The following is a 576,716-nucleotide window of genomic DNA, read 5'->3' as shown; positions in this document are numbered from 1 at the left end:
ACCGATTGTAAATTAACAGTTTTAGTGACTTGCGCAGTGGCTCAGAAAGTTACAGTGCTAAAGGAAACTTTCAGGATATGTGATAATGCTGTGAAATGCTGGAAATTCCTGAGACAGAGTGATGAGAATGGAAATAACTAAAGGTATGCACATAATTAATAGAGTATAACTGTAAAAAATGACATTATAGGGGGTGAAATATCCAGAATTAAACATGAGCATTAGGTTAGAATGTATGAGGAGAAGATGAATAGCACTAACTGCTTTTTAGATATGGTAAATGCATTAGGCAGAACTCAGTGATTAATTCTACAAACAATGGTGTACATAGGTAGTAGCAGAAGAAATAAAAAATACAGTGATATAGGTTCTTAATTAGGTGAAATAGGCCTCCAGAGGGATACCACTACATAAAAAAACGCGCCTGGAACTCTACCTCATGAGTGGCGTGGAAAAGTGTTAAATGGAAATATAATAAAACAACTCTAACCTACAAACTATTGTACCTGTGTTCTTAATTATAGTTTTAAGCCCTTCGACAATTCATACATTAGATGTACTGTAATGTTAAAATAATCTCTATATGTTTGATAACATTTTTGTTTCATTATTTTAATTAAACTTGAATTTTGTAGTATGTCAAAGCCAAACTGAGCTAAAACTCAGAGTTGATGGCCAATTTAGATGACGTATGTAAAAAATAACTTTAAATAGACTTTTTTTTTGCTGAATTGTTAAATGTTGAATTAGTTAATCACATTATAAATTATGTGTTAATCAATAATAAATCTGTAATGATTAACTATATATATGCACAATTAAATATTATCACTCTTATTATGTTATTCTGACACTCTTGGTAAGTTAAAGTGCAGATAATTATACGCACTTCATATTATTGCTGAAATCTAGTTGTAACCCTATGAACAACTTTAATTTTTTACATATAAACAAATATTAAAATATAAGAGAAATAAATAATTAAAATTAAGTAATGTAACTTTACAAAATTGAATTATAATGTTAGATCCCGTTAAAGTTAAAGACTATTTCCTAGACGTCCAATAAGTTAATAGGGCCTGTTGTCCTTTAGAATGGCTTGCTTGATCATTTTGTGTTTCTCGCAGTCTCCCCACCATGAAGTCCTGACGCATTTTCTTTTCGGCTTCAGTACGAAGCATTTGGTTTGAACTACATTAAAAAATAACTTGCCTACTAAGTTTGCATCACTGGTTCCGACTACCTTTAAACATGCTCGGAATCTGAAAAAGAAAATGTATCTATTAAATTGTATGTACTGTAGTAAGAATCTTAAATTATCAAAAGGTTTACATATTCTACTTAAATCAGTTTTATTAATAATTTATTTTAAGTGTATGTTATAACAAAAGTGTAACAAAACGGGGACTCAAATTTAGACACAGTTGAAGTTGGATATGGATTAGACTGGGAAAAATAATTTCGCATATCTCTTGCAATACTTATTCAATGAAGTCAGAGTATAGCGCATTTTAAATGTAACAGTCCATAGGATATTGTAGATAAGAAGAGTAGATGAAGATTTGATCATTTTCCTTGCGGAAGTTTCGATGTTAAGGATAAACCTCGCCTTAGGGAAAATTTAAACCAAAAAGAAGTTAAATTTTTGGGTTTCACATGAATTAATAGTGATTCATTGCAATCTAGGATCCTTTTGTGAATCACTCTTGAAAGGAAACGAAACCAAACTATTTTTTTATAGATCACTAGCTGACCCTGAACGTTGTTTTGTCATGTAAATAATTTCTAGAGAATTTCTAGTGTAGAAAAAAAGCTAACTTATTGGAAGTGTGTAAGGATATGGTATATGAGCGAAAAAGGTACGGGGTGCTGGGTACGATGAGGGAATATAAAAATAACAAAAACACCAAACATTTTTTTTTAAATTTATTATAATTTATTTTAAGTAATACACAATTATTTATATCATTAATTCATTACATAATATTAATCTCTTAATATTACAGCGTGAACAAAATTTTTGGTTAGCCCGTCTTTAGCTAATACAAACAAAACTTGATGGTTTACACACTCGAAAGCATCCAACGTACAAATTGTCCGTGTGAAAAACATGGTGTGCTCAAATCTAACCACAAACAGACATTGTTTGGCTTTGGGATTTATTAATAGTCATTGCAAATTTACAAAATAACTTACCAAGTGATAATAATTGATGTCATCGAGCGGGATAAAAAATGATAAAATTATTTAAATGACTATTAAAAAGCAGGGGTTGGTGATAGAAAAGTGAAAGTTTAGGGTTAATGTATTTTTTTTATATATTTTAAAGTCTCCATTTACCAACTATGGGTTTATCTGGACTGGTCCTAAAGTTTAACGTGGGCTCCGAACCACGGTCCTCAGCATTAAGCCTACCGACTGGCGAGTGACCAAATTTAGAAATTATTCCAGAAGACATCCAGTCTTACCCAGCCTGGGTACTGGCGTGAATGGGATCATTTTCCTTGTCGGATTTTACACTCTTGCCTGGAATATTCAACAATTTTAAACAATCAGAAACATAAATTTACGAGCATGCCGGGATTCGAATCCGCGGCTATCGCAACAGTAGGAGGACCGTCTCATCGCTTTTACCACTGCGCCACCAAGCCGGCTGTATGTATCTTTTTAATGTCACAAAATAAAAAAAATTATCCAAAAAATTTAAAAAATATCCAAAAAAAATTGGGGTGGACACCGCTCATCACTTAGGGGTTTGAAAAATAGATAGTAGCCGATTCTCAGACATACTGAATGTGCACAAAAAATTTCATAAGAATCGGTCAAGCCGCTTCGGAGGAGTATGGGAACGAACATTGTGACATGAGAATTTTATATGTAAGATAATAAACCTTTTATACATAAGCACGTATGGTAATAATATGGGAAAAAGCTCGTGACTGAAGTCTGGAGAAGCTTCGCAAATAGTTAAAAAGCCCGCTCTGATTCTAAAAATGATAATGCTCAATGCTTGGTGGATTGGAAATGATTATGAACACTTCCTTTTCATTTTGCTCTATAATGTCAACAACTAATGGGATTCAAGAAGGCAATTAAGATAATGACTAAAATTTATCATTAGAAATATCTTCCAGTACTTCAAACCACACTATCTCTAGTGATTCTATAAAAATTGAGAAAGGTTGGTTGCGAGGCATTCTCATGCTTCCACAATATATACCTCTACCATTTGTTCCAGCCTGCAAAACTCTCTTAATGGTATAAATATTCCGGATATATGGACTATGTAATATTTTCAAGGTGATTTGGTCACTGTATTTAGTATTTCGTCTAGATATCTCAGAAATTTTTATAGAAACGGTCTTTTTGTAATTTTGTAAATAACGGGGCCTCAGATAGATAATCTCTCAAAAGTAGAGTTTATAATGGCGATTGATTATGTAATATTATGTCCTGATTTCAATATGAAGAAAAATGGTTTTAAAGCACCAAAGTCAATTTGTAGTTGCCATGGGCAACCTCGAATGTTTGAAGATGAGGAATTGGAACTGCTAGTGGATGAAACCTCAAATTTGAAACAATGCTTGTAACTGAACTAGGACTTATATATACCAAAAGTTTACAGCAAATGCTAAAGATTCTGAAATGTGACGTAGATGTCTGTGTCCTCTTTAAGCTTTCATATCTCTTTCACGATAATAATTGTATGTCACCTGGGAGATGAGCTAAAGTCATCGAAAACAATTAAATCAATTTTTCAAGGTTAATTTTCGAAAAACAGAATCCTTTTCGAAATTCGAAAACGAAGTTCTTGTAGGCTAATTTGAGGTTAACAAGGTTGGAAGTGTAAAACCGTCCTTGGGAAACCGAACTGCTTCTTTGATGAATGAGTTAACTTAAAATGTAATTTAAAAATTTCTCAAATTTTCAGCATACCATATATATAGAAATGAGTTGAAAACAAATGGTTTTTATTTTCTTGTTTTGGAAAAATATTCAAAACAACTAACTTAGCAATTGGTCATAAATATTACATAGTTTAGAAAGCTCATGTTGGATATTCATACTTTAGATTGAAAATGAAATTATATCATTAATGAAATAATACTGTGCTATACTGGATAGCAATATTAAATGAAAAAATATACTTTATGTGTAAAATATGTATACGTTAAAATATATATATAATAATGAATATGTGCCCATAATTTTATATTTATTAGATGTTAGATTCGCACCAACATTAACAAGAAAACAATAAATTTTTAAAGTTGGTTTGATCTTCAAATATGTCACAGTCGTAAACAGGCTACTTGATTTTAACCATCTTAAATTCCCTATTACCCATTAAAAACTGAAAATTTTGCTGTTCTGGGCGATATTTGCCAGGAAATATCGCCCGCGGCCTTCTCGAGACTGCAATAAAATCCCGATCCAATGTCTGCTTGAAGTAGGTCTGCCTTGGCGATAAGTTTGGTTACGATGTGTTTATTGTTATAAAATACGGCCCTTGTAAGTTCTCGTGTTTTTGATTGGCGATTGCCATAAAAGGAATGGATGAGCGACAATATGTGTTCTGCTCAAAATGAAATAAATATAGAAAATTTTCAAAGTAACTCTTTCTTTTTATAATTTAAAATTATTTTTTATAAAAATGTTGTATATCTTTTTAAATATACTCTAATCTATTTAAATACATAATATTACTAATATTTTGTTTTATTTTTGACACTGGAAACTCAAAGAATGTTATGTTAATGTTAATCATGTTAAAGAACAATCATTTCGGGCTCTACTCATTGGACCTTGCCGACCCGCTGCCAGTTCCAACTCTAGTACGGTAATTGATTATAGTATATATTAAAAAGCATCGTGGTCCGGAGATTCGGCTATTTTCGGAACTATTCGTATATTCGCCGGCGCAATTTACTCACCGCAAGCCGAAATGTTATAAGCCGAGGTTGCCAAATTTACAGATAAGCTATTTGCTTTATGTATGTATTATTTTAGAAAAATATCACATTCAACAAGACTTTCTGATATTAACTTTTATATTTTGTTTTAAAAAAAATAGAGTAGTATTTTTAGTATTTAATACAATATATAGTCTTGCCCTTGCTTTGGCTACACTGCATGGTATTGCAAGCCAAGCGTTTCTCAAAAGAAATGGCGATGTACCGTATTGCTTTGATTAAACGTTGGGTATTTATTTGTTTAACTATTAAAGCGTTTGATATGGCATTTTTAAAGTCATATTGTGATGTTCCTTTTTACTTGAAAAGAAGTCTTTTTAGTTTAACACCTCAGCGTTTTAACAGGATTACAAATATGGAGGGTCAAAGATAGGTTTAGTTTCAGTTGTTAGAAATAGGATAAATTAATTAAGTGACTAAAATTTTGCAGTGAAAATAAATTAATATGTCAAGTTTGTAATATGACATACTTGGTAGCAAGGGAAAGAAAGATTTCACCATGAGCTTACTGGACAACTAAAGCCGATAACAAGAAGGAATTCGATTGAATTTCGGCAGCATCTTTGTCGGATCCATAATATAGATGTTAAACAGTCTAATCTATATTTTAAGAATTTGCAAGGCTTTGCAGTAAAAAAAAGTATTCCTTAAAGAATTTAGAAAACAAGAAGTCAAGAAGGAGTTGGTATTTTCCATAAAACTATCGATATGGTGATTATCTTACGTTTGGGTACGGGTAGGGTTTAGGTAGGGTACGATAAGTCAAGAAGGGTTACAGGCAAAAAAATAATTAGAGTTTGTCTATAAAAGTTTTTTTTTGTTACGAATGTTATAAGACTCAATATTGAGGCAAATAGAAGTAGCCAATATGAATTCCAGAATAAGATTCGACAGTTGAATTTTGACAAGGTAATAGGGAATTATATATTTAAGTAATTTCAATTAATTGTCCAGTTGATAGGCTTTGAGGAAGTGCAGGAAAATATTGCGTACCATTAATGCTGAAAAGGTAGCTATTTAGAAAAGGATTGTACTTGCTACAGCTGTATGATTTGTTGATAAAGAAAAGTAATCTTCCTAAATATCTTTGATAAAGAAGTGAACAACAGACCTAAGCAGAAATAAAAGAAAATAGTTGAAAGGTATATATATATATATATATATATATATATATATATATATATATATATATATATATATATATATACCTTGCCTTTATATGGAAATTTTCTATTGCAACTTTTATTGTATTGCAATTAATTTGTTATTACTGTGAGAGGTATAAAGGACTGTATATACAAGAAAGTTTTTATAAAATTTTATTTATATATAATACATTTGTAGTATTGTATATTCAACTATGTGGTAATTTGATAAATAGTTTATTTCATAGTAAAGGTTCATTAATATTAAATAATAAATATAAAATTAATATTAAATTTTCAGATATATAAATGAATATAATATAAAAATTTCGTATTATGCTGTATTTTTCTTTTTACCTCCTGTAAATGATTCGTAAATTAATGTTCTTACTGTTTTTTTTAAGTCATTTTAACTATATATACATATGTATGGTATATATTGCTTAATATAAAACTTATGAATATTATGCTTTATTTTAATAACTAATACAGAGTATATTTTACGCCTCGAAGACTAACAATATGCCGATAATAGAAGTTTGGTCATAGATAAGACACAGTCCTACTCATGACGTCCCAAGCAATACTGAGAATATTCAAATATTTCTAACACTGGAGGCGTGCGCGCCAGCGCAGTGTAGTCAATCTACTGGGCCACGATGATTTTTAATGTATCCTATTAATTATTCGCCGTTTCTGTTGTGCGGAAAATCGACTACGCACCTGTAATTTTAGATTGTGATGCAAATTTGACAGGGCTGTACCGCACAATGCCGGCAGGGTAATTTTAAATCAAAGTCCTTATGTTTTGAGTTTGAAACCATATTAACACAGAAAGTGAGTTACCTAAGATATTATTAAATCATTTTATCTAATTTTAAGCAGTGTTTAATATTTTGTATTACATGTGGTTATTCCCATATTGTTCGAACAATTATAGAGTTATGGTATTTATGATTTAACTACTAAGAAAAGCATGATCATATAAAGTTACATTTTTCATAATTTGAAGGGATCGAAAATGAATGTGTCCATTTTGTTGGGAGCTATATTCAGCCGCGAAAGAAAAACACAATATATGCGAAAATTTTAACCTATTATAGATTTTAAAAAATTCCAGAATAACGAGAAGCGTATGTGATCTGTTTACAAGGTATTTAGATTTTTGCAAGAAGCCTTTTCAGATTAATAATATTAATATTTTTAATTAAATAGGTAAGAAAAATTGTTCTTGCTTAAGAAAAGGATACATTGCTACAACATCTCCGGATTTGACGCATGCGCATATTCTCTCCATTTAATTCTGAAACAGAGAATAATCAGAGTTTGGCGCATGCGTATATACAGCTTTATTTACTTATTTTTTATCGTGATTATTAGATTCTTTTTAGAAACAAGAGAGATATAGTTTTGAGATTGTTGTCAATAGTTTATTTAATGATTATAAATACATTAGTTAGCAAAACTTCTATATATTAAAAAATAAAGTTCCTAATTGTTTTCATGATTATTTTTATGTTTATGGTTATAACATAAATGTATTATAAGGTTCAGTGATGTAGGAATTTAAACTTATTAACATTTTGTTGATTATTATAACTGAATGGAAATTAGTTTTAATTAAATGCCATTTAAAATAGGATAGTGAGTGTTTGATTTGAACATGAATTGAAGTGAAAATGTTGCTAAAACAAGGTTTAGTAATATTGACATATCATTTCAAGTAATTCTTTTTAGTCTTAATTATGAGAAAAATATTATTAGCTTTACAAATTGTGGCCGAGTTTTGACCACAGCCTAATCACTAGTGAAAAAATAATATAAACTTGACAGAATTGATCAATATATACTAAATATTTATTACTTGCAATTAATTTTTTGCTTTGTTAATTTATTATGTTAACTTCAAAGTAGGACTCTTCAAAAATAATTCAGATATTTATACTAACGAATTATGTAATTCTCGAAATAATTTCGAACGTACTTTTTGGATTCGACTTCAGTTCTCGCTCATTCAGACTCATTCGCAGAGATAGTTTGGTGAGATGCTTTACTGTGGTATAAAATTGTTAATTATAAATATTAAATAACGCACTATAAATATATAAAATAACAGTTTTTAAATAAATATATATTTGGTTATTCAACGTGTATATGCTCTAATCATTAAAAGCTCCAAATAAACAAATAGAATCTACACCCAAATTGCCGGTTATGCTTTCAGATGTTTAAAAGGTAAAGTTGATATTATTGACAAAGGACAACCTGGAGGGCTAAAAGAGTTCTTAGAGAACGAATGGCAATACTTATTGGACAAAAAGCAAGCTCAAATTCTCAAACAAATTTTACACACTGGAAAAGATTGAGTTGTGTTAATTTTGCGGTTATTAATTGATATACTGAGATTAGTTTTATTTAATACACCTATCTAAATAACTGAAGACTCAATATAAACGAAGTAATGAATTGATCTTTATACAACAACAAACAACAACCACGGGGTTTCTTTCCTGAACCAATGATCCTTAGATGTTTGGTCGCGGCTTCTTTCCATTCCATAATACGTAAGAACTACGAACGAATACCATCTACAGATGATTTTCCCGTTCTGTATATATACCGTGGTGTTAACTAACTCAGCTCCTAATCCTGCTGGATAGGCCACTTCTGGATTTGAAATTTCAAGGTACTGGCTATTTCGACTACAGTTCTATTGTCTCGCTCACAAACTTCATTCTGCCCAGGAGTGTAAGGTGCCGTGTGTAATTCATAACTTTTTAACCTTTGTGTAATTCCTTTTTGCGTAAGATAGATCTAACCTCTCCATTGTCAAACTCCTTGCCATTATCACTCAGCATCTCTTTTACTGAATGTCCCAATGTCTTTGTGTGCCTTAGAAAGCCCTTCAGCGCTCCAATTACCTCTGACTTTTGTGCTATAAAATAACAATACCTAAATTTTGTATAATTATCTTTAAACAAAACAAAGTCCACACATATCTGTTAATATTGTAGTTTTTGACATCTCGCTTGTACCAAATAGTGAAAGATCTGCCTTTCCATATGTACTTGGTTCACAGATTTCTGCTTCATCTATCTTAAAATTTATACAAAAATCCTTCTTGAGCTTCGCTATCACATGATGTTTATCTTGGTGACCCCATCTCTCATGATAGAATTCTAGCAGATCATATTTACCCACGACAACAGAACATACATCAACTTGATGTTCAGGTAATAATGGTTTAATGGCTGCTCTATACAGAGTACCATTTACTACATGAAAACCACATAACTTCAACTGACTATGATTCTTTATAGAACAGGATATTGGCGTTGGCCAAAACTTGTTATCTTTATTTCGGCCATGAGCAGCTAGAACAGTAAACATATTTTTGAAAATATTCAGTACATACCATCCTTCAACGTTATTAATTCACATCCAACTTGATTTGAAACTTTCAAAGTTTGCTGGTAAAATATGCAGAACTTTGCATACTAACATTACATCAGGTAATTCATTTTCGTTTTCGGCTTTAGGTCCATTATTTAATTTATTCCACATACCTGTCAATTTTACAATGTGTGTTGCGATATTTTCTTCTTGAATTCAACGAAACGCAGAAAAGTTGGTACATATCTTAAATAACTGATCCTTGGACGATACTTCGAAATTTTGCTTTAATGCCTCCCACACTTCATAAGCCGTATGTTTGTCCAAAATTTTTTGATATACATTCTTTGTTACTGCACTTGTAACCATATGCCAAGTCTATGGTGTACCATAGACATAACGCAACATACTGTTAGCTTTTCTATACAAATTCGATTGCACTTTATGATTCTTCACCATTGATCAGCGTCTGCCGCCAACACACTCGGTTTCGCCAATTTGCCGTCGATTGCATCTAAAGCTCCCTCGCGGTAATCCAGCATATCTCGAATTTTACGCTTCCACATCGACTATTCCGTTTCACTGTTTAGCGCTTTAATGTGTTTAATTAAATCCATTTCTATTTATTTTCTAACTATTTAATCTCAAAACTAATAACCTGAAAAGAAGAATATCTATTTTCTTTTCGAACATGAAACTTGGCACATAACATTGAATTGATCTATATACAACAAACAACCACGTGGTTTCTTATATATATCTGACAACTACATAACTCGAAAGTCCCTGGAAACTATTCATTATTGTACTTAACCCAGATTTCTTCTTTTAACTAAAGAAGAAATATTTACTTTAACAAAAGAAACAAACTCTTCGAAAGGGAATTTCTACATGAATTAATTTTAGGTAATTAGATACCCCGACAATAAACCAGAATATGTATGGCCATAGAGTTTTGTTATGCTAAGTTGGGTCAGCAAGATATAGTGTATTACGAGTTACTAAAACCGAATAAAGCTGTTACTGCATATGTCTACCTACGCCAACTGAGCGAATTGATTGACATCCCAGCACAGTCACCAGATATAGCGCTTTCTGCTTAATGCATATTCAGATCGTTGGAACAGAGCTTGGCTAGCCCCAGGTTTCTAAATTTTGGAATATATCACTCTTACGACACGTTATCGTAGAAAATGTAGTAGTAGAAAATAATGGAATATCATAATATATTGCATAAAACATTAAATATAATTAGTATATTGGACCAACTATTCCTAATAAATTCCTTTTCAAAGCCAAAAAATAAAAGCACTTATATTTCAGTTAGAAAATAAAATGAAAATGTCAATTTACATCATTCTTTAACACTCATGCTATGGTCACATATTTATCTAAACTTTGATGATAATTGCTATAATAGCAAATTATCATCAATACAATTATTCAGTATTAGTATTTTGTTTTTTATGTAATATTAGACCAAAAACAAGGATATTTTAAAACTGATTTGTATGCAATGTGAAATGCAAATGCCGCAATTAAAATATGAAATTGATGTTTTTGTCAGCAGCTATTATTGGATTGAGAAAGCGCTGGAGTGAAATGTGGTTCGATCTTCGGCCTTACCATGAAAACAGGTTGATGTATACAGGTTACTTTAATTATAACTGGTATTAATAGCACTTAAATTAAGTCATTATATAACAATAAACTATATAAAAATATTAACTATAACAGTATATATATATATATATATATATATATATATATATATATATATATATATATATATATATATTATATAGATTTCTATCTACATCTTTTGTTAGACATGCTTAGTACAATCTTAATTTGTAAAATTAGTTTATTACTATTGATCTATTGTGCATGATCAATATACTAGCAGCCCTATTATAGAATAAATAAATGAGTATGTATATTCCAAATTAATATTGAATTAGACTACCTAAGCTAAAGTTAATAATATATTCATCAATTTGGTTTAAATTGGTTGGTTTGCCTCAATGTTATGATTTCCTGCCTGTAGTTATATTGCTTCTATGTTTCTGTAATATAGCAAACTTGCTTCTTCCCTTAAGACCAAATCTTGGAAAGCTTCGTAAATTCATTCGATTTCGACGTTATCACGTAGTTCTTCTTTGGTTACATAGCGTTAAACATCGGTAATTAATCGAAGAACTTTTTTTAATGAAGACTAATAAGTAATGTAAGAACTAATAAGAAGTTCTATTCTTTTTTTCGTTCTACTAGAACAGTATAACTTTTGTTTTGAAACCTATTTAATTATTCAATATAATCTTTAATAATAATAATCTTTATAATTTTTTACGTGACACATTTTTGGTGATATTGAGTGATTTTATTCCATTGTCGGAACGTATGGCATCCACGCCACATCTTGTCGAGACTCAAAATCAAAGTATCGGTATAAAACTATTATTCTGCTGTACAATATATAATGTCAGTATATAAGCAAGGCGATTATGAGATAAATACATCAGTATGTATTTTCAAAAAAATGTACTGAAATGAACGAAATGATCATGACTACTTAGCATAACATAGGTGTTACTTTGCCACAGAATAAATATAAAATAATATTACGAATTAATTGCAACTACTGATCGACTGCAATCGTATTTCGAGAATTAGATTTATTACGTGAATAACATTTACTTTGTAAAACAGTACCAATAACCGCATATAACAGGTGAATTGAAATGTCCCCGGTATGACACACAGATGGCGCTACTAGAATTAAATCCATATGTTTTTTAGTTAGCCCTAGCCTTCAGAAGATGCGGGTATAAACTTGACAGCTGTCGGATCATTAGTTTGTGAATTATAGCATTTTGAATAAAGCAACTTTTGTTATTGTAAAGAAAATTGATAAAAAGGAATTTCGCGTGTTGATAAAATCATATTTTTTGAAGGGTTTTTATATACAGTTGAAGCAAACACTTGGCTTGATGCCGAGTTTCCGGACACTGTCCCAGGAAAATCAACCATCAAGGATTGGTATGCTAAGTTTAGACGTGGTAAAATGAGCACCGAAGACGATGAACGCAGTTAAGAGATTGTTACCGATGAAAATATTTTAAAAAATGCACAAAATGATTTTGAATGATCGTAAATTGAAATTGAATGAAAATGCAAACACTCTAAAGATATCAACTGAACGTGTAAATCATATCATTCACGAATATTTGGATATGAGAAAGGTCTGTGTAAAGTGGGTACCGCGCGAGCTCAGTTTTGACCAAAAACAATGACGAGTTGTTGATCGGTGCAGTGTTTGAAGATGATCGTGCGTAATAAACCCGAGTTTTTGCATCAATATGTCACAATAGATGACATGGCTCCATCATTTCCATCACTCCGAAGTCCAATCGCCAGTCATCCGAATAGACTGCACACGATGAACCCGCTCCAAAGCGTGGGAAAACGCAACAGCAGTCGGCTGGCGTTATGGCGTCTGTACGATCGCAAAAATCCATTAATTGGGCTTCGAGTTGCTTCCTCATCCACCGTATTCTTCAGATCTGGTCCCCAGAGACTATTTCCTATTCTCAGATCTCACTCAGGTGATCGCCGAAACTGAGGCCTATTTTGAAGCAAAGAACAAATCATACTACAAAAATGGTAACGAAAAATTGTAGTGTCGCTATAATCAGTATATCAACCTTGAAGGGAATTATGTTGAATAAAAAAAAAACTAATTTTGCCAAAAAAATGTGTTTTACTATGGTAGGTCGGGGACTTTACAATTGACCTGTTACTTTTTATGATTTGATCTATTGTATCTGCTGCGAAGATAGATATACTATTATAGATACCCTATATATACCCTCTTACCCTCCGTTGATTAGTCGTCATCATTAACTTGTGTTGTTTGTTTTGGTTTCTTTTAATGTTAAATGTTTCTTCAAGTGTTAAAAAGTTGAAAAACACAATCAACAGTTCTTATATGCATTTTTGCATAATTCTTTGTCCGTTTTATATTTTACATTGTCGGATATTATTGAATAATTATATATTGGATGTATTTAGTAAACGCAAGTTTGGTTCGTGCTTTGTACAGTTACTTACGAAAGTTGAGATGAAACAATTTAACATTAATTCTGAATATTTACAGAAATTTTCTTTTCCTTTTTTAAATCACTTTCTCAGCAAGAACACTTTATTATGCTGTTCTATGCCCACTGGATATCATATTCATCAAATTTATTAAATTTGGTATAGAATTCCCTAAAATTTTCTTAAAAATTCTAGCGATTTTCAGTCTACGTTTGTTAATCTGTAAATCAATTAAATTTCGTTAATTAATCGAAAAATAAAGTAAAACTATAATGTCATCATGAAACATGACTTTTTCGTGATACATATTACAATATATTTCATCTGAAACAATTCTGGAAGAATTTTACTACTATAACTTTTGTTTAGACTATCGCAAACCTAGTTTCTCCATGAAATATTATAATTCTATTAGCTAACGAGAACGTCTCTTTCTATTGCTGTGTTCCTATTGTCCTATTGTTGTATATAGGCGAGAGTAGAAATGCTTACAAAGTATGCTTGAAGCAGTAGGTCCAGTCTAGATAACGGTAGTTCGTAAAAAGAAAACTAAAGAATGAAAAAAAAGCTGCTGAAGATTTCTGTAACTGCTTCTATACTTGTATTTTGGTTCTTCTAAATATAAAATGCAAACAGAAATATTTTTACAAATACAGAAATGATTGACTCCAAATCTCAACAACGGAACTCAACTCAACAACAGGTCGAAAATAATACTCTAATTATTGTTTCAGAATAATCAGAAGAAAATTTAGTTGCAACTTAACGAGAACATCAATAAATCTATTCGATACTGTTGATGCTTGAATCACTTGCGTTTATATAGACAGTTTATTAAACTTCAAGGACATAGGCGTAGTTAATTTTTATTTTAATTTGAAAGTCGAATTTTATGGATTTGCTATTAATACAATTTGTTCTGTTGCTTAATTCTTTTAAATTACCTACTATTTTTTTATATAAATTAACAGTTTCTAAAAATATTAACTAACATAACCTTTAAGTTTAATTTATATGTGAATTGATTGATTAAAAATATGCAATTATAACCCAACAAAACATTAAAATGGTAATTTAATTAAAATAGTATTTATATACAGTAAACAATCTATTTAAACAATTTATTGTGTGAGTAATAATTTAAGTGTAAGAATACTTAAAATATAAGAATACAAAAAATAGTTAAAGTACTACTTCAACATCGCTACTGTAGCGACCTTGAGGCATGTCGAATTTTACATCGTGGAATAACGATCTACAAAATACCCAGAAATATAATCCCAGATGTTGAGCATGGGCGGGGTGCCAGTAGTGCCAACTAGAGCCCGATAACGAATAGCTGGCAACCCCGAGACGTTTATCTGGGATGTTATTGAAGGGTATTTCCATTCATTCAATGCTCAACCATCGTTTGGTTTAGACGTGCCGCCATCGATTGCACAAGCCCCGTCTCCGTTTAATCTAATTGTATTTTTCACATTTTTTTATATAATAATTTTTTTATATATAATATTTTATATAAATAACGGTCACATAATGTAAACACCACTGTCTCCTTTCGTTTTACCACCATTCACCGAGCCACATCATTTACCCTAAACTACTAAATATAGTTACTCTAGATTTAAATTATGTATACAAAGTGAAAATATACATATGGGATGCAAACTGGGAGGTTGGTAATTACACGAACAAGATCACGGTGTGGGTGAATATGGGCAAAAGGTGCAGTCAGCTCTGGCTGAACACTGAATGACCTTCAAGCAGAGACCTTGGCCACCTGAAAAATTTATTTTAAGGAAGATAACATCGAGAAATAATCAATGGGGTTTTGAGATTCACCAATACAAAAAAAATCTCCATAAATAAAAATGCTGCGAAACTATTAACCATGAGAATAACAGAGTTCATGTCGATTTATTACTTAGCGTAACTTTAAATGAGAGTCTCCGTCTGAAGATGCAATCTGTAACGATGGTGAAACGTTGCCTAGTTTTAGTCAATAAATGGGCTCTAATACATGACATATACAGATAATTTCAAACGTCACACCATCGTCCATTAAAAGATTACCCATCCTGAATTCTTTAATTCATCATGTCCTAAGCTTAACTCCTTAGACTTTCCTTAAAATTGATGCAGCTTGAGAGACAAATAAAAGGATCCTTAAAATGGACAGTAAGACTTAGTGTTCACCTACTGTTAAAAGCGATACAGAAGGAGATAAGACCCAAAAAGTTTTTCAAGTACTTCTCATGTTTCTTCAAGAGACATTATATCGTATTGGCAGGGTACCAAAGAAACACAACATCATAATTATATTCGTATCACATAAGATGTCTCCGACACTCCCTAATCCCATAACTAAAAGCGATCGACTGTGAATCGAGTTCAAGGAACAACAATAAGTTATGTTTCGCAATGTTTCACAAATAGTATATTCAGTATCAACCGTATCACAAAAAATTCAATGTCATTTTAATATTTATAATGAAATAATTTAAGGACATAATTGAAATTTTATGGTAAAATCTAATTCTAAATGACCTCTTGAGATTAGTATTACCTACATTTATGTTACAAATGTTCTCCGACAATAATAATAGCCACTTGTGTAATCACCAGGTGTATTGTCGGGTTTTGTGACAATATTATAGCTGTATGATGGCATGGGATCCAATGCTATTTTGAATATTTGGATTAAATCGCATTTCTGATGAAGAAACGTACTTGAACAATAGTTCGCTTCATTTCACGCTTCACAATTGTGAACATAACGCCTATCAATATCTGAATCCGTACTGTCCATAATATAAATTTGTAAGAATCCATATGGTAGTGGCAACAGTGCTTCTAGTACGTAATCAATTTGTCTTTGAATCTTCAATTATTTGATTTTGTTGAGCTTTTTCTGATACAATTTTGAATGTTTCTAAAAAACTTTTCCGACACAATGCCTTCAAAGTGGGCATAAAATTGTTCTGTACAATCAATATGCGTTGTACTAAACAACGATCATTACGAAACAACTTTTATATTTGGGAATTCAGGCCAAAGGCTGGTTAGAATCATTTTTCATACAAGAAACTAATTAATGAACGTAATGTATTTGGTGATGGGACAAACTGTGACAATTTTACTTTTCCACCGGCATAAAATAACCAACTAGATTCACCAATATATTTTTATAACTTATATTATTGACAAATGATTGTCATTTGTCCAAATGTAACTGATTTGTTGTCATCATAATCTATTTCCGGATCGTAGATTTTTTTATTACCCCTAGTAGTTCCACAATCTGCCCAGAGGGCAATAATTATTTGTTCTGCTTATATTATATATACATAGGATGCAGAAAATCATTTCAATATGTGATCTCCTGTATAAAATACAATTTTAGTTAATTAGTCTTATTCCAAAGCTTATTCAAAATTTTCTATATGTCCAATAATCAGATCGGATGGCGTTAGACGTTTTAATCTACCCACTTTACTGTCTCTTCACATATTTAGCTGATTAGCGGGTACATTGGGATGTACCGATACTCTTTCGAAGTACTTCACACAAACACGTTGATTTACACTTATCGGTTTTAGAGGAATATCGCGTTGTATATCCTTCATTTGAAACATCGTACGAAGCATCGACAATGGCACGCAAGACTTTATTTTGGAACCGTTGCCTGATGGATATGTTAGACTTGCTAGCGGTTCACCATAGTTGGATTCTATATGACCAAATAGGCTTGAGTATAGATTTATGGAATAATATCTTGCTATCTAATGATAACTTGGATTTGCGACCGATAAGCCAGTACATTTGGTAGAGTTTAAGTCCAAGTTATTTCGGTTTGGCGAGTATGTGTTTCTTCCAAGTTAGGCGTCGATCTATGTGCATCCCTAAATATTTAGCATCCTCTGCTTGCGGGAGTTGACGATTGTCAATCATCAATATAATATGTCAAATATCAATAATTTGACATAGACTGGTGTACATGGTTTTCTACCGAGCGTAAAGTTATGCAATAGGCTTTTGTTTCGTTGGCTTTTATACGCCACCTTTTTAAGGCAGATTTGTACTTAATTTAGGTGTGTTTGTAAATTCATTGATCCTGTGGCTGGATCTGCATGAGATGCTAAGATTGCTGTGTCATCTGCGTATGTTACCACAGTGGTCAATATTGTTGTAAGTAGATCGCCTACATTTTTGTCGAATGAATAGGTGATCGCTGAAACTGAGGCGTATTTTGAAGCAAAGGACAAACCGTACTACAAAAATGGTATCGAAAAGTTGGAGGGTCGCTATAATCAATGTATAACCCTTGAAGGGAATTATGTTGAATAAAAAAACTAATTTTGTCAAAAAAATTTGTTTTATTATGGTAGGCCGGGGACTTTTCAATTAACCTGTTAAATATCGATCCTTTGTGACAGTGAAACTATTGATGATAGTGACAGCGACGCTTGGTATGGGAAAACAAAATTGTTTTTTTTAACTATCGTCTTGGCAATTATTCCTTATTTTCTCACCATGTAACCTTCCTAGGTCTTCCTTCTGCCGTTTTAGCGAAACTAACAGTAATTCATTTTTATATATAAATTGTAGAGATACTTTAATCATCTAGCTATCGTAGATATGTATTTTGCTAGCCTTTTCCTTTGTTTTCCTTGCTTGTTTTCGACCATCATACATTTTATAGTATATTATTTCCCTAAATATATTATAGCTACGCCGTTGATACACTCAAGGATAATCGAATTGGTATATTCTCGTAAATCATATTTCGGGCAGTGTTTTGATCAATTCATTAAATTTCACGTGATTTTTTTGCCGATCATTGGGCATCATATAAAAATAATTGATGGCGGGTTCTCGTTAGCGGTTTAAATTTGATTTCTGGGAGGTCCATTAATAATGTGAATGCTCTCGAATATAATATGAGTATGGACATTGTTGCTTTTGCCAATATATAAAGCGGAGTACTAAACGAAGATTGAAATTGTCATTATCTGTTCTTGAAATCGAATGGTTAAAATTTGATAATTTCGATATAATTTATTATTAACAATTGTTAATTGTAAAAAATAACTTTACGGTAATTTGTGAGCGATAATTTATTGCAAAAAAATGAGAACAATGAATGTTGGACAACTTGATATAATTGCAAATTCGATCATTTTAACAATTTTCTACATAAAATAACATCTATTTCATTTAATTATTAGGTCTATAAATTAGTTTTAAAGCATGTTTTTGATTTGAAACTTAGTTGTGACATATTGGTGCAACATTTTTGTACAATTTCATTGAGAGTTACTTTTTCCCATATTTCAGGAAATTTACGGATTCCATCTTGAGGTTATCGACGAATCGAGCTATGTTTTGGTATCTTTATAAGAAGTGATGAAAACCAGTAAAAATCAGAAGGAGTAAATCTTGGAGAATATGGCAAGTGGAGTAGCACTATTTTAATGTTTCCAAGTATGTTTTCATCGATTTGCAACAAATTGTCGAGCGTTGTTATGTTGAAGAAAAACATTGTTCTGTCTTTTCTCGTATTCCGGTCGTTTTCGCACAGCGCTCGGCTTAAAAGCATCATCTGTATTCGATAGCGATCCTCGTTAATAGGTTCGTTAGGTTTTAGCAGCTTATTGTATACCACACCAAGCTAATCCCACCAAATACAGAGGAATAGTTTGGAGCTATGGATATTCGGTTTTACTGTTGATATTGATACATGACTAGGTAGTTCTCATGCTTTTTTTTTTCGTTTGCATTTCACACTAACGCCTTTCAATGTCTCTTAGCTTCAGTTTATACGCATAAAATATTCAAACTTCTGGATAATTTCCATGTTCTTCAAACGACCGGAATTGGTTTCTTCTGTTACTATTAACAATTCTGCACATTTTTTTTTGTAATTTACATGGATTATCATTACAGTAATGCCTTGAGTAATGAAATAATTGCCATAAACTTTACACGGCGTTCATTGACCTTCGGTCGCCCCTTTCTTCAAATTGAATCAAAATAGTGCAACTTTCCGCAAATGTGATTTACTCGGTACAAATTAAGACATTTCCAACGCACTGAAAAAATATTTTTATTCACACTTCGACGAAATGATGCGTCTGATGATCTGAAAAGTGAAGCTTGTTAGTGAGGCTTCAAGATGAACAAATGTTATAAATGTACTCGATGCGATTTAACCCCCAGTAACACCATCTGCTATAAATGCCTAAATTTAATTTATAGGCCTGGTTATTATTCAATGTATATAGAGGCTAATCATGGAGCGCTTAAAATTGCATTTTCGGAAATCATTTTTTGTTGTTTGGAAGAATACTGCTGTAATAAGTTTAATCTATAAAATATACCTCCACCTTAATGGCATTTCTTCAGATAGAGATAACCTATAATTAACATATTAATTTGTATAGTTGTTGTTCATATACAACACCAAATAAATTTAAAGTTAGATCATATCTAAAAAACTATCAAATATTTGTCTTTAGGATAAGAAATTGTTTCTTTTTCTCTACGCGGTATCATGCTTGTTGTTGGTTAACTACTGTGGTTAAACAGCACTTATATTAGGCTCAAAAGAATAAGGTAGTTGGATGACAATTAGAGCTATTTCTGGAAACCAAAGTCTTTATTTATTATATAAAGAAATATTAAAACTTGTGTAATGAATAAAAGAATGGTGAACGATAATCAAAGAACACTATCAATATGATACAAATTAGAATAAGCTCAAATGATAGAATAAACTCATTTGGTGTGATTAGTGTCAACGCTCCATAATGTATTAGAATCGAGGACGTTCATAAAGTGTACTTACGGTTAGCGAAAATATATGAAGGGAGAGAATATATAAGAACGCCAAAATATCACAATTTACTAGATAGACAGACACAACAGTAGACTTACTGGGAGTTAATCCAGTTCAGTTAATGTAATTAGGACAATACACGTGAAAACAGAACTGAAAGTCTTAAACACATAAAGAATGTACCAGAGCGAGTACATCCCCACCAATACAAGTTTCAACACAATAGAAAAGAAGTTCAAGCTTGAGTTTGAAACCTTAACTTTTAGGGCCTTAAAGAAATATTAGTTGCCAGTAGATAGATGTATATAAAAAACAAATAATTGGCAAAGAAAAATTAGATTTGATCTTCCACGAGTGCTCCGGGTTTATCCCTATAACGGGACCCGACACAAGACCATATATATATATTTTTTTCGAACATTTTTTCATTTCTAAATTATCTTTAATCCTATATCCAATCTAGGTCATCCCATAATAAACAATATATTATTGTTTGAAAGGTTCCGATATAATTGTAACAATGAACAAACACCCAATTAATTCATTCGATTGCCAAAAAAGGTTTGGTAAGTAAACAAACGTAGTTCGCTAAACAATCTTAAACATAGTAGGGAGGGTGCGCCACAAACAAGTCAGTGGTCCGCGAAGCGGCATCTAGGCGAGACTGACGACGCTGGACGCCCAGCTCCACCTACAAAACACCGCGAAATTACGCGAAATGTACACCAGGAGAACATAAACGACGAGGCGATGGGCCAAGAGCTGCCTTCCTCGATCGAGAACGCTAGCGAGAAAGCGTAAAAGGGTATTGCCGGATTGTATAAAAAGTATCAGTCAACAGAGATTCTATAATGATTCAAGTTTTTCTTTTACGTTAAATTCAAATGTTTTATTGAAATTATAAATTTAAATGTATTTAGAATTATATCTTGTTGCTACTATTAATAGGAATTTATGCTGATTTAATTTTTTTAAATACTTGGAAAAACAAGGAAATATTTTAATACATGAATTTAATTTTATATACATTTGAAAAGATATTTTTATTCAAGTTCAAATAAATAATATGTAAACCTAAAACATTATTTTTACTATCGATTTTTTTCATTTTGTTTTCTATTTTTATAAAAAAAAAAAGAAAGTAAAAAATATTCTCATGAAACTTCACATACAAACATTTTAGACCTAATAACATGTTATAATACTGATTGTTAATTTCTTTTAATTATTTAAGATTTATAAGGTATTTTAATTAATATCCAATTTTTTTCCTATATTAAGAATTTGTTAAGAATATCTCAATGTGATTTTTAATTGTTCTATAAATTTCAAATTAAAATGTAATTTTTTACATACTTAATTAGATAACTGTAAATTGTTAATTAAATAGTGAATGAACGTTATGTCTTCCAAGTGCCCATTTTATGTGTTCACACCGATGATTTTACGGGGCCCAGGAATCTTTCTGCAGCAGTTCTGAAACATTATTTTATAATTTATGGGCGTGTAGTTATTAAATTTAACTTATAGTCTTCGATCGGTAATTATCATAAAATACTATATTATGGTATTAGTGGTGACGTAATAGTGGTTTTTCTCCAATCACTGTATTGTTTTAATAATTTTTTACAAGACATTTTTAAATTCAGAAGACATTTTTAATATTTTATGATGACCAGTACTGATATAGAAAAATCGCTGGTACGTTAACTGATTTACACATATGGTAGTGTCTATTACATAATATATTGACAGCGTTAAATGACACTGTCAATATAGTGACTGTTCTAATAATAATATTAAAAATTAATGGCAAGTTTTTGAATATAGTATTTTTATACTATTTATGCACATAAGCTCGTTTAATTACATCATACATTAGCTAACTATCATTCAGAGCGCGAACCTAAGTACCAGACCTACTGGACTTTTACATTTCGAAAGGCATCTTATCAAATCAAATACAAATCGAGAGTTTCGTCATCTGATCACGCTCCAGTATTGTTAACACTAGACGCGATAATTCTGAAAAAAAAACAAAGAAACCTAATCTTACTAACAAATGTACTAACTGGAGCACGTTTAGACTTATAAAGTAGGAACAAATCAGTTTAAACGTAAGACTCGAAACTATAGGCGATTTTGAGATGCAAATCCGAAATATAATTGAACAAATTTGGTCTGCTGCAATTGAAGCTACCCCGACATCAAGAGAGAAATCAGAATATGAAGTAAATTACCCCCTTGAAGCAGATAAAGGTTACTCGCTATGGAAGCAACTTGGAGATTCAAAAGACCAATTATTAGACTACCGCCTATTAAAAATAATCAAAATGAGTGGGTTCGCCGCAACAAACAAAAAGCTGAATTATTCGCAAAACATTTAGCTAATGTATTCCAACCGAATGATATAGAATTACAATAGATATTCTCTAAAATGGCGGTTCGTTTCAATATTCTGATATTCTGTGTGTTGTCCAGTAGCTGTGTTGCTTCCACGTTGCTAAGATTTACCAATTTTCTTTCCTGTTCTAAGGAGAAATCTTGGATCACTTCGTATATCCATATGATTTCGAGGTTACCGTGTGGCTCCTTGTTCTTGTGTCCATGGCGTACCCTGTTTGAAATGGTTTCTCAATTTTTCCCTTTGATGACCGTACAACCTGAACTGCAAACTTATTTCCAAATTCCAGTAGACTATGTGGGGTCACATTAATTTCAGACCGCCTTTAGTGGTCTGACTAAACGCGACGTTTTTGCCGGGAATCCACAGATATTCAAAGAAATTAACAATCTTTGTTCTCCTTCAATCCATTTTTGTGGACTTACAGCTTCATAACTTTGGCCGAATTCTACTTAGCTAACTGATTAACGCAATAACAGTAACTGCGGAAAGATTTAACGCCAATTTAACGTCAATCTGTTTTATATTCCTGATTGAACTTGATTCCGATTAAGTTAACGAATTGAATGCTAAAGAGATGTGCAGTCTGATATGTGAAGTGCTTAAAATAACAGAGATTTTTATTTTACCTTCAAACTATTTTATTTAATGAAAATAAGAGGCTAAATCCTATTCTAATATAAACCAAACTCCTATGTGACACCTTATTCATCACATGCAGTCTTATATAAACACACGGTATTGTTTTGAGATATATAACATATACAACCGCTACCATTTTGATTGCCTACCGCTTTGCTCAAAGAAAAGATAAGTAATTTTGATTTTCATAAAAAGTTTATTTGGTCTTTATATTTTTTTTCGTTGTGATTGAAAAAATATATCGACTAAATGGTGACCGCGATTCTCTATGCAACTTTGGGCTCTTTTTAAAGCATTTTTCATGACATCCTGCAACATCTGAGGCTTCAACTCCGTGATGTCTTGATTGTCCATCTTGCTGAAACCACATGTCCTCGAGCACTTGCTCTTCCATTTCAGACACAAGAAAATCCAAATCATGTCTTTGTAGTAAAATATTGGACATGACATGACATCAAAAATGGTAGCGGTATTTTTGCCCCACTTGTTATTAATTATATGCATCATACGCTTAGCTTCAGTAATTTGTTTGCTAATATACCTCCAAGCTACAACTAAATTGAAAATCTAAAGAAAGAATTATTGTAATTACTATCATTAGGAAGGACATGATCCATGATCCATGATAAATTCAAAATCGCCAGAAAATGTATCGATTAGCTCTAGTGATATTTTATATTTTCTATATTACACATTATCAGTTTCTGGGGAATTCTTTTCGTTATTACTGCACTTGTTCAAAATTCAAAATAATCTAGCTCTTATTGTTAGTAACGGCGAATTCCATGCCTTAGAAATATATAAATTCAATCAATAATTTTTGTTACGTTGTTATTACGCTTTTCCCACTGAAATACAATTTAACCACTTGTGAATACTGTAATACTGTGTTATATAGCTTTATTATAAAAAAATCGGTTTTCCACATCTTATAGACAATTTACAGATTACAACTCGATGGAGCGATGTATCTTTTGAGCTTTTCAACGAATCGACCCATTTATTGGGATCTTCATAAGAAATGAAGCTCTGCTCGGACAGGTAGAAGTCAGATGGCGCAAGTTCTGAAGAATACGGTGGGTGGGGTAGCACTTAGTATTTTTTATCCGGTTTTGCAATATATGCTCGAACGTTGTCATTCTGAAGAATAACATTGTTGTATCTTTCTTCGTATTTAGGCTGTTTCTCGCGAGTTGTCATGCTCCAACGCACCAATTGTAGTTGATAGCGATTCCCATCATTAGGTTTCATTAGGTTTTAGCAGTTTATAGTATACCACACTAAACGATTCCCACCATACACAGCTTGAAGCTATAGATATTCTATAGATTCTATATAATATCTATAGATTTTGGCGATGATGTTGATGCTGGACTAGAAATCTCAATGAAAATCAATGATATTTTGGATCATTTTAATTGATCAATTTTTCATTACCAGTAACAATACGGTTCGAAGAATCTTTCCAATTTTACCGTTGAAGCAGCATGTCACACATTACCAAGTCTCTTGGCTTCAGGCATACAACACAACATATCTAGGCTTTTGAGTAATTCTCGTGCTCTTCAAGTGATTGAAAATTGATTCTTGTTTTACGCCTATTTCTAAGCATTTTTCTTGCGTTTTACATGAATTATCATCGAGTAATGCTTCCAAATCCTCGTCTTCAATTTTTTTTTGGCTGTTCGGAACGTTCTTTACCTTCGGTGTCAAAATCATCACTTTAGAAATATCATAATCAGTATTCACATATTATAATCGATGGAACATGGGTGCTATAACCTTCACACAGCATGACCTTCAGCAGCCCTTTTCTTCAAATTGAAGTGACATTTTCAACACACTGAAAATATATCGTTTAAAATTAAATTTTAGACCTCACAAGGATGGATAAAATATAAAATCGGTCAAAGGCATTTGACGGCATGACGAGAACCTATAAATTATATAGATGACAGAAAAATTGGTACAGTAAAAAAGTTTTGATCCATCCACACTAGATTTAAACACTTGGTTAACGTTTTTTCGCAACGATTTAGAATGTAAATATCATTAAATAAATAATAACCACATTTTAAATGTTGTTAGTATACGTCATATTAATCCATGTCCCTTTGGCATGCGGAATCGTTATTAATTTCTAATTACTCACAAGTAATATTGAAATTATCTGTTGTTCTTATCATTAGTCTAAAACAATGATCATTATATGATTTCGCACGTCCATCTGTAAAATCACTATGTTTGGCTAATGGTAGATGATTACTTTATAACAGTTACATTTTGTAGCTCTAACCGTTAAGTTTCTTAAACCATGAAATATTTTTAAAAAATGATACATGATGTTATATATATAATACTATAATTACCACGGTAAATGACATTTTGGTTATATTATCGATCTGAATGAACAAAATTATGTATTTTAGTGTAGTATATTTAAATATTTATGAGGTGTAATATATATTTTAAGGACATACGTTTTTTTGCCTTTTCCACTTTTATTTATGGCAACATGGCAAATTTATAAATTAACGATCAGTAAATTGTCTGGGCATTAGCATTTGTCGTTTTTTACCATCAACCAGTTCAATTTAGCAGAAGGTCTGGCCTGACACGACTTTTGCCTTTTTTTTAAACACATATAGCTGATATTATATAGCTTTACATCAGGTTCCCATTTGAGCAACTGTTTTAAATTTATTTGTAACTACCTGAGAAAAAAATGTTCCGTAATGAATATTTGGTTCATTGCTATATTTAGCGCTACATTAATTATATTGCCAATACCAGGTTGCTCAATAAGTAATCCATCAAAAAAAATTAAATTGAAAAATAAAAAAATCGTTTTGATGTATTAGGTGCTTGCATGTACTTTGACCAGCTATATTTATTTATTGGTGAAAATACGAAATATCACTATCAAGCTTCCCTTCGCCATTCATTACTTTTGTTATTTTATTTGATGAAATTTGCTGCTGAAACCTGTAAGACACTTTTAAAATCGTATGCTGATGTTGCTAGGTCATATCCCAATTGACAGTTTTGGTTTAAATAATTTAAAAGTGGTTATTATGATATTAACAACGAATAGCCTGAAAGGCCAACATTCCAAGTGAATTAATCGCAAGATTTATTGGACGAAAACCAATATCAATAAATAAATTGTTTCCCGCTGTTTACATATGACAGGAATCATTAATATGCTGGAACTACCATAGGAACTGAATTGATTTACCATTTCTAACTTTTTGAACATCGCAGTTTCATTACACTCCAAAAAAAAAAGTGGATCTACTACGGTAACTCAAAGCGCAAGAAGTCATAAGTTAGTCCATTGACATCGAACGGACTAACTTATGACAGGAGAACCGTTCACATCGACTCAGAAGTGAAATATTCAGGCCTATGAAGTTTTGCAGTGCATGACTCTTTTGATACTGTATCGTCATCTTGACAGGAAACATTATGGTGAACATATTTTCTATTATATACACAGTTTTATATCAATTTTTCTCTCTAGATACCTTTTTCAAGTGAAAAAATGGTCAGAATACATCCAAGCACGTAATTGTTAAAATACGAGGGTGGTTCAAATATGAGCGAGACAAATACTCTGACACGTTTATTTACTATTGAAAAAATGTACGGTTTTTCTAGGTATTTCCTCTCACTAGTTCCGCATTTTGTTGAGCTCAGTCGAAATGTTTCGAACATTCATCCTACGGTCCTCTAAAATGAGTTGTCTTATGCGGCGAATGTTGTCTGGTATCACACCAGACTGGTTCGCGGTCGACGATCATGCGGTTCATTCTCGATGGTTTCGCGGCCATCCTTGAATGCTTTGGCCGATTTAAACACGGTAATCCTACTCAGGCACTCACTTCCGAACTGATTTCGCAAACGAATGACAATACGTTGCGCTACGGCGGTCGGCACTTGACGTTGACTCATGGTCGTAACAGGCGCCTTAAACATGCGCTCCCGACGAAAACTATGCCACACGGTTCATAAGGGATCCAGCTATCACATACTCAAGTCACGACCTTCAAAACATACATATGCGCCATCTACAGCGTTTGTCTCCATCATATTTAAACCACCCTCGTAATTTCAGTAAAGTTGTCACTGATTCCAGTAATGGGTTCTGAAAACCCATGAAGTGAGAATCCGGAAGCCTGCGAAATCTGAAAAAGGCTATTGTCTCATTGTCGTTTGATGCAAGTAAACGTAACTGTTATTTTAAACATGATAATAGCAGGAATTTAAAGGGAACTAAATCTGACGAATACAGTAGTTGTTAGCCCTTTGCGGCCTAGTGCACTCTTGGTGAATCCACTCGAAAATAAATTTATTTCAAGGTGTCTGATTTTTTCGCCGTGAGGACACCTATGGTCATGTGATGGGCATACAGCCGCCCCACCGCTACCTTCCGGCCGCAAATTTTTTAATAATATTTACACATTTCATTTACGGATTTTCCTAATTAGATATCAAGCTGTAATGACTTGATAAAAATGCATTTTCATTCTGTAAACCAATTTAAGTTTATTACTTTGTATAGTTGAATCTATTGAAAGTTGTTTTATTTGGATATTGGTTTTCTTTTACATTTTTATTTATTTTGAAATGTTTTATCGTTTTTGTTCTCTATGTCCCCATTCGCATATTCTCAGTTCTTTAGTTATGTATATATTCTCATAAACCTCATTAATAGAATGAATATGGCAGTGTTTGTATTTATTTTTACGTTTATTATACATTGTTAGTAGTTATTGCCAATTAACCTATATTTTGTTTTTACTATAAGTTAAAACTAAATATTTTTCTCATAAGCGATATTATTAAACTTAGCCTCTGTAGTAATAATTCAATACCGATATCTTCCGGTCTTGCCCAGCTTTGTTATTGGTGCGACTGGTATAATTTTACATCTTCTCTTATGGACAAACACTATTAAAATCAATCACAAACATAAATCGACAACCATACCTTGACGGGATTCATCACTGCGCTACTAAGCTGATGACTAAGAAACGTCTTTGGTTGAATTAGAAAGGTACTACACCGTTTAAGTTGATGAAGTCTAGTTTAATAATCTAGAACTATTTTTGGCGAATGAATTAACGATATTATAAAGTGCCAGAATACATGTTACTGTTAATTTTAAGCATATGAATGTCAAAGTGTCCTACCCACCGCATTCACCAAAAAATCAATATAATATTTTTGGATTCATTCAGTTAGTTTTCTCTAGAGAACTAAAACTGATAATTTCACTCCACTTCACAAATTTGCTACTACCACAGGTTATAGCTTCAACTGCCGCTTCAAATGGACCATATTTTTATTTGTGATAAAGAGTTTTCGTTTGTTATAATGATTTGTTAAGTATATTAAATGTTTGTGGATTTAATATGCAATCAGTTAGAAATACGCATCAGCAGAAAAGGTTTGATTGCGTTAAATCGAAGCAGCATATGAACCTAACAAAGTGTCAATATGGCTGTTGAATGTAATATGTAAAAAAATCAAATTGGCCTAAGCCTATCCGTTTAGATTTAATTGAAGAAAAATATAATTATTTTAAATCAACACGTACGAATTTAAAAAAAAACTAAATATAACCGAACATATATTTTCGTTTAAGGTGATTTAAAACATTAGGAATAGGTTGTATCGAATATTTCACTAAAAGAAGACAGATATTTAGGAAAAAAATCTTACAACAAGTAGTACAATATTTCTAGAGGCAATGAAATATAGCAGCAGTTGGATACTTCTTTTCAAAAAAAAATTGTCCTCGTACAGTTAAAAACTTGCCCAAAAATTGGAAATAGGAGGATGATATATTCACTGATAAAATATATCAGCGATATGATAGATATGCAGATTCGATACAGTTAATATTGGAACACTAAATAGATACTGGCTACAACATTAATTTATTTAAAAAAAATATGGTGAGGGTTTTGAGCTGCATAAACGTCAAAACAATCTCAATTAAAACAAAGAAGTCCATCTGTGTGCCAAATGATCATCTCAGTGTTATAATTTTTTAACAGATCGTGAAAAAACCAAGCTAGCCAAGTAAGGGTAGCTCGAAAATTATTTACAATTTATACCTTTTGAAACAACAATTAAAACGGTAAAACTGGTATTAATGAGCCACTGTTTGTAAAATAGTGGAGGTCGAGCGCTTGTGAAGTGACCGGGCTCCTATCTCCATTATAATAAAGTATCGATACCCCAATATACCTGGCTACCTATGAATGATTATTAAATCACCCATGATGAAAAGTTCTTTAAAGAGGTTTTGAAAGAAAACAAAAAAAGCCGAACCACAATCTAATATGGAAAAGATAGCAAAAGACACCTCAATGGATCAATCAACTCCAAACATCATTTTTACGGGAACAGTTACTAAAGTCACAGATCACCCTCTTCAAAATGGAAAATTCAACGACAAGAACAACCAATGAAGCAGTACAACTCAAAATCAAACAACTCAGTGATGATGTTATGAGGAAGGACGGAAGGATAAAAGCCCTTCAACACATGAACAGGAAATGTTGCCCCGGAGCTACACACACTGATAGAGCAAATACGGAGCCGCAACGAAGAGCTCACACGAGAAAACGAATTATTAAAAGAGAAAATCAAGAAAATCCAACACAGGACAAGATGGAATTAGAAAGACAAAAACTCTATTGTATTCTCATGTAATGTAGAGAACTTGGAAAATAACAAACTGCCGAAACTACTAACACACCAACCCAAAATAACAAAAGATTGAAAGAAAAATCCCGCCGATTGTACTCCGGGACAAAACCAAATATATGAAAATCATCCGTATATTTAAAAATAATACAATCGAATTTGGCAACACGAGGACAAGATCCGACGACTGCAGACTGGCAACCAAGATCCTGGAGGAGAGGAAGTATCATTTTCATTCTTTCGCATCCTTACAAGAGAGGCAATTCAAGGACGTCATCAGAGGACTACTGGAATCAATAACAGACGACCAAGTTAGAGAAGCTCTCCAGGGAAATGAATTCCATCCATTCGGCTTAAAGAGATGCCGGACGAATGCCGAAGTCGCCATTCTACTCACCCTGGTCATAATGCCCAGGGACAAGCACCACATATTCAGAATTGTATACTTGCTTGACCAGAGAGTTGCGGTTGAATTCCAAAGAAGCACCAAGCAACCGTCAGAACGCTTCAAATGCCTGCTGTACAAACACTCCTCCAGGAACTGCTGAGCCCCATCAAAGCGCATGAAACCGCGTTGGCAACCATGAGTCCAGATCCTGTAAAAATGACAGAAAAACGCCAGCCAGTGATCCAACTGGAAAGGGAGCACCCTGTCAATTATATAGGGTACGAAAAACGACCACCGTCAAGGTGTTAAGGACTTAAACCTCAACAAATCCCTGCACCAGCTTCCCAGATATCCACCTGGGCAAATCAAGGAGAAAAAAACTAGCCAGCCAGCTAGTCCTACCAGCAACGACAAGACACGATGCGATCGAGAACATCCGGAGATATTTTGCTGCTCTCGCCAACAAATTATCCTGCCTCATCGCCTAGTTTAATCCCGACCAAAACAATAATTAAAAAATCCACAACTAATTTCGCTTACTTCAAAATGCGGTCTCCAATGTAACAATTTCCAACGGGCCGATTGCTAAGGCGGTGGGGCTTTACCCTAGGTAGACTGTCCAATCGGAAACCCCTCAGATATACTATGACTACATTATAGTAACTTTTCTTTGTGCGCAGAAAATGATTATGGCCTGCTTCAGATCAATTTTTATCGTCACCTTCCAATTAGAGGCAATTTTCGATTAAAACCTCACGCCACAGTCCGTTTCATTGTCCGCGACAATTAGCATTCTTCCAAAAATGCGAATTTTCTACTCCTGGGTATACGGCAGCAAATAGCCGCATAGGGCTTTCGCGTCCCAAAATTGTTTGTTGGTTTTCGTATATAAATTTTGGTTGGTTCGTTGGTTCAAATCATACTACCATTTTGGTAGTATGATTTGTCCTCTACTTCAAAATAGGTCCCAGTTTCATTGACCACCTATTCATTCGACGAAAATTTCTTCCCAGCGAGCATGCTTTTGAGATCTGAGAACAAGAAATAGCCACTGAGAGCCAGATCTGGAGAATACAGTTGATGAGAAAGCAATTCGAAGCCCAATTCATGGATTTTTGTCACGGGGCATTGTCTTGGTGAAACAGCACTTTCTTTTTCTTCGATGTGGCCGTTTTTCGGCGATTTCGTCCTTCAATCGGTCCTATGACACTATGTAATAGTCGCTGTTGATGGTCCTTCCTTTGTCAAGGTGGTCAATGAACATTATTCCATGCGCATCTCAAAATACAGATGCCATAACCTTGCCAGCTGACTGTTGCGTTTTCCCACGCTTTGGAGCGGGTTCATCGTGTGCAGTCCACTCGGATGACTGTCGATTGGACTTTGGAGTGAAATGATGAAGTCATGTTTTATCCATTGTCACATATCGACGCAAGAACTCGGGTTTATTACGCTTGATTATCTTCAAACACTGCTCATACTCAAATATTCGTGAATGATGTGATGTACACGTTCAGTTGATATCTTTAGAGTATCTGCATTTTCATTTAGTTTCAATTTACGGTCATTCAAAATCATTTAGTGGAATTTTTAAATGTTTTCGTCGGTAACAACCTCTTTTGGGCGTCCACTGCGTTCACCGTCTTCGGTCTCATTTCACCACGTCTTAACTTAGCATACCAATCCTTGATGGCTAATTTTCCTGGGGCAGTGTTCGGAAACTCGGCATTAAGCCAAGTTTTTGCTTCAACTTTATTTTTTCCCTTCAAAAAGCAATATTTTATCAGCGCGTTAAATACCTTTTTCTCCATTTTTTTCACAATAACAAAAGTTGCTTCACTCGAAATGCTATAATTCACAAACTAATGATCCGAAAGCTGTAAAATTTATAGACACATCTTTTGAGGGTTAGGGCTAACTAAAAAACATATGGATTTAATTCTACTAGTGCCATCTATGTGTCAGGCCGGGGACTTTTCAATTGACCTGTTAAGTGCATTCTTAACTTTAGCTTAAGTACTTTAGTTTTATTTTAATTTGTGAAATTCATACTGATGTACTAATCCCGTAACCGCCTTGCTTGGGTTTTAATGCAATTTGAACAGTACAGTAGTTAAAAATTAATTTCTATATTGAGATTGTACTAAGAATATCTAATGAAAGATGTAATTAATAACAAACAAAAGTGATTGTAAAATGGTTATTTGTTTTTTGTTAATAGAGACCAATGCGTAAGTTATTTTATTACCTCTTTTCTTATTTATATTATATATATATCGAACTTGTAGGTGTTAATTAAAGAACAAATTAGAAAGAAAACTGGTTTGTTCTCAAAGTTCTCCACTAAACGCATGCGAGGGGAAAAAACTCACTTGTCAAGCATACAGTATACAATTAAGTTGCGGCTTCCGACTCAAAGTAAATTGGTGTGTTTGGCTCGGAGACGTCGAACGTGAAAAGGCGCTCGTTAAAATCTCGAAGCAGGAAAAAAAACGAAACGGCAGGAGAACAGACGTAAGGCCGGAACCTTTTCTGGTCAACTGAACACGATTTGGTGTCAATTATCCACCGATTTCATTTCGTACAATTGCCCGACATATCGACATTTTTTTTACGTTGGTCGTCTACTTGATGCGGATTAGCTTAATCCCAGTTAGTGTCGGGATTTTTCGCACTAATGGTCGTTGGAGTCCTTCAAAAGTCCGATTTAAGGATTTTAATTGTTCGTGTTATTTGTTTTGTGAGATGTTTGAAGAAAAGAAAGAAAAAGGAAGTTTAAGCTTTTAATAATACACAATTAATCAAGAAAACAGGAGTTATCTTTTCATATATTTTTATATTTATTATTTAAGACATCATACACATATCGTAAGTCTAGTTTGAATAATATTAGGTTGAGAAAGAATTAAAAATTATAATTAAAATTTAAAATAGCCGATACCATTAGAACTTATATAAAGCCAGAGGTAATACACATCTAATTGGAAAATTACTCGAGAGCACAATTGTTCAGCAAACAGGAGTCAACTTCTTATTTCTATTAGTATTTATTATTAATTAATAGCTAACTATTAAATAATAGAATAACGTATTAGATGTAAAAAGCGTGCCATTGGCGATTTAATTGATTTTCGTTAAAAACACTGGACCTCACACTTAGACAGCTGTGGAAGCTGAACATATTTAACTAAGAATTATTAAACTTCTTTCGTCTATTCATTTGACGATTAACTGCAAAAGAGTATAAAATGATTAAGATGGTGCATATAGAAGTGAGAATATATTACAATAAAGACTGAAATCCACCTTTTTGGAATGATTATCTTTTAAATTCTTCTCTAGGGCTTAATCAAAACCATTCGACAATTAGTATATTATTAAGGAACAATTCTAGAGACGCAGATTACAATGGTTTGAGCATCCCTATCAAATGAAAGATAAAGTAAATCATCAAATACTTATGTGGCGAAATTAGTATTTTGGGTTATGGAGATCTGAAAAATTGTTCAAGATCTGAAAAATTGTCAGAGACCAACGTTGTCCAAGGCTAGAGTAGCTACGGCCGATCTCTAACTGTGGCGAGATTTAGTGAAGAATATTCCTGTCTTGCAGCACTAATAGCAGCGTATTGACTGAGAAGTAGACATTCTTTCCAAGAGGCGGCTATGGATTGATGTCTATGAAAGTATCGAGGTTAGTCTAGCTTGAATAATATTTTATGGTTCGAAAACGCGATTAATTCGACTCTATGCCTATAAATAGATTGAATCAGGCGATAATAACGGCTTGAATTAAGAACTATTGCTGCTTTCGTCCCCAAAAAAAAGTTTCAGATAGCTCCTGAATTAATTTAGAAAAGTAGCAAAATGTCATCAAACAAGCTTATATATCATTGACGTGTTAGAAATTACATGATTAAATATTATTTAATGAACATAAAATGAGAATCCTTAATTAGAAAAATAACATCATTCTTTAGACCAGTATCCAAACTCAATTTCATCGTCCAAAATAGCTCTAACCTACTTTAGATAACGTAGATAGCTTAATATTAAACTTGACCAAAATTTTGGAAAAAAGAAAAGGCTTGCTTAATTTGTTATTCTTATGTTTGTATATCTTCTTTTGCTCTAACGTTTGATTGATTATATTACATCAATATATTTCTACGGGTTTACGATTGTAACCGATTTTCCGTCAGTTTGACTCGTTATTCAGCTCTTATTTACATAGGTCGCCTTTAGATTGGTTAAAAATTAAACAATGAAGTGATTGGCGAAAAGAACCCCTATTTCAATATGATTTTTAGATGCATTTTATAATTTTATTTGTTTGATGTTGCTAAAAGCACCTGTGGAACAATTACGATATCAGGCTGTCCAATTAAGCTTCTACTAATTCATAAAATAATTCCTAGCGTTTTATAAAATATGACAATATAACTTAACTTGTTGGATTTAACAGTCGATTTGCCAGAATTCCAAGTTAGAGCTTGAGAGTTTTACGTGGAGTTCTAGTTCAGTGTAAAAACATTAAATATATTAGGTGTTTGCATGTGTTTTGATCAGCAATATTTATTAGCGAAAATGCGAAGTATCGATGTAAATAACTGTAAACCATTGCCGCTTTTGAGTGCAACGATTTAAAAGTAGTGAACGATAAAGAACGGAGTGAAGAATCAACAAGCTCGAAGCCAATTAATAGCAAGACTGAATGAATACTGAAAATTTAATTGAATTAAAAATCAGGTCAAATCTTCTAAGAACTTTGAGACAGTCTAGCAGTTGAATCAACTCAGATATCAAAATTCAACAAGTGTGCAAAATTATTGTATTTTAGTGGCAGTTTTCTCAACTTGTAAAAAATAAAATGCAACTAAAAAGTAGTTACCTTAGTTTGCAAAACAAGAAATGATTCGGAAAACCGAGAAAGTTCCAAAAATTTTAATAATAAATTAAACGCTTAGCGTTGATTTATTGACAGTAAGCAGAGGCCTAGATGCCTATCAAAAAGGACATGAAGAGGCCTTCTTTCATATGTTACTAGCCGGTTTAATGAATAAGATCGAACTTACTAGTGAAGACAAAAGTAATTAATTAAGCGCCACGAGTAATTATTGTGAATTGCTAAAATCAAATAAAACCTGAACCGCCAAAATCGTGCTTTGAAACAAAAACAACATCAATGTAGAAAACCCGTCCAAAGAATATTTACTTTCAAATAAGATTCCCCGCTCCATTCGCGATATTCACCGTGTCTTCGTTCCACTTGTACTTATTCCTATCAATAGGATGTAGATTATGGCGATAGGATTCCATGAACGTCAAAAATTAGTCGATTAACATAATAATATAATTATAATTAAAATTAAAACTAAAACTAAAACTAAACCTAACTAAAACTTAAACTATTAATACAAAAATTTATTTTATTATGATACAGCAAATCGTATCTCTCTATAACCAAACTGTATAAAGTTTTGTAAATGTGTGCTATACAGCTATAGCAAAATTAAATGTCAGAGAAGAATACTACATCGTACTATTTGGAACGAGACCAAAAATAGATAAAAATTAGAAATAACTGAATTTATTTGAACTTAGTAAAATCCAAGTAAGAATATACAGCTAGTTACTAATAAAAATCACGTGAATTAGAATCATTCCGATGTTTTTAATGCATTTATATAATCATCATCATTACCATAAACCAATTATATAAAAGTTGGAGAAAATTTGGAGTTAATTTCAAATCATACGCCAATGATTCTGATGATGAGTGAAAATATAAGAAGAAAAGAAAGAAACCGAACGTTAACAAACAAGATAACAGACTGGGAAGGATTTGCTGAAGAATTTAACAAACGAATTCAACTAAATGTACCGCTCAAGACAACTGAACAATTATACATCTACAATGCTTTATCTACTCTACACTTGTGATATACCACAAATAGAGAATATTACGATGGTTACATTTGGTGATGATACTGCGATTATAGCTGTCGGAGACAATAGTGAAGAACATCTATAAACCTATAAATGCTTGTAGTTCACCTATAAACAGACCGTACAAGCACCAGTAACATTAAATAATACTATCATTCCATATAGCAACAACGCTAATATTACGGAATGGATCTTGATACAATACTTCGCCGGAAGGAACATATGAAGAAGAAAAAAAAAGAATTGGAATTGAAATATAGGAAAATGTACTGGCTAATTGGAAGAAAATCACAATTATCAGTACATAATAAATTCCTATTATACAAGCAACTGAAACCTATATGGACATACCGAGTTCAATTATGGGGATGTTCTGCATAGAGTAATATAAATAAAATACAAATTTTTCAGAACAAAGTCCTGAGAGGTACTGTGGGCGCACCTAAATACTATAGGACTGATTACCTACATCGAGACCTTCAGATACCCACAGTCAGTCAAGAAATCAAGAAAATTGCAAAGGGACATGAATAAAGAATCCTTTCTCATGAGAATATTGAAATATTGCAGCTTTTGGATACCACCAGAACAGGACACAGACTCAAAAGAATAAAACCATCTGATCTTGTGTTGTGTTGTGCAGTGAGGTGCATATAATAAAAAATTCAGCAGTGACATGTATAAACATTATTTCACCAGAGACTGAGATAGGGCCGATGGGTCCTCCTGGTTATATACCTAGATTTAAGTTATCATAAAGCCAAATTGTAGGTTAGACGCAAACGACTAGTAACAATGTAATAATTAAATAATAATTTTAAAAAATCATTACCATAATGATCGATCTATAATTGGCGCTCGAGGAGACAGTAGGGATGCCTAAAATATATCGATATATATTTTTTCAAATAATATAGATATGTTTGGCCGATATTTTTTAAACCGATATATCGATATATTAATATTTTTCGATATTTAAAAAAAATTAAATATATCTTTTAAATATTACAAAAAATGATTTAATTTTTTTTAATAAACAGTTTAATTTTGATATATATTTTGCTACTTTATTTTAAAGACTTAGTATGTTTTGACCCTTATAGTATGTAACCCTTATAGATTGTTAAAAATATAAAAATATATATTGCAAAAAATTATTGATATTTTTTTCTCCAATATATCGATATATTGATATTTTTTTAAATATCGATATATCGAAATATCTATTTTCATCCAATTTTCGCTGCCTTGAATTCAGCTTCCATTCTATCAGCCGTGATAATTTATTTGTTCCACTTCAGTATATTTTAATGAAATCTTTGGAATGTCAATTATAGGCTGAGTTGCTAATGCTACTAATAAAAATAATTATGAATTAAGTAAGAAATAAAAAAAATACATATAATTTATGCACAAAAAAACTGAAATATTATTACAAGAAGTCAAATACAAAAGTTATATACCAGAAAATATTAACGATATGTAACTCGATCTTCATAATTTTCTCACTATTTAATAATGTTCCTAAAAAATTGTCTACTACGCCGTTATAGCTTTCCTTTTTTCCTAAATTATCTTGTTTTATGTCGATCCATTTAGCTTTCTGGTCTGATGGTCATTCCAAATAAAAAATTACTGTGTAAACGAACATGAATAGACTAAATAATACCCTGAAGTTGAATCCGATTATTATTGCCTATCGGTCGGAAAGAAATGTCACAGAACGAAACAATAAAAGGTTGATTTTTTCACTTGACTGTTTCTTATTTCTGAAATGGAGAATAATTACCAGAAAAACGTATATAATATATTTTATATCAAATAAAAAGTGCTCTTTTGATATTATATTACTCTGAAAAATATCGATATATTAATGTCATTTATCTAATTAATTATTCAGTTTTTAGAAATTTTATAAAACATTTTATAGAAAGTATTTAGGAGACAGAGTTTTGTTCAGAGAGTTCAAGTCTTTTTACATATAGTAATATAAAATCTAATATTTTTTACATCTAGTAATATTTTATTAAATTAATATACATTTTAGTTAGAGATTTCAGTATGAAAAATATAAATTTATATAATACATTATAAGAGTTTTTCTCAAAAGGTTCAATGATTTAAAGAATGGTTCCATCATTTACTAATAGCAGTTATATTCAAGAACTCCTGATGATTTAAATTTTATCTTTTTCCTTACGTATCTTCTACAATATATCCTCAGGCTTCTAGACATATAACGGAACTTTTAAATATTTAAATATTGGAATAGTTAAAATAAGTAAATACTTAGTTGCTAACTCTTTGGTTCATAATAACCAAACCAACTTAACATTAGCACCAATGCATTTTTCCTAGTACAATCAATCTGCTTCTCAGTATGGATTTAATTACTGGCTTGGAAACTTCTTAGATTCTCAATTCAGCGGTGAACAGTTGTACTTATTGATTAAAATAATAAATGAGACAGAAATCTTTTGTGCGAAAATAATTTTATATTACTGAATTTTGCTTCCAACATTTTGATCATATTACCTTACTTCTTCAAAAATAGAGAATGGAGAGCATTAAGTATTAAATTAATTACAGGGACATGGTAACAATTCTAGTCTCAATAAGACATGGTTCGAATTCTAGCTGCTAAATGACAGATGACTTAGAATTGAGCCAGTAAGATATTGCAATGCGTTACCCCTGTCATAAAATAATTGCTATTTGATGCATTAAAATTAAACAAATTAGCCACCACGTAGCTAGAATTCGACATTACTTTTGTCTAGATTATCTTAATGATTTATATTAGTATTAAATCCGTATGTTTTTTAGTCAGCCCTAATCCTCTAAAGATGCATGTATAAATTTAACGGCTGTCGGATCATGAGTCTGTGAATTATAACATTTTGAGTGAAGCAACTTTTGTTATTGTGAAAAAAATGGATAAAAAGGAATTTCGCGGGTTGATAAAATATTGTTTTTGAAGCGAAAAAATACAGTTGAAGCAAAAACTTGGCTCGATGTCGAGTTTCCGGATACTGACCCAGGAAAATCAACCATCCAGTATTCATATGCTAAGTTTAAACGTGGTGAAATGAGCACCGGAGACGGTGAACGCAGTGGACGCCTAAAAGAGGTTGTTAACAACGAAAATATTTAAAAAATCCACAAAATCATTTTGAATGACAGTAAATTGAAATTGAATGAAATAGTAGGTACTCTAAAGATATCAACTGAACGTGTACATCAAATCATTCACGAATATTTGGGTGTAGTTTGGGTGTAAAACAACGACGATTTGATAATTCGGAGAACTATTTGAAGATGATCAAGCGTAATAAACCCAAGTTTTTGCGTCGATATGTGATAATAGATGAAACATGGCTCCATAATTTCACTCCGAAGTCCAATCGATATTCGAGTGGACTGCACACGACGAACCCGCTCCAAAGCGTGGGAAAATGCTACTGAAACAGTCGGCTGGCAAGGTTATGGCATTTGTATTTTGGGATGCGCATGGAATAATGTTTATTGACTACCATGAAAGAGGAAGGATTATTAACATCGGGTATTACATAGCGTTATTGGACCGTTTGAAGGACGAAATCGCCGGAAAGCATTTGAAGAAAAAGAAAGTACTGCTTCGCCAAGACAATGCACAATGTCACAAGTCAGTGAAAACGATGGCAAACATCCATGAATTGGGCTTCGAATTGCTTCCTCATCTACCGTAGTCTCCAGATCTGGCCTCCAGCGACCATTTTCTGCTCTTAGATGTTCTTTGGGATATAGTATAAAAAAGTATTAATGGAGAAAAATTGGTACTATTAATTGGTTATATACATTATAAACATCATAGCCATGAATATTCCGCTTTATTGTCGATGTGAATGGTTTGCCCTTAGTTAAGATATTTTTGTAGATATATCGTATAAAAGAGTTTAAATACAGTTTCATCAACTGCTAAGTTGTATTTTGCAATTCATTATATCCGAAATTTCGTTATTTCTTTCTTTGTTACTGACATAAAAATTATCACTTTTAAATCGTTGAAAGCATAACTAATAATTGCGATATGCCGAAGCAGTATCACCATAAAAAATATTTGAGGAAGCCCATCGACAGCAAGTTTGTTCAAATTAAATATCAAAAGAAAATAATGTCGAAAATGCAATCCTGAGCGTTCCATGATTAATCTCTGTATTCACTTAATAACTCAATGATACGAAATGGAGAATTGTTATAATAAGATTATTTATAGAGAAATTATTTAATTTAATGTGGTTAGGCTGTTTAACGGTATAACGCTGATCAAAATACATGCAATTACCTAATGTAGTTGTCATGTACGAGTGTACTCTGATCTTCTAAATAGCTAAATCGATCTTGATGAAATTTCTTTTTGGTGTATGAATGGTTCTTGGGATGGTTCAGATTCAAGAAATTAAATCGGTGACGCGGCGATAGGATTTCAGAAATTTAAAAAAATGTCAGGAATCAAATAATCAAATATTTAGGAAACATAGATGAATATTTGATTTGAAATTAATGAGTATAGAAATTGAAAGTATTGTTAAAAAAACTGTAAATCACAAAAAATTGATCAATGATTCCCCAGATTATTATATTAATTGTCTTCCTTCTCATACTTTGTAATTATAATATGTAACCATTGATTAAACATTTATCTTTATATATATGTGATTTTATAATTGTATAATGTTTTTACGTATGTAATTTTGAGGATCGTATTGTATTCATTTTATTGTCCAGATAAACTCTTATATCTAAATAAAAAGCTCGAATATTAGAGCAGGACAACGAAATTCGGTTTCCCTAGATTATGAGAAGATTTTAAAAAATTTGTATTCTATGGTAGTTTTCCTATCACATGTTTTTTTGATCATTTAAGTAGCATTAGGAACTATCGGCTGAGAGCTGCTGAAGCAGTGAATTGCAAAATAGTCGAACTTGTTTATAGTCAAATTTCTTTTATATAACATCTTTAATAGATACGCATAGTACAATCTTAATTATTATTATTACAATTAATTTATTACTACTTTTCCTATGTGCTTGGATTAATTAACAAGCAAGACGAGTACGAGAAAATACATCAGTATGTATTCCTCAATGTTTATAGTCAAATGAAAACAATTATTATTATTTCACTCACGGTATAAGACTTTTGAGAGAGAAAAGGACAGACATAATTGTTTGGATCTCTGTGTGATCAGTTCGTTTTTGAATAAAATTTAATTGGCAAGGGTAGTGTAAAATTAAATTCATATATTAGCGTTACTTTGAATTTACAAAAAATGAAATATAATGGTGATCCCAAATCTGTTTCATATTCTTTTAATATTTAGAAAGTAGCAATGACATAATAGAAGAAATGTGATTGACTGATTAAAATGATGTTATTATTAAACTCATTCAAATGATACTTACGAGTGTTTTAACTTTTTTTAATCGTGCCATAAGTAAAATCTTGGGAATGAAAAAGAAATAAATAATTGCTGGATTCTATTATATTGTAAAGAACAGTTTAATTTTGAATACTGTAAAATTATTTTTACATGTTAAAGTTTTTTGAATTTGCAAAGAAGAATGGAATATTGACCCCCAAATATTTATAACGTGTTATAACAATATTTCAATTACTATTTTTCAATAATATTAATTAATTTTGAATAATAAATCTTTATTAATTATTTAACTACTGCGCCCTTTCTGGAGAAAATAATAATTTCATTTATTGTTAATGGAAAGACGTTTTAACGTTCAAAAGGCTTGAAAAACATTCAGAGACTTAGAACAACGGGAAAGTCGATCAAAAAATGCATTACATAATAGTTGCAGTGGTAACATAAACATTTTAAAAGTATTTTATTATTCATGTATTTATAAAAATGTATTCTTTTACGCTATTATATTAATAAATAATATTGAAAAATAGAGTTCCTATATTTCGCTGTATTAATATACCTTATTCTTTACAATCATTGTTGCACAAAAAACAACATAGTCGAATGAAACAGTCGATAGTAAAAAGTAGTTAATCGATAGCTGAATTGATTCCATAGTTCCCAACGCTAATTTTAAGTTTAAATTTCTGAATGTAAGTAAATTGTATTGAATGCAAAGTTTTCTTTAATTAAATTTCTGAAAAGAAGAAAAAGCTTATAAAAAGTCTGATGCAATGCAAATATAAAAAAAAATATTCATAAAATTCAGTCAAATAATTTTAAAGGAAATTACAATACATAATGGTTAAATAAATACTACATTTAATTAATTCCTGTTTATTTCAAAGTACAATACAAAAATGGTTATCATACAAAGCCAGTAAAGAACAAGCGTTAAGAGTGATATTAAAAGATTGAACATATTAACTCAGTAATTTAATCTCTTGTGTGGATTTATGATATACTTCATATGTAAAATGCAGGATCCTTTTTATCGTTTTCTGCGAACACACCCACCTATTTTCTCGTTATAAAGACTCATAACTTCTCGTATAGAAATTGACTTGAATCTTTTAACACTCTCTACTAAAACTTGATTTTTATAACGAGTGCAACTTTAATATGGCCCATCTTCATTTATTTGCATATCTAGAACATCGCCGCTTGTGTATTTTTTCTTTCTTTTGACGGCGAAGATTGTAACCCATGAGATTTATCTCTACGCGCGTTATCTGTACAATAAATTTCGTTTTATTCAGTACAAGCTCATTATTTTAAGTTGTGGGCCTTGTTTAGTCTTTTGATAGCTTTTAAATCTGTTAAAGATCTTTATTCCGCAGATCTCTGTTAAAAAACGAAAGTTATAGATACGTGAACTTAAGCGCCTGAAATAGAGCCTGTTTCATTTTCAGAGATAAAATCGATATATGCAAAATATAAACCCTTTATCTTTCTACTACCCTGTTACCAAAATAAATGCACTTGTCCTGGTTAATTGTTTAAAAATGTTGATGGACTGGAGACTCAATTTAATTAAGAACAAACAATGCAAATAAATTAAATATGTATAACATAAAATAAATATGAACAAATTTAAATTTGTTTCTTATTATTACATGAAAAATATATGTTTTATAAAGTCTGTATTTTATAATCATTTATTTTTTAAATAGTGCTAAAATGATTTGGATCCATTTTCACTCGTTTTGTTGGGCTCTTGACATACTTGACAGTACGTTTAGCTGTAAAAAATATAGACTGGAACATTAAAGTTGTTAAAAAATTTTAAATTTCTACATCAGGGAAACATAACAATATGCAGATCACATTAAAGCCATTTTATGAACACGATTTGAAAAAATGTCGTTTCTAGTATATTGAAACACTATTATTAGCTAAAAGTAAACAATTTAAAATGGACAATTTATTTTTTAACAGCAGTATATATTAATAAAATAAGGAAACAGCACATTTCTGTTACAATATTGATGTAATAAATTATTAATTATTTTTAATTTTGAAGATATTGATGCGAACGATGAACATTGGATTTAATGTAAGTATAGGAAAAAGTTATTTTCAACAGTTAAATTCGACACTAATTTTAAAACATTGGGTCTAAATCTTCCTTTAGCGCGCTATGATTCCTTTATCATAAAACAAGACTAAATAAAATTACTTCGAATTACACTATGTTGCTTAATAAGTTCGGAGAAATTAAAACTTTCTAAGAAAACTTTATTTTTCAGTTTAATTTTCCTTATTTCACCCTCCATTTATTACAAGAAAAGGTTTTACGAAAATACTGCAAAATGCGCCTCTACGCCAACTTTACATCTTGCTATGATAATAATCACGAACAATTCTTGTGAGGAATGTAGAGCCAGAAGATAAGAATCTGCCCAATAAGATAAGTATTAAAATAATTCGTAGTTTAACTTAGTGCTTTTAATGACATTTATTATAAATTGGGTCTCTTTTCATCAATATTTGCAACATATTAATACAAATAGATGCACTAAAGTTTTGATTTTATTTTATTATTTTATCAATTTACAGACAATCAACGAATAAAATTTTTCCTCGGATCAGGATCATGACAATAAACTCAAGTCTTATACCAAAGTGAGCACAGAATCCTTTAAAATCTTTTAAAAGTGTTAATATGTTTTTAGTAAAGTATTAGAAATGTAGTATTAACCATGTACATACTTTACTGCATCAATAAAACTTTCTTTGTTGTGTTCTTATGCAAAATGAAATGTAATTGCATTTTAGTTATACTGACTGGTGCTTTACGAGCTTAACATTGAAAACTAGTAAAAATGTAGTGGTAAAAGATAAATGTAACGAACAATTTACCATAATTATTAAATTCGATGGTTTTGATGTCTACATTAAGTAACAGTTTTCCAGCTTAAACAGTTTTCGACATTCACTACATCATTGCGTTATATTTGTTGTTTGATATGAAGAAATCCAACTAACTAATCTGCTGAAGCCCATTAGTCATCTTTAGAAAATTAACATGTCAATGTTGTTGTATTTTGTCTCAATTGTGAGTTTTGTGGGACACTTAACAGCCTGGGGGACTAAAAAGGTTGGACGCCAATGAATTTCAAAATTTATTGGATGAAAAACGAACCAACTGTTTTTCATTTAGCGAAGAAAACAGCCAAATTGGTTAAATTAGGCGGCGAACTACTACCCCATCCACCGTATTCTCCAAATTTGGTTACGTGCAACTTCTTCTTGTTTCCGAACTGGAAAAAGTCACTTGCCGGTCAGAAATTTGAGTCGAATTAGTGAGATCATCGGTGGCACAAAGGCCCACTTTGCAGTCCTCGAGAAAACGTATTTTTCAAACGGGTTAAAGAATTCAAAGCATCTCTGGGTCAAGTGTATTGAGCTAAAAGCAGACTATGTAGAGAAATAAAACGTCTTATTTTCAAAACTTTTGTTTGTTTTTGTCTTTTGTGGGCTATGTACTTATCGACTATCGTCGTATATATAGTGAGACCAACAAGCTGTAATGTATTACGAGCTGCTAAAACCGAATTATACTATTGCTGTATATGTATAGTGACAAAAATTGAATAAATTGAATGAAGTATGATTGCAAAAAAGACCTACAAATTTCTCAGACGAAAAATCATCTAGCATGACAATGCTGGGTCACATCGGTAGATCGGTCGGCGAAAGGTGTGAAGCATATTCTGTTGCAGTTCAAGTAGGAAGTTCTGTCGCACCAGCATACAGCATACACATCAGTGCCTTCTCATTAGCAATTGTTCAGATCGAGGCAGCATGGCTTGGATGGCATACTGTAAATACTGAAGAGGTACGAAAATGGATCGATGTTTTAATATTGCTGCCAAACCTATACTGTACCTTTAATGAGCACTTAATACCATAGTTTATAAGAGTAGTAAACTCAAATAAATGCCAGTTCAATTAATTAACCAGCTTCAAAATGTATTTATATATTTATCAGCTTATCTAATTTGTAACACTAACTCCCTTGGCACTCTACAAGATGTTTCATAGGTCACGTAAGTGGTTACAGTGAGTATATATTACAGCATTGGTTTTAGTTTTTTACATTCATCTGGCAAACCCATTATACGAGAGTCACTATTTATATTTCGGGAATAAAAAAAACACATAGTTAATCTGCGAATATATTTTTATTGTATTTCAAAACACTCGCCATGATGATCGATATAACTTTGCATATGCTTAAACCAATTTTCAAAGCATTTATTCCATTCCGAATGAGGTATCTTCAAAACATGATTTTTGAAAGCTTCAAAGGCTTCTTCGATCACGGATGGGAATAAAAATAATTTATTGGATGCCAAATCAAGGCTGTATGGCGGATGACCCATCAATTCGATGTTTTGAGTGCTCAAATAGTGTCTTGTTTGAGCCGATGTGTGAGAGCTCGTATTGTCATGATGAAGAACAATCCGGCGTCTCTTGTTTGTTTTCCTTATTTCACCGAAGACTTCTGGCAAACAAATGATTGTGTACCAATCAAAATTTACTGTTCTACGATCCTCTAGAGGCACTGTTGCAATATGACCAGTTTTGCCGACGAAACAGGCCACCATTTTCTTTGAAGTGCTTCGTGCGCGAACAAGTTTTGTTGGATTTGGTTCATCTTGGAACACCCATACAGTCGACTGCTGCTTACGTTCGGGCTCATACGAATATATCCATAATTCGTCACCTGTCACGATTTTATAAACATCTTTCGAGGCACCGCGATTGAATGTCTTAAGCATTTCTTTGAACCAATCGACACTAGCCTTTTTTTGAGCGATTGTTAAATTGTGTGGGATCCAACGCGAACATAAGTTTCGCACAGCTAAGTGTTTATGTAAACTCGCATATATGCTGGTGGAATTAATGCTTAGGGATACTTCCATCTCACAATAGGTGACATGATGATCTTGCTTAATTATTTCGCACACAGCATCGATGTTTTCTGGCACAACAGCCGATTTTGGATGACCTTCACGAAACTCGTCGGACAGCGAACTACGACCACGATTGAATTCAGTAAACAAGCGATACGGGGTGGTTTTTGATGGAGCTTCATCACCAAGTCATATTAAGTTGATTGATGCACTCTTGTTGTGATAACCCACGTCGAAAATCGTAAAAAATCATCGCATGAAAATGTTCACGATTCAGTTCCATTTTTTTCCGAGACGAAACTTTCAACTTAAACAAATAGCGTCCGTGCGACAAAATGTTCTGAGTACGTATATCGTCAAAAATATTAAACTTTACGATGAAACCGTCAGATGGACTCACATGACAACAGTGTTGCCAATTCCCGAAATATAAATAGTGACCCTCGTAGGGATGTCGAAAAAAATTTTGTTGGTCGATTTTTTTTCAAAATATCGCCATTTTTAAAATATTTAAACATATATTGCATCATCGATATTTCAATAGTTTTGTTTTCTGATATTAAAAATATCGATATACTTCCTAGCTATAGCAGAAACAATATTAATATATTTTAAAGAACTTGAATATTTTTAAAATATAGATATTCTTCTCTGCGACCGACATCCCTAATCGACGGTATTCAAGTAGTGCGGCCACCTTAGGGATTTTGTGGATTCTTAGTCTTTCTTAGTTGTATTCTTCTTCTTCAGAGGAAGCTGTAATAATATATGTTTTATTTATGTGCGAATAAATTATTAATTTTCGAACAGGTAAACACAAATATACAAGCTTTCAGATACGTTTCCTAAAAGACACTGAGTTAAAACGCTTCCGGAACATGAATATATTTCTTTATTTAGGAGAGAGTGTGAGGTGCAAAATTAAACATCTTTATTAGCAGTTAAATTATATCCTTGAATGACTAATATAATAAGTATTTAAACATTACCGATAATGAATAATGATAATACAATTTTTATTGAAGAATCTATAATAGAACCTTTTTTCTTCCTACTACGGCTAGGTCTAGTTCAGATAAACTTTATTTGGTGAATAGAAAACTAAAATCTAAAATTTTAGATGTTAGGTACATTTAAAGGGTAATAAATTATTTATTTAAATTAATAACAATTTAACTTTACTGTGGACAACTAAAAAATTTACCTTAAAACATTGAAAGAAAACAACAGAACTTAGCTGCATAATTCCTTAATAAACCATCAAAAATTTCATCTTATTTATATCATATTATATTCTCTGCTTATTACTTGCTATGATCCCCTAGTATTAAGTCTGTGAAAACTTATTGCTTAACATTTTCATCATAAATCAAAGTTCCTTATATCGGTTCTACCAAAACCATGGCGAAACATTATCGATTATAATGGTATATGGTTTAAATAAATTAATTTTAACACGGTAAGAAAAGCATAATAATAAAATTTGTTTGACATAAAATTGAACCAACTTCAAAAAATAAATAAGGAACTTACTAAAAACTAAAAATCAAACTTAAATTTTTAACACAAAATGTTTTTTAAAACCAAAATATGTACGTAGTAATAATTAAATTAAAATAAACAAAAACCTTATTTAATCTACCGACTACACGTATTTTATATCCACTATATACACACAATTTAGCTTAATACCTACCTAAACCTATTTATCTAATTACAATATTATTTTAACTACTACAAATTGATCATTTTGAAGTCGGTGCCGAACCCAGTTATATTAATTTAGATTTGTTTTTTGGTAAATTTTAATTTTATATTAATTTTTTTATGCCACAAATCTATGTTATTATTTTCGTATTTGTATTAAATGTGCAGCCCGTATGAGGAAAAATACAAATAAAGAAACAATGATTCAATATAGGGAAAGATTCAGGCCCCGGGGTCCGCTACCTAGCCTAGGTGCTTTGACAGATGCTCCAACAACCTAGAATAACAAAAAGTGGTTGCCCCCGCCTGAAATTGAACCCTCGACCTCCGCATATGAGCACTTTAATCACTACACCATAGAAGCAGTTTCCTGCAACACTTTTAAGACTTGCCATATGATATGGATAGTGCTAAAAAAGCAAACGAATCGGCTTAGCTCAGCAATAACATTATACCCAAATATATGATTATTTTAAATAAAGAAAATATGTGAAAATTTTGCACGTGCCTTTAATATTTGAATTTGTCCCTCGACTTCCCCGGACTCCGTCATCAGATCCCAATTGGGTCCAATGGGACCATCTCGGAAGGGCACTTTTTTGAATAAAAAAATAATTTTGAGAGTCGGTCCATAATTGACGGAGAAATCTGCGAACATACATTATATATACACAGTCGAATAGAGAACCTCCTCCGTTATGTCAAGCAAAATATGAACATGGAATCAACATATGAAACGTATGTGGAAAGTAACAAGTTCCGTTCGAATAATCTTTAAATCTGTGCGAGCTCGTACTAATTCACTTTGCAACATTATCGTAAACTCGTCGCCTGCTTTCCTTTTACGCTTTAAATAAAGATGTCGATGGAGGCCAGGGGCAATTTTTACACGGCCATGTAAACAATAAAGCCTCAAATACTCCCACACACACATACACCACAGCCTCACCCCATAAAAGCTCAGTTATTAATGGCGATACGGAGGACAGATATGCAAGATCGTAAACAAGTGTGTGTATGTGTGAGTGAGTATAAGCGTGGTAGAGAGAGCCGATGCTTTGGACCGGAAATACCGATAAAACCACAATGCGAATATTCGATTAGTTTTTTTTTCTCTTGGCTTGGGTGATAAGTTGGTCCCCCTGTCTCTATGCCAAGATTTCGCCTCTATTATGACATGCCCTACGTGCCAGAGGGGTTCGTTTGGCGAAAAAAATTATGGTAAATCTGCGGAAACAATCGTTCTATGATTCGAAAATCATAAAGATCTTGTAACTGGTGTTATAAATAAAAATGCAGTTTTGGAATAATATTATCATTAATATCATTGCAATTGAATATGCTTTAAATATGCAACAATTTTAATTCACATTAATTAACACTGAATTAATTTAACACTGATATATTTAGGTAAGCACCCAATTACAAAGATAAATGTTATATAGAGTAAGATATTACGTAACAGAGTTGCTTTTTTATGATGCCCAAATTAGTTTTGAGGAATTTACAATAAATAGTGTAAAGAATATGCTGTTATTGTTGTTTTAAGTGAATTCCTACGAAGAACGGAAACAGTTGTAATTCAATTTGTTTGTCAATAAAAAGTTATATATGATTGCAGTCGAAAAGCATTAATCATTTTAACATATATATTCAATGCCTGCTTGAGACTGAAGCATGGTCTGGAATGTCGTAAGTTTGCTCGAATAATTATGCTTAAAAAACCCGACAAACCGGCAGAAAAAGTTAGATTTTACGGACCTAATTCGCTGTTGCCTGCCATTTTAAAATAATTTGCAAAACAACTGTTAAAAAGTATTAATCCATTTATAGAAATGCCAAATTCCCAGTTTGTTCCAGTTCAGAATAATTGCCCTGCAATATTCCTGGACGTCTCACAAGATTTGACCAGGTATGACATTTGGGATTAATCTAAAAAATGAGTAAATTGTTACCACAAAATTATTGTCGACTACTAGAATCATATCTTTTCGAAAGAAAATTTAGCGTCTCGCATGAAGGGGCACATCTAAATCTATTCCGGCTGGAGTTCCATAGGGGGGAATGTTCGACGAGCTCTTGGGAACACTGCTGTATCTGTTAGGTACTGCTGATATCCCAACAACAAAAGATACTGTACTTGGAACATTTGCCGACGACACTGTTATCATGGCAAAAATGTATCTCTGTCTAAGGCTGTAGAAAAAGTACAAGTACAGGTCAACAAGATTTATAAATAAACTAGAGAGAGGCTGGAAAATACTTCTTAGTAGCTACAAATCTGCTCTGAAATTATATCACTTGACGGATGCATCGGGTCCTCAAGCAGAATCAGGTAAATACCTCGGAATACATCTCGTTGATAGGTTAAATTGTAAACATTATGTTAGACAAAAAGTAGAGCAGATTAGACTCAAAGTCAAGAAATTGTATTGGTCAGTTGAAAGATGCTCTTAACTTGATAATCTTAGGTCAAGAGTTGGTTAATTAGTCAATAATAAGCCAATTTGAACCTATGGGGTACAAATATCGGGTTCCACTAAAACATCAAACCAACTACCAATCCAACGCACCCAAAACCAATTACCAATGTTTATCGCTAGGTAACCAACAAAGAGCTACGCGATGACCTCGAAATCAAATGGATAAACGAAGCGATCCAAGATATCGCCTTAAAACATGAAATAAGTTTGGTAAATCACAGCAACGTTGAAGCAATATAGGGCATTGGAAAACATTGGAAAACACGCAGGAAATCAGAAGATTGAAGCTAACTTAATTGAACTTACGTAAGAAGTATATTATTCACTTTAGCTCAAGTGGTTTAGTTTTATTTCAGTATGGGAAATACCTACTGATATATTAAGTCCGTACTCGCCTTGCTTGTGTTTTAATACAAGTGAACAAAACAGTTGTTACAAATTAATTTGTAAATTTAGATTGTAACTTAAATCTTCTAACAAACCGATTGATATCGTTTAATGTGCAAACCGTAGGGCATATCGTCAATAAAAAATATATGAATACTGCTTTCAAAATGTTAAGTGGGGATTTTGACATCAGTGACAATGAGGACAAGGGGTAGGCAGTAATTTTTTTAAACCATCGATTAAAGGTGTCATTGGAACAAGATGCATACCAAACTCAAACAGAATCCCTCTATAATCTCAGGAGTATATCAACAAATTAATTCATCATGCCAAGGCTATGGATCAGTTGCAAATACTAGAAAATTTGGTTCCGTATGGATTAAAGCTTATGGCCGCCAGACGTTTCTATTTCGTGAGTGGAATACTGGTCCAAAAGTAAATTCAGAAAGATTTTTTTGCATTGAATCATGATGGAGGTTAACGAACGAATTTTATGCTCATGTTGATGAGGTCAGCTCGGGTTAACTAACTAACTAGTTTCACAAAATTATTGCTGGACAATGTTGTAAAAATAATTGGAGCAATTGACCTGAGTGTTTAATATTGCCAATATATTTGAGAAATACAAGAATAAGATGGCCATGTGAATAAAAAAAACAAGAAGAACTTTCAAGAACCACACCACTTTGTGCTGAATCAATAAGTTATCTTTCGTCTATCATTGTTCAGATCGATGACGGAGAGGTTGATCCAGCAGTGGTGTGTTTCTTACGAAGAATCCAAAATTTGGATTTTTGAGTCACCTCATCAAAATGTTTCTACGAGGAATGCGAATGCTGCCTTAAAAATAGTGAACAAAAGTAGTTAACGATATATTAATAACATTTATTAATTTTTCTAAATAAAATCTATTTTTTATTTAAGCCAACTGGCCGGTGCAATGATCCAGGTGACAGGATGATCCTCCTGCTGTTGCGATAATCGTCGGTTCGAATCCTGCTGTGGTATCAATGTACTTTATGTTTGTGATTGTAATTGCAAATGTTTTTATAGGCAACAGTGGAAAATGAGACAAAGAATAACCATCCCAATCACGCCAGAAACCAGGCAGGGTGAGACCAGATTGTACTATGCTTAATGCCGAGAACCATGGTTTGCTGTGTGATTGGAACAATGTCATTGAGAATGTCCAATAATCCATTCTTTTAGCACCATTCTCAAACTTTGATAACTTTTTGTATCAGTTTATAATAATTTTTGTTCGGTGTAGACTTTTAAATATTATCGCATAATTTTACATCTATCCTGTCGAGCCTTTATTATACACCACTAAAATCATTTAAATAGTTACCGCCTATAACTTTACCAGATCACTCTAATATTCGACACTTAGTTTATCATTAGAAAAATATTGACTGCACAACATAACTGTAATAAGAGGGCTAATATTATGGGATCCCTTCTGTGGAATCCAGCTCAATGAACGTGCTAACCAGCTTGTGAATATTCAGAACGGTTCAGCATGCAAACTATTATGAAAACAAGATTACCAGCTATTTTATTATAAAGAAATAGACTAATTAGAATCCAAAGAACTCAAGAAATCGACGGTTTCATAAAAATTAAACTGCTAGTTTAGTCCAAATTATAGCTTATGTTCTTCCTAGATGTTCGAAAGAAGACTCATTTCAAATTTAATAGTTGAATTATTGCTCAAGTATATGATATTGAAGAATATTAGATATATGTTAGCTGATAGTTAAACCGGGACGTAATAGTGGCCAGTTAAATGACACCATTTCGACTTCCTATAGTTAATGGGACTATGAAATTTTATTTTGGCAACATGTGCAAGAATGTACATTAGCATATATCTGTTATACGCAATAAAGCGGGTAGGTGATAGGGCATATAATACAATATATGCTTTAATAATACAATCTATGTAACATTCTACATTCCTACATTTATACTAGTTTCTATGACAATTTATTTACATTATTACAAACTATTTACTTACTACAATCTAACAACTTTATAAATTTAGCTGGAAATTATCAAGTAAGCCACAGATATTCTCTTACAATTTGACAATCTCCAAAGCATCACTAGATTTTAAACAATGTCTTATTTATTTAAAATATTCGTGAATGATATAATAATATACACGTTCGGTTGATAACTTTACGAGTGTCTGCTGTTTCACTCAATTTCAATTTACCATCATTCAAAATCATTTTGTGGATTTTTTAAATGTTTTCGTCGGTAACAACTTATTTTCGGCGTCCACTGCATGCACCGTCTTCGATACTCATTTCACCACGCCTAAACTTAGCATACCAATCCTTGATGATTGATTTTCCTGGGGCAGTGTCCGAAAACTCGACATCAATTCAAGTTTTTACATCAACTGTACTTTTTCCCTTCAAAAAGCAATATTTTATCAACATGCTAAATTCCTTTTTATCCATTTATTCACAATAACAAGGGTTTCACTCAAAATGCTATAATTCACAAACTAATGATCCGACAGCTGTCAAATTTATACACTCATCTTATGAGGTTTAAGGCTAACTAAAAATATATGGGTTTCATTCTACTAGCGCCATCTATTTGCTAGGCCGGGGACTTTTCAATTGACCTGTTGGGAAGGATCAAGAAATGCGAGATATTAAATTTCACATGGTGTTGAAATGTTATGTTTTATATTAACTAATTCGTTTGAAAGCTTTTTGTACTCTCATTATTTCATTGGACTTGACATTGACATGGTCTGGTATTGTCTGTCGGACGAATAAACCAGTATTTTTGACGAATAAAGGCCTATTATTTAAACAAATTAGGCCTTTATTTATAATTCCTAATATATATATATATATATATATATATATATATATATATATATATATATATATGTATATATATATATATGTATATATATATATATATATATATATATATATATATATATATATACATATATATATATATATATATATATATATATATATATATATATATATATATATATATACCACCCTGTTAAAAATATGCACGATGGGATTGTTTTCTTCGCCGCATGTGGTCAAATTCCGGACGTTTTAGTGATGTGCCGAAATGTTTCAGCTGAAACTATATATAGTGACACCCTTTTGAATTCTTATTATTCCTATTCTTTGTGGTTTAACAAAGAACGAGTGTGTCAGTTAAAATCAACAGAGGAACAGGTAGCCTGGGTATAACGTTAAAAGAAAATGGTCTGAACATTATTCTTTAAAAATTGAATTGATGAGTTGAATTGTGATAATTGTTTGGATGACTGATTGGAGTATCAACAACTATTATTTTAGATCTGTAAATATAGTAAATAAATGATAAATTGTAAATTGAAAATAAAAATTAAGATCATTATATAATGTTTCCTGTGTTACATATGCGTGTAAGGCTAACTTAATTTGAGATAATAGATGTGATTTAAAATTCTCAAAATGCGTATCATAAAGTAATTGCATATAATTCGATCACCGACATCTATTGATAAAATGCGAGGTAACAAAAAAAGAACTGTTAACCTATCCTAACTGTTAAATTCGATGATTTTCTTTCGGTGTTCAAATACATAAAATAACAGTTTTCAATTTAACAATATTGTTGAATTACTTGGTATAATTCATTAAATAATAATCCGAACGCTGGTTCAATTGGGCTAAATAATATGTTGTCCTGAAGGATATCAGTGATTCACGAAACTGATATGACTTTGTTCCTGGGCATTCACTATTTGACATGAAATAAAAGTAACTGTATCTTAGGCACATATATTACAATAATTATTTTTACAGTTACACTTTAATATATAGAATGAACTATGTTACTTTTTCTTTTTTATTATTTAATTAATATATTGTTACTAGTCTTTTCCGTCTAACCTACAATTTGTCTTTATGATAACTTAAATCTAGGTATATAACTAGGAGGACCTATCGGCCCTAACCAGTCTCTGGTGAAATAATGTTTATACATGTCACTGCTGAATTTTTTAATATACGTACCTCACTACACAACACGACACAATATCAGATGGTTTGATTCTTTTGAGTCTGTGTCCTGTTCTGGTGGTATCCAATAGTTGCTTTCCTTATGTCTCCTTGCAATTCTCTTCGTTTCTTGTTTGACTGTATATATGTTCTTGTTGTCCTATAATATTTGGGTGCACCCACAATACCTCTCAGGACTTTGTTCTGAACAATTTGTATTTGATTTTTGTTACTCTTTGCAGAACATCCCCATAATTGAACTCCGTATGTCCATAAAGGTTTTAGTATTTGCTTATATAATAGCAATTTATTATGTATTGTTAATTGTGATTTCCTTCTAATTAGCCAGTACATTTTCCTATATTTCAATTCCAGTTCTTTTCTTTTCTTCTTTATATGTTCCTTCCAGCGAAGTTTTACATCGAGATTCATTCCAAGATATTTAGCGTTGTTGCTATATGGAATGATAGTGTTATTTAATGTTATTGGTGCTTGTATGGTCTGTTTATAGATGAACTGCACATATACAGATTTACTTTCATTAATTCTTATTTTGCCTGTTGTAATTTTCGTGAGGCTTCTTCACTAATGTCTCCGACAGCTACAATGGCTGTATCATCAGCAAATGTAGTCATCGTAATATTTTCCATTTGTGGTATATCACAAGTGTGGCGTAGATAAAGCATGGGTCCCAGTACACTTTCTGGTGGTACACCTGCTTTAGCTTCTTTTATTTTAGAGTAAGCTTCTTCTTGTTTGACTCTAAACATTCTGGTCGTAATGTATGATTTTAATAGTTCGGTGTGTTGTTTTGGTAACATTTTCTGTAGTTTATGAACAAGGCCTTCGTGCCAAACCTTATCGAAGGCTTGTGCTACATCTAAAAATATAGCTGAGCATACTTTTTTACTTTCGTAGGCTTTTTCGATAACATCTGTTCTTCTGTGGACCTGGTTAATTGTTGAATGCTTGTTAATAAACCCAAACAGGTGTGTTGGTATTAGGTATTTTCTCTCTATGATCGGTTTTATTCTCTTCAACAGGAGTTTTTCAAAAACCTTAGATATAACTGGCAGCAGTGATATAGGCCTATAGGCTATTATTTCGTTTGATGACTTCCCAGGTTTTGGAATCATTATAATGTCCGCCATCTTCCAAATGTCTGGGACATGTTATAATCTAAATGTTCCATTGATCAAATTGGTGAGTTTTATAATTCCCTTTCTTGGTAGTTTTTGCAGTAATTCTCCTGTTATTAAATCGTAGCCTGTATTATGTATCATATCTATATTATGAAATGTAATTTTTCTTTGATCATACGGATCTATATTACTTGAATCATAATTTAAATATAGACTTGGTATAAATTCTAAACGTGAGTAATAACTTGGTGTTAATGCCTTAGTACCTATCGGTTCATATTATTTTAAGGGACGTGTATGCTACGACCACTCTGAAAACATACTATATCTGCCAGTTACCTTCCCCTTTTAGCAATAGACAATTATAAGGGTCTATCTTCTAAATAAGCTACTACTAGGTACTAGGCGCAGCAACAAAATATGATCAAATAATGACCGACAATCTGCTAGAGATACCGAAAATGTGGTCATAAAGCTATGAAAATTAAGATTAATTATTATTATATAAACGGTATGTTGCTAAATAAAGATTAAAACTTTATAAACATAGTATCTTTCTAATATCCTGAATTAAGTTACTTAGTGTGCAAAAATGCTAATCAATCATTGCTAAAACTGAACGAAACTGTTATACAGCTTATTTCTACTGACGGTGCTTAAATATACTGATCAATTCATTGTTGAAAAATACCAGACATTATTTTACACAATAATTCTCATTGCAAAAGTTGTGATACATTTTTGCAATTCAGATGAGAAATTCTGCCGCACCTAGCGTACTCACTTGACGTAGCACCATCTAATTACCATTTATTCAGATTGATGCAGTATGGTTTGGTTGGCTCACGCTTTCGAATTGCTGAAGAACCTCGAAAATGGGACAATTCCATCGATTCCATCGCTAATAAATCAAAAAGAAACTGTAGATTTTTTTTCATTATTATTATTTAGTTATTACATTGTTACTAGTCGTTTTCGACTAACCTAAAATTTGTCCTTATGATAACTTAAATCTAAGTATATAACTAGGAGGACCCATCGGCCCTAACTCAGTCTCTGGTGAAATAATGTTTATACATGCCACTGCTATATTCTTTATTGTATGCACATCACTACAAAATACGACACAAGATCAGATAGCTTGATACTTTTGAGTCTGTGTCCTGCTGGGGTGGTATCCAAAAGTTGCAATATTTCAATATTAGTATGAGAATGGAGTCTTTCCTCATGCCCCCTTGCAATTCTCTTGATTTCTTGACTGACTGTGGGTATCTGAAGGTCTCGATGTAGGTAATCAGTCCTATAGTATTTGGGTGCACCCACAATACCTTTCAGGACTTTGTTCTGAAAAATTTGTATTTGATCTATGTTATTCTTTGCAGAACATCCCCATAATTGAACTCCTTATGTCCATATAGGTTTCAGTATTTGCTTATATAACAGCAATTTATTATGTACACTTCTTTGTGATACACCTGCTTTAGCATCTTTTATTGTAGAGTAAACTTCTTCTTGTTTAACTCTAAACGTTCTGGCTGTAATGTACGATTTTAGTACCATTTTTTGTAGTTTATGAACAAGGCCTTCATGCCTAATCTTATCGAAGGCTTGTGTTACATCTAAGAATATGGCTAAGTATACTTTTTTACTTTCGTAGGCATATAGAAAATGATGGAAAATATTTTTATTATCATATTTTGTCCTATTATATCAATTGTCCTCAATGCATGTTTAACATGAGAAAATGATCAGAAAATATGCAAGCACGTTAAATATAACTAAAAAAAATATTTAATTTGATTGAATATTTAATATCAATTAATAAATTTCCGTATATAAATTTGCAAAATAATACATCATATTAATTTTATTTCCTTTATGATGCAATGCAACGCTTTCTCGGTTGCTCGAGTTCCACTTCTTGTGCTATCGCCACTCTATATTTACCTCTAATTAGTACTAGCGCCATTAAAGAAACCTGTTTGACACTTATGGTTATCCGATACCATTTTTCCTCATTTTTTCTACTAAATTTTTCCGGTCGATAGAAAAGCGCAAGGTGGCTTTCTCATTTGAATATAGAAGCAATTAACGGAACGGTAATGGAGATCGTAGAGATTTTATGCGGATACTATAATAGATGTTAGTAATTAATTGAAACTGCTTCCAGATATTCGCGGCCATAGGAATTGCAGCAAATTAACACTAGAACATTCGATAATTACCTTATTTGAAGAATATATTTATCATGCATGCCAATCCAATCTGCAAGTTATCATAAGCTGTTAAATTTCTTTTGATTCTGTATTGTGGTTAAGCACTGAGGTTTTCTGATATTCTAAGTCCATATTAATAAGTGTCAATGTTCTTAAGTCAATATAACCTAAGACTCCTGGACCATTGCTGAAATCCAGGCGGATATATGTGGCATAACCAAGCAGGACTAACACAATTCGGAAGTTTAAGCCCAACCATGTTTATAACATTAACGGATGACATAATAAAGACATCTTAAATAGAACTGGTATAAAATAAAGAAAAAATAGAAATGTGGGTAGGAGCTCTTTTATATCATGCCCTTATAAACACTAATAGACCAGACCACCTACGAAAAATCTTAAGCAATATAACACTAACAGAATATGGAATGATAATGAATAAAAGCAAAACAAAATTTGTGATAACGGAAAACCCCAAATAACTAAATATCCCAAATGAAGACAAAACAAATTCGTTTGGAATTATCAAATCAGATAATCTTATTTGCCAATGGCATATAAAGAAATCACGAATATAATCCTTTTTCAACTTGTATCAACCTCTGTTAACATGACCGACACCACAGTACTAGACTTCGAATACTAAGATATAGTGTCAAAATCAATGTTTCAATGATTGCAAAGAAATGAATGTATATTCTGCGGCTGCTACAAAACATAATAAAATGAATTAGAAGATTTTAGACTTTAAAGGCAAATAAAGTCTATAGCGTCTATAGATGCGCATCATCAAAGGGTTATTTTCTATGTAAAGGTTTTTTTTTCAGATACTGGGTACAAAATAACTGAAATAAGTGTCGTATAGTTTTTAAAAGTTTAGAGCTAGATTTTATAATAAATAATTTTGATGCAATTCTCTCAAGTATTATATTATTTTTGCAAATGTTTAAGAGAATTAAATATCGCTATTTTTTAAAATGAATGCTGTGTTTTACTAACTGAATAACACGCTAAACAGTTTTATTCTGTGTAAGTTTGTCGAATGTCTAGAAACAGTTGTCAGATTAGCAACGAAAAAAGTCAGGAAACAATTTAAAAATTTCTACTTAAAAAACTGAAGCTACTAATAGAAGCTAGAGATGCCTAAAAATATAGATATTTTTTAAAGAAAAATATTGGCCCATATTATTTTGACTGATATATCGATATATCGATATTTTTCAGCCGATATTTTTCGATATTTTTCAAAAAAATTAATTATATTTCTTAAACATTACAAAAAACCATTTGATTATTTCCAATAAATGACTTAATTAATTTAATTAAATTGATACTTAATTTTAAAGGTTTGAAATGAGGACGTCCAGAACAAAGCATCCAGTCAAAATATTTGTCCAGAGTCAGAACAACATTTATATTTAACGCAATACTACGAATGAATTATTTTCCTAGAATTTGGAAAGTATCAAAAATTAAAATCATTTTTAAACCAGGAAAAACATCAAAACATGTCACCTCCTATCAGTCTATAAGTTTATTATCGATAAGTGTTTCTGAAAAATTATACATAAAAAGGGTTAATGATGTAATAGAAAAGAAAAATATTATTCCAGAGCATCAACAGTTGCGTTATAAGTGCGGCGCATAAACTTTTAAACAAAGTAAATATTGGCTTAAATGTCAAAACATATTTGTTGGCTGCATTATCGAACATACCTCAGGCTTATGCTAAAGAGGGGCACATAGGGTTGCAGGTTAAATTAAGAAAACTCCTTCCTCATACACAATTTCATCTACTAAAATCTTACCTCACAGATTTCACCACTGGGCTCATTCAGCACACTGAATTATATCCAATATATTCTTCGATAGGAGTTTCGCAACGCCGCATATTGGATCCGATACTATATATTCTATATACAGTCAATCTAAAGACCACAAAAATCACTACTGAGGCAAGATATGCAGACGACAAAGCTATCTTAGCATCTTACAAAAGTCAATAACAGCGTGAAAGAACCTCCAAATGCATTTTAATAATATAATTAACTGTTGCTAAAGACATGGTATATTTAAAAAAATTAAACAAAATCTACCAATGAAACAATAACTCTGGGTAGAGGAACATGTCCACCAGTTATTGTTATTCACTAATAACTATCAAGTTCCCCAATAAGTATCTTGTTATGCAACTAGACCGACGTCTCACCTGGAGAAGCACTTACTGTACTAAATGAAAACAACTTGGACTTAAACTATATCAAATATATTGGCTTATAAGAGCAAATCCAAGTTGTTATTAGATAACAATGTACTGTTATACGAATCAATACTTAAGCCAATTTGATCATATGCAATCAAGATATAGGGTACTGCTAGAAAGTCTAATATAGCCTCTGTATAGAGTGTTGCGTGCTATTGTGCTCGTATATAGCACTATGTCTCTGTGTCACTAATGACGTGATACAAGGTGATATTGCCCTAAAATCTAAAACGAGTATAATTAAAAATGTTTATATTAAGTACTTTAAGACTGTTAGTGCACGCTCAATGTGCTCGCTAATCAGCTAAATGTGCGACATGATAGTGAAGTGCGCAAACTAAAGCGTTTTGTGTTGTCAGTTAAGAAAATGTTTTATTATTTTTCCACAGGAGATCACTTAATGAAGTGAGTCTCTACATGTTTCGTAACGTATATAATATATAATCAGAAGAAATGCTTATTGCACACTCCACAGATTGTTGAACCCCAAAGAGTAATAATAATAATAAATAAAACATTTTAAATATATTAAACCGATTTCAAAAAGTAAATAAGGAATTAACCAAGAAGCAAAAAATAATTTAGATTCTTAACACGAAAAGAACGTTTTAAAATAAAATATGTACATAATAACCGTTGTAATAACTAAATAAAAATAAACAAAAAACTTATTTAATCTATCTACTACACATATTTTATTTTCTACTATATACATACTGTTTAGCTTAATACCTAAATAATTCTATTTGTCTATTTACAATATTATTTTTACTACTACCAACTGATCACTTTGAAGTCAGTACCGAGCAACAAATCAAATTTGTTTTTTTTATAATTTAATTTTGGTTATGTCACAAAATTATATTATTATTTTTGTTTTGTGTTAGATATTTACTCAATTAATTACGCAATTATTTTATTAAGTATTACAATGGATAAGCCCAAGTAAATGTACAGTCCGTATGAGGAAAGGAACGTTTCAGGCCCTTGGGTCCGATAGCTAGTCTAGGTGAGTTGTGACAAATGTTCCAATCAAACTAGAAGAAAGAATGTTGCTGCCCTTCTGGGAATCGATTCAACGACCTCCGCGTGTGAGCTCAACATTCTAACTAATACACCACAGAAAGAGTTATATGCAATGTTTCTACGAGGTCTCATAATCTCATATAATATGTTAGTGCTTATATATATATATATATAGCCGAACAAAGAACCTCTTTCTTTTTTGAAGTCTGTTAAAAAGGCCAGAATAGGCTTCTTTATCCAGCTTCTCGACAACGCAGATCTGACAAGGTCACTCAAGAGGACAATCTTTTGATCTGGTGTAGATCTGGTGTAGTTGTTAAGAAACAGTACTATACACGTTAAGTCTTGTGGAAACACAACGTTTGTTAGAAATCTTTAGATTATTTAATTTGTAGTGATTTAGAAGTAACCAATATTACCAATTGATTGATTAAATTACCAATTAAAAAAAAATGGAACCAAATAAGCAGTACTTGACCGTTGAATAAAATGGCGTACAATAAACCACGCGTTTTATAATAGAATAATGTTTCACCACTACCTTTGCAAAACACATTACTATGTCAGTAACAATCTTTCAACAGTACACATTACGATGGAGATGTTTATATTGAATACGCATGCACCTGTAAATAACCTATAAAATAAACAAGACATCTTTGATTAATTTCCAGACCGCAAATCAGGTTTTAATACGTTTTTAACCTGCTTAGTTGTAAATATTTTATTCAAGCGATTGCATATGGCTTCAAAGTTAAAGATACATGTAAGTCGTATGTAATGTATCCGATTTCGTACTCAAGAGAAGAATCAAATACCGAAATTTATTCATTGATATAAGTTAATAATTTTCCATATGCCTATATATTGGGCCTATAAATTAATTATAAAGGATTTACAACAGATGGTGTTTCTGTTTAATGAATCGCAAAGTACATTTACAAACAAATTCATGTTGAAGCCTCACTGAGACACTTCACTTTTCAGTATGCGTCATTTCGTCGAAGTGTGAACAAAAATTGTTCAGTGCGTTAAAAATATCTGAATTTGCACCGAGTAAATCGCACCTATGGGATGTTTTACTTTCTTACTCCAATTTAAAGAAATTTGCGACTGAAGGTCATCAAGGAATGCTGTGTGAAGTGTATGACAATCATGCTCCATCGATTATAACGTGTAACATTTTAACATGAATACTGGTTTCGATGTTTTAAATGTGGTGATTTTGACTCCGAAGACAAAGAGAGTTCTGTCTACCAGATGGTTAGAGTGCACCCCAAAACTATTGAACCACGCGCCGTGGCTGGTCATCTACCAGTAAATGAAAATATTTTTTAATACAATAAATTTCATGACGCATCCATAAGTGTTGTTTAATTTGGTCCAAAATCGGACAATTTTGTGTTATCGCATACCTAAATATAACATATATTTTCTATATATATGTAGATAATATATATGTTCAGTAATATACTTCTCAAAAATATATCGAATAAAGTACAAATTGGAAATAAATTTTGACCTAGAATTTTTAGGTGTAAATCAGACATTATTGTAGAAATGAAAAAAATTTACTTTATAGATGAGTGAAAGCTAGCTTATTTACATAACGTTATATTTAATGTCATAAAAAATAGAAAATTCAGCATATTCCTATTTATAATGATATTAGTGTGGCAATTAAATCTCGCATATTTTTTGAATATAAAAAAATTAAATTAGATAGTATTTTAAATGTTTTAGTTTTATTTCATTCAAACGTTATTGGTTATATTTTATAATATTTTAGATTCCCTTTTTGACCAACTACGGTTGATTTGGACTGAAACACGGTCCTCGGTACTAACTCTACCGAGTGGCGAGTAACCAACATTGATATTTTCCCAGAAGACCCAGTTTACCCAGTTCATTTACTTCAAGATTGGGATTTTTAGAATATATATGAAGAAATATATTTTTATAAATATACATATTTTGAAAAAATTCCTAAGATAATTAATTTATTTAAAGCAATATATTTTAATATATTTTATATATTGTTAAATTAAAGTAGACATTTACAGTAGTAGTTTCTTTCGATTCTAGCACCTTGTAATACACTATATTAGACCGATCCCATCATGTACACTGCAAGATTTTATTTCCTTGGCTTCCTTTAATTGGAATTGTCGTAGAACTTTTCATCGCCAATTGCAACACGCTATACAACACAATTATTGTTGCCTGGCTTGCAATCTTCAATGAGTTCTATAGTAGATCTTTTCCCTTATTTTGGATCTTAGCCATTGCATCTAAATGTTTAGAAACAGCTGATTAATCAACTGCTAAGCGCTAAATCTTCCTTGGGGGTTTGTTTTCGAACTTTGTTGCTTCTTCGGGCAGTTTTTTGTCATTAATAACGAAATTACTATTTTTAAGCCCTTTAAATCAAAGCGGAGACTTGTGATATGACAGAGCCGCACATCATAATTCAATAAAAGTATTTGATGAACTTTGGCAGCAGATTTCTTCAACAAATACACATGCAGACAAATGCAATTAATAACATAATAATACTAAATGTAAAACTGTTACTTCATATAAAGAAATGTTAACCCATATTCACTAATATGTATAGCTGGTCAATATACATGCAATTACCTACTATTTTTTGGCATCAACACGTTTGGTATTGACCGATATGCCATTCTTATTTTGAATAAAAAAACGGAAGTAATATTCATTTGTATAAATCAAAAAAACAAAATACATACAGATAATTTCAATAGAATTATCAAAAAGAAACTAACACATGATTATTCTGCCAACCATGTAACCTGCCATCTAATTATTCCACCTGATGCGCGTTCATTAAATTAATTAAAATGCCTCTTACTTAAACCAAACCATTAGAATCATAAAACTGCATCTATAAGTCCCGACCTCATCAACGTTGTCCCAATTCTTTAAATTAAGAAGAGCCCCACGGAACATCTACCGTCGGTAATCCTCGCCGAAGTCGTATTTTGATTGTGTTATACAAAATAAAGAACCGGTCGATCGGTTTCGTGTCATTACAATGTTATTAATTTACCAAATTAAAGATGTCAGACGTGAAACGGCGTAAAGCAGATAAAGTATGGAGGATGAATCATTAGTATCGCCGAGAGCCCGTCGCGAAGACGTTGGATACCTTAACGGCATTGTTATACTGTTGAATTCCGAGTTTCGTTGCTTTTAACTAACCCAATTTTACGAATTATAAGTCTGGATAAATAGTGTTATTTATATTATGTATTCTTTATATTTTGTAAAAGGTTTTTTAAACGGCGAATATTTATCATAATAGTGAGTACAATTACGAATAAAGTGAAGGTTTTGCTTAAATACCATACATTTTACAATGACGTGACAAAATAAAATATTTGTGAATCACTTTTAGATGGAATGTGTACAATGTTCTTTTCCTGAAAATCCAGGTTTATCTAAAATAATATGTACCGTCTGAGCTTTTTTTTAAGAATATCAAATTGTTGTATGGCCAGTAACATAATAAAATTATCATAACGAAGAACATACCAATAAGATTCAAATCCAACTTGTTAGAAGGTTATAATAGAAGATAGGAATCTCTCATAAACTCTTACGTTTATATAACTTTAGAATTCTGTTAAGAGATTCTGAAGACATTTCAATTATTTATAATTCTGTAATGACTACAAAATAGTTTATTCAGCACCAAGGGAAAAAGCTGTATGTATATATGTGGACATTTCACTACGAGGTAGCCATAATAAAACCATAAATTAAAAATATTATGTGGTGGCACAAGATTTATAAATGGAGTCATCAAGCAATTCGTCTTCGAAAGATAGAGAAAAGAATTATATAGGCGGGTACGAATTTACATTTACGGCATGGTGTATGATTATATTCTAGTAATTTCATTATTGTTTCTTGAATGTGAAATGTTTGTTAACCGTGTTGAAATTATTTTTGACAGAAAGGCTAAGTAACATGAGCAAATAAGAGCAAGACACAGTCCTTATAAGAAGTTATTATGTACATTAATTACATTGGGACATACGTTGAAATAAATTAAGGACAACAACATCTTGATAGTGCAATGATCACTAGTGCTGTTTAAGGAATATCATAGGTAACAAAGTGACACTTTTCTAAAATTAGAGTATTTAATGGGTTTTACTCTATATTTTAGGTAGGAAATATACTAGTCTTTAACTAAATACCTTTATAACTGAAGAGGATGAGAAAGAAGCTAAAAACTCAATTGTTGAGTATGGCGTTTAACTCATTGGTGTTTATTTCTACATGTTGATGTGTTTGATACATTTTAAAATGTTTGAAGCGTTCTATGATTTAAATAAATTTACTAGTAATGTGACATTATTATATTATTTCAGCCTTTTTTGATTGCTATTTGTAGCATTTGCAAAACTCTCAGAAATTTTTCGAACAATAATATATAGAAAAATGTTAGCAACAAATAAGATTTGTTGTGTTTGTAATTTCAAGAACCCAACCGAACTCAAACAATTATATTAATTTAGATTTGTATCGTTGGTAATTTAATTTTTTGTATATGTCCCAAAATTATATTATTAGTTTTGTATTGTTTGGACTGGCACCGACTTGAAAGTGATCAGTTGGTGGTAGTTAAAATAATACTGTAAATAGATAGATTTAGGTAGGTATTAAGCTAAATTGTGTGTATATAGTACAATATAAAATACGTGAACTACATAGGTTAAATAAGATGTTTATTTGTTTAACTTGTTATTAATGTTATAAATGTTTATTTTGTGTCAAAAATCTAAGTTTTGGTTATTTTTTAATTTTTAGAGAGTTCCTTATTTATTTTTTGAAGTCGGTTAAATTTTTTTGTTAATAATATTTTATTTTTCTCTTTTTAATGTTAGATATTTACTCAACAAATTACGCAAATATTTTACTTAATATTACAATGGTTAGGCCAATTAAAGGTGTAGCCCGTATGAGGAAAAATAGGGATAAAGAAACAATCTTTGAAAATAAGGAGCGCTTCAGGCCCATGGTCCGCTACCTAGCCTAGGTGATTTGACAAATGTTCTAACTAAACTGCAACAACAAAAAATTATTTTTCGGAATCGAACCAGAGCCCCCCATTGGGAACTAAACGCGTTAACAATTACACCATAGACACAATTGTCTGCAACTTCTATACGAGGTCTTATATGCCACAATTAGTGCTTAAAAAGCAAACTGAATGGCTTTTGTACTGAACACCTTCCGATTTTCCATCACATCAGTTCAGCTATAACATTCATAAATATCTGATTATTTTAGATAAAAAAATATGTGAAAACTTTGTACGTGCTTTTGAAATTTTAATGTATCCGTCGATTCACATCTTCAACCTACCCCCCCCCCATAATTGACTTGATTCTAATGGGACCACTTTGGAAGTGCACTTTTTTAAATAAAAAAAGAATGTTTAAAATCGGTCTTTAGTAGAAGAAGAAATCGGCGAACATACATTAAAAGAAATGTATACGGCCGAACATAGAGTGCTTCAACCTATTTGCTTATAACGAATTAAATTATGGGGTACTGCAAGCAGGATTAATATAACCGCTAATCAACGATTCCAAAAAAAGTACCATTGTCAATGTTGCGTAATATATCTTTAATGAAGTCATACAGTGCGATATCCCTTTTAAACCCATAAGGAGTGTATTTTAAGGGATTTGTGTTAAGCATTTTGAAAGATATGTTAATATCAATGTACCCCAATGTACTTGCTAATATACGTCATGATAGTTAGTCCATAACTAAACATTTAATATCATCCGATCTGATTAATACATATATATAGACTTTAGAGTAAGATTTAGAATAAGATATTTTACACAAGAAATAACTGAATGAAGTTAAATAGCAATTTGAGATGGGATGAGATCACCTGTTAGAGTGAAAAAAGTACTACATTTCTGTTATATTAAAAATCACTCTCATCATCTATAATATCTAGTGATATATGTAAATACATCTTCTTCTTAATATAAATGGCATATAAACAGTTGAATAAAGTAAATGTTGAGCTGTGTTAGAAGGTCATTTTATTTTGTATAAACTTAATAAAAATTATTTTTTCAACCAGAAACCAGAATCTAAATTAAGAAAAATTAAAAAATAGAATTGCATTTACATATATTTTCATATAAATAAAGCTTGTTCACAAATTCAAGGAAAATGATTAAATTCATTCTATGTTAAACTTATTGAATTCATCAACTTATTATACGAGGCATCAACTTTAAATTCTGTACCATGATCTAGTAAAGTCTTAATTTAAACGGACATATCTAATGCGTCATTATACGCATCTTAAGTAACGGAGAACCGTTTTTATCTAATTAAATTAACTAAATATTCAGGACGATTGAGGAGATAAGGACAAAAGGTACAAAAACATCTTTGGAATAGAGCGTTAGATGCCGACCAGCAGGTAAAAAAGGACTTCTAAGATTGGGTGTTGAGATTGTGGATCTTGAAATATGTGTCGGTATGGTCATGGTTGTTTTTGTGGCGACAAGTAAACCTTTTTTAGATATATTACCGATTTTTGACTCCGTTCTTTTGTTTCTAAGACAACCTGATATTGTCTGTTGTAACAAAAGTAACAGGTATTTCCATAAAATATTATGTACGAAATGTAACAATCATATGAACTAATGTATGTTATCTCGTCAAGTTAATGTCATATTAATATACTGTATTAATATGATATAATATACAGTTTTACTCGTAATAAACATATCTTTTTCTACGGCATTGATAAAATGATCAGAGTTCTAAATATAAAAATTATTATAATAAAATCCGTTCCAAAGCTTTAAAAGGCCATGTTTTCAGTTGGCATTAAACGATACTCCAATGAATATTTAACGAGTTTTTAGTTAGTAAACGAGTTTTGTTTACCCTGCGTAGAAGAACATGTGCACCAGTGAATATCAATCATCGTCAACGCCCCCAAGCAGAGCATATTAAATATCTTGGTATGTTACTCCTAACCTGGAAGAAGCACATACTCTTTAAACGGAAACAACTGGGACTTAAATTATATCAAATGTTTTGGCTCATCGGGCGCAAATCCAAATTATCATTAGATAACAAGGTATTGCTGTATGAGTCTATACTCAAGCCCATTTGGGCATATGGAATCCAACAACTATCCAACAACTACCAATACCAAAATAAGGTGTTGCGTGCCATTGTTGATGCTCCATACTATATTTAAAATAAAGTGATACAACGCGACATTCCTCTAGAACCTATAACAAGTGTAATTCAACGTGTTTGTTGAAGTACTTCGAAAGAGTGTCAGTGCATCCCAATGTACTCGCTAATCAGCTAAATATGCGAGGTGATAGTGAAGTGCGTAGACTAAAACCTTTAACACCACCTGATCTGATTACTACACATATGTAGACCTTAGAATAAGCTTTAGAATAAGACTAATTAATTAAGACAATATTTTATACAGAAGATTGCTTAATGAAGTGATTTTCTACATGCCATGTATATATAATATAGACATAAGAAATACCTATTGCCAATGGGGCAGATAGTGGACTCACGAAGAGTAATAAAAAAAATAAACGGGTTTTCAAAAACTATTAATATCAGGGTGCAGTGTTATAAGAGAAAATAATTGATGAAAATACAATTCTTTGTGGAGTGAATTTAATTAGTAAAATAAGCCAACTTTATTTTTTCAATAAGACCGTGATCATAAATATTCCTTCGTAGAGCAAACATGAAACAAAATAATCTTGCAATAAATGAAGTGGCAGACCTCTCTCCTTTCGAGTTAGTATGGGATGAACTTGATAGAAAGGCGAATAATCGACATCTATTAAACTTATCAATACTCTTCCTACATACATATTTCCTCGTCCCTTACATGTTGACCGCACTCCTGCCCATCGTCAAATTTGCCTGAGATTAACGTGAAGCCAACGTCAACCCACAGGCTTGATCATTTCTGCCGTCGTTTGTTTGGCTCTACCAGTCTTACTTTATGCATCACCATCAGAAATTAATTTCATTGAATGTCTTGCAGAGCTGCATGCCACCCATCTCATCTAGAGGCTCAATCACTGTGTTTACGGTTCCACTCACTTTTTGAATGTTTCGTTAGTAAATTTCCTCAACTTAAATATAACAATATCATGAAAAATTATTGGAAAAATTGCAATGGACGTGTTCGTTCTAAGTAAAATCAATTATTGTATAATTTTATATAAAGCTTTAGTTTAAAAGGCGGGTCAATGATAGCAATGGAACCAAACAATTTTGAACTTTGAATTTGAATGATGACATCTGGCATAGATTATTAGCATTATTACCATGGACTTGCTACTTTAGAAAGGCCCACAAGAAAAAGTTTAATAACTAAATTATAATTATATGAAACCTGTATTATATACTAATGTATTTAACTTTTACATTTTACTAACATTTGAACTAGTAAGAGGCACTACTACTTATTACATAAATATTCTACAGATGATTTAAATAATTAACGCCAGAAGGAAAGATAATTTATATCAAAATTCTCAATTATGCTGAACAATTATTATCCACGTAATTATCTAACTCCTTATTGTATTGTAAATCAAAATATCAACAGTAATCAGAGCAGTAACACAAAAGAAGCATTTCCGTTTACTTAATAATCACTAAGAGTCAAATATGCTGAATATTATTAAATATATGGTTTGCATTTGTTTTTATATGTTCACTATAAATTCTTAGAAAATTGGACAAACATAATAGCTTCAATACAGTTATACAGAATATATTAATAGAGCACTATTTCAGCAAACCTCAAGAACTCCTTTGCTTAAGCTTATATTATTCCAGAAATATTACAGAACTCAACCCAGTATTTCTCCAGTGATATTTAACAAACAAATTATCTTTGTTTTTGTCGTTAATTATTAAAATCACCTATGAATATGTATGTAATTGAAGTAGTGTCTCTTTATTACTAGTACAAATGTGAGTAAAATGTAGAAGTTAAATACACTAACATTAAATACAAGTTTCTTAAATTTTATTTCTTATTTATTAACATTGTTATAATTATAAATTTGCTAATAAATAGCAATGTAAAATTAAGTAATATTTCTATCATCATGCTTTTAAATTAACGGTAACTTCAAAATTATTAGAAAGAGATCTAGGTTTTTCAATTTTAACAAGTGTTATATTGTTTTTGACGTATAGTTTGGTGCGGATACGAAATAAGTCCAAATATTTTCGAAGCATTCAAACATTTTTGACAGCTTAACTAAGTTAACTAATTAAGAGACTGTCATTGCAGATACAATGCATTATTTTCGAATCAACATTACATCTTGTTATATATATATATATATATATATATATATATATATATATATATATATATATATATATATATATATATACGTAAAAATATATAAATGTATTATACAACGTCGGGCAGAAGCCCCCGCTACCATATTATTGCCGTTAACTTTGTCCTTTGTTCTGTTTAATAAATTACTTGGTCTTTACATTTTTTTCGTTATGATTGAAAAATTAAATCTGCTAAATGGTGACCGCGATTCGCTACGCAACTTTCGGCTTTTCTTAAAGCATTTTTCATGACTTTCTGCAACATCTGTGGCTGAATTTCTTCAATTTCGTGGCGAATATTGTCTTTAAGATGTTGAATCGTTTGGGGCTTATTCACATAAACTTTTGAGTTTAAAAATCCCCATAAGAAAAACGCTGGTGTTGTTAAATCCGGAGATCTGGCTGGCTATGCTAAATAGCCACTTCGCGAAATTAGTGTTCGTGAAAAAACGTCAATCAATAAGTGAATTATTGAAAAAAGTGTGTGAAGTCTGGCCGCATCTTGCTGAAACCACACGTCTTCTAGTCCTTGCTCTTCCATTTCCAGCACAAGATAATTTCGAATCATGTTTTGGTAACGTTAGGCAGTAACAGTAACCGCAACACCTTGGTCATTTTCAAAAAATAGAGACCAATGATGTCTCCAGCATGAATACCACACCATACAGTTGTTTATAGTGGATGCAATGATGTTTCATGAATTAATTGAGGATTCTGTGTTCCCAAAACCGACTGTTTTGTCCAGTCGTCAGTAGTGTCAGCATACAACAACTTCGTGCCCACTTCCAGTATATTATACCATACACACTTTCTTGCAATATTCAAATTTGTCTCAGAAATAATTTAACAAAATCTTAAATAATTTCCAATACAGGAACAAATTTAGTTAAATGGTTTAAAATAGCTTTGGATCGGATGCCTGACAGCCAGAACATCGTTATCAAACCTGACAAAACATCTACCGGTGAGCACAGGAGGTTTAATTCTCCAATAATTGACTAAACACGAATAAACAACTGATTGTAATTCCTATGATTTTGGACCGAACCTGTGTGGGGTTTGCTTTGAATTATTCTGATTTTTTAAATACTTAATCATTCTACGTTCTAAAATGTTTGATACCTAGGCTGACCGAAAGGCACTTTCTTTCTTACGATGGTAACAAATTGGATACTTGGAATAAAATACATTCAACAAATTAATTTGTATAATCAGTTTTACAAAAGAACACTTAAAACTTATGTATACACCCTATGTAATAAGGTTAAAGTAAATAAATATTTAATTTAATCTATAATGGTTTAAATAAAAGTGGCAGAAATGATAAAATTTTATTCAAAAATTTAATTTTATTGTCATACACTTTCGTATATTTTCTAGGTACCTATGTTTGTAGCCTATTTTCACAAAAATTTTATATGAATATTAATTAATGGCATCTCCCATGTATTGTAGAGAGCACTTGATTAGGAAATACTATTGACATACGACGAAAAAGATATATTGAGAAAACATTTAACCTTTACACTGAAACACTACCCAGTTAATTAAAATAACCGCTAGAAAGTCCCAATCTCTATTCAGTTCGAGTATCATCGCGTGTTACTGAAGCTTTTCACAATCGAACTAGCTGATGTACTATATGGAAAAGATCTTTAGCCACATTATTATTAGGCATTTATAATTGTTAGGACGTGTATTCTTAATTTCTTTAAGCAGTTAATCATATACATTAATAAGATTTGGTATTTGTGTAATGGATGTCTTTACGTTAATTTTAGTAAAAGTTCCCTAGTAGGTGTAAAAGTATAAATACTCCGTCGTATAACAATGTGATTGTACAAATATCAGGTTATTTACGTTTCACTTAGACAGTTTCGAACTTTCCGGTTTTATCTGAATTAGAAGATCTTGTCGCCGAACAGTCGAGCATTTCTATGTTCCAGATACAGTTCAGTTACTATTTGACTTTAGAATTTAATGATGTGCTAATTGCGTCAAAATTATTCCGTAGGAAAGTACGTATTAGAGTGGAGCAAATTTTCGTCTCTTTTAGACCTGCTTCAAAAAACAAAATTTAACATTATATTGGTCTATATTGATTATAACAAAATTGTATTTACAGTAGGACGTTTGTGTATACTAACATATTTAATAAGTTTGTAAAAGCAATATGCAATTTCCGGAAACAGATGTGAAAAATAATTTTATAATAGTCCAAAATATCTTACATTTTCTATGTAATTCCCATAACATAATTTCCATAACAGCAATACTTTTCCAACGATCTATCGATATTATTTCTATAAAATATATAGTGGTTTTCCGATAAAACTGTAAAATATCCCCATTCCTTTGATGGTTTCTATCCAGGAAAGATTTTGGTGAGATTTGAGAAGGGCCAAAAGCTAGGGATAGCTTCCTCTTCATGAGTTTTACTATTACTCAAGATCAGTATTGCAATTGGTCCCATTCAATTATATTAACAGCTATAAATCCTTTTTTTTTATAAAAAAAAATCACAAATTTATTGATTAATGTAGTATGTTATATTATAAATGTGAACATTTTTAATATAATTAACGTTCACTAAATTAAACTTAAGGATTAATTTTGAAATATTTTACTACATTTAATAATATAGTTTTTCTTTAGTTTTTTTTTGAATTTTCAATTTATTCAAACCTACAGGGGTTGTCGTGTGTGAGCTATGAATATTCAGTTCGAATTGGAATAAATAATAAAAACAAACACTTTTGTTACCCGTTTATACCTCCAACAGCGCCGTTCGCCCATTAAAATAAATAAATATACACTTGCCTCAGGTTACTTTTAGCAATTTAGAGCTACCAACGTATTTTACTCCATGTCAATTGAAACCTGCCAACGTATTTTGCAACAACCACATGGTAGTTCTAACAAGTTTGTTACCCATTCATTGTACTGACTGAACTAATGTATTGGTAGTATTTTGAAAACCCAAATCTACTAGCTTTTCTAGATAATAGATTAGTTGCTAGTGGGATACTACTAGCAAATCTAACATAAATATCCTCCAGAGGTTCCAAATTAAAGTGTTGAGAGTCTTGTCGATGCACCATATTACATCTTCAACAAACTAATTCAGCACGATATCTCCTTAGAATCTATAACGAGTGTGATTCGAAGTGTTAGTGCAAAGCATCTCAATACGCTCGCCAAATATGTGCGCGATGACAGCGAAGTGCGTAGGCTCAAACGTAAACTTCCATACGAACTAATTAACAGACACATAGAGTGAGATATAATATCTAGAATAAGTATAAGTAAGGATAGTATCTAGGATAATATTTAGATTATAAGTTTGTACAGCAGATCACTTACTGAAGCGATCTACTACATATCAGTAAGGTTATATTGTATAATGGAAATCATATTATAATACTTATGCGCCCACGGGCAGATTGTTGAAGTTCTAAGAGATTAATAGAAAAAAAGTTATCATGTGAATTACAGCATACATCGTATAATTTTTACGGTATTTTACATATATCAGCATCTGCTGCAACGACGGAGAAAGCGAGGTTTTTGCATCATGTAGTTATTGGGGACGAAAAGTTGAATCACTCTGAATAATATGAAAATATATTTATATATATATATATATATATATATATATATATATATATTTATATATATATATATATGCCAAAATTTGGGAAATCATTCTTCCATGAAAGCTTGAGTAAAAACAGTATTATTCGGAAGACCATCAAAATCAGACTGCCGGACCAAGGTACAGGCAAAAAGTAATTTTGCTGTAATAGTAAGTTGTGCAAACGGGGCAATGACCACGTCCATCCTGTTGGTCGTTTCTTCACGAGTGAGGTGTTATATAAGGCGATTGGATATTTTAAGAAATCGCTCTTATGCCTGGTGGTACATATTCCAATTTTCAATTTTTCCAATAAGTCTTTTCGTAAAAATAAAATAATTTTTTTTGAAATTTCTAATTTCTTAAAATTATTTCCTTAAATCCTACATTTCTCATAACATGTTAATGATACCAAATTAGATTAAAACCTGTCATTGTGTGTTGACATCTTCTAATATATTCTATTTTTGGGTATTTTACAGTACTTAGTAAATGCTGGTGATTTACCTTTACTGTGTCTTTTTAATTCCTTTCAAAATCTCTTACGCACCATCTGGTGTCTGTCATCTCCTTTTTTAATTATATACTTTAGTTTCTATTAAGTTTGTTAGATTGATTAACATCAATTGAAATAGTGGCACTTCTGTCTATTTCATTGTAATAGAATTGCATCATATTAGTTTTGGTACGGAACAGTTAATTATAACTGCACATTAGTTTTTCATGAATTAAACATTATTTTCTGTTACGACAGTATATTAGGTAATGCCCAAATAAACCAATCAGAAACCGATCATGAAGTATAAGGAAAGACAATTTAATATTTTGAATTATGTTTTGATAGTCTTACGGTTTTAAATCAATGCAGCATGTAATATTTGTCAGCTATAAATATCAGCTTATTGTAATTTAGTACGTGTTATTGTACATTCATCAAATTTATGACAATATATTTTTAAGGCATGATTACTCTTAGAAACTTACACCATATGTTTCGTATTATGTATTTAAACTGTTACTAAATTTATAATATGCGTTAAAAATTATTGGAACGATTGAAGTAGTGCTGCAGTATGCAATGTTGTGCGTAGGAATAATGATTTTTTTAACAACGCACGTAAATATCTTTTCTTGCTTTCTGCAGTTGGCACCTTAAAATTGGCATTAAGTTGCCCTAGGTTGTTACCAAAACAAATATTTTAGCTATCTCTTTTTTTAAAATATTTTTCAGTAAAATCTCTGTGCTCTACTAAGATTTTAGTTATTATAAAGTAATACTCTAAACATATAAATGCACCCTCGGATGAGAGAACTAAAGTCGAGGATTATATTAATTTGAATATAAAAAGTAAAAGAACATGTCCTTCAGTAAAATAGAATAATCATGAACATCCGCAATCCGCAATTCCGCTTCAAATGTACTGGCTAAAAGTGCGTAAATCTAAATTCTCGTTAGATAACAAGGTTTCGCTGTATAGGTCAATACTTAGGCCCATTTGGACCTATGGTATTAAACAGTGGGGCACTACTAGCAAATCTAACATAGATATTCTCCAGAGGTTCTAAAATTGTTGCGAGTCATCGTCGATGCCCCATATTACGTGTCCAACAAACTGATTCAGTGTAATATCCTCATAAAACCTATAACGAGTGTGATTCAGAGTGTTAGTGATAAGTACTCTGAAAGACTATTAGTGCATCCCAATGCACTCCCCAAACAGTTAAATGTGCGCGATGACAGTGAAGTGCGTAGGCTCAAAATCAAACTACCATACGAACTGAAAGAGACACATAGAGCGGACAGACTTTAAAATAACTTAAAATAGTACTATAAGATAATAAGATATAGAGAGAAGATAATAAGATATAGGTAATACGATATAGATTATAAATTGTACCGTAGATCACTTACTGAAGTGATCTTCTATATGTCACGATAGGGGGCCCCTTCCTCGAGAGCCAGCTACTAAATCATGATGAGGTTGATGATGAATTGAAGATCCCTTTCCATTGATTCTAATTAAATATAGTTTAATAGTTTCAACAACCAATGGTCCGCAAAATATATCAAAATAATCCAGAATTACCCTATTTTATTTCTTGTAATTCAATCAACCACTCTGGGGATATCTAGTAAATTTATATATAACCAATACATAAAAAGATCTAGATTATTTTTAACTTTATGTTTTGTCGTTTATATTTTTTAACAACAAAATTAAAACACTATACCTCTTAGCCGAAAGATAAAGCACAGTCGCTAAATGTCGTCCCCTACCGTATACCGAAACAAAAGTTAGTTACGCCAGTCGGCCATCGCAAAAATGTTACGTCGATCCCACAATTTATTTTAAAAAATAAGAAAACCGTTCAAGGCTTAATTAATCAAGGGATCAGATGGATATCAGAATATAAAATGTGTTTTTTTTATTGAAATTATTGACGTAATTAGAATTCCTAATAACGTCCCCATATGTAGACTTATTATCATCCCAGAACGATATATGGTTCCTTCACCTTACTTTTACAAGTTTCGCTTTCCCTAACTATTCTCAATGCCCATTTATTATTTGCCTTGGTTGGTGCAGTGGCTAAGACGACAGAACGGTCTTCCTACTGTTGCGGTAGCCGCGGATTGGAATACTGCTAACCAGGCTGGGTAAAACCGGATATCTTCTGGGATGGTCTCTAAATTAGTCACTGACCAGTCGATAGGTTTAGTGCCGTGGACCGCGTTTCGGAGCCAACGTTAAACTGTAGGTCCAGTCCAGATAAACCCTCGTTGATAAAAAAGAGACTTTAAAATATAATTATTAATTAAAATTAATTTTAATTTATTAAAATGTAATGTTAAATTAATTTTTAATATACTTTTCTATATTTTTTCTCTATCCTTAAAATGCCAAAAAGAAACTTGTGGCAGAAAAGCTATTGATGTATGAACAGGAGAAATGGTTTATAATAAAGTTGTAAATTTCGTTGTGGTTCGGAGCCCACGTTAAAGTGTAGGTCCAGTCCAGATAACCCGTCGTTGGTATAAAAGAGACTTTAAATGAATATATATATATATATATATATATATATATATATATATATATATATATATATATATATATATATATATATATATATATAGAAAAGTATATTAAAAATTAATTTAACATTACATTTTAATAAATTAAAAATAATTTTAATTAATAATTATATTTTAAAGTCTCTTTTATATATATATATATATATATATATATATATATATATATATATATATATATATATCTTTTTCTTTGTGGCGCTGCATGACAATATGAGAGCACATTCCGCAATGAGGAAACAGCAATGTGAAACTCAAATAAATAAATAAAAAATAACACATTTTTTTTGTTCGTGTAAGTTAAAACTAATGAGTGGTACATGTCTAATAAAATAAATTATAATACATTTGGTACATATATCCTTAAATAATTCTGCAACTCTTTTTATGAATATTCATTATGCTTTAATTTTTATTATGTGCCACTTTCTTGAAATTTTAGAGGTAAGGTAAGGTTATTTTATAGTGTGAACCGTTGAATTTGTCAATGGTACCCTGCTCGTCGTATTTACTATACTTTCCTTTAAATCATCGCCTTTTCTCATCAATTCTATATGGTTTGCCTTGACAATAAGTCTACGTATATAAAATCTTGAGCAGATTCTTGTATGGTCCTTAAATTTTTTCATTGTGGACATCAAATATTCCCAAAAAAACTAAAAAACCTTAAAATAGCGATGGACAATAGTGCGAAAAATAAAAATTTATTGATTCTTAATATAATAATATGATAATGATAATGTTGGATAAGGATAATGTTGTAAAATCATTAAATACATCATCAACCGGAAAATCAATCAAATATAATTAACATTAACATTAACATGCCAAACATTTTTGGTACTGAAATGTATCTTTCTTTATTCTTGAGCCGATATAGTCAATTATACAATATGTAAAATTTTGTTTGATCTATCGTATCACATGTGTGCGTACCTTTAGGGTAAGCATTGATTAGCCCGTTTGTCTAAATGCATTTACTTATCTGTGTTTACTAGCGTCTTAAATATTTATCTAATTCCTGAATAGTGGGATTTTAATCTTAATGAAGCGGTTCATCCGCATTTAGTGCTATTTATAGCTCATAAACAAGTTAAACTGTTATTTAACTCTAATTTTGTTGTACTCATGAATTTCATACTTTGGCAAAATATATAGTAGACTTCTAGCACAATCAGATTATGATTACTTGAATGAATTTTGATGATGAAAAATTATTTATAGGAAAACATTTAGTTGAAACAGTAGAAAATGTTTAATATCTACTATCAATACATACATATGTATTTTACTCTAGTAAAATCGTATAACCATTTTATTTTTCCCTTTTCCCTTTCCCTTTCCATGTCCTTCTACAATTTGTACTGCTTACTGTAAAACTGCCTTAATGATGTCTGGCTGGCTTCAAAAGAAGCTTATAAAAATCACTAAGCTTGTTCGGGATTATTTGACAAAAAACTATTTGTCCCTGACAATTTTTTGTGAATAAAAATTTATTTAAAAACATATTTGAATAACTATGACGTGGATGATATCTATAAATCAGAGGATTATTGGAATAAGTGGGTTGAATGAAGAATTCTATTGAAAAATAAAGTCATTTTTATAAACAAAAATCTATTTTTTTTTTAATTCATTATTATTAATTAAATTTAACAAATTAATTTTCGGAGTAATTTAAACGTGGTGGGTGGTGAGATTTTATAGTGGAATATCAAAATGTTACAAAGTGTATGAAAAACTTAATAACATTTTATTCATTTTACTTCATAATGGGTTAAATGAATAGCTATCAGATTTCTTCATGTTTTTTCAGGGAATTTATTATATTAATTTCGAACAGTAATAAGTTAAATGTGTGTTATTTGTGATTATAAGAGATTCAAACAAATGGTAGTATGGCGATGTAAAATGCGCTGAATGCATCTAATGAAGTTTCCAACCAATCTTTTTCCCTCAACCATTTTTCTTCAATCGCGTACTTACTCCATGTTTCACATTTTTTGATGACAATGCAGGCTTTGCAAACGTTTGTTAAAATTTTCTAGGCATCTAACAGCATATAGTTTAATACCTCTTTGCCGTTAATATTTTTATTGCGATATTTAATTTCTGCTGTAAAAACTTCAGGCGAAATTCGAGGCGATTTGATGCAATTTCTTAACTTTTTGATTGACAATCGAAATACTTCAAGAAAATCGAGAGAGCTAAACCGAAACGAAAAAGTTAATCAAGAGAAATATTGCCTATTATTGCCATAAAAACAGTTAAAAGTATTTTACTATTTATCATTCACAATTTTAATCTTTTTGTCTTATTATATTAACAATTTTGACAAATTGCGTTCCAAAATGCTGCTATATTAATATACAATTATTATACATTGGTATTTGCTAGCAAACTACCAAAAAAATCATAAAACTATATATATTATATATAAATCTATGTAAGCCTAAACTCGGTACATTTTTGTCAATGTCGTGGCTAGGACAATGGAGCTAAAATGTTAAAAATTAGTCGAATGAAACTAGTAGAACCAAAAATAGTAACTAAAAGTACACGACTGAAATAGTCGATAGTAAATAGTAAAAAAATCAGTCGGACCGAAAATAGCAACTGAAAGTAGTAGACTGAAACAGTCACTAGTAAAAAGTAGTAAAACCAGTCCAACCAAAAATTAGCGACAGAAACAATTGATAGTAAAATGTAGTCAATTACTAAACAGTCGATAATGAATTTCAGTCGAAAGTTTTCAACACTATTCAAAACTGTTTTACGGTTGACGTCTAATTCTGTAGGGGTAAAATAGTTACGAAAATAACTTTCTGAAATCTCCGTTTTTAAAGCTAAATAGCTTTTGAATAGATAGAAGAATGACGCTACCTTTGTTTCTAAAATGTTCTATAAACTCTACTTTTCAAAGGCACTATTTAACTAAATGAATGCTTCATTGAACACGTATTACTAGAAATATGTGATTTTAGAGGAAATACCAATAGTGGTTATTAGTATTGGCTAAAATAATGAATAACAGAGATAAAAAAAACTTACCTCTCATCACAGTTACAGTGCATCAGTGTGTTCAACCTCCAATTGAACAAGCCATATTTAGTTTCAAATCCCCCTATCCAAAACGGACAAGATAGATCATGTTTTCTGCAACACCTGTCAATAAAGAAAATAAGTTCTAAATCATGGTACAATTATCGATCTACTTATACCTATCCGTCCTGGAGAAACCTCCTAAGCGAGTGTATTTATCTGCTGAATAGCCCTTTCCACACCATTTTGTCCCAGGTACCCTAAATATATCCGTAACTTCTCGTTTGGATCTGAAAAAATATGTATATAGGTTTGATAATGCTATTAACTAGACATGTAAATATATTTAAAAAACTTTGACCAAATCAACTTCACTTAAATAACTTCAACATCTAGTTTAGATAATAACAAATAGCTTATTTTCTGTCACTAATTGTTTAAGTAATATTTTTTTGTTGTTTAAATTGTTTGAATCTCTGGAGTAAAGTCCAAAACAATTTATGCAGTTTTTTAGCTTTCTTTTTTTTTCTTTTGTTATGGACGTTTCTCTTTTTTTGGTTTTTATTGGTTCTAGTGTGGTACAGTATTGTAAGACCGCTTCTCCAATCTGATTTGAGTTGATGTATTTATTCATTTAATCGGCATTTATTTATATCATTTATAGCAAAGTGTCAATGGAGAAAGTATTTTTGTTCGTGTCTGTAGTTGTTTTAAAAGAAAAAATTATAAATGAAATATTTAACAGTCTATTAACTACAGACCTTTATATTAACATTATTATTAACAAGCTTTATATTAACGGGGAATCAGTAGTATCCGATTATCATCAGTTCTTGTAGTATTTTTTTCTTTCATTTAATTAAACTCACGACCAATTAATATCCAATCCATGTTTTCTAGTCAATATTTTTTCTTATATCTTATAATATAATCAATTAATTTAATAAATTAGGTTTAATTAGGGGGTAATCTTTATTAGATAGTTGATGTACTAAAAACAATTGTGTATTAATTTAAATTTAATTTAAATTAGGCGCCAGAATATTAATCACACTGATAATGTGTGATAACTAGTTATCGGAAATATAGTTAAATTAATCACTTAATTTAATTATGCATTTAATTACTAGCACTGTTTGTGTACTCTATCAATAAATACTACCACCTATTTAAAAAAGAACCTTATCTGAAACGACAAAATATCATGACGAAGCAGATTTCTGTAATAAGTATATTCATGTATGTTCCTTTTGTAACATAATATTGTGTGTTGGTACGTCTGTTTAGTTTAGTTTCCTACGATGGAAAACTAGTCGAAGGTAAAACAAATAACTGCTACATTCCGAGTGAAATTATTTGTATAAATAAGCTAATTCTTTTTAGATCCTGCAGTAAAATTCATGTCTTAACATAAAATTTCCCGCTTTGTAAATAAATACGTGCATAATGCAGAGCAAACGCTGACGTTTTATGTTCTGTTAACAATTTGGATTTATTTTAAAATGCGTACTATTCTTAAAGAGGCCTTCATTTAATTAGAGCATCGTCTATTAGTCAAAAGTAACTGACTAAAAATTCGACGCCATATTAATATTCCATCCTTTAAAACACCATAAAAAATACAAAAAACAGATTTAAAGCACAGCAGGTCAAAAAATTGAACAAAAATAAGTTCGAGTATGACCTTAAAAATATTTTTAACAAAAAAATTGAACCGGAACTCACTAAAAATTAAAAAATTATCAAACTTTGATTTTTAACATAAAAAAAACATTTTAAAATAAAGTATATATGTTCATGGTAATCGTAATAACTAAATAATAATAAACTAAAAAGAAATTAAAATATAATAATTTTTGTCTTGTTTGGGAGCTAAACACTTTAACCATTACACCATAGAAGCAGTTTTATCTACGAGGTCTTATATGCCATAATTGGTGCTTAAAAAGCAAAATGAAAGGCTTTTGCGCTTAACGACTTTCGATTTTCATCAGCTCAGTAATAACGTTATACAGAAATATCTGATTATTTTAGATAAAAAAAATGTGAAAATTATGTACATGCCTATGAAATTTGAACGTTTCTCTCGATTCCCTCCCCTCCTTGCCACCAACAGGTCCTGATTTGCAATGGTACCAACTAGGAAGTGCATTCCTTCAAATAAAAAAATTTTGAAAATCGGTCCACAATAGACGGAAAAATCGGCGAACATACACTAAAAAACATACAGCCGAAAATTGAACCTCTTGCTTTTTCGAAGTCTGTTAAAAATGATAAAAATGATATTGTTGGTTGTTATCAGTATGAATGAGGATTTGATTTAACACCTTGATTCTGAACCAAAACAAGAATCTAACCTAACTATTCGTCTCTAAAGCAAATTCGCGTTACTTTTGGAATGCAAAAAGAATTCGGTCTATATATTATATCTAGTAATACAACAGGTTATATTATAGATGATCATCATCAATAGATAGTCCACATGTGGCGGTCGACCGCAACTGTTCTGGCCTAGTACAGTCTTAGCGTCCAGGACATCTAGTCGTCTAGGACTGGCTGATAATGCACATTCGTCAGTATGAACTGACAGATTTGGCAGACAAAAAGTGTGAAAGCTTGGTTGTGGTCGTAAAGCGTCTATAAGCCAAAAAACCATTTTTCTTTGATATTATGATATTTTTAATTGTAATAGGACATAATATTAGAGTATTATATGTATATTTATATATTTGTCATAGTTGAAAAAGTAAAAAAATTGCTGGGGGTTTTATAAATACAATCATGGAAGAAAAACTTCAAATAAATAAAGAGAATATATATTTAACCATATTACTAAATAAGGATCGCAGAAATACTGGGTGTCCTGTTACATTTTTTTAAATCGAATCCAGGAAGTATTTTAGGTATTTTTTAAAATTTGAAATATTTATTTTGAATGCTTTAGGTACCAAACATAAATATTACCTTTTCTCGATAAAGGTTAAAAGGGTATAAAAATGTACAAAAAAAAGGTATAAAAAGTAAAAAAAGCGTCCAAAAGAACTTGATGTTTAAAATTTAAATTGAAATTGAAATTGAAAATTTATGACCAATCATAAAAGCCAAAGCCAAAAATATTTTAGCGTCTGAACGAAAGTTGTAGAGACCATAAGTAGTGTTATAAGTTTCAAGAAACTAGTAAAACTGAATATTCAAATTATCTACACAAGTATGTACGTTTGACTACTGTAATAGCAGTAAATATGTTATATGGTTATATTCATTCTGCAGGTAATAATTTCAGAATAAAATAGATATGAACAAAATGCAGATATTAACACAAACACGGTTAAAGAATCATCAGGCTGGAGTGATAATTGACAAGCTATCAGATACATTAAATGATTTGCTGACTTAGACACAAAGTTCAAAGCCAGTCATTACTACAATCAATGTATGAATAGAGTATGAATTATTTTAACATATAGGTTATTCGCGAAATATAACTACCTATGATTACTTAGTATTCTCACATTTTTTTTTATTTCAGAGGAATTAGCAATGACAAATATTAAAATTATGGACCTTTTAATAAGTATATTCATATTATATTTGGCCATAATGCCATAACTAAATTATCGCTTGTATTATATACGATTGTGTACTTCATTCAACAAACAAAAACTTTCTGGTTTTAGTAATGTTTCCAGCTTAAATCTATTTATTAAATACTTGCTTGTCTTTTGATTTTTTGATAAGTGGAAACGATCGTTAAATTTGATAACCTGTTAAATTATTTAATTTTTTTCATTTAGTATTGTTGAGTTCAGTGTATACAGACGCTAATCATGTAGCGGTCAAAGTTGTATATCGCCTCTCTTTATTTCTTTTGTTGAATTTTAAGAGTTGCTGCCGAAGCCCCTCAAATATATTTAGAAACTTATGGTATTATATTCCAATTCTCGGTTCTAGTGATGGTTTAGATGTCAACGGCAAAGGACTAATCTAGATTACCCAAAAAGTTTGAAAACCATGAATGGTTCAAACCTTTAAAAAAACTTACACATAACTTATCAGTTGATATTTCCAGTTGTTTACATACGATGAACGTAGTCGGTAAGTTTAATGCCGATGACCGTGCTTCAGAGTATACGTTAAACAGTAGATCCAGTCCAGATAAACATACATGAAAAATATCAAACTAAAATACAAACTCACTGAAAAAACCATTTCGAATAATTTGAACTTAATATTTGTGGTTGTCATATGAAAGAGTGTAAAATCTGACAAGAAAAATGATCCCAGTCACGCCAGTAACCAGGCTCGGTAAGACCCGATGTTTTCTGGGATGATTTCTAAGTTGGTCACTCGTCAGTCGGTAGGCTTAATGCCGAAGATCAGTCTATATAAATACTCGTTGGTAAAAAGGACACTTTAAAGTAAAAAAAATTAAAATATAAAAAAAATAAATTTCAATATTTATTTCCCTCTTCATATACAGTTTCAAAATTAAATCAATTATTTATCAAGTTTGTGTATATTTATTTGCAAGAAATAATTTATATATAAAAGAGGGGTAAGTAAATGAAGCTGTATATACGCATGCGGCAAACTTTAATTCTTGTGTCTCAAAAATAATGGAGCCCAATAAGCGCCAAATACGGAGATATTTGCTGAGTAATTTATCCTCATGTCCACATCATTTAACTTGACCAAAATTACATTCGTTATCATGGTTCTATATTAATCGCCGTTAAGGATGATGATGTCATCAATGTTGTCGAAAAAGTACGAACTAATGAACCCGCAACCAAAAAATCCGCAACAACTGAGGATGTTTATTCGTTGAAGATCCAAAATTTAGATATTTGGTAGGTTGTCGGTAGTTTGAAATGGAGTGTACAAAAATTGTTAACTTAAGAAAATTTTACTTTATGTTTTTTCAATCATCACACTGTCTACTGCAAAATGGATGTAATGTTCGCAATGCCTACGTTAAGGGGTAGTCATTTTAATAATAAAAATTTATTATTTGGACGTGCTGCTGAATCAGGTAATTAGCCGTGACAATTTAGCGTCAGTTACTGATCTATTGGAGGTTTAAATACAATTCACCAAAACTACAAAGCTGTCACATGTTATTAACTTTGACCCATGCCAATTAAATGTCAAGTTATTGATTTTATATCCAGTTGGTTTATTTAATGTTATTTTAACGCGTTTGTTTCTCTTATTCGTACATTCTCGTCATTATGATTGTATTTTTATAATTCGTTTTACTTTAAGTTACTACAAATTAAAATTGTAGGTTAGTGGCCAACGACGAATAAATACGTATCAATTTTAAGCTATTTCTTTCCGCTTTCTTAAACATTTCTTTCTCTCTTACAATCCAATTTATTATATAGTGGTTCAGAGATTCAGATTATCAAGAGAATATTAAGATAATTTAATTAGTGATCAGTTTCTTAATTATATTAGCAGTTAAAGTTTTAAAATATTAGTCAGTACCAATATTTAAAATGTCCATAATAATAAATTATATTTTAGGTATAAAATATATAATGTGTTGTGGAAATATTGTTTTTCTGTTTTTTAATATAAATTTCAACCATTAAGCAATTGTCTATATGCCCTTTTAATACAAATATAGTTTTGTAGAGACTGTAGAAACTACGGTACGACCATGACCTACTTCACTTATTACTCGTATCAAAAATAGTTCCAGTACTTTTCGTTTCAACAGTAATTAACAAATAGCTGAATTCGTATTTTTAATTCATGTAGAACCTAACAATCTTCTTTTGGTTTCCAATCCTACGAATATAATTAAAAACTCTTTAATACACCATGTTCAATTTAATGGACGAAAAAAACACAGCAATTTTAACACTGGCGTACACTTAAGCACTCATCAACATAAACACCAAATAATAAATTCAATTTTTCGATGGTAAGAAAACAAAAAATTAAGAAAACAACTTTCTGGAATCTCCATTTTTAAAGCGCAATACCTACACTACCACTAATGGTAATACCACAAGTACATCCGTAATATTCTATGAAATGTTACATTTCCAACAAGCTATAGTATGGTGCCACTGAACAAGTAATATTAGAAGTATGATACTTTAAAGACATCTATTGAGAAAATAATAAATTACTTTCTCCCTACCTTATATATCTGATTTATTATTATATTTATTTTTATTATTATTTATTTATATATGAGAATGACATGCATTTATTTACCTTTGAGTTGTAGTTACAGATTCTCTTTCATTTTTTCCTAATACTTTCTTGATCTGCATATGTTTCTTGTGACACTCCTTTCGCAGTAGTGTATAGTTCATCCATCGAAAATCCTTCGGCAGAATTTTGTTATCCAATGATTCGAGGCTAACGTTATTGGAGGTTATTATATTCCTTAAGTCGGATTTAAACGACTCTAGAAATGATTTAACTTGATCTTTACGGTGGCCGAACTCGCAATCTTTTAATCGATTGTTATCGGAGTAGATTAATTGAATAAAATGTTTGCCATCGCTGAGTTGCCTCAAGTACAGACTGCTGTTGATCCTGAAACAAAATATATATCGTTTAAAAATCAAGTGTAGTCTCCAATATATTGTTTATATTACGTAAAGCATATATAATGTTATTGTTTAGTTTATATATTAACAATTTTATTGAGATTACAAATAGGTCATTCAATAATAATGCGTTCATTTGCTCGTCATTTAGTTTTTCAAAACCCGTAAAAACAAACGTTACAAACTATTAAATTACAAATATTATAAAAATTACGAATTTACTTATATAACTTAATAAGAAAATATTTTTCGTATTTGCTATATCAAAAGCTGTATTCGATTGATGGCGAAATATATATATATATATATATATATATATATATATATATATATATATATATATATATATATATATATATATATATATATATATATATATAGCCTCCCAAAACCTAAGATGGCAATAATATTCAAACAGCATATGTCAAAATTTCATAACAATCTTTTTATTAGTTTAAAATATGTGTGTAAAATTATTTAACAATGGTTTTAGTGGAACAAACTTCTATCTATCTGTTGTAGCGATATGTGGCAATAGATGAAATATGGATTTATTATTACAAGTTTCAATCAAACATATCATCAGCCGAGTCGATAGCAGCAGCAGGTAAATGTACCAAGGAGACCAAAAATTGCCAGCTGGCAAGGTTATGGCTTCCATATCTTTGATGCGACTCAAATAAAGACATGTTTGTAAAAGTTCAAGCCTATTTTGAGATGAAAATATAAATTGTTCTGCGGAAAAGTGTAAAAGTATTACAGAAAAAGATTAATATTAAAAAAAACCAATTGGATTAATAAAGTTTGTAAATAAAGTAAAGTGACTTTTGCTTCGAAGTTGTTTGAAGCTTTATTGAGATCTTTAACAACTAAATACATAGAAATTTTTGTAAATAAGAGCGGCCATAATAAATTAAATTCTTATATATAGAACTAGTTATTGTGAGAAAGTATGCAGCTTGTTCTATTGACAATAGCAACAAGATGAGTTTATTGTACAGATGAAGAAGACAAAGATCGTATTTAATTCTAGAGTAAAAGAAAAGTTTTGCTACAAAACGCTTTGTGTAATCAATTAATTAAATTTTATAAAAGAAATTTAAGGATAGAAAGAAACTTGATCAATTAGATAAAGAAAGACTCTGTAATAGTAGACATTAGTGTTGATCTTGTTTTAAAGATAGTTGTAAAACGGAAGAACATATAGCATATTGAAGAAAACTTATAGAAAATTTGTTGAACTGGGTGGTGTTTATGTCGATGAAAAGTCGATGTTTATGTGAAGATGTGAAGGCAGATATCAGAAGTGGTTTATATGGTTTCGTTCTGAAAATTTCGGTGTTAAATATAAACGTAGCTCTGGCTATCCAATCGTTGAAAATATCGATGATATTAAAAAAATCGAGATAAATTAATCCTTTATCCTGAGAAATCGCTACGGAACTACAATAAAATAGTTTTGAACTGTTTACATAAGACTCGATACCAAAAGAAGTTCCATATTTAGGTTGCATACAATTAAGAATGAAAAATTAAATGAAGTGAATCAAACGCAGTGTGACAGTGTCATCTTTACATACCATATGATAATAATGTTAGAAAAAGATCATGGTCGAAGTTCGTTTAAGATTCTCAAATGGTATTAAATCCGACATTGGCGCCTCATCCTCAGTCATGTGTGTTGAGGATCAATCATGTGTTGCTATCAACAATGACAATGCTGGACCACACACATCGTTGGTATACAAACATATATACATGATACAAACGCAATTGCCTTTGCCAATAGCATGTTGTATTTGGGCTGACAATTGGAACCTGCGTCCCGATGTGTGGTACCTTCTGGGGCCAGGGAGTATGAACTTTTTCGATTAGGAGGCGATATGCAGAGAATTCCTGGTTGCGCTGCAGTCGCCAGAATTTCTAATGAAATCGGGTTTAGATGCGGTGTTAAAGAACGATGTGTCGTCTACACAAAATGCTGTGTTTGATAATATGAGGAGTAGGAAATCTGCCATGTACAGGTTGAACAGGGCCGGGACTAATAGATATTCATATAAAACTCCTGTGGAGATTGGCTTCTGAATAGAGAGTTGGTCAACGATCTTTACTTGAAAAGACCTATCTTCCAAGTATGAGTCCATTAGGGATATCAAGTCATTCGGTACACCTAGTTTTTTGACTCTGAAGGTTAGGCCATTGCGCCAAACTTGATCTAAAGCTTAGGATACATCTAACAAGATGGTTAGGACCCCTACGGAGATCCTGATGAATGGTGGCTGCGAGTGGTACGGTTTTACAGATGGTTAGTTGTTATACCATCTGGGCCTGGAGCTTTTTTTGAAGAAAGACGTTTAATTTAGAGCTGGAGGTCTCTAGGAGAGACAATGCCACTTAGAAGATGATCTGATGGAAAGCTTTTCCTTTTCAAAGAAGGGATTGTGTCAGTGATGACGATTAACATATGTTGTGGAGGGCCAAGTGAATGGATATATTTCATTTGTTTTTCGAACGTTTCAGCGAGGAGTTCGGCTTTTTCCGGATTTGTTAAGGCAACAATATCCATGAAAGGTTCGGCCTTTAGAGAGGCGGTTGGATTCAATTTTTTTTCCATAACGTCTTTGGCGGTGCGCCAGAAGAAGAAGAAATGATTCCTGAAATGTCCCTGACTTCTCTGATTGCGCACTGCGCCTCGCGTTTATCCTCTGGATCCAGTATGGCATGAGCTCTTCTTGCTAAACGGTTTTTGTACCTGATTAGTACTTTAATTTCTCATGGAAGGTTAAGTTGAATTTGGACGAGTTTCCTTGGAAAAGTGTTTTGAATTATTCGTTCTATGAAAATTACTTGGTTCAAGCTTTTTCCTAGAAATCTCAGAAGCTGTACCGCAACGTAACTACCGTTTTACCATAGAAGAGTGATAGAAACAAATATTAAAACGCTTCCAAAATCACGGAAAGACCTGAAAGATATTTTTCCACATCCCATATACAATTCAAAAGAGAGCTGAAAAGAAAATTAATAGTAAAATTATTATTCAAGATAGATGTAAGGGACAACAACAGGTGTCCATTGGTTTGGTTTGGTTTGATTTGGTTGCTAACTATGGAACAAAAATATATTATAAGTTATAAGTACAATTTTGCAAGATTGGGATTTTTTTACCTCTGCATCATGATGAATAAGACGTGAAACTAACTCCGAGAATGAGTCGGTTTCCTAGGATATCAAAGGAATTTAGTTTATGAAATATACTAAATTGGTAAAATAGCAAACTCAGTTTTTACAATGCCTTGAAGTAATTGGGTGTAAGGAACATATAAAACATGGCGTGATTTACAGTAGTCTAATACTCTATAAAAATAGATAGTGTAGATATTTTTGTTAGCCGGTATTTTTTAAAAATAATTAAATATATTTCTTAACATTATAAAAAACCGTTTTATTATTTATAACAATCCTTCCAAATTGCTACTTAATTTTAAAGTTTTATTAAAAATATCACGACTTATTTAGAGATCAATATTTAGTGAATATTAAATTTTTGCGCCCATATCGATAATTTTGTTGCAGTCATTGTTGCAAAATAATATCGATACATAATATTACACATCTAGTCTACGGTCCTATTCTCCAGATTTTCTAATACCTCAAAATTATATTTTTCAAATGTCGAAAAACTATCCAACCAAAGCTACATAATAAGAATAAATATATCAAACTTAAGGAAAATATATATTTACAAAAATGTTTTAATTATTTCTGTTTCCGGAATATTGGTATCATTTTCCGGTTCATTTCCACAAACTCATTTAAGATCCTAGCGTATAACAAGTGTCACCTGGTACCTTATATCTCACATCCTATAAAGAAAAAAATTCAAGAAATTCGGAGAAGTCACACCCAGCAATTTGATATCCACCATTAAACGTTTATTAAAATTAAAAAGTATGCCAAGCTACTTGTCTTTATGGAAAATTTATTTCTATTTGTTCTTGGGTATAAACTTACAGTAGAGGCGTACATGTGTCACTAATGGCCGTTGAAATTCACATTAACGACTTTTACATTGCCATATAATTTCTGGTCATAGACATTCTGACATGTATTCTCGTCGGGTTATTATGATTTTAACAACGTGCATCGGTTCGGTATTTTATAATGACAGGCCTGAAATGTCGATAGATGAATAAGGATGATTCGGTCGCTTAAGTAAGACCTGACGCAGTTTACAACGATCATAATGACAGCATCACACTGACCTTTTGAAGTGGCATATCATCGAGGCTATAATCATAAATTGTGATTAAAATTGAAACCAATCTCTCATAATACTATATATTGAATATATATACACATTGGTTATACATTGGTTATATTCAGGATATAATATATAGGATATCGGCTTAGGAGGTGCCAATAAAAATTAAGATACTTATCTTTAAAAATAATTGCGTTTTTTAATCTATGTTAATTATTCTTTTTTTGTTTCAAACAGTTATATTTTAAAATAATAATAAATTTGTTATTAAATATTATATTATATTGGACCTATAAATTAGTCTTAGAGGATTTTTTTATTTGAAGCTTTATTGTGAAAAATCAGTATATTATATTCAAAGCTTTTTCCCACAATACGGGCAGTCTACGGATTCTATCGGAAGAATTATGTATCTTTTGAGACTATACACGAATCGACCAATTTTCTGATATCTTCATAAGAAGTAAAGCGGTGCTAAGACAGTTCACGGTTCATATCTCGGAATAAGTAGAAATCAGAGGGAGCAAGATCTGTGGAATACGACGGTTGGGGTAGCATTTCTCATTTTAATGTTTCCAAGTAGATTTTCACCGGTTTGAAACGTAGAGAATTGTTGCTCGTCAAAATCACCACTTTTCAAACGTCAAAACCAATATTCAGATGCTAAAATCGATGCAGCATGTTGCCATAAGATTCATCCAGCATTCTACGATCTTCAGCCGCCTTTTTCTTCAAATTGAAGTAATAAAGTGTTTCCTACAAATGCCACTTACTCGGTACAAATTCGAACATTTTCAAGGCACTGAAAAATTTGTTTGTTCACCCTTCGATCAAATGACACATACTGAAAAATGTACCCGATGCGATTTAATACACAGAAAATATGTGATAAATGCTTTATAAACACGTACCGAAATAATAACTATTATAATAAAATATATAAAAATAACTAAGTGTAGTTTGTTATAAAATTAAAACAACTAAATAAATCAAAGAAACTAGTCTTTTGACCAATTTTTTTTTAGTTTCTTTAGGCTCTTTTTTTAATTATCTTGTTGATTAACTGATGTGTTCATTGCTGATATAGAACTGGAGTTACAATTTTGGGCGCCCGTGAGGACTTTTGTTTTAGGAGATATGAGGACCTTAGACGGCCTATTTACCGCCTCTGGCAAGGATTTAATGCAGGAATTTAGGCATTGTACCGCGACTACGAATGAATGTTTTGTAAAGGTATCTGAAATATTGCCGATCCGTTGGAGTGCCAGTTTCACGATGTATTTAGGTATTTCTGAGAAACCATGGGACGTTCAAGGCTTGTCTTAGAACTTTGTTTTACACTACTGTTTATCCATCCGTTCCAGGCTGATGTAACTGAGCCAGGTGTTTGATCCCTATAAATATATGGTAAAGTAAAAGATGGACTACGTAGTCTTGTACGTGATTGTAATATTCATTTGCCACCACGAGATTGTAAATTTTTCCTTTAGCTGTTCAGCGCGAATGTCTTCCTCTGTAGAATATAATGGCCAGGGCCTTTTGAAAACTGATTTTCAACCTTCATAATCTATAAGCCTTGTTCAAGAAGATCGTGTCGTCCGCGTATGAATGTTAAATATGCATACATTAAAAAGGGCTGGGTCTAGTGAATACCAAACCCAACATTGTGATTGTTGCTCATTGTACTAATGATTTGATGTCTAATATATCTGATTGGTACGGAACCTGTGTTGTTCATGTGGGATGGATTCAGATGGACCTGTAGTCTAAAAGCAGGCAAACAATTTGTTTCTTTTTTGGAATCATGATTATATATGTGCCATATCTCTGGAAAATATTGCAGGCGCATAGTAGCATTTATTGTTTTTGTAAGTTTAGTAAGTTGCTTATGTTACCCTTTTTGGCGGAAGAATGGCGATTATCTTTCTTAGTATTTGCGGAGAAACCGAATTTTTCTTCTATTCGTCATAGCGCCGTTGTCTTTAGGAAAAGCAAGCATTCCATGTCTCTGTCAGGAGCTCGGCTTTTTCGCGGTTGGATATTGGTCATACCAAATCCAATACTCTGTAGAGGCAAGGGTGTGTATAGCATTTATTTCCACTACTCTGCAGAAAAAGCAAACTTCCAATCTAACAAAGAGCAAACCTGCATAATATACAGATTCGACCAGTCTGCCTCTATGGAGCGCAGGTGTGGTACAATCACATCTCTGAGGAAACAACTTGCACTATTTCAACGGCACAATTACAATCCGAAAAAGTCCGCGCGTTACTCCATATCCCATGATTTATGAGGAATGTGAACACCCATCTCGAGTCAGACTACCATTCACCCTTACGAATATGCTTAGTGTGGGTTCTACGTTGGCACCATACAACGTGCAAATACATTGATCAAAACCATACCCCCTCACCATTCGCGGTAGGTAACTGAAATACGGAAATCCCAATCGAACCCAAAGGTCTCTTAGTGCAACATCAGCAAAAAAACCATTTGGTACTTGCTGGTCAACTTCATTCACACAAAAAAAGTCAATTTTCTTTTTGTTTTTGGAAAATAAATATTTCAGAAGACAATTCTCTTAATATGTTGCTATTTTACTTTCTATTATGGAAAACTGCAACGCAAGCTCAAAAAGTGATATTGTATTTATAGTCAATAGGGCTTAAATGCCTGTAGTAGAATCAATTTACTTGTTTTTATTCCATAAATTTTTAGGAAAAGCATAGACAAAGAAACCATGATAAAAAAACAAAAATACTTTTTTAAATTACTTAAGAAAATTAAAATTTTTAAACACCATGATTAGTTTTCAGCACTTATTATTATTCTAAATAAATGTAAAATTGTGAATTTTATATTTAAAAAACTTTCAATTCTATTCTAATAGGTTGTCTAATATTATGTGTGTAATATTAGTTTTATTTTAATGAGTTGTCTAAATCAATCAAATAATCAAAAAATCACTTCATATTTGGAAGAAGAAATCTAGAGTTTAATTATGTTTCTAAAGACAAATATTTTAATAATCCTGGAATGTTTGATATTAAAATATTGTCTAACAATTATTATTTTTAATAATGATTACTGTGTTGTAATAAAATTTGTTACAGCTTTATACGAATGACATTTGGATTTGGATTACTTCCTCAAACGGTCAATGATGGACACTAAACAATAATCTTATGTAAGGGATATAATTCAAAACAAAATAACAGCATAATAAATTTCTAGCAACTTTTTCCCTATACTAATTGATTTATTTGATCGACAACTATAATTTATATTAAGTAAATTAATTGCGACCTAATGCTTAGTGCAGTCTGTCTATGCACATTCGTAACTGTTAATTACATAATATCGCGTGGGCTGAAAATATAGCGCGTTACAAAGTGGCTCATGTTAATTCCAATGGAGATTTCCGCGAAATATATTGAAATCAATTCAATAGTAGATCATGTGTTATATATCGTTGGGCACTAATAAATATTTCAGTACTGTTACTGTCAATATAAATTTATTATCTTTGAATAGTTTAGTATTCATAAAAATATATAGTATCAGATAGCCGTTCTCAGATATCAAGTTATTACTGTTTTAAAAAATAAGAACTAATTTTCCATCAACATAACGCAGTAGCTCATATAACTCCATAAAACCATTGCTAAATATTATTTTTTAAACTTCAGCTTATTCAGCAGATATAGCTCGCTCTAACTTGTGATTATTATTAAATTCCAAAAAAAATTGTTTACCGGAAAACAAAGGGTTAATATTTTCCGTAGAGAGATATTTTGCATGAAACCCGCTACAGCAATGAGATCCATAAGTTGGGGAAAACATTGTTGGAATAAATGCCTGAAAATTAAAGTTATTTCAATTAACTTCAAAACTTCAAATTTTGAGGGATGTTCTTATAAAATCGAAATCTTTTATGCTATTCAAAGGTTTTTTATATTATAGAGTGGAACAACTTTAGTCAGATTTCTATATTTAGACAGATCAAGAAACACTTATCGGAATTTATCAGGGCTCAGATTAAAGAATGGAAAAATCCTTCAACGAAAGACTAAAAAGGTCTTGCTTTAAAATTGAAATGAAATAAATAAACGGTCAAAATCTTCTATTTCAAACAAAAATCTAGTGGTTCCATTTCCATCATACAATAATGGGCATGAAATTATTAAATATGAATGTGCAGCACTTAATCGCTTTCGAATCGGCCCTGGGGGACATGATGTAAAATGGAAATGGCGCAGCGGGTGACTATGAAAATGACAAATAAACCATAAATCATAATATAACCGAATGCCAAAAAAGTTAATTTAATTAGAAAAAAAAAGAAATTCATACAGTCACACCTGAGCCAATTCATCAGAATCTTCATTGATAATTTAACGGTGCTTTTGTGACAAGCGGCTTTATATATTGTTATAAATATTTACTTTTTTTGTATTTCTGTTCGTTTTTCTTCATTAATAGAAACATTTGCTTCGTTTAATTTAATTGTTGCTATTGTTTCTGTTATATAATAAATAAATATAATAAATATGATCTATGATCCATTATCGGCAACGATATTAATATTACACAAAAAGTTCGACATCGAAACTAACGGCATTTCGGCATTACTATCTCATAATACATCATTCCTTGCTGATCCCGCTATATATATATACACATGTTGTGGTCATGAATCAGTATTGATGTGAATGATTCGCCTGGACTAACCCATGCACTCTTGCGCTTCGAATTGTTGTAGTAGGTCCCGCTAATCACAAGTCTCTACAGAAACCCCCGATGTGGATAGGCTTTGAAAGGGCATTTTCAGTCAATTCGTAGTACTGCCTACGCTCCTTTGAGCCTATTTTCTAGCCATCGCATATAAATATCTGAAAACAATCTATTTATATTTCATTCCATAAGTTTTGTCAAACGATCTGGAGCGTTTAAATCCATGTTTTAAATTATTGAACTAAACCAACAAATGAAATATCTCGTAGCAGAATTACCATACATTTATAAAAGCGTTGTAGGGCCTTTGTCTGCAGATATATTCGAATTAACAACAAAAGTAATGAATGTCGAAAATGAAATCTTGAGCGTTCCATGATGTAAACTCGAATAACATCGAACTTTACACTTATATTAGGTTAATCGACTGTAATGATTTTTCGTATTTTTGCCAATAGATATCCTAATATTCATCTAATACATAATATAAAATATATATGCATATTAATGATAACAAGTCAATTGAAAAGTCTCCTGCCTAAAATAGTAAAACATTTTTTTTGGAAAAATTAGTTTTTTTATTCAACATAATTCCCTTCAAAGGTGAAACACTGATTGTAGCGACCTTCCAACTTTTCGTTACCATATCTGTAGTACGATTTGTCCTTTGCTTAAAATAAGCCTCAGTTTCGGCGATCACCTCTTCATTCGACGAATATTTCTTCCCAGCAAGCATTCTTTTGAAATCTGAGAACAGGAAATAGTCGCTGAGGGCCAGATCTGAAGAATACGGTGTATGAGGAAGCAATTAGAAGCCCAATTCATGGATTTCTTGCCATGGTTTTCGCTGACTTGTAACACGGTGCGTTGTCGTTGTGAAGCAGCACTTCCTTTTCCTTCAAATGGGGCGGTTTTTCGGCGATTTCGTCCTTCAAACTGTCCAATAATGCTATGTAATAGTCGCTGTTAATGGTCCTTCCTTTTTCAAAAATCAATGAAAATTATTCCATGTGCATCCCAAAATATAGACGCCATAACCTTGCCAGCCGACTATTGCCACGCTTTGGAACGGGTTCATCATGTGCTGTCTACTCATATGACTATCGATTGTACTTCGGAGTGAATTTATGGAGCCATGTTTCATCCATTGTCACATATCCACGCAAAAACTCGTGTTTAATACGCTTTATCATTTTCAAACACTGCTCCGAATAATCAACTCGTCGTTGTTTATGGTCAAAAGTGAGCTCGCGTAGCACCCACTTTGCAGAGAGCTTTCTCATATATTCGTAGTACCCAAATATTCGTGAATGATTCGGGTTGTGGTAACAACCTCTTTTGGGCATCCACTGGGTTCACCGTCTTCAGTGCTCATTTCACCACGTCTAAATTTAGCATACCAATCCTTGATGGTTGATTTTCCTGGGGCGTCCGGAAAGTCGGCATCAAGCCAAGTTTTTGCTTCAACTGTTTTTCTCCTTTCAAAAAGCAATATTTTGTCAACATGCGAAATTCCTTTTTATCCATTTTTTATAATATATATATATATATATATATATATATATATATATATATATATATATATATATATATACGTTCCTTTGGACCTATTTTCTAGCCATCGCATATAAATATCTGAAAACAATCTATTTATATTTCATTCCATAAGTTTTGTCAAACGATCTCGATCGTTAAATCCATGTTTTAAATTATTGAACTAAACCAACAAATGAAATATCTCGTAGCAGAATTACCATATATTTATAAAAGCGTTGTAGGGCCTTTGTCTGCAGATATATTCGAATTAAACAACAAAAGTAATGAATGTCGAAAATGAAATCTTGAGCGTTCCATGATGTAAACTCGAATAACATCGAACTTTACACTTATATTAGGTTAATCGACTGTAATGATTTTTCGTATTTTTGCCAATAGATATCCTAATATTCATCTAATACGTAATATAAAATATATATGCATATTAATGATAACAGGTCAATTGAAAAGTCTCCTACCTAAAATAGTAAAACATTTTTTTTGGCAAAATTAGTTTTTTTATTCAACATAATTCCCTTCAAAGGTGAAACACTGATTGTAGCGACCTTCCAACTTTTCGTTACCATATCTGTAGTACGATTTGTCCTTTGCTTAAAATAGGCCTCAGTTTCGGCAATCACCTCTTCATTCGAATAATATTTCTTCCCAGCAAGCAGTCTTTTGAGATCTGAGAACACGAAATAGTCACTGAGGGCCAGATCTGAAGAATACGGTGTATGAGGAAGCAATTAGAAGCCCAATTCATGGATTTCTTGCCTTGGTTTTCACTGACTTGTGACACGGTGCATTGTCTTTGTGAAGCAGCACTTTATTTTTCTTCAAATGGGACCGTTTTTCGGCGATTTCGTCCTTCAAACGGTCCAATAACGCTATGTAATAGTCGCTGTTAATAGTCCTTCCTTTTTCAAAGTTATCAATGAAAATTATTCCAATGCGCATCCCAAAATATAGACGCCATAACATTGCCAGCCGACTATTGCCACGCTTTGGAGTGGGTTCATCATGTGCAGTCCACTCATATGACTATCGATTGTACTTCGGAGTGAATTGATGGAGCCATATTTCATCCATTGTCACATATCGATGCAAAAACTCGTGTTTATTACGCTTGATCATCTTCAAACACTGCTCCGAATAATCAACTCGTCGTTGTTTATGGTCAAAAGTGACCTCGCGTGGCACCCACTTTGCAGAGAGCTCTCTCATATATTCGTAGCACCCAAATATTTGTGAATGATTCTGGTTGTGGTAGCAACGTCTTTTGGGCGTCCACTGCCTTCACCGTCTTCGGTGCTCTTTTCACCATGTCTAATCTTAGCATATCAATCCTTGATGGTTGATTTCCCTGGGGCAGTATCCGGAAAGTCGGCATCAAGCCAAGTTTTTGCTTCAACTGTTTTTCTCCTTTCAAAAAGCAATATTTTGTCAACATGCGAAATTCCTTTTTATCCATTTTTTAACTAAAAAACATATGGATTTAATTCTAGTAGCGTCATCTATATGTCAAACCGGGAACTTTTCAAATGACCTATTATATATTATTATAGCTGACTAGAGAAAAGTGTGTAAAGTATGATACTAATAGTCATGTAAGCTAAAATAGCTCTAATGACTTCTGTCTGTTAGTTATTATAGGGAGTCTAACGGTGGTCAACATCCATATTTCAAAACTCATCCTAACCCAGATCTTGTCACAAAATAATAACGTACAAAATAATAATTACTATATGTACATGTATACATGAGTTCTGGTCAGTATTATTAAATCTCAGTAACTTAACCAAAATTCAATAACAATAAATTTGTCCGTAAAGGAAACGCGCAGTTAACAAACTAGAATCACTTCAGACTTTCACCAGCTCCCTTTATTCCTTCCCCTCCCTGAAAACCGGTATACAAAAGGAAGTGCATTTAAAATTATGTGTGGCAGGGGCCCGGGGTGCACTTGTATTAAGCGGATGTAAAAGTCATTTGATACCCTTGTACTATATATGGAGATACAAACCTAAAGGGGTGAAATAATACTATAATTAATCCTTTTAATCGTTATTATTTAGTAATTTCAGTTTAATTTCATCCAGGGGAACATTGTCTTAAAATGATTTCCCAATTTAGTTTTTTTATCTTCTCATAAAATTTCTACTTCTTTTCTTTGTTATCATTGCTATTTGATAATTAGAAAAACGTTTTCATTTTGATTGTTACATTAAAAAAATTTAAAATATGTGCAATAATATTACTATACAATCATTTAAATGAACCTGTAAGTAAATAAATAATTAGTTTAAAAATCAACTAATATTGTACATATTTATCCCATTTTAATCAAACAACCCAAACTTGATAAACATTGTGACCTGATCTGATCTGATATATAAGGATCATTAATATGCAGAAGTTTTTTTTGTTCTTATAAATAATACTATTGTTGATAGCTGTTCATTTGGAATCAACTATGATATCACAACTCTCAATTTACGAGATACCTGTTACTCTCAATTATCAAATATTTTTTGTTGAAAATAATTTTATAGCAAGCAATTTTAGTAAGATATCCAAAAAATATAAATATTACGGCTAAAATAAGGTCTGTATTATGTATAAAACAAATATTGATTTATATTGTGTGTTATTTCACTATTAATATTGATATATGAAACTGTATTACTATAAATATTTTATTAAAAAAGAATAATAAAAAATCATCCACATATTTCAATATCATCTTCATATCGCTTCATATCAATATCGCTGACTTACTTTTTGTTTGCATAAATACAGTAAATATATTTATTATGTTATTTTAAACTCTAATATGATATTTCACGCAATTAGTACTACATTTATTAAGGCTTGTATAGGCTATATGATAAGTGAGATAGAACATTTTAACCGTTATTTTCAAAATATATACTTTTGATTGATCGTACGTGAGTGATATTACATTAAAAGCTTTCATGAATTTTGATTATTTTTCACATTAAAAAGGCATTTACTGAGAAAATATTTCCCATTACCTTCTACAACTTCACCAGAAAGCAGAAGCATTTGCTGAATATATAGAAAACACTTCCAAACCAAATTAAACTAATATTGAACATAATTTGCTGGACATATAAGCTGAAAATTCGATGATTGAATTAGTGAACCCCAGGAAATCACCAGGTTATGACTTAATAACCAGAGAATTACTACAAAAGCAACTAAGAAAGGGAATTATAAAACTCACCAACTTGATCAATACGGCATCTACATTAAAACAAGTCCTAGTCATTTGGAAGATGGCGGAAATGATCCCAAACCTGGGAAGTCACCAACCGAAATAAAAGCCTATACACCTATATTACAGCTGCCAGTAATATCTAAGGTTTTTGAATAACTCGTGTTGAAAGGAATAAAACTGATCATAAACAGAACAAACCTAATACCTACACGCCAGTTTGGGTTCATTAACAAACACTCAATAATTGACTAGGCCCACAGAATAACAGATGGTATTGAAAAAGCCTACGAAAATAAAAAAGTATGCTCAGATATATTCTTAGATGTGGCACAAGCCTTCGATAAGGTTTGGCATGAAGGCCTTGTTCATAAACTACAAAAAATATTATCAAATAACACACCGAACTGTTAAAATCATGCATTACAACCAGAATGTTTAGAGTCAAACTAGAAGAAGCTTACTCTACAGTAAAAGAAGCTAAAGCAGGTGTACCACAAGGAAGTGTACTGGGACCAATGCTTTATCTACTCTACACTTGTTATATACCGCAAATGGAAAATATTATGATGGCTACATATGCTGATGATATTGCGATTATAGCTGTCGGAGACAATAGTGAAGAAGCCTCACGGAAATTACAACAGGCAAGTGACAATATAAATAATTGGACACAAGCTTGGAAAATAAGAATTAATGAAAGTAAATCTGTACATGTGCAATTCACCTATAAACAGACCGTACAAGCGCCAATAACATTAAATAATACTAACATTCCATATAGCAACAACGCTAAATATCTCGGAATGAATCTCGATGTAAAACGTCGCTGGAGGGAACATATAAAGAAGAAAAGAAAAGAACTGGAATTGAAATATAGGAAAATGTACTGGCTAATTGGAAGAAAATCACAATTATCAGTACATAATAAATTGCTATTATATAAGCAAATACTGAAACCTATATGGACATACGGAGTTCAATTATGGGGATGTTCTGCACATAGTAACATAAACAAAATACAAATTTTTCAGAACAAAGTCGTGAGAGGTATTGTGGGTGCATTCAAATACTATACTGATTACCTACATCGAGACCTTCAGATACCCACAATCAGTCAAGAAATCAAGATAATTGCAAGGGGGCATGAGGAAAGTCCATTCTCATGAGAATATTGAAATAGTGCAGCTTTTGCAGCAGAAATAATATCACCAGAACAGGACACAGACTCAAAAGAATCAAACCATCTAATCTTGTGTAGTGAGGTGCATATATTAAAAATACAGCAGTGACATGTATAAACATTATTTCACTAGAGACTGAGATAGGGCCGATGGGTCCTCCTAGTCATATACCTAGATTTAAGTTATCATAAAGACAAATTGTAGGTTAGACGGAAACGACTAGTAACAATGTATTAATTAAATAATAATAAAAAAACCTTCTAAAACTATTTCCTATATTTCTAACAATACAGCGATACCAAATATAATATCCAAGGAACGACAATTTCTTCCGTATTTTGAAACAATGCGTCAAGTGAGGCTGCAGCGAATTAAACAACTGCTAACAAGAATGTGCTATGTCTGGTTAATACACTAGGGGTAGCAGAACTTCCTAATCAAACTACATCAGGGTATCCTTAACATCTTTTACAATATATGGATGAGATTGTCATGTAAGAGGTTTACTACATTTGTTACTAGATGTATTTGTGTGTTTAACAATTAACTAATATTGATACTTAACCTAATAGAAGAAAATCAATGAATCAAATCTAATCCTTAAATTTAGTATCATTCCAATAGCCTTCAAATGCCTATAAATAATTAAGTGAAGAATATTTACTGATTTGGTAAATTTTCACGATACTGTAGCTGATTGCTGCAGTTCTATTCAAATAATTAAATAATAATATAAAAATCGCCGTCAATATACCTTTTCTATAGCAAAATTTTACATTTTTAATGCAACAAAATGTATATTATTGTGAAAGAAAAAGAGGGCTTTTAACTAATACATCTAATCAATATATATATATATCCTAAGAAATAAACAAAACCATATGCCACTTTTAACAATTTATTGCAAGTAGAACATCACATATTTTATTAAATATGAGTCTTCTGTAATATATTTACTTTAATATTTTTAAGCCACAAAACTACACGTAAAATGTTTAAATGTTTATTATTTGTATTGAACATTCACACTAGCACTATATCTTTTAAAACCGCAATATTTAAAATCCCCAGGAAACAATAGACAATCTAAACAAACAAAGGAGCAAGCTCCAGAGTTGTGAACATTTCGCAAATAAGTTGTAGTTAATTGACAAGATCTCATATAATGTCGCCCACTTCACTCTGTAATCATTGTCTACCGAAATGGTAAGCTTTTGATGTTTGTCGTTACACCGTTTACAATGGCTCTTAAACCACACCTTTTCACTTAAAGAAACACGTAACTGCTAGCTGGAAACTTAATATGTTTGCTGACTTGTTATGATTTTCCTTTGTTTGACTTCTATTTACATATATCATTATTTCATCAATATGGAGTATTTGTTAGGTTATTAGAACTAGGCTTCATTTGCCTTTACTTTGAACTTTTACGCAGGGGTCAACTTATATATAATTCAAGAAAATTAAAAACTATTATTATTATTATTATCATTACATTTTTATAAAACATCTTGTTATAAATTTGATGTCAAGCTGAAATCGTTGATGATGCTGAACGTATACGTATACGTTTTAGTGTAGCTATCTATTGTTTGTATATTGCAGCATGTATGTAAGTTATGAAACATGTAGGGTTTAAGGCCAAAAAAACTTTTTAACGAAAAGAACTAGGAATTTACTGAATCAACTGGACCTGTATACGATAAAACAACACTATCGATTCAGTCTTAACCTAGTATAAACACCTCGCTCCCAGAAAACACCAAAGGCAGCCAAATATCGCCTGAACCTTCAACCGCCTCTTACCTTTGATGATCTTTTGTATTGTATTAGTTTAACTAAAATTTCCGTGGTATGAAAAAGTTTCTCACATCTTGGTGTCTCCAAATTGCTAGGGTATACGGCTGAGAAAATGGCATTATACAATACACCTTGGTAGGTATAAACCCTAAACTATAAGCTTCTATCCAAATTCCAGTAGATTAGGTTAATTCACGGTAACTTCACTCCGCCTAACACCCTGAACAGGGATGCTTGTACCAGACATCCACAGCAAGGAGTGCTTTTCAAAGCATGAGTATTCCCTTATTCTAATAGGTTATGCTTTAGGAGACTAGTTCTCTCATATCCGAATTTAAACAGATATTTTATTTATGGGCACCTAACTTATTATATCTCACACTCTGACATAAAAACATTGTTTTTTTTTTCGCATAACCAGGGCCATATCAGTGGTGTCATGTATGTATATATATTTTTGGATTTTGGTCAACGTCAACTTCTTGGATTTATTAGTTACGAGAGGGAATCAAAAATAAACTGAAATTTTGTAAAGTAAATTTATTGATCAATAGTATACAGAAACTAAACATTTAATATTTTTTAATGTAGTCACCTCTGTGCTCTACACACTTTTGCCACCGATTTGGAAGCTTACTGCTTAACGTGGGCTTCAGTTTTACGCATTAGCTTATAGCACAGTTTACACAATGACTATATGAATTTACACTATGTGAAATTCGAATACGAGAATATCCCAATAGTGCCAGGAACGTCCTGTCGCTTGAATCACAGTAACCACTAAGGAGTATACATAAAAATAGTGAATGCGGTGGTGATGAGGTGAAATGGAATATTTTTACAGAAACGTTCTAGTTTAGTCCGTTTAAATATTTTGGGATTAGAAGAATTAATAAAAATAACAAAGCTTATTTAATCTCTTAACAATTTGTAAACTGTAACGATAATTACTAGTGATGGGAACTATCGACTGAAATCGACTATCGACTGTTTAGTAATTGACTACTTGTTACTATCGACTGTTTCAGTCGTTATTTTTTGTTGGATTGTTTTTACTAGTGACTGTTTTCAGTCGACTGTTTTCATTCGCTATTTTCCGTCTGACTGATTTTGTTACTATTTACTATCGACTGTTTCAGTCGTGTACTTTTAGTTTCTATTTTCGGTTCTACTAGTTTATTGGACTGTTTAATTTTTAAAAATCTGGCTGTGTCGTTCTAGCCGCGGCCTTGAAAGTAATGCGCCGACATACATAGATTTATATGCAATATAAATGGTTTTATGTTTTTTAATATTGGAACATTATTTTTCGAGGGCAAAAAAATAAATTTGAAAATGATAAATATTAAGATACTGGATGACTGGCATAATAGGTAATATTTTGGGCTGATATAATAGGTAATACTTTTTTGATAAACTATCACGATTTTTGTTCAAGCCTCTGGTTTGTCAAAATGTTTTCCTAAGATCTTGTAAACTAAAATTAGGTTCCAAAGGTTTCAAAAATTGCATTGATTCCAAAAGATTTGAAGAAGTTTTGCACTAAAGAGGTGAATAAAGTATATTAAATATGTGTAATAAATACATTTTCTGATATTCTCTATGATTTCTATGATTTGCAGGATTTTAACAAGTGAATGGGGAAAAAATTTACATAATTGTCTATTAGATGTTATCAATAAAGGACCGTCAATTTTAGAAATAAACACGATATGCGGGAAATACACATTTTTAGATCCTAGGTTTAAAAAACATAATAATAAGCAATACCAAATCATATATTGCAAATAATGCTGAGGCGATACAAAATGTTATCACAAAAGAGGTATCTTCCATTCTAACTTCAAAAAATACAAATACAGTTACAGAACTCAAAATTCAAGATACAACTACTGACCAAGAATATATTGACATCTGGAGATATTTTGATAAAAAAAATCGCATGAAAGTAAAAATAGAATGAAAGAAGTAATTACTCTAAGTACTGCAGCAACTTTACAGATTATGCAGTATTTGAAAATGATATTTATTGGGCGTTTGAAAACCCATATGATTTTTGGCAAGCCCATAAAATGACACTACCTGAGTTATATCAGTTACACGTAAAATATTCCTCTATACCATCAACATCTGTCCCCTCGGAACGAGTTTTTTCAAAATCTGGCCAAATAATTAACGATCGAAGAAATCGCCTCACAGGAGAAAAGTTGAACATGATAATATTCCTGAACAGAAATTTTAAAATATTTCCGTTCAAAAATAAATAAAACTTTTATTAAAAAGGGTCTGGTAGTTATTGTACGGTCATTTTTAGGTTCGTCAGGGATTAGATTTTTCAATGACTAGGTATACGGTTACATTTTATTTAGTATTTATGGTTATTGAACATATTTAGTTCTTAGGTTTTATTTAAGTTATATTGTACTATTTATATTTATTATACTATGTTATTTAAAAATAGCAATTAATATATTAAAACATGATAAAACATTTGTGGTGTTATTATTCCATTCCTTTTTACAAATCAACAGAACATTCAGTATAAAAGTAATCCTACTTCCTTTAAAATTATATTATTTATTACATGTTAATAGAAATTATTAAAATATTTTTGTCCTTTTCTTTTTAAAGTTATCACGTGAATGAATATATATACATCTCTGTCTCGCTTATACGTCTGACATCACGAAAGATAAAAAACAATCGAACCATGCATTTGACTGAAAATAGTAATCACTATTTTCAGTCGCTATTTTTTGACTATCGACTGTTTCGACTGTTCTGCAACTATCGACTGTTTGGACTGTTTTCAGTCAGTAATTCCTAACCTTACATCTTTAAAATATAAGTGTAATTTTTAAAATTAAGTTTAATGTTGCATATCTTAGTACTATTCATTTTAGTAACAATGTAAATTACTGTTATGAATTATTAAACACAAATTAAAATAGTACCTAAGATACATTTTTTAATTTTGATTTTCAAATCATTCATATTATTTATTATAATTAAATTGACTAATTTTATGACCGATTACATTTCTTTCCATGAATTATGGATCATAAGGAAATAATAATAAAGATAAAGATAGAGTCCTAGAGGATTTCATTTTACTTGAGTATTAGACATCATATATAACAGATAACTTTGCTTTTCGCACATAGTACTGCTTATTTGTAAATTTTTACTAAAAAAAAATCAGCTTTCATTAAAATTATTCAGTAACTTTCTATTACATTTTAGAGTCTCTTTTTACCAACTATGGTAACTATTTTATCTCAAGTGTTTCTTAACGTTTATCTTTACTTCTTAACGTAGGCTCTCAGCTACGATCATGGGTATCAAATCTACCGACTGGTGATCAAGTTAGAGACAAAATCATACCAAAGGACATCCATCTATTCAGTCTACTGAAGTTGCTAGTTTAGCTTAAAAAACTGATGATTGTCGCGTTTTACGTATTTGTTGAGGGACTGTCTAATTACCGCAATCATAAATACCAATTGCATGCATGTCCTGGCGGGACTCGAACGCGGGACTGTCCCAAGAGTTTTCTGTTTTGACCACTGCTACTACCAAGTGAGCAAATTGTATATAAAATAAAATACTTCGTCATTCTAAAAAGGAATTAACACTTTTTAGAATGTTATTAATATTAAAAAATAAACATGTATATACATTAAAAAGGTTACATTCAAAAAAGAAAAGAAAATAACTGGAATTAAAATATAAATATGTATTGTTTAATTGGAAGAAATTTGCAATTATCCGTTTGTAATAAGTTGCTGTTCTATAAACAAAATCGATATTGACTTGATATGAAATCCAGTTATGGAAATGAATGAATGAATACTCAGATACTATAGGAATGATTACTTACACCGAGACCTTCATCTACAGACTGTTACTCAGGGCATCAAGAGAATCACTAAGAAGCATGAAGAGACAAAAACAGAAAAATCAAAGTCTTTGTATGTCGAGCAGGACACAGACTCAAAAGTATTAAACCTAGCATTGGGAACTATCGACTGAAAATAATCGAAACAGTCGATAGTCGCAAAACAGTCGAAACAGTCGATAGTAAAAAAACTAGCGACTGAAAATAGTAATTACTATTTTCTAACTATTCAGTCAAATCCAGGGTTGGACCGGTTTTTTCAATTCGTGATGTTAGACGAAGATGTACAAATCCTTTCCTGTAAAAATTGTGAGAGAGAAATGGACGGAGATAATCGCTTGAAGCGCAATTTTATATGCGGTTATATTTTCCAACGGTAGTGTGAGAGAGACGGAGATGTATAAATTCCTTCACGATCTAGCTTTAACAAAGAAAATGAAAAAAATAATTACTGAATACTATTATAATAAAACATAACATGCAATTTATAATTTTATTTTAAAAGAAGTAGAATTACTTTTATATTTGAATGTTATGTGGATCTGTAAAAAGGAATGGATTTTCTCTATAGAATGGAATAATTCCCCACAAATGTTTTATTGTATTTTAATGTGTTAATTGCTATTTTTAGATAATATACTATAATAAATATAGACAATACAACAAACCCTAAAAACTAAAGATGTACAATAATCATAAATACTATATAAAAATTAACGATATACTTAATCACAGAAAAAAAACTAATCCGTGACATAATTAAAAATTATCTGAATGAAATGATATAAATACTTAATTTATTATTGAATGGACATATTCTTTAATAAAAATCAAGAGACTAATCGAAATATTACCTATTATTGCCATAAAAACAGTCAAAATATTTTACTATTTATCATTCACAATTTTAATCTTTCTACCCAATTACATTAACAATCTTGAAAAATATCATACCAAAATGCTATAATATTAATATATAATATATTGAAAATCATAAAACTATATATATATATATATATATATATATATATATATATATATATATATATATATATATATATATATATATATATATATATATATATATATATATATATATATATATATATATATATATAAATCTATGTAATCATAAATTAGGTATATTTTAGTCGAGGTTGCGGCTAGGACGACAGAACCAGAACGTTAAAAATCAGTCGAATGAAACTAGTAGAACCAAAAATAGTAACTAAAAGTACGACTGATACAGTCGATAGTAAATAGTACGAACTAGCCTTAGTGACTTAATTGACGTAGATAACAAAATCAAAAAGATGTAACAATATTAACGTGCTGCTATTAGAATCATTAGTCACGATAATTCTAACTCTTGAAATAAATCTGAGCTCACAAAGTTGAGACACGGTGTCATTGATTATAATGTTCATATTTTTGGATATGCAAATATTGCTATGATATATTAGTGTGGTTAAAGTCCATCATTTTTATATATTAGTTAAAAAAGTAAAGCCGCAAATGCATTTTTGGTATAGCGTTGTTTTAATTAACTTTAAGGTATCATCATGTTTTAGATATTTTTATTGCAGTGGAATATTTAACATATAAATATTAATTAATTGTAACTTGTGTTTTAATATGTTTTCAATTACATTTATAATTCGATTAACATGATTTACAACTGTATTACTTTCTCAGAAGCGAACAGAGCTTAACTCGTATAACGTGTAACGTATAACTTTATACAATACAAGTTTTGATTAAATATCACATCTAATATAATATGAGTAAACTACTATAATTACTAAAACTAAACATATCTAATTGTCGTTATGAGCAGAACTTACTATTTTAACATATTAAAACAATCTTCAAGATTTCATGTTCAAGCAATTGTATGTTTTGTTCAATATATTTTTTATACAGACATCTTCGTTACTATGTCGCCTAAAAATATTTATACGAATAGAAATCCCATTAAAAATTTCATCAGGATATATATGACGACCATAAATATGTACTCAGTTATAAAGATTTATTAATAGTTCTAATATTGATTTTTGAAACACTTTTTTATTTGATTTATTTTAATTAAGAATTGTAAGATGTATTGTTGATGAACAAGGCTGTAATATGCACTTTCAAATGAACATTCCAGAATAATATTACCAATAAATATAATGCATCTATCTTTAATTATTATAGTATCATTTGATCATTTGCCAATATTTGCTGACCAATTTCAATCCCACAATACTTAGACTTATCAGTACATCATAAATTGCTATTATATAAGCAAATACTGAAACCTATATGGACATAAGGAGTTCAATTATGAGGATGTAGTGCAAAGAGTAACATAAACAAAATAAAACATTTTCAGAACAAAGTCTTGAGAGGTATTGTGGGCGCACCCAAATACTATAGGACTGATTACCTACATCGAGACCTTCCGATAACCACAGTCAGTCAAGAAATCAAGAGAATTGCAAGGGGGCATGAGGAAAGATTCCATTGTCATGAGAATAATGAAATATTGCAGCTTTTGTATAATACCAGCGCAGCACACATACTCAAAAGAATCAAAATATCTGACCTTGTGTAGTGTTGTGTAGTGAGGTGCATATAATAAAAAATACAGCAGTGACATGTATAAACATTATTTCACCAGAGACTGAGATAGCGCCGATAAGTTATATACTTAGATTTAAGTTATCATAAAAACAAATTGTTGGTCGGAAACGACTAGTAACAATGTAATACTTAAATAAAAATAAATGCGATCTCCATATTTGTTTTCTATGGAAATGTAACATATATAGCATTTAATAAACTTAAACCTTTTACATCTTTACAGATAAAATATTATTTCGCATAAATTTTTTGTACTTTAGATCCTAACGCTTTTTGTCTTTCTCTCCTATAAGTAGAAATCAAAACTTGCTTCAATAATATAGCATATATATCACTGAATAAGTGAAATAATACAAAATTCAACAAAGCTTTAAAATAGCTTATCTATTTTGTACCATTACCAATATAGTCGTTCAGTTGTAAAGTTATATGAATGAAAAATTAGAAAATTTAAGATAAGTAACTAAGTAATTATAGATACTTTCCTTTAAAACTGTAACAAATACTACTATTGATCCAAGGCTAAAGCGATTACTTTATTAGTCAATTTTCAAGCGTATTTATACTTATGGGATGCAAATATGGGGTTGCACTAAAACATCAAACCGACTAATAAATCAACACTGTCCAAACAAAGTTCTTAGAATAATTACCAATGCTTGTCGCTACGTAACCAAAGAAGATGACCTCAAAATCAAATGAATTTACGAAGATATCCAACGTAAAATTGGACAACACGAAGGAAATAAAAAAGTGTTATACTTAACTATAGCTTAAATAGTATAATTCAATTTAAATTTGAGAAATACAAAGTGATGTATTTATAGAACACTCGTGTTTTTTATGTTTGATGGCAGCACATTATAACAATAGTAAAAGATTAATTTGTAAATTAAGATTGTACTAAGATAAGTTATAATAAAAAAATGTAATATGGAAATAATTACAAGATGTTTCTATTAAGTAAGAAAACGCTCTGTAAAGTAGTCAAAACCCTTTCACTGCAAATTTGTTATAAAACAACTTTAGACTTCTTACAATGGTTCCCTTAACTAAGTAGGCGCCATATTCGCTGATACAGATATCGAGACTTCTAGCATTCTTCAGGAAAATTAACAGGTTAATTTTCCCCGGCCTGACACATAGATGGAGCTACTAGAATTAAATCCATATGTTTTTTAGTTAGCCCTAACTCTCAAAAGATGCGTGTATAAATTTGACGGCTGTCGGATCATTAGTTTGTGAATTATAGCATTTTGAGTGAAACAAGTTTGGTTATTGTGAAAAAAATGGATAAAAACGAATTTCGCATGTTGATAAAATATTGCTTTTTGAAGGGAAAAAAATACAGTTGAAGCAAAAACTTGGATTGATGCCGAGTTTCCATACACTGTCCCAGGAAAATCAAACATCAAAGATTGGTATGCTTAGTTTAGACGTGGCGAAATAAGCACCGAATACGGTGAACGCAGTGGACGCCCAAAAGAGGTTGTTATCGACGAAAACATTAAAAAAATCCACAAAATGATTTTGAATGACCGTAAATTGAAATTGAAAAAATAGAAGATGGAATAGAAGACACTCTAAACATATCAACTGAACGTGTACATCACATCATTCGCGAATATTTCGGTATGAAAAAGTTATGTGCAAAGTGGGTGCCGCGCGAGCTTACTTTTGACCAAAAACAAGGACGAGTTGATGATTCGGAGCAGTGTTTGAAGATGATTAAGCGCAATAAACCCTGAATTTTTGCGTCGATATGTGACAGTGGATGAAACATGACTCCATCATTTCATCCGAGTGGACTGCATACGATGAACCCGCTCCAAAGCGTAGAAAAACAGTCGGCTGGCAAGGTAATGGTGTCTGTATTTTGGGATGCGCGTGGAATAATTTTCATTAACTACCTTGAAAATGGAAGGACCTTCAACAGCGACTATTACATAGCGTTACTGGACCGTGTGAAGGACGAAATCATCTAAAAACGGCCGCATTTGAAGAAAAAGAAAGTGGTGCTTCACCAAGACAATGCACCGTGTCACAAGTGAATACAATGGCAAAAATCGATGAATTAGGCTTCGAATTGCTTCCTCATCCACCATATTCTCCAGATCTAGCCCCCAGCGTCTATTTCCTGTTCTCAAAAAAATGCTCACTGGGAAAAAAATTGCGTCGAATGAAGAGGTGATCGCAGAAACTAGGGCCTATTTTAAAGCAAAAGACAAATCGTACTACAAAGGGTCGCTATAATCAGTGTATCACCTTTGAATGGAATTATGATTTAAATAAAAAAACTAATATTAGATATTTAAAAACTATTGGCTTAATGCCAATATTCTTCCATTTTGAATATCACATGGATTATTCATTCAGGTAAAAAGTATAATAACCAAATGACACATCTATACTTTATATTAATCTTACAGAAATATATCAACCGTTAACAATTTATCCATTTAAAAACTAAATGCTTAACAAAATTGATTGAGAAAATATCTCATCTCTCTGATAATCACAGTGGTGGGTATACTTTCAGATAAATGGGAGTTTATTTGATCCGTTACATGACACCCCGACAACTTAATCTTCGATCATGATGCTATCTTGTGTGCTTAATATGATTGCTGTGACATCCTTTTGGAGGACACAGTATGTTTTCTTCGTTTACTTGTAAATCTCGATCTTTGTCCCAGCGACAGACGTTACTTACTTTAAATCTTATGATCACGATTCATGAATGGAGATTTATTGTAGAAATTTAAAATATTCTCTTCTTATATGAATCACGAACATCTATAATATAAAAGAAATTTAATAATAAAACAGCAAATCCCTAATATACATCTAAAAAACGCGTTATGTAATTTTAATTAAATTTACAGGAGAAATTTATTTTGCAGCATCTAAATCTACGAACTCATCGTTATAGGTAATTTCCCTAAAATCGGCCAAAATAAATCAAAATCGGTTATATTTTGTGTCGATAAAATCAACCAACTGTAGCCAACATGGAACTCGTATTTCATGGTCATTCGCATCAATACAAATCAACATTTTTAGTGGGTGTTATTATGAGTATTATATTGTCGGTTGTATTTTTATCGGTTTTTTGTTATTTTGTCCAAAGCGTACCAAAATCACCAAACAAAGAAGGTTATATTAATGATGTCCAAATTGGCCAAGAAAGTAAGTAGGTTCAATTATTTTAATCACCAAATTTATGATATATCTGATAAATGTTGCTGGTATACTATAGCGTTTTGCTCAATCAAAGAGTTTTAAAAACTATTGATATTTAAATATTAGTTTAATCACCATTTTGAATAGCGTGTTGTATATCTGATTCTTCTCTTAACTGGGAATCCTTCGAGAGACTACAGGCTTAGTCACGAATATTGACACCCAGTGGGCATGTGCGATATCAGATAAATGTTCCTTTATTTTTAATATCGTATAGTACGAATTCACATGTAGATAAGAACGTTGCGTTTGGCGCAAACTTTGACCTCTTCCCTTAAAAATGAACGCATTTTTTTATTGGATATACAAAATATGCAGTTACATCTGCAAATTGTTGAGATATTTCGGCTTCAAAAGAAAACCACCGCCAGTGATATTGCGACCTACGAAAACACCTAAAAGTAAGTATGCACACAAATCTCACGAAATATGTTGAAACTTTAAACAAGATATTTTTTGTCGAAACCGACAAATCAATAATATATTAAATATAATCAAAAAATATCTCTAGTTTAGTTAAATTTATATTATTTTAATATTAATCAATGTATTCATTATTCACTTCATTGTATACTTCATTAAAAATATGGTTTTAATATGATTTTAATTTAATGAGTTAGTTAAAAATCCCCTATTTCGGAATATTTTATCATTTATTTAATTAGATTGTAATATATAAATTCGATAACGTTAAGATAAAAATTAAATAATAATTAGCAGATATTAATGTATTTCCTGTTTTACTAAGCATGTAAGACTGATTAGCTTTAGCTGTATGTTGTTTGTTTATGACACCTTAAAGATGATGTAAATTTAAGAAAAATTAAAAGTCTAAATTGTTTTTATATACATATATGTTATTCTTTTAAACCAGTTTTAGAAAGCGACTTTAGGAAACCTCCATCAATGCCATGTACAGTGTTGAATATTTTATGAATATTTAAATAAAATTGAAGATTTTTTTGCCTTACCTTATATTAAACTTTTAATAAAATAACATAATAAATAAATCTAATTGCCAAAAATATTTTTCATAAGAACATGAATAGATTCTAATTATTTATTTGGATTTATAAATATTACAATAAAATGTTACTTTACAGAGGTAATAGCTGCGTATTTCTCATCAGATACCCCACGCAGTTCACAAAACTTGGTGGAAATGAACCCAAAACTCATCACCCACTTATATTATGCTTTCGTGGAGGTGCATCCTGATGGAAGCATTGCTCTCCAAGATCCACATAAAGCAGCTATGGGAAGTAAGAATATTTTATTGACATTACATACATGTTTTAGAACTATTATTATTGTTGACATCCAAAATGACAAACTTACAAAGAAGATATGTTAAATTATGCAACGATTTATTTATATCTTATCATATAATATATATCATATAACATATGTCATATCTTACATTAGATATGCTTAATACAATCTTAATTTACTATTAATTTATTACTACTCTTCTGTTTTACTAGTTTTAATTACAAGCAAAACGAGTACTGGATCAAAACATGTATGTATTTTCGAAATTAAAATAAAACTGATCTACTTAAGCTAAAGTTAAAAATACACCTATATAATAAACCAGTTCGTGTGGTTTAATTCGCTTCAATCTACTGATTTCCTGCGTGTTGTCCAGCAGCTGTATTGCTTCCACGTTGCTATGATTTGGCAACCCGATTTTATGTTTTAAAGCGAAATATTGGATCACTTCGTGTATCCATTTGATTTCGAGGTCATCGTGTAACTCTTCGTTGACTACGTAACTATAAGCATTGGTAATTAATCGTAGAAATTACTAGTTGGTTTCATGTCTAAGTGTAACCTCATAGTCCCAAATTCGCTTTATGATTGACTGATAAACCAGTCTCTTTAATTTTAGGTCAGGTTGAGAGTATCTTCCGACTAACCAGTACAGTTGCTTGACTTTGAGTCTAATCTGCTCTGATTTTTTGTAACATGCTGTTTCCAGTTTAAACTACCATCGAGATATATTCTCGAGGTATTTGGCTGATTCTTGAGGATTCGCGCATCAGTTAAGTGATATAATTAGGATTTTGTTATTTCGCCGCAACTCAAAATGTACTTCTTCTAAAGCCTTGGACAGAGATACATCTTTTGACATGATAAAAGCAACGATTTATGAGATAGTTATAAGGAGATATTTTAGTCTGAAGGCATGAATTTGGCGTTTTTCAAGTGAAATTAAAAATACAATTTGATATGTTAACTACAATTTGATTAATGTTTGAATAAAGAAAATATAATTAAAATTTCAAAAAGATATAGGCAAAAAAATAAATTTTAATTGCCTAAATATCATATGTTATATATTATACATTATATACAATTCTAACTTGTAGTAGTTTCGTTAGTAGTTTTTAGCTGAAGTAATAATGGTTTAAATACATTGCCAATATACCCAGTTACAGGATACAACATAATGTTTTGGGGAAAAAGGTTTTAAACAAGTTAAGAAAAAACTGTTTTTTTTCTTCTTTTCAAGACAAGTGTTTTCATATACATATCTAGCAATGATATATATGCCTTTTGATCAACAATGTTTACAAACATCTGAGGTTTCCGCACAAAAAATTAACAAAGTGAGTTTCACAAGCCCCTTGTGAAGCTAGTTTGACAGCATTAAGTTTTGAAGAGATCCGAGTAACTGATAGACGGACGGATAGCACATACATCAAAAGTTCCCAGCAAATATCTCCAATTTCTTTTCGAATTACTAAAGATGTATGTAGCAACACCTTTCGCCTTTCGCATTGGCCAATTCTGATCGTTTCTCCATTCTAATTCCACCAAACTTAACTATCTTAACTTAACCTCTACATTTTTTGGGCACTATTATTGTACGTAATCCAATTTGTATCACTCCTAATAATTCGTTTCAAAAGTGACAAGATATAAATATGACAAGTGGAAGAGGTCATCAACAAAAAAATCAAAGTTAATTCATGTAGAACTCAGATATTGAGTTTGTTTTGGTAAATTTATGTAGATGTAAATTATCGCATGTATTTTATACTGTTCGGTAAGTTTTGAATTTCATTATATAATGTTTAAAGTAATTTTATAATTTAAATATCTCATGTATAAAAATCCGTTACATCTTTACGCTCAACAAAAATAACCAGAATTAATCAAGAACAAAATTCGGAGGGCTGGTGCAAACATTCGTATTTTAATTAATGAATTTTCGATAATTGTTTGGGTTCTGTGATATAGTGAGTTTTTCTATTGAAAACCATGATAACTTTTTATATCTAGCTGGCCCAAATTTATTATTTTCCTATTCCCAAGGTAACACAATAACAAAATTCGTTCTATATATCGAAAACTTAATGATGGCACCTTGTCACCACTTCATACCACTCCTTGATCTTTCTTCCCTTCATAATCAGGCTGACAGTACTACCAATCCAAGTAATGAAAGAATGCACAAAATAATTTTTATCATTTCTAAGACTTATTCATTGATAGCGAATGTGGTATCTATGTACTCTTAAACACACACAACGATCCTCCGATGCTGTCAAACCAATTATGCAAGTACTATTAGACTAGAGGGACGCCTAACTCTTTCAACGTAATCTTCACGATATTCAATTTAATTGTAAATAATACTGTTTAGACATTGTAAAAAATATGAATAATAATATTAATCTACATCAAACTTTTCACATGTTCGTCTTGCACAAGTACTAGTTTTGCAAAAATAAAACGGGTAAAATTTATTAAGTAACCTAGCATTCTTCTGCCAGATATTGCACAATAGTACATAAAATATAATATTTATGTAATCATTATAAATAAAAACTTATATTTATCTATCGGTAAAAAGGTGAGATATCAATGTAAACAAATATTAAACAACCTAATCTTACTATTAAATTCGATTGTTTAGACTTATCTACATAAAACATTAGCTTTCGTTTAATGTTAGGGTGTTACTTAACTTAGATGCTAATCATGGAACGCTCAAAATGCTGTTGCCGAAGCACATTAAACATTTTATGGCGATGGCTGCTCCGTTAGTTTTAGTTTCAACGCTTTAAAAATGCTGATATCAATCACAAACAATGATTTAGATGACTAAAAAAATTCGAAGACTATGAGGTGCTACCATATGCTAGTGTTTTATATACGATGTGCAATATATAAAAGGAAGGGAAAATAGCTACCATACGAATTAACTAAAAATGCCTTTTCGAACTATCTCAATATCGCAATTTAACATCTCGCCCGAGAAAAAGAAGACTGTGCTCTTGTGGAGTAGGAAGAGTTGATAGAAAACCAAGATCGTTCTTTCGACACGGTATTGGCATATTACCAAAAATATGGCAAAATAGTATATATATATATATATATATATATATATATATATATATATATATATATATTTAATAAAATGTTTCCAAAAAATATCATAAGTGTTATCTAATATATTTATAATATTAATAAAATGACTATTTTATTGGCAATTACAAATTTGTTATATTTAAGTCCAGATAAGGTTGTTAATAATGAATATATTGTAGATTATCCCGAAAAATTCATTGCTATTAAGCGTCTGAATCCCAATCTAAAATTAATATTCAGTTGCATTCCAAAAGGGAATAGCTTCACCGTGGTTGCAGAAAATAAAGAATTGAGGAAGGCCTTCGTAAACAATACGATTGAATTGCTTCAGATATGGAACTTTGATGGTTTAGATCTGGATTGGGAATATCCAAAACTACATGATAAGGTAAATGTGTCTCAGCAATAAAATATACTGATATAATTTCGGAGGTAAAAATATTATAATATTTTAGATGGACAATAATAGTATAACAATATATTTTGCATTAAAATTATATTTTTCATATATATGAAAACTGTCATTTGATTTTAAATTTGTATTAATTAATTCCAATTAATTTAAAAACCTTATATATACAAAATCTGTACGTCTAAAAAGTGTAGAATTTAACATCAACAAGCAAAAACTATAGAAATGTCAATAGTCTGAGACCGAAAGACTTGTGATAATTTCATAAATATATTTATTTGATACTTTATATTTTTTATCACTTTAATAACAGGAAAGCTATATTCTACTATTAATGGAACTGAAGCAGAGATTTAACGATTACGGATACTTATTGACAGCGGCTGTACGTGCCATTCCTGTTTACCGTGAGTCTGGATACGATGTACCAAAAATGTCCAAGTAGGTATAATACTATATAATATATAATACAAAACAGACCTACTTCTAATATTAGATGTAAAAATAGTATATATATATATATATATATATATATATATATATATATATATATATATATATATATATATATATATATCAGATGTACAATACGTACATCTGATACATCCATTATCTTATTTCTTCTTCGAAGTAAGTAATTAGAGACGCAATCTTTTTCTGACTCAGACTATTTAATGGCTTCGTATATGGTACTTTCAATCAGAGTAATAATAAGCAGTGATTTGAGATGTATTAAAACAAGCACGAAAACGTTTGCTGGTTTATCCTATAGTTATAATCAATAATTTTTGAAGAAATGCATATAGGTTTGACAAGCAGTCGAATTTTATACACTGATTCGGTTACATATTCATATATCAGTATTGTATCTCTTTTTAATTGGAATGAAATGAGAAGGAAAATATTTCGTGGCATTAATTTTAAAACTAAAAAATCAATCTAATGTCTTGCTTAATCACATGATATTTTAAGTTCACAATCCTGGATATTATTTTCAACAAAACCATTGTTTACTTTCTTTAATGGCCAGTTTTAAGAAAGTATTGTTCTATCGTTTCTTATGCTTCAGTAATTCAGAATATTCAATATGATATGAGAAGACAATTTAGATTTGGCTCACGAATATTTGCTTCCTTTTTGATAATATTATTAATTGCTAAACTTGTAAATATTTTTATTGCTTATAAAAACACATTTACTATCTATATTTCAAGTATCTTACGATGATTACATTAGCTCCATACAAGTGCCAATATAGTGGTAGATTCAATTATACGCTTATACTGATGCTTAGGTTTCTAGCAATGCTCATGATATAACAGAGTCTTATTGAATATAGACTATAGAATAAATGAAGAAAATAGCAAAGTATTGACAACTGAAAAATTTTCTGCTGTTATAAATATTAACGGCACACAGGTAGAGAGCGAACGATTCGCCTCTCTCGAACGCTTATCTTACCAATCCTTCCGTATGGCTCGAGATTAGGATTCTATTGCAGTCTTACAATAAGCTTCGGGTCTACCAAAGGAACAGACAATTTTTTAAGAGAAATTCTACATCTTCACCTCTCAAGTAATACCAGAAATGGAGTCATTCGTTTAAGATGTAACAATCAGTGCACAGTTAAGGAATACATTCAGAGACGTGGAGTACAATAGTTTGAAAGGGTCTGTCAAATGAAATCTTAAGGAATTACTCAGAGAGACTTTTGTGGCGAAATCAATATTTTGAATGGAAAATACAGGAAATAACTCCGAAAAAGATATAAATTAAAATCCTAGAAAGCTATGTGGAAAATAACAGGGCAATTGAAAACTCCCCTGACTGATACATAGATGGCGCCATTATAATAAAATTAAGTCATTCGTTTAAGATGTGACAATCAGTGCACAGTTAAGGAATACATTCAGAGACGTGGAGTACAATAGTTTGAAAGGGTCTGTCGAATGAAAACTTAAGGAATTACTCAGAGAGACTTTTGTGGCGAAATCAATATTTTTAATGGAAAATGCAGGAAATAACTCCGAAAAAGATATAAATCAAAATCCTAGAAAGTTATGTGGAAAATAACAGGGCAATTGAAAACTCCCCTGCCTGATACATAGATGGCACCATTATAATTAAATGCATATATTTTTTAGTTAGCCCTAACCCTCAAAAGATGTCTGTGTAAATTTGACAACTGTCAGATTATTAGTGCGTGAATTATAGCATTTTGAGAGAAGCAACTTTTGTTATTGTGAAAAAAATGGATAAAAAGGAATTTCGCGTGTTGATAAAATATTGCTTTTTGAAGGGTTGTATTTTTACAGTTGAAGCAAAAATTTGGCTTGGTACCGAGTTCGCCGGATACTGCTCCAGGAAAATCAACCATCAAGGATTTGAAGTTTAGACGTGGTGAAATGAGCACCGAAGACTGTGGACGCAGTGGACGCCCTATAGAGGTTGTTACAGCAACAGCAAATACTCTAAAGATATCAACTGAACGTGTACATCATATCATTTATGAATATACTACTCTAATAGCTCACTTTCGACCAAAAACAACGACGAGTTGATAATTCGTAGCAGTATTTGAAGATGATCATTCGTAATAGACCCGAGTTTATGCTTCGATATGTGACAATGGATGAAACATAGCTCCATCACTCCACTCCGAAATCCAATCGACGGTCATCCGAGTGGACTGCACACGATAAACCCGCTTCAAAGCGTGTGAAAACGCAACAGTCGGATGGAAAGGTTATGGCGTCTGTGTTTTAGGATGCGCATGGAATAATTTTCATTCACTAGCTTGAAAAAGAAAGGACCATCAACAGCGACTGTTACATAGCGTTATTTGACCGTGTGAAGGACGAAATCCCCTAAAGACGGCCGCACTTGAAGAAAAAGAAAGTACTGTTTCACCAAGACAATCCACCGTGTCACAAGTCAGTGAAAACGATAGCAAAAATTCATTAATTGGGCTTTGAATTTCCTGTTCTCAGATCTGAAAAGAATGCTCGCTGGGAAGGAATTTTCGTCGAATGAATAGGTGATCGCCGAAACTGATGCCTATTTTGAAGCAAAGGACAAATCGTACTACAAGAATGCTATCGAAAAGTTGAAGAATCGCTATAATCAGTGTATCACTCTTGAAGGGAATAATGTTAAATAAAAAATAATAATTTTGCCAAAAAAATGTGTTTTACTATGATAGGCCAGGAACTTTTCTATTGACCTGTTTATTTATATATTGATTTGATAAACTAATAGTCCCTCCTCTAATATAGAATACAAATATAGTTTCTGCAACGTAAAATCATAACCTTAATTGCATCGATATAATATATATCCCGTAAATAAACCAATATATTTATATATTTTTTAGATACTTGGATTACATAAATATTATGACATACGACTATTACGGCTCCTGGAGTACCCATACAGGTTTCAACTCTCCATTATATCCAAGTTCTCTGGATACACAATACGAAAGACAATATTTGAATGTAGAGGCTTCAGTAAGAAACTGGATTGGAGCTGGAGCTCCTCCAGAGAAAATCTGCATAGGTATACCCTTCTACGGCAGGACCTTTACATTGAAGGACGAATTGGAGAACGGTGTACATGCACCTATAGTTGGTGCTGGCAAACCACCAGCAGTCACATATTACAAGGTAATTGAATAACTTTATTATATTATTTTAGCTCATTTATAGAATTTAGTTCGTAAGTATTTAAAGATTGTAATTACAAATATTTTATTTAGAATTAAATAAAAGAAAAAATATTATTAAAAATGATGATCAAGGATAGCTTTTCCCAAAAGACAATTCCCAGTTCGGAACTTTAGATTCAATGGATTAAATGAGTAATTTTTTCAGTTTTCTTAGGAAAATAACTGATGATCGGACATCAACCACATGATTTTATCGTGCCTATCGTGTCAAAGAAATATCATGTTTCTTTCAACAAAACATCCATCACTTGTAATTCGTAGCAAACCTCATTTATAATCTATTAACAATTCATAGCAATTCCCTTCTAAATTTTCATCAATACTGATTACTGCACAATATAATATGAATATGAATTCTAAAAGCACACACTGGGTTTAAAACTAATGCTGATGCTTCTCAAGGCTTCCTCACATGACTCTCTATACTTGCGACTTTAGTAAAACAGTCTTTTAAATTATTATCTTTGAGACGTTAACTTGGTTTAGTTAGTTGTATCTTCACAGAGGTACTGAAGCTTTCCAAATCATATAAGCCCATTGAATCAAGTGTGTGTTAAATTGATTAAATGATAAGGACGTTCATTCATGATGCGTTGGTATGGTATGGTGGTAGGATTGGACCTTCTTGTTTTAAAATTGTGTTGGTGTGATGTTTTCTCTCAAAATAGCCATGTGGAGTAGCTAAAACCCCGTCTTTATTGAACTAGATATAGTGAACATATAGTGTTCAGCCAAAGTTCACTGTTTCACCAAATTTCACACCATCATCACAATATCTTTTATGTACATTACTCACACTTACAGGAGACCTTGAACCCACTTGTTTGGAGTTTCCTTGGGGGTACCTGAGACATCCTTCTGTGCGCTATGAATATAACTTTTCTGTTGTGTAATTTCACATCTTTCAAATGATTGCGATTACGATTGTCAACTAGTTTTATTTAATAAACTTGGTTCCTATCCGAATGCCAATGATTCAAACATGAGGAACCCCGTAAGTTTTGGGTATAAAAATGCACATTTTTTTTATTTCATTGTTTTACTTTAACTGAGTAAAATACCCAATACAGAATATATGCTTAAAAACCGCTATTTTGTGAATCATAGATTGTTGAAAGAAACAATAAAATGTTATATGACCTACGTTAACGTTTTTGAAACTAACTGTTTTTTAAACATCAAATATTAACAAACAAAACATATTTGCAGAAAAAATTACTACACCACCTTACTCAAAACGAACCTCAATTGAAGGACACAGAATATTGATATTATGACCTACGAAGTTTATTATATATGAGAAAATGACATACATTATTAATACAACTCACTGTAATCACCAGATATTGTAAATTGCCTATCGACTAAACGTTTTCGGGTCAGTGCTATGTGGCTTGGACGAGTATCACCTCAAATAATTTATTTTTTAAGATTTATTACTTTGTTACTAGTCCTTGCCGACTGACCTACAATTTGTCTTTACAATAGCTTAAATCTAGGTGTATATCTAGTTTAAAAATGTTTATGTGTTAACACTGACATTGTCTGGCTATTAAATGCACCTGGTTTGGTTCTTTCTAATCTCTGAGTGACAGTCTGTATCTGAAGGTCTCAGTGCAAGTAACTATCAATCCTGTAGTATCTCGTTGCACGTACAATACTTCTCAGAATTTTGTTCTGGAAAACTTGTATTATATTTACATTGCTTTTTGCGGAATATTCCATAATAGTATCACGGAAAAGTCTATATAGTATTAACACTTACGACTATATAGTATGAAAAGTAGAGCTTTAGTCTTTCTTATTGTAGAATAGGTTTTCTATTGCTTGACTCTAAATATTCTAGCTATGATTCTAGTTAGTGAGTTATATTTTAATAGTTCAGTGTGATGCTTGAGTAATATTTTCTATGGCTTAAGAATCAAACCATCGTGCCAGACTTTTAGAAGGCTTGTGCTATCGCTAAGAATATTGCTGCATATACTATTTTATCTTCATAGATTTTTCAAGGACATCTATTATTATATGTACATATGCCTCTCATAGATGGACTGTGTAGATACGATCGTCTTAGATTTTTGGTAGCTTTCTAGAGCGAATAATCTGTTAGATTTGGCAAATAGTTATTTTTGGATATCCTGTATTTCTTTTTTCAGCCTTTGTGTTATATTTTTAAAATATTTTTATTTGTATTGTATTTTGTACTCTTAATTACTGGTGTAGTATTTCAAGCATTTTGCTAGAGATTGAAACCTAGAGCGATGTTTTCTTCTTCAAAATTTAATTGTTCGGCTGCCTTGAGGGTTTACATTTACTTAAATTCGAGAGTGCAATTCTTCAGCAAATTATTTTCAGTCTACTTGCTCGTTTGTTAACCTTGAATTTTGTTTTATTCTTTTTATATTTTCACTCAATACCAGAATCACTGGCGTGTGACCTAAACTTAATAAAAAGTCTTCAATTTAAGGGATTCGTTCAAAGGTATAAAATGCATGAGATTGCCATAGAAGGAAATTTCCATAGACGAGAACTGGCAAAAAACAATATATTTGGTGATATTTGGTGAACTCTAGCGAAGTCGAAAACAGCGAAAACCCTTCGTTACTTACAAGAAAGACCCATATTATGTATATACGTAGTCACAAATTAAATTAACACCTGTTGGTATCGTAATATCGTATAAATAAAAATGACTTTGAAGCTTAGATATGTCATGGAGTGTGTTCAATTATTACTAAACACTTTACTCACAGGAATATTCATTTTGAGATCTTAGGCGTGTCATAGTATATAACACATTAACTTTTATTAATAAAAATTACTTATCATGATAATTATAAATACATATTAATTATCCTAAATTAATTAATTTCAAGGTCATTACCCAATATACTAATTGGACCACTGTTTGGGATGATGAACAAAAAGGTATTTATAAATATAATGCCAATCAATGGATCGGATATGACGATCATAAAACAATAAAAGCAAAAGTAAGTTCCATTAAACTATTTAATTATTATCTTACATCTATAAATATTGCTGAATATTCTAAAATGAATATCAATTTGTAGGTAAAATTTGCTTTGGATAAAGATATTGCTGGAGTTTTTGTTTGGCATCTCGGTGGAGACGATATGACTGGGGAAACATCGGGTTTGAAACAGTTCCTTCTTTGTCATATATACACACAAATGACTAGCGATAGGAAGACTCGGGAGGCTAAAGAACCGTCCGGAATCGAACCAATTCAACCCACTGAGCCATCTATCGTTATTGATACAGATCCATCTTATTATGAAGACCCAGAATTGATGCGCACTAAAGACAAAACGAGAGAACCGTCAAAAACATCATTGGAAATCGCAATAACGCCTGATAAGGAAGCTACTGTTTCGGTAAGCAAGCCTGACTCCCATACGATGGTAAATGTGCCCAATGAATCAGATATAATGCCAGGTTCAAATGTGGAAGATGCACCATCACCGAGAAGCAATGAGGAAACAGAAAAAGTATTAAATGTATAATATATATATAAACATATATAGGGATATGTTAGAGAACTATATTTAGTTTATTTGGTAAAATGGTTTTATTTTATTAAAGAAAACGAAATACATTTTAAGTTTATTGTATTCAGCATGTTTATTTTATTTTAATATTATTCAATTATACGTTCCTACTTTGTTTCTAAATAATGAAAATTCAAGCAAAAAGATATGGTTAATAGATTAATGCGTTAACAAGAAAACAAAAATCTATATATCTTTAATTTTTATATTAAGATTAATTATTTATATTTTCACTTCGCTGACTATGTATAAATCAAAATCATTAAAATCTTTAATGCATTTAGTAATCAATAAAATTAAAATTACATTGAACACTTGTCAACGACTTAACCGATTTCCAATACAATTGATCATTAGTAATACCAGTGTCGTTTATGGTCAAAGGACTAACTTATTGTCAATAATCATAATCAATCATACATTGAAAATATCAGGTAATAATCCAAGCAGAATCGAAACCTCCAAATGAAAGACCTACCTGTTATACTTACCTTTTGAATCAAAAACAAATATATAATCGTCCAATAAGGTAAGCATTTGATTTGAATGTGTAATATTTTTGAAGTGAACGACATATATGTATAATTAAGTATTTATAATTCGAAAAGATGACATTAAAATATGATTTTGATGCTTAAGCAAAATTGTCTAATATAATGTACTTAAATTGATATAAGCGCTGATCGTTATAATTTGGGCTTTTGGAGATTCCAAATCATCCCATAGCCTGTGTTGCGTTAGAACTTGATTTACAATTAAGTTAGATCTTGAAAATAAAATGTTAATAACATTTTTTTTCAGTCATGGAAGACTAAAAGTCACTTTATATAACTTTGTTATAATACAAATCTGAATAAAAAATAATAACGTAATCCATTAAATTCGTAAGTTATAATTACATTTTTTATAGGCAAGTAACTCTTATGATAAAATATCAGATTCATTAGAACCTGGATACTGGAATTAAGAGCCTTAAAATTGAACTAATAAATTCTAAAATTAAACTCATAGTAATAGAAGGTACCTAAAAGCAAAATATATTTAAAAAATACCAGTTTTGACATTCTTGAAATCTAAAAAGAAGACGTAATTAAAGTAATCTAAAAACTTTCTGAAACCGACTGGTAACGACTACTGTGTTACTTAATTAGGAAAGAAGATTAAATGTAGTTGGAGATTATATTGGTTGTTTATATACTCTTGACAAGAGCTTTCTTTCATATGAAATCGATACTTCAGTTACAAAGCAACTTAAGCTACAATAAATTCTTGATATCCAAAACGCATGGGTTTTGTATTACTTTGAAAATATTATATAAACCATGGATGTGATAAAATATTTGTATTAGAATAATATAACGTCCTTTCGTCCAGCTCAATTGTGCAAAAGGTAAATAGCAATTTCCATAAAGTATTTCCGAAGCAATACGTTGCTCTCTTAAAGACCTAGATCACACGTAGAATATTTAGATTTAAAGAGGAATCAACTTACTCAATAATGAAAGAAACAATAGCAGGTGTAGAGCAAGCAGTATTTTGGAATATGTTATTCATCCTAAAAAATAATACTATAGCTACATTTGCATGATAGTGATGACACCTATGGATAGAAAACTACAACAAACTGATAATAACATAAATCGTTAAGTGTGGGATAAATCTTTATGCAAAACTCGCAGGAAAGAGTATATTAAAAATAAAAGACAAGAACTTGAACCAAAATACAAAAAAATGTATTGGTTATTTGAAATAAAATCTATATCGTCCGTGCATAATAAGCAGCTATGCAGTACCTACTAGAACCTATATGGATCTACGGAATACAGTAATGGGGATATTCGGCGCGAAGTAATATCAACTTAATACAAGTATTACAGAATGAAGTTCTGAGAAATATTGTGGATGCTATCAGATACTACACGAGCAATTACTTAGACTGAGACAAATCCGTGTGCAGTTGTGTAGTGAACCGCACTAAATACTAAAATATTGAAAAATGCTACTAACATTTATTTGGTTAAAGACCAAGCTTCTTAGAAAAGTACCTAGTTTAAATCACTATAGAGGCAAATTATAAGTTAGTCGGCAACGACTTTTAAGAATGTATTAATAATTATTTTTAATGTTACATATTGTCGATTATAACTGCTTAGGGACATATTTATGGTTATCAATAAGTAAATTAATTGTGATTGTATCACTGTAATATATATGGCATATCCCCATAAAAATAATTAATTGAATCCAAATAGCACCTGTATAGTAGCCAAAACATGTCGCAAAAACGTGCAATAAAACGAATAGCGAACTTAATACAATTTTTTTTCTTTATTTTAAGGCCTCTTTTTTGCAAACTAGGATTTATCTGGACATCCTCGGCATTAAGCCTAACGGCTCGTGAGAGATCATCCCAGAAGATATCTAGACTTGCCCAATCTTGTTACTGGCTTGACTGGAATTATTTTCCTTGTTATATAGTTTTGCCTTATGGACGATCATGATTCTTAAACCTGGGAAAAAATCAGAAGAAGCCTCCTCCTATCGTCCTATAAGCCTGTTACCTGTGATCTCTAAATTTTGAAAAGCTATACATTAAAAGATTTAAAAATAATCGCAGAAGAGAGAAATATTATTCCACTGCTGAATTCATACCTCATAGACAGACATTTTGTTGTCAAACAGGGTGACGAATACACTGGCCTACACCCAATATATTCGGGTATTAGGTAGGGCAGTGTTCTTGGATCATTGTTGATACTCATATGACATTCACCCATTGTAGGAGTGCATGTCCCTTAGTAACTTCCGCAATCAGACAACGTTAAAAATCTCGGGAGGCATTTTGATCGACGTTTGACATGGAAAAAACATATAGTGACAAAACGCGAACATCTTGAAACCAAATATACTGACTGGGCGTAAAACTAAATTATCATTAGATAACAAGGTCTTGCTGTATAAGTCAATACTTAGGCCCATTTGAACCTATGGTGTTAAACTGTGGGGTACAACTAGCAAATCTAACATAACAATCCTCCAGAGATTCCAGAATAAAGTGTTGCCAGTCATAGTCGATGCCCTATGTCTTCAACAAAGTAATTCAGCGCGATATCCCATAACGAGTGTGATGCGAAGTGTTATCACAAACAGTTAAATGTGCGAGATGTAGTGTAGTGCATAGGCTCAAATGCAAACTACAATACGAACTGATTAATAGACACATAGAGTGAGATTTAATTATCTCTAGCATAACCTCTAAAGTTAGAATAATATCTAGAATAAGATTTAGATTATAAGCTGTACCGCAGATCACTTACTGAAGCAATCTTTTACATGTCAGGTTAGTTATATATTATACTAGCTGACCCGACAGACTTCGTCCTGTCAAAAAGATTTGTAATGTGGCAGTTTTTGTGCCTACGTATTTTAAAAAATTCTCCTGAACAGAACCATCACCCTGGTGATAGGGCGTTGTGAATAAAAAATAATTAAATAAAACATATATAAGGATTGAAAAGTAAGTAATCGCTTTATTGTTAATCATGTGAATCATAATTATTATTATTATTATCATTATATTGCTTTGTGGTATAAGATGTTTTTTGTTTGATTACCTGGCGCATAGATAAACAAATCTGATGGTTTTCCAACACGGGAACAGGCAACATACAATTGACCATGTGAGAAACATGGGTTTTCTAGATTAATACCACAAACACTTAATGATTGCCCCTGGGACTTGATTATAGTCATAGCAAAAGCAAGCCGTCAACATGTCTATAGGAAATTTGCCATTACCAATGTCAATGAGTTGTTTAGAGAATATGTTTCCAGATTGGTTATTTTGCAACTCGACACGCATATTCTTGCTTAAATGAAGTACTTTAACATGTTTCCACAAATTGGAGGACTTTAGACATGCATTGAGTTCATCAGCTGGCGTTGATCGTGGAATCACTGGCAATGTTTGACGAAAATCTCCTGCTAATAAAATCATTGCACCACCAAATCGGTTATTATTGCTACGTAGATCTTTTAAGGTTCTGTCTAAAGCCTCCAAAGATTTTTTATGTGCCATCGTGCATTCATCCCAAACAATCAATTTACATTGCTGCAAAACCTTTGCCATTGCAGAGTTCTTCGAAACGTTGCAGGTTGGAGTTTCATTGCTTTGCATATTTAATGGCAATTTTAGTGCTGAATGGGCTGTTCGACCACCTTCAAGCAAAGTTGCTGCGATTCCCGACGAAGCGAGTGCAAGTGCAATTTTATTTTGTGAGCGAATTGTTGCTAATATTAATGAAATAAAAAAAGTTTTTCCTGTACCACCAGGTGCATCTAAGAAATAAATCCCTCCAGTTTCATCATTTGTTACTTTCATAAGAGTTTCAAATACATACTTCTGTTGTTCATTTAACAGTGGAAGATTTGTTTGAATTTATTCTTTCAAAGCGTTGAGATCATACAGTCTTTCTCGATGCAACTCTTGGATAAAAGCGTCATGCATTGGACGATTGGGCGCGGTCAGGCCTAATTGAATTAATAGTTTGTTTGACATTATCAAGCACATGTCCTCAATTGAAATCAATGCTTCATTGTAAATTTCTTCACTGATTTGTATATTTGGATTTCCCATTCTATTCCGTATTTGATACAAAATATCATCACACATATAATCTTTGTACTTCATCCACAAATCAATTGGGTTTGATGGGAAGCATGTAGATATGATTATAGAAAACAATGTTCGTATTTGATGAGTGTGTGATGATATTACAGCATCATTGAGAGTTTGATCCCAATGAGCGTCATTTTCAAGCAATTGCAAACGTTGACAGGCTTCTCTGTAGGATCCACACAATTCACCATCAACAGTTCGTAACTGTTGGAATGATGTTGGGCCACGTACATTGACTAATAGCAGTCGTAAATAAAAACATTCATCATTGCTTGGATGTACTGAATAAATCCGGCCAATCGCATCGGTGGAATATACATCTGTATATCCTGGAACTGGTTTTCCTTGTTTCCGTCGTATAAATCTCCTTGAGGATTGATTCCAGGTATAATATTTTGGCATTTCAGAATATAGCAATGTTTGTGCGAAATCATCGTTTTGGCATGTCTCAAAAAAACTGGTTAATGTAGTAGATGGTGGCTGAGCAGCTCTTTGTACTGCGTTCTGTGCTGTAAAATACACTCTTTGTCCATTTTCTAAATGCACAGCTAAGTGAACAACAGAAGGGTGTCTCTCGGGTGAATAGGAAAAGAAAATATTCGCCAAACTGCTTCATTACTACTGACATAGCGGCCCATTTGGTATTGGGTAACTTCATCATTAGAATTCCCTGCACCAATTCCAATCACAGCCATATCACTCCCTTTGGTTACATATTTGCAAATGTATTTAATCGATTTCACTGAATGGCAAGATTCAACGTTGATGTGTGCTTTGAATGTCTTTGATAAAATGGGTGAATATGGAACAATCCAACGATTATCTATTTCAATATCTTGTTGATTTAATTTGACAATTGTTGATTTTCCATTGTCTGCTGTCGATCTGCGACGATACAATGGATAACCGTCATTACCAGTAATTGTTTCCGATATTAATGTCCGTGGATATCGTTTTGAACATTTACCATCCATCATACACGGTGAATTTTGATTAAGAGTTCCACAGGGACCATGTATCATGTTTTTGATAACTACCTCATGCAATCCAGGATCTACTTGTACATTAGGGATTTCAGCTGATATCACTGCATCAACTTCATTTGGCCTTATCTTTTCAACCAACCAAATCAAAATGTGTGCATGTGGCAATCCTCGTTTCTGCCACTCCACAGAATACATCCAGCAGCGTGTCTCACCAAACACATTATGTTTTACGATGAAATTCATTAAAGATTTCAACTTTTGTCTAAAGACTCTGGCTGTAATATCATGACGATCAATGGATGATTTCCCAGGTAATAACTCCTGCTTAATTTCTATCCATTGCGGATTGCATGTAAATGTGATGAACAAATCTTAACTGTACCATAATGACGAACATACGACATGGCATCTTGAGCATATTCGTGCATATGCCGAGGGCTTCCGATGTATGTTGCTGGAAGAATAGTCATCCGACCGACATTCTGTGCATTTCCATCAGTATTAATCGCATCTCGAAGGTGAATATACTCTTCAGATCGGAGTTTGGTTTGATTCAACCTGATGAATGTTAATCTCTCCGTTTCAATTTTAACATACATGTCATCAACATATTTGTGATATAATCGCCGACATTTCAATATGTGATTATCTGCATTTTCCCGAATCATTAGGCGGTATGAATAATAGTTCATTGAACTGACTTTTTTGTTGGTTTCAGAACCTGTAAATAGATTTTGTTTTAATAACATTCAAATATAAAATTAAAATACATAATATAGTGACTGAGATATTATCGCCATAGCTAAACTAATATTTTAGTTACCTGTAATGGGATTTATCATTTTTATTGATAAATCGTAGCCATCTTCACCTTGCCAAAATATAATGGGATATTGCAGTGCATCATATGAGCGGTGTGTTTCCTTTATAGGTTGTAATTGAAAATTCCGACGATGTAAAACAATATCACGGGATTCCAAGTTTTCTCCAACTACAACGATAGCAACTTCATCAATAGTTGGTGCATTAAAACGTCTTGTATGTTGACCTGCAGGTGTTTTATCAGCTCTGATTACAATTTTGTGATTATCGGATGGCATCAGATCCAGGGCAGTTTTAAACAATATAATCAATTGATTGTGTTGATGAAATAAAGTTTGTAATTGTTCTACAATAGACCTTTTTACTAAATTGTTATGTGCACAACGCAGATCAATTTCTTGTGGTGAATTGCCCATAAAATAAATTTGCAGGAATTTGTTGTCGCTATCTGACACTGGTAACAGTGAACCTGCTCTGTGATATATTTGCCCTTGTATCTGTAAATAAAAAAAATATTATGGTGTGGTATAAATTAATGGATTGTCAATGATCAAACTTAAATAATATTTGATCTTAAAAAGTATATATTTAGTTTTAACTAATATCTATCAAATATAAAATATAATAAAAGTGTCACTGAAACTGAATCACCATATAATATGATGACTAAGTGATATATTTCGTAATTATTAAGAAATTGAAGATTAGTAACACATCTTAACTTTGGTGACAGAAAATTTTGTTCGCTAAAATAATTATGAGTAACTGCTATAATACATACCTTGAAAGTTGGCATAAAATTTTCCCGAACTGCATTTGTTGCCCCAAATGAAGTCATTTGAAAGCAATTGTTATATTGTTGAATATGTGTCAAAAAGTGTATAGAATCTGTTCCTATTCCTGAAACCAATGAGTACAATGGTTCTGGTGGTGGATCCAATTGTATCAATTTCACTTTACCATTTGCGCAACACAATCCATTGGCTTCGTTTTTGTATTTTAATGCCTTACAGTGTGAGCAAACCAAGTTCATAGAACCAATAACAACACATTGGTAGTTACTGTAGTCAATTGACACATCGTAACTGAAAGCAGCTGGATTCAAACTTGCGCGATTATTAGTTGAATGTCGCGCTCGCGCTTCACGCGTTTGTGATATCCGAATTCTTTCACGTTCATTTCCGTCGTCACGTTCTTGTGCAGTACGATTAGATCGGTAATTAGCTTGGTTTATAGCATTTCTGGTTCTTCTACCTAAATTGCTTCGTCTTATAGGAGGCATATCAAATATAAATTATTTTTTCACTAATCACGAACTAAACAAACACTAACTAACTAAACACTCTGCACAAAACACGATATACGAATTTGTTTCGTGTATCACTTGACAATTCATCTGTCATCTGTCAAAAGTCATCTGTAACAGACAACTTTTTTTTTTAAATTTGATATGACTTGAACTCAAATCCTTTTAAGCCGTACAAATTGTTTTATTTATTTAAAATTTGAATTAAATTTTAAACAAATAAAAAATTTTAAATAAATAAAACAATTCGTACGGCTTAAAAGGATTTGAGTTCAAGTCATATCAAATTTAAAAAAAAAGTTGTCTGTTACAGATGACTTTTGACAGATGACAGATGAATTATCAACTGATACACGAAACAAATTCAAACAAAAAGGGCTATTTTTAGGGTTTTTCCAGCAATAATTCTAATTTTTCTCGCCGTAAAAACCATCCCTGAACTTCAACGAACATTTTAAAAAAAGATTTGGCCAAATTGGTCCAGGCGTTGTTGAGTTATGCGCTTAGGAACATATTTTGCGATTCATTTTTATATATAAGATAACGGAAATCATATAATAAAACTTATTGCGCACGGGCAGATTGTTGAAGTTCTAGCAGATTATTAAAAAAGAGATTGGACGATCGCAATTATAAACTATCACAAACATAAATTTACAATCATGTCTCAGCAGTGTTCGAACCCGCCACTATCGGAAGAGCAGAAGAATCGTTCTGTTGCCTTGAGCACTACACCACCCAAACCAGTCAAACTCCTATCAATTCGCGAAATATTTTTGGTAACCAAAGAATACTATGTTCATTTTGAATAATAATGTCAGTTTTCTAAACCCACATGAATCATTTTTTAAGAATACGGGCTCTAATACAATAATATACCTTCTCTATAACCACGTGACAGCTTGTGAAACCACAAGTTTGAGTTTTGTTCGATTATGTTGCGTTCGAGGAAAAAAACACATTTTAAAAAGATCATTTTGAGACCAAATTCAGGACACATATCCCGATAACATTTTTACAATATGTTTTGACCTTCTTCAAAGTTAACGCACGTCTTACAAAAGTGGTTTGACAGACACGATGGTATTGCTACTCTCGTAATAGCACGCATTTTACAAATAAACAGATGACTAATACTATAGTATTGAAAGAGTCTTAAATGAAAAATAAACAATAATAAATCAATTCACTATAGAATGAATCAAAAACGAATATGGAAATTTAACATATGTCAATCGACTCCTGATTGAAAGTTATCTTTTTAATATTATCTTTTATTCCCAGAATGAGCTGTTAAAGCGTCAATAACACCCACTGTTAAACTCCATCCTAAATAAACACACCCCTTATAATGAAAATTAAAATATTCCGCGATGGAATATGAATTGTATGGATCAATATTGGTTCGATTTCAAACAAACATAATGAACATATCTTCTCATGATATTAATTTATTTTAGATTTTAGTTTTAAGAATATTTATGAATTAATATATTTTAGTTAACACAGAATAACTACTATAATTCAATTCAATCTAGTATAAATGTTATGGAAATAATTGGAATATAACATATTAGAAAATAGCGTTCAATATACTCTGCATACTTTATTACGGATTTTATTGATAAAGGACAATAAAGACAATATATTAACACTTTTCTTGATATATTAAGAAATTTATTTTACTTTTATTACAATATAATTACTATAGCTCAAAAAGCACATAAAGAGAGGTGTTTTTATAACCGAAAACAGTTAGTTTTCGTATTTCGATTATAATGGAGATGGGAACGCTGTAGATGATCCGTCAGTCATTTATTGCTTTGATTTCAAGCTGTTTCTATCTAATAATTTACTAGCAATAACATAAATTTAGACATAATAATTCGAATTTTTATTATTACATTTCTTTTTAAATTTTAACGAAACTGTAATAAAACTAGGACAGTCAAATTTTATTTCCTCTCAAATAGACGTTTAAATTTTCATTCTCTAATATATATTCGTTTAGTTTTACGGATACATATAGAGTGTAGTATGCATATTGTAATACATATTTATATTTATTATGTTATTTTTACCTCATAATGTTTAAGTCTTAAGTTATCAATTTACAACACAAGTCTATTTTATTATTGATCTTGTATTATAATAAATAAATATATTTATAAGAATGTTATAATCAATACATATTCAAATATCATTTTTGTTTATTATTACACAAGATAGTTTGCTATATCAAATACATAATTAAAGTTTGATTTCAATTCTAACAATATAAACTTGAGATCTATATTACCTACAGCTAGAGGGAACTAAATAAGACGAGTATTTCAAGAAATGTGGCTACTGATACCAATAAAATTGCTTTACTACATTTTTAAAACAAGAAACTTTATAGAAATAGAAGATAACTTTGACCTAAATTTCGATCAATTATTGTGTTAACATTCTTTTGAATAATGTTTAATAAAAAAGTACAGTTAAAGTCACCCTTACTAACAATTCTACTGATTGGGATTTAATCTTTCAGATTGAATAGAACTACTATGTACAACTAAGAATAGTAGCAGGAATAAGAATAACAAAAAAATACAGAAACTACAAGAACTTTTAGGAGACAAATACGCCAAAGTGATTAAATACATAACTAAGGGTATAAAGTAAAAAAGGTATAGACGTAGCACAAATTTAACACGAACACTTTAAATTTAAACAAGAATAAATCACAAACAGGAGAGTGTTAAGATAACGTCTTTGGACATAATCTGTATCTTCTCTGTAATTGCCAGTACCTGAACTAGCAATAAAATAATAGACTGAACCAAACAACTTTCTTTCTTCTCTTTTCTGTGCCATGGCAATCCGTTCAAAGCAATAAGCCACTGTGTTATTTATCTACCAGACTGTTTATTATTGTATTTTTAATAAAAAAGCATAAATCTGTGGGAGCAGCTTTCATCCCTCTACAGTTGTCTTCCTAGTCCACTCAGTGTCACTACCAGCTCATTTGAAAGTTGTGCAAGCCTTCTCTGATACTTTTTGCTACAATGCATTATTTCTGGCTTTACTGTTCGCATATCGAGATCCAGATACATATACTTGCTACTCATGCTTTGAGGAATATTGAGGACCTTTTCAATATTTCTGTGTTGCTATTGCTTGCTGTACCCCTTAATTGAGTGCCGTATATTCAGATTGACTTGATGATGGATTGATACACCATTACTTTTCTCTCGTCGCTTAAATGGGAGTAACCAATACAGACTACATAGCCTGCTGTCAAATTGTTTCCGGTTAGTCCAAATGTGCTTTTGTCAAGTTTATCTATGATCCACGTAAAGGCCCAAGAATTTGCATGTTCCTCCTGCGAGATATTTTCATTGTATAATTTTACCAACGGACAGGTATTTATTTTCAGAGTGTAGTAAGTGACACGAGTGGACTAGGTTTAGTTTGCATTAATTTTTCATTGATTAAGCCATTTCTCCATATTATTCAGATAATATTGGAGTGAGAACGAAGGAACCCAGCAATGATAAATTAAATTAAATGAATCGTAGCAATTTTGCTAACAAAATGCATGCATGCTCCATCTATAAGTATTACAAGGACATGTAAACTTTTTTTTAACTTCCAAGATAAAGAACGTTCTGGTAGACCGAAAAGGCTGGAAGATGAACTGTAGGGATTATTGGGTTAAGACCCAACAAAAATTAAATAACTATTGCAAAAAAGTTGACTTTAAGCCGAATCTCCGTTTTTACATAATATGCAACGGGAAAGACCCAAAAGATGAGAACAAGAGTGCCACATGAAATGAAAAATATACTGTTTCAAAATTGTAAAACGACATTTTTTCTGCATCGAATAGTAATGGGTAATGAAAAATTGATTTATCTCTTGTGACCTGGCAAAAGCCCATCGAGTGCAAGGCCAAATTGCTTTGATCACATGACCATGATTTGGTGGGACCAGGGTGGTTTCGTACATTATGAACCATTAAAACATGGAAAAATAGCTGATGCTGATCACTATAGACAACAAATAATCAATTTAAACTGCGCATTGATCGAAAAACGCTCACATTACACTCTAAGGCATGATAAGGGGACTTTGCAACATGACGACTAGTCGTCCCATACAGCAAAACCAGTCAAAAAAGTGGGGAAATCGCTTAAAAGGGAAGTTTTAACGCATCCGCTATACTCTACAGACCTGGTTGCATCCAACTACCACCTTTTCGCATCAATAGGGTACAGCATTTCGTCGATTTCGAAGTTAAAATGTTAAAAAAATAGCTCGATTAATGGTTTAGATCAAAGGAAACACTGTTCTTTTGAAATTGCATATATAAATTTCCTAAGAGATGAGCAAAATATATAGAATAAAATGGCCACTACTTAAAATAAATTATTTTTGGCCGGCTTCTTCGGCACAATGGCCAAGGCGATAGGACCTACCTCCTACTGTTGCGATTGTCGTGGATTCGAATTCTGGTAGGGCATGGATGTACTTTATGTGTGTAATTGTAAATGAAAATGTCTTTTAGGCAACAGTGGAAAATCTGACAAAGTACCATCCCAGTCACGCTAGAAACCAGGCAGTGCAAGACCCGCTGTCTTCTGGAATGGTCTCTAAGTTGGTCACTAGCCAATAGCTATGCTTAATGCCGAGAACCGTGTTTCGAAGCCCATGCTAAAATGTAGGTCCATTCCAGATAAACCCTCGTTAGTAAAAAGGAGACTATAAATATATTTTTAAAAAAATAATGTTTAAATATCCATTTTTTATTATCCAGTTTTATTTAGCGAATAAAACCGGACGGCAATCACCGATGCAGTTGGTATATCCATTGATTCAACCCTGCTTACTATGCTTTAATTAGCTTAGTATTTCCTTTTAATCAAATAATAGTAACATATATAACATACTATGACACAAAAATAATTAATATTATTACAATAGCTCAAAGTTTAATGAATTTTTACAACAACCACATAGTTAAAATTTCTAATCTATAATTAATGAAATTCCTAACAATCGTGTAATATGACAATAATAATATATAAAATTATTATTGATGATTATAATGACACTGATTAATGGCTTCTTCCGATATCAAAAGTACCGACGAAAGTAGATGTTTCTCGACAATAACAATTATCTTAATTATATTACACGTATGATCAATATTATAAACTATTTATATCAGTCACAAAAACGTAATCATAGAATTTTACAATAGAAAATCAATACATTTATTCTCAGAATTATACGAATATATACGTAAAGACGTTTTTCATTTAAATTTTATTATCTTTTGATAATAAAATAAGTTTGTTTTGATATTCTACCATTAATTACTAGTTGGCCTATATATTCGATACTTTTGAATAGTTCAATTAAACTTAAGCCACAAGAAATGTTGCGTAACATCCAGGAAAGCAATATAGTTTAATGTGTAAGCAAACTCTCAAAAACGTACCGCATCGCCAATAAATCTGTCACAGCCATTCGATGGAATCTAGGGTGACAGGAACGAATTCTCAATAGGCCAAATTAAAGCAAAATGACTCACTTAAGCCTCAGTTTTTGATCCGCCATCCCTAACACCCCACTAGCCCGTTTCAACCCCAACTCTCGTCCCTTTGTATAAATTCTTAATCTATGTGCAATGCAATGTAACTAATTCGGTTAGTGGTGTAAACAACATCACTATTGTTAAATGATAAATGTATTTTCACTCGAATATATTCAATTAAACATTTATACGTTACACACACACATAATATATTTACAACAGACAATATACATTTTTATTATTAATTTTTAACCGACTTCAAAAACTGAGGAGGTTTTATGCTCGACTGTATATATTTTTTAATGTATGTTGCCGATTACTATGTCAATTATGGACCGATTTTCAAAATTATATTCTTATTGAAAAAAGAGTACTTCCGAGGTGGATCCATTGGAACCACATCAGGTTCTGATGGGATGAAGGGAGGTAATTCGAGGGAAAACCTCAAATTTCAAAAGCACAGACTATGTTTCCATATAGTTTCTACCTAAAATAATCAGATATTAGTGTATAATGTTATTGCTGAAGTAGTTTAGTATGAAAGTCAGTCAGTTTGCTTTTTAAGCAATAACCATATAATATGAGACGTCGTGTAAACATTGTAGGCAACTGTTTCCATGATGTAATGTTTAGAACATTGAGCTCTCACGCTCATCAATGATTCAATTCTCAACAGGTCAGCAGCTTTTCTTTTATTCTAGTTTGATTGGAATATTTGTTAAATCACCTAGACTAGGTAGCGGATTCCGGTCCTCCGTTCCTAATTTTCAATAATTGTTTCTTTATTCCTATTTTTCGGCAACTGAGCACAACATCTTCAGCCCGCCTTTGATGACCTTACACATTGAATTGCAATGTTTGTACCAGAAATCCACGGGCTAGTTATGTTTCGTTGACTATGGATATCTCCTTTGGTGACCTTACAGTCTGAACTGTTATACTTTTGCCCGACTTCACTAAACTACGTCAAGGAACGCTAAAGCAGTAACATAACAGTGAGATGATTGCCAATCTAACATCAACCTTACTTATTTTCCTGTTAAGTTGCTTCTTGAAATAAAAACATCATAATATATTGTTGTTGCCTTCAATTAATGATTTTAATAATAAATTTAAATGAGCATTGAAAGGAAAATATCATTATACTTAGGGTTTCCGAAGAAAATTTCTATTTAGTTGATTGTTAAATTTTTAAAACTAGAAATTATTTCTATCATGTTCATTTAATATTATTAACTTGAAAAAAAAAGCCTCGCCATATATATAAACCTAACTAATTTATTACCAACAACCCTATGCCATCTTACAGCTCTGCACAGTTACTTTGAAAATGTATACAAATGCAAACGAATAAGTAAACAGATTAAAGGTTCAAAGTGGTTCAAAGTGCATTGGTTTTTGTAGTCTAGAGGCGGTCTTTCTTAGGTAGGGTCGCTACTAGGAAGAGGTGTTAGCATTCAAAGATAAACGTATTTATTTATGATTTTATTACTACCACATGTGGATAAGCTTAAATTGTCGTTTTTATTTACAACTCTTTTCTATGTTTTGCTACTAGTCTATATTAAAACTATTATAAAATAACATATTTGTATATATTTATAACATTTTAGAATAATGTCTTTTAATAACAATTTTTTACTTAATGGTTATTATTATTTAGTACAAAATATATCTATTACATATAAATATATCTATAGTATGTAATTTTTCTTTAAAGTTTAATAAAAATTTAGTAACATTGGGAATATTCCACTGAAAACCGTCGAAACAGTCAATAGTCATAAAACAGTTGAACTAGTCAATAGTTAAAGAAGAAGTCGACTGAAAATAATAATTATTATTTCAGTAATATCTTCGACTGTTCTTTCCAATTGTAATTACAAACGGAGATGCAGAAATTCCTTCTTTGAAAGAGAAAAGGACGGAGATAATTACTTGTATATCTGTATCGTAAATATCAGTTCAACATATTCCATTGTATTTTAATATTTGTAAAGTTAAGTGACACATTATAATTGATTTTTTTCTATTTAGTTTGAATGTGTACTTATACATATACTTTTTTTAACCTTGCCATAAGTGAGACGGAGATGTACGTATTCTTTCTCGAAATTTCTTTGGGAAAGGAAATTTTTTTTTTTTTTTTTTTATAATTATATACATTGTTACTAGTCGTTGCCGACTAACCTACAATTTGTCCTTATAATAGCTTAAATCTAGGTATATATCTAATAGGACTCATCAGTCCTACATAGTCTCTAACATAATAATAATTGTTTTAACACTTTGAGTTTTTTCTAATGCACCTCACTGCACTACACTACAACACACTACACAAGTTCAAATGGTTTGGTCCTTTTGAGTCTGCGTCCGGTTTTGGTGTTGTCCAAGAGTTGTAATACTTCGAAATTAACATGAGAGTGAAGTCTCTCCTCATGTCTCTTTGCAATTCTTTTAATTTCTTGATTGACAGTCGGTATCTGAAGATCTCGATGTAAATAAATGGTCCGGTAATATCTGGGTGCACCTACGATGCTTCTTAGGACTTTGTTCTGGAAAACTTGTATTAGATTTATGTTGCTTTTTGCGGAACATCCCCATAATTGTATTCCGTATGTCCATATAGGTTTTAATATTTGTTTATATAGAAGTAATTTATTATGTATAGTTAATTGAGATTTTCTTCCAATTAGCCAATACATTTTTCTATATTTTAACTCAAGTTCTTTTCTTTTCTTTTTGACATGTTCCTTCCACCGTAGTTTTGCATCAAGTGTCATTCCGAGATACTTAGCATTATTGCTGTATGGTATGACAGTGTGGTTTATGGTCAATGGTGTAAGCGCGGCCTGTTTATAGGTGAATTGAACATGCACAGATTTGTTTTGGTTAATTTGTATTTTCCAGATTTGGGTCCATTTATTTATAGCGTCAGTAGCCTGTTGTAGGTTTCGGGTTGCTTCTTCGCTATTGTTTCCGACAGCAAGAATAGCAGTATCATCAGCAAATGTAGCCATTGTAATGTTTTCGATTTGTGGTATATCACATGTATAAAGTAGGTACAGGATTGGCCCCAGTACACTTCCTTGTGGTACACCTGCTTTAGCTTCTTTTATTGTAGAGTAAGCTTCCTCTTGTTTCACTCTAAACATTCTGGCTGTGATGTAAGATTTTAATAGTTCGGTGTGTTGCTTCGGTAATATTTTCTGTAGCTTATGGACGAGGCCTTTGTGCCATACCTTGTCGAAAGCTTGTGCTACATCTAAGAATACAGCTGAGCATACTTTATTATCTTCATAGGCTTTTTCAATAACATCTGTTATTCTATGCACTTGATCAATCGTTGAATGTTTGGTAATAAACCCAAACTGGTGTGTTGGTATTAGGTTTTTTCTCTCTATAATTGGTTTTAATCTTTTCAAGAGGAGCTTTTCAAATACCTTAGCTATCATCGGTAACAGTGAGATAGGTCGATAAGCTTTTATATCATTTGGTGATTTTCCAGGTTTTGGAACCATTATTATTTCAGCCATTTTCCAAACGTCTGGGACATATTTCAGTCGAAATGCTGCATTGATTAAGTTAGTGAGCTTTATAATACCCTTTCTTGGCAGATTGTGCAGCAATTGCCCTGTTATTAAATCATAGCCTGGTGATTTATTTGGCTTGATGTTAGTTTTAATAACGTTGGTGACTTCTTTCGGAGTTGTTAATTGAATTGTCGAATTTTCGCCGTCTATGTCCGGTAAAGTATGTTCAATTTCACTTTCGTTTGGTTTGAAAGTTTTCTCTAAATGGTCAGCGAATGCTTCTGCTTTCTCCAGGTTGCTGCGTGCCCAACTTCCATGCATGTTTCTTATCGGAGGACTATGTAGACAGGATCGTTTTAGGTATTTAGTGGCTTTCCAGAGCGAATAGTCTGTGTTCTTGTCGTCTGTTAAATTTCGTAGATAGTTATTTATGGAATTGTTTTTAATTTCCAAAATTTCCCTCTTCAACCTTTGTGTTATGTTGTTTAAGATATTCTTATTTTCAGGTGTTCTATTTTGCTGCCATTTTTTCCGTAGTTTTCGTTTTTCAGCTACCATTTCCTTGATTTCTTTCGGGTAATTTATTCCTTTGGTTGAAGTTTTAATTTCTGGAGTGTTATTCCAAGCAGCCTGTTGGATGTCTGCAACGAATTTTTCGGTTTCATAATTTAATTGGTCTTCTGTCTTAAGGGGAACATTTAGTTGAATTCGATTGTTTATTTCTTCAACAAATCCTTCCCAGTCTGTCCTCTTGTTGGTTAATGTTGGATTTTGTTGTTTTCTTATAATGTTTTCACTCAGCGTCAAAATCACAGGTGTGTGATCTGAACTTAAGTCAAAATTTTCTTCAACTTCCATGTAGTTAGTGGTTATGTTTCTAGCTATAAAGAAGTCTAACAGGTCTGGAGTTTTCTCTGGATCGGTAGGCCAATAAGTTGGTTTTCCTGTCGACATGTAACTGCACCCTAGCTCAGCAGCTGCTTTATGTAATTCATTACCTTTAGTTGTCGTCATTCTAGATCCCCATCTTGTATTTTTAGCATTGAAATCACCACCGATTATAAATTTTTCTCCTAGGTTGTTTAGAACATTCAAGTAATTTTCTTTTTTTTGGTTGTATCTTGGAGGGCTATATATGGAAGCTAATGTAACCCTGTATTTGCTAGATATAACAGTTACTGCCGTTACCTGATTTTCTGCTAAACTGAGTCCGGGTTCTTGATGATGGCATATATTATTTTTTATTATTATTGCACTTCCTCCTCTTGCTGTGTTAGCTGGATGAATGGTGTGGTAAAAGTAATATCCTCTAAATTTAATAAAGGATTCCTTTGTCAAATGGGTTTCAGATATTAAGCAAATATCTATTTTTTGCAATTCTAGGAATACTTGTAGGTCAGCGTGATGTTTCTGAATCCCATTAGCATTCCAAATTGCGATGCGGATGTCTTTACTTGCCATTTTTAGTTCTTGAGGCCACCGCCCTATTGTTTTCGAGTTTAAGTAATCTTTCAGAAAACGATTCAATAATCTTTTCCTGGTTGTCCAGCTTTGCTATAAGTTTCAATAGCAGTTCGTTGGTTGTAACGTCTTCTTTTTTTGTTTCTTTTTGAGCGGTTTGGTTTATGCTTTGAGCATAGGTCATTTCATCGTTGACTTCGTTGTACATTTTTGGTTGTTTATTTTGAGTCACTGTTTTTTGCTCTTTAGCCTGACTGATTTTATTTCTTCTCTCTTGGAATGTTTTCGCAACTACGCATCCTCTGTAGCTTGCTGGATGCGCTTCATTGCAATTCGCACATTTCGCTTTTGTTCCTTTGGGTTTTTTGCATTCTCCCGTGATGTGTTTTCCTGAGCATTTTACACACCTTGGTTCCCTTTTACAGAATTTTTGTGTGTGTCCATGTAATTGGCATCTCTTGCACTGTGGCACAAGATTTGCCTTTCTAAGAGGTTCTATTTTTACTTCGACTCCTAGAATTTGTTTAATTTCATAAATTGCTTTTATGTCCGTGTTATGTTGGAATGATAACATAAACAGTGGTAAAGGCTTCTTCTGGACAACTATTTCTCCATTGTTATTTTTATTTCGTTCTTTTTTCAGGATATTTGTGACGTCAGTACATTTAAGTCCATTTTTTATTAACTCTTCCACTATTTTAGTAGTTTTAGCTGTCGGTGGAAGCCCTCTTGCCATTACTTTAATGTCTCTGGTTTGCTTATCTTCATACGAGTGCCATTGTAATTTTAGGAATTCCAAGCACTCAGCAATTTTCGTAAAAGTTTTACGACATTCGGCGTTTAATTTGATTTGTCCATTGTTTAATGTTGTTGCTCTAAATAGTATATTATTTGTTTTCATTGTTTCATATAGCAAGTCAAAGTCTGTGACATTACTTACTATAATTGGAGGTGGTCTCGGCACTTTTATTTCTTTATTCAATTCTTGTGCTTTAATGGTTTTTGGTTGTTGTGGTGAAGCTTCAGGTGTATAGTTTGCTTTTCGTTTCTTATTTCTTTTAACTGTTATCCAGCCTACTTCTTTTTGCAATTCTTCCTCGTCTGTTTCATAGTTTACAGGCAATTTGTTTTCAGTGCACTGGTTCACTACGGGAATGCTAGTTGGATTGTATGTGTTTTGGTTTTTTATTAGGAGTTGTAGTGCATCTAATTGTTTTTGCATATTTGTTAGTGCAATTTCCAGATTCCGTCGGGCTGTTTTTTCGTTAATATACGCATTATAGAGAGCTTGCTCATTTTGCGTTCTCTTATGGTTTTCTTGACAAAAGATTTGATTCTGTTGTGCCAGATAAGCTTCACCTGACGTTGAGGATTGTGTTTCCATCTCATTTAGTCTCTGGTTCTCTCTATTAATCATTTTTATTTAATGAATAGTTTAATTCACGTTTTTACAAAAATTTCAGTACCGGTATTTGTTTCAGAACCGTTATAACGCCGCATTTGTGGTACAGATGATGCACCTCCGACCCTTAACAGCCCCCAAAATTTTACCTTTGTTACTTTATTGCAGTGACCATCGTTTTAAACACATTTTCACTAAACATTTAACGCGCAGTTTTAACACTGTTATTGTCGTCACGGTTTTTACTTATTTTTTAAAATCGCATTTGTGGCACAGGTAGTACACTTTCAAATTTATTACACTGACCGTCGCTCCAAACACGTCTTTACTCTACGAAGGTCGAACGACAACTCGGGAAAGGAAAGGAATGAGATAATTACTGGATTCAATAAACAATGACAAAAAATCTGGCCCAGGTGAGGACAATAAAACTCATCAGGGTAAATCAATGCGTATTGTATTTTTGAACTATATAACATAGGTATCCCAATATTCATGAACAGAGCTATGCTAGGATGAATGCGGATCTCTATTGGAACCAAAATAAACAGAAAAGAAAAAGACAGATATAAAAAACGTACTAGGTATTCTTGGGATGAATTCTAATGTTGAAATTAAAAATATATAGAATAACCCAAAAAAATAATATAATTTTCTATTGTGTCAACAAAATGTATTAAAAAAAATTACACGATATATTTCAAAATGTACATATCGTAATTGTACCCATATACAGCAGGAGAACGTTCAAGAAAGGACAGAATTCAAACCATGTGACATTGTGTGAATGAACAAAGTATATTTAACAGAAAATCATACACAGTAAAATGTGAAACAAAGTAAGGACCAATGGGTTTTCCTAGATAAATATCTACTTTTAAGATATTGTAAAGGTATAATGTTATTCGACAACGACTGTGGCTGTGAAACCATATCATAATAAATATAAGTAAGTTAGTTAATCAAACTATACGTAGAGGGGATGCAGAAAATGATATGAACATCATATATAAACACATATACAATATTTATTTATTAATAAGGTGTTGAATCCCCATTTCCTTTTCAAACAACTGCAATTACTGAACATGTTCTAGCGGAATTTTGACCCATTCTTGTACCAAAACATCCACCAATTGCTTTATTGATGACTTCAATCTACTTCTCACTCTAAAACTGGCTTTAACGGTTCAATTATATTAAGAGCAAGTGGTTACGCTGGCCAGGAAAGATGTTTGATGATATTTTGAACCTCCTTAAATCGACACTGAACCTTCATTTATAATGATGAGGAATATGACAGTGTTTGGTATCATTGAAGAATTAGAAACCAGCTGGTGATGAGACTGAGAGCACCAGTTGAATACCCTGATATTTCCGCAGAAATAATATCGGAACCCTGTTTGACCGCAGGCTTCCTTGGGCTTCTCCGTACACAAACACAGCCATTTGTAGGAAAAAATATAATCTATGATTCATCGGGCCATACCACATTCTTTCATTCAAACCCCCGTCACATTCAGCGTACTGTTTTTGTTGAAACAGTGTTATTTAAGTGAGTTCTGCTGTCACTTTTGCTGCTGTAGTTTTATATTATTTGACCACCATCCTTATCCTTTTTAATGTTTGCCGGTCTGTACCAGCTACCTTTGGGTTTTACCATGTTTTGTGGATGCTCTCAATGCCAGCGATACTGTCGCTCATGAAACGTTAAACAATTTAGCTATTTTCGTCACAGGAGCTCCCACTAACCAAGTATCAATTACTTGCCCATCCGGGACCATTTTCAACATTTAAGAAACCACAAATTTCACCCATCGCTTGTTTAATCGCCCCGGAACAAATACACTGAAATATAATCTACAAGACTTAATAATACATACGCATTCGAATAATTTACACGGAAGCAGTGTTGCCAACATGAAACAAAATGTACTATATTGTATAATAAAACCAAAATATTAAAGACCTGTTTGTTTTCTACATGTGAGTACTTTTATGCCTGAATTTGTCAGTTCTTCCTCAAAATACCATCAAGTATCGTAACAATAAACGTATTTTTACGCAACTGTAAATGATATCGATTGTTTCCTCAACCCGATACCTACGATTCTGACTTTTATAGGCCAGTGGTGGCGCCCCCCAACCAGACATTGTTTAGAGAAGCGAGTTTATTCAAGTATGCAATAAACCGACGAAAAAAGCGCACGATACAAAAATTTGACAGTTGTTTATTTACCAGCACCCGTTTATTGGTAGGTAAATGCGAGCACCATGGTGTTTTAAGGCCGTTTAGGCAGGCATTGATCTATCTTCGTATGAATGAAACAGTCTTAAACAGCTGACATTTTATGACTGACGTAATGGGATACATATTTCCTATTTCAGGTTGAACAGACATGTTTTTTAATTCTCATGTCGCCTTGTTTAGTATTTATTTAAAGAGTATTAGACAGGTCTACTTACTTAATTTACTGTAGTCAATAAATCCCTGTATTTTATATACAATTAATTCAAATATTATTTATTTATACTGAACATATATTTTGTTCTATTTTAATCTCATTTTTAGCAACTAGGACCAAAGTTTATCTAGTTTTATGAGGTCTTTATGAAGTTTTATTGTTTTTTTCTTGTATCCTGAATAGCTGCTTAACGTGAGTTCAGAACGAAGGTCCTCGGTAAGCTTATCGACTGATGCGTGACCAACTTGGAGATCATCTCAGAAGACATCCGGTCTTACACAGTCTCGATTCTGGCGTGACTGAGAACATTTTCCTTGTCAGATTAAACACTTTTGCCTTTTGGCTAATAATAATTATAAAAAATCACACACTTACATTTACGAACATAACCCAGCATGATTCGAACCTGCGACTACCGTAATAATATAAGGGCCGTCCAGTCGCCTTGACCACTGCGTCAGCCAAGCCGACTATTTTTTATTTGTCCCTAGTTCATGAAGGAACATGAACAGCGACTGTTATATAGCGTTATTGGACTGTTTGAAGGACGAAATCGCCGAAAAACGGCCGCATTTGAAGAAAAAGAAATTTCACCAAGACAATGCAATTTGTCAAAAATCCATGAATTGGGCTTCCTCATCCACCGTTTTGTCCAGATCTGGCCCCCGGCGGCTATTTCCTGTTCTCAGATCTCAAAAGAATCCTCGCTGGAAGAAATTTTCGTCGAATGAAGAGGTGATCGACGAAACTGAAGCCTATTTTGAAGCAAACAACAAATCGTACTACAAAAATGGCATTGAAAAGTTGGAAGGTTGCTATAGTCAGTTTATCACCCTTGATGGGAATTATGTTGAATAAAAAAAACTAATTTTGCCAAAAAAATGTGTTTTGCTATAGTAGGCCGGGGACTTTTCAATTGACCTGTTAATAGAAAGAGGAATGTATAATTTAATGATTGTACAATGCAAGCAATGTAACATAAACGTATAATATACTTTTCAATATATATTCAAAATATGATAATTAATTCATAAGAGTGCTTTCAAGGTTGAACATAAGTTAAATTCTGTTTATCCTAATAAATCGTTTTAAAATCGCATATCTCTAATAAAACTTATTTATTGAAGTCATGTTAATCTGGCGTTCAATTTCCGATTCAATGTTCTATATATAAAGGTTGCCTCATTCACTCAATGAAGAGTAATTACAGAAAATGGATTCTACATGATCATTTTGGTAATATATTGATTTTTTTCAACAATAACAGGCTCATCGAAATTGTATGGTATTTATTAGAGTTGGGAACTATCGAGTAAAATACTTGAAACAGTCGATAGTCGCAAAACAGTCGAACTAGTTGATAATAAAAAAAAGCGACTGAATCTAGTAATTACATTTTCAGTCAAATGCTTCGACTGTTTTTCTATTTGTGATAATAGACAGATATACAAATTCTTTCCCATATTAATTTTGAAAGGACGGAGATAATTTTTTGATTCTCGGGGCTGTATAGATCAGTCCATTTTATATAATTTTAAATTGGCAAGTAGCAATATCAAAAAAGGAATGTATTAATGATCCCAAATATGTTTCATCGTATTTTAATATTTGGAGTAACAACGACATAATATAATGAAACTAATTGGTATATTTCTATTTCATTCCAACGTGTACTTACGAATGTTTTCTTCATTAATTCGTTCTTTGGAAAACAAAAAAGAGATAATTGCTAGATTTTATTATGCTCAAAAGAACACATTCATTTTGAATGATGTAAAATTATTTTTATATTTTTTATATTCATAAAATACAGGATACTACTAATTATTATGGGTATATATTTTTAGTAGCGACCACTAAATATTTGTATTGTATTTTCTGAATCAATGCTTATTAACTATTTAACAACTGCACCCTTAATTCAATAATAATTTTAATTATCATGGAACTTCAATGAAAGGAATTTTAACGTTCAATAGGCTTGAACACAAATCGGGAAACTTAAAAAATCGAAAAAGTAAATAAACTAAAGACCAAGATAACATAAATGCAGTCAAAATTATTTTATTATTTATCAATTATTTTATTTTCAAGGTCGCGGTTGGGACGGAAAATCAGAACGTTAAAAACCAGTCGAATGAAACTAGTCGGACCGAAAATAGCGACTGAAAGCAGTCGAATGAATAGTCGTTTTCAATCGATAGTTCCCAACGCTAGTAGTTATGGTGGTGAGTGCTGAAGTGAATGCCGTTGTCAGAATTGGTTTGCTTGTTTGTTTGGAAAATTTCGATTTTCATCGTTGGAAAACTCGAAGAAATTCTTCAAAATATTTAGTAGACCGTCATGTTTCATCTCGCGACATCGCGACTAGAAATCCGCCACAAAACAACTTTAAATCTCTTACATAAAACTGGGTATTAAAAGAAGTTTGATACATGGTTTCCACATTTATTAACAGTGAAAATGCTGGTGGACCAAGTTTCCATTTGTGAATAGCGATTGTAATAAAACTGATGTGATCAAGGACCTCACAGATGGTAGGTAATTAAATTGGAAATTAAAGCTAAATTGAGGCTCTAAGAACTGGCGGCATAACATAAAAATGATTCGTCATAATAATAATTTTCCCCCACCCCTATATTTAATAAAATATTTCTTAGTAAAACACTGTTTTTGATGATCTTTAGAAGAAATGCCCGAAGTAAAATGTAATATTTTTTGAACCTAAATTTTTTTTGGGTTCTATAAATAAAACCCTCGATTTTGTAACAGTTCTCCAATTTTTCTCATTTTAGTGAACATGATAAAAATAGAAAATATATAATCTTCACTTTATTATTATTAGTAGGTATTAATTATAATTTCTATAAATAAGTATTAAATTTATTTTGTAACTAACTCGACGGACAGGGTAAAGCTTTTGCAGTCGCTTTCAAAGACTTTCCGAAAGTTATAATATATTAGAATCACTTCATCGCATTTATACTTCTATAATGACAGGTCGTATTCAGTTCTTGACTCAAAAATATCTCCCGTGTTAGGTCGACTGGAAACTTTAATCCAGGTTATTTTACACTTTCTTTATTTCGCAATTTTTGATTTCAGCGCAAAATTCTCCATCATTAACTTTTTGAAACAAGTCTAACAATATCTAAGTTTCAATTTTGAATCGGCTATTCCAATTCGCATTAGTTCTTGATAGTAGATAATGAAATTAATACAAAAATTTATTCTCAATCCGACCAAACACTTATTAAACCGCGACTAGAATATATAACGTATTAAACACTGAACCCAATTTATCGGCTCTGATCGTTTAATATTTTATCAGGATTTATATTTCATACAAATGTAGAAACTTTTTGATACTTATTTTGATTCGGTAACTTAAAAATCAAGCGAAAAATAGCAACTGATTTGGTCCAGGCTAATTTTGGCTCAGGGGTGTTTCAGATGGTAAGAAAATATGGAAAAACAATTTCATTTTCCAATACAAAGTGTCACTATAACTATCATAAATAGTTTTACAGTCTTAAACGATCGACATTTTTTATGGTTGTCAAATTATTTATGGATATGTTCGAAAATTTGTTTTGTGACTAAAAATGTTAAATATTGTTTAAAATTTACCAAGAATAAAGTATGGATCAAGAATATAGTTATATTGGTATGTCACATTTGCGCTCGAAAATTATTCAAAATATTAGTTATGATTACTACAGGTTATAAACCGGAAAACATTATTTTAGCCCTTTATTTTGATAAATCATATCATATTATATTGTTTGAATATTTGTTTGAATATTCCGAAAACAATAAATATTCAGGGTCACAAATTGATTGCGGCTTTAATAGGTTATTTCAAATACGAACCAGATAATGGAGGCCCCCTTTTGTCGGTAAATTCCGTTAGAGAGGTAACTATTGATGATATTATAATTAGTATGCTTACTGTGAATAACATCGCTTACAAAATGAAGAATAATACGTTAATTTCAACCAAGAAAACCCATCGACATACAAAGTGGGTGACGAATCTTGATCATCTTGATATTGGCTCTATTCGAGAGCAAATATACGAAATGTGTAAGAACAACAAGTACGCAAACTATTTTATCGATATAAACATAATTTAATAAAATTATTTTAGTTTCTGAGACAGGAAATGTTTATAATTACTTTTTGGTCAACATTCAAATATATAATAGTTGTTTCCAAAGGATGCCATTTGAAGGTATTATAACGTAACATTTTTTGTTAACATTCAAATTTGAATCAGAAATAATTTAACTCATTAATCATCAATTTTCATAAAATTATTTTATGCACAATCAGGACGTAGAAATCAATAAGCGTGATAATTAATGAGTACAATAAGGGTGTCGAGCGCCGATAAAAATATCGATATTTCGATATATCGATATTTTTTAAAGGAAAAAAATGACGGATTCTTTTTCCAACAACTAGGAAAAATACCGATATTTTACAAAAAATATATCGATATTTTTTCAGCATACCTAGCTCACAATCATTTTGCGATCTATTGTTTAAGTACTACAAACTGTTCTTCATCATGACAATAATATAGTCAACATGTTTAAAATAGCCTTAGATCGGATGTCATCTGATATCCAAAATATCGTCATGAGATCAGGTCGTCAGATTTAATTCTCTGACAATCGACAAAATGACTATTGTTATTGTTGGTTAAAATTGGTAAAAAAGATGAAGGTGTAAAGTTCACTAAGTGATCTGTATACTAAAAAAATTTAATAGATATATTATTGCATTAATGGGATTATTTTCAAATATGACACTCTTGCTTATCAACAACGATACACTTTCCACGAAATATATTAGTAAAAAGGCAACGGCACCAAATACGCTTTTACAAACCATGCAAGCAGTCCAAAGTAATTTTTAGGATTTCAAAACCATTTGTAATAATAAACGAAAATTTAATCAGGATATATATTTTCTAGAAAATTTTTAATTTTAATTTTTCTGGACGCAGTTCAGAATCGAGAGTAAGGTATTAATTATGTGCGACTAAAAATTAATCAATTAGTTTTATTACCTTCAAACATAGTTCGGACATATTTCAGGCGACTCTCCGATCCCCAGGCTATCAGATTATCTTCATCAGGTGTTTTTTTAACCCATTTCCCGAAATAAACAGAAGATCATTATTCACTTTGTTATTTAATACCCACAAAGCAGTAGAATGTAGATTACCTATTCGACAAAAATCTCGCTTTTTTGTGTTCCAACGACAATCGATTTAAGATTAGAAGACTTCCTTGTTACCAATAAAAATTCCACTTGAAATACAATAAATTCATTAGTATCACGAACTGGGTTCGGAATTCAAATAGATAAAAAATCTCTTAATTAGTAGATTATGTGGTTTTTCACAGAAACACAATTTATTTGAAACAATTTGAAACATAACAATAATAGAGAGACAAGAACAGGAAATTAACATTAAATTAATTTACCATCAATACAAATTGCGGAAATATAACCTATTATAGTTATTATGATCTGACATATTATAAGTATTTTGATAGGTGATATCTGTTCTTGTTAAACAACTAAACCTATAGCTTAAATTAAATCGTCTTGACCATTTTTCTATACGAAAAGGCTTTTCCATTTAGGATTATTGAGTTATTTAGTGTATACAGTCCCTAATCATGGATCGCTTATCATTGCAATTTCCACAATTATTACATTTGTTGTTTGATTTGGAGAAATCTGCTTCCAAAGCCCATCGGCTACTTTTAAAAACCTATGGTGCTACTGTTTCATCATATTCACGGCGGTTTCGAATTAGGCGATTGAAAAGTAATGTTGTTTTTGCCGAAAATGTACAGTCTGAAAGACCCAAAAAGTTATAAGATAATGAATTTAAGAAATAATAACTTATTGAACGAAAACCCACCTCAAACTTTCAAATAATTTTCGGATAGTTTAACAGTTGATACATCAACGGTTTTTAGATGTTATAAAACTTGATATTTGCCACATTATACCTGTGAAATATTATATACGAGATGGAAAGGGCCCAAAGGGAAGGAATATAACTGCCAGACGAATTAACTGAAAATGTCGTTTTGAACATCTCTGTTTTATTTCTTGCTAGGCAAAGGAAGAAGAAAAGTAATGATTTAACAATGGAATATTCTTAGCTATATAATCTTGCTGCGCATATAATAGGGTTAGCAAAGTATAGCGAGAAAAGTAGAGATGATAAAAACGAATAAAACCATCGTTGTACGTAACGTCTTCATATTATTGCATGACAAAGCTCGGCCAAATATTCCAATAGTTGTGGAGGATGCTCAGTTGCAGCTCTAATGGGATATTATACCACAGCCAAAGTATTCACCAGACATAGCGCCACTTTTTCAGGTCAATACACCATGACTTAGCTGCCATAGGGTTTCGAAATACTGAGCAAGTGCGAAAATGGATTGATAATTGGATCGCTGCCAAACCAGCATTGTTCTTTTGACACGGTATCTCTATGTTATCAGAAAGATAGAAAAATGTGTGTCAAATTATGGAAAATTTTGATTAGCGTACATTGCGACAATTTTTCTCAGCAAAAGTATTTCTAGAGTCAAAAAATATTCAAATAATAGCAAATTATTGTAAAATATTCAAGTTCTTCAAATTACAAAAACCTTTAATGCAGTGAATTTGTTAATAAATCTAATGGAAATTTCGAATATCAGAAAGTTCACATGAGATCTGTACATTAAACAGAACGCATCAGTATATATTAAAACCTACTAAAATAAAATTAACAAGAAAAATAAAAAATAATGAAGTTTATTTAACAGGTCAATTGAAAAGTCCCCGGACTACCACAGTAAAACACATTTTTTGCAAAATTTATTTTTTTTATTAATCATAATTCCCGTCAAATATGATACACTGATTATAGCCACCCTCCAACTTTTCCATACCATTTTTGTAGTACGATTTGTCCTTTGCTTCAAAATAGGCTTCAGTTTCGGCAATCACCTCTTCATTCGACGAAAATTTCTTCCCATAATTTTGAGATCTGAGAACAGGAAATAGTCGCTGGGGGCCAGATCTGGAGAATACGATGGATGAGGAAACAATTAGAAGTCCAATTCGTGGATTTTTGCCATCGTTTTCACTGACTTGTGACACGGTGTATTGTCTTGGTGGAACAGCACTTTCTTTTTCTGCAAATGCGGCCGTTTTTCGGAAATTTCGTCATTCAAATAACACTATGTAAAGGTCGCTGTTGATGGTCCTTCCTTTTTCAAGGTAGTCAATAAAAATTATTCCATGCGCATCCCAAAATACAGACGCCATAACCTTGCTAGCCGACTGTTCCGTTTTCCCACGCGTTGGAGCGAGTTTATCGTGTGCAGTCCACTCGGATGACTGTCGATTGGACTTCGGAGTGAAATGAGGTAGCCATATTTCATCTATTGCAAGATATTGATGCAAAAACTCGGGTTAATTACGCTTGATCTTCTTCAAACACTGCTCGGAATCATCAACTCGTCGTTGTTTTTGGTCAAAAGTGAGCTCGCGCGGCACCCACTTTGCATACAATTTTTCATACCCAAATATTCATGAATTATATTATGTAAACGTTCAGTTGATATTTTTAGAGTGTCTGCTATTTCATTCAATTTCAATTTATGGTTATTCAAAACCATTTTGAGGATTTGTTTTAATATTTTCGTCGGTAACAACCTCATTTGGGCGTCTACTGCGTTTACCGTTCTTGATGGTTGATTTTCCTGGGGAACAGAAACTCGACATCAAGCCAAGTTTTTGCCTCAACTGTATTTTTTCCGACAGCTGTCAAATTTATACACGCATCTTTTGAGGGTTAGGGCTAACTAAAAAACATATTGATTTAATTCTGGTAGCGGCTATGTGTCAGGCGTGAGACTTTTAATTGACCTATACCTATTGACCTGATATACTATGTACTATGTTATGACCTTTTATTATAATATATATATATATATATATATATATATATATATATATATATATATATATATATATTATAATAAAACAATTTTGGTTAATAATTAACTCTTAAATTGATTTAAAAATGTACACAACTAGTTAAAATTATGTGTACACAACACATGACATGAACAAAAATTGTAAAATAGAACAAAAGTTTAAACAGTTGTTACCTTTTTAGTTCCAACCATTCACCTTCTCTTATCCAATCTGTGGTATCTTCGACTTTTATTTAAATTAAGTCATATATTTGTTCGGCCTATAAAAGGCAATTTGGTGAAATCGTTTATGGGATCAGGGCAATACAAGTGTATGTCAGACGTCAATAAATTTACATAAAACCATTACTAAAATTATTTTATTGGTTCGTTAGCTACAAATCAACAGTATCGCTATATGATTCTGTGGAAACGCCTTAATATGTTGATTGGTAACCAATTTTGGTGTTTTTCTTTTGACTGAACATTTTGTAAATGATATTCCTGTTATATTGTAAATAAAATACTATAAGAACCTATAAAAGATCTTCTATGATAAAATTTAGGATTATGCGAAGGTGTGGAAGCAAAGTCAACAATAAAGGAATTTAAATTTATTTTCATTGAGATAAGTGCCTATATATGACCGATATAATTTTAGTATTCCACAAGTCTTTTCTATAGAAAAGGGACGTAATAATGATAATAAGTATACTAATTATATAATGAATCTTTAATTCAATGATACACTGTCAAATTACAACAAAACAAGGATTTTCTAACTGGCATTAATAAAATTTATAAAAAAAAAACTTGAATGTTATCAAAATGCTAAACAGCTGAGTCAAAAGAAAAAAGCGAAAGCAATCAAATCAGAATAATAGTCCACCGGGGAGGTCAATGTATCCTAGAGTGTATAAGCTATATTTGCCATCAAGTCCTTGAAAACTAGATTCAAATTAGATGGAACAAAATTCTCCTTAGATAAATAAATTATTAGCAGAAACATTTAAATGATCCGGTTTAGGTCAAATTTTCGTCATTTTATTTGATAACTTGCTGAAAAGGAAATTCCGTTATGCCCCTCCAATAAAAGGCGTTATCCCTATTGTCAAAAATTGGGAAAGTCGATTTTTACAAGTTTCTATTGAGGCAAATTTTTCACCAGCTGAATAGTTTGCCATGAACAAGTACAGATGGTAATCATTGGGTGCCATGTTTGGGCCCTAAGGTGAATAAAAACATCGAAATCAAGCTTCCAGAACTAATGTGCTACCAAACCACCAAACCTCCGCTGATTTACAATTACAGCATCAGAACTGTAAAGGCTGTTATATAATATTAATTATATAATATTAATTATTAATATAATTAATTAAATATAGCATAGCATAACACGTAAATAGGTCCGTATTTAACATGAATTCAAGCATAACTAACAGGTCAATTGAAAAGGCCCGGCCTAACACATAGATGGAGCTACTAGAATTAAATCCATAGGTTTTTTAGTTAGCCCTAACACTCAAACAATGCGTGTATAAATTTGATAGCTGTCGTATCATTAGTTTATGAATTATAGAATCTTGAGTGACTTTTTTTCTTGCAGAAAGGCAATACTTAGTCAAAGCAGTAACTTCAGTTAGTTGTGCTAGCCTTTTAATATCCCATGAGCAAAAGTTCAAAATCCCTTTACTATACCTCTGTATTAATTGTTTCCTATAATACATTTTTTTATTACCGAAAAAAAAATTTTGGTTATTAATATTTCTAATATCGTACAAGGTATTGATTAATTGAAGTTTTAAATAACAGTAGATTTATGTTAAGAAAAAATTAGGTTTTAGTTGATAATGTATGTCAAATATTATATAACATATTTTGCGATTTTATAGTTTCTAGTTAAATTTCTTATGCAGGACTGATTGACAAACAAATAATATAATTGCAAGACTAGGTTAAAATAAAAATGGTAACAAGTTAATATTTTTGTTTCATCTCAATAAATTGATTAGTTGGAAGAAAATCTTATTTATAAATGTATAATAAGTTGTTATACAATCAAGTTCTAAAACCGATAGGACCTACGGAATTGGAATCTTCCATGAAAACCTATACAAATAAAGCATATTTTTCAGAACAAAGCCCACAAGACGTATTATAGATCTGCCGAGATACTATCGGAACGATCACTTACACCGAGACCGTCAGGTACTTACCGTCGCTGAAGAAAGTTCAAAAAAATATTCTCAGATTACACTCGAACCATGAATCTAACCATTTTATCTTTTACAATACTGTGAAGTATATTTAATAGGAAAAACAGTAGTGTTAATTAATAAAAAACATAGTTATTTTAGAGTTACAATTGCTAATTAATGACTAATGGTTTATTCGAGATATATACCTAAATTAACGTTATTGAAAAAAAGTGTTACCAGATTATATCAGCTTCAACACATTATTTCTACTATTAGTATTAATTATTTATCTTATTCATTTACGAATTGTATTAAAATAAAATTAAAACTATATTCTTCAATGGTATGGCAATAGTATATACCAAGCAATGGTATCTAAACAAAGGCCTTGTCAGCCAGTCTTTATTCAGTTATTTAATCTGTTGTCGCATTTGTTAACCCAACATGAATATTCCATCGTGAAAGAGCTACGGGTAACGTCACCCAGTAAAAGACCACCATCTCTAGCCCCTCTCACACCACCCCGACTAAATCCACTTATATAAATCTTTCGAGTCTCTTTTCACCCTTTTCAACGATTGACATCGTAAACGTGTTTACACCAGGTCGGAGTTTTACTGCTCGGTAAACGATAGCTCTTTTTAGGTAGCTTTTTAGAAAGTAACAGCGTCTGGATAATCACGTATGACAGGATGATATGTTTTTTGATTGTTATTCCTAATTAAATGGTCGTATTTAGAAACGTCACGTGTCCTCTTTTTTACAAAAACATTTTATTATTTCTTAAAAATACTTTTTCTTCATTTTGACAAACCGAAAATTGGTTTCAGAATTGTTTCGAGTAAAAGGATATTTAATTTTTTGCCACAATACATTTTTTTAATAATTTTAAATTTTAAAATGAAATAACTAGATTGGTACCACCAATGTTATCTTAACAAAATTAAAACATTTTATCTACAGAACGTTTTCATTTTCAATAAATATAGTCAACATCTAACTACAGAATTTATAATTCGCCAAAAATATCAAATGTTGTAATTACGTCTACCTTCTGAAGTTTGAAAATGTATCATAATTATAGTACGAGACTATCACAACGTGTCTCTAAATATTAAATAGTACATTAAATATTTTATATCGTTATTTGAAATATATTAACTGTTTTTTTTTCTCTAGATGTACGTTATAATCAACCGAGCTGTTTCACAAATTGCAAAAAATATAATATTTTTACACTAGTTTATACTTGGCTGTCTGACATTAAGGTTGACTAGAATTGGGAACTATCGAATGAACATAATCGAAGTAGTTAAATAACATCAAGCGGAGATGTCCCGGCAGGATTTTAACCCGCGATTATCGCAACAGTGGGAGGACCGTCCTGTCGCCTTTGCGCCAACCAAGTCAATTTTTAAAAATACAATGTAACTCTAAAATATTTTATGAAAATGGAAATTATAATGGAGTAGAACCCAGCAATTATACCTTTCCTTTCCTTTATCAAACTGTCTACGAGAGGGAATACGTAAATCTCCATCTTATGGTAAGGTTAGAAAACACAAAAAATACTCATAACCATACATTCGAAAGAAATAGTAACAACCAATTACATTTATTATACTATGTTACAAAAATACGACTAAACATATTTGAAATTATTATTCTATCGTTTATTCCAAATCCAAAATAACACAAAAATATAAAATTAATTTTATACTACCGCTTGTCAATTTTATTTTATACTTAAAAATGAACAGATCTCTACAATACAGTTCCAAACAATTATACCTATCCTTTTCTTTCTTAAAATTAATACGAGAAGAAATTTCAAAATTTATCATTCAAACTATTGGTTTACAAGTTAAAGATGTTTTGGCGAAATATTAACTATTGTTATTTTAAAAATAATGAATATAAACTGATTTTTAACATTGTCTCTGAAACATAAAATTAGCGTCTAAGCAACACAGTGCTGTGAGAAAGCTGGTATGCTTAATTTAGCAGACGTTGTTACTGTATAAATCGCATCAGGTACATTTGTATCCAACTTCATGTTGAAGCTTCACTGACAGACTTCGTTTTTCAGGATGTTTCGTCAAAGTCTGAACAATATTTTTTTCAATGCATTGAAAATGTTTCAATATGTACTGAGTAAATCGCATTTGCAGGAAATTTTACTTTTTAATTTCAGTTTGAAGAAAAAGACGACTGAAGGTCATAGAATGTTTTGTGCACCTTATAACAATCATGCTCCATCGATTTCTAACATGTGAATACTGGCTTCGACGTTTTAAAAGTGGTGACTTTGGATACCGGAAGCAAAGAGCGTTCTAGACGGCCAAAGAAATTTTAACACAAAGATTTGAAGGCATTATTATATAAAACCATCTATGACCACAATTTGATCATGACAATGCCAGACCACATGTTGCAAAACCGGTGGAACATACCTGAAAACATTAAAATGGAAGTGCTATCCCACACACCATATTCTCCAGACTAGACTCTTGTCTGAGCAGCATTTCACTTATGAAGATACAAAAAAGGGCCGATTCGTGGATACCTTCAAAAATACATCGTTCTTTCGAGATGGAATCTATAATTGCCTGAAAGATGGAAAAAGCTGGGCGCTATCGATGGACAATATTTTCAATAAAAATCATTGTATCTTGTTATTCACAATAAAGCTTCAAAAATCCTTTTAAAATAATATATAAGCCATATATATAATAACAAATAGAAATAAAGTTATAATTTATTTAAATATATATAGAAATACCATTTATGGTCTGTAATATATTATAGAAATTGAGAAATTAATTGAAATACCATTCTATCCTAATTTGATTTTCTTTAAATTCATTAAATTAAATTAATTTCTTCTCTTAAAATAAATTTGAATAATTCTAATATTGAAATGTGTCTAAAAATGTACACAAGTTATACTATAAATTCCTGTTAATTTATTACACTCTAAAATTATACCTATAGTAACGTAAAGGTTGACAAGATTCTTATAACTTCTAAAGAATAGTATAACAGTGGTTAAAGGGATTTTTTTTCAAACTTTAGCTATAATACTTTAAATAGACACGTATCTAAAGATTACAATGGATAACGGAATATTAATAACTTTAATATTTGATATTGAATATAGTAAATTTTATAATTCAAAAATTAATAACTATTATAATAATAATAAGAATGAGCTTAGCGAAAATTTTGCCTCCCATTTTGCTGAAAACAGGGGCACCTGGAGCAATATTAATAATCTCATAATAGATTCATAACTGTTTAAATACATAAATGAAGTAATGAAAATTACCCAGCTGCAAAATTAAAGTAACTACTTAATTTGAATAAATGGGACGTATAGGACAAATAGAAGAAATTATGAATTATTAACAGTAAATTTTCAACAATTTTAAAGCATTGAAAAATATTAAAATTTTTAACGTTTCATTCTTTGAATTGTGTATTAATTATTTTAATTATTTATTTTGTAGGCCAAAGTTTTGAAAAATCAATCAACACTTTAATAATTGCTAATATATTCCTTTCCATTTCTAATTGTATTGGTTATTGTTTTAATATGCAAACATTTATCGCTTCATTTATTACTGCATATTTATATTTATAACATAAAAGTAAAGCAAGGTATGTTACTTGTGAGTGAGTGTTACTTCTTGAGATAGTTATTTTAATATGTTTTAATATATATATATATATATATATATATATATATATATATATATATATATATTGTAATGAAAATACTGTGAAAACAAGTTTTAGTAACATGCTATTATTAAATAATTGTTACTCTGTTATGAGATAAACATGATTAACTTAACAAATTGTGGTCTAATCTCGACTACTAATGATGCGCGTTTACCTTAAAACTAAATTAATGAAAAGCGTAACACAACATAATATTGATAAACGATGGAATAAATATATACAAAATCTCAACGAATCCTCGCCAGATAAAAAACATTAGATCAAAGAAATTTACCATAATTTCACCACTATCTGATCGAACCGACTAAACAAGGCGCTTTTCTCACAATTTGCATCCGGCAGCTTACCCGTCGGTCTACGCCTAATTATCAACTGTCTAAGCCATCGTTTATCCATTATCCTCACTGCTCAATACGCCCAGTTAAGATATCCATACCCGTGTCATTATTAATTAACCGGCAGATAAAAATAAACAGAAAACGTTACTAATGGGCCCGGTAAACGACAGGCCACATCTTTTTTCTCAATCCGCAGCCCCGCGCGAGACGGCCTCATTAAGTTAAACTAAATAAATTTTCTCCATTTTGATCGATCGTTTTCAACCGGTCGCTGATAATCAGAAAACCGACAACCGAATTTGTCGGGCATTTTTCAATGAAGTAGAGTACCGGAGCGTCTCTAAAAATTAATGGCTTTAAAATTGATTAACATTTTTATATGTTTAATTGCTACGCATAATAGAATGTTATGCATCAATAAAGATTTTTGTCTAATAGATTTATTTAATTAATACAAGAGATTTAATCATTTTTTTATATGCAAATTATGAAACATATGGATAGTATAAATACTTTTTTTACTTTTCTTCAAAACTATTTTATTTTAACTATTGGAACTATTGAAAACTGTAGACACTATATTGTGGTCTGATCTAGGGATACTGAAAAAATATCGATACATAGATGTTTGATAAGAAAATGTTAATGTTTTCACTGATATTTGTTTTAGTCGATATAACTATATTGTTCTATATTTTGTTCCCAAATTATCGATAGTTGTAAATGGATGTGGCAAACTTTGAGCTAAAAACTAAAATATCAATGCTAAAAATCTAGAGCTTTTAAAGGATAGTATCGATTTTATCAAGTGAATTGTGTGCAGAAGTAGGGGTGGAGTGAAAAAAATATCGATATATTTCTCCGCAACCAACATCCCTAATCTGAACCATATTTCAAATAAATGAAACTAATATAATGCAAATACTGCCCTTATCACAGATAGACATAAACACGTCGTTTTTTTCGAACAACCATTGCTGTATGGACCGCACTATATTTTATAAAATATATGTTATATCAGATGACTGATACGGTCCTGGCTACGAAGACCGTGTTCGATGTCAATCTGTTTATATCAAAACTGAATGCCTGGTGCCGTGAGTGAGATGTCCATAAATACTGACCATCGTTTCATATCGCCGGTCAACAAGTCTTCTTCTATCTGCGAAATGGAATAGATTTTGAAATAAAATAAGTTTTGTTGTTTCTTTTTAACACCGGAATCAAATTAATTATCAAAGAAAGAAGATAATTTGTCGTTGGATTTGCAATCGTACCGTATTCCTTGTACAGTGAAGTGAAGTTCGGGCAAATGTATAGCAGCTGAAGCTGTCGTGCAAAAAGCTGTAGCACAGAAAGTGAATTGAAGGTACTCAAATACCCCTAGCCATAAACTGCTCTAGTTAAGAACCCATCACTGGTCCGTAGATTGCTGTTAACTAACATAGTTTACTGGACTGAATATGGACTGAAGCTTTCAGTTCACAGTGTACAGCCACCAAATGTGGATTGTAGTAGCTCAGTCTCTCAAATGTAAACTGTTGAAACTTAGAGTCAGCAAAACTTTTTCATTTCATACAGAATATGCTATGGAGAATTGGGTAAAACCCTTACTCTTCAAAAAATCATCCAAGCCAAACTACCAGATAAAGATAGAGGCAATACTCACATATAATTTTTGTACATCTGAGTTTTGAAATATAAGAAAATGTATTGAATAAAATAATTGTACATTAGTACATAAAAATAGTACAATATACAAATACTATACATATTTTCCAGAATAAAGTCCAGAGAATTAGTGTAGGTGCACCGAGATACTACAGGACCGATTACTTACGTCGAGACCTTCAGATACCGATTATCACCCAGGAATTACAAGGAACCATGAGGACAGACTCATGTTAAAATCGAAGTAATACAACTCTTGAATAACACCAAAACAAGACATAGACTCAAAAGAATCAAACCATTAGATACTAAACTCTTAGATATATTTAATAAAGATAAATTTAAGTTAATGTAAAGACAAATTGTAGGTTAGTCGGCAACGACTAGGAAAAATGTAATAAATAAATTATAAAAAAAACTATAAGTTGTTCTGATGTTCCTGAGGTATGTTTAATAGGGACACAAGACATTTCTTGAGGGACACGACTGATATGACCCAGGCTACGAAGACTGTGTATACCAAAGAAAAGACAAACAGGTGTATCGAGTGAGATGTCTAGAGATAGGAATTTGCGGTTATGTTAAAATATATTAAACATTCAGTATCGTTTTGTATCTCCATTCAAATCTCAATTTCTTTCTGTAAAGTAAAATAGATTTGAAAGTAAAATAAAAGTTTTTTGTCGCTTTAAACCTTTCACATATCATAACTTGTATTTACTTTGAGGCTAATTAAGTCAATAAACATCATTCTCTCAAATTAGCCTTGTTAAAAATATCTATACAACTTTCTTTTATAAATTACTACAACAACTTATTATGCGTTTTAAGTTTGACAAGCACGTTCTGTCAACATAAATCTGAGTAAGCATGACTGACAACTCAGTGCTCAAGTATTTCTACCTTTCCCTTCAGCATTCAAGCCGTTCAACAATCACATAAACGACAAAATTTAATTACTACAAGATTCAATACAGAATTCCCAAAATAATTAACAAATCTTACAATACCCAATAACAAAAATCGACCTATTTTTTTTCTTTTTCCGTCGTAAATAAATTAGTTTGATTAATAAATAAAATACTCTTTTCACCTTTATATTTTTGATTTCAGATAAGTGATATTTGTGACAAATACTGTTTGTTGGCTCTGGTGTGGCATTTATTTGAATATAAAAGATTTTTAGAACGATAACATTCAATATTCTCTTTAAAATCGTGCCGTTGCGTTGATATATCGATATTTATGATTAAAATATCGATATCGACTTTTTAGACAAATATTGATACTGAAACTATTGATATATAAATACTTTTTGTTAAACTACACCAAAATAAATAAAATAAGATATATGATTGGTTCGTCGCACACACACGGTTCAATTTAATCATATACGATTGTTTATAGAAGAATATTTTGTTGGCTACATAGAAAAGTAAATTTAGTTAACAGTAATATTTACATTACTGCTCATTGTTATGTGTTATCTATTATTTTAGAATGATTAGTGAAAACTCCAATAAAATCGATATATGATGCCTAATATAATTTTATGTAATGCATTATTTTGAACTAACATAACAAAATATTAATGAAAATGGAAAAAACTCATGTTAAATATAATATATTCCAATATTTTCATACAATTATTGGGTATGAATAAAGATTCTCTTGTGTCTTCATATTTTGAATCTTTCTTTGCACTCTCCGGTAGCTTATAAAATATATAAGCTAATTCAATATATTTACAACAAGCATATCGAAATGCTGTAGTCCTAGAGCCAACCAAACAGTTTTAGAAAATTATGATATTGTTGCTTCGTCATATTCTAATTAGTGGCTTTGTTAACCACTTAAATGTGGTTACTTTGATATCAATGACAAATAAACTCCTGAATAACCAAAAAAAGCTAAAAGACAATGAGTTACAAGCGCAATTGGAAGATAACCCAACCTTAAACTCCCAAAGAACTTTCAGACAGCTTAGCAGTTGACGAATCAACTTTTCAAAAATCTTAGTGTTAGTGCAGTACATGGTTGCAGTTCGAATAAAGTCAAAACATAACATATTATATAACCCGTGGGCTAAAAAGTCCCAGGCCTAATACGTAGATGACGCTAGTTTTATTGCATTCACAGCTTTTTCAGTTAGTACTAATATTGGAAAGAAAGCTGTTAAAATTTTATTTTATTGTACTCAGAAGTTTGTGCTAAGAGTGACACTAATTTTGTTATTTTCCAAATTAATATTTTGCTTTTTGATGGAAAAAATACCGTTCAAGCGAAGTAATAGATTGAGTAAAACCATCAGACACAACAATAAAACTTTGGTTTGCAGACTTCAAACGTGGTCGTAGAGACACCGATGATGCAAAACGCAGTGGACGTCCAAATGAGGTGGTAATACCAGAAAACATAAAAAAATCTGCAAAATCGTTTTGAATGATTGAAAAGTAAGGTGATAACATCGTAGGGATATCAAAATAACGTGTTGGTTTATATTGCATGAGCATTTAACTATGATAAAGCTCTGTTCAAAGTGGGTAACTCGTTTGCTCAGTGTTAACCAAAAACAAGGACGCGTTGATGATTCTGAGTAGTGTTTGGCCATGTTTAAACGTAACAAACCGGCATTTTTCCGTCGATATGTGATAATAGATGAAACATAAATCCATCACTTTATTCCGAAATCAAAACGATCATCGTTTGAACGGACAGCAACTGGTGACAGGCCCATTTTGAGACAAAAGATAAATCCTTCTACAAAAGTGGTATGGACATGTCAGAGCGTCACTGGAACGATTGTGTGGCTCTTGATAGAGATTACGTGATGAATAAAGCCACTTTTGGCAAAAAAGCGTTTTCTTTGTTACGTCCCGGACATTTCAGCCCATGTGCTATAAGCACTAAATTGAATTCATTTGAAAATTCGACCAATAAATTATGTTAAAATGTTCTAATGTAGAACGCTATCTGTTGCAACATAACCTTGAAATAGTAGTGATAGTGATTTTGCATCAGAATGTATTTGTTAAGTTTTGTTTTTTTTTTCAGGTTTTGAGCGAAAGTGACATTTGTGAGAATCTTATTGCAATAGAATATATCTCTATTTATAGGGAATTTAATGTCGATCTCAAGTAACTTAGTAATAAAACAAAACTATACGAAGACGCAGAATTGGAAATAATAATTGTTGAGTTGAGATTAAGGTGAACATTGAAACAAACAAACATTTCTTATCTCTCTTTCATTATCAGAAATTCTATGAAACGATTTTGCAAATTTTACCAACTTCTTCATATATAAAAAATAATCTTATATGATATAAAAATAATCAGAAGCATTTTTTCAGACGTGGTACCATATGATACCGTAAAGATGGTGAAAAATAATGGTTAGCAACTTTTAGCAAGGGAGTCTCCAACGGACATTATTTGGATGATAAGACAGGTCATCGTCTAGTTTGACGCGAAATGGACTAATTTGTACTCCCAATATTTAAAATGCATCCCCAATTTAGTATTACTTAAATATAACAATATATTTAGAAAAGCAATATATTATCGTTATACCGGCTATCAAATCAAGGTATAATTTAAATATCCCCGGTAGTTGACATCTCAGACATTGCAGACTCACATCAAACCTCTTCTGGTAGTGCTGGTGCACCGTCGGAATGTTGATAGCAGAGAGATAAACTCGTAATTAAATTTAGTTGGATTAATTAATTTTGGTCGATGCAACGGTTGATCTGTTTTCATGGTGTTAAAACCTATTATTATAAATCTCGCCTCTTTCTTCATTTTCTTGTTTTTTTTTTATTTTTCGATTAAAGCTGTTATGTGTTTATTACCGGAGATTCCTCACCGGCATGAAAAAAAGGGCCGTTATCTTCAGATCATTTAAAAGAGAACTTGAGCGTATGCATTGTCACGAACATGCTACACATCTAGAGTTTATTCCTTGGTATTGGTAGATTTAAAGTTTAATAATTTGAGAATACATTAATATATCAAAAACGTAATAAAATACGATAGTAAAATGGGTGGATAATTATATACTCGTATCTTAAAATAGGAAACTTGAAAAATACTGATATTAATTTTTTAATTGATGTTTCAACAATACTAATATTTATATTAATTATATCACTTATGACAAAATACAACTATAATAATATTTCACTTTTATCCGATATATGGAAATTATTTTTGAAAGAAACCAATTATAATAATTATAATAAAATAAAAAGACAAAATAATATTGTAATAATTTACTAATAATACCAAATTAACTGTTATACGGTGCTTTTTATTTGAAATTTTAAATCCTCCTTTTACCTTCTAGGGTTTACCTGCACTAGATTTTCGAGCTACGGCCCTTGACATTAAACCTACTAGTTGGCGATTGAAAAATTTAGAAATCATACCAGAAAACGTTCGGTATTACCTAGCCTGATTACACAATTCACGCACAAATCAATTATATCACTTGCAATATAAGAAACAAGTATAGAACATGGACCAGAGATAATAACAAAAGGCTCTTGTTGTTGTTGAATACTTAGCTAAATTATATACTTCATTAAGCACACAGTGATTACGAAATAATTTCTAGTGACTAACTTGTAATACAGACAGAACTGTTTATCAAACCACTGAAGGCATTTTAAAACAATTGGTATAAGCTGATATGCGTAGCTGCATACTGAAAAAAATGCGGAAGTGATTATGCTGTGAAATCTTGGTAAACATTTGAGTGGCGTTAAATCAAACAGACCTATTTCTCTATTATCACGAAACAATTGTCACGAAACTTCTGGAGAAGATATTACTCAAGAGATTAAAAGCCCAATAATAAAATATAGACCCTAATTCCAAACTATCAATTTATATAAAAACACTTGTTGATCGACGATGTCCATAGATTAACGAACATCATTGATTATTATCAGAAAGAAAAGCAAATATTCTGTAGTTTTCCTACATATAGCATAAATGCAAAATTTATAAAATGCTTCCAAAGCAATATGAAAATATATTAATATCCTGCATATAAACATTCTCGTCTATCACACGTCTTCAAAATTAAACAAAAAGGTGAATATTCTGAATTGAATAAAATACATGCTGAAGCACCTGAGTGTAGCATTTTGGCACTTATCCTCCGCCTGCTTCATACTAATGATATTAATAAATTAAGGGAATTAGGATAGTTATAATGGCGAATGAAACAGCAACGAAAACCATGAAACATCTATAAGAAAACTGAAAGCTATTGATAGAATAATAGACTATTCAACAATATTATATATATATATATATATATATATATATATATATATATATATATATATATATATATATATATATACAAATATAGTTGATTGGAAAGACCACTGGGGTGCATTGACACTCTTTCGAAGTACTAACACTAACGCTTTGATGTCAATATATTGACTATTATTTACAGTCAAGTGCTAGTAACTCAGTGACCTTGATACTCATATATATGATATGAAGACAACAAGACCTACGAATCAAAAATTAAAAAATTAAAAATTATAAAAATAAATGAACAACTTTCTTTGTCAAGACTATGTATTTATTATTTTATTTCAATTTGCCCTTAACATTTATTATTTAAATTTTCAAATAGTTAACAAATATGGTCTAAAAACTTTTTTTTTAAAGATTTTGAAGCTTTTAAACTTTCGATAGGCTTGACCAACAGAGATCTGCATCTTCAAATTCAATTTTCTTCCAGCGGCTAGTTAATTAGGTCGAAATTGTCACTTCTAAAACATTTATGCCATATCAATAAAACTAATGTCGCATGTGCCGTTAACAGCTGTTCTGAAATGTACCCTCAATAATTGTAAAACAACAAATAGTTTTGATATAATTTGAGAATCAAAGAAAAAAAATCTGTAAAAATTAAGTCACACATTTAATAATATTACTAAGAACTAATTATATTAAATATGTTATGCGATGACTTTGTTTACTATTCCAATAATTATATCTCAACGCTTTATTTTTTGTCTCAATAAATACAGATTTATAATTGAGATATTAATAGACCTAATGTTCCTTAATTAGCTGTTAAATCAGGTTGATAAGCTTAAAAATACGATACGAAGCATCAGGCTTAATACTTAAATTACTATAGACATAAATTTTATAGAGGAAATATATTCATGAAATAATAAACTAATTGATGGATAATTATCTAAAGTACTATTATTTTTACTCCAAATATCAATACCAATATAAAACCGATAAAACTATATTATTATAACGTTATTAATATAAATAAATATATCGCTGTTAATAAATAAACGGCAACATTTAAATGTAGATTGAAAATATTATCTCATTGTTCATATTTTAAGTAATAATTCAAAACAGTAAAACATAATTATTATTTTAATGCAAAATATACAAGAAATACAAACATTTATAAATAAAAAGTGATTTTATTTAATAATTTTATAGAAACTAGGAATATATTTACTTGATTATTTATCCTTGCTGCAACATTTCTTAACTCTTACCCTCTACATAAACATCACAGTATTAAAAATATAATAAATGCTATAAAATATATGTAAAAAGCTTATCAATAAAAAAAACTTTAATTAGTCAGTTAGTTAGTAATAGTTTATTTCTAGTTTATAATTTTCCTATCTGTGATCTAAACCATTGATATAACAAAGCCAACTGGCAAGACTATGATATATAATATTGACGTTTTTGTGGACTATATAAATACCAATATCCTTTAGCTTTAAGTTAATAAGAGGACTATAGAGAGGTTAATAGAACAATAAACTATATAAGAGGGCATATTATAATTTAATATTGTCAGGAATATCTGAATATTAGAGATCAAGTAACTTAAAATTTTCTAATGGATGCTAATGTAGTCAGTAAAGCCATTGATAATATTTATTTTCAATGAAGCCATACTACAGCGCATTTGTCGGATTCTATTTCACTTTGAATATTGAGATTTCAAAAATTTATTTTCGTCATATTCCGTAATTAAATTTTGTGTATATGTCACGAATATATTATTATTGATGTATTGTTTGGGCTGGGCTCCGACTTCAAACTGATTAGTTGGTAGTAGTGAAAATAATATTATTAATAGATAAATATGTTACTTGGAACCTTTGCTGACGACACAATTATTATGACAAGCGACATATTTCTGCCTAGGGCAGTAGAAAATGTACAAGTGACAGTCAACAAAATCTACAAATGGACGAAAGATTGGAAAATTCAACTTAATTGCTCCAAATCTGTCCACGTTAATTTTGGATTGAGGCGAAATAATAAATACTTAACTATATCACTCAATGGGTGCCCGATTCCGCAAGCATAATCAGCTAAATACCTTGGAATCCATCTTGACGGTAGATTAAATTGGAAACATCACGTTAGACAAAAAGCAAAACACATTACAACCAAAATAAAAACAACTATACTGGTTAGTCGGAAGATACTCTCAACTTGATCTAAAATCAAAGAGGTTGATCTATAATACAATTATAAAGCCAACTTGTACCTATGGGATGCAAATATGGAGTTGCACTAAAAATTCAAATCAACAAGTCAAACAACTGTGTCAAAACAAGATTCTTCGATTGATTACGAACGAAGAACTGTACGATGACCTAGAAATCAAATAGATTTGAGAAGATATCCAAGATTTCGCCTTGAAACACGAAAGAAGATTACTAAATCATACTAACGTGGAAGCAATACAAACTACTGGACAGCACGCAGGATGTCAGGAGATTGAAGCGAACAAAGCCATATGAACTCATATAAAGTGTATACATTTAGTGTAAACTATAACTATAAGTTAATAATTAATAAATAATTATAATTTAATAATTGACGAATACATATTGATGTATTTTCTCGTACTCGTCTTGCTTGATAATTAATCCAAGTACATAGGAAAAGTAGTAATAAATTAATTGTAAATTGAGATTGTACCAAGCGTATCTAATAAAGATGTTATAAAAAATAGATAAATATATTTTTATTATTTAGGTATTAAACTATATATTAAATATGTAGTTTAATATATATTACAGTATATAGTGTGTAATATAAAATAGGTGTAGTAGATATGTTAAAGAAGGTAGTTATTTAGAATGTTTATTTAGTTATTACAACGATTATTATTTACGTATTTCATTTTAAAACTTTGTGATTGTTTTTCACTTTCCTTATTTATTTTTTGAAGCTGGTTCAATTTTTTGGTATTTTTTTTAAATTTTTATCTTTTTTTGTGTTAGATATTTACACAATAAATTATGCAGTTGTTTTATAATTTTTATTTTTTAAGTTTTATAATGGGTAGACCAAATAAAGGTGTAATCCTACGAGAAAAAAAGGACTAAAAACAATGATTGAATATAAGTAACGCTTCAGGTCCTGGGGTCCGCTACCTAATCTAGATGATTTGACAAATGTTCTAGCCAAACCCAGTCGGGAATCGAACCCGCGACCTCCACGTATAAACTGAACGCTATAACCATTGCACAATAGAAGCAGTTGCGATATTTCTACGACTTCTCATATGATATGGTTAGTACTAAAAAAACGAACTCAATGGTTTTTACATTGAACTACTTCCGATTTCCCGTTACATCAGTTCAGCAATAATATTCTACCGAAAAATCTGATTATTTTAGATTAAAAAATATGTAAAAACTTTGTACATGCCTTCGAAATTTGAGGGTTTCCCTCGATTCCCCCTGCCCTATCAGATCCTAACTTAGTTCCAATGGGACTACCTCGAAAGTGTACTCTTTCGAATAAAAAAAAATTTTGAAAATCGATATAAATAGTTATATATATATATATATATATATATATATATATATATATATACATATATATGGAACATGGAACCTCCTCTATCTTTGAAGTCGGTTAACTATTTATAAATTATATATTATAAATATTGAGTTTGAGGAAAAATTTCTTGAGATTTTTTTTAACTAGCTTTCTCAGAGTACACAATTCATTTATATAACTACATATTTTGGGTTAGCAATTTTTCCTGTAGAACTATGATGCCATTAGAGAATTTCTGGCTGATAAATTGAATCGAGTAAATTTAGGGGTTTCTCAAACTAATTTGATTTGCAAAATTCTGCAAAGATGGGAGAGCAGTATGTTTGAGCCACGTTTATATGGCATCGAAATCTATCATTCAAGGCCATTAGAACTTTATTGACGAAGACTAGATTGTAACTCATCTTTCACATCAGGATTATTTAAACGAAAGCTTCCTTATATTTCTTTGTAAGCCTTATGACTAACAAGTCAATTAAAAAGTCCCCATGCCATAGTAAGACATATTTTTTGGCAAAATTATTTTTTTATTCAACATAATTCCCTTCAAGGGTGATTATTCAACACTGATTATAGTGACCCTCCAACTTTTCGATACAATTTTTGTAGTGCGATTTGCTTCAAAATAGGCCTCAGTTTCGGTGAAAATTTCTTCTCAACGAGCATTCTTTTGTGATCTGAGAACAGGAAATAGTCGCTGTGAGCCAGATCTGGAGAATGCGGTGGATGAGGAAGCAATCCGAAACCCAATTCATTGATTTTTGCCATCGTTTTCACTGACTTGTGACACGGTGCATTGTCTTGATGAAGCAGCACTTCCTTTTTCTTCAAATGCGGCTGTTTTTCGGCGATTACGTCCTTCAAACGGTCCAATAACGCTATATAATAGTCGTTGTAGATGGTCCTTCCTTTTTCAAGGTAGCCAATGAAAATTATTCCATGCGCATCCCAAAATACAGACGCCATAACCTTGCCAGCTGACTGTTGCTTTTTCCCAAGCTTTGAAGCGGCTTCATCGTGTGCAGTCTACTCAGATGACTGTCGATTGGACTTCGGAGAGAAATGATGGAGCCATGTTTCATCCATTGTCACAGATCGATGCAATAATACGGATTTATTACGCTTGATCATCAAACACTGCTCCGAATCACAACTCGTCGTTATTATTGGTCCAAAGTGAGCTCGGGTGGCACCCACTTTACACAGAGCTTTCTCATACCTAAATATTCGTGAATGATATGATGTACACGTTCAGTTGATATCTTTAGGGTGTCTGCTATTGCATTCAATTTCAATTTACAGTCATTCAAAATCATTTTGTGGATTTTTTTAAATGTTTTCGCCGATAACAACCTCTTTTAGGCGTCCACTGCGTTCACCGTCTTCGGTGCTCATTTCACCACGTCTAAACTTAGCATACCAATCCTTGATGGTTGATTTTCCTGGCACAATGTCCGGAAACTCGGCATCAAGCCAAGTTTTTGCTTCAACTGTATATTTTCTTTTCAAAAAGCAATATGCTATCAACATGCAAAATTACTTTATATCCATTATTTTACAATAACAAAGGTTGCTTCACTCAAAATGCTATAATTTACAAACTAATGATCCGACAGCTATCAAATTTTACATGCATCTTTCGAGGGTTAGGGCTAAATAAAGAACATATGGATTTAATACTAGTAGCGCCATTTATATGCCATGCCGGGGACTTTTTAATTGATCCGTTACTATGAGAAGCAAATTTGCAAAATTTAAAATTTATGTATTTTAAGTAATTTTCCCAACGCTAATGGAAACAGCAACCTCTATGTTTATTCCTACGAGTATATAGTAATCGCGTTTACAGAAAAATATCGTAGAAACGCCGCAAATTGTTTCCCACAGCCAATATAATGACTAAAGTACATCGTATAAACCTGCTATTGTGATCAAAATCTAGTAGAAAGTTTTTTGAAATAAAATTACCCCGTTTTTTTTTCAATTTTATTCCCTTCGATACAATTCATCTGCATCAACGTTCTTCGTAATATTGTTAATTGCTGAATTCGATTTCTGAAATAACATTTAAATCCTTATCCGATTCGATATTAATCTCCTGAATCGACGTAGGGCCGCCGAAAAAATATCTATATCTACTATATAGTACTTAGAGTATAACCAAAAGAAGAATCAGAGAGGGAACTGAATCAGTTTAATAGGGATGTTGTGGAATATTTCTTTTACTAACTACATCTTAAATTAGATATATTTAATACAATCTTAATTTACAAATTAATGTATTACTACTGTTCTGTTGTACATCAATACACAAGCAAGATATACGAGATAAAAACATCATTATATATTTTTACCACTTAAAAACTAAAATTAGGAGTAACACTTACACACTATGAAAGTTTGTGTGGATTGGTTGCTTCAATATTCTAATTTCCTACGTGTTGGATTTCTTCTACGTTGGTGTGATTTAGTAACCTTATTTCATGTTTTTAGTCAAAATATTGGCCAACTTTGTAAATCCATTTGATTTGTAGGTCATCGTACAGCTCTTCGTTGGTTACTTAGCGATAACTTTTGGTGAAACCACATATTTCGACCCTAAAAGTCCAAATAGCGTTTCTTTGACTTTCGGTCACTTTGAATTTATGTTCGGACTAATCAGTACAGTGGCTTGATTTTGAGTCTAATCTACTCTGCTTTCTGTCTGTTTCTAATTTAACCTACCATCAAGATGCATGCCGAGAGATTTAGCTGATTCTCTTTGAGAAATCGGGCATACGTCAAGTGATGTAATTAGGTTTCTGTCATTTCGTCGCAACGAAAAATTAACATGGACAGATTTGGAGCTATTAAGAAGTATTTTTCGTGTGCCTTTTATGGCCTTAGGGAGAGATATCTTTTACTACGTACTGTATAAGTTCAACTGCTGTTTCTTTTGTTGCGAAATAATATGAGTTATATTTTATGAAAAATTCGCGAATCAGTACTATAAAACACCAGGCAATGTATAAGATTCCAAGATTCCTCATAAGAAATATTTCCTGTTTGCAGTCAACAATCCGTTTTAATTTCTGTAATATATGCCACGAAAAAAAAAGTAGGTAATATAAAAATTAATCAATTATAATTGAATTATCTAAGTCCTTGTACTTGTACCCGAAACAGACGTTTCTTGCTGCCTGGTAAAACAACACAAACAATCTATTAAGATAGTTAAAATAATCTAACGATATGCTTAAGGCGTGTTTTAATTATATCTGAGTCTTATATTAACATTTATATTATTTCTGTCTAATTAGATTCATAAAAAATACTTTATTTGTTATATCATTCTTAAATTTTTCGTTGTTTAGTTTAAGGAAGTGCCCAGATATCTATTTACGGTGCGTTATAATAAACACAGATTGGATAATTTAATACGGTTTACGTCTTTTGTTTCTGTTGACTTTTGTCATCAGCAGCTAATAAAATAATCAAATGTTTGTCAAAATATATCTAAAAGATGTTCTATTTTAGAGTGATAAAACATAGAACTAAAATAAAATTAACGTAAACTAAGACTGAAATTAGATATTATTTAAAAAATAATTGTTGGTGTGCGTGTTTGGAAATTGGAACAACGGCATTTTTAGAAAAATAAAATACTTATATCACTTACATGTTTTTAGAGTGGTTATATCTCTCATAAGGGCCGTAAATGAATATTTGCAAAAGCGTCAAACCAAATTTTAAGTGAATTTCTTCAGAGAAAGTTCAGCTTTTCAAAACAGTGTTGGTTGAACAAACTTGCTTTATTTGACACGATATACATTAAACTATTAAAATATAAATATACTTACAAGCTGGTCACAAGACTGCAATATATTTATTGGTCTTAACTAATAATATAGAAATGATATATAAGCAAACTATATTTTTTTAAATATAATATAATGGTACCTGGTAAATTTCTTACGGGCTTCCCTCTGTGCTACTACTTCTGCTTGTGTAAGTAATTCTTAAATTCGCCAAAATTGTCAATAATACAAGTAGTATTCTAGACATTTAGAATCGATTTCTACAATCCCAATTCAACAAAAGTTTTGCTAGCGTCTTGGCTTTTGATCTTTCGATAATAGCCAAATTTTAAATGACATTTCCTGTTGAAACTGCAATACTTGCGGATACGTTACTTCACAACTATCTCCGGATTTGGTGCATGCGCACTCTCTTGCATAGGATAAACCATAAAAAAGAATAAACTAGTAATAGTAAACGTAAATTCTTGTCGAGTCGATCGGTACAGTCGATCAAGCATTTTGCTAAGATGTAACAACAGTGTACAGTGTTACTATGAAATAATTAAATTTGCTAACGAAAGTAGACCTGGATCAAATAAATAAAATATAAAACTATCAACGAGATCCTAATGATCTGATGACAAGGAAAATACAATGCATTATTATAGGAGAGTATAGGTAAACAAATTATTACTTTTAACCGACTTTGAAAAAGGAGGAGATTTTATGTTCGGCTGTATATTTTTTGACCAATAATGATGTATTGACCGAGATTTCTTTCAGCTTAAAAGTACGACAATCCATTAATTTTAGGCTAGGAAATGTACAATATGTTAACCAAAAGCTCGAGGTAGCCAATTCTTTAATGGGGTTTATGGATCAAGTATAGTAGCGATCATAGTTGGTCGTATTTGGAGATGTTTAAGAGAATTTCACTGCTTTCATATAAAGTAGTGGCTTTTTTGTTTGGTTTTAACTATACTGGCTGAGTTTGATCTTAATGATTTTGATCTTTTTTATGGTTCTTGGAGTTCTTGTTAATTGTTCAAGTATGTAAATTAATTTAAATATAGTATCTTTTATAAAAAAAGAAATGCATATAAATGATTTCAGATGCATTTTCGATATTAAATCTAATAATCACGATAAAAAATTTATATAAATAAAGCTGTATGTATGCATGCGCCAATTCGTATCCTCGATACTTGCTGTTGGAGTCAACTTTAACGAAACAATTAGAAAATTATAACAGGCCAGTGACAATATAAGTTACCGCAAACTGCCAAATCAAATCGGTTTTATATATAATCAAGTTTACATATAATCAAATTTCAGATACAACAATTACATAGAATAATAATATCATCCCATACAGCAATAACAATTCTTGAGCTGAACCTCGATACAATCCTTTGTTGGAAGTAGCACATTAAAAAATCGATTCGATATGAAATATAAATAATACATTCATTTGAAACTAATTAAATCATTTGATCTTACAGAATAATCATTGTAAGTTAGTTCGTGATGACCAATAATAAAATTTTAATTAAAAATAATTACCAAATTACTAAAAACGATTATATTCAAATTATGCATTTTATAAATTTGGAATAAATGTATACAATCTTCAAAGTTTTTTCTGGTGTCAATCTTCTCTCAACAAATTGTTTAGATCTGCAAAACACAATATTAAAACAAAACCACTTTTATAAGCTGTCAAATAACGCTTAATCCTATTAAAAACTCCATAGCTATAAATAAACACATGATGTATATAACAATTTTTAATGCTTTCAATATATGAAAAATGTATGTTCTATTATTTATGTGTTATTTATGTTAAAGTTCTATATCACCAATAGACTGCTAATATTAATATAGACATTGTTATAATTAGTTTTATATAGTAATTTTGAATTCATATTTTATTATTTTTGTTTTTTTTTTATTTTTTTAAGCTCACGATATGTATATGTTATACCTACTTTATCAATAAATTCGAAATCAGACTATCATAAATTTAATAACATAGAACCTATATAATCCTAAGGTATAATAGTATTATAAATCCATGTTTCACTTTTATCACATATCGAAATTCTTCTTTTTTTTTTTGTTATTATATTTTTTTATACTTTTAAGTCTCATTTTTACCAATTAAGGTTTATCTGGACTAATTAATACTACATAATCACATGGTTTTGTTAAGAACCCGAACATGTCATATATGTGCCTTGTCAAGTCGTTGAGTAACAGTTTTCAGTAACAAAAACAAAAAATTAACTATAAATACTCAAATTTGCAGGAATATAGGAATTTGTTATTATTCTCGGAATGTCTAAAAGCAACTTTTAACATAGGGACTATTCTAATAAATTACCCTGAAGTTGTAGTGACAGTAATGACAGTATAAACCCTTCTCGTACTTAAATAGTTTTATAACATTTTAAAAATTATTTTAGTCCATTGTTACCTTATACTATACTGTATATTTTTACTATTATACTATACGTTTAAGCATTCTTTATTTATTGTTTTTATTATACCCCCACTAGTCGAGCAATACACGAGAAATTCATGCGAGGGTAGATTTGTTATACATTTAAAAGGTTTTCATCTATGAATTATTAAATTCATTACTTTGACTCTTTCCAAAAAGTGGTTTTAACATATACCTGAAAATAACCTCATACCTGCTTGTACTAACCTATACTCATATTATGTTAGTCAGTTATTAAATTGCCGTTGACTACTTCTATTATAAATTCTAGTTGGATATTTTTAATTAGCACTTAAATTAGTTTTCTTTTTCGAATATTTTACAGTACTTTCGGGATTGGAATTTTTATATGTCTTAATAATATAGATAGTTATAAAATCAACCTGTTTGAAATATAATTTCCTTATTTACTGAGTCTCAGAATATAACATCTTGCGCAACTTCCATCTGAATGGATCTGAAGTAGACTGTAATCAAACATTTCATTACCACTTTTTATGAAATATACTTAATAAAGATAAAGCTCTTTATAATAAAAATATACTTGTTCGTTAACCGATCAATTACCGAATGTTATCAAAATATTTATACGCGTATCCACCAAGTTTTAATATCAAATATATATCTTGAAACAGATTAAAGTAATAATAAATTATAATATGCTACCATTTAGATTATTTTTATGCATTCAGACTGAAATGTTAAAGAACAATCAAAAAGTATTTCTTTGCTTAAGTTAATAATAAATAAATATTTAATTTTTACAGAACACAATGAACAATAATCATCTCTTTATGGTATCCATAGGAGAATATAACTTTGAGCCGACTTGGAGATCCCATTCATTCTTGCGCGGTCATTATCAAAATCACCCATTTTAAAGTTTACTGAGGGTGAAAAGAGTATTAATACCACTGTCCGAGAAACTAAAACTAATTTTAGCTGCTATGTGCTCCAAAGGTGAAAATGCCCCTTCAGACTCCACACAGGTAAGCATCAGCACCACCACAGCCATTTTACCAAAACAAGAGAACAACTTTATGGCCATGAATATTCCGTTTCCGTTCAATGGCCCTCCTTAACTGATCCATGACTTTTTAGGAATGTCATAGTTTACTTAATTTTTACTCCAAATGGTTGAAGGATTTGAAGCTGTTCTTTGAGGGTTTAAGCTATTTTTCGCCCAATAAGTCTTGCAATTCATTATCTTCTAACTTTTTTATAAACCAGGCCGTTCTTTGTGAATGACATCAAAATCATCAATTTTAGATCGCTGAATTCAAAACCGACCATTGAGATATGAGCAAGCATCTGAGCAGCTTCGGCGGAAACTTTTCTTATATCAGATAACGAAAGTAGTGAATATATAATTTTGTGTATTCCATAACACTAGCTTACAAATTCGGGTCAACTTTTGAACCCGAGCAGATGAGAACGATTCTTAACGTTATTTGATGTTCTGAACTCAATCTTCAATCCATGTGTCAATATTGGTTCCGGTTTTCGTGTACCGTGGCAGCACTACCCACTTATAATGGCTGAATATCAGCTGACGACGTTGCATTGAACATTACTTGGAACTTGATTCTATGCTGTGATTGTGCTTCGTATCAAAATGCAAAGAGAACGTTGCAAACTTAAAAGTATTTTTTTCTACATTTGTAGATGTTATGCTCGGTTAATGTGCAAAAAATCATGATAAATGTATCCAACTTTGGTTTTACTGTAGTAAATACTAACAGGCCTTGTATGTACTAGTAGTCAGTTAGTGAAAATGTATACTTTTCTTTTTTGAAGAACTTTGTCTTCATCACCAGTGAGCAATTAAAGATATATATTTGTCGGTCCTGATATTCGAAAACTAATATCTGGCGCAAAAATTACAAAATATTTAATGCCTGATGAAGCAGCAACATGAAAATAATTTTAAAATGCTGCGCACAAGACTTAGTTCAACCACTGTTCAATTCCGAGTTATACTTTTAATTGGATAAATCGCCGTTAATAGTCACGAATAATAAAACACTGATTTCATTGAATTTTTCGGAAAATGGAACCAATTTTTAAAAACGAGCTATTAATTTGGTTCTGTCTCCTCATTTACCTTACAATCAACTATTGATTATTCATGTCGAAAACCGCAATGTTTATATAATCAACATGAACTGTACAAACTGAATAACTCTATATAATGGGGTAACTCAAATTTTATCAAATTCAAATTAAACCAAAACAAATGTTTCATAAATCTAAACAATTCCTTTAACAGTGTATTGTAAATATCAAAATTAATTTATAACAATAAGAACTAACTAAATAAGAATCATTCAGTCAGAAACAAAACTATTCCAATCCCAGAAATATAATAATCAATAACCAAGTTTTGTTTCCCCTTGTGTTTAACTCTTCGCTTAGGAAGACATCCTTCAACCGAGAAATATAATGCCCTTAATTCTTCTGAATGGGAAATCTTCAGAAGTGCTTCGGTCCGAGAGTCCTTTATGCCTTTGCAACCTTTTTTATAGTTAACCTAAAGGACCCTCGTTACAAATACCGCAATAAAATAGACCATCAATCGCAACATAAGTTGGCCTAATGCTTCTGGCTTCCCGTCTGCCCCGCTATTTCTCGAAAAACATAACAAAACCGCATAATATACAGTGGTTTCGAGAACGGGTCGCTTACGAAGTGTGAAAGTAATTAGAAAATTCTGTCTGTGTGACATTCTTTATGATATCAGACAAAATATTCGGGGTCATTTTATAGTGCATTAGCAGGGTCACTGGTTTTATGTCAAAGGCCAGTGATAGTCGACACAAAGACTGTCTTTATGAATACTTTGTGCGGATTTAACAATTAGATGATATTAATATTAAAGTAATTGTGCGTTATAGATTATGCTTCAAAAATATAAAATTATCAAATTATGAAATAATCAAATATCCAGTATATCATGTAGATAAAATTATTACGAGGATTGCGGCTTATATTTCCGGCCTTGGCATCATTAACTGTTGTCAGCAGCCACCCGACATTTTCAATTAAAACTAAATTGGCATTGTTTGACATAAAAACAATCAACATAAACTGATTTGATAAATTAACTTAGGGAACAAATTTCAACTGAACTAAACAAACTTACGTCCAGCAGTACTTTAAAAATCTGGTATAATTCAATCTTGACTGATACTCGCTCTAGGCCGAATTCCATGAAGGTGAAATCCAGAATCGATTATTGTTTCAAAACAATTCGATATTATACCTGATATTATAAAGAATTGAAGAAGAGATTCAAATTTACTTGGGTATTAATATGATAAGCCCCAATAAGATATTGCATTATCATATTTTCCTTTAAAAAGATTTGTTTGCGTTGAATTTCATATCCGACAAATGCTGAAAAATCCAACTTCAGGTTGTATAAAAAAGGGAGAAAATCAGATTCAAAATTAAAGAATTGTACTGGTTAGTCAGAAAATTTTCCTTTGTATAACTTAACTTAAAATCAAAGAGATCAGTTTATAATTCAGACATAAAGCTTATTTGGATTTATGGATACATATATGCTGTTACTCTAAAACAGGCTAGTAATTGAACACTGCTAAAACAAACTGACATGCTGATGCATTTATCCCATATTCGTCTTGCGTGTCTATTGATGCAAGTACAGCATAATAATAGTAGTAAAATAATTTGTGTTAAGACTTCATTAAACATATTTAGTGTAAAATGTTCAATCAAAAAAATCATTTAAAATGTTGGTATCTTCAAAATCCATCAAAGGCTATGTATAACATCTACAATATCTACAAATGACGAATCAGATATTCCTAAGACCTGGAAATAAAACAGTAATTGGCAGTATTGAAGACGAGCCAAGTCCAATAATAGTTGTTTGTGGATGAGATACATCAACACAAATAGTTATCTGTTTCTTCGACATTACTAGTCACGTAGCAACACTGGTTTTAACATAATAGGACAATCAATTCTTAATGATATACGACCACTTATTTGCAAGAAGTCTTTGGAATAATTCGAAAAAAGTTGACGAAGAGGCAAATGATTCTCCATCAAGACAATGCAAACTCATGTCAAATAATGGTATTTTTGAATGACCAACATATACCATACATTACAGTCCTGATTTGGTACCCAATAATCCAATGACTATTCCCGCGCATTTCAAATATCCAGAAATATAAATATCAACCGACGTATGAGGTCTATAAATATGACTTATTTTGTAAATTCAAGACATGATTGTTTTATGATTATAATTTTTGGGTTATTTATAAAAGGCTCATGCAACCCAGAAAGTAACACTTTGATTAACAAATTTTGATGTTTATCATCATATAACACACCACTCTGTATTAAAATGTTAAAATGATCAGATAATATGATTTGATTATCGTGGCTCCTTTACGAGTTACGAAAAGGTATGTATTATATTTTTTCATCACGATAATGCGTCCTTTCACACAATATTACTTCTTCGGACGTGGCTTTGAACCGATTCAGATAATTTAAAAAGAATTTAAAAAATTGGAGCTAAACCTGAATTCAAATTCTACAACTCAAAACTTCAACAAAAAAAAAGTCATAAATCCATTATATCAAAGCAGATACCTAAAAGAAGATGAAAAAAATTGTTTACTGCTTTTATATACTAGTTTTTATATACTTTTATATACTCTGATATTTAAGTAATATTAGAAGGAATATTTAAAAATATAATATGTTTATAAAAGCATATGGATTTGGTATAAATGACATAAAACAATTGTTATATCCTACTTGTGATAGGAAATTCAACTATTGAGTATTGATAGAAAGTTTAATCTAGCTATCCAACGTACTTAATGCCTTCAGTGATTAAGAAGATCCTCCAACTGCTACGATAATCGCGGAATCGAATCCTGCGGGACATATTTGTACATTTATGTTTTTGATTACCTCTAATTGTAATTGTCTAGGCAAGGGTGTAAAATCTGACAAGGAAAATCATCTCAGTCACGCCATTAACCAGGGTAAGACCGGATGTCTTCTGGATTTATCCCTGTTTGGCTGACTCGCCTATCAATAGGTTAACACCGAGGACCGTCCATAGCCCAAGTTACACCTATAGTATGACCAATGTATAACAGTACGACAAAGCTCATTCGTTAACATTTATATTTATATCATGCCTATACATTTCAAAACTGACTTCAATGAAATTCAAAGAAATTAATCGCATAAACATTAATACATGTAATACAATTTTAAAGAAACAAAAAAACATTTAAATTGTTGTGTAACAAGATAACCAAATATTATATTAAAAATGTATGTAAATTACATAATATTTGCCCAAAAATTGAAGTACAAAATATATTATAAATAAAAAGATATTTTAGAGCATTCACCAAATCAAGAGAACTATAAAATATTGCTATTCATTATTAAAAAAAATTAAGTAATTTAGCAATATATCGCCCCCAGCCTCACTCATTCCGACTGTAAATAGCCATAACTTTCGCTCTCAATCAAGACATTAAACGGATTTAGATAAACCCCGTGCGAGCCGACGTCTGTACAAGTGGTCGTCGACTAGATGGCTGAGAGGAGTGGGGAGAGAGTGCTCACCGCTCACCACAAGAGCTTTCCAGAGCTTTAGCTTGCCGAAGACCTACACCGCCCTTTGTTTCGCACTTGAACTCAGCTTAGGGCAGACGAATAATGATGACAACGTTAAGTTAGCGAACTATCCATATTTCATCAAAAACAAAATCGGGCAACCATCCGTCATGACATATAATATTATTAAAAATTGTCAAGTTGTTCAAGGCTTTGTTAAATATGAGAATACTATTTTACGGTTTAACTACTTATCGAAACACATTAATAATAAAAATGCATATTTGCTATCGAATATTTCCCGGTTCTAAAAATCTGAAAGAATCTTTTGCGAAGCAGACATCTCTTGAATCGCAAGAAGAACCAGTCAGAGAAAGTTAAATCAGGCAAGTAGGGCGAATGTTTAAGCGGTTAACACTTGTTAACTTTTACGATGCTTATTATTTAGTAGAGTCCTCGTTAGTCCTTTGACTTATTACATGATTCGAAAAAATAACAATAATATTATTCAAAAAAAAGTAGTACTATTAAAATTTATATTGTACAGTAACAAAAGAAGAGCTTTAAAGTTATTAATATCGATTTGAAATTATTAAAAATAACATAAAAGGTCGAATAAAAATATTATTAACAAAAAAATTGAACTAAAAATAAATGACTCAAATTGACTTCAAAAATAATTAAAGAACTTGTTATTATTATTTTATTAGAAATTACTATTTTTGTATTGTTTGGACTCGGTACCAAATTCAAACGGATCAGTTTTTAGTAGTTAAAATAATATTGTTAATATATAAATAGGTTTAGATAGGTATTAAGCTAAATTATGTGTATATAGTAGAATATAGAATATGTGTAGTAGATAGATTAAATAAAGTTTTTCTTTATTTTTATTTAGCCATTACAATGATTATTACGTACATATTTTATTTTAAAACGCTATTTTTGTGATAAAATTGTGATAAAACTATAAGTTTGATTATTTTTACTTAAGCGGTTCAATTTTTTTGTTAAAAATATTTTATTTTTCTCTATTTAGTATTAAATATTTACTCAATAAATTACGCAGTTATTTTATTAGGTATTACAATGGGTAGGCCAATTAAAGGTGCAGCCATATGAGGAAAAATAGGAATAAAGAATCAATGATTTAAAATAAAGAACGCTTCAGGCCGCGGGGTCCGCTACCTAGTCTAGTTGATTTGATAAATATTCTAACCAAACTAGAACAACAAAAAGTTGTTGCCCCCCTCGGGAATCAAGCCCGTGACCTCCGTGAAAGAACTGAACGCTCTAACCATTGCACTATAGAAGCAGTTGTTTGCAATATTTCTACGACTTCTCATATGTTATGGTTAGAGCTTAAAAGGCAAACTGAATAACTTTTACACTGAACTACTTCCGATATTCCGTCACATCATGTCAGCAATAACATGATATATTTAGATAAAAAAATGTGAAAACTTTGTACATGCCCTTGAAATTTGGAGGTTCCCCTCGATTTACCTCCTTTCCCCCCAACAGATCCTGACTTGGTTCCAATAGGACCACCTTGGAAGTGGAATATTTCGAGTGAAAAAGGAATTTTGTAAATTGGTCCATAATTGACGGAGAAATCGGCAAGCATACATTAAAAAAATATACAACCGAACAGAGAACCTCCTCCTTTTTTGATGTCGGTTAAAAATAGACGGGCGGAAAAAGACCTTTTAGAAATAATACTTTTCTAACTTTATTTTTGGCAAATTCAAAGTAAATTTTCAATATCTACTTTAAAAAGTCAAGGACACTAGAGAGATGATGGCAAAATTTTCTAACCGCTCCTTGCCTTTTCTACATCTTTGATAATCCGTAATTAATTTAGAGAATGATCTCTCAGTTGTAGCTCCAGAAATTGCTGTAGTTTATAATATACATAATATATTATTAGTGTTTGGGAATAAATGAATTATATTATTTATCATAATGTAATTTAATATTTGTACTACCGACAATGCCACAATTCCATCACAATTTTGCAGGAAATCTTGATTAGAATACTTCCCAAAATCCTCAAAATTACACAAACACTTAAAACCATCGGAATCAGATGATAATAGCTCAAATTTATCATTAACACATGAGAAAGTAATTTTAATTCTGGATTTTCCATTGGCTGATTTTCACTTTCGTAGAATTTGTAACCTCGTCGTTTTAAAATATATATGTGTATAAATATATAATTGTATAAAATATGTATAAAATATATATGGATGTATGTATTTTTATCAAAATGCTAATTCCATGGCATCTTACTTATAAGTATATTACTAAACCCTTCAACTGAACGATATTCCTTTAAAAAGGCATTCAGGTTGTTCAAACCTTTACAAGCAATTAATTTTTTTGATGGTAATGATTTGTTATTTCTCTTTGTTTGTGCTTTGTTTTATTTAGTAAAATTGATAAATGGAAGATAATAAAATGTCATCACTGATACTGATACATATGCTTTGGTGTTATGTTTGTTATAATAAAGCTTCACAACCTGATCCATACGGAAAGCGCGTCCCTGATATGATAATAATGCATATACTATTTTACTAATTGACAAGTATTTCATGCATACATTTTCATTTGAATTTTAGAACTTTCTTTACCGAATTTCGGCCTTGACCCACTTCGATGTCGAGGTACTGGATTTAGACCACTCTTAAGTCTATTAATATCTCTAGACGATATAGGTTGAAGCTTTATCCATATTCAAGAAATAATAATCTAATATATTTTAGTTCGATAATTTGGTATTATAAGTCGATCACACTCGATCACCTAAGAGGCTTTATTACTCAAAGCAAGCAAGTAATTTCTTAGTTCAACTCACCCGAATTTTTTATAACTAAATAAAAATTGCATTTAGAATATGCTCAAACTGTTTTTATTATTATCATATCTCGACAATTATTTCTATCTAAATTCAATCAATTAGATTTAATGGGAAATAAAATGTAAGCTATAATAATATTCGAAAAATTCTACACCATTTGTACACAAATGTTTGTATTTAAATAACTCCATATTTGAGACTCACCTGAGTTGAAAGGAATTATTTAAACAAAAAAAAAATATATCAAAACATAATCAACTGCTGCAAATCAAATCAAAAGTTCTTGAACAATATATAAATGCTGATCCGTGAATTATTTTTTTATTTACAATACCTATAATACTTAAAGGTAATTAAATTGTATGTAAATTCATACCTAAATGGTAAGTATATTAGGTCAGTCTGCTACTTCATAAACAGTGTCTCTCCACGTTAATTTTGCATTAAGGCGAAATAATAAAAACTTAATTATATCACTCAATGGATGCCCGATTGCTCAAGCAGAATCAGCAAAATACCTTGAAATCCATCTTGACGGTAGATTAAATTGGAAGCATCACGTTAGACAAAAAGCAAAACACATTAGAACCAAAATAAAACAACTATACTGGTTAGTCGGAAGATACTCTCAACTTGATCTAAAATCAAAGAGGTTGATCTATAATACAATTATAAAGCCAATTTGGACCTATAGGGTGCAAATATGGGGTTGCACTAAAAATTCAAATCAGTTAGTCATACAGCGCTGTCAAAACAAGATTCTTGAATTGATTACCAATGCCTATCGCTATGTAACCAATGAAGAACTGCACGATGACCTGGAAATCAAATGGATTTGCGAAGTTGTGCAGGATTTCGCCTTGAAACACGAAAGAAGATTACTAAATCATTCTAACGTAGAAGCAATACAACTGCTGGACAACGCACAGGATGTCAGGAGATTGAAAGGAACAAAACCATACGAACTTGTGTGAACATTTAGTGTGTATTATTAGTGTAAACTATAGCTATAAGTTAATAATTAATAAATAATTATAATTTTATAATTGAGGAATACATACTGATGTATTTTCTCGCACTCGTCTTGCTTGTTAATTAATCCAAGCACATAGGAAAAGTAGTAATAAATTAATTGTAATAATAATAATAATTAAGATTGTACTAAGCGTATCTAATAAAGATGTTATAAAAAATATAATAATAAACAGTGTGTTCATCTGAGCACTTATTCGTATAAAAATCAACTTACAGACCAATCCACGGAATCTCAAAAATACAGAAATGTTTTATACACCGAAGGTTACATTCACCAAAAATACAATAAAAACATATACCAGTCTTCATATCTGCTCTAACAGAAATATTAGAAGCATTTTAGAAATAACAAGATGGATTTTGTGCTTTGTTTCGTCACTGTGGATGAAACTTGGGTATTCTACCGTAATCGTGCTACCAAGCAAAGAAACAAAGGCTTATAAGTGATGATTGCCAGGCTTTTCGCGCGTTAAAAAACTATATAATTAGAACAATATTACGACATTTTAAACAAAGTGGAACCAAAGATGATTATCCATTAAAGTAACAAATCTATCCACACAACTCTAAAATTATTCGCGAGGCAAAGCACAAATTGTTTCAACATTCAATTTGTATGTTATTCTCACAACTAATAAAACTATGTTAAAGAAAGAAATTATTGCTACCGTAGAAAAATATTTTTCACGCATTTTGCAAGGATTGTTGGAATAAATATATTGAAATTAAGCGAAATAATATTTGTTTCCATTTTTTTTAGACTTACATCCTAGTAAATCGATTAAATCACATACTATTAAATTGTTTCTCATCAAAAATCGTGGTGTTATGTTTGGTTAACATAATAATTTAACAAGTTTCTCAACGTAATGTAAATCAGTTACTGAATAACAGAAACCTACATAATACTGAACTAATTAACTTAAACAATGGATTGTTGTAATTTAAACTTACCCTTTCGCAACGCTTGTCTCCTTTGCGGAAACTCCCTTGTAGAAAATTCTCTTTTCTATTTCACCATCCGACAGCACATTTATTTGGTAAAAGTCCCTAATTTCCACACCATTCACTAGCCTAGCCATCGCCACCAATATAGCTATCGCCACCAGGAGGTGGCTTATACACCTGGGGCACCGTTTCTTGATTTTCCACATTCACCAAATAGATATATTCAGAAGTCTTCTTAATCTGAGAACGGCAACATTTCATATATTCTGAAATATAGAGCGACATTTAATTACGATATTATCAAATATATTACAATCAGAATAAGTTATAAAGGAAAACAATACTTTTTAATTATATTTATTTAAACTCCAGCAGAAGACAAACTTCAAAGGATCACACGATTTGATATTGTAATGCGACGAATTGTATTTAACAGAAAAAGCAAAAAAAAGAACAAAAGTATTAATTAATACATGGACATTATTACTACCCAATGGGTTCTACTAGATATGTTATATCGCTCGACTGATACAGCTGTGACTATTTTTTTCTGCGAAATAAAACAGTTTTTAAAATAAAATTAAAGATGTCGTTTAAATCATTTACAATTTATAACTGGCACAGTCGGTAGAATTCCAGAGAGATCATGAGGCTTTCTTTTGAATAATTTCAATTAACCGGAGTTACAGTAATTACCAAAAAAATTAAATTAATTACCAAAAAAAGATGACAAATTGATGTTTGATTGGCAATCATTCCGCAGTTTTTTGAAGCATTCTCAGTTTAGTTAAATGAAGTTTAAGTAGAAGTATCGCAGCTGAAGCTATAAAGTAAAAAAATGGTTTCAAGACACTGAAAGATCCCTTGCCCTAAACTGTTCCATTTAGGAAATACATAAGCTTCTAAAAACGCTCTTAACTCAGGGATTCCCGCATAAGCATCACAGTTTAGGTTGTAGGGCAATCAACGGCAGACTGAAGTTGCTGTGGACTAACTTAATCTGCTAGAATTTGAACGGAAGCTTGCAGTTGCACCCCTTAGGTGACCATACACCTCGCGAATTACAGTAACTCAATTTCTCAGACGCAGACCAATTTAGGTATCAACCCAAATTTGGAGGAACCATTCCATGCAGCATATACGACTGAAATTTTGGTAAAAATAATACTATTCAGAAGGTTATCCAAGGCAAACTGGCGGAAAAAAGTAGAGACGATGCTCATAAATAATTTTAGTACTTCTAAAAGGTTCCGTTTGGACGGAACAATAACAATATGCATTTCTTTGACCGCTTTTTTTAGGAAGGATTTAAACTCTCAGTGTTGTTTTATATCACGGTTCAACAAGTCGTTCCGTGAAACAAAATAATTTTTGAAGCAAAATAAACATTTCTTTTATTTTAATTCCTTCACATCTCATAAGTATGAAGTATTAAGTTATTGTAAAAACCAAAATTATGTTAGTCAGAAAAAACTAACAACAGTGTGTTAATAATTTAGAAAATACTTATTTCAATTTAAGTATAACCAGGAAGAATAAAACCAACAACTATCGACTGTTAGGTTTCAGTTTCCTTATATATTATATTAATTCGGGTTCATTAGTTACTTGAGGAACATATTAACATTATTCATTGTTCTATGAAATTCTGCCTTAAAATTAGATGATTTGTTAACGTAAATAGGAAAGATATTTAAACATCAGATATCCAGGATGATATTAAGCGAATGAATCTGTTGATTTTAATAGAATAAAAAACGAGATGTAATGAGATTGATAAACTATATTAAGTGTTATCATTAAATCGTCTCATTATTTCAATTAAAAAAATAATGTAGTAAGATGAATGTTTTATGTATTTTAAAGTTTCCTTTTACCAACGAAGGTTTATCTGGACTGGGCCTACAGTTTAACGTGGGCTCCGAACTACGGTTCTCAGCATTAAGCCTACCGACTGGCGAGTGACCAAGTTGGAAATCATCCCGGAAGACATCCGGTCTTACCCAGCCTGGTTACTGGTGTGACTAGGATCATTTTCCTTATCGGATTTTACACTCTTATTTAGGACAATCATAAATATTAAACAATCACAAACATACATTTACGACCATGCCCCAGCAGGATTCGAACCCGCGACTATCACAATAGTAGGTGGACCGTCCTGTCGCCTTTACCATAGCCCCAACCAAGCCGGCATTAAGATGAATTTAAAAAAGTATTGTAAATCGCTCGCAACTAGTTTTTCTGTCAATCTTTTGGACTTATTGGAGCAGGTAGTAATTCGTTCCTTTTCATCATTTTGAAGCTGAACTTTACAATTAAAAGAGCGACTTAATTGGTGTGGAAATCATTTTCTTTTTATTTATCATTCCTTACGCGTTTAAGTATTCGTCTACTGTTTATCGCTCAACTTCCAGTGATTTAATTAATTATTGAAGTACGAATTTTAATATCACTTCTTATAAAATGCTTAACAACTTTCGATATGTTTACTTTCGTACAAATTGACTTCTACACCAATCGCATAAATAAACTATCACCTAAAAACACACACTCAACATATTTGATAAAGTAAAAATCTTTCGTATTTAGTATTTTGCCAAATGAACTGTACTAAAATGCACACCTTATAATATATGTGTGGAAAATAGATTCTTGTAGATAACAACGGAATGTTACTTTACCTACGTCATTTTTTGTAAAACACTACGAACTAATTGCAACATATTACATTTCAATGGCAAGAATAAATAATATTATTGATATTCACATAAAAATCTATAAAATATGAAAAATCTGATATAATGGAGAATTGCCAATAGTTAAAATTAGATCGTTTATATAATACTCAACATAATAATAGCAAACATTTTCAACCGCCAAAAATCTGGTTATTTTTTATTGGAATTTTATAATCGGAATATTTTACTTTGTTTGTTTCTGTATATTATTAAAATAGCAAACATTATATTACGATCATCATTTTGTGCGTCCAAGCTGTCGACAAAAAGTATTACTCAGGTCATACGCATGGAACAGTCAGAAAGGTCAGCAACCGTATTTACTTGATTTGGCTACTTCGGGCCTGCGGTTATTTCCTCAATTCAAAAAAACGCTTTGAAGGCTTTAATACGTTTACTATTACTATTTGTTAAATATCGGCATATGTTGACCACTCTTTTATTGACGGTAAATACAGTTTCCGGACTAATGACACCAGTAAAAGATTCTGCCGTCAACTAGAGTGAATATGTTAAAGGCTATTCCAGAAATCGACGCTGAAATAACAAATCGAATCGGTCAAGCTGCCAAAGCATTTGCTTCTCTAAAATAGTGCGTATGAACGAAAAGAAATTTTACATTTAAAACTAAAATTCGCCTCTTTCGAACACTTATTGTTCCAATCCTTCTGTATAGCTCCCATACTTAGACACTATTACAACCTGACATCTGTAAGCTTCAGACCTTTCAAATTCGATGTCTAAAGCAAATTCTACGTCTTGCTCTCCGAGATCGTATTACGATTGAAGAACAAATTCAAAGACATATATTACAATGGTTTCACCATGTATGTGAATGAATGAAATGTGAAAGAATTCCTGACAGATTTCTGTGGCTAAATCGATCTTTTAGATGGAAGTTACAGCAAACAGCAGAGTAAAAAACATCAACCAAAATCCTGCAACACCAACAGTATTGTGTGAGAAGTACACACTCACCCTCAAAGCCGGCTATGGATTGATGATGATTATTTAGAAATGGAATTTAACAAATGTTTCGAAGCTTGAAAAAAATTAATGTCATATAAAGGCCATTACTTTCAAAGGTATGAAATAATTTTGGAAATGTAGATAGTAAAGGAGTTATTAATTCTAAGTCTATTTTTACATATTAGTATTAGAAGGAGCTTTTGACATGAATATAATAAGGACTAACAATTCAAATAGAAATTCAATAATTTAGATACAATAGATAGATTTATATTAGAATTAATAGTTTTGTGATAATTATTTATTATAAATCGAGTAAGAAATCGAACACTCTATTGTGAAATGATAATCGTAAAATATATGTGAAATAATGCTTTTAGTTTAAGAATTTGGCAAATTACCAAAAATACCTAACCGACTAACCTAACACAAATTTGGGCAATTGGCATGATGACATTAATCAACAATAATAAAAAGTTTGCATTTATCTAATATCGAATTAATAAATTTATAGCAATTAATTTATTTTCATACTGAGACTGATATTAGTAAATTATTTAATATAAAATATTTTTAATCAAAAAAACTGAACCGAAAACCCAAACATATATTAATTTAGATTTTTTTTATATATATGTTATAGTATCCTTTTACCAACTGTGGGTTTATCTGGACTGGGCCTAAAGTTTAACGTGGGCTCCGAACCACGGTCCTCAGCATTAAGCCTACCGACTGGCGAATGACCAACTTTAGAAATCATCCCAGAAGACATCCGGTTTTACCCAGCCTGGTTACTGGCGTGACTGGGATCATTTTCCTTGTTCCAGCAAGATTCGAACCTGCGGCTAGCGCAACAGTAGAAGGACCGTCCCATCGCCTTTACCACTGCACCACTAAGCCGGCTTAATTTAGATTTGTTTTGTTAGTAATTTAATTTTTTGTAAATATCACTAAATTATATAACCATTTTTGTAGATCTTGTGCTCGGCGCTGACTTCAAACTTATCAATTGGTAGTAGTTAAAATAATATTGTAAATAGGTAAATAAGTTTAGGCAGATGTTAAGCTAAATAGTTTGTATATTATTTTAAAATGTTTTTCTTTTGTGTTAAAAATTATTTTTTTAATTTTTAGTCAGTTCCTAATCTATTTTTTGAGGTCGTTTCAATTTTTTTGTTAAAAATATTGTTAGTGTTAGATATTTACGCAATTATTTTATTTAATATTACAATGGGTAGACTAAGTAAAGGTGCAGCCCGTATGAGGAAAAATAAGAATAAAGACACAATGATTGAAAACAAGGAACGCTTCAGGCCCCGGGGTCCGCTTCCTAGCCTAGGTGATTTGACGAATGTTCTAACTAAACAACAACAAACACTTATTTTCTCTGCCGGGAGTCGAATCCGCGTTCTCTGTTTGGGAGCCAAACGCTTTAACCATTACACAGTTGCGGTTAGTACTTAAAAAGCAAACTGAATGGCTTTTGCACTAAACGACTTCCGATTTTCTATCACATCAGCTCACCAATAACATTATACCCAAATATCTGATTATTTTAGATAAAAAATATGTGAACACTTTCTACGTGCCTTTGAAATATGGGCGTTTCCCTCGATTCCCCCCTTCCCCCCAACAGATTCTCTTTTGATTCAAATGGGACCACCTCGGAAGTTCACCCTTTCCAATAAAAAAATAATTTTAATAATCAACCCACTGTTGACGGTGAAATCGGCGAAAATACATTAGAATATATATATATATATATATATATATATATATATATATATATATATATACTATATATATACTATATATATACTATATATATATACTATATATATACTATATATATACTATATATATATACTATATATATACTATATATATACTATATATATATACTATATGTTGTTCTGTACTAACTTCGTCAATTTCTGGCTTTCCTGAGAATTTGACCGTTTTATCTAAATTGTACTGAACCACACAAGTCACAATTTGTTTACTTACTATTTGCTAACGTTATACAATACTGACGGTTTGACGAGATCAATTGGAAAAAGTTCTTTTTCTGAAAACCCTTATATTCTGTAAGAATAATATATTTTTGATGATATGATATGAGCGTCAATTCTATATCAATGCTCCCATGGGTAATATGACTTTTTTTTATCATACATAATATAACTACCTTTTATGATTGCATTATTGAATGCCTATCATTTAAACATACCTATATATGGACTAATATTCAGCTCACCAAGCCTATGAATTGAATGATTAGTAAAAAATTATCAGATACCTTCTTGCGAAGACATGTTTAACATGATTATTTGGTGTCAGATTTTATAGTTACATATAAGTTACGACTTCTTTAATAAGAAAGCAGACCCTGACTATATTCAATAAATCTTATCGTGTTGAATAAATATTTAAAACATACATACAATTATGGTATACTCTAATCCTGTAGCATTTATTAATTTTTTTCATATAATTGCTTCTAAAATGCCATATATTTTGTCTTTGTCGGTAGGGATTACCTATCTTATAGTTTTCCTTGGCCTTTTTACATGACCTACCTTAATTTATTCACCCAGATATACCCAGAATTATAAATTGTTTCGTTTGTCATTTCTGAAATTCAGTTCATATTCCTTATTATTATTTTATTTATTTATTTATCATTCTCGATTTAATCAGATTATGGTATTTGGCAAATGATATTTGCAATACTTGAAAGCTTGAATTAACAACTCAATTATAATAAGTACCTTAATTCTAATCAAATAATTTATACACGCGCATTTAGTAAAAATGTTATCATTCACAGAATATTACTATAAACGACATGGTTTTAGTAGTTTTACTCAGTCGTTTAAAAGGAGAATAAATAAGAAACATAATTACAATTTATCACTTTTGTTAACTACTGGCGACTTTCTTATTTTCCTTCGTAACGAACTGGATCTCTAACGGTACTGGTTTGATTTATTAATAATGGAAAAGCTCTTAATCTCTGCTCGTTGCATAAATTCTGGTATTTATAAGTCCAGTTTAAAATAACTCAACGATAGTAACCACTATTCATAAATAAATCGACAGCTCGGTAAAAACATGATTCCTTTGACAACACCTTATGAATTACCCCCGGCTAGATTGTAATTTCTATCGGGGGCAGGTGATTTGTCATCATTTGTGATGGCCGCTTCACTTTTAAATTGTCACTTTAGAAGATAGCGCCTCAAAAATTACAAAAAAAAAGATGCAGCTCGTTACTGAAAATCCAAGATAAGGCCATCAATACCATAAATCACTTTAAAAGTTATGACCCATAGAAACGCTGTTGAGTTGGTCCTTTTATCCCCATTTTTGTTAAAATATTTTAAATGAGTTACTATTGAATATACTACTCCAAATACCATAAAACGTAACATATACAGTTTTAAAAATACAGTCAAAATTTCAACAAATTTTATAGTTTTCTTAAGTTATGTTTTTTTTTGCTTTTATCAGTAACATTATTCACTCATTTCATCAATAACAGATTTTACTTTAAAAGCAAAATTATTTAAACAAAGTCGCGGATAAAAATTCACGAATGAAATAACTTGAAAATTGATATGCAATAACATAAATGATGTTGATATTATTATCTAAATAATAATGATAAGCTGAATGAGTTATCTTACGGGAGACTTGTCAATATCACGAAATATATAAAATCTTCAGGAGTAACAAACAAGACAAGAAATGCGATGTAGAAGACTTACAGAGCTTGTCCAAATATACATCTAGTATTAATATATTTAAATTAAATCAGTCGATGTATAAATAAGATAAGATATACTGCTATATACAGGAATAGACGAAATAATATGAACTCCTTACAGGTAATTTGCTGTAATTACATAATAGTTCTTATTGCATATAATTACTCAGTTTACATGTCTAGTTGCTTTTTTCTACGACTGTTAAAACAAGGATTTGTAAAATGTGTGTTATCCAAGACTTCGATAGAGGGCAAATCGTTCCTGCTATTTTAGCACAAGAACTGACGAACGAGCTAGTTTGTTTAACATTTCAAGAGTGACAGTATCCACGGTAATGACACAAAACATAGTAAAAGATTATCGGTGAGGAAGAATAATGGGAAAAAGCCAAAGTTAGCTGGCTGTGGCCAGACAACATAAAACTACTGCCGCAAAAGTGATAGCAGAAGTACTTAACACCTACAAATTGCAAAAACCAAAACGACGAGGGCTCCACAAAGCCAACATTCATGGAAGAGCAGCGATTGCGAAACCCTTTATAACGGAAGCCAACGTTAAGTTTCGAAAGAAATTGATTAAAAGTAGTATATTGCTTCCAAATATTACCATATTCCAAGATGAAAATGCACCTAGCCAAAAATGTTCATTCATCTTCCCCGGCCAGACCTTAACAAAATTAAAACATTTGAACCGCAATAGTGAGGACAAGATTTCCATATCCAAAGTCTTTAAAGCGATTGAGGGATGTTTTTAAACAAAAATGGAACAACATTCCGTTGAGAATTACTCAGACACTCTAAGAATCCATTCCGCGAAGAATATCAACTATTTTAAATGCAACTGGCAGCTCAAAACTTTATTCTTAAATAAATATTTTCCATCTCCATTATTTCTAAATTTAAGAAATGTTTTAGGTTTTAACTAAATCAAATCTAATAGAAATATTTTAGAAATCAACAAAGTTAAACTGCTACAATCAAAATATAATAAGACTTTTCAAATCGGATGCCAGTAGTTTATATATTCATTCAAATATTTATTCAAATTTCTTTTGTCTCCTTATAATAACCCCTTTCTTTCTTACTGGATGCAGTGAGTTAACTCAAAATAAGACCTTCGAAGTGGTTTTTATGTTCAAAAAACAACCAATTGAAAAGAGCGAAATCGGACGAAAAAAGACCGACATGAGGTTGCTAATTCATAAATAAAAGCTGGAGTGTCGCAGGTCAGTTATTGGGACCGGTCATTTACTTAATATACACCGATGATATTCCCGAGTTTCTGTATAGCTCCTGAGTTTACACATAGTTGTAATATGTTTGTTTTAGTTGTATAGTTGTAATATGCTGTTTGTATATTTCTGTACATAGCTACTTTTGCTGGCGATATTGGGTATGAATAATATATGATAATGGCTAAAGGTAAAGGTTACGAGGAAGCAGCAATGAAATTGTAAACGAAATTAAATAAAATTAACAGTTGGAACAATAAAGAAAGAATAAGATTAAATCACAGCAAAATATTAAGGATTGACATTGGATACGAAATTGCTATGGAAGGCTCATATTGAGAAGACAAAAGGGGAACTGGATAATAAATTTACAAGAATCTATTGGTTATTTGAGAAGAATTTTAGTCTGTCAACATACAATAAAATAGTGCCGAATAAGAAGTATAAGAAGAAATATAAAATTAAAAAAAACTATCTGGACATAAATAAGCGATTTCAGAATAAGTTTATGACAAGTGCTGTTACTGCCTTGTACTATTTCTGAGACTGTGATCTGCATAGAAATTTGGAAACGCACACCATTAACCAGACCATTAAAAACTTGGTCAACATCATGAACTATTTCACTTTTCACTTTTTCTCCAGGTCAATGTTAAGATAGCCCAACGTCTCGCTGGTGCGGATCGTACAAGATGACTCAAACGAGGGTTTGTCTGGACTGGACCTACAGTTTAACGTGGGCTCCGAACCACGCTCCACGGCATCAAGCCTACCGACTGGCCAGCGACCAACTTGGAGACTTAGACCATCACAGTTACCTATAAAGACATTTACAATTACAAACACAAACATAAAGTACATCTAGGCTCCAGCAGGATTCGAACCCGCGACTATCGCAACAGTAATGCACCGTCATGTCGCCTTATCCACTGCGATTTACACATTCATATTAATATAAACAATTAGATGGGACCAACAGAGATTTTAATGGGACAATCGAATTAGTTTTTATGTATAATATCATTAATTGAACAAATATTGGTCAAGTTGTAATTTTTATTAATATCACTGAGATATTATTTAATAAAAATAAATAAATAAAAGAAGGCCAACCAAAAATATGCTTGTGTTTTTCGTCTCATCAATCTCGAACATATAATTTTTACTACTTGAACATTATAACGAATTTCTATTATATAATATTAAGTAAATGCAGTTATTTTAATTTTTGTTTTAGTTACTAATATTTTTCAAAAATATGAACGATTATCTATGAAAAAAATATATTTATATTTGAAAATTAAATTTAAATGCAAATTCCGAACTTTAAAATCGACACATTACATAAAAGATTGGTGAGTGTACATGAACGTTGGCTGCTAGTAATCGCTCGTTACGAATCTGACACGGATTTTTAATTATCACCAATAATTTTGACGAAAACAACCATCAAAAATGTTACATTATTAAGTATTAGAAATATAAACGAATTACAATTCAAATATTATAAAATATAATTGACACCAAATTAATTCCATGGAAGCATAAGAAATTAGATATTTTATAATACATTCTAAATAGGCATGGCACTGAATGTCAAGCTCAAGTTATTAACATGTTAAAAAGAAACAAGCAGGACTTTACATGAGACTCAAAAAACTGAGGCGGTCGCTTGGACGATAATCTAAACTTCAAGTAAACAATAAATTGCTTTAATTGCATTGAAACCCTTTATGTATCTACGGTGTGCAACTATGGGATTGCACAATCCTTCCAGTGCCGGCTTCGTTGGCGCAGTAGTAAAGGCGACAGGACGGTCCACCTATTGTTGCGACAGTCGTGGGTTCGAATCCTGCTAGGGAATGATCGCAAATTTATGTTTGCGATTGTTTAATATTTGTGATTGTCCTACACAAGAGTATAAAATCCGACAAGGATAATGACCCCAGTCATGCCAGTAACCAGGCTGAGTAAAAACCGGATGTCTTCTGGGATGATCTTCTAAGTTGGTCACTCGCCAATTGGTAGGCTCAATGCTGAGGACCGTGGTTCGGAGTCCACGTTAAACCGTAGGTCGAATCCAGATAAACTCTCGTTGGTAAAAAGGAGACTTTAAAATATAAAAAGGTCCTTCCAGTTTTACCATGAATTTGAAAAGACAAAAACCTTTTGCACTAGTACAGTTAAAATATATGCGGGATTAAATCAATCAAACTGACCTTAAGTTTGGGCCATAGAAACCATAGAAATGGATTTGAAAAACAATATAAAAAAAACTTGCAAGAAAAAAAATTAAAAATATAAAATCGACACATTTGATAATATATTGGTCAGTGTATATGAATATTGGCGTCTAAGATTCGCTGATTACGAATTTGGCACGCATGTTAGATAATTTCGGAATAGTTTTAACCAATATATTTAACAGTATTGATATTAAAAGATGTATTATATGATCTAACATATTTTTAAATAAAAATTTAAAATTAATTTTTCTAAATCAAGCACCAACTATCTCTAATAATTTTAATTAAAACGTTTAACACTATAGGTTGTTAGAAATAATGAATAGGATGTATTTATGTTTATATTGAATCATATTGTAAAATAAAGTTTACCTGAAAATCGATTATATTTACATTCGCGAAAAAACACAAGAGTCAATACATTATTCACTACTCATCATCATATACTGTTACCACAGGATCGTCACGAATCGGAATCAGTTTTAAAAGTGCAGCCGCCGCAGATTGTAACCATTTATTTCTATTTAAATTTCAGCACAACTATAAGAATTCATAGAATTAATTAAGCCGATTACGCAACTATTTGAACCGAATGATCTAATTTTTCTTAGTAGACTGTTTGCTTTTATAACAAAATTTATTATGTAAAATTTTTGGTAAGATGTAAAGACAAGCGCCTGAAATAATAAACGTCTAAGCTATAGTTTAGTTTATCAAAATATCAAGGATATAATGATTTCATAGTTCGCAATTAATTAAGAGCCTTATCAAAACAATATTTTGTAAAAACAAAATTTAATGAGCTATTACACGGATCAATAAAGTGTAATGATCAACAACCAGTCGGTTTAATTTAATAGTATTTTTAACAAAATGTAATCAAAATTTAATAAAGCACTTATTCTTTAAAATATCTAATAAAATAATACCGTTTTAGTTATTATATTATCTATTGATACATAATTTAATTAATTTAGGTTATTCTCTTTTAACGCATTAAGAAATTGCTTAATAATTTACAGAATACAAAATTAGTGTTTACTTACAATTTTATGGTCGTATATCAATTCCGTTACACACAAATCGCATCACAAACATATACATCACAAAAAGCTCATTTATTTACAATAAAAAAAAACAGACATTCCCCTTGACAATATATAATCGATACGGGAAAAATATAAACAAACGCGAAAAACGACTTTACCACAACTGGTATTTGCGAAAAAAAAAATTTTAACAAATCGCCAGTGACAAGCGCGTCGAACGCGGCAACAGCCTCCTTGATTTTCCGATCAGTGTTCGCGGGCTGGCCGAGATACCGAATGCTCTTTTAGTGACTGCGTTGGGGCCTTTGTCGATGTCGAAGGAAAATCTAGTGGGCTATTAGCGCAGCTGGTTCTTGATTCTTAGAGTCGAGGGCCCTCCTCCTGGCCGATACGGCATGGGACAATAGGAAAGAGGCGCCGTCCTTGTTTGCGAAAAAGGGACAAACTCCTTTGGGGGTGTAGCCGAGGATTTTAGGATATTTTATGTCATTCCGGTGTCATTGTTGAAAGGTGTCACTTTCGACCTCTCATTTTAACAGATTTGAGAACATCCAATAATTTCTTTGATTTAATATTTAAACAAAAACATTTTTAATTATTCCTAAAACCCGTTTCCTCTGAATTCATGTAAATAAATATTTTTACACTAAATTTAACTTGATATTCTGGATATTAAGTAAAAGATTATCTTCTGAAAACAGCAAATAAATTATTTGAAATATTATTTTAAGAATTAAGTTGTTATTGACAGTTAATTAATTACTATGAAAATACTTATTACCTACTTTGTACCAATATTTTTTTTATATTTATTACAATATTTACATAATTTTCTCTTGCTAATGATACTAAAATAAAGTAATTATAGAAATACTTTTCAATTATTTCAAAGATTATTTAATAATGCAAAATTAATTATTCTGACTTACTTTTTAATTAATCCTCGTCTGTACACAACCGTAAAAACATCTGTTTTTCATTATAGCTGTATTGATTTTATCATTTAATTAATAACTATATTTAAATGATTTTTAATTGCATTAATTAATTATTAATTCATTTGGCAATTTTTAAAACTTACAAACTAGGGAGTGACTAATGTGGAATAAATTTCCTAAAACACCCAGCCTAGTTATTGATCGGCTTGATTGATCTAGTAACCAAGGGAACAGAACGATCTTCCTACTGTTGCAATAGTCGTGTACTTGAATCCTGCTGGGGCATGACCGTGAATTAATGTTTGTGTTTGTTCTTATAGCAAAAATACAAAATCCGACAAGGATAACGATCCCAGTCGCGCCAGTAACCAGGCTGGGTAAGACCGGATGTCTTCTGGGATGGTCTCTAAGTCGGTAGTTTTAATACCGAGGACCGTGGTTCGGAGCTCATGTTTAGCAGTAAGGCCAGATAAACTCTAGTTGGCAAAAAGAAAATATGACAAAAATATAGAAGCGTCAAGACCTAGAATCCGCACCACCAATACTAACAACAAACTAATAAAGTTAAAATTACCAATATAATCATATTTTCAACCAATATAATCATAATTTAAAATTGAATTATTTAATAAATCAGTTAACTACATACATGTAGCTTATTTACTTGTATGATTATTATATAGTGTTGTTGTTTACATAATTGTTATTTGTTGTTTGTTGTTTATTCTTTATATTTTTATCTCATTATACTTTTATTTCTATATTAGCATGCTGCAAGATGATACAGAATGTTGAATACAAATTATATTTATTTAGTTAAATGATATATTTCTAATATTAATAATATTAGAAAGTAAAATAAATGTTTCTTTTTTAAATACGTTTCAATAATTATATAATAAAATAAATAAATATTATTGAAAAAAAATTTAACCGGGAACTAAACCAATACCGATTTATTTGATTTCACATCTGAAATCTCCCAAATACGCTATATAACGAAGGGCTGAAGTTCCACCCACTACAGGATTCATAGGCCCTCGTTCGACAAGGATAGAAAGAGTAGCTCGTCGAAACGGACGAATAGAATTGCTCAGCGGTCACGTGGTCTATTCCAGAGCCAACGTTGAGTTTCGCTATTCGATGCTTATGATTATATTACTGCTTACCTGTGCAAGCATTGAAATCTCAAAAAATCGCCATCTAAATTATTTTAGTTGTGTATAAATAATATTATATTTTATAAAATTTTTTTAATTCACATAATTGATTTTGTAACTTAATTTGGGTAATTTTGAAATAACCCCGTTAATACAAATCGTTTATCATGACAGAATTTTTTAAAATCATGGATACAAATCCGGTAAATATGCCGCATATTAAAACAATTCGTATTTCAATTCACTGATGTTCAGCTTGCTTTGTTATTGTTATTAAATATTATTTATATATAATTATATTATATAAAAAATAAAAATTTTAAACTTACACTACTAACCAGACAAACCAACCAGACAGACAATGTCCTGCCTGACTATTGACCTGAATATGTATTTTTAGAACGCATGAGTTGGTGACAAAGAAATATATGGTATATGATTGATAGGTATGGTGTACTTTTTATTTGATTCAATTCGATAACTCCATCAAGAGCCACACTATCATTCCAGTGTCGCTCTAACATTTCAATACCATTTTTGTAAAACGATTTATAATTTTGCCTCAAAATGAGCTTGTCACCAGTTGCTGTCCACTCAAATGAAAATATTTTTGATTCCGGGGTAAAGCGATGGATCCATGCTTTATCCATTGTCACATATCGATGCTAATTTTCCTGTTTATTACGTTTAGACATGGCCAAACAGTGTTCAGAATCATCAACACCTTCTTGTTTTTGTTCAACAGTGAGCAATCGCGACACCCACTTTGAACAGAGCTTTCTCATAGTGAAATACTCCTGCAATATATATTAAAACTAACACGTTCTTTTGATATCTTTACGATATTAGCTAACTTCACTTTTCGATCATTCAAAACGATTTTGAGGATTTTTTAAAAGTTTTCTGGTGTTGGCTTCTCATTTAGACGTCCACTTCGTTCTGCATCATCGGTATCTCTACAACCACGTTTGAAGTCAGCAAACCGACGTTTTATTGTTGTTTCTGTTGGTTCGGAGTCCTTATAGCACTTTTCAATTCAATTTCATTGCTTTACTTGAACGGTTTTTCCCATCAAGAAGGAAATGAAAACACGAAATTGTTTTTAATCCAGTCTTTTGACAAAATTAGTGTCACTCTTCGCAGACTAACTCACAAACTTATGAGTGGAATATCATGAAACTTTAACAGCTTTCTTTTGAAGATTAGCACTGGAACATTAACTAACGGTGAATGTATTAATACTATCACCATCCATGTATCCACTCCATCTCCTTACAAACTGTAATTTAAAAAAAGAACGATTGACTAGTAAATAATAAAAGAAGGTTTTGGCTTTGCGTATTAATATATAGATTATCCATATTTCCAAGATGAGTGCCCCAATTTTGAACAAATGTTATTCTTATCTTGAAAGTTGCGCAAACAAACGAAACTGTCAGATCTTGTGTTCTTCAAACTCATGTGCAATGATACATTTAATATTCAGTTAAGTTATATTTAGCATGTCCGTAATATATGAAGAAATTTATTCATCAAGATCTTCTTAAAATAAAACTGCAAACAATCGCCAATGTGCCGCAAATTTTTTAAAGAGAATTTTAATACCAATAAGCAAATTATTTTTGATGAAGAATCGGAAGCCGTACACTGGAGCAAAATAACAACAGTTCTAAAACATTTACAAATATAATTTCAATTATATTATCAAAAGAAATTAAAAGATTACATATGTTAAAAAAAGAGAAATAATACTCAGATTATAATTTTACATTCATTACAATATGTTCCATAATTCTCTGGATTTACTGAGATCATGTATGGCCATTTCCATGGAAACATGATATATATAACAGGTTAATTGAAAAGTCCCGAGCCTAAAATAATAAAACAATTTTTTTAACAAAATTAGATTTTTTTATTTAACATAATTCCCTTCAAGGGTGTTCTTCCCAGCGAGAATTTTTTTGAGATCTGTGAACAGGAAATGGTCGCTGGGGGCCAGATCTGGAGAATACGGTGGATGAGGAAGCAATTTGAAGCTCAATTCATGGATTTTTGCCATCGTTTCCACTGAATTGTGATACGGTGCATTGTTTTGGTGAAGAATAACTTCGTTTTTCTCCAAATGCGACCGTTTTTCAGTGATTTCGTTCTTCAAACGGTCCAATAATGCTATGTAATAGTCGCTGTTGATGGTCCTTCCTTTTTCAAAGTAGTCAATGAAAATTAATCCATGTGTATTCTAAAATACAGACGTCATAACATTGCCAGCCGACGGTTGCATTTTCCCACTCTTTGGAGCGGGTTCATCGTGTGCAGTCCACTCAGATAACTGTCGATTGGACTTCGGAGTGAAATGATGGAGCCATTTGTTTGATCCGTTGTCACATATCGACACAAAAACTCGAGTTTAATACGTTTGATCATCTTCAAACACTGCTCCGAATCATCAACTCATCTTTGTTTTTTTTCTTCAAAAGTGAGCTCGCGCAGTATCCACTTTGTACAGAGCTTTCTCATACCCAAATATTCGTCAATGATATGATGCACACGTTCAGTTGATATCTTTAGAGTGTCTGCTATTTCATTAATTTTCAATTTACGGTCATTCAAAATCATTTTGTGGATTTTTTTTTCATTTTCATTTTGATGTTTTCGTCGATAACAATCTCTTTTGGGCCTACACTTTGTTCACCGTCTTCATCAAGCCAAGTTTTTGCATCAACTATATTTTTTCCCTTGACAGGCCCATGTTGTCCATTTGACGTCAATAAATATTAGGCTAACATTTAAAGTAATTCGGACATTAACTACTAAACAGTCTGAAAGATATTTCGTAATTTGGGCTGAATTTTCATTCAATAAAAGTTTTTGTGGAACATCAGGTACATCATTATTTGTCACCGACAATTGGAATTTGAAACAAAATCACCATAAATTTCTAAAAGAGCTTAATGGGCTTCGAGAATTGATTTAAGATATAACTTGAAGATATTTTTCTCAAGGTTAGTCCTAGGCCGGGAAAAATGTCAGAAAATATTATTATCAGAAACTGCAGTTATCTGCAAAATAAAAAATATACCAAAAAATTGTTAACTCAGATTGAGACTTTTGTTATTAAAAAATTATATATATTATTTATACTTATATATTATATATATATATATATATATATATATAATTATATATATATATATATATTTATATATATATATATATATATATATATATATATATATATATATATATATATATTGCTAAAAGTGTCTTAACTTTTATTAATACTATAGCTTTTCATTCACTATTTATTTAATTGGTTAAAACTGAAAATTAACTTAGGTTATATTGCCTTAGATATATTTGTAATCATATGTATTCATCTCAAAACTTTGCTATAATAATATTAATTTTATTTTTAACATTTTTGTAGCATGAACAAAACATTTCTTTTTCTAAATTCCCAGGTTTCAAAAAATATTGGCAGGAAGTTTTACTTTACTTGTTGGACTCAAAGAAAAATACTTACAGTCCATTACTTCATTAATTTAAGCACGTATCCATTTTTATTTTTACTGATATGTTGATGTTAACATTAATTAACATTACTTTGATCACATATAATGTATCTGATCCTGTGGTGTTAAGTAGAGGTATATTAAAATGTATTATAATTATATATTTGCATTTGCTTCTGTAATAAAAAGTTAACAACAGATAGACATAAACGTATAAGGAAGTTATATGCGTTAATCACAGATGTCTGTCCTGATAAAGAAGATTAATTACTGAATTTTTCAAGGAAATAAAAATAAAGTAACACAAACCGTTACAATGCACATGTAATTTTTCGCTTAAGAGCTTTTATTTAACAGCTTGTTCTTGAAATAGATTTATTTTATGAAATATTATAAAAATAATGAAATTATACAAAAACAACAAAAAATGGATGAAAGTTATGTTTGCGGTTGTTTGTAATTGTCCATAGTACAATCACACCACATAATAATAAAAATTCTCAACATGAAATAAACAGAGATAACGATTGATTTACAGATAAAACCTAATTTTAGTATTCACCTAATTTTGGTAGGATCAAATTAGCGATTCTTATTTTGTTTTTCTCTAGGCTAAATAAGCTATGAACAAAATTGGTACAATTTACAAATATTGTTCGTCAATTTCTATATATTTGCAACGTCCCTGATAACATAGGAATACCATGTTGGTAAAGTAATGTGGTTTTGAGGATTTTGATGAACACATTTTTTATTTCTTCATCGATTTAGTCATAATGCTTGAATGCTTGAAATTGTATGAATATTAGAATCAAAAATTTTTTAACGATGATGTATTTGAGTATTTTAATAGAACTTAACAGTGTCTCTAATCATTTTTAGTAGCTTGTAATACATAACTATCTCACCAAATACAAAATTTGAGCTTGTGTTCATATTCCACCACTGTGGTTGGGATGTTGATGGTGTTCTGACTAACCCATGCTTTTTAAATGTTGGTATATCTAATCATCAATTAGAATGTACTCCAGATAATATTTATTTTCTGGTGTATTAATTTGTAATAGCTCTTAATTTCCAATAAATTCATATAGTATATAAAACAATATGTAATAATTTATCAATATACAAACAATACAATAACAAACCAGAAGTTTATGTTTCTAAATTATTCATATATTTAATGAATAAGATATAATATATCCTGGAATTCACAAATTAATCTTGTTCCCTTTGAAACTCTGTTCAAATTTAAGCAAGTGTCATCTTCTATAATATAATATATGCAACTTGAAATGCCCATTACAAATATAATTAATTTTAAAACAAAAAAGAAAAAACATATATGTAAGATAACAAATATAGTTTATTTGTCAGTTTATAAAAACACAAATGTATTTACAATTATTCAAAAGTATATTCTACTAGATGGTCCCATTCGGCTGGTGAAATTAATTAAATACATTGCTTGAGTTCTCATCATTTTGGATTGGATTGTTCAAAGACACTCATCTCCATTTTCTTTCTTAGAAAACTTTTTCTTTCCAGTAGCAAAATCCGTCAGTGAATTTTTACCTCAAGTTATTCGACTGTTTCGCATTTTTCTAAAAAAAAATTAGTAAGTAAAGACACACTGTGAACCTATCTCTTATATTTTATAAATGTATTCTTCCGAAGGTAGGTTTGATTAATAAGGCTTTCAGCAATGAACGGTGGCTCTACAATTCCATACAATTTAGAATCATTTTGCTATTCGTGTAACACATCTAAAAATCGTATTAATAATTATCATGATTTAAAAATTAATAACACAAGATTTATTACTCCTAACTGATCCCAAGATGAACATAATTATATTGAAAAATGATTATTAAAACAGAACCTGAAATCTTATAACACTTGATGTTCGTCCATCGATCGATGGACGAACCTAAACAAAAATACATCAAAATATAATTCTTGTATAATTGTGTCTAGAGTTGTTTTACTGTACGAAAATATATATAAAATATGATGTTCTATAAGATAACGAAATAATAATATTGCCTGTATTTACATTTTCTTCATCTGCTGAAATTGTCTATAAAAATCTTGCTAATTATATATAAATAAAATTATTATATATATTTATATATAATTAAATATATATGTTAACACATATTCCATTTTATACTTGAATTGAATCAAGAACTTGTTCAATTTTAATGTTTTGCAATGACTATATGATCAACGAGCTGAATTTTGATATGCATTGAGTCAAATTTATCTGTATTTAGACACTCGCAGGGTCAACTATACCTAAAATATAATGAATATAGCAAAGAATTGAATCTAATTTGCAAAATAAAAATCAAAATTGAATATATACGATTTATCTACCGTATATTATATATACAAAATAAAAGCAAAACATGAACGGCACAACAAATAAACTACAAACAAAACCTAACAAAGCAAAGCTCTTGCCGGTGCCAGAGACAGAATTAAAATGACCGCTGTAAATCATTAAATAATAAATAAAATAATAAATGTAAATCATTAGATCCGAACTCTCGATTGCTTGTAAATGACAACGTCGCAAAATTAAGCGGAAATTACCGAAGTTTACCGAAAGCGTTTGGGATTCTCCAGAGCTAGACACTATTATTACATAATATGCTAGATCATGTGTATTAAAGTCAAGGGAGATTATTGAGAAAAAAAAATGAATTGTTTGCATAGGACTAAATTTCATTAGGTGTAATATAATCGATGTAAAATTAAAGCGTTATCTATAAGTCATCATTAGTTATTTGAACAGAACCAAGAAATGTTTATTACCTTACATTTTATTAACAGCTTTGCATTATTTCGAACGCTACGTAGAACTAAACTATAAATATTCTCGCGCAATTGCCTTTTTCACAACTCCATCTCATTCAAAATGAAAAAATCTATCAATGCTACTTTTAACGATAGTTTCCCGAATTCAATGGTGGCCACTATTTGCTTAAGGATAAATATCGCAAAATTCATGTAAACCGGATGCTATGTATAGGATTTGTAATTAAAGTTCAATGTAATGTAATACAAAATGGGCATTTTTTACTTCAAAACCGATTTTCCAACGTTTCGTGGTCAAATTCAAGGCGACTGAACTTGTAAACAAGCTGCTACAATACGTATATTAAAAAAATTACACATTTCTAACAAAAAAATTGAACTGACTTCAAAAAATAACTAAGGAACTCACTAAAAATCAAAAAGTAATCAAACTTAGATTCTTAACACAAAAAAAAACATTTTAAAAGGAAATATATACGTAATAATCGTTATAATAGCTAAATAAAAATAAACAAAAACTTTATTTCACCTATATACTACACGCATTTTATATTCTACTATATACACACAAATTAGCTTAATACCTAGCTAAACCTATTTATCTATTTACAATATTATTTTAACTACTTAAAATAGTGATCAGTAAGTAGTAGTTAATATAATATTGTATATAGATAGATAGATATAGAGAGGTTTAGGTATTAAGCTAAATGGTGTGTATAGAGTAGAATATAAAATACGTTTAATATACTTTTAAGTTTTAATGAGTTCCTTATTTATTTTTTTAAGTCTGTAGGAATGTTCGTGTGGTCGGTTGGAATGTGTGGCTGTCGATGCGATTGTTTCTCCGAACACTTACTACTATTTTGTGGAAGGAATTCGCACGCAAATTGAAAACATTGGTTAAAAAAATACTTGTTTATTTCTAATTAAATTGATACATCTGGTCGAAGGGAGAATTGACAGAATATTAGGTTAGGTAAAGGAAGTACGGTAGCGCTCTGGAAGTGGTACTGTTACAAGGAGCTAGAGAAAAGAAAAGTCGTCGTCGTGATGGTCTTTTATAACCGGGAACCGCATAGCAACCATTGAACTTGCTGTAGATGAATGCGTGGTGGCCTAAAGGATCGTAGCGGTCGCTATATCACCCCCCTCCTAGTGGAGCTGCCAGGGAATGTACCTCTATGTGGTGCAGATTCCGCAGTGCACCCGCAATTACGCAATAAATCGCCTACGGCCTGCTTATGAGATGGGGATCCCAACCTGAGCGAGGAGTTTTACGGGATCAGTTGCCATCGAAGTTGTACCAGAACGCCGTTCGTCTTGGGGCGTTCCGATTTATTTGAGGGTACCTATCAGTCTGGTGCTTTACATGTCCCGTTTCATGGTGCAAGGGTGTTCATGTATCGATGTTATGCATGATGGGCTTCTGTGGTTTTCGTCCATCAGACTAGTCACGTGTGATAACTTCGACCATATGATGTTGATGGGTTCCATTCCTCGTGCAATTCTTCCATGCACGTAGCAGCTGTCAAGTGGCTTATGTTGAGCTGGTTTACCTGTTAGGCATTTCGATGACGTCAGGGTCACCAATTGTAGGAATGTTCGTCTAGTCGGTCAAAATGTGTGGCTATCGGTCAAAGTCGGTTCAATTTTTTTGTTGAATGAAAATTAGGATTAAAGAATCAATAATTGAAAATAGGCGACTTGACAAATGTTCTAACTAAGCTAGAAGAATAAAAAATTATCCTTCGCTAAGGGAATCGAATCCGCGACCTCTGTTCGGAAGCTAAACGCTTTAACCATTACACAATAGTAGTCTACAATATTTCTACGAAGTCTTATATGCTACAGTTAGCGCTTAAAAAGCAAACTGAATCGCTTCTACAATGAACGACTTCTAATTTCCTGTCACATCATATCAGCAATAACATTATATTCAAATATCTGATTATCTTAGATAAAAAATATGTGAAAACTTTGTACGTGCCTTTAAAATTTGAGCATTTCCCTCGATTTCCGCCCTTTCTCAGGAGATCTTGACTAGTGTTCAATGGGACCACCTCAAAAGTGCACTCTTTCGAATAAAAGAAGTATTTTGAAATCGGCGAACTTACATCAAAAAAATATATACAGCCAATCACCTCCTCCTTTTTCAATGTTGGTTAATTAGCGCTAAATTGGCCAAGAATAATACTTCGTTGTGTGAAGGTATGCAAGAGGATCCGACACAGTCCTGTTGTTTTCCTATTCCAGATTGACTGGCTAGAGCCAAACGGTCTTTTGCTGATGTCGCTTCAAATTCGGGGTAGGAAAATTTTGCAAGCAACAGTGATCGTGGGATACGACTGGGATTGTCGTAGTTGGTTTAGCTACTGCGGTTGTGTGCAAGTTGTATTCGTGATTTAAGGCGCCAAGGGAGAACATTATACTGAGCATGTTCATGAAAGTTTTCATGAACGGGATGCCTAATTTGAGGTGAGTGTTCCTGTTCCTCATACACTATGGGGCATTAAGAAACGCGCGAAGTTGTTTGGACTGGAACACTTGAAGTAGTGCAAGTTGTTTCTCAGAGAAACACCAGTATCACACCTGTGATCTATAGAGGCAGATTGGACGGACTAGCATCTTGTACAGAGACACTGTCTAGGACATTGGGAGTTTGCTGTTTCTACAGAGGAGTTGAAATATTTTTTTTTTCAATTTTCGTGAATCTAATATCAAGGCATTTAAAACAAGACCTCCATTTTATAACAAAAGCATCTCTAGTGACGTGACACACTTTTAAATGAATGGTTATGTTAACAATCGCAATTGCCATAAATGGAAAAACTCCAACCCATTCCAGGTGGCAATGCCTTTGAGGATAACTAATACTGTTTATTCCTAATATTAATATGGCAGCGTTACTGGCAGTAAGTATAATTTTATTTTCTGAAACAACGTTGTTTATGCTAGCACCATTAAGGGGAAACTATAGAACAATGATAACGGATTTCTTTGACGCCAAGTGGACGTCCAAATTAAAACACCAAATATGTCAACATATTGGATGCTTGCATGTATTTCGATCAGCGACATCTATTGATGAAAATGACGTTGGTATATAATAAATAAAATAATTATAATTTAAATATTTAGGCATAATTTCATTAAAGTTACGAAACTAACCGCTGCATTTATAATGAATACAAAGAATCAATGCAAACAATTGTTAAACAAAAAATAAAAATTTTCCACTAGGAATTATTGAATTATTTAAGGTATATAAATATTAATAATGGGACTTAATTACTTTATTGTTTGATTTGTCTAAATCTGCTGTCGCAGCCCATCAAAGTCTTTTTGGTTTGGTTTCGGTTTTTAGTTGCAAGAATTTAAAAGTGGTGATTTCGATACCAACGACAAAAAACGGCGTCGATGACAGTCTCTCAAAGAACTTGTGGGCTGCTTATCCGTTAACGAATCAAGGTGCTCACATGCGACGTGACTTATTAGAAGTAAGGAAAATGGTTATCACACGAAGTAATTGAAAATACCATTTTGAAACGTTTCAACGTGGCAGTGTGGTTGTTTCCCAGGCAAAAGAAAAGAATTTTCTTGTGGCGTATTGTGACTAGCGCTGAAAAGTGGATATACTACGATATTATATAACATAAACATTTAACAGGTGAACTGAAAAGTCCCCGGCCTGACATATAGATGGCACTACTAGAATTAAATCCATGTGTTTTTTAGTTAGCCCTAACACTCAAAAGAATCATGAATAAAAAATTTGACAGCCGTTGGATCATTAGTTTGTGAATTATAGCATTTTGAGTGACTTTTGTTATTGTAAAAAAAATTGATAAACAGGAATTTCTCGTATTGATAAAATATTGCTTTTTAAAGGAAAAAAATACAGTTATACAGTTGAAGCAAAAACCTGGCTTGATGCCGAGTTTCCGGACACTGCCGCAGGAAAATCAACCATAAAGAATTGGTATGCTAAGTTTACTCGTGGTGAAATGAGCACCGAAGACGGCGAACGCAGTGGACGCCCAAAAGAGGTTGTTACCGACAAAAACATTAAAAAATTTCGCAAAATTATTTTGAATAGCCATAAATTGAAATTGAATGAAATATCAGACACTCCAAATATATTAACTGAACGTGTACCATTCACGAATATTTGAGTATGAGAAAGCTCTGTGCAAACTGGGTGCCGCGCGAGCTCACTTTTGACCAAAAACAACGACGAGTTGATGATTCGAAACAATGTTTGAAGATCATCAAGTGTAATGAATCTGAGTTTCTGCGTCGATATGTGACAGTGGATGAAACATGGCTCCATCATGTCACTCCGAAGTTCAATCGATAGTCATCCGAGTAGACTGCATACTATGAACCCGCCCCAAAGCATGGTAAAACGCAACAGTCGGCTGGCAAGGTGATGGCGTATGTATCTTGGGATGCGCATGGAATATTTTTCATTAACTACCTTGAAAAAAGAAGGACCATCAACAGCGACTATTACATAACTTTATTGGACGTTTAATGGACGAAATCGCCGAAAAATTTGAATTGAATTGAATGAATGAATGAATTGCATTTGAAGAATAAGAAAGTGCTGCTTCACCAAGACAATGCACCGTGTCACAAGTCAGTGAATACAATGGCAAAAATGCATGAATGGCCACGGCCCCCAGCGACTACTTGCTGTTCTCAGATCACAAAACTATGCTCGCTGGGAAGAAATTTTCGTCGAATGAAGAGGTGATCGCCAATACTGATGCCTATTTTGAAGCAAAGGCCAAATCGTACTACAAGAATAGTATCGAAAAGTTGGAGGGTCGCTATAATCAGTATATCACCCTTAAAGGGATTATGTTAAATATAAAAACTAATTTTGTCAAAAAAATGTGTTTTACTATGGTAGGCCGGGGACTTTTCAATTGACCTATTATTTAGTCCAGGAGAACCATCTATATCGACACCAAAGCAGAATAATCATAACGACTTGCTAACGGATATGGCGAAATCAGCAAGATGTACTGTATAGGCCAGGTAGCTGCTAAATCCGGATGAAATTATTACTATAAATATTTGCCGATATCAGTTGAACAAATTGAATAACGTATTGTTAGCAGTAACGAGGAACAAAGCTAAAGTCATTTTCTTGCATGAATTCGGTCACAAAATTTGTGAAATATTCACTGCTGCAGTTCGAATGGGAAGCTTCCAGCGTACTCACCATATATAGTGCCTTTTGTTAATTCTCATGATTACCCCTTATTCAGGTTGATGCAGTTTGGTAAACGGTTTTGGAAACCTGAGAAAAGTGCGGAAAAGGATCGCTTATGGCGTCGGTGCCAAACCAACATTTTTCTTTCGATACGGTATATTTTTTATATTCTAGAATATATTTACAATAAATGCCATTTTAAAGTAAAATAGTGATCAGTGTACATGCAAGGACCCTAATAAAAATAGAAATTAATATTTTATAGAATTTAAAAGAGTTAATAATAATTAATAACCTTATTCTTTTATTAAATATCAGGATTAGAAATATTTTCCATAAAATAGAGAAGTTAATCTATTAAAAAATATACACTTTCATCCATTTTAATAACAAAAACTTAGCAACAAATAAACATAAACAAATAATGAAGTTAAACGCGTTAAAGACTGATGACCGGATGGAGGAGATTACCTACTGACTTTTTCGAAGAATTCTCAAAGTAATACAGACCGTTACAAAGTACCTATAATTTTCCGTTAACAGCTTTCACTGTCGTTATAAATTTAGCAGATTTATTTCATTAGCTGGTGCAATAATTATACTGCATCGCATATAAGGTAAAATATGATGAAATTATCCATATCTCTACGGTTATTAATATAATATGAATTCTAAATGATTTTTTTGTTATAAAATATGACAGACCAAACTAACAAACTCAAAACTATACAATTAACATTCAGACAAAAAACGCATTATTTTTCGTGTTTCCTCAAAAGAAAAGTCTCATCGTTTGCTGGTGGAGATTTACGGTGAGCACTTCTGAGTTGGTGAGTACCATAAGAACGTAGTTTGGCAGTTCAAATGAGGTTACTTCAATGTTCAAGACAATGAACGTCCCGGTAATCCGAAAAAGTGTGAAGATGCGGAATTTCAGGAGTTATTGAATGAAGACCAAACACAAAGTCAAACACAATTTTCGGAAAAGTTGAATGTAATTCGAGTCACATTTTGTAAACGATTATAAACTGTTTAAAATCCAAAAGATTGGGAGATGGGTGACACATGAATTCAGTTACAATCTATAAGAAAATCAAAAAAAAATCCGTCGATATATATATTTTGGGTTAAGAATGAAATGACTCTTTGGGCACAAGAGTACAATTTTACTCCTATTTTAAGATATAACATACTGCGTTCAGTAATATTGTCAAAATAAGTGGAAAATACAAAATTAAATGGAATTATAACGAGTAATGATGTACCTATAATTTAATGAATACTATTTGGACATGCTACATTCAGTAACATTGCGAAATAACATGTGGCAAAAGTCCCGCTACCATTTGAATTGCGCGCACCATCTTGTTAATGTGACGTGTAGCTCAGTTTCGCTTTAACCCTTGTGTTGTGTAGACGTCCAAATTTTATTATGGATAAAAATATGCCACAAGAACCAGCAAAAATAGTGACAATGTTTATTGAAAATAATCGTTCCATTATTACCAATTCTCAGAAATTGCGTCAAAAATATCATAATCGTCCGGTGCCTCACAAAACCACAATTTATCGTTTACATGCGAATTTTCGACAGTACGGTACGACAGCAGACAGCCCTCGTTCTGGAAGACAAAATCTGGCCAAATGGTGTGTTTAAGGCAAATTTTGAAAACTGATTTGAATATATTCCCGTACAAAATTAAGTAGTCGAAAAATTGCTACCGAGAGATCCCGATCAACGAGGTTGAATACAGTAATGCAATCCTAAGGCTGTCTGGTGAAATTGAAAATGTTTTGTCTAAATTGATAATGAGCGATGAAACCCATTTTCTTCTCAGTGGTCACGTCAATAAATAGAACAGTCGGTTTTGGTGAACACAGGATCCTCAATTAATTCATAAAACATCATTGTATCTACAAAATGCCCAAAGTGTTGCAGCTACTGTTACTGATGTACGGTACCAAGACATGATTCGAAATTTTTTGTGCTCGAAATGGAAGAGCAAGGACTAGAGGGCATGTGGTTTCAGCAATATCACAGCCACAGCACACACAGCTTGCTCAATAATTCTATTATTGAATGGCGTTTCTCCACGAAAACTAATTTCGCGAAGTGGCGATTTAACACGGCCAGCCATATATCTCTGGATTTAACAGCACTAAACTTTACCTTATGGGTTTTTTTTGAAATCAAAAGTTTATAAGCCCCAAATAATTCATCATCTTAAATATAATATTCGTGACGAAATTGAAAAAATTTAGCCTCAGATGTTGCAGGATGTCATAAAAAATGCCTTAAAAAGAGTCGAAAGTTTCAGCGAATCGCGATCACCATTTATCCGATATAATTTTTCAATGATAACGAAAAAAACGTAAAGACCAAATAAGCTTTTTATGAAAACCAAACTTACTTATCTTTTCTTTGAGCACAGTTATAGGCAATCAAAATGGTAGCAGGACTTTTGCTCCACTTTGTACCTGTACAATATACAAGTTCGAGTGGTTATTTATATATTACTTTTATTCTGCTGTGATATAGTAGCCTTCTTTCATGTTTTTTAAGACGAAATATTGGATAACTTAACATGTACAATTCTTTAAATTTGAGTCTTATCTGTTTTTCTTCTGAAGATATGTAACTTAAAATAGAGAACGAATTAATGTATAAAGCAAGAAAAGTCCCAACACAATTTCAACTGAGTAATGAATATAATATAGTGTTATACTACATATAATTTGCAATAGATTATGTGTCTTTCTTTGGTTCTATTTTTATTATGCGTAATATTTGATGAAATGTAAACACCATTTCTTCCAAACAGTACAATATTAATTTACAAATTAATTTAATACTATTGTTTTTTTGTATTTCAGTTAGAGATATACCAGTTGTTCCCACTTTATTGTGATTTAGTAACCCTCATGTTTTATACTGAACTCTTTCATAACTAGTAGATCGAATTGATTATAAAGTAATCGTGCAGTTCTTCTCTAATTGCGTTATGGTTATATTACAATAATTCTGCAGAAACCAAATTTCAATTAATTTGAGAAATGTCTTAAATATCTGAAAATAAGAAAACGCACAAATGAATGGTACCATCTATCTGAAATCCACACCAAATATAAACTTTTCGTGGATGCATTGTCATCTAACCGCCATATACATACATCAGTTATTTTTTAATTTCGTTTTATATAATTTACTCTTTTAGAAATTATTACAGAGTATTAAGTCTTCCCCTCTATCAGTACATATTCAATCCATTTCAATTTATATGAGGTGCGGCACAGAATTACCAGAATAGACATGTAACTCGAGAAGAATATACAACCAAGAGCTATTTGGATCTGTGAAAAGAATCACTGTCTAGAGTAAGATCTTCGGTTTGGATAAACTCCATCCGAACGAATCATGAACAAGTGTTAGAAAGACTAGAAATTAACAGCTTAGTTATTTACTTGAATAGTGAATCAGAAGGTGACAGTAACTGAATAAAACTTTCTGGATGTGGGATTATTATCAGTGCTGGCAATTACCAGGGATGATGAGAGATGAGAGAGAAAATAACCAAAGGTAAGTGTATAATTAATACTGGATAACTGTAGAAAAATATATTGTAGAGTGTGTATGATTTGTGTGCATAGATATGTGTGTAATACTTCAGAATATGCATGAACATTTGATTAAAATGTATGAGGGAAGAATGAATAATAAAGGCTTTGCAGATATGGCAAATGCATCCGGAAGAATTCAGTGATTAAATTTAATTTTAGCAATAAAAATTTAATACAAAAAAAACTAAGGAAAAATAAAGTTATATCAAAATGACTTCACAATAAAACAAATAAAAATAAACGAAGGAAGCAAGAACTAAGAGTAAAAAGGTAAGATACATGGATTAAGCCTCCTTTTCCTCGACTTAATCATAAGCTCAACATATGATCTTCGGCACTAATCCTTGATTCCAATGCATGAAAAAGTGCAGTGATATTTACGAAGGATATTTTCAAGAACAAGTTCAATTTCGATTATCAATTTTTATTTTTTATTGTTAGAATATGACTATTTCGTTAAATATTCTTTCATATAATTTATTGAAAACGTCCTATTTGCCTACTTTAATCCATCATATTTTCAGCTACTCCTTAAACGCAAAAAATGCACTCACCGTTTTGTTGAGGTTCAGTTAAAGAAGATCATAAAATAAATTCAAAAATCTGTTTCAATAACCGCTCCAATGCCTGGTCAAAAAAATCAGACAAATGTGCTTCACCTACAAGGATTACTTTGAACGTTTACGTTTTATTTCTTAGTATTTAAGTTAAATCTTACTATTTTTTTATCACAGTAATATATATAATGTTCCATTTTCAAATCGTTTAAAAAAATGTAAATTACGATTGACAGACATAATAACGTTGTGTTTATACTTTTGTCACATTATCTACCAGAAATAGCCGTATATCATAAGAAAATGCTCGTAAAATATCCATAAATATGGGTCCTACATGTGGAATACCAACAAATTTATGTAAATATTGGTTAGATTCAATTTAACATATCAACCCACATGAATAACCATAATTTACCTTTATGATATTTGGTATTTCTTAAATAGATTTTTAACAGATATATTACTTTAGTAAAATCGAAAAGTATTCCGAGGAAAGAAAAAAAACCTAAAAATTATTATTATTTAAAATTGCTCCTGAAAAAATTCGTGAGCAATTTTATAATAATATTGTCAATATAAATATATATTTAACTATAAAAATATCTAATCTATGATTTAAGATTATTATTAATTGTCTACTTAAAATCAATTCTTAGATCCATTTGGTCATGCCTAGTATAATAAAAGTATAAATATAACTTTATATAATAAATTAAAACTTGAATGGATAATTAATTGGGATATGCCTCATGGCCATGTTTAAATCCGCTTCAAAACTACTGTAGCGATAGCTACGACCCTTTAGGCCACCACGCATTCACCTACAGCAAGTTCAACGGTTGGCGACGCTGGTGGATTTGTACCATGTGGTTTCCGGCTATAAAAGACCACCACGACGACGTCTCGCTCACTTTTCTTTTCCCTACCCCTTTGTAATATTAACACTCCCACAACGCTACCGTACTTCCTTTAACAAACTTAATATTCCCTCCATTCTCCCGTCTACTACATGTTTCATCTAATATCGCAATAAACAAGTTTTTATTCAACCAGTGTTTTCAGTTCCCTAGCAAATTGCTTCCACAAAATAGTAGTGAGTGTTTGGAGCCACACCTTCCAACAGACCAGACGAAGATTCCTACAATTAGTGACACCGACGTGATCGAAGTACCTAACAGGTAAACCAGCTAAACATAAGCCACTCGACAAGTGCTTGACACGTGCATGCAAGGATAGCACGAGGAATGTAACCCATCAATATCACATGGTCGACTTTATCCTACGAGACTAGCCTGATGGACGAAAACCACAGAAGCCCATCATGCATAACATCAACACATGAACACACTTGCATCGCGAAATGGGACATGTAAGGCACCACACTTATAGGTACCATCAAACAAATCAGAATACCCCAAAACAAACGACGTCCAGCTACAACTTTGATGGCAGCTAATCCTGTAAAACTCCTAACTCAGGTTGGGATCCCTATTGCGTAATTGCTGGTATACTCCGGAACCTACACCACATAGAGGTACGTTCTACGTCAGCTGCACTAGGACGGGAGTGATGTAGCGACCGCTACGACCCTTTGCTACCACCATGCATTCACCTACAGCAAATTCAATGGTTGGTAACGCTGGTGGATTTGTACCACGCGGTTCCCGGCTACAAAAGACCACCACGACGACGTCTGGCTCTTTCGAACGCAATCCTCCCTCTGAAGGCTCTTTCGAACGCAATCCTCCCTCTGAAGGCTGATTCCTCTACGGATATCGCCTTTACAAATCTGGAAAAAGCCATGCTCCTTGCTGATTCATTCGAGAATCAAATGAAATGCAATCCATCTCTTGGCCCACCTCAACAAACATTATCCATCATAAGGGACACTATCCCCTCTCTAAAGAGGAGAGATTTCCAGTCAGTTGATTTTCTGAAGAGCATAGTCTCACCCAGAGACCTTCAGCTCTCCATAAAACGTCTGTCTTCTAAAAAAGCTCCGGGCTCAAATGGTAAAACAGCAAACCATCTGAAAAACCTCACTAGCAAGCAACTATCCGAACTCGCTAACATTATTAACTCCATCCTGAGGTTAAAACATTTCCCAAAGAATTGGAAACATGCGCTTGTCGCTATCATTCCTAAAAACGATACCAAGTCCAATCAATGTGACCCCAGGCCCATCGGCCTGATTAGTTAACTTTCCAAATTTACCGCAAAATCGATATTACACGCTTTAAATAACTTTGCAGCCGCATTCCACATAATTCCGAACGAACAATTCGATTTCCCTGCCAAACATTCAAGCGCCCATAAAGCTGCCCGGGTCGCAGCAACAATCCACCAGGAATTAAGAAGAAGTCGAAAAACTGGAGCCATATTGTTAGATGTCTCCAAAGATTGTTTCGATTAAGTATGGTCTAATATTCAAAGCGAAACAGCTTGGTCTACCGAATGACCTAATATCCCTGATAGATTTATACTTAGACGGTAGATCCTTTCAAGTGAGAATCGGTTAGTCAGTCTCCTCTCATATCTTGCAAGGTGCTGCACTAGCCCCAGCCCTATTCAACATTTATATGGCTGATTTCCCACTCCACAAACTTTTCCACACAGCATTTTATGCAGATGATACCGCTTTCTTCACAAGCGGTTATTGTCCTGACGCTATTCGTATCAGACTCCAAGTCCAGCTTAACCAAGCGATAGCGTGGTACAAATTCTGGCGGTTACAGATAAAGCCGAACAAAACTCAGGCTATTCTGTTCCACCGTAAGAAGGAGTTCCGCGCATATCGCCTCCAAATTGATAAAGTCCCTCTCCCCTGACTCCAGAAAGTTTCATACCTCGGTCTCCAATTCGACCACAGATTCCAATAGTCAGTCAAAATACAGGATGCTATTTCCAAGGGCAATCGCGTGTACAGCCTACTATTTCCACTCCTCTGCAGAAAAAGTAATCTCCCAATCCCCCAGAAAGCGACTCTCTATAAAATGGTAGTCCATCCAGTCTGTCTCTACAGAGCACAGGTGTGGTACAGGTATGCCTCTGAGAGACAACTTGAAATACTCCAAGTGTTCCAATCTAAAAACGTCCGCGCGCAGTGTAAGGATCTCCATAGGCACCTTAGAACACGACAACACCTTGATTAAATCTCTACCCAACCACAAACCCCGGTAGTAAACCAACTACGGCAATCCCAGTCGTAACCCAGGGTCTCTGTCGCCCGCAAAACTCTATTACCCCGAACCCGAAGCGAAATCAGCAATGGACCATTTGGTTCTAGCTGGTCATCATGGAAAGAAAAAAAAACATCTGGGTCTCTTTTCTTTTCTCGACCCCCTTGTAGTAGTACCACTTTCACAGTGCTATCGTACTTCCTTTACCTAACCTAATATCCTATCCATTCTCCCGTCAACCACATGTATCATCTAATATCGCAATAAACAAGTTTTAATTCAACCAGTGTTGTCAGTTCCCGTGCAAATTGCTTCCACAAAATGGTAGTGAGTGTTCGGACAAACAATCGCATCGACAGCCACACATTCCGACCGCCCAGGTGAACATTCCTACACTACCATAAAATCGGAAGCATGGAAGCAAAAAAAGTTGACAATTTATTGCTTTCAGTTGCATGATTTGGTTCAAAATTTTGTAGGATACCTTTGGTTAAATATTTTTTCTCGTTTTAATGTATTCATGTATTAAATTTGTCTTTAAAACGTCATTATTATAATATTATGTTTCATGATGTGAAAGTTAAAATAGCGTGATTAATTTTAAAGAAGATCCTGCTCTAGCCTAGAAATGGTTTTTAAATCTAAACAATGATAAACTTAAGGGCATCTTTTATGAGGTCTTATATAAGTATGGGAAGGTTTGTTCTTTATGTTTCAGACTGGAGGGTTATAGATCTAAATGTGGAAGAGTATTGCTTAACCTACTATTCCTAACTGAAATTGAAATAATAAGTATTTAAATATTGGGATAGCAGAAGTTATTCAGTCCACTTTAGAAACTTCAACTTCCACTTTTTTTTGGAACGAAGTAAATATAGAAATTTAAGAAATTGAAATCTATATCATTAAAATTAAATTACATTTTTTATGTATTCAGTTATTTTATTTACTATAAAAGTGTTAAATAGTAAATATATTGTTATTATTATGTTAATATCACTCCATACAGAAACACCTCTAAGTATCGAAACAACTCTTGATACAATACTTCGATGGAAGGAACATGTAAAAATAAAAGGAAAGAACTCGAGTGAAAATATAGGAAAATGTATTGGTTAATTGGAAAAAAGTCACAATTATCAGTAGATAATATTATTAGTAGATAATTGCTATTGAAACCTAGATGGACCTATAGAATTCAATTATGAGGTTGTTCCACGAAAATTTATATAAACACAATACAAGTTTTCCAAAACAAAGTCCTGACAAGTATTATAGGTGCATCGAAATACTACAGGACTGATTACTTACATCGAGACGCTCGGATACCGACTGTCACCCAGGAAATCAAAATAATTGTAAGGAGACATGAGGACAGACTCCATTCTACTGTCAATTTTGAAGAAATACAACTCTTGGATAACGCCAAAATAGGGCACAGACTCAAAAGCATTAAACCATTTGCCTTTAATAGAAAAAATCAATGTTAATACATAAACATTATTTCACTAGAGACTAAGATAAAGGCAGATGGGTCCTCCTTAATATATACCTAGATTTAAGTTATTATAGAGACAAATTTTAGGCTGTAGATTACTGAGGTTAATCAGCAACAACTAGTCGACTGCAAATTGAATTAAAATATATTTTTTTAAATTTCGTGAGATAAATATTCCTCATGTCGTGCTTTCTGGTGGTTCAGAAACGTATAATTTAGTCGCGATTTTGTGGGATCACCATCAATATATTATTATTCTACGAATATAAGTATTAGAAAATACATTGTTGTTGCTGCGAACTATGTTCCTGACGAAGTGATACAGCTCGATATCCCTCCAGAACGAATATTACTTAGAATTTCGAAAGAGTCTTAATTGGTGTTAGGAACTATCAACTGAAATCGACTATCGACTGTTTAGTAATTGACCAGTTTTTATTATCGACTGTTTCAGTCGCTATTTTCTGTCCGACTGATTTTATTACTATTTACTATCGACTGTTTCAGTCGTGTACTTTAGTTACTATTTTTCGTTCTACTGGTTTCAATCGAGTGATTTTTAACGTTCTGGCTCTGTCGTACTACAGGCGACCTTGACAAAAATGTATCCAATTTATGCTTACATAGATTTATATGTAATATATATATATATAGTTTTATTATTTTTTGGTAGTTTGCTTTTAAATAACAATATATTGTATATTAAAATAGCTGTATTTTGGAACGATATTTTTCAAGATTGTTAATGTAATAGGGTAAATAGATTAAAATTGTGAATGATAAATAGTTAAAATACTTTTGACTATTTTTATGGCAATAATAGGTAATATATCGATTACTCTCTCGATTTTTGTTAAAAAAATACTGCCGTTCAATAATAAACATAGCATTTACTTTATTTAAAAAATTTCTACTAGTTATTGTGCGATCATTTTAAATTATTAGATAATTTAAATAACATATTAGAATACGATAATACCTTTTTGGGGAATTATTCCATTCCTTTTTACAGATCCACAGAAAATTCAAATATAAAACGAATTGTACTTCGTTTAAAATGAAATTATTAATTGCATCTTAATAGTATTCCGTAATTATTTTTTTCCTCTTCATTTTTAAAGTTAGTACGTGAAGGAATATGTACATCTCCCTCTCGCTTATACTACCATTAGAAAAAATAAGCACATATAAAATTAACTGCTGCAAGCAATTACTATATTCAGTCGGTAGTTTTTTGACTCTCGACTGTTTCGACTGTTTTGCGACTATCGAGTGTTTCGTTTGTTTTCAGTCGACAGTTCCTAAAGCTAGTCTTAATGCACCCTAATGTAATGCTGCAATAATGCGCCAGCTAAACGTGCATGATGGAAGTGAAGCGAGTAGACCAAAACCTTTAACACTATTCTCATCGATTAACATAACTTCAAAGCTGTAAAAAAGGATAATAATATTAAATATCAGTAAAATATTCAATTCAGCGTAACATCCCACATGAATAACTATAATTTACTTTTATTATATTTCGTATTTTTTTAAATAGTCTTCTCAGATGAGAAAAAGGCAAAATAATTGGTATCATTTAAAATTGCTCGCAAATAAGATAAGACTGACAATATAAACGATCTAAGGTTAAAGCGGTCACAGCACTGTTTCGGTTTGTGAAATTAATTCGACCGGAACTTTGCGGAACTAATTTTCTGCCAATATCAACAGTCGAAAGATGATGACATGTTGCTGTTAAAAAAGCACACCACTCATGTGGACCAATCCTCGGATATATCTGAACAACACATGAGCGCTTGCGGCATTGCTTTGGCAATGACCTGACTATTAATACAAAAAATAATATATATTGAAATTGTAAGAATATGTATAAGATATCCGAATATTTTTTTTATTAATATATTATTACTGGTTTTTGCCTATTAACTTATAACTGATCTTTACAATAAGTTAAAATTAGGTACTTATCTAGGAAGGCCCATTGAACCTTACATAATTTCTAAAAAATTAAAATTCATTCAATCTCACCCGATTTGCTTCTCTTAAATATGCGTCCTAGTTCAGTGTTGCCTAAGAGTTGTACCACTTCCATGTTTACATGGGAGTGGAGTCTTTCCTTATATCTTGTAGCGAATCTCTGAATTTCCGCTATGACAGTTACATTTCGAAGTTGTCTCAGTATAAGTAATTATTCCTATAACAGATCAATTGAAAAGTCCCCGGCCTACTATAGTAAAACACATATTTTTGGCAAATTTTTTTTTATTCAACATAATTCCCTTTAAGGGTGATACACTGATTATAGCGACCCTCCAATATTTCTATACCTTTTCGGTAGTACGATTTGTCGTTGGCTTCAAAATAGGCCTCAGTTCCGGCAATCACCTCTTCATTTGACGAAAATTTCTTCCCAGCGAGCATTCTTTTGAGATCTGAGAACAGGAAATAGTCCCTGGGGGCCATATCTGGAGAATACGGTGATTGAAGAAGCAATTCAAAGCCCAATTCATGGTTTTTGCCATCGTTTTCACTGACTTGTGACACGGTGCATTGTTTTGGTGAAGCAGAACTTTCTTTTTCTTCGAACGCGGCCGTTTTTGGGCGGTTTCGTCCTTCAAACGGTCCAATAACGCTATATAATAGTCGCTGTTGATGGTCCTTCCTGTTTCAAGGTAGTCAATGAAAATCCTTCCATGCGCATCACAAAATATAGACGTCATAAACTTGCCATCTGACTGTTGCGTTTTCCCACGTTTTGGAGCAGGTTCACCGTGTGCAGTTCACTCGGATGACTGTCGATTGGATTTCGGAGTTAAATGATGGAGCCATATTTCATCCACTGTCACACATCGACGCAAATAGTCGGGTTTATTACGATTAGTAACCTTCAAACACTGCTCCGAATCATCAACTCGTCTTATTTTTTGGTCAAAAGTGAGCTCGCGCGGTACCCACTTTGCACCGAGCCTTCTCATACCCAAATATTCGTGAATGATATAATGTACACGTTCAATTAACATCTTTAAACTGTCTGCTATTTCATTCAATTTCAATTTATGGTCTTTCAAAATCATTTTGCGGATTTTTTAAATGTTTTCGTCGATAACAACCTCTTTTGGGGGTCCACTGCATTCACGTCTTCGGTGCTCTTTTCAGCACGTCTAAACTTAGCGTACCAATCCTTGATGGTTGACTTTCCTGGGGCAGTGTCGGAAAACTCGGCATCAAGGCAAGTTTTTGCTTCAACTGTATTTTTTCTCTTCAAAAAGCAATATTTTATCAACATGCGAAATTCCTTTTTATCCATTTTTTCACGATAACCAAAGTTGCTTCACTCAAAATGCTATAATTCACAAACTAATGATCGGATGGCAGTCAAATTTATACAGGCATCTTTTGAAGGTTAGGGATAACTAAAAAACATATGGAATTAATTCTAGTAGTGCCATCTATGTGTCAGGTCGGGGACTTTTCAATTGACCTGTTAGTATCCGCAATACTTCTCAAAACTTTATTCTGAAATACTTAGTATTATGTTGACTTTACTTCTCGCAAAACATTTCCATAACTGAAAACCGTATAGGTCCATATAGGTTTTAGTATCTTTTTATAGAGCAACAATCAGACGCGTAGCTAGAACTAAAAACATGGGCTGCACACGAATTACAAGTGATAAATTTGAAAAACTTTTGATATAAAATTCAATAATTTCTAATTGAAGTGAATCGCGGCTGCAACGAATTGAACGAGCCAACAAATGATTAGTGTCGATCAAGGGGAATTATTAATATAAACAACTATTAAATTTGATGTATTTGACATTTCTCTACATAAAATAAGAGTTTTTAATTCAGTATTATTGAGTTACTCGGTGTAAGAACGCTCAAATCTCGACGGATTTTCGACATTAATTGCTTTTATTACTAGATTTGAAGAAATTTACTGTCTAAACCCATCAATCACTTTTACAAACTTGTAGTGGATGTTGCTCCATCATATCCCAATTGTTGGTTATGGTTTCAACGATTTAAAAAAGTGATTTTAATGTTAATAGCAGTCGACACCCTGAAAGGCTAAGAAAGTTAGAATATAATGAAATGCTAAACCTATATGCAATAAAAAAAATGGAAATTTCGAATTTGAATCCATCGCGGTTTCATTGCTTGCCAGGCAAAAAAGAAGAGTTTTCGGTAGGTGTAGTATATTTCTAGTTACTAAAACGAGAACGAAAATTAAAACAAATAAAAATGTAATATTTTTTAACCGACTTTATAAAGGAGGAGGTTTATTGTTCGGCTGTATACATTTTTTTAAAAAATTTTATTATATTAACCGATTTCTCCGTCAGTTGTGGGCCAATTTTCAAAATTCTTTTTTTATTCGAAAGAGTGTACTTTCGAGGTAGTCCCATTGGAACCAAATCAGAATCTGTTGGGAGAAGGGGGAAACGGAGGTCGCGAGTTCGATTCCCGGCAAGTACAGTAACTTTTTGTTGTTTACAAACACTAAAAAGAGAAAAGTAAAATAATTTTAACAAAAAAATGTAACCGACTTCAAAAAATTAATAAAGAACTCACTGAAAATTAAAAAATAATCAAACTTAGCTCTTTAACACAAAATGACATATGTAAAAAAATTAAATTACCAACAAAACAAATTTAGATTAATGTAACTGTTTGGATTCGGCACCAACTTCAAAGTAGTCAGTTAGTAGTAATTAAAATAATATTTTAAATAGATAAATAGGTTTAGGTAGGTATTAAGTAGTGTTGGGAACAATCGACTGAAATCCACTATCGACTATTTTGTTATTGACTACTTTTTACTATAGAGTGTTTCAGTCGCTATTTTTGGTTCGACTGCTCTTACTAGTGACTGTTTTCAGTCGCTATTTTCGGTTCTACTAGTTCATTCGACTGATTTTTAACAATGTGGCTGTGTCTTCCTAGCCGCGATCTTGAAAGTAATGCGCCGAATTTATGTTTATATAAATTTATATGTATTATATGTGGTTTTATGTTTTTTTCGTTGTTTGCTTGTGAATTATTATATATTGTAAATTAATATAGCAGCATTTTGGAAAGTTTGTTTTCGAGGGTAGAAAAATAAAATTGTAAATAATAAATAGTAAGATACTTTTGACTGGCACAATAGGTAGTACTTTTGGCTGATATAATAGGTAAGACTTTTTTAATAAACTTTCACGATTTTTGTCCAAGCCTTTTGTTTGTCAAAACTTTTTTTCTAAAATCTTGAAAACTAAAATTAAGTTCCAAAGGTTTCAGAAATTGCATCGATTTCAAAAGATTTGAACAGGTTTTTGCAGTAACAGTTGTTAAATTTCTTTATTAACGATGAAAAGGTGAACAAAGTATATTAAATATTTGTAATAAATACATTTTCTGATAGGAAAACTCTACTTTAATATTCCACAACTGTTTATTTTCATGGCTGTTAAGAAGAGCATCACAGTTTTTATTTGTTGACGAATGGACTACTATATTAACAGAATGTGTTCAACTTTTAAAGCCTCTTGAAATAATGACCACCAAGTTATCTGGTGAAAGATATCCCACGATGTCTTTAATTATACCGTTAAAAAGAGGACTGCAGTATTCCATCAAATCCAGGATTTTAACAAGTGAATGGGAAATGACGAGAATGAATATATATAATATATATATATATATACATCTCTGTAAAATTATATATTATAAATATATGATATAGATATCGGCCAAAAAATATATCGATATATCGGCGAACAAATAATATCGATACTTTTTCGTAATAATATCGATATTTCTTCACTCTAACCCTACTTTTCCACGTAAAATTCACTTGATGACCGGGGATGGAAATCTCAGATCAAAAGCTCGATACCCTCCTTCAAAGTTCGAACTCTCATTTACAACTATCTATACTTCTTTGAAAAAAATATTAATATAACTGTACATAAAAAAGCTCAATTGTATAATAGATAAAATAAAAATCATTCCAGAACACTAATTTTGGTTTCGCAATAAGCACGGAACAATTGAACAAGTGCATAGACTGGTTAACAAAAGAGTAAATCCATAGTTATTTATTTATTTTATTAACGTCAAAAGATATTGTTCAGCCGCGTTCCTAGACATATATCAGGCCTTTGATAAAGTTAAATTAAAGAAACTTTTTCCTCGTCCGGATTATGAGACACTAAAATCTTATCTCACAGATCGCCATTTTACAGTAAGACAAGGCGATGAACATACCCAATTACACGCAATATATTCAGGAGTACTGCAAGATAGTGTACTATATACCAGTTCTATATGTTCTGTACACAGCTGATCTACCTACAACAAAAATAACCACTGTGGCAACATACGCAGACGACACGGCAGTCTTAGTTTATCATGAAGATCCAGCCATACATCAATGAACCTGCAAGCGCGCCTAAACCAAATACAAATGTGGCTGAAAAGATGATGTATAAAAGCCAACAAAACAAAATCCAGTCATATAACTTTTACGCTGATGTTCCCTGTCATTGTCGATGCTCCGTACTATATTACAAATGAAGTGATATAACGCGATATTCCTCTAAAACCAATAACGAGTCGAATTCGACGTGTTTGTGTCAAGTACTTCGAAAGAGTGTCAGTGCGCTCATTGTACTCGCTAATTTGCTAAATATGCGAAGTGACAGTGAAGTGCGTAAACTAAAATGTCTAACACCATCCTATTTGATTATTGGATATATATAGACTTTAGAATAAGCTTTAAAATAAGACTAATTAATTAACATAGTATTTTGTACAGAAGACTATTTAATGAAGTGATTTTCTACATGGCATGTATATATAAGATAAGCATAAGAAATAATTATTACCCTCTGGGCAGATTGTGGAACTATTAAGAGTAACAATTAAAATAGAACATTATTTAACATAGATATCCCCTTATGCCATAGCACCTTATACACTCATTTACATTACATGTTTCATTCCTATAATTTACTGAATTTACAAATTTACCTGAATGTTGTAGCATAAACTTATTTTCGTATTTAATGCTGTTAATTTTCTCTATTAACGTTTACAGGAGCATCTTAGCGAACTCAACTTAACAGCTTGAACTGGATATTAAAAGAAAAAGACCTATATATGAAGAAGGCATACAAAATAACCTTATTACATGACAAAGCCCTTTCGCAGGTGGCTCTAGAAGTTAAAACGTATCTTTTAACGGTAAAATTGGAAATCCTACCTCACCCGTCATATTCTCCTGATATTACTCCTTCGGATTATCATCTGTTCCGGTAAATAACACATGTTCTGACTGAACAACAGCTTCGGTCTTTTGGAGGTATTCACAGTCATATTACTATTTCTCTGAATAAGTATGTAATAATATTTGTGTAATAAAGCTTAACTAATTTGGGTAATATCGGAAATAATACTCACTATTATACTCACAGTTTTGTTCTTTCATTTTACTCACGTTTCACTCTCGCACTCTTACGAAAGTTATGGTACTCTTTAGTCTGCGATTGATATGTTATCCATCAAGTAAATAACAGGTCAATTGAAAAGTGCCCGACCTACCATAGTAAAACACATTTTTTTGGCAAAATTATTATTTTTTATTCAACATAATTCCCTTCAAGGGTGATACACTGATTATAGCGACCCCCTAACTTTTCGATACCATTTGTGTAGTACCTCTTCATTCGACGAACATTTATTGCCAGCGAGCATACTTTTGAGATCTGAGAACAGAAAATAGCCGCTGGGAGCCAGATCTGGAGAATATAGTGGATGGATGGATTTTTGCGATCGTTTTCACTGACTTGTGACACGGTGCATTGTCTTACTGAAGCAGCACTTCCTTTTCCTTCGTTTTTTTGGCTATATCGTCCTTCAAACGGCCCAATATCGCTACGTAATAGTCGCTGTTGATGGTTCTTCCTTTTTCAAGGTAGTCAACTAAAATTATTCCATGCGTATCCCAAAATACAGACGCCATAACCTTGCCAGCCGACTGTTGCGTTTTTCCACGTTTTAAAGCGGGTTCATGGTGTGCAGTCCACTCGGATGACTGTCGATTGAGCTTCAGAGTGAAATGATGGATGTTTCATCCTTGTCACATATCGACGAAAAAACTCGGGTTTATTACGCTTCATCATCTTCAAACCCTGCTCCGAATCATCAACTCGTCGTTATTTTTGGTCAAAAGTGAGCTCGCGCGGAACTCAGCTTTCTCATACCCAAATATTGGTTATGTGTCAGGCTCAGGATTTTCAATTGACCTGTTATTACTGGTGGCATATTCGTAACCGATTTCCAGACCATAAATAATTTTGGAGCTGAAATATATCATTCATGCCAGTTCTTATCCAATTTGGTTCGCATCCAACTACTGTTATCCTGCGTGCAGTCCAGTACGTGTGTTGTTTTCATGTTGCTGTGATTTAGAAATTTTATTTCATGTTTTAAGCCGTAATCCTCGATAAATTCGTAAATATATTTGACTTCGAGGTCATCGTGTAGTTCCTTGCTGGTTACGTAGCGATTAGCACCGGTATTTAATCGAATGAATGATGAATTTTGGTATCGTTCGATTACAAGTTAATTCTCTTTTTTACTGAAAATGCATTTGAACACCATAAGTTCAAATAGGCTTTATAATGGAGTGATAAACCAATCTCTTTAATTTTAGGTCAAATTGGCCGTAGCTTCCGACTAACCAGTACAGTTCATTCATTTTGAGCTCTCTGCTCTGTATTTAATCTATCGTGATGTTTCCAATTTAAACTGCTATCGAAACAGATGTTCAGGTAATTTGCTGATTCTGCTTGAAGAATCGGGCTTTCGCCAAGTAATATACTTTCCTTATGCAGATATATATATTTAGCCTTAATGACTATATCGTTTGTTATTGGGATATCAGCAGTGTAGAGCAGATTCAGAAATGGTCCCACTACCCTTCGTAAGTTTAATGATATTTTGTCTCGTCATACGAAACTTTAAACATTCTTGTAAAAATATACGATTCTACCAATTGATGATAGTTCCGTGGTAACAATTTGCTCGCCTTGTTAATCAGTCCCAGATTTGATTTGAAATCCAGGCCCTAAACCAAAATATTACTTGTACTATTAAATGAGATTTTCTTTATTAATTAGATATTACATTAGATATGCTTAGTGCAATTTTAATTTACAAATTAATTTATAAGTACTGTTCTGTTGTACTGGGATTAATATATCAATACGTATTTCTCAAATTAAAATAAAACTAATCTGCTTAAGCTAAAGTTAAGAATACACTTATATACTATAAAAATGGATTCCTAAAAGTGAAGCCCTATGCGGTATTTTAGTAGCGTGTGCATAGCAGTTGGAGGTTTCGCATTTTTGGAAGAATTCTAATTGTCGTGGATTTCCAGATGTAAAAGTCTTGACAATATAGAGGACTATGGCGTGAGATGAACGTTGTATACCAAAATTACCTCAAATTGGAAGGTGGACAAAAGAGAATGGCGATAATGTAGGGCGAGCATATCTGGAGGGTTCCGATGGGACAGTCTACCTGAAGTTAAGCCCACGGTAATATGTTTCACCGTCGCCGCCCTGGCAACCGGCCTGTTGGAAATTGTTACCTGAGAGGTCGGATTTTGAGGTACGAGAAAATGGTCGTGGGATTTTTCGTAGGGCGAGAGCAGCAGCAGCAGCAATCTCTTGTCGTTGCGTATGGGGCTAGCAGTCTGGTTAATCTTTTTCCTCCTTGATTTTCCTAGGTGGATGCCTGGGGAGTTGGTGTAGGGATTTGTTGAAGTTTCGGTCCTTAACTCTCTGGCAATGGTCTTTTTCGTACCCTATAAATCTGGCAAGGTGCTCGTTTTCGCAGTAGGAACACTTGGATGACGTTTTTCAGTCCTTTTTACAGGATCTGGACTCATGACTACCGGCGCATTTCATCACTTTAATAGGGCTTGGCAATTTCTGAAGAAGCGGCCGTACAGCTGGCAGTTGAAGCATTGTGCCGGCTGCATTCTGCAAGAAGACACCTTCGGGATTCAATTTTTACACTCTGATCCAGCAGATATTAATTTTGAATATGTGTTGCTCGTCTCTGGGCAGTATGGCCTGAGTGAGTGGAATGGCTTTTCCTGCTTTTGTGCGCCATCTCTTTACGAGAGATGGATGGAATCCCTATTCCTGAAGTACTTCTCTGATTTGGTCGTCCGTTATTAATTCCAGTAGGCCTGGATTTCCTTTCCTTCAAGACCTTGGTTGTCAGTCTCTAGTCGTCGGCGGTTTTGCGGTAGAAAGAGAAAAGGGACGGAGTAATTCCCTCGGGTCATATCATAATGTTGCCGAATTCGACCGTATGTTTTGAAACATACGGATGATTTCCATATATTTGGTTTTGTCCCGCAGTACTATCGGTGGGTTTTTTCTTTCCCTCTTTTGTGATTTAGGGTTGGCATGGGTTAAAGTAATTTTGGTTGATTAGTAGTTTCGCCATCGCCAGTTTGTTGTTTTTCCCTCAAAGAGCTGAATATCTCCAGTTTTCCACTCTAAGTCTTCCATGGATACTTTCCAAACTAAGAGTTTCCTGTGATATAATTGTATTAAATTATGTTTATATCGAAAAAAATACTCAGTCCTTTTATAAATTTTATATATCTGATTACTGATAGAACTAAAATTTCAAGGCGATCTTGGTTCATCACCTGTTTCATATGAGGAAGGTTTCGGTTCGGTGAATCCACGACTATATTGTTTTTTATTTTTGCGATATTTTACTGTTTTTTACCAAGTTCATACTAATATTCAGTGCAGCTGAAACACGCTATTTAACAATATCGATGCTTATCACTCCAACGCATTTTACTGACAAGAGAAGACCTCCATTATCTCGTTCATGTTCGAAGTAACTGATTAGAGACAAAATCTGCGCCAATCTCTGACTATTTTATGGTCTTGGAGGGCTATTATCCTTCCGTTCTTCCATATAATTTCATCATTGAGTTGTTTGATTTGGACTTTAAGTGATTCATTGATGATTGTTTTTATCGTTGAAATCTCCATTTCGAAGGGGGTGGTCTGTGATTTTAATATCAATTCCCGTGTTAAGGTGGTGTTTGGAGTTGATTCTGTCATTGAAGTATTTTCTGCTTTGTTTTTGGTTTCCATATTAATAGATTGCGATTCGGCCTTTTTTGGTTTCTTTGAAAAGCTCTTTAAATTCAGCTTTTCATCTTGGGTGACTTATTTATTGGCATTTTATTGAATGATCACTCGCCGGTAGCCAAGTATTTTGGGGAACCGATACTTTGATGGTACTGACACTTGTTGGGATGGTGTTTGCAGCTCCTGGCACATCAGCTCGCTTCGATCGCTCGACCTCGACATTAAGTGAGATGCCTAGAGATTATTAGACAGTTAATCAATAATCTTCTAACCCCAGCACATTCTCCTAAAACCTAAAGTTGACGGGTGGTTTTCAAGAATTTACAAAGCGATGTTAAAACATCTATTTTTAAACATATAACAAAAAATAACGAAAATATTACCCATAAACTAAATATATTTTATATTCAAAGTTTTTTTAGTAATGCGTCCTAGTTATTTGTGACCTTAAAACATTACAATGCATCAACTCTGAGTTTTAATTCAGTTAGGATTTGACATACAAAAAAATTCTAATCTAAATAAAATAATTGTACAAAAATGTTAACAAATATAATTTATTTTAACATTATACTATATCTAAAAACTATAGTTAATGATAAGTTTTAAGTTGCTGCGCTACATATCAAATTACTTTGTTTGAAAGTGCCGAAAACAATAGATATTCAGGGTCACAAATTGATTGCGACTTTCAAAGTCAAACTGAACTAAAACTCAAAGTTAATTCGGCAACATTGTAATATTTCGATGTCACAAATATCCATGATGCATTACTAAACAAACTTTGAATAGATTATATAGACGTTTACTTAAATAAGCGAAACGGAGGGAATGTTTTGCTTGATCCAACTAAAACTGGCTCTGAGACCACATTTTTGACTGGTTCATTTGAAATTCCCTACAAAGGCTTTTGATTGGCTAACTCAATTGTTTGTTTCTATGGTTTGTTTATGACGCCATTTTTCTATGTATTTCATTGAATACGATCAGCATATCTATGCCTTAATTATAATCATAATTATTTGATTATAATGTATCTTCATTCTCACTTTGACACACTTAAAATCAAAATGTGTCCAAATTGGGCGATGGCACAATAACATTGAAGGTAAATGTGATTATACTACATGAACATTTTTTTTACCCTTTAAAATTTAGTTTGTATTTTGAACGGGTTTACTTACTTGAAACCAATGTATATTGATTAAGATACTTATAATTAATATTTTTGCTCAATGCTCCTTCACCGAGATAAACTTTCCAACAAAAATGATATAAGAAAAAATACATTAAGATAAAATGAAATAATACAATTTGTAGACCAACCAGAGTTTGATCTTATAGATAAGAGATTATCTCATGATTGGTTTATTATATCGTTAGTAGATCGCTAAGCTGTCTCTTTAACTCTTCGATTTTACCATAATAAATAAGAGCAGAGCAATAATTTTGATATAACAGGTCAATTGAAAAGTCTCCGACCTGACACATAGATGGCGATACTAGAATTAAATCCATATATTTTTTAGTTAGTTCTAACACTCAAAAGATGCATGTATAAATTTTACAGCTGTCGGATCATTAGTTTGTAAATTATAGCATTTTGAGTAAAGCAACTTTTGTTATTGTGAAAAATATGGATAATAAGGAATTTCGCGTGATAAAATATTGCTTTTTGAAGCGAAAAATACAGTTGAAGCAAAAACTTGGCTTGATGCTGAGTTTCCGGACACTGTCCCAGGAAAATCAACCATCAAGGATTGGTATGCTAAGTTTAGACGTGGTGAAATGAGCACCGAAGACTGTGAACGCAGTGGACACCCAAAAGAGGTTGTGAACGACGAAAACATTTAAAAAATCCACAAAATGATTTTGAATGACCGTAAATTGAAAATGAAATACACTCTAAAGATATCAACTGAACGCGTACATTCACGAATATTTGGGTATGAGAAAGCTCTGTGCAAAGTGAGCCGCGTGAGCTCACTTTAGACCAAAAACAACGACGAGTTGATGATTCGGAACTGTGTTTGAAGATGATCAAGCGTAATGAGTTTTTGCATCGATATGTAACAATGAATGAAACATGGCTCCGTCATTTCACTTCGAAATCCAATCGACAGTCAACCGAGTGGACTGCACACGATGAACCCGCTCCAAAGCGTGGGAAAGCGCAACAGTCAACTGGCAAGATTATGGCGTCTGTATATTGAAATGCGCATGGAATAATTTTCATTGGTCACCTTGAAAAAAGAAGGACCATCAACAGCGACTATTACATAGGGTTATTGGACCATTTGAAGGATGAAATCTCCGAAAAACGGTCGCATTTAAAAAAAAAAAGAAAGTGCTGCTTCAGCAAGACAATGTATCGTATCACAAATCAGTGAAAACGATGGCAAAAATCCATGAATGATACTTCCTCATCCACCGTATTCTCCAGATCTGGCCGCCAACGACTATTCACTGTTCTCAGATCTCAAAAAAATGCTCGATGGGAAAAAATTTTCGTCGAATGAAGAGGTGATCGCCGAAACAGAGGGTTGTTTTGAAGCAAAAGAAAAATCGTACTACCAAAATGTTATCGAAAACTTGGAGGCTCGCTATAATCAGTGTATGACCCTTAAAGGGAATTATGTTTAATCAAAATGAAACTAACTTTGTCAAAAATATGTGTTATGGTAGGCCAGGGACTTTTCAATTGACTTGTTATGTTATACATTTTAATTTTTTGTTGCTGTTCTTTAAAGTATTAATTTTTGGTACGGTTTATTCGGACGCACATCATACAATTTAACCATTTTAATTGTGTGCTGCTCTGCCTTCGGTATGAGGGAACAAAAAGATAGAAAATTTAATACATATTATTTAAATTGATAGCCCTAAAGAAATATGAAAAAGGGAAAAGCACAATTAACAATTTTGATTATATTTGACAGAAGATATGTTGCATTTTCAATAAGATTCCAGTTTTTTTTAATTCATATTTATATTATATATTAGATATATTTATTATTAGTTATTTTTATTTATATACATTATATGGTATTCTGATATTTTATAATATTTGTATTTACAAAGAATTCTATTTTAATAAACTGTTTTGAAAAAATACATATTGGTTTTATTGCAAATTTAATTGTTCAATAGAATGTAACGGCTGAGGTTGGCAACGTAATGCGTATGAAATCCTCAACCAATGAAATGTTTTCCTAATCAGATATTTTATTTATAGATACCTGTAATAGTTATTTCAATTAACCCATGAAAAGCAGCAAAATGAAGTTCTCGGTCCCTTCCTGCTGAGACCACGCAAAACAATTCTGAACTTGTAATTGTTTGAAAATGTATTAAATAACATTTTTCAGATCTTCCATATTCAGCGTTGCCAACTTGTGGTGAATTCGCCGGCCTGCGGGCAATATCATTTTGATTGGAAATTTATTGAGTATTGTAATGTGTAAAATTGCTTAATAGCAGCGAACATGCGAGGATTTTGACATCTCATCATAAATATCGCTGGTCCGGGTCAAAAGTTAACCAATTCATTATGATATATTTAGAATTTATCTTATGTACTATCAGTGCTAATGAATTTCATTCCCTTGTTCCTGTGTGTTATCTTCATAAAAATGAACTGCGTTAGGTCCTGTGCTAATATTTTAAACGCTGACTTCAAAAATTGAACACATTTTATAGGTTTTACGAAATATACATTGGATTAAAAGCTAGATAAAGTATGGACCATTTGAAAAAAAATATATTTCGTGCTTCTATTGCAGAATTCTATAGAACGTGACAAGAACTTTATGTTACACTAACGTCAGACATTGCTTTATATCCGCCACAAATTCATCAAAAGATCAATAGCTACAGATTAAATAACTGGCGCTGAAACGATTTTCAGTAATTCATGCATCTGTGACAGAAAAATTAAATGACGGGTGGCGAGCTTATGCTATGCTAGATTTTCATCAATATGGACTTGAACTTCATGAAAATAACTTTGATGATGAATGCTTCTGAGGCAAACCGTGTCAACTTAAAGGCGCTGCGAGAGAATATTTGTTCCCTAACATAAATTTTGTGATATCCTTATGGCCGATACTGCCGCTTTCGATGCGGTCGATCGAAAATTTAGTGTCCTTACAAATTTAAAAACAAAGCATTGAACAAACCGCATTTGATCAAATACAGATACTGTCTTTAATGGCAACAACGGAAGAAATTGAAGTTTAATAGATCAAGAAAAATTGCTTGCACAAAAAATATGAAAAAAAAATTATAACGTGACATTATTCCATATCATGACACTATTCCATATCATGAACAGATTAAAAATTATACTTGCTTTATTTCTCAAAATAATTTTTAGAGAAATCTTTGTAGATTATTCGGGAATTTGATAAATTGGCATTGGCAATTCTGTTCATATGACCAACGGGATAACAATTTTGTACACCAATAATATATAAATTTTGTAATCGGCAAACTACAAATAATAACCAAACAATTTTATATGAATGTCATTAAAATAACAGCACTTGAAGGTTAAATTATTACCGACAAAGGTACAAAAGGCATTTTGAACAGGTCTAATAGAATAGAATCTGGGTGGGACACCTTACCGCTACCACAATAGCCTCCCATTCTAAGCGAGCAATTCCATTCAAGCGGTTTAACTCAAAATGTGATCGGCGAACAAATGTGTTGTCAGTGGAACCGGAATATATGGGCTGTTTGTTATAAAAATAGTCGTTTCGTTTAACGTTTGAGTGGGTGATTGGAAGAAATATCGTTCAAGTATATGTTTTATTTATTTACAATAAAAAGATACTACGTACAACTGAACAGTTTCTACCTTACTTATAAACTTGTATTCATCTATCTATCTTTAATTAACCCAAATAAAATTACATTAAGTTTATAGCTTAGACTTAAGAATATTCCACATTATTAAATTATCTCTTATCCATATGTTAGACAACTCTTCTTACATCTAGTATATATTTTATTTGTCTCTAAGTCAGTTTAACGTTAAAGATGAGTTTAGTTGAAAGGAGTTTTGCTGAAGCGAATGAAAATGCAGTTGTCCAATGTTGTGATAAACACATTTTACTCAGTTCAGATTTGGTTCGTAAAAATGACGACAACATTAATTATATTAACATTCAAAGTAAGTACTTTTAGGTTATATTTTTAATATTGTTGTTATTACTTTTCCTTAACAATTTTACATTTCAAATTTATTTTCTTTATAGATTTTAATCCAGAAAGGGAATTGATGCATTTGAATAATCTTCTAAAACAAAAAGAACATATAATTACAAATTTAGAAAAGGAGAACTATTTTTTAAAGGATCAATTGCGTACATTTGGCGGCTTGGTCGACCAGTTAACTTCTGCAAATCGTTTATCGGCCACTAAAAATGATATACGAATTATGGTCGAAAATTCTTCACATAGTCCATACTTAAGGTGGTGGAGAAAACCAAGAGTTATTTTGTCAGGTAGTTTTATAGTTTTACTGTTTTCTATTTATTTAAGGTATAAAATAAAGAATTGGTAATATGCCTTGACTTTTATCATTGTAAAGTTGAAACTTGAAATTGATCAAATAATCTAATTATATTGTAACATATGGTGCTCTAGTATTTGTAATAAAATTAGTCCACTTTACCCTTTTAGTTTCATTAACACATTTTAAATTTAATTTAAATCATAATATCTACTTATAACAAAGCAACAGCTAATTCATCACAATTATATTGATAACAATGTTATGTCATATATATTTAAAGTTTCTAGTTTTTATAAATATATAAAATTACTTATATACAACAAATTACAACTTATTTTAAAATAATATTGTGAATATTATCTATTATTAATATGAGACTATTTAAAATTTGTCAAATTATATATTTATAAAATGATTTTAAAAATTATATTTTATTGTAATCTAATTTTGTACTATGTAACCCAAAATATCCTTTAACTGCCTTTTAATTTAGATAACCCTACATACAGCAACTATTGATCTCTAATGAGTTAAAACAGCTGTTTTAAAACGTCAAAATAATAACAATTCTGACCTCAAAAGTTGTACCTAATATTTCACGTAAATGGTTTAAAATATGTGCAAGAAACGTGCTAGTTAATTATACCTTTCTGACCTGTTGGTCTACAATGAATGTTAATCTCTCTTCATTTAGTTATTGGGCCCTAGACCCTCATTTTATGGATACTGAACAGGAATTTGAAGACAAAACAAAGCTGTTTTATCAATCTGCTATGTGTTTAATGAATCCCAAACAGGATCCCCCAATTTTTAGTAAGCCAGGTTCGGCATTTGTTGGAGAACCCAATCCATGTGAATGTACTGACCCTGACAGTTATAATACACCCCAAGATGAGCGTCTTCTAAAGTTTACCCAAACTACCGATGCTATTGAGGTTGAATTGGAAGCACCAAAAGTTCCTTTACCATCTCAAGTTTTAATTAAGGATCCTGAAAAGTATAAGACAGAAGAAAGACCATATAAGTGTTCCAGGCCACTATGTAACAAAACATTCCTTTTGAAGCATCATCTAACAACACATGAAAAGACTCACACAGGAGAACGTCCTCATGTTTGTGTTCATTGTGGTAAAAGTTTTACCCATAAATATTGTTTAAATACACATTTACTATTGCATTCTAATGAAAGGCCATATCAGTGTAGTGAGTGCAAAAAAAGATTTACACTGAAGCACCATCTCATGAGTCATAGTAACGTAAGAATAATGTTTAATTTAATCAGTTAATGTTAATTAATCACTGATCATTTTTGTTAGGTGCACAGAAGAGAAAGGCCATTTTTATGTGGGGAATGTGGCAAAAGTTTTCCGCTTAAAAAACAGCTGATAACACATGAAAAATTTCATAAAGGTGAAAGACCTTATATTTGTAAAGAATGTGGTGACACATTTGCACAAGAGAATCATTTAGTATGTTAAAATTATTTTAAGGAAAATACATAAAATATTGGCATAACAAATTTGTTATAGGTGATGCATTTAAGATTCCATGGATCTTTAACTTCTTTCGTCTGTAGAGATTGTGGAGCTACATTTACTAGGAAATTTGAATTGGATAATCATGAAAAATTACATGGAAAACGTCCTTTAATATGTCCCACATGCAGTAAAGAGTTTCTTCAAAAGAGAACATTATTAGCCCATATAAAGTATGTATATTTTGTAATATATTTATTGTTTTAACTTGTCGAAAATAGTTAAAAATAAATGAATCATATAAAAATTATTATTAAGTGAGAAATATAGATCATGTTTTATGTAAATTTTATTAAGTAAGTAAGAAGTTATTTTTATGTTCATTTATAGATCACATGAAAGTAAAACAACTTGTAGGCATTGTGGGACCACATTTCCTGATGAAGGAACCCTTGTGGCACATCAGGCTTCAGTACATTTGTATAGAGATAAGCGAGATTTATCAAATACAAAAATACCAAGTCCATCTCCTAAGACAAAGTCATCACCTAAAGCAAATAAGAATAAAAAATATTTTTGTGACATATGTTTTCGAAAATTCAGTGCTAAACATGGTTTAACCCAACACAAGAAACGGCAACACAACATCGGTGGGAACTTGTTTGCTTGTCACATATGTAATAAAAGTTTTAGGGAAAAGAATGAATTGTTAATGCACAAGCACAATTCTTAGTAATTATCGATCTTTAACAGGTAGTTATATCAAAATGATATTTAGAAAATAATGATTTTTAGCGAAATTTATGATTTATCTTTTTGATATCACGGTAGATGTCAGTATTTTTATTTTATAAGCCCTTGTTGCTTATAGAATCATAGGTTTAGAAGATTCTTTCATACTTTTCATATGCAGTTAATCAAAAAAGTATTATCCCAATATTATTTCCTTCTTTTATTAGCAAAATATTGGATTATCTAATGTGTAATACTTTTATGATCTATTGTAAGATGGATTTCAGTAATTATAATGTTATAGAACTAAATATAACTGATAATGACAATCTTAATTTGTTTCTTTCCTATTGTAGAAGCTGTAAAACTGAGATATCAACTAATTAGAATATTAGCTAAATTATTTTTAATAATAATAACATTTTAGTTTCTATTTAATTTTACCGCTTGCTAATGATTATTTTCGTTAAAATTTAGAACTAAGGATTAGCTGCTCTATTTTTAAAAATATATTCTATATGCATTTCTTGAGATCATTTTTGTGTAATAATTTAACCATCCTTGAAGAGTTAAATTGAATTAAATATGGATAAAACGTATCCAAGTAGTATTGTAGTATACAGGGCTTAAAAGATTAAATTTGTCTTAATAACAATATTAATTGAGCTATTTCTTACCAGAAAACATTAGCTTTGAATCTTTTAATTCAACTTTTATATGTTAAAAATTAGTGACGGCTTAATTTCATTCTGAAATGTAAGTAAATCATTTCTATGTCAATAATGATTTTGTTGTTTATCAGATCAGGTTATTTATTATTATAGCTAAATTAGTATTTTTAATTATTTGATGAAATTAGTTAAAATTGTAATGGAATAGGTTAATGAAAAATTAAGTGCTTCATATTTTTTGTTTTTAGTTTAATTATCCTACTGGTCAATAATCAATTTATATAAACTACTTGTGGACCCCTTTTACAAATATTTTAAAAGTAGATAAATGCATCCATAATAATAATTCAATTTAACTATATAAAATTATTTTAATTTGAAAGACACCTGTTTACTTCATTTGTATCAGTTGCCACAATATTACATTTATTGCGGCAGTGATATATTACTGGTAACCAGTTGCAAAGTGCAACTCAAAACATATCAGTTTTAGGCTACACAGTAAATTTGATTAAAAATTCTGTGTATAGGCTTTTAAAAAGCAAATTCTTCCATTTTAATTCATTTTAGCTTTCTAGTCATTTGTATCGTAACAACTTTTTATGAAATAGGTACTATATATAAAGAGTAGAATGAAATACATTAGTTAAACTAATACAATAAAATTATCATCAAAATGACCTCGTTTTATTTCAGGAAATAACTGAATCCTTTGACCTGAATCCTGACACCTTCTTTAGCTGAAAACAATTGCTGGGAAAGTATGTTTTCTATTTTTTAAAATGTTATAGGAATAATACATAATAAATCGACATACTAATAGTAAAGTATTTTTAAATAGTTAACATGTTTACTAATTTATATCATACTTGGTGCTGTAACATTATTTTGCAAGTTCTCCCATGCACATTTTTTTAATAAGATAATGTAAATGCTCATTAGTAGAATTGATATTACAACCATATTTTTCAACAAACCTTTTAAATTGCATTGGAAAATTAGATAACAGAATAACTTTAAGAAATAATAGTTGTTACAAAGTTATGCCCAACGAATCTGAAAATAATTGTTTGTCAGGACATAATTTATATATCATTTTACAGTGAGTTGTTTTTAAAAAAGAGTTTCTTGCATAATTGTACTAATATAACACTAAATGTGTCCAAGTCAAAATATTGCTAAGAAAATTTAACATAGTAGGCTTGCATATGTGCTGCCGCCACAACACGAACGGCAGTCAAGCAAACCGTAGCCTTCAATTCAGGGATTCTCAGTGTTTTGGATGTTATTGTCCGTGTAAATCGCATTGCGTTGTTAGGTTGGTGCATTTCCGCGTTTCAATATCGCGTCCGTAACCAAATTCTCTAGAAAAACGAACGATTTAAAAGAAAAAATTAACCCGTCCCGAAGCAAAAGCAAAACACGTTTAGAAAGACCGCATGATTTCAAAAGTAAGTGCACTTTCATTATTGCATACATTTGAATCCTTTGTTAGAGTATTATGATGGTTTTCTGTCATTTACTTTATGCCAATGCTAGTTATTGTTTCATTTACTACTTTATCATAATTATTATCTCTATATTTTTTATGATCAATCTAAAAAACTCTAAATTCTACAATAAAAACATAAGGTCATATCTGTGTGTTGTTCGATTTTTCCTGATTACAGAGTATTCTATAGATTCATGTCTAAAATAGACATTTGTTTTTATATCATTAAATTTATTTTCTATTACTACTAGTCTATGAAAATTGAAAAATTTAAATTGTTGGACAAATATTAGCTGCTAATAAAATGCTGTACCATCGATTTGTTTTGCCTTAACAGTCTATAAGCTGCCTTTGTTATTGAAGTCAGCTGTTAGGCCGCCGTTTGCGTAGAGTCTGTCTGCACGTCGGCCCACTAGCCGTCTCATTCTGCTGTTGTCTTAATAAATGATCAAATAAAGGACAGAAAATGATTGATGCTTTAGATTAATTAATCGCAATCTGAAATCATGTATATTGAAAAATTATTTCCAGTCAAATTCCAATAGGTTTCAATGGTGTCAACTGTTTTGATCGTGCAATTTTGATTAATAGTTCTATCGATTTCGTTCTAATTCAATTTACAAAACTGTAGTACACAATTTGATCAAATTTAAATTACATTAGGTAACTCTTCCTTATAATTCTGAAGTGTTAATTCGGTAGTGGTTGAGTAGGTTATTTATTTGGCAATGTTTTTATATTACCAGTGTATTTATAATGATAAAAACAATATGTTGTTTCAATGATGATAGTTAGATGTTAAATTGTCTAAATTAAATATAGAATAGTTTATAATCTAAACATTTTTGAAGAAAAGTTCCCTATTTTTAATTTTAGCCTGTATTTATTACAATATTCGTTCCAGTTTACTTTAAGACCATCAGACAGTTTTTGTTTAATGAATTTTAAAATATAATATCGGTAAACATAATTAAGTACATGTAATATTCATTAGTTATTGTTTGATTTACACTAAAGATAATATTAATAATTTAGGATTAATTTAGCTATGGATTCATTAAATATTTTGGATACTTTGTTAATTGGAATACACAACACTTGCTTTTATTGGATGTTCAATTAGTTTTCATATACATTAATCTTTTGCTATATATAATTAAATGTAAATCAATTAGAATATATGAGATACAATTATAGACAAAATAACAACTAGTAAGTATATTATTTTATTTAATAAAATAATTTCTAGTCAAATTATACTTTTTGATGAGTTGAGAATGATTTAAAATAATTTTACTTCCATTTACTTGCTAACATATTTATTGTCTCCTTTTTATAAACTTGCTTGTATAGAGTTGAGAACCGATGAAAGTTATATGACTTCTCAAATTTACTCATGGCATTTTAGCTGTTACAATTGTTATATGTACTATTTCTAGACTAAAAACTAGAAATATAAATTATTTGTGTGCTACGAAATAAGTGGATGCCTGTTGGATGGACACTTTTATATATAAGAATAAACTTATATATTCATAGAGTGGAATTTCATTCCAATATTTCTATTTCCGTTTGTCGTTTTTTCAGAGAGAATTTATTTATGGAAATTTCGAACAACAATCAGTGTCGATGATATATTGCCACTGTTCTCAATAGTATTACGGAGAGTACCGGAGTAAATTGTAGTCGAATAGAACAAGGCCCAGGCCTAAGGTGAATGTATCAAAACATCCCAGCCATTCTCTCTCATTTTTGCCTAGTTACTACAGATGTATGTGATTCAATTATTTGCTTAAATCGCTTTCGTTATTGATAGTAGAGAGTCGAATTAATGGTTTAGCTAGGTTCGAGCAGTTCGTTATAAACAATTCATTTCCAATCTCACCAAACACTGAGCATTACTTTCCTTAGCATTGCTGCTATCTGGAGCGGTGTCAAACAAATTATACACGATATACTATGTTGCTCTTTAAATTTAAGGCATAATAATGAAATGCACCAATTATAATAGATAGTGATCTTTCATAGTACTTTCTTTTCGTTTGAAGTTCCAGTTTCACATATTCGACTTTTTAGGTACCGGTCATTATCGAGACCAACCCAATGAATTTCTTTGAACAAGAAAAGTATTGTATTTTTTATTTTTTTATTTTTTATTTTGTGGAGAGAAGAGGCCACTTGTTGAACGGCGATACAAAACAACACTGAGGGTTTAAATATGTTCCAAATAAACCAAACCCCTATCTCATTATCGTTAATAACACGCACTATTGTTATCAAATTGTACTTTTGATTGATTAATATGGTGATTTAAAGTTTGATCTAAAGCGATTTAAAATGTCCAACGTGTTAGCATCATTCAAACGAAAACAAATTTTGATCTAAAATGTATGGTGTAAAACCCTTTTACACTTACTTGTACCCAAAAGTAACGATAAAACTAATAAAATATATAGTAAAATAACAATTAAATACATGAATTAAAAGTACATAAATAAATAAACTTGTATATAGATAAGAGCTAATATAAAATAAAGCTATCTATGTACAAGATAAAATTAAATTTTAAAGTAAAGTCGTATTTCTTGGAGAAAATCAAATAAGGTAGTTCTTGTTGTAAGGAAACACTCTCATATCTTCTGCTAATACTCAAGAGGTTGCTTCATTTAGTTAAAATGTGTGAGATGTACTGCATAAGTTTCTTACCATGGAGACATAGAGATCTGTCTTGTTCGATCTATGAGGAAGGCATGAGTGAATTGACAATGTCCAATTCAATTATGTCCAAATCTAATAAGCTTGGTTTGTATGTATCTATTTTCTAGACAGACAGCAGGAGCTCACTCTACTCAACCCGCTCAAAAGTGAGAAAATATTTTGGTAGGAAACATATTTGTGATTAGTTTGCCTTTTGTAATAACGTCATTGACGTGAATATCTTTTCTCATTTAGGGTAAATAATATGGCTCGGTGAATAGAGGTAAAACTAAATGAAACAGTGGTGGTGAAAAATACAAATATATAAAACGGATGGCAGCGGTGTTACCTGGTCGAACGATGGTCGGTTACTGAATGATCGAAAGTTCCCTTCATTAATCTCCCAGATAAACGTCTCGGGGTTGTCAGATATTCGTTATCGTTGGCGCTGCTAGCACCCCGCTCGTGTTCAACGCCTGGGATTATATTTCTGGATATTTTGTAGACCGTTATTCCACGATGTAAAATTCGACATGCCTCAAGGTCGCTACACTCAGTTTCTTTTTATGGCTTGTAATCCAGATGAAGATGATGCAGTTTCGTCTGGAGGTACCCAGAATGTACCAATCAGGAACTGGCACTACTAATAAATGTGAGGAAAATACGTTATCAATGATCGGCAGATAATTTTGGAAATCGTAATATATAAATCATGATTTCTAATAGCTATTTGTATGCATATGACGTACCGACCTCGAACACCACTATTATGGCAACCTTTTGCTGGAACCTGCAACTTCATGTCATGAATTCATTCATTCATTTGTGATTGAAACCATAACGTATCAAGGCAAATAAGACTCACCTGACGTTCATCCTTCGTAGAAGGACTTGTCCTCGGGTGTTATTAAGATACACCTTGGGTGTATCTTAATAATCATGAACTCCCGTAAGTAGATAATGGTATATATCTGGGAATGCATCTGGATCGACGGATAAATTGGAAGAAATATATACTAGCAAAGTGTAAACAACTTGAGCTTAAACTGAACCAGATGTATTGTCTCATAGGGCGTAAATCCAAATTATCTTTGAATAATGAGATATTGCTGTATAAGTCAATTCTTAGACCTATATGGACGTATGGTATTGAACTCTGGGGTACTAAAGCAAATCCCACTTAATGTCATGTCAGTCCCATGCAAGTGTCAGCGCGACACTTCCCCTGGAAACCATAACGTGTGATCCGAAGTGCCAGTGTAAAGTAGAGATGTCGAAAAAATGTCGATATATCTATATTATTGAAAAAAATATCGTTATTTTTGGCCAATATCGACATTTTTTAGAAAAAATTAAAGATATTTCTTAAACATTTTTAATTTTAAAGGAATTTTAAAAATATGGCAGTTGTAAAAAATTTCGATATTTTTTTATTTCTCCGCTATATCGATATATTTTTTAAAATATCGAAAATATTTTTCTCGCCGGCCGACACCCTTAGTGTAAAGTACTCTGAAAGAGTGCCAGTACACCCGAATGCACTCGTCAAACAATTAAATGTGCGTGATGTTAGTGAAGTACGTTGGTTAAAACATTTACTACCATCTAACCTGATTAATAGACACATAAAATAGTTTTTAGAATAACATAGAATGGTAATGAAGTTAAGTATAATAGTAATTTATAAGTTTGTTCTACGTGTTATTTAATAACTTAAATCTCATCAAATATGTATTGCCCACTGGGCAGATTGTGGAATGTTCTCCTTTCTTGTAACTATTCTCCAGATATAATAGTAGAAGCACATGGCAGTTTGAATTGTATAGTGCAATGTATAATAAACTGCGGCTTAATCCTTCAGAATCACCTATCTTTAAAATGCCAGAGGGTTTTCTAGTATTAATTATGTTAAAATTGTAAGTAAAATACAAACGAATTTTATATATTTATTTCATCTTCTCCAAAGTAACTCTCTTTCGATACGATGCGTTTATAATAATCTAATTTCTTCCAATCTTTGAAATAGTTGTTAATTTCTGGAATATACTTTAGAACCTTCTTTCATGTACAAGGTGTTTCAGAATGATATATCGATTAATGTGATTTTTTGATTTCCAACACAACTTAATCAAAACATTTTAACAATACTAATAAATGAATAAAATTATTGCCTATAAATCAATCTCAGTTACAAATACAATTTACAAAAATGTATATACGGAACCATTACCTTTACCATAAAAAGAAAAAATAATGCGATCAAAGGGTTATCGTCCATAATTCGGAACTCTTGAGACTAATAGGTTCATGTTAACGACTTATGATAGTCAAATAACATACTTTGTTGACAGTTTACTCCCTCAGAAGGAATTCTCAATGGGAAACACCACTATTTTTGCGCGTTTTACGTGGCCGTTTTTTCGCTATTTTAAGCATTAACACGTTCGCTGCCAACAACGGGCTAGAGCGTAATGTGATGCTTTCATTGGACGCCAATTACGCTCCAGCGTGTTATATGTGTGGTGGTCTTTCTAAGTCTTGCATTTAGTTCGGCATTGGCAATGTGCCTGTACAGTTGTATCGGCACAATCTGAAGACTATAGGTGAGTCATTTACGTGCTTGATTTCGATTTTTCCTTTTTGAATCATATGTATTACAGAATTTTGTTATGCTATATTAAATTATATCTTCTAATCAACAATGTATTTTTCTAGCCCATTTTCATTCGTCACGCGCTCGCGCGTTATGCGGCCATCAGCAATAAAATTTAACCTCAGTGCCGATCACGGTCTGGCGCGAGACAAAAAAAAAAAATTTTTGTCAAAAAATATTAAATCTTGGACTAGATACACGTTAAAAATCGTTATTAGGAATATTTTATTGTTGTAACCAGAGAAAACGTAGTCGGCTTCTAGGGTCAGTATTGGATCCCAGATCGGCAGCGAACATTTAATAGTTTTTATTTAATTTATATTAAAATTGATTTTTTATTATTCAGACAAAAGTGTAGTTTAAATAAATAAGGGTAACAAATATCAAATTTGCATTGAAATATAATAAATATCTGTTTTTATTAAATTTGTATCACTGGAATCAATATCATGAAATCGAAAAAACTGATAGCCAATTGATGAACAGTACAGTTTGTCATTAAATGTCCTGATACGTACATATTATATATAATCTTGTTTACTGTTATTTAGTATTTTTTAGGTTTCAGATCGCATTATTTTTTCTTTGTAAATATATACATTTTTGTAAATTGTATTGGTAACTGAGATTGATTTATCGGTAATAATTTTATTCATTTATTAGTATTGTTGAAATGTTTGGATTAAGTTGTGTTGGATATTAATTATTAATGATGGACATATTTTTCAGGCAAATATTCTGTATAGCTTCATTTGGGTTGACCATTTATTGGATGTTATTGTGTTTGTGAATCTGTGGACCTGCTATATCAGTGTTGTTGTACAAGGTGTCTCAAAAATAGTTTCTATTTAATAGATTCCGTGAATTCATTAAAAATATAGACTGTCTTTCGTAAAATGTTTATTGATTATTAAATTCTAATAAAGTAAAAGCAAATAATCAGCCAAAATTATCACTGGTACACCCGAAAAACGGCAAAGCGCATCATCAAAATAAAGATGCCCAGATCACCTGCAAATATCGTAAGTAACATCACTGATTTTGATTTTGTATACGAAACATTGAGGACCAATTATATGATATTCAAAGCAACATATTTAAACAATGGTTAATAAAAATTAAATGTTGAATGTCATGTAAAATATTCACGAAAATAGCTGAATATTTAGAGGTTCTAAAACTTCAATGGCACTTAAACGAAAGTGATTTTTAATACAATTTGCTGTTCAATGAGTGCGAAAATTGGACGACTCAAGTAGTCACTCCAAAAGAAACAAAAATTATTCGAACTGACATCAATCCAAAGAAACCAACGGGTTTATTTAATGCTGCGAAATCTTCCAGAATGGAAAATATTACACTCATCAACAAGATGCTAATGTAGTATTTCGACTAAAACGTGTTGTTCAGGAGATGATCATGCGAATATGATAGAAAACCCCAGATAAAGTAAAGTTCAGTAGACCTAGGTGACAGCTACGGGTAATAGTTAAAGTGTTTGAAAAACTTCTACTACTGTAAAAGCTAAAATCAATTGCAGAGAGAAGAAACCTAACATGTACCCAACATTTTGGTTACATGAACAAATATTCAACAATTTACCAGATGCATAGAATCACTGATGTCACTGATAAAGCGTACTAAGGACAACTAGAATAAAACAATTCTAACCAACTACATTCTTAGACGTAGCTCAAAGCTCCGAAGAGGTTTGGCATGAGGGACCTGTATGCAGAAACTTCAGAGAAGGTTATAAAATTAACACCCTAAACTTTTGTTGGTGTCGTACAAGTGTGTTTTAAAATCTATGTGGACTTAAGACATACAGTTGTTGGAATGTTCAGCGAAATACTAATATAAGTAAAATATACTTCACTCTCATATTAGTTACGAAGAATTACAACGTTTGGATGATATTGGAGCAAGATACGGGCTTAAAAGAATTAAACCATTTGACCTTGTAGTGCAGGAAATCTGTTAACCAGGAAAAGCAGCAGTGTTAATTCTACAAGTTTACAAATGGAGCCGTGCAGGTGCTCTCTTACAACAGCTGGCAGCTGACGACGCTGCATTAAACATCATTTGGAGATTGCAGAGACAACTTTGTAAAGTCGATTCAAAGTTTTTTTGTTACGTTTGTGAATATTATATGCTCGGTAAATGTGGAAAAATTATGACAGATACACTCAAAGGCAGTACTCTGTTTTGCTGCAGTAAACACTGAAGACACGGGTACTAAAATTGTTTTGTAATGCATGCAGAACAAAGTTGTACAAGTGGTCACTTAATGAAAATGTATATCTTTCATTTGTTGTGCCTACGTTATGAAGAGAACAGAAAGATCATGTAGACGATTGATACTTTGCTTGATGAATATTGTCGGTATGAATGCAAGAAAATAGTACAGTATAGTGCAACAAATTTTCTGTATTCACATCTTGATATTTTCTTACAAAACTTGAGTGATACGAGCAACGAGCAAGGAGAGCGGCTACACCAAGATATAACGAAAATCGAATTGATCGATACGAAGACTCTATTCAGCCTGTCTTCATTTCTGATTTATATATTTTTATTTGATAAATGGCCGTTAATGGTCAAAAATAGGAAAACAATGAATATATTGAATATTTCAAAAATTAGAACCAATTTTAAGAAACGGGTTGGTGGTTTGGATCCAGCCTCCTTAATTTACTTATAAAGTTATATAGCTAGAGCTTCCTCAGAAAAAAATAGATTTTTATGCGAGGCTTTTCAGTAAGAGCGAGATGACGAAATGAAATGAAAGAAACTGTGGGTGATATATTAATTTTTTTTATTAATTATATCTTACATTAGCTATACATAGTACAATCTTAATTTACAAATTAATTTATTGCTACTGTTCTGTTGTACTTGCATTAATAGACAACCAAAGCCAGTTAGGGATTAATACATCAATATGTATTTCCCAAATTAAAATAAAACTAAACTCATTTTATGTTTTAAGGCGAGATCTTGAATCACTTCGTAAATTTATTTGATTTCTAGATTATCCTACAGCTCTTCCGTTGGTCACGTAGCGACAAGCACTGGTAATTGATCATTGAATGGCGTTTTGGCTGCGTTGGATTATTAGTTGGTTTGGTGTTTTAGTGCAACCCCCTATTTGCACTCCATAGGTCCAAATTGGTCTTGTGATTGAGATTTATGATGTCTTTTATTTTAGGTCAAGTTGAGATTATCTCAACTAACTCTCCAACTAACCAGTACATAGTACATTGAGTCTAATCTGCTCTGTTTTTTGTCTAACATGATGTCTCCAATTTAACCTACCATCGAGATGGATGCCGAGGTATTTAGTTCATTCTGCTTGAATAATTAAACAAAAATAATAAAATTAACTTGCAAAATTAACATGGATGATATATTTTAGAGTAGTTTAACAGGTCAATTGAAAAGTCCCCGGCCTGCTATAGTAAAACACTTTTTTTTTGGCAATATTATTTTTTTTTATTCAACATAATTCCCTGCAACGGTGATCCACTGATTATGGCGACCCTCCAACTTTTCGATACCATTTTTGTAGTACGATCTATCCTTTGCTTCAAAATAGGCCTCAGTTTCGGCGATCACCTCTTCATTCGACGAAGATTTCTTCCCAGCGAGCATTCTTCTAAGATCTGAGAACAGCAAATAGTCGCTGGGAGCCATATCTGGAGAATACGGTGGATGAGGAAGCAATTCGAAGCCCAATTCATGGATTTTTGACACGGTGCATTTTTTTGGTGAAGCAGCACTTTACTTTTCTTGAAATGCGGCCGTTTTTCGGCGATTTCGTCCTTCAAACGGCCCAATGTAATAGCCGCTGTTGATGGTCCTTCCTTTTTCAAAGTAGTCAATGAAAATTATTCCATGCGCATCCCAAAATACAGACGCCATAACCTTGCCAGTCGACTGTTGCGTTTTCCTACGCTTTGGAGCGGGTTCATCGTGTGCAGTCCACTGGGATGACTGTCGATTGGACTTCGGAGTGAAATGATGGAGCCATGTTTCATCCATTGTCACATATCGACGCAAAAACTTGGGTTTATTACCCTTGATCATCTTCAAACACCGTTCCGAATCATTAACTAGTCGTTGTTTTTGGTCAAAAGTGAGCTCGCGCGGCACTCACTTTGCACAGAGCTTTCTCATACCCAAATATTCGTGAATGATTTGATGTACACGTTCAGTTGATATCTTTAGAGTGTCTGCTATTTCATTCAATTTCAATTTACGGTAATTCAAAATCATTTTGTGGATTTTTTTAATGTTTTCGTCGGTAACAACCTCTTTTGGGCGTCCACTGCGTTCACCGTCTTCGTTGCTGATTTCGCCACGTCTAAACTTAGCAATCCTTGATGGTTGATTTTCCTGGGGCAGTATCTGGAATCTCGACATCAAGTCAAGTTTTTGCTTCAACTGTGTTTTTTCTCTTCAAAAGGCAATATTTTATCAACAAAAGGTAAAACGAAATGAAACAGTAGTCGTTTACATGGTGTTATCGTTATTTATTGGGGTTGTATGGAAAATGGAAAATACAAATACATAAAGAAAGGGCTGGCAGGGGTGTTACCTGTAGGTGAGGCTTGGCAGTCGTTGGTGACACATATGAACTGAACTATGGTCAGTGACTGAATGATCGAAAGTACCCTTCAATAATCTCCCAGATAAATGTCTCGGGGTTGCCAGATATTCGTTATCGTGTACTGTTGGCGCTGCTGGCACCCCGCCCGTGTTCGACATCTGGGATTATATTTCTTAGTATTTTGTAGACCGTTATTCCATGATGTAAAATTCGACAAGCCTCAAGGCTATATTAATAAAATTCTTTTTTGTGTGTACAATTATATATGGAATATAGTTTCTTCATAAAATTAAAGCATGGCTAGTAATTGAGTCTTAGGTTCTCCTACATACTTTCACGGATAATGCCAATGTTCTCATTTCCTATCTGTCATTGCTGCCAACGTCGACCCGAGCCAATTGAAAAATCTTAAACAAGAACGGTATATAAGTGCTTGATAATCATTAGGCTGAGTGTATTTTGCTCCAAGGAAATGACATTAATGATATTTTTTCTCAAAAAATATTCTTAGTATGTTAGTATAACTAACTACGTGAATCTTTCAGTCGACAAAATATATTAGTCATTTAATATGCGACACAAACTCTTCATTGATCGTTAATATCTTTTATGTTGGAATGTTTGTGATTTAACAAAAACAAATGCAGTATTAAAAGTAAAATCTAAGTATAACCGTATGTACGTCTGTAGTCAATGCCTTGACCTTTTACCATAAAACGCTTAATCGACGGCCATAAAACACCCACGCGGAATTTCCCCAAAATACAGACAGTATTCCGCCGTCGAATAGCACTTGAAACATTAATCCGAAAAAGAAAATAGCCAGTTGGCGTTATTGTTATTCCAAACAATTCAATCGATTTTTTTTATCGAAAGCTTTTATACGTAGATAAATATAGATCATAGATGTTCAATCGTAATAATTTCAGATTCTTGTACTCACATTTATTGGTGCGCAAATATTATGTAGTTCAATTGTATATAATTTATTATTAATTATTTGGTGAAACAACCACTATTATTTGTTACTGTTGACATTTACACAGCAACAGAAACACTAGTTAGTTTTTACCTATTTATTTGATATTAAGTTTCAGATGGTCAACGGGATGATGGACAAGAAAATTGAGTTAGGGTTAAGGTCATAATGTTCTGGAAATAGTACAGAGAAAGAGACACTGTCTTTAACCTAACGTGAGTTGACAGCTTTGACGCTAAAACCCCCTTCAGCGGTTCCTTTGATCGCTGCTGATTTTGGGTTGAAGATGGTACCCGTAACTGGATAACATTTGAGGGACATGAGGGACCGACAAGGCTAGATGTCCACACATTTAGTGTTGCGACACTTGGAATAATGACAAAGAAATGCCACCAAAACGATGAGAGGAAGGAGCTAAACACAAATCTATCGGATCCTGGATTTATTAATTAAATTTATTTTTAGAAGGCCTGAAGATTGTGATTGTTTGTTTGTCCTGATTATTATTGGTATTCTGAGGAGTTTGTGAGGCCCTGAGAAGCTTGTTTTGAAATACTTAAAATCGTGAATACCTGTGAAGGTTTGACGAACTTGAGGAAGACGCAGGAACCAGTACAAAAGAATGGATCGAATTAACATGTTGTATAACAAACACTTGATTTCAGAGTGGATTTGGAATGTTTGCTGTGTTCCGTTATATTTTTGAATGGCAAACTGGATTTATGGAGACTTATTGACTAAGCCTAGGTATATGGCCTTTTTGCCATGGAATAGTAGCTCTCGACTATGAGCCGTGAAGTCCTTTTGTAACCTCCATAATTTTATACACTGCAATCTGTCTTGATTTTGGTCTATATTGAACGCGCTCGTGAAGAAAGTGGTGTCATAAATGTAGACTGATTGAAAATGTCGGGGAACCTTTTCTATTTTGCCTGATATAGGGAGGGACAATGCTGTTGGATTGCTTCTGAACATACCCATTAAAACCACCATTACCAGCTGATCCTATGCTTAGTGTTGATATGGTATCGAGTATGAAAATTGGCACCCATAACCTTTACGATTAAGGCGTCGAGAAAATGGTCGCCTGTTAATCTGGAATGGAAACTGGCTGCTTCTAGTGAAGGCCTTGCACAGTTTTTGTGAGTGTGTTTTGATTTTTGTAGATATTCCTTGGAGGGTTTATATATGATTATCTTGACTAGTGGTATGTCATTTGGTATGGCCCTGATTAATTTCGGAGTTTCTGATGAACCATGGGAAGTTCAGGATGCGCCTGAGGAGCTTGTTTTGGAATATTTGACGGTGTTTCATCTGGGATACTATAATGAACTTGAAGCACCCTAGGAACCTCTTATTTTATTTGTTTTGGATTGGAATGAGAGAGAGAGAGAGAGAAATGAATTCGTCCTAATTTTTTTCTTCAATCATAGTGTATTGGTAACCGCTGGTTTATTTTGTTTTGAATACGCGGAGGCTTATGTTATAGTGACGTCTCTACACACTTTTGAAGTGAATGTAAAATTATTATTGTTTACTTTACTTGGTTTAACACTCACTACTCTTTGTTGTTAAGTAAGGTGTTTGTGTGGGAATAGAAACACAAGAAAGATAGGATCGAAGTAAAAGTTAAGGATAAAGGTAATAGTGGTTTGGAAATAGGAATAAAAAAGCGTGAAAGAGACATGTTGTTTCTGTTTTTTATGTCATTTAATCACATGGTCCCAATTCTCGTACATTGCAAATCGCTGGTTCCTTGGTTCATGTGTGGTGACCTATAAGGTTGTAGATAAGGTCAGCAGTAGAACTAAAAGTTAGTGTTTTTTTTCTCAATAACATAACCAAAACTTCATGGTTAAATTTAAATTAATTCAAAGATATAACAAAATAATAGACAGTTAGTTAAAATAGACACTCCAGGTTATATTCTTAACGGATATGCTCATGTTATATAGTTTAATGGAGATCTATCACCATGCTCCTGAATTAATCACTAAGAAGAGGAATGAACTAGACTTTTCAGTTTCTGAGAGAATATTAGCGTTAGTGTTTTGACATGTGAAATGAAAAACAGTTTTGTTTCGAAGGATTGCCTCGAGATTGATAAAATAATAAAATTAAAATATGATTTTTGTATTAATTGAATGCAAAAATCGTGACAGTAACTCGATTTACAGTAGAAAATAATTTTCATTTAAATAACACACCTGCTTGTACATTTTAAAAGCATATATAAAATCAGTAAATCAAAATAAAAGTATCAGTTTTCAACATCCCCAAATCATTCCCAAATGAAATAAAAACCTATAAACCCATCTGCCTGCTACCAGTAATATTTAAGATATTTGAAAAACTCTTGCCAAAAAAAAAGAATAAAACAGATTATAGAGAGAAAAAACTTAATACCTACACATCAGTTTGGGTTTGTTATCAAACACTCGATAATTGACTAGGTGCATAGAATAACAGATGTAATTGAAAAAATCTATGAAGGTAAAAAGGTATGTTCAGCTATATTCTTAGATGAAGCATAAGCCTTCCATAAGGTATGGCATGACGGTCTTGTTTGTAAGCTACAGAAAATGAGACAATACACTGAACTGTTGAAATCTTACATTACAGCTAGAATGTTTAGAATCAAACAAGAGGAAGCCTACTATACAATAATAGAAGCTTAAGCAGGTGTACCACAAGGAAGTGGCAAGTTATTTACCTACTCTACACATTTGATATACCACAAATGGAAAATATTACGACTGTATTTGCTGATGACACTGTTATTCTTGCTGTCGGAGACGAAGCCATACGAAAATTATGACAGGCAAGCGACAATATAAATAAATGGACCCAAACTTGCAAAATAAAAATTAACGAAAGTAAATCTATGCATATACAGTTCACGTATATAATCAGACTGCATAACCGCCAATAACAATAAATAATAATACAGTTCCATATAGTAATAACGCTAAGTATCTCGAAATGAATCTTGATGCAAAATTTCGCTGTTCAAAGTTCGCGTATTAGTTAATTGGAAGAAAATCACAATTATTAGTACATAACAAATTGTTATTATATAAACAAGTACTGTAACTTATATGGACATATGGATTTCAATTATGGGGATGTTCCGTGAAAACTAATATACGTACAATACAAGTTTTCCAGAACAAAGTCCTGAAAAGTATTGTAGATGCCCCGAGATACTACAGGACTGATTACTCACACACCGAAACATTCAGATACCCACTGTCATCCAGGAAATCAAGAGAATTGCAAGGAGATTTGAGGACAAACCCGATTCTCATGTCAATATCGAAGTAACACAACCCTTGGATAACACTAGAACAGGACAAACAATCAAAAGCATCAAACCATTTGTATTTTATAGAAAAAAAGCAGTGTAATACATAAAAATTATGACACCAGAGACTAAGATAGGGCCGATGGGTCCTCCTAAATATATACCTAGATATATAAAATAAATTAAAAGAATAAATAAATTAAAATAATAAAATTAATTAAAAGAAAGTCTTCAGCATTTACCAGATTTAGTGTTTCCTAATTTCTGACTCTTGTCACACCTCACTGGCACATAACCATCATGGAATACGATTTGCATGAAACGAAAAATTATTAGCTTTATTAACTTCAAAAAATAAATAAGAAGCTCACTAAAAATTTAAAAATAATCAACTTAGATTTTTAACACAAAGAAAAATATTTTAAAATAAAATATGTACATAATAATCGTTCTAATAACTAAATAAAAATAAACAAAAACCTTGTTTAACCTATCACACTTATTTTATGTTCTAATATATACACACAATTTAGCTTAATACCTACCTAAACGTATTTATCTATCTACAATATTATTTTAACTACTACCAACACTTGATCACTTTGACGTCGGTGCCGAACCGAAACACTTATATTAATTTAGATTTGTTTTGTTGGTAATGTAATTTTTTGTATATGTCATAAAATTATATTATTATTTTTGTATTGTTTTTCCTCCTTTTTCGAAGTCGGTTAATAAAATAACAACTTTTCATATAGCATTATTAAGTTATTCAGTGTATATAGACGCTTATGATGGAATGCTCCAATTACATGTTTGACATTCATTAATTTTATTCTTGGATTTGAAGAAATATGTTGCCGTAGCTTATGAAACACTTTCAGAAACTTACAGTGATGCTCTTCCGTTACATTAACAATTATCGAGTTTGGTTTTAATGATAAATTCATTTAAATGATACATTCATAGCAATTAAGTCTTCCTGTGCATATAGTGGGTTGAGCTAGATGTAGAACATTAGGAATCCAAACCGTAAGAAATTATTATTCTAGATATCTACCGACGCCAGCCAACAAAGTGAATGCATATTGCATAATGAATATTGTTGTAAAGAGAAAATAGTAATAGCGAGTAACAGAAGTCACTCTCCTATATGATAACGCTGGGACTGCAAGAGTTGTGAAGCATTCACTGTTGTAGCTCCAATGTGGGAAGTTCTGTTGCACCCAGTGTATCTACCAGACATAGCACCTTCTAATTATCACTTGTTCAGATTGACGTAGCATGGTTTGGCTGACATAGGGTTACGAAATTACGAAAAAGAACGAAAATGGTTGAGCGGATGATTGAATTGCTGCCAAATACAAAAATGTCTTTTTAAAGTGAAAAAAATTATTAGAATAATAAGCACCTAATAATTAATTACCTTAAAGTTTCCTTTTTACCACCGAGGGTTTATATGGATTGGACCAACCAGTGACCAACTTAGAGACCATCTCAGAAGACACTCGATCTCGGTCCTTGTCGGATCTTGTACTGTTGTCTATAAAGACCTTTATAATTACAATTACAAATATAAAGTACATCCATGCCCCAGCAGTATTCGAACCCGCGACTATCACAACTGTAGGAGGGCCGTCCTACTGTTGGATTGTCACCTTGACCACTGCGCCAACCAAGCCGGCTAGTAATAAAAATATATGAAATTAACTTCTACCGATAAATATAATTTGTATGTCAAAAATATTAAAACTGTACTGTGGCATTAAAAATAATTCCAATATTTATTCTGCAATTATTTGTTTTTATAATGTGAATATTTCTTAACATATTTAGGAACTACTGCTTTTGTTGAATTGATTATTAATAAATTGAAACAAATCCTTATTTATAAGGTGATATACATGTTTTTCCTTCAAAAATATATCAACATCTTGATAGAGGTCAGCCACAACGCTTTCAGTGATGTTATCGTTTTCAATGTCACGAAGTAATTTCCGTTTTTTGTTTAAATCCCTCAAAGTTTCGTAACATTGTTCCAGAGCCTCTCCAGTGAAGGTTTCCGAACATATAAAACTCCAGGCCTTGTCGAACTTTTTCTGATAACATTTCTTTAGTTTCTTATGATTTTTGATTACTGTCGACGCGGATAAGTCGAGCAAGCTCTGTAACACGGTGTCTTCGTTATTTTCGTCATCATTAGATTCTGATAGAATTTTTCGCTTGGATCTAGATCTTGGAAATATTTTAGGTTTGATAATATCCGTTTTTTTGTTTAAGTTGTTTTCCTCTGGATCTTCGTTGGTTTCATCATGGATGGTTATCGGTTTAGTCGTTAGGCATTCGCCCAAATGTGGACGTATGGTATCTGTTAAACAACTCTGTGTTTTTTGTATTTTTTCTAATGTTTTGATCTTCTCAATAACGGGTTTCAATTGACTGTCATCGGACTCTGCTAAATCCAGCGGCATGTCAACCAGAGTGAGCAAATATACCAGAACCTGGTTAGGAATTTCTTTGCCTAGTTGGGTGCAGATGCTTTTTAATGTTTTCTCATAATCAGCTTTTTTTCGATCGCTGTTGTTGTAATCATATATAAGCTTATAAGTGTTGTCGATGACATACTGTCGATTATGGAAGATTTTTTGGAGAAATATGGTCACCAAGGACTTTGTATCTTCCATGAAATTTAAGTAAACTTATTGACAATTACTTTGACATAAATAGTTAATTGTTGTATATGACATATAGGGAAATATTATTGTAAATTTGTCCTAATTATCAAGGTATGCACTTGTAATGTATTTAATGTAATGTAATGACATTTAAATTAATGTAGACTTTATGATGCTATTAATTATTAATTTTAAGGGATTTACAAAAAAATTCATAATGTTTTTTTTGTAAACACTGTCATATCGAAATCATGATCAGGAGGGTCGTAGTATGGTGGTAAAACATCCCTTTTGTATATTGGGGTGCAACAAGGATTGAACACAGACACTTTGCGTTATACTCGTTATAGGTTCTAGTGGCAGAGATATCGCGCTTTATCACTTTAGAGATGTTGTATGTAATAACGTTAATGGCACTCAATGCTTTGTTTTGAAACCCTTGAATGATAGCTATGTTAAACTTGTCAGCAGTATTGATTCATTCAAATTTGTTATCTAAAAGTAACTTATAGATTAGCCAATAGATTTTAAGTAGTCTAAGTCCAAGTTATTTTCCTTTAGCAAGACCATAAGTTAGGCGTCGGTCCAGTTGCATGCATATTCAGCACTCTCTGCCTGTGGGCATGTTCGTACAAGGTAAATGTTACCTTGAGTAGATTATATTTAATTAGCTTTAACATAAGTTTTCAGCTACATTTGAGTTTTATTAAAGTGTGTTCCATAGTAGTGATTTTTGTGATTGGCAAATCAGTTGTATACAGAATATAAAATATTAAACTCAGTACACTGCCTTGTAGAACTTACGAATATATTAGATCATTGTATTATTTATCTTGTTTTATAATGAACTGTTTATCTGAACTACATTATTTCAGTAACTGAAAGTGGACACGGGAGATGCTAATTTACTTTAACTTCCAGCCTCGTGTGCTACACTTTTATATAATAAATATCCTCTAGATTTACAGTTTCTCAAAAAATCTGAAGTTTATATAGGTAGTAAGTTTGTAAAGCGGTGGGTATCTTTTCTTCTGGGTTTGAGAATCATAATTTTCCATCGATTTTACTAATACTAGGAAAATTCTATGTTATTTCTAATGTTACATTAAATAAAAGTATTAATAATTTTGTACACTCTTCTGAAAGTCCCTGTAAACATTTTCACGCTATTTGATTATATCCGAGACCGTTTTCAGGGTTAACTTATTTCATTATTATTTATTTAACTTCCTTAATGGTACTTTTTGGGGGGTATATCCATTTTAAATTGAGAATATAAATTCGATAGTTTTATTTTCTCTTTTTCTAAATAGTACAGCTCCTTTAAGCTTTATTAAGTTTTCTCTTGTGTTCCTGCGTTCTTATTTGTTGTCATTGCTTTCCTAACTTCTTTGTTCTACAATTTCCTGGTGAATTATGGGTTCTATGTAGTTTTCTTATTAAGGTATTTCACTGTTAGGAGTCGCATACCACATACTATTGTGTATTTTCTGTTATTTTTGCTGCTTTTTAATTATTTAAAGAAATTATTCAATGTTGCTTTTTTCTAAGTGACCAGTATTACATTTTGTATTTTTTTGTTTATTATTATTTATAGGTATATTATTTATTGTATAGGTTTAGGTATTTTGGTAATAATTAAAAGAAAAGTAATTTTGTCATTGGTGAGTGATCAGATAATAATTCAAAGCATGATTCTGATCTTCAGTTTTGTTGTTTTAATATTTTTCATAATATAAAAGTCTATAGCATCGAGTTTAGTACCAGAGATATATATAGTGATGTATTATTTGCCCTTTGTTCTTATCTTTTCTTGATATATTGATATATTTTCCTATATACATTAAATGTTTAACAATTTAGCATTTTCTGGCAATAAATCTATACGTATTAAAGAAAGCTAGGTAATGTTGTTCTGCTTTATATTTGTGATTAGATGGGCAATAAATGGCATGAATTATTATTGGCGTCCATGACAGTTACATTGGTTACTGGTCTTCTTAGCATTTCCCACTTATTTGATATACTATGTATTGATGTATAATTATGGCTATACATACCTTCATACGCTTTATCACCTGGGTGTTTTATATGAATTTATATTTGGGAATTGGCAGATTAAGTAAGTTTTCACGGATTTTACAACATGTGGGTGAGCCTTATTGTATATTATGCATTTTTATTGATAGGGTCTAATAATCATAAAATTTTTTTGTAATATTTTAAAGTCTTCTCTTTATTAACTAGAGTTTATCTGAACTGGACCTACTGCTTAACATGGACTCCGAAATGGCGATTTTTGGCAAATTAAATTCATCCAAAGAGATCATCCCAAAAAAACATACGGTTTTACCCAGCCTAGTATTGGTATATACTTTAGATTTTTACTCTGGCTTTGTGGCCAATCACAAACATAAATTTATAGCTCTAACAGGACTCGAATTCGCGACTATCACGGCAGTATGTCCTGTCACGTGACCACTGGCCAGTCCTTATTTTTAATTAAATTGATATTCTCCTAGATTATTTTTTTTAATTAAATGATAATCTCCTAGACCAACCTAACGAATTTATTTAGAACAATTTATGTTTCATTATGAACACATATTTACCATAAAAATACTCCACGATAGTAGTGTAGAGTTTCCTGTAAAATGTCATATGTAAAATTTGGATATCTGTCAATAACATAAGCTGAAAGTATCAGTGAATTTGCAAATTTGTTGGAGATCTCGGGCAGAAAAATGTAGAATTTGCTTCTTGAAGATGGATACCTTGAATACAGTTGTAAACATTTGCTTGAATAAAATTTCAAGATTATAAAAACCTTCAAAACTCATTTTTATTCCCTACACATACAATTATTGATAAGAAGTATGATTGGTAATTATTTTTGGAACTACTTTCACGTAATATGGATATATTTTTTCTGAATGGTTGCGTTCACTTAGCCGAGTTGATGGGTGTCTGTCTAACCGAATTTATCACGTTTTTATTGGATTTTATTTTGACCTTTAGAGCATCACATTAAACCGGTGGAGTTCTATTGTTGTATACTTAATAATTCTTGTAAAAGTACTTGTCTGGGCTCGTCTATAATATATTTTTATTGCACGTAAACAGTATTATGTCAGCTAATGTATTTTTTGTCGAATAATAGAAGGTATATTAAAAAATATATTAAACAGAAAATGGTGAACTGAAAATAGATATTTTTTATTTTTTAATTTAATTATCGTTCCTATTATGTTTATTTGATACTCGTGGTTCTCTTTGGTAATAAATTGAAACAGTTCAAAATAAGTGCACATCCTAAGGGAATCGTAATTTTAGAGCGTCCATTTTGCCGTGTTGTAATTAAATTGTAAAGTACCCTTTTAATTAAAAGGAGATTAGGTAGTATTGTGGCGAAGCATTATCTACAACACGTTATGGTTAGGGCCAATTTATTAGACTAATTTTATATTGTTAATTACTGTTAAAACCATCGGGTGTATTTTATAGTGTTAGATTTTCACTGAAATTTCATCAATTTTATAGTTTTCCTTGCTTTTGCGGTTAGGTGTGGTAATTATTCCATATTTCTGATAAAAACGCTCTTTAGTACTTAACAATGTTTTATTGACATTAGAGTCATTAAGCGAAGTTAAAATGTTTTATAAATTGTGGTCAGTTGTTTTGAATAAAACTAAATCCAACATTTCTTTATTAAGGTAACTGTGAGGAAATCAGTTGAGAAGCTATAGATAAATCTGTGAATGACTCGTCCGTGAAATATTCTAGTTTAGAGGCATAGATTTGGGATATTTTTCAAGTGAAATTAAAAAATACTATCTATTTCATTATATGTTTGAAAAATACACAAAGAAAGAAAAGTTGCGAAAATAAAATTCAAAAAATATAGGCTGATGAAGTCTGTAACTTTTTGTTTTTTGGTTGAAGATGTTTGTCCGAAAAAATGGTATGTTCTCATAACAGGATTGCAACTTTTTTAGTAACCTGAAAGCAAAAAGCTTTTAATCTAGAGAAATTATGTTAGAAATTAAATTATTATATTATTAAAAAATGTTTTGTCACCAAATTATAGCTGTTCGAGAAAACTAGAGACTTTTTAACATTTCCAAATATTTTTAAAATACTAAAAAAATGTGTTATAGTTTTACATTATTCGATAGTATGTATTTGTAAGGCTCACGCCAGATTTCAAGTAAATCGATTCAGTAGAACCTTAAATATAATGTCAACCCCTTCGAAAAAACATTTCTGGTTATCTATTTTATAGTTATTTTTTCGAGAAACTAACTTAGTGTCAACCAATCAACTATTGGTAAAATAAAGCTATTTACTTTGCTAAATTTTTATTTCGTGACTAGTTTCTCATTCGAGAATTCGAAACTTAAATAATAGATATTTAGAAACCGCGGAAATAATTGTAAACGCAGGTAAAAATGATTAGAAAAATTCAGATATTGTCGAAGTTTATACAAAGCAAAATACCACTAGCATCAGTTTACATAGAAATTGCGAGTTGCTGTTCTGTAGTTTTAAAGTTATTAAATAAATGATGCTCCCTAAATCTCCAATCATATTTTAAATTTATTAATCCTATTTCGTAACAAAAATAAATTATTTTAATGATTACTACTACCATGCCTAACATTTTAAACGTTTTTTAGTGTTAAAAATCAAAGTTTAATTATGTTTTACTTACATTTGCTCAACTTTCTAACTATTACACCAAAGAAACAGTTGCCTACAATGTTTCTACTCTTTCTAATAAAAAAAAGAATTTTGAAAATCGATCTATAAATGACGGAGAAATCGGTAAGCATTCATTACAAAACAAATATATACAGCCGAACATAGAACCTCCTCCTCTTTACTTAAGCTACTTTTTTACTTTTTACTCCTTTTACATTAAGCGTACTCACCAGACATGGGTCCTTCTGATTACCACTTTTTTTAAAATACATTATCAATTATTTTAAAATAAATGAAGTAGAAATCATAGATAACATTTTATAGATTAAGGTATCAAGCTGTGTGCACTAGAATGTTAAAGATCAGGTATTTTGTATTTACAGTGATAAATTACGGATAAAAAATGGATCTTGTTATGTCTGACCATCCATGATATGTACAGGGTGTTTTTAAGCAGTAGTTTAGAAAATAATAGCAGGAATAAATAAACAATATATAATTGTAATTGAGTAATCTAAAATTGTCAGACCTCAACATAGTTGAACTGTTACCAGACGTTTGTAGTCTGCTCTTTTGTTAGTGAGGAGAATTGCAGATGTTCTAAAATATTATAGTTCAAGACTTTATGGACAAATAAATATTGTGTACATGTTAGTTGTTCATATTATTTTGTCCATCCTCTGTTTAGTGTCTGTTTTTATATATTTTAGTGTTAAACTAAATAGTTTGATATTGAATTTGAATGATGAATGATGTTAAATAAATTGAATGTTTGAAATTGTGAGAATATTTTTGAACTCATATTTACTATACAGAAATATATATAATAGAAGTTCAGACGTAAAGGTCAAGTTAAAATCCAATAAAAACGTGTTAAATTCAGTTAGACGACCGCCGATCAATTCGACTAAGTGAACACGAGCGCACACAAAAAGGACCCATATCAAATAAGCTGGCGCCTTCATCGTTCCGGAAAACAAAACAAAAGGAACAGTGTCGATTTTGGTTTTTGTTTAACGGCGTTGGGTTTTTTTTTGTATAGGGAGTATCGGTCCCTGTTACCATCAGAATGGAACAAGTTCGAGGGCAGATGAATTATGGTTGTTGTATTGAAATTTACATTGTATTGTTGCTGATAAAAACAAAAATCGATAGGAATGACACTAGTTCAGTAATTTTTTATGGTTTTTTAAATTTATTTATATATGTTGTTACTAATTTTTACAACCTACCCTCAATTTGTTTTTACATTTACTTAAAACTAGTTTTTTTTATCAGTCCATACATAGTCTCCACACAGGAAAAGTATTTGTTACAAGTTCAAATGTTTTTGAGTCTCTTGAGTCTGCGTCTTGCTCAAGTTATCTTATACATTGTTATCCAAGATTTGTTATACCTCGGTGTTCACCCTCGGTGAGAGATAAATTAGTATTTATGTTAAATGTGTTTATAAAATTCTTATTTTATTGTATTCTTATATATTGTAAATTCTTAATATTTTCGGTTTCTCTGGCAGGCCAGTGTTTCACATTTTTATTGCCACTGCCACTATGATTTGACTCCAAGAAAAGGTAATTGTCAGATGCAGTATAGTTTCAGAGTAGGTGTGGCCTACATACCACCTTAAATAGTGCGAACCAAGAGGTTTGCAGGCATCCAAACTTGCCGAAAAAGCGACCCTTTCAAGTATATATCGTCAATGCGGTCTTCTCTCAAAAAACAAATCTTCGCAGGAGTCCCGCAAGGTGCTCCACTAGCTTCAGCCCTGTTCAACTTTTACATGGCTGATTTCCCACTCCCCAAACATTCACACACAGCATTTTGTTCAGATGATACAACTTTTTTCACAACCTGTTACAGTCCTGACGCCATCCGTGACAGAGTCCAAGTGCAACTCAACCAGGCGATTACGCGTTACAAATTCTGGCGGCTGCAGATAAACCCGAGCAAAACTCAGTCTATTCTCCTCCAAATCGAAAAATTTTCTATCCATTGGCTCCAGAAGATATCATATCTTGGTCTCTGGTTCGACCGTAGGTTCCAATAGTCAGCTCATACAGTACGCTATTTGCAAAGGCAATGGCGTGTACAGCCTACTGTTTCCACTCCTACGTAGAAAAAGAAAACTCCCAATCCCCCAGAAAGCTACACTGTATAAGTCGGTCCAGTCTATCTCTGATGGAGCACTGGAACGTCCTTGAAAGAATTTGCAATACTCCAAGTATTTCAGTCTTAAAAAGTCCGCGCATTACTCAATGCCTCATGGTTTATGAGGAATGTAAACACTGACCTCGAGTCAGGCATCCAGTTCGTGTAAAAGTTTCACGAACATGTTCAGTGTAAGGTTCTACCTTGGTGCCTAATCCCTACCCATCCACAAACCCATGTAGTTAAACCAATTACGATCCCAGTCGTACCCCGAGGTCTCTGTCGCCTGCAAAAATCTCTATCTCGAATCCGAAGCGACATCAGCAAAAGACCATTTCGTTCCAGCTGGTCAATCTGGTAAAAGAAAAAAAGAATGTCTGCAGACATTCACGATTAGTTATTATTCAAGTTAAGTTTATAAAATAAGATTGATCCGAAGATAGTTCGGGTATTTTACAGTATTGTATTGTAAATGTATACATAAGTATAATATAAGTAATTAAGAAACAGTTTACTTTTTTTAAAGGAAGATAAAGAATACTCAGGAACTAATTAACGTCAGTTTCGTGAATCACTGACGTCTTTAAGTCGTTCTTATTTATTGACTTGAACCAGCGCTCCGAAAATTATTCAGTGAATTATACTAAGTAATTCAACACTCGGTATTTAATGAGAGTGTATCTGTGCGAATTTTGGCTACCCGAATAACAGTCGGAAACCAAAAGTATCGGTGTTTTATTGTGATTCTGTTTTAAAACAATTATTTTTTAATATTGATGTGTTCATTCCAGTTTTTCAGCAAGATTCATCCTAAGATAGGTATATAGTGTTAGCGTTGTTGCTATATAATATGGTAAAATTATTGCTTACCAACTTAAAGTTAAATTGTCCTTAACTTTTAACATAGTGATATTCCACTTGTGGTACATGTGGTCGAAAGTAAATAAAATATCGGTCGTAATAAAATTGCTTACGGTACACCAGCTTAATTTCTCTTATTGTTAGAGGGACCTCCCTCTTATTTGAACCTAACATTCTGGCTTAATCGTAAGAGAGTACGACTTCAGTACATTTTCTGGAGCTCATGGAGTAAATACGCTTGGGTCAGTCCGAAAAATATAGTTGAACAGATCTTTTTCCTTCATAGGCCTTTTTCAATCATATATGTGATTATAAGCAAAATGATGTGCAGTTATTAAGTTATTGTGACCATAGAAGTTTTTAAATACCTTAACTATTGTCGATAGCAATGAAATATAATTTTACTTCACTTTCAACTATCTTCCAGTCATATGGGATATGTTTTGGTCGGAATGCTGTATTAACAATTGATATAATTCCCTTTGTTAGTATATAGTGCAACACTTGTTCGGTTATGAACATAGTCCGGCGCTTTTTTGAGGTTGATGTTAGGTTTTATGACTTTGGGCTTCTTCTAGTGTGATTCAACGGGTCAATTTTCTCACTCATTGATTGGTAAACTATGTTCAGCTTTGCTTTCATTTGCTTTAAATGCTTAGTCTAGATATTCGGACAACATTTCAGTTTTTTTTTGGTTGTTGCATGTCCAATTTGTATCAAGGTTCTTATGTGGATTCTGCAAATATCCAGAGAGGCTTTCCAGAGTGACTAGTTATCTTTCCAGTAGTTTTTCAGCTATCATTTCCTTAATTTCTTTGTGAAAAATGTTCCTTTTCATTTCTGAATTTCTCTTTCAAGCAGCATTTCGGTGTATCCATGAATTTTTTTATTGTTTTAACTGGTACACGTTTTATTAACAATTAAGTTATTTGAAGCAGCAGTCTTTTGCACCTCTGACTAGTTACACTTACATTTATCAAAAGAATAGCAGCCGTGGTATGGATTTCCCGTTTTGTATATCAACGTTAGAACAGGTGTATTGAAGTTTAGAGAGATTATATATAATAATAAAATGTATTTATGATATTTAGAGCACTAATTCATCCTACAGTCTTAATTGTATCATTTGTTTTATTTATAAGACGACCTAAAGAAGGCAGATGCGATTCTCCCGGATCGTCTTCAGTATAAACGTTCTTTTGAATTGTTTATATATGTCTGTCTACACCGGTTTACAAATCGATATACAAGAAGGGTTATTTTAATTTTTTGTGAGTACACTGAACATAAAACCAATATATGTATAATTAAGCAACTAAAACTATCTTTTTTTTTCATGATATATATGAGTTTGGCCAGTGAACTCATAACTCATGATCTTGATTTTTAGATTTTTTCTCCCAATATAAAAAAGTATATTCGTGTGCTCATAAGACGCAATGATGAGCTTCAAAAGTGACACAGAGTGCGATCTGAAAAATCGGAGACTAAAATTATATGTTAGTGTGATCAATATCGTCATAATAAGTCATAATAAGAAATTATTTTTACAAACTTCATCTGAAGCCATTAAAAAAGTTTTGCCGTTAATTGCTGATAGTAGAGAGTCAAAATAATGGTCTAACTAAGTCCGATCGACATTTGATAATCACACCAATGTGGGCTTTGCAATCGTATGTCAGATGTCTCTGAACTTCGTCCATGATCTTTTTTACATATTGTCATTCGTGATCCACTTTTTATCGCCCGTAATCATTCGTTTCAAACATGACTCGATAAAATGTTTCACTGTAAAACCCAAGATCTTGTTGATATCCACTCTTATGTCTATGGCCCAATATTGCCTTATTGCCAATATTTTGTTCCCTAGCGATGTCGCGGAATTTCATGGATTTTGTCACCCACTGTTCTGCGAGAATCGATGAGGATGAACTGAATAAAAGTAAAAAAGGTAAAAACAATTTTCGCCAAAACTGCTGCAAAACGAGATTCCGATTTTTTTTAATAATAAAAATCCAAATTCTGTTACACTTACTTTGATATAATAGAAGAATGTATAGAGAAAGCTCACACAAAATTTCAACTATATTGGTTCTGTAGATCTTGAGATGTCATGTCAATCCTCCTATGTTGAAAATTATTTTGTGAAATCTCCATTTACGATGTGCAATACCTTTTGTCTGAGTAAAGGGATGATGCTACTATTATATCTAAAATGTTTTACGGACTGTCGTGATCTTTTAAACGTGCTGTAACATAACTTCATTAAATAAATATTATATATTTTATACAAGTATTAGCAAGTATCATTAGAGATATGCGACTTGGAATTTATCTGTTAGGAAAACCCGACATAACTTTTTCCGATATCTAATATAAGAGGTCAATTGAAAAGTTCCCGGTCTGACATATAGATGCCGCTACTAAAATTAAATCCATATGTTTTTTAGTTAGCTCTAATCCTCAAAGGATGCGTATATTTGTTGTGAAAAAATAAATAAAAAGGAATTTCGCATATTGATAAAATATTGCTTTTTGAACGAAAAAAAATACACTTAAAGCAAAAACTTGACTTGATGCCGACTTTCCAGACACTGCCCCAGGAAAATCAACCATCAAGGATTGGTATGCTAAGTTTAGACGTGGTGAAATGAGCACCGAAGACTGTGAACGCAGTGGACGCTCAAAAGAGGTTGTCACTAATGAAAGCATTTAAAAAATCCACAAAATGATTTTGAATTACCATAAATTGAAATTGAATGAAATATCAGACACTCTAAAGATATCAACTGAACGTGTACATCAAATCATTCACGAATATTTGGGTATGAGAAAGTATGAGCTCTGTGCAAAGTGGGTGTCACGCGAGCTCACTTTTGACCAAAAACAAAGGCGAGTTGATAATTCGGAGTAGTGTTTAAAGATGATCAGACGTAATAAACTCGAATTTTTGCGTGGATATGTGACAATGGATGAAACATGGCTTCATCATTTCATTCCGAAGTCCAATCGGCAGACAACCGAGTGGACTGCACACGATGAACACGTTCCAAAACGTGGTTGAAAGTGGGGAAACGCAACAGTCGGCTGGCAAGGTTATGGCATCTATATTTTGGGATGCGCATGGTTTAATTTTCATTGACTGCCTTGAAAAAGGAAGGACATCAACAGCGTCTGTTACATAGCGTTATCGGACCGTTTGAAGGACGAAATCGCCGAAAAACGGCCGCATTTGAAGAAAAAGAAAGCGCAGCTTCACCAAGACAATGCACCGTGTCACAAGTCAGTGAAAACGATGGCAAAAATCAATGAATTGGGTTTCGAGTTGCTTCCTCATCCACCGTATTTTAGATCTGGCCCCCAGCCACTATTTCCTGTTCTCAGAAAAGGACAAATCGTACTACAAAAATGGTATCGAAAATTTAAAGGGTCGCTATTATCCGTGTATCACCTTTGAAGGGAATTATGTTGAATAAAAGAAAATAATTTTGCCAAAAAAAATGTGTTTGACTATGGTAGGCCGGGGACTTTTCAATTGACCTGTTATATTGCTAGAAAGCTTGATTTTTTCTGGGTTATTGCACTCTGTGTTGCTTATTATTTTTTTGTAAAACAATGATTCGAAAATATATTTAATAATAGTTAACCGAACTCTTGAACCGTGCAATTCAATTTTGTTTAACTTCGAATAACGATTTTCAGCCTGAATGAACAAATAAAACCAAATGAAGACTGAAGTTATTATTCTTTTCAAAATGTGCTATAGGCATGTGAGATGCATATTAGTTCAACTTGTCTCCTTTTGTTATTTTTTCATCAACATTATAAAATGAAAACATAATCATATTTAAATTCACCAATCTGCACAAACAAAAACTCCTTGATAGAAGTAATAAAATGTTTCCTTGAGTTTCAACATTCTTGAAAGTAATACTCTTACATTATTTGACTCATTTCAACGGAATTATTTAGTGCGATTTTCATATACTATAACCCGAAAAAAGTTATGCACCTAGTGAATGCGAGAAAATGCAGTCTCATGAATGGGAATGACCAGACAGCAGACAGACGTCGACGGCACGACGTCTACGAAAATTGTTTTTGTTTCTGTCAGTGTGCCGACCGCCACTAATATTTGATAAAGGTTTGCGGAATAGTTCCTGCTCAGAGCGTTGACCGTCTCGCCGTTCCTGCTCGGCGAACGTCCTCTACCTGCAGTCAGTCGCCTGATTAAACATCCAGAAACTCGAATTATGCGGTTTTTGACGGGAAACTAAATAACGACAAATTAAGTTGAAACGCCTAGTGAATGTAAATACAAAACAAAGGAGCAAAATATTATTCAATGATAATGTATTTATTATGTCCTGCGACTGATATGATGCTGATTGTTCTGAAAAGTCGGGTTTATGTTTGGTTTGAGGGGTGACGGCTGTGTTTAAACAGTTTCATTTATGTTAATATATTATATTATTACTAATATATATTATTACTAGTCCTTGCCGACTAACTTAGTCTTTGTCTCTACAGTGACTTAAAACTAGCTATTTGTCTAGAAATACCCATTTCTTTTTTTTGGTAGATTTCCATCACTTGTCCGGTTATTAAGCCATAGCTTGGTGCTTTCTTTGGATTAATGTCACTTCTTATAACTTTGGAGATATATTTTGGTGTAACAAATTTAATCGGTTTGAAGATTTTTGCATTCACAGATCGGTACATTATTTTCAAGCTCAGTTTCATTCATAAAGATTTGTTCTAAATAATCGGCGAATGCGTGAACTTTGTTTTGATTGGTGCATGCCCAATTTTCCCCTAGTTCTCTTATAGGCCTTGCCCTCTGTTAGATCTCGCAGATAGTTATTTATGGATTCATTTTTAATATCCAATATTTCTTATTTTAAATTTTGTGTTGCATTGTTTAACTTTATTTTATTTTCATGTGTTCTGTTTTGTTGTCATTTTGCGTAGTTTTCGTTTTTCAGCTACCATTTGCTTCATTTTGTTTAGATAATTAATTATTTTAGTTTTCTTCTAAATTTCAGGGGTATTATTCCAAGCAGCCTGTTAAATGTCCACAATAAATTTTTCTGTTTCTAAGTTTAATTGTTCAGTTGTACCAATTAAGGTGAAGCAATTACAGCTTAATTCAATTGCCGAGTTTTTTTTTCGTTAGTCTTTCCCAGTTAGCATATTTGTTAGTGTTGGATTTTGTTATTTTTTATAGCGTTTTCACTTAGAGGCATAACTACTGGGAAGTGATGATCTGAGCTTAGGTCAATAGTTCTAGATATCTTTCTGGCTACGAAAAAAAATCTACTAGTGTTTTATTTGGATCAATCTGCCTGTGAGTTGTCTTTCCTGTTAATATGTAGTTACATTCTAGTCCTGCAGCTAGTTTCTGCGACACATTACCTTTAACTGTTGTTATTCTAGATCCCCGTCCCCCTATTTTTAACATTGAAGTCGGCAGCAATTATAAACTTCTTCTCCTAAGTGGTTTAGTACGTTCATATTTGCAACTAATATAATTCTATACCTACCTAAATCAATTGCTACTGTTATAACTTGATTTGCTGTTAATCTGAGTCCTGTTTTACTTCATAGTGGGAATTTTTGTCATTTCTGCTAGTTGAAGCATAATGCATGATATAATAATTTCTCCCTGTTTGTCTATTTTTACTAAGAATATTAATAACAATACATTGATTGTAGCTTCCGTTTGTTTGTTTCCATAAGCTACCTTTTATTTGTTACTTATTTTACATCAATATATTATTAATTACAATTATCAGAATCTATTGCGATATTTTATCAGGTAAATAATCTTATTATCACATTTACAAGAATCATATGTTACAATTAATGTAACTAAAATAATATAATTGTTTTTAAACATGGATGAACATGGGACTTGACATGAGCTTTGAATACAGTCCTCGGCGGAAAACCTTCCAACAATAATTAATTGGTCAATAGTCAATCAACTTGGAGACCATTTCAGGACACGCCTGGCCTTACTCATTCTAGTTACTGGTATATATGGTTATTCGTTTCTTGCCCAGTTTTAGAGACATTTATTCTAAGACTACCTTGAGACATTTACAATTATAATCATAAACAAAAAGTACATCCATGCCTTCTGGCATTTGAATCCGCGACTATCGCAGTGGTAGGAGGACCATTCTGTTACTTTAACTATTAAACGTTTCAGTATCACCCAATAATATTACCAATTGTTCTTTAAAAATATGTATAATTTTATCGAGGAATTTTTATTATTAGGACGAAAAGTGGGTTTCAAGTATTAACAACTTTAAGAAAAGTTTTATGGAGAAATCACTGAATTTGTTTGAATTACCCTTATTTGTATCTATGACAGATACAAAAATCTCGTATACAAATACAGATAAAAAAATACTTAATCTCATTTACAAATACAATTTACAAAAATTTATATATTTAATATTTCGGCGAGGCTACACGGAACCATTACCTTTACCATAAAAAGAAAAAATAATGCGATCTGAAACCTAAAAAATACTAAATAACAGTAAACTAGATTATATATAGTATGTAACAGGTCAAGTCCCCGGCCTACCATAATAAAACACATTTTTTTGGCAAAATTATTTTTTTTTATTCAACATAATTCCCTTCAAGGGTGGTACACTGATTATAACGACCCTCCAACTTTTCGATACCATTTTTGTAGTACGATTTGTCCTTTGCTTTAAAATAGGCCTCAGTTTCGGCGATCACCTCTTCATATGACGAAAATTTCTTCGCAGCGAGCATTCTTTTGAAATTTGAGAACAGGAAATAGTCGTTTGGGGCTAGATCTGGAGAATACAGTGGATGAAGATACACTTCGAAGCCCAATGGATTTTGGCCATCGTTTTCAGTAACTTGTGACACGGTGCATTGTCTTGGTGAAGCAACACTTTCTTTTTCTTCAAATGCGGCCGTTTTTTGGCGATTTCGTCCTTCAAACTGACGCTATGTAATAGTCGCTGTTGATGGTCCTTCCTTTTTCAAAGTAGTCGATGAAAATTATTCCATGCGCATCCCAAAATACAGACGCCATAACCTTGCCAGACAACTGTTGCATTTTTCACGCTTTATGGCGGGTTCATCGTGTGCAGTCCATTCGGATGACTATCGATTGGATTTCGGAGTGAAATGATGGAGCCATGTTTCATCCATTGTCACATATCGACGCAAAAATTCGGGTTTATTACGCTTAATCACATTCAAACACTGCTCCGAATCATCAACTCGTCGTTGTTTTTGGTCAAAAGTGAGCTCTCGCGACACCCACTTTGCACAGAGCTTTCTGATACCCAATATATTCATGAATGATATCATGTACACGTTCAGTTCATATCTTTAGAGTATCTTCTATTTCATTCAGTTTCAATTTACGTTTTTTTTTAAATATTTTGGTCGATGACAACCTCTTTTGGGTGTCCACTGCGTTCATCGTCTTCGGTGCTCATTTCACCACGTCTAAACTTAGCATACCAATCCTTAATGATTGATTTTCCTGGGGCAGTGTCCGGAAACTCGGCATCAAGCCAAGTTTTTGCTTCAACTATATTTTTTGACTTCAAAAAGCAATATTTTATCAACACGCGAAATTCCTTTTTATCCATTTTTTTCACACAAACAAAAGCTTCATTCAAAATGCTATAATTTACAAACTAATGATCCGACAGCTGTCAAATTTATACACGCATCTTCTGAGGGATAGGGCTAACTAAAAACATATAGAGTTAATTTTAGTAGCGCCATCTATGTGTTAGGCCGGCGACTTTTCAATAAGTTTTTGTTTTAAACTTACATGTCTGATAGCTTATATATATATATATATATATATATATATATATATATATATATATATATATATATATATATATATTTATTAAGCAGTTCTGTGTTTTAAAACTGTATTTGTTCATCTGTTTTAGTGTTTTTAAAGGACATTCTAAAATTGATAATTGGTTAAAAAGAACAAAGCTTAGCAATGCTATTAGCTGTGAAGCTGATGAGCTGTGCATAAGTTAAGATGTTTTCTTCTTCAAGAAAGTAAATTTGTCATGAGAAATATAATGACGATTTTAACAAATTTGGTTTTACATTTGTAATGGAAAATAATAGAGTTGTTCACGATTGTCTGGTAAGAGGGTTGCTATACAACCTTTTTCAGAACGATTTGTCATTTGGACACAACTTGTGTTTACAGTGACCTGAAAATTTAGTAATAATTTGGCGAAAGCGTAAAAACATGCTCGTGAGAATTGGTGCAAAGAAATACAATCGCTAAGCATCAAAAAACCGTGTATAACTTATATATTATAACATAAATAAACTCAATATATATAATGTATTTTAAAATATAAATAATAACCCTTGTGTGTAATTTTAAATTATCAAACAGTTTCAGAGAAAACTGCAATATCACCTGCTCACTCACTATATTTTTCTTGCACAAAATATTAATGGAAACTATTATCTGGCAAATTCAAAGGAATAAACGTTCTTAAGAAACATTGGTCTACCCGGAAAATATCATGGGATATAGCCTAATTAATTTCTATTAAATTAAAACTTCTTAATAAATTATACCACCAACTTGTAGCAAAATGATGAAAGTAATGATTGAATTTACAGATATTGATATTTGTAGAATTACAAACTAAAGAAAATACCTCAAAAAGTTTTCAATCTTCAAAAGATTTACATAAATAAACGAACCATAGATATTATCTTTAATTATCTAATTGTTATATGGTGAGTTATCTGATTCTACAATGTTTTTTCATTGAAATTAATTCGTATTTATAAAATATTAAAATTTTATTAAATATATGTGTTGACATTTACAGATATGTTTCAGATTTGACTGGACATATAAAAATATTTGTGGCACATAAAATGTAAAATGTTTTAGTTATCCAATTGATTTTTATATTCGGAAGCTCTCATTTCAACATTTGCCATCAGAAATTAAAATAATGCTAAAACAATTTGTTAAAATACAGTGTATCAAAAAGTAAGAAAATATTTTTTGCATAAGAAAAAGCTATATTTATATATTTATTTGCTCAAAGATAAAATATGGTGTGTTAAACTAGCATACTTATAAATATTTTAAAATTTTTAACTGTATAAATTTAGGTATGCAAGGACCGAAAGAAGTTGTATTAAAATCAACATATAAATTGGACGGATTAAAAAAAAACTTAAGAATAAAAACGGAAGAATAGGCGGCGCAGGAGGAGAATTCCTATATTAAGATATAAAAGATTGTTCGTAATCCACTTGTGATAACGAACACGTCAGTATATGAATTAACTTTAAAAAAAGGAGGAATATTTAATTTCACTTTCTAATAATTGAAATTTAATTTCAAAATATTATATAATAGTAATAAATTAATTTGTAATTAAAACTGTACTAAGATATCTAATAAAAGATGTATTAAAGGAATCAAAAGATAGCTATAATTCATTCAATAATAGCCAAAGAGCTTTAAAAATATTATTACAAGTTTCTAAACATTATATGCGCGGATATGGATTTTCAACATTAATCAATGTAAGAGTTAGAAAGAAGGCCGAGATTTTTAAAAATGTACCTAGTGAAATGGAAGTGGTATAATTTCTAAGATCAAGTAAAACAGATGAAATTTGGTGATATTGGTGATAATTCGAATATTCATTGTTTTCTTAGAATTAATTAATCAGTAAACATTTTGTTGTATCTGTAGTACTTATAATTTTTATTTTACAATTATTATCAACTTTTTTAGACGATTTATTTATAGATATATAACGTTGTATCTTCGTAGTAAGAATGGATCTTTAGAGACTATCCACGAATCGAACCATTTTTTATATCTTCATTAGAAGTGGAGCGCTGTTCAGACAGCACAATGACCTTGGAACAAGTAGTAATCACAAGATGCAAGGTCTGGATAATACGGTGGTGGAATCGCACTTCCCATTTTAAGGTTTCCAGGTATGTTTTAACCAGTTTACCAATATGTGATTAAGCGTTGTCATGTTGTTGTGTCTCTGCTCTTATTCGGGCGCATTTTTCGCGCAGTGCTCAGCTCAGTATCAATTTTAGTCGATAGCGACCCCCATTGATGGTTTTGTTAGGTTTTAACAGCTCATAGTATTGTTTCCCTGTTCGGAACACTCTGTCAGTGAAGCTTCAATATTAAGATGGTTATAAATGTATCCAATAGGATTTAAGAAAGAGTTATCACCATCTATTGTAAATATTTTAAAATTAATTTATAGGCCTACACTTTTATTAATTGAACTTTATCACGACACGTTATATTAGATTTATTAGTATTCTATTGGGAGGGGGAAGAGTGTTGACAGGAGGTGAGATAGACTTTTCAGTAGTGAGAGTGAGTGAAGTTGTAATGACCAATTAAAACTCTGTTTATGCATGCTTGTACGTGCCTGTTGATTTGAGGGGACATTGGAATGGCGAAGCCTAACTTCTTGGGACCCACAGCTTGTTGTCTTCCTCGAGAAGATCTCAGTGGGATCGTTGATTCTGTTGTCTATTGAGATTTAGTGTTTGCTTGCGATGCCTTTTTAGTTTAAAAGTAAAGTAAGTGTTATAGCGGTGTGACTAGAGGTAAGGTTTTCTCTGTCAGCTATGGGGCGAAGTAAGGATATGTTGAGGAACTTTTTATATTGTTAAAATATCATGACCGCTACAAAATAAATTAAAATATTTTTATTCGTATTTCTTATAGATTTTATATTATTTTCGTATTTTTTATTCATAATAATATATAAATAATGATAATATAAATACTATTTGATATTTCAAACAATTTTTTGTCAATAATATAATTTTAAATGGGATTAAACTGAAATTTTTATTCAACAGATTATATATAATATATGTAAATCATATCCTTTTTAATCAGCATTAATGAACATTTTTCAATTTCAATAATTCAATAAAGTTTAATATCAAAATTCGTCTAAAATTGACAATTTAAATTCTAGTGATTTTCTCATCCACCAAACAAGCAACACTTAGTTATTATTACCATTTATCCACTTTGTTCTGGTTTTCTATCTGTTTCTTATACCTGCCTTCAGGCAACTTTCAACTTCAGTTGAAAGTACTTATTTGTCTGTTTTTTTTTTCGATTCTCTGGAGGAACACTGTTATAATTGTCAGTTTTCAAATATCTCAATTTAATTCATTTAAAAAAAAAATACTTATTTTGAATTATTTTTTGAGATGTTTTTTGATTTGATTATTTACCTCACATAAAAGTAAGAGTAAATTTAAATTCCAATTAAGAATAGCTTCTACATTTCCTTCCTGTACTTATGTATGAGAATATAAAATATTTTCTTAAGTTTATTATTGTTTAGTTTTAAAAACATTTTGGACTAAAGCAAGATCCGTTGGACAATAAACCTTCACATTCCGGAATACAACATTTTTGTTTTTTCTTAGCATTTACATATTAGCATTTTTTACAGTATATGATATAAAAGTAACGTTAAAAAACAAATTTGGTTCATATTATACCTAAAAATAGAAAAGAAACAAATATAATCAAAAATTGTCCTACAAAATTTCAGACCAACCAGACATGTTCTAGTCTGGAACCTAAAGTAATAAATATGTCTTCTAATAGTCTATCCAAAGTAGCAGTGAACATACGTTATATAAATTTATGACGTCAAAACGTCGCAATGCTGCCGCATCAACTCGGAGTTTTAGTTCATTTTGACTTTGACATAACAAAATTCTAGTCTAAATAAAATAATGAAACAAAAATTTTATAAACATTATAGTACATCTAACGCTTATATTATCGAATAATTTAAACTACAGTTAATTATATAGCCACAATAGTTTATTGGTTAAAGTTGTTTTATTATATTTACATTAAACTCTTCCTCACCCTCCGTGAGGGAGTGTTATAGTCGTGTTTTTTATGTAGTGGTATCCCTTGGAGGCCAAGTAATGTATTTTACTTTCTTTAGAGAGCATATTTACCTTTTTACGTTTAGTTTTTGTTTCCTTCGATGGTGTGGTTCCTTGACAAGTCATTTTGATATTACTGTTTTTTTTGTTTCTTCTGTGATACACCTTTAAATTAATCACTGAATCATATTAAATTTTCCTGAATCTGAATCTTTCCTTTTGGAAATTTTCAGGATTTAATCATAATCTCACATTCAGAAAATTTTAATTCAAGTGAATAACTAAGTTGATTTCCAATCTATCTAACATTTGTTCACGATTTCATCATCTTGCCATAAGTGACCCAATGTCCCATTCTGCAATATCCAAGTCTCATATAAATACACACATTGAAATAATAAATCTTCCTTGATTTTATTATATTCTTTTAGAAGCAATGTCTGGAAGTTCCAATGGAGTTTTTAGTGGGTTATCTTTAAACCATTTAAATCCTATATTACCAAATAATGGATGAAGGAATGTTCTACGAGGGTCACTATTTATATTTCTGGAATTGAAAAAAAAAGTTAAGCTGCGAATATATTTTTATTGTTTTTCAAAACACCCGCCACGATGATCGATAAACTTTTGCATACGCTTAAACCAGTTTTCAAAGCATTTATTCCATTCCGAATGAGGTATCTTCGAAACATGATTTTTGAATGCTTCAAAAGCTTCTTCAGGCAATGAAAATTGTTGACCCCGCAGTTTATTCTTCACAGATGGGAACAAAAAGAAGTCATTAAGTGCCAAATCGGGGCTTTACGGCGGAAGACTCATCAATTCGATGTTTTGAGTGCTTAAATAGTATGTTTGAGCCGATGTGTGAGAGCTCGCATTGTCATGAAGAAGAACAATCCGGCGTCTCTTGTTTGTTTTCCTTATTTCACCGAAGACTTCTGACAAACAAATGGTTGTGTACCAATCAGAATTTATTGTTCTACGATCCTCTAGAGACGCTGTTGCAATATGACCCGTTTTCCCGAAGAAATAGGCCACCATTTTCTTTGAAGTGATTCGTGTGCGAACAACTTTTGTTGGATTTGGTTCACCTTGGAGCACCCATATAGTCGACTGCTGCTTTCTTTCGGACTCATACGAATATATACATGATTCATCACCTATCACGATTTTATAAACGTCTTTCGAAGCACCGCGATTGAATTTCTTAAACATTTCTTTGCACCAATCAACACGATCCTTTTTTGAGCGATTGTCAAATTGTGTGGGATCCAACGCGAACATAACTTTCGCACAGTTAAGTGTTATTGTAAAATCGCATATATGGTGGTGGAACTAATGTTTAGGGATGCCTCAATCCCATAATAGGTAACATGACGGCCTTGCTTAATCATTTCGTACACAGCATCGATGTTTTCTAACACAACAGCCGATTTTGGACGACCTTCACGAAACTCGTCGGACAGCGAACTACGACCACGATTGAATTCACTAAACCAGCGATACACGGTGGTTTTTGATGGAGCGTCATCGCCAAAATTCAAATTAAGTTGATTGATGCACTATTGTTGTGATAATCCACGTCGAAAATCGTAAAAAATCATCGCACGAAAATGTTCACAATTCAGTTCCATTTTTTTGCCAAGACGAAACTTTCAACTAAATATAAAATAAACAAATAGCGTCCGTGTGTGTCAGTGTTGCCAATTCCCGAAATATATATAGTGACCCTCGTACATGCCTCAAATATGATATCTCACAGGTCTAAGCTATCTATGGATACTTTCCAGACAGTTTCCTCTGAAATAATTGTTCAATGTTAATAAGTTTTTATACATTTCATATATTTGATTTTTGATAGAGCTAAACACAAAGCTGATCTTGATCCGTCACTCGCTTCGTATGAGAAGCGTTTTTTTTTTCGGTGAATCCGAGATTATATTTTTCATATTTTGAGATATTTCAATGACCATGCCCATACTACTCAGTGCAGCTGCAACACGCTAAAATACTTTCAATAAAAACGGTTGCAACTTAATATTTAACAGTACAAATGTTTACCTCCCTAATTTTACTGGCAAGAGGAGGCCTCCATTATCTCTTCATTCCTCTCCGAAATAACTGATTGATTTGCAATGCAATCTGTTCTGTCTGGCTTCGGCACTTTCAGTCAGAGTAATAATAAGCAGCAATTTGAAATTTATCAACACAAGTAAAGCGTTGAAACAACGGTTGCCGTTTTAAAACCTGTATTTGTTTTAACTAATAGTTTGAAGAATTTTGCAGACATTTGACAACCGAACGATTTTTGCAGGCTCATTCGTTTATATGTTCGAACGTATTAGACATCATTGTGTCTCTTTCTAACTGGAATAAAATGAGAAGAAAAATATTGTCTGATTCTAAAACGAATTTACAAATTGCGTCAGACAATACATTAAACATCCTGATGACGTATGTTCACTGCTTCTTTGAATAGACTAAATGCATTTATATTTTGTGACTTGTGCATTGTTACACAATTTCCTTGGGCATGCTCGTCAGTCTGCGAACGACGTGTTCTCAATCTGGTCTTGGTATCGGTCAAAATGCCTGAGTTGTATGCAGTATTCATATTTCGTTTGTAGCCTGTCTTGATCTATTCTTTGATTGTAGCGATTTTTATATCTCGATGCAAGGGTATTACGCAACATCTTATTCTGAAAAATGTAATAATAATACCAGGAGAGTGTATTAATTTTGAGGATTTTTTGTAATTGTAAATCTTTATTATAAAAATTTTATATACTATTTTTTTAAGATGTTGTCCAAGTTGTAATTTTTTCCATTGTTCTGACTTGATTTTAAGAATTTATTTTTTATCGAATAACCACTTCCATTTTTGAGGTAAAAATACAATAATTTACATTTTTATCACATGTTATCAGTATCGTTCTAAATCTTAATCAATAATATTATTTTGATTATTATTATCAATTATCAATCAATTTTAATTTACTCTTATTAACTTTGATTATAAATTGTATTTGGAATCGCAATACGCATTCAGTAACTGTTGTAGAAAATTATTTCTCCGTATATATTGTAATCTTATCAATATGAACTTTTTTTTATGTTTACTAATAATGTTGGTATTTATCGATCCACTTTAAGACGAAAGCTTCTTTTTCAGGGGTCTGATATTCTTGGCTATAGTATACTTTTTCGTACGAGGTTTATCTGCTTTTTAGGCAGCTTTTTTTTGTCCATACAGCTATCATTTATGCTATCGTTTTTTCTATGTCTGTAGTATTATCCTACGCCTTCATTTATTCTCTACTTTTTCCCATAGACAATTTTCTATTACAAACTTGTATACAGGGTATAAAATATATTATATACAAGGTCAACATTATTTTAATGTTTCAAATAATTTTAAAAGATAAATACTATGGAATAATTGTTTATCGTATTTGAATTACGGCTTTATTTTTGAAATATGCAATATTAAGCGACATTTTGTTTAAATTTTCATTTAAATTTAAATTAACTATTTAAATTACTTCTCTAATATTACAAAATGTAGATAAAATACATTTTCTAGATTTGCCATTTAAAGACAATCTAAATATAGAAGAAGTAATAGAAAATATATAAGTGGCATATGTAATAATATTTGGTGACTTATTCAATCAGGAAATTGTAATTACTGACGAAAGAAGAAATTAAGGACTTCAAGAATACTTGGAAAATCTGACGGCAACTGAGATAACAGAATATCCGCTATGGGAAACACCAAGAAATCTTAAGGGATCTCAACAGCATAATCGACTGACATATATAATGAACATAAAAATAATGATAAAAATGATAAAAATATGATAAATTTTGTCTTATTAGTTACAAAATGTTTATAATAAGTCATTTATGTCTGAGCTATCTATAGATAGATATCTCTTAATGTTGCCGACATTTTGAGTGTCAAATCAACCTATCCTATGGAAACTATTAGTGATAAGTAATAAATAATAATGAAGGAAATTAACTCTAATTAACTAATAAGATGTCGATAAACTATAGTGTTAGGACTATACAGTGGATGCATAAAATATTCCCAATATTTGCCGAATAACTAAAGATGTATATGGTCTAGCGTTGTTATTATGGAAAACAGCGTCTTCCTTATTGGTCAATTTTGGACATTTATCTCAACTGAACTAGTTGTTTTGGTTAATTAATGGTTTAGCTAGGTTCGCTTGATACACGATTCCTTTTTAACCCCACTTACCTTGCTACCGTGATCGGCGTCAACGAGAGCTTTTCAACGCGAAGTTCTGCTTTAACATAGAAATTTCCAGAACGAAAAGAAGCAAACCAGTTTTTGATGAGCTTTTACTACATTTCCCTTTGCTGGTGTAAAATATCAAAACATGATAATAAAAAGTTGACTTTGAAATATACAAAAAAGGATTAAAATTATTGAATCATTCAGTAAGAATTAAGAATCATTAATTCATCTGCTACGAAAGGCAGAAATTACTTTTTCCGCAACCTTATGAATCGACCGCAAAAGTCACTTAGTTGGAAAGTTACTAGCTCCGTCGAAGCCGAAGTTTTGATTACACCCATTTGAGCATACGCAATCCAACTATGAGGTTCCGTATGACCAACAACTGATAGAAAATCTCATATAGTATCCATCATTTAACGGTCTCAACGTAGTGTCAATGTCGATGCTCCATACTGCGCCTCTCATGAAGTGGTTTAACGTGATATCTCTTTAAAACCCATAACGAGTATAATTCGAAGTATTAGCGTTAAATACTTTAAAAGAGTCTTAGTGCACTTTATTGTCAGTGAACCAACATATCTGATTAATGGACCATTATTTACGGAGGAAATCATTTACTGAAGTTACATTGCAATATGCCAGAGAATTGTTGGTGCACCACCCTAAGACTACTGGTTAGGTTGTTGAACTACTTAGCGCTGTAAAAATATTCTTTTAATTCTTCAATAGATTCTGGATTACCGATGTAAACTAAACTACTTTTAATATATCATCACAGTAAAAAGTTTAAAAAATATGTATTATTCATATAGTTCCCAATCTTTATAAAATTATTAATGGTAATTATTTTCACACAGTTAATTTTGTTAATTGCAGTGTTTTTGGGCGTTCCATTGGGAGTTAGTGTCATTCTAGGATCTGCAATTTTATCACTTGGTATCTTCCGGTACTTTTCTTGCTACGATATCGTCATTCATGTAAAAACATCGAGCACTCAAATTAGGGAAATTATTGATTCATCCTATATGTGCTTGTATGTGTTCTGAATTTTTTTTCATTTTAAAGTGACGTTTATTGAGAGAAAATGGTAATCTTTTGGCGCTATTCTGGCAGTATGAATGTACCATGTCGAAAGGCCGATGTTGGTTTTGCAGCGGTCCTATCATTGATCCATTTTAATACTTCTTAAGCATTTCGAAACTGTGTGCCAACTAAGCAGCTATGTAGCATCGATTTGGCAGTCTGGTATTGCAAAACTTCTCATTCGAGTTGCAACAGTATATCTTTCACAATGTTACTCACCATTGTTGATCTTTTTGCAACAATACATCGTTTAATTTGTTCAATTGATATCAGTAGATATCTGGGGTAGCCATTTCATTCGGTTTTAGTATATCGTAATACATTACATCTAGCTGATTCCACCATTTGTAGACAGCAAGACTTTATGACCATGAATATTCCACTTCAATGTCGATGTTGATGGCTAACACATGATTTCTTACCCATGGGATTATCATAGTAAATCAACTTTTCATCGCCAATCATAATACGCTACAGAAAATTCTTATTTCTTTTACTTTTTTAAGTCTATATACCAACTAAACCGTGATGTTTATACTATATCTATCCCCATCCAAGGTAAAATATGTGAACATTCTTTGAGAGTTTAAGCTGAGTTTTCGTTCTATAAGTCTTGCACTTAATTATCTTTTTGGTTGTTCATGCCATTCTTTGTCGTTAATATTAAAATTACGGTTATTGAATCATTAAAACCAAAACCGACATTTACAGAACTAGCGTATGCGTACACTGAATAACTCAATAACACTAAATGAAAAACTGTTATTTTATATAGAGAAGTACTAAAAGCATGGAATTTGCGAGTTAGATTAGGTTGTTTAATATGGATACTTCTCGTTGACACCAATAAATATTGCTAGCATATGAACTGTTTTTTTTCTGTCTTATTTAAATAAAATTACCTTTCTTTATTGCCTATTTATTCATCTAAAAACTATTATGAGAACGGTGTTATTATTGATCTAAATGAAAATTTTCTAATTTGGCTGTTCTTCATCCAGGGTGGATTAAAATATCACTCAGTGTCGTTATCATCATTTCGCACTCGGACCTGATAATCAATTTAATTAAAACGAATTAGTTTCGTAGCTAGTCGGGCCCTATTTGTTTACCGGTTCGTTCTCGTTACTTCGCTGGATATTTTTACTGTTATAATTATTGTTGGAACAAACTGTTGTACTTTAATCCTATCGGGCAAGGACACGTCTAGTTATTTTTAAAGAAATGCTTTATTAATCCGTTTACTTTTCGTCATGCTTTTATAATATATATCACAATTTTCATTATAAACAGTTTATTCAGTATGTTATAAGTGTTTGTTTTGTGTTATAATAAATAATATCACAGATTGTTTATAAACGATTTCTAATTTGTAAGTTAATGTATATTTGATGTATATCGTAGTTTTTACAGATTATTTTCGTGAGCTATATATATATATATATATATATATATATATATATATATATATATATATATATATATATATATATATATATATATATATATATATACATTCTTTTGGAATCATAAAACGGACAGTTTATTACAAACTTCTGGAGACTGGACAGCCGATGCCTGTGAAGTGCTTCAGCTAATAATTGAACAAACCGGAATATTTTTATGGGCTTTTCGATTATTGTATTTCTGACCTCAAAGGCCAATGTCACCTCTGTTTTTTTAATGGATGTAATTGTGTCTGAAATACTTTGTGACCTTCGGAATCATCCTCATTTGGTTATTTTGGAATACTTTTTTTTATCTTAGTTTGAGGGAACGAAAGCGGAATTGCAAATTACTACAAAAAGCGGCCCGTACCGTATATACAAGCAGAGGTGGTGCGGTGGTTTACTTGGTTTATACTAGAGAACGAACAGTTCTCTGTAATATACTATAATCCTTTGCAGAGGCTTGCTGCAAATGATTTTCCCATTTTAGAGGGCGAACGAAATGAGGTCCAATGTATATACATTTTTGTAGCCACAGAATGGGACCTTTTTCAAGCAGTAAATCGGTTTTATTATGAGATTACGGTTTACGGTGGAAGATTGTCGCTTGGATTTTTTGTGGATTAATTTGCTTGGAGCTACGCTTGAAGTTTGAGATATGTTTTTGGACCTTGGAGAACTGAAGATGGTAGCACCACTCTCATAAAATGCTGGTTTTATTGTTTCAACTTTGGGAATATCAGATATGTGGATATCAAACAGACTGGGTGAATCTCATAGAAAAAGAATCGCCGACTTTGACTTGGAATAATTGGTTTTCCAAGTATGAATATGTTTACAAGATCATTGCGAGTACCAAACTAATGCTTTGAAAATCATACCATAATTGTCTACTAGTGGACTAGTGAAGTCCATGAACACTGCCGCCATATTCTTGTGAAAAATATAGCTTAGCTTGTCTGCTAAACTGGCAGTTTTACGGATTGACGGCTCATATTGGATGGATATTTGTAATTTTCGCAGATTCAGTGAAAACATGGAGCATTTCTCTCAGCGATCTTGGATAATGAGATCAGAAGGCTGAGACTTTAATTGAAAGGTGTTGATTTGTCTCCCCTCTCCAGAATAACAGCAATACAGGCGTATTTCTAGATAATTTCAACTTGAAGATGATCTTTTCGGTGATTATTTTGTAGTATTGTGATTTGTGATATTTGTTAGCTCAATATGCTCTTTTTGACGAAGATTTTGAAGTTGTCGGCTTTCTCGAATCGTTTTTGAAGTGATTTTGAAACTTCTGAATAATTGTTATGATGTGGCAAAAAGACCTCTCAAAAATTCGACTGGTAAATCAGTACCTGGATTGGTTATCGTATTGGTGACATTTTGGTTGTAAGTTTAAAGTTCACCGATCAAATGGTGAGAATTTGAGGTATGGAGAGAATTTTTCTTTCCAGTATTATGCTTCAGAAATTAACATCAGTAATACCAATCATTAATACATCTGTAATTTTTTTACGCAAGATCTATTAATATATATTGGCTATTCCTTCAAAATGATCTTTTAATTTCCAAGTACGTATATATTCAGACCAAATAATGGAGAGCTCCAGTAGAAACTAGCCAATATTAAATATTTGCATTCCCTTAGTTAACACTGAACGTAATCGATACGGATGCTGAGACTATAAACATTTATCACGATATCATCCCTATTGTCGACACGTCGACAGATTTACGCCTTTTTGTAAATCCGGCCACAGAGCAGTACATTATAAGAATACTAACATATTCGGAAATTGAATGTTTTGATGTAGTAATTACTACTACAAAAAGAAACATCCTGTCAAGCCGATATAGAATGCCCCTTGGTATACGTAAACGTAAAACAGTAGAAGGTGAACTAAATAAGCAATTGTGATAGCTAATAAACTGTGTGATTTGTGGTTTGTAGCTGCATGGATTGAGGCTAAATATGAAAAAATATTGGCAATAATAAAAGGCGCACCACTAAATGATCTGATTCATATTGTTTCAAGTAAGTGTTTACAATAAGTAGCTTAATCATCGCAAATATCCCTATAGGTCATTATTTGCTTTTATAAACTAGTGTTTTTGTTACCAAGTTGTTACAAAAGTATATTTTTTTAAATACTTTTTTTAGATGAATACTGACACAATTAAAAACAAATACAATTTAAGACAAAATGATTGCACAGCTGGACAAATTTAAAAAAAAATTAGAATGGTTCATGTTCAAACTATGTGACGGTTTCACAAAATTATGTCAACCTCTTCGATATTAGATTCAGTAAAGAAATAAGTCACAATCAGTAAATCGAAACAAGTATGGCAGATTGTCAGCTATGCTGATATTTATCTAATAAGTTCTGTATTAAGGGAGTAATGATGTTGCAGCCATTGGCATTTTTATTTAGCACCATCTGCTTACGGAAACTTTTACGGGTAAATTTTACTCAATTGATCTTATACAATTTTTGGATGACAATATATTTGAAGATTTTGCCATTGCGCGATTAACATTTGTTTTAATATTTGTGTTTATATTTTATATTTTGAACGAAAAATAAATACTCCCAAAATTATTCATATTTAGCTGATATGCCAATTTACGGCTCGCCGACCTGTTTCAACCTCTTAAACCCTTTTCCACTAATTAGACCCATTGTGCTTTATGAATTCGATGTTTTTGTTGACTTGTTTTATCGCATGGTAATTATTTATATTATGTAAAATAATTTAATTTCATCATATATTAATGATAGTTAATTTATATAAGCTATATCAATATTCCTAATTTACCAGCGCTTAATTATACTTTGTTCACATACATTATGTTTCAGGTCATACGTTTTTATACACGAGATCTTTCATAAAAAGATCATTTATATAGCACCGTGATTAATATTATATAAGTTCTGATAATTGGTTGTTCAAATTAGAGGGAAATGAAAATACGAATTTATAGTTATACCGGTTTATAGTAAAATAACGTTATTTTTTAGAATAATTTCCATCAGCTTCAATACACTTAATCCAATAATCGTTTAATTTATGGATCCCATCACTGTAGCGATTATTTGGGAAATCAGCAAAATACAGCTATGCAGCTTCTTTTAATGAAAATTATTTTTTATGCAAGAATTTTGTAGGTGTGCGAGGAGTTAGAAGTCAGGGGGAGCTATTTGCTATTTGGAGCTAATCTACAAAAAAATGTTTTGGAATTTCGGAGTACTGACGCTAATGTTAAAAAATCAGATTTGGACAACATGTGTGTGATGTGACCCTATCGTGCCCTTGCTCTTCTATTTCAGGCACAAGAAAATTTCGAATCATATCTTGGTACCGTTCAGTAGTAACAGTAACTGCAACACTTCGGTCATTTTCAAAAAAATAGGGACCAATGATGTTTCCAGCATGAATACCACACTATACAGTTGTTTTTAATGGATGCAATGATGTTTCATGAATTGAGGATTCTATGTTCCCCAAAACCGACTGTTCTGTTTATTGGCACGGCCACTGAGAAGAAAATGGCCTTCATCGCTCGTTATCAATTTAGACGAAAAATATTCAATTTTACCAGACAGCCTTAGGATTGCATTACTGTACTCAACTCGTTGATCAGGATTTCTCGGTAGCAATTCTTACACTAATTGAATTTTGTAGTGGAACATATTCAAATCATTTTTTAAAATACGCCTTGAACTGCGTGCAAAAATGTATAACTGGGAACCACGTCTCCGAATTGATGTTTCTGGAGACTCTGCAACTATCGTGCACTAGAGCCACATTTTCAGCATCACAAGATATTCGGTGTCTTCCTGAACGAGGCATGTCTGCTGTTGTATCGTACTGTCGAAAATTCTCATGTAAACGATAAATTGTGGTTTTGTGAGGCACTGGTCCATTAGGATATTTTTGACGTAGTTTCCGCTGAGTGGCAAAAATGGAACGATTATTTTCAATAAATATTGTCACTATTTCCGCTCGTTCTTGTGACGTGTATTTCTCCAGAATAAAATTTGGACGTCTACACAACACAACGGTCATATAACCAAGATGACGCGCAATCAAAATAGTAGCTGGACTTTTGCCCCACTTGTTATTAGCTATGTTCTCTTGAAGGAAAAATTATAATGGAGGCAAATTTTTTATTTTACTCTACGAAATTAGTAATTCATCTAGTAAATTAAAATAAAGAAAATTATTAATTAGTTATTACCCAATTAGTAGATATACGAGCGTTGCTAGTCACACTTTGAGTCTGACAATGAAAAACAGCAATTGGTTAGCGAAAATTTCCCTTTTTCCACTATGAGGTATCTCCAAAATATGGGTTTTGAATGCATCAACGTTGAATTGGCATGATGAAGAGTAATTTTTCGTTGTCGCTTCTTTTTTCATATTTCACGAAGCATTTTTGGTAAACAAGTAGGTTTCTACCATTCAAAATTCTACGTTTTGTGAAAGACATGATTGCCACATGTACAGTTATTGAGAATAAACAGGAAGAGTATTTACTTTTAAGTGTCTAGCGCACGATTCATATTTGTGGGATTTAGCTCGTCTTGGAAGAACCAGTAAGTTGTTATTTTGTTGGGGCTCATACGCATAAATCCAGGATTCGTAATCTGTGTAGATGTTATACACGGCTTTTGATGTACTGCGATTATATTTCTCGGCCATTACTTTGCATTAATTTACACGAGCATGTTTATGAGCTTCTGTCAAATTATGCACACAATTCCAATTGCAAACGTCAAATGGAGCCTAACACCAGTATTGTTAAGGCTCAAATATATATTTTTTATTAATCTCTTAAAACTTCAATAATCTGCCCGTGGGCAATACTATGTGATTATATAATATAACTATCCGTACATATAGATAATCGCTGTAGTACGTTATTTGCTGTACAACTTATAATCTAAATCTTATTCTAGATACTATTCTAACTTATTCTAGTGATTATTAAATTTCGTTCTATGTGCCTATTAATCAGTTCGTATGGTAGTTTGCGTTTGAGCCTACGCACTACACTGTCTTCGCGCACATTTAACTGTTTGGCATTGTGATGCATCAATAGTCTTCCAGAGTACTTCGAATCACACTCGTTTCTAAGGGGATATAGCGCTGAATCAGTTTGTTGGAAACATAATATGGTACCGGCGATGACTCGCAACACTTTATTGTTCCAGAATAAGGAGGGATCTGGAGGATAGTTATGTTAAATTTGCTAGTAGTACCCCACAGTTCAATACCAAATGGGCCTAAGTATTGACTAATACAGCAAAACCTTATTGTTTATTTAATGATAATTTAGATTTACGCCTTATCATCCAATATATTTCGTTTAGTTTAAGCTCAAGCTGTTTGCGTTTTGTCACTTTATGTTTTTTCCATGTCAACGTTGTCTGCATGCGAAAGTTTATGATTATTCAATTTTACTGAAGGACAAGTTTTTCTACGAAGGGTGAATATAACATGGGGAGATTTTTTCTCATTTGCTTTGATACGCCACGTTTTCAACCACAGTTCGACTTTGCTAAGATGAAGTTGGAGTATAGCATAATATAAGTAAGATTACAGTATAATATAAATAGCATCCTTCATGTGAGATAAATTAAATAGCTAGTAAGTTTATTCGTACCATGTTATGGTCTGTTAATCTTAACAAACTGTGTTTTTATGTCTGAAGCTTTTGTAAAGGAACTGACAAAAAACATAAATATTTGTGGTGTTTGAGGACCACCCCATTTAAATCTAATATGGATTTGAATATATTATTCTCTCTATTTTCTTCACATAACATATGCTATATAAAACGCACAAGGCTCATTATCACACTGCTATTTATTTAATATATTAAGCCCGTAGTTTAATATTGACAGAATAAATTATCATGCTAATTGTCTAATCAGGTTCAGCATTACTGCTGATATCACGACTTCTTTAAAAACTGATCCTAGCCTAATTTAATAATAGAGAAAATATAGTAATATATATTTTCAAAACGAAATCTTAATCATCATCAGTAGCGTAGCAAGTCGCACTACATGTACCGGTATATCTGTATTTAATGCACTCTCACTAAACATTTCAAGCGCGTTGGGTAATTACTTTTGTTGATTATTATAATACATCTAATACATATAACAGGTCAATTGAAAAGTTTTCGTCGGTAACAACCTCTTTTGAGCTTTCACTGCATTCACCGTCTTCGGTGCTCATTTATCCACGTCTAAACTTGGCATACCAATCTGGCAAGTTTTTGCTTCAACTGTATTTTTTTACCTTCAAAAAGCAATATTTTATCAACACGCGAAATTCCTTTTTATTCATTTTTTTCACAATAACAAAAATTGCTTCACTCAAAATGCTATAAATCGCAAACTAATGATCCGACAGTTGTCCAATTAATACACGCATCTTTTGATGGCCAATTTATACACGCGGGCTTTTTAGCGCTAACCAAAGAACATATGGATTTAATTCTAGTAGCGCCATCTATGTGTCAGGCCGGATACTTTTCAATTGAACTGTTATTATCGAAGGACTTAAACTACTGTTAATTATACAGTGCCATGCTTGTGCCTAGAATCGACAGACCAAAGACATTTTTAAAAACGTGAATGCTTCCTTATTGAAATATTCTATAACTAGATGCCTTTGAACATCTTCAATTCACCCGTTATGGCCTTACGTCTTCAGCTGCGATACTTTTCCTCGAACATCACGACTCTCAATCTGTCTTATTTTTTGGATAAGTAATTTGATTCCGGTTAATTGAATGAATTCAAGAGATAATGAATTGAATTCAAGATTTTCATGAACTCCAGGTCAAACCGATATATTTTGTACTTGTCCCCATTATAACCTGTTCACGTCCAATATACCTTACAAAATAAAAATATTTTCGTAAACATTAGACTAAAGAAAACATTCGTTTAAAATGATACAAACCAGATTAATTTTTTCGTTGAATTAAACAAATAATCAATACGCCGAACTGTTTTTTGTAGTAATTCATTAAAATTAATTGCTAGGTCTGGGCGGGAATTGAAATAGTCGCCATCTAATATTTCAGATACTAAAGGATAGAGATACTACTATATAACTTGTAGCATAAAAAACATTCATTAGTAGTAATAATTAAAATAGCGCTTAACGATGTTTTCAGAAACAGACGTTTCAGTCGGATAATCAGATTTAAATAATTGCGCTCTATATTTAAATAAAAATAATCCGTGTCTTTCGTGGTTGTCTGGATATTTTCAGCTCATGGAATATAATTTATCTATTATAAAAATACAATATTCTGAAATATTATTATAAATTTAATTGGCATTTCAATATTTTGTAATTATATTGAAAGTTTTATATTTACTAATAATTTTTCATCATGTTCTTTTTTATATATTTTGAAGTCTCTTTTTACCAACTATGGGTTTATCTGGACTGGGCCTAAAGTTTAACGTGGGCTCCGAACCACGGTCCTCAGCATTAAGCCTACCGATTGGCTAGTGAGCAACTTTAGAAATCATCCCAGAAGACATCCATTACCCAGCCTGGTTATGGCGTGACTGGGATCATTTTCCTTGTCGGATTTTACACTCTTGCCTAGAACATTCACAAATTTTAAACAATCACAAACATAAATTTATGACCATGCCCCAGCAGGATTCGAACCCGCGGCTATCGCAACAGTAGGAGGACCATCGCCTTTACCACTGCGCCACCATGTGCTCATCATGTTTTGTTAAAGTTTTACAACAAGCACCACATACGGTAGAATTCTTAAAAACGTCATGATTAGCGTTGGGAACTATCGACTGAAAACAGTCGATAATCAAAAAACTAGTGACTCAAAATAGTAATTACTATTTTCAGTCAAATGCAAGGTTGGACTGTTTTTTCCATTCGTGATGTCAGACGAAGATGTACGAATTCTTTCCTGTATACATTGTGAGAGAGGAAAGGACGGAGATAATTGCTTGAAGCAGTTAATTTTAAATGTACTTATATTTTCCAACGGTTATATATCGAGACGGATTATATAACCAGATTATATAACGCGAAGGAATAGATATATATATCTATTCCTTCGCGTACGGAAAAAATAATTATTGGTTGCTATTAATATGCAATGAATAATTTTATTTTAAAATAAGTAACATAACTATTATATTTGAATGTTCTGTGGATCTGTGAAAAGGAATGGGATAATAATCTTGATTTTTTTAATAGCCAAGAAAATAAATTGTTCAGAAAATTCATTTTTGAGAAATATTTTGTATAAATATTGAATATAGTTTACTACCTCTGTACGGTTAATATTTTTTACGAAATTTAACTGCTACTGTATAAACTTCTTCAAATCTTTTCGAATCGATTCAATTTCTGGAACCTTTCGAAACTAAATTTTGTCTTCAAAATTTTAGGAAAGTAGTTTTGACAATCAAAAGACTTGAACAAAAATCGAGGGAGTTAAATCGAAACCAAAAAGTCAATGAAAAAAAAATTATCTGTTATTACCATAAAAATAGTCAAAAATATGTTACTATTTATCATTCACAATTTTAATCCTTTTACCCTATTTCACTAACAATCTTAAAAAAATATCGTTTCAAAATGCTGTTATATTAATATACAATATATTATAATTTACAAGCAAAGTACAAAAAAAATCATAAAATTATATATATATTACATATAACTTTCTTTAAGGACGACAGTCAGAATGTTAAAAATCAGTAGAACGAAACTAGTAAAACACGCGCTTGCAGTTTGGCTTCGCCAATTTGGAAGAAGTTAAAAAATATGTTAAGCAGTCGACGAGTTATTTTGCTCAATGGACAAACATTTTTTTCTGTATGGCATACATAAATTGCCTGAAAGATGGGCAAGATATCTAGAATCAAAGAGCCAATATTTTGAATAAATAAATTTTTGCATTTTCTTGAAAATGGTGTGGTTTTTCTTTCGAAAAAGCGGTAATGGCTTTCCGATACATCTGGTATTGAAATTTGCTTCTCTAGATTTTTTACACAGCTGTGCACTTATTATCGCATCTCGATCCAATGCGTTTGATTTTTTGTGTTAAACATGGCATTTTAAAGATGTCAAGCTTACATGAGATTGTAAGTGTCCGAGTCTCGGAGCTATACAGAAGGCCTGGCAAGATATGCGTTTAAAAGAAACATATTTTAGTCTTGATAGTTATATTTCCGCTCTTCTACACTCAGCCTCTTAGAGAAGCAAACATAGGTAGGCCCCGTTGTTTGAAAATCGCTAGGAAATATGTTAATCAGAAAAGTGACCAAAAATGGATTTATGAAGACTATAAGAAGCCTTATTTGGCAACCAGTGGAAGGTGATTAGCATTAAATTATTAGATTATCCTTGTAAAAGTAGGTATAGAACCTAAACAGTCCAATTCTGCTATTCGTATATCACGGTACGACTTATAAAGAATGGTAAAAGTCATAAAATCAAAAAGGCATTGATACCTAGAGATGGTTGTCCCAACCATACAGAAGAAAATGATTGTTTGTAGCGGGCTTTTGTAGGAAAGATCATATTGTTGGTGATATTTCTGGAGCAAGATTTAAGGTTGTGAAACCAGTCAATATATCCTTGTAGCTTTATATAAGGTAAAGAACGGAAGACCGAGATCATAATGTATTGTAATATATAAATTTTAGATAAAAATACAAAATTTAAAAAAGTAAACCAATTCAAAATTACTGCAGCTTGACCGATTCAGCTTATTATTTCAGCTGTAAATGCCATTTTCTTCTCCAATATTACTTATCTCAAATACTTGAAGTCAATAGCTTGAATCAATTGAAATGAATAACAGGTCATCCATCAGTTATCAATATTTTGGTCTTTTCTTAATTAATTTTCAAGCCATATAACAGTACAATGCGAACTATATCCTGAAGAATGCTAGAAGTCTCGATATCTGTGTCAGCGAATATAGCGCCTACTCAGTTAAGGGAACCATTGTAAGAACCATTGTCTAAAGTAGTTTAATAATTTTTAACAGAACATCTTCAGCATCCGAAGCAGCCCAAAGTGAAAGTAAATCAAGGAATAAATAATTAGAAAAGATTAACAAAAACATAAATACTAAGCAAACTAGCTCGGAACACTTTTTCTTTGTAGAATAATTATCGATAGAAAAAAAAAATCATCATCGTCAACGGTGACGAATAGTTTCTTTCAGAGGCAAAAAAGCCGTGTGTGTCAATCAATCAACAAATAAATCAAATACGTCCCTCCATAAACTGGAGGAGTACGAAAATCTTATCTAAATAATCACGATCTAAATCTACTAAATCTAAAAATAATTTAAGCCTTCTCTTCTCGGCTTATTTCTTCGAGGGCTCTTTGATGTCTCATTAGTATGATTTTTATAAATACTTTGCTTTACCATATATTTTTATAAATTGATTCTTCATCTATATCTTCATCTTCCTGGTCTTTATCTTCATTATTGAGTGCTATTTCATCATCTATTATGAATAAAACATACAATTTATAAAATACATTATATCTATCAACGTAGACAAGAGAAAATAGAAATATTAATTATCTGTATCATCACAATCCGAACCTGCCGCCTGACTCGGAGGAAAATATTCATCATCACTACTATCCAACGCGCAGTCATCATCAGATTCTTCTGCTTCGAATGTTTTCTCCAAATTCTTATTACTCTGAGAGCGAGTGACTCTATTGTAAACAATTTAGAATTTATTTATTACTATTTTTTTTAATATTGAAAACATAAAATAAATAATTTACTTGAAAATGAAACAATTAAATTTCTCATTACCGTCTAAAACTCGATGATACAGGTGGCATTCAATTTTATTAAAATTTTTCTGGCTAGGAAAAATGTATTATAAACATTCCTGTATCAAGTAGATCTAAACATAATGTTTCATCATCATTTTTGTCCATTATTTAAAGGAAAAAAACTGTTTTTGCTTACTTTTTTATTTTAAATATGTTTAAGCACAGCTGGTTTAACAACTATTTTATTTCTGCTCGTTACTATTTATTGCGAAAATATACAATTGTATAAAGTATTATAAAGTCAAGGTTGGTCCAAATTATAATTAGTTTTTAGAAACAACGTTTTTTATATAGACTTATAGGTCAACGAATTTATTGGATTTTTTCTTATATAATAATAATATTATTAGTAATTAGATAGTTGAGGTAGTCTATCTGTTGATTTGTTTTGAAGTGTGGGTTATTTCTATTTGGATTGTGCTTCATATTGAAAGGTATCAAAGGTACCGCTGGTATAAAAAACCATTTTGTAAAATTTTTGATTTTGCACATATGTTAGGCAGATCACAGAAAGGACATTGTAGAGTGACTATGTCGTATCGTTTTTGACATGGTGACATAAAAATTAACATTTTAACTCATTGTTCATAATCGCTATCATATAAAGTGTCAACAAAAATTAATTATTTTTATGTTTTTTTTTCAAAGCGAATTTATTCATATACATTTAAAAATCATCAAACATAGTCAATAATATATGTGTTGTTTTGAACGGAAACTTTTCCCAATTTCCGTGTAAGAACATAATTTCGTTACTGTAGAACTTTACGATTCCATTATTAAGAGAGTTTAGCAGATGCCGAAACAAATTATTGTCGAACGGGGTAATGTCTGGGCTATTCGGTGGATATATCAGAACTTTTTAGTCAACCCCTCTCAATTTTGGGAGGTGTTTGTGGTTGTGATGGAAGAGAAGTTGTGACAGAGTTGTCTGATTCAATCGTATCGGTTGTCGATAACAAAAAGTTTAATTATTTTAATGGTTTGGGCAGGTTTGAGCGGCTCCAGATGATACATTCCTTTCCAATCGCACCAAACACTTACCGTCACCTTCATTGCTTCAAAGAGAGCTCGATTTCTCTTCGTTTCAGCAGCAATTCACAAATGTGAGGTCTGCTGCTTATATTTTAAACCTTGGCGATGCTAAGTGTTGTTAGGCTTCAGCTGACGTTTCCACCCGCGATCTATGTGAAACGTTGCTGTAATGAATTTAATCTTGACCACAGTTCGCTCAAGAACGAATGTGAGAGTGACGGTCGTCCAAAATAATTTTTGTGTCAGAAAATATTTCGAGCTCTGACACATCAACTGAAATAACCACCCATTTGGCCAAAAAATTAATTGACCGATCGTCCCCCCGATTTGGCACCAAATGTTTTGTATTCTTGCATATGAAGCACATTGTACATTCAGTTAAATTTATATGTAGGTAGAGCTTCAGTAATATTATTAAGAGTAAATAAGAAAATGCCCTTTAAATAAGAAAAGATTTTCTAAATTTTAACAGTGTATCATTGTATTTTATATAAACAAATTGAATAATTATTTATGAGGTAAACAAGTTATATATTTTATATTATATTTTCAGCATATATATTAATCCTCTTATTACTATCGATGGTTTATCGTGAGCTCCGAATCACAGTCCTCGGCATTAACCAACTTAGAGACCATCCCAGAAGATATCCGGTTTTACCCAGCCTGGTTACTGACCTGACTGGGATGGTTATTCCTTGTCGATTTTCCACTGTTACCTATAAAAACATTTAAAATAACAAACATAAAGTACATCCATGCCGCAACAGGATTTCAACCCGCGACTATTGCAACAGTAGGAGGACCGTCTTGTCACCGTAACCACTATGCCACCAAACCGGCTGGCTATTGTTAGTAGTGTTAGTAATCATTGCAAGTTGAGTTAAAATATGTTTATACAATGATGGAACTTAATTAGTGTTTTAGCGGCAACAAGAGTTTTATTCATATCTTGTTAACAGTATCTTTGTTTTTTTTTATTGTTAAGATTCAAGTTCTCGATATTAACTAACTTGGTCCTGTAATATTTGGGCTTCCACGGTATATTTATATTTTATTTATATTGTTCATTGTTGATCAAACAATTATGAGAAACTGCTGTCGGTTGCAATATAACATTGATATGTTAGACCATCGTTTTTGTTGTAAATATATAACCAGTATAGCTCGACTATTCATAGTAGGGGTGTGGGCCACCAAAAAATATATCGATATTTTTTTGCAAATAAGTATAAGCATTATCGATATTTTACAAAAAAAAATATATTTAAGAAAAAATAAAAATAATGAAATATTAACCTAAAAAAATATATATTATTTCTAAATTTCTTAAAAAGTTGTAATGTTTTAGATAAACCTTTAAAATTAAATACCAATTTGTAGGTTTATTAAAAATTATATTTAATTTATTCTGAAAAAATATCGAAAAATATCGGCTACAAAAATATCGATATACCTGGCAAAAAAATATCGGCGAAAAATATCGACATTTTTTGCAGAAAATATCGATATTTTTTCTGCGTCTCTACATAGTCTCGGCAGATTCAACTCGTTTTTTCGACATAAAACTTAAATAATATTGAGGGAAATATATGTATTAGCCAACAATAGACAATAAATTCAATATGTTTTTTTATTAATTTTGCAAAATAATTTCTCAATTTTCACAAAAAAAAATACAGACTCTTTTTCTAGGGTCTAATAATATCACAAAGAATACACAGAAAAATGAAGAAGGTTAATATGCCATAATTACTTTAAGGTTCAAGGAGTCCAGCAGCGTAATACACAGAGAATAATAATACTGAAACCTACTAAGAAGCTTGAGTTAATTGGTGAAAAAGAGTTTTATGTAGCGTTACAAGGAAAAGCATTATGTCGTTTTTTTTTGTTAAGATGATTGCTAAAAACATATGCTTGTTGATATACATTACAAATAAATAGTTGCAATTATAAAGCGCCTGCAGTGAGTATTCAAATAATAAACAATATTATTGTTATTGTGGAATGTTTTAAATAGAACTTATTCGGCCATTACACAGTATATGTTCAGTTTTGGGGGCTTATTGGTATTTTTATTATTCTCATCGGCGTTTTGAACTCAAATAAATGTAATTCATAACTCAATTAGTACAGGATGTGTCCTAACACGTAACCTAGTAGTGTTAACCTTCAAATGACGCGTACATTTCATGGCAATTTGGAGTTTGGTTTTAAAACTATAGTAGATTAATGAATAGCCAATAGTTATTGATGTGTACATAATAATTTTAATAAAAGAATTGGAAAATACTGTTTATATATAAGTGTTTTTTGGAATCTTTATCTTTTATTTAAGTATCCTGAATTTGGCAGTTGTTGGTGCAGTAGAAGATATTATTTTGCATGATTAGTTATCATGTTCACCGTAGTTCAAAAGCAACACATGCACTATATAGAGCTCTATTTGAAGCTGTTTAAGCGAAATAAGCAGGATTTTTGTATTGACATGTGACAAATGGATGAATTACGACACACCAAATCAACAATATTATCAGCTGAGTACGCAGCAACCGGTAAAGGCGCAACAAAATGATTATTTTGGAAATGCACCATTGCATGCAATTATGCACCATGTTAAATTGAGATAATTATGATTCAAATTGCTTTGCCATAATCCAGATCTGGCCATCAGTGACTATTGGCTGTTGTTAATGTAAACATTAAAGGAATGCTTCAGAGAAAGAAATTTGCCTATGTGCATCTGTTATGATTTTTTTTATTATTTAAAAAGCGCACGGCACATATATTATAACGTTATTAGTTATGACTATCTAATTTTGTATGAAGGTTAAGTGTGAACATTTCTAAGATTTCAGGCATAAACTGATGGATGTACTTACGCTGGTGCATTATACATAGTTTTAAAACACAACACAATTTCACACATATTAATTTAACTATATTAGTTTAAAGGGTTATAAGTTAACACAAATCTCTCTTGGTGTTTTTTTTCGTAAGTGTCTTAATTTCTTCGCTGATTCTTGGTACCCTTAGATCTTTGTCGATATTTCATTTCTAATATACCACAGGGCGTTAACAATGATGTGAAGAATTTTGTTTGGTAAGTTTGGATCATGCTTTGTGAAGTTGCCATGATGATTTGACCTTAGTGATTGAATAATAGTGAACATGTTAAATAGAAACTTCCTAACAACACTCACGAAATAATCGACAAAGTATTTGTTATATTTTTATATAAAATTTTGTTTATTTGAAAAATTAGAAAAACGTTTCTGCCTCAATACATAACTTTGAAGGAAATATTGATACATCACCTCAGAAATAAAGGAATTAATAAGACAATGGTTTAATAAACAGGAGAATGAATCAAAAAAATTCGAAGACCAAAAAGAACTTTAAAAAATGTATAGAGGTAAAATCAGATTATGTTATTAAGATTGTTAATTATAGGTAGTTATGTGTAGGGATTAAAGCAAATATATCCAATTAATATAATACCAAACTACTTTATTTCAAAAGGAGTTACGAGTTGTTTTTCTATCGTTTTTTAACGATTTATCAAACGACCTTCAAGCCTTTACCTCAATGAAAATTTTATAAATGGAATTGTTGTGTTTTTCTTGTTCGTGGACAAATTTGTTTGTCTCATTATTTCCTACCATTGTTTATGTTTCGACAGAACTACTTTTTACAGAAAATATTTTATGATGGGTTTATTTTGATATTGGATGATTAAATATTTTATAATATTATTAATATTTTTGTCATCATTGCAGATGAACCCGATCATAATAACTGTATGCTGAATTGCTTTAGGTATGTATTATGTTCAATTATTTCTCTAATTCTATATTGGTTTAATTTTATTGTCTTGTATATACAATTCTCCTATACTAAAGCAAATTAAGCAAAATATTATGGTGTATATTCGAAATCTTAATGAGTTTTCGCCATATTCATAAATAACAAAGAAATCAATATTGTCATTTATTCTATATGTTGCTTATTTATTGCATTCATTTGTTTCCGCATTTTTTGTATTATGCATGTTGAAATATTAATAAATCAATATAATCATTAACCAAAGTTGTTTAAAATATCCTGTCTCGCTATATGAATACTGCCGTGATCATAAAATAGTAAGAAGGCAAAAATAATGTCGCATTTCATTATTATTTGTGTTAGGCGTCGTCTGCGAATGAATACATTATTTATTTGAAATTATTTTTTTATAACGATAATGCACCGTCATACACAGCTTTCTTCATCGAAATGTGAGTTAATTTCATATCTCAACCGGCCTTTGCTTGATTTAGTTCCATCATCATGTCATCATCATTGTTTTAAGATGATTATCGACGAGATTACTGAAACTGAACTAAATATGTCCACAGCGTTAAACCCGTTCGAGAAAACGGATTCAAGAACTGCTTCGAAAACCAGAGAATACGATGGTATAAATGACTATATACTGAAACAGACAACCAGACTGAATCAACAATTTTTTCTTTTCCAATTTCATGTATTTTAACCAAAAATAAACGATTAATGTAAGTATTATCCACACTTACAGGATCAGTGAATGAAAACTTACTAACGACCAAATAAGTTTTGTTCTAATTTAACAAGATGGATATGACAAAACGCTTCAAACTCGTAGGTTTATCTGTCCCAATCAACAGTTTATCGATTAATAGATCATGCCTAATTAATTCTAAAACATTATAATCATTTTCTTTGTCAATAACGACTCTGAATGACAAAATGACCAAAAATTTAGTGAATACAATACCATAGGCTACTGTAATTACTTGACAAAAATCCACAAAACATTTCAGATTGAAATACCATAATATCTTCTTTGAGACCACACAATTTATCGGCCTACAATGCAACAGTATGCCTACTGTACATTGTTTCAACAAATCTACGATCGAACAAGGATGATCTTTCGTAATAGAATCCACCACTCGAAGACCATACAATGAATAGTTTGTTAATCGCAAATACTCTGCTCACTACTGCGTTCTCCATATAAACGCCGTAATGACAAATGTAAAATCCATTTCTTCCCTGAACCATATCAGGACCAATAATTTTTAAATTCCAATTACCTTTTAATATATTCCAATGAAACACTTCTTTTTTACAGTTTCCATTGAAATCAAATTCTTTTATGACCGCCATAGCCACCAAATTATGATATTTTAATTTAGTAAAATGATCGCATCCCTGTGTGATATCGAAATCTCTGATTAATTTATTTTCCAACAAAAAAGGCCAAACCTGCACTTTCACTTCTTTTAGTATTTGTTTACATTCACTCTGAGTAATATTAACCTTACATTTTGTTTTCTTTCCAGTAGTTATACACCTAACACCACTGCGTGATAAAATCAATATGTTAAAATTTCCCTTAACAGACAATTCTTGGTTTTCTCTATAACCTTGCATTTGACCTGTCCTATTATCAGTTTTTGTTTTATTGTCATCAAAGGTCTTTAACTTTTCAATTCTGGTTCTTAAGAATTCCTTAAATTGAGTTAAATTTGGTCTATGATTTCGAGGTTTTTTCTCCTCCCAAATATGTTGTGTAAAAATGTTCAATTTATCATACATTAAAGATATTATTAAATGATTATATGTTTCCGTACTAACACCCAGTTTATTTAAAGAATTTAAATTTAAAGAGTCATGATTAATCCCATCCAACATATTTTGAAGGTTAACATAATCTTGAATCTTCATTCATATTTGGTAGATTTACTAATAGGTTTAAATGATCGTTTATTAATAAGTTTGGATCATCATATCGATCACATAACATGTCCCAAATGACATTATAATTTGCGGCCTATGAAATCTATTGAATGAATAACTTCCTCAGCTTCACCTTCCAAAGCACCCTTTAAAAAGTATATTTTCTCCAAATCCCCAATAAAACAATTTGTATCGGATAAAGGTATCTTTGACTTCCAACCAATTCCTAGAATTACCGTTAAATTTAGGAACTGGAATAGTTGCCAATTAAGGTCTTGAACTAATAGTAAGAGATGATGGTTTCAACATTGAATTACCTTGTTCTTGATTATTCATTTGTTCTTCGCATTTATTTACATGTAGGGTGAGCCGATATAGTGATATTGTTCTATAATATAAAGTGTCAAATACTTCTGTTTCCCTGTAATGCTCTGTTAAATCATTAATATTTAGTTCATCAGCCATTTGACTTTACCCATGTCCAAATCACTAGGAGATGCAGGTGCAGTTCTTATAATTTTATTTATAAATTGATTTGCTGCAGTAAGTTGTCTTTTAAATTCCACCCTACGATTGACCAAACACTTTAGATCTCTTGCCATGATTGAATCAGTTCAAATTTTACAAGTTAGTGCCAATAATATCTATATTGTTAAGTTTTTAATGTGTATAAGTCCATAAACGTTCAAGTTCTCCAAGATCCAAGTTCCAATTCCAAAAGTATTCAGCTAGCCAACGTCCAACTGGTTAACCAGCTCCAACGATTTTTCTTCCAATTACAAATTATTTAGTTAATTAGCCCCAATAGCCAATTAAACAAAATTTTTAAATCTTCTACCAATTACTTTTTCACTGCGTACAGTGACCAAACTTGTTTCTTTTCTTGTTTCCATTCCATGACGAAAACAAGCCACATGATTTCCAACTACAAAAATGTCGGACCAATACTCAAGATGTATTGGTTTTTTTTTTCTAACTGTATCGTCGCAATATTCACAATTGCATCCGGCCCGAAGGACCAATTTGTTGGGGCGATTTGCCCGCAATTTCGCTTCACCAAATAATATACTGTTTATGGACTTTATTCACTTATTTTTAATTTCTACACACTGCACGTGTTACCTTAAACTTTTATATTCTTATTCTATCTTTGTTCTATCTTACAATGCTTACTGTTTTTCCGCTTGTATACTAACTTAACCTAACTTTTTACAACTTTCAAAGTTACAACTAATTACATCGAGGACATCGGAACTATCTTACCCATCGAAGAAAGAACTATTGCCCATCGACGTATAAATCATATATAATTAAATGCGTCTTTACATAAAAAGACGTAACACGGATTTATATCTGAGAGTCTTCTTTAATTAGTTTTCCGCCAATTTTAATCATATGATGTGGGAATCATATGAATCGCTTATTGTTACCATATCATCTCCATTAACTCTAACTCCATCTAACTATTCCACTACTACCACCATGCTCAACAGTATACACAAGCTCATCTGTCTATAAGGAATTTTTCCCACTCCGGTGTATTTATTTTGTGAATACTAGTTAATCTCGGGTTTTTTACTGCTACCATCCTATTAGGCTAGAAGACAGTAAACGTTTCTTAGTTAATTTCGTTCATTAGCTCGTTTTTGTATAAGAGTATAATGTATATCTGTATATGAAACGATATTTTTTGTAATTTGAAGCATACTCTATTTTTCTGGACCAAAGTACTGATAGCACTACGCTGTTCAAGAGAGTTTACAATATCCAGTTGTGTATTAACTCAGGTTCGCGAATCAATAGAATCCCCGGGTCCTCGTGCCCAATAACGGCTGCCCCATCAGCGGGTACCATATCCCCAAATTTAATGCAGTAGCAGTAGCGATCCGTGGGGGTCAACTGTGAGGCGGTTTCGGTTTAGAGTATTGGTAAGCCCAGAGGCAGTCCAACATAACCCGGTCCAACTTGCCATTCCAGGGCAAGTCTCCGCGACCAGGTATGCGTCATGCATTCCACCGCCTGGTTTTAGACCATAACAAAACGCTGTTCAAGAGAAATATTTCCTTTTTGCCATTTTCTGCACTTATAAACTGTTCTAACAATTACATGAACGTTACAAAGTACATCGATCTCTAGACTAATAGTTTTTCAAATTTTAAATCTATATTAAAAAAATATACTATATTCAATATAAAATCAAGTATTAAAACCGCCAATTCTAAGAAATCAACAATTGGCGGTGTAACCTTTGTCTCATAGAACACGTGTGTTGGTCTTTTTTCATATTAAAGAACAATTGATAACAAACAAATAAGGTTATTGTTTATATTTATAAGCATGGTGATAAAAATTATAAATTCCAATATCCACATGTTTATTTAAAGATCTATTGTAGTTTTTATATCCCCTAAAATATAGGGTGGTTTTTTTAATATTAGTATACTAACTGCAATAACACATTAACGACCAGAAAAAAACATATATGTTTTGCCTCAATCGTTTTATACTTACTATAGATCATTTAATCGATTGAAGTTACTGACTCATTACGAATCAGCTTTATTGTTGGGTAATTGTAAAGCACGCCAATAGTAAGAAAATAATACAATTTTGGCACCTGGATGGACGTGGAACGCGTTCGTCGATTGTTTTTGGTAATGACCCAGAAACTTTGACGTAACCTACCACGCCTACTTGGACGAAATGCTGAAATTTTTGGCTAGTTTGGGAGGTCTAAGGTCAAGGTGGTATATATCGATGAGCGGTGTTAAACGTAATGGATCCGATTAAAGTCATCACGTCAATTTACTTAACGACGTATGTATCAATAATTAATAGTTTTTTTTGATCAAAAATTATTAAAATGAGTAAAAAGATTCAATCGAAAGTACAATTCTCTTACTGGGCTTTGACTGTCGATCTTCTGTCAAATACGTTAGTGAAGTTACTTCTTGCTATAGAACCTACATAATAACAACGCTAGAAACATTTAAAAAATAATAATAACCGTTTATTTTATGTTTAGCTTCAAAAAAAAACACACACGTCATTTTATACATATAATATAAAAACATTTTAACTGTATTTTACAATTGTATTGTATTGTACAATTGTACAATTTGTATTTTATTACTACATTATCTATTTAAATCTAACATGCTCCACACGGATCTGTAATATTTTATAACATCTTCTGCAAAGTTGTTCTTCTAGTTATGTTTATTATTTCTCTTGGCTTTCTACTAAGCCTATAAGATGCCTTATAATGATTATTACGGTCAGTAATGATCCATGTAATGATGTTCAATAGTAATGATCACAATTCTTTAGCCTTGATTGAACCTTACGCTGTTTTTCCAAGGGTTTTTAAATTATATCCTTGCTTATGTTTAGCTTATGTGTAGACCGATGCATGTTTCTATGATCCTTGATAGAATAGCGGCTAGTACTTCCAGAATCTACGACAGATTGGCGAGCTTAAATTGATGATAGGTTAGTTTTGAGAAAATGAAATGTTGGACATCCAAACAGACAAAGTTTGTCCCTGATTATTTATCGCTAATGTAAAATTACATAGCGAGTTAAAACATTTTATATTTTTAGTGTTGATAAAGACAATAAAAATACATTTTGATAAACTAAAATCTTTTCATTAAAATGTAATTTGATACGTATTACAAGAAATAAAAAAAGCAATCAAATACAATGGGCAAAATATATATGCAGTAATAATGAAATAAACATTGTTAACTTAGTGGAATGAACGAATCTCGATCATTATGCGATCACTAATTTACATACATTTTCTACACTTATCACTTTTGAAAAATGAAGCATATGCAACTGCTTGACTGATTGCGTGCAACTCCATTTATTTTCCATCAATATCGATGCAAGATGTATGGTATAGTGACCGACTGTATTAGTTTAGTGAGCTAGACCGTCAGCTCACTCGCTGGCAATTTGGTGTCCATTTTCGCTGCGACATTGTAAACTGAGACTCCGAATGTTCGATATTATGGACTTACTTTAAGCAGAATTCTAAGAAAAGATCAGTGGTTTCTTGTCCTATTAATACGGTTCTTTCTATAGTCATCAAATTATACATGTCTGAGCACCCAAAATAATATACATATGTCTATTAGTCTCACGTTTTGTTTGTTGTACACTTTGTTGTCCTTGTGAATGAGTATAATTATAATAATTTTCTAGGGATGTGGTAGCCTCTAACTGTGAGCGATGAAATAAGACTGTCCGAGTTTATTGCTCCAACAACAATTTCATCAAAGTGCGTGGTTTTTTAGTTATATTTTCGGTATTTAAACATTGGAAGTTGCCAGCATAATAATCTTAGTGGTCAGCCATTTTCCAGCATTCTCTTAAATATATAAAGCTCGCATTTCAATTATCGTGGCAGTGTGTCTCATATGTTCTTGTAACCTGCGCTTCATTTATATGCTATATATACGGTCCGGTCTTACCCAGCCTGGTTACTGGTGTGATTGGGATCATTTTCCTTGTCGGATTTTACACTCTTGCCTAGAACAATCACAAACATAAATTTACGGCCATGGCCCAGCGGGATTCGAACCCGCGGCTGTCGCAACAGTGGGAGGACCGTCCTATCGCCTTTACCACTGCGCCACCAAGCCGGCTATTACATTTTAGGTCTTATGATACATTTCTTTGGTCAATATTGTCCTTTATATGTAAGTTATGATATGTCGTTGGTTTGACGTTTAAAGCTATTTTATTTTACAAAAATAAGTAGTGAATGTAGACATATTATGACACCATTAAGTTGAATATAAACATACATACAGTCTTTGTAGTCAATGCTATATCACTCGTACGATTAATACCTGCCTCCTAAATAAACGAGGGATATACGTGGTCGTTGTCCCATTTGTATAGGTTCCAGTTGTAATAAAATTATTTGTATCATTTGCCAGTTTGCCTTTGATAATCTGCTTAATAATACTGTTTCTACTCATTTAAGTTATAATATGTGAAGGAGCTTAGATACAAAAACTATTAATTTACGTGAAAATATTATTTTATTTAAAGGATAGAAGATACGACTTGTTAAACGGCGATACAAACCGACATTGAGGGTTTTTGTCTATTAGAAAACAGACCCCTTCGTCTCACTCGTTCACCATTTAAGTAGTTTTTACACAGGTGACCGTATTATGTAACATATATCCATGATATTCCCTGTATGGAATGGTTTCCCAAGATTTGATAACTCTAAATACGCTATGGCTGAGAAACTATTATTGTAATCTGCTCTTGGGGTCCGTATACCGCAAACTACAAGCTTTCAACTTCAGTCTATGTTAGTTCACAGAAATTTCTATTTCGGTTAATTGAATAAATTGAAAAGAGAACAGCCTATGATCACTCATCACACCATCAAGTGAAAGATATACACACAGTCCTAATAGCCAGAGCCGAATCAGTCGCGCGGTGTAACAGTAACAAAATTACCCAGTCGACTCCGTTCGACAATTCGCAATATTTCTCTTCATACGGAATTAAAATTGGTGAAATTAATTCCAATCAGATTGAATTGATGGCAGAATCATTCTCCACAAACACAAACAGATTCTCCACAAAATATATATTTTCAAAAATATGGTTGCGGTTAAGTTCGGTCCATATTGCAATTGGATTCTTAAGTGGAAAAAAAATTTTAATAAAGTCACGGAGATCAAAATAAATCGTACTTATAGTTAAACTTTCAAAACTAACTTTTAAATGAATTTTCTCAGAAATATGTCATATTTCGCTTGTAGCGAAAAAACACCGAGAATTATTTTTATATGTGACTTACATTTTAATTTAATGTTAAATTATTAGCATTGTATGAATATTATATTACACAGGTTGAATGATATTTGTTAATACCGACATCCCCATAATAAATTATTTCGAAAAAAGTGCTCATTGTTAACTCGAAGGTTATTGTTGTTCAGCATTTTTAAATAGACCATGTTAGTTTTTATATTATGTTTTCCCACTTGAAAGCCGTCGTTTCGCTTCTTTTTGCGCCTCACGCCGAACAATCGCATGGGTAGCATTAATAATTCACCCGTGTTTAATTTTTTTTTATTATTATATTTATATGAACCACGATATGTATAACACGTTAAAAATATAACAAAAAAAAAACGAAAGCTTTCGTCGCATACCTGTATAGAATAAATTGATTATGATTTAGTAGTTTGGTTTAATTTATTTTGTAGTTGATTGTATCATAAATACAATTTTTCTCTCTTTGTTAGCTTCTCTATTAAGGGGTTAGTCTGGTTTAAGGGACCAAAATTTTAAATTCTGAGCAAAGAATACAATAATTTTTTTTTTAATTATAGTAATTTCAACACTGTTGTGTTATTTGGTGACTTAAACGTATATTTACTTTATTAGCACAGTGATATATATATTATTAAGTATTTGTTGACAAAATCAAAACAGAATAAACATGTATCAAATACATATACGATACAAACACAAATTGTATAAATAAAATAATAATGAATCAATATATAAAACGAGATAAAACATAAATAAATATTATACATTTAAAATATATCAATAGATAGATAGAATATTAAAATAAATACATAAATGAAATTAACTTAAGATATGAAGGTGAGAACTGACAATGCCCGATCATTAGCCTATTTAACAGGACCTGCTTATACCTATTAGTAGATAATATCATAGAAGTAAAAAAATCTTGCTAATAAACCACAATTTATTATCGCCCTTCAGCAAGTCCCGCTCTAATTGAGCAAGACTATCGATTTAATGGTAGTAATGGGATATAGATCCTTATAATATGGAAAGTTAGGAATATATGTACCACTTAGAGTGGCTTCTTTAGCTGCTTTGTCTGCTCTCTCATTACCATCTATGTCCACATGACTGGGGACCCAAATAATTGATATTCTTCTTTTCCGTTCAACAAGATTGTGATAGATGTTATCGATACCAACGATAATAGGGTGTCTAAAATTTGCATTTTCAATTGCCAGGATAGAGCTCAGGGAATCGGTACAAATCAACCAATTGCCAGACTCAACCTCCAATACAATCTGTAGAGCTTTCCAGATGGCTGTTAATTCTGCCGATAGTATGGATGAATGTTTATGAAGTTTGTAAGTTTCTATTCTAGAGGATCCAAAAACAGCTGCGCCTACTGCCTCGGACGATTTGGAACCATCCGTGTACAAAACTTTATGGCTTGGATACAGCGATAGAAGATGACCAAACAGGCCCTTGATTCTAGGACCAAAATTATCCTTGCTGTGAATCGTTAGAGATCTATCTGTGGGCAGCGATGGAAACATCCATGGCGGGAGATTTGTGAAGCTGGAGACGTTAAGTTTATCTGTATTTAGGTTGATCATCTTTATAACCTTAAATAACTGGTCTTTGAAACATCATGCCCTACATGACAGATTTATTATTTTATTGCTGTAATGGCTCCCCTAATGGACATGTAGAATAGCATCTTGGTTGAGTTGGTTTTTGCGATTAGCGATGAAGGCTTCCATAATCAAGTTTGGGGCGTAAAATGTGGAACGCTTCACGATTTTGCGTGTCATCCTTGCGCAGGGGCCATGCTAATGTTCTCTGTATCGTTCTAATTTTAGTATATGTTCCGCCGAAGCGAGTACTAAAAACATTTTTGTTATGCACATTATGTTCGATAGAAAGCAGAGCAGAACAGACTCAAAATCAAGGAAATGTACCGGTTAGTCAGAAAATACTCCCAACTTGACCTAAAATCAGAAAGATTGGTTTATCAATCATTTATTTATTATGTAACCAACGAAGAACAGCAGAATTATTTCGAAATCTAGTGGATTTATAACATTATAGATGATTTAGCCTTAAAATATGAAATAAGGTTATAAATATCAGCAACGTAGAAACAATATAGCTACTCGTACCAAACCAAACCCCACGAGCTTCTGTAATATATAAGAGAGACATATGACTCGAATCTTGCAACTACCTTTTTTGTACTTTTCGAATTGACGAAAAATATTTTCAAGATTTGTCCCCCCAAGATACAGAAGGATATTGAAACATTTCTACTAAATTGTTTAAATAGAACCTGAGGTATTATATCGATTTTGAGAAAAAATTCTAGACAAATTCATTCATCATAGACATTCTAGAAAAAGCCTGAGACAAAGTTTACAAACGTACTTAACATGCACATCCTCATTTCTGATCTATATATATTCTATTTGAGCCTTATAATTTACAATTAACCTTTTAAATTCTTTTCTCGAGTTGGCCGATCTTCCTTGACACCCATTTATGAGCTCCAGTGCTAATAGTTAGAACTTCGTTGAACATGATTACCGCTAAAAAATTAAGCTTAATAGTGCTACATATACTTTAAAAATAGCCCAAAAAACTTACCCCATTTTATAAGCACTGATTTTTTCTAAGTCACTACTATAAGCAGGAACAATTACATTTCACAAATATGTTGCAATGATATAGATTTACGTAAAAAACGTCAAAATAGAAATCATGTTCTAAATTATTTTATTTACGAGATAGTGTCTTGATAAAGTAGATACCATTAATTTTATCATTACAAACTAACATCTAGATAGATTAAGATCTTCTTGTGTGAGCATAGTCAATATATTTCAATAATATTAGGTACTTACATGTATTCTGATCATTCTTTTTCGTCTTAATAAAGTATTTTTTGAGAAAATATGGCGCTATATATATTTATCAAAATATTTTCCATCATTTTCTAGAACTTTTCCCCATTTTCCAGTTGTGAAGGTTCCCAACATGTGACAGAACGTTGTCATGCAAAATGATGAATTTGTGATAATTAACTCACTATTGTGGGTATTTTTTTGCAACAACATGTCGTTTAATTTGATATTTGGTGTGGGTGGATATCTGCAGTAACAGTTTTATTTGATTTTATCAGTTCGTAATACACTACACCTTGCTGATCCAATTACATGCACAGCAAGACTTTATGTATGGAATTTTCCGCTTCTCCGTCGTTGAGAATGATTATCTTAGACTATCCCATGACTTTTTGCATTTGGAAACTTAAATACGCCATAGAAATATTTTCCTTTTCCTATCAAGCAACGAAATTGCGGTGTTAAAACTATTCTAAATGACATTTTCCGTCCCTCTAGATCTCGATCTTTCATTCTTGCCTCATCTTGATCTTTGTTGGTTACTCACCAGTCGAGATGAACCCTAATTGATAATAAGGACCCTAAAAAATAGTTTATTAAAGAAGTGGTATGATGTGTAAAATAAAAAGGTCACAATTATATAAAAGTCGTGAATATATTTTAATAATAGTATAAACTTTTAGGGTGGTTATAGAAAGGCAATTGCAATTGAGTATAGAGTTCACTCTCTTAATGCAAAAGAGGGGAACCAGATAATAACAGTGACACCATAATTTTGCTTAATATGTATAAATAACGCCTTTGTTATCATTCAGAAAAGTAGGTCTAATATTAGCTTCAAGATAGGCTGATATGATTTAACAATACAAGAAACATATTTTTGTCTCAGTCTGGTATCTTATTTATTAAAGCATATTCTTTAGAATTATATTTAAACAATATAGGATATATAGAGATATAAAACATAAATGTTTTGATATTTTTTCTTTCGACTCTCTGCCTGGAAGTTATAAAGATGTCTGTAGCTTGTTTGTATCATTCCAAATATTTACATAACCTAATCTGAAGCCTCGCAAGGAGAAATCTGTTGACCCTGTCGACAAAACCTCCCGAGTACGCTTTTATCCAAATATTTATTGGTTTGTCTCTTTATTTAAGAGCGGGGAATGCCGTGCAAATAAATTTTGATAAAATTACGCCTTATGACCTATATGAAATAAAATCGTAAAAATAAAATATTGGGAGTATTCTGTATACGTGCGTATGTGTAATAGGTTTTGTTTTGTATTTTACATTTAGTTTTTACTATACAAAATTAGTTTGTCGACTATTGGTGGTTATTAAATAATTTATGAAATGTGAGGAGTTTAAAACAACAAAAACTTTTATTTTACTTTAAAAACTATTGAATTTTACGGAAAGAAGTGGCGACTTGTTGAGTGGCGAGAATAAAACAATACTGAGGATTTAATTCTATTTTACCATAAAATACCACAATTATAGACGTCTCTTTCATCACACCACCAATCTCTACATAAACATATGACGTGATCTTGCAATGTTACCGCGTGAAATCTGAGTTTTAGTACATTTTGACTTTGATATATAAAAAATTTTTAATATAAATAAAATAATGAAACAAAAATGTTATCTAATATAGTTTTTTAAGTTCGTTCCCGACCTGCATAGAGTCAAGACGTGTTTTTTCATTCCCGAATACGAGTCTCCTTAAATATCAAACAAAAATACATCTATATATTTTTTACGGTCAACTTCGGTTAACGGTTTCAAAGAACTCCCAGATACGGGATACGGTGAAATGGCCAACCCAAAGTGAAGGAAGTACGTGCTCTCAAACAAAAGACGTTCCACGTTTTCCAAGGTTAGTGAAAAAAACATTTAATTATAACTGTATAATATGATGGACAACAACATGGATTTGAATATATTATTGAAAGAAAACGGGGAATTAAGAACGAATAACGAGCGTCTGAACCAACAACTGTTGCAATTATCTAAGGATATGGCTGCTATCCGTTTGCAACTGCAAGGTCACACGCAAGATACACCAAAAAGCATACTAATTATGTAGAAGACTACACCGATGAAGACTGAAGTAACAAACAAGAAGGATAAAAAGAGGAAGAAGTCAGAGATGACGCCTTCGCCAACCGCAAAAAGTGCTATAAATATTAAAAAAAGAAGAAGCAAGAAGACAAAATCCCTCTGCCCCCTCCGATCAAGGTAAGCAATGTTGGCAATTTAAATTTATTTAGATCACAAATAAAGGGAGTAGCCTCTGACCAAGTGCAGTTTAAAGCTTTATCTAACGATTATATTAACGTAACCCTTAGTAATGAAGCGGACTACAGGAATGTAAAAAAGCATTTCATTGAGATGAAGAAAAACAATTCATTCAATAAACTCGAATACCACACTTATCAGTTAAAAAGTTATAAGTGGTATAGAGTAGTCATTAGAGGATTACCGTCCACAACAAATCAGGACGATATTAAATTGGAATTACGGGCTTGCGAGCACGAAGTAGTGACCGTCACGCCTATAGCGAAAAAGACAACTAATGTAAATGGTGAAAAACAAATTAAAACTTTTCCGTTGTTCTACGTAAACATGACACAAATCGAAAATAATAAAAATATATATGACATAAATTATTTACTAGACTGTGAAAAATAATAATATACCACAATGCACAAACTGTCAAAATCTTGGACACACTAAAAATATTTGCAGTAGGGAACCAAGATGTGTGAAATGTTCCGGTAAACATCACACAACTCAGTGCAGAAAACAACGCAATAGTGTAGCGACATGCGTGTTGTGCAATGAAAAAGGTCACCCTGCTAATTAAAAGGATGTGCATACTGCATCAAAAAAAAAAGAACTCCAGCCAATGAAAATTACAGCAGAGCAACGCTTAAGACAAATTGACAAACCCAAAAACTCTGAAACAACATCTACCGTTGAAAATAAAAAACCCCAAGAAACCGTAAGACCTTCGATAAAAAATATAAACGCCACAAAAATATCAAATGATAAACAAATAGATATGAAACCGCAGAAAGCTGCGGCCAACGAGCGACATGATGAAATTGCTCAAAGAATTCCAGATTGAAATGAGACAGAAATTCAGTCAGTTAGCAGACAGGGTGGAAAAATTGGAGAAATCCGGATTGGGGAAACCTACCCAAAACAAGCTACAGAAAAACAAAAATGAGTAATTAATTTTTAAGAATTAGAACTTAATTATTAGACTAAATCAAAGAGTCTGGGATCTCGAATTATTCTTAAAAACAAATAACATAGATACAGCTCTCATATCTGAAACACATTTTTCTAAAAAAACTATATTAAAATACGGGGTTATGATGCTTACTGGACACTACACCCAGTGAACGGGCTCGAGGCGGAACAGCTTTAATAATTGAACAAAATATACAACATTTCGAACAAGAAGAGATTAAAAATGATAATTATAAAAGCTACGATAATTAGTATCGAAAAAAACGGGGCTGAAATAAATATTGGCGCTATATATTGTCCACCAAGACATAAAATGACACAACAACAATATAAAGATATCTTTTCAAAATTAGGCCCAAGGTTTATTATTGGTGGAGACTTTAATGTTAAACATACAGCTTGGGGTTCACGAATAATAACACCTGGAAAAGGAAACGAATTACTCAAAGCCATTAACCTTACAAATTGTAATTATCATTCAGGGCGCGAACCCACTTACTGGCCCACAGAAATAAAGTCCCAGACCTGCTGGATTTCTACATTACAAAAGGCATCTCATTAAATCAAATTAGTACAGAAAGCTTGTGCGATCTTACATCTGTATTGTTAACACTGGGCGCGACAATTCTAAGAAAAGCAAAAAGCCTAATCTTACCAACAAGTATACCGACTGGGACAAATTCAGATTAATACTACAGGAACAAATCAGTTTAAAAGTAAGACTTAAAACTATAGATGATCTTGTGCTGATGATCTTTGATCAAAACCAAACATATAACTGAACAAATTCGGTTAGCTGCAAAAGATGCTACCCCAATAGCAAGAGAGAAATCAGAATATGAAGTACTTTACCCCCTCGAAATTAGAGAAATGATAAAAGAAAGGCGAAAAGCTAGAAGAGTATGGCACAGAACCAGAAATGCTGCAGTCATAACTACTTTTAATAGAATTAGTAATCAGACGAATCAAAAGATCAAAGAATATAAACAGAATTGCTTTCAAAAGTATGTAAATGAATTAATCCCACAAGCAGACAAATATTATTCGGAAAAGCAACTCGAACATTTTAAAAGACCAATTATTCGAGTACTGCCAATTAAAAATTATCGAAATGAATGGGTTCGACGCGACAATGAAAAAGCTGAATTGTTAGCACAATATATAGCTAACATATTTCGACCTAATGATATAGAATCTACCCGATGTAGATCTAAATCTAATTTCTCCACTGGAAGTTGCCACTGAAATTGATAACCTCAATCCTAAAAAGGCACCACCATAGATGACATTTCACTTGGATTATTGAAAGAACTGCCACGAAAAAGCAATCATCGTGTTGACATATATATTTAATGTCTGTTTAAGGCTGAAGCATGTCCCGGAATGCTTTAAAGTTGCACAAATAATTATGCTCAAAAAACCTGACAAACCTGCAGAACAAGTCGAATCTTACAGACCTATTTCGCTACTACCTGCAATATCAAAGCTATTTGAGAAACTGATATTTAAATGTGTTATACATTTGGTAACAATACCAGATTTCCAGTTTCGTTTTCGAAATCACCATTCAACAATCGATCAAGTGCACAGAGTAACTGCGGCTATTGAAAGAGCCTTTGAGGAAAAGAAATACTGCCCTGCAATATTCCTGGATGTGTAACAAGCTTTTGATCGGGTTTGGCATTTGGGTTTAATCTGTAAAATGAGCAAATTGTTACCGCGTAACTATTGTCAATTGTTGAAGTCATAGTAATTCGGAAGAAAATTTAGAGTATCGCACGAAATAGCGTTCTCGACATTTAAAAATATCTCGGCTGGAGTTCCACAAGGTAGCGTCTTAGGACCTCTCCTGTATCTACTCTACACTGCTGACATTCCAACAACAAAAGAAACGCTTCTTGAAACCTTTGCTGACGATACAATTATTAGGGCAATAGAAAAAGTGCAAGTGGCAGTCAACAAAATCTACAAATGAACGAAAGATTGGAAAATTCAACTTAATAGCTTCAAATCTGTCCACGTTAATTTTGCACTGAGGCGAAATAATAAAAACTTAATTATATCACTCAATGGATGTTCGATTCCTGAAGCAGAATGAGCTAAATACCTTGGAATCCATCTTGACGGTAGATTAAATTGGAAGCATCACGTTAGACAAAAAGTAAAACATATTAGAACCAAAATAAAACAACTATACTGGTTAGTCGGAGGATACTCTCAACTTGATCTAAAATCAAAGAGGTTGATCTATAATACAATTATAAAGCTAATTTGGATCTATGGGGTGCAAATATGGGGTTACACTAACAATTCAAATCAACTAGTCATACAACGCTGTCAAAACAAGGTTCTTTGATTGATTACCAATGCCTATCGCTATGTAACTAATGAAGAACTGCACGATGACCTGGAAATCAAATGGTTTTGCGAAGTTATCAAGATTTCGCCTTGAAACATGAAAGAAGATTACTAAATCATACTAACGTGGGAGCAATACAACTGCTGGACAGCGCGCAGGATGTCAGGAGATTGAAACGAACAAAACCATACGGACTTATATAAAGTGTATACATTTAGTGTAAACTATAGCTACAAGTTAATAATTAATAAATAATTATAAGTTTATAATTGAGGAATACATACTGATGTATTTTCTCGCACTCGTCTTGCTTGTTAATTAATCCAAGTATATAGGAAAATTAGTAATAAATTAATTGTAAATTAAGATTGTACTAAGCGTATCTAATAAAGATGTTATAAAAAAAATTAGTTTATTTTAACATTATAGCACATCTATATAGACACAATAATTTAAAGGTTAGAGTTGTTTTATTATATTTGCATTAAACTTTTTTCCACACTAGTATAGGAAGAGTTTTAGTAGCGGTATCCCCCGAAGGTCTAATCTACCAATTAACAATTGTATATCTGAATAATGTGTTTTACTTTTATTAGAGAGCATTACATTTTGTGCCTAGTTCTTGTTTCCTTCGATGGAATGTTTTCATGTAAAGTTATTTTGATTGTATTTCTCCTTATTTTGTTCTGTTACTAACTGTATACATCTTTCTTGATAAAACTAGATTTAGTCACTGCATTGTCCTTAATACATTTGCCGTATCTCCAAAACTATTAGTATAGTATTATTTCTCCCCTCATACTTTTTAACCAAACATTTATAGTTCAGCAATAACGCACATGCACATAAAGCTTTCACATTCTATAATCCAATTTCCTACAGTTAAAGCATATTAATTATATACTGATATTTAGTTGTTTCCTCTTTCATCAGCCTGTCTTGGTAATTGTCAGCATCGAATCTCTGTCACTTTCAGAATCACTACTCAAGTTAAATAACTAAGCTGCTTATTTCGAACCGAGTAACAATTTGAAATAGTTCATTCTCTAACATGATTTATTCAAAACTTATTATATGTACTTTAAGACATTCCTTAATTGCAGCCTTTGTTGATGCACTGATGATGTGAATTGTCCATAACAATAACTGATGGTTCCTAAAAGTTCTTTTAAAGCTGATCTTTTAAAACCACTGCAAAAACAAGTTATGCTTCATTTCTCTATTATTAACACCTTTGGACTTAATGAAGGACTATATGTCTGCAATGAATTATTAATAAATATTATGACTAACAAAACCTAATCGGTAGTTATTCCAACGTTTATATATTTTTTAAAATCCTATATTACCGAGCAGTGTATGAAGGGATGGTCTACATCCCCTCAAATAGCTGCATATCTTTCAGTTTTTTATGGATGCTTTCCAGATTAACAATTTTCTCTGAAAGAATTTTTTTTTTTTTGGCCTGGAACCGGGTAGGGGAATCCTGTTACGGATACCTGGTCGGGAAGACCCGCAAGAATAAGCGAGTTGGACTGGTTATGTGGAGGCTGCCTCTGGGCTACCCACTAAACCCCACCCTATCAGCTGATCCAATGACCCTAACTGATACTTCTTACTGTTAGTAAGGAAGGTGCCCGTAACCGGTAACACCGTTAAGAGGCACAAGGGCCAGGCAAGGACGTGGCGTCGTTATCACACCACGCAGCTTGCGGTACATGAGTTAATCGCTCGCCGGAGAAGGTCGAGACAATTAGGAGTTAGAGCACGACGGGGTAGTGTCGGCTGTGATAGAATAAGGCTACGAAGAGCCGAATGAGTTATTGGCCTAAAATATCGGCCAGCTCGGTAATACATCTATTGTCCGAGAGACGAAGAGTGGAGAAATATCTCGAATAAACCTCGGATATAAAATCGTGAACTTGGGGGACGTCTGTTTCTCTATGAATTTGATTGTTCCTGACGAACCATGGGGCATTAATAATTCTCCTGAGAATTTTGTTTTGAAACACTTGGAGACGTTCCACCTGGCTAGGGGAGACGTATTTTAGATAGACACTGGAGCCGTATAGAACGAACCAGCATCTTGTACAGGAGAGATTTTATAGATAGAGGAAGCCTGCTGGCTCTGTTGATAAGCGGGAACAGCAAATTAACAATACCTTGACCTTTATGGAGGGACTTTTGAATGTGGGAATTCCACCTAAATTTGCGATCGAAGACAAGACCGAGATAGGTGGCTTCTTCTGACCATGGGATTTCGGCGTTATCGATTTTAAGACGCGAAATGCTCGGTGGAAAACGCTTCTTGTGGAAGAGGATGGCCTGGGTTTTCTGTGGGTTGACCTGCAACCTCCAGAAATGTAACCACTGGACCGTCTCATCGAGTTGTTTTTGGAGTCTGCTTCGGATGTGCGGTGCTACTCTTGAAGAAGCAAAGTAAGCAGTGTCGTCTGCGTAAAAAGCAGCCTCAACTTGTAGTCTCCTAGGGATATCTGAAAGAAAAATATTAAATAGAGCGGGTGCCAGGGGGGAGCCTTGTGGAACTCCTGCGTCGATGGTTTTCCGGCTAGAGAGAATATCTTTAATCTTCACCTGGAACGATCGTCCTGACAGAAATGATTTGATAAGAGCTGTTAGGTCATCAGGTAGACCTAATGGGACGCATTTCGCCACTAAGCCTTCGTGCCAAACCTTGTCAAAGGCTTTGGTTAGGTCCAAGAAGACCGCTCCAAGACCAAGTCCAAGAAGTCTTTCACGTCGGTTAAAAGCACAGTTGATTTTTGCTGCCAACCGATGGGCCTGATGAACGGCTGAATGTTTAGCGCGGAACCCGAATTGCTCATCTGGAATGATATTGTTTGTCTTCGTAAAATCATTGAGGGCATAAAGAATTGCTCTTTCAGCCAGCTTGGAAATGGAGCTTAGTAGGCTGATAGGTCTGTAGTGTCTGTAGTGATGACTTAGCTCCTTTTTTGGGGATAACTGCGATGAATGCATGTTTCCATATGGATGGAAAGTGTTGCAGCCTCAGAATGGCGTTGATGATATTACTTAGTTCGGCGAGCTGCTTGTAGGGAAGATTTTTAAGTTGGGCTATCGAAATATTATCGAAACCCGGGTCCTTCTTATTCCGAATCTTGCTGATCATTTGAGTGAGTATTTTAGGAGTGACTAGATGGTTTAAAAGATAACTCGGAGTCACTTGCGAACGAACGGAGTTGGAATTCCTAATGATTTCGTCGTTGTCAGCAGCGTTTATATTTGTAGCAGGAGGGAGGCGTTCCATTTGGGCCTCATAGGTTTTAGCGAGGAGCTCGGCCTTTTCGCGGTCGGTGACTGCAAAAGTTCCTGTCTCCGCTGACTTTAAGGGGGGTATGACGTTTTGCACCTTCCACACGAGGCTTTTAGAGAGTTGCCAGAAAGTTGCGGGGCCATCCAGTCTTTGGTCCGCTAGAAATGAGTTCCATTTCTCGGATCGCCAGGCTTTAATGGATTCCTTCACTTCTCGTTTTACTCTGTTGGCCTCCCTTTTGTCTGCCGAGTTGAGGGTGGCACGAGCTCTGCGATAGAGACGATTTTTGAGTCTGATCTGTGACTTGATGCCTTCAGGAACTGTCTCACTTTGAGAGTTTGAATAAGATGGAACTTCGAATGATGAATTGTGATAGGCGGACTGGATGTCTCGTGTTAGCTTCGACACGGCACGCTCGAGTTGGTCAGGTCGATCAATCTTCGGGATTGGACCGGATTCCAAGAGAATTTCCTGATATCTCTTCCAGTCGGTTTTCTTTATGGCCTTGAAGCGAGGAATTTCGATTGCACAACAATCCCCGAGAGTTAATATTATCGGACGATGGTCCGAATGTAACTCGTCGAGAACTTGTACATCACAAGGACGATTGATGTTCTAGAGAATGAAAAAATCCAGAATGCGTGGAGTGCCCCGTTGTCCAATAGCGGGGTGATGGGTAGGCTCATCCGGCAGGGCGAGACCAAGCCCTAAGTTTGCAATCAGTGCTGCGATGTCGTTGCCTGCTCGATTTGCGCGCTCGCAATCCCACATGGGATGGTGAGCGTTGAAGTCTCCACCGATTATTTTTGAGGTTGGGCCGTCAAAGAGCGTTTTGAAGGCAGACGAGTCATGTGTGGAGCATTTCCTGTACAGAGAGGTGATCGCGATTGGACGATCCTGAGTTTCCACCTGGATAGAGGTGGACTCGATATTTGGTGACGATACAATTGAAGGCAGAAGGTTGTGTTTAATTCCTTTTTTGACTAGTATAGCAGTTCCGCCACCGCGAGTTGGGATACGGTTATTCCTGTAAACCGTGTAGTTTAGAAGGGAAAAACGATGAGAGGGTTTTAGGAGAGTCTCCTGGATAAGTGCTATATCGATGTCTGAAGACGAAAGAACGAGTTCCAGCTCCACTTTTTTATCGCGTAAGCTGTTGGCATTCCACGACATGATTTTAAGAACTTTGGAAGCAGCCATTTTGACGAGTAAACAGTTGCTGAAAGCTAGATGGGAAAGGGGGGTTGCCGCTTAGGCGGTTACATTGGAAAATAATTGTTGGGATTGAATGAACTGCAGGATGCTGAGCATCTGCTGCAGTGTGAAGGTAGTTGGAAGACCCGCTGGCAGTGCAGAAGGTTGCATTGGGGCTGGGGCTGGGATATTGGCGGGAGCCGCCTGGTTGGAGGAGGCCAGCTTTTGAGCTAACCTCCTGCCTCCCTGGTTGGTCCACGCAGAGTTTGTGTTGCCGGAGGCTTGTCTGGATTGGGTTGGTCTAAGATTCCTGGGAGCAGGTCTACAGCTACAGCCTGTGTAGTTGGTTGTGTGTGGGTCTCCACAATTGCTGCATTTAGGTGGCTCATCGCGTACCTTGGTGCACAAACGGGTTTCATGGTGTCCGGCGCATTTGACACACCGGGGAGGCGCTCTACAGCGAGAGCTGTAATGGCCAAACAGCTGGCAGTTGTAGCACTGCACAGGCTGGCCGTTGCCTCGCTGGAGTTCGACTTTCACGATTGACAGGCCTATTTTGGTGAGATTAATGATGTTCCTTTCTTCGTTAGGAACAACGACCTGTATTATGGGAAGGTCTTCGCCTGATTTAAGTTTCCACCTTTGAAGAGATTTTGGGTGGAAACCTTGCGAAATAAGGTGTTCTTTGGCTTCGTCAACCGTTACAATCGTTGGGATGTTGCGGATGATGACTCGTATTGCCCTTTCAGAAGGAGGGCAGAAGGAGTGAAATGCGTATTTCCGGTCTTCAAGAAGCTTGGTCAGTTTGCGGAAATCGTTCGAAGTTGGTACAAATAAGCGAGTTCCGTCCTTTCGGCTTAAAGTTGCGGTAATTTTAATTTTAATTAAATTATCTTTCGCAATTCTAAGGATTTCTGAATATTTTTTCGTGTCACGAAGAACAATGGGTGGGATTTTTTCCTTTCTTGGAGCAGTGGTTGGATTTGGGTTCGCCGAAAGAGTTGGCATAGGTAGTGATGTTGGTGATTGTGAGGCAGTTCCCGAAGTGTTTGGAACTGTGGTAGCTTGAGGCGATGTATTTAGTGAATTAATAGCCTGGCTACTTACCTGAATTGGCTGGGTCGTCTTGACGGCCGCTGGTTTGGGCGTTGGCTGGGTAGCTGTCTTAGTTAGCGGCTTGGTGGACGCTGATCTGACGGCATTTCTGGAGGTTGATGGTTGCGAGTTGGCCTTGGCTCTCTGCTGGATGGGTTGGGTAGTCGGCTTGGCAGCCGGCTTGGTTGCAGCTGCATGTCTAGCCTTATCGACGGCCTTCGACAGCTGACTTGGTTGTGGAGGGGTGATGGGGCCCCTCTTCCTCTTTCCCACCACGGTGAATCCATCATCCGGATCTTCATTTTCTAGCGGTTGAGATGTCGTTTCATTTGTTATCTCTTGAGGTTGATGTACTAACTGCGCCGGGGTGGGTTTAGTAAGGGCGTCTTGCAGCATCATCCGCATTGCGGAGAGCTCTTCTCCTTGCTTTGTTAGCAGTATTCGCAGTTGGGTAACCTCAGTTTTGAGCTCTGCGTTTTCAATTTTTAGGTACTCGATGCATTACCTCTCATCGGGGCATCGTCAGGGCTATCATCGGCACATTTGTCGGTTGTTAGACGGCAACTTTCTGAAGGCGGTGCTGGCTCTGGCGTGTGGGACGCCATTGCCCCGCTTGTAAAACGCTTTTCGGCGTTTACAAACGTTAAACGTTTTCTGTAAATGCGCCTTTTCGGCGCTTACAGATGCTTTTTTTTTTTTGAAGTAGGCACTGGTGGAAACGTGATAACGGATCGACCGTCTTTGAGAAAGTTTCGGGTGATTCTCGGAAGCGCAGGTAGGTTCGGCAGACCGGACACGACCGTTCTCTTCGAGAGCTAGCACGGAACTCTGAAAGAATTTTTGACAGACGTTTTACAAACGGACGACTTTTACAGGCTCATTGGATTACATGTTCGGCGACAAACAGCATTCTATCTGTTTTTAAAAAGAATAAAATGATAAGGAAAATATTGTCTGACTATAAAACGAATTTACGACTTTCGACAGGCACATATAGATGACGTGCGGCACTACTGTTTTGAATAGACTATACATGTCTTGTTCCTTAGAATTTATAGTATTGGTAGCCAAGGAAGTATCAATCTCACGATATAACTCCTCCCTCCTAAAAATGATCAAACGCATGTACTTGATCGTTGTTCTTTCATTTGCTAGTTTTCCTTGAATGATCTTCTTAATAGCACTGTTTTTACACAAATTTCCACGATGTGCCTCATATAGTGGAATAGTTTCCCAAGTTTTAGTGACTCGAAATTCCGATAGCCTAGGCTAAGAATTTGAGCTACTTTAGGCCACTACTGACCCATGGACTAGGTGTTTAAAAAAATGTGAATATTTCCTAATTGGAATTGCTTATCTAAGAAGTTTTTGAGCACCTCTAGTCCAACTTTTGTAACCTGCAGTTTTAGTTGCAATACTTTTGCCCTCCACTTAACTACACCACAAAATACTTCGAGTAACTGCGGAACGATAGCCAGTCCAGCATCAACCTGTCTTTTTTTAATAAATAATTTGAGTTCGGTTAATAGCTTTATGATCTCCCCGGAGTTCTACCAAGTTTAAGTTATGAAATGTAAAAGCTTTAAAATAACAAAAAAAAAGGAGTATATCATAAAACATTTTCCCTTATCATCTGAATCGTCAAACTTCAACATAATTGAACCGTTTTGGCGGACTTTTAGGGCAGATAATGAGGAGTAGATTTTAAGTTTTGATGATGATGGATGTTTTGGTTCAACGTTCTTAACTATTTACCGAACATTCTACAAATCTATTTCGTGAAGAATTACAGCTGTTTTAAAAGCGAATGGTGGTTGAACGTCTTATCAATAAATAAATATTGTGTTTATGTCAGTGGTTCATATTATTTTGACCATGTATATGTAGGGTTTAAAGCAAAAATGAAAACATTATTGAATTATCTTATTAACATAAAGAAGCAGCAACCTGTTGACTTGACGATGTAGAGATACTACCGATCCAACCCTACTCTAATGTGAACAAAATTCTTAATTTTAAAAGCTTCACTTATATTCTTCGCTTACATCTTACAGCCGGACAGACGTTTATTTTTCTAAATAACCAGTGCCGTATCAATCTCGCAATATAACATATGCTCTTAGAAATCTAATATATCTAATATATAAAATATCTTGTCGTTATTTTCGATATGTGTTGTAATTTGCAATAATATATTTCGATTATATGATTCGTAACCTAAACTAAATAAGCCATCCTTATAGCAGTACAGATGTAATCGAATTCTTTAAAATCTATATTAGACGCTTAAATGGAAACCCATTCTCTATTTGCCTGATTCACCAGTCCCAATATCGGGGCTTATCCCGTTTTGATGAGTGATGGGTTTTCTGAGCAACAGTTTTAACAAAAATGGGGCTATGTTCTTGGATTTCCTCAAGATACAAGGAATTTCTCAACGCTGAACTGGTATATTGTCTAAAAGTTGGAGAAAGTCATAGATAATGATGGACAACAGTTTCTTGTCTCATTCCTTGCCCTGTAAATAATCTGTTCTGAAAGTTTTTCACTCAGTTGGTATGTGACTGAAAGCGCTTGCTTATAGCCGTTTCGGTGGCTCTTAGCTGAGGTGAAAGCTCTTGTTACGTTGGATTTCAGTCTTCGATCAGTCTCTTGATCCAGAAAAGCTTATAATTGAGTCGGGACTGAAAAAAATTCTTAAATAAAAATCTTATCTCAAATAAATCTTTTTTGGGACTGTTACTAAATTCGAAACTAGTACGTAAATTTGTCTTTCCTATCGATGGTGTAAAGTGTTGCCTTAGTAAAAATATCTCTATTTTACGAGGGCAGTTTGATAAATCAGTGACTTTTTGAATGAAATATATTTTTTCGCAAAAAATGTTATATTTCTCGACATAATCCCCTTTTAACTAAATGTGTTTATGTCCGGCGTATGTTCAACTTTCTTATTTCTTACACACAATAAATTCTTTCAATACCCTCAAAATCGGCGTTTGTTTCAGTGATCACCTCTTCATTCGACCCAAACTGTTACTACCCAACTATTTCCTTATGTTTGGATGTTTAGAAGTAGAAAAACTTGGAGTCTGTGGCGGATGGCATCGGAACTATAACCGGTGGTGAAGAAAGCTGTATAATCTGCATAAAATATTGTGTGTGAATGTTTGTGAAGTGGGAAATCCGCCATATAAAGGTTGAACAGATCTGGGGCTAGTCCTTACGAGGGCACCTTACGGGACTCCTGCGAAGGTCTGTTTTAGAGGAGAGCATCGCCGTTCTTTACTTGAAAGGATCTACCGGCCAAGTATGAATCAATCAGGGAGATTAGGTCATTAGGTAGCTGGTTCACTTTAAAGACTAGACCGTTGTGCCATACTTGATCGAAAGCTTTGGATACATCTAGTAAGATGGCTCCAGCTTGGCGACTTTTCATAAGTTCCTGGTGAATGGTTGCTGCGACGCAGGCAGCTTGTTGAAGGCTTGAGTGTCTGGCACGGAAAGCGAATTATTAATTCGAGATCATATGGTGTGTGTCAGTGAAGTTAAATGCTGTAAAATCGCTTTTACCGTAAGTTTGAAGAATGAACTAATCAGGCTGATGGGCCTGTAATCAGATGGATTTGACTTGGCTTTCTTTTTTGGAATAACAGTGGCAAGCGCATATTTCTAATTCTTTGAGAAATGATTTAACCTCAGGATAGAGTTGATGATTTTGGCAAGCTCTGAAAGTTGCTTGTTAATGAGGTTTTTGAGAAACAGAAGTAGTCGTACTGGTCTTTTATAGTCTGAGCGTCGCCAACGGTAGAATTATATGCGGGTGTATTTATGATGGCCTAAAGAGTTGTAGGGGTTGCTATACAGTTACTACGCGGGAAATTCAAAAACTCACTGGCTTATCAAACTGCCCTCGTAAATAAAACTTTAAATTCGAAGAATAAATCTCTAAAAATTAATTCATAGTATATATTATTTCTATGCTTAAATAAATGGAAATTAATATTTGATGTCACGTTTGTAAAGAAGTATTTCCGTTTTCTATTTTCGTTATATGGAATCCAAAAAAAATTGTTGGCGCAGTTCTAAAAAGATTTTTTGCTGGTAATCAGCCTACATTAGCGGTCTGTTAGGATACCTTATGCGACAACACTTGATGAAATTGAAACATTTTATGTTCTTTTTTCGTTATTTTAATTTGAAAGCGAATGGATGTAACATGAATTAGTATAAAGTTAGCTTCAAGGTTCGTATTAATTTGGGGTAAAAGGCAAGTTAAACTTGGATGTTTACGTCCGGATTGCTGTTACAGGAAATTAAAGTCGTTGTTTTTTATTACTTGATTTGTTCCGTGTTTTTTTGCATTTAATTTGACTGGTATTTTTTATAATTGAATAAAAATCAATATAGTTATTTAAATAATAATAGACCTAATGCTAAAATTAACTATATTGAATAGCTTAAATTACTACATATTTGGTTGTGGTGTTTCAAGCTCTTGATCGTAGTTCACCAACATTATCGCGCATTTTCACGAGTTCTAGTTCTTTATAACTTTTTACTGACTTAATTGTTCAAAGGATCTTCAAAGCACTTTAATATTTACATATTTGTGGAGACTTTCCTCCAATTTCCAAAAATACCAGCGCGATCATACGTCTTGCTTCAGGACCTTTATTCTGCTGTGCCCTGTGAAGGAAAAAACGTCCTAGCTTCGCCAAAAGGTCTGATGATAACAAAATCATTACTAAGACAAGTAGTTCGCAAGACAATAAAATCAACAACAGATCGTTCGTCTTGTTGACTTGAAATATAGCTGTGAATTTTTTTCTTTTTCCAAATATACAGTGTTCAACTATACAGAGAGACAATCAGAAACTGTTAGGTCATACTATAAGGTAGGTAAGTGATATACAAATTAACAGAAGAAAAATTTGTTCTTACAGAATGTTTGCTCTTAATAATTAGTATAAAACTACTAGATATACTAAAATACTGGATGGAACAGGCTGATGGATTGTCATATGTTGATATAGATATATTAATGTTAATATAATTGACATAGATGGCTATCCATCATTTACTGTACTATTGTATTATATTATTAATGATATTTATTAAATTAATTGTTCTTAATAGTTATATGCAGTTATCAATAATATTTCGAATAATTTTTCAGGTAGTAATGTCCTTCTCTGAGGGGTATGCAATATCTTATATATAGAACATATTTATGTTCAGAGATTTCCTTTGTTTATCCTATATAAGTCCAAAAGCAACATGGGTCTTTCTCTTGGCTTATTCGCTAATTCATGAAAGTTCGTAATTTAAATCTGCAAACATAGAAATTGAGTCGTAAAATTCTGATTTTTAACACCTAGTCTCATATAAATATTAGTTGTACTAATATTATGTAAAATAAATGAATAACAGCGGTATTATATATCTGCACTAATAGAATATTTAGCTTTTCAATTAAACATTTCAATTTTTACTAATAATAATAGTAGTAATAAGCAATAAAACATTTGTGTAAAAGAGAAATATTTATGTTAAAAACAAATCAGGGACATTTTATCCTTATCCTTTCAAATAAATATAGTGATTATTTAGAGACATGTATTTGATCGTTTGCTTGACATTTTTATTTATTAATACATTGCAACTAGTCATTCTAGACGAACCTATAATTTGTTTTTACAACCAAAAACTAGCAGAACCTATTGATCCTTATTTTAGCCCTAAAGTAAAAATGTTAACGCCTTAATATTTTGCTGCGTTTTTTTGTTGTTCACAATATCAAATTGTCTGATTCTTTTGAATCTGCGGTCTACTTCTCAGAACATCCCCATAACTAGATTTTATAGGTCAATATAGGTTTTAAAACTTGCTTGTACAGTAGTGATACTAGCAAATGGAGCCATTGTGATATAGTTGTATATCACATGTGCACTGCCTGTAGCACACCTGATGTAGTTTATGTTATTGTTGAGTATGATGAATCATTGATACCAAAACTTGTCAAAGAATTGGGTGAAATCAAATACGTAATATTTTAAACCTTACTAGTTTTTAAATTAAAGTGTATTTTTTAGTAAAAATAAAAATGTACACTAGTCCACCACATTTGGTCAAACAACATTTAGTTGCATCTGACGTCACGCTTTCGTTTCAGTATTTTGTATAACATTAGAACTCCTGGATTGCTTGGCGCATTTCGATATTTTTTTCAATATTCACGTCATATTTCGTTGTTATAAAATCAGTTTTTCCTACCAGTAGCACGCAAAAGAAAAGTTAACAAATATGTATCAAGGAAATAGCTAAAGTTTGTCTAGAAAGATGATATATTTTTATCATACAATAACATTTGCTCAGTTGAATTTCGAAGTGGTAAAAGTATGTTTTATAATAATAATAATAATATAATAGTGTTATTTAATGATAATTTAGACAATATATAATTCAAATTCCCACATAAATACCTATTTTATCTTTATTAAGCGACTATACATAACTTATATCATAAAAGAAAGCATTATTATTATTTTAGATGTTCGCGATGTTATATAAAAGAATATATTATATACTAAAGAATACTTTAGATTAAAGAATTATCTAATATAAAGGAATGAATAAAACAGCTGTTACAAAGCGTGGTAGAATATTAGAAAATGAAATCCAAAATACTAACAGTATTTATCTCGGCCTGAAAATTAAGGAATGCGGATTCATACTGCCTAAACTATACCTAATAGTAGCAAAATTGTCGGAAGGGATTTGTGAGGGTAATGTTATTGAGTTCATTTAAGACATCAGAATTAGATTAACGATAGGAAACCTATTTAACAATTTAATATACAGATGTCGATTAAAAAGTGTTTTAACAAAGCCACAAAAGAGTTATTTTTGGTATAAATAAGAAAGTTGAAATTATATGTGATATTTAATAACCCAAATAGGAATCCAGTGTTATACATTGTAATTTTTAATTAATATATATATATATATATATATATATATATATATATATATATATATATATATATATATAATTTTATAGTAAAAAATTGTTTAGCCAATCTTCACCACAACTTTCAAAAAATACTTGTTAATTATTTTTGATATTTTCGATATAAATCCAATATTAAACTGTTTGCTTGGTTTCTTTTACTTGACTTCAGTAATAACACTTAAGGGTCGTCATTTGAAATGTTTGAAACCTCTCATATACAGACATATACAACGTGGGGTAGAAGTGCCGCTACCATTTTGATTGCCTATAACTTTGCACAAAAAAGGGATAAGTAAGTTTGGTTTTTATAAAAAGTTCATTTGGTTTTTTTTTTCATTATGAGTGAAAAATTATTTCGGTTAAATGGTGACGTCTACACAACACAATGTTCAAAGCGAAACTGAGCTAAAGGTCACATAACCAAAATAGGGCGCAATCAAAATCGTAGCGGGACTTTTGCCCCACCTGTTACAGGCTGCAGACATTTGATAAATCAAATTTAACCAAACATGTTACATACTTCACCAAATCATTTGGTGAATCTGATTTGTTATATATCATGATGAAGCGTGATTATACGTTTTCAAGGCTTTTGTGTTTCAGTTAATAAATTACTTAACCAAACGGTTAAAATGTTTACTAAATTGTGATACATAGAGTAACAACAGATGGTGTTACTGGCCAATTTTTTCTTCAGTGCATTAAATATGTCTATATTTGTACCGAATATATCGCATTTGCAGGTTTTACTTTTTTGCTTCAATTTGAAGAAATAGGCGGTCAGCGAATGATATATGAAGGTTATGGTAACCATGCTGCATCGATTGCAACATGTAAATATTGGTTTAGACATTTTAAAACTGGTCATTTTAACATGGATAAAGAAGATTCTGAAATTTGAAGACGATTTAAAGGCATTACCAGCGATGTCGATAAAACCAACAATGAAATCAACTACAATTGATGCGTTTGAGCCGAGTATTGGTCGAAAAATGGCCGGAATATGAGCAAAGACAGAACAATGTTATTCTTCAACATGATAACGCTCGAGTACAGGTTACAAAACCGGTAAAAACATACTTCGAAACATTAAAATTGGAAGTGCAACACTTGCCGCCCTACCTTGCTCCTTCTGATTACAATTTGTTCCTACAAAGTCGTAACCTGTCTGAGCTTGGTTTCACTTCTTATGAAGTTACCAAAAAATGGTTGGATTAGTGAATAGTCTAAAAAGATATATTGTCCTTTCGAGGCAGAATCCGTAAATTGTCTGAAAGATGAGGAAAAGAAACGGCTATCGATGGAGAATACTTTAAATAAAAGATATTGTACCGATTTTTCACAATAAAGCTTCAAATTAAAAACACATTTAAAACTAATTTATACGCCTATACTATTTTTTAAATCTTATCACTCTGTTTTCAATCAATTTTTCCTTGAAACTTTTGTTTTTTCTATAGTAATTAAAAAAAATATTTATTTTGTTAGATAAGATTTAAAGTAACATACGGGATAAAGACAGAATATAAAATAGATACAAGAAATAATATAAAATAATAGAATAGAAGTATAAATAAAAGTGATGAAGTCAAAGTGATTACAGCGTAATGTGAAGAAAGCAGTGTGAAGTATTTTTTCAAAATTAGTCATCGTGCCAATCGCCTCCGTCTGTTCTTATACTGATACCTTCAAACCGTCCAAAAAATGTATCCGTTTTCTTTCTCATTTTATTTTGTCAATATATCGAATATGGGCTAAACGAGTTTGTGTGCCTGTGTGTTTTAAAAAATGGCATACTGCTGGTAATCAACCTAGAAGTGGGCTATTTACTTCGAGCAAGAGATGAAATTGGGACATTCCGTGTTTATTTTTAACCGAAAGCGAGGCATAAAGAAAATAGTATGTACAACAGCCGTCTCCATAACCATGTAATCTAATTTAGCATGAATATTTAAACATTTTCCTTAACAAATATATAATGACAGCTATAACATATTTAAAAACGTAAAGGAGAATATAATTGTTAATTTTCTGAAGTTGAACAATAAACTTAATCTCAATGTTAGAAATAAGTTTTTAAGCAATAAGTTTGGTAAGAACATAAAACAAAATGTAAAGTTGGATTCTTGGTTTCAAAAATTACATTATCTTTATCTTTGATATACTTATTCCAACGTTCCTACAATATATGTATCCTATCACAGTAGTGACTTGGATACGAATTATTATATCTAATTGCTCCAAAACATTGCAATACTATTTTAAGTTTATTGTTTTATCAGCTGTTTAATTCTTAAATATCACATTAATATTTTCTTAGCCTATTTCTGAATCAAGTCGCTTCCGAACCAAAAAGCTGATTCATTTCATTTCACTCTTGTGTCTTTGTTTTAATAGAGGCTCATAGTAGTAGATACAAGACTTATCCTTAGTGATAAAACGACGTATTGCCTTAATGCCTCTTAAAATTTAATCATGAAATTTTAGTTCTTACGAAATATATGACACGAAGAAAATTCATTCACTAAGTGAACTCCTCTGTAAAATATCTTACTCTAAGGTCTACACCTGACCTTTAATCAGTTTGGAGGGTTTCGTAAGTTTTAGGCACTATTATCACCCACATCTAGCTGATTAATCATTTTATTTAATTTTTTGTTTACTTAGGATCATACCGATTCCAACCATCGTAGGGTGAACACATTTTCAATAAGCTCCAAACTCTAGAAAGATACCTTTCTTTAAAAAAATCCCAGCATTTTATTACGGTTATTTAATCGAGTGTTAAAAACGCATAACAGATGCGGCTATCCGTCTCTCAATGGACCTAAAGTGTAGTGAATACGTGTACAAAAAGACTGCACTCATTTTTATTAGTGTTTTAAAATTATTTGCTTTATTTTATAACAGTCCTTTTGAATACTTCAGTGAAAAATGTGTGACATAAACAATGTATTTATTTTATTTTTTTATCGTAGGAAGTAAATAAAATAAAATACTAACAGTCTAAAAATGGCAAACCATAGCGATAGAACCGAATCACCTGCACACTATGATATAAAATTAGAACAAACAGCAATAACGCAAACCCCATAAACAGAATGGACTACAGTCATTAACAAAAAACGATTGAGAAGGCCAGAAGAAGAAATCGCGAGGAAACAAACAAGAATTAGTGACTATTGGTTACAGAAACCAATAGAGACAAAAAAACAGCTTTAGCAACCCGTCAGAAGAAATTGAAGAGAATATACAACAAAGCCCTGAAACAGTTGTTCCCAAACCACCACCAATAACAGTCTATAAGGTAGGAGTAATAAAACACGTCCATGACTTATTGAATACCACTACTACGAACTACACAATTAAAACAGTGAGCTATGTTCTATATATTGAGTTAAAACCTAATAGAAATAATAAGGCAGTGTATGAAATAATATTATTAAATGCGAACCACCACATATAAAAAGAATTATACCACAATACACGAGGTGTCAAGCGCACGGTCGGGCACACAAAGACTTACTGTCGCAAATCATATAGATGCGTAAAATGTGCAGGAGAACACAAAACAGGAGATTATACTCGTAAAGTTCGCGATGAAAAAGTGAAATGTGCTAACTGTAACGGAAATCATCCAGCGAACTACAAGGGTTGCGCAGTTCACGAGCAACTACAGCAGAAACTCTATCCCACCTTAAGAGAAAAAAGACATCAACAGCAACAAAAACAATCCAGACCTAACAGTCTATCCACTAGACCAAGTCAACCAGACATAACTTATGCCCAAATGGTTGAAAATGGTTCAGCACAAAATCGAGAAACCACATCATAACCTACTGAAACTAGCAGCAAGGCTTATAGATTAGAAAACATGATGGCTAAATTAATGGATCAAATGAGTACGATCCTTGGTCTACTCACAACCGTCGTCAGCAAACTTGCCTAATGCCTGAAACCATTAGCTACAAAATCGCCGTCTGGAATGCCAATGGGCTCCACGCCAGGGAATTAAAAATGTTCGTAACTGAACAAAATATTGACGTTATGATGGTTTCTGAAACCCATTTTACGGACAAACATTATTTGAAAATTGCCAAATATAAACTTTATCAATACAAATCACCCTGATGATAAGGCACATGTAGGTACAGCCATAATCATTCGAGATGATAGCATTTCGAAAAAGAAAGATTCCGTAAAGACTACCTGCAAGCCACCAGTATAACCATAGATGAAGTCCATGGACCATTAACAATGTCTGCGATTTATTACCCACCCAAACATAACAACAAGGCAGAACACTTGCAAGAATTCTTCAGTACGCTAGGTCATAGACTTATAGCCGGAGGAGATTACAATGCAAAACATTTAATGTGGGGTTCAAGAATAATAATCTCAAAAGGTAGGTACTTCTCAGATACTTTGAAGATAAGTTTGCAGGTCCTTAGAAGGTTTTCCAGATTTGAATATCATGATTTCTTTCCAAATGCTAGAAAAATAATTCGTAATTATATTACATTAAATGTAAATCTTATTAATTTTATACGCCATGTTTCTTATAGTTGAACAAATATAGTATAACTGAACAAATTCGATCAGCTGCAAAAGATGCTACCCCAATAGCAAGAAAGAAATCAGAATATGAAGTACTTTACCCCTTGAAATTAGAGAAATGATAAAAGAAAGGCATAAAGCTAGAAGCGTATGGCACAGAAATGCTGCAGACAAAACTACTTTTAATAGAATTAGTAATCAGACGAATCAAAAGATCAAAGAATATAAACAGAATTGCCTTCAAAAGTATGTAAGTGAATTAAGCCCACAAGCAGACAAAGACTATTCGCTATGGAAAGCAACTCGAAGATTTAAAAGACCAATTATTCGAGTACCGCCAATTAAAAATGATCGAAATGAATGGGTTCGACGCGACAATGAAGTTAATGCGAGTTTTTGATGCTATTGTTGTGTCTTTGTGAGATGCGAAGACTGCCGTTATATCCAGTAATGAAACCGAGCAATATATTTTAATATTTCGGTCTTATTTATTTTATAGTTCCATGTTAATGCGAGTACCAAACTGAAGTCTAGAATAATATTTATGTTTTTCATTTTTGTATTAAGCCTCTTTATAGAGACTATACTTATAGAAGAGGCTATGCTTCTCAGATACTTTGAAGATAAGTTTGCAGGTCCATAGAAGGTTTTCCAGATTTGAGAATCATGATTTCTTTCCAAATGCTAGAAAAATAATTCGTAATTATATTACATTAAATGTAAATCTTATTAATTTTATACGCCATGTTTCTTATAGTTCTTATAAAATATCCCGACTAGTAGATCCTACCTTTTTAGATTTAACTTCCCCCATTTTTATTTGTTTAATGTTAATAACAGTAGAGTGTTTCTCTGTTGTTCTTAGACCAACTGTTGCCATTATATATAATGAGGGGGTTTTGCTGTTGGAGGCATTTTAAGCTTTCTGATTGCTTTGTATGATGATCTTAGTTTGCTGCTATGTAAGTTTATCTTAGAGATTATTATATATATTGCTGATTCTTTTATATCTTTCTCAGTTTTAAAAAGTAAATTTAGAAAAATTATTATATGAAGATTTTTTCTTATCATTTATTTTTAATGTACCTAGCGGGCTTAATTTACGGGAACAATCAACAAAAAATCAAACGAACGCTGAGAAATAACGGTATAAATATACCAGCGGTTACGATATTATTTACTAATTTATACAAACACAAACGTGTATTTTGATAGGACGGTTTTAAATAATCAATTAAAGAAAGAATATCAATATGTTTTTGATACAGATCGGTGTAAATCTAAGTATTAATTAGAATACAATGTCTGATAATCAGAATTTCTTCTAAAAATTCAGAATTCAAATCGAAGCAAGATTAATCAAAAGCTACATGAGTATTCCTATTTTTACACAAATTGAAGTATATACTACATCGCGCAACCGCTGCACCAATAGTTATTCGAAGAATTTCGTATTTCAAAATGCTAGTTGAAGGAGTGAAGTTTCTATGATATAAGCGTAAAACTAAATCGACATTAACCTTTATGCTTCAGTCCCCTGAATAAGTTTTTTTTTTCTTTGTCTCGAAATGTTAATATTACGTTGGCAACTATCGACTGAAATTAGTAGAAACACTCGATCTCGTCAATAATAAACAAACTAGCGACTGAAAATAATAACAACTATTTCAGTCAAATGCACACTTCTAGTGTTTTTCTATTCAGCGATTTAGCTCAGGAGACGGATATGCACGAATTCTTTCTCGTACTAATTTTGAGAGAAGGAAGGATGGAGATAATTGTGTAATTATATGTGCTGTACAGATCAGTTCGTTTAAAATAATTTTAAATCGACAAGTGACAGTATGAAAAAAGGAATAGAATAATGATCCCGAATCCGTCCCGTATCTTAATATTCCAAAAGTAAAAATGACGTAATATAATAAAAGTAATTTGTTCTATTTCATTCCAACATGTGCTTACTATTTTTTTTTCAAGCGTGTCATAAGTGAGACGGAGATGTACATATTTGTTTTGGAACTTAATTTAGAAAAGAAAAGGACAGAGATAATTGCTGTAAATTCCAAATAACAGTTTCATTTGGAATTGCGTAAAATTATTTTTACATTTTTTATATTTGACTTGATTGTAAAGAGGAATAGATAATGAACCACTATAAAAATATATCGTATTTTCTCAATCAATCTTTATCAAGTATTTAACCATCGCGCTTTTTTTAAATACAATTATAATTTCTTTTATCGTTAATAAGGAATATTTTATTATTAAGAATATTATTATTCGTTGAAACTTGAATGAAATAAGTTTTAATATTTAAAAGCCTTCAACAAACATCGAGATACTTCGAAAATAGAAAAAGTCAATAAAAAAAGACCCAATAGTTGCCAAGATAACAAAATTATTGCACCGTTTATCAATCAAAATGTTGTTCTTATCTTATTACATTAATAAGTAAAACAATAAAATACACGACTGAAACAGTCGATAGTAAAAACTAGTCAATTACTAAACAGTCGATAGTTCCCAACACTAATTAATATATATATATATATTATATATATATTAATACGTGAGGCGAAAACTTTCAATTCCTTTTTAAGAATATTGAAAGGAAAAAACCTAAAATGTATATATATAAATACAAAATGTGTTACAACCGGTTTGGTGGCGCAGTGGTAAAGGCGACAGTCCACCTACTGTTGCGATAGTCGCGGGTTCGAATCCAGCTGGGCCATGGTCGTAAATTTATGTTTGTGATTGTTTAGGATTTGTGATTGTCCTAGGCAAGAGTGCAAAATCCGACAAGGAAAATGATCCCAGTCACGCCAGTAACCAGGCTGGGTAAGACCGGATATCTTCTGGGATGATTTCTAAGTTAATCACTCGCCAGTCGGTAAGCTTAATGCCGACGATCGTGGTTCGGAGCTCACGTTAAACTGTAGGTCTAGTCCAGATAAACTCCTAGTTGGTAAAAGGGGACTTTAAAATATATATATATATATATATATATATATATATATATATATATATATATATATATATATATATATGAACAAAAATGTGTTACAAAAAAATGGTGTAATTATTTGCTGTGGTGCGTTTACCATGTTCTTGGAAGGCTTCTTTTTGTAATGTCTGCGTAGTATTAATATTTCTTTTGATAATAGGTCACCAAAGTTTGGTAATGTTAATTACAGAAGTTAAATTGATAGTTTCAGAGATAACCTTTGCATGTCCCTATACATATTAATATTTTTTTATAATATATTTTAGATTCGACATAATTATGTTTTAAAAATTTAGATTGGTTTTTAATATGGTAGTCCATCTAATGATGACTATTAAAGAAGAATTTGAACAGCCACAGTACAATCACTGTCAATGAGCAATGAAACTATCTTTTAAATATTTAAGTCAACACATTTTTAACGGAGTTACTGTAGCATGACATTCAAGTGTACAATTGTATGTTTGCTGACACCGAATACATTATTACTTTATTTAAGGTACCCTTATCACTGCAGAACTCTCGTCGCAGGAAAATATTTTGGAAATAGATCATAAACTAAGCCTCATTTAAAAGTTGTTAAACAAAAAAAATTATTGTTGTTATCTATAGCATAACCACAGTATTTTACTTAGTCGTTACTTATTAGTAAAATAATATTGATTCTTGTTGAAAATATAAAAAAATTCAAGTTACTTCGCTGTTGTTAATTTTCTTTTAAATATTGAAACGATAATTTAAAACGAAAACATGCCTAAGCTAAGCGTTATTGTCGAGGTATAAGTGCATTATCATTAATTATATAGCAGATAAACTTGTTTTTAACTTTTTATCCGACCTTATTATCTAATATAGATTTTATAAACAAGGTCAGTAATGGTTTTTTAGTATTCGATTATTTAAAATTTCTTACTGTAGGACATAGTTCGGAAATGATAATAGATTTTATGCGAATTAATGAATAATATCACGTATTCCAATAATTCTCATTATTTGTTTTAGAGCCTTGACAAAATACAGCTTTTTCAGGTGTTTGAGCGCTTGCATTCTCGTAATGGCGAATGATTCGCCTCTTCGATTTTTTCATAATTTCTTTTGGTACCCAAATGGTCGTATATTATACAAAAGTGGCCGTCCTATGTTGTTTTAATATCACTGTCTGTAATTTGAAATGCTGAAGGAACAGGGAACCATTTGCATCGATTTGCTTCTTCTGTGGACAAATTTTATTTAGTTTGGTTCATAATGTCGACTTATGTTTTATTTCCACATCAGGTGTATAAGTTATAAAATGTGAAAGGGTTTGGAAGACAAAAACTATTAATTTACTTATTGAGGCGACTTCAACGGCGATAGAAAAAATACTGTGGTTTTCATTGAGGCTTAAAACACATGATTGTCATAGCGAGGGTCGTAACGCTGCATTATATAACACCTCCCTCCTAAAGAAACTGCCATAGGAATGTACGTAGTCCGGTCTGCTCAGCTTATAGTTACAAAATTGTTTTTGTCAAATTTCCATGGTATCCCTTTCAGGAAACCTTTTCCAAATGTAGGTGACTCCAGATTCCATTAGTCTGCAGCTAAGAAAATAAGTTACTACAATCCGGTTTTGGTGGCCGTTCACTTTGAAGTGCAAGCTTCTGTCCAAATTCCAGTAGACTATGTTAATTCACAGCTACCTCAGTCTACCATTGATGTTCTACACCTTGAACTGTGATGCATGTGCCAGGAATCCACAAACCAGGGGTGTTTTTAAAAATTTAAGTGTTTCTTGCTTGGAATAGTTTATGGATTAGTAGTAGATGAGTTAGTAGTAGTAATAGTCGTTAGTAGTAGAGCATTAGTAGATGGTTTTTGAGCAACTTCAATCCACATTTTGTAACCTTACAGCTTCAGCTACGATACTTTTGACTGAACTACACCAAGGAATGCTTCGAATAACTGCGAAGTGATAGCCAATCCAACGTCAGCCTCTCTTCTTGTTTTGATAATTAAAATTAATTCAAAAGAGAGCAGCCTTATGTTCTCTCTGGAATTCTATCACTGCGCGAATTTTAAAATAAGGAAGGGTTTTAATCACAAAACTATTATATTTAAGGAAAAAAATAGCCTACATATTGAATGACGATGGAAAACGACAATGAGGATTTGTATCTATTATAAAACAGACCAGACCCATCTCACTCGTTCACCGTTCAAGTAATCTTAAAACAGATGACTCTTACACATAGCTGGATAGTTAGAGCTGTAACTTATAAAAGGCTCTCAAAAAGATTGTTCCACAAAAAGTTTCCAATGAAAACATCATGTGGCGTGTGATAACATTTGGTGGTGCCAAGATCATAACAAACATCATACTGATACAAAAACTAGTACTACATTTTTTTGCCAAAATTTTTTTTATTCAACAACATTTTTATTCAAAATCCTTGGGTGATACACTGATTATAGCGACCCTTGTATTTTCGTAGTACGATTTGTCCTTTGCGTCAAAATAGGCCTCAATTTCGTCAATCACCTCTTCATTCGACGAAAATGTCTTCCCAGCGAGCATTCTTTTGGGATCTGAGAACAGGGAATAGTCGCTAAGGGTCAGATCTGGAGGATACGGTTGATGAGGAGGCAATTCGAAGCCTATTTCATGGATTTTTGCCATCGTTTTCCCTGACTTCTGACACGTTGCGTTGTCTTGGTAAAGTAGTACTTTCTTTTTCTTCAAATGCGGCCGTTTTCTGCGATTTCGTCCTGCAAACGATCTAATAACGCTATGTAATAGTCGCTGTTGATGGTCCTTCCTATTTCATGGTAGTCAATGACTATTATTCCATGTGCATCCCAAAATACAGACGCCATAACCTTGCCAGCCGATTGTTGCGTTTTTCAACGTTTTGGATCGAGTTCATTGTATGCAGCCCTTATCCATTGTCACATATCAACGTAAAAACTCGGGTTTATTACACTTGATCATCTTCAAACACTGCTCCGAATCATCAACTCGTCGTTGTTTTTGGTCAAAAGTGAGCTCACGCGGCACCCACTTTGCACAGAGCTTTCTTATACCCAAATATTCGTGAATGATATGATGTAGACATTCAGTTGATATCTTTAGAGCGGCTGCTATTTCATTCAATTAACGGTCAGTTAACGGTCATTCAGAATGATTGTGTAGATTTTTTAAATGTTTTTGTCGGTCATAACTTCTTTTCTCATTTCACCACGTCTAAACTTAGCATACCAATCCTTGATGGTTGATTTTCCTGGTGCAGTGTCCGGAAACTGGGCATTAAGCTAAGTTTTTGCTTCAACTGTATTTTTTCCCTTCAAAAAGCAATATTTTATCAACACGCGAAATTCCTTTTTATCCATTTTTTTCACAATAACAAAAGTTGCTTCACTCAAAATGCTATAATTTACGAACTAATGATCCGACAGCTGTCAAATTTATACACGCATCTTTTGAGGGTTAGGGCCAACTAAAACACATATGGATTTAATTCTAGTAGCTTCATCTATGTGTCAGACCAGGGACTTTTCAATTGATATGTTAGTTCTAGCAGATTAAATAAAGGTATCTGGATTAAAATTATGGATTTTTCTACATTCCTCTTCAATTTCATATCGAAGTTATTTTCATCTCATATTTATATATAAGAATTTTTGTAAGATAGGGTGTTTCTTAACAATATATATGAGAGTTTCAATTCATATTAGTGATGGAAGACTTTTTTTTTGATCAAGGTATTTTGCCGCATTGACAGGTGTATGATAGTATTGGATCAGTATTGATAAGGGTTTGTGGTTGGTAATGTTAATATAGGGTATACCTGCTGCTTCGATTGAGTTTCCTATTACCATCATCGCGGTATCGTACGCAAAGGTAGCAGTTCTACCATTACAATTCGAAGCTACTGATAGATCAAAGATTTTAAAGAGCATTTTAAAATAAATAGTCCCAAGGCTCGGTCTTAAATGAGAAGTCCTCAAAAACTAATCGTAGTTTGAAAAATACCTCTTATAAAAATATATCTAAGGCAAGTATAATTTATATTTTAAATTTAAACGCTTATGTTCTGCGATCTTTCTGACAATCTCATGATCATTAAATAAATGAAGCAGAATTTAAATTTTATTAAGTATCCGACCACATTGAAAACACCTTTATAATATTTATTTTAGAAAATACAGATTTTTCTTAGTTGTAATAATTTTATTGAATCAAAAAGTACGTAATATAGGAATTAAGTATGTTGCATATCAATCAAGTGGTCTCCGTGATTTTACACTGAGATAATTTTGTTAAATTTCGTTAATACGGCGATTATCTTCATTCAACGGGTTTTAAATGTAATAAATATTAACTTCAACTTCAAATAACCCTCAACCTTTAACCTTTAACTTAAAATATAAATATTAATAAATCACGTGATCTAGTGGGTCAATTCTGATTCTGACAATTTTTTATTAATTACATTGTACATTAGATACGCTTAATACAATCCTAATGTATTACTATTGTTCGGTTATACTTGCATCAATATACAAGAAGGGCAAGTGTGGTATAAATGCATCATCATGTATTTCCCAGATTAAAATTACATTAGGCTACTTAAGATTAAACACTTATACACTATACAAGTTCATGTGGTTTGGTTCGCTTCAATCTTATGATTTCCTGTGTGTTGTCCAGTTGCTGTATTGCTCCCACATAGATACTGAGCTTATTTTATGCCTTGAGGCGAAATCTTGAATAACTTCGTAAATCCATTTAACTTGGAGGTATTTTGTTTTGGCACCGTTGTATTTATAACTTAGTTTGACATTTTAAGGCAACCTCATATTTGAACTCCATAATCCCAAATAGGCTCTATAACATTGGGGTCTGATTTACTAAGGAGAATACATGGTCATGAAATATCTCATATGGTTATTGAATTGTTTCACGGGTTGTATAGGCAGTAGTTCATTTAATTTATGTAGAATATACAGTCACACGTTGCGAATATATTTGTTCTTCAACTAATTTCCCATTTATTGCATTGACGTTTATATATATTAGTAACTCAAAGCTGTCTAATTTATTATATTGCAGTTTATTGCACAAATGGCAACAAATTTAAATCTTGTGTAAAATTTGGGAGACCCTTTACTAACACTAAACTAACAGCACCAATATTTCTACGTTTTCCTCTAGTGATTCATCGGAGACTATATTTTATTCTTACTTTTTTATACATATTAATTACAAAATTATTTTAGTTGAACTAATAACGTTTTTTTATTGGATAAACTACTTAAGTAATTAAAAATTCTTAGTTACTCCAAGGCTTTCATACCTAATGATAACTCGCTGTCTTTCTTATTTTTTGAAAATATATTGTTTCTGATATGCCAAAAGTACATTTCTCGATTTGAATACTAAAAGATTACCCTTAACGAGCCTGTAAGGTAAAAAGTTCTCGACCTGATGATTTATTTCAATAAACACTACTCAGTGTTATTGTTGGAGTTTGCTCAGAAACAGAAACACTGATTACTTTTTATTTTTGTATATTTCATATATGTTTCACCTAGTTAACGGGAAGATGGGCAGGAATAGCGTTAAGGTTATTGTATTTTGAAAATAGGAGCATCTTTTATACCAACGGCTTGTTCCTTGCTGGAGGCAGGTTGTATCTCGAGTCGTAGCAGTCGCCAGAATACTGCTCCCCTCCGAATGAAACTGCGGCGGGACACTCCTTCGTGGATTTAAAGGTTTATTAAGCATCTTGCAACCACATACTTGCCTACGCTACTGAATTAGTGGGCCTATAACAGCTTGAAGGAATGCAGATCCGTCCTTATTTAGAATCTCAGTCTTCTCCAGATGTGTCTTGTCTGGGGGCTTGGAGGCTAGCGGTGTTATTCGGCTGTATTTGATTCTAAGTATCCTCATCTATTTCTGCTAATCCAGTAAGAATGTCGACTATACAGTGTTCAATAGATTCCTGAAACCTTTCTTTCGTATTGTATCGAGCATATCGGATCGTAGGTTTCACGAATCACTGCGTATACATTTTTATTCACTTAATTTTGACAAACATACATTATTATTTAGAATTTGCACGGGAATAGAAACTCTGTTTGGGCACGAAGACCCGACGGAAGAGTAGCTAGTAAAACTAACTGTTAATTCGCAATCTTGAGTTAACATATGACTGAGTGCTGTGCTATGGGAGCAAAAATTATGACTGCAGCTACGGATGAAGTAGTTGGAGTCTGAAAAAAGGCGAGATTAGCGGTGACGCGGTTCTAAGCTCCCAGCATGTCGACCAGCTTACGAACAAGCGCGGTTTCATAAGAACTTCAGCTGAGTTTTTATTTGGGGAACGACTGAGATATGAAGTGCTTGATTTTTGGAGTATCAAACTTATTTTCGAAAACGTAGACATTAGATTCGTAGACGAGTATAGACCGGATTAACATCTTGTAAAATAAGCATTTATTGTATTTTGGATTTTGAGGTTTGCTATCCCCGAACCTTCCTGTATTGCTTTCTGGATTTGGGAATTCTAACCGAATCGTCGGTCGAATTGGATACCTAGGTACGTGACATTATCCACCAATGGAATTATTGTGGTCTCGATCTTGATCTTGATAAATGATGACCTGGGTTTTAAGGGGGTTGAATTGAAACCTCCATAATTTGAACCAGTTGATCGCATGATCGAGCTGCTTCTGTAAATGTCCTTGAATGGTATCCTGGGACCTGGAGGCCGCGGGGAAGACAGTGTCGCCAGCATAAAACGCATCGCCAATTGTGCTCTTTCCTGGACATATTCGGATTCACAGTTGGTAAATCGAAAAAATGCGCGTGTGAAAAAGTGCGCAACATCAACAAAAAATTGGGTATGCGAAATCTGCATGGATGCCGCATTTGATCTACTCTTTTGATTAGGACCGTCAAACATCCATCTGTTCCTAAATCTGAAGATATTTAGTTCTAAGAAGTGCTTTGTATCGAATGAAGTTGAGAAGACTACAGGTGAATGTAGATGATGACCCTCTTTCAGATTCGCCGGTCTAGAAAGACATACTTTCCAGTTTCTTCCGTTTCCGTATTTTAAGTCTAAATCATAGTCTTTCATTATCACGTCAAGAACTTTTCATCATGCCCTCGTATGTCTCGTTAGTTTGAGATACAATTTAGTACAATACAATAGTACTTTTGACCGAACAGTTAGTTTATACATTTTAGAAAGTATATTCCAAAAAATGGATGGTAATTTCTAAAATTTATATAGGCTTTCTGCCATAAGTTTAAAACATTTTCCCTGAAAAAAATGATATTAATAAATATTGAATTATTCTTAAAATAGCTATTTATGCATGATTTATTAAAATCGCGTTTTATTTTTAGAAAGCATTCAGTTAATTAAATCTCAATTAGCAAGCTAAAAACTTAATTTAACAAACCAAGAAATAAAATATTAGAGACAAGAAAGTTGGGACAGATCCATTACATTTCGTAGAATTTCTTAAAATTATGTAATAAGTTGAGTAAAATGTTTATGGTTGATAAAAATGAAAGTAATTATGTCACCTATAAATTGCAAATCACATTATCTCAACTTTCTTTTGATATTAGGTGCTCCATATGACCATGTGTTCGAATCATTTTTCCAATTTAAAAAGACGTTTATTGAAAAATGTTTATAGGCAGCCCTATATTAAATCTAAATATTATAATAGAGATAAACAATTAATTTGGACAATAGTATAATCATATCGCGTAGGTATATATAATACCCTTCCTCTATTATACCTTCTAAACATCGAGGACTTGCAAATTTAATGGTTATATTAAGGCCTTTATTGATAAATTTATCTACTTACAAATATAAGTGCAGCACAAAGGACTGGGTTTTTAAGCATTTAGATGGCCTTATTTCTGAATTTAGGTCAGAACTGTTATTGTATGTCCATCGATCATTAAAGGGGAACTAAAATGTTTAAAATATCAGATCAATAAAGTTTGAAGTTGCTCGGTACATATAACAAAAGGTAAAATCAATCGATAGTAAAATAAATGTTCTTATATGGAAGTTATTCGTTATTATTGTTTGTATTTGTTTAGTTTAGGGAGTTTTTTTAAGACTATAGATTTACTAGACAACTCCATAAAGATAATGAAAGTTCAATCTATTCTAACAGTTTTTTACATTTAATTTCAGTGCGAGTATAAACTGTATCGCATTAATGCTCGTAAAGCCTTATTAGATTCAAATATATTATTATTATTAATAAATAAATATATTAATGACTATAATTTCAACATCAATTAGTTACATTTAATATTAATTTGTTTTAGTAGTTATATTATTGAAATAATATAATGTATTTAATTAGTTGGAATTACTGCTTGGTATATATTTTAATAGCGTATTAAATTATAATTAATAGAATATTGTGATATGGATATTATGAAAATCGCTTGGCTTAAAACTGACATTGCCTTGTCATATTTTAAAATGTGATATTTTTCATAAATATAACTATATAACAATAAGGACTCAATAAACGGTTCTGGAGAGAAGTCTGGCGCGTCTAATGGTCCTTTTATTGCCATTTAATAAATTTGATTATTTAGTTTAAATTTCCATTATAACGATATACAAAGCAAAATTATATTGTTGTGAAGGTATTTGTTTGTTTCTTAAACATAGCCTGCATGCACATGCGGCGCGTAAAAGCATGTTATTACGTGATGAAGTTACGTTTTATTGCTTTACCAAATAATTGAAAAAAAAACTAAATCTAATTTCTAAAACCATTTTATTAAAGTATAATTCCGCAAAAACGCGGAAATAACATATCAACATATAAAAACCTATAATATACAAAACAGATTTTTTAAATAATGAATGATTATTGCATTTTTGATATCGTTCCCTTTGAACAGATTTTGCGTTGATGTCCGGAAAATAAGTTATATTTCTAATAAACTAATAAATTGGTTGGAAAAGGCAATTGTAGTGTCATCTGGATTATGGATGGCACGAAATAATTCTCCAAGATCACGTAAAAATTTAAATCTCCACTTATTATAAATTTTCACAATAATTGTGTCAAACTTTCAAGTCCCTGCGTAGTTTGTATTGAAAATGAATATATTTTTTAAACCTAGTATTTCATAATATTTAAATAGAATGTATTTTATAATTTTACAAGGAATGCATGTTAAACAAGCACGTTTTACAGTTATTTTTGGCATCAGTTCGTAACTAGTTCATAGTAGGCGAACAAAAACTGTTGTCAACTGAGTTATAAAAGTCCATTTTTTGATAAAAAAAGGCCTCATCTCTATAGGCAATGTGTTTATGGTGAGTGTCCATGGAATCCATGAATTCCATTTATTTTGATACGAAATGCTACATTCACTATATTCACTATATATATATATATATATATATATATATATATATATATATATATATATATATATATATATATATATATATATAGTGATGCCGAGTTGCCGGATACTGCCCCAGGGAAATCAACCATGAAGGATTGGTATGCTAAGTTTAGTGGATACCCAAAAGTATTTGTTAACCACGAAAACATTTAAAATATCCAAAAAATGATTTTGAATGACCGTAAATTGAAATTGAATGAAATAGCAGACACTCTAAAGATATCAACTGAACGTGTACATCATATCATTCATGAATATTAGGGTATGAGAAAGTTCTGTGCCAAGTAGGTGCCGCGCGAGCTCACTTTTGGCCAAAAACGACGACTTCATGATTCGGAGCAATGTTTGAAGATGATCAAGCGTAATAAACCCGAGTTTTTGCGTCGATATGTAACAATGGATGAAACATGGCTCCATAATTTTAGTCCGAAGTCCAATCGACAGTCATTCGAGTGGACTGCACGATGAACCCGCTCCAAAGCGTGGGAAACAGTGGGCTCGCAAGGTTATGGCGTCTGTATTTTGGGATACGCATGGAATGATTTTCAATAACTACCTTGAAAAGGAAGGACCATCAACAACGACTATTACATAGCGTTATTGGACCTGAAACTGAGACCTATTTTGAAGCAAAGGACAAATCGTACTACAAAAATGGTATCAAGAAGTTGGAGGGTCGCTATAATTAGTGTATCACCCTTGAAGGGAATTGAATTAAAAAAATTGCCAAAAAAAATGTGTTTTACTATGGACTTTTCAATTGACTGTTATTATAGAAAATATAAATAATTATAAATCTTTAGATCGTATATATATTAGGGATTTTCTATATATATATAGTCTCCATTATAGTATTCGATGATAAATAAATGCTAACATACAAATAACATTTTTTTGGCTATTTTTTCCTTATTCATACTTTAATTTGCGTAGCTTATGTATTAAGTATTTTAAAAATATACAATATTTTTCTAATGTTAGCTCACTGTTGCTAAGCATTCTTAGTTACACTATTCATTGCAATGATATCTTTATTTGCCTGACTAGGTATTAGAACTTGTTAATGCACTGATGGTATTTACAATCACTAGAATTATTAACTTGTATTTTTCAGTTAAATCTAGTATATAAAGTCATGCTTAGGTAATATACTTTTACATTTCGTCATGTATTAGTACATTAGAATCAGTAAATAAACTTGTACCTCCCATTCAAGAAAACGAAACAGGACACTATACTGATGCAATAATGACTATGTTAACGGGAAATTCAAATTTATCAGAGATTCAATATATCAAGATGGGGTCCATATAAAGTTATAATCAAATATTTATTTCCAAGTTTGTTGAATTGTTTATTGAAACATTTATATAAATGTGTTTTTATATGAAAAATATGTATATTTTTCTAGAGTTCATTTTATTTATGTATTGTTTATTATTGTTATTTTTTAATTATTTGGATGTTATTAACATTTTTATTCTAACACATTTTTCTTGAAAATTTTAATTTAGTTTTATGTTATGTATAAAAGAGACTTTAGGGATTAGTCTACGTGATGCCGTGGTTACGGTAGAGTGCAATAACCAATTAAATGCCTTAATAACAAAATATCTTCTTTACTTTTATACCTATAACAGAAATTTAAACTAGCCAATTATCTAGTATGTGGACGACGCGAAACGTTTCTCTAGGGTCTCTTATGGAGTTATCTTTCTATTATTCTATGATTTCCATTGATGCAGTACAACAACATGTCTATAATTGTTGTTGTGAAAAGTTGGAGGGTCGCTATAATCAGTGATTCACCCTTGAAGGGAATTATGTTGAATAAATAAAATTGCCAAAAAAATGTGTTTTACTATGGTAGGCCGGGGACTTTTCAATTGACCTGTTATATAAAAAATATAAATAATTATAAATCTTTAGACGGTATATATATTAGGCATTTTCTATATATAGTCTCCATTAGAGTATGCAATGATAAATAAATGCTAACATAAAAATTACATTTTTCAGGCTATTTTTTCCTTATTCATACTTTAATTTGCGTCGCTTATTTATTAAGTATTTTAAAAATATACAATATTTTTCTAATGTTAGCTCATTGTTGCTAAGCATTCTTAGTTACACTACTCATTGCAATGATATCTTTATTTGCCTGACTAGGTATTAGAATTTATTAATGCACTGATGGTACTTAGAATCGCTAAAATTATTAACTTGCGTTTTTCAGTTAAATCTAGTTAATTATCTAGTAGGTGGACGACGCGAAACGTTTTTCTATGGTTTTTTATGGAGTTGTCTTTCTATTCTATGATTTCCATTGATGCAGTACAACAACATGTCCATAGTTGTTAACTGTATTTCGGATCCATCATTTCTCTCTTTCTTTGAAGAAGTACTTGTGGCAATTTGAATTTTACATCTTACAATATCAAACACAAAGGAGCATAAAACAAATGATTTTATGATGAAAAACAATAATTAACCATAACTTATCTAATTATAAGAGCATTTTATTAAATTAGGTATAATTTTCCTTAAGGAATGATATATGTGTTAGACATGCTTATTAAGAAATAACGTCTCAAATTCTACCATTAACAAATATCTTTATATTATTCTTTTTTCTATGGTCAGTTTCAACCTCTGCTTTAAATTATTTATTACACAATTGTTTGTTTAATGATTTATTCCGTTCTACAAAAATTTAAGAATATACGATTTGAGTGCAGGGACATTTGGATTTAATTTTTGAAACGTAATTATTTTCAATGATTCAGTCATATTGTTGAAAACTAGTTATTCACATTGATTTGAAACTATGCTCGAATTCAACCGAGAGGCCAACGATTAAGTGTGATTATTACGATTTTCGTAGAAATGAAATCACGAATTTCAGAAATTCGCCATATTAAGTCAAACAGCAACCATAACCCCTATTTTGGGTATACATGCGAACTTTTTGGCGCGTTTCGATTTTATTTGGTTTACTTATCTTAGATTGTGAAATAATTATGATGATACCAATAGTATGAACAACAACCGAAAATGTAACACAGATTTATCAAGGCAAATAACTAAATAAAATAATAGTGGCTGTACTGTTACATCAAGCTGTGACGACTGATTAGAAATATTAAAACTTACTGATTGAGACACAATATATATATATATATATATATATATATATAGCTTCAAAAAAGTATTTTATCTTTGCTAACCAGTTATAATGTATAATTGAAATGATAATACTACTATGTTTGTTAAGTAAGTAACAATAATTTGACAAGGAACAATGAAACTCTGTGACACCGATATTAGAAGCGAGCATTCCAAATGCAATATCCATTAAACACAATAATAACCGGTCAATGGAAAGGTCCCCGGCTTACCATAGTAAAACACATTTTTTTGGCAAAATTGTCTTTTTTTTATTCAACATAATTTCCTTCAAGGGTGATACACTAATTATAGCGACCCTCCAACTTTTCGATGCTATTTTTGTAGTACGATTTGTCCTTTGCTTCAAAATAGGCCTCAGTTTCGGCGATCACTTCTTCATTCGACGAAAATTTCTTCCCAGCGATCATTCTTTTGAGATCTAAGAACAGGAAATAGTCGCTGGGGGCCAGATATGGATAATACGGTGGATAAGGAAACAATTCGAAGCCGAATTCATGGATTTTTGGGTTTCATGGATGTTTTCAATGATTTGTGACAAGGTGCATTGTCTTGGTGCAGCACTTTCTTTTTCTTAAAATGCGGCCGGTTTTCGGCGACTTCGTCCTTCAAACGGTCCAATAACGCTATGTAATAGTCGCTAACCTTGCCAACCAACTATTGCGTTTTACCACGCTTTGGAGTGAGTTCATCGTGCGAAGTCCACTCGGATGACTGTCGATTGGAATTCAGAGTGAAATTATGGACCATGTTTCATCCATTGTCTCATATTGACGCAAAACATCAGTTTATTACGCATGATCATCTTCAAACACTGCTCCGAATCATCAACTTGTCGTTATTTTTGGTCAAAAGTGAGCTCGCGCGGCACCCACTTTGCACAGAGCTTTCTCATACCCAAATATTCGTGAATGATATGATGTACACGTTCACTTGATATCTTTAGAGTGCCTGCTGTTTCATTCAATTTCAATTTACGGTAATTCAAAATCATTTTGTGGATATCTTTAATGTTTTCGTCGGTAACAACCTCTTTTAGGCGTCAACTGCGTTCACCGTCTTCGGTGCTTATTTCACCACGTCTAAACTTAGCATACTAATCCTTGATGGTTGATTTTCCTGGGACAATTTGCGGAAACTCAGCATCAAGCCAAGTTTTTTCTTGAACTGTGTTTTTTTCCTTCAAAAAGCAATATTTTATCAATACGTGAAATTCCTTTTTATCCATTTTTTTCAAAATAGCAAAAGATGCTTCACTCCAAATGCTATAATTCACAAACTAATGATCCGGCAGCTGTCAAATTTATACACGCATCTTTTGAGGGTTAGGGCTAACTAAAAAACATATGGATTTAATTCTAGTAGCGCCATCTATGTGTCTGGCCAAGGACTTTTCAATTGACTTGTTACTGTGGAAAATGAAGTATAAAATAAAAATATGATCTATATGATTTTAAGTGATATACATTTGATAATGGATGTTTGATTTTTTAACATATAAAATGTATATCCAATGTTTTAACAAAATACCTTGTAATATATTATTATAATAAGTTTTATTTTAACAATAGCCTTGCAAATCAAGTCATTTTATAAATTTTGTCAATATAAATATAAATTTTGTTCAATAAACAGAAGGTAATTTTGGTTTAGCACATGCGCATTTTTATTTATTTGAATTAATAGTGTGAGGGAACAAGCGCATTTACTTTGTTTTGTTAACGCTGTTGAAAACTTTAGTCTATTTTTTTTTGTATATCGTTCTTGGAACTCATTTAAGGACTAGCAAAGATAGTAATATGAAAATGTATCATTAATTTTTTATGAATTATTTCAAGAAAATTTATTGAAAGTGTTGTAATTTTGTTTGCCAACTAAATAAAAATCGGGAAACATTTGAAGATAAAAAGTCATATTCTACTACAAACATTTACTGCAAGTGTTAAATAGAAACGCAGTGAAAAACACTATATTTAATATAACTTTAGGGTAAAATGATGTGGCTCGGTGAATGGAGGTAAATCGAAATGAAACAGTGGTGTTTACATAATGTGACCGTTATTTATTGGCAATATAAAAAATGAGAAAAATACAAAGATAAAAAGGATGGCAGCGGAGTTACCTGAAGACGAGGCTTGGGCAGTCGATGGTGGCACGTCTTAACCGAACGAGGGTTGAGCACTGAATGACCGAAATACCCTTCAGTAATATCCCAGATAAACGTCTCGGGGTTGCCGCCAGCTATTCGGTGTCGGGTTCCAATTGGCACCCCGCCCGTGTTCAACATCTGGGATTATATTTCTGGGTATTTTGTAGACCGTTATTCCACGATGTAAAATTCGACATGCCTCAATTCGCTACAATACTCCCCTGCCAGAATTTTACATAAAATTACTTCAACAAAAATACAAAAATGTTTGCAAAAAAAATATCAAATACAAAAAAAAAACATATACCAAAAAAAATGTGCTGTGTAAACTGGGCTTTGAAAAAATATGATAGTTCGAAACGGTTGTGATCTGGTACGGCTGTTGATATCTTCCGGTCCTACAGATACCGTTGCATCATCGTCGCTTTGGCACTTGAATGTGGTCCATCGACGACGTTGAAAACAAGCTATTCTTCAGACAGGGCTCCCGTAATCGACGCTGTGGGAGGATCGACTGTTCGACGACGTGGTAGCTTATTTTCTTTGACGACGAGACGTTAGCAATTCTGGTACTTCGGCGAAGACATGACGAGTCTACGGTGACTGCAATCGGTACCTAGCTTCTGGAGCTGCTCTGTGACTAATCCGTAGTCACATACGTTAGGTTAATTCATAAAAAACAAATAACGACGGTATCCGACCGAAGCTGCCCAAAGCCTTTTAAATCAAAATATCTGCCATTATGACGGAGACGGCGAGCGAAGGAAGACATTATGATTTAAACATAGCGCCGAAAGAAATGTTTAGCCGAGACGCTGATGATTAAGCAGTGACGTAAAAATATTCCAAAAGATTGTGAAATAAAATTTTGACAAAAAAAAATTTAAAAAAATGAATTGGAATTAATGAAATTAATCGGAATAAAATGAAAATGAATCTAGAAGGTAAAATTGAAAAGGAATCGAATTAAAAATATTTAAAATTTTGAAACAAAAAAAAAATATAACGGCCACGTAAAATACATACCAAACACCATGTTCTACGTACCCTCCATTCACGAGTCCAAACCCAATTTTGCGAAAGATCACGTCGGGGTCACCACTTTAGGGTAAATGATGTGGCTCGGTGAATGGAGGTAAATCGAAATGAAACAGTGGTGTTTACATGATGTGACCGTTATTTATTGGCAATATAAAAAATGAGAAAAATACAAAGATAAAAAGGATGGCAGCGGAGTTACCTGAAGACGAGGCTTGGGCAGTCGATGGTGGCACGTCTTAACCAAACGAGGGTTGAGCACTGAATGACCGAAATACCCTTCAATAATATCCCAGATAAACGTCTCGGGGTTGCCGCCAGCTATTCGGTGTCGGGTTCCAATTGGCACCCCGCCCATGTTCAACATCTGGGATTATATTTCTGGGTATTTTGTAGACCGTTATTCCACGATGTAAAATTCGACATGCCTCAATTCGCTACATAACTATATTGAAACATGTTTATATCAAGCCCATGAACCATATTCACATAAAGACATCGTATTGAAACATTTTTAGAGAAAGTCCATAAACCATATTTGGTGAAATTTTGGCATATGTTGACTTCTATTTGATGTCCTTGAAAATGTTTTATTACAAATTTGGCGGTTGATATTCCCACTACAAACAAAAATAGTGCTGTTTGAATATTTTAACTTAATATAATTGAACGTTACATTCCTTACTTACCTTTGTTCTTCCATATTTTAAAACCGATGTATGTCACAACACTAAGAATAACACAACAATTTAGCTATTATTATTATAAACTTGTTAATGCATTACAAAATCTAAATATTCTAAATTATTTGTTGTTTCCTCTCGATTAATAGTAAATTTTAAAATGACCGATTATACACACTGTAAGAAAAAGAATAGAAAGCAATATAGTCGACTGTGCGCATGCGCCAGTTCCAACATTCCCTTCCGTTTATCGTATTCTCAGTCACAAAATATAGGGATATTAGAAGAGTATCTCCCATGCATTACCTGTTAACAAGTTTAGCGTTCATTTGCAACCAGAGGGCGCGACTGACAATATGAGTGGAGGGAAATTTAAAATATTTTAATCACAATAATAGCAGTAATAATACTAATAATAATGGTAGTAAAAATAAATGCAATAAAATATTAAAAACACATTTTATTTAAGTATATGTAAAATTTATATTAGTAATATTATTTCCAAGGAAAGTTCGTAGAATTTTCATTCATAGAATGTTTAATGACATATTATTCTAAAAATATTTTAAAACCTAATATAGAAAATTGACAATAAACAATTTATACTTTTAAATATACAAAGTTTAATAAAATATTGAATATGGAACATTTTTTATTATCTTAAATATAACTGGGCCAAATATAGAGTACAGCACAATATATATGTTGAAGACTATTTTTTTATATATATTTTAAAGTCTCCTTTTACCAACTATGGGTTTATCTGGACTGGGCCTAAAGTTTAACGTGGGCTCCGAACCACGGTCCTCAACATTAAGCCTACCGACTGGCGAGTGACCAACTTTAGAAGTCATCCCAGAAGACATCCGGTCTTACCCAGCCTGGTTACTGGCGTGACTGGGATCATTTTCCTTGTCGGATTTTACACTCTTGCTTAGAACATTCACACATTTTAAACAATCACAAACATTAATTTAGGACCATGACCCAGCAGGATTCGAACCCACGGCTATCGCAACAGTAGGAGGACCGTCCCATCACCTTTACCACTGCGCCACCAAGCCGACTACTATTTATTTTGTAATCTCTTTTTTTTTGACAAATATTTATTGTAAGTATATAATTTTAAGTCATACATATAAGCTGTGTTATATTTAGATGTTGCAATAAAAATGTTTCATTTTTTCCTTTTGCTATTCTGTCCACTTTTCTCATCCACCAAGACAAACGGTGTTGTTATTATCTTTCTATTCATGTCTCGTTGAGAATGCTCAGTACAGTTAATCATGTTGAAAAATACAGGCATTTACTGATATAAAAAATTGAACAGACGGCTTGTTAAGTTAAGTTTTGTGCATAATCTGGGAATTAAATAGAACAGTCAACAAAGTAAAAAAAGTCTGCTGCCGCGCTTCAATAACTTCACTGTTGAACTCAATAACGTTTCCTGTCATATTTGGATCAGTGTTTTCCTCTTCCTATGCCACATTTAAATAGAGGCATGTTATATTTTTCAAGTCAGTTACATATAGTTAACATTATAAAAGACTTAGAACCGAATTAAACTTAGACTGGAAACCGATCCCTGTTAAGCAATGCTCTTCCACATTTCGGTTTTTAGTCAGCCTGTGTAAAATGTACACTACAAACCCTTTTGCTCTTATTTAAACCTTCACAAGATATTCCCATCAGTTTTTCATTATTTGTTGCGTTAGCCATTTCTAACATAGAGCAGGATCTCTAAGAGAGCTGCGCATTCTGTTTGAAACGGTACTAGAACCTAGAACACCTGAGATGCCTTCAGTTTTAAACAAATCATTTTAACTAAAAAAGAACCATAAAAACGTAATTAACAAAATAAGAATATTTAATAGATAAGTTTTTTAAATTTGCTTTGTCAGCCATGTTGAAAAATGCATCCAATTCGAAAGAGACGCTTTCAACAAAAGCTTTGTCGAAAGAAATTAAACCCATAATTCTTTGTTTATAAGTCAAATTGTTTCTATATATGTTTCTATATCTAGGAAGTATATAATTACCAAAAAAGTAAAAAAATATCCAGTAGCTTCTTGATTATTTCCACCAAATATAAACACACGTACTCTACGTTTTCTTACCTTCTAGAACAGTCTTCTGAAAGCTGAATATGTCAAATTTAGTTTTGCTGCCAAATTTAAACTTCAAGCCACCTAGCCGCAAATGAACAAACTAAAACACTGTTTCGCATGCGCCCAGATAAGATACCCTTCTAAATTCTGAATATTTTGTATTCTCACTCTACCACATACCTGACTGTCTACGAGTCATCCAGGTTAGAGCTATGTATAGACTCCAAAATTTTAGGAATTCCTTAAGAGGTGAAAACACAAACAGACTCATCGGATTCCTACGAGAAATCGATTATCTTCACAGAGTAGCTCATGCTGAGATAAGTGTCGCTGACCAAATTATAATTACCACTTGGGTTTGGGTGCTAGTATTTGCTGCATGGATGGAATCTCTACTTTGTCATGGTTGTGTCCTTTTTTAAATTGCATATACACTATTTATATTTAAGTTATTAATTTTATTTCATTATATATCAACACCGTACTGTTTTATAGTCGCGAAATGACGACACCCGTCGTTAAAGCGACAAAAAAAAATGAGTTTTAGGAATTATACTTTATAAGTTCTTATCGTAGTGTGTTTATTAAATGAATAATCAGAAAATGTTAACATTGGTTTTTAAAATAAACAATGTAAATTCTCTATCATGCGTGTGTCGTAGATATATAATTCAATTGTTCATTTTCCATTACATCGTTTACACATACGTTTTATGTATCGACTCAATTAATTGCAGTTGTAATAAGAGTTTTATAATCGATCGATGTAGCTTTATGGAAATTTACAGGCAAACTCATTATAATGATTGACACTATCCCGTATACAATATCACGATCTATGTTATAAATAGATAGACGTCAAATACATGCATGTTAGTGTCTATATCCCATTTCCATTCTTACTATATTATTCTAGGTGCTTTTTAAAGTAAATTAATGTTCTTCATGATAATAATATATCGACTGTCTGTTGTCGCTCTGACAAATAGGTTTTTTTATTGTACAAATATCACTTTACTCATCAGGAGTATTTTACTTTGGTCAAGAAAGGTGGAACTAATCCAAATATATCCTGAATTATAGAATTTTTACATAAATTACTTACTCAATATCTTTAGAATGGCAGTTGTCCTGCAACTGAAAAAAAATTGTGTGTATTGTTCGTAATGTTTCCTCAAATAAATACTTAAACTTGTCGTTTCTAACATTCATTACAAATGAAATTTCGATATCTCAATATAATTCTATTGTCGGAAAATATCGAGAGATTTATATTTTTAAAAAATATTAGACGCTTGCCTGTATCTTGACCAGCGATATCTCTTGAAATGCAATATATTGATATAAACATATATTAATATTAAATAACCTAACTTAACTGTTAAATTTGATGGTTTTGATATTTATCTATTTAAAATAGCAGTTTTCCGTTTAATATTATTGAGTTGTTCAATATATACTGACACTAATTATGGGACACTCAAAATTACATTTTCTATACTCATTGCTTTCGTTGTTTGATTTCAATAAATTTGCTACCGAATATCATTGTTGTTGGTTCATCAATTGTTGGTTTTAGTTTCAACAATTTTAAAATGGCGACATTGGTGATAAATGGTGATGTAATGACAAAGAACAGCATGGAGAACCAGAATCGTTGGAATTTAAAAACTATAACTATTTCCAGACTTTTTCATGTGATGGGGGAGATCCAAAAGGAGGGAAATTGAATACCACACATTTACTGGAAGTGCAATTTCGAAAGGTATCAACATTGTTTTTCATTGCTTGCCAGGCGACAAGAGCTGTTTTCTGTAGTGTATTCTAACTAATGATAAAAAGTGGATTTCCCATATATGTTTTTTACTTGCTTCGGACATCCCTAAATAATGAAATTTAAACAAGTATGGTTATACCAACCCTTTCAATATATCAGTCGAATTTTGCTAAATAGATATTGTCTTTTATTGGTTGGTTTACAGCATAATAGTGCATGATATTCAATATATCGATACACATTTCTTAACTAATTTGGCATTCCGTGACGATTATGCTATATTTTTTGATATAGAGGAGCTTTGAATATTCCTCATGATATAGCCCGCCCTACCGAACTATATGATTTAATGATAAATGAAAAAATCACCAACACAAAAGAGAATATTCAACATCCGAACATAGACGATATTGATTCTAAAGGCCGAAATACTAAATCTAAAAGCCATCTAAAATGCTGCTTAAGGATATGGAATCAAAATTAAAACTAAGTTCTGTCAATATTTCTCACTCTTGAAACTCTCACTATTTCAGATGCGTTTTCTCTCTTGTTTGTACCTCTGTTCAAGATCACAGGACATGAGTTATAAAAACGTGAACATAAGCACTTATTAGTAATATAAAAATGACAATGACTGATAAATGATCGTCAACAAAGGCCAAGGTCTTTAATGAAAAATTACTATTTTCAGTAGCTAGTTTTTTGACTATCGATTGTTTTCAGTTCCCAACGATAATATATATATATATATATATATATATATATATATATATATATATATATATATATATATATATATATATATATATATATATATATATATATATATATATATACAATATGAGAATTGAGGGTGGGCACGGAATACCCCGTGGTAATAGTAATAAAACAAAATGAATGATTATGATTAACGGTTTATTCGAGTGAGTATTGATATGGATCAAAACCTCATGAAATCTTAATCCAATAAGAATTGGCTCGATATCAGAAGTCTCGCGACTCTATCGGTACTGTCTTGTTGTGCTACACCGTGTTTCATTGCCGAAAGGTCGCCCTCGTGACCATTTGGTTTTTCAGGAATGACCTATCCCTATTTGAAACGGTTATAAAGACAGGTATAAAGGGTCTGATACTAAGAAAGGTTCGTCTGAAGGTGTATGCTCATATATACCTATATTTTACGTTATTTGTTGCGCCTATTTTTCTTCCCGATTAAACAGAGAAAAGTGGAAAAGTTAAAACTTATTACTTACAAAAATAGACAGGCATAACGATTAGTAACGACAACCTTCACAGTGTCAAAGTGGCACCAACTATGCGCTCCTTAATATTTAAAGTATTTACATTTTCTGTATTAACGAAGATTTTATAATTTCGAAGGCTGTTAAGATTGTACATGAAGGTTGTGTTTAATTAGACGGATACATCGTATTTTATCCTCACTTGCGTATCTTTTACCAAGTAAGTAGGTTGGCTTAATTGTTCTTCTCGTCACCAGATTAGTAGTGATGTCTAGGGAGGGAAAGACCTATCCAATGATGATTTTTTTTGCATTGTTAGAAAATATACGCCCAAAAATTCCCTGAGGTTCATATTTCCCACAGGTTTCCAAGGTCAATACGTTTCTCGGAATATATTGGTTTATTTACACTAACCGATGTCTTTCAAGGGGATGAAATTTTAAAATACTCCGTCTGGTTCTTGTCGTCTGCACTCTCCTTATCTCAAGTATTGTTCGGTTCCAAATATGCCTGGCTTCCTACATAATTTTTCACGTTCTTAAAGGATCGATATCTTAGAAATTAGCTTATCCAAATATTCTACTAATGTATATGTGTTTCGAGTATTTTTTGTTGTAAACATTTCTGACATAAATAAGTTTATTTTGTATATAAATAAGTTTATTAGTAAGATTTGCGTGCATATAGGTCTGTAGCTGTCAAGAGTATATGGTAAAAATTCTCTGCAAGCATATGCACGAGGAGAGAATCGCCGGAAAAGAGAGAAATTAAAACATTTTGAAATCAGTGGGTCAATATTCTCAAAACGAAATACTTAAGGACACCAAGGTGATGCTTTAGAGATTTCAACGAAAGAAATAACTCAAAAGAAAAACGTAAGATGGAAAAACAGTTATACTTACCAACCACCAAACGTTGAAGGGATAATTAATGAAAACAAAAGTTTGATTAGGCCACCAGGGAAACCACCACAAAATGAAAGAAAAACCATATCTAGAACTTTACCTCATAGGTGGTGTGAAAAAGAGTTCAAGAACCTATTGTCCGTCGGTATTTGTATACATTTTTCTTTCAAATTCAAAATTTCATTTTCAAAATAAATTGTTATTCTAATTTTTGTTATAATATTTTATTAATATTGTTTGTGTCTATGTTTAATTGTGCCCTACTTACTTATATTACCTTTTTTTGTTTATTTTGTTCATTTTATTGAAATAAAATTTGTTATACCATATATAATTTCAGTTTTTTTGCATTATTTATCTGCTCCGGAGAGTTATATAAACGGAAAGAAATAATAGATCACAAAGCTTCAAATTTTGTGTTATCGGTTTTTTTCATATTTTTTTGCTAACTACATATTTTTAACAATTTTTAATTCTTGCCTTTACTATAATGTTCTATAGCAATTTATAAAATCAATGCTACAAAATTTGAATAACTTAGTAATAATCTACACCTTATAGAGTTATTTTCGTATTGTTTGCTGATAATTTTCTGTATTAAGTAATAAATAATTATATTACCTCAACAAACTTTTGTAAACATAAAACTAACCTAAAAAATACTGTAAACAAACAGCGCGTAGCTGTGAAACTTGCTAAGCTGGTTTCGAATGAATTCGCATGAGCAGCCACCACACTTTTCGGTTTTTACTGTTGTCTACTAAAAATTTATTCTTGGCACCATTCAAGATACTACTGTGGTAGTTACAATAATATTAACCTATAAATTTGGCCAATAAGATACTTTGTAATACCTTCTGATAATATGTGATATTGTCGGTTCCTAGTAAAAGTACCAGTCTTTGTCTCCAACAAGGGTGCACCTCAGCATTTCCACTGCTCGATCCCAATACCTGTCCATCTTAATTAGCCAGTGAGTTTAGTCCCCTATATGATACGTCAACAAAAGCTGTTCTACACTTTCTTACACCTGGAAAGCTTTTAAAGAATATAATTATAGCTATAAAGTCAGCATCGTACAAATGATCAATATTGGTAAATTATTACTTATTGTATGTATAATAACTTACAGATTGCAAAAGTATAAAATCTTTACTGCCTACACTTCGTATTTTTCTCTACAAATGTATTGTTATTTTTAAACCTATGGCGTAAAATAAAGATTATATTTAATCAAGGAATAATAAAATATTAGACATCTTAAATAAATAAAAGCAGGGACCAAATAAATACTACTGAATACTTACTCAATAAATGCCAAATAAAGAATGCAAATTGAAATATTTCGTATATAGATACTTCTATTGTTACTGGTCGCTATATAGTTTCGATAAATGAATATATCGACAAAATGGTAGAGTAACTAGTATGGTTAACAATAATCTTATTCCATAGTACTCAATAATTGAAGGACAATCATTATAAAACAGACAATAATGGTGTGTGCACACGGTACGAAGGGAAAATAACGCACAACGTACCAGTTTATAACACCAACAATAATGACGTGCAGTGAGATAAAAAGAAGCGAGACTACTGTCACTAGGGTTAGTAGGCCTAGCTAGTATTAAGCTGAATTCTCAAAATAAATAAATAAATGAACAGTACTGTTACTAGTGCACACACTTTTCCAGCTCCAGCTATCATAGACGTGCAATGCGTGCAAGGGAGAATGCCATAAGCCACACGCTAGATACGCTGCGACCAAGAGCAGCCAGAAACCACTTTCGGTGGAATTAGTGTAAATCATAACTATTCATCAGTAACTTTAGCCACTTTGATGTTAGTTTCTAGATGATAAAATAGTTATAATTTATATTTACAGTTGCAACCATAAAACTATTATCTTTCATTTGCCATAATTTCAAGGTGCTTTTTAAAGTAAATTAATGTTCTTCATGATAATAATATATCGACTGTCTGTTGTCGCACTGACAAATAGGTTTTTTTATTGTACAAATATCACTTTACTCATCAGGAGTGTTTTACTTTGGTCAAGAAAGGTGGAACTAATCCAAATATATCCTGAATTATAGAATTTTTACATAAATTACTTACTCAATATCTTTAGAATGGCAGTTGTCCTGCAACTTCAACTGAAAAAAGATTGTGTGTAATGTTCGTAATGTTTCCTCAAATAAATACTTAACTTGTCGAGTTATGAACAGTACTGTTAGCCAGAAACCACTTTCGGTGGAATTTGTGTAAATCATAACTATTCATCAGTAACTTTAGCCACTTTGATGTTAGTTTCTAGATGATAAAATAGTTATAATTTATATTTACAGTTGCAACCATAAAACTATTATCTTTCATTTGCCATAATTTAAGAATTATAGAGAATATATGACTATTCGTAGAAATAATAAAATAGAGTAGAATAAAAACGTAATATAAAATCATAAATGCATAATTATATATGAAGAATAATAAATGGAAAATAATAAATAGAATATGAAAAATGAACGCTAATAAATATAAAATAATAATTAGAAAATAATAGGTTGATATTTAATAAATAATAAGCAATAATTAAAAAGAGAAAACCGGAATTATCTGTGAACAAACCCACCATTTGATGAAACGCATCTTGGACGCCACAAAACATAATAAAATAAAATAAATAAGAAGAACGTAGTGACTCTGGTCGTCGCGTATTTAGAAATTAACATTTATGAATTTCTATCACTCCTAGGACGTGATCACATTTGGCAAATACAACCCCAACCAAAGAAAGATCAACAATGTTGCCATTGATACTAATTATTTCTGTTGATAAGTATTCGCGGCGACAAATCATACAATTGAAAAGAAGCGGCAATCCTGCCTAGTTTCTTTACATTATCGTTCAAACCTTAAAAAAAAAACAGTTGAACGATCCAAAAATATCGAACTACGAGATGGAATTCTAAGTACCATAGATATTCAGAACGATATATGATTTCCTTGAATGGTTCATGTCTGTCTATGTTTTAGGAAAAAAAATATCGAGAATGTATAAACAAATAAAACTCGCTTTTACACAAATTATGTTTCAAAACCGCAATGACACAATTGTTAACATACTATTTCTCTGCGTTATAAGCAAATCAGCACATAGCTTATCTATTTGCTACATTTCAACATTTTTTCTTCGATTTAATCGTATTCTACGCAGTTTAATGTTCGCTAACTGTTCCTACGTAAAAACCGCTTTATAACGTATGATTATCATCACCATTATCATCAAAACAACGTTTTATTTCGACGCAGTGAAAAAATAAACAAACTTTTATCTGTTCTGTACTCATAGTCCATTCCTATCATAGTAAACAGTAACAGGCCTTTTTTGTTTTTTTTTTCTGTCAGGTTAAAAAACTGTTATCAGTCAAACGAGTTGAAGATTGAAAATAAATGAATGTGACGTAAATAGCAGAACATTAAAATTAGACGATATTCGCTATGCTAGACGTGAACAAACAAAGATAATGATGAACAATTATCTTAACTATAATGTAACGTTTTTACTCATTCGATAAGGCAGTACAACTTGTGCATACAATGTAGGAAGTTAGACCAGTTCTGTCTTAATCTTAATTAATAATAAATTTAATAATTTAAAATGTAGAATGTAGTATATATATATATATATATATATATATATATATATATATATATATATATATATATATATATATCGCCCATTCAATAAAACAATGAAGTCATGTCGTCATCTAAATTGATGACGTCTAAGCGTTGCGATGTTGCCGCATTAACCGTGAGTTTTAGTTCATTTTAACTTTGACATATAACGAAATTCTAATCTAAATATTTATTATGATACAAATAAAATTTGTTAACATTATAGGACATCTAATGCATATATTATCGAACGACTTAAATTATGTTTGTAGGTTAAGGTTGTTTTATTATATTTACATCTAACTCTTTTCAACCCCACCTATAACGAGGTAGAGTTCTAGGGACGTTTTTTTATATAGTGGTATCATCTGAGCGCCTAACCCACCTAATTAACAATTGTATATCCAAGTAATGTATTTTATTTTCATTAGAGAGCATGTTTACCTTTGTGTTTAGTTTTTGTTTCCTTCGGTGCAGTATTTCCTTGTCAAGTCATTTTTATATCACTGTATTTCTCCTTATTTTGTTCTGTTACTACCTGTATACGTATTTCTTAATAAAACTAAACTTAATCACTACATTCTCACTAATTCATTTACCATATCTACAAAACAGTTAGTATTTCTTCTCTCCTCATACATTCTAACCTAATGCTCATGTATATTGTGAACAATTACACCCTTATTTATGCACACAGTTATCATACATCATACAATGTTAGTGATATACTCACTATTATTTGGTTTCACTCCCATCGCATCCCGAAGATTTTATTCAATCGTTGTCACTTTCAGAATCGATATTCAAGTGGTTATTCACTTAGTTGTTGTTAATTTCCAATCTATCTAATATTTGTTCACAATTCTACCATTTGTCAATTTCTTCTTCAGTGTGTCTGATCGAGTTCGTCCAAACCGTATATTTTACTGTCGACAATGCTTCTTTCCACATGTCCAGACAATTCTTGCTTGTATATACTTCTCGACCCTGCATGCCCATTGTAACAATTCTTTTCTACATCTCATATCAATTATATGGAATTTAACATATTGTTCAGGCATCTGATCTACCATGTATTTTTTTCAGGTCTATTTCTAAAAGAGTAAATTACATAAAATAACAATTAAACATTTTCTTTATATTTACCGAGTAACAATTTGTTATTAATACTACATAGTATTTCATAGTGGATACTGAATTTGATCTGAGAGAGGTCCGAGATATGTTACTTCGTGTAGCGACAGAATGGGAACTTATCAACCAGTAAATTGATTTCAGTAAGGAAGTGTTTTCGTTGGAAAAATATCGCTTGGATTTTTTTTTTGGAAATTGCCATTTAAATTGACAATTACTATTAAGTTCTGTTATAACAATTTAATTTTTCTATAACGATATATCAACCACTATCCAACCAAATTTTCCCAATAGTATTATTAAGTAAATAACCATTCGTTTTGCATGATTAACAAGATTTTTTATTACTCAATAACATTTGCTCGTCTACATAATTATTATATAATATGTAATTATAATAAACAGCAATATGAAATAAATAAATCGACTGAAAAGAAATTTTTGTAGTTATTTGAATTGATTAAGCTTTCTTCCAAATTGGGGTGTCATTTCTTCAAATATCAGTTATACAATAACATATGAGCTGAAACAGACTCCATTAGAAATATTTTTAATTCTTTCTAATTCTTTATCATCAATATAATTTATTAATTAAAAAATATAACATGTTGTTGGAGAAAATATATTAACATAAAGTCATAAACCTAGATATGTCGAGTAAGGTAGATAAACACTTTTTACAATCTTAGAAATGTTTTATTAACTACCACCATCAATAATGTTTTTAGGTGACCATTTTTTCATAGTATTAAGTATAATCAATATATTAATTTTCTATTAATTGTTTAACATCCTAGTGTTATTTTACTAAAAATTTAAGACATTTTAACTTCCAGAATTTTTAGCTATTAGGATGTTAAAGTTCCGCAAATATAGCGCCGGTGTTCTATCTGTGAATGCAGTTAATATTTAGTATTAAGTCAATCTAAAATGATTATAGTATAACCGCACAGTATAATTTACAAAAATTATCATTATTAATGAAATTATTTGCAGAAAAACAGGCATATCTGTATATCTATAAATATCGTGAACGTATTATTCAAAATTATTTCTAAATATAGTAATTTTATTAATAATCAAGAACTAATTGTCTGAAATATTCTTTATTACGAAATAGAAATAGAAACATTTTCATAACTTAATTCATTTTTCCATTTCATACTAAAACATTTCCCGCTTGCCACGACTTTTCTTCTAACTTTATGAATATTTCACATTCAATCTGGGCCCTGAACTTACCCCTTTTACCCGTCAACTTCCACTCAAGTATTTTGACCTTTAACTTTTGAATGGATCGGCGGTTCTTTAAAAGATTTACATTTTTAATAAATAGGACTGTGCTGTTAATGATCAAATAATGCAATCAGTTACATACAATATGTCTTACATTATTATTATTTAATTTATAATAATAATTATTTGATAATTGTATTATTTCAAGTATATATTGCGATGGTTGTTGATCATAAATAATTATTTATCAAAGTTACTACTATCTTGGAACTAGTACTGTTATTTGAGTGTTTGGCTTAACCTTGTATTATACCCAGCGAGGACAAAACATACATATCAGGACATATCTCAGTTTCGCAAATATGCCATATAAATAGATCTTTCTAGAGATTTCATATAAATCAGAAAATATATAATCTGAATCAATAATTCTAACCTCAATTTTGACAAAAAAAACAGAAGTTGACCTAATAACATTTATACAAAATTAAACGTATCACTCAGAAGAGGGCTTGTTGGGATTGGGTGTTAGTTCATAGTTCTAAACTAAAAACAACAGCAGATTGTCTTCCTGTTGTCTTTGAGTGTATTGTGTGAATATGAAAGTCAAAAGCGGTTAGGCTACAGTAACACAAGGTGGCTTACTTCAACATCAGCGCTTAAAAGTGTTTTAAAGATGTTTAATAACTCTATGATTGACTATTTTAAATTCGTTTTTCGAAAATCCCAATTGTGAAGTATTTTTTAACCGACTTCAGAAAAGGAGAAGGTTCTATGTGCGGCTGTATATATTTTTTTCCGTCGATTTCTTCTTCACTTATGGACCGATTTTCAAAATTATTTTCTATTCGAAGAATGCATCAAAGGTGGTCCCATGGGAGCCAAGTCAGGGTCTGTTGGGGGTCCCATGTTAAAGACACGTACAACATTTTCATTTATTTTGGATCTAAAATAATTAGAAATGTATGTATGTTATTGCTGAGCTGATGTGACGGAAATTTTGAAGTCGTTCAGTGAAAAAGTCATTGTTTGCTTTCTAAACTCTAACCATATCATATGAGAAGTATAAATGTAACAGGTAAGTGCTTCTACGGTGTAATGGTTAGAGCAATCAGATCATACGTGGAGGTTCCGTGTTCGATTCCCAGCAGAGACAACAACTTTTTGTTGTTCTAGTTTGATTAGAACTTTTCTCCAATCTCTTAGGCTAGGTAGCTGACCTCGGAGCCTGAAGCGTTCGTTATTCTCAATTATTGTTCCTTTATTCCTCTTTTTCCTCTTATGGATTGCACCTTTACTTGGCCTACCCGTTCTTATACTTAATAAAATAATTGCGTAATTTATTGAGTCAACATCTAATGCTAATACGAGAATTATATAATATTTTTAACTAAAAAATTTAACCAACTTCAATGCACAAAATTACATTACTAACAAAGCAAATCTAATGTGTTGCTTGATTACGTTTTAGTGAGTTCCTTATTTATTTTTTAAAGCCGGTTCAGTTGTTTTCTGAAAAATATTTTTTTAATGAATTACATCTTCAATTAGATATGATTAGTACATTCTTAATTTATAACATTAATATATCACTATTGCTCAGTTGTTGCATCAATATTCAAATAGGACTAGTGTGTGGTAAATACATCAGCTTGTGTTTCTTAAATTACAATAAAATCAGACTACTTAGACTAACGTTAAGATCAAACACGTATACACGTATACGCTATACAAGTAGTGGTTGGTTTGGTTAGCTTCAGTCTTCTAGTTTCCTGCGTGTTGTCCAGTAGCTGTATTTCCTGTTTCTGCATTCTTGTATTTTGGTAATTTTATGTTACTTCATGCTTTAAAGCGAATTTAGATGTTAGCGTGTAGTTCTTCGTTGGTTACGTAGCGATAAGTATTGGTAATTCATCAACTAATTTTGTTTTAGCATCATTGAATTATAACTCGGTTTGATATTTCAGTGCAATCCCATATTTGAACCCCGTAAGTCCAAATAGGCTTTACAGCTAACTGATAATAAGTTTGATTTTGAGTCTGATCTGATCTGCCTAACGCAATGTTCCCTGAAGTATAATTTTATTTCATGAAACTGATACTGCTGTCGAGCTACAGAATCTAAAGATTGCTACAATTCACAAACATAAAATTAAGACCATGCCCCAGTAGGATTCAAACCCGCGGCTATCGCAACAGCAGAAGGACCGTCCTATCGCCTTTACCACTGCACCACCAAGCCGACTTGTGGTTGTAGTTGTGAATGTCTTTAGGCAACAGTGGAAAATCCAACAAGCAATAACCATCCCAGTCACGTCAGTAACTGGCTGGGTAATGTCTTCTGTGAGGGAGTCATTCCAGTCGGTAGGCTTAATACCTAGGACCGTGGTTCGAAGCCCACGTTAAGCTGTAGGTCCAGTCCAGTTAAGCCCTCGTTGGTAAAAAGGAGACTTAAAATATTTCTAAAAAATCCTTAGTGATATTTAATCGTAAAAAATCGAAAAGTCACAAGTTAAAAGATCACCAGAAGAAGTTTTTTTCTGTCGATCGACAAAAATATTGAACTATCTAGTATATATTTTCTAACGTCAGACGACGACGATAAGTTTTTTAATGTGTACGCTTACCTAAACTCCCTAGAAATAATATTATTCTATCTTGTATTTTTATCTTTATTATTCATGTTGAAAGTTAAAACGAACGTACTAAACGAAAATACCGTCTTTATACAGTTTATTTAGTATATAGATGCAAATGTGTCTTCTTCACCTTATGTATAATCAATGACAAAATTAACTGTATACAGAATTTCGTCCTCAATTATTTACTGCTTAATAGGTACCTTTTTTCAACGCCATATAACCGTAACTGAAAAGTAATTTGTCATATTTCTATCCTCTACCTTCTTCGAATTGTATTATTGTTTCCCCGTAGGGACCGAGACAGGTATACGGAAAAGTCATGGTTGGGCTCCTGAGTCACCAAAATAACCGAACCTAGAATATCAGGTATAATTCAAAACATACTTAGAAATATGTTTTAATTTGTATTAGTGAAAAACGTGTTTCGAAAAACATTGTAAATTAATATAATGTTTGAACCCAAGTAAAATAATAGTTTGTAACAATTTTTAATTGCCTATGTCTAATGATTATTACTACATTACTACTATCTCAGTATTATCATAAACTTAACATTGTTATTGTAACAATCTTTCCTTTACTTTACTTTTCCAATACTTATCCATGAATCCAAGGCACTAAATGATGAATTATTTTGCGAACTATTTGCAGTTAAGGAGGTATTAAAATGCATTGCATCCATCACTATTAACTAAAATTCCATGGACGCACTATGAATAATTGATAAAAAAAAATGATAAGAAACCGAATCGAACGTCTTCATAGATATTTATTAACTGATATGGTCAAAATCCTATGAGATCCTACTAATTGAATCAGAAGTATTATTATTTCAAGTGATCTATAAGGGAGAATAATATTATTAAACGAAAGGTAGAAAAAGGGAAATAAAGATGGATATTATCCAATACTGTAAGTTGCAACCTAACGAAAATAGGCTAATGCCGATAATACGCCTTTGTATTTCTGGCTTATATGTTCCATATAAATAATAAAATATAATACAATCTTCTTCGCAGAACATCTTGCATCTTGATTTTTGTTGGGATTCGTTCATAACGCTTTTTGTACGGATTTCCCTTATAATCTGTGCATACAATATCCCTAAGTCTATATAATTGTTGATATTAACAATGGAATAACGTAGTTCTTGAAAAATCTCAGCAGCATTTGTACTGAGAACTCGTGGTGGTTTTTATTGCTACAACTCTAACTTGATAACATTTCAAACAAAAATGATTAGTTTTCAATGGATTTTATTAAATATTTCAATAAAAGATTATTTAGCGACAAACCACTATATATATTGAATCTATCGAATATTATATAACAGGTTAATTGAAAAGTCCCCGGCCTACCATAGTAAAACACATTTTTTTGACAAAATTAGTTTTTTTTATTCAACATAATTCCCTTCAAGGGCAACACAGAAGGCCACCCTCCAACTTTTCGATACCATTTTTGTAGTACGATTTGTCCTTTGCTTCAAAATAGGCCTCAGTTTCGTCGATCACCTCTTCATTCGACGAAAATTTCTTCCCAGCGAGCATTCTTTTGAGATATGAGAACAGGAAATAGTCGCTGGGGGCGAGATTTGGAGAATACGGTGAATAAGGAAGCAATTCGAAGCCCAATTCATGGATTTTTGACACGGTGCATTTTTTCAAATGCGGCCGTTTTTCGGCGATTTCGTCGTTCAAACTTGATGGTCCTTCCTTTTTCAAGCTTGTTAATGAAAATTATTCCATGCGCATCCCAAATACGCCATAACCTTGCCAGCTGACTGTTACGTTTTCCCACGCTTTGGAGCGGGTTCATCGTGTGCAGGCTACTCGGATGACTGTCGATTGGACTTCGGAGTAAAATGATGGAGCCATGTTTCATCCATTGTCACATATTGACTCAAAAACTCGGGTTTATTACGCTTAATCATCTTCAAACACTACTCCGAATTATCAACTCGTCATTGTTTATAGTCAAAAGTGAGCTCGCGCGACTTTACACAGAGCTTTCTCATACCCAAATATTCGTGAATGATATGATGACATTGATTTTGAGATAATCGTGTAGTTCTTCGTTGGTTACGTCGCGATAGGCATTGGTAATTAATCGTAGAAATTTGTTTGGCACATAGGTTCAAATTGGTTTTCTGATTAATATTGATAAACCAATCTCTTTGATTTTAAATCAAGTTAAGGGTGTCTTCCGATTAAGTTGCTTGATTTTGAGTCTGATCTGCTCTGCTTTTTGTCTAACATCTATTTTCAGTTTTCTAAAATACTGTTAATTTTATTGTTTTTTTTAAATATATTTTGAAGTCTCCTTTTTTTTACCAACTACGGTTTATCTGAACTGGATCTGCTATATAGCGTATGATTAGAAACACAGTTCTCGGCATTAAATCTACCCAATGGACAGTGACCAACCTAGAGACCATTCCAGAAGATATCCGGTTAGTGGCATAAACGAGACGGCTATTTCTTGTCGGACTATACTGTTGCCTTAATACCTTTACAATTACAATGAGAAACATAAAGCACATTCATACCCTGCGGGATTCGAGCCCACGACTATCGCAGAAATACCTCCTGCTGCTATCAAGCTTGCCCTAATTTTATTGTGATAAGCGGTTTGATTTATAATTGTAATTACTTATGGTAATTTACAATTACATGTTTTTTTATTTCGAAATACCAAACTATTTTTAAGTAATAGTAATTAAAAACATTTATTTTATAACAAACATAAATTTATCGTTTATTCACTCCACTAAACGATGAATCATTAACACGTTTTTCCTGACTACATTATTAACGTTTCCATTAGAAAATTCTTATTTAGTAATTTACTATTGACATAGTTTTTCAAGCATTTTTACGAAATTAACGAATATTAATTTAATTAGTATCTTTAATCATAATAAAAACGATATTTGTTTATATATTAGTACAGTCCAGGCAGAAAAATAATATGTTATATAAAATAGCATTTGTACAAAATATGAAGACTATGACTATTTTCATGTCTTTGTAATAATTGCGTTTGATTTTTAAATTTAATATCACATTCCTTTAATCAGTGTAATTTAATGATTTTTTGTAATAATATTAAAATATTGAACTTTCTTAAGTCCAAGCACCAAAAACTACCAGTTTTTTAACCAGGTTTTTCAACAGGTGTCGCCAGGCTTAAGTATGCAACGTTATGATTTGACACAAATGTCATTTTGTTCCACTGATATGAAGCTTCAAAGCTATGCATGTCATATTTTGCGAACGTAACAACGTTTTAGATTTATACCACTTTGAAAATGTTAAGTTTTTTACCGGAAAACATGCATTTGCAGCACGCATTACTTTTATTATTTAATCAAAAGAAATACGATGAGCATGTTCTAATCTTAAAAACATGTGAGGCGTGATTTCGAAAATTCCAAATGGCGATTTTGAAATAGTTTGAAGATTCGAAACTGCAAGAATGATTGGATAAAGACCCAACCCAAACTCAAAAATAAACTCGAAAAAAGCGTTAAATGTGACTCAAGAAACGATTAGCGACTGATATGGGAAGATGGGTGCCATATCAATTGAACGACAAATGGATTACCGAAAAATCCTTTGTGAAATGCTGCTTCAAAGTTGTGATCGGAAGTAATTTCTGCATTGAATAGTGACGAGTGAAAAATGGATTTATTTTGAAAACCCTAAACGCAATGTTTTTTGCGGTTATTACTGGGCGAAGCCGACGGATCGACTCCATAGTCAAATCGTTTTGGTCGCAAGATAATGCCCTGTGTTTGGTAGGACCAGAGTGGCCTGGTGTCTTACGAACTGTTGAAACCTCGTGAAACAGTTTATAGTGATCGCTACTGACAAATAATCAATCTAAACCGTGCATTGATCGAAAAATGTCCAGAGTAGGCCTGGAGAGGCGGTGTACGGTGCATGTGATTTGACAGCAGAATCACGTCCATAACCGCATAGCAGAACTGGTCAAGGAAGCGTTGAAAGCACTTGGATAAGACAAATTATCGCACCCGCCATACTCTCCAGACCTTGCCCCATCCGAATATCAACTTTTCTCATCCATGGGGCAGGCGCTTGCAGAGCAGTCCTTTACCAATTTCGAAGAAGTTATAATATAGCTCGACGTATGGTTTTTTCTTCAAGGACAAACGATTCAACACTATAATAAAATTTAATCAATATATTGAACAAATATCGATATATCGAGATTTTTTTGTAAAATATCGATATATCGGAAAAAAATATCGAATTTTTTTCTGCTACAACCAGGAAAAATATTGATATATTGGCGCTAAAAATATGGATATTCTGTAAATAACATATTTTAAAAAGTAGCGATATTTTTAATAAACCTATTAAAAATAATTAGGTTTTTATAAAGTTTAAAAAATATCATTAATTTTTTTTGAAATATCGGCTAACAAAAATATCGATATTTTTTCCGCGTCCCTACTTGATACATTTTTGTGGCTATATTATTTAAGAATATTTCCTTTAGCTATCAAAATATGTTGCTTAGCAATGATCTAATACCAGACCTCTTCATGTATTTTTACGAAGCCAATAAACATTAATTTAAACTTTTTATCTTCATTGTATTTAGATATATTCAGTCAAAACCAGCTACAATAAACAGACATTCACAACTTGTACGTGCGAACAATAGAACGATGAACAATCGTCCAAACAAAGAAAAACTGTTGCGAAAAATCATCGTTCTTATAAGCCGCGTATCGACAAGCTCTTTCTCAATCATCGCAACAATACACCTCAATGCGAAATAGAACGCCATTTAATTTGTGTATTTTAGCCAGTCCCGTAAATGAACTGGAGATAAAATGTAAATAAAATAAAGTTGGCCTTGGTAGCCGAGTTCAGTTGTCGTTTCTTTCCTGTAGCGAGCGCGCCGTGCTCTCTCTCGTGCTTTTGAAAAGTTTTTTGTTTGTTACGACGGAAACTTTCGTCTGCGTTACCCAGAGTTTTATTTTAGAACGGATTTTTCTTTGTTTATTTATTTACTAATTTTATTTTCCTGACGGCTTATGGTACTTTTGCGTGACGCGGTAAAGGGCTTATCACGAATTGTGTGTGTCAAAACGAAACATCGCCTGGTTTGTGGATCCTTGTTTGGTTGATGTTGATCGAAACATCAACTGTTTCTGTAAGTATTATTAACTTTTTTTTGTGCACGTCGTATTTTTGTTTTTCTGGGGTCGTTTGATTTTGCGTCTGTGTTATGTACGACGCTTTTTGACCGACATTTCAAAACACGTAAAACTAGGAAATCAGCTGATATTACAAGTGGCGTATTTACAAGTTTTCTTTAATAATGTGTAAATTTAACTTAATTAATAGTTTTATATGTTGAATTTTAGTAATTAAATGTCCATATTTACTAATTTTATATACCTAGTATTCACTTTATAATTAATTAAGTAAATTGTTAAATTAATGTAGTGAAAATATGTTTGAATAGTTAAATATTAATATTTTAATATATTAAACGATTATAAATATTCAATATGAAAAGCAGCTGGAATTATCAGTGAAAAATTATCAGTTAATTAGGAAAATCAATATAAAAATGTATTCAATTACTAGCTAATATTAATATATTAAATATGTTAAAATAATTAATTATAATATATACAGAATAAACAGCATTTAGCTTGTAATTAAATAATAATTAATTTTTGTTAATAGTGTCATTTAGTTCTATATATTTTAATTATACTAATTTTAAATTGTCAATTTTTTTTCTATGATCGTTTTACCCAATCGACAATTTATACAAAATCCATGGAAGTAAAAGTACAGGAAATCATCTGTTATAATAAGCGACGTACCTTATTTGAAATACGTGACTAGAAATTTGACAAATTTTATTTGAAGAAATTAGATTTTCCGAATGTTTTAATTTATAATATGTTATTGAGAATTGTATGTTAATAATGTTAAAATAAAAATATATCTTATATTAAAATGGTTACACACTGAAAAATATTGTAATAATAAAACATAGTGGAAATTATGGTCAGTAATTGGTAAAAAGTAAACACCAAAGAGTTTACCAAATTCTATTCACAATAATCTTAAGGACAAAAAAAATAGTTTAATGTTTCCGGATACAGTAAATTTCATCGCTTAGTAGTAGTTTTTGAAGAATGATACTATGATAACAGTGATAATAATATTCTTTTATCAAAGAATTCAACATTGTTGTCAATTTATATTACATGATTTGTTATTAAGATCAAACTTGAACCGCAATTAAATTATAAACCAAGTTCATCCTCAAAATGTATGAAAATTGTTAAGTTTAGTATAGCTTTAAAAATTAAGTTCGGAGTCGTTCAGTTTAATACATTTTATATTAAGTTTTGCAGTATATGCAATAAGCATTTTCTTGTAACATAAATAAAGGAAAATAATTAGATTATGTATTTGAGGTAAACTGGATTTCTTTTGCAAAACGCAAGCTTGAAAATCAGTATCATTTCCTGGAGGAATCGCCATTTTTTTCTTATAGTGTTTATATTTCGTAACAAATAATTTGACAGGGATTTTGCTCTAATATTTGTAAAATTTATAGCTGAGGTACATTGACGTACAATGAATATGTTCCGACAAAAAATGCATATGGTTGCTATATAAATTGAAAACGAGAAACCTGTCGAATAACGTCTTTCCGCTTATGAACTTGTTGCTTAAACAATAAGAAAAGATTTTTAAAATTTTTTAATCAAGTATCGTTGAAAAATGTAAATATGATAAGCTTATTTTGTTTCTAATTTAAAAAATAAAAATAGCGACAACTAATTCAACGTAACAATGTAAACATTTTAATCTAATAAGATATAATCAAATTTGATATAGTTCAGGTGCAACAACCTGATTCTCGGAATGAATCAGTTTCCGAAGTAAATTTTGTTAATTCCCAAAATACTCAACAGCTGATCTAATCTATTTATACAATTGAATTGCGCAGAATATTTGTAGCACTACATGTTGCATATTTATAAGGATCCTGATACATAATTGATTACTAAATATACATAGAAATTTTGTGATACGTTTTTATTAATTTTCGTCGTATTTTCGTAATTTATTTTTTATAGTGGTTTACATAAATTATTTATTTTAATTTTTGTAACAGATAAAATCTAATTTATTTTTTACAATGTCTTCCTTCCAATTAGAACTCGTTATAGTTGGATGTATAGTATATTCAAAGTCTTTTTAGTAATGCGTCGAGGATATTTGTGACGTCGAAACATTATAATGTTGCCGCATCAACTCTGAGTTTTAGTTCAGTTTGGCTTTGAGATACAAGAAAAATCTAATCTAAATAAAATAATTGAACAAAAATGTTATCAAATATAATTTATTTTAACGTTATAGTACATCTAGTACATATATTATCGAAGGACTTAAAACTACAATTAAGAACACAGGTATAATAGTTCGCAGGTTAGATTTGTTTTGTTTACATTTAACTCTTTTCCATAACATCCATGAGGTGGAGTTTCTAGGCGCGTTTTTTTATGTAGTGTTATCACCCTGGAGGCCTAAACACCTAATTAACAATTATATATCTGAGAAACGTATTTTACTTCCATTCGAGAGCATATTTATTTTTTAGGTTTAGTTCTTGTTTCCTTCGATGATTTACTCGGCACTGAATTTTGTCTAATGCATTTACCATATCTACAAAACAGTTAGTATTCATTCTCTCCTCATACGTTCTAACATAATGCTTATGTTTAATTTTAAACAATTACAATCATATCTGTACACAGATATCTTTCACGCCCTACAATACCATTTTCTATAGTTAAATTCAATTAATTATGTGCATACCTTTAGTTGTTTCCACTCTCATCACTTTGTCTCAGGAATATCCAGCATTGCACAGCATTATCGCATATTCTGAAAGTTGCTTCAGTCACTTTCACTTTACGACTCACTGTCCAATTCAATCACTAAACTGTTAATTTCTAATCTGTCTTAAACATGTTCATGATTCCACCATTTATCAATTACTTCCTTTGTATGTCTTATCGAGTTCATCCAAACCCAATTGAATGTATTTTGTAACTTTTACCTTTTTCCATCAATTTTTATTGTCTTTACACTTTTTTTGTTACTGTCTTGCTAAGAGTGCCACAATGAACCATTTTGAAATATTCAAATTTCTAATAATATAAGATATTATGCCTTTAATTGAATTATATTTAAGGTAATGTCTGGAAATTCCATTAAACCTCTCCCAGGGCTATCTTTACACCATTTGAACCCTATGCCATGTAAGAGTGTATGAAAGGATGTCTTACATCCCTCAAAAAGCTACATGTCCCTAATTCTTTTATATATACTTTCCAGAGAGACAATTTTCTCTAAAATAATTTTATTAAATTATGTTTATATCGATAAAATAGTTTGTGTACTTACTGTTCTTATATTTCGTATATTTGGTCTCGAATAAAGACAATATCAAGATGGTCAAGATTCGTCACCCACTTTGTATGTAGACGGGTTTTCTTGGGTGAATCTAACGTATTATTCTTCATTTTGTAAGCGATGTTATTCACATTACCCACAGTAATATTTAGCTCGACAGCAACCCGCTAAAAAACATTTTCAATAAAATTGTATATGGACTTATATTGTTTAATATCATCAATAATTGCCTCTCTAACGGAATTTACCGGCAAAAGGGAGCCTCCGTTATCTCGTTCCTTTTCGAAGTAACCTATTAAAGCCGCAATCAATTTGTGACCCTGAATATCTATTGTTTTCGGCATTTTCAAACAAAGTAATATGATATATTACACGGCGACTTAAAATTTATCAAAATAAAGGGCTAAAATAATGTTTGCCGGTTTATTACCTGTAATACTATAACTAATATTTTGAATAATTTAGCGTACATCTGACAACCGGACGGCAACCAGCTGTCAGATGTCTGCAAAATTATTGAAAGCAATAGTGATAAGAGGTTTTAACTTCTACTTATGAATTATTGCGGCTGTATAATTAACTGTAGTTTTTAGATATAGTATAATGTTAAAATAAATTATATTTGGTAACATTTTTGTTCAATTATTTTATTTAGATTAGAATTTTTTGTATATCAAAGCCAAACTGAATTAAAACTTAGAGTTGATGCGGCAACATTGTAATGTTTCGACGTCACAAATATCCACGACGCACTACTAAAAAACTTTGAATAGACTATATAGTCTACGTCCTTACATATTTGCGTTATCTTATTTTCGGCTGGTGTCAACGACACCGACCAATTTGTCTTTTGATACTTTTTCATTGGATTTGTTTACATGATGATAAAGTGCTTTGACTCCTTCTTATCACAGGATCGCAAGTATATCTTTTATTTCCCTTAATCATAATTTATATATACGTTTTATGGGCTTTTTCTTTTTTTTCTAGGAGAATGGATGGATATGGATTTATAAATATGATTAAATAAATGCATTAATAGATGTCTAATTATACGACTACTTCTCGTCTTTTATCGTCTATATATCGACAAAACTATAAAGGCGAACTACTCTCTACCCACTGTTTTTCTCGTCAACGTCAAAAACGTCAATTAATTTTGAAAAACTGTTCCATAATATTCTAATCTATATGCTATTTTCAGAAAATATTTTATTTCTACAGAAAATAAACGTTTTCAGTGAAGAAATAATTTTATTTTTTGAGTATTAAATATGCTTCAAAATGCTCGCCGTTATTATTTGGCGTCACTTCTATGTAAATAACACTAGGATATCGAAATCATTTATTTTGTGTATTCATCATCAAGTCGTCATCAAGTGTACATTATAATAATACACCAAGAAAAACTAAGAATTTATTAGTTAACTAAAACCGTTTCTTTTTGGTGTGCCTTTTTGATTCTCAAATATTTAAAATATTTTTTAACAAAATATTACTTTGTTATATAATTTAGAAGATATAAATATATTACTAAACTACTAACTAGCTTATTGGCTTTAGAACATGTTACTTACCTTACATTATCTTACCGAATATTGTTTACCTTCAGACTAAGAAAAATATCGAGCTTTCCAAAAGGATCAAGAATATCGAAAATTTGTTAAACCAACGGAGTTAAAATATTTTAAATTCGTAGCTAACTTAACAAATACTATAATAATGAGTATTTTATATCTCATATACCTCTTTTGCATAATAAACTCAACAATATCCTTCAATACTAAAATTAACCTATCAAGAAGGGCCTTAAAAATTAAGTGTTGATATTTATAAATTCTAAAATAAAAAGTTACAGTATTCTTATATGATATTAATTAGTCCATTGACATTTTCAAATTCTACTGCAACTCTTCCTTCGTGTGGCCGATTTTCATACTGTAGATGACATTGCGTTTGTTACTCGCTATTTATTGTTATTTTTGCAACACTAAGTCGTTAAATTTAATTAATTAGCATTGGTAGACATTTATTTTAATAATTTTGTTCGGTTTTAGTAGCTCGTACTCTACACCTTGCTGATCGCACCATATGCACAGCAAAACTTTGTGGCAATGAATATTTCGGTTCCATGTGAAGATAGTTCTCTAGGTCCAACCCATTATTTTTAGTTCTTAGGATTGTCGGTAGACACACTTTTCACCTGTCTTCTTTTTTGGCCTCTTTAGGTTCCATTTTCCTTCTTTTTAAATCTTTACAATCGCATGTTAACATTCGAAAACAGTTGACTCAAACTACTAAGCTATCTGAAATTTTGTTGAGTTTTTGTCGTACAAATGTTCCACCATTGTCTACGAACTTTTTTAATCCTCTAAATCGTTCTTTGCCATCGACCTCAAGACCAAAATGGACAATTGGGATATGACCGAGCGGTTTTACCATACGTTTCTAAAAGTCTTTGATGGGCTTTTGATAAATTTATTTAAATTAATTAGCACATATAACGATGACTCGAAATTGCAATTTTTAGGTTTCCATAGAGCTATAAATACTTAATATTAATAAATGGAAAATTATTTTGTAGAGAAATGTCAAAACCGAATTTAACAGTTGGGTTGGGTTGTTTACATCGATATTTCGCATTTTCACCGATAGATATGGTTAATCAAAATACATGTAAACACCTAATTTTTTTTTTGGCCTGGAACCGGGTAGCGGAATGCTGTTACGGATACCTGGTCGGGAAGACCCGCAGGAATAAGCGAGTTGGACTGGTTATGTGGAGATTGCCTCTGGGCTACCCTATCAGCTGATCCAATGATTCTGATACTTCTTACTGTTAGTAAGGATAACCGTAACCGGTAACACCGTTAAGAGGCACAAGGGCCAGGCAAGGACGTGGCGTCGTTATCACACCATGCAGCTTGCGGTACATGAGTTAATCGCTCGCCGGAGCAGGTCGAGACAATTTGGAGTTAGAGCACGAGGGGGTAGTGTCGGCTGTGATAGAATAAGGCTACGAAGAGCCGAATGAGTTATTGGCCTAAAATATCGGCCAGCTTGGTAATACATATATTATCCGAGAGACGAAGAGTGGAGAAATATCTCGAGTAAACCTCGAATATAAAATAGTGAACTTCACCTAATTATTCCGTCGCCTTTGGTAACCTGTAGTGGTATACTTGGTACTATACTCATTCCACTCGTCCCCGACTCATTGAAGGTTTCAAGGCTTTCGGTATTCCCAAATTTCAATGATATACAGGATCTATTTATTTTTCATTGATTTATTTCGTAGGTTGTTGATATATTAGACATTTTAACCACATCTTTAGATGATAACAATGTAATATATTAATCAAAATTAACATGATTTGATAATTTCGTTATCATACACAATTAATAATAATTTTACTTGTTTTGTTAAGACAATAACATCGAATATGTTGTGTGTAGTGTAGTTATCTCCAATTAAAATTAAAAATCAATTCAACTTGATGCAATTTAGTTTAGAACCGAATCCATTCATTTCCTTCGCCGATAACATTAATCTATATAGATAATAATAAATGTAAATGTTTTTAAATTGATGTTAAATTTATCAAAATGTCATTGATCATAATTTACGACTGTAATTTTTTACTGATAAACATTGCTATAGTTTCGTTAATTTTGCTTTTAACTGAGCCATACAGTCAAAAGGTTATGAATTAAATGGTTGAGAATGAATTTTTGCATATTAGACAAATTAATGTAATGGAACAGAAATTTGGATATAGTATCGTGATAAAAGTAAAATAAGTAGTAGTAAAAGTAGTAAAATTTGAAACAAAAATATGTGCGTATATATAATATTTGTTAAAATTGTAACGGCCTATGTCTAGCGTTGTCTTAATGTAAGACAAAACTACACGACGGACCAAACTTTCTTCTACAAAATGCACTTCTCTTCTTCGAACTAATGATTTGGCCAGATTTGAACAGAACTTCTCTTCTTATCATTCGCTATCTAGTCATTAACACCGTTGTTTTACAGCAGCGAGTCAGAAATGAAATCAGTGTCAACTTAATTTGTCACTGTTAAACAAGTTCATCAACCATTTCAACGATTAAATAACAGGGCAAGATTTACCTTTAATATCGAATTTTTTAAAACGAAAACAGATGAGTTAACTTAATCATTCACCACCATAAATACCACATAATTTTCGACGAATAAATACATTCATTCATTGAATATATATCACTAAAGATATGCCACTTTAAACTCTTGTATTGAGAAAAACCGACATTACTTTTTTCCCAAATTTTTATATAGTAGTTAATCAAGTTATTCAAGTTTTTAGAATCAATTCAAATTCTAAAATTGCAAAATTCAGCATAATGTATGTTAATTTTTAGCTGTTCTTTCTTACTAAGTTAAGATTCCTTAATAGTTAGTAAATAAATCGTTTACTTTTGTTAACTTATATTGACAAAATATTGATATTTTTCTTGTATATTTTTTGTATACATTACTCTGTGTCACATATATTTTTTTTTAATAAATAAAGGAAGCCATTCTTCTAGCTCAGCAAGCGACAAATTTAGATTTGTTTCTTATCCACATTTGTTTTTCATCATGATTTTCCATCTTAATTTCATCATCCAGAATAAGCTGTCTTCATTATGATAGCTTGACACCTTGAGTTGATTATTAATCGGTTAATTATGTTGAATCCATGACATATTTCTATCTTGATGCCATTATTTATTTATTATGAGCTATACGGATGGTTCTTCACCTTTTTGCTAATAAGTGTTATTGTGAAGAACCATAAATATATCAGAACAATCACAATTCAATTTCAGAGAAATCATTACTTTTCAGAATACAGAATTTCAGAAAACAGACAACCACAATTTATATTAATTTCTTAAAATATGCAATGTCATCTAACCATATTGTCATGGAAATAAGTTTCTATTAACCCTCAAACTATATAAATGTCCACTTCCGTCACCACTAGCGTTTTTTTTTTACTAATTGGTTCTTATCATTATTAAATATTAAATAATATTCAGCAAAAATCAAAATGAATGGGGCCGCCTTGGTGGCGCAGTGGTAAAGGCGATAGGATGGTTCTCCTTCTGTTTCAATATCCGCGGGTTCAGTCACGCCAGTAACCAGGCTGAGTAAGACCGGATGTCTTCTGGGATGATTTCTAAAGTTGATCACTCGCCAGTCGGTAGGCTTGATGCTGAGAACCGTGGTTCGGAGCCCACGTTAAACTGTAGGTCCAGTAGAGATAAACCCATAGTTGGTAAAAGGAAACTTTAAGATGTAGCGACCTTGAGGCATGATGTCGAATTTTACATAATGAAATAACGGTCTACAAAATACCCAGAAATATAATCCCAGATGTTGATCACGGGCGGAGTGCCAGTAGCGTCTACTAGAACCCGATAGCGAATAGCTGGCAACCCCGAGACGTTCGGTTTGGTTTAGACGTGCCACCATCGACTGCCCAAGCCTCGTCTCCAGGTAACACCGCTGCCATCCGTTTTATCTATTTGGTATTTTCTATATTTTTTATCTTTCCAATAAATAACGGTCACATAATGTAAACACCACTGTTTCATTTCGTTTTACCTCCATCCACCGAGCCATATAACTTACTCTAAAAAAATATATTTAAAAAATTCCATTCATTGAAAGTACTCGAAGAAGAAGAAAATCAATAAAAAAAATCGCAAATGTTAAATCAACAAATTCCTAATTATATTTAAGGAAATGTTTTTTAACTCAAGTTTTATAATTATATTGATTCAATATTGATATTTTGAAATTAATTAATATTAATAATAATGACCGTGTATGGACAATAATATCAATGTTTAATATATCTTTGTCAATATAATACTAAGGCAATAAATTCATTAAATATATTATATTACTTTATTTAATACAGGTAAGTAATTGAGATACATTTTGTTGGACCGTTTTGAAAAATGTATTTATCTTGATATGTTAATAAGTATTTTCATACATTTTTATCTGTAAAGTTGGCAATAATATAACTTTAATTCCTGCACCTTGATAGAAAATAATGCATACGTGACGTTTTACACGTCATATATCTATTACAACGTCAGTTTTTACTCCGTTATTATAAAATATGTAATTCTGAGGAAAATTGCGTTTCCTACAATCCATGCCAACGTAAAGAAATTCCAAGAATGCGAATCGTCTTAATTTAGGTTGTACCGGCCTTTTGTTTTATACAAATAATCCTGGTTCTCGAGCATCCGCTAGAAATTTCTTAAGTACAATTTTTGCTGATTCACTGCAGACTTGAAGATAATTGTTTAAACTCAACAAACCTTTGGAATCTAAAGGCAGAACAGACACAATTGTTGTATCAAGTTATATAAGTTTTTTTAATTTTAAATGCCATTTTTGTAGAATGATTTGGGGGAGGCAGATCTGGAGGATTCGGCGGGTGTTTGACTTAACTAATGATGTTTTCCTTGTATTCATCCGTTATCCATTATTTTTAACCGACTTCAAAAAAGGAGGTGGTTGTATATTCGACTGTGTATTTTTTTATGAATGTTCACCGATTTCTCTCTCAGTTGTGGATCGATTTTCAAAATTTTTTCCAAAGAGTGCAATTTCAATATGGTTCCATTGGAACCAAGTCAGGATCTCATGGTGTAATCGGGGGAAATCTAAGGAAACTCTCTAATTTCAAAGACAAGTAGAATGTTTCCACATATTTTTATGTCCGAAATCATATATTTGTGTATAATGTTATTGCTGAGCTGATGTGGCGGAAGACACAACTCCGCAACGGTTAAAAGTTAGTGGATATTATTTCTTTTAATATTATGGGGACGTACAAACAACTAATTAATTGTTTACTTTTAAGTTATTTAGGTGAGCTGATGATGAAAGCAGGGACAGGAGCCGTTATATTCTTCAGTTTTTACTAATTCTTTGCTTAGCAAAGTCGTTCGGTGCTAAACCCATTCAGTTTGCTTTTTAAGCACAAACCATATCATATCGGGAGCCGTAGAAATATTGCGGGCAACTGCCTCTATGGTGTAGTGGTTAGAGTGTTCAGCTCACAAGCGGAGGTTGCAGGTTCGATTCCCGGCAGCAGCAACGACTTTTAGTTGTAGTTCTAGTTTGGTTAGAAGAATTGTCAAATCACCTAGGCTAGGTAGCGGGCCCCGGGGTCTGAAAAGTTCATTATTTTCAATCATTGTTTCTTTATTCCTATTTTTCGTTATACGGGCTGCACCCTTACTTGGCCTACCCATTGTAATGCATAATAAAACATCTGCGTAATTTATTGAGTAAATATCTAGCACTAAAAAGAGAAAAATAAAATATTTTTAAGGAACAATTGAACCGACTTCAAAAATAAATGAGGAACTCATTAAAATGTAAAAAATAATCAAACAAAAAACGTTTTAAAGTAAAATGTGTACATAATAATCGTTGTATTAACTAAATAGAAATAAACAAAAAAATGTATTTAACCTATCTACTATACGTATTTTATATTCTACTATATACAGACTATTTAGCTTAATACCTGTTTATCTTTTTATAATATTATTTTATCTACTAGCAACTGATCAGTTTGAAGGCGGTGCCGAGCCCAAGGAACAAAACTAACAATATAATTTTATGCCATATACACACAATTAAATTATGAACAAATATAATTTGTTGCCCGTACCCAGTCAGTTTAATTTTTTTTTAAATATTTTATAAATATATTACATAATTGTTTTTCACTTTATAAGCACATTTATCGAGACAATTCGAAGCAATGTATATTAACTAGTATATTTTTCATCATTTTTTACATTTTCCTATCTTTATGGTAACATAGCGATACTGTATCGAAAGAACCGTGTTGGTTTGTCAGCGACTCAATAATCAATCGACTATCGCCAGCCATGACATGCTCCAACGATCTGAACAAGTGTTAATCAGAAGGTATTATATCAGGTGAGTACACCAGGTGCGGTAAAACTTCTCATTCAAGCTGTAACAGTGTATTCTTCATGATTCTTACAACTTGTGGCCGAGCGTTATTTTGCATCTATTACTCTCTATTGCTGGTATTTTTGGGATTTAATAAGTCGTTCAATTCACGTCGGAGGCGTACAACTTTATGTCTTGCTGTGTATATGGTCCCAGTGTCGATGTGGCTGACTCTCCTGGCACCCATGGCTTGATAGTTTGAACTAGGTTTTTGTGCAGCACATTGTCTTTAAACCTTTTGGTTCTCAAGGTCGGTCTTCGACGTTGACATTAAGATCAACACTTATTAAAGCCAAAAGCGACAATTGGTATAACAGGTCAATTGAAAAGTCCCCGGTCAACCATAGTAAAACACATTTTTTGGCAAAATTAGTTTTTTTTATTCAACATAATTCCCTTCAAGGGTGATACACTGATTGTAGCGACCCTCCAACTTTTCAATGCCATTTTTGTACTACGATTTGTCCTTTGCTTCATAATAGGACTCAGTTTCGGCAATCACCTCTGCGTTCGACGAAAATTTCTTCCCAGCGAGCATTCTTTTGAGATCTAAGTAGAGGAAATAGTCGCTGGGGCGAGATCTGGAAAATACGGTGGATGAGGAAGCAATTCCAAGCCCAATTCATGGATTTTTGCCATCGTTTTCACTGACTTGTGACACGGTGCATTGTCTTGGTGAAGCAGCACTTTGTTTTTCTTCAAATGCGGACTTTTCAATTGACCTGTTATAACGGAGCAGGATCACCACACATTTCTAAGAGTGTCTGATGGGCTCCAGCAGCAGATTTCTTCAATTTTGATCGTTTCATAATTAGCGCCTGTATATACTGATATTCAATAATACTAAATGCAAAAGTGCTATTTTTATATCGAGAATAGCTAACGATTTTAACAGTAAGGTTAGGTTCTTAACAGTTTTTTACATAGATACTTCGCGTTTTCACGCATATCTCTTCTATCCAATATATAAAAATTGTTTCATTAAAACGACATGAAAATTTGACACATATGGTTTAAATGATAGTCTATGTGTCAGACAGGATATTGAGTGATATGTTATTTGTATATTTTATCAAACATTATTGTTATTTACTTCAGTATAAATATTATTTTAAACGTTTCGGTTTGAACATATATTGTTCGTGTTTTTTAGATAATTTTTATTTAATTAGTCACTCCTACAAATTCAACAGAACTTATTGATTGACGTTCTTCGTAGGTGTTTGTTTATATAAAATGCATACGACGCTATAGTTGTTATCGATCTCGTTCAAGGAATTCCGAAAGACCACTACCAAAAGGGTTCGTTAAAATTTCAGTCGGTAAACCGTAAAAGAACCGTTCTAAAATAAAATTATTTGCCAATTGCAGCCCCCTAAGAGCATTTTTCCTAATAAAAGTCCACTACATACCCAGTTTATAAATGTTTTAAATGCTAGTCGGTCTGTCCGTCTTGACTGTTAAATTCAGCCATCGGTTTTCACAACATTTATCCGATTCGACTTATTCTAGGTCGGTGTTCGTTAAATCATGTTATAAATCGATCTTTATCGCTTCCATTTCCAGATTGAGTCTATCTTTGGTCACGTTGTGTCATTAGTTTTTTCACATTTACCAAATAAGCACAGTCGACGATTTTATGGCGAGAATCTACACAGCATCTTTCCTGATGCCAATTAGGTCGTCGTAATAGATATATATCATGTTAAAATAAGTTCATAATTATTTTCATTCTTGACCTAACATATAATTACATTAATTTTATAACACAAAACAATACAATATCTACTAAATTGTCAGCATTAGTTGCCCCATAGATTTATTTTATTCTTTGCGTCCGAAATAGAATACGTTTGCTTTTTACGTACTAATAAAGAAAATTGCTGCATTTATAGTTAGATTGTTCTATGGATTGTTATTTTTAAACACGTTACAGTATGGCTTCATTGAATAAGTAATATAGAGAGATGTGGGACTTCAGTGCCACCTATTAGCATAAACCGAAAGTAGTTTCTCCTCATCCTAATATCACATATTTCACAGTTAATCAAAATGTTATCTTATACGTTCCTTTCAATATCAGAACTTAGAATAACTCAAATATGTTCAAATTCTACAATTTCACTAAGCTAACCAATTGACTCTTCTTCGTTAACCATCATAAATGAAATACTCTATCAACAGTGATAAACTTTAAAAAACCATATCGAAAGTAGAGACAATAAAATGGAGAACTAGAGCTCATTAACTTGTATCGTTTGTCGTTTTTACGTAATAATAAAGAAAATAGTCTAACAATATTAACTCGTGCAATTAACATATCAGTTTTCCCAGTCCTAGTTCAATGTTAACGAGGGTTGCTGGTCCAATAACGAAATTAAACAAATAATGATTACAGAAATTAAATTTATTGTTTTTCAACTTATTCCCCGTGAAAATCCATACACTTTTTCATGCTTTAGAAACAATTTTCACAGCACGTTTTTCCTTTCGATAGAGATATTTCCCAAACATGCACCCACTTCTTCATATGCCGAAAATCTGTCGAAAGTCGGGACTGCACTGTGGATCTGTAATTTTGCTCAATAAATATGAACCCGTGTGTTAATGTCGTAAAGGAGAATGATTCTCCTCTTCTGTTCTTCAACTTTGATTTTATGGAAAAATTTCTGGCAAACAAGTCGTCGTATACTATTCATTTAACACCACTGGTATATAAATAATGCACCTTGAATAATATTTCAATTCAATATATTCTTGTACAAATCAATACGAGCAATTTTGAGTATCTATCAGATTATGCAAAATTCAACATTTTGGTTATGGCTAAATTAATCATGCATTATCTTATTGACACTTGTCACAGTAATCCTCAAGGACGCCTCAATCTCACGATATATTACATGATGATCTTGCTTTATAAGATCGTTATTACACCATCGATGATTTCTGACAACAAATTTTGGACGACTTTAGAATTCGTTATGTCAGCACAATGCTGCAAAATAGATCTTCACCATGTAAAGAATTATGTTAATCGACAAACTGTGGTCTTATTACTCCACGTCGAAAGTTATGAGAAAATAATCACACGAGTATGTTCACGAATTAATTTAATTTTTTGTCCGAGATTTTTTTTCCATTTAATTGAGATTGAGATTCTAAATTATTCAAAATTAAACAACTGTAATTGCGCTTAAGTTATAAAATGTTGTGAAGAAGGTTCAACAATTCCATTTTTTTTTTTGATTATCTGAATCTGTTTTTTTGCAGTTCGGTTTGGAGGAACTATTTTGTAAGCCATAAATCACTTATAACGTTCTAATACAAGGAGCAATATTTATATTAAAAAAAAATATTGCGATAAACTATTACTATGTTTGACATGGATTATCAAGACTTACAGTATTCTTTATATTGAACCATTGTGACATTCAAAGCAAAAAAAAAAACATTTAAGGTATTATTTTTTAAGATCTCTATGATATGCTCTATTTATCAAAAAATTAAAGCTCGAAATTCCCAAATGAACTCCCATGAACTTCACACCGAACTGTTTCTCGCTATTCAGAGGATGTTGACGCAGAATTCTTAGTTTTGTTGATTGGCATATCCGCTCAAATAAAAACATAAAACAAAAACTGTGGTTGTACTTCAATAATTTCTAATAATTGTGTGCAAAACTCCTACTGGATGATAAAAATATCGAGGAAATAGTCGTTAAATTAGAAGAAAATGGAAATCTAAAGTAAGATCCTTTGGCGGGCTTGGCATAACTGTGGTAGACAGCCGTGGAGTAATCGGTGGCTACGTTTAGTAGTATATCCAATTTTTTATTTTATAGTATATCCAATGAGTAATGCCAGCTCGTTATATTTGAATTTTTGTGGTATTTTTCAATGTGCATTCAGGATTATTCTAGAAGTTTATTTTAAAACATTTTCTATAAATACTATAAATCATTCCGATGTTTTCATCTGATAATTCTAATAAATAATAGTCGAATACGAATTTATTATCAATATTTTTTAAGTGTCGTATCATAAAAAGTATTGTTATTTCAGTTTTGGTTAAATGTATTTTTTTAATGTTCAAAAAAAAACCGTGTAGGTTTTAAAACATAAACTGTTATTTTATTTTAACGGACCGCACAGGCAACACTGCCGATTTAATCCTAACATAAACGAAACTCTTATAATGTAAATATTTCAATCCAAAACGAAAATCTGGGTTCCAACCATCTTCGAATCTGATATCCATTAAGCCTACCAAATAACTACTGGGCAACTTAAAGACCATCCCAAGTATCAGATGATCCACATATTCAGCCTGGTTACCAGAATTACTAAGATGTTATTCACGACCGTACCAGAGATTAAACTGTTGCTTATGAGCAATTATAAACGTAAAATACCTGGTATATTGTTGATATAACGGAAAAATACCAATCGTCATATAATTAAAATAGTATAATGTTAAAATCTTAGATAATTTGGTTTAGAATACTCTAAATTGTGTCTTATTTCATTTATTTTGGTAACGCAGCGATGGTATGGTAAGGTGTAGTCCATACTACTGCGATTCTCCGAAAGTTCTTCTAATCTGGTGTTAACAGACCATAGCACTATATGTTACACCTTAATACAGTTACGTCTTTAGATATAAAAGACTGTTTATGATTACTAGTTCTGCTTCCCAAAATACCGTTATTATAACATCTGCCCTTTTATAGCTTTATGACGGTATGTTTTGGTCTCTCTGGTCGATCATTGTTTAATCACCTTTTGATGTCGTTGTCTAACTTCTAGTTGATTTAGTACACGGGAAAACCCTTATTATTGTCTATTGGTCAGAAAGGAATTGTTATTGGCAGATACCGTGTGCTTTCAGAGTTGGCGTGATGTAGACGCCAACTTAAATAAAGCGAGCCAAGAGGTTCTAATGCATTCGCACCAATTACCAAGTAAGAGTAGAAAAATCCGTGTCTAGATCCTCTCTAGTCGCCCAGGGTTCCCCACTAGCGCCCACCGTTTTTAACTTCTACATAGCCGACATTGTAATGAAAAAGAATGTGGAAACCGCACAATACGCGGATGACACAGCCTTTTTCTCAAGTGCTTGTTCCCCAGACTGGGGCACTTTGGCACAACATACTGCTTTCTGCAGCTGGGAAATGGCTAAGGTTTTGGAGATTAGAAATTAACCCCTAAAAAACTCAAACCGCAACCTTTCGCCACAAGAAAGATGTCAGGGTACCCAGACGCCAGGTTGACAAAATACCAATCCCTTGACGCGATAAGGCAATTTATTTAGGTTTCACTTTTGACCGCCGATTCATCTGGACACCCTAAATAAATAAAGCTGTATCCAAAGGCTACGGAATCTACTCTGTTCTGTCAAAGCAAACTTGCTCCAATAATAAAAGTTCTGCTTTACAAGAGCTTAATCAGATCAGTGGCCCTCTTCGGGTCAAACACTTGTTCCAGCTACGCTGCACCAAGCCTAGTCAAAGAGCTGCATGTAATGCAAAACAAAATACTCCATCAAGCCGTGTGCGTCCCCGTGGTTCGTCAAAAACTCCCAAATTCATAGAGAGACAGACACCCACCACTAATTTTTAAAACCAGCTGGGTCTAAGATCAAAAGAAACACACACCAATTCACGTTATAATTCAAGTCTATATTAAGTTATAATTGAATTAAAATCGATCATATAAGCAAATAAATATTATATTTCATAGTATATGTTCGGTATATATATCAAGCAATTCAATAAAGACAAAAGTAAGAAGCGATATAAGAACGAAATAACATGTGAAGAACTAATTAGTACCCTAACATAATATTCGTTAAATAGGTTAATAATGTTCATAAGTTGTTAATTAAAGTGTTTAATGTATCTGGGAACCCACTGAAGAGCTATATGGCTATAGAGTAAGAAAAAATATCAAAGTTTTAATAAATGAAGGATTACCAGCATGTGATAAGAAATACATCAAAAGAATATCTACTGAAATAATAAGCCCAATTCGCAAAGCTGTAGATATTGGAAGAGGGACCTGAGATATTTACCATTTCTTCAGTATAGCTCTGAGACTTCGACATTGCTATAGTCTGGCATCTGTAAACCGAGAATATTTTTTTTTTATTACTCTTCGTGAGTCCACAATCTGTCCTATTGGCAATAAGTATTTCTTCTGTTTATATTATATATACATGGCATGTAGAAAATCACTTCATTAAGCAATCTTCTGTATAAAGTATTATCTTAATTAATTAGTCTTATTCTAATGCTTATTCTAAACTCTACATATGTCCAGTAATCAGATCAGGTGGTGTTAAACGTTTTAGTCTACGCACTTTACTATCACGTCGCATATTTAGCTGATTAGCGAGTACATTGGGATGCACTGACACTCTTTCGAAGTACTTCACACAAACACGTTGGATTACACTCGTTATAGGTTCTAGAGGAATATCGCGTTGTATCACTTTATTTGAAATATAGTACGGAGCATCAACAATGGCACGCAACACCTTATTTTGGAACCGTTGAATGATGGATATATTAGATTTGCTAGCGGTACCCCATAGTTGAATTCCATATGTCCAAATGGGCTTGAGTATAGACTCATAAAGCAATACCTTGTTATCTAATGATAACTTGGATTTGCGCCCAATGAGCCAATACATTTGATATAATTTTAGTCCTAGTTGCTTCCGTTTAGAGAGTATGTGCTTCTTCCAGGTTAGGCGTCGATCTAAATGCATACCAAGATATTTAACATGCTCTGCTTGGGGGAGTTGACGATGACTGATATTTACTGGTGGACATGTTCTTCTACGCAGGGTAAACGTTATATGCGTGGATTTTGATTCATTGGCTTTAATGCGCCATGTCTTCAACCATAATTGTATTTGCTCCAGGTGGGTTTGTAGGTTTATTGATGCTGTGACTGGAGAGAATATTTAAAACACGATGCTTTCTACAAATTCTGCGTTTTTTTTTCGAGGTCATATTTAAAATAAAGTAATATGCGAGGATATTGAAAAACAATTGCAAATATGCTTATAGAATGTTTTTATTATTCTCTTAGTATTCCATAATATGCCCAATGGACAATAAGTATTTGATGGGATTATACACAATAACATGTGGAAGATCGCTTAACTGACATCCTGTAGATACTTATAAACTAGTGTTATGTCCAATTTCATTACTAATTCATTAACTTTCATTCTAAAAACTATTCTATGTACTATTAATCTAGCCGGATAACCGTTTTAACCTACGCACTTCACTGACACTCTTTCTGAGTATTTTATTCAGAGCACTTCGGATCACAGTCGTTATGGTTTCCAGGGGGATATCTCGCTGAATTATGTTGTTAATGACTTAATATGAAGCATCAACGGTGGCACGTAACACTTTATTCTAGACACTCTGAAGGATAAGTATATTGGATTTGCTAATACACCCTACAATTTGATACCGGACGTTTGGGATCTAAAATTGACTTATACGGTGATATCTTATTATCCAAGGATAATTTGGATTTACGCCCTATGAGCTAATATATAATTTATGCTTTATTAGTACATGTATTTCCAAGTTAAGCGTCGATCGAGATGTATTCCCGGGTGTTTAACATTATCTGCTTGCGGGAGTTTATGATTGTTAAGATTTACCAGAGGACAAGTCCTTCTACGCAGGGTGAAAGTCACGTGATGAATAGATGAATTTTGTTGAGATAAAATTGGAGGTTCCTTGCGGCTAATATTAGATCCTTCTAAGATGATAAAATCGCCGCGTCGTCAGCATATGTTGCCACAGTAATGGTGTTTGAAATCAGTAAGTCAGCTGTAAACTATAGAGATATAACAATGGGCCAAAAACATCGGAATATATTGGATGTAGTACTTTGTATTCGTCACCCAGTTTCGCAATAAACTATTTCTATAATATATAACTTTAGTAGTTGAAGTGCGGATGAGGCAGAATATTTTTACACCTTATCAAAAGCTTAAGATATATCGAGAAATGCAGTCAAGCAATGTTTGTTACGTTTAAATTTTTATATATTTGAAATTTTTATTATTACTTATAGAATAAAGAGTTAGCGACTTCCTCACACATTCTTGTGCCAAGATCGACCTTTTAGATAAAGCCGGGATCAACAGAGACCTATGCCAAGATCACAGAGAACGATCTGAAGAATATAACGAGATAGAAGATTATTATATTGACAATACTATCAACAGGTTCAGTCCAGGTAAACTACGGATATACTAAAATATAATTGTTAATAAATATTTAAAATATCCCTTATTTTTATTATATCCGGATTTAAATAATCCAGAATGTGTCCTAGAATTATTTGAGCATGTTTATCCAGAGTTTTTTTTTAAATCATCGTCATTTTAATGCGTCCTTTAAAAATAAATATAAAAAATTATTTCAGTTTTCGATATGTTAAACTTTCTAAAATATATATTTTTATGTGCATTCATGATTGTTGTAGAAGTTTGTTTTGAAACGTTCTATAAATACAAATTCTATAATAAATCATTTTGATGTTTTGATAATATATTGTAATGCTGAAATGCAAATTTAATTTCGAATATGTTATTGCTAATAATTTTGATACGTAATATATCACATATGCACGGCTTGGTAGCACAATAGGTAAGATCATTCGAATCCCACTCATGTAACTATCTATAAACATGTATATGTATTTACATAGACTTGGAAACACATTAGATATTAATTTAATTCCTTTTCTATCTAAACTGTTTACCTTAATACAAATTTTTAAAGGGATTTAAAAAATCAATGTCAATATATAAAAGATCAATTCGATGATTAATTGCTTTGAACAAATATATAAAATTTATTTGATTATATTTATTGAGGCCATCTTGATTGCAATAAATTCCTCCAAAAATAAATACAATAAATCAGTCCTGTTCCAGCACTCGATATATTTGAACATTTTTTCCAATTTGCATCCACGATTATTGTAGGAGTTTGTTTTGAAACGTGTTCTATAAATACAAACATTACCATGAATCATTGAGATGTTTTGATAGTATATAATGGGCATGTACTAATTCAATTTTAAATATATTTTAATTATTGTTCATAATAGGACGGGGTCTAATATAGATGTATATAATAATGAGATATCAATCAGGAATTAGATTTGTTTTCTGTTTCACTTAGATTACAAATCTAAACAGGAAATTTTAATTATTGTGTATCAAAAACTATAAATAACCGTTAATGTTAAAAATTAACATAACAGACATTAACTGGCTGACTAGTGCTGCTTGTCATTACATATAGTTTTATGAAATGTGATCTAAAGTGAGTTGGAAGTGAACATAATGGATAAATTCTATATCACACCAAAGAAGTATACGTAAATAAATATTATAACAAATCAAATACTATTATGGCTATAATTAACAGACTTCAAAAAGGAGGAGGTTTTATATTCGACTGTATATATTTTCAAATGTATGTTCACAGATTTCTCCGTCAATTGTGGGCCGATTTTCAAAATTATTTTTTATTCGAAAGAGTGTCCTTCCGAGGTGGTCCCATTAGAACCAAATCAAGATTTGATGGCGGAATCCGGGGAAATCGAGAGAGATCCTCAAATTTCAAAGGCACGTACAATGTTTTCGCATATTTTTCTAGAATAATCAGATATTTGTGTATAATATTACTGCTAAGCTAATGTGATAGAAAATCGGAAGTCGTTCAGTAAAAAACCATTCAGTTTGCTTTATAACCATATCATATGACGTAAGTCGTAGACATATTATAGTCAACTGCTTCTATAGTGTAATTGTTAGAACGTTCAGGTAACACGCGGGTTCGATTCCGGGGCAACAACTTTTTGTTGTAGTTTAGTTAGAAAATTTGTCAAATCACCTAGGCTAGGTAGCGGACCCCGGGGCATGAAGCGTTCCGTATTTTCATTCATTGTTTCTTTATTCCTATTTTTCCTCATACGGGCTTCACCTTTACTTGGCCTACCCATTGTAACACTTAATAAAATAACTGCGTAATTTATTCAGTAAATATCTAACACTAAAAGGAGAAAAATAAAATATTTTTAATAAAAAAGTTTAATCGACCTCAAAAAATAAATAAGGAACTCCCTAAAATTAAAAAATAATCAAACTGTACATAATAATCGTTATAATAACTAAATAAAAAATAAACAAAAACCTCTCTACTACACGTATTTTATATTCTACTATATATACACAATTTAGCTTAATACCTACCTAAACCTACTCATCTATTTACAATATTATTTTAACTACCACCAACTGATCACTTTGAAGTCGGTAGCGAGCCCAAACAATACAAAAATAATAATATGATTTTATGACATATACATAATTAAATTAGGAACAAAACAAATCTAATTTGTTGCTCGTAGCGTATGTATAGGAGATCACTGTTTATTATACTATCGTTGGAGTTTTTAACCTACTTTTTTGGTTTCCAACTGTACACATTTTTGCATAAATATATCTTTATTAAAGCTAATTCGAAATATATATATATATATATATATATATACTATATACTGCCAAATATAATAATACTTCTATATCTAGGGATTCAACATATATTAACATTTAATTCAATTAATAGCACCTGATCTGTCTACACTTTTAAAGTATTTGTTGCAAGCACACGTTGAAAGTATTTCAATGTTATGTCAAGTCGTTTAGTAAACTAAATATTAGTTTGCAAGCAACCACATTCTTTTTTTTATGGCTGAATCTGCTGTCAGACATAAAATTGCATAATCCAAGGAATGATACTTCAATTAAAGTAATATTACTATAAATAGTATATCTAAAATTGCTTCCTTTGGTCTATTTTTGTGTTTGTTAATATAATAAATAAATTTAAAATTTAAAAAAAGAAGAAAAATGTAAAATTACATACATGGCCAGGTGACTGGTTTAATAAAAATTAAATGTAATTAAAAAATCTGTCAGAAAATAGGTAGGTCCTTATTGTTATACTGATTACCTATTACTGCAATATATAGTTTCTACTCTCTTAATCGTTTGTGTCTAATATTTATTTTATTTTTATACCAGTTAATGATGCATACAAATTAGTTCATATATTATACTACTTATAATAATAATTATTATTAATATTCTAGTCATAAAAATTAAATTATACAGTTATTTTTATGCAAATTAATGTTGTAAAAATGATTTTTTGTTGCTTGTTGTCTGTGATTAATATTTATTAGATTTACTATGACTTTATTTGGAGTAAGTTTTTTTAAATGCTTGTGAAATTTGGTCTATTTTTTTGATCTTTTCTTCATCTTTTTTCATGTCTTCTCTGTATCTGTTAAAATACATATATGATATAAAAAACATTTCATTCCCACAATGATACATTCGAAGTCAACATGAAGACGATCTGCTGCTGTTTTTCTTGCGTTGTGAATTAGAACACGCTTATCATTATATATATATATATATATATATATATATATATATATATATATATATATATATGTATATGCGGGATATTTTTTACCCCCGCAGTATACAGGGACAGATAACTCTAAAGCGTTAGTCCGACAACATGGTCACGTTATATATAACATACTATAGAGTATCAATCCAATGCCTGTCAAGTGACGGTAGAAAATCAAGTGATTTGGGTTTACCAAAACTGGTTATTGAATTGACATGATATTTCTTTGTTAGATTTGATGTTTTTATCTGCAGACAATTAGGAAGATGTATGCACTTTCAAAGTTTAAATCTATTTCATTGGAAACCTCTGCCTCTACTCAATACACTTTTTTTGTGGTATATCACATGTATAAAGTTGGCAAATAATTTGCTCCAGTACACTTCCCTGTACTAGAACTGCTTTAGCCGCTTGTTTTGCAGTTGAGTAGGCTTCCTTTTCTTTAACTATAAAGAAAATCGATTGAAATGTAAAAGTTTAAAGAGTTCCTTGAGTTTATTTAGTAACATTTTCTGAAGTACCACATGTCTAAGCTTGTTGAAGGCAGATATATCTGCGCAGATTTTTTATTACTTTTGAGTAAGCAAATTTTATAATTCTTCGTAAATTTTTGCAGGACTTTTTGCACTTTGTTGAGTTACTTCTTTTGGCGTGAGTAGGTGTTCGAGAATCGTCGACTTTTGACACGTTCTAACATCATACACAGTTTTAGCACATATAGGACTCTAATTGATCAGCGATGATTCAGCTTGTTGTTGAGTGTTATTTGCCCAGTTTTCATTTAGGTCTCTTATAAGAGGACCATGCAGACAATCAAGTAGTATGTTTTCCTATCATCCAAAAACAATTATAACATTGAAAATATAATTATTCATTTTTTTATCTTTGTTTTTTTATCCATGTTTATGAAAAAATTTTAATGCATCAGAAATATTAATCTGTCTAATTACATATATCAATTTTTTTAAATATAATTTCTTAAAATTGCATATTTCATCATTATGTATATATGAGTATGTTTTTATATACGCGCAATTCTGCGAATTATAATGTGCTAACATATGTTACGGTATTATTTTTCGGGTAAAACGGTACGTATTAGATTAAATACAGAATGAGGTCCCAACACACAAAGAACCGAAAAATCGCTGAAGTCATCAGCCGGACGAGTTCATTGAATCGATCATGGCGGAGGTGTGATGAAAAATGTTTTATGGTTTCTTCACGAGGCAACTGGGTTTTAATTAGAATTGTTAGTCTGTCTGGCCTGTTTTTTTTTCGTTTCTTTTTCAGCGTCCAGTCCTTGGTATAATTATTTCGCCTTTCGGCTTATTTTTGTTTTTAATATAGTTTGGAGTCTTGTTTCGAAGTGTTAGAAATATGTTTGTCTATGGCTCAAGGTGAAACATATTTAATGTTATCTTTTAGAAATAGGTCAATGGTTGTTTATGGGTTTATTTTTGCATTTGGAATTTGACTGTATATCGGATTGTACCATATATAAATTTAACTAAAAACAATTTGCATTTGATTGTTTATAGACAACAGTATAAAATCTGACAAGGGACACCCATATCACGCCAGTTAACAAACTGGGTAAATCTGTTCTGGAATGGTCTCTAAATTATCTTAGTCTATTGACTCTAGATCAATAAACATATTTTGTATTTTTTTATTTGTAGAATATATGGGGTATAGGTACCGCATTCTTCAGCACTGTTTCATTCTGCTCTCTAAAATACTTACAAATTTATGTTTATGAACGTTTGTGAATTCCGCGTATGAGTTAGTAATTATTGAAACGTACTTTTGATTAAGCTGTTTCTGGTTTTAAAACATTACAATTAACAACATTCTAAATGAATGTGTAAATTTCAGTACTATTTGTCCTATTAGCTTTAAAGATTTTTTTAATTGAAGATTTATTGTGAACAATCGGTAAACTTTATTTTATTCAAAGTATTGCCCATTGATAGCCATTACCTTTCACCATCCTTTAGGCAATTTATGAATTCGATCTCGAAACAACGATGTATACTGAAGCTATCAACCAAATTTTTCATAAGATGTGAAGCACAATAAAAAGCAGCAAGGTCTAGAAAATACAGTGGAGGTAGTACTTCCCGTTTTAATGTTTCCAAGTATATTTTCGCCGCTTTTGCAACAGGTGGTTAAGCGTTGTCGTGCTGAAAAATAACATTATTGTGTTTTCGCTCATATTCCGGCCATTTTTCGCGCGGTGCACGGCCCAAAGTCAACAATTTTAGTCGATCGCAATCCCCATTAATGGAGTAATACCTCAAATTCCTTATCGTCAACTTTTTGGCTGTATTGAATGTCCTTTTTCTTCGGTGTCAAAATCACCACTTTTAAAAGTTTGAAACACATGTTCACATGTTTTCATGTTGAAATCGGTGGAGCATAATTTTCATAAGCTTCACGCAACATTCCACGACCTTCGATCACCTTTTTCTTAAAAATATCTTCTAGTAATACATTAAAGGATGGGTCATGTTTTGATTTGTTTTTAAAGTACTTGTTATTTTGGTATCTATAAAAGATTCTCATTATAAAAATTATTTATATTATACTTAAATAGTGTTGAGAACTATTTAAAAATATTACATCTTAGCAGTTACCTACCATTAAACCCACCAAACTATCAAATTTGAGGGTTCACACAGCAAAATATACGGGTAGAAAAGCCATTGTATCTTAAAGAAATGACTATTCAGAATGAAAATGGTAAACAGCAACACCGAGACATGCCGAATAATTTTTGTGGTCAAAATTACCAAATCAAATTAGATTTATTTTTTGTATTATCTTCTCTTATCCTATTATCCTATTTATTAGTTTTGTATTTTGTATTTTCTTTTTTTCTCTATTTAGAAAATATTTTGAAATTAAAATAGGCCCATGCACAGAAATAGAATAAAATGAAATTTTGTTGAAAGTACAAACATAGACAAGCAAGGATTTGTTTTCTGACATGTGAGATGTATTTAGTTATACACGTTTTCATTAAACAGGTGATATTTAAACCTTCTGGTGTATTACAAATCATCTAACTTGCTAGCCGCAATGATCAAGACAAGACATTGCTACAACTACGATAGTCCTGGGTTCTAATCATCGCATTGGCATGGTTGTAATTTACCCAAACTGAGTAAATATCTTACGATATGATCTCGCAAGTTGGTCACTCGCCAGTCTGTAAGTTTAATTTCAAGGGCCATTTTCCATAACTTAAGCGGCTTAAGCGGTAGGTTCATTTAGTAAAAACTCATTACTTCAGGAGTCAAATTCATATGCACATACATTCATATGTGCACATTCAATTCGACCAAAATAATTGTGAATATTCAATTATGTTATTTTTCCACAAACAGTAATAGCTAAAATAAATTTTCTGAAATGAAATTATTTTCTAGTTCTAAGTTTCCAGACTATATACAATATTTCTTAATAAAGGTCGATTACCAAGTTAGTTTATACATTTTTAATATGTTCCACTCTATCGTTTCTATCTGTATCGCTTTCTTAACAAATTTATTTTATTAATCCATATTGAACAATTGTGTTTTTCTTTTCGTGTCATTTAAAACTAAACTGGAAAACTGTATTGATATTTTGATGTTTAACGGGTGTTGCGATGACACACACATGTCATTTATTAAATTAAAAATGTTTTCGAGTAAATTGATATAAATTAATATATAGAATGACGATAATAGAATCAGCACCTGTTGCTTGAATACAACTCAATAGAGTCTTCTCTAAGATTGTTTTTGAGCTGGTAGCGTCTACAATACAGGAAACTAAATTAATAATCATTAATCAGTATTTGTAAATTAAGATTATATTAAATAAACACTGAATGTCAAGTCAGTTTTCTGTAAGACATAAGAGGATAGTATTATTACGTGGTAAAGCTAATTCATATTTAAAATGAAATAAAAATATATAATATTTAAAAATTTTGATTTATATTTTTAATTTATAATCCTGTAATTAATTCTGGATGACCCTCTGACTCAATGTAAAATTCAAAGTCGTCAAGTGCGTATTCTGATTTCGTTCCTAATGAAACTTGTCTAGCACTTCCAATGATTTAGATAATTCTTGGTTGTTTAACATGAGTCTTCATTTCAATTTCTTCAATTATTCATCACTTAACAACTGTATTATTGACGGAAATAAACTGTCGAAAAGAACAACACAATGCTATACAACCTACGCCGTATTTTGTAATACTAAATACCTATTAACTAAATATATTTGTCATGTACACGTGTTTCATAATGCAATTTTTTTATCAGTAAACAAATAATATGGAGACTATGGAAAGGATTTATGGCAATTATATTTCCGAATAATAAGGCATTGAATATTCAACAAAGTACCGTTAAACTAGTCTATTCTTATTTTTCACTTGCTAAATACTGAGTCATAGCCGAAGCCACTAAAATGTAGCGCTCTGTAAAAATTGAATGCGTTCTACTATTTCGTCTATTATTTACACTAATTCGGTGATATAACGGGCAGGAAAGGTTGACGATCTGTTGGAAGGTCAACAGCTGAGGTTTCGCACAAAAAGTAATATACGTATACGAATTTTCATTTCATATATTTTTTATTATATTAAATTATTATGAATAAAGTTTTATAGAATATCTATACGTCATCCGATTTATTTCCGCTTTACAATATTATGTATATAAAATGTGCTTGCACAATGATTATTATTATGCAGGGAATCACCAAATAGTTGTTTTCTGTGACATATTATTAATTAATATTTAACTGTTTAACTTTTACCTCACCTAGTTCTGTGTTATTATTAAGAATGCAAGGTGTATACAGTATATATATATAGCAATAATTTTTGTGCGATATATCGTTATGTTTTTGGGACGATACTTAATATTTTGTTCATGTATCGATATTTTTTCATCTATTTTTCAACTATCGATAGTTGTAGATGAGAATATCGAATTTTTAATTGCGAGATAGAATATCGATATTAAAAACCTAGAGTTTTTCGAACTTTTGAAGAGAATATCGAACTTTTGCGTTGAGATGTCTCGCCCTGGATATTAAATGAATTTTGCTTAGTTTAGTATCGACATTTTGTGCTCGCCGATATGTCGATATCAGAGACACTATCCTACAGAACTCCAGCTGCAATTCCCTATATACCGAATTGTAAGGACATTTTTATGAGTATAAACCAGTTTTTTGTTTCCGTTCCGTGGATTTTTTTGAAAACATTAGAATCAGGAACGAGTTACTGAAGAAAAATTTTAGAATTAAAATACATGTGTTAAAAACCATTTATCCTAATAAAACCATTTTAGTTAATTGATTTTAAATTTGCTTCTAAGGTAAAATCATCGTCAATGATCGAATTAATCAATAACAATCAGTGTCACTAAAGAAACTATATTTAGCATGTGAGCACAATTACAAAGCAGTTTATGCCTGTAAATATACTACAGCGCAATCTAAAAGAGCAACAATAAAGACCTTGAAACATTTTTAGATCCTCCTGAAGATTTAGAATGTAGTAATGAATATTTAAACGCCATCATTAATATATTTTTAATGAAACATATTTCTAATATGGAATTTAGAAAATAATTGTCTTGAGGATCATTCAGCATGACAATGATTACTTTTTTGTTTGTCAGGTTAGCTAGCACTACATAATACTTTAACAGGCTAATTGAAAAGTCCCCGGCCTACCATAGTAAAACACATTTTTTGGCAATTTTTTTTTATTCAACATAATTCCCTTCAAGGGTGATACACTGATTATAGCGACCCTCCAACTGTTCGATACCATTTTTGTAGTACGATTTCTCCTTCGCTTCAAAATAGGCCTCAGTTTCGACGATCACTTCTTCATTCGACGAAAATTTCTTTTCAGCGAGCATTCCTTTGAGATCTGAGAACAGGAAATAGTCGCTGGGGGCCTGATCTGAAGAATACTGTGTATGAGGAAGCAATTCGAGGCCCAATTTTGCAATCATTTTCAATGACTTGTGACACGGTGCATTGTCTTGGTGAAGCAGCACTTTCTTTTTCTTCAAATGTGGCTGTTTTTCGGCGATTTCGTCCTTCAAACGGTCCAATAATGCTATATAATAGTTACTGTTGATGGTCGTTCCTTTTTCAAGGTAGTCATTGAAAATTATTCCATGCGCTTCACAAAATACAGACGCCATTACCTTGACAGCCGACTGTCGCATTTTCCCACGTTTTGGAACGGGTTCATCGTGTGCAGTCCACTCGGATGACTGTCGATTGGACTTCCGAGTGAAATTATGGAGCCATGTTTTATCCATTGTCACATATCGACCCAAAAATTCGGGTTTATTACGCTTGATCATCTTCAAACACCGCTCCTCCGAATCATCAACTCGTCGTTGTTTTTGGTCAAAAGTGCGCTCGCGCGGCACCTGCTTTCGCGCACACAGAGCTTTCCCATACCCAAATATTCGTAAATTTTCGTAATGTTCGTAATTTTTTCGTAATTTTCATAATTCGTAAATGTTCGTGTTCAGTTGATACCTTCATTCTGCTATTTGATTTAGTTTCAATTTACGGTCATTCAGAATCATTTTGCAAATTTTTTTAATGTTTTTGTCGGTAACAACCTCTTTTGGGCGTCCGCGTTCACCGTCTTCGGTGCTTATTTCACCTGTTACTTAGATATGTTGTTGACATGGAGCTCCTCCTCAGTTAACATCTACACATATGATTTAATTAATTATTAAGAATGGCAAGTTTCCAGACTTTTAATTTCAAATATGTTAGTATATATAATATACAAAAATAATTAATGTAATATAGTTGCTAATGATGTTTTAATAATAATGTAGCGACCTTGAGGCATGTCGAGTTTTACATAGTGGAATAACGGTCTACAAAATACCCAGAAATATAATCCCAGATGTTGAACACGGGCGGGGTGCAGCGCTAACTAGAACCCGATAACGAATAGCTGGCAACCCCGAGATGTTTATCTGGGATGTTATTGAAGGGTATCTCCATTCATTCAGTACTTAACCATCATTTGGTTTAGATGTGCCCCCATCGACTGCCCAAGCCTCGTCTCCAGGTAACACCGCTGCTATCCGTTTTATCTATTTTTGTATTTTTCACATTTTTATGTTACTTCGATAGATAACGGTCACATAATGTAAACACCACTATTTCATTTCGTTTTACCTCCATTCACCGAGCCATCTAATTTACCTTAAAATAATATTATTATATATTATTAGATATATGATCCACGTAATTTATAAATAAATAGAAATATATAAATCACCACAAGTGATAGTCTGACGGAACATTATGTACAAAATATTACGGATATTATCGATGTTTCCAAATATTCTTTAACTAAACTTGGAACCAGTAATACGTTTTTGTTGTTTTCCGAAATGGGTATAAGCATTGTCAATTATTTTGTTGTGTTTTTCGTATTCTGATCCTAAGGGTAGTCGGTAGCATTTCCCAATTTAATCCGGTTTTAACAGTGAAATTGAATCCATCGATTTGTAGGTGATATTGATAATTTGCCAATCTTAGCTCATAGCTTTCTACGCTTCGAGTTGTTTGATCCAGTAATATATGTATATGCAGTAATTTTAATAATATAACTATAAAAATGGTCTCAAAATCTACGAAATTTATTGTCTTTTAGTTTTTCCCTTCTAAACTCTTCGAATACATCTATCATAATAGTATACATTCTAAAATACAAAACAAAACACTATACGTGCTCTACGTAAGCTATCAAATATTTTTATTAGCAAACGAAATAGTAAATATTGATCAATTACGAAATTATCTGTTGTTTGTTATTTGTTTTCGCCACCAAAAAATAAACTGCGTATCGCTTTATTTCGTATCTTATCTAATCTTGTGTTTGTGATTTTATGTGACTAGTGACATACAGTCTACAATTTCTCGAAATATTAAAACAAACACGTTTCGTGCCAATTCTAGCCCGACTGTGTTTTTCTTCATTCAATGTATAAGAGCGGATTATCGTTATCACGCAGTACTGTGAAACTCAAATACCAACAATAAAGGCATGAAAGCAGGTCAGATAAAAACATTTGATTACTATGAATGGAAGTGTACTTGTAGAAATAAATACGTTAACCAATTTTATGATGGGACAGTAGATAGAGCGGTGGGATGAAATAATAATATGTTATTGGTTGAAAATTCCCCGATCTGTATATAGGATGAACTTGTTCACTAAATGCCATTTTGTATTATATTTTATCTTTACAATATTTTAGCGGATATATATTTTATACAAGTTTCAACAAGGAAAAAAGCTCTTAGTGTACGAGAATCAATTGTTACCTCCGATATTGCTTCTTTTATTCAAACATTTTAAAAATGGTGATTACGCATCTCTGCTTGTATTTTCAATAGTTTAGTACCATCAGGAGAGTAAAACCGCCGTTATCTTTACAAGATTTGCAGGCAACCTCTAGAGAATGTTTCAACCTCATACAGTGGATGACGTTGAATCATTGCCCTCCGTCATTGGACGGGGTGAATGAAAGTTCCATTTGTCACTATGACTGAGGTTAAAAACGGAGTAAAAATAATATTAGCACAAAACGGCTCCTAGTTTTGACCTTATTGCGAGAAAATATCAAAGGAAAATTTTAAAATAACATTAAATAAGGTCATCAACCTAAGAAATGCTTCATTCAGACTACAATATGTATCACAACTGTGGAAGCTGGCTGAAGTAATTATGATTTCTGAACTTGGTTTTCCGCTGATACCATCTTTTGTAAAACGGCATGTTTTGAACACCTAATGTATGAAATATTGCTTTTAATTATAAACATAGACATAATTTGTAATATTTCGTCCCTATTAAGTGAGACATTTTTGTCAACTATATGTAGATCACTACACCGATTCTGAAACGAATATTGAGACGTTTGTGTTAATGAAGTGTATTAACCTTAAGTTCCCAACAGTAATGCTATAAAAAGCAATTTTAGTAAAATACATCAGTTTTGTTGATCTGTAATCCGACATCAAAGCTGAAAAAACTTTATTACACTTAAAAAATGCTATAAATATAGTCACAGAAATGCATTGCATATCCCTATAGCATAAGTATTGTCAGGAATCAAGTAAATATGGTGCATTCAATTTCCGTTTTGCTATAAAACACACTGTATATAACGCGACAATACTTTAGCCCACAACTGCACTACTTTAGCGCAAAATGTATATGTTTTAAAAAATAACTTTTAGTACATTCACGCCGATATAACAACTTGCGTATCAAAAAGTATGAGTCATTAACCAAGACTGTATGTTTATTTAACAGATACCAGTTTATTTATTGAGTTAAAACTGAATTGTTTGTTTCTTTGTACAGGTTTATCATTCCCGCAGTGCGGTTTTAAGATAAAAAATATTTTGTTGCCAATTATACAAGCTATTGTATGTTGGTTAATACGGCAATACGAACAATAACTATAGAGCTAATATATTCTCATATCTATCAAAAGCAGAAAATTAAAATTCTATGTGCTACATCCGACTATTATAAGCAAATGGACTCGAGGTCGAGCAGTCTGATTCGTGATATTCCCAGCTAAGGCATACATTCAAAAAGGCCCAAAATAACGAGATACGAACAGGAGCATGTTAATGATTCCATTTGAATTTCAAAGGAACTCTTATTAAATATGCGAGTCGAAATTTAATTAGGCGTTAGACATCAAAATGTTGAGCTGAAAGAACCAACGGTTGAATATATGAAGTTACTAATTAATGACGCATAATTATTTGTAGTCCCATCGATGTCACGATTGATATCAAATTGTACTGTATATGCCCTAATATAGTGGTCTCTATAAGTTATAGCTTTAAATTTGTCTTAAAACTGTGGCGATCGCCACGACCCTTTAGGCCCCCACGAATTCATCAACAAGTACAAGGGTTGGCAACACCGGTAGATTGGTACCATGCAGTTCCAGGGTATAAAAGACCATCACGACGACGTCTCGCTCTCTTCTCTTTTCTCTGACCCCTTGTAATTGTACCATTTCCACAGAGCTACCGTATTTCCTCTACCTAACCTAATATCCTGTCAATTCTCCCGTTGACCACATGGATCACTCAATATCGAAATAAACAAGTGATTGTTAAACCAGTGTTTTCAGTTCTCGTGCGAATTCCTTCCCAAAACAGTAGTGAGTGTTTTGACAAATAATCTCAGCGGCCGCCACACATTTCGACCGACCCGACGAACATTCCTACAAAACTATTTTATTTCGACAAAAAGGGACTACTTGGTGGAACAACTGTTAAAAATTAGAATACGAAACATAACTAAACACCATTTTTTCGAGCAACCATGGCCGTATCAATCGCGCTATATAACACCTCCATCCTGAAGAAATATTAAAGTGATTAAAGGGGCCGTTTCAATTATGTAGTTATTTCAAGTTGGTGTAGTTATTGGTAGCTTGCTTTTGATAATCTTCTGAACTCTTGTATGGATTACTTTTGCAAATGTTGGTGTCCAAATTCCAATAGTCAACGACTGAGCAACCGAGCTGTTTCTATCTACTTTCAGTGGTCGTACATGCTGAATTTGTTTGTTTGTTTATTTTGTTGATTGATTTATTTATTTGGGCATGGACTGTGATGATTTGCCAGATCTCCACATAACTATGTCAAAGAATACTTCGAGTAACTGCGGAAAGATTGCCAGTCCAATATCAACTTTTAATTCCTTAATAAGCTATTCCTTTTCTTGGCTTTTTGAATCCTCCTTTGGTGGATTTATGGCTTTAACTGCAAGTGTCTATCCAAATTCCAGTATACTAAATTACGGAACTGCAATACATAATAATCTTACAGCCTGAACTGTGATACTTTTGCCCAACCTCCGCTTAATTACACCAAGTAACTGCGGAATGATCAACCTATCTCCTTTTCTTAATGATTATTTTGATTCTGGTTAATGAATGAATTGAATGAAATCGTACCGACTGCGCTAGTTATGAAAATGATTTAAATCCCAAAAAACTGTTTGATACGTAGCCCGTAACCAAGGCCGTATTAGCCTATGATATATACATATTAATAGTAAATCTTCCCTTTCAGATTTACGACTATTTAACTAATTAATTAAGGTTAATATTCAGGAATTATCAAAAAAAAAGAACTTGAACGGTTCTAACAGTGAAAACCATAACATTAAATTTATTTTCATTATTTACACGAACAGTTTTTGTAGTTGTATTTCTTAATAACGTTAAATAACAAGTGTATTTAAATCTCTTATTTAAGTTTACTTACAGTTGAAAACTAACTTATAAAATATTACAGGTCGCCTGCGTTTTATCATCATGCTGTTACATTTGTAAAAGGTAATATCAATATTTTTATTTAATCTTACTATTAGAAAGTATAAGAATATACACTCGTCTTAAACTCTCAGTTATTGTGATTTATTATATGAATTATATAATAAAGTAAATCCATAAATATGCATTAAGCTGGATTCAAGGTTATTCACACATATTTCATTTTTGGGACATTTCTAGTTTTGGGACAATTTCATGCTTCTGTTCATATCTGTTTTCTTCAACCAATATCTTAATTTCGAAAATTCCAATTCCAAAGATGTTTATTTTATTGAATGCCTTTTAGAGAAATTATGCTTTATCAAAATGAAAAATTTCATTTAAAAACAAAAAGGTATCTGGAAACAAAGAAACTTCAAACATACATTTCAATTGTTTCAAGTTCAATTGTATCAAGATCAATACAACTTAAAAAAAAATTGTAAAAAAATTATTAAAACAATTATTCTTATTATTTAAGGTATCAAAAGTGTTGTGTTAACTTGTTCACAATTTCATTTTTGTTCATAGTTCGTTATGGGGTATATTTGGGTAGTGTAGGTGGGTACATTTATATTACAATAATTTTTCTGTTTTTCTTCATAGTTTTATGAGCGATTTCCTTCAAGAACTAATATCATTAGCCAATGATGAAAAAACCTTTTCAATAAACCAATTCCTGTGTTATTTGGTGGTATTTCCGAAAATAATAATAAAAAAGTAATACATTTCTGAAAACCCACCAAATGAAAAAAAGTTCTATATTAAAAAAATTACAATTAGAATTTGAAAATGTATATTATTACAAAAAATAACAGGTCAATTGAAAAGTCCCCGGCCTGACACATAGATGGCGCTACTAGAATTAAATCCGTATGTTTGTTAGTTCGCCCTAAACCTCAACAAATGCGTGTATAAATTTGGCAACTGTCGGATCATTAGTTTCCGAGTCATCATTTTGAGTGAAGCAACTTTTGTTATTGTGAAAAAAATTGATAAAAAGGAATTTAGCTTGTTGATAAAATATTGCTTTTTGAAGCGAAAAAATACAGTTCAAGCAAAAACTTGGCTTGATGTCGAGTTTCCGGACACTGCCCAGGAAAATCAACCATCAAGGATTGGTATGCTAAGTTTAGCCGTGATGAAATGAGCACCGAAGGTGGTGAATGCAGTGGACGCCCAAAAGAGGGTGTTACCGAAAACATTTTAAAAATCCACAACATGATTTTGAATGATCGTAAATTGAAATTGAATTAAATAGCAGACACTCTAAAGATCTCAACTGAACGTGTACATCATCATTGTGTATCATTCACGAATATTTGGGTATGAGAAAGCTCTATGCAAAGTGGGTGCCGCGCGAGCTCACTTTTCACCAAAAACAACGACGAGTTGATGATTCGGAGCAGTGTTTGAAGATTATCAAGTAACAAACCCGAGTTTTTGCGTCGATATATGACAATGAATGAAACATGGCACCATCATTTCACTCCGAAATCCAATCGACAGTCATCCGAGTGGACTGCGCACGACAAACCCGCTCCAAAGCGTGTGAAAACACAACAGTCGGCTGGCAAGGTTATGTCATCTGTATTTTGGGATGCGCATGGAATAATTTTTATTGATTACCTTTAAAAAGGAAGGACCACCAACAGCAACTATTACTTAGCGTTATTTTGGACCGTTTGAAGGACGAAATCTCCGAAAATCCATGAATTGGGCTTCGAATTGCTTCCTCATCCACCGTATTCTGCAGGTCTGGCCCCCAACGACTATTTCCTGTTCTCAGATCTCAAGAGAATGCTCAAAGAAATTTTTGTCGAGTGAAGAGGTGATCGCCGAAACTGAGGCCTATTTTGAAACAAAGGGCAAATCGTACTACAAAAATGGTATCAAAAAATTGGAGGGTTGCTATAATCAGTGTATCACCTTTGAAGGTAATTCTATTGAATAAAAAAACTTATTTTGCCAAAAAAATGTGTTTTACTATGGTAGGCCGGGGTCTTTTCAATTGACCTGTTATGTATGCCTAAATGCGAATATATTAATATAATTTTACAGAAAATTAACAATACAGATGATGATTGGGTGCTGTGTTGAACAAACTACTAATGACCTACTAATAATAACTAAAAACCCTTGAGAAAAACTACGACACCAGATAAGATTTTACATAAAACTTTAGTAGACCCCCAGAAAATTCTTCTTACTTTCTTATAGTTAATAAAACCTTTTACAATTTTAAGTTTTGCCTAAACATGTCGGTTATTTTAAAGATTTGTTTATCATACCCTCATGTATGGGAAGCTAAACTAAGAAGGATTTTTTGTTTGGCATGATATTCGTAAATTGATTGCAACTTCGAAATAATGATGAATAAAAGAAGACATAAGAAAGAGATAAGTGCAAATGATAGGTAAATTTCAAAATATAAGACAGTAACATATCGGTGAAAAAACTGTACAAAAAAGTTTATAGAACAAATAAAAAGGAAATACGAACAAATGAACACCTTATATTCGCATTTAGTAAATAATCACTATTAATTACTAATATTATTGAAGTGAATTTGTTATATATCAAATCCCCTATTTTTGAGATATATAATCGACATCTTATTGTGAGAGAATTGCGGATGACACTAATATCAAATAAGTTTTCAGTACCCAAAAAATATATAAGATTTAGGTCAATTGGTTGAAAAAGTTTTTATAAACATTTTTTGTTGGCCTGTGTATTTTAGAAAATTCCTCTTCCAGACCATCGAGACTTCAAAAGGATCTCATTTTATTTACAAATTTGGCTTTAAATTTCTAAAATATACTCCTATATAATTGAAGAAATCAGTATAAAAATGAACATTCCCGAATTCAGACATCGTAAATTGAACGATGAACAAGCCATCTTGTTATTATAATACTGAAACATATTTCAAGTGTTTTTTTTTCCACGGTTATTTATTCTCGCCTTATTTAGGTTAATATTGTTATTGTCAAAAAAAGATGGCAATATGGAAAGTGTTTTAAAATACAAAAAATACCCGAATAAACAACTTTATGAAGCGTGACAGATATTTGATGAAAATGAAATCATTTTCAGTATTTACATATAAACAACGTGTTGATTATTTTGTCTTGCTTTTCACAGTTAAGGTTATAAGAATAATTTTATGTTTTTAGTTTAGGGTCAATTTTAACATCAAAATATGATGGTGATGTATCTTTACTTTTTATAGAAATAAATATGCAGTTAGTGGTGTATATTATTTAATTCAGTGTACATTCACCAGCATCAATTATATTTTTGGACAAGACATTGAACCATTATTTTTCTTAGGTATTATTATATGACTAGTTTAATTTTTCTTCATCGAATATCCAATCCAAGCTCTTTTCTCAGACACTAATTATTTGTTCTAAAGAAAAGACAACTTAAGGACTATTATTATAGCCTGATTACGATATCTTCATCAATGTTGGTCAATCATTTTTTTTAATAGTTCCACAAAATAATTAGTTTTTCTCCGCCATTATTTGTAAGCTGTTGGTATCTCAACTAGCTCAGAGAGGTTTGTTAAACTTCGTCTTTCAATTTCTTAATGCACTGAAAACCTGAAATCTTTTAAAAAAATCGTGAGATAGTATTTGAGGTCATTATTCTTAACAAAAGTTGTTTTGGTTTGACATAAAACTGGAACAAATGGTAAAACTGGATAGCGCTTTGTCTCCTCCAACCTTTCATTCTCTACACTTATCCAATCTTACCAACCACATTGTCTTTTGGAATAAGGATTTTTCTTAATGCTTGGGGCATCCATAACAATTATATATGAGAAGCTAGCTCCGTTTTTTACTTTAGGATACAATTCATACCAATTTTCTCAATAACAAACTAGTTAAACAGTTACGTAAATACGAAAGTAACCCATAACATCTCCTTTAACAAATCCGTCAGGCACTTATTAAAGGTCGCAAAGCTGGAGCCATCTTTCTAGATGTATCCAAAGCTTTCGATCAAGTATGGCACAACGGTCTAATATTTAAAACAAAACAACTAGGTCTACCAGATGACCTAATCTCCCAGATCCACACATACTGGGAGGATAGATCATTTCAAGTAAAGATCGGCAATGCAGCCTCCTCTCGACAACAAATCTCCGCAAGAGTCCCTCAAGGTGCTACAGAAGCCCTAGCCCTGTTCAACCTTTACATGGCTGATTTCCCACTTTCTAAACAATCACACACAGTATTTTATGCAGATAACACAGTTTTCTTCACCACCGGTTACAGTCCCAACGCCATCCGCCGGTCGGTCCATCTCAACCAGGTGATTGCGTGGTACAAATTCTGGCGGCTGCAGATTAGTAGCTCCAGAAGCTCCAGTAGTAGTAGTGGCTCCAGAAGGTATCATACCTCGGTCTCCAATTCGACCTCAAGTTCCAATGGTCAGCCCAAATACCTCATGCTATTGCATTTGCCTGCTATTGCACAGCCTACTATTTGCACTCCTCTACAGAAAAAGCAAACTCCCAATCCCCCAGAAAGCGACTCTGTATAAAACGCTAGTTCGTCCAGTCTGCCTCTACGGAGCACATAACAATCCCAGTCGTTACCCAGGCTCTCTGTCGCCCGCAATATATTTCTGTCATGAATCCGAAGGGACATAAGCAAAATACCATTTTGTTCTAGCTGGTCATCCTGGAAAACAAACCTTTAACCAATGCTTCTAAATTACATCACGTGTCATTACCCTGCGAATGAGAGACGAGCAATTAAATGAATGCATACTGGAAACTGGAGCAAGCGCAAAGATTAAAAGGGCTATGTGTTTTGCGTTTTAATGTATACTGTAGTTAACTATAGGGGATAGCGATGTATTGTTTATCTATCAACATGTTGCTTGAGGATCACCATCTTTTTAAGTACTTTGAGTCAATTTTAATATTAATTAAAGAATAAATTAAAGCAGTTGTATCGTTTTATCGAAAATGTCTTGCTCGGTCTGTTAATAGTTCATTTATTGTTAATCTTGTTATATTCATAAGAAGAGTTGTCTTCGATCGCAAGTTTAGGTGGAATTCCCAGATTCAAAAGTCCCTCCATAAAGGTCAAGGTATCCTTAATTTGCTGTTCCCGCTTATCAACCGGGCCAGCAAGCTTCCTTTCTCAATAAAATCTCTCCTGTACAAGATGCATGTTTGATCAGTCGTTCTCTACGGCTCCAATATCTGTCTAAAATGGTGGAACGTCTTCAAGTCTTTCAGAACAAAATTCTCAGGAGAATAATCAATGCCCTCTGGTCCGTCAGGAACAATCAAATTCATAGAGAAACAGACGTCCCCCAAGTTCACGATTTTATATCCGAGCTCCATTCGGACAATGGATGTATTACGGAGCTGGCCGATATTTTAGTCCAATAACTTATTCGGCTCTTCATGGCCTTATTATATCACAGTCGACACTACCCCGTTGTGTTCTAACTCCAAATTGTCTCGACCTTCTCCAGCGAGCGATTAACTCATGTACCGCAAGCTGCGTGGTGTGATAACGACGCCATGTCCTTGTCTGGCCCTTGTGCCTCTTAACGATTACCAGTTACGGGCACCCTCCTTACTAACAGTAAGAAGTATCAGTTAGGGTCATTGGATCAGCTGATAGGATCTGGTTTAGTGGGTAGCCCAGAGGCAGTCTCCACATAACCAGTCCAATTCGCTTATTCCTGCGGGTCTCCCCCGACCAGATATCCGTATCAGGATTCCCGTTCCCGGTTCCAGGCCAAAAAAAATATTCATAAGAAATTTACTGTTAAAAGATTTACCAGTAACCATCAATTCTTTTAATATTTTCGGTAATAATTTTTCCTTCATATATAATTTATTTTAAAAACAAGATATAGAAACTAAAATATTTTGTTTTCATACATAATCAATGATATGGACCATGAATAATAAATAATAAAAATATAATTTCACTTTTTAAGATGTGTAAATTTAACAGTCTATTTAAAATCAGATATAGCTTTAATAAAACATTAATGTAAATGGTTCTGTAGATTATTGAAACACCTTGTTAAGAATCTGTTGTTTCCGGATAGTAAACGAGGTATAAACTGTGCCAGCTATGCAATTCGGTGGAATGGTTCAGTTGCACGCTAACAAAGAACCGCAAACGCTTACCATAAGTTACACGAAATTTCGTAAATTCTAGGCAGCAGCCAGTTAAAATTTGCAATTTTACATTGTAAGGGAAAGAATCAAACTGATAAAATTTTAATTTATCTTTTTATATTATTAGACATATAACAGGTCAGTTGGAAAGTCCCCGTCCTGACACATAGATGGCGCTACTAGAAGTAAATCCATGTTTTTAGTTAGCCCTAAACCTTAAAAGATGTGTATATAAATTTGACAGCTGTCGGATAATTAGTTTGTGAATTATAAAATTTTTAATGAAGCAACTTTTGTTATTGTGAAAAAAAAATTTAAAAAAGGAAATTCACGTGTTGATAAAGTATTGCTTTTTAAAAATACAGATGAAACAAAAACTTGGCTTGATGCCGAGTTTCCGGACGCTACCCCAGGAAAATCAACCATCAAGGATTAGTATGCTAAGTTTAGACATGGTGAAATGAGCACCGAAGACGGTGAACGCGGTGGACGCCCAAAAGACTTTGTTACCGACGAAATGAGCACCGAAGACGGTGAACGCCGTGGATGTCCAAAAGAGGTTGTTACCGACGAAAACATTTAAAAAATCCACAAAATAATTTTGAATGGCCGTAAATTGAAATTGAATGAAATAGCAGATGCTCTAAAGATGTCAACTGAACATGTACATCATATCATTCACGAATATTTGGGTATAAGAAAGCTCTGTGTAAAGTGGGTGCCGCGCCAGCTCACTTTTGACCAAAAACAACGACAAGTTGATGATTCGGAGCAGTGTTTCGAAGATGATCAAGCATAATAAACCCGAATTTTTGCGTCGATATGTGACAATGGATGAAACATGGCTCCATCATTTCACTCCGAAGTCGAATCGACAGTCATCCGAGTGGACAAAAAGGAAGGACCATCAACAGCGACTATTACATAGCGGTATTGGACCGTTTCAAGGACGAAATCGCCGAAAAACGGCCGCATTTGAAGAAAAGGAAAGTGCTGCTTCACCAAGACAATGCACCGTGTCACAAGTCAGTGAAAACGATGGTAAAAATCAATGAATTGGGCTTCGGATTGCTTCCTCATCCGCCGTATTCTCCTGATCTGGCCCCCAACGACTATTTCCTGTTCTCAGATCTCAAAAGAATGCTCACTGGGAAGAAATTTTCGTCGAATGAAGAGGTGATCGCCGAAACTGAGGCCTATTTTGAAGCAAAGGACAAATCGTACTACAAAAATGGCATCGGAAAGTTGGAGGGTCGCTATAATCAATCCATCATCCTTGAATGGAATTATGTTGAATAAAAAAAATAATTTGTGTGTTGTATTTGTGTGCAAAAAATGTGTTTTACTGTGGTGGGCCGGGGACTTTTCAATTGACTTGTTACATTGATTGTAATGGTTTTTTTTTTATTTGAAGCCTATTGGCGAAAATCGTTATAATGTATTTTTATTCACAGTACGGTGCAAACTTCACAAAAATGGGATTTACTCGGTACAAATTCAGACATTTTCAACGCACTGAAACTGAACATTTTTTGTTCACACTTTGACGAAATGACAGATACTGCCTGTCAGTGAGGCTTCAACGTGAAGTTGTTTAAAAATGTACCCGATGCGATTAATACACAGCAACACCATCTGTCGTAAATCATTTAAAATTAATTTATAGGCCTAGTACTTCATCACCACTGATTAATTGCATAACACATGCACTATGTACACAAACCTTACATACTCTACAATACAATACTTTACAGTTATTCTATCGTATATTATATCTCCATATATTAGCAATAAAAAATCTGGAAAACATCATTATAAGAAACTAAATCTAAATGTTGTATAATTTTTATATTTAGGTCACGGCTTAATGGCAGTATTTGGGGTTTATTGCTTGATGAATAAGTATTAACGAGTGAAAATTTGAATGATCAGTCGTAATTATTTTAAGAAACAAAACGGATAATTAAGTACAACGAAACGGAAAAAGAATGTTTATAAAAAGAAAAATTTTTAAAAATCTAATGTTTTTTTAAATATTTTTAATAACAACCACAAGGAAGGGAGAAAGAATAAAGGGAAAACGTTTGAAATGAAAGTGGTAGAGAGGTGTAGATATTTGTATCTTAAATATTCTGTTACTGTTAATCAAGAACAACAATCATAACGATAAACGAAAATTATAGAAGTCTCAAGATCACGACAATTAACCAAAACTTTCAGAGCATTATCATTAGTAATTATAACGGCTTTCTTTTCTCAATTTTTCCAACCGGTTCCAGTTTCTGGGAAGCAATAATTCTCACCATTTGTATATAATGTATTTATAAATCACCATTATCCTCGCGTTATGTTATTTCTAACTTTTTCAGTTAAACTGAAATTCTACTGTTTTGTCGATGAATGTTACAAACATCAAATAACATCCAAATATCAATTATTAAAATATAGCATATGGCGACAACAAACGCCCTCAGTACTTCTTATCTTTATCAGTACTCAATATCTATTGATCACAAATGTCGAATAAAACATTACAAAATCTTTTAAATTAGATGTATTTAATTGATGACACTGTAAAGAAAACAAGAAAGATATGTGTTACTATAACTATTAATTGTTAAAAATTACAAAAAATCGAAACTCGTCGGTTTCATTACCGCCCAGGCTATACGAACTTCCAAAAACTTCTCTTTCCTTCACCCAATTGTCAACAATATCACAAGTCCAACCTATAAACTTGATAAATACATAAACAAATGTAGAGCAGCAACAGGTTTCAATCCATAAAAAAGCTCTACTGATTTTATAAGCAAGATACGTCGAAATTCTAATAAATATTCGATAAATTAGAACAAAAAATACTAAGAGAAACCGAGCAATCTCTTCCCTCTAACAGCTTCTAACAGAACACTGTTTTTCAACCAGTGATATTTCGCTATCGATTCCCCTAAATCTATTATAGTCAAAATCTGCATGGAATGTTTTGAAAATAAGACTCTATCCAGCACAATTAAAGATTAAAACCACCTTATTTAGATATGGAAACGATATCTTGGTTATTTGGAATAGAAAAACTCAACCAGTTCCTGCCTCACCTGAATTGTCAACATCAACATCCAATTTACCATGAACATCAATAATAATTTTGAAATTCCTTGTTAGACGAAATATGCGAAGACATGTTCACTTCTACAAAATGGAAAACAGATAAAAAAATAAGACCGAAAAAAATTCGCTAGTAGTCATAAAGAAACATAAAATCAAAGTTATTTTCAAATCACATAGGAGTATTTTTCAGTCGCTTCCTCACCTCAAAGCTATATCATTATCATCATCAGAATTGAATCAATACTAGATGGATACTAGCCACTACATTCAGTTCAATTTTCAGGTTTTACCCACTTTACAGGGTTATTTTGAGCGATAAAATCGATAGTTTTGATAAACACAAAATAATCTCAATAAAGACCTGTGCTATAAGACCCAGCGTATCTGGCATACCATGCACCCGGTTATTATATTTTTAGTTATTCAGCGGACTACGAAAAAACAACTGCGTAAGTCTTAAATATAAAAATTTCAAAATTATCTAAATTTCTTTTTAATTTTGTTTATTTTTGAAATTTTCTTTAAATATTATTTTTCATTAAAAATGTATTCCCATATAAATGTATAATGTTTAGGTGGTAAAAGAAATATCTTGAAAACAGTTAGTTAAGTTAATAAAACTATTTATATATTCTTAATAAAAATGTTATTTTAATAAATTAAACAATTAATTTATTAAAAAATACCTAAAATATCATTATAATATGTGGATTTTGTAATTCTCTGGCAGTTTGTATAGAAAGTATCCTTGCTTTTTAATTTAGAATTACTAAAGTGTCGTACCTAGATCATCACCCAGGAGTGCTAACTTAACAGTGATCAAGGTGACAGGGTGGTCCTCCTACTACTACAATAACAGATGAAGATTAGATTGCATTATCATCTAATTTTAATTCTATTGTTGATGAACGGGTATTAATAAAAATAAAATAGTGTTTTATTATACCTCTATACTTTTATTATAATTTCTGGCTTTGTCACAATATGGGATTCTTTGCTTATACAACTTTTGCTTATGGAACCGCATTTATTTTGCTTCAATATATCATGGTGCATTAACATTTTTTTTTAGAAAAGTAAAAGAACCTAATTTTGCTTCATTCAATTTCTGTTTCTTTATATAGTTTTTTATCTAATAGCCAAAACGTTTGAAACAACCACAGAGTTAGAAAATCGAAAAAGTTTAATTAAAAAAGGTCTTTACCTAATTGCCTAAGTTGCTTATAACAACACTCTTAATCAGCCGTCAGATTTTTCTATCCAAAATATCGATATTATATTCGAACGTGAAAAATTAAACTGCGTACCTACCTATATTAATATAACTTAATAAAAATTATTTATTTACTCCATTTTACTAAGCAAATTAATTTCCATTATTCTCAGTCAAAAGTATTTTAATATTTATGTATTAAAATTTGTTTGTTTTTAATAAATAATCCTTAAAAATAGAATTCCTAAAGGCCCTTGTATTAAAAAATAAAAATAAAAAATGTATTTTTATTGTATTGTAAAATGTATTTATTTATTTATTACATTGTTACTAGTCATTGCAGACTAACCTACAATTTGTCTTTACAGTAAGTTAGTTTTTTTATATATATTTTAAAGTCTCCTTTTGCCAACCATGGGTTTATCTGGACTGGGCCTAAAGTTTAACGTGGGCTCCGAACCACGGTCCTCAGTACATTTCAACAAGCAAGCAATTATTCAACGATACTTTATTACTAGAGTATAGAAATTAAGTTTTCCAAAAAGGTTGTTTGTTGTTGGAATTAAAATAGATGTATCTACCAATACTTAAAAATTAATTATAAATAAATATCACACCAAATAAAGGGTTTTATTAATTTTTTATCTCAATTTTATCTCAAGAACTAACAGTCACTAACCTTTTTTAAATTACATTTAATTAAATATAATTTTCAATAAGTTTCAATAACCAATAAAGTATTGATAAGCTTAACTTACTACACCACAGAACTCTAACCACTTCAGGGCATCAAATATAAGTATATATGATCTTTCTCTACTTACGTTATGAACATTAATATGGAATAATAAATTAAGTAATATATGTATATTAATATAAGGAATATATGAATAAAACTATTTTGAAATAGATATTTTATTTTAAGATATTTTAGGTTAACTTTTGTACTAAAACAATAACGAACACAATTAGGTAATATATTTTTTACAATTAAATTTTTCGTCAGAAAGGAAGGCAAAATTTCCTCTAAGCCGATAGAAGTATAGAAGGTTCTTATATTAATATAAACAATAATATAGTAAGAGATTGTTATAAACAAAAGAAAAGATCATATTTTTTAAAAAACGTAAAAAAAACATTTACAAGAAATACATGTGAAAGATGTGAGAATGATGGATTTTATTTCTGTACTTTAATAAACTACTGGGGGATTGACTTAATGTATTTAACATCTGGTAAAGAAGTTTCCGTGGTGTAGTGGTTATCACATCCGCCTAACACGCGGAAGGTCCCCGGTTCGATCCCGGGCGGAAACAGAACTTTTTTTAAATTCAAAAAAATAATATATTAAAGTAACTTTAATTAATAGTTAGAAAACATTTAAGCTTTATATAAATAAAATTGTGATCTTAATTTTATTTACCGGCTTGGTGGCGCAGTGGTAAAGGCGACAAGGCGGTCCGCGGGTTTCGTATCCTGCTGGGGCATGGTCGTAAAATTGATGTTTGTGATTGTTCTAGGCAAAAGTGTAAAGTCCGACAAGGACAATGATCCCAGTCACGCCAGTAACCAAGATGGGTAAGACCGGATGTCTTCTAGGATGATTTTGTTATTGGTCACTCGCCACTCGGTAGGCTTAATGCCGACGACCGTGGTTCGGAGCCCACGTTACGCTGTAGATCCAGTCACTAAAAAATCAAATGGGTTGACGTGACTATAATCAATAGAACTTTTTTTAATTTTATTTGCAAATTACACTTTTACAAAATAAAGTGTTTTCTCTTCTTTATTCAGTATTCATGCAAAATAACGTTAGAAAAGCCACATCCTAAATTGGTACGTATTATTTCGTAGCAGCCAGATAATTCTCACATTCTTTACAAGTTGCAAACGCATAAATCGCTAGTCGTACGACTGATACAAGTTACTTTCACTTCATTATATAACAAAATAACATATTTACTACGAAAACTAACCGCATATTGTGCTGGCTAGTTGATCATTTAATAACAAATCACATAAATAGAAACAATAATGCAGTAAGTACAAAGATAGTAATTAATATTAATGATTTATGAATTATTTCATAATATGTACGATAGATAAGTGCACGTTGAATCTGATGCCTTTGTTGCAATTTAAAATACTAACCTACTTTTTTATGACTGAATGAACTTCAATATCTTACTGCAAGAATTCCTACAATATATTTTATTATTATTGTTTCATTTAGTTTTAATAAGATGGCATTTTCGATTAATTTTTGAATCGAACTTAAGTAGTGTTTCCGCCCGGGATCGAACCGGGGACCTTCCGCGTGTTAGGCGGATGTGATAACCACTACACCACGGAAACTCGTTTTGACTTTAGTAAAATATGTTATTATAAGCAATTAATTAATAATATATATCCGTTCATTTCAGTCCACACCTATATTTAAGCTATTAATTTCTTTTAACATTTAAAACCATGGAGCTGACATTAGCACTAATTGTTTTTATATATAATAACTATAAATATAAATTCAGCGTTTAATCTATTGTACAACTACTGAACGCAATTTGAAGTTTACCCAATTTATAATTATTTTACTATTAGTGGTATACTTTGGATATGTGTTATTCAAATACAATCAACCTCAAATGTTTTCAAAGATTGTTATCCTTAAAAGAATTAGCAACACAACATGTACAATTTCAATATCAATTTTGTAAAGCAATGTATCTTTTGCCTCAAAATAGGCCTGTCACCATTTGCTGTTCAATCAGGTGACGATCGTTTTGATTCCGGAGTGACATGATGGATCCATGTTTCATCCATTGTCACATATAGACGCAAGAATTCCGGTTTGTTATTTAAACTTTTTAAACTTGGCCAAATACTCCGTTTTTGGTCAACAGTGAGCAAAGGCGGCACCCACTTTGAACAGAGCTTTCTCATAGTCAAATCCTCATGCAATTTAAAACCAACACGTTCTTTTAATATCTTTACGATGTTAACTCACGCAACTTCACTTTTCGATCATTCAAAACTATTTTTAAAGGTTTTTTGGTGTTAGCACCTCATTTGGACGTCCACTGCGTTCTGCATCACCAGTGTGTCTACTACCACGTTTGAAGTCAACAAACCAACATTTTATTATTATTTCTGATGGAGCGGAATTTTTTCAAGGAATACTTTTCAAGCCATTACTTTGCTTGAACGGTATTTTTTCCCATCAAGAAGTGTAAAGTTAAAAAACCTGAATTATTTTTCATCCAATGGTTTGGAAAATAACAAAAGTAGTGACACTCTTAGCACAATAACTCATAAACTAATATCATGAAATTTCAACAGCTTTCTTTTGAAGGTTAGTACTAACTGAATGCAATATATATGAAGCAGTGAATGTAATAAAACTAGCGCCATCTATATGTTATGACCGGAACTTTTGAGCCCATGTGATATATGGTAGTTTATATTAAGTTTGCATTACTATTTGCATGTGTACTAAACTGAACTAGGACCTGAAGTTTTTTTTGCACAAACTCGACATGATAGTTACAAAGAATCAAACAAAATTCATAACATTCAATCACAACATTGATACACATTAGAATACATCATTATAATTTAAAATTATTAATGTATCAATAAAACTAGTAATCAATCAAACTGGTACACCCAAAATGTAACTCTCTAGGCGCCCATTTAATATTGCATTACTTCAAATGTCAATGTCAATTTTGTATGTATTATATTTTAATCAGGTATTTTTCTCATATAGAACCGGTAATAATATTGAGGAGAGACAAGAGAATTGATAAAATCTTGAACTTAATTTTTATAACTCTCAATTTAGCCGAATAATTTTGTAATTACGTTTTTAATCTGCAAATTTTAATTGTTTATTGAAATAAACTATATAACTTTGCAGTAACACTTTTCTATTATTAAATTCGTTGAAATATACGATATATATTTTGAAAATACTCTGTGCTTTGTTATTGCTGTATCTTTTGTTTATTATGACCTTCTATGGTTTATCTTTGATACTGGATATTGTAATATTTCAATTAGTTGGTCATGTATTTAAATTAAAAAAATTGCGTCTTGCTTTTTTGTTAAATTTAATTCATTATACCATAATATTAGCTGCTGTATGTTTCCCGATTATTTTTTTATTGTAAAAATGCATTTAGTAAGAAAATATGGTACTATATATTAAACAAAATGTTTTCTATTATTTTTAACAAGTTTTTCCCATCTTTCTGGCAAAATGGCAATACCGTGTAAAATCATCGATGCATTTTTACTTTCCGATATTTTGTGGCAGCGAAGCCATATTGCATCTGTTTGACCAAATAGTGATCAAAGGATGTTATGTCTGGTGAGTAAACTGGGTATAGTGGAAGTTTTTATTCGAACTGCAACAGTTTATCCGTTTTATTGTGCTGTTAGTAGCTATTGCTGGTCTTGTTTGCAACAATACGTCATTTAATTTGTTTAATTGACGTCGGTATACATCAGCAGTAATAACTTCATTCAGTTTTATCAACTGCTAATACATTACATTTTGCTGATCCTGCCATATACACAGCAACACTTTATAGCCATGAAAATTTCGCCTCGATGCAGGTGTGGATAGTTTTCTTGAACTAACCCAAGACTTTTTATCGTTGGGATTGTCGTACTAGATCCAGTCTTTGTCACAATACGCTATAGTATAGCATAGTAAACTACAATGTTGAAACATCCCTTTATTTCCAATTTCAAACAATTTTCCATACGTTTGAATCTTTCTATTGTTTATAACGATTTGAAAATAGTTAATAAATCAACTTCTAATCTGTCTGAAGGTTTTTTGAGGGTTTGGACTGATACTCCAGGCTGTCCTTTGTCAATAACATTAAAATCACCGCTTTTCGGCAACAGATTTTTTCAAGTAAAATAAAAGTAGTGAATGCTGAAAATACAATTTTGAGTGGTCTGCAAATAGCGTAATGTAATTAGTAAGTCAATAATACTGAATAAAAACTAGTATTTTATGTAGAGGAATGTCAAAAACATCGAATTTAACAGTTAGATTAGGTTCTTTAGTTACGATTAGACATTTATACACTATACAAGTATCATTGGTTTGGTTCGCCTCAACCTTCGAATATCCTGCGTCTTGCCCAGTAGCTCTATTGTTTCTATATTACTGTGATTTAGTAACCTTATTTCATGTTTTAACTTTTTGGAAATAGATAAGATGGTGACTTTGGAACCCTGTAGCTAACAATTGAAAATACTGAACGTAAAACTTGACAATGTACTAGACTAGGGACTGTCTATTAACACACATCATCACACTGTAATGGATAGGCAGTCAAATTTATCTATGACTGTCTATCTATCTATCTATCTTTTATTTCTTTGTGAGAATAAATTATATGGCTTGGTGAATGGAGGTAAAATGAAATGAGACAGTGGTGTTTACGTTTTGTCACCCTTATTTATTGAAGTTGTATAATAAAGTGGAAAATAGAAATATATAAAACGGACGACAGCGGTGTTACCTGGTGACGAGGCTTGGGCGGTCGATGGTGGCACATCTGAACTGAACTATAGTCAGTGACTCAACGATCGAAAGTACCCTTCATTAACATCCCAAATAAACATCTCAGGGTTGCCAGTTAATCGTTATAGTTTCATAGTTGGCGCTGCTGGTACCCCGCAACATCTAGGATTATGTTTCTGGGTATTTCGTAGACAGTTATTCCACGATTTAAAATTCGACATGCCTCAAAATCGCTACACCTTGACCTTGTAACTTCAGCTTGCGATGACGTTCAAATATTATCTGAGAAATTACATAGGGTCATAGAAACCAATGGATAATATTTCCACAATTAAGTACGTTGTCTATTTTCTTATGCAATGTAAATTTACTGAAAAATCGGCAAACATGAAATGAAATACGAAATAACAAAAGCCAACGTAATATTCATTATGCGTATTACGTTCATTATAATATAAAATGTATAAATTCTTACTGTAATAAATTTCAACAATCACGAATTTAATCTATTTAGCTATACTAAACGACCCAGATTCATTTCAAAGGATCCAAAGAAATAAATGAAGAAATAGACTCATTGTTAAGTTTGACAAATATATAATAAACCATAAAGGCAGTCTTGCAATAGGAATAATACTTTCAATGGTTATGTAAATTATTTAACATATTCCGAAAAACTCAAAATGATGATGAAACTGATTTATTTTCACTTGTTTTAAAAACAATAATCCTATTTTTGCTGCTTTCGGTTATTAGAAATTTCGGTTTCGCATATTAGAAACTGTTATTTTACGGTATTTATGTTTATTAAATATTATTATTAAGCTTTGTCTCCAATTCCATGTCTCTCCAATTTTATGTCATACTGCATATATATTTTATTTTATTTATAAGTCGCAAATCTATTTTAATGAGTGAGTACTGTGAATAATTGTTATTTTTATATTTTTATGTTAATCATAATAGTTGTGAATGTAAAAAAAGTAATACCGGCTTGGTTGGCTCAGTGGTAAAGGCGACAGGACGGTAATCCTACTATTGCGATAGTCGCGGGTTCGAATCCTGCTGGACATGGTCGTAAATTTATGTTTGTGATTGTTTAACATTTTTGATTGTCCTTAGGCAAGATTCCGATTCGACGAGGAAAATTATCTCAGTCACGCCCGGCAGGGTAAGACACGATGTCTTCGGGTTTAGCCAGTCGGTAGACTTAACGCTGAGGGCCGTGGTTCGGAGCCCACCTTAAACTGTAGGTCCAGTCCAGATTTTTTTTTTTTTGGCCTGAAACCGGGTAGGGGAATCCTGTTACGGATACCTCGTCGGGAAGACCCGCAGGAATAAGCGAGTTGGACTGGTTATGTGGAGACTGCCTCTGGGCTACCCACTAAACCCCACCCTATCAGCTGATCCAATGACCCTAACTGATACTTCTTACTGTTAGTAAGGAGGGTGCACGTAACCGGTAACACCGTTAAGAGGCACAAGGGCCAGGCAAGGACGTGGCGTCATTATCACACCACGCAGCTTGCAGTACATGAGTTAATCGCTCGCCGGAGAAGGTCGAGACAATTTGGAGTTAGAGTACGACGGGGTAGTGTCGGCTGTGATAGAATAAGGCTACGAAGAGCCGAATGAGTTATTGGCCTAAAATATCGGCCAGCTCGGTAATACATATATTGTCCGAGAGTCGAATAGTGGAGAAATATCTCGAGTAAGTAAACCTCGGATATAAAATCGTGAACTTTAGGGACGTCTGTTTCTCTATGAATTTTATTGTTTCTGACGAACCAGGGAGCATTGATAATTCTCCCGAGAATTTTGTTTTGAAAGACTTGGAAACGTTCTAACTGGCTAGATGAGACGTATTTTAGATATACACTGGAGCCGTATAGAACGACTGATCGAACCAGCATCTTGTACAGGAGAGATTTTATAGAGAGAGGAAGCCTGCTGGCCCGGTTGATAAGCGGGAACAGCAAATTAACAATACCTTGACCTTTATGGAGGGACTTTTGAATGTGGGAATTCCACCTAAATTTGCGGTCGAAGACTCTTCTGACCATGGGATTTCAGCGTTCTCGATTTTAAGACGCGAAATACTCGGAGCAAAACGCTTCTTGTGGAAGAAGATGGCCTGGGTTTTCTGTGGGTTGACGTGCAACCTCCAGAAATGTAACCACTGGACCGTCTCATCGAGTTGTTTTTGGAGTCTGCTTCGGATGTGCGGTGCTACTCTTGAAGAAGCAAAGTAAGCAGTGTCGTCTGCGTAAAAAGCTGCCTCAACTTGTGGTCTCCTAGGGATATCTGAAAGAAAAATATTAAATAGAACGGGTGCCAGGGAGGAGCCTTGTGGAACTCCTGCGTCGATGGTTTTCCGGCTAGAGAGAATATCTTTAATCTTCACATGGCACGATCGTGCTGACAGAAATGATTTAAAAGCTGTTATCAGGTAGACCTAATCGGATGCATTTCGCCACTAAGCCTTCGTGCCAAACCTTGTCAAAGGCTTTGATTAGGTCTAAGAAGACCGCTACAAGTCTTTCACGTCGGTTAAAAGCACAATTGATTTTTGCGGCCAATCGATGGGGCTGATGAACGTATGAGAATTTGGCGCGGAACCCGAATTGCTCGTCTGGAATGATATTGTTTGTCTTCGTAAAATCCAGTCCAGATAAACTCTCGTTGGTTAAAGGAGACTTTAAAACTTATTTAAAAAAAAAAGTAATGTTTCCGCCCGGGATCGAACCGGGGACCTTCCGCGTGTTAGGCGGATGTGATAACCACTACACCACGGAAACTTAGTTAAATTTAGTTCGAAATCGTGACTCGAACCCCAATTCAGCAAATTGTAAAAATAAATTTTGTTACTTTCACATGTCTCACTGATTAAATATTCTTATTTACGTTTCTTTGAAAATGTAAGGCTTTTCTGTTTTGTTTATCACAATTTATTACCATATTCTTAATCTGAAAATATCTATAATTGCAATTATTAGACTGAATTAAAGTCCGACATAAATAATTTTATTACTAGAAAAATGTATCGAATCAATTTAATTTAATTAGATTCTAACATACATTCAAGAATATCCATTATCATGTTAATAATTTTAGAATAAAGATGAACTAAAATATTTTAAAACTTTTCTCTTTTTCTCCCCCTAGAAACGTTACGATATTTTTAATATTAAGTATTGGTCATTTCATTCTATACATCTTGCCCACTTTTCGGACAATTTATGGATGATATCCCAAAAAAACTGTTTGTCCTTTGAGCAAAACTATTCATTAAGCCATTTTCTAACTTCTTCGAAATTGGCAAAGTACTACCCTACAAGTGCGTGTCCCATTGATGCCAAAAGTTGATAGTTGGACGAGGCAAGGTCTGGAGAGTATCGCGGGAGCGATAATATATCTCATCCAAGTGCTTTCAAGGCTTCCTTGTCCGGTTTTGCTTCATGAGATGCCGCGTTATCGTGTTATAAAATTAGCTGATGCTGATGTGATGGAAAATCGGGAGCCGTTCAGTGTAAAAGCCATTCAGCCATAGAAATATTGTAGACAACTGCTTATACGGTGTAACGGTTAGAGCATTCAGCTAACACGCGGAGGTTGTGGGTTCGATTCCCGGCAGGGACAACAAGTTTTTGTTTTTGTTCTAGTTTGATTACAACATTTCTGGACCCCGGACCTGGAGCTTTCTTTATTTTTTAATTATTGTTTCTTTATTTCTATTTTTTCTCATACGGGCTGCACCTTTACTTGGCCTACACATTGTTATAAAATAACTGCGTTATTTATTTAGAAAATATCTAACTCTAAAAAGAGACAAATAAAATTATCTTAACAAAAAAAATGAACTGACTTCAAAAAATAAATAAGGAACTCAATAAATGGTAAAAAATAATCCAACTTAGATTTTTAACACAAAAAAACGGTTTAAAATAAAATATATTTATAAAAGCATTTAATGGGCTTCGGTAGCATTTATTGAAATCAAACAACACAAGTAATAGACATGGAAAATTAAAATGTAATTTTGAAGCTTCTGTAGGAATGTTTTTATCAGAACACTCACTACTATATTTGGAAAAAAACACTGATTGAATCAAAGTTGTTTATTCTAACTTACGATTGATACATGTGGTCGATGGGAGAATGGACAGGATATTAGGTTAAGGTGAAGGAAGTACAGTAGCGCTGTGGAAGTGGTACTGTTACAGGGGGACGGTGATAAGAAAAGAGAGCGAGACGTCGTCCTGATGGTCTTTTACACCCTGGAACTGCATGGTACCAATCCACCGGCGTTGCCAACCTTTGTAGTTGTTGATGGTGAATTGGTGGTGGCCTAAAGCTTCCATAATTAGCGTCTTTCTACAGAGAGTAACTCAATAGTACTAAAAGGAGAGCTGTTATTTGATGTAGAAAATTTACAACCCATGTAATTTAATGTTTTAATGTAACATAAATATTTGAACTTAAATATATTTGAAACATTAGATAATTTTACAAATATATCGTTGTTATTGTTGTAGTACTCTTAACGTTATAATACCTATAACATTTGGCTATTTTTCTTTGTCTCTCTTAATGCCAACACACGCGTTGTGATATTTTATTGTTATCTTTGAGACTGACAAGCCGTTTCGAAACAGGTCTTTAACCGGTGCATTGGTAATTGCTCGTAAACAGGCAACTAAACATTGCATTAATTTTCGTTTGTTGAACCTCGGAGGTCGGGGTCAAAATGCACTTTATTACCCTCTGCAAAGAACAAGTGCCTTTTTTATCTTAATATAAAACGGGACAAATATGTAAAATATTTTTATATCATTTTATGTCAAACATTTAAATACATTTAAATATATCCTGAAAATAGTTTTATTACTTAGTTATTACATAATTGACTAGAATTCTTTTTAATTGCTAGTTTTCTTTGTGTTGAGCAAAATTATGTAAAAAATTGTAACAACTTATTTATTATATTTATCAATAAAGTTTTCTTCAGTGCGCTTACTAACCTTTTTTACAGAATATTGCATCTGAAAGTTTGTTTCTTATATATTTCAATCCTTTTCCGGTTTCCTTTTAAGATATGCTATGATTACTCAGTTCAAAAGCTTTTAGGTGGATTTTGCTGAGTGTTATTTTGATTTTAATATACTCGAATATAAAAACTTTTATTTATTGGTAAGCTGTTAGCGGTAAGATGCTCCACGTTAATCTCTGATAGTAATAATTAGCATTTGGAACTAACGACTGAAAATGACTATCGACTGTTCAGTTATTGACTACTGTTTACTATCGATTTTCAGTCGCTATTTTCGGTTCGACTGATTTTATTACTTTTTACTAGTGACTGTTTCAGTCGTGTACTTTTAGTTACTATTTTTGGCTCCACTAGTTTCATTCTACTGATTTTTAACATTCTGGCTCTGTCATCCTAGCCGCGACCTTGACAAAAATGTACAAAATTTATGCTTACATATATTTATATGTAATATATATAGTTTCATGATTTTTTTGGGAGTTTAAAATAACAATATATAATATATTAATATAGCAGCATTGTGGAACGATATTTTTCAAGATTGCTAATGTAATAGGACAAAAAGATTAAAATTGTGAATGATAAACAGTAAAATACTTTTGACTGTTTTTATGGCAATAATAGGTAATTTTTTTTATTAACTTTTTGGTTTGGATCTAACTCTCGATTTTTGTTAAAAATTTCCGTTCATTAATAAATAAAACATTTATTTTATTTAAAAAAACTCTGGTAGTTATTGTGCGATCATTTTTAATTATGTAATGGATTAGTTTTTTCTATGATCACGTATATGTTTAATTTTTATTTAGTATTTATGGTTATTGTACATCTTTAGTTTTTAGGTTTTGTTTAAGTTCGATTGTATTATCTATATTTATTATAGTATATTATTTAAAAATAGCAATTAACATATTAAAATAAGATAAAATATTTGTGGGGTATTATTCTATTCCATAGAAAAATTCCATTCCTTTTCACAGATCCACACTACATTCAAATATAAGTAATTCTACTTCCTTTAAAATGAAATTATTAATTGTATATTAATAATATTCAGTAGTTATTTTTTTCCTTCTCTTTTTTAAAGTTAGTACGTGAAGGAATATGTACATCTCCGTCTTGCTTATATTACCGTTGGAAAATATAAGCACATTTAAAATGAACTGCACCAAGCAATTATCTCCATCCTTTCCTCTCTCACATTTTATACAGGAAAGTATTCGTATATCTTCGCCTGACATCACGAATTAAAAAAAAAACAGTCGAATCGTGCATTTAACTGAAAATAGTGATTACTATTTTCAGTCGCTAGTTTTTTGACTATCGACTGTTTTGCGATTATCGACTGTCGATAGTCGCAAAACGTTATGTTATTATATTACGTATAACGTCGCGATAGTTCCCAACGCTAGTGGCAGACATTTCTCTTATACTTTGGATATCAGTTCTCTTCTATAACTATAATTTCTTAATATTACTCCGAAAATATCCGGAATAGCATTACTATATTAATTACTATATTAGTATTACTAAATTTAATTACGTAACTAAACCTAGTTACGAATTAGTTACTGAACTACAGAACAGTACAAATAGAAAGATAAAAAATAGATAGAGCTTTTCCTTGAGTTGGTGGATTGCCTAGTGAACTGCCATATATGTCAAAATTTAAGACCATAATAAGATACATAGGAGGACCATAAAAGAATTATTAATTTTTCACAAAAAATGTAAAAGATTCGCAGTGTTCAGTAGCGTCCATGGCAATATTTAGACAATTTGTGTAAAAGGTCAGATATTTTTTTAAAGATTTAATAAGCTCTTTAAACTGTCACCTGAAATAAAGGGGGAGTTAGTTCCAAACAGATTTAGTTACAAAATATATTAGTTGTCAGAAAGCATCACAATAGATGAGATGCAAATAATTCAAAACCGTGCAATTCATGTCTTAGAGGTAAATTACAAAAGACTTGAAATTATGCCTAGGGGTAACAGGAGTAGTAATTCTAACAAATAAGGTGACGATTTTCTTGTTTTTGTGAATAAGGACAGTGATGAACTTATGGTTAAAGTTAATCAGCTTCTTAAACGATAAAAGCAAAAAGCTTACCATTCTTTAAAGCTATCCTAGTATAAAAAATGTGATCATACAATATAAAACAAAGTTGTGCTCATCAGGACCTGTGGAAAATTACAAGTTTATACAGCAGGTTTTATTCATTTAAAAATCTAGTGTTCATGAAAGGATATTCACTGATTAGTAAGCTCGACTGGATTAGTTCTAATCTATTTACATAACCTAGCACCTGCCTATTTTGTAATTTACATTTTTTACTTTAGATAAAAATAGTTAAAGTACTGTATTTTGTATTTTCTATTATTATTTTATTATAATTAACGCAAATCATGGATTTTGTCAAGCTCCGATTGTAGTAGTAACTTCTATATATTGAATGGAAATTGTATATAAAACGAAATCTATATGATATTTGTGTTTAATGTTATATAGGTTATTTTAGTTTAATTCACGAGACAACTTGGAATAATTCCATCAGTTCACATTTTCATATCGATAATTTTTTGTAGGTGTGACGGCTCCGCATGGCACGCGGTGTCGCCCAACCGCAATACCCCTGCGCCCTGCGCTCCATCACCGCCCGCCATGGTCAAAACGTTCCAAGCCTATTTGCCACAGTGCCATCGCACTTACTCGTGCATCCATTGCCGAGCCCATTTGGCGAATCACGATGAACTTATATCGAAGGTGAGTTATCATGAACGAAGACTTCAAAAAATATACCGCTACTCACTGGTAATATTTATAATATTTAGACTCATAGCATATTTTATAAATAAAGTAGTTATTCTTAAATTCTTTTTTTTATGTTTATATAACACATGGACTGAAAAGGGCCTAACAAAGAAAACGCGTTTTGTTGTAACAAAAAAGCAAAATTGGCTTTATTCATCAATGTAATCTCCATCAAGAGCCACACGATAATTCCAGCGCCGGTCTAATTTTTCAATACCACTTTTGTAAAACTATTTATCTTTTACCTTAAAATAGGCTTGTCATCAGTTGCTACCGGCACATAACAGGTCGATTGAAAAGGCCCCGACTTACCATAGTAAAACAAATTTTTTTGGCAAAATTTGTTTTTTTTATTGAACATAATTCCCTTCAAGGGCGATACATTGATTATAGCGACCCTCCAACTTTTCGATACCATTTTTGTAGTACGATTTGTCCTTTGCTTCAAAATAGTCCTCAGTTTCATTTTTTCCCAGTGAGCATTCTTTTGCGATCTGAAAACAGGAAATAGTCACTGGGGGCCAGATCTGAAGAATATGGTGGATGAGGAAGCATTTCGAAGCCCCATTTATTGATTTTGGCCGTCGTTTTCACTGACTTGCGGCACGGTGCATTGTCTTGGTGAAGCAGCACTTTCTTTTTCTTCAAATACAACCGTTTTTCGGCGATTTCGTTTAAACGGTCCAATAACGCTATGTAATAGTCGCTGTTGATGATCCTTCCTTTTTCAAGATAGTCAATGAACATTATTCCATGAGCATCCCAAAATACCATAACCAAGACGCCATAACCTTTCCAGCCGACTGTTGCGTTTTCCCACGCTTTGGACCGGGTTCATCGTGTGCAATCCACTCGGATGACTGTGGATTGGACTTCGGAGTAAAATGATGGAGTCATTTTTCATCAATTGTCACATATCGACGCAAAAACTCCGGTTTAATTACGCTTGACCATCTTCAAACACTGCTCCGAATCATCAACTCTTCGTTGATATTGGTCAAAATTGAGCTCGCGCAGCACCCACTTTGCACAGAGCTTTCTCATACCCAAATATTCGTGAATGATATGATGTACACGTTCAATTGATATCTTTAGAGTGTCTGCTATTTCATTCAATTTCAATCTATGGTCATTCAAAATCATTTTGTGGATTTTTTTTATGTTTTCGTCGGTAACAACCTCTTTTGGACGTCCACTGCCTTTACCGTCTTCGGTGCTCATTTCACCGCGCCTAAACTTAGCATACCAATCAATACCATCAAGTTTTTGCTTCAACTGTATTTTTTCTTTTCAAGAAGCAATATTTTGTCAACACGCGAAATTCCTTTTTATCCATTTTTTTTTCACAAAAACAAAAGTTGCTTCACTCAAAACGCTATAATTCACAAACTAATAATCCGACAGCTGTCAAGTTTATATACGCATCTTTTGAGGATTAGTGCTAACTAAAAACATATGGATTTAGTTCTAGTAGCGCCATCTATGTGTCAGGTCGCTGACTTTTCAGTTTGCCTGTTATTTAACCTAATGCGAATCATTCTAAGTGTGTTAAATAACGCCATTACTTTCTTACAAAAATAACGGATTCCTTTTTTAAATACATCTATTACAAATATATGTGTAAGTTGTCGATATAATTGTTTGCGATACATTGTTGGAGTAAAATATTGACAAATGTTCTTGAGATCACATTAGATCCCTAAATAGTTTCACTATATCTATAAATTGTAATACTGTAATATTAAATATAAAGCCGGCTTGGTTGGTGCAATGATAAAGGCGACAGGATGGTCCTCCAACTGTTGCGAGTTCGAATCCTGGGGCATGATCGTAAAATGTATGTTTGTGATTGTTTAATATTCGTGATTGTCCTCGGCAAGAATGCAAAATCCAACAAGGAAATTGATCCTAGTCACACCAGAAACCAGGCTGATAAGTGTGTAAGCAAGATGGTTCGGAGCCCACGTTAATATATTAATATATATATATATATATATATATATATATTACAGAGAGTCATATATTATAGAGAGTCATCATGAAATCGGTTACTTTGTATTTGGAGTCCCGATTCTAAATGGAAAAACGAACACTTAGAAATGTGTTGTAGTGACGGTCAAGCTCCTATTATTGAACCGTACCCTGAACCTTTGAATTATCTCCTTACCCATCAGGTTGTTTCAGGCGATAGCTTATATTGATGAAGAATGATCCTTCGTTCTTCGTATTTCACAAAACACTTGAAGCTAGTGAAAAAATAGTTGTGTACTATTCAGAATTCACCAACATATGTTGCTCTAACGGCACGATTGTTGCATGTCTATTTATTTCGTAGAAGCAGGCATTTGTTTCGAAGTGCTTCGCACAGTGATCACTTTTCTCGAATTTAGCTCTTCTTTCGGGACTTTTATTATTACTCTTAGTAATTCCACAATCTGCCCAAATGGCAATAATCTTTTGACGTTTAAGTGAATACTTATTTTGTTAACAAGTCCATGCATTTGTTCAATTATTCCATGCTTATTGCGAAACCCAAATTGGTGTTCTGGAATGATGTGGAATCCAACGTAAACAAATATTTTCACAGCTAAATGTTTATGCACTTATCTTATCGATTCTTGTCATACTAATACCTAAGGATGGCTCCGACTTTCGCGCATAGCATCAATGTTTTCTGGTAGAACCACTGGTATACCAACGTTTCACAATGGCTAACAAGCATTCATTGCTCGAAAGTGTTCACGGGTTCACTCTATTTTTTCATTAAATCAAGACTTTCAAGTAACTGTAAATAACACAAATTGTGGTCAAATGACAAGACGTTCTAAAGAAAGTTAAGGATATAAACGTGAAATTTCCGGAAACGTCAGAATGGACCCTAACCTACTTCCAGAGCGGTTATCTGCGAACATGTTTTAAAAATACGAGAAGAGAAGAAAGCAGGAAAGGCAATGAGAAAGCAGTATAAAAATTGTTATTTGCAAAAATAAGAAAATGCACTATTTATGTATGCAGTACATGTCCTGGATATCCTGGTTACTATTTATACTGCGCAAAAATTAGTCATAACAGACCTCTTATGATTTATCTGAATAGGGCTTTTGCTTATTTGTGAGTTTTAGTGAAAATTTGAATTAGCTTATGGTCATTCATTTATTTCTATTGCTGACATTCCAACAACAAAAGAAACACTTCTTGGAACCTTTGCTGATGACACAGTTATTATGGCAAAAGATATATCTCTGCCTAGGGCAATAGAAAAAGTGCAAGTGGCAGTCAACAAAATCTACAAATGGACAAAAGATTGGAAAATTCAACTTAATAGCTCCAAATCTGTCCACGTTAATTTTGCATTAAGGCGAAATAATAAAAACTTAATTATATCACTCAATGGATACCCGATTCCTCAAGCAGAATCAGCAAAATACCTTGGAATCCATCTTGACGGTAGACTAAATTGGAAGCATCACGTTAGACAAAAATCAAAACACATTAGCCCAACTTGATCTAAAATCAAAGAGGTTGATCTATAATACAATTATAAAGCCAATTTGGACCTATGGGGTGCAAATATGAGGTTGCACTAAATATTCAAATCAGTTAGTCATACAGCGCTGTCAAAACAAGATTCTTCGATTGATTACCAATGCCTACCGCTATGTAAGCAATGAAGAACTGCACGATGACCTGGAAATCAAATGGATTTGCGAAGTTGTGCAGGATTTCGCCTTGAAACACGAAAGAAGATTACTAAATCATTCTAACGTGGAAGCAATACAACTGCTGGACAGCGCACAGGATGTCAGGAGACTGAAACGAACAAAACCATACGAACTTGTGTGAACATTTAGTGTGTATTGTTAGTGTAAACTATAGCTATAAGTTAATAATTAATAAATAATTATAATTTTATAATTGAGGAATACATACTGATGTATTTTCTCGTACTCGTCTTGCTTGTTAATTAATCCAAGCACATAGGAAAAGTAGTAATAAATTAATTGTAATAATAATAATTAAGATTGTACTAAGCGTATCTAATAAAGATGTTATAAAAAAATATTTCTATTGACTTCTCAATTTACTTGAATAGATATTTTGCTTGTTTGTAGTAACATTTACATTAGTTATTTTTTTCTCGTTTTTCTGCTGAATATGTGTTTATCTTATTTTAGTGATTGATTCATTCCCATTATATATATAATTCTGTTATGGTATATTAAATTATATCTTTTAATCAACAATATATTTTCCGATTCTGTCCATTTTCATTCGCCACGCGCTCGCGCGTTATGCGTCCATCGGCAGTATAATTTGACCTCAGTGCCGAAAGTATTAAAACCTAGACTGGACGAATCTGCATTAGGAATATTTTATTTTTGTAATAAAAAAAACGTAGTCGGCTTATATAGTAAGCATTTGATCCCAGATCGACAGCGAACGTGTTAACTATGAAATTCACTGTTTAGGCAATAGTATCCCTATTTATAACCTTCACACCTTAGAATATTTTTATTTTGAGAATTAACATATGCACCAATATAAAGAAACAACGAATTTCCCACAAACTGATAAAAATGTACAATACAAAGAATATAAAACTTGCATTTTATCACTTGTATCTCGCTAAAAGTAGAGCGAATCGGTACTTTTTAACTGACTTCGAAAAAGGAGGAGGTTCTATGTCTAACCAAGCCAGGATCTGATAGGTGGAGGGGAGAGATGTACAAAGTTTTCAAATATTTTTTGATTTGAATATTGGTGAGCTGATGTGACGGAAAATCGGACAATAATGTTTTGTTGTTCTAGTTTAGTTAGAACATTTGTTAAATCACCTAGGCTAGGTAGCGGACTCCGGGGCCTGAAGCGCTCCGTATTTTCAATCATTGTATCTTTATTCCTATTTTTCCTCATACGAACTGCACCTTTACTTGGCCTACCCGTTGTAATATTAAATAAAATAACTGCGTAATTTATTCAGTAAATATCTAACACTAAAAACAGAAAAATAAAATATTTTTAACAATAAAATTGAACTGACTTCAAAAAATAAATAAGGAACTCACTAAAAATTTTAAAATAATCAGACTTCAAACTGATCAGTTAGTAGTAGTTAAACTAATATTGTAAATTGATAAATAGGTTTAGGTAGGTATTAAGCTAAATTGTGTGTATATAGTAGAATATAAAATATTTGTAGTAGATAAGTTAAATAAGGTTTTTGCTTATTTTTATTTAGTTATTACAGCGATTATTTTGGACATATCTTATTTTAAAATGTTTTTTTTTCTCTGATTTATATTCCTATTTTGTTCCTTATTTATTTTTTGTCGGTTCAATTTTTTTGTTAAAAATATTTTATTCATAAGTATTTTAATTTTTGGGCAAAACTACTAAATTAACCTGTCTAGCGACATTTAAATTTTTCGTCAAAAAGATAAGAATTCACCAAAATCCGAAGTAAGTACTCGATTAACCATAATATTCTAAATACTAATTATAATAACGAGTCATTTTGATAATAATACAATAATTCATATTTTTATAATTCTGACATTGAATTTCTCTTCATCCAATATTTTTTATCTAAAAAATACGTCGATTTCACTTAATAAACCCTTTGTTAGTTTTTTCCAGTTTACACGCGACTTCAGGAAAAGTTAAAACTTATTTTGCTATGGTCATGAGATGTCTTTTCGAGAAATAGCAGTTGTGCCAATTCTAATTGGACTTCTCACTTGGCAACTTCCGTTTCTGTTTGTCCAGGTCAAGGGAAACGAATTTACTTCGACAAAACTTTTCAGACAATTGCTACGTTTACCATCAGAGACTGTTTTATTTTTCTGTTAGTTTCATTGTTATGCTCGTTTCGAAGTAAGAACAGAAGATAAAACCAATTAGTATGTATTTACAGAAAGTCGCATTTTAATGTCATTACATGGAATCTTATTAATATAATTTACGGTTCGAAGAGAGCTTTGCCGCTATTTTGCTATGCTGCTAGCTAATTTTACTTTTAAAATGACTGTAAATAAATATTGACGGTGTTTTTTACAAACTTGAGACTTTTGTAAAAACTTATTTACATTATTGTTTGCCGAGATGTATTTTCATGATGACTAGTCAATACTTCCTTTCATATTCTGACATTTAAATTTTACGTAGGAAGGACGATGCCTCTTTTAACACTTTTCCTTAGTTTGCTCGATCAGAAGTACTTAACTACGATTTTCCTAGTCTTTCAATTAGTATTTTACAAAAAAAAATTATAAGAGCTGTTTAGTTTTTGTGACGTAATATTTATAATTTTGGGCGTACTGAATACTGAGGACTCCCTTTTTGTCATAGGACGATACGTTTGTTAATAATTGAAGTAACTATGATAAACGAGTAATTATATTAAAACAAAAGATAATAAACTTGAGAAATTTTATTTTATTTACATTTTCATTAATATACCTTCACTAACACACAGTAAAACCTTTTTGTTGTCTCAGAGAGACTCCTCTTTGTATATTTTCACTTGTAGGAACAATCTGAAAGGTCTCTCTGAAACGTCTAATATTAGTATATCATTCGGACATTTTTGCCGCATTTTCATTAGTATCTCCATCTCTTTAGTGTCCTGGTGAAATCGTTCATCTTGCTCTTTACTCAAACCACCTCCCAAATTTTCCGGGAAGTAGTCAAGGTGGGAATGAAGAAAATATACTGTTACGACTCATTAGCAACTTAAAGCTTGAAATTAGCATTCTTTTGACGATTTGTTTGTAGTTAAGATCTTTATGATTAACTAAATATGTCGCCATCATCAACGTTAAGCTCCCTTGGCTGCCAACTCTTTTTGGTTCAATGATTTGCTCGGTCTCTGCTATCCCATGGACACAAAAAGCAAGAAAATTTGAAATAAAATTCCTAATTTTTATCATAAGTTTGAATTTTCCAAAAAATTCTGACGTTCTGGAAAGGTTTCCATATTTTCGTTTCATAGAAATCAGTGGTGCATCCAACATACAACCATCAATACTCAAACAGATTTTTTGTTGCAGACTTGTGTTATTTACTCATTTAAATGAGGCTTTTATTTAGAATAAGTATAATATAATATGACTTTCTTTAACTTTTTCGCATCTTTCTGGCAATGGCGATTCAATCATCGATCCATTTTCGCACTTCTTCATCATTCCAAACCAGCGTCAATATGGGTTTTAGTAATTAGTGAAGAAATTTTGAGCGTTACATAATTAGTATTGGAATACATTAAATAATTAAATGGAGAGCTAGTATTTTATTTAGAGAAATGTTAAGAATTAGGTTAGGTTGTATTAATACTTCCTATTTTGCCAATAGATGTCGCTGTCTACCTGGCATAGTCATAAAATATACAAATACTTTACGCTTAATTCTTTGGGTATATCTAATGTGATGATTTGATTCAGTTTGGCCTTCAAACTGTTGTTATTCATCATACTTTAAATTAACTTTCTTCATCTAAATCTGTATATGCTTCTATACCATCTGCAAATTTCTCCAATCTAAAAAATAAATAAAACCCACCAATCCAATATCCACACCAAAATTATTACTTTTTAGGATGCAATAACTTATTCTAGAATCATAACATACAAACAAAAATATTTCTCAACGCCACTCAGAGGTATTAGCTGAAATTTTAATTTAGCAGAACCTGTAATAAAGGTTTAATTATATTGTGTACAATTATTATCCTATTCATGAATTGACAGTATATGATGGAATTATATTATCATAATAAAATTAATAATAATAACGGTTTGGGAAAATGTGTGTAAGAGCAAATTATTCATTTATTTCGCCAGTTCTCGACGTTCTAGTTTCTCGCCAGTTGGTAAGTCTTACAAATTGCAAACAAATTAATTCTTCATCGCGGGATGTTTATCGGGCGAAATCCATGGCTGAGGTGCGTAGCTCACGATTCACATTAACCATTGGGTAAGCAATGCTAACAGCGGTGTAAATTTGGGCATAATCAATATAATTTAATAGCCGATATAATCGAAAAATTCGTTTTAAATAATGGAATGATAATTCGATTATATATACAACACGTAATACGCTTGAGATTATTTTTAGACATTGTATAGGTATATATAGTCGATCCAAAGTTACTATGTGTCCACGTCATCTCAGTTTATAATGTTTTAAACCGGTGCAATGTTGCCGCATTAACTCTGAGTTTTAGTTTTTTTTTTCTTTGACCTATAACAAAATTCTAATCAAAATAAAATAATGAACCAAAAATATTATGAAATATAATTTAGTTTAAAATTATAGTACATCTAATGCATATATTAACGAAGGACTTAAACTACAGTTAATTATACAACCACAATAGTTTATAGGTTAGAGTTGTTTTATTATATTTACTGTTTTATTGAACTCTTCCACGCCACCCATGAAGTAGAGTTTTCTAGGAGCGCTTTTTTATGTAGTGGTAGCCCTGGAGGCCTAATCCACCTAATTAACAATTGTATATCCAAGTAATGTATTTTACTTTCGTTAGAGAGCATATTTACCTTTTTACGTTTAGTTCCTGTGTTCTTCGATGGTGTGTTTCCTTGTCAAGTCACTTTGATATGACTGTATTTTTTTTGTTTCTTCTATTACTACCTGTGTACACCATTCTTAATAAAGTTAATCACTGACTTCTCCCTATTGTATTTTACCATATATACAAAACAGTTAGTATTCATCCTCTCCTCATTCTAAACTAATGCTCATGTGTAATTCTGAATAATAACACACATATTTATGCACATAAATCGTTTACACTCTACTATACAACTGTCTACAGTTATTGTATATTAATTATATACTCACCTTTAGTTTTTTTCACTTTCATCACCCTGTCTTGGATATTGTCAGTATTGAATAATAATCCCACATTCAGAAAGTTTAATTCAGGTGAATAATTAAACTGTTAATTTCCAATCTATCTAATATTTGTTCACAATTTCATCTTTGTCAATTTCATTCAAACCAAACGTGTTACTAACCATTCGAACATAACAATTCTAAGAGCAAGAACAATATATCTGCAATGAATTATTAATAAATGTTATGACTAAGAATACCTAATCAATTACTATTCCAACGCTATTTGATCTCTAATAGAGCTAACATCAAGCTGATCTCGATTCGTCACCCGCTTTGTGTGAGGACCGCTTCTTTTCAATGAATCCAAGATTATATTTTTAATTTTTAGAGATATTATAATAACCGTGCCAATACTAATATTCAGTGCAGCTGCAACACGCTAAAAAATACTTTCAATAAAAACCGTTGCCACTTAATATTTAACAGTAAAAATGTTTACCTTCCTAACGCATTTTACTGTCAAGATGGGGGCCTCCATTATTTGGTTCCTGTCCGAAGTAACTGATTAAAGACGCAATCTGGTCTGTCTGGCTTCGTCATTTTCTATCAAGGTAATAATAAACAAAACAAGCAAAATGTTAAAACAACGTTTGCCAGTTTATAACCTCTAGTTGTTATATTATAACTGATATTTTGAAACATTTGACGACCGAACGACTTTTGCAGGCTCATTCATTTATGTGTTCGAACGTATCAGACAACATTGTATCTCTTTTTAACTGGAATAAAATGAGAAGGAAAACATTGTCTGATTCTAAAACGTATTTACAAATTGCGACAGGCAATACATTAAATATAGTGTTGGTAACTATCGACTGAAATCGACTATTGACTGTTTATTAATTGACTACTTTTTACTATCGACTGTTTCAGTCGCTATTTTTGGTTCGACTGGTTTTACTACCTTTTGCCAGTAACTGTTTTCAGTCGCTATTTTCGGTCGGACTGATTTTGTTTCTATTTACTATCAACTATTTTAGTCGTGTATTTTTAGTTACTATTTTTGATTCTACTAGTTTCATTCGATTGATTTTTAACGTTCTAGCTCTGTCGTCCTAGCCTCAACGCTGACAAAAATGTACCCATTTTATGCTCACGTAGATTTATATGTAATATATATAGTTTTATGATTTTTTTGGTAGTTTGCTTGTATATAACAATGCATTGTATATTAATATAGCAGCATTTTGGAACGTTATTTTTCAAGATTGTTAATATAATAGGGTAAAAAGATTAAAACTGTGACTGACAAATAGCAAAATACTCAAAAGTATACTGTGTACTGTTTTTATGGCAATAATATTTCCGTTCAATAATAAATAAAGCATTTACTATATTTAAAAAAGCTCTAGTAGTTATTGTGCGATCATTTTTAATTATGTCATGAATTAGTTTTTTTTCTGTGATTAGGTATATGTTTAATTTTTATTAGGTATTTATGCACAAAACACAGAGGAACACAAACACAATTCTCAAACAAAAATAAAAAAATTTCGGAAGTTCGGAAACAAAAATAAGCCACGGGAGACCAAATCTGGAGAATACAGTGAATGGGACAGTTCGTAGCCCACTTCAACCATTTTGGCCGTGGCAGGTGGTGAGGTGTGAGCCGGGGCATTGTTATGGTGGAAAAGCATTTTTTCTTCGCCAAATGAGGACGATTTTTTCTGCAATTCGGTTTCCAATCGGCCCAATAATTTGGCATAATATAGTCTTGTGACTTTCTGAGTCCGAAAAGAGTGAAAACTGTGGCTATCACCTTTCCGGGCGTTAGGACAATCTTCTTCTTCTTCAGAGCATGTTCACCAGGTAAAGTCCATTGTTTCGACTATTCCTTGATCTCTGTTATGTACTAGTGGATCCATCTATTCGTCGACGGTCACGAAATGACGTAGCAACTCCTTCGGATTGCGCTTAAACAGCGTCAACCACTGCTCTGAAGCGCGGCACCCAAAATTTCATGCAGGATATGACCCATGGGCCAGTTCTTTTAGGGTGCATCATTATCCATCATTATGATTTATCCCAGCTATTTCGCGCACTTACAATCGGCAGTCTGCTGATACGAGATCATGTTATCGTCCGTGGTAACCGTTTTCGGGGCTTTGATCCCTTGCAACTACAAGAATCGAATCAACGACCAATATTGTATTTTTTTTCATTGTTCTAAAATCCGCAGAGACGCCTCGCCATAGTGACACTTATCGGACCGCCCCCGTACATCTCACGCAAAACTTTATCACAGATTTTAATTTTAACTCATAATAAAAAATTAAATTTTAGTTTTTAGCTACTTTTTAGCTTTTATTGTTGTAGGCATTACAGATTGTTTATTAATTTTCCAGTTGTTGGTTTTGTTAAGTTTTAATTTGTTTTAGTCGTAATTTCGTTAATTTGTTTTATTAAATTATATTTTCAGTAAGATATAATTAGCTAAAAATTATGTACACTATTTTGACGACATTTTGGCAGAATCTCATCCGCCATCTTCATGTCTTACTTTCATCTGTGCTACTCCTCACTAGATGAGTTCGTAAATTTATATATTTAAAAATATATATATATAATATATATATATATATATATATATATATATATATATATATATTCACTATATATTCACTATTTCTTTTATTAATTATATCTTACATTGGATATGCTTAATACAATCTTAATTTACAAATTAATGTATTACTACTGTTCTGTTGTACTTGAACTAATATACAAGCAAGATGTGTACAGGATTAATATATCAGTATGTATTTCCCAAATTAAAATAAAACTAATCTACTTCAGTTAAAGTTAAGAATACCCTTATACACTAAACAAGTTCGTGTCGTTTGGTTGGTTTGTTTCGCTTCAATTGTCTGTATGGTCAGCAGCTCTATTGCTCGATGTGATCTTTCAACCTTATTTCATGTTTTAAGGCGAAATCTTGGATCACTTCGTGTATACATTTGATTTCGATGTCATCGTGCAGCTCTTTATTGGTTACGTAGCGATAAGCATTGGTAATTAATCATAGAATTTTGTTTTGGGTTCGATGGATTACTAGTTGATTTGATCTCTTAGCGGAATCCCATAGGCCCAAATTGGCTTTGTGATTAACTGATAGACCAATCTCTTTAATTTAAGTCAAGTTGATATTATCTTCCGACTAACTAATACAGTTGCTTGAACGTGGGTCTAATCTGTTCTGCTTTTTCTCTAAAATAATGTTTCCAGTTTAACCTACCATCGTGATATAGTCCGAGGTATTTGGCTGATTTTTCTTGAGGAATCGGGAATCCGTTAAGTGATATATTTAGGTTTTTATCATTTCGCACGCAAAATTATCATGTACAGATTTTTTCACTGTAAGACTCTTTCATACTTCATACTTCACAAAACACATCACCAAGATCATCCGAATCAAACTATATCGGCCGTTTTATTCGATATATTTCGTTGATAATCGAACAACATTAACTTCAAGTAAGTACGAATATCACAAAACAAATTATTCAGCATATACAAGGTTATATTATTAAAAGAAATAGGCAAAATTTATAATAATTCAAATAACGCTAACATAAGTTAAATAATAGGAAAGCTAAATAACAACTTGATTATTTTAACAAGTTGAAATATTGAATATTTTTTACATTAACTTTTTTATACAAAAATGCCCTAATTGCCCTAAATGCCCTAATTGATAGTTATAAAATATTATATATATGATAAAATACAAATTTTTAGATTAATAGTGAATGTACCGCTATATTAAAGTAAATGCTTACAGCCAAGCTTTGATAGATTCTAAAAAAACGTATGCATGGTGATAATAGTAAAATAATTGATAAGAGGTATATTTACATACATAGTTTTACCATTAGCTTTTTACATTAAAATATTACGTTAAATAACAATGAAAAATTCACCACTAAAATATTTTGCTTATATACCTTGCAAAAACAATCTCATAAAAACATATATTCGAAAAATAACTTACATAAAAATAATATAGTTAATAAATAAAATGCATAAGAAAAACAATATAACATAAAGAACATACTTATGATAAATAATAACAACAAAAAGAAAACTATTACAGCTGGACGCATTCTAAATCCTTCAGGATGTCGGCGGTGTTTGGCCTTAAATTGGGATCTGCGTTCCAACACTTCGTAAATATATTTGTAAACAGTTCTGAACTATTTTCATTATACGTCGGCCTCGTGTTATATTTTGCCACCTAAAATGAGCTGATGAATAAAAGAAAACCAGTCATGCATGTTTTTACGTTATAAATAATGCTTTCTTTACTGTCGAATGCTGCGTAAGGTGCTTTTCTGTATTTTATTTGCCAAAATATCACCCCTAACGAATAAATATCACTTTTCTTGGACGGGTCATTACCTAATAAAATTTCTGGCGCTGTATATATTATTGTTCCCTAAAAGTAAATGACATTATCTATTGAAACAACACAAAGTTCAGTATACTGATACATTATTAAACTGCGCTAAATTAAAAAGTGACTTGTGGAAGGAACAATGTCATACGAGGGTAATATAAAAAAATCTTAAAATTCATTTTAAATGGATTAACCCCTAAGGAAACAAATAATAATAAAATAAAGCCAACTTTATTTTAAATTTACAGACTTTCATCCGTTCTTAAACCGGAAAAAAAAATTGAGAAAGCCGTAGATGAATATTATCACAGCCTTCCATACTCTCACTTCCGAATACTGATATTAGAGAAACAATGGATCAAATGTTTTGATATCGAGGCAGATTATATAGAAATATTTTATAATTTTGTATCTAAAGATCTTCTAAAGTGTTTTGTCAGTTATTAGGCTTGAACTTTTCAAATTACCATCGTATATTTTATTGTAATTAAAATATTTCAATATTATATGAGACAAGCCACTGCAAAAACAATTCTAAATAATTTTCCATGATAAGTTTAACATTATATTTCCATAACAATAAAACCAAAATTAAATGATTATATTAAATTTAATTTGCAAATTCAAAGAATGCAACAAAATGCCAAAATCACTAAGAGTGAAACAAAACACATTCGGCTCATCTCACATTTCAAAAAGGATTTTTTAAGTATTTTTTGTCAAAACAGGATATAATAACTGTCTATCGGAAAGCCACTAATTAGATGGGATACCAAAATTGGATAATCGTTGCAATAGTATATTGAAGTTGAAGGAAATTATGCTGAAAAATAAACTTATTTTTAACTACAACTTTAACTTCCGTTTTTTTAGATCCAATGTACAGTTAAATCAACTTAAAATTTGACAAAACATGTATTATAAAACCCATTTTGGACTGACCTGACTTATATTTTCATTATAACCCGCAACAAACCAACAACAATTGAATAATATATTAAACTTTTGCTGTAGCAGTAATTTTATCACCAGAAAAAGTTATTCATACTATAAGGATTTGGGAAATAGTAGACTGATGACTGATATATTAATCCTGTGCTCGCCTTGTTTGTTTTAATGCAAACACAACAAAGCAGTAGTAATAAACTATTTTGTAAATTAAGATTATACAAGTATATCTTTTGTAAGATGTAATTAATAAAAAATATTATAAATTTCTTATTATATTCTAATGTCTTATTGTATTTACCCGAGAAATATAATTTTGTATACTTCATACAAATGAAAAATGGAACTGAATTGAGATGACTTATTCATTATTCACTAATGTATTTTAAGAGAAAGTTAGAATTTAGAGACTTTAGATATATTGAACGCCATAAAATTATTAAACTTTTTATTGGCGACATAACTTCTATGCTATTTTTATTATTAAGTTATCAAGAAATTATATTTAGGACACACCAAGTTGAAGGCAATTAGAACTGAACAAAAGATTTTTAAAACAAAAGAAGACTATAACGGCTTCTGTGTTCAGTTCACCAAATTTTATGTGTGATTTCTGGTCATATTTCGAATTCAAGAAACATACTCGAAACATACTGTTAAATCTTATTTTAGTAGTATTATCTAAAAGCCAATCAATTATCAAGTGACGTAAGAATATCAGCTCAATATAAATTTGCCAATGCCATTTTATCTGATAATATAAAATATTCTGTTCTTTTAAAAATTAAGTATTAAATTCAACAATTAAATAAATCGGAATTTTTTCTATAATATGTAAAGTAATTACTAAATATACTCTTACATAAGGACTATGAAATAATATTGATGTACTTATTGATTATGGAAAAAGCAATTTAGGGTTTGATTGTTTTTTCGATACAAAACAATTTGAAACAATTCTCTAATGTCCGCAATTAATGCGATTGAAGCGGGTGATTTAAAAAATGGGAAAAAGCATTCTCGAAAAAAAAATCGATATTTTTGGCCGATATTTTTTAGAAAATATATCGATATTATTTTAGCCGATACTTTTTGATATTTCTCAAAATAAATTAAATATAATTTTTAATAAACCTTTGAAATTGATACTTAATTTTAAAGGTTTGGTGAATTTTAAAGGTCCATGAAAAATATATCTTTTTGGGCTAATATTTCACTATTTTTATTTTTTCTTAAAGACATCGATGTTTTTTTCGATGGCCAACACCCCTAACCGCACACATCTTTAACGACTTTGCAGAAATTGAAATATATTGGCTGATGCGTCCACTGTAAACGCCGTTCGAAAACAATTTATTCTAGTCTCTAAAACTGTCTTAATCAATAGCTTCAAAAGAGACTAGCTAGCTTCGAAAGTCACTTGATTCAGTTTTTTGTACAGAAATCTCAGAAATTCTACAGTAACGAATTTATGATATGACCAGAGAAATGGCAAAAGGTAATCGATCAAAACGATACGAATAAATTTGGTTGTGAATGTGAAAAAAAAAACAAAATGTGCCTTTTTGCCAACCCATCATATCGCATCAGACACTTCTCAATTACTATATATTATTCGCCCAATATTTTCCATAAACTTTTACTTTTAATAATTATTTATTATTTTCATGGAGTTAACAATATCTTACGTTATATTTAAAATTTTCTATGCTGCGAGCAATTTTTATTGAATTTCCAAAATCGCATATTTTAAAGCAGTTACTACTATCCATAAGAATATTTTTTGGTTTCAAGTCCAAGTGTAAAATTCCAAGCCTATGACAGTAATCTAATCCTGTCGTGACATCAATTGCGCACTTTTTCAAGATTTTTTTGTCGTTTTTTTCCTTAAAGTTATCCAAAAACTCCTGTAAATTCATACAATTTGGAATATACTCCATGATAATTAGATTGTAAGTGGTGAATTCCGCATTCTCGATTATATCCAACGTCTTTACAATGTTGCGGTGATTTAAAACCAGTGCATTGCTTTCATTATTTGTGGTTTCTTTAGTAACTATTTTTACAGCAACTTTTTCACCTAAAATAAAAAATTACTTATATAATCTATGCAAAATTATTTGGTACATACGTCATCTAAATTTGTGATGTCAAAAAGGCGATTTGTTACCGTATCAACTCTGAGTTTTAGTGCAGTTTGGCTTTGACATACAAGAAAATTCTAATCTAAATAAAATAATTAAACTAAAATACTGTTATCAAATATAATTTATTTTAATATTATGGTAATACATATAGTATGAAAGGACTTAAAACTACAATTAAGTACACCGTTATAATAAATTGTAGGTTAGAGTTACAGTTCTAGGCGCGTTTGTAGTTGTATCCCCTGGAGGCCTAATCACCTAATTAACAATTGTATATATTAACAAAAGTAATATATTTTACTTTCATTATAGAGCATATTTAAATTTTACGCTTAGTTATTATGTCCTTCGGTACAGTGATTCCTTGCAAAACCATTTTGATATCACTGTATTTCTGTTTAGTTTATTCTGCTAATTTAATCACAGCATTTCAGAAAATATCTATGTCTCATCTAAACATATCTATACATAAATTGAAATAAGTCTTCCGTCATTATATGCTTTCAAAAATTCTGAAGTATTCTTTTAAAAACAATATCCGGAAGTTCCATTTGACCTCTTCGATACTTTTCAAATCAACGGTTTCTTTCGAAATAATTGTATTAAAATACTATTTACTGCTTTTATACATTTCATATATTTAATCTCTGATAGAGGTAACATCTAATCTTGATTCGTCAGTCGCTTCGTATGAGGACGGTTTTTTTTTCGGCGAATTAAAGATTTTTCGTATTATTGAAAGCATAGAATTTTTGATTGATGATTTTTAATTTTTTGAGATCATGTCCATATTCAGTGCAACTGCAACACGCTAAAAAAGATTTTCAATAAAAATCGCAGCAAATTAATATTTAACGGTAAAAATGCTTATCTCTCTAACGAATTTTACTGCCAAGAGCCCCCATTAACTCGTTCATAACCAGCGCTTTGAAATTTATCAAAACAAGCAGAGCATTAAAATAACGTTTGCCGGTTTATAACCTCTTATCACTATTGTTTTGAATAATTTTGCGTACGTTTGACAACCAGACGACTTTGAGACACGTTACACTTGTCAGACAGCATTGTGTCACTTTTTAACTAGAATAAAATGAGAAGGAAAATATTGTCTGATTCTAAAATGAATTTATAAATTGCGACAGGCAATACATTAAACATGTTGATGACGTATGTACAAAAAAACTATGGATAGACTATATGTAACAAATTAGCTGAAAAGTAATCGACTGTAAATGACAAAATAAAGAATGAACATAGTATAATAAGGGTCCAGATATTTTTAAACTAATCTCGAACTTCCATAGCTTAACAGTTAAAAGTGTTACATCTCAATTCAAATAATATAAGCAAGAATTTTGGATTAAATAAACAATTGTTTTTAATACACCCAAGATTTATCTCACCTTTTCCATCTAAAATTAATTGGGGCCAACTAAATTTTGTTTCAATTCATTACCCTCTGATATCGTTTCACCCCTTATGTGAATTTATAACTCTTCGGTATCGGTAGCTTAAAGTAAATTATGTCGTCATCATGATTCTGCATGACTTCTTCATAAAATGTCGCCACTGTTGTGAATTGGCCGCAACCATTCTAACCTTGGACAATGTTAGACTCCCAACTGTTCATATCGCTGTCTCTTATTTTTATCCACGATTTTTGAAGCTTTCGCTCATTACGTCTTTTATATAAAAGGTCGATTTTGCCATAGAAATCTGAAAAAAAATTCATTCGCGATTCATTCAACAGGCATATCTAAACGATTATATTCCCCATTTGTCTTCAACGGTGTACTGATTAACACATCTTAATCGAATAACTATTTATAATACGCTCTCGGTTATAAACATATGCCTTAATTAAACCTTGCATTTACCAGATCAGATAGCCGTTATTCTAGTTTTCATCCTAATATTTCCTCTTTTCCGTTTTGCTCTCCTCAGTTGTCATTACTTTAGTCTTTTTTATTAATTCTAAAGCCATATGTCTGTGTCCGCCTAAACGGAATGTCAAAATTCTTTTTAAAAAATTGGCACAACTGTCCTCTATATATCCGCTTGGTGTTTATAATTTTAGATTGTTACAAGTTCTTCAACCAAAAACTCAACGGACTCCACCAAAAAAAATATTTCCACCTAATATGGTTCCAGCCTACTTCTTTATTTTTTCAACACTCAAAGTACCACTCTAAAGCACCCGTTTTCAGGTGATAGAGATAAAAGAGTATTCAAGAGTCAGTTCCGGAAATATTTAAACATATGTTAACAATTATGTTGGCATAATTTTTTTAATATCGAAGGGGAGTCTATTTTGAAGGCGATTTAATAACTTTAGATAAATAAGAAACATCTTATATTTTATTAACCAAATTCTGGTACCTTTTTGACATAATGAATGTATTTCATTTGTACGCCTGTTCTCAAAGGTCCAAAATTAAAAACAATGACAAAAATTATACTATTTAAATAATATTATTAATGATTAAGCACATATCTTGATTATACTAAAAGAAAATATGTTGAATTGATAGTACGTGAAGGAAATAATGAACAATATTTACTCGACTTGGATCGAATACTTTTCAGCCACTGTGTTGATTTCTATATATGCTCTAATATTAGTTACCTTTATATGTTCCTCGAAAAACAGTACCGAAAGTACCTCTACCCAAAACCGTGGTACTTTTTTTCAGCTTTTCTAAGCCACTCTCAAATAAAACCCGTTTATTCGGAGTGTTTAATTCGATACTACGACCATAGCTCGAATCTTCTTTGATATTTCCGTTGTTATCTAATTTCGATTCAAAAGCTTTACGAAACGTAATGGGAACTTTTAAAAATCTGTCTTCGCCCGAGACAAATTCTAATTTTCTAACCGCCCCACGTTTGCTAAAAATTCAACATAAACAATGATATGTTGTTATTTCAAATTAATACAGTACTGTGTATATGCGTTTATTACTTAAAGATAACTTAAAATAGAACAAAATTGCAAAATTTATTTATTTGTTTAAACCCATCAGCCTCTTGGGCTATTTAGGGTGAGTTACAATGCGTTATGAAACATTAGGTGCTATAAAAACATCAACAATATACAATATTGCATAACAAATTATAAATAATGTAATATATACACTATAAAATATATCAACTACATAATAATAAATGATTGTTACAAGTGTTGAAATATGTTTGCGGTCTTTAGGTAACCGATCAGCAGATTCAGCTGCTCAGGTTGGGCCAATTGCTCCATTATTATCGGCATCTTCAGTTGTCTCCTTAGATCCTCATGCTTTTAACAGTCCAATAGGAAGTGTCTGATGCTAAGTTGAATCTGGCACAAATCGCATAAGTGTGGGCTTTGTCCCTTCAGCAAATATTCATGTGTCAATCTACAGTGCTCAATTCGTAGTCGTCCAAGGATGCTTGACTTATGTCTCCTGATGTTATTATAATATATAGATTGATATGAGAAGATATTTTTATGAGAAGGTCCCATTCTAATTGGGTCATTTGCCTATTTAAGCCCTTCATATAAACTATGGCATCTTTTTTGCTGAACAGTTCATTTAACCTGATTGACTCCTCTTCCCTACTTGCCAGGTGGTCGGCTCTTTCATTACCAGATATTCTTATGGGAGGGGACCCAAAAGTATGTTATTCTTACATCTCTAAATTGTAGCTTTGTCTGTATCTCTCTGATGGATATGACCAGAGGGTGGATTGTCCTTACCGAACTTAGGCTCTCTAAGGAACTCATAGAATCCGATACTATTAGTGTCGATTCGCTAATCTGTGATTCTTCCAAGGCAGATAGGGCCATATAGATAACCAGCAGCTCCGCGGTGAAAACGATAGTCAATGATGGAAGCCAAAAGTGCCTCTCGAGTAGACAAAATAGTAAAATCTGTCTTCTATCTGTCATATAAGGTTGAAAAAAAAATATCAGTCTTGCCTAATATACTAATGATGTTAATAGATAACTTAAACCATACTGTATCTATAAAATTGTGATATATGAGATATATTAAAACTTATTACTCCTTGAAAATGGTGATTCCAGAAGATCGTATTTATCATATTTTGCATTTTTATTTCTGAATAAGGAAAAATACTGCGCGGGCTCATCGAAAATTGTGTGGTGTTTACGGTAATGAATGAATGCCAATGTCAAAATTGGTTTGATCATTGTCATTGTCGTTGAGTTGGTCGAATTTGACCATAGAGTAATATATAGAGTGTTAACTTAATAAAAATAATGTCAGAATTGTCTTGCGTGGTCTCAGCAGGAAAGCTGAGGACATAATTTCACTACATTTCATTGGTTAGTTTAAGTATTACAATGACAGGCACCTGTAAAGAAAATATTTTATTAGAAAAGCATTTCATTGATTGAAGATTTCATACGATTTCAACCTCTGACATCACATTCTACCGACGAATTAAATTTCAAATAAAGCCTAAATGTAATTTTTGAAAATAATTTATTAAAATAAAATTCTATATAAATACAAATATTATAAAATATCTGTTGAGATGCGGGAGAGAAAACAAGGTTGTAAATTAAATACAATTTGTTTTCTCTCTTCTTTGAGTAAATTAATACCCAAAGACGAGTTATTTAATTGATAATAAAGAATACATATATACATTTAAAAGATATTAATTAATACGTCATGGGAAAAGGATTATGATTCAAATCGCATGTACTTACTATTAACGAAAAGTGTAGATTGGCTAATGTAGACAGGAATTAATACTCATTTCAATTGTTTCTTCTTCAATCATTTCAATATCTTCCTCGAACAATTCAATAACTTCTTCTGCAAACAATTCAATACTTTCTCAGCAATACTTTATTCTTCTCATTTTCCAACTCTTTCCCTCCGTGTTTATGCAAGTTACTGTCATACTGTGTTCTATTTTTTTTTGTTTTTTTTATGCCTGATTTACCAGCTGAAAAGGTTTCCAAAAAATGAATCCTGAAAAATTTATAAGGGGGATTGCCCGTGAAGGCGCTTTATTTTGGGGTATGAGAACCTTTGGCGGCATGAAGAACCGCTTTTGGGGGAATAGTCTTCGGGGTTACCTGATTGGCAACTGAAGCTTTTCCACTAGTTCCAGCCTGATAAACCGATACCAAGTGTTAGATCCATATAATATGACAGGTCTGATAAGCAGCTTGTAAAGCAAAACTTTAACCATCGGAGACAATTTACTTTTTCTGCAGATGAGAGGGTTAAGCACTGCGACGACACCGTAGCCTTTGGAGATTGCTTAATTTATCTGTGATGACCATAGGAATCTACGGTCAAAGATGAGGCCGAGATATGTGGCTTTTTGTCGCCACGGGATTGAGACTTTTTCCACTCTCAGCTGGTAGGCGCGGATGTCTCTCTGATTGTGAAAGAGTATGGCCTGGGTTTTTTTGAAGGTTGATTTGCAACCTCCAGAAATTTAACCATTGGACTATGGCATTTAATTGAATTTGAAGTTTTCTCTGAGCGGCATTTACAGAACGGGAACTGGTGAAGAAAGCTGTGTCATCCGCGTATTGGGCGGTTTCCATATCTTTCTTCATTGGAATGTCTGACATGAAGAGGTTGAATAATGCTGAGGCTAATGAGGAACCTTGGGGGACTCCTGCTTTGACTGATTTAGGACTGGAGAGTGTATGATCTTTACTTGAAAGGATCTATCCAACAAAAAGGATTGTGGTGTGCAAAAAGGTGTTCTCGTTGTGGATGCACGGTGTTTTATCGCTGAAGCTCCTCCATCGGGTTCTTGGTGGTGGTAGACAAGGCTGGTCCAAGAAACCCTTTTTTGTACCCCGATTCGCTGAGAATATCTGGGTGGGAAACACTCTTCCAGCAGGAACTTTTCACGCTGATAAAACATATGCGTTTCGGACCCAAAAATTCCACGATTTCGGGTCTTCTTGATATTTAGGGTTAGGCGCCATAAAGAGTCCTCTAGCAGGTCTAACATCCGACATGTTTCGTCTAGCCTCGGTACCTGAACCCTCGTTATCCGAAACACTGGACAACGAGCTAATGGGAATCATCCTTGTTGAACACGTCTGTCTACAAATAGCGTAACTTACATTTTATATGGCTGTCCCAACCATTCATAAGAAATTTGCGTCGCAACATACTCCCCACCTCACCATTAGGTTAAAAATAATAACAATTCTATTCCCAATCTTAACTACACAGTTTTTCCCAAACTTATATGAATAATTATGTCGCAATAATATCAAAAAGATAAAATATGATGTTTATAATGAATACATATAAAGTATATAAATAAAAAAAACTAAATACGTCATAAATATAACAACTTTTTAGTTTTTTAGTGCTATCAATTTAAATAAGATGTATTAAAGTGTCTATCTTTGTATTCCCTCATACCGAAAGCAGAGCAGCACAGCTGAAAGCCTGTGTCTGTTAATATTTAACTTTCGTTTTTTTTTACGTTCAACACAATGTATTGAGCCAGGTTATAATTATTTTTACAATGTTGTTGTGGAAATTGTATGATATATATCAGAATTAAACAAACATATCAAAAAAGTAATGCTTTAAAGAACAGCAACGAAAAATTAAAATGTATGGTATATATCAAAATTACTGCTGTGCTCTTATTATGCTAAAGGCGAGTTAAGAGACAGCTTAAGAATCTATTAACAATACAATAAAACAATCATGAGATAATCTCTTGTCTATAAAATCAATATCATCTTGGTCTACAAATTAAGTATCTTAACTAATATACATTTGTTTCAAGTAAATGAACCTCCTCAAAATAATTATGTTTTTAATTCATGGCACTTCACAAACAACTTTTAAAGTGTAACAAAAACTTTTCATGTAGTATAATCATATTTATATTCAATGTAATTTAACCATCGCCCAATTTGGACACATTTTGGTTCTAAAGTGAAGCTAATATTTTCATTATTTCTTCTGTTGTATTCCTGTAAATAACAATATATTTGAATACCAATGCTCTATATAAATAATTGTATACGTACCAGATAAAAGGAATGGTAAGCCCCACACACATCCTTAACCCAGCCAACTTGGGTTGCTTCTTCCAAGGAAAACTACGTCTGATTTTTTAATTCTGCACATATACTGGATACACAACACTTTTGAGAATAAAGATACATTATTATCAAATAATGATTATTATTAGGGCACAAAAATGCTTATCGCACTCAATGTCAGACACAAAGAAATGGCGTCATAAACAAACCATAGGAACAAACAATTGCAAAATGAGCCAATCAAATGCCTTTGTAGGGAAATTCAAATGAACCAATCAAAAAAGTAGTCTCAGAGCCAGCAATGGTTGGACCACGCAAAACATTTTCTCGGTTTCGCCTATTTAACTAAAAACCTATATATATATACTCTATGAATCTGACCAAACCTTTAATTGGACTCTCTACTGTCAAAGCGATAAAAAAACTCTTTCCCCAATCCATTATTTAAAATTTAGAAAATTATATTTAAATAATAATTTATATTTAAAATATATACTATACATGATACAATTTGTAATTTAAAAAAGCATAAACACAATTTAATAATAACAATATCACAAAAATTAAAATGCTAGCACCTACCCTACATTTTCTTTATTACAGTATGTATTTTTTTCGCCATTTGGAGTTCGCAATAAAGGTTTCGGCGAAATAAGTGGTGACAAGAATTTGGGAGATAACAAACTGGTGACGTTTTTTAACGAGTTAGCCATTACCTGCCGTGCGCTAACAACAGACTAATCACAATAAAATACACAAATTGACTAAATTCGAATAAAAATAGACGGGTTTTTATGGCTTCAATTTTGTTTATAGAACCTTTGCAGGAATGTGTTTACGATATATCGCTCTCTCTTTCTATTTACTGCTGGTTTATTTTAATTTCATATAAATCAACATACGCTTTGATTTATGTAGAGGTACTTTTAATTCTTTTACTATTTTATGTGGAGTCTTTATTTATATCTTTATTTTATGTGTATGTGAAGTTGGAACCATTGCACTAATAATCTGCTCATATTTTTAACAGACTTCAAAAAAGGAGGAGGTTCTATGTTCGGCTGATATTATATATGATATATTTTCTTTAATATATGCTCGCCGATATCTCCGAAGGAGTGCACTTCCTATGTGGTCCCATTGGAACCAAGTCAGGATATGATGGGGAAGGGGCAAATCGAGCAAAAACCTCAAATTTCAATTTCAAGTCAAGGTCAATTTCCTCAATTTCAGAGTAAAAGTCATTCAGGTTGCTTTTTAAGCACTAACTATAGCATATAAGACTTCGTAGAAATATTGCAAACAACTGCTTTTATGGTGTAATGGTTAGAGTGTTTAACTCCCAAACGTTGTTGTTCTAAGTTAGTTAGAGCATTTGTCAAATCACCTAGGCTAGGTAGCGGACATAGGTAGGACATCAATCATTGTTTCTTTGCACCTTTACTTGACCTACCCATTGTAATATTAAATAAAATAACTGTGTAATTTCTTGAGTAAATATTTAACAATAAAAAGAGAAAAATTAACTATTTTTAACAAAAAGTTGAACCGACTTAAAAAATAAATAAGGAACTCACTAAAAATTTAAAAATAATCAAATTTATATTTTTAACAGAAGAAAAACATTTTAAAATAAAATAAAATTGGAGCTACAAATTAGATTTGTTTTGTTTGTAATTTAATATTGTGTAATGTCACAAAATTATATTATTTTTGGATTGTTTGGGCTCGGTACTGACTTCAAAGTAATCAGTTGGTAGTAGTTAAAATAATATTGTAAATAGATAAATAGCTTTAGGGTAGGTATTAAGTTAAAATGTGTGTATACAATAGAATATAAAATGCGTGTAGTAGATAGGTTAAATAAGATTTTTGTTAATTTTTATTTAGTTATTACGATTGTTATGTACATATTTTATTTTAAAATGTTTTTTTTGTGTTAAAAATCTAAGTTTGATTATTTTTTACTTTTTAGTGAATTCCTTATTTATTTTTTGAAGTCGAAGTCGGTTCAATTTTTTTGTTAAAAATATTTTTAGTGATATATTTTGGATATGTTGATATGGCATCTATATTTTCTACATAAAAAGATTCCGGTTCAGTAATTATTCTTCGTTTAGTTGGAACTTATTTCCAAAATTGCCTTTTATATGAATAGTCGAGCATAAAATAACATATTCAAATATAAATTTTACAGAAATAATATATGCAGATTTCACAGGTCTGCAAAAAAAAGCTGTTATATTGAGCTGTTGTTAAAGCTTGTTATTTAAGTATTTACAACTGATTTCTATGTACTTTGGCAAGCTGAAACCGAAAAAAAATCCCAAACTATAAACAAATAGTCAAAATAATGCTAAAGGCATTTCAAGCTTTTCTTCCCACAAGCGAAAATGTAAAAAAGAGAAACCTCACTGAAAATAAAAAAATTTTAGTTCGAGCTAGTGAACGTATATTAGATAAAAAAATGTATTGTTAATGATAAATAAAATAATATTTTTCAAGTCTCGCTTAACACAGTTAAACTCGTTTAACATAGTTAAAAGAATTGCCAAGAAACATGTCGTCCTTGACAAAAAAGATGTCATTTTCGGATTTAGTGCACCCAAAAACTTAAAGATTACGCCATAAAGCTTAAACAGCTCTTAAAATTTTTTTGCAGCCCTGTGTTGTACATACATACTCATAACATCATAAATTTTAATATAAGGAACATTTAAAAGGAGTGAAGCATTCGATAGCTTGTATTATTCATTCTTAGTCAAACTGCAAAAAATGAATTGAAAATTAAAAAAGTGAATTAAAATTTCACGAAGATTAAACCATATATATTAAATTATTAATAACATATAAATATCCACTAATATATGTTATAAATGTACATTTAACTGCTTATAATACTAATTAATTATTTCGTTTAACGAGGTGATTTATTTTTTCTGTTTCGTTTCAGTCATTCCAGGGTTCTCAAGGCCGAGCTTACCTATTTAATTCCGTGTAAGTATTATAACTCACGTGCCGCGACCTGTTTATAAAAACAAGAAAATTATTCTATATTTCGTTTTTATAGAGTCAATGTTGGGTGTGGACCAGCGGAAGAGCGGGTCCTACTGACGGGTCTACATGCTGTAGCTGACATATACTGCGAATGCTGCAAAACGACCCTAGGATGGAAATATGTAAGAATTAATGTTACATTTTCTTCATAAGAATGTATACGAGGGTTAAGCTACAATGATTTAAAATAGATTTTATATTTGATTGAAAATTTATATAGACTAGTAATCACCCTGTGGTCGAAATTCGACCACAATGTAATATATTAATTATGTTTCTCTCATAATAATAACTTTCAACATAGAGTAAAAGGTCTAATTTAAAAACTATATGTTACTTAAACTTGTTTTCACAGTATTTTCAATATAAGATCGGAAATGTATGTGAGAATGGAGGGTGGGCAGGTGGTTTTTATAATAAAACTACTGGATTTTACTATGGTTTATTCGAGAAGCCAGTTCAGAAGCTCATTCAATTGCCCTTGAATTAGGACTCTATTTCTTGGAATATTCAAAGGAGGCCGCATCCCACCTACTTACGGCCAATAAACGGCGTATGCTCACATGTATTTGATACATAACATTAATTAAAGTAATAAATGTCTGTATATTAAAATATATGCAAACTATCTCAAGAACTCACTCACTAACGTTTTTTAAATTGCATTTAATTACATCTAATTTCCATTAACTTTCAATAATTAACAAAGTAGTAATAAGTTTAAATTACTGCGCCACTGAACATTTTAACAAAATAACATCAGAACTGTAACAATCTCAAAGTCAAATATAAGTATACATGATATTTCGTTACTTTTATGCTATAACTGAAGTAATACATATTTTTATATTAAAACAGAGAACATATAAATAAAATAATTTTGAAATTGATATTTAACTTTGGCATGTATATTAAAACAATAACGAATACAATTAAGTAACTTATTTTTTACAATTTGGTTATATATATATATATTAATAGAATGTATTTTAAAGGTCTTAGGAAGGTTAAAACTATTAGATTAGTTGGGTCTATAAAGTAAATAATAAAAATAATTGATACAAGATTCAAAGAGTAAAATGTCATAATGTCACATATCTTATTGCATTATTCATTAAACACCTTAATATTTATCAATGCTTATCAATGCAAAATATTTACAGATCTGTAACTGTTAATAATTTATAATCTCTTCTATTGGTCCTATGTGTTCCATCTGTGCAAATTATATAGTTAGTTTCATTTTAACTCCTGCGTATTTTCATTAATGTATTCATCTAGTTCTTATCTTTTATCCATATTTCTCACGTAAATTTCATGTAATTTTACAAAAACGATAAATACACCAGGCCGATTAAAATAATAATTCGTTTACCTAAATTTTTCAATAAAATTGAATTGTTCCTTGCTTATTCATTTAACCCTTCTATCCCGCCCATGCAGAATAACTTATCTTCAGTTTGTCCTCTATGAAACTATTTTGTAACTATTAATATTCTGTGCAATATTCATTGTAACTTTTGATGCACAAATTAACGTGTTTATTACCTGCAATATTCGATTAGTGTTTTGTTAAGAAATACATTTACTAATGAAAGCTAAAATTAATCAGAGGTCAATACCACTAAAATTTACAAAAAAATCTTAACAATATTTAGAATTACCTTTAGTACAATGATATACCATGTCTCCAGAATCATATCTATTAATAACAGTCCTTAAGCAAGAACATTTTTTCTTTTCTTTCTTCAAATTAAATCAAAAGCTGATTTCGAAAATCTAAATATCTTGTAAGCAAAGAAAACAGTTGTTTTTGTAATTCTATTATCTATAAAATTTTTCACATATGTTAGGTTTTTCTTTCATAACTGTGTATACCTTCCGATAAAGCGGACATATTAAATTTTGTTCTCTGCAGAAAATATAAAATATAATTTAATGTGATGATAATTATTCTTACAACAAAACGGAAATAAACGAAAGTAACACAAAATCTTAAATAACACTGCTTAAAATTAAATAACTTCGTTTAATAATGTTTTAGTCACTCACTTTTCGTTTTAATATCGTTTCAAATATAAGGATTAACGAACATTATCCTTTATTTTATTTTATAAACTTAAAATAAAACCTTTGGCTCTAGCGAGATCTTAGTACGTTGTTGGCAAGCCAAACTCTTCGCCCGCAGGGCTACCCACAGGGTTTTTTAACAGGTTAATTGAAAAGTCCCCAGCCTGACATATGGCGTTAATAGAATTAAATCCATATGTTTTTTAGTTAGCCCTAACCCTCAAAAGGTGCTTGTACAAATTTGACAGCTGTTGCATCATTTGTTTGTGAATTACAGCATTTTGAGTGAAGCAACTTTTGTTATTGTGAAAAAAATGGATAAAACGAATTTCGGTTGTTGATAAAATATTGCTTTTTGAATGGAAAAAATACAGTTGAAGCAAAAACTTGGCTTGATGCCGAGTTTCCGGACACTGTCCCAGGAAAATCAACCATTGGTATGCTAAGTTTAGACGGGGTGAAAACAGCACCTAAGACGGTGAACGCAGTGGATGCCCAAAAGAGGTTGTTACCGACGAAAACATTTAAAAAATCCACAAAATGATTTGGAATGACCGTAAATTGAAATTGAATGAAATAGCAGACACTCTGAAGATATCAACTGAACATGTACATCATATCATTCACGAATATTTGGGTATGAGAAAGCTCTGTGCCAAAAACAACAACGAGTTGATGATTCGGAGCAGTGTTTGAAAGTGATTGATCAAGCGTAATAAACCTGAGTTTTTGCATCGATATATGACGATGGATGAAACATGGCTCCATCATTTCACTCCGAAGTCCAATCGACAGTCAACCGAGTGGACTGCCTACGATGAACCCGCTCCAAATAGCGGGAAAACGCAACAATTGGCTGGTAAGGTTATGGCGTCTGTATTTTGGGATGCGCATGGAATAATTTTTATTGACTACCTTGAAAAAGGAAGGACTATCAACAGCGACTATTACATAGCGTTATTACACCGTTTGAAGGACGAAAACGCCAAAAAACGGCCGCATTTGAATAAAAATAAAGTGCTGCTTCACTAAGACAATGCATGTCAAAAATCCATGAATTGGGCTTAGAATTGCTCCTCATCTACCGTATTCTCCAGATCTGGTCCCCAGCGACTATTTCCTGTTCTCAAATCTCGAAAGAATGCTCGCTGGGAGAAATTTTCGTCGAATGAAGAGGTGATCGACGAAACTGAGACCTATTTTGAAGCAAAGAACAAATCGTAATACAAAAATGATATCGAAAAGTTGGAAGGTCACTATAATCACCCTTGAAGGGAATTATTTTGAATAAATATTATGTTGCTTCACTATGGTAGGCCGGTGACTTTTCAATTGACCTGTTATGTATTAACGATTGGGTGGTTAAGTTCATCTTTAATATTGAAATTTCTCAAACGAAAACGAATAAACCCATTATTACTTGATGACACATCTGTATAAACATCACACAATTTTCGATTCGAAAAATCACCTTCTAGAATCAACAATAACTTTGGTTGAGATTGGATTTGAATAACTAGAAATGTGCAATTCTAAAGCTACGATAAAGCTAGAACGTTAAATATAAGTTGAATGAAACTAGTAGAACGAAAAATTGGAACTGAAAGTACACAACTGAAACAGTCGATAGTAAATAGTAACAAAATCAGTCAAACCGAAAATAGCGACTGAAAACAGTCGATAGTAAAAAGTAGTCAGTTACTAAGCAGTCGATAGTCGAATTCAATGGATAGTTCCCAACACTAATTGTAATATTTCATCTCTTGCACATGCTGCACCTTAGTGCACTACTTATTAAACAATAATTTGCTTTGTATGGTTAATGAAACTTGCACTTTCTATAATTGTAGCTTAGCCCTTGTTATTAATACTGAATTTAATATCACTAAATTGTTCATTATTAATTTTTTGATTACGGTTATACTGTAAATGTCGATTAAATAATTCATTTTTTGTGAATCTATTTCTTGTAGCTAGTTTCATTTCTTGTATTCCTTCAATCTGTTCACGATTCCGATTTATCTCAACATACGAGCAGTGTAATAGATAATCCAGACACGTAGATGGATTGTGGAATCGACTAACTTCAGTTCGATGCCACTCTTCCGCCAGTGGTACGAATAAGAGTGACTTGGCCGCCACCTCACGTATTTTATACCACTGTTGTGCGATTATAAATTATGTAATCGAAATATATGGATTGTAATGTTCGGAATATATTGATATAGATCGATTAAATACATTTTCTAGACGTTGGTTCCATGACAAGTTTAATTTTCTAAATTTTCGATCTTAGTGTTTAGAACTCAACCACCCAATCGTTAATACATAACAGGTCAATTGAAAAGTTCCCGGCCTACCATAGTGAAACAACATAATTTTTATTCAAAATAATTCCCTTCAAGGGTGATACACTGATTATAGTGGCCCTCCAACTTTTCGATATCATTTTTGTATTACGATTTGTTCTTTGCTTCAAAATAGGCCTCAGTTTCGTCGATCACTTCTTCATTCGACGAAAATTTCTTCCCAGCGAGCATTCTTTCGAGATCTGAGAACAGGAAATAGTCGCTGGGGACCAGATCTGGAGAATACGGTAGATGAAGCAATTCGAAGCCCCATTCATGGATTTTTGACATGCATTGTCATGAAGCAACACTTTATTTTTATTCAAATGCGGCCGTTTTTCGGCGTTTTCGTCCTTCAAACGGTGCAATAAGGCTATATAATAGTCGCTGTTGATAGTCCTTCCTTTTTCAAGGTAGTCAATGAAAATTATTCCATGCGCATCCCAAAATACAGACGCCATAATATTGCCAGCCGACTGTTGCGTTTTCCCGCGTTTTGGCGTGGGTTCATCGTGTACAGTCCACTCGGATGATTGTCGATTGGACTTCAGGGTGAAATCATAGAGCCATATTTCATCCATTGTCACATATCGATGCAAAAACTCGGGTTTATTACGCTTGATCATCTTCAAACCCTGCTCCGAATTATCAACTTGTCTTTGTTTTTGGTCAAAAGTGAGCTCGCGCGGCACCCACTTTGCACAGAGCTTTTTTACACCCAAATATTTGTGAATGATATGATGTACACGTTCAGTTGTCGATTTCAATTTACGGCCATTCAAAATTATTTTGTGGATTTTTAAAATGTTTTCGTCGGTAACAACCTCTTTTGGACATCCACGGCGTTCACCGTCTTCGGTGCTCATTTCACCACGTCTAAACTTAGCATACCAATCCTGGATGGTTCATTTTCCTAGGGCAGTGTCCAGAAACTCGGCATCAAGCCAAGTTTTTACTTCAACTGTATTTTTTCCCTTTAAGAAGCAATACTTTATCAACTCGCGAAATTCCTTTATATCCATTATTTCACAATAACAAAAGTTGCTTCACTCAAATTGCTATAATTTACAAACTAATGATCCGACAGCATATAAATTTATACAGGCATCTTTTGAGGGTTAGTCTAACTAAAAAACATATGGATTTAATTCTAGTAGCGCCATCTATGTATCAGGCCGGGTACTTTTCAATTGACCTGTTAGGTAGACATATTTTAAAAGATATCGCCATAGAACCAAACAGACCAGTTTTAAACTATTTACATAAGACTACATACCAAAGAGCTCGATTTAATGGCCAGAATTTCCATTTGTGAGTCGCTCCTAAAACCTGTAGCCAATACTTAATTATTGACGTGTCTTTGTGAGTTTAAAGGTTTGTGAAGCGTCTACCACAGAATCCAAGTACTGCTTGGAGAATAGCGGATTTGACCTTAGTAAGAATTATTTAAGAATCTCGCTCTTCTCCAGATTAGCAGGATGTAGTTCATTTTGGGCTTCTGCGATTTGAGTAGCTTCTTGCGACCTGTAATATTGTAAGTTTACGTGTACAAGGGTAGCCATACGGTGTTATTACGCGTTGTTTGGGCACTTGATGTTTTCGCTCATATCAGCTGGTCTAATGGGAACGCCGACTAGATAGTGTTTGATAGTTTTCCCATCCATTTCTTCTCTATTGGCATCGAGCATGTGAATCATGTTGGATTTCGTACACCCTTACGCACTTACAACACATCGAAGTAATTAATGTAATGATTTGTATTATAGTTTAGTGAACATAAAAGTCACCACTTAACACATGGGCTGAAAAGCCCCGGCGGTAACAAAGAAAACTAGGTTTTTTCAAAATTGACTTAATATTCATCAACTTAATGTGACTCAATAGTCACTCAATCATTCCAACACCGCTCCAACATTTCAATACCGTTTGTGTAGAACCATTTATATTTGGCCTCAAAATAGACCTGTCACGAGTTGCTATCCACTTAGATAACCATCGTTTTGATTCCGGAATGAAGTGATGGATCCATATTTCATCCATTGTCACATATCGACGCAAAAATTCCGGTTAGTTACGTTTAAAGATAGCCAAACACTACTCAGAATCACCAACACATTTTTGTTTTTGGTCAACAGTGAGCAAACGCGACACCCACTTTGAACAGAGCTTTCTCATAATCAAATGCTCATTCAATATAAATCCAACAGGTTCTTTTGATATTCTTTACAATATTAGCTAACTCACGAAATTTCACTTTTCGATCATTCAAGACTATTTTGTGGATTTTTTAAATGTTTTCTGGTATTACTACCTCATTTAGTCATCCACTGCGTTCTGAATCATCAGTCTCTCCAGGACCACGTTTGAAATCAGCAAACCAACGTTTTATTGTTATTTCTGTTATTATCAGAATCCTTATAACACTTTTCAAGCCATTGCTTCATTTGAATACAACACAAATAAAATAACAAAAGTAGTGTCGCTCTTAGCATAATAACTCACACACTTTTGAGTAGAATATCATGAAATTTTTGAAAACTAACTACATAAAAAGCTGTGATTATGTAGGAATGTTTGTCGGGTCGGTCAATCGGTTGAAATGTGTGGCTGCCGCTGCAATTATTTGTCAGAACACTCACTGCTATTTTTGGAAGGAATTTGCACGGGAACTAAAAACGCTGGTTGAATCAAAGTTATTTATTTTAACTTACGATTGATACATGTGTACCAATCCACCGGCGTTGCCAACCTTTGAACTTGTTGATGAAAACGTGGTGGCCTAAAGGGTCGTGGCGATCGCCACAATTAAGATAAAACTAGCGGCATCTATGTGTTAGGCCCGGGACTTTTCAGCCTATTTGTTATTGTTATTTCAATAATGTATTTGTGTTGCAGTTCATTCACAGCTCTTACAACGTGTTGCCTAGCATCATGCAAGAAAATGAGTTTGTGTCGGTTATTTGATATTTTTTGCAAGAATACATCATTAAGCTCATTTAATTGGCGTCGGAACATTCAGATATCGATATGAATACTCTCCTGGACTAACGCATGGCTTGTTGCACGCGACAAAAAATGTTTCGGTTTCTCCTCGTCTTTGGTGTTCCCATCGCCAACATAAATATTATGACTTCCATTAAACTATGCCAAAATATTACCGTTGCTCAATCATAATCACAAGTTGGAGAATGTAGGGATTCCGTCAATTGATCCGAACTAACCCAATTGCAACTTTGTTTTCTTCAAATATTTTCAACTATTTCAGCTCTAAAACGATACAAACCATTGACTTCCCAATAAGCCCATCAACCTCACTGTACCTAGAAAAATACCTGGAGTTATAGAATAGTACTTACCATACTTATAAATATCATAATTGAGATTAAATTAAAATTGTCATAATTCTATAGTCAATAAATATAGTTATGACACGTGCAATTTGAAACTATTTTATTTACACGGAAATAAGTTCCAACTTATTGGAACTACTGAATAGGCAATACTCCCAATTAAATTATATCCTTACGTATACGAAACCCTATAATACAAGCACATCACCAGACACCAGACAGATTTCTTAGAATAACTACTTCCGTATTAATCGCACTATATAACATATATATTCACATATTTCAATATCATTTATTTTGTTTCAGGAGCACGCTTTTGAATCAAGCCAAAAATACAAAGAAGGAAAATTTATAATCGAACTAGCTCACATGATCAAAGAGAACGGATGGGATTGACAGTACGAATAGTGGTTCCCTGAACACCCACGGTCGCATAACACATCGTGTTGTACTAGCATCAAAACAGGTTCAATATGGACAAGAAAACCACTAGTTTTAAACACACATTTAATGTTAATTTTTGTTTCCTTGATTGGACCTAATATATCAGTTCTCTTAGATAGCATTAAATAATCGATTGGGAATTTAAACGATTTAAAGCGTTGCTAATTAGGCATTACATCGTTTAATTTCCCTAAAATTAAAGGACTGAAATATTAGAGGTAAATTTTGTCGATCCTAACTATAAGTGAGCATATAAAAGACTTGTAGTTTAAATAACATTGGATATAAGAACATTAATCGTAGAGTGGTGGATGTGAAATGTTCTGTGTCTCAAGAATCACGCATGAATATGGAGTAACAGTAGGCCATGGAGGGCAATTTATTCATAAAACATGTTTTAATCCACTAAAAACACAATGTACTCACGGTATTTCATGTACACTGTCAATAAATAGAATATTTAATTAAAATGTCCACTAATTCCCTAATATCAGTATTTAACATCAATGTATTAAGCAAATCGTAAATTGATGGGTGTTCTTGATAGACACATTCACAATTATTTCAGTCATTAAAACACAATATTATGTCATATATTCATTATATAGCATAATATCAGTATTTAATTTATAAAAATGTCAATGTTTTAAATTATATAATTTCATTTATACAGTCACTCTAACAGGCAGGTTTACACATTTGATTTTTATTTATAAAATATCTATTTAATAACACCCATGCATATTTACATTTCTTGAGCTTCAGCTATACTGCACATGTCATCTACTTGTGTGAATATTTGATAATATTGATAGGCACATTATATCATCTTAACAGAACAAAAATAATTCACTTTTTCTTATTAAATTCAATATTATTAAATATTCCTTCTTAGGTTTTTTTTAGTAGAATTATATGGGATCAAAGAATGTGTGTATCGCATATGTAAATGTTAAGTGCAAAGTTTAAGAACCATCACGGGGCAGTTACTTTTTCAAAACAATATTATTTCGAAAAAAAGCGCCAATACTAAAAACAAACACGGATATTTTTAAATTGTTTCCAAAAATACATCTAATGTTTATAATACTCGAAATAATGAATGGAAACAGAACGGAAAATAATCTAATATTAGAATTTGGCACAAGCGTACTTCGAGAAACGTGTAAAACCGCCGCTGTATTTATGCTGAAAAGAAATATTTGGAGGTTTAAAAACTTGAGTCATGTTATCAGTAAAAAAGAATTTTGCATTTGTATACTATAAATCTTATCAAAAAATGTTTATACCCAAATTTATATCTTCAAAAGCACACAATACTATTTCATAGTATATAATTCTGATGGACTGAGAATGGTACCTTTAAAAACTGTATATAAATGAACAATACATATTCTAACTAATCTTTATAATTTATTTATATTACATTTGTAAAAAATATAATAATTTTACCTATTTTTCACAAGATTGTTATATAAATATGCTCAAGAATAAACTTAATATATATTTTTCTATGAAAGTAGTTAAAACACGAATATAAATAGAAATTGACCATAGTTTTTTTTACATTTATGTGATGGTTCTTAATAATGCTATTGGAGATTCAATTAAAATTTATTTTATCATATATATCTCAGTAAGTTGCCATATAACATAAACTATCACTGAATCTCCAAGTTTGTATAAAAAGTAGGAATAGAAATTGAAAGTATATAGTGTACTTCAGCTCTGGAAGCAAACTGTGTTAGAAAGAATTTTGTCTGTGGTAATGTCTGTGGTAAATGAAAGAAGAATCTTCATATTATGCTTTAATGATACTGCGAAAATAATACATAGTGAATATTCAAAGTCAATTATATAATCAAAAGGGTGTTTTACGTTTCCGACAAAATTCAGATTGAGTGGTCCAATTTCAAAGTTCAATAATGTAACAACGAAAAATGAATTTAACAAACTAACTTTCACTATTTTATATTTTTGCAGTATATAACTGTAGAGATGTTTTGCTAAATGTTAGTGGTTTATGATATGGAAAATACAAACGTTTTATATATGTTGATGTTGTGAAGCTATACGGTTACTATATATTACAGAAATCAACAATAGTTCAGTCTTATTGTTTGGTTTTTAACTTTTCATAATAATTAGATTAAAGTTGGTTCAAAATCAATCGGTTTTGGATCATCTTCATCATATATCTGTTACATTTTTATTGCAAGACAATTTTATTCACCCACTCCATAAATCAGTAGATGTTGATATGATTTAATACTATTTTTTCTCATAATTCTGAAACAAGATTATCATTGAGAATAACGTCTTAAAGATGTATTTATTTACAGAAGCACCATCTCATCTCTGTTAACTGTTTTTATTGAAATTGATTGATAGTTTGGCGGACAAAAATCAATTATATAAATCAGGTTAGGTAATATGCTCCAAAATAGTGGTTAGGTGACGTATTTATTTATCTATTTTTATACTAAAATAATGACGAAATTGACGTGTAGTTTTAATTTTCAGTTTTGGGGAACAACATTTTTCCATTTTTTTGTGAGTTTTCGCTTTTTAATTTAAAAGTAGATTTTGCGGAGTAAACAACAATCACGTCAAACGTACATCTCGATTTGAATTGATCTCTTGGTTAATTGTATTATCACCTTTTGCAATAAGGATATTAAAATACTTCTTTAATTGTAATATCGACTATACTTAAGATATATGTAATCACATATTTTTATATTTAACATAAACAATTATTATAACATTAACCAACAATATTAACTATCGTAATGGCCCAATAGTCATGAATAATCCTTCAGCGTTAACGATTATTGTCATTATTTTGTTCAAAGTGGAAATGGATAGTTGTGAATATGATACAGGGCATCGTCACAATATTTATCAACCATTCATTATGGTTTATATCAAAACCTATTATTCATCGTGACAATAAGAATATCCAACTAAATTCATGCATTGAGCCCTGTACGGCGCACAGAAGTTTTTTGAGTAATGAGTTTCCTTTTATTATTTAGGTCTTGGTTTAATTAGCGATTTTTTTAGTTTAGGTTTTTAAAGTATTGTCAGGTAGTTCATGTTTAATTTTTTTATTTGTGATAGTTTTTTTGTGATAATGTTTTTCTTTGCTGCATAAAAATTGCATACGACTTAGAGACTTGTATTTTTATAGAACATTTTCGTAATTTATATAGAATCAGTCGACCGCTAGTTAAGACAAAATGAATTACGCAGAGAGAAAAATAAGTTTCTAAGTATTATCATAGAGGTGAGAATGCGGACAATATAACTCCCTTTTTTAGTGTTTTAGCTTTGAAAGGAAAACCTCACCTTGAATATTCAGGCGAGTGTAGCACTATTAAGATTTAAAAGCAGATTTAAAGGTGTTTTTCGCATCCGTTGTTATTAAAAACAGCTGAAACAGTTTATGGTGTGCCATAATTGCTTTTAAATCATGTCATGATTGATGTTCACTTCATTAAAGCACCTTTTAACTCAGCACATACAAGTTTTAGACTTGCCGGATAGACTCAACGATTCTATTGAAATAGTGTACTCCATAAAATATAACACAGGATACACAGGTTTTAATTTAATCAAATGGTGCAATTGAACATGATTGTTAAACAAAGTGTTGACACTCTATGTAAAAAAGCTTCTTATAAGGTTTTGCTCGTACTACACTAGATCTCAACTAAAGCAGATGTTAAAACCAATGAAATATCATATAAGAAGCTTTATATGCTTGAAGGTGCAATTTTTATTACTTTTGATTTTTAGTTAAATATTAAGTTTAATCCCAAATTAGCGATAGATGATCACGCGTTCTTCACGATTTCATAACCATACTGCCAGTAGATTTTAGATGATCATTATATTTATGTCAGTTATTAAGTCTTTTTGTATTGTTTTTTTAGTTGAAAGGAAATCTATTAATTTTTAAGCAGGTTATTTTAACGAGTAAAACCTATGGTTTCTTTTTGTAAGTTGTTCAAGATTTACATAATAAACGTACATTAATAATATAGTTGTTTTATTTAACGTATTGTTTAGAGATATTGAACAATGAACTGCACTAAAAAGATTGTGACTTCAGTCATAATATTGTGATGCACGTATATTAAAGTATTATCAAAGTAAATGTATAACTGAATATATAAAAATCATTCAAAATCATATTTTGTTATCTTTCTAATTATATACTTGTTTCATGTGTTCATTATCTTTAGGACTTAACTAAAGTTGAAATAAATATACCAAATATAAATATTGAGGTTATTTTGCTTTACTTATTTGAAAACAATGGAAGACAATAGTTATGTTAGAAATACATTTTGACTTACAATTGAAATACAAATTACTACCGCTGGCTACTTCTCATGATCTCTCATCTCACGAACTGACTATACTAAAGAGAAATATTTCCTTTGTCTGGGTCCCCAGCCACATTTGATTCAAAGGAAATTGCCAAGGACGCCATCTCAAATGGTCTCTACTATCAACATTCATCCCCCCCTCCTCCTGGAGAGAAGAACTAAATTTTTCTCATGATCTACCTAACGGATTTATCTCAAAAAACCTGTCCGATCTATTTTGTTTCCTTTCTTCATTGTCAATAATTATTTCATCCATTTTTTGTAATATACAAATATGCTCTCTGTATTTTAACATGTTTTTGTATATTGTAATTGTTAATCCACAAAATTCGAGTTGTAATTGCCGAATAACATCTCAGTAATCCGATAAGTACTTAGCCTACAAAAAACTAAAATTTTGGAAAAGTAACCCTCAACATAGTATCCTTTTAGCTCCATACACTTGCCCAGGGATGCGCCAGTTTGGCGAGCGCAAAGGTGTGTGCCGATTGAAGTGGTGGAAGAGCACTTTTTTATTTTTCAAATGAGACCGTTTTTTCTGCAATTCAGGGTCGATTTGGTCCAATAATTTGGTATAGTACAGCCCTGTGGCAGTTTGATTTCACTGCGCGAATTCCCTTACAAAACCAATAATCGAATTAGTGACTGATATTGCTCCTTTTTCATTTTTTAAAAATCCGCCTTTACGCCAGCTGCCGCACGTGGTCAAAAAAAAACTACGAGTCCGATTTCGAAAGTAGCCATCTACAAGAATGTACTACACGATAGTAAATTTCTCTTGCGATAGTCGCGCCATCGAGCGATGAGGCTAAGTATATGTCAGATTGCCCTCGTATATGTTAATGCTACTTTACCGACTATCACCTTTTTGACTAGCATTGTCATAAAGGAATCTGAAATTCGTAAACATCAATTCCTCTTCGCCCAATTGTCAGCAATATCGGAAGTTTAACCTAAGCTTCTGCTAAATACCTAACGAAGAACTAACAGATATGAATCCATCATAAATTCTCTGAAACCCTGCTAATTTTATAATCAAAATACGGACTACCCAAACCAACCAAGACGGCCCCACAGCCAGTGCCGAAACAAGTTACCACAAGACCAACCCAGCCTGCGCAGGTAAGTAGCCAGGCCACTAAAGAAGTCTTAACCTCCACAGCAAAACAGTGCCAACCGTTTCGGCGACTGTTTCTCAAAGTCCCCCAAAGGAAAAAATTCCGCTTATAGTGCTCCGTGACAAGAAGAGGTTCATGGAGCTCATTAGAATTACTAAGGCACAATCAATAGACATTATAACCCGAAACAAAAAGGAGGGCATTTTCTTATTCGTCGCCACAAGCGACAATTACCGTAAACTCACTACCCTGCTCGAGGAAAGGAATTACCCTTACCATTCCTTCTGTCATCCGGAGGAGAGAGCATTCCGGGTAATAATAAGAAACATCCCAGAATCACTCTGCATTGACGAGGTACGTGAACTTCTCTTTGATCAAGGCTTCCATCCCAAATTTGTGCAAAGATGGAAATTAAAATCCGGGATAGAACTACCAATTGTTCAGGTAGTTGTCCCTCGCGAAGAGCGACAGATCATATATATGACCAAACTCGGCGTCATCACAGTGAAGGTCGAGGTCCAGAGGGGAAACGGCCAGCCAGTGCAGTGCTTCAACTGCCAGCTTTTCGGGCACTCCAGCTCGTATTGCCGAGCCCCCCCACGGTGCGTCAAATGTGCCGGGCATCACGACACTAGATCCTGTGCCAAAATCCCGGAAGCACCTCCAAAGTGCAGCAATTGCGGTGAAATTAATACCGTAAACTTCACCGGTTGCAGTTGCCGTCCTGCTCCAAGAAAACCAAAAATTCCGACCGAATCCAGGCCTCCACAAGGTTCTGCATGGAGTAACCAAGGTGGCAGGAAGCTAACCCAAAAATTAGCCAGCGCCACCCAGCCTGCTCCAACTCAAACTCCTCTCCAACCAATACACCGGACCTTAACTCCACAATGCAGGCGTTTACTGACCCGCAGGCTTTCCTGCAAGTGATCGCCCTGGCTCACCAACTTGCTCGTCTTTTTCCAAATGTCGCCGCCTAAGCGGCAACACTTACCTGTCTCTATAACTTCCAGCAGCCTTTTAACTCTTCGAAATGGCTGTTCCGAAATCTCTTATACTGATGACATGGAATGCAAATAGCTTACGCGGAAAGCAAGCGGAATTGGAAGACGTCATGACATTCTATGACGTCGACATCGTTCACATCCAGGAAACTTTCCTGAAACCATTGCATCGTCTCTCTTTCGAACACTTTTTTGTCTACAGAAACGATAGAACTCCGGGTCGAGGCGGTGGAACCGCCATTCTCGTCAGAAAAGGAGTCAAACACGAGCTCCTTCCATCGTTATCAGTAAACAACTTCGAAACAACCTCCATTAAAATCGATATCCAAGAAAGTCCCTTCGTGATTACATTCCTGTAGAGAAAATCTTCTGCATTCAACTATGCCGAATACCGATCACTCGTCGAAGGAAAATTTCCAAAAATAATAGGTGGCGAACGCCCACCACCCCACCTGGGTGTCTTCCAGAGCGAATCCCGCAGGTAACGCCATCGTAGCTCTAAGTGCAGATCTGGGCTACGGTCTTGCCTTGCCAGATGAACCCACCCATCATCCTAGTACAGTCTCTCAAGGCGCAGCAAGAATCCTTGATTTCTTTATTCTTCAAGACGTAAATCGCCATTCCGAAGTTCGAGTCCTTGACGAACTAGACTCTGATCATCGTCCGGTCCTCCTCAAACTCGGAAACTGCGCCACCACTCAAGTCCCACTAACAAGATTCAGGAAAAAAACCGACTGGAAAAACTACCAATCTCTTCTCCTGAAATCCGATCCAATTCCGAAAATTAACACACCAGAACAACTCGAGGAAGCCGTACTCAAGCTAACTCGCGATATTCAGTCTGCTCACGAATCTGCCACAGTCAAAATTTCATCACAACCCCAGCCGTGGAAAAACAACCTTCCCGCTTCTCTTAAACGTGAAATTCGCATCAAAAACGGTTTATGCAGATTAGCTCGATTCACCCTTGATGCTGCAGACAAAAGGGAGGCGAACAGAGCATGCAAGAGGGTAAGGGCGGCCGTCTCGACTTGGCGAGCAATGAAATGGAACTTATTTCTCGCGGACCAAAGGCTGGATGGCCCCCCTTCCTTCTGGCGTGTCTCCAAATGCCTCGTGGAGAAGACGCACAATGTCATCCCTCCCCTGAAGTCAGCGGTTACAGGAAATTTCGTAGTCACTGACCAAGAAAAAGTCGAGCTCCTTGCAGAGACCTACGAAGCTCAAATGAAATGCCTCCCACCCGCACAGGACACTAAAGCTAAAGACATTGACACTGTCATCAACGAATCCAACTCCGTCAAAAGACCAGTAACCCCCGCCTTTCTTCTCAACCATTTTGTGTCACCAAAGTCTCTACAGACTATGATCGGCAAACTTCAAAGCAAACAATCTCCAGGTTTCGATGGAATATCTATTACCCAGTTAAAAAAGCTCCCGCATAAGCAGCTCGCAGAACTGGCAAACATCATTAACTCCATCATGAGACTGCAACACTTCCCGGCGTCTTGGAAACACGCATATATAGCGGTTATACCCAAGAAAGGAGCAAAATCATCTCCATCTGATTACAGGCCTATCAGCCTTCTCAGCGCCATTTCGAAGCTTGCCGAGAGGGCAATACTCTACGCTCTCAACTCTTTCACAAAGGAAAACAACATCATTCCAGATGAACAATTCGGCTTTCGCGCTCACCACTCATCCGTCCATCAAGCTTCCCGTCTGGCTGCACACATCCATCATGCTCTTGACCAACGTAAAAAGCTTGGAGCAGTTCTTCTGGACCTAACCAAAGCCTTCGACAAGGTCTGGCACGACGGATTGTTCGCAAAGTGCGTGCGGTTAGGCCTCCCAGAAGACCTAACCGCTCTCATCAAGTCCTATCTCTCGGACAGATCTTTCCAGGTCAAGATCAGGGCATCACTTTCCAGTCGTAAACAAATCGATGCTGGCGTACCCCAAGGTTCCCCGCTGGCCCCAGCCTTATTTAACCTCTTTATTTCAGATATGCCGAGAATAGAGCATACTGACGTCGCCTTTTACGCTGACGACACTGCTTTCTTCACGGCAGCTCGATCATGCGGTCAAGTGGTTCAAATTCTGGAGGTTGCAAATCAACCCTCTGAAAACCCAGGCCATCATTTTCCACAAGAAGCGTTACGCACTGCGCGTCTCGCAACTTAAGATCGACACCGCAATAATTCCATGGCTGGATAATGTCACGTACCTAGGTTTTCACTTCGACCGGCGGTTCGGTTGGCATTCCCAAATCCAGAAAGCAATCCAAAAAGCTTCGGGGATAGCAAACCAGCTATCTTCTCTGATCTGCCCTTCTAGCAGACTTCCCATCTCCATCAAATGCTTATTTTACAAGATGTTAATTCGGTCCGTACTCCTCTACGGATCTAATGTCTACTTCAAGTTTGTTACACCCAACCAGGTCAAACGGCTTCAAGTTTTCCAAAATAAGCTCCTCAAGAGAATATTAAACGCTCCATGGTTTGTCAGAAATAATCAAATTCATAGGGAAACTGACACTCCAGAAATCAAGCACTTCATATCTCAATCATTCCACAAACAACAACTCAGCTCAAGTTCTTCTGAAAACACGCTTGTTCGCGAGCTGGTCGACATGCTGGGAACTTAGCACCGCGTCACCGCTAAGCTCTCCCCCTTTTCCAGGATGAAACGACCTCATCCGTTACTACAGTCATAACTTTTGCCCCCATACAACAGTACCCAGTTGTGTGTTAACTCAGGTTCGCGAATCAATAGAATCGCCGGGCCCTCGTGCCCAATAACGGCTGCCCGATCAGCGGGTGACATATCCCCAAATTTAATGCAGTAGCAGTAGTGATCCACAGGGGTCAACTGTGAGGCGGTTTCGGTTTAGTGTATTGGTAAGCCCAGAAACAGTCCCACATAACCCGGTCCAACTTGTCACTCCAGGGCAAGTCTCCGCGACCAGGTATGCGTCATGCATTCCACCGCCTGGTTTTTAGGCCAGAACAAAAAAAACTACCCAAACCAATCCAGAGGACATTCTTGTAAGTTTTAACTTAGTCCCTTTTATCAAATTCCGATCAATGAGACTTTATTCGAAAAATCTCACCTCTCATAAAACAGTCACATATTTCCAGGTCAATAAAAAGTTCTCTAAACAAAGATCTGGCCACTATATCTATGAGACGTTGCGAAAGCAAGGCATTAGCCAGCGCCCCACTAAAACTTTCGAATTGGTTTAGATATGTGGACCAGACCTTTGTCACTTGGAATGGAACAACTCATCCAGTTCCTACCTCACCTGAATTGTCAACATCCAGTTCACCATAGAGCCAGAGAATACCTCCAAGATTCCTTGTCCGTATCGCAGTGAACCAGTTCCGTGCTAGCTCTCGAAGAGAACGGTCGTGTCCGGTCCGCCGAACCTACCTGCGCTTCCGAGAATTACCCGAAACTTTCTCTGAGACGGTCGATCCGTTATCACGTTTCCACCAGTGCCTACGTCAAAAAAGCGTCTGTAAGCGCCGAAAAGGCGCATTTACAGACAAGACAATGGCGTCACGTACGTCAGAGCCGACGTCGCCTCCTGAGCATAATCCCATCTTTCCTAACTCAAATGGACCATCTTTTGAAGGCAGCCGAGAATTGATCATAATAGATTTAAGAAGACAGAATGAAGATCTGCGAAAGCAGATAGCTGAAGTTAAAATGTTCGCTAAAGCACAAACAGACGCCCTGAACAAACAGACTGAAAAGCTGGAAAAGAGCGAAAAGGCTACCGAAGATCTCAAAGAAGAAATCAAAACTCTCACAGCTACGATAGCAGACTTCATGAAGTATCAAAAAGATGCCATGGAAAGAAAGACTCCCGCTGCCACAGAAACCCAGACCTAGACACCAGCTAAACCGGCACAACGGTCAGACCAAACTGAAGACCCAGACGACGGTTTCACCTTGGTGGGAAAAAGGAAAAGAGGGCCCATCACTCCACCTCAGGAAAGCCAGCTGCCGAAGGCCGACAAGAAGGGAAAACAGGCTCCCAAATCACAACCCAAGCCGGCCACTCAATCTACCCAATCGAAAGCCAAGGCTAACGTACAGCCGTCGATTACAAAATTTACCACCAGACCAGTGCAAAACAAGCCGACCACCAGGACGGCCCCACAGCCACTACCGAAACAAGTTACCACAAGACTAACCCAGCCTGTGCAGGTAAGTAGCCAGGCCACTAAACAAATCTTAACCTCCACAGCAAAAACAGTGCCAACCGTTTCGGCGACTGTTTCTCAAACTCCCCCAAAGGAAAAAATTCCGCTTACAGTGCTCCGTGACAAGAAGAGGTTCATGGAGCTCATTAGAATTACTAAGGCACAATCAATAGATATTATAACCCGAAACAAAAAGGGGGGCATTTTCTTATTCGTCGCCACAAGCGACGATTACCGTAAACTCACTACCCTGCACGAGGAAAGGAATTACCCTTACCATTCCTTCTGTCATCCGGAGGAGAGAGCATTCCGGGTAATAATAAGAAACATCCCAGAATCACTCTGCATTGACGAGGTACGTGAACTTCTCTTTGATCAAGGCTTCCATCCCAAATTTGTGCAAAGATGGAAATTAAAATCCGGGATAGAACTACCAATTGTTCAGGTAGTTGTCCCTCGCGAAGAGCGACAGATCATATATATGACCAAACTCGGCGTCATCACAGTGAAGGTCGAGGTCCAGAGGGGAAACAGCCAGCCAGTGCAGTGCTTCAACTGCCAGCCTTTCGGGCACTCCAGCTCATATTGCCGAGCCCCCACACGGTGCGTTAAATGTGCCGGGCATCACGACACTAGATCCTGTACCAAAATCCCAGAAGCACCTCCAAAGTGCAGCAACTGCGGTGAAATTCATACCGCAATCTTCAGCGGTTGCAGCAGCCGTCCTGCTCCAAGAAAACCAAAAATTCCGACCGAAACCAGGCCTCCACAAGGTTCTGCATGGAGTAACCAAGGTGGCAGGAAGCTAGTCCAAAAATTAGCCAGCGCCACCCAGCCTGCTCCAACCAATACACCGGACTTTAACTCCTCAATGCAGGCGTTTACTGACCCGCAGGATTTCCTGCAAGTGATCGCCCTGGCTCACCAACTTGCTCGTCTTTTTCCAAATGTCGCCGCCTAAGCGGCAACATTTACCTGTTTCTTTAACTTCCAGCAGCCTTTTAATTCTTCGAAATGGCTGTTCCAAAATCTCCTATACTGATGGCATGGAATGCAAACAGCTTACGCGGAAAGCAAGCGGAATTGGAAGACGTCATGACATTCTATGACGTCGACATCGTTCACATCCAGGAAACTTTCCTGAAACCTTTGCATCGTCTCTCTTTCGAACACTTTTTTGTCTACAGAAACGATAGAACTCCGGGTCGAGGCGGTGGAACCGCCATTCTCGTCAGAAAAGGAGTCAAACACGAGCTCCTTCCATCGTTATCAGTAAACAACTTCGAAACAACCTCCATTAAAATCGATATCCAAGAAAGTCCCTTCGTGATTACATCCCTGTAGAGAAAATCTTCTGCATTCAACTATGCCGAATACCGATCACTCGTCGAAGGAAAATTTCCAAAAATAATAGGTGGCGAACGCCCACCACCCCACCTGGGTGTCTTCCAGAGCGAATCCCGCAGGTAACGCCATCGTAGCTCTAAGTGAAGATCTGGGCTACGGTCTTGCCTTGCCAGATGAACCCACCCATCACCCTAGTACAGTCTCTCAAGGCGCAGCAAGAATCCTTGATTTCTTTATTCTTCAAGACGTAAATCGCCATTCCGAAGTTCGAGTCCTTGACGAACTAGACTCTGATCATCGTCCGGTCCTCCTCAAACTCGGAAACTGCGCCACCACTCAAGTCCCACTAACAAGATTCAGGAAAAAAAACCGACTGGAAAAACTACCGATCTCTTCTGAAATCCGATCCAATTCCGAAAATTAACACACCAGAACAGTTCCAGGAAGCCGTACTCAAGCTAACTCGCGATATTCAGTCTTCTCACGAATCTGCCACAGTCAAAATTTCATCACAACCCCAGCCGTGGAAAAACAACCTTCTCGCCACTCTTAAACGTGAAATTCGCATCAAAAATGTTTATGCAGATTAGCTCGATTCACCCTTGATGCTGCAGACAAAAGGGAGGCGAACAGAGCATGCAAGAGGGTAAGGGCGGCCGTCTCGACTTGGCGAGCAATGAAATGGAACTTATTTCTCGCGGACCAAAGGCTGGATGGCCCCCCTCCTTCTGGCGTGTCTCCAAATGCCTCGTGGGGAAGACGCACAATGTCATCCCCCCCCTAAAGTCAACGGTCACAGGAAATTTCGCAGTCACTGACCAAGAAAAAGTCGAGCTCCTTGCAGAGACCTACGAAGCTCAAATGAAATGCCTCCCACCCGCACAGAACACTAAAGCTAAAGACATTGACACTGTCATCAACGAATCCAACTCCGTCAAAAGACCAGTAACCCCCGCCTTTCTTCTCAACCATTTCGTGTCTCCAAAGTATCTACAGACTATGATCGGCAAACTTCAAACCAGAAAATCTCCAGGTTTCGATGGAATATCGATTACCCAGTTAAAAAAGCTCCCGCATAAGCAGCTCGCAGAACTGGCAAACATCATTAACTCCATCATGAGGCTGCAACACTTCCCGGCGTCTTGGTAACACGCACATATAGCGGTTATACCCAAGAAAGGAGCAAAATCATCTCCATCTGATTACAGGCCTATCAGCCTTCTCAGCGCCATTTCGAAGCTTGCCGAGAGGGCAATACTCTACGCTCTCAATTCTTTCACAAAGGAAAACAACATCATTCCAGATGAACAATTCGGCTTTCGCGCTCACCACTCATCCGTCCATCAGGCTACCCGTCTGGCCGCACACACCCATCATGCTCTTGACCAACGCAAAAAGCTTGAAGCAGTTCTTCTGGACCTAACCAAAGCCTTCGACAAGGTCTGGCACGACGGATTGTTCGCAAAGTGCGTGCGGTTAGGCCTCCCAGAAGACCTAACCGCTCTCATCAAGTCCTTTCTCTCGGACAGATCTTTCCAGGTCAAGATCACGCAATCACTTTCCAATCGTAAACAAATCGATGCTGGCGTACCTCAAGGTTCCCCGCTGGCCCCAGCCTTATTTAACCTCTTTGTTTCAGATCTGCCGAGAAAAGAGCACATTGACGTCGCGTTTTACGCTGACGACACTGCTTTCTTCACGGCCGCTAGGTTCGAAGTTACAATTCATGAACGTTTACAGAAACAGCTCGATCATGCGGTCAAGTGGTTCAAATTCTGGAGGTTGCAAATCAACCCTCTGAAAACCCAGGCCATCATTTTCCACAAGAAGCGTTACGCACTGCGCGTCTCGCAACTTAAGATCGACACCGCAATAATTCCATGGCTGGATAACGTCACGTACCTAGGTCTTCACTTCGACCGGCGGTTCGGTTGGCATTCCCAAATCCAGAAAGCAATCCAAAAAGCTTCGGGGATAGCAAACCAGCTATCTTCTCTGATCTGCCCTTCTAGCAGACTTCCCATCTCCATCAAATGCTTATTTTACAAGATGTTAATTCGGTCCGTACTCCTCTACGGATCTAATGTCTACTTCAAGTTTGTTACACCCAACCAGGTCAAACGGCTTCAAGTTTTCCAAAATAAGCTCCTCAGGAGAATATTAAACGCTCCATGGTTTGTCAGAAATAATCAAATTCATAGGGAAACTGACACTCCAGAAATCAAGCACTTCATATCTCAATCATTCCACAAACAACAACTCAGCTCAAGTTCTTCTGAAAACACGCTTGTTCGCGAGCTGGTCGACATGCTGGGAACTTAGCACCGCGTCACCGCTAAGCTCTCCCCCTTTTCCAGGCTGAAACGACCTCATCCGTCGCTACAGTCATAACTTTTGCCCCCATACAACAGTACCCAGTTGTGTGTTAACTCAGGTTCGCGAATCAATAGATTCGCCGGGCCCCCGTGCCCAATAACGGCTGCCCGATCAGCGGGTGCCATATCCCCAAATTTAATGCAGTAGCAGTAGTGATCCACAGGGGTCAACTGTGAGGCGGTTTCGGTTTAGTGTATTGTTAAGATCAGAGGCAGTCCCACATAGCCCGGTCCAACTTGTCACTCCAGGGCAAGTCTCCACGACCAGGTATGCGTCATGCATCCCACCGCCTGGTTTTTAGGCCAGAACAAAAAAAAAAGGAAAAAGACTCGATAGCTCGATTCACCCTTGATGCTGCAGACAAAAGGGTGGTGAACAGAGCATGCAAGAGGTAAGGGCGGCCGTCTCGACTTGGCGAGCAATGAAATGGAACTCGTTTCTCGCGGACCAAAGACTGGATGGCCCCCCTTCCTTGTGGCGTGTCTCCAAATGCCTCGTGGGGGAGACGCACAATGTCATCCCCCCCTGAAGTCAGCGGTTACAGCAAATTTCGAAGTCACTGACCAAGAAAAAGTCGAGCTCCTTGCATAGACCTACGAAGCTCAAATGTTGTTGCTATATGGAATGATAGTATTACTTAATGTTATGGGTGCTTGTACGTTTATTTTCCAAGCTTGTGTCCAATTATTTATATTGTCACTTGACTGTTGTAATTTTCGTGAGGCTTCTTCACCATTGTCTCCGACAGCTATAATCGCAGTATCATCAGCAAATGTAGCCATTGTAATATTTTCCGTTTGTGGTATATCACAAGTGTAGATAAATTATTGGTCCCAATACACTTCCTTGTGGTACACCTGCTTTAAATTATTTTATTATAGAGTAAGCTTCTTCTTGTTTGACTCTAAACTTTCTGGTTGTAATGTATGGTTTTAATAGTTCGGTGTGTTGTTTTGGTAGCATTTTCTGTAGTTTATGAATAAGGCCTTCATGCCAAACCTTATCGAAAGCTTGTGCTACATCTAAAAATATAGCTGAGCATACTTTTTTTACTTTCGGAGACTTTTTCAATAATATCTGTTATTCTGTGGACCTGGTCAATTGTTGAGTGCTTGTTAATAAACCCAAACTGGTGTGTTGGTATTAGGTTTTTTCTCTCTATGATCGGTTTTATTCTTTTCGTGAGGAAACAGAAGTTTTTCAAAAACCTTAGATATTACTGGCAGCAGTGATATAGGTCTATAGGCTTTTATTTCGTTTGCTGACTTCCCAGGTTTTGGGATCATTATAATTTCCGCCATCTTCCAAATGTCTAGGATATGCTTTAATCTAAATGCTGTATTGATCAAGTTGGTGAGTTTTATAATTCCCTTTCTTGGTAGTTTTTGCAGTAATTCTCCTGTTATTAAATCGTAGCCTGGTGATTTACTGGGTTTAATGTCAGTTTTAATAACTTTGATTATTTCGGCGTGACTAATTCAATCATCGAATTTTCAGCTTCTATGTCCGGCAAATTATATTCAATATTAGTTTCGTTGGGTTTGAAAGGTTAAACCTAAATGAAACAAGGCAATTATATAAAAAATTTAATATATCACTTGAAAATTCACAAAAATACATACACCTGCCATTTAAATGTACATGGGATCCTTCCTGACTGAGTATTGCAGTTTGCTGAGTAGTATATTAATCTAACTAAACAAACTGTTACACATATACAAAATATTTCTTTTATTATAGTTTAGTTATATGATTAATATACCACTCTTATCTTGGAATAATCTATTAAATGCAGATACAAATCTGGACTGTTCGTAAGAGTGGATGTGATAAATATTATTTTCACAGTATATGAAGAAATATATTTTTAGGTGATTGGTTTATGTTCTAATACGAGTTGATAATAATCACCGGGGATGATTTTTATCACTGGTAATATTTAGAGATTCAAAGATTCCAATGTCGTCGGTTTTGATTTACATTTCTAATGATATGTACAAATAGTGTTTTGTAATTTTTGATGAAATTTTTGAAAATTATCAAAAAAACCTATCATAAAAACACTCTTTTTAGTCTACTGTTAAATACACCCACTCCCACAAATATATACATGTGTTTTTTTATGAAAATATATTAAAATTATTTGATCAATCTTGGCTCTTGTGTATATACACTCACAATTGAAATTTGTTACATATAAAAAAATTCACTAACAAAAAATCTAAAATAATTCCTTAATTATTAATTGTTTGTTTTATATCCTTTGTTTTGTACTTTAATCAGTTTCATTAATTTTCCGGTACTTTCCATTTTAGCTGCTCTCCAATATCGTATAATTCTGCTAAGGCATCACCGACCTTGTTATTCTCTTGTAGTTCTTTATACTTCTTATACAACTGCAGAGCTGCCCGTGCATCTTCAATGGAATCGTGCGTTTCTGACTGAATCTTTATACCTAAATCAGAAATAATTAAAAATGTGAGATTAATCAATGGTTTTTTTGTTATATGTGTATCAATCCAAGTTATTATATTAATCTCTTTGAAATGTTTTTTCATACGATATCATAGACTATTACAAACCTAAAAAGTGCCATGCTAAAAATCTTAGTGATACCATCCTATGATGTTTCAGGTGAAACAGCTGAACGGTATCTGCAACTTGGTGTGGGGGAACAACTAAATTTATTACCCTAGAATATAATAAATAATAGGAAACGCCATTATATAATCAACAATATAATATCTAACCTGAAATCATTTTTCAAACCGTGGCCAACGAAAATAACCCCGCTATCTTGGAGATATCTCAATTTAACATATGTCGATTTGAGCGTAGTTAAATGTTTAGAACTAAAGTTTGCATCCAAGTCTCCTGGTTTTATACCAGAGAATTTTGTCAAATAGTCCACTACCTGTTCTTGAGTTGAGATATAATCATCTATAAACGGCGTTCCTTCTCCTTGGCCTTGACTGTAAATAATAATTTTCACTTGAAATAAATATTATAAGTTATATTGCTCAACCGATATAGCCCTGGCTACGGACTGTGTATTTGAAGGAACAAGGCCATGTTGTGTATGTTTTATGTTAAAACTGAATGGTGTAATGAGTAAGATGTCCAGAGATAGAGGTTTGGTTTATCTGGAATAGATTTAAACCATCAGTGTCCTTTTGTATCACCGTTCATCAAATCTCTTCTTTCCATAAAATAAAATAGTATTTTAAAGTAAATTTAAAGTGTTTGTGTTTTAAACCCAAAAAAAATTACTATTGAATATATCACATAGATTTCATTTTATTGTAAATTTCACATCATCAATTTAGATTTTTTAGTGCCTAGGATAGCAATAATATGCTTAATATAGGCTCTAAATTACTGAGTAAAGTTCTATTGATTTTAGTTACGTCAACCTCCTGGATTTTTTAGTGACTGGACCTACAAGTCAACGTGGGCTCCGAAGCACGGTCCTTGGTATTAAGCCTATTGACTGGCGAGTGACCAACTTTAGAAATCATCCCAGAAGACATCCGGTCTTACCCAGCTTGGTTACTGGCGTCACTGGGATCATTTTCTTTGTCGGGTTTTACACTCTTACCTAGAGCAATTACTAATATTAAACAATCAGAAACATAAATTTATGACCATGCCACAGCAGGATTCGAACCTGCGATAATCGCAAAAGTAGGAGGACCGACCTGTCGCCTTTACTGACTACCAAGCCGATTTGAATTATTGAGTTCAGTCAATTATTACCCCGATAATGCCCGATGCACCCTAGGGGGCTTAATCTATGGCAATTGGTGAGGCAACACGTTCATAATACGGACGTTCTTTTTGGTTTGGAAAATAATTATGACCTGATACAGAACATAACGTCTCATTATATTGAACGTCTGGTGAAATTAGACAGCAAAAAAGCTTCAGCGATAAAACGCTGTGTAAACTGTAAAACACATCAACGAGACAACAGAATTGTGCATCAACAAGAGAAGAGAATTTACATCGATAATGAATAATTTGCATCAACATCGATAATGAAGAAAGAATTTACGACAAAACAAAATTTGCAAGGACAATGAAGAGAGAAGTTGCATCGATAACGAGCTAAACAGTTTACTGAGAAGAAGTACATATTGAAACGACATTGAAGAAAGTATTGAATTAATTGAAGAATAAACTGATTGAAGAAGTATTGTATTGAAAGCATTGAAGAAAGTATTGAATTAATGGAAGAAGCATTGTATTGAAAGCATTGAAGAAAACATTGAAATAAGAATTGTTAAAGCTCAACTAGTCTGAATTCCTGTCTATATTAGCCAAACTAGACTTTCGTTATTAGTAAGTACATGCGATCTGAATCATAATCCTTTTCCCATGAAGTATTAGTTAATATCTTTAAATGTATATATATTTTTCTTAATTATTAATTAAATAACTCGTCTTTGGGTATTAATTTACTCAAAGAAGAGAGAAATTAAATTATATATAATTTACAACCTTGTTTTTTCTACCGCATCTCAACAACCTATTTAAAGCTAGATAAACAAAATATTCAATAAAATAATCCTTTCCAGTTTCATCCAGAACAATCCAGTCTGTTGCAAAGCAGCGGATAATGAAAAATAAAAGAGAATATTAATTGAAGATAATATAACGAGAAATATAGAGTTTTGAATTTGGTTTAATTAAATTTCTTTAAAGCTTATTTATTTTATTTGGTAAAATAACTAGTTTGATAATTAATTAATTTTATGCATTAACAACCCAACAGCCTCCCGGCCTTTTTTGAAAATATATTCTAGTTTTAACAATATTTCACACAAATTATGATTAATTTATGATTATGATTGCATTTGTCATTTACTTGATATGTGAACAGATCCAAGTTCTAATGCTTTTTTACTTAGCCTGATTTGTTACAGAATAGTGAAAAATTTTGAACAATCAAATGAGAGATGTAAAGAAAGAATGAAGGGTATGCAGATATTTGTCGGCTCCGCCAGCCAGTGAACTCTACTCCAAGTGAACAAATATTATGGTGCGCAGATTATCCCATGAATCTGTGATAAACACCCTAGAACCTGAAAAGGCAGCAACATCTCAATCAACGAATTATAATACACTGATTTTTAAGTTTACATACTAAAAACTTGCAACTTCCACATGCGCAACATCCCTCATTCGGTCTCTTAACGTTGTTTGTTGTTTCCCTATCGAGGCAAATGGTCTAGCCACTTATACTGATAACAGTATGCATTTTAGTTAGGTAGAGCTAGAACATACTTATTTTTTGTTGCATTAAGTTTGAATAATAAAAGTGGTCTTTTAAAACTAATATTAGAATGTACCTTTTGCTTTGGTCTTAGATATATCAATAACCCTTATCCACGTAATAATATTCCAAACTGTCTTCCACGGAATAATATTCCAAATAGGGAGTTGGAATCTAGCATTTAAGAATAGGCGTTTTATAGACTTTAAATAAAGATGCATTATCAATAGTTCAGAACATCAAATCCGACAATCTTTATATACAGCCGCCACAAATGCTATTTTACCCATTAGTATTATTTTATTTATTAATATTTAAACATATTAAAACCTGTAAAAATTGAATTTTCAATACCGAACAAACACTTGTGGTAGATTATGGAGATGCTGCTACCAGTACCCAGTTTGAGTTTAATATAGTATTTTATAAGTGACTCTAGAGTTAATGATAACAAATCTCGAACTGTTACAAACGTTCGAATATAACCTGAAAAAGATGGTTTTATGTTCAGTAAACAACCGCGCATTAAATAAATGCTGGCCGTAAAAGGAGTAACAGAAGTTTTTCGGGCCGGAAGCATCAATTGCCAGGAAATTTTCAAGTATCAGTAAGAAGATCGTGTATGTATTTAATGAATAATACAAGCGAATGCAACGATGAACTGTTTGTAGGTACTCCCGAAAAGAAGAACTTGCGATTTGACTCTGCTAGTTTTATACAACGTGTCCAAAACTCACGCTACCATTTTGATTGCCTATAACTTTGCTCAAAGAAAAGATAAGTTTGGTTTTCATAAAAAGTTTATTTGGTCTTTTTCAAGGTAAGACATTTTTCATGACATCCTGCAGCATCTGAGGCAATTTTTTTAAATTTCGTGCTGAATACTGACTGTAAGATGTTGAATCGTTTGAGGCTTATTCACATAAACTTTTGATTAAAAAAAAACCACAAGAAAAAGTCTGGTGCTGTTAAATCCGGATATGGGAGCCACGTAAAATCGTCACTTTGCGAAATTAGTCTTCGTGAAAAAAACCTCATTCAATAATTGAATTGTAGAACGAGCTGTGTGCTGTGGCCCCGTCTCACTGAAACAACATGTCCTCTAGTCCTTGCTCTTCCATTTCAGGAACAATAAAATTTCGAATCATGTCTTGGTATCGTTCAGCAATAACCGCAACACCTTGGTCATTTTCAAAAAAATAGGGACGAATGATGTTTCCACCATGAATACCATAGTTGTTTTTAATAGATGCAATGATGTTTCATGAATTAATTGAGAAGAAAATGGGCTTCATAGCTCATTATCAATTTAGACAAAAAATCTTCAGTTTTACCAGACAGCCTGGATTGTATTACTGTACTCAACTCGTTGATCAGGACCTCTCGGTGGCAGTTTTTGAACTAATTGAATTTTGTACGGGAATATTTTCAAATAATTTTGCAAAATTCGCCTTAAACTGCGTGCAGAAATGTGTAACTGGGAACCACGTCTCCGAATTGATGTATCTGGAAACTCTGCAACACTATCGCGCACCAGAGCTACATTTTCAGCGTTGAGATGTCCGTTGTATTCCAGAACGAGTCCTGTCTGCTGTCATACGCGAAATTGAACCAAACGTCACCAATAACAAGATTGCGCGCAATCAAAATTGTAGCGGGGCTTTTGCCTCACCTATTATTTACACAAACAACTGATGCTATTAATAATCAACGTAATCCGGGTTATCACTCAATTCAGCCAGATCTATGCGATAGAGTCACTGAAAATTGATCCACTCGAATTCGTGCCACCGTGAGAGATCGAAGCGGACATGTTATACATCATAAATAATGATATAAAGGAACTTTTCACATAAAAACAGGTGACGTTAATACCTCACGCAAAGCTTTCATTCCATTTCAACATTGACTAACCATTATTGGAAAATACTATATGAGAACAATTATTTACTGTACAATCGATCTAAACGTCAATAATAAATAAATAAACCGTTTTGAGGATTCTTTTCTTGCACACTCAAAATTACATACCCCCTAATACAAGTTATTCTTGCAACAGACATTTGCGAAGGCTTAATAGTTGACATTTTGCCGTCGCTTCGGAGTTCGGCTTCTTCCTGATTCAGTGTAACAAACTCAGCGTCCATGGCGACAAGATCTCCTGCCTCGACAATTTCGTTTTCATGTAGAGGAGTAAATGTAATCCCTTTGGTACCACCAGATCTTGCAATGCAATTATCCTCCGTAAAAACTTCCTAAAATTACACATCTTTTAAAGTATCTTTGATTTTCATATAAACTATAAAAAAATAGATAGCACATATTGAAGTAGATACAAAACAAAAAAAAATTACCCTCGATAGTGGCTGATATATATCTGTTTTCGAATTAGTTAGTTCCATGGAGGAATAATACAATACACAAGGGATTTTCCAATCTAAACTAAACCATACAGCTTCTTGAGCTGGCACTGGACATATACTACGAAATCAAAATAATAAAAATATAATCATTTACTTAAATGAAACTTACCTAAAATCATTAAACAAATACCACTTATTGTCGCTGGTTTCTTTATTTTTCAAATATTGACTGGGTACTTTTATTAATGCAACTAAATTTTTTTTATCTGATTGGCCTTGATCATGAATGAAACAAACTACAGCGCTTAACTCATATTCTTTACTCTCTTGAGTGAGAGTACTTGATGTAGTCTCATCATCCGAATTATTTTTTTGCTATAAAAATATGTTGCTATAATAATATTAACTATAATCACAAACCTTACATTATCAAGAGGTAACTTTGTGATATCCAACTTTTCATTGTTTAGGGTCATTTTAATCCCATGCGGAAGCCAGTTATTACTGCAATACGGATTATTTGTTGGAATTGGGGGTGGTGTATTGTCGAAACTGTGCCTAAATCGACATCCTGGTCTAGAACAGTGGTCTCCATATCTACATGGTTTTGAGGATGGTGTATTTGTAGGTGTTGTAGATGGTGTAGGCGATCTATAATGTATTAAACTCATTAGAACTCTTTCACCATTGATGTAAGTCAAATTCAATATGTAATATGTGTAACCTTTCTTCCAAAAATATCATAATTACTATATATAATAAGTATAAAAAAAAACAATATAGATGTGACATATTTCTTATACCTACTTGCCAATATCTGCATTTAATAGTTTGGCTACAACTTTGTCCATCTGGGTCTGCCAGAATTGCTTGTGTTGTGGAATATCTAAACCAGTATTGATGGATAACACTTTTGGTAAAGACTAAAGATATATAGTTAATTAGCAAACAGTTGATAAATAACAATGAATAACCTATACCTGTGTAACTCTACATTGGGATGTAGGTGTAAATCGTCCACAATTATCACACCAAGCTGGTGTTGAATGTTGAGGACAGAGAGATCTATTTAATATGTCACAAAATGACCATTCATCTCGTTCTGGTTCATTAGTGGGATACACCTAAAGTTTATCTCAGTTAATTAAATCCATTATGGAAGACAAAACAGTATAAATATAATTTCAACAATTAAAAATTTCAGCTATCAATTCATATAATAAAATTAATTATTCCTCTAATTAACACTAAAATTTATATGAAGGATAAAACATTATTTAGTATGCATAAACATATATTTTAATCACGTCAATACATTGCAGTTTTTAGGGATTGTGAGCTTTATATGGGCTCTATAACACGGATCTCACCCTCAATTAACAGTCTTTTGAGGTATAAATTTTTAAGTCTACTTTATGAACATTTAATAATTTCCTCATTAAAAAAAATCATAAGGTCAAAGCTGATTTTTCTCACTTATCCAATATCGGGAATAGGAAATTTAATAAACTAAATTGAAGAGAAATTTCTCCAGACTCCAACTTTTTAAAAAGAACATTGCCTTTTCTATTCTTAAATTCTATTTTTTAAATGATATTGAAAGAAAAATTGTAGCATAAAAATATTGCATATATTGTATAATTACCAAATTGCAGGCAAGCAAAACAGTTTCTTTTCGAAGTTCACTTGTGCATTTAATACAGGAGTATTTGTGTAATAATTTTGAACCAAATAAATTGCTTATTTCAGATACATCCTCGCTCCTTTCTTCTTCAAGTCCATTTGATAATTCGGCAGCTGCGCAAAAATATATGATTAAAATGTAGCCAATTTTCGCTTAATATTTAATCAACGTTACCTGATTGCTTTCGTTCATGTTTTGTTTTCTCATTTGTAATAGCTGGGAAGTCGACTTCTTTGTAGATAAATGATTTGGACGGTTTGCCTTTCTTTTCCTCGTTCCGTTTTCTAGTTTCATTGAGTTCGACGTGCATTTGATGGAGAATGAATCGGTTCCAACTCTAATATAAAAACAAATTGAATTATTTGAAAATTTGATTTAAAAAATATTGTGTAGAATAAAAGCATTTAATAAATATTTGGAGAAAAGTAATTTTTATTTTGCCTAATATGTGGTTTTAAGGTCATATCAAGCAATACATATTCAATGAAGCAATACTATAGCACCTTTGAAAGGTAACAATCTATAAATCATCCTAAATATAAAGGTACAGTCATTTGTTGGCTCAGGAATAGTTAAATCCAGAAGTTAATTTTCGTCATATTTTCCTACGGAAAAGAGAAAAATAGAGCACAGGCTTATCGAAAATTGTATGGTGTTTGAGTGTTTAAGTGAATACCTGTATTGGAATTGCTTTGCGAGTTCTTTTTAAGAAAATTTCGTTGTTAAAAATGAATCTCGGCCAAACATCAATGATTGAAAAAGGTACGGAAATCAATATCCACCATAAAACAGTTTTAAATCCATTTATATAACACTGAATACCAGTAGAAAGTCGATATTTATATTCTACAATAATTAAGAGTTAAATATGTAATAGAGCTGGTTTCCATTTATGCATTGAGGCTAAAACAAAATGAAATCGAGCCATCAGCGAAAAAAATCATAGTTGACCCCATAGAAGGTTATGCAGTCTATGGTGGGGTTGGAAATGAATTGTATATCATGAGCTGCTCGAACCTGATCAAACCATCACTTCGACTCTCTACTGTCAACTAAAATGATTGAAGCAAGCCAATAAAAAAAAGGCCAGAACTGATCAATAGGAAAGGAATAGGAAGTTGTTTTCCTTCCCGACAATGTTATGATACTTTCAATCTAAGACCCAATACACGTCATAAATAATATTGAATGTACTGCCAAACTCAGTTTGTAAAAACGTAAAATTTGTTTTAAGCTTTTTGCTCATTTTACCAATTAGCAGTACCTTACTTAAAAATAGACAGAATGCTGGCTGATGAGTCGGAACATGTAATGGAATCAGTCTATAAAATTCGATTTGTGTTGGTACTGGTCTAGACTATTGTCAAATGTCCACAAAATTTTTCAAAACATTAGTGATAATAACAGTTATGGACCGGCAAACGTAAACCAATATTCGAAGTTGATGCGGCAACATTGCGATGTTGTGACGTCATAAATTTGTTGATGTGCGTTGGCTGTTTTACTGGAAGGACTACATATAGTTATCAAAATGTATAACGTCAGCCCGCTGCATTAGAATTTTGAATTACAAGATTTGCCGGTTTGTAACCTCTAAACATTATCACTGATGTTTTGGAAAAATTTGCAGACACTTGACGTTTGATTTGTCGAATAGTATAAATACAAATCAAATTTAGAGACCGATTAAATTACATGTTCCAACGGATCAGACAGCATTCTATTTCTTTTTACCTAATAAAATGATTTTTACCTGATAAAATGATAAAATCTACTCCGAGTTTAAAACGAATATTATAAAATAAATTGGCAATATATGTGCATTGCCTGTTTTATTGGAAGGACTATAGATCACACATCCTTTGAGGCTGGCTGTGAAGTTTTGGTATATTTACCTCTGTAAACCTCTCTAAGCTTCAAGAGCTAGCTTAAAAAAATACACCTTACAATTACAATACACAACAGAGCATTTAGTTTATTTTTTCGCCCAGAAATCTCAGATATTCTATTATGGCGGAATTATGGTTTTATATAATTACTGTTTCAAAGTTAAATTAATAAGTTTGCTGTGATAAAGAAAAATAGAAAAAACGAAATTACTTTTCCCCAGCCTATTATTAATAAATACTTACTTGTATAAGCGAGCTTAAGTCGATTTTTTGCTTAGCCTCTGGAGCAAGGTCGCTCAGAATTAGACCTAGTGCCGAAGCCTCGGGTACAGTTCTGAAGGCTCTTAGAAAATTACCTGGTTGACATGGCTGGCTTGGTGGACTGTTTGCCAGCATATGAAAGAGAAAGCTAAGCTCACAGGACAAGCAAAATTCTTTTGAGCATATATGTGATAATAACGCTGCCCTGAGAGGTTCAATGTAGTATAGCACCTAAAACAAATTTAAATGGACGTATAATTTTTCAATAAAATCCCCTTTCAAAACATATTGTTTTATATTTGAACTCTTGTATTATTTGATTTTGTGTAATATATTTACTAATTGTATAAAACATCTTTATTAAAGGCATTTAATGAAATATATTTTGTATATAATACAATTATGAATTCTACTTTAAATAACGGCATTATTTTTTTATTTCAGAAGTTAATAAAAGTTTTAATTTTATTTATATCCGTTCAAATTTATGTATTCGACTTTCTTACTATTTATGAAGCTTAGTTTTTATTTAAGATTAAGACATTAATTGTTTGCATTCTAAATATTCAATCAGTTTATTTCATCATATGATATAGGCAAATACCTGTATGAGAGCATTGCAATATGCATTGGGTAATATAGATTCCAGACCAGCCAATCCTGTCTTATTATAGTTATCAAATTGAAACTCGTCCTGACCCATTTTGTTATATTTTACATCGACTTTTCGATAGCGTTTTGGAATTGCTATAAAATTGTTGTCATTCTCTTGGTGTTGGGGGCTTCTGTGATGCGCACTTGTATGACCGTTTTCACCATAATCATATGTAACCTGTAAAGACATAGTCTTAAAACCAGACCGTTTAATGTGAAGAAAACTTTGAGGTATCAAGCGAGGAGACCGACAAAAATAAATCAACTAAATTCGAAACATGGATAATAAACGAGAATAATGAAAAGGAGAGTAAAAGTATAGTGTTTTATATTATTTTATTTAACACCATAAAACATTCCAAAATTAAAACGCAATATTTCTAAGAAGCACTGCTTTACCTTTAACAACGTACATAGCAAAAAAACATGTCATTCTTATAAACTACATTATATGTATTTTAATAGTGAAAATAAGTCAGTTCTCAATATATATGCCTCGCAATTACCATCATTTATTATGTAAAATAAACAGTTTGTAACTTATCATATCTCACTTGGTTTCGACGATTTAATTTAGGATTTGGCGCATAACCTATAGGCCCTTTCATCTTCATTTTACGTAAAATGTCAGGATCTATTGCAACAGGTTTCCTGTAATAAAAGAAAAAAAAAGGATTTGCAGTGGATTAAATTATTTTAAACAATACCTATAACCATACTGGATGAGCTGAGGCGGCCAATCAGATGCTAGTGGTACATCAGGAGGTAAATAGGGCATAGGAACTGATGATAAAGGTGTATTATAATCATCAACACTGAAACTAGGGTAAGATGTTACAACATCAGGGAACTCTGTTGGACGCGAGTAGTTGTTAAATATTGGATCTTCAGAAGTGGCAAACAAATGCAACTGTCCTCCACTATCTCCAAAGGCTACAGCTTGAGCCGATGAGCTTATGTCAAAAGCAAGTGTCATGGAACCTAATACACAATTTTTATTAAATATTATGAAATATATTATTACTAATATGTATTAAAAGATATGTTACCTGGGCACTCCACTTGCATCAGACACAGCTTAGGCTCGGCCAGGGCAATAGTATCAAGTAATTGTACCTGTCCACCAACAGATACAACTGCTAACTTCGATGATATTGAGGGCATAAACTTCAAATATATTGGATCTATCACAGTTTGCATAGGAGAAACAGCTCTTAACATTCTTAGGTCATATGCCATTAAAAATCTATCCACAGCCAGATTACCTAATCTAATTGTTCAGTTATTTCAGAATATTGATTTTCTTATATGTTAATACATACCTACTACTAAATCCACAAGTAACTAAAAGGTTTCCTTGAACATCAAAATCACTTAAACTGCCATTGTGTGATTCAAGAGTATGCTCTAATTTTAAACTATTGGGATCTCTTAGTTCAATAGAACCCGATGGATTACCACAACAAACAAATCTTGAATGTGGCCTCAGCATAACAGTAGAAGAATCCTTAACATTGATCTAAATAAAATTCACATAACATAGTCACTATTTTTTAAGATATATAAATTATGCTTTTACCACTTGAGTTTCCTTACAAATCTGCAAATTGAAGTCAATTAATTTCTCTTTATGTCCACCTATTAAAATTCTAGAATTAGACATTGGTAATAAACATTGCATTTCTGTCATATTCATTGACCTAAAATAACATACATATTTCCATTTTAAGGTTCATATAAAATTAATACTATACATATGGGTAAAGACAGGTATGCCTCTACGAATTTGGCATCTAAGGCTGCTAGCAGTTAAAGCCAATAAACAATCATCTATAGGTAGGATCTGTCTTACTTCTTCAACAGCATGAACTTGAAATGATGTGTATTTTGACATGGATCCAGTATAGTATGAAGTCACATGACCCTAAACGATATATAAATAATTTATTTATTATATTACCGAGATTTATAAATACAACATACTCCTTGATTGCCCATCCATAGCAATTCTTCCACTTTATCAAAAGCTACTGTTGATACGCCAAATCTGTCACCACCATCGGCCAAAATACATTGTGTTTGCACATATTCAGTATTAAAACCTACTAAACCAGAAGGTGGCTCAGATGGGGTAACTACAGCGAGCTAAAAATCATCATAATAATTAAAAATTATATTTACTGCAAAAATTAATATAATAAAATGTGCTACTTTTGTCTTTAACCTAAATTCGCTACCGCTTTTAAAATAAGAACTTACTCCTGTATTATCAAAATACATTTTTATGGGTAATATTAAAATAAACGATATTAATATGTAAAAGAATACTAAAACATGTTTTTTCTTGTGCTTTTTTATGTTAAGATTTTGTTATGAATTTATATCACATTTAGAGTTTTGTTAAGCTTGTTTTGACGAGGGAAAATGACTTTAGTGACAATAGGAAAACAGTAAACAGCTGTTACTCCAACAAGTGAGTGCTGCCATCTTTTAGTCATAAGTTACATATTGAAGTCATTTGTTCAAAACAAAATTTTTGATCAATTTGATTTTAAATATTATTTGAATTATTTTCAAATGAGATACTCATTTAGTAGGAATTGAATTATCATCAATTTAGTTTGCGCAGTCATTCTAAGATGGCACCACTGAGAATTTAATGTATTTTGATGAATTTAAAAAAATATATTTTAGTCTCCTTTTTACCAACTAGAGTATATTTTGACCGGGGGGCTTAAACGGCGTTCTGTACTCTGTATTAGTCATCAGTCATCCAGTGCAGCTACCGGCTATGTTGTCCTATTATAGATTAATCATAACTCTATAAACATTATGCATTAATAAAATTGATGAAAACAGTATATTTAAAAATGTTGTATCTTATTTTACATTTCTAAATAAATGGCTCATCATCAAGTATTAATTACTCCCTGTTTTTTTTAAATATAGGTGACTTGGTAAGCAGATGTTCTGGCGCAGGGTTGGTTCGGTTAGTGCAGATGTCTTGCACCTGTGCGATAAACCAGGAATATTTTTTACACCTGTGAGCCGAAAATCATCGATGCAAAATAAGGTGGATCGCTCAATTGACAATTTGCATAATAGATCTAAGTATTATATATATTTTTATAAAAATACATATTTTTTATAAACTTTATTCATTTTTAAAGTAAACATTTAAGCCAACGGTGACGTTGCTTGAGGGTTACAACGATTAAATAATTCTTACTAAGCACATAGCCTGCATTTGATAAAATATTTTTAACAAAAAAAAATTATCCGACTTCAAAAAATAAATAAGGAACTCCCTAAAAATTACAAAATAATCAAAATAACTAAGATTTTTAACAGGAAAACAAATTTTTAAAATAAAATATGTACATAATCGTTGTAATAACTAATAAATAAAAATACATAAAAATCATATTTAAATTATGTAGTTCACGTATTTTATATTCTACTATATACACACAATTTAGCTTAATACCTACCTAAACCTATTTATCTATTTACAATATCATTTTACTACTAATCATAATAATAATACTACCAACTAATCATTTTGAAGTCGGTACCGAACCCAAACAATTATACTAATTTAGATTTGTTTTGTTGATAATTTAATATTTTGTATAGGTCACAAAATTATATTATTATTTTTGTTTAGTTGGGCTGTGAGTTCCTTACTTATTTTTTATGTATAAGGAAAAATAGGAATAAAGAAAAAGTGATTGAAAATAAGGAGCGCTTCAGGCCTCGGGGTCCGCTAACTAGCCTAAGTGATTTGACAAATGCTCTAACGGAACAACAACAAAAAGCTATTGTCGCCGTCGGGAATCGAACCCGCGACCTCCGTTTGGGAGCTAATCGCTTTAACCATTACCTCATAGAAGCAGTTTTCTACGATATTTCTACGAGATCTTATATGCTACAGTTATTACTTAAAAATCAAACAGAATGGTTTTCGCACTGAACGTCTTCCGATTTTCCATCACACCAGCTCAGCAATAACTTTATAAACAAATATCTGATTATTTTAGATAAAAATTATATAAAAACTTTGTACGTGCCTTTGAAATTTGGGCGTTTCCACCAATTTTACCCCCCTTCCCACCGAGAGATTTGGTTCCAATGGGACCACCTCGGAAGTGCACTTTTTTTGAATAAAAAAAAAGAATTTTCAAAATCGGCCCACAATTGACGGAGAAATCGGCGAACATACATGAAAAAAAATATACAGCCGTACATAGAACCTCCTCCTCTTTCGAAGTCGGTTAATCAAATAACTTTTATTGGGTATACTCAAAATAATTAAAATATGTTGAAAACGTGTCAAGTTAAATCTCTTTGCGGTCTCAGTCGACTCCTACGTTCGATTGCAAACGTCCTTGACTGCCCTTGCGAGTTACACAATGCTGCCAATGATCGAGGCATCATCCAACAACCGCAGCGTAGCTCCAATTTAATCCAAATTGAAGTAAATTAAGACAACAGCCTGTAGATATTTAATTTTTTTTCCTTTATTTCTTAATTTTACTTCTTCATGTTCCAGGACATTGCGAAAATTTTTAGCTGTACATAGTGCTGCTCTATGTGTTATAATTCATCGTGGTGTTTTGTATTCCTTTTAGTATTTTAAGTCTTTAGTATATTAAGTCTATCTTTTAGTCTTTTATAATGAGATACAGCCAAAAGCATTTTTAAAAATGCATCCATTATAACCAGAACTTGAGTATAACCCTTGCCTTTTGATCGTAGGACCTCCATAATCAATATGTCAAGCATATCAACATGTTTTTACTCTGCATGAAGTTATCTCAATGCACATCACATACACGTCAGCTGATGCAAATTCATTTAAGGAAACTAAATACAGGAACATTTTGATTATTTTTAAAACATTTCTTTTCTCCATCCCCTTGTAATAGTACCACTTCCACAGCGCTACCGTACTTTCTCTACCTAACCTAATATCCTGTCAATTCTCCCGTCGACCACATGTATCATTTAACATTGAAATAAACAGTATTTCTTCAACCAGTGTTTTCAGTTCCCGTGCAAATTCCTTCCAAAAATAGTAGTAAGTGTTCTGACAAATAATCGCAGCGGCAGCCACACATTTCGACCGACTGACCGACCCGACGAACATTCCTACAATTGGTGACACCGACGTGATCAAAGTACCTAACATGTAAATCAGTTCAACATAAGCCACTCGACAGGTGCTTGACACGTGCATGGAAGCTTAGCACGAGGAACGGAACCCATCAACATCACATGGTCGACGACATCCCACGAGACTAGCCTGATGGACGAAAGCCACGGAAGCCCATCATGTATACCATCAACACATGAACACCCTCGCATCACGAAACTGGACACGTAACACACTTATACAAAGCTAAACGCCCAAGACGAACGACGTCCTGCTACAACTCCGATGGCAGCTGATCCCGTAAAACTCCTCGCTCAGGTTGGGATCCCCATCTCATCAGCAGTCCACGGGCGTTTGTTTGTGTGATAGCGGGTGCACTCCGGAACCTGCACCACATAGAGGTACGTTCCGCGGCAACTCCACTAGGAGGGGAGTTATGTGGCGACCGCCACGACCCTTTAGGCCACCACGAATTCATCAACAAGTACAAAGGTTGGCAACGCCGGTGGATTGGTACCATGCAGTTCCAGGCTATAAAAGACCATCACGACGACGTCTCGCTCTTTTTTCTTTTCTCCATCCCCTTGTCATAGTACCACTTCCACAGCGCTACCGTACTTCCTCTACCTAACCTAATATCCTTTCAATTCTCCCGTCGACCACATGTATCATTTAATATTAAAATAAACAGTATTTCTTCAACCAGTGTTTTCAGTTCTCGTGCAAATTCCTTCCAAAAATAGTAGTGAGTGTTCTGACAAATAATTACAGCGGCAGCTACACATTTCGACCGACTGACCGACCCGACGAACATTCCTACAACCTCTTTCTGACCAATCCTAACTTTCGGAATGGAAATAGGTAATATCTTATTTCCAATCCATCAGCAGATTTATTTATTTTAAAATTGGCTTTATCGTTTACGTCCCGGTCTATGTTGTGACGATATCTAATTCCCGGAGCAAGGCGTTATCATTTACAAAAAAAAAAAATCAATTGGAGCTGCTCGTAAGTTCGCCATAAGTTCACAGCTGCCGACATTGAATTCCCAGATCTGATAATATCTGCATGATCGGCTTTATTTGTCCGTCGAGTTTTCGGACATTACTTGTTTCTAGTTAAAGATATTTCTGCACCACAGTCATCATTATAATGAAAGGCTATATCTCGTTTCTATACAACAGAGTAGTTATAATAGGGAATTTATGAAGATTTCCTTTGTTCTGTACTAGAAAAATTAGTATTATTTACAACACTCTTTCCATGTTCTATGACAGATTGTCATTCCTAATAGTAACAATGTGCCGACCATAGAGGGATTAACTAGCCTTAACGATTATAATGCTATAACTTACCACTAATTCGTTTTTGAGATTAATTGCATATCCAAACCATTCCACATAAAATGTCTGCTATTATAGAGATAAAATTCTGACAGCATGATTGATGTAACAGCTTGTGCACTGGAAGCATCAGATGAGGAAGGTTACCACGCTATACTGGTTTCTTTACACTAATTCAGTTATTTCTAGCTTCTGTCCTGATAAGATGACGAGCAAAGTTTCTACACAGTTCGATTTTACCATTTTTGAGGCGGATCGTCCATCGACTATTTTATCACTTTCACCACTTATGTTAATGGAATAATTCACAATATTTAATTCACTGTTTTTCATCTCTACAATCTCAGCACGAATGTTCTAGTCTTTCAAATGTTCACTCACTTACGGATAGAATACCACACACACACATGACTGGATCATAATCCCACTTATGTTAGGAATTAAAATAAAAAGGCCTTTATTTGACAAAAATACTGGTTTATTGGTTCGACATGTAAGACATGGTAAGACATGGTTTTATGATTGACTGATAAATCTATAAATTGATCTATATATTGACTATAAATGATAAATTTTGATTTTAGCTCAAGTTGGTTATCTTCTTACTACCGTTTAAATATATACCTTATAAACTATAAAACCTCTTACTATAATAAAATAGTAATATTTTAATCTGATTTTTTAAAAATATGTTTCATAGTTTTTTTGATTTACAGTATAACCACTCCATTGTTTGTAGTAATAACATAGATAAACTGATCAAAGAAGACATGAAGAACAAAACAATTCTCAAATTGTAAACATGAATGAAAGAATGATATATACACATTTTAGAGATTACAAGTGCAGAATTATAAACGTAAATAAAAATGATAAAAACACATATTCAATTGTAAAATTTTATTGGAATTTAACAAATATGCATGGAATATTTTATAATAACCTGCTAAAGATTATTGAAATATTTATTCCGTTCACTGAAATCAGACCTAGCACCAAGATTGAAGATACCATTTTTTATCTGCAGGACACCCAGTGTAAATTTTAAGGACTTTTGCTTACATACCCTATTACTTCTTCAGATTGCTGACTGTTGGCCTTCAATAAATAGTGACATTAAATAAATTATAATATTTTAATTACTAACACCAAGTTATTTTCAATTTGGTTGTTAGAATGATTATCTACGTATCTTTTTAGTTGTATCTAATCTATAAAATAATTAAATTATTGGTCAATACATCACCGTACGAAGCATGAACTTATTACCTATTCTTTTTAATAGAAAGATTATAGATTTATCACATTTATCCTTTTAAGACTATTATTCTCTAGCATTCTGCAAAATCTCAACAGTTACACTTGTAGTCAATTGATCTTTGATTTTACTCTCTTCATGCTTTTGTTAATATTTTGTAACAAATTATATCTTTATACCCCACATATGTCTCAATATATTATTCAACGGATACCTAAAATAGATGTTATTACTAAAACATATAACGACTAAAATATATTTCTAATTGTTACCAGTGCCTGCAATTTTTGCTATTATTATTGATGAACAAAACTCCATTAATGAATTGACTACCTCTAGTTGGTGGAAGACGTACTGTAGATGAATTTTCATAACCTTAGTTGAAATAATGAAATATGCCGACAAATATGTTTTCTTGCAGAATAGACACACTATATTCTCTCTACAAATGTAATATTTATTTCAATAAATTTACTGAAAATAATTTAACTAAAATCAATACAAAAATGAAAGGGTACTTACTTTTACACTTCTATTTTTAAAACCAATTGTTATAGGTTTTATTATTAAAAATATGCTTCCAGCGACCTATTCCAATTCGATGCAACGTGGAAATTGATCATCAAACGATAAATAATGAATCTGTGGGAGTAGACGATTATTTCCGAATGCTAATTTCGATTTTACCCGAACTCACAGGGTTTACAAAATAACGAATCCTTCTAATTAGAATGTCTGACATGAATAGGTGGAATAGAATTGGTGCTAGTGGGGCATCTGGTGGGACTCCTACCTGGATTGGAAAGCGTTTTTCCAACTTTGCTCTGAAATGATTTCTCCTCCAAGAATGACCGCAGTAGAGTAATTATATTTTTTGATAATCCCTCCTTTATTACTTTCTAGACAAGACCGCCGCAGACTTTTTCAAACGTCTTGGTTAGGCCCAGAAGGACCGCATAAAATTTATGATTTTTATTCATTGCATGTTGGATTTCGGTGGCCAATTACTTGATCTGATGTATGATGTCTAGCTTATGTTTAACGCAGGGATAATATTATTCTCGTTTGCGAAAATGTTATGATGGGCAGAGCTTGTAGTCGATGAATTTACTCCTTTCTTTGGAATCACGAGTATATATGTGTATTCATATTTTGGGAAAGTGTTGCATTTGCATTATTACATCTGAGAACTGCTTGTGTGGGGGCTTTTTAATTTGCAATACTAAAATTTCACTGTATATTAGTGCCTTTATTTTATCCTTTTTTTCTCGCAGCTTCGCTTTTTGTTTCTTCTCTAATATTCGTAAATACGAATTTCTGGAGGCGATATTACTGAAAATGAGTTCGAATATTCTGTTCTGAAATTGGACCCATTCATCTGTCAATGATTGACAGCTGATTACTGGTTTTCCCTGTAATTGATCTTCCTACTCTAAAGGCTATTCGGAAGACCTCAAAGTAACTTTACTTAGCTAACTTAACCTAATCGGGCAAAGTAACTTTCCTGTCGTAGGTGTTGGCTCTATATGAAAATCTCTTTCCAAATAAATATTTTGGAGGCGTGACAACTGTCGGAGAGTTTTCAATCTGGCGAATAAGATGGATGATGAAACGTTTCTTATGAAAATGATTGCCTGGGTTTTTTAGGGGTTGGTTTTCAATCTCCATAATTTAAACCACTGGACCAGATGATCGAGCTGTTTTTGGATTCTTCCTTGTATGGCGTTTTCGGACATGGTTGCTGTGAAGAAAGCCGTGTCGTCAGCGTAGAACACGACATCAACATGTTTTGTTCTCGGTAGATCCGAAATAAAAATGTTAAATAAAGCTGGGGCCAAGGGAAAGCCTTGGGAAATGCCAGCGTTGATGACAGTTCGACTGGGGAGAGTTTTCCTTATCTTCACCTGAAACAATCTGCCCAAGAAGAAAGGGTTGATACGAGCGGTTAGGTCTTCTTGTAAGCCTAGCCGGACGCATTTTGCAATTAAACCGTCGTGCCAAACCTTGTCAAAAGCTTTAGTTAGGTCCAAGACGACGGCTCCAAGCTTCTGGCGCTGTTTAAAGGCCTGGCAGATGTTTTCCGCCAAACGGGCGACCTGTTAGGTGGCTAAGAGATGTGCGCCCGAACTGTTCATAAAGGATGATGTTGTTAGCCTTGGTGTAGCGGTTGATGGATTGAAGCTCGCTGATCATGGTCTCCAGGAATTTTTCCGACACTAGATGGTTGAGGAGAAATGTCAGGAAGCATTTCATTTGGGCCCTTTATATGTCTTTTTGGACTTCCTCTTGGTCGGTGACCGCAAAATTCTCTGTCTCTGCTGACTTAAGGGGGTTTGACGTTATGTGCCTTCCCCACAAGGCATCTTGAGACCCGTCACATGGTCGGGGGGCGTCTAGCCTCTGGTCCACGAGAAGTGAGTTCCATTTCCCCGCTCACCAGATCGATACGGTTTTCCTAACCTCCTTGCAGGCTCTATTTACTTCCCTTTTACCTGCTGGATCGAGGGTAAATCGAGCGGTCCTGCTTAAACGATTATTAATACGAATTTCATGTTTGATTTGGAGTGGAACATTGGTTTCCTATACTCTGGTCGCAAAGTTGCCGTATTAACTCTGAGTGTTCGTTCAGTTTGGTAATATATCTTTTTTTTATTACTCTTCGTGATTCCACAATCTGCCCTATTGGTAATAAGTATTTCTTATGTCTATTAAGCAATCTTCTATATAAAATATTATCTTAATTAATTAGTCTTATTCTAAAGCTTATTCTAAAGTCTACATATGTCCATTAATCAGATCAGGTGGTGATAAACGTTTTAGCACTTCGTACATTGTACAATGGGATGCACTGATACTCTTTCGAAGTACTTCACACAAACACGTTGAATTACACTCGTTATAGGTTCTAGAGGAATATCGCGTTGTATCACTTTATTTGAAATATAGTACGGAACATCAACAATGGCACACAACATCTTATTTTGGAACAGTTGAATGATGGATATATTAGATTTGCTATCGGTACCCCATAGTTGGATTCCATATGACCAAATAGGCTTGAGTCTAGACTCATACAGCAATACCTTGTTATCTAATGATAACTTGGATTTGCGCCCGATGAGCCAATACATTTGATACAATTTAAGTCCAAGATGTTTCCGTTTAGAGAGTATGTGCTTCTTCCAGGTTAGGCGTCGATCTAAGTACATACCAAGATATTTAACATGCTCTGCCTGGGGGAGTTGACGATGATTGATGTTCACTGGTGGACATGTTCTTCTACGCAGGGTAAACGTTACGTGCGTGGATTTTGTATGCGCCATGTCTTCAACCATAATTGTATTTGCTCCAGGTGGGTTTGTAGGTTTATTGATGCTGTGACTGGATCTTCATGGGATGCTAAGATTGCTGTATCGTCTGCATATGTTATCACAGCAGTTATTTTTGTGGTGGGCAGATCGGCCGTATACAGAAGATACAGTACTGTATCCAGTACACTACCTTGCGGAACTCCTGAATATATGGGATTTAATTCGGCATGTTCATCGCCTTGAATTAGAATAAAATTACTATCAATGAGATACGATTTTAGTAACTGATAGTCCGGATAAGGGAGAAGTTTCTTTAGTTTAACCTGCAAGCCCGTATGCCAAACTTTGTCAAAAGTCTGAAATATATCTAGAAAACCAGCCGAACAATATCTTTTGGTAATATATAACAAAATTCTAGTTTAAATACAATATTGAAACAAAAATATTATCAAATATATATAGTTTATTTTAACATTATAGTATATCTAATGCATATATTATGGAATAATTTAAATTACAGTTAATTATACAACCACAATAACTGATCTACTGAGACTCGTTTTATTATTTTTACATTGAACTCTTTTCCACACCACCCATGAGGTAGAGTTCTAGGTTTTTTATGTAGTGGTATCTCTTTGGAGGCCTAATCTACCTAATCTACTATTATATATCCAGGGAATGTATTTTAATTTCATTAGAGCGCATATTTACTATTTTAAGTTTAGTTCTTGTTTCCTTGGATAGTGTGTTTCCTTGTCAAGTCATTTTGATATCACTGTGTACACTATTGTTGACAAAATTAATCATTGAATTTCGTGTTTGATTTGGAGTGGAACATTGATTTCCCATACTCTGAGTTGAAATGAAATTCCGATTGTCACAGAATCATAAGCAAACTGAATGTCTCGAGTTATTTTGAGAATGGCATCGTCAAGTTGATCTGGGCTGTGTATTTTGGGTATCGGATCAGATTCTAGGAATAGAGTTTGGTAATTCTTCCAGTCAGTCTTTTTTCTGAATTTTGTGGGAGGGACTTGGAAAGTGGTGTAATCTCCGAGGGCTATAAACCGGAAGATGGTCAGAAACAGGTAATTTGTCGAAGACTCGAACGTCTGAAGGTACGTTTATATATTGTAGAATGTATCTGCACTCTGAGAAACTGAACTGAGATGATGGGTGGGTTTATCGGGAAGGGTAAAACCGTAGTCCAAGTTTTCATTTAGCGGTACGACGTTGTTGCCTGCGGTGTTTGCTACAAATCACTTCGACATGGGGTAATGATGCTACTGCTACTGCATTAAATTTGGGCATATGGCACCCGCTAACCGGTAAGCCGTTATTGGCCACGAGGACCCGGCGAAAAAACAGCTAGTAAAACTAACTATAGATTCGCACACTTGAGTTAACACACAACTGGATGCTGTCGTATGGGAGCAAAAGTTATGACTACAGCGACGGATGAGGTCGTTTCAGCTTGGAAAAGAGGCGGTTAGCGGTGACGCGATGCTAAGCTCCTAGCATGTCCGACAGCTCGCGAACAAGCGCGTTTTCAGAAGAACTTGAGCTGATTTGTTGTTTGTGGAAGGATTGAGATATGAAATGCTTCATTTCTGGAGTGTCAGTTTCCCTGTGAATTGATGCTCCTGAGGAGCTTATTTTGTCGAAAGATTTTACGGTCAAGAGCGTGATGGGTGTGTGCGGCCATACGGATGGCCTGATTGACGGATGATTGGTGAGCACGAAAGCTGAATTGTTCGTCAGGAATTGCCCTCTCAGCAAGCTTCGAAATGGTACTGAGAAGGCTAATGGGCCTGTAGTCAGATGGCGATGATTTTGCTCCTTTCTTAGGAATAGCCAATATATGTGCTTGTTTCCAAGACGCTGGGAAATGTTGCATCCTCATCATGGAGTTAATGATGTTTGCCAGTTCCTCAAGCTGCTTATGTGTGGGTAATCGATATTCCGTCGAAACCCGGAGATTTTTTGGTCTGAAGTTTGCCGATCATAATCTGTAGAGACTTTGGAGACACGAGATGGTTGAGAATAAAGGCTAGCGTGACCGGTCTTTTGATGTTGATGATAGTTGATGTTTGTGTTTGTTGATGACAGTGTCGTTGTCTTTAGATTTTGTGTTTTCTGCGGGAGGGAGGCATTTTACCTGGGCCTCGTAGGTCTCTGTGAGGAGCTCGACTTTTTCTTGGTCAGTTACTGCAAAATTTCCTGTAACCGCTGACTTCAGGGGGGGATGACATTGCGCATTTTCCCCACGAGATATCTGGAGACATGTCAGAAAGACGATGGACCTTCCAGTCTTTGGTCCGCAAGAAATAAGTTCCATTTCATCGCTCGCCAGGTCGAGACGGCCTTCCTGATATGGGGTGATGAGCGTTGAAATAATCAGCTATTATTCTTGGGAATTGTCGTCCTGTGGAATTGTATGTGGAACATTTTCTGTACAGGGAAGTGATCATGAAGTGACGGTCTCAAGTTTGATGGACTTTGAACGTATTAAATGAATGGCACCTTACCCATAGTCATGTGATGATGTGCAAAATTCTCTAAAGTCTTAGAATTGTTCTTGAATGTGTTTTTGTTACATAGTTAGATAATGCGATTCATGCGGGTGTCTCTTCTGCGAAATTATTGGGCAACCTAATAAATATTTAAAATGGAATAATACATTTATGGACTTGTTCCTTTATGAAAACACCTTGAAAACATAATTATACACAAAAATAAACAAAAATATTGTTCGCCATCTGCTGAGTCGTCGTTATTTCTTCAAAAAATCCACCTGGTCTTGTAATTTACGGGTACGGATGGCGCTGCCGGTGGTGATCTGGAGGGTTGGCCACCTTGAGGCCCCTGACGGAATGACGATAGTAGTCGGTATCAGCGAACAGGTGTCGTCTTTGTCCGGTGCAGAAAAGCTTCCGTTGTAATTTCACGCGACCGAAACAAAAGGTAAATATCGTGAAGTACGACTGCTTTTGTTTCCTTTCTTGGAAAACTGTTTCGCATCAACTGTTATGGTTTTTTTACAAGACACGAACGATTTATCTCATGAACGCAAACTTACCTTAATAATTGCTATTTAATTAGTTAAAGTTTCAAGAGGAAATTGACATTAATGTTGACCAAATATTTAAGTTTTGTCGGTTTTTTGATTAGATAAATCGTCTAAAGATAAAGACCTTTTTTTTTGAGAAATTTCTTCATAAATTTAATATTTTATTGCAAAAAATTTTATATATACGTATATTGTAAAATAGCATTGAAACCTAAATACACATGTTTTTATTGTGTAGTGCTGGGTTTATTTAAAATTATATAAATAGATAAAAATTGTCTATCCTAAGCTACTAGATTTTTCTATTTTCCGGATAAGAATCGGCCAACGACATCCATCTTGATGGTTAAATTGAAAATGTAATGTTAGACAAAAAGCAGAGCATATCAGACTCAGGATTAAGCAACTGTTCTGCTTACTTGGAAAATACTCTCAACTTAACTTATAATGAAATATATTGGTATATCAGTCAATTATAAAGCCAATTTGGACTTATAGGTTTCATTAAAACAACAAATCTAGCGAAAGCGAATCTACGAATTCAATGCTTATCGCTACGCAACCAAAGACACGAATTTGTATAAAGTGTGTAAGGGTTACTGTTAACTTTAGTTTAAGTAATTTTAATTTGGGAAATACATACTGATGTATTAATCTCGTACTTTCCTCCTTGTTTGGGAGCTAAACGCTTTAACTACTACATCATAGAAGCAGTTCTCTGCAACATTTCTACGGGATAGTTAGCAATTATAAAGTAAACTGAATGGCTTTTACACTGAACGACTTCCGATTTTCCGTCATATCAGCTCAGCAATAACATTATACACACATATCTGATTATTTTAGATAAAAGATATGTAAACGTTTTGTACGTGTCTTTGAAATTTGACCGTTTTCCTTGATAATAGAGATAGTAAAAATAATATGAACACCTGACATATAGTCTATCTAAAGTAGCAGTGAACATTGAACTGTAATGTTAAACTAAAGGATATTTTTGAACATTTTTGTTTCATTATTTGATTTGCATTAGAATATTGCATGTTAATATGTAAAAGCTAAAATAAATTAAAAATCAAAGTTAAATGCAGTAATATTACGACATTTTGACGTCTTAAATTAAGATGGGTTGAATTCACTGCTACTTTGAATTGACTAGATACACAATATTTATTTATTAATGAGATGTTGAGGCACTATTGGGTTTTAAAATAGCCGCAATTTTTAGTCTTAATAGTTTTCAACAGAATTTTTACCAATTCTTGTTTTAAAATATTCACCAATTGCTTCACTGATGTTATAGATGGAAATCTGCTCCTCACACTCTGCTTTAGAACTCACGATAACGTTTCAATTATGTTGAAGTCTGGCGATTGTGCTGGTGAGGGAAGATGTTTGATGGCATTTTGATGCCATCAAACATCTTCAACATCAACAAGTACCCCGGTTCTATGAATGTTGCACTTTCGAATCGCTCTTCTTTCCAATGTCACTATTGCCGCTATAGTTTTGTGCTGTCATACCACAATCCTTTGGTCGTGTCTATATATCTAAAGTTGTTGTGAACATACGTCAAAGCGTCGCAATGTTGCCGTATTAACTCTAAGTTTTTGTTCAGTTTGGCTTTGATATATAACAAAATTCTAGTTTAAATAAAATAATGAAACAAAAATGTTATCAAATATATATACTTTATTTTAACATTATAATACATGTAATGCATATATTATCGAAAAATTTAAACTACTGTTAATCATACCGCCACAATAATTGATAGGTTAGAATTGTTTTATTATTTTTAAATTAAACTCTTGCCCACACCACCTATGAGGTAGAGTTTTAGGCGCGTTTTTTATGTAGTGGTATCCTCTTGGAGGCTTAATCTACCTAATCAACTATTATACCTAAGGAATGTATTTTAATTCCATTAGAGAGAATATATACCATTTTACGTTCAGTTCTTGTTTCCTTCGATGGTGTGTTTCCTTGTCAAGTCATTTTGATATCACTGTGTGTACCGTTCTTGATAAAATTAAAAACGTTAAAAAGGGTCGAAAACAACAATACGTAAAAAATATATGGAGAAGAACACTGCACAAAAAATGGATAAAATGCAAATATCGATATCAGGCGTATCACATATTGCAGTTTTGAATCTAGAGAACACAACTAGAACCCAGAACGAACAGGCACTCTACAGTGCGTGGATGGACGAAAAGTCGCGCGGGAGAGTCTTGAAATTGCATTACCCAATATGCAAAAACAAATAAATTCCCTCCAGCTACAATTAAATAAACAAAGCTCTGAGGGCAAGGACAAAACAATGATAAACCACTAAACCAGCAAAAGCAGTCCAATTCCTCCAATTCTAACGTATGAAACAGATGAAGAAGAATCGCAGAAAGAAGTAGGCTGGATAACGGTTAAAAATAAAAAAAGTAAAGCAAATAATTCCCCAGGATCTTCACAACAGCAAATAAAAATAAAACAAAACAATGAACAGAATAAAGAAATTAGAATGCCCAGGCCACCCCCAATTATCGTAACTAATGTTACCGACTTTGACTTGTTTACGAAACATTGAGGTCCAACTATAGAGTATTCAAAGCAATGGTACCGAACAATGGACAAATAAAATTGAACGCCGAATGTCGTACAAGATTCACAAAAAAATAGATTGCTTAGAGTTGCTGAAACTGCAGTGGCACTTTTATGAAGACAAACAAACCAAAGACATTAAAGTTATGACGAGAGGGCTTCCATCAACAGCTAAAAATGGAAAAATTATCGCAGAACTAAACCAAAATGGGCTTAAATGCGACAAATATTTTAAAAAAGAAAAGACCAAAAATCACAAAGGAGACATTTCAGTCCACAAGAAGCCATTACCTCTATTTATGTGAGCCTTTGAACATGATACGGATTCAAAAACCATTTTTGATATTAAAAGAATTTTAAGGGTCGAAATAAAAATCGAACCTTTAAAAAAATCGAACTTAATACCGCAATGCAAAAGATGCCAATTGCATGGACACACACAGAAATTCTGCAGAAGAGAACCTAGATGTGTAAAATGTTCAGGTAAACATATCACCACAGAGTATAGAAAGCCCAAAGAAGCTAAGCCGAAATGTGTAAATTGCAATGAAGCGCATCTGGCAATTTATAGAGGATATGTCGTTGCTAAAACACTACAAGAGAGGAGAAATAGAGTAGCTCCTCAAGTTAAACCTCAAGAAACAATGAGTGAAAAGAAACAACCTAAAAAATATAACAAAGTTATTGGTGAAATGACTTATGCCCAAAGTATCAGTCAAAATAACCAAAGAGACACAAAGGAAGATGAACAGACAAGAAAAAATGATGAAAATGAAACTAGAAATGAAAAATATTAGGCCAGTGGCCCCAAAAACCCGAAATGCCAAATAAAGATATCTGAATAGCAATTTGGAATGCTAATAGAATCCAGCAACATCACGCTACCTACAAGTATTCCTAGATATGCAAAAAATAGACATTTGCCTAATATCAGAAACCCATTTAACAAAATAATCCTTTATTAAATTTAGAGGATATACATTTTATCATACCATACATCCAGCCAACACCGCAAGAGGAGGAAGTGCAATAATAATAAAAAAGAACATTTCTCACTATCAAGAACCCGGGCTCAGTACAGCAGAAAATCAGGTAACAGCAGTAACTATTAAATCAAGTAGATACAAGGCTACAATAGCCGTAATTTATTGTCCTCCAGGATACAATCAAAAAAAGGAAAATTATTTGAATGTCCTAAGCAACCTCGGAGAAAAATTGATAATTGGAGGTGATTTTAATGCAAAAAATACAAGATGGGGATCCAGAATGACAACAACTAAAGGCAATGAACTGCATAAAGCAGCTGCTGAACTAAGATGTAGTTACATGTCAACTGGAAAACCAACTTATTGGCCGACTGATCAAGAGAAAATCCCAGACCTGTTAGATTTCTTCATAGTAAGAAACATAACATCCAACCATATAAAAGTCGAAGAAAATTTTGAGCTAAGTTCAGATTATACGCCAGTGATTCTGACGTTGAGCGAAAATATAATAAGAAAAGAAAGAAACCCAACGTTAACAAACAAAAGAACAGACTGGGAAGGATTTGCCGAAGAATTGAACAAAAGAATTCAACTAAATGTACCCCTCAAGATAAATGAACAGTTATATTTTGTACAATTATGGGGATGTTCTTTCATTTTTCAGAACAAAGTCATGAGAGGTATTGTGGGTGCACCCAAATACTGTAGGACTGATTACCTACATCAAGACCTTCAGATAATCACAGTCAGTGAAGAAATCGAGAGAATTGCAAGGGGGCATGAGGAAAGACTCCATTCTCATGAGAATATTGAAATATTGCAGCTTTTAGATACCATCAGAACAGGACACAGACTCAAAAGAGTCAAACCATCTGATCTTGTGTAATGTTGTGTAGTGAGATGCATATATTAAAAAATACAGCAGTGACATGTATAAACATTATTTCACCAGAGACTGAGATAGGGTCGATGGGTCCTCCTAGTTGTATATCTAGTTTTAAGTTATCATAAAAACAAATTGTAGATAAGACGGAAACGATTAGTAATAATATATTAATTAAATAATTTTAAAAAAATTGTGACTTTAACATTTAACGTTTACATTTTTCTATCAACTTTAGTTGTCTTAACACAATTATTTATCATCTTGTCATGAGTGTCCTTTGGGTATATTGGTCTCTTTCTGAAATTTTCATGTCTCATCTAGATACGCAAATTGAAATAATACGTTACTTGATTTTATCATTTGCATTTAAAAGCAATGTATGGAAGTTCCATTTGACCTCTTCTATAGTAGGAATAGTTTCCTCTGAAATAATTGTATTAAATTATGTTTGTATACATTTTATTTATTTGATCTCTGATGGTGCTAACATCAAGCTGATCTTCATTCGTCACCCGCTTCGTATGAGGACGGTTTCTTTTCGGTGAATCCAAAATTATATTTTTCATTTTTGAGATATTTTTGACAACATGCTAAAAATATTTTCAATAAAAACCACTACAAATTAATATTTAACAGTAAAGATTCTTTCCTCTCTAACGAATTTTATGGCAAGAGGGGGCCTCCATTATCTCGTTCCTGTTCGAAGTCACTGATTAGAGACTGAATATGTTCTATCTAGCTTCGGCATTTTTAATCAGAGTAATAATAAGGAGCTAGTTGAAATTTATCAAAACAATCAAAGCATTAACGTTTGCCGGTTTATGACCTTTTATCACTATTGTTTTGAAGAATTTTGTATGCGTTTGACAACTAGACGACTTTGATGTGGTGTTTCGTTTACGCGCTTGAACGTATCAGAGAGCATTGTATCTCCTTTTAACTAGAATAAAATGAGAAGGAAAATATTATCTGATTCTAAAACGAATTTACAAATTGCGACAGGCAATACATTCAACATATTGATGACGTATTTTCATAGCAACTTTGGATATACTATATATGCTGTCGTTACGCTGTTATGGATACTGTCGTCACATGAAACGTTGGGCAATTCAACAATTCTTGTACACGTTACCGCTAACCGAAGTCTGAGATATCACACATTTCACCAATCGCTTGTTTTAGCCATCGCAGACTTGGCAGATAAACAGAGCAACACACGTGTTCATATTATTTTGCCTATCCCCTGCAAGTGAAATGAGTGCATTGAAGGTAATGGAAACTATAGTGAAAAATTAAGTCATTCTTATAACTATTTCCATTTTAGTTTCTCAAATGTACATATATTATATATTTATTACGTAGTATTATGTATTATTTATCTTAATTTTTTTAATAAAAAACCAAGTTATTATAATACTTGTTTTAAATTCCAGTATGGATGTCAGTAGGTTATTTTACCACACCATTTAAATAATTTTAAAACATAAAATGAGTATACGGGTTATTATGATTCAAAAAAATATTTTTTGCAAAATTACTAGCAGGTTAACATCAATTTTAGTGCGCCCCTATTACAGGAACAGCAGATGTTAACATTTATTAAGCAATTTTTAAGTTAAGTGATAGGTCTTACTTTTAATGGTTATAGCCTATAGAGTATTTATATAGCTGCTAACAATTAGTTATTCTAATTAAGCAAATGCCTCTCACGGTTGAAGAAGGAGCTGATCAACCTTGCTTTTTTCTGGTCTGTTGAATAATTGAAAAACAGGAAAGATGGTATTTTGGTGTATAAATCTGAGAACACTCTCGATATATTATTTTTCTCAAAACAATCGATAATTTATTGAACTGAATGTTGTAGATTGTTTTATTCAGCCATAGCGGACTGGACCTACTGTTCTCACATATCGTTGGTGTTTTTTTTTTATACAAATGCCTGTACTTATATCATAGTTTCTCCTCTGTATACTTTCCGATTATGTGATAAAGTATTTAATTATTTTACTTTTTTTCTTCTTCTTGCCTTACTAGTTACTCTTTTGCTCAAGCTATTCATCCTAATATTCCTGTTGTATGCATTTATAGGGTGTCATTTTACTTAATTTCTTAACAATGTTTATTTAGCGTCATCATGTCTGAATGGCGATGGAAAGTTTATCCTATTTGTTATTACTTAATAGTTCAATAGTTTACATGACTTTTTATCTTAAAATTAACAACTTTTTGAGAATAAGCAGTAATTAGCATTAAAAAGTATTTCAAACTTTGTAGAACAAATCACTGCTATAAAGAGATACTTTGACCGGTGTGATCCATTTTAGTAACAGTGTTGAGAAAGCATCGGTTGTGTGCAATATATTAACATGTTTACTGTGATAGTTAATTGAAACAAAATGCCCTTCAACAACGTATGGAAAAATGCTACCCAATCAATTTTGTTGTAGTTTGTTGTTTTTTTTTATTACTCTTCGTGAGTCCACAATCTGCCCTATTGGCAATAAGTATTTCTTCTGTTTATATTATATATACATGGCATGTAGAAAATCACTTCATTAAGCAATCTTCTGTATAAAATATTATCTTAATTAATTAGTCTTATTCTAATGTTTATTCTAAACTCTACATATGTCCAGTAATCAGATCAGGTGGTGTTAAACGTTTTAGTCTACACACTTCACTATCACGTCGCATATTTAGCTGGTTAGCCAGTACATTGGGATGCACTGACACTCTTTCGAAGTACTTCACACAAACACGTTGGATTACACTCGTTATAGGTTCTAGAGGAATATCGCGTTGTATCACTTTATTTGAAATATAGTACGGAGCATCAACAATGGCACAACACCTTATTTTGGAACCGTTGAATGATGGATATATTAGATTTGCTAGCGGTACCCCATAGTTGTATTCCATATGACCAAATGAGTTTGAGTATAGACTCATACAGCAATACCTTGTTATCTAATGATAACTTGGATTTGCGCCCAATGAGCCAATACATTTGATATAATTTTAGTCCTAGTTGTTTCCGTTTAGAGAGTATGTGCTTCTTCCAGGTTAAGCGTCGATCTAAATGCATACCAAGATATTTAACATGCTCTGCTTGGGGGAGTTGACGATGATTGATATTTACTGGTAGACATGTTCTACTACGCAGGGTAAACGTTATATGCGTGGATTTTGATTCATTGGCTTTAATGGCCATGTCTTCAACCATAATTGTATTTGCTCCAGGTGGGTTTGTAGGTTTATTGATGCTGTGACTGGATCTTGATGGGATGCTAAAATTGCTGTATCGTCTGCATATGTTGCCACAGTAGTTATTTTTGTGGTGGGAATTTTGTTGTTAACGTTATATTGGTGGTTATGTGATACTAGAATGTCAAATAGTGGCCATCACATATAACAAATGTGGGCGTTTTTTTAAATGTATTTGTACCGTTGTTATTACAATATTGTTGTAAGCTTGCTTCCAAGAACTGGGAACTAATTTATAATTTTAAAAGATTCTTGAAATGGCAGCCCTTCTTATCATAGAAGCAGTTTTTAAGAAGATGCAGTAAACAAATACGATTATTTCGGCTATAATAATTATTAAAAGGTTTTTTTCTGTCATAACATTTAATATTCAACCTATGGTAACATTTCTAGACGTTAGAAATTACTATGTCTGTCATTCGAATTGACACTAGAAACCGTTCAAGTACCAAATAGTGCGATTTATCAAGAACACCTGTGCATACAATCAATGTGTATATTATATATACGCTTTAGGCTCTGTTTCTAACTTAGACCAAAACTTTAAAATGGTCTTACGAATTACGGATTTGGTTTCAAATCACATTCCAAGTAATATTCGGCATGCCAATTACGTTGTCGATTGCCAAATTGAATTATCTCAATAATATGGGCTATCGAAATTTTATGCTTTAGGCTCTGTTTCTAACTTAGGCCAAAATTTTAAACTGGTCTTATGAATTACGGATTTAGTTCCAATTCACATTCCAAGTAATATTCCGACTCAGTTTTATTTATTATCATTACTTATAATATACAGAGTGGTTAAATAAAACATAATAATAAGGGCAGCTAGAGCCGTCTTTTCTAAGAAACAATTGATTGGCAAAGTCTTCGGATTACATTCCATTCCATTCCAAAGTTGTGTGACAGCACATCAACCTAAACACTAGTTTTAAAACAATACTAGACTAACTAGAAGTTGAAAAAAGAGGATACCTATGGAAAAAAACGACATGTAAAAATACAAAAGATATTACTCATCATAATTGCATAATTTAAAATCTAGCCCAACCAAATATACGCGAAATATTTATACGAGAAAAGAAAAGTCAGAAGGCGGCAATAGACTGTACAGACAAATATGTACATGTTCTATGTTTCCCAATAAAACTCAATTAAATGGGATATACAAATATATTATTAAAGAATAGCAAATGAACTTGTAATTATATGAGTTATCAGCATATAAATAATCTGCATATCCCTTCTGTTGAAAATATGATTGTGCTATTAGCATATTATCGCAACACTAACCTTAAAATAACTAAAAAATGAGATTGAAAATAATTTAAATCCAAAAAAGAACAATCGTATTCGAACTAGACTGGGCAAAAATTAAAATAAAAAAAAAATGCTTAGAAAAGTTTTAATAAAGCTTACCTGTTGTAGTCTTTAGAATACTATAATCTACCTGCACACTGGGAAGTTGCCGAAATGAACATGGCGCCAAAGCTTATTAAACAAACAAATATTGTTAAATTTTACAGCCCTATTCAAATTTTTGAGTAATAGTTATGAAGTATAATCTAAAAAGTAAATATACATATATATATATATATATATATATATATATATATATATATATATATATATATATATTATCAAATATTTTAAAAGGTGCACCTGTTGCACATTAGTTATGAAACATATGTATTCTAATATATATGAAACTCGTATATTTTACTCATCACATCAAATACATTGATTTTTTAGAGTATTCAGTCCGTGTTAGTCGCGCTTTATAACCTCCCTTCCTGAAGAAGCGGTTAAATGGATTTACGTGGTCGTTGTTATTGACACTTGGGTATATAATATAGGACTTGTATTGAGGTCTAGGAATCTTTATAGTTACATAATGATGTAAAACGATCGCCGAAAAGCACGCAGCCAGGCTGCAGCTTCATGAAAACCCAGAGGCTGTTCAGATATTAGATGGACAATACATCATTTGCAAACCGAAGGGCATCAAACCCTGGAAACTCATATAAAGTTGAGAGTAAAGAATTGATTTAAGCTGATTTAAAATGAACAAAACCAAGGCATACAGGATATACTTAGAAAATCTGAAAACAACTGACACTGTAGATTATTCATTGTGGAAGGCAACACGAAATATCAAAAGGCCCCACCAGAATAACCCTCCTATTAAAATGGATGAAAATAATTAGGCTAGAAGATATAAAAAAGGCCGACATGCTTTAAAACTTTAAAAATGTATCCCCTTCCTGAGCTAGCTGAAGATGACGGAAATAAAATTACTATCTTCCTAAATTCGCCATTTCAAATGGATTTACCACATCAAAAATTCTGCGTCAATGCTATATTACGAATTAATTATTTTCCTAGCATCTGGAAGGTAGCTTAAATTATAATGATTCTTTTTTACCGATAATCTCAACATTTTTTGAGAAACTGTACATAAAGAGGCTTAAATATATAATAGAAAAAGAAAAATCATTCCAAAATAGTAATTTGGATTTCGCAATAAGCATGGAACAATAGAACAAGTGCGTAGACTTGTAAACAAAATAAAAGATATTGAGACAAAAGATATTGTTCAGCTGCATTTCTGCACTTATCTCAGGGCTTTGATAAAGTATGGCATACGGTAAAATCGAAGAAAATCCTTCCTCTTTCGGATTATGAGCTACTAAAATCTTACCTTTTTGTAAACCAAGCCGATGAACGTGCCGAATTATATGCAGTGTATTCAGGTGTTCAGTGAAGTAGTGTACTGTGTTTTCTATACACAGATGATTTACCTACAATAAAAATAACCAGTGTAACAACATATGTAGACGACGCCTCTCATGAAGATCCAGCCATAGCATTAATCTACAATCTACAAATAATTAATCTCAAATAATAAATATCTTATGTACGGTCGACGCCTAACTTGGAAGAAGTACATACTCAACAAACGAAAACAACTTGTTTATATATTATGTTCAAATGTATTGACTTATGACTATACTTAATATACCTATTGACTTAAATCTATACTCAAGCCTATTTGGTCATATGGAATCCAACTATGGGGAATTACTTAACAAGTGTAATATATCCAACATACAACAGTTCCAAAATAAAGTATTGCGTGCTACTATCGATGCTCCGTACAATGATTCATAGAAATTAGAATAGAAAAAGAGAATATATAGAATATCATATAGAATATATAAAATATCATATAGAATATATAGAATATCATAAAATAGAAATAGAAACATAACAACTACGTATTGCCCTCTGGGAATTAGAGGAGAATAGTAATAAACAAAAAATATGTTTTTTGAACATTGGCAATATTAAGTGTTGAGGTCCATCTGATGTTTTCAAGTAGAATCTTGAGCTTCATAAACTTCTTCAAAACCTTTTGTCAGAAAAATTGGAGTGGATAAAAACAATTGTTTAGGAAAGATTATCCTGATTTAATCTCCATCGTAGGGCATTATCATTGATAATTTGCGTGAATTTTCATGGTAATAAGCATGTAGTTTAATAATTTTTATCGCAATATCAGTAATGTCACCAATAAACAATTATTCACCTACAAAGTTCTATCATTGGCACATTATATTTAAAAATATATAGACATTAAACAAATACGATTATTTCTATCGAGGTCTACAATATCTATCCTTTCTATGAAGGCAAATATCTTTTCTGAAGTAAGTTTTGAAGCAGGTAAGGTTTAAATCTAGTTGAAGTATATATCGCAACAGTTACCTAAAAAGAACTGCACCAGACAGTTGTCTAGAAAAGCCGTAATAAAGCTTACCTGCAATAGCTTTTATACTGGTACACTTTATGTCTGGTAAACAACCAAATTTTACAGTCCTATTTCTCTGATAAAATTCTGATAACTTATTGAGTAATTATTTTGAAATATAATCGAAAAAGCCAATATGGCTTTATGTATAATATTATAGGAATTCACCCGGTATAGTAATATAAGGAAACTTTAAATATTACAAAAATTATGAAACATATGTATTTAATTTAAATGAAATTTCTATATTTTATTCATCATATCAAGCCACCGAACACTAGACCATTTTTTTAGAATGTGGCGACCCTTTAGGCCACCACGAATTCACCAACAAGTACAAAGGTTGGCAATGCCGTTGGATTGGTACCATGAAGTTCCAGACTCTAAAAGACCATCACGACGACGTCTCGCTCTTTTTTCTTTTCTCCATCCCCTTGTAATAGTACCACTTCCACAGCGCAATCGACATTCCTCGCTTCAAGGCCAGAAAGAAAACCGACTGAATCATCAGGAAATTCTCTTGGAATCCGGTCCAACCCTGAAGATTGATCGACCTGACCAACTCTAGCGTGCCGTGTCTAAGCTAACTTGAGACATCCAGTCCGCCTATCAGAATTCATCATTCGAAGTTCCATAATTTTCAAATTCTCAAAGTGAGCCAGTTCCTGAAGGCATCAAGTCACAGATCCGACTCAAAAATCGTCTCTATCGTAGAGCTCGTGCCACTCTCAACTCGGCAGACAAAAGGGAGGCCAACAGAGTAAAACGAGAAGTGAAGGAATTCATTAAAGCCTGGCGATCCGAGAAATGGAACTCATTTCTAGCGGACCAAAGGCTGGATGGCCCCGCAACTTTCTGGCGACTCTCTAAAAGCCTCGTGGGGAAGGCGCAAAACGTCATACCCCCCCTAAAGTCAGCGGAGACAGGAACTTTTGCAGTCACCGACCACGAAAAGGCCGAGCTCCTGCTACAAATATAAACGCTGCTGAGAACGACGAAATCATTAGGAATTCCAACTCTGTTCGTTCTCAAGTGCCTCCGAGTTATCTTTTAAACCATCTAGTCACTCCTAAAATACTCACTCAAATGATCAGCAAGATTCGGAATAAGAAGGCCCCGGGTTTCGATAATATTTTGATAGCCCAACTCAAAAATCTTCCCTACAAGCAGCTCGCCGAACTAAGTAATATCGTCAACGCCATTCTGAGGCTGCAACACTTTCCATCCACATGGAAACATGCATTCATCGCAGTTATCCCCAAAAAAGGAGCTAAGTCATCACCTTCTGGCTACAGACCTATCAGCCTACTAAGTTCCATTTCCAAACTTGCTGAAAGAGCAATTATTTATGCTCTTAATGATTTTACGAAGACAAAAAATATCATTCCAGATGAGCAATTCGGGTTCCGCGCCAAACATTCAGCCGTTCATCAGGCCCATCGGCTGTCCGCAAAGATCAACTGTGCTTTTAACCGACGTGAAAGACTTGGAGCGGTTTTCTTGGTCCTAACCAAAGCCTTTGACAAGGTTTGGCACGAAGGCTTAGTGGCGAAATACATCCGATTAGGTCTACTTGGGACCTAACAGCTCTTATCAAATCATTTCTATCAGGACGATCGTTCCAGGTGAAGATTAAAGATATTCTCTCTAGCCGGAAAACCATCGACGCAGGAGTTCCACAAGGCTCCCCACTGGCACCCGCTCTATTTAATATCTTTCTTTCAGATATCCCTAGGAGACCACAAGTTGAGGCTGCTTTTTACGCAGACGACACTGCTTACTTTGCTTCTTCAAGAGTAGCACCGCACATCCGAAGCAGACTCCAAAAAAAACTCGATGAGACGGTCCAGTGGTTACATTTCTGGAGGTTGCAGGCCAACCCAGAGAAAACCCAGGCCATCTTCTTCCACAAGAAGCGTTTTGCACCGAGTATTTCGCGTCTTAAAATCGAGAACGCCGAAATCCCATGGTCAGAAGAAGCCACCTATCTCGGTCTTGTCTTCGATCGCAAATTTAGGTGGAATTCCCACATTCAAAAGTCCCTCCATAAAGGTCAAGGTATTGTTAATTTGCTGTTCCCGCTTATCAACCGGGCCAGCAGGCTTCCTCTATCTATAAAATCTCTCCTGTACAAGATGCTGGTTCGATCAGTCGTTCTATACGGCTCCAGTGTCTATCTAAAATACGTCTCACCTAGCCAGGTGGAACGTCTTTCAAAACAAAATTCACAGGAGAATAATCAATGCCCCCTGGTTCGTCAGGAACAATCAAATTCATAGAGAAACAGACGTCCCCCAAGTTCACGATTTTATATCTGAGGTTTACTCGAGATATTTCTCCACTCTTCGTCTCTCGGACAATAAATGTATTACCGAGCTGGCCGATATTTTAGGCCAATAACTTATTCGGCTCTTCGTAGCCTTATTCTATCGCAGCCGACACTACCCCGTCGTGCTCTAACTCCAAATTGTCTCGACCTTCTCCAGTGAGCGATTAACTCATGAACCGCAAGCTGCGTGGTGTGATAACGACGCCACGTCCTTGCCTGGCCCTTGTGCCTCTTAACGGTTTTACCGGTTACGGGCACCCTCCTTACTAACAGTAAGAAGTATCAGTTAGGGTCATTGGATCAGCTGATAGGGTGAGGTTTAGTGGGTAGCCCAGAGGCAGTCTCCACATAACCAGTCCAACTCGCTTATTCCTGCGGGTCTTCCCGACCAGGTATCTGTAACAGGATTCCCCTACCCGGTTCCAGGCAAAAAAAACCCACAGCGCTACCGTACTTTCTCTACCTAACCTAATATCCTGTCAATTCTCCCGTCGACCACATGTATCATTTAACATTGAAATAAACAGTATTTCTTCAACCAGTGTTTTCAGTTCTCGTGCAAATTCCTTCCAAAAATAGTAGTGAGACTGACCGACCCGACGAACATTCCTACAGGAATATCCTGCATTTGGATAGTCATGACAGGAATATATCGACTAGTTTACTTCTCGGCCTTCTCGACTTTTTCGGCCAGTGTGTTGGTGTGATGAATTTAAGCATGATCGCAGTTCGCTCAGGGACGGAAGTTGTGATTATCGTCCAGAATCGGTTGTTGTGGCCGAAAACATTGATGCTACTCTCGAAATGAGGTTGCAACATCGTCATGTGTCTTACCATGAGATCTCATTGTGAGAAATATTGATTTACGTCAATTGTCATAATTTAACTCAAATTAAAGCTCAAAAAGATACTCGTGTTAAATTGTCAGTTGGCAAAGTAATGATCAAGACATAAAATTGCGGGGCATCAATCACAATATATATACTGGTGACGAATATTGAATCTATCTGTATGAGCACCAAATAAACGGACATTTCAACACGAATCAAATACAACAAAAGTGATTGGTGTGTGAAGCACTTCGAAGCAAATAGTCGCCTGTTTCTTCAGAATAACTGGACGTGGAATAGTGAATTTTAAATTGTTCACTATCATTTATTTATCAGAACTGCTTCGTGAAAGGTGAAAAAGAAGCGGCCACGAAGGATCATTCTTCATTATGACAATACAAGCTGTGACATAGCAGATGAAATCCAATCGGCTGACCAAAAAGTCGAGTTGATGGGTCACCTTCCTTACAGATCTGATTTGGTGAATTACTTCTTTAATCTCCTTACATCAAGAACAAATTGAGTGGCCAACGCTTTTCGGTGCCTGTCTTAGAAGTACGCAGTGGAAAAAGTGTTGATTGGTTCAAGCGTATGCGATATTGCATTCATAATCATGGAGAATACTTTGAAATAAATCGGAACTCTCGTATATAGATTATGGGGACTACTCTAAGATTGTTAGAAATATATTAATACTTAAATTAGTTAATAGCGGTTTTGAGAAAAAGATATAAAAATATTTAGGAACCATTGCCCTAATATAATCTCTCTTGAAGTAAACTACCATTGACAATTTGCTTTCATTTTCATATTAATCAGCATTTAATTTATTAAATTTTATCACGATATTAATAATTTCGTCAATAAACAATTATTGACCTACTAAGTTAATATTTAGTGGGTTGAAACAGATGAGTCAAGTGCAGCAGATGTTTCCTTTTAGTTATGGCGGTCTTTCGGTATTACAGAATATACAGAAAAAAAAAGAAAATAGTTCAAAAGATCGGTCATCAGATGTTGATTTAATAAGACAGTCAGGTAGAAACCCTGTAACGAAAAAAATTGCATCAGGTGAAATGTCCACCTGTCTAAGACCAACGGAATCGAAAGGCATTATTAAAAGGAAAGGGATGAGAAAGAAAAAAAAACGAATCTATAGCATTATGTTTCAGTAATGCGTTTATGGTGGTCCCTAACCGAATCTTTAAAGAATTGTTATAGTTTATATAATAATTTTTAATAATCCGATTTTAAATTTATGTGGGAATAATTTACAAGAGTTTAACTGAAATTTTTATTGAAACAAATATTTATATTGTATAATACAGTAGTTTTAGCCACTGATATTTATGAAAAGTGGTGGATTTTTTCCTTAATATGAGTATACGTTAAACACTCTCGTGTCTAGTCAGTACCAAAACTTTAATACTTATCATTAAATATTATAAATATAAAAAACAAAGTCGGGTTAGTTTTATAACCATTTATAACAACATCAAAAACGGCTGGAACGATTTTAATGATCTCTGATTTGTTGGATTCGTCTCCCCTCCGAATAGCAGAATAACTGTTAAAATATCGAAGAAATAATACATAAAATTAATTTTTAAATAAATTAAGCTTTGCTATGTTTCACAAATGGCAGTTCACGTCACGCAGTTATAGCTTATTTGTTATAATTGATGTCAACAGTAAATCAGTGGCATACCATACACTATAGAATAGAAACTTAACGCAAAATGGTGGGAAAGTATTTGTAATTCAATTACTTCTTTTTTTAATTGCTTAAAATTTATTTGTTACATTGTTACTAGTCGTTGTTTTACAATAACTTAAATTTAGATATATATCTAGGAGGACTCATCAGACCTTATCTTAGACTCTAATAATGTTTATGTAATAACATTGCTGTTTTTCTATTAAATGCACCTCACTACACTACACTACGCAAGATCAAATGGGTTGATTTTGTCGTCTGTATCTTGTTATGGTGTTATTAAAGAGTTGTATTACCTCAACATTTACAGGAGGAGCCTTTCCTTATGTCTCCTTGCGATTTTCTTGATTTCCGAGTAACAGTCGGTATAGGAAGATCTCGGTGTGAGTAATCAGTCCTGTAGTATGTCGATTCACCTATGATACTTCTCAGGACTTTATTCTGGAAAACTTGTATTATATTTATAATAGGTCAATTGAAAAGTCCCCGACCTGACACATAGATGGCACTACTAGAATTAAATCCATATATTAGCTTAGGGTTAGTTAGCCCTAACCCTCAAAAGACGCGTGTATAAATTTGACAGCGGTTGTTTATGAATATATTAGTATATACTATAATATATTAGTTAATATATTAGTTTGTGAATTATAGCATTTTGAGTGAGGCAACTTTTGTTATTGCGAAAAAAATTGATAAAAAGGAATTTCGCGTGTTGATAAGATATTGATATTTAAAGGGAAAAATACAGTAGAAGCAAAAACTTGGCTTGATGCCGAGTTATCGGACACTCTCTCAGGAAAATCAACCATCAAGGATTGGTATACTAAGTTTAGATGTGGTGAAATGAGCGCCGAAGGCGGTGAACGCAGAGGACGCCCAAAAGAGGCTGTTTCCGACGAAAACATTTAAAAAATCCACAAAATGATTTTGAATGACAGTAAATTGACATTAAATGAAATAGCAGACACTCTAAAGACATCAACTGAACGTGTATATCATATCATTCCGAATATTTGGTTATGAGAAAGCTCTGTGCAAAATGGGAGCCGCGTGATCTCACTTTTGACCAAAAGCAACGACGAGTTGATGATTCGGAGCAGTTTTTGAAGAATCAAGCGTAATAAACCCGAGTTTTTGCGTCGATATGTGACAATAGATGAAACATGGCTCCATCATTTACTTCGAAGTCCAACTGACAGTCATCCGAGTGTCAATTGTCATTGACTAGCTTGAAAAAGGAAGGATCATCAACAGCGACTATTACATAGCGTTATTGAACCGTTTGAAGGACGAAATCGCCGAAAAGCGGCCGCATTTGAAGAAAAAGAAAGTGCTGCTTCACCAAGACAATGCACCGTGTTACTAGTCAGTGAAAACGATAACAAAAGTCCATGAATTGGGCTTCGAATTGCTTCCTCATCTACCATATTATCCATATCTCGCCTTCAGAAAAAACTTGAAATAGTGTCTGAGGTTAACAGCAGTAGCAGTATAATTAAAGGACATGATGATTTTATTGTTTTTGTGAACAGCGGCAGTGATCAACCACATACATCAAAAATGAAGTTGGTCCTAAACGTCTTTAAACAATAAAAGCAAAAAAAAGATTACCATCCTTGAACGCTATTTAAATATATAAAATATTTTTATACAATATAACACAAATTTGTGTTCCTCATGATCTGCAGAAAGATTATTTTCTTTAGCTGATTGTCTGATAGTAAATCTAAAAATCTAGTGTTCATGAAAGGACATTTTTCGTATACTGAATAGGCTGGGCTGTTTTAGTTCTATTGCATTTATATAATCTTACATTTGACTCTCTTTTGTAATTTTTATTGCATATTTCAAATACACGACGTAAACATGTTTTGTATATCGTATTTTAAATATATGCGAGGTAGTAATATTTATTTTCATTCACATAAATCTTTCTATGAAATAGATAGAAAAGCTAGCAAGAAATAGCTCTTTAACCAATTTTCTGGCAGTTGTGCGGACTGTACATTTCTACCACTAATCTACTCGAGGAGCAAAAATAATAATGTTAGTACTAATAATTTATAATAACGTTATTAGATGCACTTGAAACAAAGAAAGAATCAAACTTAACTAATTATCCAACTGAATTTTTAAACTCCTCGGATGTGCCTGGTTTACCACCAACCTAAACAACCAACGAAAACCATGCAATAGAGTGCATATGGTGGTAAGAAAACTGTTGATCAATATGATGCGACGAGTCGGAAGAAAATTCAAAGGTGAGGAAGTTCTTATTCCGACGATTCCGATGATCCCAATCGATAAACCTTTTGAGTTTAAGCGAATTCAATTTCCGATTTGTCTTCCATTCACTATTACGGCTAACAAATCACAAGGTCAATCTTTGAGTGTTTTTCGATTGAATTTAGAAAATGCATGTTTTTCTTATGCCAATTTTATGTGACATGTTCACGTGTCGGCGCACCATCTGCTTTATTTGTTCTTACGATTGATTTTCCGACAACATGAAAAATATTGTTATCCTAATAAATAATTGAATAACTTTTTTGTATTCATTTTATTACGTTAATAAAATTCCATATTATGCTTAGCAAAATTGTAATACGACGTTCATTGACTCTTAGGCGGCACAAAGTTCGCTGGGTCACCTAGTGTTTTATTTAAGTATCTCTTTTTTACCAACTTACGTTTTAGCCTACGCATTTACTGGCAGTTTGGCAAAATAGATTATTTTCCTTAATTAAAACACAAACTATTTTCATTTTAAATACAAAATAAAAATTTTAAAATATAATCAGGCCGGCTTGGTTGACGCAGTTAACAAGGCGACAAGATGGTCCTCCTACTGTTGCGGTAGTCGCGGGTTCGAATCCTGCTGGGACATGGATGTACTTTATGTTTGCCATTGTAATTGTAAATGTTTTATAGACAACAGTAGAAAATCCGACAAGGACTAACCATCCCAGTTACGTCAGTAACCCGGCTGAGTAAGACCGGATGTATAGGCTTAATGCCGAGAACCGTGGTTCAGAGCCCATGTTAAACAGTCGGTGCAGTCCAGATAAACCCTCCTTGGTAAAAAGGAGACTTTAAAATATATTAAAAAATATATATAGCCATGGGTTAGGTTATGTAAATAGAATAGAACCAATCTAGCTTAGTTTATTAGTAATAAAAAAGAAATTGCTTTCCTGAATAATATATTTTTTAAATATACTATAAGCCAAACAGCCTCTTGTTGGGGTATTAATAAAACCTGCTAAAAAATATTTCCATAGATTCTGATGAGCATAAACTCGTGTTATATTGTTTTGTTAACACTTTTTTATATTTGGATAGCGTTCAAAGATGGTAACTATTTGCTATTTAACGTTTTGAAAGCTGACTAACTGTAACACCATTTTTGATTCATATGGTTGATCACTGTTCTTGTTCGCAAAAACATTAAAATTACCACCTTCTTAATTAGTAGTGCTACTTCTGTTAGTCCCAAGCATTAATTCATTTCTATTGTAATTTGCCTGTAAGTTGTAATGCTTTCGGGTAACCATTTTGTAAATAGAGTGGCCAAAATAAAATAAAAACTTATTAAATCTCTTTTGGTTGTTATGCAATAACAGTAAAATGCATCAAATTGCAATCTTACAGCCGATCTGATCAGATTCTCGCAGACATTAAAGTAAGCAGAACTTTGCTAGAACTAGTAACAGCAATTGTATTAATAAACTTAATTAACAGAAAGAAGAACGAATGACAATTGACAAGATAGTTAAGAATTTGTTGCACAGTACAGGTGCAACTAAAGATTAGCATATTTAGTGGTTTTTTTGCACTTTAGCATTTTGCTTAAGAAAGTTATTCAGTGTTATGTTATTCAGAACGCACTCATAATAAGAATAATAAATATATAGAAATATAAGATTGCTCAATATATTTATGTTCAAAAGTATTTTGGAAACATACAAATTTGAAATATTTTAGCGCCAGGTATTTGAAACACCAATTACAAATTACATTTTTAACAAGTAAGTGAAATACCAAATCCAAATATTGTCCAAGCCTGCTTACTGACATTTAATCATTTGGCTAGTGCATTCCCGTGTACTGCCTGACTTTACCCTGGCACTTTGGATAATACACGTTATGGCTTCCAGGGGGGACATCGTGCTGAATTAATTTGTTACAGACGTAAAACAGGGTGTCGACAATGTCACGCACTTTATATTACTGTCAACATGATGCAAACTTTTGTAAATTCAAATATGTTTAAAAAAATCAAATATTTGCAACTTGAAGAAAAAAAACGTAATACATTGTTAATGTGCATAGACATATAAGTTACAAAGTTGTCCAATAAGTTTATTGTTCTATAATAAAAATATATTTTATCATATAATATATTTGAAATTCGCCTTTATTCCAGTGATGAGTAATGAGTAATGAGTGAACATGAATCATTCCAATATGAAGAATGAGTTCTTCCATCGTGGGAATGCTAAAAAATAACTAACAGCGCAAAATATCTTTAAATATAATATCGTTTTCAGTTACATCTTAAATTAATTCTGTCTAAAATTACCAGGAATTGATTCCAACATCTGAACAAATATTTATTTAATTTAATTCTCAACTCAGTGTTTTTGCGTTGTCCAACCATTTTCTATTCAATCATATTTAAATTTTACAGCTACAAAATAACTTATAAAGAACGACTAAAGACGTTAAAATTACCGAAAGGTAAAATATAAGATAAATCACAAAAATATAAAGTACAATAATACGCAAAGATAGAATATATAATATAACAGATCAATTGAAAAGTCCTCGGCCTACCATAGTGAAACACATTTTTTTGCAAAATTAGTTTTTTTTATTCAACATAATTCTCTTCAAGGGTGATATACACTGACTGTAGCAACCCTCCAACTTTTAGATACCATTTTTGTAGTACGATTTGTCTTTTGCTTCAAAATAGGCCTCAGTTTCCGCGATCACCTCTTCATTCGACGAAAATTTTTTCTCAGCAAGCATTCTTTTGAGATCTGAGAACAGGAGATGGGGGACAGATTTGGAGAATTCGGTGGATGAGGAAGCAATTCGAAACCCAATTCATGGTTTTTTGCCATCGTTTTGAGTGACTTGTGACACGGTGCATTGTCTTGGTGAAGCAGCACTTTCTTTTTCTTCAAATGCGGCCGTTTTTCGGCGATTTAGTCCTTCAAACCGTCCAATAACGCATTGTAATAGTCTCTGTTGATGGTCTTTCTTTTTCCAAGGCCGCCAATGAAAATTATTCCATGCGCATCCCAAAATACAGACGCCATAACCTTGCCTGCCGACTGTTGCGTTTTCCCACGGTTGGGAGCGTTTTTATCGTGTGCAGTCCACTCAGATAACTGTCGATTCACTCGGACTTCGGAGTGAATTGATAAAGCCATGTTTCATCCATTGTCACATATCGACGTAGAATTTCGGGTTTAGCTTGATCATCTTCAAACACTGCTCCGAATCATCAACTCGTCGTTGTTTTTGGTCAAAAATGAGCTCGCGCGTCACCCACTTTGCACAGAGCGAGAAATAGACAGAAATATTCGTGAATGATATGATGTACACGTTTAGTTGATATCTTTAAAGTGTCTGCTATTTCATTCAATTTTAATTTACGGTCATTCAAAATCATTTTGTGGATTTTTTTATGTTTTCGTTGATAACAACCTCTTTTAGGCGTCCACTGTGTTCACCGTCTTCGGTGCTCATTTCACCACGTTTAAACTTAGCATATCAATCCTTGACGGTTGATTTTCCTGGGGCAGTATCAGGAAACTCGGCATCCAGCCATTTTTTTGCTTCAACTATATTTTTTCTTCAAAAAGCAATATTTTATCAACACGAAATTCCTTTTTAACTATTTTTTTCACAATAACAAAAGTTGCTTCACTCAAAATGCTATAATTCACAAACCAATGATCCGACAGCTGTCCAATTTTGCATTGCACACGCATCTTTTGAGGGTTGGGGCTCACTAACACACCGGGGACTTTTCAATTGACCTGTTATATAAGTATAGTTGGAAATTGAGAATTATGTATTATATCGATGACCGGACGTATAAATTTAGTTAACAATGTTTGTTACCTTTATGTTGAAGTAACAACGTGTTCTTTACAGAAACGGAATTTGGCGCCTTTTGTGAGTAACATTAATAAAATAAATTGAAGATTTATATATTGATTTATTATTGTTTAAAACTATACAGCAATTACATTATCAGTTCTGACAAAAATTTTTAATTTCGATTCACTAATTTTTGGAATGATATATTGAACTATGTATCAGAATGTTTTATCTTCATGAAAATCTATTGCTTCCATCTCTAAATCAATATTTTTCTCCTTATATTTTTACATACAGAAGGTTGTGATAATAATCTAAACTTATTGTGTTACCAGATGGGAATTAATTGTAATTTCTGAACATTTTAACCTAGTGCTATTGCTTTCATACTGTTAAGTGTCACTCATAGTTATGAAACAATGGATAAAATGTTCTTAGAAAATCCTTTGTAATGACGTACTTTTTTTTGGTAGTTCGGATTTGCAGTGAGCGAAAATGGTTAATTCAAATACAGCAAGCCGCTGCGAAGTGTTACGGCTAAATCAAACTAAATCTCCGAGTTGCTTTCCATAGCTAGTAATCTTTGTCTGCTTCCACATAGTTTTCGAAGCAACTCTGTTTATATTCTTTAATCTTTTGATTCGTCTGATTACTAATTCTTTTAAATATTGTTTTTGTCTACAGTATACATTATAAATATTTCTCTTAATTTCAAGGGAATAATTTACCTCATGTTCTGATTTATCTCTTGATGTCGAAGTGACTTCTTTTACTCTCTCTAACTATCGTATACTCGCCTTGTTGTAAATGCTGTATATTTTGTTTTATTATTAGAGCTGTTCCGCCTCGAGCAGGTTCACTGGGGTGTACTGTATATTATGCATTATAACCGGACTCGCTCATTTAGCCCATTTCATGTTATAATTCTTAAGAACAAATTACTTATTTTTGTTTTTTTTTTAACTTGTTTTGGGATATTTCTAATTTTTCTACCCTGTTTTGCTAACTGACTAAAAAAGTGTCGTATTTTAGTTTGAAATTCATTAAACAATTTCATCATGTCGACGATGGTTGGCTTGTAGCTTACAGTTTTTTGCTTTTTTACTTTAATTCGTTTATCTTTTTTTTGTCTCATATATTTTTTGCCATTGGAGGTGCTTTTTCTTCCAGTTTTTTATATCAATGGCAGATAGCTTTGCAGGATTTTAAGGTTTTTGGAGTTGTCTTAATTGTTGTACAGCTGTAATTTTATTTGGCTGAAGTTCTTTTATTTTCCTCTGGTACCTAGATACCCTTTATAACTGGCAGGGTGTCATTTTTCGTTGCATAATGCAGATGTTGCTACGCTATTGCGTTGCTTTCTATATTGACTTGTGTGACCAGCACACTTCACTCATCTGGGTTCCCTACTGCAGAAAATTTTAGTATGTCTAAGTCATTGGCAGTTTGTGCATTGGAGAATGCTATTATTTTTCTTAAGGGCTTCTATTACTATTTTACAATCTATTAGGTATTTTACATCATAAATGGTTTTGTTATTCTTATTTTCTTCCAGTTTGCTTTTCTCGTTTTCTTCACTATAGGTGTAATGGTTGCGATTTTATATCTGTGAGCCTCTGGTCCGCATTTAATATCATCCCGACTTGTTGACGATAGTCCCCCAAAAACTGCTCTGTACTGCTTATGACTTTTTAATTGATATGTGTAGAATTAGCGTTTATTGAAAGGATTATCCGTTGTCTTTTATTATGATTCATTTAAATCAGATGCTTCTCTGGTTTACTGAAAAATTGCAATATGTCGGAAACGATCAAATACATTGGAGGAGTAACACACAAATAGGAGTGGCATTAGTCCATGAGTTCACAAACACAATCATCCAAAAATGTATAAAACGAACCACATTTATTCGTTTTAAGTCCTACCATCCAGTCATATAAATTTTACGTTCCGTAGAAGATGTCCAGTCTATATCAATAATTGTCAACTCCCGTAAGAGGATGCTAAATATCTTGGTATGCACCTAGAACGAAGCCTAACTTGGAAGAAGCACATACTCGCCAAACGGAAACAACTTGGACTTAAACCCTATAAAATGAATTGGCTTATCGGGCGCAACTCCAAGTTATCATTGGATAACAAGATATTACTGAATAAATCTATACTTAATCCTAGTTGGTCATATGAAATTCAAATATGGGGAACCGCTAGCAAGTCTAATATATTCATCATACAACGGTTTCACAATAAAGTATCGCGTGCCATTATTCTAGAAACATTATTCTATATTCCTCTAGAAACAATAACGACTGTAATTCAACGTGTTTGTGTGAATTTTTTCGAAAGAGTGCATCTCAATGTATTCGCTAATCAGCTAAATATGTGAAGTGACAGTGAAGTGGGTAGACTTAAACGTCTAACACCATCCGATCTGATTATTGACATATGCAGACTTTAGAATAAGACTAATAAAATATTATTTTATACAGATCACTTAATGAAGTATTTGTCTACATGCCATGTATCTATATATATATATATATATATATATATATATATATATATATATATATAGATACATCGATAGATGGATATCTGGATAGATTGTGGAACTAAAATATAATAATTAACTACATATTATTATAAATATTAATAAATATTAATAATAATAGTTACTAAAACTAGTAATAAAAAAGGGTCCTACCTCGGTCTCAATTTCGATCGCAGATTTAAATCGTCCAGCTAGATTAATAAGGCAATTAATAAAGAATACAGAGTCACCTCCGTTTTTGATCCTCTAATCGGCAGAAATATTTTTGCTATACAGGTTGTTGACTAGATCCGTATTATTATAATCAAACACCTGGTTGGGATTCATCGATCTGGAAGAGATGTAAATAAATACTTCAGGTAGTGGAAAACAGGATCCTAAGGCAATCCTTAAATTATCAAAACTCAGGAATCTCTCAGGAACTTATATCAAATCTTCGCCAGAGTGGTAAGACGATAACTACATTGGTTATCGCATCGGTGACATCTTTGATTCTGTTAGTATGAGTTGTTTTAGCCTTTTAAAGTATCCTTCTGCTTTCTTGATGGATCTATTTTGATCGATCCTCGATTCCGTAAGTTCGGCTAGATCGAAGTCAGTCAACATTAAATGCTCTAATCTTAGCTTACGCACACATGTAATAGAATCAAACATAACAGGTCAATTGAAAAGTCCCTGGTCTGACACATAGATGGCGCTACTCGAATTAAGTCCATATGTTTTTTAGTTAGCCCTAAGCCTCAAAAGATGCTTGTATAAATTTGACGGCTGTCGGATCATTAGTTTGTGAATTATAGCATTTTGAGTGAAGCAACTTTTGTTATTGTGAAAAAAATTGATAAAAAGGAATTTCGCGTGTTGATAAAACATTGCTTTTTGAAGGGAACAAATACAGTTGAAACAAAAACTTGGCTGGATGCCGAGTTTCCGGACACTGCCCCAGGAAAATCAACCATCAAGGATTGGTATAGAATTTAGTTTAGACGTATTAAAATGAGCACCGAAGACGGTGAACGCAGTGGATGCCAAAAGAGGTTGTTACTGACGAAAATATTTAAAAAAACAAAATGATTTGAATGACCGTAAATTGAAACTAAATGAAATAGCAGACACTCTAAAGATATAAACTAAACGTATGAGAAAGCTCTGTGCAAAGTGGGTGCCGCGCGAGCTCACTTTTGACCAAAACAAATGCTTGCTGAGCATCTGTTGAGACAATGAAGGGTCAAGCTTATCTAGGTTGATAAATGTGGTAAAGGACTAAGGGTAAAGGTAAGCCAAAGGCGAGGACGAACTGTACCAACGGGTTCCGCCTCGCTAATGGCTCGAAGGAGCGCTGAGTGGTGGCAGTATTGTACTTGCAATACCGGAGGGTTTTCGTGGAATAGGCGAAACCAAGCGTTTTGTTGCTAAGACCAGTCTTAAGCCAAAATGCAATCGGACATATAGTCGACATTATAAATATGTAGTGCCAAAATCAAGCAACTGTACTGGTTAGTCGGAATATATTCTCAATTTGGCCTAAAAATTTGGTTCTAAAAAGATTGATTTATTAGTCAATCATAATGCCAATTTGAGCCTATAGAGTGCCACTATGGGGTTCTACTAAAACATCAAACTAACTAGTAATCCATTGTAGCCAAAATAAACTTCCTCGAATCGAAGATTATATTTTTAATTTTTTGATATATTTCGGTGACCGTGCCCATATATTATTCAGTGCAGCTGCAACATGCTAAAAATATTTTTAATAAAAACCGTAGCAAATTAATATTTATCGGTCAAAATGCTTACTTCTCTAACGAATTTTACGACAATAGGGGGCTTCCATTATCTCATTCTTGTTAGAAGTAACGAATAGATTGCGAAGAAACGCAATCTATTCTATCTAGTCTCTTTTATGTAGAGACCATCAATTTTAAAACATAAGTTATATTTTTTAGTAGTGTTTGATACGTTACACTTTCACCAATAGATGTCGCTGATCAAAATACATATCCAATTTAAACATTTATTCATAGTTGGTAGCACTGAAAATTTGTTATCATAATAATATTTTATTATGTTATATATAACGAATAATATATAACGTTATAGAATATAACTAGTGTCATGGATACACAATGTCATAATTACTGTCTCGTTAATTAACAATAATACAAAAATATATTCGAATTCGACTATTAAGTGGATTAAACGGATTTTGTGCATCGGTTCGCCACTATGGATGATCCTGAATTAGGAAACAGGATTTGCTCCAGAAATCTGCCAAGGTTGTAGTGGCAGGCTAAAACTAAGGCATTTCTGGGATGTAAAAATAATTACCGCCATACTGAACTCCAGAAAAATACTTATTAAAACAATATGTGTATAACTGAGTTAAAGTAAGAATTATAACATTATTCTTTTTCGCCGGATATAGGTCTATCTGAACTGAGCTCTTCTCGTAAGTATTTTTTTTTGTAGAAAATTATTTTCATTATCGGAGGGGTAATAGCTACAGTATAGCCATATTTTTTAGGCCATACATTGAAATAATTTATTTAAAAAAAAAAGTTTCTTCCGGAAGAAATTCTATTAAAAAAGTGTATTGTTAGATATTTAGATCGGAAAATTAAATTCTCCAGCGGGTTTAAGACGTATATTATAATAATTATTTAAATAATAAAAATATAAACGAGGATAATGAGATATATTAAGTAAGACAATGAATAATACAATAAACACGTAAATATGGAGAGGAGTGTTATCATTATGAGAGATGTGAACTGTATAAGATGGTATCGAGGAATGTATCCTCGTTTTTTTTTTTTCGTTTTGTAGATTGTCCAGCTAGAACCAAATGGTCTTCGGTTCAGTTCAAATGTCGCTTAAAGTTCGGGATATGATTGTTTTGTAGAAGACAGAGACCCTGGGTTACGACTGGGGCTGTCGTAGTTTGTATACTACCGGGGTTTGCGGACGGGTAGGGATTTTATTAAGATGTTATGGGATAAAAACGAATTACTCAACAGCTAATTAAACTATCAAAATCGCTCTGTAATTTTTCTCTGAAAATTTACGAGTTGCAACAACAAATTAGGTTTAGTGGCCTATAAAAAAACAACATCTAGCATTTCCCTGTAAGTTGTTATCATATAAAAATGTAGTTAGATATAGTAATACAGTAGGTCATATGATCGACCTAAAGTCCTAAGAAAAATAAATTTTCCGATACTTTAGTAATATAATAATAATAAAATATGGGATTATTCCAAATCTAAACCAATAAAATCCATCTTAATAACCCAAGAAAATATGCAAACCCATTTTCAAATATTACAAATATAATAATTTTAAAAATATATTAACAGTAGATCAGGTAATTGGTATTGGGTAAGGACAGGAGGTAGATGTTAAAAGTTTATCAAATATGTCAGCAGTCAAAAGTCAGAGATTGGTCAAGCCAGTAATATTCGTCACTTTTGTCATTTCCTATTCATCAATAATATTCGTCATTTTTATCATAATGAGTTCAGAGGCGTCACAAGACGTACACGCTTATTTCCTAATCAGGCGATGTAAAGCAACAAACAGACACGTACCGTCACATGCAAAATAATACCTTTGCGTATGTATGCATCATATAATACTTAAGCAATCAACAATCATTCGAAACAATAAGATACCTGTAACTCAAACCTTAATAGTACTAATACTGTAAATATAGCTGAAGAACAAAAAGTATAGATCATACTCTAGTGCTCCTAATAATTATTTTTACTAAGTTGAAAACAAAATGCAAACATGCTAGGCCAATTTACACTATTAAGAATTATCTTCACTAATGATCTTAATCGTCTTATTGACGTCCTTGTCCTTCGTTTTCCTTCCTTGAAGATGATGCTGTTGTACAGTATCCACCCTTAATGCCAAATGATCCAGACGTAGTAACACCTTCAAAAATAAATAAAATCAAAACAAAACATGTGTTTCTAAATAATAAAGCCCTTCTTTAAAATAACTAAAAATAGAGAAAAAAATGAGTTTGAAACACACAAAGAAAATGTTTGAAGACTTCGTAAACTTTCAAAATAATTGATATGATCAGTAACTTTCATTTAAATGACACAGTATTAAAATATAAATTCTTAATTCGATAAGGTCGATAATTTAAATGAAAGAAGTAAACGCTTTTCTTAAAACTGTTCCGAAATTGTATGCCTATTTCCGTAGCGGCGAAATTCGAAGTATCAAAACAAAACTACAAATTAAGCCAATATCTAGGTGCTGAATTGACATGAAGTGGTTACGATACCGAGAACCATAGAGTAAATGTAGAGGTTTAACTTAGTTAGGTTAAAGTTTAACTTTAACTTAGGCAAAATCCAGGAAATGTTTTGCGTGGTCCATTCAATGGCGGCTTTGAGACCACTTTTTTGATTGGTTCATTTGAATTGGCCTACGAAGGCATTTGATTGGTTCATTTCTATAACGCCATTGTTTGTTTCAGTTTGTTTACGACGATATTTTTGTGTGTCTAATATAAAATATTATTAGCATTTTTGTGTCTTAAATATAATTACTATTATTAGATTTTAATGTATCTTCATTCATAAAAGTGTTCTGTATCCAAAGTTTGTGCGGAAATAAAAACCGGACGTAGTTTTCCTTGGAAGAAACACCCTAAGTTAGCAAGATTTAGGATTTGTGTGACTTAGCCTTGCTTTTACCTGATACGTATACACTTAATACAATAACAGTAAATATATATATATTATACTACATGAAAAGTTTTTCTTATCCATTAAAAAAAAAATTGTAAAGTGCCATCAATTTAAAACTTAATTATTTTGAATGGGTTCATTTACTTAAAACAAATGTATATTGGTCAAGATACTTATAATTAATATTTTGTCTTAAGGCTCCTTAACCGAGATAACTTTTTCAACAAGGTGAGCTTGATTTTATAAACAAGAGATTATCATGCTTGTTTTATTGTATTGTTAATAGATGCCTAAGCTGTCTTGTTAACCCCTCGATTTTACCAATAATAAGAGCACAGCAGTAATTTTAAAATATATCATGTTTTAATTTTTTGTTGCTGTTCTTTAAAGTATTACTTTTTGGTATGTTTTCTCCATTCTGACGTATATCATACGATTTAACTGTTTTAATTATCCATTCCACAATTTTCGGAATAACATTGTAAAAATAATAATAATTTGTCTCAATATATTTTTATGTTGAACAAGTAGGTAACATTTTAACAGACTTTCAGCTGTGCTGCTTTGCTTTCAGTATGAGCGAAAAATAAGATAGAAATTTTAATACATCTTACTTGAATTGATAGCACTAAAAATATATAAAAAAGGGAAAGAGCTATTGACAATTTTGATTATATTTGCTATGATTGCTATGATATATATATATTCTTATGTTTTAGCTTTTTAATATTATATAATATTCCTATTTGTACAGAATTTTATATTAATAAATGGTTTTGAATTATTTAAATTTTAATTGGTCAGTAGAATGTGACGTCAGAGGTTAGTCACGTGATAGGTATAAAATCGTCGACCAATGAATTGCTCCCCTTATAAAATATTCTCATTACAGGTGCCTGTAATGGTAATTTAAACTAACCAATGAAATTCAGCGAAATGACGTTCTCAGCGCCTTTCTGCTGAGACCACGCAAAACAATTCTGAAATTATTTGTATTAAGTTAACACTCTATATATTACTCTATGCGGAGAACCATTCCTGATGTAACTTTGAAATGGCGACGCCTCTCCACCAGACGGGATGAATCGGGTGTCGTTCCTTACCCTTTAAACATTAAAACTAGTGTTGGGAACAATCGACTGAAATCGAATATCGACTGTTCAGTAATTGATTACTTTTTACTATCGACTATTATTGGTTCGACTGTTTTTACTAGTAACTGTTTTCAGTTGCTATTTTCGGTCCGACTGATTTTATTACTATTTACTATCGACTGTTTCAATCGTTTACTTTTAGTTACTATTTTCGGTTCTACTAGTTCATTCGACAGATTTTTAACGTCCTGGCCTTCCGTCCTAGCCGCAACCTTGAAAGTAATGCGCTGAATTTATGCTTATATAGATTTATATATAATATATGTGGTTTTATGTTTTTTTAGTAGTTTGCTAGTGAATAACTATAAGTTTTCGAGGGAAAAAAAATTAAATTGTAAATGATAAATAGTAAGATACTTTTGACTGGCATAATAGGTCATACTTTTTTGATAAACTTTCACGATTTTTGTCCAATCCTCTTGTTTGTCGAAACTTTTTTCCTAAAATCTTGAAAACTAAAATTAGGTTCCAAGGGTTTCAGAAATTGCATGGATCCAAAAGATTTGAAGAGTTTTTACAGTAGCAGTTGTTAAATTTCTTTTAAAAATATATGTAATAAATACATTTTCTGATAGGAAAACTATACTTTCATATTTTGTTGGCTATTAAGAAGAGCACCACAGTTTTTATTTGTTAACGAATGGACTATCTTAACAGAATGTGTTCAACTTTTAAAGCCCATTGAAAAATGACCATCGAGTTATCTGGTGAAAGATATCCCAACGATGTCTTTAATTAAACGGTTAATAAGAGGAGTGCAACATTCCATCAAATCCAGGATTTTAACAAGTGAATGGGGAAAAAATGACAAAAATGTCTATTAGATGTCCTCAATAAAAGATTGCCAATTTTAGAAATGAACACGATATGCGGGAAATCCACATTTTTATATCCTAGATTTAAAAAACCAGGATTTGGTATTGCAAATAATGCTGAGGCGATACAAAAAGTTATCACAAATATAGATACCTCTTGTATCTTCCATTTTAACTTCAAAAAATACAAATATAGTTCCACAATTCAAAATTCAAGACAAAACTACTGACCAGGGATGTATTGACATCTGGAGATATTTTGATAAAAAATGGCTGGAATGAAAGAAGTAATTTCTCCAAGTACTGCAGAAACCTTACAAATTTAGCAGTATTTGCAAATTCCATTTATTGGGCGTTTAGAAAACCCATTGGATTTTTAGCAAACCCATAAATTGAAACTACCTGAATTATATCAGTAAAATATTCCTCTATACCCGCAACATCTGTCCCCTGGGAACGAGTTTTTTCAAAATATGGGCAAATAATTAACGATCGAAGAAACCGCCTCAAGGAAGAAAAGTTGAACATGATAATATTCACAGTAATTTGAAAATATTACTGTTCAAAAATAAATCAAACTTTTATTTAAAAAGGGTGTGGTAGTTATTGTACGATTATTTTTAGGTTCATCATGGGTTAGGTTTTTCAATGATTAGGTAGACGTTTACATTTTATTTAGTAGTTATGGTTATTGAAAATCATTACTTCTTAGGTTTTATTTAAGTTATATTGTACTATTTATATTTATTATGCTATGTTATTTAAAAATAGCAATTAATATGTTAAAACACGATAAAACCTTTATGGTGTTATTATTCCATTCCTTTTTACACATCCACAGAACATTCAGTATAAATGTAATCCACTTCCTTTAAAATTTTTTTCTTTTCTTTCTTAAAGTTATCATGTGAATGAATATATATACATCTCTGTCTTGCTTATACTACCATTGGAGAATATAAAGACATTTAAAATTAAGTGCTACAAGCATTTATCTCCGTCCCTTCCTATCTCACATTTTATACAGTCGATAGTTTCCAACGCTATTAAGATATAGAAAAATTAAATTAAGAAATAAGTTTTAACCTATGCATTGTTTATTGGTAGTTATATATTTATTAATACATTGCATTTATGAAACGTGTACATTCATTAATTCAATTCTTGTTATTTCAAAGACATCTTGTTTGCAATAATAATAATAATAATAATAAGTTATAGTTTGAAAATGAAAACTGAAAAATTCTTTATAAACCATAAATTCTAAATAATTGATAAATGTCTTTCTTTTCGGGTGAAATAATCATTCACCATCTTAAATTTATGAAATTTCTGTCGTAGTTTTTATCAATCAAACTATTTTTCTAGGGCGGATGTGTCATCAGTCACCTTAAATGCCAAGTAGTTTACCCAGATAATCGATTGTAAAAATGTGTATTTTAGATCATTAAGCAAGAGATATAACGATAGATTGTAATTAAATCATCAGTTCTCCAATATTTGATAACAGACAACATTGCCCGAAATTAATGATTCTGATTGAAAGTATTAAAAATCGACTGGTGTGACGAATAATATTGGGATCATTTCATTCGGCCATTCTGACATCAATAAACAATAAACAATTAGAAATCATATTACAAAATATTGGCCATAAAGAACAAAACTGAATTTAATTATAAGTTTGTAGGAATGTTCGTCGGGTCCGTCAGTCGGTCGAAATGTGTGGCTGCCGCTGTGATTATTTGTCAGAACACCCACTACTGTTTTTGGAAGGAATTTGCACGAGAACTGAAAACACTGGTTGAAGAAATACTGTTTATTTTAATATTAAATGATACATGTGGTCGACGGGAGAATTGAAAGGATATTAGGTTAGGTAGAGGAAGTACGGTAGCGCTGTGGAAGTGGCACTATGACAAGGGGATGGAGAAAAGAAAAAAGAGCGAGGCGTCGTCGTGATGGTCTTTTATAGCCTGGAACTGCATGGTACCAATCCATCGGCGTTGCCAACCTTTGTACTTGTTGGTGAATTCGTGGTGGCCTAAAGGGTCGTGGCGGTCGCCACATAACTCCCCTCCTAGTGGAGCTGCCGTGGAACGTACCATGTGGTGCAGGTTCCGGAGTGCACCTGCAATCACGCAAACAAACGCCCGGGGACTGCTGATGAGATGGGGATCCCAACCTGAGCGAAGAGTTTTACGGGATCAGCTGCCATCGGAGCTGTAGCAGGACGTCGTTCGTCTTGGGGCGTTTAGCTTTGTTTGAGGGTACCTATAAGTGTGTTACGTGTCTCGTTTCGTGATGCCAGGGTGTTCATGTGTTGATGGTATACATGATGGGCTTCTGTGGTTTTCGTCCATCAGGCTAGTCTCGTGGGATGTCGTCGCCCATGTGATGTTGATGGGTTCCGTTCCTCGTGCTATCCTTCCATGCACGTGTCAAGCACCTGTCGAGTGGCTTATGTTGAGTTGATTTACCTGTTAGGCACTTTGATCACGTCGGGGTCACCAATTGTAGGAATGTTGGTCAGGTCGGTCAGTCGGTCGAAATATGTGGCTGCCGCTGCGATTATTTGTCAGAACACTCACTACTATTTTTGGAAGGAATTTGCACGAGAACTGAAAACACTGGTTGAAGAAATACTGTTTATTTTAATATTAAATTATACATGTAGTCGAGAGGAGTATTGACAGGATATTAGGTTAGTTAGAGGAAGTTCAGTAGCGCTGTAGAAGTGGTACTGTTACAAGGGGATGGAGAAAAGTAAAGAGAGCGAGACGTCATCGTGATGATCTTTTATAGCCTGGAACTGCATGGTACCAATCTACCGGCGTTGCCAACCTTTGTACTTGTTGATGAATTCGTGGTGGCCTATAGGGTCGTGGCGATCGCCACAAGTTATTGATAAAGATGCGCATTTACTAACAAACGATTGCAACATCTACCTGAACTATAAAATAATTGAACTGATTTTATTTAAAATGCCGGCATTAAACTATAATGAAATGTGATAGTTATTAAGTTATCAATCAAACCTATAATAGATTACTGAATTCTATTTTATTATTCTATTATTGTTATAATTTTCACTGAATTTGCAGAAACGAATAATTTAAACAATACGCATGACACAATCACTTCTTATAGTTACTGGTCTAAATAAATAAAAGAAGCGGAATAACCTAAATAGTTTAAAAATGTCATTTATTGTAATGCAATAGTAATATCTGCAAATTGTGAATAACAGCACCTAAGATTGATTAATAATAATCAGTTTAAAAGAATATCAAGAGATAAATCATGTAGTAATGACATAACTACAAGCAATTTAATTAGTCCTACATTGGTTTACATTTCAATACTGTACGTACCAGTTTCATATATTTTATTTAAACATTTCTGAAAATTACCAATAAGAAAATTTTAATGAGAAATCGCCCATAATTTAATTGCAAGTTATCTAACGTATTTTATATTGGATGGGATTCTAGAAAATATTTTATGAACCGTAAAGATATGAACAAATGCCTTTTGTTTTGAAATTAAACTCTATAGATAAAAACATAAAATTTATTGATTTAACTTTAAGTCAAAATATCAAAATTTTTATTGGGCACCCTATCAATAATGCATATTTGACAATTTTAATGAGATGTGGAAATAGTAAGAAAAGCATACAGGCAGTTATTTCATCTGGCGAGGCAAATTCGTCGATCAATCGATGCTTTGTTTAAAGTAAATACACAAACTGAAAAGGTTTCAGATTATACCCTCTTCATGTCGTTTGCCGCTTTCATAACAAACGTATTAGTGATAATAATGACGTAATATAGTATAGAGCGCGATTTAAATAAAATTGTGTATATTATGGATATTCAACGATCAGCCTTTATTTTTACAGGACAAGCAGGCACATTTTAAACAATTCTGAATATTATTTCGAAAATAGAAAATTAGTACATAGCCTAAAATGATTTAAAATTACAAACCTTTCTTAATTATTAATTTTAATTATTTCTCTAGTAATTATAATGATACTACTTTACCAATGATATTACTTGACAATAATAATTGAATCAAATATTAATTGCTTTCAAGTTATCAGCGATCCTAATGCTTGAAAATGAAAAGCACAAGAAATACCTTTTAATTTTATTAAATATTACTTTTATAAACAAATTCTACGGAAGCTGAATAATAGAAATTATTATTATTGTTGGTGAAATAATCTTGCCCCGAAATTCGATAATACAATGCAAAACAATAAAAACAAGTAATGATCGCATAATATCATTAATAATAAAGTCGCGACATTATAGGCCGCTTACGGGAGTGTTCGATTATTTTAAAATCAAACAATTTAATTTTAAATTGATTTTATTTGAAACAATTTGCTTATTATGTGAGTTTCAATGCGTCTAGATTGAAGTCTATATCGTTAAGAAATGTTTGATTAAAATAAAATGGTTCTAAAGTAGAATAATGATCACCACTAAATTATTTAATTGTAATTAACCATGATAAATTGTGTATGTTTAATGTCTTAATGACAAACCAGAATAACCTTTAAGATATTAGTAAAGATTAATAAAAATATGATCAATTCAATTATGTATCAAGTTTATGTTTGATATATTTGGCTGAACGCTTAAGCAAAATACGAATAAAATTCATCCAGGTAAACTTAAAACTAGTATCTATAGTATCGATTGATTAATTAATAACTTGATTAATACCAACAAACATTAATTTCAAAACTTACAATTTTCCTGAGATGTGTGTCATTAGTTATTTCGAAACTCTGGAGTACTTTAAAAATATGAACACATAGTACTTACAATTTTTCGATGAACAAACCAGTATTTTGAACACTTTTGGATATTTCTTTAGGCAAGAAATACTATTGGAATAAACAAATATTTATCTTTCTTGTGTGCCGGTGATTGCGAACACGTGTCCCACTTCTGATGTTAGATATTTAGATCGGAAAATTAAATTCTCCAGCGTGTTTATGACGTATTTTATAATAATTCTTTAAATAATAAAAATTGAAACGAGGATAATGACATATATTAACTAAGATAAAGAACAATACAACACTTAAATATGACGACGAGTGTTATTATTATAAGAGAGATGTGAACTGCATAAGATGGTATCGTTGGGAACTATCGACTGAAAACAGTCGAAACAGTCAAAAAAATAGCGACTGAAAATAGTAATTACTATGTTAATTACAAATGTTTTATCGTGTTTTAATATATTAATTGCTATTTTTAAATGACATAGTATAATAAATATAAATAGTACAATACAACTTAAACAAAACCTAAAAACTAAAGATATTCAATAACCATAACTACTAAACAAAATGTAAACGTATACCTTCATATAATCATTGAAAAGTCTAATCCATGACGAACCTAAAAATGATTATACAATAACTACCAGACCCTTTTTAAATAAATGTTTTATTTATTTTTGACCGAAAATATGTTTAAATTACTGTTTAGGAATATTTTCTCCCATGAGGCGATTTCTTCAATCGTTAATTATTTGCCCAGATTTTGAAAAAACTCGTTCCGAGGGGACAGATGTTATGGGTATAGAGGAATAGTTTATAATTAAGGTAGTGTCATTTTATGGGCTTGGGAAAAATTCATTGGGTTTTCTAAACGCCCAATAAATGGCATTTCCAAATACTGCTTAATCTTTAAATCTCCAGGTGTCAATACATTCTTGGTCAGTAGTTGTGTCGTGAATTTCGAGTTGTGCAACTATATTTGTATTTTTTTTAAGTTAGAATGGAAGGTACCTAATTTGTGTTAACTTTTTGTATCGCCTCAGCATTATTTGCAATATCAAATCCTGCTTTTTTAAATATAGGATATAAAAATGTGGATTTCCCGCATATCGTGTTCATTTCGAAAATTGCCAGTCTTTTATTGATGACATCTAATAGACGATTTTGTAATTTTTTCCCCATTCACTTGTTAACATCTTGGATTTGATGGAATGTTACAGTCCTCTTATTAACAGTATAATTAAAGACATCGTGGGATATCTTTCACCAGATAACTCGGTGGTCATTATTTCAATGGGTTTAAAAGTTGAACACATTCTGTTAAGATAGTCCATTCGTCAATAAATAAAAACTGTAGTGCTCTTCTTAATAGCCATCAAAATAAATTGTTGAATAGTAGAGTTTTCCTATCAGAAAATATATTTATTTCAAATATTTAAAATACCTTACTCACCTCTTTACCGTTAATATTTTTAAAATAAATTGAACTTCTACTGTAAAAAATTCTTCAAAACCTTTGGAATCGATGCAATTTCTGAAACCTTTGGAACCTAATTTTAGTTTTCAAGATTTTAGGAAAAAAGTTTTGACAAACAAAAGGCTTGGACAAAAATCGTGAAAGTTTATCAAAAAAGTTAACCTACTATACCATCCCAAAGTATTGCCTATTATGCCAGTTAAAAGTATCTTACTGTTTATCATTTACAATTTTATTTTTTTGCCCTCGAAAACTAGCGTTCCAAAATGCGGCTATTTTATTTTACAATATATAGTTATCCACAAGCAAACTACAAAAAATAACATAAAACCACATATATTACATATAAATCTATATAAGCATAAATTTGGTGCAAACTTTCAAGGTCGCGGCTAGGAAGACACAGTCACATTGTTAAAAATCAGTCGAATGAACTAGTAGGACCGAAAATAGTAATTAAAAGTAAACGGCTATAGTAAATAGTAATAAAATCAGTCGGACCGAAAATAGTGACAGAAAACAGTCGACTAAAAACAGTCACTAGTAAAAACAGTCGAACCAAAAATAGCGACAGAAACAGTGGATAGTAAGAACCAGTCATTTACTAAACAGTCGATAGACGATTTCAGTCGATTGTTCCCAATACTAGTATCGAGGAATGTATGCTCGATGTTCCCAAAGCGTCCTTTTGTAACCCATGCCAAGGGCCATGAAGAGGGAGTAGGCTGTACCAGGCAGTGGTCCTGTCGTGGATCGCTAACAGTAAGCTTTTTTAATTTTTTCATACAAAGATTGGTTTATTAGCCAATCATAAAGCGAATTCGGGTCTATGGGGTTGTACTATAACATCAAACCAACTAGTAATCCATTGTAGCCAAAATGAACTTCGAATCTAAGATTATGTTTTTCATTTTTTGAGATATTTCGGTGACCGTGTTCATATATTATTCAGTGCAGCTGCAACTAAAGCTAAACATACTTTTAATAAAAACCGTAACAAATTAATATTTATCAGTCAAAATGCTTTCTTTTCTAACGAATTTTACTGACAAGGGGGGGGTCTCCATTCTTGTTAGAAGTAACTGATTAGAGACAACCTATTCTATTGAAACGACGTTTGCCGGTTTATAACCTGTAGTTATTATAATTAATATTTTGAAAAATTTTGTAAGCGTTTGACAATCGAACGACTTTTGCCGGCTGATTCGGTTACATGTTCGAACTTATCAGACATCACTGTGTCCCTTTTTAATTAGAATACAATGAGAAGGAAAACATTGACTGATTCTAAATCGAATTTACAAAAGAATTTACACGTTGACAAAAATTATCAAATTGCGACAGGTCATACATTAAACATATCGACGACGTGAGTGTCACTGTTATTTTGAATAGACTATACTTGTAATAGAAATATTATTAAACATATATTTTTTCTTTTTAGTGTCTTTAGTATTTAATTAATTTGGCGACTTATACTTACACTTGATTAATGACCAACAATTTAAATATGTTGCATGATCCTCTTGGAGTTCTCGCTGTGCAATAAATCAAAGTGTGCACTTTGCATTGAATTAACTCACTCAAGACGAGTGAGTTACATGATGTTACAATCTTTTTATTTTCTTATTTCCGTTGTATCGGTAATACTGAAGGGAATTCTAACGAACTTAATAATAAGGTTAATTAAAATTAAAATGTCCTATATATGACTTTCCAAAAAACGAGCTGTATTTTATCAAATAATTTAAAATTATCAATATCATTTCAGATTAGTCAGTTACTTAAAATTAACAGTATTGTCCATTGTACACGTAATCACTGCCACATGTAATCCTGCGGTATCCAAAGTTTAATTAAGTACACATTTTAGCACGTTTTTACTGATTAGATACTTAGTACACACACCTGTTGTTGGGTACATTTAACCTAGGATATATCAGCGTGTGTTTTCGCGAAATAAGTGCTGATAAGATGTTACAATTTGTTATATTTAATTCGAGTAATATCTTAATATAGTGGATTAAAAAAGTGTATCCTTGATCTAATTTTACTCATGAATGATCACGAATAATGAATTTAAAGAAAATTAACTGTATTTTTATGTAATTTACTACTTACTATAAATTCATATTTCATTATGTAAAAACAATTTTTTAAATAAATACCACCGTATGAAGTATAATTTGAAACCAAATATGTGAATTTTGTGAAGTATTGGTCATTTGATTCTGCATATCTTGTCCATCTTTCCAAAAATGTATGGATGCCATCCCTAAAAAACTACTTCGAAATTGACGAAGTGCTGCTCTGCAAGCGCGTGTCCCATTGATTTGAAATTTGATAGTCAGATGAGGTAGAGTAAAGAGTCAAGCGATAATATGTCCCGCAGCATTGGGAGACGATTTTTCAATTTTCTGTTTTCATTTATTTGATGTTGCACCCATCTATCCATCTTTTGGAACTTCCCCATTGCTAGTAATCTGTTGCTAATTATTTCTTGGGTCATATTTAACGTTTCTGCTAATTGTTTTTTGGGTTGTTTCGCTTTCTTTGTCTTGAACTTGAACTTAACGTGAATTTTTGAATTTTCAAAACCATCGCTTATATGTTTTTAGCGGGTTTTTTATTTTGATTAAATAAGAGTAATCATTTCCAGATTTCCAGATTTTCAGAAACATAAATCTATGACGGTCTTACTTTCGTAAAGTATAACATATATAGCTTTAAGAATTGATGTCGACAGAACAAAATGACATATGTGTCAAATAATAACATTGCATACTTAAACCTAGCGACATCTTAAACGACGTTATAAAACAAAAGTCAAATTTGATGCTGCAACATTGCGGCGTGTTGACGTCATAAATATTGATGATGTATATAGGCTAATTTATTGCCGTTCTAATCGTTTATAAACTCTAATTATTATCACAAATATTTTGAGGAGTTTAGCAGACATTTGGCAATATGGCCCATCAGTACTAACCCAAATAGAATTTTATATGATATAATTAGAAGAAAAAAGCCGTTCAAAGTTTAAAACGAATTTTAAATGTTTACAGATTTCACTTGACAATATACTCGATCGCGTCTATGGCTGTTTTAGACAAGTCATACATATAGTTATACAGATGGAGAACCTGGAAGACCAAATTAATCAGTAACTGGACAGTCAGATACTGATTCACTCCAAAGGATCTACGAGGTTTTAATTATCCATTATTAGACGATTAATTCATTTAATTGTTTTAGTAAGATGGTTATATAGACACGTATAATTAGTTTAATTTAATATGATGGTTTGGACTTGCGACTTAAGCGTTTATCAGGTCACCCTATTTAAGCAAGTAGTAGTCTCGGGCAAGGCCAGGAAGATCAGGAAGATGATATGTCAGATTCGGTTATTCTTATAGCCTTGTTCTTATTGAGACCTTTTCAAGCTATTCACTCATAATAACCTTGTGGAGTGCCTAGAACCTTGACTTTATCGAACTGAATAATTCTCTCCGGTATCCATCCAGTATTGAGAGAAGACTGTCAGGTTGTATGTCCATATTTCAAACAGCTATACGTTTTTTATCCACGTATTTATCATCAGAGACTTATTGTTCTTTAATGACTAAATTGTAATATTGATTGATAGTAATTATTATCGCAATTTGAATATTTATGGATTGATGAAAGTTCAAATAAATTCTTGAAAGAAAATATAATACATGAACTGAAGTGGTAAATTAATAGCAACTGTATAATAAAAACAGATAACTTGTGTAGAATAGTTGTATAAATTGTTATTTAGATATATTTGATAAAATAACTATTTGATAAGCGTGTCGTAAATAAAAGTGATTTACTAATATATATGGCGCAATTAAAAATAATATATAAGTATACTTGTTAAGTTATATTTAAGTTAATATTGATATTAACGTGGTGTAATACTAGTAACTTTATAGCATTTCATAACAAATTTCAAATCATTCAAAACATTTCGAATTTTAAAACAATTGTTGTATCAATAAATGTAAAAAAATCTAAGTGTATTCATTAGTATTGTTCACATCACGTTATTATTTTCTTATATTTATTACCATTTACATGTTTTAAAAAACTGTTAATGTTTAACAATAACTCTCGTTTGATTAAAAATAAGTGGTTTACCAGATATTGAAAATAGTTTCTATTATATGTTTGTATGTACTATTTGCGATATTGATTTTATATATTTGTAATATAAATCCAAAAGTAATTAGTATACACTAATTGTATTTAACGTCTGTGGAAAGGATCTTTTAATTTTTTTACCAAATATTGCAAATTTTGAATATATTTTAGAAATACAGTGTTCTATCAAATAAAACGAAAATGAATTTGAATAACATAAAAAAAAGAAATACAAGTATCTATTTTGATTATTTTTTCAGAAATATAATTTAAAAGCGTATCCTTCATAACTTTCACAACATATGGCCTAGCATTGTCATGGAAAAGAATGATTTTGGATGACTATACCGTTGCTGGTAATTTTTGCAACAATACGTCACTCACTTTGTTCAATTGGTATTGGTAGACATCTGCAGGATCAGTTTTATTCGGTTTTAATAGCTCATAATATAATACACCTTTCTGATAGCACCAGATGTATAGCAAGACTTTACGGCCATGAATAATTCCTTCGTTTTGATATTGAAGTAAACGGCTCACCTGGACTGACCCTTACTTAAAAAAAACTCTCGCCGTATTGTTGACAGGACTGGCAAATTAACCAGTCACTGTGGTTCTGTAAAATATTTTCCCTCTTTTTGTATTTATATAGCAGTTGATTCATCAACTTCTAAGTTGCGTCGAACATTCCATGATTAGCATTTGAATACTGCTGTGTCTAAAAACTGTTATTTTATGTAGAGAAATATAATGACTATCAATTTTAACACATAAGTTATATTATTTAGTAGTGTTTGATACTTTACACATTCACAAATAGATGTCGCTGATCAAAATACATATCAAATTCAAATATTTATTTATAGTTAGTAGCACTGAAAATTTGTTACCATAATAATATTTTGTTATATAATATATAAGAATATAACTAGTGTCATGGGCACACAATGTCATAATTACTATCTGGTTAATTAACAATAAAACAAAAATATATTCGAATTCAACTATTAAGAGGATTAAAAGGATGTTTTGCATCGGTTCGCCACTATGGATGAGACTTAAATCTATCACAGTGATCCTGAATTAAGAAATAGCATTTGCTTTCAGAAATCTGTCAAGATCGTAGTGGCAGACTAAAACTAAGTGTAACGTAACAAACAGATAAGCCACTTCTGGGCTGTAAAAATAATTACCACCAAACTGAACTTCAGAAAAATACTTAGTAAAACAATATGTGAATAATTGAATTAAAATAAGAATTGTAACATTATTCTTTTTCGCCAGATAGAGATTTATCTGAACTGAGCTCTTCTCGTAAGTAATATTTTTGTAGAACATTATTTACATTATTGAAGGGGTAACAGCTGCAGTATAGCCATATTTTGTAGGCCATACATTGAAATTTTTTTTTTCAAAAAAATGGAGGTTTCTTTTGGAAGAAATTCTATTAAAAAAAGCGTATGTTTCTTTCATTTTTTCACTTCAACATTATGGAAAAACTAGTTTACTAGGTTAATACAAAATAACTTTAACTAATAACAAAAGTTATATAAAATACAAAAACAACAGTTATATTACATAATATTATTATTAAGGAATATTTTATACGGCAAAGACTACAATAGTAATGTATGTGCAATAGCAAAACGCTGTTGATAGATGGAATTTTTTAATTATATTTTAAAGTCTCCTTTTTACCAGCTAGGGTTTATCTGGACTGGACCTACAGTTTAGCGTGGGCTCCGAATCACGATCTTCGGCATTAAGCCTACAGATTGAAACCAACTTAGCAATCATCCCATCTTATCCAGCTTGGTTACTGGCATGACTGGCATCATTTTCCTTGTGGGGTATTTCAAGGTCACTCACAATTATAAAGAATCACAGACGTAAATTTACGACCATGCCAGAGCAGGATTCGAACACGCGACTATCGTAACAGATTTACGAAAACAAATCGACGAGCTTCAAAAGAAGGTGTTACAGAGAAAACATTTGCTAGAATGCAGACAGGATGGTCACCTCAGGACCACCGGGAACATACTCGATCAGAGTCAAAAATAAGAATAAGACACGCAAATTTAATTTGATGCCCTGTAAGAAAATTGGCTCAGAAAATTAAAGGAAATAATCGAAAAAGAAAAACTTCCACCATCTCTTATGGTACACGGTAAAAACGATGTGCATGCAATATTTATTTAAGTTATTAACTTGAAATATTAAAGAACATTTCTTGAGTCATATAGATAATAAGTGGTAAAATTATTAAATACCGCAGAAATTAACTTTCATACATATGAAAATAAGCAAACCATACCAATAAGGGTTGTGGAAAAATCTATATACTTCATAAAATCCAGAAAACACAAAAGAATCAACTGAAAATATTATTAGTGTTAATTTACTAGATTGCTATAACATAAATTTAAAAAATTATACGTATATTTTCTTGTTTTTTTATTCGGATTCTTAAGAAACTAATAATATTCATGTTGATTGTAGTGATTTACTTTCATTTTTTGCTCCTAGTATTGTTTTGAACTGCAAGGTGTTTAGAATGTTAATTTTAAATCCTCCTGAGTAACCTTTACAAAGCGAACTTTGTGATAATTAGGCAATACAATTGTAAAGTTGAAGTAATTCAAGAACAATCTAACTATACTTTTCATTAAAATAGATATTTGAATAAAACAAAAACAACTATTATATGAGATAATATTACAATTAACATTATTTTTTCTTTTTATATGCCATTTATTACTGTTTTAAATATACGCGCAAAAGTTTTATTATATTTATTATCTAAATATCAAAAATACTGGAGCTTTATTGTGTTATAATTGTTTTTATTTCAGACCATTTTAATCTTGAATTTTGATAATAATCAATTATTCTAAAAATGTCATAAATTATCTTTTTTTGAGTTATTTTGTTTTCGTTTATATTGCTGTAAATATTTATTCTATTAGCAAGTTATTATTTAAACATTGCAATAACCTTTTAATAAATAATAAAGTATCACTTTTTTGTTAAAAAAGGGATAAAATAAAACAAATCTTTTAATAGATATAAACTCGGAATTTTTAATTTTAAATAGTAAATAAATAAAGTCTTTTTAGCAGTCTGTAAATACATAGAAACTAAATAAACAGTATGTACAAGTAAAAATATGAAACGAAATAGTACGACTTCGAAATTTAAAAATGATGCCACTACTATATATATATGAATATTTTTTCTGAGTAAATTTTCCGTGACTAAAATAAACGATAGATCTAGAATCAGGAACATATGTTGATATTTCGAGCTCTTGTTGTATCTCAAAATCTTTTTTGGCATGCTAGTCGTTGTCGTCCTTCTTTTTTCTGAGTTTTCCTTCCCTTTGTATCGTTCTGGACACCATATCGACATACTCGGAAGTGGGAGGTCCACTATCGTCATCGTCTACGATGCTGGACAGCGTCATGATGTAGGAACACGCGATTCTCAACACGGACAACTTGGATAGTTTTTGATTGTGAGAATACGATGGTATGGCACGGCGCAACGTATCGAAAGCGGCAGAAATCGTGTGTACACGGGTTCTCTCGCGCGCGTTTGCCTCTATCCTCCTCTCTCTCGTCATGTTCTTGTAGTTTCTCTGCTCACGTTTTGTCTCGGGCTTCCTCAAGTTCGGATTAACGCAATTAGACGTTGATAAACTCGACGACGGTTTGCTTTGTAGGCCGGGAAACTGTTCGTTAGTTTTCAATATAAGTCGCTCGGTTTCCGCTGTGGACAACGTACATATCTCCGGATGGATAGGAACTCGCATCTCACTACTCTTGTTATTGAATCGATCCTCATCACTCTCTCGTTTTATCACAAGCGCAACTGGTTCGGATTGATGTTGAGCAAAGGGTGTTGGTGAAGGCGGTCGAAAATACGAAAAGGAACTTATCGGGGCTTCCGTTTTGGCGGAGGAACTTTCCACCTTCAATGGAAAAGGCGTGGCGAAGCTACTGGAGACGACGGGCACTTCGGCGGCCGGAATTTTTCGTGGACTCCACGGACGAAACGGTGCCGAATTCGCATCGCTATTCTCTTCTTCCGCTTTTACTTTCAAACACATGCGTTTCTTCAGGGGTCCGGAAAATAGTAGTTCTTTCTTCTGTGGCGGTTCAGGTGGAAGTCTCCTCTTGTTAGGTTTAAAGGTGATGGTAGACACTTTCACCTCGACACTGTCTTCACTGCTGTCGGTTGGCGAATGGACTTCATTCTCCATATAATCTTCTCCAGAACAGAACCCAGTATCTTCGTGGTGTATTGAACTAGCCATATCGGATTCTGTAAAACAAGTAAAAATACCATTAGTATGATATAACTGATTAATATATATTCATAAGTTATCGAGGTACTTAATTGTGTCAAGGTTTTTGAATCTCAGGTGCATTGAATTAGGAGAATCTTGGCTTTATCTATATAAGTATTCTCTGTTTGTTTAGGGACTACTGCTAGTACTAGTGCTCGTGTACGGATAAGTATGAAGGTGCTATAAAATAGTACCTATAATTTGTAACATTTTGGTACTTAGTACATTATATGATTAAAATTATTAATAATATGTTTCAAAACCCTCTGTAAAATATAATATAATGAACATCTTGAACTTTTGCTTAAAATTAATAGAAATTACCACTCATTACGTCTTCTATTATTAATATATACCGCACAACCATTTAAGTAGATTAGTTAATCAAACAAATGCAATAATGATCAATGGTTACTTGTTTTTTTAATAATTCAGTCAGATATAACACTTTATTTAATTGGAATGTTTATTTGTATACTTCTAGTGTTTATATATGTTTTTCTACATATAAAATTGACTGATGCGTATACATTTATAATCTATAAACATATTTTGAAAGATTTCTAAGACAATCTAAGATATAAAAACTGATAAATTATCATATGCGTTCAAAACTGTTTTTACAGCATGAAGTATCCCCAATAAGTGTGTGTATTTAAAAGTCATCATTATTTATTCAGGTAAATGTTGAAAACAGATGATATCATTACAAAATAAGGAACTTTGTACATTTTTTCTATCGATGTGTCATAAAAATCCATAATCAATAAAAACGTTTATTTAGAAAAATAAACGTATGTATAACTAGTTAAAATCAGTAATACACAATAAGCAGATCAAACAACTGATTCTTAATACGTAAGGAGTGTTTTATTATTTTTTAATGAATCAGATGAACGGTAAAGCTCCATGGTTAAAAGATAATTGATAATAGATTTTGTCAACGGTACTAAATGTATCAGGTGGTACTGGCAACTAGGTAGCGTAAATATAAATGTTTTCAATCTGTTCTAGTAGGTTACTCCGTTTGCAATATGTTGTTTATTTCACAATACCCCATGGTTGGATACATCGCAATTCGCTATATCTACGACGTCTTTTAATAACATGGTGCTGCAATGCTTTAATAAGAATTAATTAAATCCATGAAGACCACTACGTGTGCACCAGATGTCGAATAGGCAGGCATTTAGGTAGGGTTTAAATGATTTCTCCTCGCTAATATCTGTTACATTTGCAAATATTCGATGGCTTGATGAAACATTTTTTTGTTTATTAACGTTGCTATTATTAATAAAGTTTTTTTTTACGGCTAAAGGAATTTTTATGTATTTGTTTGAATACCTTTGTTACAAATGATTATTTAATTTAGATATAAAAACTTACTAATGCGTTAACACCTATCAATTATTTAGTATCAGAGTACTTCTTATATTAATGCATTATTAAGAGTTACATGCAATTTTTTGTAAACTTCTTATTTACGGTTTATTTATTCATTTTAACATTAAAATATCAATATTTTATCAAACATAATTTAATAAGCACCAGGATAATATCCATTTCAGATACATATTTAATCAAAGTAAACTATATCTTAATTAATTTTTTGAGGTTCGACCAATATTAACTTACCTTTAATTATTAGTTTATTATTTCCATTGGTCATACTATCATCAATCATGAAAATAATATTCTCCAGTAAAAAAAAGTAAGTGTTCACACAAAAAATCACAGCGGGATCACTATTGTCGCAGGTTATATCACTAGATCACTCTTGTGTTAATCCGTTCACTGAGATCATAGAAAGAGAGCATTGACGCTGTCTTCGTTCAGATGATCATCTCTGAGACCGTCTCGCAACGTTTTCGCTTATCCAGCGCTCGACGAGGCTCACGGCCCAACTACCACATGCACCAACGTCGGAGTAACCTTGCCGACTAAAGTCCGGGTTGACATGAATGTTTTTGTTGTAAGCGACGAGGGCAGTCGAGGTGCGGATAGGGGAGGGAGAACCGTCGTCGTCGGGCCGCGGGCGGCGGGGGAGGGGGACGATTGGCGCCAGCTGTCTGGACAAGTGTGAGAGTTAACAGCAGTCCCGCTGAGAAGGAATTTGTTGGGTCGGCAGGTGTATCGCATCGGCGTTGCAACGCAGAGTCAGATGCCTAATCTGGGTAGGCAGTGGCGGACGTATAACGATAATGGTCGGTCGTACAGGTGGTCAGGTGCGTTGGCATTTTTCTGATCGGGGAAGGCCTTGAGATACGGTCTCTAGATAATTGGGACGTACTTGAGAGGAATTGCGTTACGGTGGTGAGGCGGAAGTTGACTTTTTGGATTAGTCATTAATATGATGAACGCCGAAAGCCATCGTTAACTGTTCATCGTTACATTTCCTTTTAAAACGACATCGTGCATCGTAATCATTGGAAGCGATCAAAAATTATGACGTATTAACTCCCTATTAGAGATATTTGATTAGCGACAAAATTGAAAACTATTTTATATCTCTTCCTGTTTTTTTTTAATAATTATCTTCATATTTTTTAATATTACATAATTATTATCATATTTCAATATTAATATTCTACTACTATCAATATTTTTTAATTTTCTTTATATATAACATGTTTATTGTACATGAAATCGTCTTTATTTTTTTTATTTCGTGTGAATTTTAGTACAAAAAGTTGTCCCAATTTAGCTTTAAATAAAATTTCAATAAATGCAACTTATAATTTTGATAGAAAGTATAAAAATGTCTATTTGAATTAGCATTGTTACATTTAAGGGCTTATTAACATATAGTTAGGAAACCTCATAAATATTGTAAATTGTAAATATAACAGTACTCAAGGAAAAGAAAATGTAATCTAAAATAACTGTAAAGGCTTTTTAATCCGGATTATTTATTTTATTACCTTTAATTATTTTCTGGTTAAATTCTAAATTCTTCAAGAGAAAGAATAGTTTATTTTTAATATAAATACGAATGAAGTTTTTGCCTTCATAGGTTGCTTTTGATACTGAAGTTGATTTTTAAGACGACAGATTAAAATATGCACATAAATACATATTTCAACTGTTAATTGAGTTTTTCAATTAAATAGACGTTTCTATAATAAATAACATGAAATGACTAATAAATAATCAAAACGTTACATTAAAATTATCTGTTTGTAAAAGGTTATATCATAAGTTTAGACATCTATGAACAACGTAACCTTCAAGTACTGGATATTTTGTATCACTATTATATATTTCCTCTTCTGTAATTTGAACTAATATATTTATGAAATACATAATTTGTCTTTAGAAGAATATGGTCATGTTAATAAAAATAAAGTATATCATTTGAAAATTTAACAACAATGATTTTGACGTTCAAGTAAAATAATCTTATGTCATAATAAGACGTCAAATTTGAAGCTCAAGCTGAATAGAAACATTCTAGGAGACATTAATACAACACTAAAATGGGAAATCCCATCCCACCTGCCGTATTTATCAGGGAATATCCTCAAATATCAAGTATTATTCTGATATAATATCTTAAGGATTTATTTATTGCTTACAGTGATTTAAAAGGGTCTAAGAGGTTCTAGTTCAGAAATTAGAAGAAATCGATTAATTTTAAGAAATTGTCTTTAAGAGAATTTGTTATACGATACACTATAGATGTTACACTATAAATGTTTTAGTGATGTGGCATTTAAACCAACTCTTAATTAGCCCGAAATGTTAGACGCAACATTTCGAAACTTCTTTTTTCGAGATGGTTGAAATGCTATCTCAAGTTCTACTAAATTGATTTACTTGAAATTTGATATGAGCTGTCTTTATACATTCTTTTATCGTAACAAACCAAAACTATAATAATATTTTTTCAAAATTTCGGACATGTCAGCGTTTTCTCGAACAGTAATTACGCAAAACAAACTTGTTCGACTTTTGTATGATAGCAACATTTCTCCATATTAACATTTCTCTCTTTCTTTTTGATTTCACATTATTAGGAAGGTTGTAATTGTGCCAAGGAATGCGTGCCATATTTTGAGACATCCCATTTAATCAGCCCATAACTGTTTGGATTTTTACTTTTTTAATTTTGTTCTTTTATGTATTCTTTATACATTAATAAATATTTTTTTAATTTTACTTGAAAAAATATTTAAAGTTCATTCCTCCAGACTAGAATATATACTTTGAAAAAATGGTGGAAACTAATTTGTTTTCCTAATAGATTTCTTTAATTAGTGACTCAGAAAACGGATAAGTGTGGACGGATTAAAAATATTAAAAATCGTATTTAATTTTTAAATAATTAGTAACTAATAAAGTAAAGAATGTCAAGTAATAAGATTCATCATTGATCATTTGATTTTTTAGATATTTAGAAAGAAATGGAAGAAAATGTTATATAGTATAATATATTAGTAATTAACAAAGCAGGAAATTAGTGATTAATGAAAGCCTATAATTTTAATTATTAGTAAAGAAAACAGGAAACAGCAAAGATATATGTTTTATATTATTTGATATATTATTTATATTTTCTTCTCCTGTCCAAGTCCTGCATCTTTGTTCACAATGTTATTATATAAATTATAAAATAGCAATAAGAAAAAAATGTAATGCAGTAAATTATATAAAAATATACAATATACTAATATACAAACATATAATATACATCAATATAAACATGCTAATATATAAAAAAAACATTGCAGACAAAAGTTGTTATTTTAAAACCATATAAATAATAATCGATTAATTGATTTTGTCAGCATTCCGAATAACAAAAATATTGTCATTATATATTGTTCTAATCTGACATACCGGCAGAGCAATTTTGATCTTACATCTTAAGAAACTGATGTTAAAACACATTAAACTACTTCGAGAAATACCAGATTTCCAGTTTAGATTTCGAAATCACCACTTGACAATTGGCCAAGTGCCCAGAGTAACCGTGGTTGTTGAAGAGGTATTCGAAGAAAATAAATAGTGCCCTGCAATATTCCTGGACGTCTCACAAGATTTTGACCGGACATTGGATGAATCTACAAAATAAGCTACTTGCTATCGCAAAATTACTGTCGACTACTGTAATAGAAGAAAGACAATCTATAGTCTCGCATAAAGGGGCATTTTCAACATTTAAACCTCTATCGGCTAGAGTTCCACAGGGTAGTGTCTTGGTACCATTTTTGTATCTGCTCTATACTGCTGATATCCCAACAACACAAGACCCAGTACTTGGAACATTTGCTGACGACACAGTTATCATGGCAAAAGATGTATCTCTGCCTAAGGCTGTAGAAAGAGTATAAGTAGCGCCTGAAAAGATCTATAAACGAGTAGAGACTGGAAAATACAGCTTAATAACTACAAATCTGTCTGTGATAATTTTGCGTTGCGGCGAAGTGACAAAAACCTAATTATATCACTTCACGGATGCCCGATTCTCAAGCAGAATCAGCCAAATACCTCTTGATAATAGGTAAAACTGGAAACACTATGTTAGACAAAAAGCAGAACAGATTAGACTCAAAGTCAAGCAACTGTACGGGGTTAGTCGGAAGATACTTTCAAGTTGACCTAAAATCAAAGATATTGGTTTATTACAAAACCAATTTGAGCCTGTGGGATGCAAATATGGGATTTCACTAAAACATCAAAACAACTGGTAATCCAATGCCCTCAAAACGAAGTTCTACGATTAATTACTAATGCTTATCACTACGTAACCAATGAAGAGCTGCACGATGATCCCTAAATCCAATGAATATACGCAGTGATCGAAAATTTGACCTTAAAACCTGAAATAAGATTGATAAATTACAGCAAAAGTAGAAGCAATACAGCTACTGGACAACACACAGGAAATCAGAAGATTGATACGAACCAAACCAACCAACGAACTTGTTTAGTGTAACATATAGATGTATTTTTAACTTTAGCTTAACTAGTTTAGTTGTATTTTAATTTCGAAAATACATACTGATGTCTTAATCCCGTACCCGCCTTGCTTGTGTATTAATGCAACTACAACAGAACAGTAGTAATAAATTAATTTTTAAATTAAGATTGTACTAATCATATCTAAAGTAAGAGTTAATTAATAAAAAAATATATATGTTATTCTTTCTAAGCACAGGATTACTAATGAAACGCCACTGAATATCAACTGTGGTCGGTCACAGTCGATTCCACGGCCGGTTCGGATCTACACCGGCGCTGCTCAATTATGGACTTGTTAATGATGATAATACGTCCGAATGCGCCTCTGCTTTTAGCCTAAACGGATTAAGGTCGTGCGTTATTAAACCTAATTGTAACGAAATGTGCAAATTATTCATTTAAATTCAAATATTCAGATAGAAATCAGCAATACGTGTATATCGTTGGGTGTTTTTTAGAGGTGACTTGATTCATTTTAGATAGACGTAAATTGTTTCTGACAACAGATCGCTGGCGACCTTATAGATCAAATTCAGTCCTGAATAAAAATATGAACTGGTCTATTTTGTGCCAACTTCCTGGTTCACTAAAAGAGTATATGAGAATGAGAAGATTAATGAAATATTTTTAATGCCTGTTAAATAAACGTATATCATACTGTTTTGATTTAGATAATTTATTTCTATTAAATATATATATTTTGAGGAATCTTTTTGTTTGAGTAATTTTTTAACTTTTTTTTTTGTAAATAAAATTTATACTTAAATTTTTTCCTGCCTGGATCAAAAGACTATTGATGTTAAACAATTAAAAAAGTTAGTTATACTATACATGATTACAGAAGAAGTTATATTAAAATGAATTTTCTCTTGGATGTCATCTACGCTTTTTAAATATTTATGGTTTTAGTATTTCCTTCTTACATTCACCATCTTAGAACTTGATCTTAAACCATCCAAGTGTAGCTTGATTATCTAAACAATTATTGATTTTCCGGCTTGGTTGTCGCAGTGTTCAAGGAAACAGCACGGTCCTTCTACTCTTACAATAGTCGCGGGTTCGAGTCCTGCTGGGGTATGGTCGAGAATTTATGGTTGTGATTGTTCAAAAGTGTGCAAAATCGACAAGGAAAATGATCCCAGTCACGCTAGTAACCAGGGTGGGTAAAACCGGATGTTTTCTGGGATGGTTTCTAAGTTGATCACTCGCTAATAGTGTTAATGCGGAGGTCCGTGGATTGGAGCCCACGTTAAGCTGTAGGTCCAGTCTAGATAGACCCTTGTTAGTAAAAAGAAGACTTGCATGTGTATGTAATGTACGAATAATTAAAATATATATGTATGATGCTTCTTTACTTTCAGGCCAATTTAAAGCTTGGTTAAAAATTTGTATAACTTAAATGGGAACGCCCTCATTCCTCACTGCCCATATCTTCCTCCTTGCTATTAATCATCTGTTTATCTTCGTTCCATAAATTAATATCAGTTGTAGTAGAAGCAATGATGGAATTCACCATTTTCACCATTTCAATATTTTTATAACGATATCTGCATTCGATCGCAATTATTTCCTAATTACACTACATCATTGGATCTTTTGTTCCAATTGTTTCAACATTGCCCCAGATATGTTCTCAGCGTTTTTTGATCGGGCAGATGAAAGTAGAGATAATCTTCATCAAGCCGTTCATCGACGATGCTACATTGTGCATATATTTCTATTTTGCTTAAGATGAACGTAGCTTACAGCTTCATTCACATACATTTTGATATCTGTAAATACTAAAGCAAATAATTTAATATATAATTAGTAAAATTAATATTTAGTAGCATTAGGAACTATCGACTGAAAACAGTTGAAGCAGTCGATAGTCACAAAACAGTCGAAACAGTCGATAGTCAAAAAACTAGCAAACTAGTAATTACTATTTTCAGTCATATCCACGATTCGACTGTTCAATTCGTAATATCAGACGAAGATGTACGAACCCTTTCCTGTATAAATTGTGAGAGCGGAAAGAACAGAGATAATTGCTTAGAGAAGTTAATTTTATATGTGCCTATATTTTCAAACGGTAGTATAAACGAGATGTACTTATTTCTTCACGTACTAACTTACATTAACAATCTTGAAAGATGTCGTTCCAAAATGCTGCTATATTAATATACAATAATATTATTTACAAGCAAACTACCAAAAAAATCATAAAACTATATATATTAAATATAAATCTATGTAAGCATAAATTGGGTATATTTTTGTCAAAGTCGTTGTTAGAACGACAGAGTCAGAAGTTAAAAATCAGTCAAATGAAACTAGTAGAACCAAAAATAGTTAGTAAAAGTATACGACTGAAACAGTCGATAGTAAAAAGTAGTCAATTACTAAACAGTCGATAGTCGATTTCAGTCGATAGTTCCCAACACTAATATTTAGGTAACATAATCTCCAATATGAATGACGAAGAAGGTTTTTTACATTGTATATTTTTATAATATAGTTTTTAGTATTTTCTATAGAACATATACATTTTCGTTGGGTGCCAGGAATTTCCCCAGTATAAGCAAATCAAACACGGGCCTATTAGGGCTAACTGCCTTAGTAAATAGTAATTTGATGGCTAGCTTAACCACGGAAAACTCCATAAACAGAATAAAAACAATGTAGAATATTAAATTTTGCACAAAATAGTGCCAAATAGCACAGTTTACATAGTCAAGTAATTTGACCTGATTGTTCTTGTGTTAGTTATAAAACAAATTATTAATTTTGCCCTAAGTATTTAAAAAATAAATTTTTATAAATCTATTTATCCGATTTCATTAGATAAATAATCAATTAATTTTCGAGTTCGTATAGTTTTTGATTCATTTCATATTATTAACAAACACCTTTAACTTAAAAATTAAATTATTTTCTTTAAATGAATTTCTCCCATTCCCACACATTGAGAAAGTGATTATTAGCGAGACTATAATAATCAAAATGACCCTCTTATTAAAGTTTATAATGCGTTTTAGTGTTTCTCCAGTTATATTAATCAAAAGTTAAAGATTAATAATTTTTTTTCAAACAGTTTATTCCAATCTTGCCTATTTTTAGATACCGAAACTATATAGGGTTTTATTATAAGCTATTTTTAACAAAAAAAAATTGAGCCGACATCAAAAAATAAATAAGCAACTCGCTAAAAATTAAAAATTAATCAAACTTACATTTTTAGCATAAAAAAACGTTTTAAAATAAAATATTTACATAATAATTGTTGTAATCTTATATATAAAAATGAATCGCAAAATATGTTCCTAAGCGCATAACTCAACAACGCCTGGACCAATTTGGCCAAATCTTTTTTTAAAATGTTCGTTGAAGTTCAGGGATGGTTTTTACGGCGAGAAAAATTAGAATTATTGCTGGAAAAACCCTAAAAATAGCCCTTTTTGTTTGAATTTGTTTCGTGTATCAGTTGACAATTCATCTGTCATCTGTCAAAAGTCATCTGTAACAGACAACTTTTTTTTTTTAAATTTGATATGACTTGAACTCAAATCCTTTTAATCCGTACGAATTGTTTTATTTATTTAAAATTTTTTATTTGTTTAAAATTTAATTCAAATTTTAAATAAATAAAACAATTTGTACGGCTTAAAAGGATTTGAGTTCAAGTCATATCAAATTTAAAAAAAAAAGTTGTCTGTTACAGATGACTTTTGACAGATGACAGATGAATTGTCAAGTGATACACGAAACAAATTCGTATATCGTGTTTTGTGCAGAGTGTTTAGTTAGTTAGTGTTTGTTTAGTTCGTGATTAGTGAAAAAATAATTTATATTTGATTCGCGTGAAGCGCGAGCGCGACATTCAACTAATAATCGCGCAAGTTTGAATCCAGCTGCTTTCAGTTACGATGTGTCAATTGACTACAGTAACTACCAATGTGTTGTTATTGGTTCTATGAACTTGGTTTGCTCACACTGTAAGGCATTAAAATACAAAAACGAAGCCAATGGATTGTGTTGCGCAAATGGTAAAGTGAAATTGATACAATTGGATCCACCACCAGAACCATTGTACTCATTGGTTTCAGGAATAGGAACAGATTCTATACACTTTTTGACACATATTCAACAATATAACAATTGCTTTCAAATGACTTCATTTGGGGCAACAAATGCAGTTCGGGAAAATTTTATGCCAACTTTCAAGGTATGTATTATAGCAGTTACTCATAATTATTTTAGCGAACAAAATTTTCTGTCACCAAAGTTAAGATGTGTTACTAATCTTCAATTTCTTAATCATTACGAAATATATCACTTAGTCATCATATTATATGGTGATTCAGTTTCAGTGACACTTTTATTATATTTTATATTTGATAGATATTAGTTAAAACTAAATATATACTTTTTAAGATCAAATATTATTTAAGTTTGATCATTGACAATCCATTAATTTATACCACACCATAATATTTTTTTTATTTACAGATACAAGGGCAAATATATCACAGAGCAGGTTCACTGTTACCAGTGTCAGATAGCGACAACAAATTCCTGCAAATTTATTTTATGGGCAATTCACCACAAGAAATTGATCTGCGTTGTGCACATAACAATTTAGTAAAAAGGTCTATTGTAGAACAATTACAAACTTTATTTCATCAACACAATCAATTGATTATATTGTTTAAAACTGCCCTGGATCTGATGCCATCCGATAATCACAAAATTGTAATCAGAGCTGATAAAACACCTGCAGGTCAACATACAAGACGTTTTAATGCACCAACTATTGATGAAGTTGCTATCGTTGTAGTTGGAGAAAACTTGGAATCCCGTGATATTGTTTTACATCGTCGGAATTTTCAATTACAACCTATAAAGGAAACACACCGCTCATATGATGCACTGCAATATCCCATTATATTTTGGCAAGGTGAAGATGGCTACGATTTATCAATAAAAATGATAAATCCCATTACAGGTAACTAAAATATTAGTTTAGCTATGGCGATAATATCTCAGTCACTATATTATGTATTTTAATTTTATATTTGAATGTTATTAAAACAAAATCTGTTTACAGGTTCTGAAACCAACAAAAAAGTCAGTTCAATGAACTATTATTCATACCGCCTAATGATTCGGGAAAATGCAGATAATCGCATATTGAAATGTCGGCGATTATATCACAAATATGTTGATGACATGTATGTTAAAATTGAAACGGAGAGATTAACATTCATCAGGTTGAATCAAACCAAACTCCGATCTGAAGAGTATATTCACCTTCGAGATGCGATTAATACTGATGGAAATGCACAGAATGTCGGTCGGATGACTATTCTTCCAGCAACATACATCGGAAGCCCTCGGCATATGCACGAATATGCTCAAGATGCCATGTCGTATGTTCGTCATTATGGTACAGCAGATTTGTTCATCACATTTACATGCAATCCGCAATGGATAGAAATTAAGCAGGAGTTATTACCTGGGAAATCATCCATTGATCGTCATGATATTACAGCCAGAGTCTTTAGACAAAAGTTGAAATCTTTAATGAATTTCATCGTAAAACATAATGTGTTTGGTGAGACACGCTGCTGGATGTATTCTGTGGAGTGGCAGAAACGAGGATTGCCACATGCACACATTTTGATTTGGTTGGTTGAAAAGATAAGGCCAAATGAAGATGATGCAGTGATATCAGCTGAAATCCCTAATGTACAAGTAGATCCTGGATTGCATGAGGTAGTTATCAAAAACATGATACATGGTCCCTGTGGAACTCTTAATCAAAATTCACCGTGTATGATGGATGGTAAATGTTCAAAACGATATCCACGGACATTAATATCGGAAACAATTACTGGTAATGACGGTTATCCATTGTATCGTCGCAGATCGACAGCAGACAATGGAAAATCAACAATTGTCAAATTAAATCAACAAGATATTGAAATAGATAATCGTTGGATTGTTCCATATTCACCCATTTTATCAAAGACATTCAAAGCACACATCAACGTTGAATCTTGCCATTCAGTGAAATCGATTAAATACATTTGCAAATATGTAAGCAAAGGGAGTGATATGGCTGTGACTGAAATTGGTGCAGAGAATTCTAATGATGAAGTTACCCAATACCAAATGGGCCGCTATGTCAGTAGTAATGAAGCAGTTTGGCGAATATTTTCTTTTCCTATTCATGAGAGACACCCTTCTGTTGTTCACTTAGCTGTGCATTTAGAAAATGGACAAAGAGTGTATTTTACAGCACAGAACGCAGTACAAAGAGCTGCTCAGCCACCATCTACTACATTAACCAGTTTTTTTGAGACATGCCAAAACGATGATTTCGCACAAACATTGCTATATTCTGAAATGCCAAAATATTATACCTGGAATCAATCCTCAAGGAGATTTATACGACGGAAACAAGGAAAACCAGTTCCAGGATATACAGATGTATATTCCACCGATGCGATTGGCCGGATTTATTCAGTACATCCAAGCAATGATGAATGTTTTTATTTACGACTGCTATTAGTCAATGTACGTGGCCCAACATCATTCCAACAGTTACGAACTGTTGATGGTGAATTGTGTGGATCCTACAGAGAAGCCTGTCAACGTTTGCAATTGCTTGAAAATGACGCTCATTGGGATCAAACTCTCAATGATGCTGTAATATCATCACACACTCATCAAATACGAACATTGTTTTCTATAATCATATCTACATGCTTCCCATCAAACCCAATTGATTTGTGGATGAAGTACAAAGATTATATGTGTGATGATATTTTGTATCAAATACGGAATAGAATGGGAAATCCAAATATACAAATCAGTGAAGAAATTTACAATGAAGCATTGATTTCAATTGAGGACATGTGCTTGATAATGTCAAACAAACTATTAATTCAATTAGGCCTGACCGCGCCCAATCGTCCAATGCATGACGCTTTTAACCAAGAGTTGCATCGAGAAAGACTGTATGATCTCAACGCTTTGAAAGAATAAATTCAAACAAATCTTCCACTGTTAAATGAACAACAGAAGTATGTATTTGAAACTCTTATGAAAGTAACAAATGATGAAACTGGAGGGATTTATTTCTTAGATGCACCTGGTGGTACAGGAAAAACTTTTTTTATTTCATTAATATTAGCAACAATTCGCTCACAAAATAAAATTGCACTTGCACTCGCTTCGTCGGGAATCGCAGCAACTTTGCTTGAAGGTGGTCGAACAGCCCATTCAGCACTAAAATTGCCATTAAATATGCAAAGCAATGAAACTCCAACCTGCAACGTTTCGAAGAACTCTGCAATGGCAAAGGTTTTGCAGCAATGTAAATTGATTGTTTGGGATGAATGCACGATGGCACATAAAAAATCTTTGGAGGCTTTAGACAGAACCTTAAAAGATCTACGTAGCAATAATAACCGATTTGGTGGTGCAATGATTTTATTAGCAGGAGATTTTCGTCAAACATTGCCAGTGATTCCACGATCAACGCCAGCTGATGAACTCAATGCATGTCTAAAGTCCTCCAATTTGTGGAAACATGTTAAAGTACTTCATTTAAGCAAGAATATGCGTGTCGAGTTGCAAAATGACCAATCTGGAAACATATTCTCTAAACAACTCATTGACATTGGTAATGGCAAATTTCCTATAGACATGTTGACGGCTTGCTTTTGCTATGACTATAAACAAGTCCCAGGGGCAATCATTAAGTGTTTGTGGTATTAATCTAGAAAACCCATGTTTCTCACATGGTCAATTGTATGTTGCCTGTTCCCGTGTTGGAAAACCATCAGATTTGTTTATCTATGCGCCAGGTAATCAAACAAAAAACATCGTATACCACAAAGCAATATAATGATAATAATAATAATAATTATGATTCACATGATTAACAATAAAGCGATTACTTACTTTTCAATCCTTATATATGTTTTATTTAATTATTTTTTATTCACAACGCCCTATCACCAGGGTGATGGTTCTGTTCAGGAGAATTTTTTAAAATACGTAGGCACAAAAACTGCCACATTACAAATCTTTTTGACAGGACGAAGTCTGTCGGGTCAGCTAGTAACTATATAAAAATAAACGAAAACGTTATTTAACCTATCTACTACACGTGTTTTATATTCTACTATATACACATAATTTAGCTTAATACCTAACTAAACCTATGTATCTATTTACAATATCATTTTAACTACTACTAACTGATCACTTTGAAGTACATGCCGAACAACAAATTAGATTTGTTTTTTTTTCTAGTTTAATTTTTTCGCAAAATTATATTATTATTTTTGTATTGAATGGGCTCGGCTCCGACTTCAAATTTAACCGAAGTCGGTTAAAAATACGAATTTGCTATATAATTTTTCTTTAATCATATTATATTAGTTATATTTTAATAGATAGTTTTAGCATTAATTTTTATTACCATAATATTAAAATACTAAAGCGTTAACATTAGGTGTTTATTATTTTAATTTCCTTTCTTTATTTTTGAAAAAGCTTCTTGTATAACCTTTTTTTTGATCTGATACATTTTGTTGTTATCTGTGGAGTGACTTACATCTCTCAGCATAATAATATTTCATCCTCCCTGGTATTATTTATTTTTTCTCTTGATGAAACCGTTCCCCTTGCTCTTCTCTCATATCGCCTAAGTTCAACATGATTGTGCAAGAAGTGTGCTTTACGCTTCATTATACAACCAAAAGTTTTGAACTTGTGTGTTGCAACCATAAGTTTTTGTTGGGAAACTTCATATTACCCAACCTAATCACATAGTTTTGGTTTAAATGATATCCAAGGCTACTTTTTCTTTGTGTTTGCCATTCCTTCGAGACTGAAATCAAACAATTTGCGATTTTCAAGCCTAATGAACATCTCATCATTCAGTTCAGTTTCTGACAGATAAGATTATTTTAGCGTAAGTTAAATTAAATTAAAAGTTTATCGAACCTAATTTGATTCTAATGTAATAAAAGATTTTCTTGCGATTTATTAAGGTGTTATGCCAAATATTCCTGTTAGATGTCAAGGTTTCCTTTACTGGCTATTTTTTGGAGTAATGTTGATTCCTTCCTCTGCTATTCAACTCATATATATATAATATGTAACCTTATTAATTTTTAGAAGTTCCTCTCAAAATGTAATAACACTAGTACGTAGTATGAAACAACTGATAGATCAAAAATAATTAAAAACAAATGGAATATGACGTATGAGAATATGGAATGGTAATGGATAAAAAAACGTGTGAAAAAAGTTATGGTGACGGGAGATATAAATATCCAAATTGAACATGTAGAAGTCTAATAATATTTACTTAATAATATTTAAATATCTGGGTATAGATTTCCAGTTTGGTTTTCGAAATCACCATTCAACAATCGATCAAGTGCACAGAGTAACTGCGGCTATTGAAAGAGCGTTTGAGGAAAAGAAATACTGCCCTGCAATATTCCTGGATGTCTCGCAAGCTTTTGATCGGATTTAACATTTGGGATTAATCTGTAAGATGAGCAAATTGTTACCGCGTAACTATTGTCAATTGCTTGAGTCATATTTATTCGGAAAAAAAATTTAGAGTATCGCACGAAATGGCGTTCTCGACATTTAAAACAATTTCGGCTTGAGTTGCACAAGGTAGGGTCTCAGGACCTCTCCTATATCTGCTCTACATTACTGACATTCCAACAACAAAAGAAAGACTACTTGGAATCTTTGCTGACGACACAATTATTATGGCAAAAGATATATCTCTGCCTAGGGCAATAGAAAAAGTGCAAGTGGCAGTTAACAAAATCTACAAATGGACGAAATATTGGAAAATTCAACTTAATAGGTCCAAATCTGTCCACGTTAATTTTGCATTGAGGCGAAATAGTAAAAACTTAATTATATCACTCAATGGATGTCCTGAAAAATTCAAATCAACTAGTCATACAACGCTCTCAAAACAAGGTTCTTCGATTGATTACCAATGTTTATCGCTATGTAACCAACGAAGAACAGCACGATGACCTGAAAATCAAATAGATTTGCGAAGTTATCCAAGATTTCGCCTTGAAACACGAAAGAAGATTACTAAATCATACTAACATGGAAGCAATACAACTGCTGGACAGCGGGCAGGATGTCAGGAGATTGAAGCGAACAAAACCATACGAACTTATAGAAACTGTATACAATAAACATAATATATAACATATAACATAAATATACATAAATAATTATACATATATATATTATTATCAAATAACAAAGGAATTAATGAAAATGATTGAAAACGTTTTAGCATCGTTGGTCTGTGTAATTTTTCAAGGACTATGAATTGTGAAATTGAAACATTTTATTAAATTAAGTTATTAAATTAATTATTATTATTAAAATATAGAGAAAGGTATTGGCTAATCAGAATAAAATCTTCCAGGAAATCAGGAGAATTGCAACGAGACATGAGAACATATTCCATTCTCATGCCAATATCGAAGTAATATACTCTTGGACCAGAACAGGACACATACTTAAAATAATTCAACCATTTGATCTTTTGTAATGAATTTTAGTAAGGTGCAATTAACAAAAACACAACAGCATTAACACATATACATTATTACACTAGAGACTAAGATAGAGCCGATGGTTAAATTATTGTAAAAGCAAATTGTAGGTTAATCGACAGTGAGTATTAACAACGTTATAAAAAAAATGACAATTTGATTTATTACATAACTTTAATTAAGTAAAATAATATAATAGATAATATTATTATAAAAATAACTTTAATTTCAAAACAATTACAGCTGGAAAATTTGTAGGTGTGAATGTTTCAATAAAATTTCTGTAACATCTGCCAATACAGCTGTAAAATGCTATTAAAGTATGCCTTATGTCATAAAAATATATTTTGAATGTATCAACAACTGATGTCTTTAATTCCAGATGCGAAGAGCTGGTAATTCCAAGACGCTCGGAAATTACGTGCGAAATAGCCCTGGCTGCGCCAACGTGTTGTATTGGCGGACAGACTAAGTGAAAATCCATCCAACATTTGGCTCGTTTTTTCATGATTGTTTAGAAAAGAGGAGACGAAGAATGTTTACATTTATACCGAATGCAATCTGGATGTCGTAAAACATTTTATTTAAGCTGTAATACAGTAAAATAAAAATATTTATGGAAGGTAAATTATGGTATTATAGTATTGTTTTAATTATATTAATTACAACAATTATACTTACTAAATTAAAACATTATTACTAATTATTATGTATTTTAATCTAATATAATATGTTATATATTATGTATTTAAAGATATTACATACATAAGATATTATGTAGAAACTAAATAGAATATAATTAATTTGTTGTTTTAGCGTTTTTTAGTTTCTCCAGAATCGTTATCAAGTCATTATTATCATTCATTCATTAACATCATTATTAAGATATGTATTTATTTATTGTTTGTGTGTTTGTTTTATGGAATTCAAATCACGTCAATAGTGGAATATAAAAATTACAAATATTTTTAAAACATTGAACAGACTTCAATAAGTACCTATTTATTCCTTATTTATATATATTTCTTGTAGTTACATGTATTATATATTATGTATCTATTTACAATATTATTTTAATTGTTACCAATTTTGAAGTCGGTAAAAGCAACAAATTAGACGTTTTGTTCGAAATATAATTTTTTATATATGTCACAAAATTATATTATAATTTTTGTATTATTTAGGCTCGGCTCCGACTTCAAACTGATCACTTAGTAGTAGTTAAAATAATATTGTAAATAGATAAATAGGTTTAGGCAGGTATTAAGCTAAATTGTTTGTATATATTAGAATATAAATACATGTAGTAGATAGGTTAAATAAGGTTTTTGTTTATTTTTATTTAGTTGTTACTACGACTATTATGTACATATTTTATTCTAAAATGTTGTCTTTTGAGTTAAAAATCTATATTTGATTATTTTTTAATTTTGGCTAAGTTCCTTTTTTTTTAAAGTCGTTTCAATTATTTTGTTAAAATATTAAATTTTTTTCTTTTTAGTGTTAGGTACTTATGCAATAATTATTTACGCAATTATTTTATTAGGTGTTACAATGGGTAAGCCAAATAAAGGTGCCCGTATGAGGAAAACTAGGAATAAATGATTGAAAATAAGGAACGCTTCAGGCCCCGGTCCCTCCATTTCCCTCTCTTTTTCCTATCAGATCTTGACTTGGTTCCAATGGAACCACCACGGAACTGCACTCTTTTTAATAAAAAAAAAAGAATTTTGAAAATCGGTCCCTAAATGACGCAGAAATCGGGGAACATACGTTTTAAAAAATATACAGTCGAACAATACAACCTCCTCATTTTTTGTAGTCGGTTAAAAATAAGTTAAATTTTTTATATCTCTTATTAGGTTATCTATTAGGAACTGGAAAACTATTCTGGACAAGGCGTGAAATGATAATGATCCATTGGGTTAAGTGACACATAAA

General features: G+C 32.4%; 11 protein-coding genes, 1 long non-coding RNA gene and 4 other non-coding genes across 22 annotated transcripts in view; 5 read left to right on the top strand and 11 right to left on the bottom strand.

The window, feature by feature from the left end:
* The window catches only part of LOC143189433 (uncharacterized), a 204,764-nt gene extending 2,100 nt beyond the window's left edge, over positions 1-202,664 (bottom strand). Inside the window, exons 1-6 of one of the 2 annotated variants that reach the window (XM_076393840.1) lie at positions 202,411-202,664; positions 190,414-190,673; positions 87,622-87,948; positions 81,570-81,680; positions 81,400-81,513; positions 1-1,262 (exon numbers count right to left, since the gene is read on the bottom strand). The exon at positions 1-1,262 is cut by the window's left edge and continues 2,100 nt beyond it. In XM_076393840.1, the coding sequence (XP_076249955.1) occupies positions 1,070-1,262; positions 81,400-81,513; positions 81,570-81,680; positions 87,622-87,948; positions 190,414-190,613 (945 nt within the window). In that variant the 5' untranslated portion in view covers positions 190,614-190,673; positions 202,411-202,664 and the 3' untranslated portion in view covers positions 1-1,069. Of the gene's footprint in view, positions 1,263-81,399; positions 81,514-81,569; positions 81,681-87,621; positions 87,949-190,413; positions 190,674-201,736; positions 201,876-202,410 lie in introns of those variants that run through there. The other variant, XM_076393839.1, reaches the window with a different exon arrangement.
* LOC143199452 (chitinase-3-like protein 1) lies at positions 114,244-126,644 on the top strand. Of its 2 annotated transcripts, none has more exons than XM_076409283.1 (7): positions 114,244-114,436; positions 115,594-115,752; positions 119,050-119,258; positions 119,596-119,723; positions 122,656-122,947; positions 125,886-126,002; positions 126,084-126,644. In XM_076409283.1, the coding sequence occupies exons 1-7, from the start codon at positions 114,259-114,261 to the stop codon at positions 126,534-126,536; spliced, it is 1,536 nt and encodes a 511-aa protein (XP_076265398.1). In that variant the 5' UTR covers positions 114,244-114,258; the 3' UTR covers positions 126,537-126,644. The 2 variants fall into 2 exon arrangements, with proteins under 2 accessions (XP_076265398.1, XP_076265407.1); XM_076409292.1 differs by lacking the exon at positions 114,244-114,436 and adding an exon at positions 114,684-114,891.
* Positions 132,578-134,485, bottom strand: LOC143200987 (uncharacterized). The gene is made up of 4 exons (XM_076411813.1): positions 134,028-134,485; positions 133,849-133,967; positions 133,069-133,564; positions 132,578-132,966 (listed from the first exon to the last, which is right to left on the bottom strand). The coding sequence occupies exons 1-4, from the start codon at positions 134,347-134,349 to the stop codon at positions 132,578-132,580; spliced, it is 1,326 nt and encodes a 441-aa protein (XP_076267928.1). The 5' UTR covers positions 134,350-134,485.
* Positions 202,665-242,164: 39,500 nt separating the features above from the next.
* Positions 242,165-244,170, top strand: LOC143199445 (uncharacterized). The gene is made up of 4 exons (XM_076409269.1): positions 242,165-242,890; positions 242,951-243,103; positions 243,164-243,342; positions 243,500-244,170. Exons 1-4 carry the CDS (start codon positions 242,303-242,305, stop codon positions 243,840-243,842), a joined length of 1,263 nt encoding a protein of 420 aa, XP_076265384.1. The 5' UTR covers positions 242,165-242,302; the 3' UTR covers positions 243,843-244,170.
* A 1,563-nt stretch (positions 244,171-245,733) lies between these two features.
* On the top strand, positions 245,734-474,957 carry Ypel (Yippee-like). Of its 3 annotated transcripts, none has more exons than XM_076393843.1 (6): positions 245,734-245,963; positions 305,119-305,158; positions 435,964-436,141; positions 462,598-462,641; positions 462,715-462,823; positions 470,776-474,957. In XM_076393843.1, exons 2-6 carry the CDS (start codon positions 305,142-305,144, stop codon positions 470,863-470,865), a joined length of 438 nt encoding a protein of 145 aa, XP_076249958.1. In that variant the 5' UTR covers positions 245,734-245,963; positions 305,119-305,141; the 3' UTR covers positions 470,866-474,957. The 3 variants fall into 3 exon arrangements, with proteins under 3 accessions (XP_076249958.1, XP_076249957.1, XP_076249956.1); XM_076393842.1 differs by lacking the exon at positions 305,119-305,158 and adding an exon at positions 412,282-412,322 and having other exon boundaries at positions 245,785-245,963; XM_076393841.1 differs by lacking the exons at positions 245,734-245,963; positions 305,119-305,158 and adding exons at positions 377,498-378,008; positions 412,282-412,322.
* On the bottom strand, positions 261,831-265,255 carry LOC143199436 (uncharacterized). The gene has a single exon (XM_076409259.1). It carries the CDS (start codon positions 262,928-262,930, stop codon positions 262,079-262,081), a length of 852 nt encoding a protein of 283 aa, XP_076265374.1. The 5' UTR covers positions 262,931-265,255; the 3' UTR covers positions 261,831-262,078.
* LOC143189374 (U6 spliceosomal RNA) lies at positions 314,681-314,787 on the bottom strand. The gene has a single exon (XR_013003833.1). It is a non-coding gene; the product is annotated as a U6 spliceosomal RNA (small nuclear RNA).
* On the bottom strand, positions 324,849-327,442 carry LOC143194127 (uncharacterized). Its single transcript, XM_076400712.1, has 2 exons — positions 327,021-327,442; positions 324,849-324,987 (listed from the first exon to the last, which is right to left on the bottom strand). Exons 1-2 carry the CDS (start codon positions 327,411-327,413, stop codon positions 324,913-324,915), a joined length of 468 nt encoding a protein of 155 aa, XP_076256827.1. The 5' UTR covers positions 327,414-327,442; the 3' UTR covers positions 324,849-324,912.
* LOC143199430 (uncharacterized) lies at positions 382,333-388,684 on the bottom strand. The gene is made up of 2 exons (XR_013006422.1): positions 383,860-388,684; positions 382,333-383,817 (listed from the first exon to the last, which is right to left on the bottom strand). It is a non-coding gene; the product is annotated as an uncharacterized LOC143199430 (long non-coding RNA).
* Positions 424,029-424,101, top strand: TRNAV-AAC (transfer RNA valine (anticodon AAC)). Its single transcript has one exon. It is a non-coding gene; the product is annotated as a tRNA-Val (tRNA).
* TRNAV-AAC (transfer RNA valine (anticodon AAC)) lies at positions 425,068-425,140 on the bottom strand. Its single transcript has one exon. It is a non-coding gene; the product is annotated as a tRNA-Val (tRNA).
* Positions 431,053-431,125, bottom strand: TRNAV-AAC (transfer RNA valine (anticodon AAC)). The gene has a single exon. It is a non-coding gene; the product is annotated as a tRNA-Val (tRNA).
* On the bottom strand, positions 448,531-460,424 carry Mos (proto-oncogene serine/threonine-protein kinase mos). The gene is made up of 5 exons (XM_076409238.1): positions 460,227-460,424; positions 455,223-455,485; positions 452,138-452,529; positions 449,388-449,540; positions 448,531-449,339 (listed from the first exon to the last, which is right to left on the bottom strand). Exons 1-5 carry the CDS (start codon positions 460,355-460,357, stop codon positions 449,193-449,195), a joined length of 1,086 nt encoding a protein of 361 aa, XP_076265353.1. The 5' UTR covers positions 460,358-460,424; the 3' UTR covers positions 448,531-449,192.
* An 11,979-nt stretch (positions 474,958-486,936) lies between the features above and the next one.
* PAN2 (PAN2-PAN3 deadenylation complex catalytic subunit PAN2) lies at positions 486,937-499,957 on the bottom strand. Of its 3 annotated transcripts, XM_076393829.1 has the most exons (22): positions 499,749-499,957; positions 499,473-499,634; positions 499,244-499,413; positions 499,069-499,189; positions 498,812-499,008; positions 498,539-498,759; positions 498,197-498,470; positions 498,044-498,140; positions 497,440-497,667; positions 496,818-497,066; positions 494,860-495,022; positions 494,647-494,798; positions 493,982-494,125; positions 493,809-493,924; positions 493,427-493,652; positions 493,171-493,376; positions 492,993-493,119; positions 492,670-492,893; positions 488,114-488,335; positions 487,946-488,055; positions 487,638-487,818; positions 487,445-487,584 (listed from the first exon to the last, which is right to left on the bottom strand). In XM_076393829.1, exons 1-21 carry the CDS (start codon positions 499,767-499,769, stop codon positions 487,652-487,654), a joined length of 3,597 nt encoding a protein of 1,198 aa, XP_076249944.1. In that variant the 5' UTR covers positions 499,770-499,957; the 3' UTR covers positions 487,445-487,584; positions 487,638-487,651. The 3 variants fall into 3 exon arrangements, with proteins under 3 accessions (XP_076249943.1, XP_076249944.1, XP_076249945.1); XM_076393828.1 differs by having other exon boundaries at positions 486,937-487,818; XM_076393830.1 differs by lacking the exons at positions 487,445-487,584; positions 487,638-487,818; positions 487,946-488,055; positions 488,114-488,335 and adding an exon at positions 488,376-488,506.
* A 56,953-nt stretch (positions 499,958-556,910) lies between these two features.
* net (atonal bHLH transcription factor 8-like protein net) lies at positions 556,911-560,164 on the bottom strand. Its single transcript, XM_076393838.1, has 2 exons — positions 559,840-560,164; positions 556,911-558,179 (listed from the first exon to the last, which is right to left on the bottom strand). Exons 1-2 carry the CDS (start codon positions 559,886-559,888, stop codon positions 557,194-557,196), a joined length of 1,035 nt encoding a protein of 344 aa, XP_076249953.1. The 5' UTR covers positions 559,889-560,164; the 3' UTR covers positions 556,911-557,193.
* Positions 560,165-566,621: 6,457 nt separating this feature from the next.
* On the top strand, positions 566,622-572,132 carry LOC143200980 (uncharacterized). Its single transcript, XM_076411799.1, has 5 exons — positions 566,622-566,637; positions 568,017-568,196; positions 568,257-568,375; positions 568,660-569,155; positions 569,258-572,132. Exons 1-5 carry the CDS (start codon positions 566,622-566,624, stop codon positions 571,198-571,200), a joined length of 2,754 nt encoding a protein of 917 aa, XP_076267914.1. The 3' UTR covers positions 571,201-572,132.
* The last annotated feature ends 4,584 nt before the right edge of the window (positions 572,133-576,716 follow it).

The sequence above is a fragment of the Rhynchophorus ferrugineus genome, unplaced genomic scaffold (assembly GCF_030347505.1).
Source record: "Rhynchophorus ferrugineus isolate W39M unplaced genomic scaffold, kcgeb_rfMv2 rfM1, whole genome shotgun sequence".
Lineage (NCBI taxonomy): Eukaryota > Metazoa > Arthropoda > Insecta > Coleoptera > Curculionidae > Rhynchophorus > Rhynchophorus ferrugineus.
Note: the sequence above shows the minus strand (reverse complement) of the source record. Positions and strands in the feature narration are given on the sequence as shown.

Bases quoted from the DNA above. Each gene is read 5' to 3' on its own strand.
- LOC143199452 (XM_076409283.1), top strand. From the start codon at position 114,259: ATGGAACTCGTATTTCATGGTCATTCGCATCAATACAAATCAACATTT. The intron at 119,259-119,595 runs GTAAATGTGTCT...CTTTAATAACAG, and splicing joins ATCCAAAACTACATGATAAG to GAAAGCTATATTCTACTATT. The intron at 126,003-126,083 runs GTAAGTTCCATT...ATCAATTTGTAG, and splicing joins ATAAAACAATAAAAGCAAAA to GTAAAATTTGCTTTGGATAA.
- LOC143200987 (XM_076411813.1), bottom strand. From the start codon at position 134,349: ATGCCTCCTATAAGACGAAGCAATTTAGGTAGAAGAACCAGAAATGCT. The intron at 133,565-133,848 runs GTATGTATTATA...TTTTATTTACAG, and splicing joins ATTTTATGCCAACTTTCAAG to ATACAAGGGCAAATATATCA. The intron at 132,967-133,068 runs GTAACTAAAATA...ATCTATTTACAG, and splicing joins AATGATAAATCCCATTACAG to GTTCTGAAACCAACAAAAAA.
- LOC143199445 (XM_076409269.1), top strand. From the start codon at position 242,303: ATGAATGTTAATCTCTCTTCATTTAGTTATTGGGCCCTAGACCCTCAT. The intron at 242,891-242,950 runs GTAAGAATAATG...CATTTTTGTTAG, and splicing joins ATCTCATGAGTCATAGTAAC to GTGCACAGAAGAGAAAGGCC. The intron at 243,343-243,499 runs GTATGTATATTT...GTTCATTTATAG, and splicing joins ACATTATTAGCCCATATAAA to ATCACATGAAAGTAAAACAA.
- LOC143199436 (XM_076409259.1), bottom strand. From the start codon at position 262,930: ATGGAAGATACAAAGTCCTTGGTGACCATATTTCTCCAAAAAATCTTC.
- LOC143194127 (XM_076400712.1), bottom strand. From the start codon at position 327,413: ATGCGGATGATGCTGCAAGACGCCCTTACTAAACCCACCCCGGCGCAG. The intron at 324,988-327,020 runs GTAAGTAGCCAG...TCTCTATCGCAG, and splicing joins AGACGACCCAGCCAATTCAG to AGCTCGTGCCACCCTCAACT.
- Ypel (XM_076393841.1), top strand. From the start codon at position 377,982: ATGTTGATCGAAACATCAACTGTTTCT. The intron at 378,009-412,281 runs GTAAGTATTATT...AAAATATTACAG, and splicing joins TCGAAACATCAACTGTTTCT to GTCGCCTGCGTTTTATCATC. The intron at 412,323-435,963 runs GTAATATCAATA...AATTTTTTGTAG, and splicing joins TGCTGTTACATTTGTAAAAG to GTGTGACGGCTCCGCATGGC.
- Mos (XM_076409238.1), bottom strand. From the start codon at position 460,357: ATGGCTAACTCGTTAAAAAACGTCACCAGTTTGTTATCTCCCAAATTC. The intron at 455,486-460,226 runs GTAGGTGCTAGC...TTGAATTTTTAG, and splicing joins TGTAATAAAGAAAATGTAGG to CAAACGTGGGGCGGTTAGAA. The intron at 449,340-449,387 runs GTAAAAACATGC...AGCTCATTTTAG, and splicing joins AAGAAAGCATTATTTATAAC to GTGGCAAAATATAACACGAG.
- PAN2 (XM_076393828.1), bottom strand. From the start codon at position 499,769: ATGTATTTTGATAATACAGGA. The intron at 497,067-497,439 runs GTATTTGCCTAT...AATTTGTTTTAG, and splicing joins ATTGCAATGCTCTCATACAG to GTGCTATACTACATTGAACC. The intron at 493,925-493,981 runs GTATAGGTTATT...ATATATCTTTAG, and splicing joins CCCAATGTAGAGTTACACAG to TCTTTACCAAAAGTGTTATC.
- net (XM_076393838.1), bottom strand. From the start codon at position 559,888: ATGATTGATGATAGTATGACCAATGGAAATAATAAACTAATAATTAAA. The intron at 558,180-559,839 runs GTAAGTTAATAT...CTTGTTTTACAG, and splicing joins TAATAAACTAATAATTAAAG to AATCCGATATGGCTAGTTCA.
- LOC143200980 (XM_076411799.1), top strand. The intron at 568,376-568,659 runs GTATGTATTATA...TTTTATTTACAG, and splicing joins ATTTTATGCCAACTTTCAAG to ATACAAGGGCAAATATATCA. The intron at 569,156-569,257 runs GTAACTAAAATA...ATCTGTTTACAG, and splicing joins AATGATAAATCCCATTACAG to GTTCTGAAACCAACAAAAAA.